The sequence below is a fragment of the Pongo abelii genome, chromosome 1, assembly GCF_028885655.2.
Source record: "Pongo abelii isolate AG06213 chromosome 1, NHGRI_mPonAbe1-v2.0_pri, whole genome shotgun sequence".
NCBI classification, from domain to species: Eukaryota; Metazoa; Chordata; class Mammalia; order Primates; family Hominidae; genus Pongo; species Pongo abelii.
This window is the reverse complement of record NC_071985.2, coordinates 221,585,245-222,158,684: the sequence shown is the minus strand read 5'-3', so window position 1 is coordinate 222,158,684 and position 573,440 is coordinate 221,585,245. Positions and strand designations below refer to the sequence as shown.

Sequence of the window (573,440 nt, the reverse complement as noted above, 5' to 3'; positions counted from 1 at the left end):
CTCCCCTGGTGACAGGCCTGGAAAAGGAAAATGATCGCAAGCAGCAGATACACACAATAAAGCTGGGGGAGGGCAGAGGGGCCAGGTGGGGGCTCAGGAGGCTGGGGCCTGGGGGCTGTCCCTGCACTGACTGGCTGTGGGACTTTGGCCTCAGGGTTGGTGTAACTGGGGTAGGGGTGCGGTTGCTGGATGCGGCGACCCCCACCTCAGCTCTCACACTCTGGCCAGTGTCTGATGCAAACCAGAACCCAGTGAAATCACCATGAGTCGATGGGGGTTATGGATGGTAACTGATGGGTTTTTCTCAGGCCAGATCACAGTTCCAGTCTTCGGGGGGGGGGTCCCCATGAGTCTCCAGATCTCGCTGAGGCTTGAGTTGTGGCCACGCCTTAGTTTCTGCACATTGCCAGGGTTTTGTGTCTGGTGAGCCCCAGGCCAGACTGGGCCTTCAGGCCTCCTGCCTCCTGTTTGGAGGGAGGGATGATTCCGGGTGTGGGGCAGACCCTCTCCTAGCCACATGGAGGGAATGACCGGGGAGATCCCAGAGGGATTTTCTGAATGAACGCCATATGCTGATGGGCAGCTCCTGCTAGGAACAGGGTCCCTGCTGGCACTTTCTGCAGGCACCCACAGCATGGATGATGGCGCAGATGGGCCGGCAGCATGGCTGTGTTCCGGGTTTCACTTTCAGAGTAGTACCTGCCCTTCTCAGCCTTGCTTGGTGTTCTTGGAACACCCCCAGACCAGCCCCAGAAGGTGAGTCTGACATCCGCCATGTCTGCTAGGACCCCTGTCCTTGGTCATTCAAGTCATCCAATAAAGATTCATGAAGCCAAGCCCTGCTTATGTCAGTGGACCAGACAGACACAATCCCTGCTCCCCAGGCTCGGGTCCTGGCGGGGAAAGTTAGCAATGGGCAAATAAATGATGCCACATTGTGGTACGTCCCTGATGAACAGGGTGTTGTGGCAGAGAGTGGTAACATCAGCTGGGGTGGTCAGGGAAAGCCTCTTGGCGGAGGTTCATCTGAGCCAACAACTGAAGATGAGCAGGGGCTGCGGTTTTAAAATGTGTGTGTGTTAATAGCTTCATTGAGGTATAATTGACACACAGTAATCTTGACCAATTTGAACTATACCATCTTGTAAGTGTTGGCATGCATATACATCCTTCTCCACAACCAAGATGACCACTATATCTGTCACCCCAGAAGTTTTCTCAGAGGGACAACACTTTGCAGAGCTGGGGGAACAAGGTTTCAGGCGGAGGGACCAGCGAGCACAAAGGCCCTGGGGCAGGGACAAGCTTGGTGGCATCAGGAGAGAAAGGAGGCCACTAGGGAGTGTGACGGGGTGGCCGGTGCCCCACCTGGGGCCTTCTCAGCCAAGGTGCTGAGCTCAGGTCTGAATCTAAGTGCTTCCACAACACCCTCTCGCCACACTGGGCCATCAGAATCCCAGGGCCTGCTCTCCACCAAGGCTCTTCTGAGAAACCAGCTCCTGTGACATCTGCCAGGGACTTAGCAAGGGGTTTCTCCAGGAATGATTTACATTTTAACTGGGACGTGCTGTTCCTTGACCCAAAGGAGTGACTAGTGATGGAGCTTCAAGACCTGCATGGAGCCTTGATCAGTGTCTTCCTCGGGGCTATATGTTCTCAGCCTTCATGGGATCAGGTGTGCTGGTTTCTTGAAAATTCTGAGTTGTAAGTCATTATTTGAAGACAGGGGTGCCTGTGGCCCCTTCCAATCCTCCAGCGCTGGTCCTGGGCTCGGAGGCTCTTCCTGCCTGATTGTCAGAGACTCGGCCCATGTGGAGGAGACAGGGAGGGTGGGTAACGGGAAACACAAGGCCAATCCCCTTAGAGCAAACTCCCTTACAACAGATGGCTCTGGGGAGCAGAGAGCAGGTCCCAGGCCACCAAGAAATGTGGGCTGTCCTTTGGCCATCAGGACGACGGGATCTGGGGATACAAGTTTTAGCAACTGCAACCACCAGATCAGAGGCTCTTTCTAGACTCACAAACCTGGGTTTGAATCTAGAACTTACTGGATGGCTTAGGCCAATTTCTTCTCTGAGCATCCGTTTTCCCATGGATTTTTTTTTTTTTTTTTTTTTTTTTTTGACAGAGTCTGGCTCTATCACCCAGCCTGGAGTACAGTGGTGCAATCGCGTCTCACTGCAGCCTTGACCTCTAGGGCTCAAGCAGTCCTCCTTTCTCAGCCTACCAAGTAGCTGGGATTACAGTGTGTGCCACCACACTCGGCTAATTTTTGCATTTTTAGTAGAGATGGGGTTTTGCTATCTTGCTCAGGCGGGTCTCAAACTCCTGGGCTCAAGCAATCTGCCCATCTTGGCCTCCCGAAGTGCTGAGATTACAGGTGTGAGCCACCGCGCGCAGCTTCCCTTGGACTTTTACTCTCAGACCTCCCTGCACGGACACACCCATGGGTGCGCTCTCCTCACCTGCACCTCCGATGAAGCTGCTGCCACCATCGGTTGGTTCCGTTTCCTTCTTGCACTCAGTGTCTCCGGTTCCATGATTAATATTGGACTAGGCTTGGTTTCCTGAGAGTCTAAATGACTCACCTCCAACTCACCTCCATTTACAACGGCCCTGCTGAGCAAGAAGGTCTGGAGAAGACGGGGACTCTTCGATGGGGACTCTCAGCCCATGGGGTCATCCCCACCAGGCTGTAGGCCTTGGCCGAGTCTCTTTTCCTCTCTGGTCTTAGCTTCCTTCTTCGTGTCTCTGGGGGATGGAAGGAAATATTGAAAATTGGAAAGCCCAGCTGCTAGGCCCAGGAGTTCATGAGGGTTCACAGCCATGAGGCCAAGGTTAGGTGAAAGGTGCCTGAGCTGGGAGGCTGGCTGCCACTAAGGGAAGGGCTTGGGGGATGGGGGCCCCCTCCTGAGGCTCCAACTGAGAGAGCATGGCCTTCCCATGGTGCTAGTCACATCAACCTGTTTAATCCTCACCAGCCCTTTGCAGTAGACGTTATCATTTTCACATTATAGATGAAGAAACGGAGGCTCAGAGAGGGTGAGCAACTTGCCCGATTTACACAGCTAGTAAATGGCAGAGATAGCATTTGACCAGGGCTATCTGGTTCTAGGGCCTCTGGCAGCCAGAGGAACAGAGCTGTAAATGCTCTGCAGGAGCCGCCAGGCCCAGAGGGATCCAGGCCTCCCCTCTTCCCCACTGGGGCCTTGCAACAAAAGGATTTTAAGCAGATCATTGACCCTAGCCCCCTCATTTTACAGATGAGGGCACTGAGGCCCCCCAAGAGAAAGTCATGCAGCTAAATGCCAACCTGGGCCAGATTGGGGCTCCTGACTTTCCATCTAGTCTTTCCACACCTATCAAGCTGGAGCCAAGACTGAGCCCAAATCTGGTGCCAGAGGTTGGGGGAAGTGTCCCCAAAGAGACTGTGTGACCAGCAGGCTGGCCCATGGAGGCGTAGGAAGTGGTCACCCACCCGACATCACCTGAGGGGCCAGGAAAGGCCCAAGACCCCCAAGGTTCCCTCCTGTGGGCCTGCCCTGCATGAGTCACCCCTTGGCTGGAACAGTGGATGTCATGATAGCATGTTTCTCAGAAAAGGGAACCCCCAGCCATGAGCATTTTAGCTGTGCTCTGGAATGGGAGGTCTGGGGCCATAGCATGGGCCTGGATTGGCAGTGGGAGGGGGCAAAGGGAAGCAGAGCCCTTTCCATGTCTTCCTTGCATTTCCAAGAGCTTTCTATGTCCATGTTTTATTCAAGGCCTATTACAACCTTCAGAGGGCAGCCTGGTCATGCTTCAACACACATCTGACAGAAGGGGAAACTGATGCTCCCAGTGTTCCCTAGCCCCTGGTATTCATGCCCTTGTGCAGTCCGCTCCCACACTGGGGATAGCTAGCCTGTAAAACCAACAGAATACTGTGGAAATGACAAAATGTGACTTCTGAAGCTAGTTCATAAAAAGCATTGTGACTTCTGTCTTGCTCACTTGGGGTCACTTGCTCTGGAGGAAGCCAGTGCCATGTTGTGGGGACACTCAAGCTGCCCCGTGGGACTGAAGCCTCCTGCCCACAGCCGTGGGAGTGGCTAATCCTGGAAGCAGATGCTGCAGCCCTACTCGAGCCTTCAGATGACTGCAGCCCTGGCCCACATCTTGACGGCAGTCCCTGAGCCAGCATCACCCTGTCAAGTCTCTCCCAAATTGCTGACCCACAGAAACAGTGCAATATAATGTTTATTGTTTTCAGCCACTAGGTTTTGAGGCACATAGCAATAGATAATAATACATTCAGAGAGGAGAAATGACTTCCCAAAGTCACATGGCCATGGCACATGGCCTGTGCTCCCAAAGAGCACAGGACTTATACGTCAGTGCTCTTTCTCCTGGGGAAAGCAAGGGTGAGAGAGGCCTGGGGAGGGAAGAGAAGGCAGCTGAGGCTTCAGAGTCAGACAGGGTTGGAGTAAAATCCTAGCCCTGCCACCCTCATGCTGTATGACCTCAGGCAAGTGACCTAACTACTCTGAGCCTCAGTTCATTTATAAAGGGGGACAGCAATAGTGACTTGAAATCTTGATGCAGGATTAAATGTCTGACCAAGGGCCTGGTACACAGCAGGAGCTCAATGAATGACACTGTTAGTGTTACTGTGGAGAATCTTTAAGAGCGTCCCCAAGGGCCTCACAGCCTTCCCTCCTGCCCGTGGGAAAGGGCACAACAACCCTAGTTCTGGAGAGCCAGTTCCCCTTTGCTTAGTTTCCAACCAGGCTTGGTCTAGGGGTGTCGTGCTTGTGGGTGTGCATTGCTGGGGTTCACCCAGGCAGCTGAGAACCCCTAATGTTGGTGTCTCAAAAGGGCAGGGAGATCTGGGGATGTGAGCTGGAGGGAGCCTGACATGGGTCCTGCTGATTAGGACTGGTGGAGGCCAAGGGTGACCCAGAGAAGCCTAATGGAGAGTCCTACTGCTACCAAGGCTCCCAAGAAAGTTCTCAGAAAAGGTGCACCTGCAGCCGGGCACGGTGGCTCTCGCCTGTAATCCCAGCACTTTGGGAGACCGAGGCAGGCGGATCACTTGAGGCCAGGAGCTCAAGACCAGTCTGGCCAACATGGTGAAACCCTGTCTCTACTAAAAATACAAAAATCAGCCGAGTGCAGTGATGCGCGCCTGTAATCCCAGCTACTCGGGAGGCTGAGCATGAGAATCGCTTGAACCTGGGGAGGCAGAGGTTGTAGTGAGCCGAGATTGCACCACTGCTCTCCAGCCTGGGCAACAGAGTGAGACTCCATCTCAAAAAGAAAAAAAAAGAAAGAAAGAAAAGGTGCACCTGGACCTATTGAAGAAGAAAGGCCCCAGCCTCCCCTCTCTGATTTCCAGCCTCCTACCTGCCAGCTGCTGCCTGGGCCAGAAAGAACCCTTTATCTGCTAAGGGTATTTTGGGGCCATTTGGGACTCGGGTTCCCAGCTGTTGGAGGAAGTCCCTGAATTTCCTGAACCAAGTTGGAACCTTGTGTCTTGCTCAGCATCACTTTGGGGACACAGATTCCCGATTCCCCTTGGATGACTTCCTACTGCATTCACCTTCCTCACCTTTCTTCCAAGAAGCCCGCTGAGCTGAGACCGTGTGAGCAAGTGCTCCTTGCTCCCCAGTCTCCTGTAACCCCTCGGGCTTGGCTTCGTTCCACAGCTTGCTCTGGAGGGCCCCACGACCCCACAACAAGGACTGCTGCTGTGCCTTGCACAGAGACTGGGGACTTCCCCTTCCACTCTTCAAAGCACTTTCATACCGCCTGAAACCTGCCGAGGGCACCCGGGGGCTCTGTCCACTGCCTGCTCTTAAGAGTCCCATGAATGGCTGTTTTCCTTGGTTGCTACCAGTCCAACTCCCCCTGGGATCCAGCTGGCTCCCTGGCCACAAAATGTGCCTTCCCTCCACTTAAGCCATGTGTCAGCTACTTTCCTGGGTGCCTTGGGGGAATTCTGGTTCTCAGGAGTACACAGTTTCCTGGGGCAGAGGGATACATGAACCAGTCATTATGGTTATGACACGATGAGATCAGATCTAGAATTGCGGCACAAAAAACGAGAGAAACCACTTTTTGACTGGGAAGAGGGCTGGGGGACAGGGGACACTGCCAGGAAAGCAACAAGGAGGAGGTGGCACTGGAATGGGTTAGGAAGATGATCAGGAATCTGTGTGCGTCCCAGATGGAGGCCAGCGTGGGCAAAGGCTGGCAGGGGTGAGAAGCCTGCACATTTGGCTGGAGTATAGGTCCAGGAGAAGTAAAAAGGCACAGGGGAGGAGTCAGCCCCCGTCAGGCTGTGAGCAGACTTGTGCACCCTTGGATTTGGGTGACCCTGACCCAGGGGAGCCACTGCTCTGTGCCTTGGTTCCTTTCCTGCACAATGGGCATAAAAGTAGGACCTTGTTCATGGGGTTTTCGTGAGGATACAAGAAACCAACGCCTGAAAACTCTTAGCACAAAATAAGCACTCAAAGGTAGCTGTTATTGTTATCATTAAATGAATAATATAATTTTCTACGTGGTGCGGGTCCTCTGCCAAAACACACACAATACTTCTGCAAGGGTTCTGTACAGGGGAGTGTCTTGGTGAGATGTGTGTGCTAGAAAGGTCTCTTTGGAAATCCATGGAGGCAAGGATTTGAGGGAGAGACAAGTTTCCACAGCATCTATAGATTTATCCTTTTTAATGGAGGTGCAATATTCCATTAAATGGATGTACCACAATTTCCTTAATCATTTCTTGTTGTGACTCACAGAGTATTTCAAAAATTTATAAATAATGCATAAGGAAACGTTACTGTATAGTTTTCTTTTTTCTTTTTCTAGTTTTCCAGTTAAATTATTTCCTTAGTTTTTCTTCACCGAGGTGAAATTACTGAGCCACTCACAAGTAGTACACATTTTTTTTTTTTTGGCTTTTGCTAAGAATTGCCATACTGCTTTCTGAAAAGAGTTGTAACATTTACCAGCAGAGTGTGAATGAGTATTCTGGTCTCACCACAATTTTGGGGTTGGATTTACCAAAATTGTTTTTATAAAGCAAAAAAAAAAAAAAAAATGATGATTGAATAGATCTAAAAGGTTATGAAAGGTTGCTTGAATTTGCATTTCTTCAATTACTAAAAAGGTTAAACTTATAAAACTTGTAATTGATTTTTATTTGTATTTCTCCTTGTGCAAGCTATTTTGATGCTGTTGTTCATTTATTTATTCAAAACACCAGCCCTTCTCTCTCTCTCTTTTTAAATTAAACAAAAAATAGAGATGGGGTCTTGCTACGTTGCCCGGGCTGGTCTCAAACTGGGCTCAAGTGATCCTCCAACTTCGGCCTCCCAAAGTGTTGGGATTACAGGCATGAGCCATGTCACCCAGCTGCCAGTTTTTCTATAGTAGAAAGCTCTGGACTGGGAAGAAGGTGTCTTGGGTTCCTCCTGTCCCTGTCTGGTTCTGTCATTATCACAGGCAGGTCACTTCCATAATTGCTTACCTCATTGTTTAACATAGTCCCAGCTCAAACAGCCTAAGACACTGGGCCTGGTACATCCAGAGGAGTGTCTGGAAGTGGGTCTCTTGGGAAGGGGCATGATGGAGCAGTTTTCCCAAGTGGAGTCCAGCAGCCCCAGGAGGGTTGAGCATGGAGTGGTCAGTTGTGGAGACCTTGCTGGGAAGTTCCTGGTGGGAGGTTAGCACTCCCACCCTACAGGGCCTTCACCTGATGGAGGCCTGGTACCTTGCAGGACAGATCAAGGTAGACACAGAAGCCAGAGTGTCCTTAGGCTATTCTGGGCTCAGGGAAAATAACTGGCCCACCCTTAATTAGAGCACCTAGGACTGCCTGCCTATTTCTGAGCCTTGGCTTTCACATCTGAAAACCAAACAAAATCAGTCGAAAGAACCCTTGACCTTTGGTCCACCCAGCAGATGCTCAACACAGACACATGGAATGTGGAATGACAGGAGCAAAGAGAAAACCCAGGGGATGGGGAAGCACTGGAAGGGAAAATCATTCACCAGGAAATGAGAACATAGTACGAGGAGGCTTGAATCATTTCTTTTAGGTAAGAGTGCCAGCTGCCTCCTCCAGGAAGAAAACTCTAAAGGGTCAGGGCTCAGGGAAATCAAATGATCTATAGCATCCATCAGTTCCTCCAACATTCAGTCCATCCATCTACCAATCCACCCACCCATTTACCCACTCACCTGCTGCTCATCCATCCATCCATCCACCTAGGCATCCATCCATCCATGCATCCATCTATGCATCCATCCATCCATCCACCCATCCATCCACCCATCCACCCACCCATTTACCCACTCACCTGCTGCTCACCCATCCATCCATCCACCTATGCATCCATCCATCCATCCATCCACCTATCCAACCACCCCCATCCACCTATGCATCCATCCATCCATCCATCCATCTATCCAACCACCCCCATCCACTTATGAATCCATCCATCCACCTATGCATCCATCCATCCATCCATCCATCCATCCAACCACCCCCATCCACTTATGCATCCATCCATCCATCATCCATCCACCCATCCACCTACTCATTTACCCACCCACGTGCTCATCCACCTTTCCATCCATCCATTCATCCATCCATCCATCCATCCATCTATCCATCCATCCATCCACCAATTTATCATCCACTCACTGATTCATTTTACAGCAAATGCTTATGAATGGGGATGGGTGGGTGATTGTTGCTTTTTCTGCAGTCTCCCTAGGCCAGTTGTCCCTTCCAAAGAATCTCAAGGGCATGGGAGAAGGTCCTGGCTGATCGTGTCAGGGACAGGAAACTACTCACATTTCACCGTTTCTTGGGGCAGGAGTGAAGGTGGGGGCATTGGAACCCCCTTGGGGCCTCCTAATATCCTGTGAGTCCCCACCTCCAGGGCCAGAAGCTGCCTGCCTCCGCTCCACCCAGCCCAGGTGCGGCGGGCAGCACACTCCCTAGAGCTAGGACCACTAGTTCCGTCAAATCCGGGGCGGGCCATTCAAACAGCTAAGGGAGGCGTCTCCTAGTGTGCCTTTTCCTGAGTCATCTCTGCACGTGTTTGCCCCCTTTTTTCTTCGCTGCTTGTAGCTAAGTGTTCCTGGAACCAATTTGATACGGGAGAACTAAGGCTGAAACCTCGGAGGAACAACCACTTTTGAAGTGACTTCGCGGCGTGCGTTGGGTGCGGACTAGGTGGCCGCGGCGGGAGTGTGCTGGAGCCTGAAGTCCACGCGCGCGGCTGAGAACCGCCGGGACCGCACGTGGGCGCCGCGCGCTTCCCCCGCTTCCCAGGTGGGCGCGGGCCGCCAGCCCACCTCCCGTCCGGCCCCGGGGATGCGCGTCCTCCTCGCAGCGCTGGGACTGCTGTTCCTGGGGGCGCTACGAGCCTTCCCACAGGTAAGCGGGTGACCGGCGCTTGGGGAGGTGCGGGCCGTCCAGAGCCCGGACAGTGTGGGGTGCGTGGGACGCAAGGGAGGACATTCCTCACCCCGTTCCCTGCCCAGCTGGGGTGACGGGGCGCGGGTGACAAGCAGGAACACCGGAATATGCTAGCACCCACAGGTGGGAGGCTGGCTGAAGGGCTAGTGGGGGGGCGCCTCCTTCGCAACCCGCAATGGCTGGGACTGATTCATTCATTCAGTGTGAATTGGACTGAGAGAACTGCCATACGCGGGAGGCGCTCTTTATCCCGCCTACCTGCGGGCCCGTCGGGGTCCTGGGCAGATCAGGTGAGGCTGTGGGAGTAGTGGGCAGGCCAGATGGGGCCTCCCTTGGCCATGGGATGTTGGTCGTCCGCGCTCTACCCTGTTGTGTGCGCGGTCCCCTGTTTGCCCCCTCCCTAAGCTGGCCACTGGCTGGAGGGTCAAGGAAAGGAGGGAGAGTTGGCTGTGGGTGAGAGTGGGGTGAGGGTGCAGGACCACCGGGATTAGCTTCCCCAATCCGCGTCTGGTAAAGCAACGCTGTGGATTGAATTCGCTGGAGCACGTGGTGGGCATTTGCCCCTGGAAGAAGGTCAGTGGTGGGGCTGAAGTCTATGGTGGGTTGCCTCAGAATTGAGTTTGGGGACTGCTTTAGGAAAACTGAGCACTTACCAGTGGCCAGCACCAAATTAATCACTGCGGGGAGAATGCAAAATAACCAGCCGTGTTTCACTGAGCCCAGGGGCTGCTGGAGAGAGAGGCCCTCAGCTGACCCAGGACCCTGGTGGACCCCTGCATAGAACCATAGTAGGTGTGAGTGGATGCCTGCTGAACGATACAGAGGGAAAGGAAGGAGCAGGCTATTGGTCCATTGGTGGGTCACAGTGGGGGAGAGGGAAGACCCAGTTCCCCTGTAATCCTACAGGAAGAGAGGACTCCATGCTATGGATCAATTCTAGTCATCTGAACCTTAGGCAGTGGGAGGAGAGTGGCAGAGTGGGCTTTAGGCAGGAGGGAGGATCTATGCAGCAAAGGGGACAGCCAGGTGCCCTCTTCCATCTCCGATGGGCAATGTGAGGTATTCTCCCTTTCCCCCCCCAAGAGGGCAGAGGGGACAAAGCCCTGGCTAGAGACATCCTGTCCCAGCTCTGCAAGCCCTCACCTGGGGGAAGGTAAGAGTTTGGGGTGCCAAGATCTTGGGAAGATGAAGGGAAGGAAGGGATGTGAGAGGTGCTTGGGGGGCTTTGCTGGTTTGGTTTGGCGGCTGAAGCTCATGTGCTTCCTTTCTGTAGAGTGAAGCCCCCTCCACTTTTTTTATGTTAGAGACAGGGTCTCACTCTGTTGTCCAGGCTGGAGTGCGATCATAACTCACTGCAGCCTGAACTCTCATACCAAACCTTTTTTTTTTTTTTGAGACTGAGTCTCACTCTTGTTGCACATGCTGGAGTGCAATGGCTCGATCTCGGCTCACTGCAACCTCCGCCTCCTGGATTCAAGAGGCTCACTTCAACCTCAGCCTCCCAGGTAGCTGGGATTACAGGCATGTGCCATCACACCCGGCTAATTTTTGTATTTTTAGTAAAGATGAGGTTTCACCATTTTGGTCAGGCTGGTCTCGAACTCCTGACCACAAGTGATCCTTCCATCTCAGCCTCCCAAAGTGCTGGGATTACAGGCGTGAGCCACCACACCCAGCCTCCCATACCCTTTTTAAAATAAAAATACTGTATATTTAATTGCACAAGGAATATATAAATATATTCTCAAAGCAAAACTATAAACGCTACAGATAAAGCCAAGTCTTTTGACATCGCCTCATCCTGATCCCTTCAAAGATGTAACCACCATAATTGATTTGGTGTGCTTCCTTTGCAGACCTTTATAAATGCATGTCCATATTTATATTGTTTTAATAGACATATATAGAGTTTTCCATATACTATACCCTACGGTACATGTGGTTCCTCATTTGGCTTTATAATGTCTATGAGGCATCTTGGTGAGTTTTCCATGCTGAAACTTACAGATCCTCTGCCTATCTTTTAAAATGCTATGTGATCTTTTGCCAAATGGGATGTTTCATAGTTTATTTATGTCCTGGATGGATGGGTGCTAAGGTCGCCACCATTGTTCTTTCTTTCTTTCTTTGTTAGCTATTACAGTGCACAGCCCTGTATGGATGCTTTTGGAAATAAATGTCTGTGATTCTTTCCTAGACAAGAGACTGAGAAGAGAATACTGAGGTTGCAGGGTGAAAATGCATTCAAATTAAAAGACACCACTGAACTGCCTTCCAGGGTGGCTGGACAATTTACCCTCCTGCTGGCAGTGCGAGAGAGTAGTAACTTTCCCACATCCTAACCGACATTTGATCTTATCAGCATTTTAATTTTTCTCAATGTGATTAGTGAAAAGGGTTATATCCTTGTTGCGTTAATTTGCATTTCTCACCTACCGGGGAAGCTGAGCATCTCTCTGGACTCAGACACTAGGTCATTTCTTGGCAGGAGTCAGGGAGTCTTTGGGGAAGGGGCTACCTGCCCAACACAGTACTCCTTTTTGCCCCTCGAGCCTTCTCCCACTTCTGTTTTTTCCAGTAAAGGTTCAGGAAACTTATTATTAAGCAAAAAAAAAATCCCAAATTAGGGCTTGAATTTCCTTGAGTTTAAATTTTTTTTTTTTTTTTTTTTGAGATGAAGTCTCCCTCAGCTGCCCAGGCTGGAGTGCAGTGGCACGATCTTGGCTCACCGCAACCATCCTCTCCCGGGTTCAAGCGATTCTACCGTCTCAGCCTCCCTAGTAGCTTGGATTACAGGCACTTGCCGTCATGCCTGGCTAATTTTTGTATTTTAGTAGAGATGGGGTTTCATCATGTTGGCCAGGCTGGTCTTGAACTCCTGACCTCAGGAGATCCATCCGCCTCGGCATCCCAAAGTGCTGGGATTACAGGCGTGAGCCACCGCGCCCGGCCTAAATTTTTTTTTATTTTTTGGGACAGTCTCACTTTGTCTCCCAGGCTGGAGTGCAGTGGCGCAATCTCAGCTCACTGCAACCTCTGCCTCCTGGGTTCAAGTGATTCTCCTGCCTCGGCCTCCTGAATAGCTGGGATTATAGGCGCCTGCCACCACACCCAGCTAATTTTTGTATTTTTAGTAGAGATGGGGTTTCGTCAGGTTGGTCAGGCTGGTCTCGAGCTCCTGGCCTCAAGTGATCCTCCTACCTCGGCATCCCAAAGTGCTGGGATTACAGGCGTGAGCCACCGTGCCCATCCTGAAGTTCTTTTTTCATCTCTATTTGATTTTTCCCAAGACTCCATCATTTTTCGCCTGGTATTCTGAGGCAGGAATGCTTTCTTGCTAGCTATCACCATCTGAGAGTTGGCCTCTGATGCTTCATATCACTGTCTTGTCCAATTGTGTTTTTTGTAATATGACCCTGGATTAACTGGTGCATATCCGCAGAGAAAAATTTATTGCCCCGTAGCTCCATCCTTTTCATCCAGGCACCATGGGGTGGGGTTGCGGGGCGGGGGAAGCCCCAGCCTTCCTGTGAACTCTGTAGACTTAGAAATCCCCCAACATCATGTTCCTTGCCAGTGCTAAGGCTAAACAAGCCTTCCTCCCACATCCACGTAACCCCAATTCCAGCCAGATGTAAGAATCTTTGCTCTGGGTTAGTGTGCAGGCTGGGACCAGGAAGGTTCTCATGAAAGAATCTTAGCTGGGGCTGGGTGCTGTGGCTCACACCTGTAATCCCAGCACTTTGGGAGGCCAAGATAGGCAGATTACTTGAGGTCAGGAGTTCAAGACCAGCCTGGTCAATGTGGTAAGACCCTGTCTCTACTAAAAGTACAAAAATTAGCTGGGCATGGTGGCAGGCGCCTGTAATCCCAGCTACTCAGGAGGCTGAGGCAGGAGAATTGCTTGAAACCAGAAGGCGGAGGTTGCAGTGAGCCAGCACTCCCGCCTGGGTGGCAGTGAGACTGTATTTCAAAAAAAAAAAAAAAAAAAAAGAGGAATTTTAGCTGGGGTGATAGAAAAGCTCTATGTGTGACTCCTCCACCTAGCAATTTAACTTTAAAAGGTTAGCTAGTTACCCCATACTTTAAAAGCAACTTAACTTTAAAAGCTTAGCTGGTCACCCCATACAGTGGAGTGCTAATCGTGGAATTTCAGGGAGTGGCAAGAGGGTAGGAGAGATTTTCTGGTTTTGTTTTGCAAAGGGGACATTTCCAGGGCTGCTCAAATCCTGCAGGGAGGCAAGGATGGGGGGACCTGGAGAGGAGGGGACCCTGAAGGAGCGGAAGGAGGTTCCGGCTTGTCTTAATCAAAGCCATCCCTTCCTGGGGCAGCACTAGTGCTCTAGGGTCAGGGAGTCATGTTACTCAGCTTGAGAGCAGTGAGTTCCGGAAGGAGGGGCGTTTACTGTAAGTTTCTGCTTCTGCTCCCACTCATATCTGACTTATACTCGTTTCTTGAGCAGATTGTGATTCATTTTAAGGTTTGCATACTCTCTCATCACCCTTCTTCACATCAGGACAATCATCAGAAGGAAAATGGGGCTGAAGGATGACTGTGTCTGGGCCGGGGGAGTCCTGGAGGCTCGAGGGTCCTTGGCAATGACGGTAGATCAGCCCAGCCTGGGCCAGCTTGTCCAGCCGGTGCATTGACCCTGGGTGTGGCCCATCTGGGATCACGGTCCTCATTTCACAGACAAGGATTCAATGCAGAGGCCCAGAGGTAGGGGAGAATCTTGCCTACAGTTCCAGGACTCGTCGGGGTAGAGCCCACCTAAGCCACAGACTAGACACGCAGAATGTCAAAAAAAGGCAGCTCTGGGCCATACCAGTTCTCCACTTCTCTCTCTCCCCTCCCAGGTCCGCCCAGGGGATACTGGGGTGGGGGTGGGGGACCTTCTTCCGGTATCTATGGTTGAAAACCACTGGGCATTCTCGTGGCCTCGCTGGTGGGGAGGGACTTTTTATACATGGCTCAGTCTAGTTACTCCCTGAATGGCTAAGTCCTTTGGTGACATGCAAGTATTCATGCATGCATGCATCCAGCAGATCTGAAATGAGCAGCTGTTCTGGGTCAGGCATGGCTCCAGGGACTTTCATTCAGCCTCTGCTTGTATGCCCCCCCGGGACAGGATGCTCGCTCCTTGCTGAGGCAGCTCACGCCATCCTGGGTTAGCTTTGGCATTTAGACGATCTTCATGATATGCTGAAATCTAGTTTCTTTTTCTTTTCTTTTTTTTTTTTTGAGATAGAGTCTCTCTCTGTCTCCCAGGCTGGAGTGCAGTGGTGCGATCTCGGCTCACTGCAACCTCCGCCTCCCGGGTTCAAGCAATTCTCCTGCCTCAGCCTCCCAAGTAGCTGGGACTACAGGCGCATGCCACCATGCCTGGCTAATTTTTTGTATTTTTAGTAGAGATGGGGTTTCACCATGCTGGCCAGGCTAGTCTCTAACTCCTGACCTCGTGATCCACCCGCCTCAGCCTTTCAAAGTGCTGGGATTATAGGCATGAGCCACTTCGCCCAGCCTTTTTAAATTTTATTTATTTATTTTATTTATTTATTTTTTTGAGATGGAGTTTCGCTCTTGTTGCCCAGGCTGGAGTGCAATGGCGCTGTCTCGGCTCACTGCAACCTCTGTTTCCCAGGTTCAAGTGATTCTCCTGCCTCAGCCTCCCAAGTAGCTGGGATTACAGGTGCGTGCCACCATGCCTGGCTAATTTTTGTATTTTTATCAGAGACGGGCTTTCACCATGTTGGCCAGGCTGGTCTCAAACTCCTCACCTCAGACGACCCTCCCGCCTCAGCCTCCCAAAGTGCTGGGAATACAGGCGTGAGCCACCATGCCTGGCCTAAAATCTAGTTTTGAAAATGAGTCACCTCCCTGTTCTTCAGAAGTGCCTCTGGCGATGTGAAGACTGTGACCTTGGGTCCCTGGAGTCTCTCAGCCAGTCACACACCTGTCCTCCAACATTTATTCCTCACGTAGCGTGAGCTCAAGGCTCCTCATCTGCCTGTTCTCTTCAACTCATTCATTCCACAAACACTTATTGAGCACCTTCTGCATGCCAGGGAGCACTCCGGGTGCTGTGAGTTCATCCATGCACCACATAGCCAGGTCTCTGCCCCATGGAACTGACATTCCACAGGGGTGACAGTCAACAGACTGCTGCAAGTTGCAATGAGAGGATTAGAATCCTGTAGTGTGAGAGAAACAGGCAGCTCCCTAAGATGGGGAAAACAGGACTTGCAGACGGTAACATACACACAGAATGAAAGAGGGAGGCAGCCAGTGGGAGATTAGCTGAAGAGCATCCAGGCCCAAGGGGTAAAAGCCCCAAGAGGCTAGAGGAACAGGAAGGAGGCCAGAGTGGCTGGAGGGAAGTGAGTGAAGAGGGGTGGTTAGGAGAAGGTGGCAGGAAAGGTGGTAGATCGTGCAGACCTTTGTGGACTGTGGTGAGGTTTTTGACAGGGGAGCGATACTGCATGATATATTTAGAGTTCCTTCTGTCTGCTGTGGGGGCTGGGGGGTGGGGGGGAGCAGGCAGAATGGGAGCAGGAAGCCAGGTCATTGCAGTGATCCAGGGGAGGGGTGAGCAGAGGTGGGAATGTGCTTTTTCTTCTTTTCTTTTTTTTGAGACGGAGTCTTGCTCTGTTGCCCAGGCTGGAGTACAGTGGTGTGATCTCGGCTCACTGCAAGCTTCGCCTCCCAGGTTCACGCCATTCTCCCGCCTTAGCCTTCCGAGTAGCTGGGACTACAGGCGCCCGTCGCCAGGCCCGGCTAATTTTGTTTTTGTATTTTTAGTAGAGACGGGGTTTCACTGTCTGAGCCAGGATGGTCTTGATCTCCTGACCTCGTGATCCGCCCGCCTGTGTAGAGACAGGGTCTCGCTATGTTGCCCAGTTTGGTCTCAAACTCCCAGGGCTCAGGTGATCCTCCTGTCTGCGCCTCCTGTTGCTGGGATTACAGGCATGCGCCACTGTGCCCAGCTGGAATGTGCTTTCAAGCTAGAATCAACAGGACCCGTGGATGGGTCCGATGGGAGCGCAGAGGGCAGGAGGGAAATCAGGGATCCTGTCCGTATTTGGGAGCTCAGTACCTGGCTGCATGGAGGTGTCATTTTGGGATGTGGGAAAAAACAAGCAAAGGATAGAACAGGTGTTTTGGAGAAAAGTTCTATTTTGCCCATGCTCAAGTACAAGTGGGGGTTGGGTGTTGAAGTGTGGATCTCTCTACAGAGTTCAAGCCGCTGATATGGATCTCTGGGTACCAGAGTCGACTGTAGAAGTCCTGGTGCCACCTGGGCCAAAGACCACTCCCCAGTAGACTCACCTTACTTCTATTAACCTAGCCCAAGACCCCCTTTTTTTGGCCCCCACATTATCCTGTTCATTCATTCCAACCCAAGCCTAGGCTCTTTTATTCAGCCTGGTTACAGTATATGCTAGTTTGCTTTTGCTGCTATAACAAATTAGCACACATTTGGTGGCTCAGAACAACATGAAGGTATTGTCTTATAGCCCTGGTGGTCAAAAGTCTACGACAAATCTGTAATCCCAGCACTTTGTGAGGCTCAGGTGGGCAGATACTTGGGGGCAGGAGTTTGAGACCAGCCTGGCCAACATGGCGAAACTCTGTCTCTGCTAAAAATACAAAAATTAGCTGGGCGTGGCGGTGTGTGCCTGTAGTCCCAGCTACTCGGGAGGTTGAGGCATGAGAATTGCTTGAACCTGGGAGGCAGAGGTTGCAGTGAGCTGAGATTGCAGCACTGCACTCCAGCCTGGGTGACAGAGCAAGATTCTGTCTCAAAAAAAGAAAAAAGTCTATGATAAGGCAGCAGAGCTGTTTTTCTTCTGGATATGCTGTAGCAAAATGTTTCCTTGCTTTTTTCGAGCTTCTAGAAGCTGCCTGTGTTCCTTGGTTCCTGGCCCTGCATCACTCTGAACTCTCCTTCCATCCTCACATTTCCTCTCTCTCTCTTTTTTTTTTTTTTGGAGATGGAGTCTCGCTCTGTCACCCAGGCTGGAGTGTAGTGGCACGATCTTTCGGTTCATTGCAACCTCTACCTCCTGGGTTCAAGTGATTCCCCTGCCTCAGCCTCCCAAGTAGCTGGGACTACAAGCACCTGCCACCACGCCTGGCTAATTTTTGTATTTTTAGTACAGACAGGTTTCACCATGTTGGCCAGGCTGGCCTCGAATTCCTGGCCTCAAGTGATCCACCTGCCTTGGCCTCCCAAAGTGCTGGTATTATAAGCACGTGCCACCATGCCAGCTAATTTTTGTATTTTTAGTAGAGATGGGGTTTCACCATGTTGGCCAGGATGGTTTCGAACTCTTGACCTCAAGTGATCCACGCATTTCGGCCTCCCAGAGTGCTGGGATTATAGGCATGAGCCACCTTTGAGAGACGGTAGAGCATTTGGTTAAAGGTATGAACTTTTTTGTCAGCCTGTCAAGGTTATCCCTTGCTTCTGACACTAGATGGTGACCTTGAGCAAGTTGTTACCTCTGTGGGCCTCGGTTTCCCCATCTATAAAATGGGCTAATAACAGTAGCTACCTTGTATTGTAGGGCTGGTGTAAGGATGACATGAGTTAATATGTGTCAAGTGCTGAGAGCAGCTCCTGGACACAGTGAGTGGTGTGTAAATAAAGGTGAGCCTTATTAGGTGCCTGTTGTATGCGGGGATTATGGATACAGCCATGGAGATGAACCAGTTCCAGTCCTTGCCCTCAATGGGTGGCAGTGCGGGAAGGGGAATACAGAAGAGAGGGTGGCCAGTACTGCGTGGGGGACTGTCTGGGGCCTGCGGGAGTCCAGAGGAGCCCATCTTTACTTCCACCTGGGTCAGTGGGGGAAGGAGGCTCCAGAGTTTGCAGTGATGAGGCTCTGCACCACAGATGGTGCCATTGTCCTCGCCAGCTTTGCCCAGGGCTCTGGAGGCAGCAGAAGGGGTCAGAGGTTAAACAGCACATCAGTGCCAGTGGTTGGGGCGAGCCTGAGGCCTGCTTTGGAAGCCCCACCCAGCAGGTTCCCCTTGGGTTCTTGGGTCCTCCAGGGGGCTAAGAACTCCTAGAGGCGTCGCCCACCGCTTCATTTCAGCCATCAACTTTCTTGACGGATTGCTGCCTGCCAGGTACGGTTCCTGTTCTCAGAGAGTGCATGCACAGATAGTGTGGCCTCCACACAGTTTCCTGAAATGGTTCCAACCTGCTGAGACCAGGAAACTCCTAAACCCCGCCTTCACCTTCCCAGCCTGGGCAGGCATCCTTCCCACTCTGGATTCGGGTGAGGGAGGCCAGGACGCAGCGGCCAGGCCAAGAGTTTTCTCTCTCTCCAAACGGTCTGGGGGGCATGTGCCCCGCCCCTTCCCCACACAGTCTGGGAAAGGGAGGTGGGCAAGGAAACACACCAGGCTGGGCGCCAAGGCTCACGCCTGTATTCCCAGCATTTTGGGAGGCCGAGGCAGGAGGATCTTATGAGCCCAAGAGTTTGAGAACAGCCTGGGCAACAAAAAATTAGCCGGGCATGGTGGTACACACCTGTGGTCCCAGCTACTCAGGAGGCTGAGGTGAGAGGATCACTTGAGCCCAGGAGGTCAAGGCTGTATGTAGTGAGCCGTGTTCATGATCGCAGTACTGCACTCCAGCCTGGGTGACCGCGAGGCCCTGTCTTAAAAACAAACAAACAAACAAACAAACAAACAAAAAGTAACTACACAAGCCCCTTCTGGGCAAGTGGCCTGAGGCTGGCGCAGGAACCTAAGGCACCTCCAAGAGGATCAGAAAGTCAAATACTCCAGGGGAGCTGGGCCCCGCTTCCTTTTTCTTCAGGTCCACTATATCCATCTCTCTCTCTCTCTCTTTCTTTTCTTCCTTCCTTCCTTCCTTCTTCCTTCTTCTTTCTTCTTTTCTTCTTCCTTCTTTCCTTCCCTTCCTCCCTCCTTCCTTCCCTTCTCTTTCTCTCTTTCTCCCTTTCCCTTCCTTTCCTTTCCCTTTCCCTTTCCCTTTCGCTTTCCCTTTCCCTTTCCCTTTTTCTTTTTCTTTTTCATTTTCTTGACAGAGTCTCACTCTGTCGCCCAGGCTGGAGTGCAGTGGTGAGATCGTGGCTCAAGGCAACCTCCGCCTCCCGGGTTCAAACGATTCTCCAGCCTCAGGCTCCCGAGTAGCTGGGATTACAGGTGCCCACCACCACGCCTGGCGAATTTTTATGTATTTTTACTAGAGATGGGGTTTCACCATGTTGGCGAAGCTGGTCTCAAATGCCTGACCTCAAATAATCTGCCTGCCTTGGCCTCCCAAAGTGCTGGGACTTCAGGTGGGAGCCACTGTGCCCGGCCCGCTACATTTTTCTTTGTAGCTGCCATCGTCCCATGGCAGCTGTTGCTGCCCGGGAATGTACTTCAGGGCTGGGTGGGTTTCACCCCGTCTGAGGTGTAGCTAAGGATGCAGCTCCAACACTTTCTTCAGCCCTGGAATCTTCAGGATCCCTGCAGTCTCAACAACTGGCTCATGGAGCCGGCACGGGATTGCTGTGAGGCAGGAGGGATTTCTTGGTGGGAAGTAAGGATCGAGCAGTTGCTAAATTCGGACTCAAGACGTGACCTTGCTAAAATGGACTCGCTCTTCTCCATTCTGTCCACCTCCCCACCACATTAATGATCCTGAAACCCTTCAATGCTTCCCTAGTGCCAAAGGCAACATGTCCCAAAGTCACTTTCTTTCTTTCTTTTTTTTTTTTTTTGAGACAGAATCTCACTCTGTCACCCAGGCTGGAGTGCACTGATGTGATCTTGGCTCAATGCAACCTCCGCCTCCCGGCTTCAAGCGATTGTCCTGCCTCAGCCTCCCGAGTAGCTGGGATTACAGGCGTGCACCACTACGCTCGGCTGATTTTTGTAGTTTTAGTAGAGAGGGGGTTTCGCCATATTGGCTAGGTTGGTTTCAAACTCCTGACCTCAACTGATCCGCCCGCCTTGGCCTCCCAAAGTGCTGGGATTACAGGCGTGAGCCACCGGGCCCAGCCTCAAACTCACTTTCTGGCAATGGCAGTTCTGAGAAAAAAAGGTTTGAGAAACATTGCAGATTTTTCTGACTGGCCCCCATATCCTTCCTTGGAGAATCAGAGAGTAAGTAACCACATCAAAGGCTCTGAGAGGCCCCGTGATCTAAAATGGAAACCTCTCAAATGGACTCCAGTGATTATTTGTGTTTGTTTGTTTGTTTATTTATTTATGAGACAGGGTCTCACTCTGTTGCCCAGGCTGGAGTGCAGTGTTGCAATCATAGCTCACTGTAACCCCGAATTCTTGGGCTCAAACAATCCTCTCACCTTAGTTCCTTGAGTAGCTGGGACTACAGGCATGTGCCACCATGCCCAGCTAATTAAAAAAAATTTTTGTTAGGCCAGGCACAGTGGCTCATGCCTGTAATCCCAGCACTCTGGGAGGCCGAGGAAGGTGGATCACTTAAGATTACGAGTTTGAGACATGGTACAATCCCATCTCTACTAAAAATACAAAACTTAGCCAGGTGTGGTGGCACGTGCCTGTAATCCCAGCTACTCAGGAGGCTGAGGCAGGAGAATCGCTTGAACCTGGGAGGCAGAGGTTACAGTGAGCCGAGATCGCACCACTACACTCCAGCCTGGGTGACAGAGCAAGACTCTGTAAAAAAAAAATTTTTTTTTTTTTTTATAGAGACAGGGTCTTGCTATGTTGCCCAGGCTGGTCTTGAACTCCTGGGCTCAAGCGATCCTCCCACCTTGGCCTCCCAAGGAGCTGGGATTACAGGTGTGAACCACTGCACCTGGCTGTGTTCTTCTGCCTATCATCTGTTACCATCCTGTAGCCCCAGCATTTGATGAAACGCTATTTGGGAAATGACAGTGAAGGGCTTCCGTACTCATCTCTTTTTCTGACTCCCTGACTCTCTCTTCTGCCTCCCTCTTGCATTTTTAAGTCCCCTTAAATTGCACTGGGCTCACCTGGATAATCCAGAAGAATCTCCCATCTGAAAGTCAGTGGGTTCACAACCTCAATGCCATCTACCACCCTGATTCCCCTTTGCCATGTAAGGTGACGTATATGAGCACATATGTGAATATATCACCCTAGGTCCTGGGGACCCAGTGAGGATGGTATGATTCTTGCTAACTGACAGAGCAGGAGCGTCACCATCTTGGACAAGCATCGCTGTTTTAAATTCTCCTTGATTAAAAACTGCCTAAATCCAGCCCCAAAACATCAGCCTAACGGCTAACATCAGCATGACCATAAACCACAAATGACACCTCCAACCAGAAACATTCCAACCCTAAGATAAACACCCCCATCTGACTGGAGACGTGCCAGCCCCGAGATAACCTCCCCTCCAACCAGAGACATTCCCAGCACACAGTAAAACTCTCCTCCACACAGAAATATTCCTAGCCTGCGATAAGCTCCCCGTCCCAGAACACTTAAATACCCTTAGTCCATTAAAAAAATGCTGCTGACCGAAATTGGCCAGAAGGCCTTCTCAGTTTTATTCTCTCTCTCTTTTTTTTTTTTGAGACGGGGTTTCACTCTTCTTGCCCAGGCTGGAGTGCAGTGGCGTGATCTTGGCTCACCACAACTTCCGCCTCCCGGGTTCAAGCAATTCTCCTGCCTCAGCCTCCTGAGTAGCTGGAATTACAGGCATGAGCCACCAGTGCACCTGCTTGCAGTGGGACACCTGTGAGAGGTGCTGCCTGTGGCCAGGGATGGACCCTGTGTGTCTGTGGGTGTGTTTAAAGAGCGGGAGGAGGATGACTTTAGTTTCAGGTAGTCTCCTGGTCTGGAGCTCACGTGAGCACTGAGTGTGGAGAGAGGGGTTCAGAGTCCCACAGTTAGGAGGTGACTGAGTTTGGCGTGTGGTGGTATAGTCTAGTGGTTGCTTAGGAGTGAGGGTGTGGCGGCAGACGCATAGTCCTCTAAAATGTCCATACATTCTACATTGTTAATTTGGGACAGGGTCTCACCCTGTCACCCAGGCTGGAGTGCAGTGGCCCAACGACGGCTCAAGAGATTCTCCCATCTCAGCCTCCCGAGTAGCTGGGACTACAGGTGCATTCCACCACAACCGGCTAATTTTTGTATCTTTTGTAGAGATGGGTTTTTCTCCTTTGCGGTGTTGCCCAGGCTGGTATCAAACTCCTGGGCTCAAGTGATCCTCCTGCCTCAGCCTCCCAAAGAGCTGGGATTATAAGTGTGAGCCACTTCGCCCGGCCAAATGTCCACACATTCTAATCCTTGGAACCCAAGACTATGGATCTTGAGACAGGAAGATTATCCTGGATTATCAGGGCGGGCCCAATCTAATCACAGGAGTCCTTAAAAGCAGAGAACCCTTTCTGGCTGTGTTAGAGAGAGATGATAGAGGCAAAGAGAGAGATGTGATGTGAGACGGACTCAGCCCACCACTGCCGGCTTTGCAGATGGAGTAAGGGGGCCATGAGCCAAAGGATGCCACAGTCCCTAGAAGCAGGGAACAGCCCTTAGTTGGCTGTCAGCAAAGAAACAAGACCTCAGTCTTATAACCACAAGGAACTGAATTCTACCAACAACCTTAGTGAGCAGGGAAACCAACAGTCCCCTAAAGCTTCTGGTAGAGACACAGCACGTGACCTGGATGGCGGTGATCAGAGAGGGCTTCCCAGAGGAAGTGGCACTCATGAGTGAGGTCCCAAGGATGAATGGGGATGCACTGGATTTAGGGACCAGTGCAGGCAGGGAAACAGCACGCACAGGCTGCTGCAGGGAGTGGGTGCCCATGGGGTGCCAGTGGCAAAAAGAGGCTGGTAGGAGAGGTACCAGGGGCCTCACAGGCAGGCAAGGAGGGCAGGGCCTCTTGGGCCACTGTTAAGACTTTGGGTTTTTTTTTTTTTTTTATATGAACTGTTTCATGAATTTCCATATCATCCTTATGCAGGGGCCATGCTAATTTCTGTATTGCTCCAATTTTAGTATATGTGCTATCGAAGCGAACACAAGACTTTGGGCTTTATTCATAGCTGGGTTGGAAGCCATCTGAGGGTCTTCAATAGGATGGAGGGGAAGACAGTAGATCGTGTTTTCAAAAGATCAGTCTGGTGTCTGCACTGTGAGCTGGGTGTGGTGGATGGGGTGGACGAGAAGAGACCCTCAGGTGGCCACTGTCAAGTCCAGATGGCGGGAAGGTGAGGAAGAGCTGGTAGATGTGGGGGTAAACTGCAGGTTAAACAGAACTAGTGATAGGTTGGGGGCCAGGGAGAAGCAAGCATTTCAAAAAGCAGTCAGTCTCAGCCAGCCATGGTGACTCACGCCTGTAATCCCAGCACTTTGGGAGGCTGAGGTGGGTGACTCATTTGAGGTCAGGAGTTGGAGACCAGCCTGGTCAACATGGTGAAACCCCACCTCTACTAAAAATACAAAAATTAGCCAGCTGTGATGCCAAGCGCCTGCAGTCCCAGCTACTTGGGAGGCTGAGGCAGGAGAATTGCTTGAACGAGGGAGGTGGAGGTTGCAGTGAGCCGAGATCACACCACTGCACTCCAGCCTGGGCGACAGAGTGAGTACTCTGTCTTAAAAAACAAAAACAAAAACAAAAACAAAAAAACCCCTCAGTCTCATGGTGAGTGGGGAGCAGGGATCTCAGAGCCATGGACTACAGCACCCCCCTACCCCAGGCAGCAGAAGCTGGAGGATCAGAGTACGTGCCAAATCCTGGCTCTAACACTGACCAGCTGTGTGACTTTGGGCAGATTTCTCATCCTTATGTCTCAGTCTCCCCATCTGTAAAATGGGTTAACAGTTGTTGGCTATTAGAATTACTTTTGCTATGGAAAGCAAACCGTTCCAGCATTTGTACTTCTTTCTGCTCAGCTTCTGCTAGGCCAGCGCATCTCAAACTCCCTGGGGCTCTTGTTAAAATGCAGATTCCAATTAGGGAGGTCTGGGGTTCTGCATTTGAGAAAGTTCCCAGGTGGTGCCCCCACTGCTGGCCCGGGGCCTCACCTTGAATAATAGAGCGCACAGCGGTGGAGATCCCCAGGAGACAGGGAGGGGAGGGGTGCTTACCTCGCTGGCCCTGCTCAGCTCTGGCCCCTTCGGGGATTTTGCATTTGATCTGACTCCCCGCCCACCCCACAACTTCTAGACTCGTCTCCCACAGGTATGGTCCGGCTGAGACCAGGTGGGGCTTTTTGAAAGTGAACTTTAACTGGTCTTGTAGGGAAAACCAAACCAACCTGAAAATAGACAGACCTGAAAATGGTAAGGTTTTAGGCCACCCTCTCTTTATCTTAATGCCAGTAAGGTGGGGCTGAGGGCCTCCAGTTGCACAGCTCATTACCTTGTGGACACCTCACTTTGCCTTGAACCTGCGGGGAACTCCACCCAAAAGCCCCCCCTCCAGTCCTTGGGCTTCCCCCTCCCACTCTTCGCTTTCTGATCCCTCCTTCCCTCCCAGGCAGGGGCCCGAGCACATCCCAACTCCCCTCTCCCTCTTCCCTAGGGCAGCAGGAGCTGATGAGCCAGGCAGGGTGAGCCTGGAAATTCACAGGGCCAGACTTCTCTGCGTGATGGCAGACACCCGGGCCCTTGCCTCCTTCTCCACCAGGAGCTGGGACAGGTGAAGGGCCTGTGAAAGGGGAAGGGGGTGCCCCTTCCTCGCTCAGCTCCACTTGGAAAATGGGGCCCCAAGTCCTCTGCTCCACCTTCCAAGGGGATTTGAGAGGCACAGGCTGGACATCCCACCAGGTTGAGATCCCACGGCCCCTCCGCACAGCAGGAAGACTGCCCTCCGGTGGCAAGCTATGGATTTACCAAGAATTATTGCTGAAAAGAAGCCACCACCTCCCAGCATTTGGTGTCCTTGAGATGCTATTTACATATGTGGCTTTGTACATCTGTGTTCTCACTCTCTTTATGTATACTTATCACTACTTTGCTTTTATCACTACTTTATTTTTTTAATTCTCTTTTTTTTTTTTTTTGAGGCAGGGTCTCACTCTGTTGCTCATGCTGGAGTGCACTGGCGCGATCTCGGCTCACTGCAACCTCCGCCTCCTGGGTTCAAGGGATTCTCCCGCCTCAGCCTCCTGAGTAGTTGGGATTACAGGCATGCACCACCACACCCTGCTAATTTTTGTATTTTTAGCAGAGACAGGGTTTTGCTACGTTGGCCAGGCTGGTCTCGAACTCCTGACCTCAGGTGATCTGCTGGCCTCAGCCTCCCAAAGTGCTGGGATTACAGGCATGAGCCACCGTGCCCAGCCAACATGATCCCAGTTTTGTTGGCAACATCCAAAGCATTGCAATCAGGAGCCAGTGGAACATATGCGTTCTTCTCTCCATCCGGCCGAATCAGGGTGCTGACCTTGGCCACATCCATGTCATAGAGCTTCTTCACAGCCTGTTTGATCTGGTACTTGTTGGCTTTAACATCCACAGTGAACACAAGTGTGTTGTTGTCTTCCGTCTTCTTCATGGCAGACACCGTGGTCAGTGGGAACTTGATAGCAGAGTGGTCAAGCTTGTTTCTCCTGGGAATACTCTTTCGAGGATATTTGGGCTTTTAATACCTATTTTTATTTATTTTTTTGAGATGGAGTTTCACCCTTGTTGCCCAGGCTGGAGTGCAATGGTGTGATCTCGGCTCACTGCAGCCTCCACCTCCCAGATTCAAGCGATTCTCATGCCTCAGCCTCCTGAATAGCTGGGATTACAGGCACCCACCACCACTCCCGGCTAATTTTTTTGTATTTTTAGTAGAGACGGGGTTTCGCCATGTTGGCCAGGCTGGTCTCGAACTCCTGGCCTCAGCTGACCCTCCTGTCTCGTCCTCCCAAAGTGCTGGGACTACAGGCGTGAGCCACCGTGCCCGGCCCTGGGATTTTTTTATTTTAAAGATGGGTAGCCTGTGGCCCAGAGATAGGGGAGAATTGGGGACACAGTGAAGCTCAAACCTCTCTGCACTTAGTTGCTGTGTGACCTTGGGCAGGTGGCTACACCTCTCTGGGCTGCAGTTTCCTCATCTGTAACATGGGGTAGTGATCTGGCCCCAAAGAGCTAGGGGTGTGTAAAGGAGGAGTTGTGTGAAAGCAGGCACCCAAGGCCAGACTCGGGGGAGTAATGTGCAATACTATGGGCTCCCCATTCTTTGCACCCCCACCCCTCCATTGACCCAGGTGTGGTGGCAGGAGGGAAACATAAGCAGCCAGAGCCCCCAAGGTGTGCTCCAGGCCCCAGCAGAGTGAGCAGGGCCTGGGGCCATGGTCCCCATAGACTCCATAGCTGTCAGTGAGATTAGCAGGCAGGCCGGGAGGGGAGACCAAGGACAAGGACCCAGAATGTTCCCACACTCAGCAGTCCTTACCAGTGAGCCCTCACACCTCCAGCCAGCCCAAGGCACAGGCTACTGAACTCACCCAGTGAGATACTGTGGGTTAGGAGCACTTCGGGTGTCCTGGCAGGTTCCTGCTCCCCTGGAGAGGCTCCCAGGAGCCCTCTGGGTGACTTAAGAGAGGACATTCTCCTCTCCTGCTGGAGGGAAGAGGGTGTCCTCAAGGCCCTGGGCTCTGGATTAAATGAGAAGGGAGACAACTCAAGCGCCATGTGACTATTAGGCAAATATCAGGTTCATGTATTATTTCAAATTAATATGGCGACATGTTTCAGACATGCAAAAAAAAAGAATGATGTAACCAACACCCTATTTATCCACCTTCCAGCCACGCTGCTGCTCTCTGCTGCTTCCTGAACATGCCGGAAGCTTCACTGTTCCCTCCAGTGGAGAGAAGAGTCAGGCAACCCCTTAGGCCAGCCAGGCCTCTCTCCTGGGGGAAAGTGGCTTCTGCTTCCCTTCCCTAAACCAAGAAAGCCCCACATTGCACCAGGGGCCACCTCCTTTCTGCCAGGCACCATCTTGGATGCTGAAGACATGGAAATGCTACAAGGCTCCCTCCCTGCCTCTTGCCTCACTTCCTGCTTCCCTTCTCTTCCCTCCCTTCCTGCTCCTGCTTCCCTTCTTTTCCCTTTCGCTCCACCCAGAAGTTTCACATCCTGGATCACCCCAGAAAGGTGCAATGGTGTTCCCCTGTCATTCCATCTGGAAAGACAAAACTCCTTTCCTGGAATCTCAACAAAGAATTTCCTCTCTTGAACCCTTTCTTATGATGGGGCTTCACTTTCAAAGAACCCTTGAAACACATGGGGGGCTTTTTAAAAACACATCTTCCTGAGGCCGGGCCAGGTGGCTCACGCCTGTAATCCCAGCATTGTGGGAGGCTGAGGCAGGAGGATTACTTGACCTCAGGAGTTTGAGATCAACTTGGGCAACATAGCAAGACACAGTCTGTACAAAAAAATAAAACATTAGCAGGGTGTGGGGGTGCATGCCTGTGGCCCCAGCTACTTGGGAGGCTGAGGCAAAAGAGAGGACTATATCAGCCTGGGAGGCTGAGGCTGCAGTGAGCCATGATTGTACCATTGCACTCTAGCCTGGGCAACAGAGTGAGACCTTGTCTCAAAAACAACAACTACAACAACAACAAAACCCCCAAAAAACCCACAAAACAAAAACCACACCTTCCTGAAAAGAGTGAGCCTCTCCAACCCCTACTTCACACCATGCACAAGAATGAAACTTGAATACGAACGATTAAACAATCTCATCTAGAAGTTAATGTAGGAGAATATCTAAGTGACACTGAGTGGGCAAATATTTCTTAAACTGGACAAAAAAAGGCATTAACCATAAAAGAAAAGATTAGTATATGTAATTTATTAAAGCTAAGAATGTCTGTTCATCAAAAGCCTCCAAAAAGAAAGTGAAAAGGCAAGCCAGAGGATGCAAGAAGATACTTGCAGTTCATATAATCAACAAAAGCCGTGTATCTAGAATATGTAAAGAACCCCACACATGAATAAGAAAAGCCAGACAACCCAATTTAAAAAAAATGGCCACAAGACCTGAATAGGCATCTTACAAAAAAGAATGCCTAAATGGTTAATAAATGTGGGAAAAGGTGCCCAACAACATTACTTATCAGAGAAATGCAAATAAAAACCACAATGAGGTATCACTACAGATCCAACAAGATGGCTAAAGTTTTAAAAACTGACACCACCGAGTGCTGACAAGGATGTGGAGCAATTGGAATCCTCAGACACTGTGAGGAAGTGCCTACTAGTACGACTACTTTAGAAACCTGGATGGAGAATCTATCAGAACTGAACATGTCTTATGCCCCAGCAGTTCCACTCCTAGGTATATAGCCAACAAAAGCGTGTACATTTGGACACTAAAACATGTGTACAGGAATGTTCCCAGCAGCACTATCATAATAACCAAAAAGTGGAATGTCTATCGAGAGCAGGCCCGGAGTGGTGGCTCATACCTTTAATCCCAGCACTTTGGGAGGCCAAGGCGGGTGGATCATTTGAGGTCAGGAGTTCAAGACCAGCCTGACCAACATGGTGAAACTCTGTCTCTGCTAAAATTACAAAAACTAGCTGGGCATGGTGGCAGACACCTGTAGTCTCAGTTACTTGGGAGGCTGAGGCACAAGAATCATTTAAGCCCAGTAGGTGGAGGTTGCAGTGAGTTGAGATTGCACCACTGCAATCCAACCTGGGCAACAGAGCAAGACTCTGTCTCAACAAATTAAAAAAAAGAGAGTAGACTGTACAAATAAATTGTGCATATTTGTGCAATGCTATACTGCAAAGCAATGGACAGAAATGAGCAACTGTTATTTGCAACAGTGTGAATGATTCTCACAATATAATGCTGAATTAAAGAGGCCGATTGCAGGGGAATGGACTGTGTAATTCTACTTTATGTAAAATCCAAAAGCAGTCAACACTAATAGAGCGATAGAAATCAGCGTTTTGGGAGGAGTGTGTGGGAGGGGGGGATGACGGAGGAGCTAGGGCTGGCAAGGTCCCGTTTGATGAGTTGGGTGCTGATTGCCTGGTGCGTTCATCTTGCAAAAATGCAGTTGGCTATAACTTGAGATCTGTGCACTTTTTTGTACGGGTGTGTTAGACTTCAACAAATGCATTTACCAGAAATTTGTATTGTTGGGCCCATCCCAGAGACAAGGTAGGAAGCAACTATGTTAATCCCAGGGTGAGGGGATGGTGACTAGCCCCAGGTGAAGGTGGTGATGATTATGGTATGAAAAGGGCCAGGAGAATTTGCTGATAGGTTGTTTGAGAGGAGAGAGTCAAGGGAGACGCTAAAGTTTCTGGCCTGAGCTGGAGTAGCAGGGGGAAGCCTAAGGGCGGTGTGGGTTTGTGGAATCAGGAGTTCGTGTCCTGATTTCTCTCCTATAATACAAAGCTCCATCTCAGGCCTCCTGGGACTGGTGGGGACAGAGGGAGTATGGATATCTGGGTTCCACCTGGCCTCACCAGCTTTTCTGACCTGCCAGGATCGACCCTTCGAGGACACCTGTCATGGAAACCCCAGCCACTACTATGACAAGGCTGTCAGGAGGTGCTGTTATCGCTGCCCCACGGGTGAGTGGGGGCATTGGGGGTGGGGAGAAGGGGGGAAATTTGTCTTCAATTGATGACCCTCTTGGGGGATTGATGAGTGGGGAAATTGGAGCCAACCGTCATCGTCAAAATTGGCTACAGTTTTCTGCAGGTCATTCCTAGCGTCGCAGAGTCCAGGAACTCTCTTGGAAGGCTAGGGCTGTAGAATTGAGACTGTGTTTCTTGCTGCCACAAGAACGTCCATCTCCATGAGTTTTTATTTTTAACTTAGAGCTGCCCTTTATTGGACACTTACTATCCATGAGTCCGAGACCTTTATATGCACTGCATCATCTCATTAAGTGCTTGCAATGATCCTTTATTACACTCAATTTGCAGATGAGGCTACTGGGGCTTGGCAGGGTTAAGTTCCAGCCACTTCCCTTGATGACCAGGGTCACACAGTTGGGAAATGGTGGAATGATCAGGGCTGGGGCCCAGGGCTCAGAGACCTCAAAGCCTGGGCTGTCAACATCTTCTGACCACCCTTCATTTCTGGGGCCTGGAAGTCCTTTGCAGTTCTTTCTTTTCTCTCTTATTTTTTTATTTTGAGATGGAGTTTTGCTCTCATTGCTCAGGCTGGAGTGCAATGGTGCAATCTCGGCTCACTGCAACCTCCGCCTCCCAGGTTCAAGCGATTCTCCTGACTCAGCTTCCCAAGTAGCTGGGATTACCGGCATGCACCACCACACCTGGCTAATTTTGTATTTTTAGTAGAGACAGGGTTTCACCATATTGGCCAGGCTGGTCTCAAACTCCTGACCTCAGGTGATCCACCCGCCTCAGCCTCCCAAAGTGCTGGGATTACAGGCATGAGCCAACGTGCCCGGACTAATTTTTTTTATATTAATTTAAAACAGAGTCAAAGTCTCGCTATATTGCACAGGCTGGTCTTGAACTCCTGGGCTCAATCAGTCCTCCTGCCTCAGCCTCCCAAAGCACTGGGATTACAGGCATGAGCCACCATGCCTGGCCTCTTTGCAGTTCTTGACTGCTCCAGCTCAGAACACCTGGGACAACCTGGACAATAGATTTCTCTGAGACCAGTCTCCCAGACCAGAGCTCCCTTTCTGGAATGCTCGCCTGCCCCCAGCACCGTGATTGACTTCTAGTCGATTACCAGGAAATCCTTCTGGAGCTGGGGTGACTGTTGTTCTTTCCGTTTTGCAGATGATGCTTAGGCCCGAGGAGATAAGCAGCTGGAATAGGGTCATGAGGCATTTCTGCCCCTGTGGTTATTATCAAAAGTCCTGAGGCACAACCAGTGGTCTTAGATGGGCAGGGCAGGACATAACGATGCCCTCGTGGTCTCTGACCTCCAGGAACAGAGATTGTCACAGGGACATCAGCCTTCAGCTGTGCCAGCAAGGGTGGGAGGGAGTCTGTGTGTGTCTGGTTCATTGTCGCTGCTTCTTGCTTCGAGGACAGCAGGCCATTGCAAGTGGGCGGGCATCATCTGGAGGGCTTCCGACAGTGGGGGCGGAGGGGCCCATCCACCCAGCTGTGCTGTCTGGAGGGTGGTGACAGATTATGGCCATCAGGGCTATTCCACTGGAGCTGGGCGGGAACCCAGGTCAGTCAGTTCCTAGACTTGTGGTCTCTTAACTCCCCCATGAGATGCAGACCAGGCTCATGCTCAGGCCACCAAAGGACAGAGGGAAACATTCTTGGAAAGAATTTGATGTTTTTGTATTTGATTTTCATTTGTATTTCCAACAATGATTCAAAGTAGTCATTGTATGGGCAAAAGTAATGGGTTGGATGCTATTGGACTTTCTTGCTTTTATTTTTGGTTTAGTGTTGATTTTGAATGATCTATCAGGTGGGTCCCCTGGTTTTTTCAGTCCTTCACTGGTCGGGCATCCACCCACCCATCCAAATACCTGCCCCCCTCACCGGCCCATCCATCCATGTACCTGCCCACCCACCCATCTTTTTAACCACTCACTAACCCACCCCTCCCATCTCCTTTCCATTTTTCTTCCCATCTAGCCCCTATCCATTCACCCATCTGTATTAGTTTGCTGGGGCTGCCATAACAAAATACTATATACTAAACCATAGACATTTATTTCTTACAGTTCTGGAGGCTTGAAGGTCCGAGATCAAGGTTTTTGCAGGGCTTGGTTTCTGGTGAGGGCTGTCTTCTTGGCTTGCAGATGGCAGTCTTCTCATGGTGGGAAGATCGGTCTCTCTCTCTCTTTCCCCCTTGTCATATAAGGCCACCAATCCCACTGGATTAGGGCCCCATTCTTATGACCTCATTTAACCTTAATTATCTCCCAAAAGTCCTGTCTCCAGATACAGTCACACTGGGGGTTAAGGTTTCAACACATTTAACATATGAACTTTGCTGGGGACACAATTCAGTCCATAGCACCATCCCCTTCCCATATCCCTCCAATTATCCTCCCATTCACCCCCGCATCCATACACTCACCCCTCTCCTGGCCATTTTCTCATCTACTTTTCTATCCATCCATCCATCTATCCATCCATCCATCCATCCATCCATTCATCATCCATCAAACAAATGTTTATTTCTCTCTCTCTCTTTTTTTTTTTTTTTTTTGAGATACAGTCTCTCTCTGTAGTCCAGGCTGGAGTGCAGTGGTGCGATCTTGGCTCACTGGAACCTCCGCCTCCTAGGTTCAAGCAATTCTCTTGCCTCAGCCTCCTGAGTAGCTGGGATTACAGGCATGTGCCACCACACCCAGCTAGTTTTTGTATTTTTAGTAGAGATGGGGTCTTACAGTGTTGGCCAGTCTGGTCTCCAACTCCTGACCTCCAGTTGTCTTCCCGCCTTGGCCTCATAAAGTGCTGGAATTACAGGCATGAGCCACTGTGCCGGGCCTAGTTTCTGGGCCTTTGGATATGCCTGTCCCCATGTGGGATGCCCTCCCCTCCGTCCCTACCTGCTGCAATTCTGGAACCCCTTCCTCCATGAGGCCTTCCCTTGCTTGCCTGATGCTTGGTGGTGGTTCCCACTCAGTTCTCCCAGGGCCCGCTTGCTGTGGTTTTTATCCTCTGGAATGGAGTGGCCCACAGTGCTCTATGACTTTTCATGGGACCCACAATACCAGCCACAAGGAGAAAGACACTTCCTTCTCATCCTCTTCTGGCCCCTTTGACTCCAGCCTGAAAGGGCCTTGATGGGGAGTGGGTGGAGAGAAAAATGACATCTCAGGTCCCAGGCTCCCTCCACTTAAAAGCTGTGACTTAGGAAGAGAGGGCTCCCTTCTCCCCACTTCCCCTCTCTAAGGCCCAGTGCTAGCTGGGGCTGAATACTCCATATTGGTGTGGTGGGTGGGGCATTTTACTGGTGTTTTATTGACCTTGTGCTTCTGCGTAGCCAGAGAAAAAAAAGAAAAACCCACAAAAACCCCTTCTTTGATCTCTCGGGGAAATTTCTTGACATTTTGCCCGCCCTCTGCAGCCAGCACTCAGCTGTGTGGCCGGGTTTGCACGTGGGCGGGTTGGTGGAGGAAGGAAGCTGAGGGACCTTTGAGATTGAAAAGTGTAGATGTCATCGAATCCCTCCTTGTACCCAGGCCTGTGATGCCCTCTGCAGCATTCCTGAGAGCAGGTCCCCAGCCCTTTGCTTAAATACTCTTGGTGACGGGGAGCTCATTCACTGACTCATAACAATGACCATGATTCATACCGATGGAGCACGCTATGTGCTGGCCACTGTGCTGGGCCCTTTACCCACCTTAGTTCCTTCAATCCTGATAAGAAATCCAGAGAGGAAACTTGGACATCGAGGGGTTCAGGGATTTGCACAAGGCCACATGTGGATCAGTGGCTCAGCCAGGCCATGAACATGACCACCTAGCGCAGTCTCCTGAGCTCTTCAGCTGTAGTTGATACCGACCCTCAAGGCCTCGAATTTGGGAGGCAGAAGAGTTTACGAGTGAAGAGCTAATGCGGGGGCTACAAAGCCCTTCCTGTTCTCCATCTTCCTGGACTACCCTCCCATTGTATGCAGACTCGCTCCCCACAGGAAGGGGTCTCTCCTGCAGATGTTTGAGGCCTGCCCAGGTTTAGGGGAAGGATGTGAGGCCAGTCCAAGTGTTAGGTAGGCAGCATGGCAGGTGTATCCCATCTTGTCCCAGGAGCTGAGGGTTCCTCCAAAGGCTGTGAACAGGAAGGAGGAGGAGGGGGTTTGTGGGTTCCCCCAGCTTCCGCTGCCCTTGGGTAAAGCTCAGCTCCGTGCATGGGCACGCCCACTTGGCATGACAGCTGCTGCCCCTGCTGCCTCCCCCTCCCCCGCCCAGTCCCTCTTCATCCTGGGCTTCAGCTGAGTGTGCTGGGCTCCCTTGTGCCCTCTGACACTGTTCCAGCAGAGCCCCCTCACAGCACCTCCTGGCCCCCTACTGTCCCTGTGTGCTTGACTCACACCTCTGCATTCCTCAGGGTCCACTTAAGTGTAGGTCCTCCCTGACCCCAGCCTGGGCCACAGAGCAAGATTCTATCTCGAAAAAAAGAAAAAAAAGAGAAATAAACATTTGATGGACGGATGGAGGGATGACCCTCCCTGACCCCAAGCCAGCTCAAAGGTCTCGGCTCTGGGCTGTTGGTGCCTCCCATGGTTCTACTTTCCTAACACTCCCTCCATGTGTCATGACTTGTCTATCGCCTTCCTGCAGGATCCCCAGCCCTGAGCCCAGGGCTTGGCACATAGTAGATTCTCAATTTTTGAAAGAATAGGTGAATGAATGAATATGGCTGACTTGCCCTGCATACTCTTCTGTGACAGCCAGCCGCTGCCTCACAGGGCCAAGCTTCCATTGTCCCCCTGGCACCTCCCTCTGCTGAAGTCAGACCAGCCTCTCTCTCCTGCCCATCCCACTCACAGGTATATCTTAGTCTTGTCTTTCTTTAAGCCTGAAAAATCCACCAGGGTTCTTTTGTGTAGGAGGAAGTATGTGGGTGTGGAAGGGAGGAAATGGAAGGCAGTAGAAGGAAATAGGACTGGCCCAATGCAGCAAGCATTTATTGAGCTCTGTTGGATATAGGGTTATTTGGGGGAGAGAAGGACAAGGTCCTGCCTCCTGGGAGCAACCCACTAGTATGGGAGGTGACATGCTTATATATATATATGATACTCCAGAGGGTATCTGTACTAAGATAGTTTCAAAGGAGGAAGAATGGGAGCTTACAGTGAGGAAAAGCCCCTATACCACTGGTCTGCATCCACCCATTCATCCATCCATCCATTCATCTACCCATCCATCTACCCATCCACCCATCTACCCACTCATCCACTCTTCCCTAACTCATCCATCTATCTACCTATCTACCCACCCATCTACCCTTCCCCATCCATCCATCCATCTACCCATCCACCCATCTACCCACTCATCTACTCTTCCCTAACCCCTTCATCTATCCACCCATCTACCCACTCATCTACTCTTCCCTAACCCCTTCATCTATCCACCCATCTACCCACCCACCCACCTTTCCCCATCCATCTACCCATCCATCTACCTACTCATCCACTCTTGCCTAGCCCATCCATCTATCCACCCATCCACCTTTGCCCATCCATCCATCCATCCATCCATCCATCCATCCATCCATTCACCCATCCATCTACCCATCCACCCATCTACTTACTCATCCACTGTTCCTCCACCCATCCATCCATCCACCCATCTACCCACCCATCTACCCTTCCCCCATCCATCCATCCATCCATCCACCCACCCACTCATCCATCCACCCACCCACTCATCCATCCACTCACCCACTCATCCACCTACTCATTTATCCATTCACCTACCCACTCACTCATCCATCCATCCACCCATCAACCTACTCATCCACCCATTTATCCATCTTCCCACCCATCCACCCACTCATCTATCCATCCACCCATCCACCCATCCACCCACCCACCCACTCATCCTTTTACCCATCCATCCACCTACTCATTCATTCATTGATTCACCCAATATGTTTTGTGTATTTACATTCTATCAGACCCTAGAGATTCAACCATGGGGGGGAAGCTATCATCTTGCCCTCACAAACTCAATAAGACAAATATTATACCAGTTTGAGACTTTTCTATCTGCTTGTAAGAAAAGGGGGTGCCATAGTTTGAAATCCCCCAGAAGTAGACTGTTATGGGCTGAATCGTGCCTGCCTCCCCATCAACCAATTCCTATGTTGAAGTCTTAAGCCCAGAATCTCAGAGTGTGACCTTATTTGGAGATGGGGTCTTTAAAAAGGCAGTTGAGTTAAAATAAGTTCACTAGGATAGGCCCAAATCCAATATGACTGGTGCCTTTATAAGAGGAAATTAGGACACACATATACACAGAGACAAGACTGTGGGAGGACATGGGGAACACAGTCCATCTATAAGTCAAAGAGAAAGAGCTCAGAAGAAACTAGCACTGCCCATACCTTGATTTTTGGACTTCTGGCTTCAAGAACTGACAATTAATTTCTGTTGTTTAAGTCACCCTGTCTGTGGTAGTTTGTTATGGCAGCGTGAGCAGACTGATGCACAGACTTTGAGGCAATGATTTCAGTACAGTTGGTGATGCCTGGAAACACCAATTTGGAAGTAGGGAAGTGGCAGGCGGAAGGGAAGGCAGCTCATAAAGTTGTGTTAGAAAGCTAGTTACTGCTGTGGGCAACTGGGGCTTAATCCCTCTGGGGGCCTCTGGGAGCCAGTGCAGAACAGCTGAGGGTGAGGCAGCTGGGGTATTTATATGCCAGTGTCCATCAACCATTGGTGGAGCTGCTTCTGGGGTGGTACATCTTGGTAGGTCTGGCCTGCCACACCCTGGCAGAGCAGGCTCTGGGTGTTCTGAGAGGGTGATTTTAAAGGGACCCAGAGAGAGGATCTGGGTGGGGTGAGATGATCAGGAAAGTTCCATGAGAAGATGGTATTTCAGCCTGATCTGGCTGGATGTGAAGGGTTCCCAGTGGGTGGAAGATGGAGAAGCCACTTAGCCTGCAGGAAGAACATTTGTGTTAGTTTGCTGGGGCTGCTGTAACAAAGTACCAGAGGCTGAGTGGCTTAAACCAGTGGTCCCCAACCTTTTTGGCACCAGGGACTGGTTTCGTGAAGATGATTTTTCCCACAAAGGGGGGTCAGGGATGGTTTTGAGATGAAACTGTTCCATCTGAGATCATCAGGCATTAGAGTCTCATGAGGAGCGCGCAACCTAGATCCCTTGCACGTGCAGTTCACAATAGGGTTTGCGTTCCTATGAGAATCTAATGCTGTCACTGATCTGATAGGAGGTGGGGCTCAGGAGGTAATGCTCGCTCACCGTCATTCCCCTCCTGCTGTGTGGCCCCGTTCCTAACAGGCCATGGACTGGTACTGGTCCCCGGCTGAGGACTGGGGACCCCTGGCTTGTGGCAGCATAACTCCAATCTTCACATGGCGTTCTCCCTGTGTGCACGTCTGTCTCTGTGTCCAAATTTCCCCTTTTCTTATTTATTTTATTTCATCTTTACTGTATTGTATTGTTTTAGAGACAGGGTTTTGCTCTGTCACCCAGGCTGGAGTGCAGTGGCACGATCATAGCCCACTGCAACCTCTAACTCCTGGGCTCAAGTGATCCTCCCACCTCAGCCTTTCTGAGTAGCTAGGAGTACAGTGTGCACATCACACCTGGCTCATTTTCTATTGTTGTAGATGGGGTCTTGCCACGTTGCCCAGGCTAGTCTCAAACTCTTGGCCTCAAGTGATCCTCCCATTTCGGCCTCCTAAAGTGTTGGGATTACAGGCATGAGTTACCATGCCTGACAATGTCCAATTTTCCCCTTTTATTTTATTTTTTTTTTCTTTTCTTTTCTTTTTTTTTTTTTTTTGAGACAGAGTCTCGCTCTGTCGCCCAGGCTGGAGTGCAGTGGCGTGATCTCTGCTCACTGCAAGCTCCGCCTCCCAGGTTCATGCCATTCTCCTGTCTCAGCCTCCCAAGTAGCTGGGACTACAGGTGCCTGCCACCACATCCGGCTAATTTTTTTGTATTTTTAGTAGAGACAGGGTTTCACCATGTTAGCGAGGATGGTCTCGATCTCCTGACCTCGTGATCCACCTGCCTCGGCCTGCCAAAGTGCTGGGATTATAGGTATGAGCCACCACGCCTGAACTTTTTTTTTTTTGAGATGGAGTTTCCCTCTGTTGCCCAGGCTGGAGTGCAGTGGTGTAATCTCAGCTCACTGCAACCTCCACCTCCCAGGTTCACGTGATTCTCCTGCCTCAGCCTCCTGAGTAGCTGGGATTACAGGCACATGCCACCATGCCTGGCTAATTTTTGTATTTTTAGTAGAGATGGGGTTTCACTATGTTGGCCAGGCTGGTCTTGAACTCCTGACCTCAGGTGATCCGCCTGCCTCGGCCTCCCAAAATGCTGGGATTGCAAGCGTGAGCCACCGCATTGGCCAAATTTCCCCTTTTCATGAGAACACCAGTCAGATTAGATTAGGCCCACCCTAGCGGCTTCATTTTAACTGGATTGCCTCTTCAAAGCCCCTATCTCCAAATAAAATCACATTCTGAGGTACTGGGGGTTAGGACTCCAGCATATATATTTTTTTGGGGAGACACAATTTAATCCATATCAACATTCAGGATGTATGAGGGGTGTTAGAGAAAAGATCAAGATGCCCAGACTGGCTGTAGTAGAGAGTGCATGAAGTGAGCAATGTACTAGAATGCCAGACTGGGAAGATGGAGACACAGTGTGAGGCCTGGGAGTGCAAGCTGGGGAATGCTGTATGAATTAGGTTGACAGAACATGTTTTAATGAAATATGTGTGAGGCCCTATGATAGGGGAGGCATTGGTGAGCAGACACAGAAAGACTTATCCTCAAGGAGCTGACTTTTTTTTTTTTTTTTTTGTCTTGAGACAGGGTCTTGCTTCATTGCCCAGGTTGGGGTGCGGTGGCGCTATCTCTGCTCACTGCAACCTCTGCCTCCCGGGTTCAAGTGATTCTCCTGCCTCAGCCTCCTGGGTAGCTGGGATTACAGGTGTGCACCACCACGCCTGGCTAATTTTTGTATTTTCAGTAGAGATGAGGTTTCACCATGTTGGTCAGGCTGGTCTCAAACTCCTGACCTCAAATGATCCGCCTGGGCCGGGTGCGGTGGCTCACGCCTATAATCCCAGCACTTTGGAAGGCCAAGGCGGGGTGGATCATGAGGTCAGGAGATCGAGAGCATCTTGGCTAACACAGTGAAACCCCGTCTCTACTAAAAATACAAACAATTAACCGGGCGTGGTGGTGATTGCCTGTAATCTCAGCTGAGGCAGGAGAATCGCTTGAACCTGGGAGGCGGAGGTTGCAGTGAGCTGAGATCCTGCCACTACACTCCAGCCTGGCCAACAGTGCAAGACTCTGCCTAAAAAAAAAAAAAAAAAGACCCACCCACCTCAATCTCCCGAATTGTTGGGATTATAGACGTGAGCCACTGCACTCGATGGAGCTGACATTCTTATGGGGAATTTAGACACTGTGACGATTGAGCTCACAAATAAATGTGTGATTACAACAATTAGATGTTGAAGGGCAAGGAAATGAGTCTTTGTTTTTACTGGGCATCGCGACCAAGGCTCTGAGACAGCAATGCTTTGATTATGATGTGAAGGCTGGGTGGGAGTTACTAGGGGAGAGGAGCATTCCTGGCACAGAACCAGCTTGTGCAAAGGCCCTGGGGTGGCAGAAGGGAGCATGGCCCCTTTGGGGAACAGGGAGATGCCAGTGTGGCTAGAGATCAGAGGGCAAGGGGGACATAGGTGAGCCGAACCTCACTAGCCATGGTAAGGACCCATCCTAGGAGCAATGAGAAGCCTTTGAAAGTTTTCAGCAAGGAGTGATGGGGTCAGATTTACCTCTCGGAAAGACTACTGGGGAACTACTGAAGTGTCTGAGTTAAAGAGCGACAGCCATGAAGGTAGGTTTTTTTTGTTTGTTTGTTTGTTTTGAGACAGAGTCTCACTCTATCGCCCAGGCTGAAGTGCAATGGCGCGATCTCGGCTCACTGCAACTTCCGCCTCCCGGGTTCAAGTGATTCTCCTGCCTCAGCCTCCCAAGTAGCTGGGATTACAGGCGCCTGCCACAACACCCGGCTAATTTTTGTATTTTTAATAGAGACGGTGTTTCACCACGTTGGCCAAGCTGGTCTTGAACTCCTGACCTCATGTGATCCACCCACCTCGGCCTCCCAAAGTGCTGGGATTACAGGCGTGAGCCACCACGCCTGGCCTGTTACTATATGTTATGTTATTTTGTTTAATGCTTTGATAACCATATCCCCAATGTAGTTGGATTCCTCTGCATTCATACATATTTTATTCATGAATTCATGATTCTGTGCAGTGTCCACAGGCTTCCTTAGAATGATTAGGGGCACAAGAAATATTGGGAACCCCCTGGTCTATTTTCATTGTAACTGGCAGAAGGGCTCAAATAAGACAAAAGAGAAATAATTGGCTCCCTAACAGAGAAGCCCACAGATGTTTGAATGATGCCCTCAGGACCCCATTTCTCTCCAACTCTGGCTTCTGCTGGCTTCTGAGTCACCTCCTTCTTAGGCAAGTCCTGCCCACACCATGCCCACGCTCAGGCCATGATGACCTGGGCAGCTCTGGGCTTAACCGGCCCTTTCAGCCAGGAATCCAGTAGATAAACGGAGGACATCTTTCTGGATTGCTTTTGTGAAACTCTCAGAGATGAGGCTTATTGGCTGGCATGCCTGGGTCATGTGCCCATACTAAACCAATCACAGTGGTGAGGAACATAGCATGCTCTGATTGGCCTGCTTGGGTCATGTGGCAATCCTGAGCCAATTATATTGATGGGAAGAAGTATTCTGATTGGCCTGCTTGGGTCATGTGCTCATCCTGGAAGCAAGGTAGGCAGCGATTGCTGGGTGACTTGTTTATCTCTGAATCAGGCTGGATTAGGGTCCTAGTGGCAAGGGTGTCAAATATTTCGGCTTCCCTGGGCCACATTGGAAGAAGAAGTGTTAGTGCGGAAGAAGTGAATTTAGTCTAACACTAAGGATAGTGTTTTAGCTCATAGCTGATGAGCTAAAAAAAAAAAAAAAAAAAAAAATCACACACACACAAATCTCATAATATTTTAAGAAAGTTTATGAGTTTGCGTTGGGCCTCATTCAAAACTGTCCTGGGCCGAATGCGGCTAGTCGTGAGTTGGACAAGCTTGGTCTAGACTTTCATGGTCTAAAGTTATGGCTCTCCTAATTCCTGCAGTGAGATAAGACCCCTGCAGAGAATGATGACAACCGGTGCTCATGTAGTGCTTGTTGGGTGCCAGGGACTGCTGTAGTACTTAATACATATTTATCTTCACAGTCCATTCAGTCCTTTCAAGAACACTAGGAGGTGAGTCTTATTACTAACTTAATAGTGCTAAATATATACACTTACTATGTACCCTCACGCACACACAAAAATAATGCTGACAAGGTCATTGTCACGCAATTGGCAAATGGCAGCCCTAGAATCCCAGGCCCAGCTCTTCTCTATAACTACGTTGCTTTTCCTTGCCTGCTAGGGGACCTTAGGCGAGGGTTGCCCCTCCTGGGTGTCAGCGCTTCCATCCATAACACAAGAATTGGACTGACAGTTTTCGGGGGTTGGAGGTGGAGCTGGGAGGGGCGTCAGGGATGAGAGGTGTGGGGCATTGGGTGGTAAGGCCTTTGCTAAGTCAGCCTGGCTTGGAGATTCTCTGTTTCTTTTCCCAGGGCTGTTCCCGACACAGCAGTGCCCACAGAGGCCTGCTGACTGCAGAAAGCAGTGTGAGCCTGACTACTACCTGGATGAGGCCGACCGCTGTACAGCCTGCGTGACTTGTTCTCGAGGTAAGGGCCTTGTTCTCTCTCCAGAGCCTCCTTCTAGGGAGCATGAGGGGTCCTCAGAGGAGAGGTGAAGAATCTGGAAGGTGGAGAGCATCATGATTTAATGTCTGTTCTCTGAATTGTCCTCCTGGTACCTCAGTTTACCTCTCTGCATTTGTGATTTGATATCAGCCATGACCTTTTGCATCCATACTTTCAGAGACTTAACATGTTTCCTGAAGGAGAGGACTCAGATTTTTTTGAGTTTAATCCTCACCACAGCCCTAGGGGAGGATTTCTTGCTTATCCTTACTTTACAATGAGGAATTTGAGGATAGGGAGGTTAAGGGCCTTTCCAAAGTTACAAAACTCTGGTAAGTGGCAGATCTGGAGTTTGAGTTGTGGCCTGACACCAAGAGCTGTGTTCTTTTCCTAAGACCACAGGACTTCCAGGAAAACTGTTTCAATATGACCTTTTATTGTTAGTTTATTATGGTTAGAGAATGCAGTCTGTGTGCTATCTAGTGTTTATTTTTGTGTGGATTTTTTTGGGGGGTAGGGTGGGGGAAATTTGTTGAGATCTTTTTGTGGTCTAATAAATAATAAATGATCACGTATTTTCAGTGTTCAGTGTATGGGTGTTTTAAAATGTGTATTCTGTTTGTTGCATATAAAATTCTCTATGTATCTATTTAGTTAAGCTTGTTAATTATGTTATTTAAATAATATGTACCCTTATTTACTTTTATCACCTTTATTTCTGAGAGATGTGTTAAAATCTTATCTCTCAGTATACTTGTTCATCTATTAGATTTTCGTTGTGTACTTTCTATTTTTGCTTCATATATTTCAAAGCTATGTCATTAGGTACATAAATGTTCATGAATATTATGTTTTTTTGGTGGGTTGGGCTTTTTATCCACATGACTATACCTCTCCATTCCTTGTAATGCCTTTTCCTTTAATTTCACATTTGTTTGACATTAATATTGCTATTCCTTCCTGGAAGAAGTAGCAAAGGTTAAAAAGAAAGAAAAGTAATAATAATATTGCCATTTCTTCTTTCTTTTTATTAGCATTTATCTGGTTTATCTTTGAATTTCTAAAAGTAATGACTGCATTTTATGAAATGAACATTATAAACATTTATTATTTAAAATTCAAGCAATACAAAGAGTGTAAGGAAGAAAACAAACATTGCCCTCCCCAGCCCTCCATCTGTAGATAACTACTATTATCATTAGATGGTTGACACGCCTCTCTACCTCTCTGTATAAAGACGGGTAGGTTAGTAACCAGACAGCCTGTACACACTTATAAAGAAGGAATTTTAAGAGAATGGCAACATGTTATTTATGGCATTAAAATAATAATATTTAATTTTAATCAAAAGTATCAGAAAAAGAAACTGAAGTGAAACAGAAGAATGCCAAACCTCAGTCAGATTAATGTATTTTCAGCAAAAGATACTGCAATTCCTTTAAAAAAAAAAACCCTCTAAAATTAAGAAAGGAGGTTATGAAAATCAGTAAGTGGTTAATAATCATTTCAGAATCTAGTATCACTTGCAGTAAAGGCACAATCTGCTAAGTTTGAGTTTTGGACAGTAGAGAATAGATTGACTCCCTGTAATGAAGAACAGAGTAATTATTTTTCCCACCTCCTCATCCTCTTCCTGACTTTTATTCCTTACACAATTTTTACTTTGTCATAATCTATAATGTTTATATTCTCATCTGCCACCATAAGTCCCTTGGCACGTTAGCCTTAAAATTTTTTATTATTCATGATGAGTTTATTTGGCACAGCTTCTCCATTCCTGAGTTTTTCACTTTGATTCATCATTTGAGTGATTGGATTACACTGTCAGGTGGATTTTTCAAGAAGGGCTCGTCTTTGCAATATTCTCTGTTATTTCATGTTTGAGGATGCTTGTCTGTTGCCTATATTTTTGTTTTGTTTTTTTTCTTTTTGAGACAGAGTCTGACTCTGTCGCCCAGGCTGGAGTGCAGTGGTGCGATCTCGGCTCACTACAACCTCTACCTCCTGGATTCGAGCGATTCTCCTGCCTCCTGAGTAGCTGAGATCACAGGGATGCACCACCACGCCCGGCTAATTTTTGTATTTTTAGAAGAGATGGGGTTTCATCATGTTGCCCAGGCTGGTCTCAAACTCCTGACCTCAAGTGATCCACCCGCCTCGGCCTCCTAAAGTGTTGGGATTACAGGCGTAAGTCACCATTCCGGGCCCAATTTCTTATCTTTAAATTTTAAGACGGGGTCTCACTTTGTTGTCCAGGCTGGCCTTAAACTCCAGGGCTTAAGTGTTCCTCCTGCCTCAGCCTCCCAAGTAGCTGGGGCTGCAGGTGCATGTCACTGCACCCAACTTACAATTTTTTTTGTGTATCTCTGAGGATATAAATTATAGTCATGTATTGCTTAACGACAGGAATACATTCTGACAAACGTGTCATTAGGCAATTTTGTCATTGTGCAAGCATCCTAGATTAGTGTACTTACACACACCTACATGATGTAGCCTACTGCACACCTAGGTTCTGTGGCAGATCCTTTTGCTCCTAAGCTACAAATCTGCACAGCATGTGACTGTCCTGAATACTGTAGGCAACTGTGACACAATGTAAGTATTTGTGTATCTAAACATAGAAAAGGTGCAATAAAAATATGATATAGGCTGGGCACAGTGACTCACACCTGTAATTGCAGCACTTTGGGAGGCCGAGGAGGGTGGATTACCTGAGGTCAGGAGTTCAAGACCAGCCTGGCTAACATGGCGAAACCCCATCTCTACTAAAAATACAAAAATTAGCTGGGCGTGGTGGCATGTGTCTGTAGTCCCAGCTACTTGAGAGGCTGAAGCAGGAGAATTGCTTGAACCTGGGAGGCGGAGGTTGCAGTGCGCCGAGATCGTGCCACTGCACTCCAGCCTGGGTGATAGAGTGAGACACCATCTTAAAAAAAAATACGATATGAAAGATAAAAAAATTGCACACTTGTATAGGGCACTTACCGTGAATGGAGCTTGCAGGACACGAAGTTGTTCTGGGTGAGTCAATGAGTAAGTGGTGGGTGAATGTGAAGGCCTAGGGCATTACTATACACTACTGGGGACTTTATCAACACTGTACACTTAGGCTATACTAAATTTATAAGACATTTTTCTTTCTTCAATAATAAATTAAACAACTTTTTCACTTTATAAACTTTAACTTTTTAAACTTTTGGCTCTTTTGTAATAACACTTAGCTTAAAGCACAAACACATTGTACAGCTGTACAAAAATATTTTCTTTATAGCCTTATTCAATACACTTTTTTCTATTTAAAAATTTTATTATTTTATTATTTTTAACATTTTTAAATTAAAAGCTGAGACACACACACCTACATTATCCGAGGCCTACACAGAGTCAGGATCATCAGAATCACTGTCTTCCTCCTCCGAATCTTGTCCCGTTGGCAGGGTGCAGTGACTCACACCTGTAATCCCAGCACTTTGGGAAGCCGAGGTGGGCAGATCACTTGAGGTCAAGAGTTCAAGACCAGCTTGGCCAACATGGTGAAACCCCATCTCTACTAAAAATATAAAAATTAGCCGGGCATGTTGGCATGCGCCTGTAATCCCAGCTACTCGGGTGGCTGAGGCGGGAGAATTGCTTGAACCCGGGAGGCAGAGGTTGCAGTGAGCTGAGATTGCGCCACTGCACTCCAGCCTGGGCGACAGAACGAGACTCTGTCTCAAAAAAAAAAAAAAAAATAGAAACGAATCCTGTCCCATTGGAAGGTCTTCAGGAGCGGTAACATGCATGGAGTACCATCTCCTATGATAACAATGCCTTCTTCTGGATACCTGCAGAAGGACCTGCCTGAGGCTGTATTACAGTTAACTCTTTTTTTAATAAGTAGGAGTACACTCTAAAATAATGATAAGGTCGGCTTGGTGGCTGATGCCTGCAGTGTCAGCACTTAGGGAGGCCAGGCTGGGAGGATCACTTGAGGCCAGGAGTTTGAGACCAGCCTCGGCAACACTGTGAGATCCCCATCTCTGCACAAAATAAAATACATTAGCCGGGTGTGGTGGCATGTGCCTGTAGTCCCAGCTACTCAGGAGGCTGAGGTGGGAGGATTGCTTGAGCCCAGGAAGTTGAGGTTGCAGTGAGCTGTGATCGTGCCATTGCACTCTAGCCTGGGCAACAGAGCAAGACCCTGTTTCAAAAAAAAAAAATGATAAAAAGTATAGTATAGTAAGTACATAAACCAGCAATATAGCTTTCTATTATCATTATCAAGTATTACATACGATCCATAATTGCATGTGCTACGCAGCACTTTTATACAACTGGCAGTGCAGTAGGTTTGTTTACACCAACATCCCCACAAACATGGGAGTAATGCATGTGCTACGACATTGCTGTGGCTATGACATCACCAGGCAACAGGAATTTTTCAGCTCCATTATAATCTCTTTTTTTGTTTTTTTTTGAGATGGAGTCTCGCTCTGTTGCCCAGGCTGGAGTGCAGTGGCGCTATCTCGGCTCACTGCAACCTGGGTTCAAGTGATTCTCCTGTCTCAGCCTCTCACGTAGCTGGGATTACAGGCATGCGCCACCACGCCTGGCTAATTTTTGTATTTTTTTAGTAGAGACGGGATTTCACCATGTTGGCCAGGCTGGTCTTGAACTCCTGACCTTAGTTTATCCACCCTCCTCGGCTTCCCAAAGTGCTGGGATTTACAGGTGTGAGCCACCGCGCCCGGCTTCCATTATGATCTTATGAGACCATCATCATGTACGCCATCCATCGTTGACTGAAATGTTGCTCTGTGGTGCGTGAAGGTATCGTTTCTAATGTTTTGTTCTGTTTTCCCTCTTTTCTGCCTCCTTGAGTGTTAGTTCTCTTTGCATTCAGAGCTCTTCTTCCTTGGTGCTGGTTTTCCTCTGATGTTTGGTGACTTCTAGTTCTGTGCACATCATATCTCATGATGCAGGTGGTCTGCGAATGGGGCTTCTGAAACCCACCTCTGAGGGCCATGGGGCTCAGGTGGGGCTGCAATAGTCTCTTTGCGGGGAGACGCGTGGCCTCTGGCTCTGTGGCATGAGTCGATGAGGAGCTATCCAGTGCCTTTCCCCCTTCGTCGGCAAGTCCCCCTTGGTTGCATTCTGGGCTGTGGTCTCCTTCACTCTGATCTCATCTGTCTTCTGCCTTCCGTATTTCGGGGAGTTGTCTTCATTTCTGATCTGCCAAGGTTGCCCCTTCTTGGTCTCCAGGCCTGTTACACGTTAATTATCAGTTTTACCAGTGCTATTTTTGTTTTGTTTTGTTTTGTTTTGTTTGAGACGGAGTCTCGCTTTTTTGCCCAGGCTGGAGTGAAGTGGGGTGATCTCAACTCACTGCAACCTCCACTTCTCGGGTTCAAGTGATTTTCCTGTCTCAGCCTCCCCAGTAGCTGGGATTACAGGCGCGCACCACCACACCTGGCTAATTTTTGTATTTTCAGTAGTGACAGGGTTTCACTATGTTGGCTGGGCTGGTCTCAAACTCCTGACCTCAGGTGATCTGCCCGCCTCGGCCTCCCAAAGTGCCGGGATTACAAGTGTGAGCCACCACTCCCGGCCTAGCTGTACTTTTTATGTCTGTTAACCAACCTGTGATTTCCTGCTTTTCTTGCCAGCAGTTGTTATTATCTGTCTCTTTTATTCTAGTCATTCTAGTGGATGTGAAGTGGTATCTCACTGTGATTTTGACTTGCATTTCCCTAATGGCTAACGGTGTGGGACATTTTTCATATGTTTATTGGCCAGCTGTGTATCTGCTTTAGAGAAATGTCTATTCTAATCCTTTGTCCATTAAAAAAATTAATAAACTATTTCTGGCTGGGCACAGTGGCTCACGCCTGTAATCCCAGCACTTTGGGAGGCCGAGGAGGGTGGATCAACTGAGGTCAGGAGTTTGAGACCATCCTGGCCAACATGGTGAAACCCCATCTCTACTAAAAATACAAAAAATTAGCTGGGCTTAGTGGTGTGTGCCTGTAATCCCAGCTACTCAGAAGGCTGAGGCAGGAGAACTGCTTGAACCCAGGAGGCAGAGGCTGCAGTGAGCTGAGATCGTGCCACTGCACTCCAGCCTGGCTGACAGAGTGAGACTCTGTCTTAAAAAAAAAAAAATTAATAAACTATTTCTTAGAGCAGTTTTAGGTTTACAGGAAAATTGAGAGAAAATACAGAGTTCCCATATACCCTCTACCCCCTTCCCAATCTCCCACAGTTTCCCCTATTTTTTTGTTTGAAACAGGGTATCACTCTGTTGCCCAGGCGGGAGTGCAGTGGTGCAATCACAGCTTACCACAGCTTCAACCTCCTGGGCTCAAGCGATCCTCCCGCCTCAGCCTCCCGAGTAGCTGGGACTACAGGCATGTGCTACCATGCCTGGCTAATTTTTGTATTTTTTTTTGTAGAGACGGGATTTCACCATGTTGCCCATGTTTTATAGAGATGGGATTTCACCATGTCGCCATATGAGGGCAAATGATCCTCCTGCCTCGGCCTCCCAAAGTGCTGGGATTAAAGGCGTGAGCCACTGCACCCAGCCTCCCCTGTCACGAACACCTTGCATTAGTGTGGCACAGTTGTTAGCATTGATGACCCGATAATGATGTGCTATTATTACTAACTGAAGTCCATAGTTTACAGCAGGGTTCACTCTTGGTGTTGCCTGTTCTAGGGCTTTAGACAAACGGATGATGACACGTGCCCACCATCACCGTGGCATCCGGAATATTTTCACTGCCCTAAATGTGTCCTGAGCTCGTCGGTTCATCTCTCCCTCCCCCGAACCTCTGGCAGCTACTGATCTTTTTACTGTCTCGATAGTTTCGTCTTTTCCAGAAATGTCATGTAGTTGGAATGACAGTGTGTGGCCTTTTCAGACTGGTGTCTTTCATTTAGCAATATGTATCTAAGTTTCCTCCATGTCTTTTTTTAATTTTTTTGCATTTTAAAAAATTGGTACATTAATTTATTTTATTTTTTAATCCAATTTTAGTAGTCACCAGGGGGTTGAGCTGGGAGGCGGAGGCTGCATTGCAGACTGCACCTGCCGTCTCCCCCTCATCTCAAGAGCTATCGGAGAGATGCCTTCCTTCTGTTCCCCTCTGTGACCCCTGTCTGTGTCCCTTAGACGACCTTGTGGAGAAGACGCCGTGTGCATGGAACTCCTCCCGTGTCTGCGAATGTCGACCTGGCATGTTCTGTGCCACGTCTGTCGTCAACTCCTGTGCCCGCTGCTTCTTCCATTCGGTCTGTCCAGCAGGGATGATTGTCAAGTTCCCAGGTCAGTGTCCCCACCCTTGACTCAGGACAGAGATCTATGCTGTTGCTGCTGCACCTTCCGCCCACCCCAGTGTACTATTGACTTCCAACCTCCCGCTTCCCGGAGCCTGTTGGACAGATCATGTCTCCTTTGGCGATGGGCCAGGGATGTACCCAGCACCCAGCCCTTCTGCTGCCCTCCCCCACCTTGTGTTCCAGGTGCAGAGAGACCCTGCTGTCCCCTGGCATAGACCTGGCTGGAGGAGGTCTTGCTTTGGTTTGAGGCTCAAGGCAGAAGTTATCTGATGCCCCATAAACAAGAAGGAAACCTCAAGTCTCTGTCCTGGGAGTTTCCTAGAAGATTGGCGTTGGCTTCCCCCTTTCAGGTTCAGGGCATTGGGAGTTAGAGGTGCTGAGAGATCTGGCCCCAGGCTCAAGACTTGAGAAACTTGGGCTTCTTTTCCAACTTATCATGTGACCTCAGACAAGTTTCTTACCTCTCTGACTTCTACTTCTCTGATACTACAAGGTGTCAGGGCTGCTTTTAACCAGAGAAGGGGTATGGGCCACAGAACCTGTCTGGGTGGCGTTGGGACCATCTTCCAGAAGGGAGGCATGAAGAGTGGGTGGGCTTTGGAGCACAGCACAGAGTGGCTGCCGCAGCTGCAGACTGTATGGAGTGGGGGAGATGGGCTCAGAGGCAGCCCTGTGTCCACTGAGGAGAAAAGTGCCACAAAGTGCCTGTGGTCCCTCCCCCAACCAGGTCCTTCTCTGGAGTCCCATGCCCTGTTGTGCAAACCTGGGGATTGGCAGTCACCCCCATCGCTACCACTGCCTGCCCCTTTTGTCCTTCCCCCCTTCCCTCATCCTTCACAGCCAGCCCATCCTTGAGTCCTGTAGACTTGGCCCCCAATTATCTTCCCCACCTTCTCACCCCAAATTCCTTCTCTTATACAGCCCCCATGGCAGACAGCCAGAATGACCCTTGCAAGACCAAATCTGAATCTGATCCTCTCTCTCTCTCTCACACTCTCACTCTCTCTCTCTCTCTCTCTCTCTCTCTCTCACACACACACACACACACACACACGGATATATACCTGAAATGCTTCAGTATCTTCCTGTTACTCTAAAGATAAGGACACAAGGCCAGGTGTGGTGGCTCATGCCTGTAATCCCAGCACTTTGGGAGGCCGAGGCAGGCAGATCACTTGAGGTCAGGAGTTCAAGACCAGCCTGGCCAACATGGTGAAACCTCATCTCTACTAAAAATACAAAAATTAGCCAGGACTGGCGGCAGGTGCCTGTAATTCCAGTTACTCAGGAGGCTGAGGCAGGAGAACCACTTGAACCTGGGAGGCGGTGGTTGCAGTGAGCTGAGATTGAGCCATTGCACTCCAGCCTGGGTGACAAGAGCAAGACTCCGTCTCAAAAAAAAAAAAAAAAAAGAAAAAAGAAAACTCCAGGGACTCACCAATGTGACCTTCAGGTCCCAATGCCCCCAGTTGAGCTGCCTTCTTCTCTTCATCTTTCAGAGCCTTTTTACATTTATTTTGTACATAATGTCCAGGGCTTTTAGCGGTTCTTCGCGGGAGGATGAGGGGAAAACGTGTCTATGCCATCTTCCCAGAATCAGTCTCAGGATGTGATCCCAACACAGCCCCCTCCTTTCTCCTTGCCTCAGCTCTCAGCACCAAGCCCTCTCTGGGCTCCACCTGCACTGCCCTTCTTCCAGGTTGGAGGACGTATGTGCTTCTGTGTCCCACCCGGCCTCTGCATGTGCTATTCTCTCTGTCGGAGACACACTTCCCTCCCCATTCACTTAGTCAAATCCTACTCAGCCCTGAGCTCTCCACCCCACTTCCTCAAGAGGTCTTCCCTGGCCTCTCACTAGGGAAGCTGGTAGCACTGTGTCCTTTGCAAATGTGGATACATACCTCTCTCTGTCTCTTGATCAATGTCTGTCTCCCTCCCTGGCTGGAAGCTTCCTGAGGGCAAAGACCATGCCCCTGGTGTCCATCAACATCTCCCCACGGCCCGATCAAATGCTAGGCATGGCACCTGCTCCCCATAGAGTTTCGCTGAATTAAGATATGGGGGCACCTGACAGGGAGATCCAAGCTGGGGGTGGATGGAGTTCAAATCTGGTCAAATTCCAGGTCAGGGGAGAGCGCTCTGCTAAGGAATGATGGAGGCCTCCACCCATAAGCAGGGGACAGTACTGGAGTGGACTGGGCAGCAGATACGTAGGATTTTGCAAGGATTTGCAACTGTGAGGCATGTTCCTACCCGTCTCTGGACCTCAGTCTCCCCATCTCTCAAATAAGGAGGTATAACTGAAGGCCTTGGGGGCCTCTCCAAAAAGGCCAAACTTCCCAAAAGTTTCCAGCTCAGAAACTTCTGCGTCTTTGTGAAAAACATCTTGAGTTCAGTTGTTCCAGCCAAGGCTTCCTGCTGGAGGGACTGTCTGGGCGGTGTTCCTGAGACTGCCACTCGGCGGCGCAAGAGGCCTCCCTTTGCTGCCCCTGGACCTGAGCTGCCCAATGCAGTGCCACTGGCCCGTCGCACGTGGCCACACACTGAAAGTGCAGCTAGGGGCCGGGTGCGGTGGTTCACACCTGTAATCCCAGCATTTTGGGAGGCTGAGGCAGGCGGATCACTTGAATCAGGAGTTCGAGACCAGCCTGGCCAATGTGGTGAAACCTCGTCTCTACTAAAAATACAAAAGTTGGCGAGGTTTGGTGGCGGGTGCTTGAAATCTCAACTACTCGGGAGGCTGAGGCATGAGAATTGCTTGAATTCGGGAGATGGAGGTTGCAGTGAGCTGAGATTGTGCCACTGCACTCCAACCTGGCGACAGAGTTAGACTCTGTTTCCAAAAAACCCAATAAAAAATAAAAAAATTGTAGCTAGGTCTGCATTGAGAAGTGCTGTGTGTACAATATGCACTGGATTTCGAAAACTTAGTATAAACAAGAATATAATTAATTATTTTTTGTATTGATTGCTTGCAAACATGGTAATATTTTAGATATACTCGGTTAAATAAATATACTATGAAAATTAATTGCACTTATTTCTTTTTACCTTTTAAAGTGTGGCTCCTAGAATATTTGAGCTGACCTGTGTGACTCACATATTTCTGTTGGACAGCACTGTTTTAGAAGTGTTCTAATCTCAGCTGCCAAACCCTGGTTAATCTCTGGGGTCCCCTGTGGACTAACCCATGGGGCAGCTCTCCGGGGTTGTTGTTTTTTTTCCAGCTGTAAAATAGAAAGCAGTTTCTGCCTCCAGTCAGCCAAGCCCCATGCTAAGAGCCTTCACTGGCTGTCTCTCCTGAAATTCTTAAGTCTCCATAAGACAGACAGTATTAGCCCCATTTTCCAGGTGTGGAAATCGAGGTCTGGAGATGGGAGGTAAATTGCCCGCAGAGACAGAGCAGGAAATGTCTAAGCTTAGGTGTCGTCACTCCACCACGCCACAGAACACGAGAGGTCAGCATTGCTTGCGCTCACGTGACTCCACGGAAACCTTCAGAGCGAAGTCCCACACATACAGGCCACCAGTTGTTTTTTTTTTTGTTTTTTTTTTTTTCGTGATGGAGCCTCGATCTGTCACCCAGACTAGAGTGCAATGGCGTGATCTCAGCTCACTGCAACCTCTGCCTCCCGGGTTCAAGTGATTCTCCTGCCTCAGCCTCCCGAGTAGCTGGGATTACAGGTACCTGCCACCATGCCCGGCTAATTTTTTGTAATTTTAGTAGAGATGGGGTTTCACTATGTTGTCCAGGCTGGTCTCGAACTCCTGACCTCATGATCCGCCCGCCTCGGCCTCCCAAAGTGTTGGGATTACAGGTGTGAGCCACCATGCCTGGCGACAATACGGGTCACCTTCTAAGTGATGGGACAGGAGTCCAGTTGGGGGTAAGGACATAGTATTTACCATATGTCATGCAGTGTGATGGGCACCTCACGCGCACTCTTCTGTTTATCCTGACAACAGCCTGGTGAAGAGTGTATGATTATAATCATTTGACTGGGCTGGGCATGGTGGCTCATGCCCGTAATCCTAGCACTTTGGGAGGCTGAGGAGGGTGGGTGGATCACCTGAGGTCAGGAGTTCGAGACCAGCCTGGTCAACATGGCGAAACCCCATCTCTACTAAAAATACAAAAATTAGCCGGGCGTGGTTGTGGGTGCCTGTAATCCCAGCTACTCGGGAGGCTGAGGCGGGAGAATTGCTTGAACCTGGGAGGCAGAGGTTGCAGTGAGCCGAGACTGCATCACTGTACTCCTCCAGCCTGGGCGACAGAGCAAGACTCTGTCTCAAATAAGTAAATAAGTAAGTAAGTAAATAAAATTGACTTTCCTGGCACAGTTAGGACATAGCAGGCAAACTCAGGGGCACTGGATGGACGATGTGTATGTTTTCTTCTCCACCCTGCTTCCGTCCAGCATTCTTCAGGACTCCTTGGATTGCAAGTAGCAAAATCCCCAATTTTTTAGCACATGTAGCTTAAAAGTCTGGGGATAGCTCTGAGAAGCTTCAGGCATGGCTGGATCCAGGGCTCCATCTTGCCCCATCTCTCACCTCTATTTCCCTCTCTGTTGGTTCGTCGGCAAGATACTTACTAGCAGCTCTGCCCAGCGCCAGTGGGAAGACAGCTTTCCTTTCTTACATTTTTAATATCCAAAACGAAAACCTTTAAATCCCAAACCAGAATCTTTAAATTCTACCTCACAGGCTTGGGTCACATGTCTGTCCCTGAACTGGCTCATCATGGCCAGAGGAATGGAATGGATTGATTGGTCCAGCCTGGTCTCATGGCCACTCGGGAAAGGGGGTTCAGTCGGTCCCAACCCCTAACCACAGATGCAGAGATCAGAGGGAGAGTAATTCCCCAGGGAAAGGTAGGCTGCTTTACTCCGAAGGGGAATGGGTGCCAGGCAGGTGCCACCTCCAGATGACTGCTGCGTTTTCCAAGGGCCCCATCTCCGACTCTGGCCTGTGGTAGTGAAGGGTGTATTCTGGGAGACTTTGGGTCCCCAACACTGATTCTGAAGGCACTGCTGTCCCCCCTGCAGGCACGGCGCAGAAGAACACAGTCTGTGAGCCGGCTTCCCCAGGGGTCAGCCCTGCCTGTGCCAGCCCAGAGAACTGCAAGGAACCCTCCAGGTGACTCCCTGGCTCTGCCTCCTCCTCTTCCCCCAAGCTGGCTTTCAGACGAGGCTGCCCCACCCCACAGGACACCCATGGTACAACTGGGCTGGGGGTGTAAGCGGGATTCAGCCCATGGTGTCAGGACTTCGGGGTGCCTCTCTGCCAAGCCCCTCAGATCATTTGAGGCCCTAGGGTGTGCCCAGCCCTGCCCTGAGCACATAGGAGACTCACAGGGCTTAGAAAACACAGGCCTTGCTCCCAGGAGCTTACAGTGGGCCTGCCAGAGGCGGTGGGCTGAGGGCCTGGGACCCCATCTCTGTGGAAACTGTTATTCGTGAGCACAGGCCTCCCTTGCCCCATTGGCAGAATTATCAGTCCCATCTCTGGCTTCTTCCCCAGTGGCACCATCCCCCAGGCCAAGCCCACCCCGCTGTCCCCAGCAACCTCCAGTGCCAGCACCATGCCTCTAAGAGGGGGCACCCGCCTCGCCCAGGAAGCTGCTTCTAAACTGACGAGGGCTCCCGACTCTCCCTCCTCTGTGGGAAGGCCTAGTTCAGATCCAGGTAATTTCCCCATGAAGCTGTGGGTCATCTCCCTGGAGTGTCCAATTGGTGGATGGCCCATGAATGGGGGTGTTTGGAGCAGGCGGGCACTGATCTGTTGTCTTTTCCTGGTGGGGAGAGAAGACAGTGGTAAGGTATGATCTAGGGCTGAAAGCATCGAGGGGCAGAGGTAGACACCAGAGAGCTCATTCATTTGCCAGCAATGCAGAGGGCCTGCCTTGTGCTGGGCACTAGTGCCCCATCTCTCTCTCTATTTCCCTCTATGTTGGTTTGTCAGAGGGAAATGAGTCCCACTCTGCTGTTGTGACACTTGGGACTCAGCTGGCCAGCCTCTGCACGTGTCCCTCTGATGCCCTCCTGGTCCCCATGGCGAAGGGTCGACCCTCAGTCATTTTTCTTTTTCTTTTTTTTTGAGATGGAGTTTCGCTCATGTTGCCCAGGCTGGAGTGCAATAGTGCAATCTCGGCTCACTGCAACCTCCACATGCTGGGTTCAAGCGATTCTCCTGCCTCAGCCTCCTGAGTGGCTGGGATTACAGGTGCACACCACCACGCCTGGCTAATTTTGTATTTTTAGTAGAGATGGGATTTCACCATGTTGGTCAGGCTGGTCTCAAACTCCCGACCTCAGGTGATCCGCCCACCTCAGCCTCCCAAAGTGCTGGGATTACAGGCGTGAGCCACCACGCCCAGCCTAGTCCCTTTTTATTACTGAATAGCCCTCCATGGCGTAGATATGCCGTGCTCTGTTTATCCAGTTTTTGGATATTTGGGTTGTTTCTGCCTTTGGCTATAATGAAGAATGAAAAATAAATCCTTGTGTGCATGTGCTTTCCTTTCTCTTGGGTCGGTTTTGTAAAAAAAAAAAAAATGGATTTGTGGGACTTCTAACAATTTTGGGTTGGAGCTCTTTTCCGACAGTTGTACCTTCTCCCGCTCCATGGCTTTGCTTATTCTCTCTATGATGTCTTTTCTTTGTTTGTGGTTTGTTTTTTTGAGGTGAGTCTTGCTCTGTCACCCAGGCTGGAGTGCAGTGTCGTGATCTCGGCTCACTGCAACCTCCGCCTCCTGGGTTCAAGCAATTCTCCTGCCTCAGCCTCCCGAGTAGCTGGGATTACAGGCGCCTGCCACCACACTTGGCTACTTTTTTTTTTTTTTTTTTTGTAGAGATGGGGTTTCAACATCTCTACTAAAGGCTGGTCACAAACTCCTGGTCTCAAGTAATCCACCCGCCTCAGCCTCCCAAAGTGCTGGGATTACAGATGTGAGCCACCGCGCCCGGCCGACACGGGTCTTTAAAAGAGGGAGATAGGAGGCACCCAGCCCCTCCCCGCCCAATACCATTCTGAACAGGAGTTACGCTAGTGTGCTGAGCTCTCAGGGAAGCTGTTCCCAAAGTTTTGAGCATGGGAGTGACAGAGCGGTGAGACAGGGTTGGGGGAAGCTGTGGCACGGTGGCCTCAGGAGGAAGAATGGGCAGGGGCTGGTTGCCGGGCAGTGAGTACCCTCCTCTCGTGTGGAATGCACGCAGCATTCCTGTCCTCTCTGAGCCTCAGGACTCCCTCTGAAAGGCTGGACTGAGCTGATGTGTGGAGTTTGGGAGCTGGCCATGGTGAGGGATGGGGGGCTTCAGGGTTTGGTGGGGAGTGAGGCCTTTGCCAAGGCGGCCTGGCCTGTAGCTTCTCTGCTTCTTTCACCAGGTCTGTCCCCAACACAGCCATGCCCACAGGGGTCTGGTGACTGCAGGAAGCAGTGTGAGCCCGACTACTACCTGGACGAGGCCGGCCGCTGCACGGCCTGCGTGAGCTGTTCTCGAGGTAAGGGCCTCGTCCCTCCCTGGGCCTCAGTTTACCCCTCTGCATTTTTGAACCGTGAACTTCCAGTAACTCCCCGTCATGTTTGTGGGTTTTTGATGGGGGTCGCCTCTTTTCAGAGGGCTTCCACTGGCATATTATTTCCTTCCAGGAAGCGTTTGTGAATCACCCACCTGTGCCAAACTCGGCTCATGAATGTTTGTAACTACTCTGTGATTCAAGGATTGTGATCATTTCCCTTTTACAGAGGAGGAAACGAAAGCTTTGGGAAATCAGGGAACTTCCAAGGGCTGCGAGCTGGAGTTTGAACCCAGACAAGTGCCACCAGGTTCCAGGTTCTCGTCCACTCCACTCGCTGCCCCTATGAGCCACTTCTTTTTTTTTTTTTTTTTTCCCAGACAGGGTCTCACTCCTTCACCCAGGCTGCAGTGCGGTGGTGCGATCATAGCTCCCTGCAGCTGCGACCTCCCAGGATCACGTGATCCTTTTGCCTCAGCCTTTCAAGTGGCTGGGACTATAGGCACACACCACCATGCCTGGCTAATTCAAAAATTTTTTTTTTCATAGAGATGGGGGTCTCACTATGTTGCCCAGGCTGTTCTCGAACTCCTGGACTCAAATGGTCCTCCCACCTTGGCGTCCCAAAGCGCTGGGATTATAGGCGTGAGCCACCACGCCTGGCCTGCGAGCTGCTTTGACGAGCACTTACTGAGCGCGCAGGCACAGCACGATGTGGGTATGGGGCTTCCCTGTGCCCAGCCCATCACAACCTCCCAGCGCCAGCAGCACCCCGAGGGTCATGTGGGCGGGGGGTGTTGCTCAGGCCACAGGCTGCTGTGACTGTTAGAGGCCCTGGCTATTCACGGAGGCCACTGGGAATGTGTGAGTCTGTCTCCTTGTCCAGAGCTGCTTTTGGGCAGCAAAGCAGAGCGAAGGGTCGGGGAGGCCAAAAAGAACCACAGACACCATTTGTTGTCATTGGAGGTCTCTGTCCTAGTTACTAAGGCTGCAAAGCAAATTTTCTTAAAACTTAGTCGTGAAAACAAACCATTCTTTGTACTCACAGATTCTGTGAGTCAGAATTCAGACAGGGCACTGCGGGGACAGCTTGTCTCTGCTCCACAATGTCTGGGGTCTTAGCTGGAAAGCCCAAAAGCTGCGGATCAGGATCCTCTGAAGTCTCATTCATTCACCTGCCTTGGGGTTGATGTCGGCTCCTGGCTGCAGGCTTGGTTCCTTTCCATGTCGGCCTCTTCGTGTCCCCCCTGGTGGCTGGGTTCTAAAGGCGAGGTCTTTTTCTCTTTTTTTCTTTTTTTGTATTTTTAGTAGAGACGGGGTTTCACCATGTTGGCCAGGCTGGTCCCAAACTCCTGGCCTCAAGTGATCCGCCCGCCTCAGCCTCCCAAAGTGTTGGAATTACAAGCATGAGCCATTGCCCCCGGCCATAAAAGTCTTGAGAGAGAGAGAGACAGACAGAAAGAGAGAGCGAGAGAGGGACAGAAAGAGAGAGAAAGAGACAGAGAGAGACAGAGGCAGCAGCCACCCCTCCTTTTATGACCAGGCCTCAGAAGTCACACAGAACTTCTACCACTTTCTGTTTGTTGAGGCAACCACAAATGTCACTTGAGACCGAGGGAAGGAAAACAGTTGTACTTCTTGAGGGGTAAGTGGCAAAGGCTCTGGAAGGGCCAGAAACATCACTGTAGCCATGTTTTGGGAAAATACAGTCTGCTACAACCACCTTGTGGACATATGGAGAAAGAGGAGTTGGCTCTGGGCCCAGTAATTCCTTCAGCTCTCCTAACTAAAGCCCTACGAGGCAGTGGAGTGGCGTATTAGTAGCTAAAGGCATGAGCTTTAGAACCCGAGTGCCGGCTTCAGATCCCGCCTCTCCCACTTGATAGCCTATAACCTCAAGCAGGTTTCCTAACCTCTCTGTGCCTCAGTTTCCTCTGCTGCAAAATGGGCATAGTAGTATCCATCTCAGAGAACTGTGTAAGAATTAAATACATGAGCCGGGTGTGGTGACTCACGCCTGTAATCCCAGCACTTTGGGAGGCCGAGGCGGGTGGATCACAAGGTCAGGAGATCGAGACCATCCTGGCTAACACGGTGAAACTCCGTCTCTACTAAAAATAGAAAAATTAGCCGGGCGCGGTGGTGGGCGCCTGTAGTCCCAGCTACTCGGGAGGCTGAGGCAGGAGAATGGCGTGAACCTGGGAGGCACAGCTTGTAGTGAGCCGAGATCACGCCACTGCACCCCAGCCTGGGCAACACAGCAAGACTCCGTCTCAAAAAAAAAAAAAAAAAAAGAATTAAATACATGATTGTAGGTTAATCTGGGTAGAGTGCTGAGACTACTGTCTCACACATACTCAGTTATCTTAAGAGCTATAATAATAATGATAATAGCTGCCATTGTCCTAAATGGTTTCATTCATTGCTGAGCTCACGCACACCCTCTGCACAAATTCCCCAAATCCTGCCCAGTTCCCTTGCTCTGGAGGCTGTAAGAAGAGACTGTCCAGCCTTTATCATTATCATGCTGGGTCTCTAAGTGTCCTGCTGATTGGGATCTACTCTTGAAGAGAAGTTGCATTTGCCTAATCTACTGATACAGTCATTCTGTATTTACCTCTAAGTGGAGCGTTGCAAAATATTCCCGAACACATACAAATGCATTATTACACTTATTAAAAATAATACCTTTAACATGTTATTTTTTTGCTTTTGGAGAAAATCTTTTTTTTTTTTTTTTTTTTTTTTAATAGATGGAGTCTCATTCTGTCACCCAGGCTGGAGTGCAGTGGCACTATCTTGGCTCACTGCAACCTCTGCCTCCCGGGTTCAAGTGATTCTCCTGCCTCAGCCTCTTGAGTAGCTGGGATTACAGGCGAGCGCCACCAGGCCTGGCTAATTTTTGTATTTTTAGTAGAGACGGGGTTTCACCATGTTGGTCAGGCTGGTCTCGAACTCCTGACCTTGTGATCTGCCTGCCTCGGCCTCCCAAAGTGCTGGGATTACAGTCGTGAGCCACCATGCCTGGCCAAAAAATCTTTTTATTATTAAAAATTTCAAACATATTCAGATGTAGAGTGAGTCAGAGATAGCTGTGTACTATCACACAGCTTTAAACGGTTATGGCGTCATGGCCAGTCTCGGCTCCTCTGACCCGTGCCCACTCACCCCGTCCCCTGGAGGACTTTCTTTTAACAGCTTTATGGAGAGGTAGTGGGCATATGGTAAAGTGCATAGATTAAAGGGTGCGATCTGATAAGTTTTAACAAATGCATGCAGCTGAGCAACCAGCCATCCCCCTCTAAAAGTTACCTCAGGTTGCTTGTCACCATTTCCCACCCCCTGCTTATAGTCACCATGCAATAGCTTGCATTTTCTAGAATTTCATTTAAATGCAACATACAGAATACCCTCCCTTTTTGCCTGCCTTCTTTCACCCTGCAGAATTATTTTGAGCATGCTGGGAGAGGTGCTCAACGGCATAGCCAGACGAGCATTTATTTTCTTGTTGGATGACCTTTGGACAACTGCTTCTCTGTCTTTCTGGGGGCTCTCTGGACCCCCTGCCCTTACCATCCTGATCTTTCTCCATGATCCTCATCTGTGTCCCTTAGATGACCTTGTGGAGAAGACGCCATGTGCATGGAACTCCTCCCGCGTCTGCGAATGTCGACCTGGCATGATCTGTGCCACATCAGCCACCAACTCCTGTGCCCGCTGTGTCCCCTACCCAATCTGTGCAGCAGAGATGGTCACCAAGCCCCAGGGTAAGCAGTTCCCACCCCAGGCCTCGACCACGGGGTGGAGTCTGTGCCCCACTGTTGTGCCTCTCCCCACCAACAGCCAGGGGTGGGGGCAAATGACCTACACCCTCGGCTGTTCATTAGGTCAGGTTTGGGTCCTGGTTATCCTTTGAGTAGTCAGACCCAGTGAATGGAATGATAAAATCCAGTTTTATCATTTTGGTAAGAGATTCTGTTGATTAAAAAAAAAATTCTTCCAGAAATTATTGGGCTGGTAAAATCTTTTTTTTTTTTTGAGATGGAGTTTCGCTCTTGTTGCCCAGGCTGGAGTGCAATGGCGCAATCTCGGCTTACCGCAACCTGCACCTCCTGGGTTCAAGCAATTCTCTTGCCTCAGCCTCCTGAGTAGCTGGGGTTACAAGCATTCACCACCACAGCCGGCTAATGTTGTATTTTTAGAAGAGATGAGGTTTCTCCATGTTGGTCAGGCTGGTCTCGAACTCCCGACCTCAGGTGATCCGCCCACCTTGGCCTCTCAAAGTGCTGGGATTATAGGCCTGAGCCACCATGCCCAGCCCTGGGCTGGTAAAATCTTGACCTGTTTGCAAGGCTGTTTTATTGACTTTGAGAGATGAATATCAAGTTTCTGAAGAGGTTTCTAACAGGATGGTTGGCTTTACCAGTGTGCAGGAAACTAAAACCCTGACAGTTTTTTGTTGTTGTTGTTTTTTGTTTTTTAAGGGCTTTGAGAATTTTAACAAATTTCCAGGTGGTTTAAAACAGATGGAAGAGTGGTGACAAAACCAAGGGGAATGGCCAGGCGTGGTGGCTCACGCCTGTGATCCCAGCACTTTGGGAGGCTGAGGCAGGTGGATCACTTGAGGTCAGGAGTTCAAGACCAGCCTGACCAACATGGCAAAACCCCGTCTCTACTAAAAATACACAAATTAGCTGGGTGTGGTGGTGGGCACCATAGTCCCAGCTACTCAGGAGGTTGAGGCAGGGGAATCGCTTGAACCCGGGAGGCATAGGTTGCAGTGACCCGAGATTGCACCACTGCCCTCCAGCCTGGGTGAGAGGGCGAAACTCTGCCTAAAAAAGAAAAAAAACCAAGTGGAGGAAAGGTCACCCAATGTGACTCTGTGAGGGCTGCCGGAGAAGTGAGGGGTGACTTGCTTCTAGGACCACCAGAGAGGCTCTGGGCTTGGAAGAGGCAGGCGGATGAAGAGCGGGAGGGAAGTGGAGAGGTGTGAGGTGTAGTGGCCTGTGACTACTAAATCTTCAAACACAACTTCAGAATGTATTACAGTGGCATGGCATGGCCACTGACAAGTTTGCACAGATGATGCCTGAGTTTTTAGTCCCCAGTATTGTCTTTTTTTTTGAGACGGAGTCTCGCTGTCTTGCCCAGGCTGGCGTGCAATGGTGCGATTTCAGCTCACTGCAACCTCCATCTCCCAGGTTCAGGCAATTCTCCTGTCTTAGCATCCCGAGTAGCTGGGATTACAGGCACCCGCCACCACACCCAGCTAATTTTTGTATTTTTAGTAGAGACAGGGTTTTGCCATGTTGGCCAGGCTGGTCTGGGACTCCTGACCTCAAGTGATATGCCCGCCTCCACATCCCAAAGTGCTGGGATTACAGGCATGAGCCATAGTGCCTGGCCAACAATCGTCTTTTTGAGTCAGAATGTTGAAGGAATATCCGGTGAAAGTTCGGGCCACTAGTGGGATGCTGTCACTCTGTTTGTAAAGCCCTCTTTACTTGGGTATTTGAAAGTGTACCTCGCAACAGGCTAGCCACGCCCCATCACCCTGAAATGGAGACTGCCAGCTCACACTCTCCGCCCATGGGCCCAGAGTTCCCTAGCTGACTTCCTACTCAGGGAAGAGACCCGTTGCAAACAGGACATACTAACACAGCAGAAGAAACCGTCCCTGCTCAGTGACTGGAATATTCAGTAGAGTCCTTAGGATTTTATTTTGTTTGTGTAAATGTATGGGGTACAAGTGTAATTTTGTTACATGCTTAGATTGGGTGGTGAACTCAGGACGTTTAGGGTACCTATCCCCAAATAGCATACACTGTACTTCTTAAATAATTTCTCGTGGTCCACCCACCTACACCTCCCACCCTGTCACCCCTCTAAATCTCTATTGCCTTTTATTCCACTCTCCACCTCCGTGTGGACACAGTATTTCACTTCCGCTTAGAAGTGAGAACATGCAGTATTTGTCTTTCTGTGTCTGAATGTCTGCACTTAAGAATATGGCCTTCAGTTCCATCCATGTTGCTGCAAAGGACTTGATTTCTTTCCTCATGATGGCTGAGTAGTATTCAATTGTGTATAGATGCCACATTTATCTATTGGTGAATGCAGCATAACCTCCCCCCCTTTTTCTTTTTGAGACAAAGTCTCGCTCTGTTGCCCAGGCTGGAGTGCAGTGGCATGGTCTCGGCTCATGGCAACCTCTGCCTCCTGGGTTTGAGCTATTCTTGTGCCTCAGCCTCCCAAGTAGCTGGGATTACAGGCGTGCACCACCATGCCCGGCTAATTTTTGTATTTTTAGTAGAGACAGAGTTTCACCACATTGGCCAGGCTGGTCTCGAACTCCTGACCCCAGGTGATCTGCCTGCCTCAGCCTCCCAAAGTGCTGGGATTACCGGCGTGAGCCACCACACCCGGCCAAGCATAACCCTTTTAAAATAAATATGAATGAACAGAGACTTATAAGGAAAACAAGCCCTATGAAGGAGAATAAAAAGATACGAAACCAGAAATTCTTACCACACATGAAGCTATGATAAATCCAGGAATAGAAGAGTACTTAGCAACATTAAATTCGTGTCTGCAGAAAAATTCACGAACTCGTTACATCCATAATGTAGGCACAGAATGCTATGAAAAAGGAACAATATGGGATCAGAGGACAAGAAAAGGCTTTTTAGAAAGTGTGCTTGTGATCAGCCCATCGTCTCTAAGTTCTCCATTCACCTTTCCATCCCTGCCCTGCGATCAACGACTGGGCTCCGCCTTTCTCCTCTATAGGGAGCATGCAGTTAAGTCTTGCCAGCAGAGGGCGCTAGAGGGCCATTGCAGGAGGAAGGAGGCTTCTGGTTGCTTTTTTTTTTTTTTTTTTTTTGTATTTGTGTTTGTTTGTTTTTTTGAGACAGAGTCTCACTCTGTCGCCCAGGCTGGAGTGCAGTGATGCGATCTTGGCTCACCGCAACCTCCACCTCCCGGGTTCAAGCAGTTTTCCTGCCTCAGCCTCCTGAGTAGCTGGGATTACAGGCGCGCACCACCATGCCTGGCTAATTTTTGTATTTTTAGTAGAGACAGGGTTTCACCATGATGGTCAGGCTGGTCTCGAACTCCTGACCTGGTGATCTGCCTGCCTCGGCCTCCCAAAAGTGCTGGGATTACCGGCATGAGCCACTGCGCCCGGCCATTTGTTTCTTCTTGCTCCTGCTGCCTGGCCTGGTGACCACCTTGATGTGGCTCTCCCAATGCAGACATTGGCATGTGCCAGGCCTCATGTCTGCAAAAGTGTCCTGACTCCCTGATTCCCTTTGTGCATCCCCCACCAGCCACAGGTCTTTGGCACTCCAAAGTGCTCCAGGCATCTTCCCCACAGTGGCAGCCCCAATTTCTCTGTGCACCTGACCAGAAGCATAGACATCAGGTCAAAAAGACCTACCAAGAGCAAAGCAGGATCAATGGAAATTACCCACGCTACATGTAATAGATGCACCACCATGATTTTATCTACCTGCCAGTTGATGGCATTTGGGTTGTTTCCAGTTTAGGGCTATTATGAATGAAAACAGCTGTGGATATTCTTTTTTTTTTCTAACATGTATGAATTTATCTTATACCTTTTATTATTATTATTATTTTTAGAGACAGGGTCTCACTCTGTGTTCCAGGCTGGAGTGCAGTGGCATGATCTTGGCTCACTGCAGCATTGAACTCCTGGGCTCAGGCGATCCTCCCACCTCAGCCTCCCACAGTGCTGAGATTACTGGCATGAGCCACCATGACTGGCCGATTCTTGTACAAGTCTTTGGGCGGATGTATATTTTCATTTTTCATGGGTAAATACCTAGGAGGAGTGGCTAGGTCATTGTGCTGGTCACGTAGTCAGAATGTTTTTGAGGACTAGTCAAAGCTGGATACCTCTGGTCTGATACAACCCCTTCATTTTACACCCAGAGAGAAGCACAGGGCCGAACCTAGAGCCGGAATGCAGGAATCCCAAGGGTCAGCCCAGAGTACTTTCCACTGGAAGACACCACCCACCCACCTCCTTCTTAGTTCTGAACCTAGAATTTACCCAGCTAAATTACGGTCACCTCAGCTAAATTACAATCAAGTTTGAAGGCAGCATAAAAACATTTTCAGACATAAAAGGTCCAGAAAGCTTTTCTTCCTATATCCTCTCCTAGGAAGTGATTTGAAGATGTAATTCAGCTAAGTGAGGGGGCAAAAAAGAAAAACAACAAGAAGCCATGGAATCTAGAGACCAGCACTCCATCCTAGCAGAGCAAGGAAGGGAAGTCCCAGAATGAAGTGGTATAGACCAGTTGAGCCAGATCAGAGCAGGAAAATGGAAGGAAGGCTCCGAGGAAGTGTTCCCAGGAATAGAAGAGAGAATTGTAGTAAATTTCATGATTAGTAGAGTTGAAAAGCCTGAGGATATGGTGAGGGCACACTATCCTTTTATCAACAAGAAAAAGAAAGGCAATTGAAAACTCCAGGGAAAAGAAAAAACTGACAAGATATATACAGTCCAAATATGAAGGTGAAATTTCACCTGATTTTAAGCGATTGCTGGATGTACAAAAAGAGAATCTGTTTGGCCTTGATGCTGAGACGATTCTTTAAGTGGCCTAAGAACTGGGTGTTTGGATTTAAAGAGAAGTATATCCATCTGGTAAATAATATATTTTTTTAGTTCTTAAATGGAGGCTGAGTAGGCAGGTTCTTTTCTTCTCTTCCAGTAGGCCATTACCAGAGAACACAGGCAGACTAACTAGGGGCTAGACAATGCCTTCTCCTCACCTTCAAATCCAAAGAGGAGGAAAAGGGGAGGATCACTAACTCAGGGAGGAAGAAGGAAAGTTACAAGTGAGGTATAGTATATTCAGAGAGGGGATGAGAGGCACCCAAGGGATACTAGGTCCCCCCCTTCTGCACATACAGGAGGGACAGCAGATCTGTCGCTGGATTTCAGCAGGTGTTTCAGCAGCAGCTGAGACCATGGGCCTGTCTAGTTACATCAGGCTGCCTTGGAGAGAGGGCAGGGGGCTTTCTCCTCATGATGCTAACTGGGAATAGCCACAGTTAATGGGTTTGAGCATCAGAGCTCCAGTCCGCTCAAAGTAAGTGTTCACTGAAACCCAATGACATTTCAAACACTGATTCAAATACTGATTAATGAATATGTAGGAACTATCATAACATGTCGCATCATCTTCCCCATAGTCTCCAGCCTCCAGGCTCCAGCTAATTCAGGTAAGAGTCCAGTGACCTTCCCCAAAGAGGGGGGTTCCTCAGAACCCTACAATCCAAGAAATAAATTAATCCTGGCTTTACTTTTTTGTCTATTTGAGGAAAAATCTGAAAGGTGTCATGAACACTTTGTAGAGGGGAGATGTGGGTATGTGTGTGGGGTTGCTTTGTACCACATCAAAAAGGGGTGCCTCCACCAGGGCTCTGGGGGAGGAGAGGTGTAGTGACTGAGCATAACCCGCTTCTAATGTGGGCCAAATTCTCCTGCCCCAGAAAAGCAGGAAGTTTTGAAGAAGGTGCCCACTCCCCAGGCAGGAGGCAGTGCCGTCCAGAGGAGAGTGCTCTGGGCTGGAACTTGCCATCTCTGTTTCCTGGCTCTAGCTCCAGCCCTGTGTCTCTCTCCATCTGTAAAACAAGGTGGCTGGGTCAGACCAGTGGTGGCCAGCTTTGAACTGCCCTTCAGAGACATTCCGTCTGGCCAGCATAGCAATCCAGCCACCCTTCCTAGGCACTCAAGAGGAATGAAATTATATGTTCACACAGAGGCACGCACAAGAATACTCATAGCTGCCTTGTTCGTCTTAGTTCAAACTGGAAACAACCCAAATGTCCATCAACTAGGGAATGGGTATGTAAACAGTGGTTCATCTGTACAACAGAACGCCATTTGGCAACAGAAAGGAATGAACCTGAATGACTATCAAAAACATTATGCAGAGTGAAAGAAGCCAGACCCCAAAGAGTACATACTGCGTGATTCTGTCGACATGAAATTCTGGAACAGATACACTCCTCTATAGTGACATAAAGCAGATCAGTGGTTGCCTGGATCTGGAGGTGGGGGCAGAGTGAGTGAGGAGAGGCACTAGGGAACCTTTTGAATGTTCTGTATTTTTATTGGAGTTAGTTACCTTTGTCAGAACTCATCAGGCTGTACACACTTAGGGACATTTTCTTTTTTTATTTTTACTTATTTAAAAATAGAGACAGGGTCTTGCTATGTTGCTCAGGCTGGTTTCGAACTCCTGAGCTCAAGTGATCCGCCCGCTTCAGCCTCCCAAAGTGCTGGGATTACAGGTGAGAGCCACCCTACCCTGCCAGGGGATACTTTCTTGTATATAAATTTTGCCTTAGGCTGGGCGTGGTGGCTCACGCCTATGATTCCAGCACTTTGGGAGGCTGAGGTGGGCGGATCACCTGAGGTCAGGAGTTTGATACCAGCCTGGTCAACATGGTGAAACCCTGTTTCTACTAAAAATACAAAAATTAGCTGGGCATGTTGGCAGGCGCCTGTAATCTCAGCTATTCAGGAGGCTGAGGCAGGAGAATCACTTGAATCCGGGAGGCAGAAGTTGCAGTGAGCCGAGATCGTGCCACTGCACTCCAGTCTGGGCAGCAGAGGAAGACTCAATCTCAAAAAATTAAAAATAAATAAATAAATAATTCCTTAATAAAGTTGATTTAAAAGAAAAAAACTTTAAAAATTGAGGCTGTATTTAAACATTAGGAGATTTCAGGTTTCCCTTAAAAACAAAAGGTCTAGCGTCACTGTGCCACCTTCCTGGGTGACCACAGCTGTTAGAGATAAGTAGCAACTTCTCCACTTTGTTTTATTTATTTTGAGTCTTGCTCTGTTGCCCAGGCTGGAGTGCAGTGGCATGATCTCAGCTCACTGCAGCCTCCACCTCCCCGGTTCAAACGATTCTCCTGCCTCAGCCTCCTGAGTAGCTAGGATTACAGGTGTGTGCCACCACACCTAGCTAATTTTTGTGTTTTTAGTAGAGATGGGGTTTCACCATGTTGGCCAGGCTGGTCTTGAACTCCTGACCTCAAGTGGTCCTCCTGCCTCAGCCTCCCAAAATGCTGTGATTACAGGTGTGAGCCACTGTGCCTGGCCAGCTTTTCCACTTTGATCTTTTGAAACACAAATCTGGCTGCCTTAGCTCCCACGGTGCTGCCTCGCTGGAAGCCACCAGTCCCTACTGGTTAACTCTTTCCTGGAGACACCAGTCTCCTTGGTGCTGGTTCTCAGATGTTACCTCCCCTCTGCAGATATGGCTGAGAAGGACACCACCTTTGAGGTGCCACCCCTGGGGACCCAGCCTGACTGCAACCCCACCCCAGAGAATGGCGAGGCGCCTGCCAGGTGACTCCCCCGCCCCTTCTCTCTGTTTGGCTGCTGTGGAAGGGAGCTGTCCCTGCCATGCCCAGGGGATGCCTGGGAGGCAGCTGGGCTGGGGGTGGAGGTGGGGCCTGGGCTGCTCTTTTGTTAAATATGTGCCCATCTCTGTGCTGACACCATTGGAAAGCCAGAAGGCCGTGAAACCCAGTCCCTGCCCTCAAAATGCCTGGCAGAGACTCGGGGCAGAGGATCTAGGGGCCCAGGCTCTGGCTGCACAGTCTCTAGAGAAAGGGAATTATTCCTGAAGACCCACTTCCCTCTTCCCATCTCCATCACTCCTGCCTTGGGCTTCTCCCCACAGCACCAGCCCCACTCAGAGCTCGCTGGTGGACTCCCAGGCCGGTAAGACGCTGCCCATCCCAACCAGCGCTCCCGTTGCTCTCTCCTCCACAGGGAAGCCCGTTCTGGATGCAGGTAATGGTCCCAGCCCACTCACCCCTACTCCCAGCAGGGGCTTCCTCCTGGGGAAGTGGGGATCAGGGGGAGCCAGGAGGGAGCTTCTCCTTTGTGGGTATGGCCTGAGAAGGGGGATCAAGGTTGATCCCAGGTTTCTGGCTTCTTGAGTTGGTGCTGTGGCTCTGGCACTTGCTAGTGACTGTTCTTTTTTTTTTTTTGAAACAGAGTCTCACTCTGTTGCTCAGGCTGGAGGGCAGTGGCACCCATCTTGGCTCACTGCAACCTCCATCTCCCAGGTTCAAGAGATTCTCCTGCCTCAGCCTCCTGAGTAGCTGGGTTTACAGGCGCTTGCCACCGCACCCAGCTAATTTTTTGTATTTTTAGTAGAGATAGGTTTTTGCCATGTTGTCCAGGTTGGTCTCAAACTCCTGACCTCAGCTGATCCACCCGCCTCAACCTCCCAAAGTGCTAGGATTACAGGTGTGAACCACTGCGCCTGGCTGCTAGTGACTATTCTTTAATTCTTGTAGGCAGGAATTCTTTTTCACAGCTTCATCCTCATGGCTCATAATTGCTACTCAGAAAATAGGTCTTTGTTGATTGATTTCATGACTTTGACTAGTCGTTTAGATCCTTTGAGACTCAGTTGTCTCATCTGTAGAATGGTAATGGCAGAGACCGTGCAGGGTTGTAAGCAGTGTAGGTTACAGACGTCTTACAGACGGCCTCTGTAAGAGTTAGCTCTTAGTCCGGGCGTGGTGGCTCACGCCTGTAATCCCAGCACTTTGGGAGGCCGAGGTGGGTAGATCATGAGGTCAGGAGTTTGAGACCAGCCTGGCCAACATGATGAAACCACATCTCTACTAAAAATACAAAAATTAGCCAGGCGTGGTGGCGCGCGCCTGTAATCCCAGCTACTCAGGAGGCTAAGGCAGGAGAATCGCTTGAACCCGGGAGGCGGAGGTTGCAAGGTTGCAGTGAGCCGAGATTGCGCCACTGTACTCCAGCCTGAGCAACAGAGTGAGAATCAGTCTTAAACAAAACAAAACAAAACAAAACAAAAGAAACAAAACCCCCAAGAGTTAGCTCTTAGGGCAAGATGCCAGGTTACTCATTTTAGGACTTGCAGTTCTAGTGGCTGACACGAGGTGGCAGTAGTGCTCCAGTTAGAGTTTCTGAAAGCGCGGTCCTGTCTGGCAGCATTGGCACCGGCTGGGAACTTGTTAGGAAAGCAAATTATGGGCCCCATCCCAGACCTAGAGAATCAGAAACTGCACTTTAACAAGATCTCCAGGGCACTCATATGCACATTAATGTTTGAGAAGCACTTAACTGGCATATACTACTTTTTAAACATCTAAACCTGGACTTCGATAAAGTGCAATCCCTAGCTCTGTGATCTCTGTAAGTGACAAAGGGAAAAAGGAAGCGAGTTTAGTACAAAGGTGTGAAGAAGTAGATCCAGATAGGGGTTAAGAGCGTGGGCCCTGGAGTCCACCCAGCCTGGCCTGGCCTGGGCTGGGGCTCTACCGCTTACTCTCAGGGTGACCTTGGGCAACTTAACGGATTTTCGTGCGCCTCAGCTCCCCTCATTTTTAAACTGAAGGTAGTGATGGTGCCTAGGGCATAGGGTTGGGGATCATTCATTCAGGGAATGCTTGTGGGGCGTGTTTATGTGCAGTGGGGACTCCATGCCTGCCCTCATCAAGCAGGTCTAGAGGGTTGGCCGGGAGGGGACTGGGTTCAACCCGTTCCTTCCCCTCACTGCTTGGCCCTCCCCACCCTGACTCCAGCCACACCTGCAGTGCTGCCAGATGCCGCTCACACCGGGCCCTCCTCCACAGTCCTCAAATTTTGGTCTATTGGACCTCAATTCCTTTGTTCTGGCTCCTAGACGCCTCAATTTCTCACCCTCTAGACACAGTTTGCCCTTCTCTCAGCCTTAAATAGTTGATCAGCTTCCTGGAGCCAGGCGAGGGAGGGCTGGATGAGATACAGCCTTGGCTTGGAAAGAACCTGTTGTTGTTAGCCATGGTGGAAGCTGTGTCCCAGGAGAAGGAGGAAGTAGTCTGGGGCTGGGGCTGTCCTGTGTGGTTGCAGCGAGGCAAAGAGTGCGGGGCATCTCTGTGTTCCAGGGCCAGTGCTCTTCTGGGTGATCCTGGTGCTGGCTGTGGTGGTCGGCTCCAGCGCCTTCCTCCTGTGCCACCGGAGGGCCTGCAGGAAGCGAATTCGGCAGAGTAAGTGGCTGTGTTCTTGGGGCCTTGGGGAGGACAGGTTGCTCTCTGCCAGCCTGGCCTGGGTCCTTTCCCTGCCTGCTCCTGCTCTCTGAGGCCGCCACCCCCAGCCTTCCTCCTGGTGTCGTTTCAGAGCTCCACCTGTGCTACCCGGTCCAGACCTCCCAGCCCAAGCTAGAGCTTGTGGGTGAGTGTCCAGCCGTCCAAAGGGGCTGCCCGAGCCAGAGGAACACAGGGCAGCTCTGGGCCCGGGGCGTGGGCTCCGGAGACTGAACTTCTACCCCAGCCTCGAGGCTCCCTGTCTGTTGCTCCTGTCGCATTCTGTTCATCTGTAGGGATGCAATGCGGGTGAAAACTCATGCGTGTGGAGAATGCAATGAGGTGAAGACTGTACTGGGTGTGACGACCGTGTGGCTTGCCCAGAGCAGCACCTGGATGGATGCTGGCATGAACGTTTAAAAGTCTATCTTGTCTTTCGCTTTTTCCTCCAGTACCCCCAGGGGGCATTCCTGCCAGCCTTCCCTTCCTCTCTACATTCTACCCTCCCTTTCTCCCTCTCCCTCCTTCCCTTTCTCTTTCCCCTCTCTCCCCCTCTTCTACCACCCAGCAAGTCAGCCCACGGGCAGGAGGGGAAAGGAGCACATGGTGCGGGAGGGACCCTGGTTCTGCCACTTACAAGCTGTGTGACCCCGGGTGAGTTACTGAATTGCTCTGTGTCTCAGTTTCCTCATCTAGAAAATGCAGATGGTAGAACCTACTTCAGAGGCTTCGCCTGTGGATTCGTTGAGGTCGGGCTGTTAAGCGCATTGTGGAGTACCTGCCTACAGTTGGTGGCTGCTGCCTGTTAGGCTGGCCTGTGCCTGGGGCTTTTTCCTCCCTGGAAGCTTCAGGCCTTCCTGAGTCCTGGGTGCTCCTGACCCCCTCCCTGGTCCCTGCACTCTGATCCCTGCCCAGCCTCCGGGCCAGCTCTTCCAGGCAGCCCTTGGGAGCTGGGACCCTCCTCACCTGTCCAGGCAGGGGCGTCTATACAGCGCGTGTCTTCCAGCTCTCACCTGGGGCAGGGGGCTCCCAGCCATCTTGTGCCAAGCACCTTCTCTCTCCTGGGCAGCCTCTTCAAGGCAGGCCAGGGTCTTCCTCAGCACTGCATGGCATGGATTGAGTGCCTGCTCTGTGCTGGGCTCTGATGGGGGAATCATCTGAGCCTTCCTTTCTGATTTGCAAGGTGGGCTCCCATACAGGCCTCCTGTACTCCCCTACTACTGACCTTTGTTCTGCAAGGAGGAGGCAGGGCTCAGCGAGGTGGATGGCTGGCCCAGGGCCACACAGCCTGGCAGTGGCACAGCCAGCCTCAGGCACTGGTCCTAGGGGTTTTGGTTTGTAAAGGGCTCAGTCATGTCCCCTCTTCCTTCCCCCCCACGAGCTCTGTCCACCACCGCAATGCCTACCCAAGAGCCGCGTGCTCAGCCTAAGGCTAGGCCCTGGCCCGTCCCCCGATCTCTCCAGGACCCTTGGAGAGGCCCTTGCATAGGCTGACTGTTGACTTGGGCACAAAAACACAGTCCACTGAGGCATGTTTTGAATTTGATGAGTTTCACAAGCAAGCGCTGTGGTCCCTGTGCAAGGGGGGTTTTTGTGTTTTGATAGTTTCAAGCCTGTTTCCATGACCTGTCAGGCTGAGTGTCTCATTGAAACCGGCGTTTGCTTTCTTGACATTTTTCTAGTATTAGAATTTCCATTGCCGTCAGTTTATTTTTTTTCTTCAAACCTCTGTGAGAGCAGTTTTGTTACAAGAAGAAAAAAGAAAGAAAACACCTTCCCCTAAGAAGCCAGATCTACAAAGAACTGAGCCCTAAGACTCAGTGGTGGATGTCTTATCTCAGGTCGTTTTTGACCCTCTAGCTTCTGGTGGGACCTCGGGGTCTGGGTTCCCAGGCTCAAGATGGACAGAAAGTGAAGTCAAGACAGGCAAGCTCACAGGGCACAGGGTAAGAATGGACCGAGCTGGCCGGATGCGCCTTTCCCTCCCGAGCCGTGGGTGGTGAAGGAGGGAAGGAGCACCGGTTCATTGGTTCATTCATTCATCTATTCACATGGGCTTCGTGGAGCACTTCCTCCGTGCAGGCTCTGTGCCGGGCCCAGAAGCTGTCCTAGCTCCCTCCAAGCTTTTAGACTAATTCCAACTGCCCACAGAGGCCAAAGGCAGGCAGGAGGGGAGTGTGCGCCCCTTGGCCTCCCACATCCCAGACCTGGGGCAGAGGGTGCTCTTGGTTCCTTTGAGCAGTGAGCGCATCAGGGATCTGTGGTCCGTGCAGGTGCGATGAGATGCCCACCAACCAGCCCTCGAGTGGATCGACCTTCCCGTGTGTGTCCTCGGTGACAGGCATTTGCAAAGCACACACGTGTTCTCATCCACTCCTCCAGTGGCCTGTGAGGTACCTACTGTTATCCCCGTTGCACAGATTAGCAGCCTGAGGCACCGGATGATGAAGTAATTTGTTTAAGGCCACGTGCTGGGTGAGCGGTAGGACAGGGATTTTATCGTGGTTGTTGAGATGTTTGTAAAAAGATTTTTCACCATTGGCACCACTGACATTTGGCAATGGATTGTTCTTTGCTGTGGAGCGCTATCCTATAGGACGTTCTGCAGCCCCTTTAGATGCCAGTAAGATTCCTTACTTGGGACAACCAAAAATGTGTCTAGACATTGCTACGTGGCCCCTGGGGAAAAACTCCTGGTTGAGAACCACTGGTCTAAAATTCTTTTTTTGTTTTTTGTTTTTTTTTTTTGAGATAGAGTCTCACTCTGTCACCCAGGCTGGAGTGCACTGGTGCCATCTGGGTTCACTGCAACCTCTGCCTCCCGGGTTCAAGTGATTCTCCTGCCTCAGCCTCCTGAGTAGCTGGGATTACAGGCTCCTGCCACCATGCCCAGCTAATTTTTGCATTTTTTGTAGAGACGGGGTTTTACCGTGTTGGCCAGGCTGGTCTCAAACTCCTGACCTCATGATCCGCCTGCCTCAGCCTCCGAAAGTGCTGGGTTTGCAGGCATGAGCCACCATGCCTGGCCTTAAAATTCTTTTAATCCTTCATTTTTATGAGCACTTGAGTCATATTCTATTATTCCAGGGAGATTTAGGTTGAAAGAAATTCTTTTTTGTTTTGAAACAGTTTCAAACTTATAGAAATGGTATAAGTATGAAGAATTTATTTTGATCTGAACCATTTGAGAGTAACTGACTGACTGGATGTCTCTCACCCCGAAAACTTTAGTGTGTGTTTCAGACAGACAAGGGTGTATTTTACACGATGTGGTAAGGATCATCAGAATCGGAATTCACACTGATACATGACCCACAACGAATTCTCAGGCCCTGTTCAAGTTTCTTTATTTGTCCCAATAATGTCATTTATAGCAGAGGACTCCAGCTCAGGGCCACGTGTTACATTTGCTCGTCTGGTTTCTCGTCTCCTTCTGTCCAGATCCGTTCCCCAGGCGTTTCCTTCACTTTCTGGGAAGAGTGGAGGCTGGTGATTTCGTGGATGCTCCTTGCTTTGGGTTTGTCTGGTGTTTTCTCCCGAGTGGATTCAGGTCATGCACCTTGGGCTGGAAGGTCCCGGGAATGATGCTGGCCTCTTCTCTCTCAAGGCGTCCTGCCAGGTTTCGATGTGTCCCTTTCCTGGCGCTGTGCACTTTGAGCGCTTGATGGAGGTGATGTCTGCCGGGCCTCCACTGTGAGGTCTCCATTTGCTCCTCAGTCATTACTAAGTCTTTAGGGGCATTACTTTGAGACTATGTCAATAGCCCATTCTTCAGCAGACCTTCATTTTCTCTATTTATTTGTTTATTTTTTTGAGGCAGGGTCTGGCTCTGTCACCCAGGCTGGAGTGCAGTGGTGTGATCTCTGGCTCACTGCAACCCCCGCCCCCTGGGTTCAAGCAATTCTCCTGCTTCAGCCCCCCGAGTAGCTGGGATTACAGGCCTGTGCCACAGTGCTTGGCTCATTTTTTGTATTTTTAGTAGAGACAGAGTTTCACCATGTTGGCCAGGCTGGTCTCGAACTCCTGGCCTCAAGTGATCCTCCCGCCTTGGCCTCCCAAAGTTCAGGGATGACAGGCGTGAGCTGCCACCACGCCCAGCCCAGAACTTTATTTTCTTCACTTACATATTTATATCTGTATGGATTCATGGGTTCCTATTCTGTTCAATGGGTTGTAATCTCTTACCATCATTTTTTATTTTGATGCTCAAATGGTCCTAGATGAGGTCAGGGAGAGCCCCTTTAAGCCGGCTCTTGTGTGCTTTGGCGTATCCTCATCCTGTGCTTTGAGCACGTCCCTATTCTGAGATGTTCCCAGCTTAACTTGTGTGCTCCTGCCTCGGCCCTGGAATCAGCTCTCTCTCCAAGGGGCCCAGGGTTTGCATCTAGGGGTACCTGTTGCCAAAGCCTAGCTGAACCTCTGTGCCAAACTCCCCCCTTGGGCCTGTTCTACTTCCCACAGCACTGGGGAATCACAGGCCAGAGAGGGGAGGGGACTAAAAGTGGAGAATAACAGGGATAGAAGGGACCGAGAGCTTTACATCACATGTCAGAATGCATGTGCTCTGTGAGCGTGGCCTTCAGAGCAGCCTGTGACACCATGCATTTGTGCAAGGAGGCCTGCTGCTGCCCAGCATGGTCCTGGACTTGTGTCCTGGGGGTACCAGACAGGCTTACGAGAAGACAGTGGTTATTCCAAAAGGCAAGGAAACCAACACATAAGACTAGCCGGTTGAATCAGCATTTTTAGGGGAAGAGCAGTTATGAAATCTGACCTCTGTACTTGGCAAGATTTGTTCTGGGTCTTTATCAAGATCCTCATGGGTTGTAACTCTAGTCAATGTCAGAGCCTTCCAGATTCCGCCTTTTTACCTCTGTGATTTTACACTTGTTTGGGAGAGTTGGTATCGAACTCTGACTTTCCGTTCAGTGTGACGGAGTGCAGAGCCATGTTACCATCCTGGGCTTTTCCTGGACCTGCTGTGTGCTCAGCAGCATCCTGGACACCCTCTTTTTAAAATAGTTTAATTTTTAAAAATTCTAAGTAGGCCATGTGTGGTGGCTCACACCTGTAATCCCAGCACTTTGGGAGGCCAAGGTGGGTGGATCACCTGAGGTCGAGAGTTCAAGACCAGCCTGGCCAACAAGACAAAACCCCATCTCTACTAAAAATAAAAAAATTAGCCAGGCATGGTGGCACACGCCTGTAATCCCAGCTACTTGGGAGGCTGAGGCAGGAGAATTTCTTGAACCTGGGAGGTGGAGGTTGCAGTGAGCTGAGATTGCACCACTGCACTCCGGGCTGAGCAACAGAGCGAGCCTCTGTCTCAAAACAAACAAACAAAAAAACATTCTAAGTGGCCTTCATTTTTAAGTTTTTTTTTTTTTTTTTTTTTTTTTGGAGACAGGGTGTCACTCTGGAGTGCCGTGGTACAATCATGGCTCACTGCAGCCTTGGCCTCCTGGGTTCAAGTGATCCCTCAGCCTCCCCAGTAGCTGGGACTACAGATACACACCACCACACCCAGCTAACTTTTCTATTTTTTGTAGAGACCGGGTCTCCCTTTGTTGTGCAGGCTGGTCTCGAACTCCTGAGCTCAAGTGATCTGCCCACCTCGGCCTCCCAAAGTGCTTGGATTATAGGCGAGAGCCATTGTGCCCAGCTAGTCCTCATTTTTTTTTGAGACAGAGTCTCGCTCTGTTGCCCAGGTTGGAGTGCAATGGCGCAATCTCAGCTCGCTGCAACCTCTGCTTCCCGGGTTCCAGCAATTCTCCTGCCTCAGCCTCCCGAGTAGCTGGGATTATAGGCGTGCGCCACCATGCCAAGCTAATTTTTGTATTTTTAGTAGAGATGGGGTTTCACCAGGTTGGCCAGGCTGGTCTGGAACTCCTGACATTGTGATCTGCCCACCTCAGCCTCCCAAAGTACTGGGATTACAGGCATGAGCCACAGCGCCTGGTCTCATTTTTAAAAATAGTTTTAGATGTACAGAAAATTGGAGAAGAGAGCACAGGAGTTCCCACATGCCCCACACCCAGTTTCCTCTGTGATTAGCATCTTAAGCCAGCATCGTTCATTTGTCAAAATATGTGAACGATTATTGACACAGGATTACAAACGAAAGCCCACACTGTGTTCAGGGTTCCCTTGCATTGCCTAAGGTTCCAGGATCCCATCCAGGAGCCCACGTCACATTCAGTCATCACGTCGCCTTAGGCTCCTCTGGCCTGTGACCGTTTCTCAGATCTTGTTTCTCAAGACCAGTTTCTTTGATGGCCTTGGCAGTTTTTGAGTATTGATCAGGTGTTTTTGTGGGATGCCTGTCTCCTGGGATCTGTCTGATGTCTTCCCCGTGATTAGACTGGAGTTATGCGTTGGGGGAGGAAGACCACAGAGGTGAAAGATCATGCTCATCACATCAAATCTTGGCTGGGCGCAGTGGCTCATGCCTGTAATCCCAGCACTTTGGGAGGCCAAGGCTGGCGGATGACCTGAGGTCAGGAGTTTGAGACCAGCCTGGCCAACATGGTGAAACCCTGTCTCTACTGAAAATACAAAAATTAGCCGGGTGTCATGGCACGCACCTGTAGTTCCAGCTACTTGGGAGGCTGAGGCAGGAGGATCACTTAAACCCCAGAGGCAGAGGTTGCATTGAGCTGAGAACGTGCCACTACACTCCAACCTGGGTGACAGAGCGAGACTTCATCTCAAAAAAAAAAAAAAAAAAAATCAACCTGATTTACCACTGGGCACCTTCCCTTTTGATATCTCTTTTAATCTTCACAACAAGCCCCAAAGTTGATGTGATTCATACGATTTTCTAGCTAGGAGGACAGAGGCTCAGAGAACGGAAGTAATATTGTGCTGAGTTTCACGCCAAGGAGGCCCCTGCTCCAGGGTGGCTAAGCGGCCTCATTGTTTTTGACATTTGGCTGGTTTTCAATTTGAGGGTTATTATAAACCCACTGCTGTGCTCGGCCTTTTTGTTTTCTTTCGGGTTATTTCCTGAGGGTGTGTTCCCTCAAGAGGGATGACGGGGTAAAGAGTGTGAGGTTTTTGTTGCCAGATGGCTCTTTAGAAAAATGGAACCAGCCTGCAGGGCATGGGCAGCTCTGCGACCCTGTTCACCCACTTCCCCTTCAAGGCCGAGTTGTGTCATTTTTATTTATTTTTTTGTTACTTTGTCACCCTTTTTTTTTTTTTTTTTTTATTCTGTTGGCCACCCCCAGTGATTTGGTACCAAAGAACAGTTGGCTGCTTGTGAAACTCAAAATCACTCTGGAGGTACCATGATTTAGTTTCACCGACGTCATTGAAAAGAATGTGCCTCAGCCGGGCGCGGTGGCTCGCGCCTGTAATCCCAGCACTTTGGGAGGCCGAGGCGGGTGGATCACGAGGTTAAGAGATAGAGACCAGCCTGGCCAACATGGTGAAATCCCGTCTCTACTAAAAATACAAAAATTAGCCGGGCATGGTGGCGCACGCCTGTAATCCCAGCTACTCAGGAGGCTGAGGCGGGAGAATCACTTGAACCCAGGAGGCAGAGGTTGCAGTGAGCCAAGATTGCGCCACTGCACTCCACTCCACCCTGGCGACAGCGTGAGACTCTATCTCCAAAAAAAAAAAAAAAAAAAATTACCCCTGGCTGGGTGTGGTGGCTCATGCCTGTAATCCCAGCACTTTGGGAGGCCGAGGCGGACAGATCACGTGAGGTCAGGAGTTCGAGACCAACCTGGCCAACATGGTGAAACCCTGTTTCTACTAAAAATACAAAAATTAGCTGGGCGTGGTGGCACATGTCGGTAATCCTAGCTACTTGCGAGAATTGCTTGAACCTGGGAGGCGGAGGTTGTGGTGAGCCGAGATCACGCCACTGCACTCCAGCTTGGGTGACAGAGTGAGACTCTGTTTCAAAAAAAGAAAAAAGTATCCCTAAGAGTGTTTCCCAAACTCAGCTAGTGTCCACACAGCATGTACAAATGGTCAGTCTTGTGTGTACTTTATCCTACTTGTTGACTGAGCACTGGTGAGCATATCTGCGAGGGCTCGGGGCTGGTGGCTCTCCAGAGCTGCTGAAGGCAGAGATGTGTGCAGGAGGCGGCGTGGCTGGCATACGGGCATCTTGGTGGCAGATATGTCTAGCCAGGGATGTGTGCCTGACAACACCATATTCCAGATCTCCGTAGGTAGCATTCACGGGAGTGGTTAAAGGCTGGGCATCCCTGGAGGATGGTCTGCTTTGAGAATTGACTTGCTCCAGGATGGGCTAGATGCCGGGATGCCCCCTCACCTTTCTCAGATGGCCAGTGAGCCAAGGTTAAATGTTAAATGTCAATATGTGCTTGGGCATGACCTGGCCCCTGTTTAAATGGGAGAACAATGAGAGTGGAGGGTAGAGGTTTGAGATGAGAAGATAGAGGTTTTGTGCCTTGAGAATCATTGTATCAGCACCTCCTGAGCCCACAAAAGGATGGGATTGAAGGAAATGAGATGGCCCGAGAACAGTTGTCCTCCTCAAAGGCTGCCACCTGGGTGCTTTCAGGCACAAGAAAGAGAAAATCGAAGTCCAGCTGGAGTCAGAAGGGCTCCACAGCAGACTGGCTTCGGGCGTGTGCCAGGCAGGGTCCAGGTAGCCTCTGCAGGATCCATCACCCTGTCTCCATGACCTGCCTTGAGGTCCTCCATGTGGGTCTTGCCTGGAGTTCCAGAGAGTTCGGGGCTGTCCACACCCTGGAGACAGCAAGGTGGGGGCAGCAGCCACAGACCAGCCTCTGACCCAGTGGAAGCCTCCTGGGCTCCGGTTGGGCCTGTGCTTCTCGTGAACCAATCCTTGCATGTGCGCGGGGGTGGGGGTTGGGAGAGCGGTTCAGTGTGTTCACTGGTTTAGTCATTAGGAATGAGAGTGGCAGCCAGGTGTGGTGGCTCACGCCTGTAATCCCAGCACTGTGCAAGGCCAAGGCGGGCAGATCTCTGGAGGTCAGGAGTTTGAGACCGGCCTGGCCAACATGGTGAAACCCCGTCTCTACTGAAAATACAAAAAAATTTAGCCGGGGTTGGCGGCACGAGCCTGTAATCCCAGCTACTCGGGAGGCTGAGGCATGAGAATCGCTTGAACCCAGGAGGCGGAGGTTGCATTGAGCCGAGATCGCGCCGTTGCACTCTAGCCTGGGCGACAGAGTGAGACTCCATCTCAAAAAAAAAAAAAAAAAAAAGGAATGAGAGTGGCCAGGGGATAGAGGTGGTCCCCTGTCCTCCATCTGCCACTGGAGAAGTGAGCCTCCTTGCCTTGAGCTGGGGTGGGTGCTGACTCTGAAACCCATCCAGGGCTCTCCAGACTGAGGACCTGACTCCTGGGCTGAGTTCAGCACCACCTGTGATCCAGGAGGACCATTTGCCAATAGGTGGTGCGGGCGGGGCCGGGGGCTGCCAGACTCCTTGGTGAAGTTGCTGTTCTTGCTTTTTGCAGATTCCAGACCCAGGAGGAGCTCAACAGTAAGTACCCCTCCCTTGCCCCCACCTCAGCTTCGTGTCCCTAAATCTGACTCCTTCCCTAACAGATCTGAAGTTTTGAGAGCTGCTGGGGGAAGGGAGAGGGAGGGGACGGAAGGGCCATACCGCTCCCACAGAGCCCAGGGTACAGGCTCGTGCTGCAAGTTCAGGCTGTCTGCCGCCCCACAGGGACCTCTGTGCACAGCAGCCTCGCCTGGGGCCTCAGCCAGGCCTTGGCTGAGGATGGAGAGCCCCACCCTCATAGCAGCCTCCAGCTCCTGGCTCAGCCTGCCGGGAATTTCCAGAAGGGCGTGCACACAGTGGATTTGGTTTGGGCCACTTTTGGGTACCAGGTCTGGTCAGGAGGAAGACTGTGTTCATTTCCCCCTTTTCTTTACTCTTCCATGAATCTCATCCTCCAAGCTGGATGACAGAGCAGGTGGCTATGGTCCATTCCTTTTTTTTTCTTTCCATCTATCAATTCTTCCATTACTTTCTTTTAATTCAAGCATTCATACATTAAGAAGGGTTTCTATCCTTTCATTTTTCAATATAATATACAGAACCATAATGCTAGTTGAGTTTCAAATTATGGGGGATCATATTCGAATATGCTTGGATGTGACAAGTGGCTGTTACAATACTGAGAAATTTCATGAAAGAGGTATTCAACAATTTGTAAGGTAATCAAATATGTTTTTGCTGTGTAGGCCAACGCATTAATAGTAACTTGTTTTAAAATGCAGTCTTTTGGCCGGATATGGTGGCTCACACTTAAAATCCCAGCATTTTGGGTGGCTGAGGCAGGCAGATCACCTGAGGTCAGGAGTTCGAGACCAGCCTTACCAACATAGTGAAGCCCCGTCTCTACTAAAACTACAAAAAGTATCCAGGTGTAGTGGCACACGCCTGTAGTCCCAGCTACTCAGGAGGCTGAGGCAGGAGAATCGCTTGAACCTGGGGGACAGAGGTTGCAGTGAGCCGAGATTGCGCCACTGCTCTCCCAGCCCAGGTAACAGAGTGAGACTCCATCTGAAAAGAAAAAAAAAAGCAGTCTTTGAGCCTTCATATTATTATGAAAGAGTATTCAAGATTATGTATTAAGGTTGGTGCCATTTGCCATTAAAAGTAATGGCAAACCTGGTTTAACCCTTCTGATAGGTAGTTGTGGATGTTGGGGTTGAGAACTGAATAGTCTTTGCCTGGAGTGACACCACACTCTAGAATTTCCACTTTGAAGAATACTCAGTTCTAACTTGTGATTCCTGGTAGAACAAACTTTATTTTTCTAGCCCAGCAGTGATCTAGAAGCTGAGGAATCTCAGTGCCTTTTAAAAGTTGTTATGTGGTTTTGTTTTAAAAAGCTCCTGTTTTGGGAAAGTAGAATTTATGGGTATAACATATGTTCATTATTTGTACATAAAACCATTTAAAAAGTTAAAAAAATAATAATAATAATGGCAAAAATGTGATTACTTTTGCACCAATCTAAAAGATATGCTCTCTGTGCCTTGAGAATCATTGCGTCAGCATGGGCATCCCTGCCTCCTCTGAATTACTCAAAGTCACTCCATCTTGAAAGCATCAGGACATTTCATGAGGCCACTTCTTTGCTCTTACCTGTAAAAGTCAAAAACTAAACTGACACATTCCTTATGATATAGCTGTTTTTTTTTTTTTTTTAGCATTCAGAAAATATTTATTAATAGTATACATGAATTTAGATTATATAGTATAGAGGTCACCGGGCTTGTCACTGCAACTAACAGTAGTCTGTTTTTAGAATACTTGAGTGTGATCATAAAAGACTACTTTCCAGGATGTTGGGGCTGGGGAGCTGGAGGGGCTGCTCCAGGAGGCGGGGAACCTGGAGCTGGTACTTACAGACTTTGGTGCTTATGAGTGTGGATTATGGACCAGATGCCAGGGTTCAAATCCTAGCTCAGATGCTTACTGATGGTATATAACCCTGGGCAAGTTACTCGACTCCTCTGTGCCTCGGGGAGGGGGCTGTTACCCACGTCATTTGGTGGTTGTGAGGATTAACATATGTCAAGGACTTTAGGACAGGGCCACAGACGTGGCGAGCACCCTGTGAGTTGCTGACTGTTTCCCCTACTATTTAGTACAAATTAAAAGCAACAGACTTCACGTAGAAAGCTGAGAAGCCCGGGGCAGCTCATGGCAGCTTTAAAGCAGAAAGGGAGACTCACTGGGGTCTGTAGAGATGAAAAAAAAGGGGCCTCCCAGTTCAGAGACTGGCGGGGAGGTTGGGGGTACCCTGCAGCAGCACCCATTCCCCTCCCACAGCAGCTGAGGAGTGGCGTGTCGGTGACAGAACCCATCGAGGAAGAGCTGGGGTTAATGAGCCAGCCGCTGACGGAGACCTACCACAACACGGGGGCAGCCTACCTGGAGAGCCTGCCGCTGCAGGATGCCAGCCCGGCCGGGGGCCCCTCGTCCCCCAGGGACCTTCCTGAGCCCCGGGTGTCCACGGAGCACACCAATAACAAGATTGGTGAGTCAGCCAGTTTTGGGAGGTCCTCTGCAGCCCAGGGGCAGACGGGAGACGAATACGGGGCCCTGGGCCCTGGGCCCTGGAAGGGACCTGGAGACCCTGGAGCTGAAAGGCCCAGGAAAGGAGAGGCATAGATTCTTCACCCCAATTTAAGTTTCTGTAAGTAGGGACAGCAAGGGTACTTACCTCGTAGGCCATTGTGCGAATTCATGAGCCAGTGTGCACGAGGTGCCTGCTGTTACTCACGTAAAAAATGAACGCCACCCCAGCCCCCAACACCGAGCACCCGAGGGGACAGGAGGAGGACGTTCCAGTGGTCACAGGACCGGCCACTTGTCTGGCGCATTCCGGGCACTGTGTAGGTGCCATCTCTTCATCTCTGATGGTCTCACCACCTTCTTTGGATGGTGTCTTTCTCCCCATTTTACAGTTGGGGAGACTGTGGCTCAGAGGGTGAAGTGATTTTCCCCATTGTATGGCTACTAAGTGGCACAGCTGGGACTCGCCCCTGTGTCTGCTGGGCCCTGAAGCCCTTGGTTTGTCCACGTTACCACCCACCCTCTGCAGAAGCAGGAGGCCAGATGGGGCCCAGATGTTCAGAGCTTCCCAACGGCAGCTGCTGCCAGCCTGGACAGACATTGGCTTTGGCCTCCTGCGGGCCTCCCTGCCTCGTCTCTTGCTTCTCGTCACCTTGGTACGGCATTTTCCCCAAAATATATATCTGACCGTATTGCACCCCTGCCGAAAAGCCTCCAGCGGCTTCCCATTCCCTATGGGATGAATTCCAGCATTCTCATTCCAGCACTCAAGGCTGACAGCAAGTTGTAGCTCTCCCACCAGACTCACCTACCTTCTGACCCCACAGTCTGTCCCTCCCCCTCATGGCAGTCTCCCGAATTTACAGACCCCTCTCTCACTTCTGAGCTTCTTAGTGGGAGCTACCCCCTCGCCTGAAACAGCCAACTCCACTGCCTTGAATCCAGTTAATTCTGGATATCCTGGGGACCCTGCTTATTTGCCCCTTCCTCCAGGAAGCCTTCTGTGCCCTCTCCACTGTGCTATGCTCCCTAAGAACCCAGGCCTCCCCTACCCGGTGTCCTAGCACCCAGCGGTGTGACTGCGTGTTTATAGCCTTTCTCCACCTCCACCTGGCTTTGTGCTCCCTGTGGGCAGGGCCTTGGTGGACCCCACCTCTGTCACTTCTGGAAGGGTGACTGGCACTGGGATAATACTGAAGAGTCATTTGTAATTGTCCTGTGCATTTCTGTGGCAGACAGTGGTGGCCAGAACTCTTCAGGGCAGTCATCTTCTCTTTTTATTTTTTCAGCCTCCTGAGAGCTGGGATTATGCACGAGTGTCACCATGCCTGGCTAATTTTTTGTATTTTTAGTAGAGACGGGGTTTCACTATGTTGGCCAGGCTGGTCTGGAACTCCTGGCCTCAAGGTGATCTGCCCGCCTTGGCCTCCCAAAGTACTGGGATTATAGGCATGAGCCACCTTGCCCAGCCTGGGCAGTCTTTTGTAACAAACTGAAACTTTTGAAATGGTAGCTTTTAGTAAGTTTTATTTGAAAAGTATGTATTTTGGGAAATATCATCAAAGGCTTCTTCAGAATTCCTAAGAAGTCCTCATTGGAACATCTGAGTCCACACTGAGTACAGTGCCTGCAGTCCCAGGGGTGGGGTTCACAGGGTGTTTGATGGGGAGGAGAAGGAAGTACCAGGCTCCCAGGCAGCTGGCTGAGGTGTGGGCTGCCCTCCCCCGGCATGGCCTGCAGGCCTTGCTGGTGAGTGGATCGGGGGCCACCTCCGCCATGGTGGGAAGGGAAGGCCTTGGAGGTTCTCTTGGGCACCCAAGACGCAGGCAACCCCCTTGTCCTCCTGATGCCAGCCCAGGGGAGCATTCCCCCTTCCCATCCAGTTCCCAAGAGGGGTCACACTGGGGTCTGTAGATCATCCCTCTCCCCTTGGGAACCAGGCAAGGGAAGAACCCCTTTCCCCCCAACTTCCTCACCTGCGCTCCCCACGTGGCCAGGATGGATTCCCTGGGCTCTGGAGCTCTGGGGAGGGGGCAGGAAATCCATGCAGCCCTTGGAAGCCACCCCCACAGCCTGTGGGGTGGGCAGCCTGTGATGGGGGCAGAGCCAGAGCAGGGCAGACCCCTCATGGCCGGCTCTGAAATTTCCAGACCCCTCTCTCACTTCTGAGCTCAGTGGGAGCTGCTTCCTCACCCGGAGCAGCCAATTCCACTGCCTTGAATCCAGTTAATTCCGGATTTCCTGGGGACTCCTGCCCATTTCCCTGAGGAATGTGAGGGGACCAGCCTGTCCCCAGCTGTGGCTCCTTCTCACTAATCCAGCACCCCTACCCCGACTTCCCTCTCACCTGCTCCCACCCACCTGTCATCTTCTCTGCCTGTCCCCCTCTGGGCCTTCCCTCCCCTCCTGGGGTCTCCTCTCTCCCCACCCCCGGCCGCCATCTTTTGCCCAGCAGGCCTTGATGGAGGTGTGGGGAGTGCTGAGGCCCTGCTCTGTTTTGGGGTCTGTGGGGGCGCCCAGCCCACAGCCTGTCCCGCGCTCTGGGCCTTCTCCTCTTGCTGCCGTTTGGCGCACTGCTCTCTTTCCTGGGGGTGTTCAAAACCGGAATAGAAGAACCGGCGTCATGCAATAGGGTTGAGGGTGTGGGGGACTCGAGAACCTTTTTGGGATTCCTGAATCCGAGGGGTATAACTGCATTCCCAGAAAGACAGGGGTCCCTGCACCCCCACCCCACCCCAGCTCTCAAGTTCCCTCTGGAGCTTCCCCATTCTGGCCTCCAGAGTCCAGCTCAGAACAGCTGGGAGCCAGCCTACCCTGAGCCAGACACCATCAGCTGGGTGGAGGCCAGGCTTCCCCACCCCCAGCTCCTCGGGCCACTGAACCTGAGCCTCCGTGTCCCCTCTATCAGAAGGCCACACCAGAAGCCCCCACATCACACTGTGGCGAGGACCGGCCATCCGTCCAAGCTCCCACCATGTGCTCGCAGCACAGCCGTGCACGCCGCAGGCAGGAGATCGGCTCTGAGCAGTAAGCTCTGAAATTCACGCCCTGAGCCAGGCTGTCTCAATCATGGGCTGCCGAGACCTATGGAGGGGGCCGGGGTTTCTGCAGGATGTGACAGGCTGGCTGAGTTTGCCCGGACCAAGGGGGCTCCCAGGACGCGGGACTTGCAGTACTAGAACCAGGAATGTTCCCGGGCAAGCTGGACAAGTTGGTCACCCCGGGTTTTGGCTGCAGGCACACAGATAAGAGCAGAAAGGGCCACCAGGCAGAGTGGGTGTTTTTTTTGGGATTTCTCCTAACCACCTGGCGACCTTGGGCAGGTCATTTAACCTCTCCAGGCTTCAGGTTCTTATCTGTAAATGGGAATCTTGATGGGGTCCGCCTTGCAGGAGGGCTGAGAACCCAGGAGCTGGGGTGTGGAAAGTGCTCAGCTCTGCTGTTTCTGCTCGTGCTCTGGTTACCCACGGCTTTGCCTGTTTTTGTCCACGGTTTACTTTCTCTCCTACCCTGTCCTCTTCTTCCCTACCCATCCCCAGAGAAGTGCTGAGAAAATCCTAAGTACAAGTGGGCTGGTTCTTAACTCCTCAAGGCCCAGCTCCTAGCTATTCTATTTCCTCTGAGCCCCCAGGACGCCTGTGAGGTGAGTCAGAGAGGCTGTACCATCAGCCTGAAGCCACCCGCAGGTGTACCAGCACTGGGCCTTGGTCCTTCTCTGCCTCTTTGCTCCCGTCCTGGCTGATGCTCTGGCCTCCCTCGCTCACCCATCCTTCTGCCTTGCAGAGAAAATCTACATCATGAAGGCTGACACCGTGATCGTGGGGACCGTGAAGGCTGAGCTGCCGGAGGGCCGGGGCCTGGCGGGGCCAGCAGAGCCCGAGTTGGAGGAGGAGCTGGAGGTGGACCATACCCCCCACTACCCCGAGCAGGAGACAGAACCGCCTCTGGGCAGCTGCAGCGATGTCATGCTCTCAGTGGAAGAGGAAGGGAAAGAAGACCCCTTGCCCACAGCCGCCTCTGGAAAGTGAGGCCTGGGCTGGGCTGGGGCTAGGAGGGCAGCAGGGTGGCCTCTGGGAGGCCAGGATGGCACTGTTGGCACCAAGGTTGGGGGCAGAGGCCCGTCTGGCCTGAACTGAGGTTCCAGCATCTAGTGGTGTACCGGCCGGTCATTGCAGGGGTCTGGTGGTCTCTGCTTGCATCCCCCACTTAGCTGTCCCCTGACCCAGAGCCTAGGGGATCCGGGGCTTATACAGAAGAGACAGTCCAAGGGGACTGGATCCCAGCAGTGATGTTGGTTGAGGCAGCAAACAGATGGCAGGATGGGCACTGCCGAGAACAGCATTGGTCCCAGAGCCCTGGGCATCAGACCCTCACCACCAGGCCCACAGCCCAGCGAGGGAGAAGTTGTGAGGCTGGCTCCCAGTGCCCCTGTAACCCTACTCTCCTCTCTCCCTGGATCTCAGAGGTGACACCCATTGGGCACTTCCGGCATGCCCCCAGTTACTGTAAATGTGGCCCTCAGTGGGCATGGAGCCAGTGCCTGTGGTTGTTTCTCCAGAGTCAAAAGAGAAGTCGAGGGATGGGGCGTCGTCAGCTGGCACCGTCTCTGCTGCAGCAGCCACACTGTACTCTGCGCTGGCATGGGGGCCCCTGCCTGGGCTGCGGGACCCTCCTGGTGCTGCCTACCTCCCCTGTCCTGTAGCCCCCTTGGTGGGCCCAGGGCCTAGGGCTGAGGATCAAGTCACTCATCTCAGAATGTCCCCCACCAGTCCCCACCACAGCAGGCGCCTCGGGTCTCAGATGTCTGCAGCCCTCAGCAGCTGCAGACCGCCCCTCACCAACCCAGAGAACCTGCTTTACTTTGCCCAGGGACTTCCTCCCCACGTGAACATGGGGAACTTCGGGCCCTGCCTGGGGTCCTTGACCGCTCTCTGTGGGCCCCACCCACTCTGTCCTGGGAAATGAAGAAGCATCTTCCTTAGATCTGCCCTGCTTGCAAATCCACTAGCACCGACCCCACCACCTGGTTCCGGCTCTGCACCCTTTGGGGTGCGGATGTCAAGAGGCACCACGGCCTCACCTAGGCATCTGCTTTACTCTGGACCATAGGAAACAAGACTGTTTGGAGATTTCATCAGGATTTTGGGTTTTTCACATTTCACGCTAAGGAGTAAAGGGGCTCTGACTTCCGGTCAGCTGGCCAGCTGACCCCCTAGGGCCTTCAGATGTGTATGCAAATTAGTGATGGATAAGGATGAGTCTTGGAGTTGCGGGCAGCCTGGAGACTCGTGGACTTACCGCCTGGAGGCAGGCCCGGGAAAGCTGCTGTTTACTCATCGGCCAGCCACGTGCTCTCTGGAGGAAGTGGTAGTTTCTGAAACCGCTCAGATGTTTTGGGGAAAGTTGGAGAAACCGTGACCTTGCGAGGTGGTTACACCAGAACCTGGACATTGGCCAGAAGAAGCTTAAGTGGGCAGACACTGTTTGCCCAGTGTTTGTGCAAGGATGGAGTGGGTGTCTCTGCATCACCCACAGCCGCAGCTGTAAGGCACACTGGAAGGCACACGCCTGCCAGGCAGGGCAGTCTGGCGCCCATGATGGGAGGGATTGGCATGTTTTAACAAAATAATGCACTTCCTCACCTAGTGGCCCTTCACACACCTTTTGAATCTCTAAAAATCCATAAAATCCTTAAAGAACTGTAAGACTGAGGACGTGATCATTGAAATTGAGAGTATGTTATTAATAGAGCCCCTGAGCAGAAGTGGCTTTGGGAGTCTCCCCGCAGGGCAGGGATTCCCGCTGGACCCCCAGGCACTAAGGTGGCCAGTCTCTGGTAGGTTGGCTACTTCTGGGGCTGAGAGCCCACTTCCTGCTGGGGCAGTCCTTCTCATTGCTGGAAGATTTTCCTTATCACTCGAGGCAAATTCTTTCTCCATGTAATTGCCACTCCCTGGTCCAAAGGCTGCCCTTTGAGGACACTCAGTTAAATAAAGCCACTGTCGGCCAGTTGCGGTGGCTCACGTCTGTAATCCCAGCACTCTGGGAGGCCGAGGTGAGTGGATCACCTGAGGTCAGGAGTTCAAGATTAGCCTGGCCAACATGGTAAAACCCCGTCTCTACTAAAAATATAAAAATTAGTCGGGTGTGGTGGTGGGCACCTGTAATCGCAGCTACTCAGGAGGCTGAGGCAGGAGAATCGCTTGAACCTGGGAGGTGGAGGTTGCAGCAGTGAGCCGAGATCGTGCCACTGCACTCCGGCCTGGGTGACAAGAGTGAGTCCATCTTGAAAAAAAAAAAAAAAGGCCACTATCGCCACAAGGCTCCCTTTAGGTATTTGTAGAAAGTAGGAAGGTTTCTGGGCCTCTCCATGGCCTTCCTCCCTCTAGGCTGGGCCGAGCAGCCCCATAGCTTTGGAGAAGGGATTCTCCAAGGAACAGTGTGAGTGCCCAAGCCCTGGGAGGCAGGGGGAGGACCGCAGGTATCTGGGAGTGTTGGGCTTCTGTGTCTGAGCTGGGAGGAGCCCAGCCTGCCTCCCTGGGCACAACTTAGTGGCACTTTAGGGCCAGCCTCCACCCCAGGCAGCCAGCCTGAGGTCCCCTCTGACTGTGTCTCCTGTGCGAGGTGGAGGAAACCCACAGCCACGGACAGACCCTGCCCACCCCATCCCCACGACTCCAGCCCACACCCAGACATCAGCCCAGCCATTGAACCAGCCACTGCCTGCCATGCACTCAGTCCAGGAGCCAGGGTGAATTTCCCCATCCTGCCCAGCGATGAGCGGACCCCTTCTATTCTCGCTGTGCTCACGTCCAGGTTGGCAGATGGACAGAGCCCCCTGCTACTCAAGGTAACAATTCTCAGGCTGTGACGACACCCCCACACACCTCTTCCTAAGCATTTGTGATCAGAGAGGGACAGCAAGTGGTAAGTATCAGATGGAAGCTGTTGCCTTCAAAGAAAAGCCATTGTTTCCCAAGGCACTTTTGTAGGTGGTAAAAACCATTCTACAGTTCGCAGAATCTCCACAGCTCGGGTCAGTCCCTAAAACGGAACGAGGGGACCTCCCTAGAGCGTCTCTCACTCCATCACGACCTCACCCTCCAACAGTGAGGTGTTAAAGACCCAAGACTGGCTCTTGGTCATCTTTGTCCCACGGTCACCAGGCACTGATTGGTTGGGCTAAGTAGAAATGAAAACCTGTGTGGGGATGAGAGGCGGCTCTCCAGCCACAGTTCCTCGGGTGCCTTCTCTCTTCCACCCACTTCCTCAATCCTCTGCAGTGGGGGACAAGTGTGGGGTGGGGGTGGGGGGGCTTGGGCCAGAATGTGTGGGGACATCAGATTCACAGCCACGGCCCAAGAGAAAAGCTTAGTCAAGGCGAGACTGTTCAGCTTCAAGGGGGGCTCCTTGGGCTGAAGGAGAAGCTGCTTGAGGACACCTCAGGCCCCTGCACCCTCCACCAGGCCCCTCTGCCAGGCCCCTCCTCCTGAGCCAGCACCCCATGCTGGCCAAACACCCTGGAACCCTTGCCCCTGGCTGACCCAGGGGAGCAGGTGTTCAATGTTGGGGCTATGGGTGTGAGCCAGGCACAGGGCAGAGAGGCTTGCCTGCCATTCTCTGCAGCTCTGACACAACAGCAGCTTGCGGATGGTGATGGCGCTGTGGGGTCACACACAGGCTCGAATCCCAGCTCTGCCATTTATCAGTTGCATGCGCTTGGCTATGTTCCATGATCTCTTTAAGACTTGGTTTTCTTGTCTGTGAAATGGGGGTGTCAGTCTCTACCTGACGGGGTTGTGGGGCTTCCCTGACATGCCACTTGGTGTGTGGCTTGTGCTGAGTGGCAGGTTCTGTCCATATTCCAGCCTGGTGGCCACTTGCCAAGAGCGAGCCCTTCCTATATCTGCAGAATTCAGCCCATCAAGGTTAATCAGAGCTTTCAGGCCAGCCTGGGAACCTAGCCGCCCTTGGGGCCAACTTGCTGTGGGAAGCCCCGCAGTGGGCAGGCCTCTTCTTGCTCTATGGGCTACCCCAAGAACCCTTCAAATCACAGTCATAGGACTGGCTCATTATTTGACGTCTGTAACTCTGGGCATGTTGGCGAAGTGCTGCGGGTCCCTCCGGAGGGACATCTCACTCGTTGTTCTAGCACATTCCAGATTGCACCACATTGCTGTTCAAGGGCTTTCCTCAATGAAAGAGTCTAGCTGCTGAGGACTAGTGGGGCACAGACTTGCTCTCGTGGGTCCTGTGTCTGGTGGACGGGACAGACCGTGGCGTCATCAAATCAGTACACAAGGTCATTCCAGAGTCAGATCACGCTGTGAACCACAAGAAGCCCGAGCCAGGTACTGTGGCAAAGTGGGAGGGGAGGGCCACCACTAGCTAGGTGGTCAGGGCCAGCCTCTTTGAGAAGGTGCCCTTTGAACTTGGCCTGAGTGATGTCACAAGCCAGCGAGGTCTGGAAGGCAGGGAGCTGAAGTGGGCACACTCCTGCCTCAAGTTTCAGGAAGAACACGGTGGTGGAAGAGGCACAGTGGCGAGGGAAAAAAGGAGGTGAGGGGGGAAGGCCTGGGGAGGAGGGCCTGGTGGGTCATTGTGATTAGGCACCTAGATTTTATCATAAAAGTACTGGTCTATGTTTATTTCTGTTTTCTTCCTAGTAGAACAATAAACATCCTGGTATTATTTCAGCAATGAGTGAGAAAGGCCAAACCAGGGGCGGCAAAGGTTGTTTTAACCTATTTTGGAGGGAAGTTGGGGAAACAGGCAGCAGTTGCTGGCAGCCAGGAAGCAGTTAGATGGGTTTTCTCAGAAAGAACTAAGACAGCATTCCTGGTGATGATTGTAGCTATGGGTAGGGTTAGGAGTCTGCCGGTCTAGCTTCCCCCTTTCTCTGGGTATCTTCCAGAGAGTAAAAACCAAACTGAAAAACCCTGGGAAGCCTGGAGGCCTTTGTTTGTGTTTTGGTGTGGTGATTGTGTTCCCGGTCATGAGGCAGAGGGATTATTTCAGCATCACAAGGACAGCAGTGGCCTGTGCTTACTTTTTACCCTCTAGCCCTCATGGAGGCAGTGGTCATTTCATGCTGGTGACATGGAGCTGTGGCTTCCGGCTCGACCAGCTCCCAGCTGCTTGGTCCCAAGCAAAGCCCTTATGTGCATTCAATGTGGGTTTTCTGGTCTGCAAAATGGACCTAATGGGGCCAGGTGCGGTGGCTCACGCCTGCAATCCCAGCACTTTGGGAGGCCAAGGCGAGTGGATCACTTGAGGTCAGGAGTTCAAGACCAGCCTGGGCAACATGGCAAAACCCCATCTCTACTAAAAATACAAAAAGTAGCCGGGCATGGTGGCACGTGCCTGTGATCCCAGCTATTTGGGAGGCTAAGGTGGGAGAATTGCTTGAACCTGGGAGGCGGAGGTTGCAGTGAGCCGAGATCGTGCCACTGCCCTCCAGCCTGGGTGACAGAACGAGACTCTGTCTTAAAAAAAAAAAAAAAAAAAAAAAAAGGAACTATAAGGCTGAGAGGGACTGTGGAAGTCCAGGTCTGGGCACGTATGCCACGTTCAGTAAATGACAGCCATCAAGAGCAGCATCTTAAGAGCTGAGAGTTCGCCTAGGCCTTCCCGTATTCTTTGTACATCTGGGCTTCCTAATAGAACCCTGGACGGTAGATAGGCTGGGTGGCAGCACTCCCTTTTACAAACTGAGGCTCGGAGGGGGGAAGCAACTGGCCCACTGCTACACAGCTGGGAAGTCCCAGAGCTGGAGTTCAACCCCCAACTCTGTGATTCTAAATCCCTCCCCACGCCCAGGTGGCCTGGCTGCCTCTGTGGTCAGGGCTTGTGTTCATATTGTGGTCATCCCCTGGCACGATGCCTTCTAGATAAGTTTCCTTCCATCTTCAACTCACCACAACTGAGAGACAGAATAGAGCCTGATTTTATTCCTCCCTTTATGGGAAGGCAGGGACAGTTGCAAGAGGCAGGGTAACCTGCCCAAGGTCAAACTCCAGGCTGGGTGTGGCTTTCTGACTGCTCTGACCAGACAGGAAGGACACAGAGCTAACCCAACCAGGGCCTCCTTCCTTGACACAGCTTTCCTCAAAGGTGTGTGTAATTTTTTTTTCTTTTTTTTTTTTTTTTTTGAGACAGGGTCTTCCTCTGTCACCCAGGCTGGAATGCAGTGGCACAAATACAGCTCACTGTAGCCTCAACTTCCTGGGCTCACGTGATCCTCCTGCTTCAGCCTCCCGAGTAGCTGGGATCACAGGCACATGCCACCATGCCTGGCTAATTTTTTTTTTTTTTTTTTTTTGTAGAGACGGGTCTCTCTATGTTGCCCAGGCTGGTCTTGAATTCCTGGGCTCAAGCAATCTTCCTACCTTGGCTTCCCAAAGTGCTGGATTACAGGCGTGTGATTCTGAGGTCCAGGAGACTCGGCGCTGGGTTGAGTCCAGGGAATCTCTGGGGGAGAACTGCCTGAGAGTGGAATTGCCCTTTCCATCCCCAGTAACACCTCATATCCTGCTCACTGCCCCACCTGAGGCTCCCTGAAGGAAGACAATCAAAGAACAAGCCTCCCATTTGACAGATGGGAAAACTGAGCCCCATAGAGGCGAAGTGGTTTTCCCAAGGTCCCAGCTTGGTGCTGTGTGATGGAGACAGCTCTAACTCTAGCTGTCAGCTGGGGCTGGGGTAGGGGAAAGTCACTGTCTAGTCCAAGGGAGCAGTAAAGATGACATGCTGATTTTCATTCTTCCTTTAAAAAAAAAAAAATCGATGTTAAAAGTAACTGTGGTGAGAGGGTTGGGTTCTTATTTACAAGGCAGCTTTGCAAGAATAAACAGAGTAGACGAAAATATCCCATCAGCTGGGCTTCTGCAGCTTTACAAGCTACTGATCTGTGCAGTCAGAGGGCCCCAGGTTCAGAAGGGCCCTGGGCTTGGTTTAATGCTCTGCTGTCGCCATCTTGAAAGTGATTAATAATTTTTGGCAAGGGGCCCTGTGTTTTCATTTTTCATGGAGTTCTACAAATTATGTAGCTGATCTTGTATGGGAGCAGGGAAATCATTAATTCAGAATTCACTCGATGCCAAAGCATTTTACCTCCATTGTCATGTGACCTCAGAGGGACGTTATAGATAAGCACACATGTCCCCATTTTTAAGAAGTGTTAAATGACCAGTAACTGACGTAACTGTTCAGTCATCTCTTGCTATATAACAAATCACCTCAAAACTTAATAGCTTAAAACAATGGTCATTAATTTTGCTCACAAACCTGCAATGTGGCCTGGACTTAGCAGGGGGAGGCACATCTTGGCTCACATAGTACCAGCGGGGGTGATGAGATGAGCTGAAGAATCCACCTCCAAGAGGGCTGGCAAATTGGTACTGGCTGTCAGTTTCTCTCTGTGGAGCTTCTTGGGCTTCCTCACAGCATGGCTGCTGGGTTCCTGGAGCCAACAACTCCAGGGGCAGGAAGTAGAAACTGCCAGCGTCATAAAATCTGACCCCGGAAACTGGCACTGCATCCCCTTTGCCGCATTCCAGGTAGTCACAGAGCCCAGACTCAAGGGGAGGGGACACAGATCCCACCCCTCGTTAGGAGGAGTGTCAAAGAATCTCGAGATCTTATGTGTCAGCATGAACACTTCACATACTGTCTCATTTTAGCCTCTTGGTAATTTTGCCATTATTGCCCTTGGAGTTGGTTCAAGGAAACTAAATAACCTGGTGGAATGCCAAGTTCATCTGGCTGGAATTTGAGTCCAAGCTGGTCTGTCTCCAGAGTGTGAGCTCTGGACTGAGCAGCTGACCTGTGCTTTCAGGGACCTGTGCAGTCAGAATGTGGCAGGAATGGAAAGCAAGCTCACATCTGTCTGATTAGAGAACATTTGAGCTTGGTACCCATACAAACTAGGCCCTATCTAGCTTTTAGATAGGGAAATCAAGGCTCTGAGAGGTCTTGCCAGGCCTCTCCTGAGGAAGAGGGCAGGGTCTGGGACCTTCCAGGGCAGGATGGGGCCCCCAACTTGGGTTGCACAGAACCATGTCAGGAAGTCACATAGAGTTGTGGGTAGATTATGCAAGTACAGGCTGTTGGGAGGGATGTTGTTTTTCACTGCAATTACACTTCACTCAGGAAATACAGCTTCTGCACGTACCGAGGGAGGGTTCCTCACCTTGTGCAGAAGACCTCCTGGTGAATACCGGGGCACTCGCTGGGTGACCCTGGGTCCTCTGGGCCAAGTTCATTCATCAAAAGTTCCCGGAGAAGCCCTTTGTGCCCATCTGGGTTGGGCTTTGACAATAGAGTTGAAGAAGCTTTATTCCTGCTATGCATGGAGTCACAGGTTAGTAAGAAAGATGGTAAGAGCTGTACTTGAGGCTTTCGTGTGCTCTCACTTAAACCTCACAGTGCACTAGGAAGTAGTTATTACATTACCCCTACGTTACAGATGAGGAAACCGACACGCAGAGTAGCTAAGCCAGTTCCCCAGGGTCACACAGCTGCTAAGTGGTGCAGCTAGGCTTTGAACCCAGGCCACCTGGCTGGAGTCTTCGTCCTCACCCACTTGGCCATGCTGCTCCATTGTGGCTCAGGCCAAGGTCAACACTATGCTGAGGCCCCAGCCCTGAGTCCCAGACCCTGTAGAACACTGTGCAGGCATCCATGGGGCTCAGTAAATGCACAGGTAATGGAATTCGCTCTTGGCTTTTATCCCACCTTTCCTTTCCAAAGCCCAGCTGTGGCCAGGCCTCTCCCTCACAGAACCTTCTGTGGCTCCCTAGTGCCTACAGGCCAATGTCTGCCAATCCAGCTTTGCTGCTACCTCCACAGCTCCGTATCTAAACCTCTCCTGAGACCTGACTGTTTCCGCTCAGTCACCAAATACAGAGGGCATATCCTCATCATGAAATCTCTGCTCAGTGCTCCAACCCCTGAATTTCCAACCTCATCTTTCTCCTCCTCCTCCAGAAACCCTTCCAGGACACCCAGGCCCAGGACCTCCAAGCTCCCACAGCACTGACTGTGAAGGGGGACTGGAGGCCAAGTTCCAGAAATCTTGCAGAAAATATCTCTGAAGAGATGCATTCATTCATTCATACAGCCACTCCTTTAGTCACTCAAGCAACAGATCTGTATGTAACACCTACTATGTGTTGGGCACTGTGCTTGGAGCTGGGGAGCACAGTGAAGTGGGGCAGTGGCGGGGATATACAGTACTACTCTCAGGGAGTCACAGCCCAACTGGGAGACCAACCTAGAGTCTGGTCATGGCCTAGAGCATGATATTTGCTTTGATGGAGAGCAGCTTGGGGTTCATGACCCCAGTGGATGGCACCTAGCCTAGATGAAGGGAGGTCTCTGCTTTCCCCTCTGTAGAATGGGTTTAATAAGAGCACCTACCCCAAAGAGATGTTGTAAGGATTAATTTCATCCATTAATTTGTTCAATAAATATTTGTCAAGCTCAAACTCTGTGTCAAGCTCAAAATCCCAGTGGATGGCACCCAGCCTAGATGGAGGGAGGTCTCTGCTTTCCCTTCTGTAGAATGGGTTTAATAAGAGCACCTACCCCAAAGAAATGTTGTAAGGATTAATTTCATCCATTAATTTGTTCAATAAATATTTGTCAAGCTCAAACTCTGTGCTGGGGTGCTGGGGACACACAGCCCTGCCCTCTGCAGAGTGACAAGAAAGAGTATTTGGGATAACATTGGCTGGTGGTAATTGCTATAAAGACAAAAAAGAAAGTGGTGTGTAGACCCTCAGTGTGGTAAGGTGTGTAGCCAGGGCTTGGGGATGTAGCACCTGCTGTACAAAGGTCTGGGAGAATGTAGCGATTCAGGGTGTGTAGGGGGAAGTGAGTAGTTATGATCATGAGTCTGTGGTAGACATCGCCCCATCCTTGCATTTGCATCTCTGGGTTTCTACAGAAGAAAGGGGCAAGGTGATGGAGAGAATTTCATGGGCGGAAATTGTTCTACAGGAGCTGGGGAGGGAGGCTGGCAGGGCTGAGCCGGCTACTTGGTGGGAGGTTGCAACAGCCTCAGGACGGGTGGAGAACTGCAGGGGAACTGGAGCCCAAGGGGGTTTCCTTCCAGGGTGAAGGGGAAAAGCAAGGCTGGGCACTTTGGGAACTTCTCAGGGAAACCCTCTCCTGTACCCTAGGGGACCTGGGCTCCATTCTGGAAAGGCAGAATACATGGCCTCCATCACATTTTGGGTCTGCACTCATTAAGCACTTACTAGATGCCAGGCACTGTAGAGTCTCCATCTCAGATCCTTACAGCACCCATGTAAAGCAGAGGCTATTTATCCCCATTCTACAGATGAGGAAATAGAGGCTCAGGGAGGTAAAGTGATTTGTCCAAGGTCATGGTTGCATACCAGTCAATGGCTTGAACAGAGACTTGAACCCAGGTCTAGGTGATGGCAAAGTTGATGCTATTTCTCCTTTTGATATACCCCAGCTGTCTAAAGCAACCCTTTTTTTTTGCTAGGCTTCTTGGTGTTTGAAACTTTACCACTCATTCCTAGGGGCTAAAGGTTCCTGGGTTCCTCCCTGGGGCACATGTCTAGGAGCAGGATCTCGATCTGGTGGCAGAGGGGCAGCAGCTGCTCTGTCTGGCGTACAGTAGGTGCTCAGTAAGTCTGCACGGCAGGCAGGACAGGCCTGGGTTGGAAGGAGGTCCAGTTTCTTGGGAGTGAGAGCCTCAAGACCAACTTCACCTGAAGGACAAACAAGAGGTGGCCGAATCACTGCCATCTACTTCAAGAAGCCCCCAGGACACTCCAGCCAAGGTGGCTTGGTCCCTTTTCTAAGTCGCCTGCCCACCCTGCCCAAGCTCCTGCAGGGAGTGTGCCCACTCTGACTCATCCACGTCCAGCCCTGCCCAGCTCTCGCTGGGGCAGCGGTAGGCACACATACTCGTAAAAGTCTGAATAAGTGAAGACTGGGAAATTGCACCAGGGAAAATTACTTATTTCTTCCTCTTTTGAATTGGGGAGGGGAAACGTTGCTGGGGAAATGAGGTCAGTGACGTGGTGAGCATTGCATGCTCCTTACTGATGAGCAGAGGACCGGTCTCACGTGCTGCCTTCCTAGGGAGGGCTGGGTAGTGCGTCAAGGAAATGGGCCCAGAGCTGTGTCTCGTCCAGTCTGGCAGGAAACTGCCCATCTCACTGTGTCAGTCCCTTCTGTGTCCTCGCCCTAAGCCTCTACCCTGACTGCCCTTGCTCTGAGCTGAAATAATCTCACTAATGAGAAAAAAATGTGCTGGTTTATGCCTCTGTGGGCTGGCTAGGCTGGTGGGTACCAGTGGGGAGAGGCCTGCTGACATGGCCTGGAGGAAACAGAGTGCACAGGGCAAGGATGATGTGCACGAGTGATGTGTGACTCCCGAGGCTCATAGCCTCATGCAGCCCCTCCCTCTGAGAGTACAGATGGGGAAACTGAGGCCTGAGAAGGCAAGAGATGTAACTGAGGTCACACAGAAAATCCGTGGCCCTCAGGACAAGCACCCAGTTTGCTGGTACTTCAAAGATAAAAATAAACAAACTTTATAAATGGAAAAGATGAATAAAAGAAGAAATGAAGTATAAGGAATATGATAAATATAATAAAGATTACACACAATCTTGGCGAGGCACAGTGGCTCATGCTTGTAATCCTAACACTTTGGGAGGCCCAGATGGGCAGATCATTTAAGGTCAGAAGTTCAAGACCAGCCTGGCCAACATGGTGAAACCCCATCTCTACTAAAAATACAAAAATTAGTCAGGCATGGTGGTGCACGCCTGTGGTCCCAGCTACTTGGGAGGCTGAGGCACGAGAATTACTTGAACCTAGGAAGCGGAGGTTGCAGTGAGCCAAGATCACGCCACTGCACTCCAGCCTGGGTGACACAGCCAGACCTTGTAACAACAACAACAACAAAAGTAAAAGAATCAGTATTCCTTAAAAAAAAAAAGAAAATTACACACAATCCCATCATCCATGACACTCCTTTATACATTTTGGTTTCTTCTCTCCTTTCTGAGTAGTTTTTAAAAATTATCTTCAATCATTTATTTATTTATCGAATTTTCTTTCTTTTTTTTTTTTTTTGGAGACGGAGTCTTGCTCTGTCATCCAGGGTGGAGTGCAGTGGCGCGATCTCGGCTCACTGCAAGCTCCGCCTCCCGGGTTCATGCCATTCTCCTGCCTCAGCCTCCCGAGTAGCTGGGACTACAGGCACCCGCCACCACCCCCGGCTAATTTTTTTTTTTGTATATTTAGTAGAGATGGGGTTTCACCGTGTTAGCCAGGATGGTCTCTATCTCCTGACCTCATGATCCACCCGCCTCGGCCTCCCAAAGTGCTGGGATTACAGGCGTGAGCCACCTGCGCCCAGCCCTATTTATTGAATTTTCTAGAGATAGGGTCTTGATCTATTGCCCTAGAGCTGGGATCTAGATCCAGAGAACCAGCAATCTGAGAAAGCTGTTACATCTCCATCCTAAGATTTCATTTGAAAGCGTTTCATGGCTGGAGGTGTCTTTGAGAATCTTTGGTTTAGCTCATTCCAGTGCTTTTTCTCCAATGCCAGACCACCTGCAGCCAGGGCAAGAGAACCCTGTGGGCTAGAGAGATCCTGGAGGGTGTTAAGGAGGCAGTGGGGTTGGAGCTGAGCCGTTAAAGATGGTTCAGCATCAGGAATGGGAAGGGGTCATGTTTCATTGTGGGGGATTGTTTGTATCTGAACTGCCTGGGGGTCTAGGTGGGAGACTTCTGGGGAGGGCTTTGGAGGGAGCATCTGGGGAAGGTGAGGTGAAGACAGGCTCAGAAAGCTGTTTGCCTTAGGAGAGGCCAGAGGGAGATAGGACAGGTGAGGCCTTTGCAGCCTGGCTGGGCTGCCTGCAGACCTAGGGCTGGCTGGCTCAGGGTGAGCATAGACTGCCGGTGATGGAGCAATGGAGGATGGAGCTACAGGCTCCTGATAATTCACCCCTTTCCAAGGGCCAGCCCTGGAGAAAGGCTTGTGTTCAGAGCGCATGAAGAACCCCAGGTTCTCCCTCTGTGAAGTGGAAACTCTTTGTGTTGAGTGACACAACTGCACTAGCAGCCCTTGCCTTGGGGCCTGGCAAATCCATCATGAAACAGACGTTTGAGATTATAATGAGATTTACTGTAGAGAGATGTGTCCTGTTTTCTGTGTCTGCACTCTGCTGGCTGTGTGGACTGGGGGGAGTTGCTTAAAGTGGTCTATAAAATAGAACGATCAGGCCCTGCCACGGGGCTCGCCTGGAGTTAGTGTGAATGTCAAATGGGGGCCCAGGGAGGGAGGTGACGGGTTAGGGAGGGACACTGACACCTTTCATCCCTGCCACAGCCGAACACCCAGAGAAAAGTGAAAACTATTAAAAGACACAAAGAAGCTCTGAACAGATGAAGCATATGCCATGTTCATGGATGGGATAAATTAATGTTGCACAGATGTCAGTTCTCCCAATTCACCTATCAACTCAGTGAAATCGCAATTAAATCACAGCTGGAGTTGTGCAAATGGATTTAAACATGTATGTGGAAGAGGCCGGGCACAGTGGCTCATGCCTGTAATCCCAGCACTTTGGGAGGCTGAGGCGGGTGGATCATGAGGTCAAGAGATCAAGACCATCCTGGCCAAAATGGTGAAACCCCATCTCTACTAAAAATACAAAAATTAGCTGGGTGTGGTGGCGCATGCCTGTAGTTCCAGCTAGTCAGGAGGCTGAGGCAGGAGAATCGCTTGAACCTAGCAGGTGGAGGTTGTGGTGAGCTGAGATCGCACCATTGCACTCCAGCCTGGGCAGCTAGAGAGAGACTCCATCTCAAAAAAACAAAAACAAAAACAAAAAAACGGTATGGGGGAGAATAAAAACCAAATATAATTTAGTCCATTTTGAAAACAGAGTGCAAACAAGGGAAATTCACTCTACCAAATACTAAATGATGTTCTCTAAAGCTATAATAATAAAAACCGTACGAAACTAGCCCAGGAACAAAAGGCCAGCAGAACAGAATAGATTGTTCAGCAATAGACCCAGGTACTTACGATAAAGAATGAAGGGATGGACTCTTGGGCTGATGGGGTTGGAAAGACTGGCTCATTCTATGGAGAGAAATAAAGGTGGCTCCCTAAACCTTACACCCCATATACAACCCTGATTATTAAAGACCTGGATGCGAGATGGAAAATTACAAAGCTGGTGAAAGAAAATATAGAAAAGTGGCCATGCATGGTAGCTCACGCCTGTAATTTCAGCATTTTGGGAAGCCAATGTGGGTAGATCACTTGAGCCTAGGAGTTCAAGACCAGCCTGGGCAACATGGCGAGACCCCATCTCTACAAAATATACAACAATTAGCTGGACATGGTGGTGTATACCTGTGGTCCCAGCTACTCGGGAGGCTAAGGTGGGAGGATGGCTTGAGCCTGGGAGGCAGAGGTGCAGTGAGCTGTGATCGTGCCACTACACTCCAGCCTGGGCGACAGAGTAAGATCCTGTCTCAAAAAACAAAAATAAAAAATAAAAAAGAATAGACTGTTCAGTGACAGAACCAGGTATTTATGATAAAGAATAAAGGGATGGACTGTTTGGCTGATGGTTTAGGAAAAACTGGCTCACTCTATGGAGAGAAATAAAGGTTGGTCTCCAGACTTTATACTCCATATACAGTCTCAGTGTATTAAAGACCTAGACATGAGATGGAAAATTATAAAGCTAATGAAAGAAAAATATAGAAAAGTATCTTCAAGACCTATGAGTAGCTCTACCTATAGGTCATGATGATACTTTTCTATATTTTCTTTCATTACCCATAAGTAGGGAATTAAAATGCGATTCAAATGGCAAACATTGATAGATTCCATTGCACTAAAATTAAGGATTTTTTTTTTGCCAACAATAAAGGACACCATCAGCAAGGATACCAAATAGACGACGGAGTGGAGGAAGTATTTGTGATATCTAAAAATGACAAGGGATTGATATCTAGAATATGCAAGGAATTATTGCAAAGCTACAAGAAAAAGACAGGAAATAATAGAAATATGGTCAAAGGATGTGAATAGGCAGTTCACAGAAGGGAAAACCCAAATGACTAACAAGTAATGAAGAGGTGCTCAAACCCACGGATATTCAGAGAAATGCAAATGAAATGACACTGGGCTCCACTTCACACCCATCAGATCGGCCCAAATCAGAACATTGGCTAATGATGAGTTTGGGGGCAAGAGAGTGGCAGAAACCCTATAGTCCTGACAGTGGAGGCATCACTAGGGTGGTCATCCTGGAGAAATTCTCTCTTTTCTTTTCTTTTTTAAAAACCAGCTTCTACATCAAGAACACAGTCCTGGAGAAATTTCTGGCAGTGTTAGTGAAATAGGTACACAAATACTCCCTGATCCAGCAGTCCTACGCCAGAGAAATTCAAACACCTGCAAACACCACCACGTGTTTTGTAAGGACACAGTGATTGTTGGAGAGATGCGGAGGAGGATGAGAACAGGGATTGAGGAAAAAAATCAAGCCAAAGAGGAACCTTGTACAGCAAGATCTGTGCAGTATGATTCACTCAACTCTCTGTACCTGAGGTCCAAAATATGAGAGTGAGAGAGAAGTTACGCAAAAAAAAAAAAAAAAGATTCCATTCAGACCCGCCCCCAAATTTTGAAATACCTAAGGTTTATTGACAAAAAAGAGGAAGGGGGTGGGAGGAGGAGGGACTAGATGAGGGGAATCACGTTCCTCCCCAGGCCAGAGTGGCCTTGTTTGTAAAGAGGAAAAGAGGGGAACTCAGGGGTAGTGGGGAAACTGAGGCCAGAGTGCATAGAATATATGGTGGAAAGGCAGCTGTTGCTTATGTTTGAGACTTTGTCTAGAGAAATGTGGTCCACAGATGGCTCCACCTGCTACTTGGAGAGACCAGTGAGATGGGGAGGCTTTGGTGGGGTGGGGGTTTTGGAAAGTGGGGGTTGGGGAAGGGGGACAGAGAGTGGGTTTGGAGGGGTTACAGGTTGGGAGTTAGAGGTGGAGAGACCAGGATCCTGGAAAGGGTAACACTCACTTGGCAGGGCCACGATGAGGCTGAAAGAATTGAAAAGAATTGAAAGGGAGAATTGAAAGCCCTTTGAAAATACAAAGGGCTGTAAAAGGAAACCCACTGACAAGATCAAACGCCCCCGCTGCAGATGTGGGGATTGGGACTCTCACGCGCTGCTGGCAGGAGTGTCCAGGGTGCAGCCCCCTGAGAGGAATTTGGCAGGGCCTGGTGAAAATGAAAACGTGCAAACCCACGGCCTGCCACTGCCCAGCAGTTCTACTTTCCAGGTTTAAGACCTTGAGAAACATTCAACCTTGGGCCTCGGGAGACAGATACAAGAACGCACATCTCAGTGTGTGCAGTGGAGTCAAAGTACAAACACCCCAAAGGCCCATTCCAGGGGAGTGGGGCAGCAAGGTGTGAGACAGGCACCGGGCAGGCGCAGCACTGAGTAGCAGCAGCAGCAGGTAGAAACAATAAGCGGATCTGAACTCATCAATATGGAAAGTTCTCAGAAACACAGCCGAGGGGAAGAAAGCAAGGGGCAGGACGGTGCACCTGGTGTTTCATCGTTTGTGTAGATGTAGACGCGTGTATCTAGAATAACACTCTACAATGGTGTGTGGAAGCAGAAAACAGACCGGAGAGAAACACCACAAACCCAGAGGAATTGCTCTTTTGGGGGCTGAATCAAGGGGACTACAACTTTGGCTGGGTGTCAAGGATTTCCATTTGAATTATAAAAGTATTTGAAGCAAAAAATAATCAACATATGTTTACTGAGAGCCTACTATTTTTTTTAAAATATCTAATTGAAGGCAGGGCGAGGTGGCTCACGCCTGTAATCCCAGCACTTTGGGAGGCCGAGGCGGGCGGATCACGAGGTCAGTAGTTCGAGACCAGCCTGACCAACATGGTGAAACCCCATCTCTACTAAAAATACAAAAATTAGCCAGGCGTGGTGGCACGTGCCTGTAATCCCAGCTACTTAGGAGGCTGAGGCAGGAGACTGGCTTGAACCTGGCAGACGGAGGTTGCAGTGAGCCAAGATCGTGCCATTGCGCTCCAGCCTGGGTGACAGAGCGAGACTCTGTCTCAAAAAAAAAAAAAAAAAAAAATTGTCCAGGCATGATGGCACATACCTGTAATCTCAGCTACTTGGGAGGCTGAGGCATGAGAATCACTTGAACCCAGGAGGCAGAGGTTGCAGTGAGCTGAGATCACACCACTGCACTCCAGCCTGGGCAACAGAGCAGGACTCATCTCAAAAAATATATATATATATATATATTCGATATCTGTGCAGCTTCTTAGGTGCTGGGAACCCAGCAGAGAGCAAAACAGACAAGGTCCCTGCCTTCATGGGAGAAACAGATGATAAACAGATCCAAAGAGAAATTATAACAACTGCTATTAAGAAAAGTAAAGCAGCTATTTTGGTGGGAGGGGAGGCGGGGGCGGGGTGCCAGGGATGCCTCTCTGAGGATGTGGCATTTGAGCAGAGACTGATAAGGGGAAGTGAGTCATGCAGGTATCTGGAGGAAAGGTGATCCAGGCAGAGGGAACTGCCAGTGCGAAGGCCTCAAGGTGGGAGAATGCTTTGTGTGTTCCAGCAAGGGCGGCCAGGCCAGAGGGTTCAGGGAGGAGTGAGGGCAACCCTGGCTGTTACCACTGGTCAGTTCTGGGTAGTGGAATATGGATTTTTTTTATATGATGCTTTAATTTTTTTAATTTCTAAAAAAAAAACAACTAAACAAAGATAATGTAGGGTTAAAAAGGTTACTGCTGGGAGGCTGGGTGCAGTGGGGCCTGTAATCCCAGCACTTTCGGAGGCCTAGGTGGCTGGATCGCTTGAGCTAAGGAGTTTGAGACCGGCCTGGGCAACACAGTGAAACCCTTCTCTACTATTAAAAATAATAAGATAAAGTGTAACTAGAAGACAACTTAAAAAAAATAAAGGCTGGGCATGGTGGCTCATGCCTATAATTCCAGCACTTTGGGAGGCTACTGAAGCGGGTGGATCACTTTTGAGCTCAGGAGTTTGAGACCAGCCTGGCCAACATGGTGAAACCCCGTCTCTGCTTAAAAAAAATGCAAAAAATTAGCCAGGCATGGTGGTGGGCACCTGTAATCCCAGCTACTTGGGAGGCTGAGGCAGGAGAATTGCTTGAAGCCGGGGGAGGTGGAGGTTGCAGTGAGCCAAGATCAAGCCATTTCACTCCAGCCTGGGTGACAGATCGAAACTCTGTCTCAAAAAAAAAAAAAAAAAAAAGCTAGGCATGGTGGCTAACACCTATAATCCTAGCACTTTGGAAGGCAGAAGTGGGAGGATCATTTGAGCCTAGGAATTCGAAAACAGCCTGGGTAACATGGCGAAAACCCATCTCTACAAAAAATACAACATTAGCCAGGCATGGTGGCATGCGCCTGTGGTCCCATCTACTCAGGAGGCTGAGGTGGGAAGATCACTTGAGACCAGGAGGTTGAGGCTGCAGCGAGCTGTGATTGCACCACTGCACTCCAACCTGGGTGGCAGAGTGAGACCCTGTCTCAAAAAAAAAAAAAAAAATGTTACTGCCACGTGTAAAATACAGCAGTGTGGTTTGTGGTAGGATGAAAAGGAGAATTTCCCATCAGGAAAAGGCCCTGCATAAAGGGCAAACTGTGCACCCCTCCACCTGGGCAATCATTCCCACAGGTCAGGCAAGACCTGCCTTGTGCCGATAAAGGCAGGGGTTTGGAGTCAAGCCTAGCCCTGCTGTGCCCCACCGCACACATCTGGTGCATCCACCCCACACATCTGCACCCCACACATCTGCACCCCACTCCACACAACTTCAGAACAAGAGGGGCACTTGGTCTAATCCAGAGATGGCAAAGGCCAGGTGTTTGTGCTGAGGACAGCCCCTTCCCACCCAGGGCACACCGGGCTGCTCCATCCTGCATCCTTTCCTGCAGAGCCCAGGCTCAGAGTCCTTCTCAACACAGAGCCCTAGGCAGCCATCACCAAGTGGAGCTGCATATAGGGTGAAACCAGCCTGCCTCCCCTGAAATCCAACTCCTCATGTTACAGATGAGGATGCTGAAGCCCAGAGAGGGGTAGGCACTAGCCCAAGGTCACACAGGAAGGGGCTAGAATGGGGATTCCTGAGTCTTAGCTAGTCCCGCTTGCTGGGTTTAGAAACCAAGGTTCTTCTCCAGAAGGTCTGGGACTGATTCTGGGGTTGAGTCCTGGGAAGAGGCTACTCAGAACAGGGAGGTTTTAGTGAAGCAAGGGGAGGAGGAGGCCTGGAGGCTCTCTTGGCTTCCTTCCCCAAATTGCCTGTGGTCCTCTTTGAGTACTGGGAGAGAGGGGGTGCTGCACCCCCAGGCCCTCCTCTTCTTTGGAAGGAGATGGGGACAGGAGCTGGTGTTTCTCGGTGCCCCCAGCCCACAGCATGGTATGGCCAGCTCAGCCCAAGATGTGGCCCCAGGGAAGGGAGGAGGACTGGTGGGAAGGCCAGATGAAGCAGGCAGTTGTAGGGCTGTGGCTAACACCAAATGCTGCTTCCTGTTCGTGATTTTAGGACATGAGTCATCAAGGGGCTGGCCCAGCACATTCAGGGCGCTGAGATAAGCAGGACTGAGGGACAAGAAAAGGTTACTTGCCCTGGCTGTGGGCCAGCCTTAAGCAGGGAAGGAGTAGGGTTCCTGCTGTCCAAGCAACCCTGTAAGATAGATTCCCACTGGGACCCTGAGGCCAGGTCAGAAGGAGTTGGCTTTGTGGCTGGCTCTGAAAGCTCACTCCAAAAAGAATATTGCATGGAGACCTCCCCATGGTGGAAAGAGCCCCTCCCAGCACAACCACAGCTCAGCCTTCCAAACCGCCCTCAGCCACACACAGCACCTGCTGCACCTCAACCCTCTGTACGGTTTCTCAGCAGGTGCCCCTCAGTCACCGAGGGGTCCATTAAAAAGCCAGATCATTAGGCCCTCAACAGACATGGGCGTGGGGCCCAGGACTCTGCATGTTTCACAAGCCTTCCAGATGATTCTTATGCTGGTTGAAGCTGGAAAGCCACTCCTCCAAAAGATCCACTAGAATGCCCGGTACACAGTAGGTGTTCAATAACTGTCAGTGGACAGATCGGCTGTCCTCGCACACGTGGCCTGCCCGCGGCCCTGCCTTCTTCCACCCTCGCTTGCAGGAGTGCAGTCATCCACCTACTGGGGTGGGAGATGGCAGGGGACCTCTGAGGGCTATAGACTGAGCTGGGAAGTGAGGAGAGGCTCCAGGGAGCGTCTGGCCAAGAGCTCAGATTCTGCACTTGCAGTCCCTGAGTTGGGGACCTGAGGGCCACAGTTCCATCTCTGCTTGAAGTCTGTGTTGTCAACAAGGAGCAAATGGGGACTTTTCTGCACTGTGGGGCTGGGAGTCTACCAGAGGCATGGCTTGGGAGTCTGGGTTGGGTATGTAGGGCCTGGGAGTGATTGGGCTGGACTGGGTTGCTGAGCCTTGACCTGGACATCCATGTACCCATTCATTCATTCATTCATTCTCTCAAGTCTTCATCCCTTCATCGCCTCCTGCACACCCTTCATCCTGTATTTGGTCCTTATTCACTTCAACTTTATCAAGCCCCTCCTGTTAGGTATCTCCTGGGCCAGAACATACAGGAGATGCACAAGAAGGGGCTCAATCAAGGGAAATAGAGGGGACCAAGAGCAAGTCCCCCTATCCTCGGGTATCACACGGTTCAGCATTGTGAGAGCTCCGTGCTGAGAAGAGCGCCTTGGCTATGGAGAGGCCACCAAACGAGGTTTGAACCCGCTGTACCCCGTATTAGCTGGATAAGCATACCATAAAGCTTGCCCCCCACCTGGTGCAAGGCAAAGTGTGTAAGTCATCTTTCCATAACCGCTAGTATCACAATTACTAAGAGAGGCGAGGGCCATGTAAGCAACTAATACCGGAGTAAGTGTTATGCTGATAGTCTGTAGACATACCATGTTATCCTGCCCAGCTTGCTGGGGTGTGGTCAAGGGTGGTTTCACAGAAGAGCACGAGTGGAGCTGTGACTGGAAGGACAAGTAGGTGATCACTAAACAAACAAAGAGGAAAAGACACCTCAGGCAGAGGAAACTGCATGGACAAAAGCATGGAGGTGGGAACTCAGGGTTGCCCCGAATGCCCAGGGAGTTAGCGTGTAGAGCTGGGGTTCGTGGTGGGGCTCTGCCTGGTGGGTCAGCTGGGCCAGGACATGAAGGCCTCCAGTGCCTTGTGGAGGAGGCTGAAATCAGTTCTAAAGGTCATGGGGAGCCATGGGCTAGGTTGCTTCTCAACCTTGGCGTTCTGGACGTTTTGGGCTGGATAATTCTCTGTGGATGAGGCTGTCCTGAGTGTTGTGGGTTGTTGGTAGAATCCTGGCCTCTACCTATGAGATGCCAGCAGCACCTCTCCCTGCCCCCTGCAGCTGTGACCACCCAAAATGTCTCCAGACATTGCCAAACGTGCTGGGGTGGGAGAGGGGGTAAAATGACCTCTGGGTTGAGAAATCCTGGGCTAGGAGAGTGGCACGAGTGGCTTATGCTTTGCAGGGCTGGGCCTGACCACTCCATGGAAAGGCAGATTCAGGGACAGAGCCTGAAGGCCAGAGCCTCATCGGGTGGCCCAGAGCATCATGGGTGGGAGATAGAGCCAGGGCTGGTCTGTGGGGCAGAAGGAAAGAGTCCAGGCCCTCCACACTGCCTCTGCTGTCACTGAGTTTTACCAGATTCCCCAGTGGCAGGTACAATATGGTGAGTGTCAAGATCAATCCCGCCCCCCCACTGAAGAAAAAGTCCCAGACCACGTGTGCAGGTCATGTGGAGAGACAAACTGGTTCAGCCAGAACTGGCCATCGCCACCCCCAGCCTAAATAAGATGTGGGGTTGGAGAAGCCAAGAGAGGATTTTGGGGAAGGAGTCGCCACTGGGCTGAGTGCCCCCTGCTGCCCTTTGGGGAGGAGAGGGCACTTCCTCTTACCTTGGGCCAAGCAGGAGGGGATACGAGGGAGCCATCTGGGAGCTTCATATCCCAGGAGTTTAAGGACCATAACACCGATGGAAGATTCTTGTCTATTTTGTCCACTGCTGAGTCCCCAGCACTCCGGGGCTGGCACACAGTAGGTGCTTAATAAAGGAGCCTGTGGCTGGATGGACCTGAGCCAGCATTGCTGGAGCGAGCCAGGGTGCACGGAGAGTTAGCTGGGCTGCTATAGGTGCGCAGCAAAGGGCAGGACAACCACGGACCCCAGCGAGGAGGCCAGCCTGACCATCTCCATCCCAAAGTGCTTCCTAGTAGGGGAGGCGGCCTCAGCAGGAGAAGCCAGGAGGACACCATCCTGTAGGAGCTGAAGGGGAGGTGGTGAATTGTGGCCAGCAGGAGGTGCAGGCATTTCTGGTGCTGGGGAGCTGTGGCCAGTGGAGTCAGTAAGAAGGTCTCCAAGAAACCTGCACTAGAGCCCCAGAGAGAATGAGCTGGAAACTGTCCCCAAAGTCCCCAATGCCAGATGGGTGACAACTTTGGCTGCCATGGAACACTGTGCCCTTTCCTTCCCAAACCCTCACCCCTGGGCCTGACCCTGGAGTTGAGAACTGCACTTGGCAGAGTTCAGAGAGGTCACCTGCTCTCAAGCCTGGGTGGGCCTGGAGAAGGGGAGAAGCCCCATGTTGCATAGAGATTAAGCTTGAATTCGCTCCCAGGATGGAACCTAAGCCTGGGAGGATCCCCACCTTCAGAAGGTGATGGTCCAATTCACTGGGATAGGGAAACTGGCAGGGGGAGCCGGTTGTTGAGGGGTGGGGGTGCAGAGAGTCTGTTGGACCCATTGGTCTTGAGGTGTGTGGGGGAAAACTAGAGAGAACTATTGTCCCCTGCTTCCACCAGGTGACATCTCCCTCCTGCCTTTGGCTCTATTTTAGGGATCAGGGAGTCCTTGGAGCTGCTCCCAGGCAATTCTCATAAGGGCCAGAAGAGCTCTGCATGCATGTCTAGCGGCTCTGCAGAGTTAAGGCTGTGGGTCATACCAGCCACACACTCAGCGTGGTCCATGTCACAGAAACATGTGGAAACCAGGTGATTTCCCAGCCTCCTGGTCCGGAGGGGGGGTTTTCCATCCCCAGGGAGTCACTTCCCAGTTTCTCACTCAGCACTCAGCACCTAGAAGCACCATCCTTGCAGGCTCCACTGTGGCGCTGGTGGCCTAGAGCAAGGGTCTCTGTACCTCTTCAGGCAGCCTGCAGTGAGGAAACGGGGAACAGAATAGCCTCCTGTCACCCAGCCCACCCCAACCCTTAGAAATGCCCTATGTGCTGGGGGCTAGGACCCCCGTAATCCAGGGCTGGAGGAATGTGCCCTGGCCCCGCAGGGCTGGCCCTGTATTAGGGGTGGCACTCAAAGTGGGGATTGGGGGACAGATCGCAGCTGGAATGGGTGCTCGGTCATGATGTAAATCCTGGGGAAGCCAGCTCTCCTGGGCATGGTCTCAGCAGCCCCTCAGGGCCCTGCAGCTTCCCTGGTGACATTCTCTCCCAGCCTCTGTTCATCTGCCCGCTGCCTGGGCAGGAGACTTGAGCAGGGAAGTGTGGAGTCTTCTCACTGTGAGAAGGCTGGATGCATGTTTAAGGATAAATGAACACATGAAGAGTAGTAACAACAGCCAAGATGTATAAATGCCTATTGTTATATATGTAGATACTTACTTAAGTATATATAAAGTACAGAATGCATTATGTATATTACATATCTTTAAATTTTTAGAATAGTCCTACGAGGTCAGTTCAGAGATCCAGACCCAGGTGATCTGGCTCTAGAGTCTAAACAGGCCGGGTGCAGTGGCTCACACCTATAATCCCAGCACCTTGGGAGGCCAGAGGCAGGAAGATCACTTGAGGGTGAGAAGAGCACTTGAGCTCAGGAGTTCGAGATCAGCCTGGGCAACATGGCGAAACCCCGTCTCTACAAAGAAATCAGCCCAGCGTGGTGGCCCGAGCCTGTAGTCCCAGTTACTCGGGAGGCTGAGGTGGGAGGATCGCTTGAGCCCAGGAGTTGGAGGCTGCAGTGAGCTATGGGTGAAAGAGTGAGACCTTGTCTCTAAAAAAATTAAAAAATAAGAATTAAATATATTTAAAATAGAGTCTAAATGAGTGAATGATCTAGAATTCTCTTGGTTCCCCTAAAGCAGGTGTCAGCTTTGGGGGACGTTCTTCCAAATTAGTGCCTCACCCTCATGGGACAGGGAAGCCTGTGGGAGCTGGGAGGGCAGGTGGAGGCCGGGCAGGTGCAGATGGTGATTCGAAGAGCAGGGGATGATAGGAGGAGGTTGAGGGGTCACCCGAATGCTGGGAGTGACGCTGGAGGTATCCGCCCAGCGATGCTGGGGTGGTCGGGTCGGAGGCCCAGCAGCGGCTGGGGAGGGGCGTGGAGGAGGCGAGTCCAAGGCCGGCTGGCCCCGCCCCGCCCCTCCCCGCCCCGCCCCGCCGCCTGGCCTCCGGCCCGCCGGGGCGCGGGCTTTCGCTTTCAGTCGCCGGCTCGCAGGCGCAGCGGAGCCTGGAGAGAAGGCGCTGGGCTGCGAGGGCGCGAGGGCAGGGGGCAGCCGGACCCCGCCCGCACCCATGGCGCCCTTCGCCGTCTGGGCCGCGCTGGCCGTCGGACTGGAGCTCTGGGCCGCGGGGCACGCCTTGCCCGCCCAGGTGGGTGACTTGCGCGGCCCACGGGGGACAGCCTCCCCGCATGCCCACCCGGCTGGTGCGCAGCCTTCGGGTGCCCGGGCCGCGCTCTCCCGGGACGCTGTCACGGGCTGGGAGGCTGGGAGTCCCAGTCGCCGTCCCCCATCCGCATCAGACACGCGCGCCTCTGGGGACCCGCCGGGGACCCCGGGCCCGGCACACGTGCGCTCGGGGCACAACTCTGGCCCCCGAAGCCCCTCTTACCCGCGTCGTGACAGGGGCGCAACCTGGTTCCTCCGCGAGCGCAGGCCGGGGCGTTTGGGGCTGAGCAGCTGGCACTGGGCAGACTCCCGCTAGACCCGGGACCCCTCTTCCCTCACTCCGGCGACTGCCGCGACAGCCCTTCCCTCCCACGCGGTGGAGAAGGGGCTGTGCCGGGGCGCTGCCCCACTGCCCACGCCGGGCACCCTCTTCAAAAGACTTCCTCTTCCTCTGGGCGACGGTTTTCCGATTTCTTAGAAATACCAGGGTCCTGTGTCTGAAGAGCAGGACCAGGTGTGTGTCAGGTCCACTGAGGGCACAGCTGGAGGGCGAGCTGCCTGTCTGCTTCCTCCCGATGCTTCCGGGGGCTACTGCAGAGTCTCTTTTCTGCGGCGTCTGGGGGCAGGGGAAGCGAGGGAGGTCTGGGCTGGTAATCGAGCAAGGCAAATGAAGTCTTCAGGGGCCGCAGGAAAATGGAGACAGCAGAAACCCTAGGGCTCCTATTCAATATGAACATCACTCCCACAATAGCAACGGGCGTACAAGGGACTGTGCACCCTTTGCCTTTTTTTGACTGTCTCCTGGTCTGGTAACATAGAATAACCCCATTTTTTTTTTACTGTCTGCACGGTTTGGTAAGATAAGATAACCCATTTTTCAGAGAAGGAAAACTGAGGCTCAGAGAACTTGTATTTCATGGAAGGGCCTGGGGGGAACTCCTCCTCCAAAGGGGGCCTCTCCTGCCTTTGGCCCCTGTGCCCTGAGGCTGTGGGGAAGGTGGGCGTTCATCCTTCCTCAGAGCCGCCCCTGATGGACACATGGCCCATCTGCCCCCATCTGACATCTTGACCGAGGAGGAAGGTGGGAGGTGGCACTGGCTTCTGTGGTGACATAAGGTGACTCGTTGATCTGAGGCCAGAGAGTCCAGTTCTTGTGGGTGGAAGATGGGGGCTGTCAGACTAGAACTGACTCACCCACAGTGGGTGTCAGGAGTGGGTCCTGGAGAACTGCCCCAGAGTAAGTCCTGGGTGGCCTTTGGGTCAGGACACTCTAGGGCCGAGTGTGAATGGGGACGACCGTGGTCCCCAGCTTGACTTTGGGGTCGTGCCATAGACTCTGGCCTCAGAGGGGGTCTTCCTGCCGCTGTGCTTGGGCCTGCCTGGGTGAACTCTGGGGTCATGTGAGCCCCTAGATGGGAGAGGGGTGGCAGGCACAGGGCTCAGCAGGACACCAGGCTGCAGTCCTGGAGTAGCCGGAGGAGGTTCCCTCCCACTTCCTTCCCTTCCTGACTAGCTCCTGCGGCAGCTCAGATTCCCTCCTCCCTCATCCCTGCTCCCCGCCACCCCACCCGGACTATTGCCACAGCCTTGTAGCTGGTCTCCAGGCCCTGCCCCCTCTCCCACTGATCCTTGGCAGAGAGACCCTTCTCAAGCATGAGGCACCTCTCTGTTTGCCTGGGGAGCCTCCTGTGGCTCCCAATGGTTGAGGCAGAAACTCCCCTGGAGATCCCAGGCCAGAGTAAGGTACCTGAGCTCTTCCTCGCGCCTCCCTGCACATGTGCAGAACTGATGACGGTCATCGTGTGTGTCATTGTGCAAAAAGCATTGTCCGTGCTGTCCCCTCTCCAAGGGACACTTCTTACCCCTATCCTTCAAGGCCTTCTGCAAATGCCATTCTCTCCAGGAAAGGCTTTCCCCATTCTCAGTTGGATTTGATCTTCTCTTCGAACTCCCAGGCCCTTTTGTTCCCTTTGAGGACAGATTGCATTTTGCTTTTTTAATCTAGTTGTGTTTTATCCCCCTCAGTGGATGGAAGGTGTCTTCAGGGCTGGAACTGTGGGTTCCTCCTCCTTCTCATCAGTAGCATCGCCTTAGCTCCTGATTTCTGAACACCCACTAAGCACCAGGCACTGGGCTAGGTACTTTGTCACAAAATTTCACTGAAACCTCCCTTACAGCAACTCCCAAGAGGTGGGTGGTGCCGTTTGTCTTTAGAGATGTGGAAACTGAGGCGTTTCCCAGGATCACAGAGCTGGGGGGTGGGGAGCTGGGGGTGGGATTTGAATGCAGGTCTGCCTGATTCCCAAGCTCCTTTCACTGCACCCTCCCGGTGCCGGTATCTGCACTCGTGCTCCCAGCCAGGCCCTCACACACAGTGGGTTCTCAGGATGGAAGTCAGCTGAGCTGCAGAAGAAGCCCCCAGGAGACCTGAGCTAGCCATGGGCACAGCCGACTCACTGCCAGCAGGGCTTTTGCCCCGTTTAAAAGTCTTATTTGCCAGCTGGTGTGGAAAACATCATTCATTCATTTAGCCATTTATTCATTTGACAAAGAAATGCCAGTAAAGCTGGCAGTAGGTGAGTGCTTGGTGCCCTCTGATGGGGATGAGCAGGGTCTGGGCTGTCTGGGGTGGAGGATGAGGGGTCTCTGCCTAATGGGCCTGGCCCACCTACCCCTGGAAGTCTTGGTGCTGAGGTGCTACTGTTTGCCTCCTCATCACCCAGGGCCTGGGGCCAGTTTGGGTTAGGGGGGAGGTTGGGGGCTCCCAGGCTGGACGTCCAAGAGGGCTTGGGTGATCTGGGGTACCTGCTGGCCCTGGGGGCTCTTCCCTCCTTCCACCACGTCTCTGTCTCTTTGCCCTCTGTCTGAAATCCCAGTGGGGAGCCTGTGTGTTGACTGAGGGTGTGGTCTGTTGGTCAGGCACCTCTTCAGAGGGCAATGGGTAGGTGGCCAGGCACCCTGAGGCAGAGCCATTCATTCATTCATTCCCCAAAGTTCATGGACACACCTAGTCCAAGCCCAGCCCAGTGCCTGGCTCTGGGGACCTCAAGATGACTCCAGCTCCAACCCTCTAGGAGCTACACTACCAATAGGTCACAGACCTCACAGACCTGGGCTCTGTCCCAACTGCCCTTATGAGCTTAGCTGAGCTAGTAAGCCTATGTTCTCATCTGTTGTTGTGGAAAGTATTCCCTGCCTGGCCTTTGTCACAGAGCCATAGGTGTGAAAGGCTGAGAACCTGCCGGGCATTCTTACATCAGAGGTGACCCTGCCATCCTGGCACCTGGCACAGGGGCTCCCCGTAGCACTGTCCCTCCCCAGGGCTGGGTGACGCTTTATGGTCCTTACTATGCAATGTTTCCTGGAGGAGTAGCAAGGACGGTTGTGCGTGGGAAGGGGAAGAGTTTTGCCGGAGCCATGGCATGTATATTACACCCGACTCTACACCAACTCACTTCTTACTTTTTTTTTGAGATGGAGTCTTGCTCTGTTGCTCAGACTGGAGTGCAGTGGCGACATCTCGGCTCACTGCAGCCTCCATCTGCCTCTTGGGTTCAAACGATTCTCCTGCCTCAGCCTCCAGAGTAGCTGGGACTACAGGCATGTACCACCATGCCCAGCTAATTTTTTTTTTTTTTTTTTGTATTTTTAGTAGAGTCAGGGTTTCACCATATTGCCCAGGATGGTCTTGGACCCCTGACCTCAAGTGATCCTCCCGCCTCAGCCTCCCAAAGTGCTGGGATTATAAGCATGTGCCGCTGTGCCTGGCCTGTTCTCACTTCTTCTTCTTCTTTTTTTTTAATTTAATTTTTTTTATTAAGATAGAGTCTTACTCTGTCACCCAGGCTGGAGTGCAGTGGCCCAATCTCTGCTCGCTGCGACCTCCACCTCCTGGGTTCAAGCAATTTTCCCACCTCAGCCTCCCAAGTAGCTGGGATTACAGGTGTGTGCCACCATGCCTGGCTAATTTTTTCTTTTTTTCTTTTTTTCTTTTTTTTTTTTTTTTTTAGTAGAGACTGGGTTTTGCCATGTTGGCCAGGCTGGTCTCGAACTCCTGAACTCAGGTGATCCACCTGCCTTGGCCTCCCGAAGTGCTGGGATTACAGGCGTGAGCCACCCCACCTGGCCCCATTCTCACTTTTAAGCCACGCTTTTCTGTCCTCAGATGTGCTGCACACACACCTGCTCCAGGGCCTTTGCACTTGCTTTCCCCCTCACCTCCAATACTCCTCCGGCTGACGTCTCTTGGTCTCCTTCCCTCGCTTCCTTCTGCTGAAGTAGACAATCCTGCCTGTAGATGCTCCCTGCCAGGCACTCTCACTCCCCGTCCTGCTTTGTATTCCTGTATAATGCTCTTGACCTATTCTATTTCTTTCACTTTTATTATGTCTTCCCACAAGATTATAAGTACCGTGAGGACAGGGACTCATTCACCACTGTAGACTCTAGCCTAGAATAGGGTTTTTCAATCTCAGTGCCCTTGACTTTAATTCTTTGTTGTGGGGCTGTCCCGTGAGCTGTAGGATGTTGAGTGGCATCCCTGGCCTCTACTTATTGGATGGCAGTAGCGCCACCCTCCCTTGTGACAAAAATGTCTCCAGATATTGCTAAGTGTCCTTTGGGGTTGAGGGATTGCCCCGATTGAGAACCACTGGCCTAGGACAGTGCCTGGCACATAGTAAGTGTTCAAAAAATATTTATCTGACCTTGACCTTGATAATGACCCTGCTTCACAGATGAGGAGACGGGGGTTTGAAAAGTCAGTGGTGGCAGGGTGGGGTTCTGTTTGCCTCCATCCTTAGGATATTTTTCTGGGCTCCTCTTCCCATTGAATGGTGTCTGCTGAGGTTAGGGGTCCTCTCCCCAAATTGCTCACCCCCTCGACATCCCTCGTGTAGTGAGGGATGGGACCACTCACTGACGGTGACTCAGGGCCCCAGAATGCATGTGATTTACCCAGAAGCGGGCAAGGAGGGAAGTTGGAGTTTGGGGTGCCATGGGGTGAACAGGAACAAAGGAGAGGCGCTGTGGCTCCCAGTTCTGGACGCTTGTCTGGGCACAGGGAAGCAGCACTGATGACTCTGGGGAAAGGCCCAGGCCTCTGAATCAGATAAACCTCAAGTCGCTGCTCTGCTGTTTTACTGGCTGTGTGACCTGGGCAAGTCTTTCTATCCCTTGGAGCCTCTGTGTTCTTATCTGTAAAATGGGAGTAATCCTAGCCCCACGGGCTGGCTGTCAGGATTAAAAGTGCTTTCTAATCCTGGCATTGGCAGCTATTTGAGCCATTGGTGGCTTTGTAGGTCTGACCCGACTCTCTGGGCCATAGGGTGGTGCTCGGGCCTAGGCGGGGACCCCTGTGGAGTCAGACTCTCTGCTCTGAGCCCCAGGGCCCGGAAGCTTGGGTGGCAGCCCTGCAGTTGCCCAGAGTTCCTGTCTAAGTGGCTTTGCTGCCCATCATCTCAGAGAGCAACTTCTTTCCTCCCTGCCTTTTCCTGTCTGTGCTTCTGCCCCAGTGCCCCCTGGCTGGGCTCTCATACCCACTGCTTGACAGCCTGGTCTTAGGACACCGTATTGTGGCAAAGGCTGTGGGGTCAGGATATCCCCTCCCCTCCCTTTGCCATCCCTTTTAGTGAGTAACAGGTGCTGTGTGTTTTGGGGTTGAGTGAGGGGTACATTTGGTGAAGCACAGAGAGCGTGCACAAGGCTTCAGCTTGCAAGACGGGCACGGGAAGATTCTAGGCCGTCTCCAAAACCTCTTCCATCTCCAACCTCTGTGCTGCTGAAGGTTCTGTTTACTTGTGACCCTGAGAAGGGGATGCCCTGTGGGGGCTCTTCTGAGATCATGTTGTCCATTTTCCTGCCTCCAAGTGACTTCTAAGACAGCATGGCTCTGAGGAAGGAGCACCGACTTGGGTGTTGGGAGATCACAGTTCCCATCTGAGCAACATCACTGGCTTGCTGTGCTACCTTGCTTGGGTTACTTAACCTCTCTGGGCCTAAGCATCCCTATCTATGAAACCTAACAACCCTGGTTCCAGTGCTTTCCTAGAATATTGGGAAGTGTCGGCTTTGAGTACACTTGACAAAGGCCACAGATTGGGGGTGGGGTATCTAAAAGTCCACAGGAAGGAGAGCCCAGGACTCCCCACTGTCAATATCTTGGTTCCCCAGCTTCTCTTCTTCTTGCTGACCTCAATCTCACTTGCTTTGGGTGGATTGATTTCCTGACTCAGGCTGCAGGGCCATCAAGAATTCACGGCTGCCTTTCAGCCTTCATGAAGGACATGGTGGAGCTCCTTAAGCAGAACTGGGGTTTGTGGGTGTAGCTCCTTAAGCAGAACTGGGGTTTGTGGACGTCCTGCCTCTCTGCCCCTTGGTACCTAGGTGGCACCTTTTCAAGTTCAGGAGCTAGATCCTTTCCCCTTCCCCACACTGTAGGAAAGTCCTCACTGTAGGCAGGCACTGCAGAGCCTGCTGTCTGGGAACCCACAGATTCAAGGAAGCCTTGAGTAGGAAGGGTGTTTTCCTCGAAGAAGCCCTTTGTCGCCGGTAATGGGTGCAGGCTGCTCTGACCCGGTTCTGAGTCCTGCCCCCTTCCCGGCTTAGGGCTTTAGGCCTTGATCACCTCTGCTGAGTAGCTGACCGCCGGGCTGGGGCTCTGACGCTCAGGACCCCCCTCTCTGGGACCCACGGCCTTTTTCCACTGTGGCATGTAGTGATGTCACAGGTGGCAGTGATGTCACTGTGGTTTGGGGTACTTGGCTGTGAGCCCCGGAGGAGGAAGTGTCTGTTCGCTGATGGGGGGTTGGAAGAGATCATTGACTTCTGCCCCAAGCGTGAGCCCCAAGTGTGCAGGGGGGAGTGCAGGGGGAGGGCTGTTGGTGGTGCATCCCAGGGCTCTGGCTCTGCCCTTGCATCTAGCCTGTCTTTCCCGTGGGCTGTGACAAGCCACCCTGCGTCTCTGAGACTCCATTTCTTCTTCTTCTTCTTCTTCTTCTTCTTCTTCTTCTTCTTTTTTTTTTAGATGGAGTCTGGTTCTGTTGCCCAGGCTGGAGTGCAGTGGTATGATCTCGGCTCACTGCAACCTCTGCCTCCCAGGTTCAAGCTATTCTCCAGCCTCAACCTTTCAAGAAACTGGGATTACAGGCATGCACCACCACACCCGGCTAGTTTTTGTATTTTTAGTAGAGATGGGGTTTCACCATGTTGGCCAGGCTGGTCTCGAACTCCTGACCTCAAGTGATCTGCCTGCCTTGGCCTCCCAAAGTGCTGGAATTACAGGCATGAGCCACCGTGCCCAGCCTCCATTTCTTCTTTGCAGAGTAGGAGGGGTTGGAATTGTCACCCTGGAGGTTCATGGTTGCTAGATTATTGATTCTGTTGCTGGATTCAGGAGACCTGTTAGCTGGCTAGTTCACAGCAGGTATTGGGTGTTTGGAGGGGGGCTGCAGAGCCCCTTCTCAGGCCCCAGGAGGGCCAGCTGCCCTCCCTACCCCCTCTTTTGGACACTAGTGGGCATGTCTGCTGGGAAAACAGTGTAACCTGACTTCGAGGGCCGCAGGCTGAATCTCTTTCAGACGTACTGGCTCCTTGAGAGGCCTAGCAGATCTCTACTCTGTGGGTCCCTTTCGGAGCTGGGGCTCAGGTTTGACCCAGCCACTCTGACCGGAGACAGCGCAGAAATCCCCAGGGGCATTTGTTTGTTTTCCTTTGCTGTCCAGACAGCGGCCCACAGTCTGCTTCAGTCTGAGCGTGGCCCTGCACTAGTGAGACTCATGTAGCCACAGGTTCAGAGAATCAGTGCGCCTGAGTGGGAGAGCAGAGCGGGAGGGGATTTGGAGGCAGGCAGGCTGTGGACAGGGAGGAGGGAGGACATCTTCTGAGCTGTCAGCGGGAGGCCTTCTTGAAGGTCTTTCAGGAGCAAGGCCAGAGGCCGTGGGAGAGGACGGGGCCTGGGGCTGGGAGTCAGGGGTCCGAGGCCTCATCTTGGCCCGGCCTCTGCTTCCGGGAGAACTTGGCCAATTCCCTTCTCCTTTCTGAACCTCGGTGGCCCCAGCTGTCACTTGAGATTAGCAAGGACCTCCCTGGTCCCAGCAGGAGTAAGTGGCTTTGGGCAGGGGGTGGAGTGCAGATTGCACTACCACATCACCCAGCTCAGAAGGCCCAGCTGTGGTCCAGCTGTGGACTTGATTGTGAACTCCTGGGGAAGGGCTCTGGCCCTTTGCCTTAGTTAGCGGGACCCCCACCAGTGCCCTGGGTGCCCCTGCTGGCCTCTCCTCTCGCTGGCCCCAGCCCCAGTTTCTGGCTGCAACTCACAGGGGCCCCAGGCTCCTGTGGCCCCATCACCAGCAGCTCCTGCTGTCATTTCCTGAGCCTCGCAAGCCCCTAATCCTGCTCCTTCCTGTCCTGCCCCCCAGCTCCCTCAAGCCCCACTCCTGCATCCCATTCTCCCTAGACATCACCCCTCCCACAAGCCCCACTCCTGCATCCCATTCTCCCTAGACATCACCCCTCCCACCCCTTGGCTTAATTTCCTTCCTGTCGTGGCTTGGTCCTTTGGTCATTGCCCTGGTCTTTTCTTGTCCCCTTCCTGATTCTGCCCTTCTCCAGGCCCACACAGGGAACCTCCTAACCGCTGAGCCCTGAAAGGTAGGCGGGTTTAGGATGAGTGGCTACAGGGAGGAGAATGGTGTGGGGAGGGAGGTATGGAGGAAAGAATATTAGGGGACAGGCCAGGCGCGGTGGCTCACGCCTGTAATCCCAGCACTTTGGGAGGCCAAGTGGGTGGATCACTTGAGGTCAGGAGTTCGAGACCACCCTGGCCAACATGCTGAAACCCTGTCTTTACTGAAAAAAAAAAAAAAAAAAAAAAAAAATTAGCCAGGCGTGGTGGTGTGCACCTGTAGTCCCAGCTACTTGGGAGGCTGAGGTATGAGAATCACTTGAACCCCAGAGGCAGAGGTTGCAGTGAGCTGAGATCACACCATTGCACTCCAGTCTGGGTGACAGAACGAGACCCTGTCTCAAAAAAACAAAACAAAACAAAACAAAAACTGAATATTAGAGGACAATGTTAGACTGTCCCAGCTGTCCTAGCTGGAGCCAAAGGTTTGTTGGGGACGGTGACAGCAGCACACGAGGCTGTAAGTTTAGGGCCAGTTTATGGAGGTAGTAATACCAATTACATTGAGAAAACTGTAGCAACTATAATTTGGAAGGAATTTTCTAAACACTTTACATGTGTTATTGAATCTTCCCATCAGCCCCAGGAGGTATGTGCATTTTTCAGTCCCATTCTACAGATGAAAAGACTGAGATCTATGAACTCCTTTATTTAAAACCAAACAAAACACCCTCAAGGCTGCCTGCTAAGAGGAGAGGAGTGTGGATTCAAGCCAGCATCCTTATTCCAGTGTCCATGCTCTCGGCCACCACACACATTCCTGTCAGGAGTTGAGGCAGTGGGGAGCCATTATAGTTTTTGAGCAAGAGAGTGACAGGGCAAAGATCACTGTGGCCTCAGTGTGAAGCACAGATGAGATGGAGAGACTGGAGGCAGGGAGGCCCATGAGGAGGCTGTCAACATGGTTCAGGTGACAGCTCTGGGTTGGTGAAGAAGCGGAGAACAGGGAGGAAGGGGCGAGAGGCTTGAGGGAGGAGGAGGAAGCCTTTGGAGTGGGCCATGGATATAGGGTGGGGACGTAGGAGGTGAGGAGCATGCTCTCTCCACCCTCTTTTTGCAACATGTGGCCTCTCTGGCCTTAGCTCTGCCTGGCCTGAGCCCTGAGCCCAATGGACCGATTCTGTTTTTTTTTTTTTTTTTTTGAGATGAAGTCTTGCTCTTATTGCCTAGGCTGGAGTGCAGTGGTGTGATCTCGGCTCACTGCAACCTCTGCCTTCTGAGTTCAAGCGATTCTCCCACCTCAGCCTCCCAAGTAGCTGGAACTACAGGCGTGCGCCACCACGCCTGGCTAATTTTTTTGTATTTTTTTAAGTAGAGATGGTGTTTCACCATGTTGGCCCGGCTGGTCTTGAACTCCTGACCTCAGGTGATCCACCTGCCTCGGCCTCCCAAAGTGCTGGGATTACAGGTGTGAGCCACCGTGCCCGGCCCCAGTGGACTGATTCTGGTCAGTGTCAGCCCCATTTGTCCCTGGAGCTTTTGCAGTTGGGCACAGGGCCAGCCCGGTCCTGGTCACCGCTGGCTGGTTACCCCGGCTGGGTTGGGCAGGAGTCTGGGCAGGGCTGGTTGCTCATCTCAGGTATGAAATTGGCTGCACCCCTACTGGTGCGGCGGAGCAGGATTCCAGGGCCTGCCTGGTGCTGCTGCCCCTGTGCCTCCAGACCCCTCGAGCTCCTCCCAGACCTTTGGCTTCCTTGACTGTGAGGTGGAAACAAAAGGGCTGCTCTCTGTCACTTCCCCTAGGGGAGGGCAGATGCTGGCAGGGCACAGAGAGCTGAGGGCTAAGAGCTGACATTTAGCCTGGCTACTCAGGAGACTGAGGCAGGAGAATCGCTTGAACCTGGGAGGCGGAGGTTGCAGTGAACCGAGATCACGCCATTGCACTCCAGCCTGGGTGACGGGGTGAGACTCTGTCTCAAAAAAAAAAAAAAAAAAAAAAAAGAGCTGACATTTAGCGGGTGCTTCTTGGGTGCAATGCGCAAAAGACTGATGCATTAAATGCACGGAGTGCCCTTCCTTGTCACAGCCACCTGGGGGCAGGGGAACATTATCCCCATTTTACAGAAGAGGCCTTTGAGGCACAGAGATTAAGTGACGTACTTAGGGTTTTGCAGCTCACTAGAGGCAGAGCCAAGACTCCATCCCAGGTGGCCAGGCTCCTGAGCGCTATGCCCACCTCACCCTCCAATGAGGTGGTGGTGGAGGAGACTGTGAGCTGCTGTCACCTGAACACTGGTGCACTCAGTCTGCTGCTCTGAGGACGCCGCCCCCTCTCTTTGTAAGTCCATTTCCTGCCCAGTTCTCATGCTAGCTCCAGCTCATTTCAACTAATTGAAAATTAAAACTTTGCTTGTGTTGAGCAATTCGGCATCTATGAGATGCCAGCTGTGGGCTGTGTGCTGGCTGTGTGTAGGGCGATGAGTAGCAGAAACACGGGTGACACTGAGCTCTTTCCACTGCCGGGCATGGTGCCAAGCACGCCACGTATACTGACTTCATGAATCATAAAGCCCTGTGAAGGGGGCACTGTTTCTGTCGCCATTTTATAGATGACAAAGTGGAGGTGGGGGAATGGCAGAACTGGGATCAAAGCCCACGTGTCTGTGTCTGGCTCAGCGCCCATACAAGGGTGTCAGGGTTGCGGGGAGGCACGAGGGAACCAATAATTAACCAAAAACTGGTCGGGTGTGGGCAGTATAGAGATGCACCCGGGTTGTCACAGGAGCCCCTAGGAGGGACCTCTGACCTCCCTGAAATGATGGCAGAGAGAACTCTTGAAAGAAGCTGAGAAGTCAGCCCTGCCAGGTGGGGGGTGGCGGGTCAGGACGTTTGGGCAGAGGCAGCAGCAGTACAGGCATGGAGAAGGGGGCGGAGGAGCCAGGTGCTGCTTTGTGTTGTGACGGCAACAGGTGAGTGATGAATACAGGTGAGACATGCTGGCAGGGGCTAAGGAGGTTGTGCAGGTGGTGGCAGCCGCTGGAAGCTTTTAAGGAGAGTCAGGCTTGATTGTAGGAAGGGGGCTTAGGTCCATCTGAAAGGGACAGAAGGCTGGGAACCAAGACAAAGGAGCCTGCAGCTGGCAGGAGACACTGAGGGCAGCCAGGAGGAGGGGTTGTGGGAGATGGAGCAGGCGACATCAGCAGGCCTCTTGGAGGGTGACAGTGGGAGAGGCTGGGGCGTCTCTCACTAGACTCAGGGTTCCTTGCAGGCAGGGACCATGCCCGGCGTCTTTGTACCCTGGCATTTAGCACAAAGCCTGGCTCCAAGAACCGGATACCAGCCCAGTCTTCCTGTCTGCCCCCAGCTCATTTCTAAAGCAACATCACAGGCAGCGAGTCAGGAGTGGGATGTGTCACCCCCGGGCTGCCTGCCTGTGATGTGGTCGGTCCTTCCTAATGCGGATGCCATTCCTCTCCGTGACGGCAGACGGGCCTCGGCTGTCACTGGCCCTGGCGTCGCTGTGACAACCTGGCCTGATGTAGCTGCACCCTGCAGTCCATGGGGCTCCTGTGAACCCCCAAGGTCGAGACCCAAATGCCTCTGCTGCCTCCCACCACGCCCTAGGGGCCCCGCGACCCGCCATGCAAATGATGTGGTTTCCACATTGCTTGAGGAGGGTTTCCGCTGTGTGGGGGTCCCGGGGTCCTTGGGCAGATACCTCTGCCCCTCCCCACAGCTATGGCACCTGCCGTAAGACTCTGGAGACCCTTTTGCCTGGGAGAGTCACTGACCTGCCCCTGCTCACAGTGTGTTCATAGAAGAGTCACTCCCCTCTGTGGGCTCCTTGTCTGTAAAATGAGGGAGCAGGACAAGATCACAGGGTACAAAACTGTCAGAGGGCACAGAGGCTGATGTCGCTGCCATCAGCTCCTGGGGTGCCGCTCAGTGGCTGCGTGACCTTGGACAATTTGCACGAAATCTCCCAAGCCTCAATTTCTGCATCTGTAAAATGGGGTCATCCTGACCTCATTGTGTTAGTGCTAGGATAAAATGAAGAGAAGGTATGTGAACGTGCCCAGTACTGTGCCTGCACACAGTAGGTACTTTTCCTGGATCTGAATAGTCTCTGTTCTTCCAGCTCTGTGTAAAGGCTTGGTCTCGACCCCTAAAGCCTGAAGCTTCTCCCTGTGGCCACCTCCCCACCGCATCATCTTCCGTTCTCAGCGGGTGGATCCCTGCCCACGGGGGACCCCCTGGGGAAGGCTGGGAGCATGACCTCTTCCCAAGGGTACTGGCATCTGAAAGGGATCTCTGGAACATTGGAAAGCCATGAAGGCCAGGCACAGTGGCTCACGCCTGTAATCCCAGCACTTTGGGAGGCTGAGGGAGGAGGATCGCTTAAGGCCAGGAGTTCAAGACCAGTCTGGACCACATAGCAAGACCCGGTCTCTTTCTATAAATGAAAACATAATAATAAAGCCATGAAGATCCCCAAAGAAGCCTGTGCTAATGGCGGCCGGAAGAGCAGAGGGCACCACTGCGGTGCTTTCAGCTTTTTCCTTCTCCCCCAGGCCTCCCTTGTTTCCTTCCTCTCTCGCTGTCTATTTATAAATAAGAGAAGGGATTGAGGGCCCCCACCTTGGGTACTTGCAGGGCCTTGGCCTGGGAACAGGACAAGCAGCAAGTCAGTTGGCCCAGGGTTGCTCAATTCCCCAAGAGCTGACGCAGACTCCAGCATCAGACCTGCCTGGCCACCTGGCCCCGCCCCTTACCAGCTAAGGGCTCCAGCAGAGTCCTAGTCTTGAGCGAATCTTATACCTGCATCCCTGTCCACCAGCTGTGCTTCCTGAGTCCTCCAGGGTGAGGGGGCATGGAGTCAGAAGAGGGGACAGCGTGCAGGGAGGGTGGAACCTGACTGACCGGGTCAGCCTTACTCTTCCGGCGGGGTCTTGTCTTCCTGGAGCTCGGCCCTCGGCAGCTCTCAGAAGCTCACCTTCTTGCAGGGTCTCACAGCGACATCGTCCTCTGGCCGGGCTGCTCACAGACCCCGGCCCCTGGGTTTTGTCCAGTCACCCAGACTCTGTTTTGGGGTCACATCACCCTTCCAGTGTTCCTCTGGGCAAAGTCCCTTTGAGTCAGCCCAAGGTCCCTGTCAAGAAGGACCACATCTGGCCTGTCGCACTCTTCTCCTTCCTCTGCCCCACCGAGGCCTCCGTCGCACCATCACAGCAGCGGGCCTGCCATGGTCTCCCGATGTAAGGCTTCCTGAGGAACGGGCCTGGTGCCAGCCTGGGGGTGAACTGCCAGCCCCAGGAGTCACAGGTCAGCTTCCCCACACTTGCCCTTGAGGCGGGATGGAGGCCCCCTCCTTTGCAAGGCCCACACGGGCCATCTAGCACCCCGCTAAAGCCGGGCAGTTCGCTGCCCTGGGGTCTGTTCTTGCCTTGCCAGTTCTTGGCTAAAACCAAGGCAGGAAGAGCCCAGTTCTCATGTTCTGTAACATGGGTCTATGACCAGGGCCTTTGCGGGCCCCTGGCAGCGCCCCCATGGAGCCCCTAGGAAGCTGGGAGAAGATGATGAACCCAAGTGAAGACCTCCCCGGGGGACTTTGCTCCTCACAAGAACCCCTGGAGGAGACAGGGCAAGCAGTACGACTCCTATTTTACAGGTGACAATGCCGAGGCTCAGAGAAAGTCCGTGACACCCCCAAATCTCCCGGACCCGCTACCCCGACCTCCTGGCGGTGCACAGAGCATGCCACGCATCTCTCCATATGCACACAGACCCTCTAACCTAAGTCAGCGCCCCTTCTACAAGGCCGGGTGTCCAGCACACCTGGGAAGGGGGACATTTCTGGCCCTCTCCTCTCAGAAGTTGCCTGCTCGGGCTGCCCTCCCTGGGGGAAAGGGGATGGGGGCAGAAGCTGAGCATGGAAGCCCCTCCCAATCCACCCTCTGCTCTCCCCAGAGGCCCAGGACCAGCCCAACTCTGCCCCACATCTTTGGGGCAGGGGCGGGCCTGGGGGTTGAGACCCAGTCTTCCTGGCCAGGGAGGAAACGCAGGACTGGAGGTGAGGAGGCCTCTTTGAGGCTCAGTTTCTTCATCTGTAACTTGGGAATAACAATAGGACTAGCCTCAGGGGGACCAGGGGAAGATTCAGAGAGGCTATGATGCCGGGACAGCTCTTCGCGATGACTGGCATGAAGCAGGCTTCTAGTAGATGCTGTACTGCTGCTTTCATCCTCACCCTCACCCGCCCGCTCTGGGCCCACTGCCCTGACCTCCTGGCCAAGTACTGAGTATGCCAAGGGCATCTTCCCATCGCCCCAGCCCTGCACCTCGTGTCACCCTTTTCCTTAGCTCTTATCACCACCTTGAATTCTCTATTGAATGTGCACGTGTCTCCCCAGCTAAGACCGTAGCTTCCTGGGGGCAGGGATTTGATTTGTTCAATGCTACTGTTTACCCAGCACCTACGACACTGGGTGCTCAGCACGTCTGTTGAATGAATGAATGAATGAATGAATGAATCACTGCTTTCACCTTTGCCCCTGACTTTCTCCAGGGACCATGGGCAAGTGACTTGATCTCCCTGAGCTGTGAAATGGGGCCATGCACACCTGCTTTTTAGGGTGGAACTGGGATTTTATACAGTGCTTGCCATCTGGCCTGGCACATAGTAGGTGCTTAACAAATATCCCCTTGTTTTCCTTCCTCCCCAGAGGGCCAAAGCCGAGACCTGGAGGAGCAACAGGGTGGGGGTCTAACCCCTGGGTGACAGAGACAGCTCCCATCTGGGATGGAGGCTGCATGGTGGGAGGAGCTGCTGAGGTTGGGCCGTTCAGCTTCGGGGCCCTTGGAGTCCTGGGTCTGTGTTGAGGGGGAAGGGAAGCTCTCTGGGCCCCAAGAGAAGGGAGGCAGGACTGGGGGTGGCAATGATTGCAGCTCTTCTGGGATAGCCTCGGGCACGCTGCTTTGTCTCCCTGAGCACCTGTGAATGTCAGTGAGAAGACCAGACAGTGGGTCTAACATGCACAGTTGCCCCTGGGAGGTAGCAGGTGCTCCGTACCAATGAGCTACTGCTAACTGCAGGTGCTACCTGTCTTAGAGGAGGGAGCCCAATCTGGAGGGGGGGAAATGGGAGCTGTGGACCCAGATGGGAGGCAGCTCAGAGCCTGTGGGTGGGCCCTGACGAGCTTCTTATCCATAGTCCTCTATCTGCTTGCCGCCATCCTGGCCCTGGCATGGCCCTGGGAGATCAGGGGAGGTGGCTTTGCCTTTTTCCATCTCTGTTATCTCATCTGTGAAAAGGGGACAATCAGACCTGCCTCACCAATCGGAATATAGATTTAGGTGCAGTTTTCTTTTTTCCTTCCTTTTATCTATTCTCTCTCTCTCTCTGTCTCTCTCTCTCTGTCTCTCTCTCTCTCTCTCTATATATATATAGCTATCTATTGATATTTTCTATCATCCATCTATTTATCTTGTATCTACTTTCTATTATCTCTATCATCTATCTATTTACCTAATCTATCATCTATCTAGCTATCTATTTTATCTATCTATCTATCTATCTATCTATCTATCTATCATCTATCTGTCTGTCTGTCTGTTTTATCTAACTATTTTATCGATCTATTTTATCTATCTAGCTATTTTATCTATCTATCTATCTATCTATCTATCTATCTATCTATCTATCTACCTACCTACCTACCTACCTATCTACCTACCTATCTATCCATCCTCTCCGATTCCCTCACCACTGGGTCTCAGATTCCCTGCCTGTTAAATAAATGGTCAGTTAACTCTTATCAGTGATTTTCAATTTTTCACTTGAGGCCCCCCTATTTTGGAAGATTGTAGTTTGCTGAACACGCTGACTGAATCAAGTACTATCCAACTTATTTCCTCATTTTAACATGTCAAAGATCCCTTGGGGGTGAGTGGGGTGTGAATTGGAGCCTCCCCAATCCAAAGCACAGGAACTGGAAGCTTCCGTAGTCCCGCATTTCCTAGAGAATGCTTGCCATGTTTTGGGGACCTCCTGGGGGGTCCCTTTGCTGACCAGAGGCTGGCTCCCAGGGCTGTGGTTTGGGCCCAGCCCCCTGCTCCTGGGGACCGCTGCTATGGAGGGAGTGACCTTTTGTTCTGCTTTGCCAAGGGGCTTTCTGTTCCTCATTGTTTAGCCATGACAACGCTGTGGGTTTTTTTTTTTTTTTTTTTTCTGTCCAAGAGGATAAACAGGCCTGAGATTGCTCAAGGGAGCTGACCCCCTCTGCCAGCTACCGGGGGCTGGAGCCTCACAGAGCCAGGGAGGAAGTCCTACCCCCTCTGCCGGCTACCAGGGGCTGGAGCCACACAGAGCCAGCGAGGAAGTCCAGGGACAGTCACTCACAGCAAAGCCTCAGACAAGACAGGAACCTGGAGGGGAGGAGGTGGGAGGCCACCACTCAGCCGGCCTGGGGGCCATGGGAGTCCAGCTGCCTGCCAGTAGTGGCCAGGAGCCCTTGTCCATGGCGGCTCTTGAGAGCCCAAATTTGGCCACGGCAGGGCTCTTTCCCATCAGGCCCTTTGAGCCCTGACGGGAAACCCTTCCCCAGCCAGGGTGGGATTTCTTGCTGCCGCCTGGAGCTGCCCTGGCCCTGTGGTTCTCAGGCCCTGGAGGAGTGAGGGGCTCCCCTGGTTACCCCAAGGGCACTCGTGGGGATGAAGCCCGCGGGATGCAGGATTCCCACGAGACCTGTGCTGGCCACTGTGGGGGATGGGGTGCTGCCAGGGAAGAGGTGCAGCCCCTCCCTGCCTCGGGGATGCGATCTGAGGGAAGAGGCAGCTGCCTCTGGGAGGCCGTTCGGTCAGAGCGGGGTAGGCACAGCCCCTGCCCTTGGGGAAGCGCCCAGCAGCAGCCTTCAGGGAAGGCAGTTTGGGGGTTTGCCGAGGGTCAGGCAGACCCTCTGCCACAGTTAGTATTCGATGGAATGGCTTGTGCAGAGGGAGCTGCAGAAGCTGCCATTTCTCTGGGTTAGGGGCTCCCACAGCCTTTGGATGCCGGGTCTCGGCCATGAGCCCCCTCCACCACCCCTCCCCTAGGTCACCTTGCTCAATCCAGGAGGCCGGATAATCAGAGTGTGTTCTGCAAAGGAGCGTGAGAATCACCGGGGAGATTTCCATTTTCTTTTTCTTTTTTTAACAGCAGGGCTTCCTGGGCCCACCCCTGAGATTCTGCACTTGTTTGGGGAGTGGGGGTTGGCTTCATGACAGGCACCCCTGGGTGCTTTGGACACAGGCAGTGAGCTCCCCCGACACTGTGGGAACCCCTTAGAAGGCTTCTTCTTTTGTCTAGGGTGCCTGGGAGTCTGCTCCAGCAGCAAACCGGGGAGGGGAGGAGTACTGGGACCGAGTGTGTGTGGCAGCACCATGCCCAGGCAAACTGAGGCTCCAGACGGGGGTTACTTCTTCAGACCCTGTTATGCAGCATGGTTCCCACTGCCCATGCCCAGAATTCACCAGAGCTGATGGGCCTGGGGTGGGCCTCCGGGGCAGGCCAGGGTGGAAAGTGCATCTGTGTTTTGAGCTTTGCGGCCCTGGCGCTGGAGTTAGATCCCTACAGGAAAGGACATTGTAACCCAGCCCATGGTTGAGATCAGCAGCTGCTGAGCATCTACGCCCTGCTAGGCTGTGGGGCAACAGCAAAGGGTAACCCCCCAGCCTGCAGCCTCAGGGGGGCTTCCCATCTAGCAAGGGGCCCAGGGAGGCCATGAGGAGATCCATGAGGGAGGAAGGTGGGGACTCTGGGCCTGAGTGACTCATTCAGGGTAGGGTGCGGGCAGGGAGACTTCAGGAGGGAGGCTACTGCCTGAGCAGGGCTCTTAAGGGATGCATGGAATTTGTTACAGGAAGCACCAGGCCATTCCAGGCATAGAAGTCAGCTGGGGTGCAAAGGCCTGGGGGTCAGAAGAGTGGCAGATTTCTCCATAGCAGGAAGCCCCAGCTCCTCTGGGTCGTTCCCGCTGAGGGGTTCCAGCTGTTGGCACCGAGGGGTGCAGCCAGGGCAGGCTGGTGCTCCCTGCCAGGCCGAGGTGGGAGACAGCTGGGTTTCCAGCCCTGCTTGTCACTCACTATAGGTGCAGCCAAAGGCTCAGCAGCCCCAGACTCTGGACAGTCCTGACTCCCAGGCAGTGCTGTGAGGAAGGGGAGGAGGGGGTACATTGAACCCACCTGCCACCTTGGCTGGTGGAAATTTGGCCAGGTCTGCACTGGCCCAGTGGTGCTGGGTGCCATGACTGGTGTCTGCTCTGACTGGCTTGCTGACAGCTGAAGTCCAGGATAAGTCCATGGCCACGTTGTGCTGGTTTGTTAAATATTTTTAGTATCTCCCCTGCTCCTATATGTTAGCTACTGGAGTCCAGAGAGGTTAAGGCACTTGCCTGAGGCCACACAGCCGCTAAGTGGTGGAGTGAAGATTTGAAACCAGTTCTTTCTGATTCCCTGTATCCTTATCTATGGAGAGGCCCCATCACTCGTTCACTAAAGGTTATGGATCTCGATCTTGTACTGGCCACATGACTGCAGCTGGCAGTACAGTGGGGAGTGCGCCAGCCCTGGCTCTGACCTCCTAGAACTGCCCTTTGGTCATTTCCAGGTGACGCATCTGTGGGGGCTCCTGAAGGACTTGGGGTGTGTGTGTACACCCTCTTTGCTTGTACAGATGTGTTCACACCCATGTTTGCCTACATGTGAATGTCTCCATTCTGAGCTTGCTCTCAGCCTGGTAGAGGTGGCTAATTAATGCTTGTCGCTGAAAGGCCGGACTGCCAACCCCAGTCTTTTAGGAGAGAGGGCAGGACTCAGGGGCTTGCTCCCAGGGGTCCTGGGAAGGCACAGTGGTGACAGTGCTGCAGCTCTGCACTCCTGGAGGGTCACTCAGAGACCCGAGGGAGGAGGGCTCTGCGTCTGCCCCTCTGTCCAGGGCTGTAGCTTCTCTGGGTGGCTTTGCTTTTCTCTTTTCTCCCCTCTTTTTTTTTTTTTTGAGATGGAGTTTCGCTCTGTCAACTAGGCTGGAAGTGCAGTGGCATGATCTCAGCTCACTGCAACCTCCTCCTCCCAGGTTCAAGGGATTCTCTTGCCTCAGCCTTCAGAGTAGTTGGGATTACAGGCACACGCCACCATGCCGGGATAATTTTGTATTTTTAGTAGAGACAGGGTTTTGCCTTGTTGGCCAGGCTGGTCTCGAACTCCTGACCTCAAGTGATCCACCTGCTTCGGCCTCCCAAAGTGCTGGGATTATGGGTGTGAGCCACCACACCTGGCCCTTTCCCTCTTTTCATTCATCACATTGTTCATCTCTTCCCGGAGGCATCCAGCACAGTCTTTGAGACTGTGAGCTGTGAAGTCAGACAGGACCCAGGTCCAAACCCTTCTCTGTCACTTACCGGGTCTGGGACCTTGGGCAGGTGACCTGCCCTCTCAGGCCTCGGTTTCCTGTTCTATAAAATGGCTGCAGTAGGGAAACCGTCTCCATCTTCATTGGGTGGTTGGGAAGTCTTGCTGAGACCATACACCTGTCTCAAGTAGGGTCTTCTAGAAGCAGAGCCTGAGGCAGGGATCTTTGTGAAAGTGATTTACTAGGGAGGGCTCCCAGGAGAAGCAGGCAGGGCACGGCAGGGGAGGGGGCCTAGCAGGGACGTGTTCACCAGCTTCAGCCGGACACCACGGGGGTGGCTCTGGACCATGAATTGTACCAGGGTGGGTCCCACCTTGAGGCTGTGGAGGATTCGTTATCAGCCAACACCCACAGCAGCTGGGGGAGAGGTGCCCTGCTGGCAGCAGGGGTCTGAGTGGGGTGCAACAGCACCCACCAACTTGAGCAGTGGAAACACTTAGAACAGTGCCTGGTATCTAGGCGGTGCTTCAAAAATGGCAATGATTGTCATGGTCATAACCAACATTCAGCTGATGAGTGCCGGCTCTACGGTGAGTCCCATGTGAGAGACTGAGGGTCTAGAGATGACAAGGCTGCCACCTCTGCTGTCTGCATCACATGAGAGTGTGTGTACACAGGTGTGTGCATACATACCCACGGGGGTGGAAGGACAAGCAAGTAACCATTCAGAACAATCAGATGACTGTTAGAGGGGTCATAACCCATATTTAGAGACAGCCCAGAGTAGTAGTAGGAGGAGCTTGAATTAGCCTCTGGGAGTCAGGGAGGGCTTCCCAGAGGAGGCAGCACTCATCTTGAAAGACAAAGGGACGTTTCAGGTGCAGAAGGGAAGGAGAGGTATCCTTGGCGGAGGGCAGCTTTGTGCTGAGAACCCCCATTCTCTGTGACCAAGGCCACTGTCTCCTGGATATCTGTCCCGTGTAGTGTTAGGGGTCACCCAGCACTGGAGAAGACCAGCAGACTCAGTGTTTCTGCCTGCAGACATGAGTAGGGTACACTGAGGTGGGGAGGCAGGGGAGGTAAAAGAAGGCACGAGCTCTCCTTCCCGTACCCTGCTCCAGGGGGAGGAACCTCCCCATCCATCATCCGTGCAGCCTGGCAGGGAGAGGGCCAAACATTTGCAGGGCGGGGACCTGGGCATCAGGCATGGCAGAACCCAGGGGCGGCCCTGTTGATGGCAGTCTTCTCTTCTTCCTTTCAGGTGGCATTTACACCCTACGCCCCAGAGCCCGGGAGCACATGCCGGTTCAGAGAATACTATGACCAGACAGCTCAGATGTGCTGCAGCAAGTGCCCGCCGGGTGAGGGCAGCCGCGGGGGGCTCGGGGCCCATGCCCTGGAGGAGCGTGTGTGTACAGGGGCTGGGGCGTGAGGGCGTGGCCCTTGATTCTTACTGAACTCCTAGTTCTATGCACTGGCCCATGCTCCCTGTTGCTTCTGGGCCTGTGAACATGCTGTTCCCTCCTCCTGGCACACTTCCCAACTCCTTTTCCCTGATTAACTCCGACTTGCCCTTTAGACCTCAGCTGAAGATGTCCCCTCTTCCAGGAAGCCTGCCTGCCCCATACTGCCCAGCCGGAGGAGGAGGCGGAGGAGAGCCTAAATTAGCTCCTGGGAGAGTCAGGGAGGGCTACCTGGAGGAGGCAGCACTCAGCTTGAAAGACAAGTGCTGCCTCCTTTGAGCTCTCACTGGCCCCTGATGTTCCCATGGCAGCTCTTTCCTCGCTGTGTGATTACAGCCCGGTTCCACTTCCTGTTGCCTCCACTGTGTGCTCCTCCAGGGCAGAGATTGTGGCTTGTTTTCTGCTGAATCCTCAGCACGTGGCGCAATGCCATGTAGGCGCTTGGTGCAGATTTGACTGATTCTGTGAATGCTTACCCATTTCACAGATGGTAGACCTGAGGCCCAGCCACAGTTGGTGGAGCCAGGTAGCCTGACTCCCGGTGCCCTCCATCTATTCCTTTATGTCTGTATTCATTCATGTCATGTTTATAAGGTATCTGCTGTGTGTTCTAAGTGCTGGGAATACACAGAGAGCAGGGCAGACAAAACCCTTGCCCTCGTGGAGTCTGCATTTTAATGGTGGACGCAGACAGATAAATTAGGAGATGTGTGGTCCTGTCTGTCTGTAAGTGCTGTAGAAAGACAAGGTCAGGTAAGGCCGGGGAGACAGAGCGGGACATCCTGTTTTACACAGCGTGGTCTGGGAAGGTCTCTCTGAGGAGGTGACATTTGGGCAGAGCCCTGCAGGAGGTGAGGGAGCAGGTCATGCACGTATACAGGGAACAGTGTGCCAGGAGGAAGGAACAGCATGTGCGAAGGCCTTGAAGTCAGAGCCTGTTTGGTGAGCTGGAGCAACAGCAGGGCCAGCATGTGTGGCCCAGGATGAGCAAAGGCGAGTACGGTAGGGGAAGAGGAGGAAGGAGTGAGCAGGGATCATGGTAAGGAGTTTAGATTTTATTCTGTCTGGGAGCCAATGGAGGGCTTTGAGCCGTTACCTTGAGATGTAGGTGGGCATATGAGTACCTGTCACCGTCCCTAGTCATTTTAAGACACCCTAGGGAAAGTGACTCTCTTCTTTCTTTTATTAACTGGAAGGGTCTCTTTAAGAAGTTACTAGAGAGGCCGAGGTGGGCGGATCACCCGAGGCCAGGAGTTTGAGACCAGCCTGGCCAACATGGTGAAACCCCGTCTCTACTAAAAATACAAAAAATAGCTGGGCATAATGGCAGGTGCCTGTAATCCCAGCTACTTGGGAGGCTGAGGCAGGAGAATTGCTTGAACCTGAGAGGCAGAGGTTGCAGTGAGCCGAGACTGTGCCACTGCACTCTAGCCTGGGCCACAGAGCGAGATTCTGTCTCAAAAAAAAAAAAAAAAAAAAAAAAAGCAGTTACTGAGTCAACTTTTTTTTAAGGTTTCCGTTGGTGTTTTCTGTCCCTGGCATGCCTGCTTTCCAGGCCCATGCCCTTGTCCTTGATAGGATACCAGGGACTACATTCTTACTACCTGTTCCCCCTGTCATTCATGCCCCTAGCTGGAGAATGTTAGCCATCTGTCAAGAAGGAAGAAACTGGCAAGCTAGTTCTTACTAAAGTGTGATTGACTGATAATAGGTCTCCAGTGGTGGAGGTTCAAGCATCTGGAGAGAGCAGAGAGGAATCTATCTTTGAGCAGAAGGGGTTCAGAAATGACGTGATAGCTGGTACAATACTAGATGGGAGATGATTCTGAGGAATTGGAACTCCACAGAATAGCCTTCCCAGCTGGGCTTTAGAACTCTGGACTTTGTGGGGACAGTGGGTGAGCCCAGGGTCCTGGCAGAAGGCCCGCCCAGCTGAGACCTCTGGCCCTTGTTTCCTTAGGCCAACATGCAAAAGTCTTCTGTACCAAGACCTCGGACACCGTGTGTGACTCCTGTGAGGACAGCACATACACCGAGCTCTGGAACTGGGTTCCCGAGTGCTTGAGCTGTGGCTCCCGCTGTAGCTCTGGTGAGTAGGTTCAGAGAAAAGGGGGGCCCTCACACGCCTGCCTCCAACATCCCCCGGCAACTCCAGCCTCTTTGGCTTCCAGCTGTCTGGAGTTACCCCAGGCTGGTTGTTGGAAGTGGCACAGGTGCAGCTGTTTACCCCTACCACTGGCATTTTCCTCCTCTGTCTCCCCAAAGCCTCTTCACAGCCCCACGGGGCAGGCGGTGGGAGAACTGTGCCCACGTAAGGGTTGAGGAGGTGGTGCGTGGGAGAGTGGTGCGCATGCTCGTGCTGCGAGGAGCAGGACTGCGGGGAAGAGCGGGACTGCGGGGAGGAGTGGGACTTCCGGGAGGAGCGAAACTGCGGGGAGGAACGGGGCTTCGGGGAGGAGAGGAACTGCGGGGGACGAGCGGGACTGCGGGGAGTAGCAGGACTGCCGGTCCTGCTCCTGGACTCTGGCCAGTGTTGTGTGTGCCCCATGCTGAGGCGGTCCGCCAGCCTCCTGGAGATCAGAGCTGTCTGAGAGTGCTGGGCTGGCTGGGAGGGCAGCGTGGGTGCGGCGGAGGCAGGCGTGACCGTGTGCCGCCCTCTCGCTGCTCTAGACCAGGTAGAAACTCAAGCCTGCACTCGGGAACAGAACCGCATCTGCACCTGCAGGCCCGGCTGGTACTGCGCGCTGAGCAAGCAGGAGGGGTGCCGGCTGTGCGCGCCGCTGCGCAAGTGTCGCCCCGGCTTCGGCGTGGCCAGACCAGGTATGGGGTGGGGCTCAGGTCCTTGGGGACGCCCTTGGGCCTCTCCTTTGTAGATATCCTTGCAGTGTCACGGGCATCAACCCATTAATTAGTCCAGCAGGGAACACTGTTAGTGGTGGCCAGGTGCTTGCTACCCATCCGTCTGCCCACCTGTCCACCGTTTATTCTTCCTGCCAGCACTCCTGACTAGGCACCTCTTATGTGCTGGAACCAGGGGACCCAGAGATGGATCAGACCAAGCCCTAAGCTAGGAAAGTTGTGTGATGCTGCAAGAAGATGAACTCACATAATTCTACAGCCCAATCGCGTGCATCTGTGTGTGTGCATGTGTGTACAGGCATCTGTGTGTGTGTGTATGTGTGTGGAAGGGATGGAGGTGCAGACAGAGGTCCTTGGGCCCCTCAGACCTCTGCTAGGGCTCTAGTGCCAAGGCCCAGCTGTCCCGCAGAGTGTCTGAGTGGTTGACAAGTTCGGATTGTTCCCTGAAGGAAATGAAACATCAGACGTGGTGTGCAAGCCCTGCGCCCCGGGGACATTCTCCAACACGACTTCATCCACGGATATTTGCAGGCCCCACCAGATGTGAGTAGCTGAGTCCTTTGGTTCTGGAAGAGCAGGGAGGGGCTGTCCCTGGGTGACTGTGGGTCCAGGACACAGAGCAGCTCACCAGCCACTATTGTCCAGACTGCTTTATCTGAGGGTGGCTCCCAGGATAAATGGCATGGTGGGCAGGACCTTGCCCTGGAAGGCAGGACTGGGTGGGTGCATGGGGAGGTGGGGGAGGGCTAGGAGGGGATGGTCCTCAGGGCACACATCGTCACTCTCCTATCCTGCCTGCTGGGGCTCATGAATGAGCCCAGCCACACCAGCCACTCTGTCCCCTGCTGCCTCCTGACTAAGCCTCCTCCTCCTCCAGCTGTAACGTGGTGGCCATCCCTGGGAATGCAAGCATGGATGCAGTCTGCACGTCCACGTCCCCCACCCGGAGTATGGCCCCAGGGGCAGTACACTTACCCCAGCCAGTGTCCACACGATCCCAACACATGCAGCCAACTCCAGGACCCAGCACTGCTCCAAGCACCTCCTTCCTGCTCCCGATGGGCCCCAGCCCCCCAGCTGAAGGGAGCACTGGCGACTTTGCTCTTCCAGTTGGTAAGTCGTAAGAAGGCTCATTCATTCACTCCTTCCTTCTGCCTGTCTTTCTGTCTCTCTTTCTTTCTTCCTCTCCCATAGTTTTACTGAGAGCCCACGGGGGGCTGGACCCTGTGTCCTGTTCTGGGATACAGGTGGCAGTGAGACTGCTTTCCCCCCACACCTGGTGCTATCATTCAAAATCCCTAAGTGGGTGGGCCCGATGCAGTGGCTCAAGCCTGTAATCCCAGTGCTTTGGGAGGCCAAGGAGGCTGAAGGATTGCTTGAGGCTAAGAGTTTGAGATCAGCCTGGGTAACACAGCGAGACTCCATCTCTATAAAAAAATTAAAAATTATTTGGGTGGGATGGTGCCTATTGTCCCAGCTACTCAGGAGGCTGAGGTGGGAGGATCACATGAGCCCAGGAATTTGAGGCTGCATTGAGCTATGATCATGCCACTGCACTCCAGCCTGGGCGACGAGTGAGGTCCTATCTCAAAAACAAAAAAAACCAAAACCCCTGGATAGGGGAGAGATGGGGTCAGCAATTCGCCTGAATATGCAGATGGTCTCCTTGCTGCTGTTTCTGATGAGCCCATTAGGCTAAGAAGACAGTGGGCTGGGCCAGGTCACCTCTGGGGGCTTCCATTCTGGGGCTAGAACTGCATCAGACCAGAGGTCTCAAACTGGTGGCCCTTAGGCTGAATGAGGCACACAGACGTGATTGCTTTGTAATTGGATTTGAGAATCTCCGGCCTAGACTTGCCCCTCACTTTCAATGACGCGAAGCACCTTGGGTCCCTGGCTTGCCTGGCTGGCCCCTGGTACATTTAAGTTTGTTTTCTGTAGCTGTCTGAGCTTCTCTTTTCTTTCTAGGACTGATTGTGGGTGTGACAGCCTTGGGTCTACTAATAATAGGAGTGGTGAACTGTGTCATCATGACCCAGGTGAAAAGTAAGAGTCCATCCTTCCTTCCTTCATCCACTTGTTCAGGAAGCTTTTGTGGGGTGCCTCGTGTGAGTCCAGCACTGGGCACAGCCTTAGGGGTCAGACAGAGCTGGATATGGGGGTCCTTCTTCTGTAGGAGCTTAAGGCCTGGGGTGAAGGCACCTCTGCTAACTTAATTACTAAAAGGCAAGAGGTGATCAGGGTTTTCCAAAAGGTAAGAGTTCAGGATTCCTATCCAGGAAGCCTGGGGGATTCGGGCTTCCTGCAGCAGGTGGTCTCTGAGCTGGGTAAGATCTCGATGGGTGGAGTCTGTGCAGGGAAGGACGCGCATCCTCAGTGGAGGCACGGATGGCACAGATGGGGGACTGGAGAATGGTTGGGATGGTGGCAGTTAGAGTTGGGTGGGGGCTTCTGTGGACCTTGTCTGGTAGGCGATTGCTCCCTGCAGGGCTGGGCCTCTCTGCTGCTTCTATTGGTCCCCATACTGCCCTCCTACTTAGGACAGATGTGCCTGAGGAAGTCAATCTCTTACTTGTCCCCTCTCCTCTTTATAGAGAAGCCCTCGTGCCTGCAGAGAGAAGCCAAGGTGGTGAGTGTCTCCACTGCCCTTTCCCCCTCTTCCCCCGGTCCCCTTCTCGGCGGGCCGGGCTGTCACAGAGGAAGCAGTGACTTCTGTCGTTGGTCTGTCCAGTGTCAGGAGGTGTGCAGAGCCCTGGGAGGTGGAGGAAAGGCCAGGGAGTCAGGCAGCCCTCCATGGACTAAGAGAGGCTGTGAGTGTGAAATACTCCGGCAGACAGCAGACGCCTTCGTGGCGTTCGTGGCAGGCACGTGGTTGTGGACCCACAGCGCAACCTTGGGTAGATGTGAAATTGCTCTATGGCTACTTCCTTACCACGAGATGGGGGTTGTGTCTGCTCGATCCAGCCTGCAGGGTGGTGCCATTCGGTCAGCTGACAATGATGTTTCTCCCTGCCTCCATTGTGTTTACAGAGCACTTTCTCAGAGAGCAGTGGTTTTCAAACTGAATTCTGGGGTAGCTCAGTGTCCCACAGAGGGCCCTTGGGTGTGGGGGAAGTGGTCATCTCTCAGGTTTGAGGTAGAGGCTGTGGGGCTGGGCCCTGGGTCCTCCCAAAGCAACTCACCTTTGATCTGTTTTATAAAGTAGGGCCTGTGAAGGCCTTTTGTTAGAGACAGACTGACAGTGTCATATCACAGTATTTCATTCATTCTCCATCAGGAAGGCATTTGGCTGGAAGTAATCCCAAACCTACAGGTGACTTTAGAAAAAATGGCTTTATTTTTCTTGCATTGTAAGAAGTCAAGGGGTTGGTGTCTGCTGGAATGGCCTCCACTGTCCCCTTGCATGGTGCCAGCAGGACCCCAGGCTCTGTCATCTTTAGTGTGTTGACTTTTGTTCTCTTGTTCGTGGCCTCACGTCATAAGATGGTGATCATCACTTCATATGTCACCTCTAAGTCTGAAGTGGGAAGAAGGGGCAGGTGGCCAGGCCAGCCATGGTGCCTTTATCAGTAAATCAGATGCCTTCCCAGAAGCCCCGGGTAGACTTCTTTCATCTCACTGACCAGACTGTGTCACATGACCAACCCTAGCTGCAAGGGAAGCTGGGGAAGGGGGTGCTTTGCTGTTCCAGCCTCTATGGAGGAGGAGGACAAGCGAGGGGGGTTGGAAGTGGGTATGGGGTAAGCCAGAACATGGGTCTGTCACAGCCTTGCACCTGGTAGGCAGGGCAGGTTTTTTACCCAATTTGACAGATGAGAAAACAGAGTCTGATGAGTTTTCAAGACCTCAGGGTCAGGTAGAGAAAGAGTTTCTCAACCTCATGGATATTTGAGACGACAACTTACTTAAGGCAGGCCAAGGTGGGAAGATTGCTTGAGTCTAGGAGTTCAAAACCAGCCTGGGAAACACAGTGAGACCCTATCCCTAAACAAAATTAAATAAAATAAATATTTTTAAAAAGGATCTTGGCTGGGCACAGTGGCTCACACCTGTAATCCCAGCACTTTGGAAGGCCGAGGTAGATGGATCACTTGAGGTCAGGAGTTCAAGACTAGTCTGGCCATCATGGTAAAACCCCATCTCTACTAAAAACACAAAAATTAGCCAGGCATGGTGGCACGTGCCTGTAGTCTCAGCTACTCGGGAGGCTGAGGCAGGAGAGTCGCTTGAACCCAGGTGGTGGAGGTTGCAATGAGCTGAGATCACGCCACTGCTCTCCAGCCTGGGCAATAGAGCAAGACTCCATCTCAAAAGAAAAAATACAATACAATACAATAAATAAATAAAATGTCTTACTTAGTTGTGGGGGCTGTCCCGTGCTATTCGGCAGCGTCTTTGGTCTTTGTTTACTTACATGCCAGCCGCATTCCCACTCCAGTGGCAACAATCCAAAACTCTCCAGACATCGCCAGGTGTCCCCTGGAGGGCGAAATCACCCCCAGCGGAGAACCACTGCTCGAGGGAACAGCTCAGCCCTGGGCAGCCCAATGCCTGAAGCTTACACCAGGTGTTTGGAATCAGATAGATTGATTTCATCCCCTGATTTTGGTGACAGGAAAAGAGATGCAGGGAGGAAAACTGAGTTGCTCAAGGTCGCACTGCAATGTGTCTCTGGACTCCCATCTCAGTGCTCTTTGCCCTGCCCTACAGTATTTTAGTGGGGAGGAAACGTTCTCATTCCCCGGTGAGTGAGTTTCACTGCTCCCTTTCTCCAGCTTCAATTCAGTGACACTGACTGTTGCCGCCTGGTGGCGTGCGTAGAGCAGGGGTCTCCCCCAAGCTCTTCCGCAGCAGTCCAGCTGTCGCCTTCCCTTTCCCCACCAAGTGTTTCCCAATCCTCTGTGCACTGAAGATGTCCTGGGTGTGGCCCAGCAGCCTCTGCTTCCCTTTTCCTTTTTTTTTTTTCCTTTCTTTCTTTTTTTTTTTTTGAGACAGCTATGTCGCCCAGCCTGCAGTGCAGTGGCGCCCTCTTGGCTCACTGCAGCCTCCGCCTCCCGGGTTCGAGTGGTCATCCCGTCTCAGCCTCCCAAGTAGATGGGACTATGGGCATGCGCCGCCATGCCTGGCTAATTTTTATGTTTTTAGTAGAGACGGGGTTTTGCCATGTTGGCCAGGGTGGTCTCAAACCCCTGACCTCAAGTGATCTGCCCACCTTGGTCTCCCAAAGTGCTGGGATGATAGGCGTGAACCACCACGCCCAGCCCCTTTCCTTTCACTGTTGCTCTCAGTGTTCTCTGAATGTGAGTGACTCAAGTATTTGTTGAGTGCCCCAGTGGTGTGTCTAGTGCGGAAAAACCCCCAAACCCTGATTTGTGGTGTTTGCTAATTTCTGTGGTATAAACACTCCCACTGTAGCCAGTTTCCAACTCCCAAGACCCTCCTGAATAAGGAGTTGGGAGGAAATCTGCACAGGCCTGAGCTTGTCCCAGTACAGCCCTGGCTGAGCCCTGCCAGGCTCTTTGTGACTGAGTCCCCACGCGTCCCTGTGGGGCAGGGAGCATCATCACCCCCATTTTACAAAGGAGGAAACTGAGACTCAGGGAGGTTCCATTTCTCCTGTAGGATTAGATCATTAGGTGAGTGGCACAGCCCAGGTTTGAATCAGGTTTATGCCCATGTCCCACGCTACTCCTCAACCAGCAGCTACTCCTGCTAAGAGGCCAGTGGAGAGTCCTTGAGCTGGGCTTCTGGGCTTGGAGTGTGGACTCAGCACCCACCTGCTCCTCCTGCCACAGAAAGAACGTCCAGGGCATGGGAGACAGTGGCGTCCCTTTGTTTAGAAAACACCAACATGTGGCCGGGTGCCGTGGCTCACGCCTGTAATCCCAGCACTTTGGGAGGCCGAGGCAGGTGGATCACGAGGTCAGGAGATCGAGACCATCCTGGCTAACACGGTGAAACCCCATCTCTACTAAAAATACAAAAAATTAGCCGGGCGTGGTGGCGGGCGCCTGTAGTTCCAGCTACTCCGGAGGCTGAGGCAGGAGAATAGCGTGAACCCGGGAGGTGGAGCTTGCAGTGAACCGAGATCGCACCACTGTACTCCAGCCTGGGCGATAGAGCGAGACTCTGTCTCAAAAAAAAAAAGAAAACACCAATATGTGAACTTACCCACAATCACCCCCACGGACACACTCATGTACGGACCTATGTCTGATAACAGGTGTGAACATTTATCGGCTGTTGAACGGATGCCAGACACTGTGCCCAGTGTTCTTTATTCTCACAGCCATGCTGCCACACGCAGGCAGTATGATTCTTGCCCCCCATTATATGGCCCAAGAATCATGGTCTCAGAGAAGTTAGTAACTTTCCCAGCGTAGCACAGCTAATGATCGCGGCCTGGGACACAAACCTAGGAGTGTCTCTCCTCGCCACCCCAGCACACACACTCACTACATCACTCACAGATATGCACACATGCCCCCTAACATAGACACATGTGTGCATGCTTCACACCCTCATGCCTGTAGACACAGGTGTGTGAGCCTTGTGAACATACAAACAGACGGACCCAGCAGGAACCTGGAGGACCTGGCCCATGGCTCTGCAGGGTCTCTGCTTCTGCCCAGCGGGGCTGGGCCAGGAGGGGCTGGGAGCTGAGAGTGCTGGCTGGCTGGCTGGCTGGAATCCTGTTTTGTTTGTTTGTTTGTTTGTTTGTTTGAGAAAGAGTCTTGCTCTGTCGCCCAGGCTGGAGTGCAGTGGCGCAATCTTGGCTCACTGCAAGCTCCGCCTCCTGGGTTCACACCATTCTCCTGCTTCAGCCTCCCGAGTAGCTGGGACTACAGGCACCCACCACCTCGCCCAGCTAATGTTTTGTATTTTTAGTAGAGACGGGGTTTCACCGTGTTAGTCAGGATGGTCTCAATCTCCTGACCTCGTGATTCGGTGACCGCCTCGGCCTCCCAAAGTGCTGGGATTACAGGCGTGAGCCACCGCACCCGGCCCTGGGATCCTGTGTTTTGAATGAGGCTCCTCAGTACTCGGCTCTACTGGGGTCCCAGCCCAAGGAACAGGACTCAGCCTGCTTCTGCGCCACCTGGGGCTGCTTGAACTTTGCGACTTGTGGCTTGGGAGGAGGGAGGTGGCCGTGACCTTTGGGGGTTTTTGTTCTGCCTGGCTGTAGCCACCAGCAGAGGGGGTGGGGCACAGGCCAGAAAAACCCCTTTTGTGGGGTTGTGAGGAGTGAAAATTGGCTGCTTCTCCTCCCCTTCCAGGCTCAGAGCAGGGCTGGGGGGTGGTTGTGGGCAGCGACCAGGGTCAGACCACCTGGGCGGAGGTTCAGCATGAACTTGCAATGCCCTCCATCTCTCCAAAACTGGGGGACCCAGCCCAGGGAGGGTGCGGGGGTTCCTGGGGAAGCTGGTCTGGGCTTCTGCTCCTGCCTTGGACCAGCTGTGTGATGCTGAGCACAGGACGCACTTTCTCTGGGCCTCCGTGGCCTCTTAGGGACAGCTTGCACGGGATCCCTCCAGTCCTCAGTGAGAGGCTGTGGCCTTGGGGAATTGAGGGTGCAGGTGGCGCTCAGGTGTCCAAGAAGCCATGGAAGCCGGGGGCTGCAGTGATTGGACAGAGAGGACCCTGGTACTCGCATCTGTTCTCAGACCACATCTGGAATTGTAGCTCCCTCTGGAGGGAGGCAGGAGGTCTCAGCCTTTCCTGGGGGGTGGTGGCACCTGCGCTGCTCGCTCCACCCCTGCTCTCACCTCCCGCTGCAGTGCTGGCAAGCCCCATCAGCCCTTCACTCATCTCTACCCTCCTTCTTTCTGCCTGGGACCCTTGTTTTAATCCTGGGCAGGCCAGGGGCCAGGGCAGCTGTTGGGAATGTGGCCCGTGCCATCTCCTTTTTTGCCGGGATCAGCAAACAATTGCTTAGAACTCCAAGGCAAGGGTGTGAGCGACTGGCCAGCCGGTGGGAACAGACAACAGGCTGGGAAAGGAATTTCCAGCTTCTCTCCAGTGTGGGTGTCTGGAAATGGGGACCTTGCCTTGAGCCTCCAGAGTTGAAACCCCAGACACCCAGGAAAGGCACTTTGGGATTTAGCCCAGCCATAGTATGTCCTAACCATGACCTTGGGCAAGTAACTCAACCTCTCTGTGCCTCAGTTTCCACAAAGCAAGGATAACACTGGGCTGTTGGAAGAATCAACATAGATAGTGTCTGGAGGGATGTAGGTACAGTGCATGGCATTGGCTGGCACTCAAATGTCAGCTAATAATATTATTATTATTCTATGGGAAGAAGACATCAGGGGAAGTTGCAGAGCAGCCTGTGGGCGGACTCTGGAACAAGAGGCTGAGGCAGTGCAGCAGAGGGTCTCAGATGTGAGCACTCTCTGCCCCAGAATGATTGACTGAGCACAAAGGTCTGCACGCTTTCTCTGTAAAGGGCCAGATGGTAGGAATTTCAGGCTTTGTGGACTGTATGGTCTCAGTGACAGCTACTCAAACCCACCTCTGTAGCAAGAAAGCAGCTACATGCATAGACAGCACACACCCAACTGAGAGTGGTGTGTTCTGATCTAATTGTGCTACTGGACACCCAAACTTGAACTTCATACCATTCCGTGTGTCGCAAATTATTCTTTTTTTTTTTGAGATGGAGTTTCACTCTTATTGCCCAGCCTGGAGTGCAGTGGCTTGATCTCGCCTCACCACAACCTCTGCCTCCCAGGTTCAAGCGATTCTCCTGCCTCAGCCTCCTGAGTAGCTGGGATTACAGACATGAGCCACCATGCCAGCTAATTTTGTATTTTTAGTAGAGACGGGATTTCGCCATGTTGGTCAGGCTGGTCCCCGACTCCCGACCTCAGGTGATCCGTCTGCCTCAGCCTCCCAAAGTGCTAAGATTACAGGCATGAGCCACCACACCTGGCCACAAATTATTCTTAAACATTTTTTTCAACCATTTAAAACATGAAAACCAGTGAGGTGTGGTGGTGCACGCCTGTTATCCCAGCACTTTGGGAGGCCAGAGTAGGAAGATGGCTTGAGCCCAGGAGTACAAGACCAGCCTGGGCAACATAGCACAACCCTGTCTCTACAAACAATCGACAACAAAAAAATTAGCCAGGAGCAGTGACACATGCCTGTGGTCTCAGCTACTCAGGAGGTTGAGGCAGGAGGATCACTTGAGCCTGGAAAATTGAGGGCTATAGTCAGCTATGATTGTGCCACTGCGCTCCTGCCTGAGCAACAGGGTGAGACCCTGTCTCAAAAAAAAAAAAAAAAAAAAAAGTGAAAACCATTCTTAGTGGCAGGCTGTACTGGGCCCCTGGGCAATCATTTGCCTACTTCTGATTTAACAAACTCTTGTGTGGAGTTTACTATGGAATAGGCATTGTTTTAAGCACTTTACAAATATTCAGCCATCTAATCTTCACAACAACTCTATGAGGTAGGTTATTATTCTCCCTTTATAGATTAAAAAAAAAAAAGAGGCACAGAGAGGTTAAGTAACTTGTCCAAGGTCACACAGCAAGTGAGTGGTAGAGTCATTATTTGCACTTGTGTGGTCTGGGTTTAGAGTCCACACTCTTGGTTGCTAGGCTGGGCCATGTCTCCCTGTGCAGATGGGGTGAAGGAAAGCTGCTTTCCTTCTACTCTCTTATGCAAAATAAGGATGAAAATCCTGCCCCACCTCTAAGACTATTTGGTGAACAGGGCCAGGTAGTCTCTGCCCTCATAGGACACTCACTCTAGCAGAGCAGCTGGGTGCTAATAACAGAAACACAGAAACCACGGAGAATCACACCTCCCAAAAAGTGCCGTGTGTGGAAAGAACGTGCAAGGGTGGGCAGAAACGTCACGTAAACTGAGAAGTGCTGACGGCAAGAGGTGTGGATGGCAGTGGGAAGGAGGAGGGGAAGAAGGAGCTGGCTGGTGGGCTGACTGCTCTCCCCTACCACCCCCTGCCCATCCAGCCTCACTTGCCTGCTGATAAGGCCCGGGGTACACAGGGCCCCGAGCAGCAGCACCTGCTGATCACAGCGCCGAGCTCCAGCAGCAGCTCCCTGGAGAGCTCGGCCAGCGCGTTGGACAGAAGGGCACCCACTCGGAACCAGCCACAGGCACCAGGCGTGGAGAAGGCCAGTGGGGCCGGGGAGGCCCGGGCCAGCACCGGGAGCTCAGGTAAGAGGTGGGAGCACGCCTGGCTTCATCCCAAGCCTCCTTGGTCTTTCTCATCTGGTTTCTGTCTTAGCCATCTCCTCCTGAGCCTCCCCGCGGGGTGGGACGAGGCCTGAGCCACAGGGAACTTCCTTTGGTTCCCTGAACCTAAGTTCCCTCCCGCCTTTGCCCATGCTGGGCCTATCACCTCAAAATCCTTCCTTCTGTGGGACAACCCCAGCTTGTCCAAGTGCCCGGTATCTGGCGGAGGAGTTTTCCTGAAACCTGCTCCCTGCTACCACCCCCAGCTGGCCTGGCTGCTCCTCCAGGCTCACCATGCTCTGGCCTCCCTTTGACAGGACTGTCAGACTGCATGTACAGACACTGTCTTCTCCTGTCTCCCACGCCAGGCTGTGGGACACCTGGTGAGCCTGGATCATCTCATTCATCCCTGTATCTGCAGGCCCAACATGGCCCAGCTACTAATAATTAATCGTAACAATCGCTTCTACTTATGGAAGGCTGCGGTACAGCTGGCACTATACTATACGTGTGAAATTGACCTGCATGTCAACTCTAAGAGATAGTTATTGTTGTTATCCCATTTTACAGTTGAGGAAACTGAGCCCCAGAGAGGTTAAACAGCTTCTTCAAGGGCACATGGCTAGTAAACAGAAGAGCCAGACTCACCCCTACGCTGTCGGGCTCCAGAGCCCTGGGGTTGGAAGATGAATGAAGAAATGGTGGCTCCAGGGCTCCACTCACTGCAGTTTGTTGCTGGGTCTCTTTGGGTCTGAGGCACTGGGAGTGTGGGGATCGTGTCCCATTTATGCAGGCTGCATTGTGCCCTGGACCTGGTCTATGACGGATGTCACTCCTGGTTGGCATCTCTAGGGCCCACACTGGAGGGGCCCCTGTACAGGGTCTGCTGGCCTGTGCCTCTCTCCCTCTTACCTGGCAGTGCCAGCCAGTGAGAATTCAGGGAATGACCATGAACTTGGGTCAGTCTCAGATCCTTGCCCGGCCACTCTGGTGCCATAAGAATTTGGGCGGGATGCTTAACCCTGCCAAGCCTTGGTTTTTTCACCTAGAGGTGTGCTATGGCACCTCCTTGCCAGGTCTGGTGAGAGATGGGTGACATTGTGCCCAGCTGTGCACCAGACCAGGGCCAGGCTCCCTCTGGGCCGCCTCCATGTGGGGACTGATGGCTGCAGCCCCCACCACACAGCCCTCCTCCAGCTCACTCACCCCCAGCTGCTCCCCAGCTCACCGCGCCCCTGCCTCTTGCCTGCACTCATGCCACCCCTGCCTGCCACACCTGTTCCTACCTGTCCCCATCTGCCCACAGGAGCTGACGTGGCCATTTCTGTTTGCCCCATCATAGCCCCCAGCCTCCTCGGTGGGAGGTCTCATCAGTGCCCCTCACTCCAGCCTGAGAACTCCCTGTGGGAGGGCCTGGGCCAGTGCCTGGAAGAGATCAGGGGCCCTACACATTGTGGAATGAATGAATGAATGAGTGCGCTCCAATTATAAACTCTTAGTCTTTGCCCAGTTCTTGGATTCGTCTGATTTTTTTTTTTTTTAATGGGGTCTCGCTCGTCGCCCAGGCTGGAGTGCAGTGGTGCAGTCTTGGCTTACTTCTCTGCTCACTGCAGCCTCCGCCTCCCGGGTTCAAGTGATCCTCCCACCTCAGCTTCCCGAGTAGGTGGGATTACAGGCATGTGCCATCATGCCTGGCTAATTTTTGTACTTTTAGTAGAGATGGGGTTTCACTATGTTGGCCAGACTGGTCTCGATATCCTGACCTCAGGTGATCCATCTGCCTTGGCCTCCCAAAGGGCTGGGATTACAGGCGTGAGCCAACACGCACGGCCCATCTTTCTGATTTTGTAGCTACACCTGGTGTGGCTCCCTCCTTGGGCCAGGGTGGAGCCCTGACCATGTCTGCCCTCCCCTCTCCCCTCTGCCTCTTCTGCTCTGTGCTCCTTCCCCCGAGTCCCCCAGCCCGTGTCCCTGGCCTCTGTCCTCTCCTTCTCTCCCTCCCACCCCTAACACCTCCCTCCACTGTGGGAACCTGTAAACCCCAGGGTTGTGCCCCTTCGTGGTCCCCCATCCACCCCCGCAATGTCTCATGCTCGATATGCAAAGGCCATGGTGACTTTGGGTGACATTTGGGTGCCGTGGAGGCTCAGGGTGGAAATTTCCTTCCGGCCTTGTGATTTCAACCCTCCTCCCCCACCACCTGCTTGGGGCTGTTTTGAGCACAGCAGGTTGCCAGCTCCATCCACCTCCCAGCTACCCGAGTAGTTGGAGTTAGGGGGAACCAGGCTGGGGTGAGGGCACTCAGCAGGCCCCTGCAGCAACAGCAGCAGCAACTCTCATTTTCTGAGGGGGCTACTTTACTGTATGCCAGTCCCCTCACATTCATCTCAGCAAACCCACCATCCAGTGCCTCCCCAACCAGTTAGAAAACTCGGTTGCCCATAGGGGCTGGGCAGGAAGGTGAGGCAAACCTTGGGCTGTCCTTGGACGGATCTTCTGCATCTGGCTCCCAAGGGAAGCCATAAATCCAGATCTTTAAATGTAAACGCCTGAATTTTAAATGTTGGTAATCAATTCACTTAAAAACATCACCACCACCACCACCACCAACAACAAAAAACCCCGTAGACTTGTCCCTGTTACAGGCACTAGGAACACAGCAGGGAATGATCAAAAAGTCCCTGGTCTGGCCAGGCAAGGTGGCTCATGCCTGTAATCTCAGCACTTCAGGAGGCCAAGGCAGGAGGATCACTTGAGTCCAGGAGTTCGAGACTAGCCTGGGCAACATAGCAAGACCCCCATCTCTATTAAAAAAATAAAAAAAAGTCCCTACCCTCCTGGGTTCAGAGTCTGGTTGGGGACCCCAGGAGCTGGGGGCCCTGGAGATCAGGAGATCACAGAAATGGGGAGGGACCCAAAGAGTGGTGGATAGGATGGGAAGTAAATGTCTCTAGAGAGGGAGGCCAGGGGGCGGGGGGCACTTCATGGAGGATGTGGCCTTCGAGCTAAGGCCTGAGCACTAGAGAAGAGCTCTCTAGGCTGAGGGAGCAGCCTGTGCAAAGGCCCAGGGGACCTGAAAGGCTCAAGGGGTTGTAGCAGGGGGTGGGGAATGTGGCTAGAAGGAACCCCATCAGGGTCTTGGAGCAGCAGGAGAGGGGGTGGGAGAAGGCAGGCTCCAGATCAGACAGGGCCTGGTAGGCTGTGGCGAGGACTGTGGGTTTTTGAGCCCCCAAGGAAGTGATCTGCCAGGTTCAAGGGCCAGCTCTGGCTGCTGATGGAAAACAGATTTCAGAGGGGTGGGGTTGAAGCCAGGACAGGTGGAGGCTGTTCACACCCATCCAGATGGGAGTCGGAGGAGGCTTCCATAGCCCACTGCACCATGAAGCAGCAGGGTAGGGTGACCCTTGCAGAAGTCATCTTTTGTTTTTGTTTGTTTTTGAGATGGAGTTTTGCTCTTTCGCCCAGGCTGGAGTGAAGTGGCGTGATTTCGCCTCACTGCAATCTCCGCACCCTGGGTTCAAGCGATTCTCCTGCCTCAGCCTCCTGAGTAGCTGGGATTATAGGCACCTGCCACCATACCCGGCTAATTTTTTTTTGTATTTTGAGTAGAGACAGAGTTTCATCATGTTGGCCAGGCTGGTCTCGAACTCCTGACCTCAGGCGATCCACCTGCCTTGGCCTCCCAAAGTGCTGGGATTACAGGCGTGAGCCACCGTGCCTGGCCCAGAAGTCATGTTTTGAAGGGAGACAAGGCAGGAATGACGGATGGGCGTGTGATATGAGAGAAAGATGGGTCCGAGGCTCTGGGCCCAAGCAGCTGAATGGATGGCAGCAATGAGAACTGTGATGAGGAGGAGAGGGTTGGATGGGAGATGGGAGTAGAATCAAGAGTTAAGTTTGAGGCTGAGCACAGTGGCTCACACCTGTAATCTCAGCACTTTGCGAGGCTGAGGTAGGCAGATTCCTTGAGGTCAGGTGTTCGAGACCAACCCAGGCAACCTGGCGAAACCCCGTCTCTACAAAAAATTAGCAGGGTGCAGTGGCCTGTAGTCCCAACTATTCAGGAGGCTGAGGTGGGAGGATCACTTGAGGCCAGGAGGCAGAGGTCGCAGTGAGTCGAGGGAGTGACACCGCACTCTTTTGAGACCCTGTCTCGAAAAAAAAGAAAAAAAAAAGAAGAGACAGGGTCTCACTATGTTGCCCAGTCTGGTCTTGAACTCCTGGGCTCAAGCGATCCTACAAACTTGGCCTCCCAAGTAGACATCTGTTTTATATAATTGGCTCCTCCCATCTCTGGGGTGATTGGGGCTGGGTAGGTAGTGATGCTATTCTTATTCAGCAGAGGGGAAAATGAGGCATATGCAGGTTAAGTGACTTGCTCAGGGTCACACAGCAGAGCTGGGCTAGAATCTCGGTGTTCGCTCCTGGCCCAGTGCTTTTTCCCATGTGTCTGAATCTGCATCTTGGGCAGGGGTCCCAGGGCCCCACTCCTGGACCCCTGGACTGACCCCCACCCCATCTTGTGCTTAGCAGATTCTTCCCCTGGTGGCCATGGGACCCAGGTCAATGTCACCTGCATCGTGAACGTCTGTAGCAGCTCTGACCACAGCTCACAGTGCTCCTCCCAAGCCAGCTCCACGATGGGGGACACGGATTCCAGCCCCTCGGAGTCCCCGAAGGACGAGCAGGTCCCCTTCTCCAAGGAGGAATGTACCTTTCGGTCACAGCTGGAGACGCCAGAGACCCTGCTGGGGAGCACCGAAGAGAAGCCCCTGCCCCTTGGAGTGCCCGATGCTGGGATGAAGCCCAGTTAACCAGGCTGGTGTGAGCTGTGTCGTAGCCAAGGTGGGCTGAGCCCTGGCAGGATGACCCTGTGAAGGGGCCCTGGTCCTTTCAGGCCCCCACCACTAGGACTCTGAGGCTCTTTCTGGGCCAAGTTCCTTTACTGCCCTCCACAGCCGCAGCCTCCCTCTGACCTGCAGGCCGAGAGCCGAGGCAGCGAGTTGTGGAAAGCCTCTGCTGCCACTGTGTGTCCCTCTCAGAAGGCTGGCTGGGCATGGACGTTCGGGCCATGCTGGGGCAAGTCCCTGACTCTCTGTGACCTGCCCCGCCCAGCTGGACCTGTGAGCCTGGTTTTTTGTTTGTTTGTTTGTTTCTCCCCCTGGGCTCTGACCCAGCTCTGGCTTCCAGAAAACCCCAGCATCCTTTTCTGCAGAGGGGCTTTCTGGAGAGGAGGGATGCTGCCTGAGTCACCCATGAAGAGAGGACAGTGCTTCAGCCTGAGGCTGAGACTGCGGGACGGTCCCAGGGCTCTGTGCAGGGAGGAGGTGGCAGCCCTGTAGGGAACGAGGTCCTTCAGGTTAGCTCAGGAGGCTTGGAAAGCATCACCTCAGGCCGGGTGCAGTGGCTCACGCCTATGATCCCAGCACTTTGGGAGGCTGAGGCGGGTGGATCACCTGAGGTTAGGAGTTCGAGACCAGCCTGGCCAACATGGTAAAACCCCATCTCTACTAAAAATACAGAAATTAGCCAGGCATGGCGGCGGGCACCTATTGTCCCAGCTACTCAGAAGCCTGAGGCTGGAAAATTGTTTGAACCCGGGAGGCGGAGGTTGCAGGGAGCCGAGATCACGCCACTGCACTCCAGCCTGGGCGACAGAGCGAGAGTCTGTCTCAAAAGAAAAAAAAAAAGCACGGTCTCCAAATGCTAACTTGTCCTTTTGTACCATGGTGTGAAAGTCAGATGCCCAGAGGGCCCAGGCAGGCCACCATATTCAGTGCTGTGGCCTGGGCAAGATAACACACTTCTAACTGGAAATCTGCCAATTTTTTAAAAGAGTAAGTACCACTCAGGCCAACAAGCCAACGACAAAGCCAAACTCTGCCAGCCACATCCAACCCCCCACCTGCCATTTGCACCCTCCACCTTCACTCCGGTGTGCCTGCAGCCCCGCCCCTCCTTCCTTGCTGTCTGGTGTGATGTCCTAGGCCACACCGTCTCCTTTCAGGGAATTTCAGGAACTAGAGATGACTGAGTCCTCGTAGCCATCTCTCTCCTCCTACCTCAGCCTAGACCCTCCTCCCCCCTCCAGAGGGGTGGGTTCCTCTTCCCCACTCCCCGCCTTCAATTCCCGGGCCCGAAACGGGTTGCCCCGCCACTTTGGTACATGGCCAGTGTGATCCCAAGTGCCAGTCTTGTGTCTGCGTCTATGCTGCGTGTCGTGGGTGTGTGTAGCCAAGGTCGGTAAGTTGAATGGCCTGCCTTGAAGCCGCTGAAGCTGGGATTCCTCCCCGTTAGAGTCAGCCTTCCCCCTCCCCTCCCCCAAACATGCCCAGGGCCCTGCAGAGGGGAAACCAGTGTAGCCTTGCCCGGATTCTGGGAGGAAGCAGGTTGAGGGGCTCCTGGAAAGGCTCAGTCTCAGGAGCATGGGGATAAAGGAGAAGGCATGAAATTATCTAGCAGAGCAGGGGCAGGTGATAAATTGTTGATAAATTCCACTGGACTTGAGCTTGGCAGCTGAACTATTGGACGGTGGGGGAGCCCAGCCATTACCATGGAGACAAGAAGGGTTTTCCACCCTGGAATCAAGATGTCAGACTGGCTGGCTGCAGTGACATGCACCTGTACTCAGGAGGCTGAGGGGAGGATCACTGGAGCCCAGTAGTTTGAGGCTGCAGCGAGCTATGATCGCGCCACTACACTCCAGCCTGAGCAACAGAGTGAGACCCTGTCTCTTAAAGAAAAAAAAGTCAGACTGCTGGGGCTGGCCAGGTTTCTGCCCACATTGGACCCACACGAGGACGTGATGGAGCGCACCTGCCCCCTGGTGGACAGTCCTGGGAGAACCTCAGGCTTCCTTGGCATCACAGGGCAGAGCCGGGAAGCGATGAATTTGGAGACTCTGTGGAGCCTTGGTTCCCTTGCGTGTGTTGATCCCGAGACAATGAAAGTTTGCACTGTATGCTGGACAGCATTCCTGCTTATCAATAAACCTGTTTGTTTTACACGTCGACCCCTGGCTCTGCCTGGGGTCTGGGCTTGGGTTTGTCCATGCTCCTGCTTGTCTGCCACCCCTGTGTAAGGGGAGATGGCGTCACGGTCCCTGGGGTCTGGCTGGCCCCTGTTGTGACTGGACCACAGAGGGACCCCTGTTACAGCCGCCCCCTCAAGCCTGTGAACAATGAGAGAACTTCTTGCTCAGGACCACACAGCTGGCTGGGTTCCAAGTGTGCCCTGGTCTCATGCCCTCATCCCCCAGGTCTCCTGGGCCTGCTCTCAGGACCGGGATGGGGTCTCTGCAGATCCCTAGCAGCCTAGGCAGCCAGGCTCTGCCCTCCTGGGGACCCCACTTGGGGAGAGTGGGTGCCCCTGGGATGCTCAGACCAGTACAGGGCTTCGGGGGCCCAGAGGACATCCCTGGGCCCAGGTAGGAGGTTAGAACAGGGTTCTGGAGATGACCTCTGACCTCCTCCTGAGGGATGAGCAGCAGTTTTCCAGAACAAAGGATTGCAGGGAACTGTTAGGCAAAAGGAGTTCTGAGTTTAAAGGCCTTAGCCTGGCCAGCATGGTGAAACCCCATCTCTACTAAAAATACAAAAAAATTAGCCGGGCATGACGGTATGCACCTATAATCCCAGCTAGTCAGGAGGCCGAGGCACGAGAATCGCTTGAATTGAGGAGACAGAGGTTGCAGTGAGCTGAGATCGGGCCACTGCACTCCAGCCTGGGTGACAGAGTGAGAGTCCGTCTCTAGATAAAATAATAAATAAATAAGTAATAAATAAATAAAATTAATTAATTAAAAGAAAGCCTTGGAGGGAAAAGAGACCTTGGCCTGTGTATTGGTTCCACTGACCACCTGGGTCACCATCGTCACTCCAGCTCCTGTGACTCCCTCAGTGGGACCATTTTCATTCTTGGTGATTGTAGGATCTGTGATTGACGGAACACCCCGCCTCCTGGCTTCTCGCCCTCCTCTCCTCCCTGGTCCTGTCCTCCAGCCTGTCTCAGTCACTCAACCCTTGACCAAGGCTCCCCACACTTATTCCATAAAGAGCCAGGGAGCAAAGTTATTTTACTTTTTTGAGACAAGGTCTCACTCTGTTGCCCAAGCTGAAACGTGATCGTGGCTCACTGCAGCCCTGACCTCCAGTCGCAGCCTCTTGAGTAGCTGGGACTACAGGCATGGACCACTATTTCCAGCTAAATTTTAAATTTTTTTATTTTTATTTTTTGGGTTTCCCTGTGTTGCCCAGGCTGGTCTCGAACTCCTGGGCTCAAGTGTTCCACCGGCCTTGGCCTCCTAAAGTGCTGGGATTACAGGTGTGAGCCATTGCGCCTGACCAGAATAAATATTTTACACTTGGCAGGCCTTACAGTTTCTGCAACAACCACTCAACTGTGCTGTTGTAGTGTGAAAACAGCTGTGCACAGGACATAAAAGAATGGGCAGGAGGCAGATGTGGCCTTCGGGATGTACCCACACCAGTGCCTTAGACCCTGGCATTACTGATAACTGCACGTTAATCTCAATTTCAAGCATCCCACTTTCCCCCACCCCTACTTCCTCCTATCTGTCTCCGTCAGGGGCACCTGCAGCTGTTGGTTACGTTTTCTCCCTTGTGCACACCCACGACACTTTCTCCCGGTTTGTTGTTCTCTCTCTGGTTGAACCCAGCTGTCTGTTTGTGCCACACCTGCGCGTCTGCACCTGGATGGGGCAGGATGATGGCATTCCACCATGCTGGCTGGTCGCATTTTCATTTCATGATCATTGGACTTGGCTGGGCACAGTGGCTTATGCCTGTAATCCCAGCACTTTGGGAGGCTGAGATGGGCAGATTGCTTGAGCTCAGGAGTTCAAGACCAGCCTGGGGCAACATGGTGAAACCTCATCTCCACAAAAAAATTCAGAAACTAGCTGGGTGCGGTGGCATGTACCTGGAATCCCAGCTACCCATGAGGTTAAAGTGGGAGGATTGCTTGAGCCCAGGAGGTGGAGGTTGCTGTGAGTTGAGATCTTGCCACTGCACACCGGCCTGGGGGACGGAAAAAAAGAATAAATTCTATGGGGGTCCTTGGTGATGCCCAGCAGTGACAACAGGTCCCCTCCCCGATATATTAGTTCATGTTGCTGCTATAACAAACCACACAAACTCAGTGGCTTAAAACAATACAATTTCATTCTCCTATAGCTCTGGGAGTCAGAAGTGTAAAAGCAAGGTGTTGCCAGGCCTGCTAGGCTCAGATGGGGAATTTGTTTTTGGAGGCTTTAGGGGAGAATCTGGTTCCTTGCCTTCAGCTTCCAGCGGCACGTGTATTCCTTGACTTATGGCCCCTTCGTCCATCTTCAGAGATAGCAGCGGAATCTCTTCAGAAGTCAGATCTCCCTTTGCCTCCCAATTGTAGGGACACCTGTAATTACAACGGACCACCCAGAAAATCCAGGACACTCTCCTCGTCTTAGCATCTTGGCCAGGTTTCAGGAATGCAGACATCAATGTCTTTGCAGGGGCAAAGACAACCATTGGTTATGCAGCCTACCAGCTCCTATTCACTCAGTCTCCCACTCTTTCTATTTATCTTTTAATTTTATTTATTTATTTTTTGAGATGGATTCTCGCTCTGTCACCCAGGCTGGAGTGCAGTGGTGCGATCTCGGCTCACTGCTAGCTCCACCTCCCGGGTTCAAGCGATTCTCCTGCCTCAGCCTCCCGAGTAGCTGGGATTATAGGCGCCGCTACCACGCCCAGCTAATTTTTGTATTTTTAGTAGAGACGGGGTTTCGCCATGTTGGCCAGGCTGGTCTTAAACTCCTGACAGGTGATGCACCCACCTCGGCCTCCCAAAGTGCTGGGATTACAGCCGTGAGCCACTGCGCCCCGCCTGTTTTATCTTTTAAATAAAAGGATTAATTGAGGTTTTTGTTTGAGACTGAGTACTACTCTGTGACCCAGGCTGGAGGGCAGTAGCGCAATCACAGCTCAATGCAGCCTGAAACTCCTGGGCTCAAGTGATGCTCCCGCCTTGGCTTCCCAAAGTGCTGGGATTATAGGGATAAGCCACCACGCCTTACCCCACTCTTCTAGATGGACTATTTCATGTGTTCTCCTTTATCCCCAAGCCTCTGTCCTCACCCCACCCTTACCTTCAGTTGGTTACCTTGCTGTCTATTTCACTGAGAAAATAAAACAAACACAAGAGAACGCTGCACGCTTGCCCCACCACATCTCCCCTCTCACCCTGCGTCTGTGCCCACAACCCTGGCCTTTGCCGTGACTGGGTCTGAGGACAGGTCCTCCTCTGCACGGGATCTTAGCATCTCTCCTGGCTCAAGGACATTGCTTCAGCGAGTCTCCTGTCTCTTTCCTTCAGCATCAGTTTCTCTGGCTCCTGGATCTTTCCTGTTTGCGTATAGACACACTGAGGCTCCTCCCATTTGTGAAACAACCTCGCCCCCATTAGGACGACTACTATCAAAAACCCAGAAATTAGTAAGTGTTGGTGAAAATGTGGAGAGATGGAAAACCTTGTGTGTCACTGAGGAGAGTGCACGGTGGTCCAACTGCTGTGGGATACAGTGTGACAGCGACTCAAAACATGGAACATAGAATTATCATCTGATCCAGCAACTCCACTTCTGGGTGTGTACCCTAAAGAATTGAAAACAGAGTCTCAAACAGATATTTGTACAGCAGTGCTCCCTGTTCATAATAGCCAAAAGGTGGAAACAACCTAGGTGTCCAAAAGGTGGAATGGATAAACAAAATGTGATCTACAGGCTGAGTGCAGTGGCTCACACCTGTAATCCCAGCACTTTGCGGGGCCGAGGCGGGTGGATCACCTGAGGTCAGCAGTTCGAGACCAGCCCGGCCAACATGGTGAAACCCCGTCTCTACTAAAAATACAAAAATGAGCCTGGTGTGGTGACACACGCCTGTAGTCCCAGCTACTCAGGAAGCTGAGACAGGAGAATCGCTTGAACCCAGGAGGCGGAGGTTGCAGTGAGCCGAGGTCTTGCCACTGCACTCCAGCCTGGGTGACAGAGCGAGACTTCATCTCAAAAAAAAAAAAAAAAAAAAAAAAAAAGTGGTGTACAACGGAATATTCAACCTTAAAAAGGAAGGAAATTCTGACACGTGCTGCAACATGGATGTTCCTTGAGGAAAAGGATCCCTTGTCCCTTATACTAAGTGAAATAAGCCAGTCACAAAAGGACAAATTCTGTATGTTTCCCGTACATGAGGTACCTGGAGTAGTAGGGTTCATAGAGATGGAAAGTAGGATGTTGGTCGCCAGAAGCTGGGAGAAGAGGGAATGGGGAGTCAGTGTTTAATGGGTGCAGAGTTTCAGTTTTTTGAAATGAAGAGCTCTAGGCCAGGCATGATGGCTCACGCCTGTAATCCCAGAACTTTGGGAAGCCGAGGTGGGTGGATTGCTTGAGTTCAGGAGTTCGAGACCATCCTGGGCAACATAGTGAGACTCCGTTTCTATGAAAATGAGCTGGGCATGGTGGCATGCGCCTTTGGTCCCAACTACTCAGGAGGCTGAGGCGGGAAGATTGCGTGAGCCCAGGAAGTCGAGGCTGCAGTGAGCCATGACCTGTGCCACTGCACTCCAGCCTGGGTGACAGAGTGAGACCCTAAAAAAAAAAAAAAAAAAAAAAGAGAGTTCTGCAGATGGATGGTACTGATGGTTGCACAACAATATGAAATTACTTAATGCCACTGAACTATACACTTAATAATGGTTAAGATGAGAACTTTTAAACAAAAACCAAAAAGAGCAACAACTACAAAAAGATGATAAAATTTTGTGGGAGGCCAAGGCGGGTGATCACCTGGGGTCAGGAGTTCGAGACCAGCCTGGCCAACATGGCGAAACCCCATCTCTACTAAAAATACAAAAATTAGCCGGGTGTGGTGGCAGGCACCTGTAATCCCAGCTACTCGGTAGGCTGAGGCAGGAGAATTGTTTGAACCTGGGAGGCAGAGGTTGCAGTGAGCCGAGATTGCACCATTGCACTCTAGCCTGGGAGAGAAGAGTGAAACTCCATCTCAAAAAAAAAAAAAAAAAAAATTTGTTATGTGTATTTCACCACAATTAACAACAGAAACCTTGCTCACAATTCTTCTTCCAGGCGCTGTCAGATTTCTCAGCTACTCTTACAGCAAAAACACCTGGAGAACAGCATATTCAGGTCACCAATTTGTCTTCTCTCATTTTCTCACGTGCCCGCCACTTGTGCCCCTACTCTACTCAACCTGTCTTTTGACCAGGTCTCTATGAAACTCCATACGGCTAAATTCAATGATCAGCTTCAGTCCCTATCTCACTTCTCCTACAGGCAGGCGGTATTTGACCCGAGTGATCAATCTCCGCTCCTCGGAAGTCTTTCCTTGCCTGGCTGTCAGGAGCCCACACCCCTTGACTCTCCTGCCATCTCAGGGACCCCTTCTGTCTTCCTGCCTGGTTCCTCATCATCTCATCAACGTCTGACTGATGAGGGGGCCCAGGGCTCAGTCCTTGCACCTCTTCTCCCTCTCCAACTCCCTCGTTGCGGATTCCATCCAGCTTTAAATACCTTAAATATAGCCTGATACCTCCTGATGCTTGAAGGAACAAGTATGTATTGTGCTCTAGTTGCGGGGATTCAGTGGCTGCTAAAATGAAGCTTACATAGTGGGTAGGAAGAAAGAAACATAATATCAGACAGGGATGAAGAAAATGAAGCTGGACACAGGGGACCAAGGGATGGAAGTACCCTTTTGGATCAGGGAGGGGACCGGGAGAGGTAACCTGGGAGCAGAGGCCTGAGGGAGCCAGGGATCAGCCAAGCCTGCCCTTGACCTGGGACAGTAGCAGGAAATGAGGCTGAGGAGTGGCCAGTTCCAAAGGATGGCCACTGTCCTGCTAAGGCAGACAACGGGACAAAGGACTTGCTGAAGAGGTTTCACCGGTGGGGGGATATGGCCAGATTTGTCTTTTGGAATGATGTCACCAGGTGCTGGGGAGAGAGGAGGTTGGAAAGTGCAGTTGTGGGGATTGCTTACCAGGAGGTGGGGGGCTCCTTCTGAAGCTCCCTTGCCTTGGCTACATTGGGGGGATAGCTGGAGAGAGATGGATTAGAAGCGGAGAGACCGGCAATGTGCTAGTTAGTCTCCATCCACCCCTCTGGTTCCCCTCTCTGCCCTGCTTTGTGCCCTGGGAGGCTGCCTCCTGCACACACATTCCTGGACCCCTTTCCCTGAGGCTCCCAGCAGGGTTTGGCCATGGGACAGCACTAACAGTGATACAGAATGGCCAGGCTCCCGGCTAAACCCCACCCTTAAGCCTGGAACTGCTGCCCTAAGTGAAGACAGCTGACCCTTTTTTCTGCCCAAATGTTGCCTTTTTGGCCTGCCATGCCCCTATCCTGTGCCCATAAAAAGACTTCAGCTGGCAGAGTGACACAAACGGCTGACTGGCAGAGATAACAAGCACCTGAGCAGAGAAGCAACTGAGCGTCAGAGACTACGGATAGACGTGATTAACTTCAGGTGGCGTGGCTTCAGGGAAGGATCACCTTCTTCCTGCATCATCCCCTTTTCAGCTCCCCTTCCACTGAGAGCCCCTTTCACTGCTCAATAAAGTCTTCTGCATTCATCATCTTTCAATCCATCCGTGTGACCTGATTCTTCCTGGACGCCAGACAAGAATCTGCGTGCTGAGAAGGCAGGGACTTGGATGCTGCTGTGGGGCCTGCACAGAGCCTGCTCCTATCAGAAAGGAGTGACTGGCCAGTTCCGGCATTCATTCCCTCCGGTCCTCGCACTCACTTGCTTACATGCTTCCTCTCACGAGGAGTGGCCAGCGGCGGGCTGAGTGAAATGAGCCACTCCAGTTCCTGCCTGTGAAGGGGGCTAAGGGAACGATCCCATCTCATCAGGAGACTGGAGGATGGGAGGAAAGTGAGGCCAGGTGTGTATTCCCTCCTCCCCTTCCCCTTCTGGTAGATTCTCCCTGCCACCACCATTGTGGCCCCATAGCTTCCCGCTAGTGCCTCTCCTTGTGAGTTCTTCTAATGTTTGCCTCTCCTTGGCAAAAGTGTCTTCCTTCAAGTTGCCTGTGCCCTGTGTTTCCTGCACAGAGGCCATTGCAGCCCCAGTAGCTCTGGTGTTCACTCATGGCGCCATTGCTGGGGATGTTCTCGTCTACTGAACATCCACTCTGCAGAGGCTGGGGCTGCACTGAGCTTGAGTCCGCATCTATATATACAATGGGGATAGTAACAGCACCAACCTGGTTGGGATGTTAATGTATGAAACATGAGCTGAGCCGGTGTGTGGATCATAGAAACTGGAATAAACCCCCTTCGAGAGCAGGGAATTGACTCGGTGCTGGGGGAGGGGGGCAGCTTTGGCTCCTTCCTCTCATAGGCATTGGACATCGGCTGGTGCTGAGCCTGAGGGACCAGATCCAGCGCTGCTGTTTCCCAGAGCTCACCGCCTATCTGGAGACAGAGGAGGCACCAGATGATTCTGTTTGGGGGGGTCCATTTGGAGCAACCAAGGGCAGCCACCTGCCTGATATGGTAACCAGTCAGCATGGGCCAGGCTGGCATCTCCTCTTGCCCATTTCTTTACTTTAATCAGGACAGAACATGTGGTTTGGCTGAGCTAGGACCAGCCTGGGTAGAGAAGGAATGTCTTTTTGAGTTCTCTTTATTTGTTCTCATTCATTCGTTATCATTATAGATGAACAAGCACAGAACCCAAAATTGTGGGTCCAGCCCAGCGTGGTGGCTCAAGCCTGTGATCCCAGCACGGTGGGAGGATTGCTTGAGCCCGGGAAGTCGAGGCTGCAGTGAACCGTGATCGAGTCACTGTACTCCAGCCTGGGTGGCAGAGTGAGACCCTGTCTTAAAAAAAAAAAAAAAGTCGTAGGTCCTTGAAGCCTACCTGCCCAGGTGTGAATCCTGGATGCGACACTTCCTGTTGCTGTGACCTCAGTCAAGTGAATGAATGTCTCTGATGTCTCTGGGCCTCACGTGCCTTATCTGTAAAATGGGATTAAAATAGTACCTCCCTCAGATTGTGGGATTACATGAGTTACTGCCTGAAATGCTTAGAACTGTGCCTGGCACATTGTCAGGGCTCCATACATGTTAATTGCTTTTTTTTTTATGTATAGGTGCTGAGAATGCTGTAGATAACAGCCCAGGCAAGGTCCCTGTCCACCTGGAGCTGACACGCTAGCAGGGACTATGTAAAGACAGACATGTAGGCTATGCCTGTAGTGGTAAGCGCTAAGAAAAATAAAGCAAAGTAAGGGGACAGATAGGGTTGCTGCCAGTTTGCAAGTTGGGTTGAGGAAGGCTTCTCTGAGGTGCTGCAGTTTAAGCAGACACCTTGGTGAGGGGAGGGCAGGGCAGCCATGGGACTATGGGGGGTGGGATGGGATATGGGGTTGGGAGAGAGTGGCGTGAAGCCATGGAAAGGACTTTGGCTTTTTTTTTTATTATTATTTTTTTTAGACAGTCTTGCTCTGTTGCCTAGGTTGGAGTGCAGTGGTGTGATCTTGGCTCACTGCAACCCGGGTTCAAGTGATTCTCCTGCCGCAGGCTCCCAAGCAGCTGGGATTACAGGTGTCTGCCATCATACCCGGCTAATTTTTGTATTTTTAGTAGAGACAGGGTTTTGCCATGTTGGCCAGGCTAGTCTTGAACTCCTGACTTCAGGTGATCCGCCTGCCTCAGCCTCCCAAAGTGCTGGGATTACAGGTGGGAGCCACCATGTCGGGCCGTTAGGTTTTATCTTCAGTGTGATGGGAGGGGCCCGACTGGGGAGTGTGGGAAGTTCCATAGCATTGTCTGAGCTAATGCTGAGAAAGCAGCCTGGGTATGGTGGCTCACACCTGTAATCCCAGCACTTTGGGAGGCCCAAGGTGGAAGGATGGCTTGAGGCCAGGAGCTTAATACCACCCTGGGCAACACAGGGAGACCTCGTCTCTACCAAAAAATTAGCTAGATTGCTTGAGCTGTGATGGTGCCACTGGACTCCAGCCTGGGTGACAGAGCGAGACCCTGTCCCCAAAAAACCCCAAAATACCACAGTTGGGAAAGCGAGGTTGCATCATTTCAGCTTGGTAACTGCCCTGCGAGATAGGCAAGGTACTCATTATCCCTGCTTTGCAGAGGAGGACGCAGGGCTGGCAGGGCTGGGTTTGACACTTATCTTAGGATTGTGTTGGACAGGCTGTTTACTGTGGGAAGTTCCTGATAAGCAGCTCCTTAGAATTTCACAAGAAAGTCAAGGAAGCCTGGATTTAAAGGGGTAGACGTCTTTCTGGGGAAACTAGCAGCACCCTGAAAGCTGGGAGGTTGGGCTGAGCAGCTGCTCTGGGTAAATCTAAAGGCTGGGAATCCTAAGAGTGACTGTGCCTTGGTTCCACCACTATTTTGCCATGTGAACTTTGAGCAGCCTCTGTCCCTCTCTGGAGCTCAGAATCGCCATCTGTAAGACGAGGGGGCTGGCCTCTGAGCTGTGGTCTATTCTTTGCCTTTTCTCTCTCTTTCTCTGCCTTTTTTTTTTTTTTTTTTTTTTTTTGAGGCAGAGTCTTGCTCTGTCACCCAGGCTGGAGTGCAGTGGTGCAATCTCAGCTCACTGCAACCTCTACTTCCCGGGTTCAAGTGGTTCTCCTGCTTCAGCCTCCGGAGTAGCTGGGACTACAGGCGCCAGTCACCATGCCTGGCTAATTTTTTGTATTTTTAGTAGAGACAGGGTTTCAACATGTTGGCCAGGATGGTCTCCATCTCCTGACCTCGTGATCCATCCACCTCAGTCTCCCAAAGTGCTGAGATTACAGGCATGAGCCACCGCGCCTGGCCACCTTTTCTCTTTTTTTCCACACGGGGTGATGGTACCATCTCTTCCTGGGCTGCTTGCACTTTCACAAGAGATTCTGGACCTGTGCTTCCAAATAGAGTAGCTACCAGGAACAGGTGCTTCTGAGTACTTGAAACATGGCTAGTTCAGGTTGAGATGTGTAACATACATCTCAATAAGAAATACCAAATATAGAAGACTTACTATGAAAAACTATATACAATATGTTCTTAGTAATTTTACACTGATTTACATGTTGAAATGGTCTTATTTTGGATATACTAGGTTAAATACAATATTAACTTCATTTTACCTGTTTCTTTTCACTCTGTGATTTGGCTACTAGAAAATTTTAAATTTATGCATATGGCTTGCATTCTATTTCTGTTGGACAGCACTGCCTTACAAAGTTAAAAGCCTTCAAGATCTAATTAAATTAATTCATAATTAAAATTGCAACTTCCTCACCTCTGGGATCTCCGTACCCCCCACGGGGCTCTTGTACTTATCACCTTCTCAAATACTATATAATTTACATATCTGTTATATTTATTTCTTACTGTCTACACCTCCTGCTAGAATATAAACTCTAGGATGGAAGAGCTTTATTTTGCTCAGTCATAGGATTAGAACAGTCCCAGGCAGCCAGGCTCGGTGGCCGGTGGCTCACTCCTATAATTCCAGCACTTTGGGAGGCTGAGACGGGTGGATTGTTGGAGCCCAGGGGTTCGAGACCAGCCTACAGAACATAGTGAGAGCCCCCCACCCATCTCTACAAAAAATCAAAAAATTAGCCAGGGCCGGGCACGGTGGCTCACGCCTATAATACCAGCATTTTGGGAGTCTGAGGTGGGTGGATCACTTGAAGCCAGGAGTTCACAACCAGCCTGGCCAACATGGCAAAACCCCGTCTCTACTAAAAATACAAAAATTAGCCAGGCATGGTGGTGCGTGCCTGTAGTCCCAGCTACTCGGGAGGCTGAGGCAGGAGAATCACTTGAACCTGGAGGCAGAGGTTGCAGTGAGCCGAGATTGCGCCACTGCGCTCCAGCCTGGGTGACAGAGTGAGTCTCAAAAAAAAAAAAAAATTAGTTGAGTGTGCACACCTGCGGTCTTAGCTACTTGGGAGGCTGAGATGGGAGGATCACTTGAGCTCAGAAGATTGAGGCTGCAGTGAGCCATGATTGTGCCACTGCACTCCAGTCTGGGCAACAGAGTGAGACCTGGTCCAGCCCTCTCACTGCAAAAGAACAGTGCCAGGCACATAGTAGGTGCTCAGTTGACAGTGAATGACTGGATGAATATAGGCAAAGAAGCATTCAGTTTTGTTTTGTTTTTTTGGGTGGACAGTAAGTAGGATATTTATTGGTGGGCATAATTTATTGGGGGCAGCACAGTGAAAGCCCTCATGAGTACAAGGCTTGCCACTTCTCCAGGGGCCATGACTGGGGATGGATTTGACCCCACAGCCATCTAGGCTGAGCTGTTTCTCAGCCACCACATCTTCAAATTCATCTGCATTGAACTTGGTAAAGCCCCACTTCTTTGAGATGTGGATCTTCTGGTGGCCAGGGAACTTGAACGTGGCCCTATGTAGGGCCCCAATCACATGCTCCTTGTTCTGCAGCTTGGTGTGGATGAACATGATGACTTGGCCAATGTGAACCCTGGCCACAGTGCCCTGGGGCTTTCCAAAGGCACCTTGCATGCCTGTCTGAAGCCTACACTGGGGACAATGCCAAGGTCAAAGACATTGGAAAGGGCTGTCTCCATAGTCCCTTAGAGCAAAAATCAGGCTGTCTACACAACAAAGGAAGCTGTTTGCAGCCATTACACATGGGGCCCTCAGCAGTTTCCAGATTGGCCAAATCTTCAATTTTTCTAGAGATGTCCTAAATACAGATTTTCATGTGTAATCTCCAGATTTTTCTATGTTTTCAGTAATTCAAATGAGCTTAAAGCATTGTGTGTGCCAACAGAAACATTTCTGCAGGAGTTTTGGCTACCTGTCTGCATCCCCTGTGGTCCAGATGATTCTAGAAACTGATATAGGAGGACAGGTGGGGAGGAACCTGATGTGGGGAGAGTGTGGAGCTGGGCTCTGCAAATCTGCCTGTCCCAGAAAACTTACCCCTTCTGGGCCAACATGCATCTAAGTGGGTGGTAATTAAGGAATGACCCCCATCTCCTGCAGCCCTTCCTCTGGTATGTCTACAACTAAAAAAAAGCAAGGTGCTTTTTTTTTTAAAAAAAAAAAAAAAAAAGGGTCTGTATTAGTCCATTTTCATACTGCTATGAAGAAATACCCAAGACTGGGTAATTTATAAGGAAAAAGAGGTTTAATGGACTCACAGTTCCACATGGCTGGGGAGGCCTCACATTCTTGGCAAAAGGCAAAGGAGGAGCAAAGGCATATCTTACATGGTAGCAGACTAGAGAGTGTATGCAGGGGAACTGCACTTTATAAAACCACCAGATCTCATGAGATTTATTCACTACCATGAGAACGGTATGGGAGAAAACCCACCTCCACGATTTAATTACCTCCCACCAGGTCCCTTCCACAACATGTGGGGATTATGGAAGCTATAATTCAAGATGAGATTTGGGTGGGGACAGAGCCAAACGATATGATTTTGTCCTTCGCCCCTCCAAAATCTCATGTCCTCACATTTCAAAACCAATCATGCCTTTTCAACAGTCCTCCAAAGTCTTAACTCCTTTTGGCATTAACTCAAAAGTCTACAGTCCGAAGTTTCACCTGAGACAAGGCAAGTCACTTCCGCCTATGAGTTTGTAAAATCAAAAGCAAGTTAGTTACTTCCTAGATACAACGGGGCATTGGGTAAATACATTTGTTCCAAATGCGAGAAATTGGCCAAAACAAACAGGCTATAGGCCCCATGCAAGTCTGAAATCCAGTGGGACAGTCAAATCTTAAAGCTCCAAAATGATCTCCTTTGATTCCATGTCTCACATCCAGGTCAAGAGGTGGGTTCCCATGATCTTCGGCAGCTCCCCCTCCTGTGGCTTTGTAGGGTACAGTCCCCTCCTGGCTGTTTTCATTGGCTGGCGTTGAGTGTCTGCAGCTTTTCCAGGTGCACAGTGCAAGCTGTCCTACCATTCTAGGGTCTGGAGGATGGTGGCCCTCTTCTCACAGCTCCACTAGCCAGTGCCCCGGTGGGGACTCTGTGTGGGGGCTCCCATCCCACATTTCCTTTCTGTACTGCCCTAGCAGAAATTCTCTGTGAGGGGTCCACCTTGCAGCACACCTCTACCTAGTGTTTCCATATATCCTCGGAAATCTAGGCAGAGAGGTTCCCAAACCTCAATTCCTGACTTCTGTGCACCTGCAGACCTAACACCATGTGTAAGCTGCCAAGGCTTAGGGCTTGCACCCTCTGAAGCAATGGCCCGAGGTGTATGTTGGCCCCTTTTAGTCATGGCTGGAACACAGGGACCAAGTCCCAAGACTGCACAAAGCAGCAAGGCCCTGGGCCTGGCCCACAAAACCATTTTTTCCTCCTAGGCCTCCAGGTCTGTGATGGGAGGGACTGCCATGAAGACCTCTGACATGCCCTCTAGACATTTTCCCCATTGTCATGGTGATTAATGCTTGGCTTCTTATTACTTCTGCAAATTTCTGCCACTGGGTTGAATTTCTCCCCATAAAATGTTTTTATACTATCACATTGTCAGTCTGCAAATTTTCCAAACTTTTATGCTTTTTTTTTTTTTTGAAATGGAGTCTCGCTCTGTCGCCCAGGCTGGAGTGTAGTGGCGCGATCTTGGCTCACTGCAAGCTCCGCCTCCTGGGTTCACGCCATTCTCCTGCCTCAGCCTCCCAAGTAGCTGGGACTACAGGCACCCACCACCACGCCTGGCTAATTTTTTTTTGTATTTTTAGTGGAGACGAGGTTTCACCATGTTAGCCAGGATGGTCTTGATCTCCTGACCTTTGTGATCCACCCGCCTCAGCCTCCCAAAGTGCTGGGATTACAGGCATGAGCCACCACACCCGGCCAACTGAATGCTTTTAAGAGCACTCAAGTCATCTGTTGAATGCTTTGCTACTTAGACATTTCTTCCCTCAGATACCCTAAATCATCTCTCTCATGTTCAAAGTTCCACAGATTTCTAGGCCAGGGGTGAAATGCTGTGAGTCTCTTTGCTAAAGCATAGCAAGAGTCACCTTTGCTTCAATTTCCAATAAATTCTTTATCTCCATCTGAGACCACCTCAGCCTGGACTTCATTGTCCATATCACTATAAGCATTTTGGTCAAAACCATTCAACAAGTCTCTAGGAAGCTCTGAACTTTCCCACATCTTCCTGTCTTCTTCTGAGTCCTCCAAACTGTTCCAAGCTCTGCCTGTTACCCAGTTCCAAAGTCTCTTTCACATTTTCTGGTATCTTGATAGCAGTACCCCACTCTACTGGTGCCAATTTACTGTATTAATCCATTTTCATACTGCTATAAAGAAATACCCAAGACTGGGTAACTTATAAAGATAAAGAGGTTTAGGCTGGGCACAGTGGCTCATGTCTGTAATCCCAGCACTTTGGGAGGATGAGGCGGGTGGATCACAAGGTCAGGAGATCAAGACCCTCCTGGCCAACATGGTGAAACCCCATCTCTACTAAAAATACAAAAATTAGCTGGGCGTGGTGCATGCCTGTAGTTCCAGCTACTTGGGAGGCTGAAGCAGGAGAATTGCTTGAACCAGGGAATTGGAGGTTTCAGTGAGCCGAGATTGTGCCACTGCACTCCAGCCTGGCAACAGAGTGAGACTCCATCTCAAAAAAAAAAAAAAAAAGAAAAGAAAAAGAGGTTTAATGGACTCACAGTTCCACATGGCTGGGGAGGCCTCACAATCATGGCAGAAGGCAAAAGAAGAGCAAAGGTACATCTTACATGGCGGCAGGCAAGAGAGCGTGTGTAGGGAAACTCCCCTTTATAAAACCATCAGATCTCATGAGATTTATTCACTATCAGCAAAACAGCATGGGAAAAACCCCCCCAATGATTCAATTACCTCCCGTCAGGTCCCTCCCACAATACGTGGGGATTATGGGAGCTACAATTCAAGATGAGATTTGGGTGGGGACACAGCCAAACCATATCAGGGTCTTATTATATTGCCCAAGCTGGTCTTGAATTCCTGGGCTCAAGAGATCCTCCCGCCTTGGCCTCCCAAAGTGCTAGGATTACAGGCATGAGCCACTGCATGCAGCCTAAACTGCTTTTCTCATATTCATACAACACTTCTGACTCTAAATTTTGGGTTTTCCACACCCCAAGTAATTCTCTAATTCTCTGAACACCACTTGTGTGTCCTGAGATTCAATTCAATTCTGACACTACCTACCTGGAATTAGCAGAAGATCCCACAAGTAAAGGGCTCAGCCCCATAAGACTGTCCCACTTCAGATGCCAATCACTAGTCCAGGCCTTCTGTACTTCTGACTGATCAGCTATAAATTGGGGGTTCCTATGACCCCTCCCTTAGGTTTGATTATTTTCAATAGTGGCACACAGAACTTAGGGAAACACTTTACTTTCTTTCTTTTTCTTTTTTCTTTTTTAGACGGAGTCTTGCTCTGTTGCAGGCTGGAGTGCAATGGCGTGATCTCAGCTCACTGCAACCTCTGCCTCCTGGGTTCAAGCAATTCTCCTGCCTCAGCGTCCTGAGTAGCTAGGATTACAGGTACCTGCCACCATGCCTGGCTAATTTTTGTATTTTTAGTACAGATGGGGTTTCACCATGTTGGTCAGGCTGGTCTCGAATCCTGACTTCGAGATCTGCTTGCCTTGGCCTCCCAGAGAGCTGGGATTACAGGCGTGAGCCACCGCCCCCGGCCACTTTACTTTCATTTACAGTTTATTATAAAGGATGCAACTAGTGGAAAAATGCATAGGCCAAGGTATTAGAGATTAGAGATGGGGTGGGGCTTGGAAACACTCTGAACCTTTAGGGTGTTTTTATTTTATTTTTTTTGAGATGGAGTCCCTCTGTTGCCCAGGCGGGAGTGCAGTGGCCTGATCCCAGCTCGCTGCAAGCTCCGCGTCCCAGGTTCACACCATTCTCCTGTCTCAGCCTCCCAAGTAGCTGGGACTACAGGCGCCCGCCACCATGCTTGGCTAATTTTTTTGTATTTTCAGTAGAGACAGGGTTTCACCATGTTGGCCAGGATGGTCTTGATCTCCTGACCTTGTGATCCACCTGCCTTGGCCTCCCAAAGTGCTGGGATTACAGGCATGAGCCACTGCGCCCGGCCACCTTTAGGGTTTTTATGTGGGCATGATTGACTGAATCATTGGCCATTGGTGATTGAACTCAATCTCCAATCCTCCCCGCAGGTCGGAGGCGGTCGAAGGGTGTGTGTGTTTTTGTGTGAGATAGGCCCACCCTCTCTAACACAGTTGCTCCTTCTGGCAACCAGCCCCATTCTGAAGCTATCTAGGAGCTTTCAGCCACCAGTCATCTCAGGAACCTACGAAAAGACACTCTTATCTCTCTGGAGATACTGGGGTCCCAGGAACTCTTGGGTTGGGAACTTGGGGATGTTGACCAAAGAGTATAAAGTTTGGGCCAGGTACGGTGGCTCACGCCTGTCATCCCAGCACTTTGGGAGGCCAAGGCGGGAGGATCACGAGGTCAGGAGATCGAGACCATCTTGGCTAACATGGTGAAACCCTGTCTCTACTAAATATAAAAAAAATTTAGCCGGGCGCAGTAGCGGGTGCCTGTAGTCCCAGCTACTTGGGAGGCTGAGGCAGGAGAATGGCGTGAACCCGGGAGGTGGAGCTTGCAATGAGCCAAGATAGCGCCACTGCAGTCCGGCCCGGGCGACAGAGCAAGACTCCGTCTAGAAAAAAAAAAAAAAAAAAGTTTTCATCCAAAAAAATATGTTAGCTGATGGATTTGTTCATTAGTGTGAATTAATCATTCCACATTGTAAATAGATATCAAAACAGTGCACTGTAGCCCATAAATATATACAATTATTTGTCAATTAAATTTTTTTAAAAAGCTGTGAGCAGTGTCTCCTGCCTGTAATCCCAGCACTTCGGGAGACCAAGGTAGGAGGAATGCTTGAGCTCAGGGGTTCAAGACCAGCCTGGACAACATGGCAAAACCCTGTCTCTACTAATAATACAAAAATTAGCCGGGTGTGGTGGTGCACATCAGGAATCCCAGCTACTCGGGAGGCTGAGGCATGAGAATCACTTGAACCTGGGAGGCAGAGGCTGCAGTGAGCTGAGATCGTGCCACTGCACTCCAGCATGGGCAACAGAGTAAGATTGTCTGAGACAAACAAACAAAAAAACCCCCAAAAATCAGCTGGGTGTGGTAGTGCACCTGTAGCTTGTAGTCCCTCTGACAGTTTTGTCTTTTCTGGAATTTCATAGAAATGAAATCATTATGGTATGTGGTCTTTGTGGTCTTTTTCCACATAGCTAATACTTTTGAGCTTCCTCCAGATCGTGCCTGCGTCAGCACTACTCACCTTTTTGTTGGTGAGTAGTGCTCCATTGTATGAGTATATTGCAATTTGTTTATCCACTCTCCTGTTGATGGACATTTTGATTGTTTTTTTTTGTTTCTGGCTTTTATGAATAAAGCTGGTATGAGCGTTCATGTATAAGTCTTGGTGTGGGCATATGTTTTAATTTCTTTTGGCTAATATCTAGCAGTGGGATTGCTGTATGGTAAATGTATATTTAAACATTTATAGGAAACTGAGGGCACGAAGACTTTCAGTAATACTGGTTGAATGAATGGTGCCCAGGAACTTGCATTTTTTGAGACAGGGTCTCTGTTGCCCAGGTTGGAGTGCACAGGCATGATCATTGCTCACTGTAACCTTGAACTCATGGGCTCAAGCAATCCTCCTGCCTTCTGCTCCCAGTAGTTGGGAGTACAGGCATGTGCCACCATGCCCAGCTAATTTTTTCATCTTTAATTTTTTGTAGAGATTGGGTCTCCTTATGTTGCACAGGCTGGTCTTGAATTCCTGGCCTCAAGCAATCCCCTCCACCGCCTTGGCCTCCCAAAGTGCTAGGATTACAGGTGTGAGCCACGGTGCCGGGCCATGTGCAGTTATTTTTTTTGGATTTTTTTTTTTTGAGATGGAGTCTTTCTCTGTTGTCCAGACTGGAGTGCAGTGGCAAGAGCTCAGCTCACTGCAACCTCTGCCTCCTGGGTTTAAGCAATTCTCCTGCCTTAGCCTCCTGAGTAGCTGGGATTACAGGCACCTGCGACCATGCCCGGCTAATTTTTGTATTTTTAGTAGAGATGGGGTTTTGCCAAGTTCGTCAGGCTGGTCTTGATCTCCTGACCTCAGGTGATCCACCCACATCTGCCTCCCAAAATGCTGAGATTACAGGCATGAGCCACAACGCCTGGCCTGGGCCATGTGCATTTCTAACAAGCTTCCCAGGTACAGCCAGGTGTCTGTGCTAGGTGATCTGGACTTCGAGGTCCTTCACCTCTGAAGGACTGCCTTCCTTCCTCCTTCTGTCTGTGGAGTTCCAGGTTTTACTCCCAAACCTCAGCCCCAGAGGAGACCCAGCATCCAGATTCTGAGAGGTTGATCCCACCATACAGGAACCCTGGTCTTGCTCAGGAGTGAGTCAGCCCAACATGCACCCTCATTAGCTTAGCATCATGAGGGTTGGTAATTATTATGGTAAATACATGATTGTAACCTTGCTGTTCTGCTTCCTGCATCTTCTAATTTATATGAGCTTGAGGTCTCCCTCTTGCCCTTCTTGTGATAATGCAAGGAGGAAGTGTTCAGTTGTTCATTCATACACACTTATTGCGTCTTTTCTGTGCTAGGCAATGTCTAGGTGTTGAAGAAACACTGAAAGGGATAAAATGTCTGTTTTCAAGGTACTGGGGAAAGAACAATATATGTATAAACAAATAAGATAATCTCAGGGAGTATTAGGTTCCATGAAGAAAATACAACAGGGTAATGGATAATGGAACTTTATTTTTATTTTTGAGAGGGAGTCTCACTCTGTCTGGAGTGCAGAGGGGTGATCTCGGCTCACTGCAACCTCCGCCTCCCAGGTTCAAGTGATTCTCCTGCCTCAGCTTCCCCAGTAGCTGGGACTACAGGTGTGCACTACCACGCCTGGCTAATTTTTATAGTTTTAGTAGAGATGGGGTTTCACTATGTTGGCCAGGCTGGTCTCAAACTCCTGACTTCAGTGATCCGCCCGCCTCAGCCTCCTGAAGTGCTGGGATTACAGGCATGAGCCACCGTGCACAGCTCATAATGGAACCGTAGATAGGCACAAGTCCTCTCTGAGTGGAACATTTGAAGCCAGAGGGAGTCAGCTATATGAATATCCAGAGCTATTCTGTAGCTCTGGATTGACCACAAGAGGCTATTGAGCACTGGAATTGTGGCTAGTTTGTACTGAGATGTGCAGTAAATGTAAAATATACCCGAATTTCAAAAACTTACTATAAAAACGTTAACGTATTAGTAATTTTTTCTTTTGGCTACATGTTGAGATGATCATATTTTGAACATATTGGATTAAATATATTAAAATGAAGTTCATTTTCTTCTTTTTCGTTTTAAAAAAATGTACCAACTAGTAAAAGTGAATTGCCTATGTGGCTGGCATTGTATTTCTATTGGTCTGGGGAGAAGGGTCCTAGGCAGAGAGAACGGTAAATGTACAGTTCCTGGGGCAGAAACTGAAGGATGCTGAGGCAGAGTCGGCCGGGGAAAAAGTGGCTGAAATGGGAAGGGACCAGATCCAGTGGGACCTTGGTGGCAGCTCTGTAAGGAGGTGGGTTTTAACTGAAGTGCGTTGGGGACGCCCTTTTAAGCAGGGAAGGGCGGGGTCTGAATTAACAGGTCCCCGTGGCTGCGAAGTGGGGAAAGGACTGTGGGTGAGTGGGCCAGACGGACGGCCAACTGCACCTTTCGCTTGGATGGAAGGCAGGGTGGTTGTAGGTGGGAAGAATCCTGGGTTCCCATGCTGTCTGAACCAGAGTCATTTGTGGCCCTGCCCTCCCCTGGGACTCAGTTTCCCCACCTATAAAATAGGCCCCAGTGTCCGCGAACCCTGGAGGGGCCCGCAGCACTGCAGGAGCGGCCGCCGGCGCCAGGGGGCGCTTCCTCGATAACTCGGCGCTCGGCTGGCCAGGCACCGGCGCGTCGGCCGCTCGATTGGTCGGGTCGGGGCCGGCCTGAGCGCCGCGGGCCTGCGCCATTGAGGAGCGGCGGGGAGGAAGCGCCGCGCAGCGCCGGGCTGGGGCGGGCGGCCCGGGACACCGACAGGTAGGGGCCGAGCGGCTCCGCGCCGGGCGGGGCCAGGGCCGGGAACTGCAGGGCCGGCGCGGACCCGCGGGCCGCCGCTAGGGCTCCGCCTAGACCTGGGGGTCCGGGCCCACCCTGGGGAGAGCGATGCTGGGAGCCTGGGGGCCCCGTCGTCCGGCCTTGGTCTGAGCCCCTCGGGGTAACCCTGGGCGTCTGCTCCCCCGAGGGCCCCAAGCCCGCCACCTCCGGGGACCCCTGCGTCCGAGTCCCCGCGAGCACCCCAAGCACAGGCTCGGGGCTGGCTGAACCTCTGGGAACCCCGACGTCTGTGTCCTGGGGAGCCCGAGTCCCCGCTGGACCCCGGCACACTCTCCGGGGTCCCAGCAGCCTGGCGCCCTGGAATTGGGGGGTGTCAGTCCGCGCCTGTCCGCCTGAACCTTGGTTTCAATGCAGGACCCCAGTGTGCGAGCCCCCCACATTACGCCCAAGAGTAGGGTGTCAGTTCTCTAGAATGCCTTAGCCACCTCCCTTAATCAGCCATCCGAGGTCACACTCTCGGGTGGAGACATCAGGCCTAAAACCTCTTTTTACCTTTTGCCCCCCAGGGTCACGCCCTGGCCCAGCCACTCCTCCTAGGTGTGGGATCCCAGACATCAGGCCTAAAACCTCTCTTTACCTTTTGCCCCCCAGGGTCACGCCCTGGCCCAGCCACTCCTCCTAGGTGTGGGATCCCGGTGCCGTTCCCTCCAGGTTTTACCTGGGTGGTGTGGTCTCTGTCCCCTGAAGGGGGCTGAGGGTTCCGAGAGCTGGGGGCGGGAGGGTTGTGGGAGCGTCGCCTTCCGGGCAGTGCCGTTCCTGTGGGGCCACCGGTCGGACAGCCGTCCCCGCCCCGGTTTTGGAGCTCCCTGGCGCGGGCAGCGTTCAGCCCTGGCCGCCTCGGGGAGGGACGCCCAGGTCCGGTTGCCAGTCCTTCCTATTCCCGGTCTGGCCGCTCCTCAGGGGAGGGGCCTGGCTGAAGGTCATGCCCGGCTGTCTGCCCGCCCGTGGGCTCAGCACTGATCCCTACTGTCACCCGCCCCACTGGGTAGGGGAGCCCAGGTGGGGGTTAGTGCCAGGCAGCTGCCTAGAAGTCCTGATGGACCGGAGTGTAAACACTTTGGGACTCTGGCCAGTCTGGCGGCCCTTGCTGACACTGAATTCCTTAAGGGAATCCGTGAAGTGGCCTCAAGCACGGTCTAGATGCTTAGCAGAGCAAATAATGGGTGCTTTCTGGCTTGGGCCTCAATTTTACTGACCAGGGTGCCTTACAATGCTAATCACTCTTGCTTTTAAAATCTATGCTTTGCATTCTTTTCCGTTTAGGGCAAGTAGGGTAGGGCCTGAACTTGTTTACAAACTGACAGTTGTTTCCCTTGATTTGGAGATAATTGGTAGTTGGCACTCAGAGAGAGTTGGCATTTAGGGCCGAAATTAGTGGCAATAACTACAAAAATAAAGAGTACTCTGACCTTGGCTTCTTGCTCAAGTTTGTTTGGAGTCCCCATAGTAAGATTAGTCAGTTTCACATTTGGTTTTCACAAATTGACTCCTTTAAAGTTACAATAGTGGCCGGGCACGGTGGCTCACGCCTGTAATCCCAGCACTTTTGGAGGCCAAAGTGGGCAGATCGCTTAAGGTCAGGAGTTCAGACCAGCCTGGCCAACATGATGAAACCCTGTCTCTACCAAAAATACAAAAATTAGCCGGGGATGGTGGCAGGTGTCTGTAATCCCAGCTACTCAGGAGGCTGAGGTAGGAGAATCGCTTGAACCCAGGAGATGGCGGTTGCAGTGAGCCAAGATCCTGTCACTGCACTTCAGCCTGGGCGAGGGAGCAACACTGTCTCCAGAAAAAAAACGTTACAATAGAGAAATGTTTCTTTTACTCAGACTGTTGAGCATTTATTTTTTAAAAAATTGTTCTTATAACATCTTCTTTAAACAAATGTAGCTAATAATTAGTTTTATGTAACTCTACCCTTAAAAAATATCTTTATATTCCACTTGCAGAAAAAAAAAATCTTTGGAAAGAAATTGGGCAACTATTTTACCAAATGCTGTTTTTTTCTTTTTACTGTCACTGTTGACCAAGTTAAGCTTCTCTGGAAGTATAAGATATTGTTGACGAACAAAAGCCAGTTTTTCCAGGAGATTGAATTCATTCTTCTGGAGGCCTTGTGCTTCAGCTTCAGGTAGTTGTTGGATGGCAGCCTCTCAGTTGGGATAGGTGTATCTTCTGGCACTAAGATGAATCACTAGAGGTGGGGCAGCATGCTTGGAGAGGATCCTGAAAGTAGGCTGGCTCCAGTGGGATGCGTGCCATGGCAAGTCTGTAGTGCCTGGCAGGGTGGCTGATGACTGGCAGGGTGGCTGATGACTGACATGGTGGATCAGAGCAAGATTTGAGGCTCACAGTTTCCACTGGGATCTTCTAGTTGAGCAATCTGAGAACCCAGTTAAACTTTTGTGTCTCAGTTTCCCTCATGTTGACTTTTTGTAATACTAAAATTAATCTTTTTTTTTTTTTTTTTTTTTGGTAATACTGGTAAACACCAGTTATTATAACAGGCAGTAGTACCTACAAAATCTAAATACCGTGGCTGGAGCCAGAGGATTTCTGGAGTTTGGGGTTTGTAATAATCGACTAAGATTGTTCATTGTATCAGTGTCATCTGGTGCCCAGGTACCAGTAATGCAGTTCCAGGACATTTAAGAACAGTGATAAAGCACTGTCGTCTCTCTCCCTTGTATATTATTTTATAAGTGATCCTCATTAACAAATTTGAGACATTTAATTTGGGCGGCCTAAATGAGGATCATTAAAGAATGTGAATTCTCCCCCCCACCCCCAACTTTATTCAGGTTTCTTTTTCTTTTTTTTTTTTGAGATGGAGTCTCACTCTGTCACCCAGGCTGGAGTGCGGTGGTGTGATCTTGGCCTGCAACCTCGGCCTCCCGGGTTCAAGGGATTCTCCTGCCTCAGCCTCCCGAGTAGCTGGGATTACATGTGCCTGCCACCATGCCTGGCTTAAGTTTTGTATTTTTGGTAGAGACAGGGTTTCACCATGTTGGCCAGGCTGGTTTTGGACTCCCAACCTCAGGTGATCCACCTGCCTCCGCCACCCAAAGTGCTGGGATTCCAGGCGTGAGCCACCACCCCCGGCCTCTTTCATGAATTTCATTCAGACAATCTCTTAGGACATTTTCTGTCTTAATCTAGGATAAGGTTTCTTAATGTTGGCTCTGTTGACATTTGGGTTGGATAATTCTTTGCTGTGGGAGCTGTCTTGTGTGTTGTAGGTTTAGCAGCTTCCGTGGTCTTTATTCACAAGATGCCAGTAGCAGCCCCTAAGTCATGATAACAAATGCCTTCAGAGATTACTAAATTATGCCCATAGGAGAACCTCTGATCATGGCAGTCTAATCCCAAGGTAGATCAACATAAGCAAGCAATGGACAGTTACACTGAAAAGATAGACAGCTTTGAATTGTAGGTAATTTTTGGTAAATTTAAGAGTGACTATTCCCTGAAGCAGCATCAGAATGTAGGTGTTTTGGTTTGGCTCTCCAGTTACTGATGGGGACATCTTACAGAGCTTCTTGCCTCGTCTTTTAAAACATCTGCGGCCGGGCGCAGTGGCTCATGCCTGTAATCCCAGCACTTTGGGTGGTTGAGGCAGGTGGATCACCTGAGGTCAGGAGTTTGGGACAGGCTGGTCAACATGGTGAAACCCCATCTCTACTAAAAATACAAAAAATCAGCTGGGTATGGTGGTGGGCAGCTGTCATCCCAGCTACTCGGGAGGCTGAGGCAGGAGAATCACTTGAACCCGGGAGGCAGAGATTGCAGTGAGCCGAGATTGTGCCACTGCACTTCAGCCTGGGTGACAAGAACAAAACTGTCTCAAAACAAAAACAAAAACAAAAACAAACAAAACCCAGCAAAACATCTGTGCTTTGCATTCATCTACCTTCAGGCAGGTAGAGGAGGAAATTGGCTTAGAAAATCATCCCGTTTTTATGTTGATTTTCATTCTTTTCCTTTCATAGATTTTTCTGTGACCATGAAAGAGAGAAATGAAGAATGATCCATGATTTCTAAACACCTTTTCCTGAGGATATAGTCATGTTGGAAGGCCTTGTAGCCTGGGTTCTCAATACCTATTTGGGGAAATATGTCAATAACCTGAACACTGACCAGCTCTCAGTTGCACTTCTCAAAGGTAAGTATTTCTCTGGGTGAGATACAGCTTTATAGGTGGCATTTCTATTTTTGTATTTTTTTTGTTGTCCTGAGAATCATAAAACCTAATGTCCAGATGGCTTTGTACTAAATGTATGTAAAAAGGTCCCATATCACCCTGATGATTATTCCAGAGTAACTTAAGTTTATAGCTATATTGTTGTAGATTTTAAGGTACTATTAAATATTAAAAAACAAAAACAAAATAAGCTACACTACTGGTGACTGTGCTTAGTCCCAGTTAATTTTTAGCTTTATGAAGCTTTATGGAGGCAGCCACAATGTACTGACAGTGGCATTGACTTTGGCTTCAAATACTGTTTTGTCATTTATTAGCTATGTGAACAATAGCTCATATTGAAATTCCAAGCCTCAGTTTCTTTAGACAGAGGTAATATACCTCCAGAGGGTTGCTATAAGGATCAACTGGAATAACATTTAAAGCCTCTAGCCTGCTGGCATATAGTAGGCACTTAATAAAAGTTTTAAAATTGATTACTGTGAGGTGTTCAACAGAATTTCTGAGGTTTTGACTTGCTTAATAGTAGAGTACCTGAAGCTTGAGACATTTTACCCTTTACAGGCCTAGACTTGGTAAACGCAGTCCCTGATTTGGCATGGGAATTCGAAAACTGCATTTTCTCCCTTTCCTTGTTTTAATTTAAATTCTCTTTGCTCAACTCAAAATGGAGCTTTTTAACATATGTAGGGAAGAGAAGAAAGTCAGTTTGCCAAGTGTGTAAAATCATAGGAAATGGGAAGGAGACTTCAAATACAGTGAAACCTCACCTTCGTGGATGTGAGTTTTGGTAAGTGGACCAGAACAGGTTAGAGAGAACAGTGACACAGCTGTTTGCATAGTCTGAGAATAGAGTACCAGTGGTTCACATGTTCCATTAAATGTGTTGCTTTCCGGCCAGGCGCGGTGGCTCATGCCTGTAATCCCAGTACTTTGGGAAGCTAAGGCAGACGGATCACGAGGTCAGGAGTTTGAGACCAGCTTGGCCAACATGGTGAAACCTGTCTCTACTAAAAATACAAAAATTAGCTGGGCGTGGTGGCGGGTGCCTGTAATCCCACTACTCGGGAGGCTGAGGCAGGAGAATCGCTTGAAACCAGAAGGCGGAGGTTGCAGTGAGCTGAGGTCACACCACTGCACTCCAGCCTGGGCAACAAGAGGGAAACTCCATCGCAAAAAAAAAAAAAAAAGTGGTGCTTTTCATGTTTTTCTGACCAAATGATTGTGGCAGCGATAGGCCATTGGCAGAGCTGTCATGGTCACGCCTCCCCACTCTCTTCCTTTCGTTTCCTATTCTCCTGGTTTTCCTCTTGTCCTGAAACGGGAGCTAAGTGGAAAGTGAGAGTGAGCAGTCTGTCAGGGAAGAGGATGCGTTCAGAGTGCAATAGTAGTGTCAAGTTCACCTCTCTGGTCTCTTATTGAAGTTCTCAGACCCACTGTGAAGCTAACTACGTTGTATGAGGTATAGATAACAGGGCCTAGAAAGAGAGCTGCAGACCACGACCCTGCTAATCAAAGAGCTGGTTCTGTCGGGAATGATGTGGCAAGAGCATTTGCCAAAGAAATGAGTAAATAGAAATGGATATCTGATGTGTTACAGAGTTGTACTAACATTTCTCAGCAGTTTTAGAATATATCTTGTAACAACTGTGTTTATCTGGTACTTAAACTGCTTTTCTGTCCTTATTTCCTTTCTAAAAACATTATTCTTCATGGCTTTTAATGAACCTGTGGAACTTGAAGAATGCTTCTCCGCAGGGTAGAAAAATGCTTTTTCTTTCGTAACTGGTGTTAGTATGGTACCCAATGCTTATGGATCCAAAGCACATCACAGAGCGTGGCCAGAACAATCTTGGGGGCATGGAATTGTACCGAGGGAATGGCTTTGTAAAGAAGTTGGTGCTGCTTGTTCATCCCTGACACAGTTAAGCAGTGTTTGGGGATAGAGAGGGTACTAGATAGGAATGAGGATGTTCCTTCTTTTTTTTTGAGACAGGGTTTCTTTCTGTCGCCCAGGCTGGAGTGCAGTGGCGTGATTTCACCTCAGTGCCACCTTGACCTTCTGGGCTCAAGCAGTCCTCCTGCCTCAGCCTCCCAAGTAGCTGGGACCACAGGCATGCACCACCACGCCCAGCTAATTTTTGTATTTTTTTGGTAGAGATGGGGTTTCGCCATGTTGCTCAGGCAGCTCTTGAACTCCTGAGTTCAAGTGATCCTCCCACCTGGGCCTCCCAAAGTGTTGGGATTACAGGCATGATCCACTGCACCCGGCTGAGAATGTAATTTCAATCCATCTACTGATATTTACTGTTCTAGATGCTTTGGGAGATGCAAAGAGGACTGAAATAGTGGTCAAGGGTATTGATTTTTTTAGCTAAACTATGTGTTTGAATCCCAGTTCTTCCATTTACCAGTAACCTGGGTAGGTTACTCAATTTCTTCATGCTTCACTCTCCCTATTTGTAGATTGGAGATAATATTAACTATCTCGTAAGGTTCTGAGGACTAAGAAATTAATGTGGGTCAGAGAGCTTAGAGCTGTTCTTGGCATATTGTAGGCTCTCAGTCAACGTTAGTTATCATCATCCTCATGATCATCAGTGTATGATTGGATTGGCTGATGGATTGGACTTCAAAGAGATTGTGTGTGTGTATGTATATATATATATCTGTGTGTATGTATATATATATGTGTGTGTATGTATATATAGATTGTATCCACATATGAAAAGTAACAAAATGCAAAGTAACATGAGTGTTTAAATGGAGATAGCATTTAAAGACAAATAAAAAAAATACAAAGTAACATGGGAGGATCACCTGAAGCCAGGAGTTCAAGACTAGCCTGGGCAATATGGTGAGATCCCTTTTCTACAGAAAAAAAAAAAAAAAAAAAAAGCTGGGTGTGGTGGCGCATGCCTGTGGCCCCAGCTACTTGGGAGGCTGAGGTGGGAGGATCACTTGAGCTGGAGAGGTCGAGGTTGCATTGAGTTGTGTTCCCTCCACTGCACTCTGGCCTGGGCAACAGAGCAAGACGCTTTCCCCCCAAAAATTTTCACTTGTTCAGTCATTCAAAAACATTTATTGAGGTCGGGTGTGGTGGCTCACGCCTGTAATCCTAGCATTTCGGGAGGCCAAGGCCAGAGGATCACCTGAGGCCAGAAGTTCAAGACTAGCCTGGGCAACATGGTGAGATCCCTTCTCTAAAAGAAAAAAAAAAAAATTAGCTGGGTATTGTGGTGCATGCCTGTGGTTCCAGCTACTTGGGAGGCTCAGGTGGGAGGATTGCTTGAGCCCAGGAGGTCGAGGCTGCATTGAGCTATGTTCTTGCCACTGCACTGTAGCCTGGGCAATAGAGCAAGACCCTGTTTCAAAAAAAAAAAAGTTCATTGTTCAGTCATTCAAAAACATTTATTGAGGCTGGGCATGGTGGCTTACGCCTGTAATTCCAGCACTTTGGGAGGCCAAGGCGGGCAGATCACTTGAAGCCAGGAGTTTGAGACCAGCCTGGGCAACATGGTGAAACCCCGTCTGTACTACAAATATAAAAGTTAGTGGGGGTGGTGGCATGTGCGTGTAGTCCCAGCTACTTGGGAGGCTGAGGCATGAGAATTGCTTGCAGTATGCTGTGGAGGCTGCAGTGAGCTGCGATGTCGCCACTGTACTCCAACCTGGGCGACAGTGGGACCCTGTCTCAAAAAAAAAAAAAGAAAAAAATATATATATCTCCCCCCTAAAAATATATATATATAAAATAATCCCCAAAAAATCCCCCCCAAAAAATATATATATTTGTAATCCCCCAAAATACATACATATATATATATATACATACAGGCATGGTGGCACATGCCTGTAGTCCTGGCTACTGAGGAGGCTGAGGCAGGAAGATCCCTTGGTCCCAAGAGTTTGAGGCTGCAGTGAGCTATGATTGTGCCACTGCACTGCAGCCTTGGCAACAGAGTGAGACCCTATCTCTAAAAAATAGTAATAATAATAAAATTACAAAAAAATTTTAAAGCAAATTGCTTGTTCTCTAAGCCTTTTTTTTTTCCTCCACCTCAAAAATTGAGAAACTAATATTATTTATTTGTATTGTTGTGAGGATTAAATGAGATAATGTGTATGAAGTGCTTGGACACAGTAAGACCACACTAAATGGTAGCTGCTATTCTTTTTTTTTTTTTTTTTTTGAGAGGAAGTCTCACTCTGTCACCCGGGCTAGAGTGCAGTAGTAGGATCATAGCTCACTGCAGCCTCGAACTTTTGGGCTCAAGTGATCCTCCTGCCTCAGCCTCCAGGGTAGCTGGGACTACAGGTGCATGCCACCATACCTGGGTAATTTTTTATTTTTTGTGGAGACAGGGTTTCACTATGTTGCCTAGGCTGGTCTGAAACTCTGGGCTCAAGTGATCCTCCTGCTTGGCCTCCTAAAGTGCTAGGATTATGGGCATGAGCCACCACACCTGTCTTCTTATTCCACCTCTATAGTCCCTGATCTCAGAGGACTGTTAACCTGTTTGGGAGACAAATTATACAGTAATACAAGGCAGTGTAGATTAAATGGTTATTCTGGAAATACAGGCATCATGCGATGGGGTGTGAAGGAAGAGAGCTGTCCATTCTGCTTGTAGGACTCTGGGAAGGTTATGGAGGTAGCTTTTGAGTGGATCTTTTTTTCTTTTTTCTTTTTTTGGAGACAGGGTCTTGCTCTATCGCCCCAGGAGTGCAGTGGCACCATCACGGTTCACTGCACCCTCAACCTCTCTGGGCTCAAGTAATCTTTCCATCTCAGCCTCCTGAGTAGCTGGGACTACAGGCATGTACCACCATAGGTCTGGCTATTTGTTTTATTTTTTGTAGAGATGGGGTTTTACCATGTTGCCAAGGCTGGTCTTGAACTCTTGGGCTCAAGCAGTCCTCCTGCCTTGGCCTCCCAAAGTGCTGGGATTATAGGTGTGAGCCACTGCGCCCAGCCTTGAGTGAATTTTAGCAGGATTTCCATAGGTGGCACTGGGCAGGTCCCCACATTCCAGGTGGAATGCACCCTGTGAGCAGAGGCTGAAAACTTGCAGAGTGTTTTTGAAATGGTTTGGGGCCAGAAGGTAGAGGCTGCCAGTGCCATGTCAAGGAATCTGAACTTCAGCCTGGGGGCATATCGTATATTTGTAACCCAAAACTTCCATTTCCCCTCCTTTTTGTTTTTATAAGCTCCGAACCTTGGGTTGACTCTTTAAATAACCTGGAGCAGAGGGAAGAGAGTTCAGTAGCCATTAGAAATTACTAAGAAATGACCTACCTCTAAATTACTCCCAGTTTAGTGAGTAGATTTCTTGCTAGCCTGAGATGAGGAGTTTTTGGATGAGACATCCGTGAGTAAGTCTGTAATGTCTGCCTGGAGTGAGTGACCCGCACTATCATTTTTAAAGCACTCAGTATTTTGGGGTCTGCCTGGAGTGAGTGACCCACATTATCATTTATAAAGCACTCAGTACTTTGGGTGTTTTTCTGCTTGGCTCTTTGGAGGGACCTTTCCCTGCAGGGCCAGTCGTGGGTGCATATTTGAGTGGGTGGGGACTAGGAAACCTTCAGTCTTAAACTACAGCCGTGCTGTTTTGCCAGATTCCTTTGCTTTTGGCTTGGTGTAGGCTGTTGTTTCTTCTCATTTTTTCCTTTACATTCTCTCTCTCCTTTCTAGATCTTCTCCTTTGCCCTCTTATGCTTCAGCTTTAATTTTTCGTGGTATGAGTTGCCTGCAGTTCCCTTTACTTTCCCAAGGTTGTACAGCTGCCAGGGAAGCCCAGAGCTCACCTGCCTTTGTGACAGATTTGGGTATTGAAAAATAAGGTGGTTTGGGCTGGGTGCGGTGGCTCACACCTGTAATTCTAGCACTTTGGGAGGCCAAGGTGGGTGGATCACTTGAGGTCAGGAGTTCAAGACCAGCCTGATCAATATGGTGAAACCCTGTCTCTACTAAAAATACAAAAATTAGCCGGGCGTGGTGGCGGGTGCCTATAGTCCCAGCTACTCAGGAGGCTGAGACAGGAGAATCGCTTGAACCCAGGAGGCGGAGTTTGCAGTGAGCCGAGATCATGCCATTGCATTCCAGCCTGGGCGACAGAAGCGAGATTCCATCTCAAAAAAAAAAAAAAAAAAAAATAAGGTGGTTCGAAGTGTAAATCATGCTCTTCAAAAGAAGAAACTATTTAATTGCCCCCTTTAAGTCTGTTTCAACCAAGGAAAACGTTTCATGATTTTTTTCCCCTTATGTTCATTTTCTCCCCAAATGTGGAAATGGGGTTGTTTCACTGGGGTTATAAACTTTTTCTTTCTGTTAGTCTTAGGGTATGGTGGTGGGGCGGGGTGGGGGGGTGGGGCATGGCCCACGTGGACAAATTTCCTGCAAAAATCAAAAAATAAATTGATTGTATTTGTTCAGATCTGCTAAGTTGCTAGATTTGAATTCTTTTTCTCCTTTTTCTTTTTAGAGACAGGGTCTAGCTCTGTCAGCAAGGCTGGAGTGCAGTTGTGTGATTATAGCTCACTGCAGCCTTGACCTCCTGGGTTCAAGCGATCCTCCTGCCTCAGCCTCCCCAGTAGCTGGGACTACAGGTGCGTGCTATCATGCCTGGCTAATTTTTAAAAATTTATTGTAGAGCTGGGGTCTTGCTCTATTGCCCAGGCTGGTCTTGAACTCCTGGGCTCAAGCGATTTCCCAGCCTCAGCCTCCCAAAGTGCTGGGATTACAGGTGTGAGCTGCCGCACCTGGCCTGAATTCTTCTGTAGAAGCCAGTAACCCACAAGTCCTGAACAGTCATTTAAAGGGAAACATAATCATGTTTTCTGCATTATTTTGTACTTTGAGTAAAAGGCTCTCTTGCATTTCTTACTAATTAATGGTTGTTGTCTGTACTCTGTGTTCCTGAAAATGTATATCTCAGACAGATTTAGGTTGCTCAAAAATTGCCTTGTGTTGCACAAACAATTTTGTAAAAACAATGGCAGTGATTTAAGGATGGGGACTCTGCCTTCTCTTTTTACATTTCCAGTGGCCATCACAGTGCCTCCCACAGAGCAGGGCTCTATATATGTGAGGGTGAATGGCTTGCATAGCCAGGAGAGTGATGGATCTAGCTGCCCTCTTGTCTATTCACTTTCGGGTTTAAGTCGTAAAAGCTGGGTCTGAAAAGAATTTTCAGTGGCGGTCCTGTTCGTTCCTTTGCTTTCTGATTGGTTATTACACTTGTAAGTAGAGGTGCTAAGGAGTTCCCCAGAAGAGAAGAGTATAATTCCTTTTGAAGACCAGTTTCATTTAATTAGATCATAGACTTTTTAATTTTTATTTTATTTTATTATTATTATACTTTTAAGTTTTAGGGTACATGTGCACAATGTGCAGGTTAGTTACGTATGTATACATGTGCCATGCTGGTGTGCTGCACCCATTAACTCGTCATTTAGCATTAGATATATCTCCTAAAGCTATCCCTCCCCACTCCCCCCACCCCACAACAGTCCCCAGAGTATGATGTTCCCCTTCCTGTGTCCATGTGTTCTCACTGTTCAATTCCCACCTATGAGTGAGAATATGCGGTGTTTGGTTTTTTGTCCTTGCGATAGTTTACTGAGAATGATGATTTCCAGTTTCATCCATGTCCCTACAAAGGACGTGAACTCATCATTTTTTATGGCTGCATAGTATTCCATGGTGTATATGTGCCACATTTTCTTAATCCAGTCTATCATTGTTGGACATTTGGGTTGGTTCCAAGTCTTTGCTATTGTGAATAGTGCCGCAATAAACATACGTATGCATGTGTCTTTATAGCAGCATGATTTATAGTCCTTTGGGTATATACCCAGTAATGGGATTGCTGGGTCAAATGGTATTTCTAGTTCTAGATCCCTGAGGAATCGCCACACTGACTTCCACAAGGGTTGAACTAGTTTACAGTCCCACCAACAGTGTAAAAGTGTTCCTATTTCTCCATATCCTCTCCAGCACCTGTTGTTTCCTGACTTTTTAATGATTGCCATTCTAACTGGTGTGAGATGGTATCTCATTGTAGTTTTGATTTGCATTTCTCTGATGGCCAGTGATGGTGAGCATTTTTTCATGTGTTTTTTGGCTGCATAAATGTCTTCTTTTGAGAAGTGTCTGTTCATGTCCTTCGCCCACTTTTTGATGGGGTTGTTTGTTTTTTTCTTGTAAATTTGTTTGTGTTCATTAGCCCTTTGTCAGATGAGTAGGTTGCGAAAATTTTCCCCCATTTTGTAGGTTGCCTGTTCACTCTGATGGTAGTTTCTTTTGCTGTGCAGAAGCTCTTTAGCTTAATGAGATCCCATTTGTCAATTTTGGCTTTTGTTGCCATTGCTTTTGGTGTTTTAGACATGAAGTCCTTGCCCATGCCTATGTCCTGAATGGTAATGCCTAGGTTTTCTTCTAGGGTTTTTATGGTTTTAGGTCTAATGTTTAAGTCTTTAATCCATCTTGAATTAAGATCATAGACTTTTGAATACTGTTTGCACTATACTCATTTTGGGGAGGGGTTGAAGGTGGAAGGAACTTGTTAGAAACTGCAAATTTCTGTGCTTCAATCCCAGAATTAGTTGGTCTGTGGGTGGGGCCCAGGAGCCTGCATTTCATCCTAGGTGAGTCAGATTTTGATGTTCCTCTGGTAAATATTAGCCTAAGCAAGGGGTCAGCAAAGAGACCAGCTGGCCAGATCTGGCCTGCAGACTAAGAATGGTTTTTGCATTTTTAAAGGTTGATTAAAAAAAATAAAAGGAGAATACGCAACAGACATCATATAAATCCTAAAATATTTACTATCTGGCCTGTTATGGAAAATGTAACTCTTGGTCTGAACTCTTCATCAGCACCTAAGCTTCAGCTCTCATGTACATGTTAGAGCGGACGGCCTGGAAATTTGTTTAGATGAAGCATATGGGCTGGTGGTAGCACTACACATGATAAGCCTGTTCTAGATGTAAAACTTTCCCTTTAACCTACACATGATATAGCCTGTTCTAGATGTAAAACTTTCCTTTAACCTTCACGTGACATAGCCTATTCTATATGTAAAACTTTCCCTTTAACCTTCAATGCTTTACACACAGTAGGTGGCCTACTGTATTTGTTAAATGGATATTTCATGATGCTGTTTTTATTTTTAGGTGCTGTTGAATTAGAAAACTTGCCATTAAAGAAAGATGCCTTGAAAGAATTGGAATTACCATTTGAAGTCAAAGCTGGTATGTGGAACTAAAGGAGGGGGAAGAAATTTGAGTCTTAAATTGTTTGAGAGGTGAAAACTGAGAGCCCTGGAGTTTTTATCGATTTGGCCAGTTAGAGGAAGGATATAGCAAATGTTAGAGTTTAGGCCAGTCTTAAAGTGTGGTCTTTGGGCCACTCGTATCAGGATGACCTTGTGATGGTGGTGGGGAGGTCAGGTGATCCCCAGACCAACTGAATCAGAATCTCTGAGGGAATGTCATTGAACCTACAGTGTTTAATAAGCACTCCAGGTGATTCTTATGCTTACTCAAGTGTGAGAACCTCTGTTCTACATTCAAGGTTTCCTTTTCTTTCCCCTTTCCTTTTTTCTTTTTCTTTTTTTTTTTCTTTGAGATGGAGTCTTGCTCTGTCACCGAGGCCAGAGTGCCGTGGTGCGATCTCGGCTCATTGCAACCTTTGCCTCTCGGGTTCAAGCAATTCTTCTGCCTCAGCCTCCAGAGTAGCTGGCACTACAGGTGTGCACCACCATGCCTGGCTAATTTTTTTGTATTTTTAGTAGAGACGAGGTTTCACCTTGTTGGCCAGGCTGGTCTTGAACTCCTGACCTCAGGTGACTCAGCCACCACACCTGGCCTCCTTTTATTTATTTATTTATGACAGAGTCTTGCTTTGTCACCCAGGCTGGAGTGCAGGGATGCTATCATAGCTCATTACAGCTTTGAACCCTCAGGCTAAAGAGATCCTTCTGCCTCAGCTTCCCCAACTATTAGTTGAAATAGTTGAATACAGCTGCGTGCCACCAAGCTTGGCTAAATTTCTGAATTTATTACTGGATTACACAGTTGATCATTTGATGTTGTCATTAAAAATACCATTGTTGGACTGGGCTTGGTGGCTTTCACCTGGAATCCCAGCACTTTGGGAGGCTGAGGCAGGAGGATCACTTGAGGCCAGGAGTTCAAGACCAGCCTGGGCAACATAGCTTGACTCTTATAAATTGAATATAAAGAAAGCTTGTATTCTAAGAGGCTTGGCTAGAAATGGAAGCACTTGGGAAATAAATATCACAATTCTACCGAGCCGTTTGGCTTTTTCATCAGCCCAGGTTCTTATGAAGAATCAGAATTCTTTATTGAGAGAAGGCCAGTGCCATGTTACCTATGTTTCAGTTTGTGGTGGGTGTGTTCAAGACTGGATATATCATAGGTCTGATGACTCCAACTAGTGCTTATCAACCAGACAATGAATAATGAACAAGAAATGAGTTTAGTGTCCATGGGCTTGTGCGGGACCTGGGGAAGAAAGACAACCTGAGCAAGTGTAAGATGTACTCCAGTTGGAAAAGGAGATAGTTTCTAGAGGAGGGATGTTACTGTTGATGTGGTAAAGTCTTCGCGAACTTTTTCCAGCTTATATAAGTCATTATACCTTGTTCTTACAGATGTCAGCCTCCTAACACTTGTTTCACATGTGCAAGAGCCTGCTGCCTGTTGTTTTAAATAAAAAAACAAGTGGTAACAGCAATCCATGCTCCTTAAACAAAATTGTAAAAATACTGAAAATGGAAAGAATTAAAAATGTGTACAGACAGTGAACAAGACTTTCCTTCTCCTTCCAGGCTTCATTGGGAAAGTAACCCTTCAGATTCCCTTTTATCGCCCCCATGTGGATCCTTGGGTGATCTCCATCTCCAGCCTTCACTTAATTGGAGCCCCGGAAAAAATACAGGATTTCAATGATGAAAAGGAGAAGCTGTTGGAAAGGGAACATAAGAAAGCACTACTTCAAGCCCTGGAGGAGAAATGGAAGGCAAGGCAGAGATCTTTTGGGCCATAAGAGCAGTTGTGGTGACACGTGTAAGATGAGCAAGAACACTAGATTGAGCTAACTCTGACTCTTGCCTTTGTAGAATGACCGCCAGCAGAAAGGGGAGTCCTATTGGTATTCAGTTACCGCCTCCGTAGTTACGAGGATCGTGGAGAATATTGAAGTAAGTCCTGCTGACTTTTATAAAAGTATCAACGTGAAAGGGATTTCTCAGGTTTAAATGTGTTTCTCCTCTTAGTTTCTCATTTCTCGTGGGCTCAGCTGATCTAGGGTGTAGATGGGGCTGGCTGCTCAGGTCTGCCCTTTTGTAGGCTGTGCCAAGAGGAAAACCTGACAAGCAAGTCCTAGGCTCTGTGGCAGACATAGAGTTTTCTTGCTTCAGCTGGCATGAGGAGGAGTTTTCACATCTCTTCCATTTCACTTCCTGCACTTTCTTTTTGAATGTTGGAATCCCATTTGCTAAAGGATTTATCGCCTAAGAATCCAGGTTACTTGAGCCTTGATGACTGTATGGTTTCAGGGCAAATCACTTCACTTCTCTGGTCTCAGTTTCTTCATCTGGAAAATGAGAGAGGTTGGATGCCTGGTCTCTAGTTGATTACGTAGTGAGTTGTGAAATTGCAAACAGCTCACTAAGGTACCTAACCTCTTGCTGGTGTATCTGGTGGCAATTTGACGAGTTACAGGACTGGGGCTGTTGGCTTTGCCCATGTTTTCTACTTCAATTAAATTTTGTTTCATCCTCAAAAACTTGATCAGGGTCCCACTAATTTTCATGAATGTTATAAGAGTTTGTCCATACTTACTAGCTCTAGAGTTTTCTTGCAGTGCCAGTGTGACACCGGCCAAATGTGTTCAATGTATGTCATGTTCCCAAAAATTGCAGTCAGAGGTTTTTGGTTTTGTAACTTTCGTAACTTTGACAAACAAATATATAAAATATTGGTCATTATTTTTATTTTATCTTAGTTTAAATAATTTTATTGAGATATAGTTCTTATACCAGAAAGTTCAGTCTTTTAAAGTGTACAATTTAATGTTTTTTAGTATATTTACAAGGTTGTGCATTGGTCACCACTAAATAATTCCAGAATATTTTTATCATCCCAACTGGTAGTCACTGCCAAAGCTGGGCTTGATGGCATGTACCTGTAATCCCAGCTACTTGGGAGGCTGGGGCAAGAGGGTGACTTGAGCCCAGGAGTTGGGCTGCAAGGCTGTAGTGAGCTATAATAGTGCCCCTGCCCCCCAGTCTGGGCAACAGATCAAGACCCTATATCTTAAAAAAATAATAATAATTTAAAAAAGTAGTCATTGCCAATTCCCCTCTGCCTTCAGACCCTGTCAGTCACTAATCTACTTTCTTTCTAGATTTGCCTATTCTAGACATTTCATCTAAATGGAATCATGTAATATTCCATTACATGAACATTCCAATAGCCTGGCCATTTTCACTTGACATAGTGTTTTCAAGGGTCATTTGTATAGTAGCATGTGTTAGCACTTTATTCCTTTTTATGACTGAATCATATATTCCGTTGTATGGATTGTCAAAGATTAAACAAAGCTGGACCTCAGAGCAATAAAAACAGATTTTACTCTGTAACTACTGACAGTAGAGGAAAGAGCTGAGCTCCAGGCTGACTTGTGCAGAGGTAGCTGGGCCTTTTAAAGGGAGCTTGAGGGTGCAGGGTGGTGGAGTGAGTGGGTACTTAAGTGAAAAATTACAAGGCGTTGGTCACTGTGAATGTCATTAGGCTAACTGTGTCTGCTGGCAGTGATCAAAGTTAGGATTCTATCTTCCCTCAGACTGGGAGATTGAGCCTTATGCTTCCTGATGATTACATTTCAAAGGAATGGCTTTCCAGTCCTTAAGAAAGACACTCCTGAGCTGTAGGAGATACAGGTCAAGTATCCCAAATCTGAAAATCTGAAATCCTCCAAAGTCTGAAACTTTTTGAGTGCCCACATGATGCTCAAAGGAAATGCTCATTGGAGCATTTTGGAGTTTGGATTTTTGGATTTGGGATACTCAGCCAGTTAAGTATAATGCAAATATTTCAAAATCCCCCCAAAAAATGAAATCTGGAACACTTCTTGTCCCAAGCCTTTCAGATAAGGGATATGCGACCTGTACATATACATCTCTCAAAGAAATGTCACAATTGAATTGCTCTGCAAACCTATAAACCCTTTTCAGTAAATGTGCTATAAGAAAGGGAGGTCAGGGGCCTATGTCAGGTGTTGGCTGGAATAAAGTGTACGTTCTTTTGATAGTCCTGAGCTTTACCAGGCAAGAACTCAATAGGGGACTGTGTTGTCCCCAGGGACATGGCCTCGGGCTGCCAGAAGCCATATTAAAGTTTGGTCAAGTCTCTTTGGAATGGCATGTTCTTGCTGAGAGTCCTTGCGTTTCTCAGGACATATGACATTTTGTTTATTCATTCATGAGTTGCTGGACTTTGGGTTGGTTCTCCTTTTTGCTATTATGAATAATATTGCTGTAAACATTTGTGTATAGGGTTTTGGGTGAACATGTTTTCAGTTGTCTCAAATAGATATCTCAGAGTAGAATTGCCGAATTATGGGGTAACTCTGTTTACTTTTTGAGGAACTACCAAACTGTTTTCCAAAGAGGCTGCGCTATTTTACGATATCACCATCAATGTATGGGCATTTTGTTTCTCCATATCCTCATCAACATTTATTATTGATTATGGGGCTGGGCACGCCTGTAATCCCAGCACTTTGGGAGGCCAAGGCAGGCGGATCGCTTGAGGTCAGGAGATCGAGACCAGCCTGGTGAAACCCTGTCTCTGCTAAAAATACAAAATTAGCTAGACATGGTGGCATGTGCCTATCGTCCCAGCTACTTGGTGGGGAGGCTGAGGCAGGAGAGTTGCTTGAACCCGGGAGGCGGAGGTTGCAGTGAGCCAAGATCACACCATTGCACTCCAGCCTGGGCGACAAAATGAGACTCCATCTCAAAAAAAAAAAAAAAGCCTGCAGAAATGGTGAGATAGCATTCTCTCTAATACCATTCAGGACAGAGAGAAAAAAATTAAAAAAAAGCAAAAAAAAAAAAGCAAAAAAACAAAAAGCAAACATTTATTATTGATTGTGTACTAGTGGGTGTGAAATGATGATCTTGCTATGATTTTGATTTGCATTTTCTTAATGGCGAAGGATACTGAATGTTTTTCCATGTATTTACTGGCCGCTTGTGTATCTTTTTTTGGGAGAAATGTCTATTTGAGTCCTTTGCCACAATTTTTTTTTTTTTTTTTTTTTTTTTAGACGGAGTCTCCCTCTGTTGCTCAGGCTGGAATGTGGTGGCGTGATCTTGGCTCACTGCAACCTCCGCCTCCCAGATTCAAGCGATTCTCCTGGCTCAGCCTCACGAGTAGCTGGGATTACAGGCCTGCGCTATCATGCCTGGCTAATTTTTGTATTTTTGTTTTTGTTTTTGTTTTTGTTTTTTTTGAGACAGTGTCGCTCTGTTGCCCAGGCTGGAGTGCAGTGGCGTGATCCCGGCTCACGGCAAGCTCCGCCTCCCAGGTTCATGCCATTCTCCTGCCTCAGCCTCCAGAGTAGCTGGGACTACAGGTGCCTGCCACCACGCCCAGCTAATTTTTTGTGTGTTTAGTAGAGACGGGGTTTCACCATGTTGGCCAGTCTGGTCTCAAACTCCTGACCTCAGGTGATCCGACTGCCTCGGCCTCCCAAAGTGCTGGGATTACAGGCATGATCCACTGTGCCTGGCCATCCTTTGCCTATTTTACAAATCAGTTTATCTTTTTATTGTTGAGTTATAAGAGCTCTCTATATATTCTGAATACCAGATTCTTATCAGATTTGCAAATACTTTCTCCCATTCTGTGGATTCTCTTTTTACTTTCTGTTATTATTATTATTATTGTTATTATTAAGACATAATCTCACTCTGTTGCCTAGGCTGGAGTGCAGTGGCGCCATCATACCTTACTGCAGCCTCCATCTCGTGGGCTCAAACAATCCTGCCTCAGCCTCCTGAGTAGCTGAGACGGCAGGCTCGTGCCACCATACCTGGCTATTGAAAAAAAATTTTTAGTAGAAGTGAGGTCTTGCTATGTTGCCTAGGCTGGTCTCTAACTCTTGGGTTCAAGTAATATTCCTGCCTCAGCTTCCCAGAGTGCTGGGATTATAGGCATGAATCACTGTGCTCAACCTGTTATTATTTTTTAATTCATTGAAGCAGAGTGCCTTTCCTGTAGCCCACTTACAGGGAGGGGCTAGGGGAAACACATACATACATACATACATACATACATACATATATACATACGTACATACATGGTTTATGTGCCTTGCTGGTTTCCTTGGTCCAGGTGTGGGGACATAGAGGCAAGATGAAGATATCAGCAGAGCAAGAGGAACAATTGTCTGTATACAATGGCTTTACTTTCTTTAATTGCTTTTTTTAAGGTGTCTTCTGAAATGATTTAATGAAAGTATTGGAGCTCTTTTGGTAAAACGAATCACAAAGTAACATTCAAGAGAGTTATTATAACATAATATAACATAACATAATATAACATATTATAACATAACATAACAAGAGAGTTATTATAACTCCCTTAGGAACTTATAGGATACTGGATATGTGTGTGATGTGTTTGTATAAAGTGCCTGCTGTGGTTTCCTTTAGTGGCTCAAGGGCTCAAGGGCAGTTTGACCCCTAACTATAGTATTTCACCTACAGCAGTTATCTAAATGCTTTTTCTTTTTTCTTTTCTTTGGAACACTATTCTACAGGTGCATCAGCTGCTTTTTCTTTTTTCTCTTTGCAGTTAAAAATTCAAGATGTCCATTTACGCTTTGAAGATGGTGTCACCAATCCCTCCCATCCTTTTGCGTTTGGCATCTGTATTAAGAATGTGTCCATGCAAAATGCTGTGAATGAGCCTGTGAGTATGAAATGTGATGACAAAGCAGGAAGAAAGCCATGCTCTAGGAATTTGGGGCTCTGCCTTTTGCCATTTTGTGTTATGTAAATGAATCACATTCTTTTCCATTGCCTTCTGTGATAGGCATGGGTGTCTCTTGTGTATTTGCAACAAATCAAATTTGCTGAAATAGGGAAACAGGTAATTTTCTCTGACCTTTGGTTGTATCACTTTCATTTTATAGGCGAAGAAACTGAGGGGCAGAAAGGATTTTATTTTTTATTTTCTTCTCATGTTATGTACACTCCCTGGGTAAACTCACTCTGTTTCATAGTTGTAGCTACCACCTGGGAATATTTGATGATGGCTTCCACATCTTGAACTCCATTCTCCACCCTTTGACCTTCATATTCATGGTTTTCTTAAACTACTACTTGTCTCGGAACACTCTGTTTCTTCACACTCTACACAAAAAAACAACATTTTTGACACCAGATGTGTGAGGGTTTTCCCCCACACACCAAGCAGTTCTCCACATATCAACTCGGTGTCCTATAGTTCAAGTCAATTCTGACACTAATGGGTTACTGCAGACCCCGCTGGGTAAGGGCTTAGTCCCATAGGACTGCCTCCCACTTCAGATGCCAGTCACAAGGCCCAGGTTGTGACCCGTGCTTCTGACTAGAAGTTGGAGTTCCCACAATTCCTCTCCTCAGGTTTGGTAATTTGCTAGGATGGCTCACAGAACTCAGGGAAACACTTTACTTACATTTGCTGGCTTATAATAAAGGGTGTTGTGAGGATACAGATGAATATCTAGATAAAGAGGGCCACACCCCCCTCCAGTGTTCAGCAACCTGGAAGCTCAGCAGATCTCATGGTTAAAAGTTTTCATGCAGCTTAATCTCCAGCCCCATCACCCAGAGGTCAGTGAGTGGCACTGAAAGGCCCAACCCTCTAATTACTTGATCTTGCTGTCATGAGCCCCATCTTGAGGCTGTCTAGGGACCCCATCAAAAGTCACTTAATTAGCATATACTGGGGTGTGATCATGAGGCTCTTTATGAACAACAATGACACTCCTGTCAGGAACTTCCAATGGTTTTAGGAATTCTGTGCAAGGAACCAGGGACAAAGACCAAATATATTTCATGTATACCACAGCTTGTCATACACAGAATGATCCTGTGTATTCCATCTGCCCATTTTGTCCCCTAAACGAAGTATTTTTCTGTATTCCCTAACGTGTTATTGAATGTAAAAACAATATTGAATGTCAAAACAATAACAGTTTTGAGCCCTTTTATATGACAGGCACTGTTCTTAGCACTTTCCATGATTTAACTCATTTAATTCTCCTTGATTTTCACCACTGCTGTTATCCTAATAACCCTACTGAGGACACTACGGCACAAGAGGCAGAGTGAAAAGTGGAGCCAGGTCTTGAACCCAGGTGGACCAGCTCTAAGTTAGGGCTTGGCAAACTGGCCGGTGGCCAAGTCTGGCTCCCCACCTGTTTTTGTAAATAAAGGTTTATTAGATCCCAGCCATGCTCATTAGTGTTGTCCACGGTGGAGTACTGTAGTTGCAGCAGAGACTGCATGGCCTGCAGAGCCTAAGCTGTTGACTCTCTGGCCCTTTCTGGAAGAGTGTGCCATCCCTGCTCCTCACCCTGTGCTCCTGCCTGCCACACTGATCTCTAGAAGCTGTGCGCTCCTTCTTTCACTTCTTATGCTTCAGTTTCCATATCTAGTTATTCACAGTGTCGTGCTACTTTTTCTGACAAAGCATCTCAAACATAGCTCTTCCTGTCCATCCTCATATGACCGTCACCTTGCAGGATGCTGTCAGGTTTTACCTCGACTAATGAAATTCCCTGTTCTGTGCTCTCCAGGGTCTTTCCATTTGTCCTGTACCAATGCTTTCCAGTGTTTTCCATGTCAGGACCCACACAGTAAAAAGATAGTATTTGTACAGTACACCGGGGCAAATGGCTATGGCTGCTTGGGGCTGGAATTGGCCAGCTCAGAGTAACCACGTTTCTAAGATGTAACTTGGTCCCATACACTGGCTCGTACTTGAGACACTCATAACTTTTTTTTTTCCTGGCACACTGAAGGGAAAGCCCTACTTTACACTGTCACCAGACTTCTTTTTCTGAAACATACCTGATTGTGGTATCTGCCTGCATCAAAACGTTCAGCAGCTCCGCATCACTTAAGGCCTGAAGTCCAAACACCTTAGCATGGCATAAACTTCTTTTCGTAATGGATTTGATAACCAGGGCAGCCCTAACACATTGCCAAAAACCAGATGGCTTAAAGCAACATAAATTTATTCTCTAGACGAGAAGTCTGAAGTCAAGGGGTTGTGGCTGATCAGTCCCTTCTGGAGGCTCTGAGGGAGAAACCGTCCCATGCGTCTCTCCTTGTCTAGTGGCTGCTGGCGGTCATTGAGATGGCTCAGCTTGCAGGTGCTTCACGCAGCCTCTGCCTCTGTCTTCATGTGGCCTTCTCCTTGTGTCCTTTTTCTTCTTGTAAGGACAATACTCGTTAGATTAGAGTCTCCACTAAACCAGTATGACCTCTTAATTTGATTACATCTGCAAAGACCTAATTTTCGAATAAGGTTACATACACGCTTCTGCGTGGTTATGACTTTTTTTTTGGGAAGGGAAGACACTATTCAACCTAGTGTATCTAGTAACATTCCAAGCTACTTTTCTCAACTCTTAGCTAACTCCTCATCCCAAATATGTATTCATCCACATGTACCAATACTGCCCCCATTGCACACATCCAGTGTTCCAGTTATACAGACAGACTCACTGTTCCCTGAAGATATCAGGCCTTTTGTACGGTCGCCCTTCCATATCCTCAGGTTCCATATCCATGGATTCCACCAACAGAGGATTGAAAATACTCCCCCGCTGGCTGGGTGCGGTGGCTCACGCCTGTAATCCCAGCACTTTGGGAGGCCGAGGCGGTCAGATCGCCTGAGTTCAGGAGTTCAAGACCAGTCTGGGAAGCATGATGAAATCCCATCTCTATTAAAAATAAAAAAATTAGCCGGGCATGGTGGCGTACACCTGTAGTCCCAGCTACTTGGGAGGCTGAGGCAGGAGAATCTCTTGCACCTGGGAGGTGAAGGTTGCAGTGAGTTGAGATCATGTCACTGCACTCCAGCCTGGGTGACAGAGCGAGATTCTGTCTCCAAAAAAAAAAAAAAAAAAGCAAGAGAAGAAAATATTCCACCTCCCCCTAAAAAAAAAAAAAAAAAAAAAAGAAAAAGAAAACAAAAAATAATATAAAAAAAAATTCAGGACTGGGTGTGGTGGCTCACGCCTGTAATCCCAGCACTTTGGGAGGCCGAGGCAGGTGGATCACCTGAGGTCAGGAGTTCGAGACCAGCCTGACCAACATGGAAAAGCCCTGTCTCTACTAAAAATACAAAATTAGCCGGGCGTGGTGGTGCATGCCTGTAATCCCAGCTATTTGGGAGGCCGAGGCAGGAGAATCACTTGAACCTGGGAGGTGGGGGTTGCAGTGAGCTGAGATCGTGCTGTTGTACTCCAGCCTGGGCAATAAGAGCGAAACTTCATCTCAAAAAAAAAGAAAAAAATTCAGTATAACAATGATTTACATAGCATTTATGTTGTATTAGGTATTATAAGTAATCTAGAGATGATTTAAAGTGTACAGGGAGGATATATGGGTAGGTTATATGCAAATACTATGCCATTTTAAGAGACTTGAGCATTTGCAGATTTTTGTATCTTTGGGGTTCCTGGAACCAACTCCCTGCCGATACTGATGGAGGACTGTATGGTTGACCCAGCCCTTTCCTCCTACCCAACCATTTGCCTGAAACTTGTACATCTTTCGACACTCATCTGCACAGTGACATTTTCTTGTTTGCTCATAGCATCGTATAGATTCTTCTTCTGCTTCCCTCTGTGTCATTAAAATGATGTATTTGCCTGTTTGTGTCCCCAGTTAGCTAGATTTTGAACTCTGTAAGAGTAGAAGCATGTTTTAATTGAGTTATATGTCCACAGCACCTTGCAAAGTACCTGACACATGATTCTTTACAAATGGTTTGTTGAATGAATGACATTCACGAATAAAGACAGTCATCCTATTTTCTTCTTTGTCTTTTTTACCTCAGGTACAGAAACTAATGCGGAAAAAGCAATTAGATGTAGCAGAATTTAGCATCTATTGGGATGTCGATTGCACTTTACTGGGGGATTTGCCTCAGATGGAGTTACAGGTACGATTTTGGCAGGGAGATTTGTTGCAAGACAGCGTGGAAGGGAAGCGGCGTAGGGTCACTGCCATGGAGGCTTTTGTCTCTTGCATCTCTGATTCCCATTCCCACCCACTGTTCCTCTAAAGCCATTCACTCTCAAGTGTGTTTGCTTGAGGTACCTGCTATGTATGTGACTTTGAACAATATATAGTGCTTTGTTTTATGTATGTTTTAAATTTATACTAGACTATAGGTTTCTTTGGTTTATTTTATTCAGTTAAAGCTGTGTTTTTAAGATGTTGCTGTTTGTACTTCCAATTCGTTGCTCCGACTACTGCTTAGTATTCCACTGTTTGCATGTGCATGTAACATAGTTACGCATCTAGATTTTTTCCATCATTTATTTATTTATTTTTGTAGAGATGGGGTCTCACTCTGTTGTCCATGCTGGTCTCAAACTCTTGTGCTCAAGCAGTCCTCCTGCTTTGGCCTCCCGAAGTGCTGGGATTATAGGCATGAACCCCCACATCCGGCCTAGGCATCCAGATTTTAAATGAACAGAGCACCAGGACTGAATCTCAAAGAGGAGCTTTCTTACCACATTTACGTTTAAACTTCACCTTTGCTGGCATTCCCTTAAGTGATATTTAAAAAGTCATAAATCATCAGATATATTATTGTTTGTGAAGGATTAAAAAACATCTCAGTTTAATCTTTTTTTTTTTTTTGAGATGGAGTCTCGCCCTGTCACCCAGGCTGGAGTGCAGTGGCGCAATCTTGGCTCACTGCGATCTTTGCCTCCCAGATGCAAGCAATTCTCCTGCCTCAGCCTCCCAAATAGCTGGGTTTACTGGTGCCCATCAACATGCCCAGCTAATGTTTGTGTTTTTAGTAGAGATGGGGTTTTGCCATGTTGGCCAGGCCAGGCTGGTCTCGAACTCCTGACCTCAAGTGATCCACCCGCCTTGGCCTCCCAAAGTGCTGGGATTACAGGTGTGAGCCACCACACCTGGCCAGTTTAATCCTTCTGTAAATAATTTATAGATGGTTTAAGTGAAATGGGGGAAAATAACTCATTTTTTCCCTCCACCCAGGGTTATCTTTCACTTGGATACTATTGTACATGATGGTTTTCTTCTTCTTCTTTTTTTTTTTTTGAGATGGCATCTTGCTCTCTTGCCCAGGCTGGAGTTCAGTGGCACGTTCTTGGCTCACTGCAACCTCCATCTCCCGGGTTCAAGTGATTCTCCTGCCTCAGCCTCCCGAGTAGCTGGGATTACAGGTGCATGCCACCATGCCCGGCTAATTTTTGTATTTTTAGTAGAGACGAGGTTTCGCCATGTTGGCCAGGCTGGTCTCGAACTCCTGACCTCAGGTGAAACACCTGCCTCGCCTTCATAAAGTGCTGGGATTACAGGCATGAGTCACCGTGCCCGGCAGGTTTTTGTTTCAATTCGATTACATGAACCTGTATCCATACAGTAAAACAATATGCAGCTATAAATAATAAAGGTAAAGATCTTTATGATGAGTATGTAATAGTCTCTAACATATAGTATGAAGTTAAACTAAGGTAAAAACAGCATATATAGCATTTATTTAAGAAAACAGAAAATTACAGATTTATCTGCATATGTACAGAATGGCTTGGGTGGGAGACATAAGAAGCTGGTGTCGTTGGTTGCCTCTGAGGAGGTAAGTGGGTAGCTGGGGGATGAGACTAGGAAAGAAATATTTGACCTTTCTTTTTCCTTTAAAATTTTAAACCATGTGAGTGTATTACCTACTAAGAAATATAAAGGCTGGGCGCGGTGGCTCACGCCTATAATCCCAGCACTTGGGAGGCCGAGGTGGGCGGATCACTAGGTCAGGAGATCGAGACCATCCTGGCCAACATGGTGAAACCCCATCTGTACTAAAAATACAAAAATTAGCTGGGCATGGAGTTGCGTGCCTATAATCCCAGCTACTCAAGAGGCAGAAGTAGAAAAATTGCTTAAACTGGGGAGTCGGAGGTTGCAGTGAGCCGAGATTGCGTCACTGCACTCCAGCCTGGCAACAGAGCAAGACTCGTCTCAAAAAAAAAAAAAAAAAAAAAAAGAAAGAAAAAAGAAATATAAATAATAACAAATTAAAAATACTAGAGAGTTTTATAACCCAGTTTTATAGTGTTTTTGGATTTTGATATAATACACTATTGATTAGATAACATGCCAACATGTAACTTGATCCTAAAAACATTTGCTGTTGGCCAGGCACAGTGATTCATGCCTGTAATCTCAGCACTTTGTGAGGTGGGAGGAGCACTTGAGCCTTGGGGTTCAAGACCAGACAGGGCAATATAGTGAGATCCTGTCCCTATATAAAAAGAATAAAAATGAATAAAAACAAACAGACAAAAACATTTGCCGCTGTGACACAGCCTATGGCTGAGCTCCACTGTTTGTCATAAAACCCCAACATTGTAAAAGAGTGACTACCAGAAGGAAAGCCATTCTGAGCAGAGCAGGTGTTCTTGTGACACACAGGAGGCCATGGCCAGGAGCATGGAGAGTCGCAGCCATCACTACGTCCTGGAGCCTGTGTTTGCATCTGCTCTTTTGAAGAGAAACTGCTCCAAGAAGCCCCTGCGGTCTCGGCACAGTCCCCGTATTGATTGTGATATTCAGCTGGAGACCATTCCCTTGAAACTCTCTCAGGTATGCCCTTTCTTCTCAGTGGCGTCTACTCACTGTCAAACTGGTGACTGCGGTGAAAGTCTTGATATTAACGTATCCTCAGCAGGAAAGAAAGTTCATGTGAGACCATTTCCCTCCAGACTAAAGTTGTGTTAGGTGTAAAGTTCACTGTCTGTTACATAGTTAAATTGGGTTGATCTCAGATTAGTTTTTTTTGTTTGTTTGTTTGTTTTAATTAGTTGGTGGTATGGATTGGAAAGGAGGCTAGTTTTGTTTTGGTATTTTTAAGAGCTGAACAAAAAATACAAGAGATACGGTAATGTATAGGCTTAACTGTCAGGGTTCAGAGAAACATGCCACTTGATGCTGATATTTTGGTCTTTCAGTTTGCACTGGGTTTCAATTCAGTGGATCAACTAATGTGAATTGTTCTTGTTAGACATAGGTCTTAACTGAGTAAAACAAACAAACCTATTCTAACCTAGTATCTCTTAACCTCTAATAAAAAGCTGCAGTACCGGCAAATCATGGAATTCCTCAAGGAGCTGGAACGAAAGGAGAGGCGGGTGAAGTTCCGAAGGTGGAAACCCAAGGTGGCGATATCTAAGAAGTAAGGGCTTCTCAGTGTGGTCATGAAACACATTTTAGAGCCTGTTCTTGCTATGTACATAGATCAGAAATATGCCTCACTGTCCTTTACCCATGTTTGGAGATAAAAGTACAATTGATTTTTCTGGTGCTTGGAATGCCATTCCCATTGTTTATCATCATTGATATTCTTTCTGTATATTTATTTGGTGTCATTGGCTTACTCTAAGACTGAGTGTAGTAAAATTCAGAGGATCCTCTCAGTCTCATTTAGCAAGTAGACTGATGTTGCTCTGGTGGGATCTGGTGTGTATTATAAATACTTTAAATATTCTTTGAACCTACTTCCCTGTGTTTTTTCTCCCAGGTTGTTTGGTCAACATTTATGTAGTACTCTTTGCAGCCTCCATAGCAAAACTAAATCATGTTTTCATGTTGCAGTGATAAACTTGACCAGTCTGATATAATAAAACTTTTTAAAGATCCTATGTATTTCCATATCTTTAGTTAGAAGTATTCAGTTAAAAATCTTTAGTAGTCAAATCCTTGGTCATTATCTTAAGACAGTATTTACCTTACAGTCAGCCTTCGATATTCTGTCAGTAGAGGGGATGGATATTATAATTCAAACCAATTGAGAACTGTGTTATTGATATATAAATTGGGGATCTATTATTTGATGTTCTTTGGCAGATTTGCCTTCTCCGTCTAGTGGGTTTAATATTAAGATGAGCTTAATATATAAACTGGTGGCTGACAAGAGAAAAGATGTCTCAGGAGAGGAGTGGGGTCATGTGGATTGTCCTGGATTGGTAGCCTTTTCGTTGCTTTTGTTGTAAGAAGTGATTACATTGTTATGGACTATTTCAGCTGCCGGGAATGGTGGTATTTTGCTTTGAATGCTAACTTGTATGAGATCAGAGAGCAGAGGAAACGTTGCACCTGGGACTTTATGTTGCACCGCGCTCGTGATGCTGTATCTTACACTGACAAATATTTCAACAAGTTAAAAGGAGGCCTGCTGTCCACAGATGACAAGGTAAGTGGACTGTGGTCTTGTGTTTCTTGTCTTATTCAGAAGATAAGAATGTTCTCTCAAAGACTAAAGAAAATGGGATCTGTGAAGTAATAAAGTCCAGTGCCAAAGGGGCTAAATTTTATAGGATAGAGTTGGTCTTAGCAGAGTGAGAAGTAAGCCAGGAGCATCCTCCACCCTCTGCTGCCCTAAGAGAGCCCGGCTGTGGGGTAGGAGGAAGAAAAGACACCGTGGTCCTGCTATGCCTTTGTGCCCACACCCCTGTCCCCCAGCTCGAGAGACTGTTTCATACAGTCACCCGCCTCTCTTCAAAGCCCAATCCCAGTCCTAATTCTCTTACTTCAAAGTCTGTAATCTCTGTGAACTTTGGCCTACGTTTTCTTAATCCCAGTGGACTTGATTGACCTTGGATATTTAGGTGGTAGAGGCTAGGCAGAAAAGGGTGAAGTATGTGGTGAAGGCAAGCTCATGTTTTAGTTAATAGTAGGGCTAAAGGCCCTTGGAATGCCCCCTCCTGGAGCCCTGGCACAGGACCCCACCCCTTCTCTAGCTGTCTGACTGCTCTCTTTTGGGGGAAGGTATTGGGGATTGCTTTCCTTCTTGTTTTGTTTCAGTTTTGTGAGCATCAATTTTTGCAGTAGCAGCTTAGACTGTGTCTGAGATTTTGGCTCAGGTACTGCCCCTTAACTAAGCACTTGTTTAGTAGACTCTTCCAAGCACAAAGGAATACTTTTTCCTTGAGCACCTGCTGTGTGGTCACTGAGGGCAATGCTGAATCCCTAGTGGTTAGTGCCTCTCCTGCCGGCACCCTGAGGCTGTGGCCCACTCACTTTGCTAATGCTTTTATCATCAATGTCTGATACAGGAACCTTATGAGAAGGATAAAATAAACCAGACATTTTGGATGATTTTCTTTTCTTTTCTTCTTTTTTTTTGTGTGACAAGGTCTGGCTCTATTGCCTAGGCTGGAATACAGTGGCGTGATCATGGTCACTGCAACCTCCGTCCCCCCGGGCTCAAGCCGTTCTCCCAACTCAGCCTTCCAAATAGCTGGGACTACAGGCCCGCATCACAACTGTCTAATTTTTTAATTTTTGTGGAGATGGGTTTCATCCTTCTGCCCAGGCTGGTCTTGAACTCCTGAGCTCAAGTGATCCACCTGCCTCAGCCTTCACCACCCCCAGCCTACTCTTTTTTTTTTTTTTTTTTTGAGACAAGATCTCCTGTCATCCATGCTGGAGTGCAGTGGTGCAATCTTGGCTAACTGCAACCTCGGTTCAAGGGATCCTCCCACCTCAGCCTCCTGAGTAGCTGCACGTCACCATGCCCGGCTAATTTTTGTATCATTTATAGAGACAGGGTTTTGCTATGTTACCCAGGCTGTTCTGGAACTCCTGGGCTCAAGTAATTTGCCCGCTTTGGCCTCCCAAAGTGCTAGGATTACAGACCTGAGCCACTGCGCCCAGCCCTTGGATGATTTTCTTAAAGGCACGCACAAAGACATGGAGGGAGAGGAAATCTCATTTACAACTGAGATGAGCAAGTAAAGACGTAAAATCTTTTTTCTTAATGTTACGGTGTAAGAAGCAGTTCAGGACAGCTAATTCCGCTTTTAAAAAATGTAGCTGGGTATCATGGTTCTTTCCTAACTAGTGTGAAACAAGTGAAAATGACCACGTTCTTGCTAATTGCCTACATGAAGTGTAAAAGAGCTGGGGCCTGCACACTTCCTGTGGAAACTTGGTCCTGGGTTTCAGGAAGAGCGATAACTAGGCTGCTTACTGCTCATCTGAGCTAATGCATGTGGAAGCCCTTTGTAAATGGGGTCAGTGCTGTGCAAAGCGTGGGTGCTGCAACAGTCCATACGCTTTAGTGACTCTTTTTTTTTTTTTTTTTTGAGATGGAGTCTTGCTCTGTTGCCCAGGCTGGAGTGCAGTGGCGCCATCTCGGCTCACTGCAGGCTCCGCCTCCTGGGTTCACGTCATTCTCCTGCCTCAGCCTCCTGAGTAGCTGCGACTACAGGCGCCTGCCACCACGCCTGGCTAATTTTTTGTATTTTTAGTAGAGACGGGGTTTCACCGTGTTAGCCAGGATGGTCTCAATCTCCTGACCTCGTGATCCGCCCATCTCAGCCTCCCAAAGTGCTGGGATTACAGGCGTGAGCCACCGCACCCGGCCACACTTTAGTGACTCTTAAAATTGAGTACTGCTGTTCTTCGCTCCCTCTCCATTCACCATTCATCTCAGGTATCATGAAACTTGTTAGTGATTTTTTTTCCTCCCTTCTTTCATAGAGCTCATTTTCTGGAGAATTGTTAGTGATGTTTTTAAGACCAAATAACATCTACTGGATTATATGGAAAAGCTACTTAAGCCAGAAACAGCAATCATGGAACTATTTATCTTGTTTCTTGGCCTTCAGTGGAAATGCAGGGGACCAGAGAGGTTCCTGTGCTGTACTTTTAGTGGCTTGTGAGGGTGTCCAGTATCTCTGGATCTACGACGTTTGTTTTTGTTTATTTGCTTTTGTTTTCACCCAAACAGGAGGAAATGTGTCGGATTGAAGAGGAACAGAGCTTTGAGGAATTGAAGATTTTGCGTGAACTGGTTCATGATCGATTTCACAAACAAGAAGAACTAGCAGAGGTAAGAAATTCTCTACAAGAGGATCTGTTCAGACCCAGCACACCCTGAGTGCTACAGTTTTGTTGTGCTTATGCTCCTGTGGGGAAACAGCAGCATATCACAGCTTGCTTTTATCTTTGAGTACTCATCTCTGCTCCTTTGTGATTGACACAGAGTCTGCGGGAGCCTCAGTTTGATTCTCCAGGAGCCTGTCCGGGAGCCCCAGAACCTGGTGGAGGCAGCGGGATGCTGCAGTATCTCCAGTCCTGGTTTCCTGGATGGGGTGGCTGGTACGGGCAGCAGACCCCAGAAGGAAATGTGGTTGAGGGACTGTCAGCAGAGCAACAGGAGCAGTGGATTCCTGAAGAGATCCTGGGTACGGTGGGAGCTGGCCTTCACTTGGTTCAAACAAATTCGTCTGTTATTTGTGCAACAGCTTGTGGTATTTTTCAAATTTAACAAAAGTAGATATTTGAAAAACAGTTTATGTTCATAGAGGCTGAGAGAAGAAATATGTTGGGAGATACTCCATTTGTAACTCCGTGACTAAATGTGCATATTAATGCAGTTTCAGAAAGAGCTGAGAGGCGGAGGGTGTAAAAGAACTAAATTTGAACAAGTTCAACAATTTTAAACTCTGAAGTTTGAATGCCAGTCTAGAGCCTCTCTTAAACCTGCAGTGGCCAATATCTAGCCATAGGCACAAATGGCTACTAAAATTTAATTCAAATTGAATACAAGTAAAAATTTAATTTCTTAATTGCACTAGCACATTAGCCACGTGTGCTCCTAGTGCTCAGTAGCCACATGTGGTTAGTGGCCACTGTACTGGACATCGCAGATGTGGACCATTTCACCATGCTGGGCAGCACTGCTTTATACCATCCCTTATCATGAATCTTATCCTCCCTGGTTTGATAATAAGTTGATAAGATCGCTTAAAAAACAGTTAGGGTTGTTTTACATTAAGAAATATTATAACATAGTCACCCATGACTTTGGAGTTCTTCCTTAACAAAGGGAAAAATAGTTAAATAACATCATCGTAACTGTGATCAGTCTGCTTGCTGGTGCTTTTTTATTCTTCCACGTTTTTTCTTACAGTCTTTTCTCCCTTACCATTTAGGCACCGAGGAGTTTTTTGACCCCACTGCAGATGCCTCGTGTATGAACACGTATACAAAGCGAGATCATGTCTTTGCCAAACTGAATTTGCAGTTGCAGCGAGGTACAGTGACTCTGTTACACAAGGAGCAAGGAACTCCTCAAATGAATGAAAGTGCTTTCATGCAGCTCGAGTTTTCAGGTACACTGCCCCCAAGAAACTACCTGCCACTGTTGTCTCTCTGTGGGCCAACGTCCAGGCGATTCTCATTATTTGCTGTGGTGATAGTCTAGAAAGTCAGTGCGAAAACTGTATTAGCTAATGTGGAACCATTGCTCTTAGGGGAAATACTGGGTTAGGTTCATGTGAACCTCTGGTCATAACATTCATCAACTGATCAGTACCTAACCTTAATTTTTAAAATGTGTGTCTGTATTTAAAGACATTTAATATAGATACACAGACAGTCCTTGACTTAGGATAGTTTGACTTTGGATTTTTCAACTTTACAAGTGGCACAAAAGTTCTACACATTCAGTAGAAGTCATACTTCGGATTTTGAATTTTGATCTTTTCCTGGGCTAGAGATAGGTAGTATGATATTCTCTGAAGATGCTGGGCAGCAACAGTGAGCCACAGCCCCAGTCAGCCATGCGATCATGAGGTAAGCAGCTAATAGTCTACAGTGGACTGTGTGCCAGATGATTTTGCCTACCTTTAGGCTAATGTAAGTATTCTGAGCACTTTTAAGGTGGGCTAGGCCAAGCTGTGATGTCCAGTATGTTAGGTATATGAAATGCATTTTTGACTTACTATATTTTCTTCCTTTTTTTTTTTTTTGAGACAGAGTCTTGCTCTGTCGCCTAGGCTGGAGTGCAGTGGCATGATCTTGGCTCACTGCAACCTCTGCCTCTTGGGTTCAAGCGATTTTCCTGCCTCAGCCTCCTGAGTAGCTGTGACTACAGGCGCGCGCCACCATGCCCAGCTAATTTTTGTATTTTTAGTGGAGACAAGGTATTGCCACGTTGGCCAGGCTGGTTTTGAACTCCTGACCTCAAGCAATCCGTCCTCCTCTGGTTGCCAAAGTGCCGGGATTACAGGCCTGAGCCATTGCGCCCAGCTGACCTTATGATATTTTCAACTTATGGTGGGTTTATCATAACTCCATCCTAAGTCGAGGAGCATTGTGTTACTGATTTATTAACATTGAACTCATGGCCTATAGCGCTATGCCTCATGCCTGAATGAAGTTTCTCTAATACTCATTTTTTTTTGTAATGCACATCACAGTCTTCTTGCACTTAGGACCACTAGGCAGCGTTTTAGCACTAGGGGCTTGTTTTAAACAGTGAAACCACAAACAAAAAGCACAGAAACATGAAAAACATGGCGCCAAATAGAAGACCATGGGAGGGATGCTTGTTCACAGTGTGAGAGCGGAAACGAGGAGGCAGAGCATTGCCTTGTTTGAACTCAGGTGGGAATGTGCATATCAGGCGGCTTGAATTTTTTTCTGCTCTGTGAGTGTCTGAATGACAAGAGTGCCTTGAGGATTAATTTTGGAATTACAAATTTTAGTGAGTAAACAAATGTGCAAATATGGAATCTGTGAATAATGAGGATTGACTTGACAGTATTTGCATTCTTTTTGTGACTTTGAATTAAAGGTGTATAAATAAGTATTCAGATGTTGGTTTGGACATCTCACAAATATTTTTATTTCAGTCCATAAAACAGCAACTTATTTGAGATTCCTGAGTAGCTGAAGAAGGACAAATGATTTTTTTTTTAAAAAGCCAGTTTGTTTGACTTCATAATGTAGAAAATTGAGCTGTCATAAACTTAGTATTAACTAGCAGATTACTTGAACTGAATTGAAAAGGCACTATTTAAAATTCCTTCTGCTAGGAAACTTCTAATGGTGTTTGTATGTTTAGGTAGCTGGATAGATACAGGCACACTTCATTTTATTGCACTTTGCCTTACTGCACTTCATAGACACTGCATTTTTTACAAATTGAGGGTTTAAAAATGAGAAAGTCTATAGGTGCCATTTTTCCTACAGCATGTGCTCACTTTGTGTCTCTGTGTTACATTTTGGTAATTTGCCCAATATTTCAAACTTTTCTATTATTATTTTGTCTGTTATGGTGATCTGTAATCACCGATTTGTAATGTTATTATTGTATTTGTTTTGGAGTGCCATGAATCATGCCCACAGAAGATGGTAACTTAGTCAATATTGTGTATGTTCCAACTGTTCCACCAACTGGCCATTTCCTTGTCTCTTTTCCTCTCCTGGGGCCTCCCTATTACCTGAGACACAATGTTGAAATTGGGCTAATTAATAACCCTACAGTGGCTTCTAAATGTTCAGGTGAAAGGAAGAGTCACATGTCTCTCACTTTAAATCAAAAGCTAAACGTGATTAAGCTTAGTGAGGAAGACATGTCGAAAGCTGAGATAGGCCAAAAGCTAGGCCACTTGTGCCAAACGGTTAGCCAAATTGTGAATGCAAAGGAAAAGTTCTGGAAGGAAATTATTAATGAAAGTGCTACTTCAGCGAACACATGAATGATCAGAAAGCAAAACAGCCTTACTGTTGCAATGGAGAAAGTTTGAATGATCTGGATAGAAGATCAAAGCAGCCACAGCCTTTCCTTAAGCCAAAGTCTAATGCACAGCAAGGCCTTAACTCATTTCTGTTCCGGGAAGGCTGAAAGAGGTGAGAAAACTGCAGAAGAAAAGTTTGAAGCTAGCAGAGGTTGGTTCATGAGTTTGAAGGAAAGAAGCCATCTCCATAACATAAAAGTGCAAGGTGAAGCAGCCAGTGCTGATGGGGAAGCTGCAGCAAGTTATCCAGAAGATCCAGCTAAGATCCTTGCTATGCTAAATGATAGATTTTCATTGTAGATGAAAAAGCCTTCTATTGGAAGAAGATGCCATCTAGGACTTTTCATAGCTAGAGAGGAGAAGTCAATGCCTCACTTCAAAGCTTCAAAGGACAGGCTGACTCTTGTTAGGGGCCGGTGCAGCTGGTGACTTTAAGTTGCCAGTTTACCTTTCTGAAAATCCCAGGGCCCTTAAGAATTATGCTCAATTTCCTCTGCTTGTGTTCTATCAATGGAGCAACAAAGCTTGGATGATGACAGCACATCTGTTTACAGCATGGTTTACTGAAGATTTTAAGGCCACTATTGAGACCTACTGCTCAGAAAAATTCCTTTCAAAATATTACTGCTCGTGGATAACGTATCCAGTCACTCAAGAGCTCTGCTGGGAGAAGTATAAAGAAATTAGTGTTGTTTTCATGCCTGCTAACACAACATCCATTCTGCAGCCCATGGATCCAGGAGTAATTTCAACTTCCAAGTTTGTTTGTTTCTTTAATTTAATTACTTAATTTATTCAGAGATGAGCTCTCACTTTTTTGGCTAGGGTGGTCTCAAACTCCTGGCCTCAAACGATCCTCCTGCTTCAGCCCCCAAAGTGCTGGGATTACAGGTGTGAGTCACCACTCCCAGCCTCAACTTTTATTATTTAAGAAATACATTTCATAGGCTGTAGCTGCCATAAATAGTGATTCCTCTGATGGACCTGGGTAAAGTATATAGAAAAGCTTTGGGAAAAGATTCACCATCCTAGAGGCCATGAAGAACATTTGTAATTCATGGAAGGAGGTCAAAATATCAGAATTAACAGGAGTTTGGAAGAAATCCACCCTCTTGGATGACTTCGAGGGGTTCAAAACTTAAGTGGAGGAAGTAACTGCAAATGTGGGGTAAATAGCAAGAGAACTAGAATTAGAAGTGGAACCTGAAGATGTGACTGAATTACTGGAATCTCATGATCAAACTTGAATGGATGAAGAGTTATTTCTTACAGATGAGCAAAGAAGGTGGTTTCTTGAGATGGAATCTACTCCTCGTGAAGATATTGTGAACACTGTTGAAATGACAACCCAAGGCTGGGCGTGGTGGCTCACGCCTGTAATCCCAGCACTTTGGGAGGCCAAGGCAGGAGGATCATTTCAGGCCAGGGGTTCACAACCAGCCTGGGCAACACAGCAAGACCCTATCTCTACTAAAAATTAAAAAAAAAATTAGTTGGTCATGGTGACATGCACCTGTAGTCCTAGCTACGTGGGAGACTGAGGTAGGTGGATCCCTTGAGCCCAGGACTTTGAAGTTACAGTGAGCTATGATTGCACCACTGCACTCCAGCCTGGGTGACAAAGCGAGACCTTGTCTCAAAAAAGAAAACAAAATAAAAAAAGGAAATGACAATAAAGTTTTTAGGATACTAAATAAACTTAGTTGCTAATGGCAGGGTTTGAGAGGATTGACTGTGGTTTTGAAATGAATTCTACTGTGGTTAACTACATGCTTTATCAAACAGCATCACCTGCTACAGAGAAATCTTCTGTGAAAGGAAGAGTCAGTTGATGTAGCAAACTTCATTGTTGTCTTATTTTAAGAAATCACCACAGTCACCCCAACACTTCAGCAACCACACCCTGATCAGTCAGCAGGCATCATCATGTAGGCACGACCTTCCACCAGCAAAAAGATTACAACTCGCTGAAGATTCACAGGATTGTTAGCACTTTCTAGCAATAAAATATTTTAAAATTAAGGTATCTATATTGTAGTTTCAGGCATAATGCTATTGCACACTCAGTAGACTACTGTATAGTGTCAACATCGCTTTTCTATGCACTGGGAAAGCAAAACATTTATCGTGATCCTCACTTTATTGCAGTGGTCTGGAACCAAACTCGCAATATCTCCAATATGTGCCTGTAGGGAGATAGGGTTTTTTTGTTTGTTTGTTTAATTTCAAGGAAAAAATAGTTCATCATCTCTAATAATCCTCTGTAAAATAGAATATCTAATACTTTTAAAAACACATTGGGCTCTCATAAGCATTATATCAACTATTTTATTTATCTTTTATAGATGTAAAACTTCTAGCAGAGTCTCTTCCTCGAAGAAATTCCTCCTTGCTTTCAGTCCGGTTGGGTGGACTGTTTCTTCGAGACCTGGCTACAGAAGGAACTATGTTTCCTCTTCTAGTCTTCCCTAATCCGGTATGTACAACAGTTGGATAGTTAATGTATCTAAGGTGTTGGTAAATTGTAGTCTGTTTTAGGCAAATGATACCTGATTCATTCTGACATTTGATCATCTTGAGATTGATGGGCTGGGATTAGAGAAGTTTCTTGAATTTGTTAAAGAGAAAATTGTTGGTGAAATTTATGGCTATGCCTTCTTGCACTCCTGTATTGTAGCCACCATAGTATATTTTGCTCCGATTTGGAAGAAAATGCTATAAGACCACTATTTTCTGCATTTCAAGGTCAATATTTGGGTTTCCTCTGTATCTGACAGTCATTTTCATGCCTTCTGACCCTTAGTCACTGACATGAAATCTCGTCTTGCCAGGGACCCAAACAAACATCTCAAATTTTCTATATATACGTAATTTTTAAAAGATACATTATTAACGATAAGATCTTTGATCTTAAGTTGGCAACAAACTGTCCAAATGGTTGAATAGTTAACCCCTTGTTCTGTCCATAGTTTTGTTTTGGTTGGGGGAAGGTTGTGGAGAGGGTGGGAAGGCAGACTTAAAGTTTGAAAAGTTAGACATGTTTAATTTTCATTTAGCAACTGTTCATTAAATGTGCTGAGTGCAAAGTAGCATATTGTCAGTACAAAGGAAAAGATGTGGTCTTACTAGATTGGAAAAAGGACAGAAAACGAAACAATTCTGCAAGTACTCAATCTGAGGTAAAGTGAGTTTTGATTTGATTGTGCTAAGGGAGTGTGTTGCTAAAGGGTAAGATGGGTTTGTTTAGTGAATTGTCCCCTCTCACCCTGACATTTACACATTTTTGTGTTTGTTTAATAGCAAAAAGAAGTTGGCAGAGTCTCACAATCTTTTGGTCTACAAACTGCATCTGCAGACAGAAGTGATCATTACCCAGGTAATTTGTCCTATGTTGTTTTTTTAAAATTTTTAAATTTTTAAAATTAATTTTTCTTTGAGACAGGGCCTTACTGTGTCGCCCAGGCTGGAGTGCAGTGGTGTGATCTTGGCTCACTGTAACCTCTGCCTCCCGGGTTCGAGTGATTCTCATGCCCTAGCCAGGATTACTGGTGTGTGCCACCATGTCCGGACAATTTTAGTATATTTAGTAGAGATGGGGTTTTGCCATGTTGTCCAGGCTGGTCTTGAACTCCTGAGCTCAAGCCACCCACCCTCCTTCGCCTCCCAAAGTGCTGGGATTACAAGTGTGAGCCACCATGCCTTACCTTTTTTTTTTTTTTTTAATAATTTAAAAATTCTTTTTGGGGGGCTTTCCAGCAAAAACCAGATCAGTAGTCTTTGATCAGTAGTAAAAGAGGGAATGTTTTTTGTTTTGTGCACAGTGGTTTGCTGTGTGCACCGGGGTTTGACTTGGAGACAGCCTGGTCCTCTCTCAGTGGAGCTGCGAACTTGGGGCTAACTGGGCAACCTTGCAGGGCCTTCAGGTCCTCGGTTTCCATGATATGGGAGCTAATACAACAGGCCAGTCTACATAATTCCTGTGGAAAATTAAACAGTCAATCCTGATTAGGCTTTCTCTTTTAAAGATAGGCATAAATGTGAACTAATTGAAAAATAATTTAGAAAATGTCTGTTTTTCCAGAATTCCTCACAGGTCTGTTAATAAGGTTATTATTTTTGCGTTGTTCCATGTTCTTATTCGTATTCTTTCCTTTAGCTGCAGACCCAGATGACCCAGTTTTTGAGATGCTGTATGAGAGAAATCCGGCGCACAGCCACTTTGAGAGGCGGCTCAATGTCAGCACAAGGCCCTTGAACATCATATACAATCCGCAGGCCATTAAAAAAGTAGCAGACTTTTTCTACAAGGGAAAGGTTCATACCTCAGGTTAACTTTTTTGTTTGTTTGATCTTATGTTCCTTTTGAAAAACATCTTTATTGTTGTTTCTGGTGTTCTGGACAAGGGTTATTCAGATGCTCTGATAGTGACAAAAAAGGCCTGCAGAGTAAGTCAATAGGGTTGCCCTGTCCTGTTACTAAATCAGGGTAGATGTTTGTGGACAGTCTTCCAAGAGAAATCTGTATCCTTAAATATTTTCTCTTTGTTTGCCTCCATTTAGCATGTATTTTTTCATACTTTTCATTTCTGTTTTTTTTCCCATTTTTATTTCATATTGTCATTCTGAATAATGGCACCAAAGAATAGCAGTTGTACTTTTTGAAAGCCACTACCTTTGAATCGGTACCTATCTTAAAATATTACCAAGAGTAATTGAAAGGCAATAAAATAGTATGGGGTGGGGGAGTTCATCATCTTTTTTAGGTTTCTCAATTACAAAACATTCTTATAAAAATAGATGAAAGTACTACAGGCGTAAAGTAGTTTCGTGATATTGATTTAACCACGGCTGTATTTTCAGCCAGAATTGTAACTGGAAATCTGCATCTTGGAACTGAAAAGCAATGATCTCCATGCTTTTCATTTCACTAGGACAGTGGTTTCCTTGGCTACCCAGGATATTTTAGACCAGTGAACTGAGGAGGAATGTTCAAGGATTTCCTTCTAGATGACAGGATCAGTAGTCTCTTTGACCTCCTTTGTGCAGCATTAAATACTGCAAAGTTGTAAATGTCATCACTGATTTATTTATGCCTCCCTTTGTTCCCCAAGAAGATTTGAAACAGTAGGTGCAGAAAAAGTACTTTCATGGACAGGGAGATTTATAAAACAATAGTATTTTCCTAAATGTCCCTTCGCCCTTTATTACAATGAAGCTGTTTTAGTTTTTGGACTAGTTTTTTAGTCTCTTCATATAAACAGTAGCTATAAATGCTGTGACTTCATTGCTCTGTCACTGATAGAATATAGAAGGTGGCCAGGCACAATGGCTCATACCTGTAATCCTAGAACTTTGAGAGTCGAGGCTGGGGGATTGCTTGAGCCCAGGAGTTTGAGACTAGCCTGGGCAACATAGTGAGACCTCATCTCTACTAAAAATAAAAATAAAATAAAATTAATCAGGCATGGTGGTGTGTGCCTGTAGCCCCAGCTACTCAGGAGGCTGAGGCAGAAGGATTGCTTGAGGCTGGGAGTTCGAGGCTGCAGTGAGCTATGATTACACCACTGCACTCCAGCCTGGGCAACACAGCAAGACCCTGTCTTAAAAAGAAAGAATATAGAAAGGCTGGGTGTGGTGATTCACACCTGTAATCTCAGCACTTTGGGAGGCTGAGGCAGGCGGATCGCTAGAGGTCAGGAGTTCAAGACCAGCCTAGCCAACATGGTGAAACCCTATCGCTACTAAAAATACAAAAATTAGCTGGGTGTGGTGGTGGGCACCTGTAATCCCAGCTACTCGGGAGGCTGAGGCAGGAGAATCGCTTGAACCTGGGAGGCGGAGGCTGCAGTGAGCTAAGATCATGCCACTGCACTCCAGCCTAGGAGACAGAGAGGGCCTTTGTCTTAAAAAAGAAGAAGGAAAAAAAAAAAAAGAATATAGAAGGCATTTCCTTTGAAATTCCAGTTTCTCTTTCAGTGCTTTTTAAGAATTTTGAAATATAGTAGTTGGGAATCTTTCAGAAAATGGCTTAAGAAATTCTAGTAACTTAGGTACACTTCTCTTACTTGCCTCCTCTCCCCCATGGCTGTCCACTTACCCTTTTTTGTCTCATTCCTGTTACCCTGTATTATGCCAGGTCATACTGGAGTAAGAAACTGTTGTTACTGATTTTTTTTTTTTTTTTCTTGAGATAGGGTCTTGCTCTGTCACCCCAGGCTAGAGTGCAGTGGCGCGATCACAGCTCACTGCACCCTCAGTCTCCTGGGCTCAGGCGATCCTCCTATCTTGGCCTCCCAAAGTGCTGGGATTACGAGTGTGAGCCACCATGCCCAGCCTGATTTTTTTTTTTTTTAAGCTTTGATGGAAATTCTTGGTGAGAATTGATGTAGCACTTTTGTTCACCCAGCCGTGTGAAAATTCTGACTCTGCTGTGTATTTCCAACCTTGCAGGTTTTGGTTATCAGTCTGAACTTGAGCTGAGAGTGGCTGAAGCTGCCCGAAGACAATATAACAAGCTGAAGATGCAGACCAAGGCAGAAATCCGGCAAACTCTTGATCGTTTGCTAGTGGGTGATTTCATTGTAAGTGGGCATCCATAAACACTCTTTGGGATTGGGGAAGATTCTTTCCATCAAGTCACTACCTACTGTAGATAGGCTTACTTATATCAATTATGCTGACTGAGTAAATTGAAAATATTAAATCCTTATCAGCTAGCATAGAATAAAATCTTGTGTCTTTTATAGTCAGGGTTTAGCTAACAAAATGAATGACTGTGACTAGATTCTGTGTCTCCTTGGACCAGGATGAGGTTACTTTCAAGACTCATCTTTGTGCTGGGTGCTGTGGCTCACACCTGTAATCCCAGCACTTTGGGAGGCTGAGGTCGGCAGATCACCTGAGGTCAGGAGTTCGAGACCAGCCTGGCCAACATGGTGAAACCCCATCTCTACTAAAAATACAAGCATTAGCTGGGCATGGTGGTGGGTCCCTGTAATCCCAGCTACTCGTAGGGAGGCAGAGGCAGGAGAATCACTTGAACCTGGGAGGCGGGGGTTGCAGTGAGTCGAGATTGCACCGCTGCACTCCAGCCTGGGCAACAGAGTGACACTCCGTCTCAAAAAGAAAAAAAAAAAAAAAGACTCATGATTGTTCCATTTTCCAGACCTGATACTTTGTGCATGTTTCACGTGAGAGTTTCTTTTTTTTACTTACTGTTACCAGAAGAGACAACTGGAATGATGCCCCAGCTTCTATTCTAGGGTGTGATGATAGGCACTTTGTGATGCCAAATGACCAGCTATCATGAGGATGCCATAGATAGGGAGGGCCAAGAGACATCTTCACAGTCCAGTAGGTAGGCTGGGCAAGGTGGCCTATGCCTGTAATCCCGGCACTTGGGAAGGCGGAGGTGGGAGGATCATTTGAGCTCAGGAGTTCAAGACCAGCCTGGGCAACATAGTGAGACCTCGTTTCTACAAAAAATAAAAAAAATTAGCTGGGCCTGGTAGCACATACCTGTAGTCCCAGCTATTCAGGAGGCTGAGGCAGGAGGATTGCTTGAGGCCAGGAATTGGAGGGTGCAGTGAGCTATGATCTGCACTCTAGCCTGGGCAACAGAGTGAGACCTTGTCTCAGGAAATCAAAATAGTCCAGTAAAGCACAGTTTCTCAGGTGACATGGAGGTGCACTGCTACAATACAGCAGCAGGTGGCACAGTGAGAAAAAGTGTGGCTTCTTTTGGACAGTGTAGAGTAAGTTATAGGTGTCAGAGAAGCAGAAATGATCCAAGTAAAATGCGGTGTGTAGTATGGGATGGAGAATTAGTCCTGTTTTTTGTTTTGGGGGTGTGTGTGTGTGTGTGTGTGTCTGTGTGTGTGTATGTTTCTACATAAAGTATGACAATTAGTATGCTTGTAAACAAAAGAGGTTTCTTTTTGGTAATGTAAATTAGCTTTTGCCACATACATAAAGTTGAGGCTAATTTTGGTTGGAGGGAAGAACAATGAACAAATCATGAATTGGTGTGTTATTTATATTTCAAATGTCAAAGCTTATGTTTCTCACTAAAATATTTTGGCATGGAAGTTCATGGTTACCAATGCCCCTGAATAAGTAAAAATGTTTAGAATTCTATGTTTATTTGAATTCTATAATATCTATAATCCTTTAAAGTATTAAACCCTGTAAATTAGAAACGAAATCTTTCTTAAGTACAGACTCTCCCCCATTTAGTTATTTGCTATTTTTTTCTCCCCTGTTCAGATATTTGCCTGTGGTAATTTCTCAGATCCTCAAGCCTTTACATCTACTTCTGTCTTAGACTTTTTGCTGAAATACAGTAGATCACTGAGTCACTCCATAATCCTAGCTGCAGCTTCCAGAAATGCTTGAGCACCATGGATAAAGCTGTTGGGTTTTGGCAGTTATGGTTAATGACTGTTTTATTTGTACAGGAGGAGAGTAAACGATGGACCGTGCGACTGGATATTTCTGCCCCTCAGGTGATATTTCCTGATGATTTCAAATTCAAGAATCCTGTGTTAGTTGTTGTGGATCTAGGAAGAATGCTTTTGACGAACACCCAAGGTATAGTGTGAGTGGGAAGTAATGAAAACCTGTCTTGGTAGATGGATTCTCTATCTATGATTATCTAAGTAAAGCTTAATAAAATGTTTATATAACATTTTTAAACTTCAGGGTTCACCTGTAACTTTTTAAATAATGAAATAATGAAAACATATCTTGGTAGATCAACCTATCTATGATTATCTAAGTAAAGCTTAATAAAATGTTTACATAACATTTTAAGACCCGAGGGCTCACTTGTTACTTTTAAAATAATAGCTTTATTGAGATAATTCTAAGTTTTAAATGTATAGTTCAGTTGTTTTTGGTATGTGGATAGAATTGTGCAGTTCTCACTGCTATTTAATATCGGGAGGACTTTCGCATCTTCCCCGACTGAAACTCTGTGTGTACCCATTAAACACCAATTCACCTTCCCGCTCCCCATCCCCTGGCAACCACTAATCTTTCTGTCTCTGGATTTGTCTGTTCTGAACATTTCATATGATGGAATAATGCCACGTGTGGCCTTTTATGTCTGGCTGTTTCATTCAGCATGACGTTTTCAAGATTCTTCTGTGTTGTAAGATATACCGATACTTACTTCCTTCGTATGGCCGAATAATTGTCCATTGTGTGGCTGTTCCGCGTTTGGTTTATCCTTTCATTTGTTCATGGCCATTTGAGTTGCTTCCACTCTTTCGCTGTTAGGCATATTGCTGCTGTGAGCATTCATGTACAGGTTTTTGTATAAACATATATTTTCTTTTTCTTTTAAATTTTTTTTTTCTTTTTTATACACCCCCATTTCTGCAATGTAGACATATATTTTTAATTCTTTATATACCTAGAAGTGGAGTTGCTGAGTCATGTGGTAACTCCATGTTTTAATATTTTGAGGAAGTACCAAATTGTTTTTGTTTGTTTTTTTGAGACGGAGTCTCACTCTGTCACCCAGGCTGGAGTGTAGTGGTGCCATCTCAGGTCACTGCAACCTCTGCCTCCCAGGTTCAAGCAATTCTCCTGCCTCAGCCTCCTGAGTAGCTGGAATTACAGGCGCCCACCACTATGCCTCGCTAATTTTTGTATCTTTAGTAGGGATGGGGTTTCTCCACATTGGCCAGTCTGGTCTCAACTCCTGACCTCAGGTGATCCACCCGCCTTGGCCTCCCAAAGTGCTGGGATTATAGGTGTGAGCCACTGCACCTGGCCAATTTTTTGTATTTTTGGTAGAGACAGGGTTTCGCCATGTTGGCCAGGCTGGTTTTGAACTCCTGACCTCAAGTGATCTACCCATCTTGGCGACCCAAAGTGCTGGGATTACAGATGTGGGCCACCGCACCCGGCCAATTTTTGTATTTTTAGTAGAGATGGGGTTTCATCATGTTGGCCAGGCAGGTCTCGAACTCTAACCTCAAGCAATCTGCCTGTCTTAGTCTCCCAGAGTGCTGGGATTGCAGGTGTGAGCCACTATGCCCAGCCCCAGTGGTGTATTTTTATAGTTGTCTTGGCACTGCTCAGCTGGAGACAGAGGGGCTGAGTGTGGACTCTGGGGCCATACAATTGCATATTGATCAGTTACCGCTCACCAAGCACTACCTCGGCCCTAGGAAGACTGTGTTGACCAAGAAAGATGAGACCTCTCTTCTCAGAACATTCCAGTGGATGTTGGGCCGTGGTGGCTCATACCTGTAATCCCCAGCACTTTGGGAGGCTGAGGCGGGTGGATTACATGAGGTCAGGAGTTCGAGACCAGCCTGGCCAACATGATGAAACCCTGTCTCTACTAAAAATACAAAAAATTGGCCAGGTGCGGTGGCTCACGCCTGTAATCCCAGCACTTAGAGAGGCTAAGGTGGGTGGATCACTTGAGGTCAGGAGTTTGAGACCAGTCTGGCCAACATGGTGAAACCCTGTGTCTACTAAAAGTACAGAAATTAGCCAGGAATGGTGGCGGGCACATGTAATCCCAGCTGCCTGGGAGGCTGAGGCAGGAGAATCTCTTGAACCTGGGAGGTGGAGGTTGTAGTGAGCCAAGATCACGCCACTGCACTCCAGCCTGGGTGACAGAGTGAGACTCTGTCTCAAAAATAAATAAATAAATAAATAAAAATTAAAAAAATACAAAAAATTAGCCGGGCATGGTGGTGCACACCTGTAATCCCAGCTACTTGGGAGGCCGAGACAGTAGAATCGCTTAAACCTGGGAAGCAGAGGTTGCAGTGAACTGAGATCAAGCCTTTGCACTCCAGCCTGGGTGACAGAGTGAGACTTCACCTGAAATAAAAGACCATTCCAGTGGGGGAAACAAATGAACACCCAGAAAAAGGAAAAGAAATAAAAGACTCTAGAGAGGGACGTAAGAAAGGGTTGGTGAAAGCAGCTCACGCCCATGGCAAGGCAGGGGAGAAGTGGGGAGGCAGCATTGGGTCAGCAGGTGGCGCTCATGTCAGGGGGCCTCCAGCTTTTTTCATGTCCATACTTTTTTATATTTGTTTTTGATTTCCAAATGAATAGGTAAATTCACACTTAGAAAATGGTGAACAAAGATATTATGCTTAGAGTTTTCCTCAGTTTTCTTAAACAAACTGGGGTTGGTTGATTCTCTACCTTTCATAATTATTACATTAAGGGAAAGAGGAGGGAAATAGCAGACATATATTTGAATCTTCTCTTTTTTATCTGCAGATAACTCCAGGAGGAAAAGTAGGGATGGGTCAGCATCTGAAGAGACCCAGTTTAGTGATGATGAATATAAGACCCCCCTGGCCACACCTCCTAACACCCCACCTCCCGAGTCAAGCAGCAGCAATGGAGAGAAAACACCTCCCTTTTCTGGAGTTGAATTCAGTGAAGAACAGCTTCAGGCACATTTAATGAGCACAAAAATGTATGAGAGGTACTCGCTGTCATTTATGGACCTCCAGATCATGGTTGGACGAGTGAAAGACAATTGGAAGCATGTCCAGGATATTGACGTGGGACCAACACATGTGGTAGAGAAGTTCAACGTTCACCTACAGTTGGAGCGTCGATTGATTTATACTTCAGATCCCAAATATCCAGGAGCTGTGCTCTCAGGCAACTTACCAGACTTAAAAATCCACATTAATGAAGATAAAATATCTGCACTAAAGAATTGCTTTGCTCTCCTCACCACCCCAGAAATGAAAACTTCTGACACTCAGATTAAAGAAAAGATTTTTCCCCAGGAGGAGCAGCGGGGAAGTTTGCAAGACTCCGTAATGAATTTAACCCAGAGCATTGTGATGTTGGAGCAGCATACCCGCGAGGTTCTGGTGGAGTCGCAGCTCCTCCTGGCGGAATTTAAAGTGAACTGTATGCAGCTTGGTGTTGAGAGCAATGGCCGGTACATTTCTGTGCTCAAGGTGTTTGGTACCAATGCTCACTTTGTGAAGAGGCCTTATGATGCTGAAGTCTCCTTAACTGTTCATGGTTTGCTCCTGGTGGATACCATGCAGACATATGGTGCTGATTTTGACCTTTTGATGGCTTCACATAAGAACTTGAGCTTTGATATTCCAACGGGAAGCCTTCGGGATAGCAGGGCCCAGTCTCCTGTCTCTGGACCGAATGTGGCCCACTTAACTGATGGAGCTACACTGAACGACCGATCAGCTACTGGTGTTTCACTGGACAAAATTCTTACCAAAGAGCAAGAGTCCCTTATTAAGTTGGAATATCAGTTTGTGAGTTCAGAGTGCCCATCAATGAATTTAGACAGTACTCTTCAGGTGATTTCCCTACAGGTGAATAATTTAGATATTATCCTCAATCCAGAGACGATTGTGGAGCTAATTGGTTTTCTTCAAAAATCCTTTCCCAAGGAAAAAGATGATTTAAGTCCTCAACCTTTAATGACTGATTTTGAAAGAAGCTTCAGAGAACAAGGAACTTACCAGTCTACATATGAACAAAACACTGAGGTTGCAGTGGAAATCCATAGGCTTAACTTACTGCTTCTTCGGACAGTGGGCATGGCAAATGGAGAGAAATATGGCAGAAAAATTGCAACTGCAAGTATAGGTGGCACCAAAGTCAATGTCTCAATGGGTAGCACGTTTGACATGAATGGTTCTCTCGGCTGTTTACAGCTTATGGATTTGACACAAGATAATGTTAAAAACCAGTATGTTGTCAGCATTGGGAATTCTGTAGGCTATGAAAATATCATCAGTGATATTGGCTACTTTGAATCTGTGTTTGTCAGAATGGAAGATGCAGCCCTCACTGAAGCTTTGAGTTTCACGTTTGTTGAGAGATCTAAACAGGAGTGTTTTCTCAACCTGAAGATGGCTTCTTTACATTATAACCACTCTGCTAAGTTTTTGAAGGAGTTGACGTTATCCATGGATGAACTGGAAGAAAATTTTCGAAGTATGCTGAAAAGCGCAGCCACCAAAGTCACCACAGTACTAGCTACCAAGACTGCTGAGTATAGCGAGATGGTATCGCTCTTTGAAACTCCAAGGAAGACTCGGGAACCCTTTATCTTAGAGGAAAATGAAATATATGGGTTTGACCTAGCTTCGTCTCATTTGGACACTGTAAAGCTAATCTTGAACATAAACATTGAATCACCAGTTGTTTCTATCCCTCGGAAGCCGGGGAGTCCTGAGTTGTTGGTGGGACACTTGGGACAGATATTCATCCAGAATTTTGTGGCGGGAGATGATGAATCCAGAAGTGACCGTCTGCAGGTGGAAATCAAGGACATTAAACTGTATTCTTTGAATTGCACCCAGCTGGCAGGTAGAGAAGCTGTTGGGTCTGAAGGAAGCCGGACGTTTTGCCCACCTTCCGGGTCTGGCAGTGCCAACAGTCAGGAGGAAGCTCATTTCACACGACATGATTTCTTTGAATCTTTGCATAGAGGTCAAGGTGAGGAGCATCAGTCTTTTGTTCCATTTTGTTTAATGATTGAAAACCCAGCTCACGGAGTCCTTTGCTTAAAACAGCAACAACAAAATCCTTTTCTTTTAGAATAATCCTCAGTTAATATTTAAGAAATCAAAGCGTTTTAATAGAATGCCTTGTAGTAGGTTGGCATGTTTTCACCCTTTTCCATTTAATGTCATATTTGACAAAACAGGAATTTACTTACTTTTATTTTTATTTTTTTGGTTTTTTGAGATGGAGTTTTGCTCTTGTTGCCCAGGCTGCAGTGCAATGGTGCAGTCTCAGCTCACTGCAACCTCTACCTCCCGGGTTCAAGTGATTCTCCTGGCTCAGCCTCCCAAGTAGCTGGGATTACAGGCGCCCGCCACCACGCCCGTCTAATTTTTGTATTTTTAGTAGAGACAGGGTTTCACCATGTTGGCCAGGCTGGTCTCGAACTTGTGACCTCAGGTGATCTGCCTGTCTCGGCCTCCCAAAGTGTTGAGATTACAGGTGTGACCAGCCGCGCCCGGGCAGGAATTTATTTTTTTAAAGTGTTCCAGTTTGAAATTGGATGAGTGCTCATTTACAGAGATGCTTCAGTGGATGGATGTTGTTAAAGTATTGTTTAATTTGGTCAAATATATCTGATTTTCTGTTTCCAAGCTGTAGATCCTTCCTAGTTAAATATTTTAGCCCAAGATACCTCAAGGGGTTGATGTAAATAGTTTGTGGATATTATCTTCTTTAATATTCTGCCATCTTCTTCTATAATGGGTTGGTCCAGGGTTCTGAGAATGAAAGCTTATGTTTGTATTCTGGATCTGATCAGCTAAAACCAAACAGTCCAATCTGTTGGTCTTGGCACACAGAGATCAGGTAAGCCCTAGAGCACACCTTTATTTATTGGTGACGAAATTAATGCCTTTGAGAACTTACCCTTCTGTGGTCATCAGATGTTAATTCACTGATTTGTTTTTATACTTATCAAAAGATTGCTTTCTCTGCTTGGATAAAAGTTGTTTACTTAGAACTTGTATTGTCCTAGATTCTGATTTAGGCCTAATAAGAGGGATACATCTGTATCGGAAAGCTAGGTAAAGATGAATAATTTGGTTTGGAAAATGCCAGCTTGGGTGGCTCAGAGAAGCATAATGTAGTCTCTGGACTGGAATAATGTTCGCACATCGTGTTTTGAAGCTACCAAGTGGAGCATGTGATGAAAATATTGTTTCTTTTTTTGTGTAAATGTATCTTGTACCTCAGCTTGCTATGAGTTTTGGCCTCAGGATAGCTGTCAAGGTTTGCTCTCAATCATAGACCCCAGGTGCCAGGCTAACCTGCCCTCCTGGTCTAAGTGTACCTCATGGGCTGTATTTTGTATATTCTACATTTAATCAGCAGTAATGAAGTAAATATTAAGGTTTACGGTCTATCATTTCATCTCTTCTATGCCAGCTTTTCACATCCTGAACAACACCACCATTCAGTTTAAACTGGAGAAGATCCCTATAGAGAGAGAATCTGAATTGACTTTTTCTCTTAGCCCAGATGACCTGGGAACTTCTAGCATCATGAAGATTGAAGGAAAATTTGTCAATCCAGTTCAGGTAAATTCATGTCAGGGCAGTTGAAGTCATATGTTTATATTAATACTCTATAAATATGATATATATTTATGTATATTACATGTTGGAAGGAAAATATATTTTCAAAGATATATCACCCATGCATAATACCATTGTTGAAACCTTGTTCCAATAATCGTGGAATCCTTTTGTCATGGGGAATCCGTCTTGTCAGCCTTTTTCATATGGAGGAGGGGTGGGTTATCTAGAGGAAGATGGTAGATTCTTAATTCCATTGACATTCAGAAATGGGGAAATGATTACTTACAAAGCCAGAGTCTCCTTTCCCAGGAGGATATCATTCTTGTCACACTTAGAGACATACTTAACCCAGCCTATGAAACATCGTGATCATCTGAGCTGTGGACAGATCCTTTCAACAGAGAATTAGTCCTGCCCTCTCTGAAATGAAAGGGGCCAGGATAGGGATTTCTTTTTTTATGGGCGTGTGTGTATGTATACACCTTTTCTTTTTTTTCCTTCAAAAGTGTCATTTTCCCTGATTTCACAGGGACGAGAGCAAAGAGCAGTACATTATAAAACAGCAATGACAGGCAGGCTCTTAGGATGGTCTGTGGTCTGTGTCTGGCACAACAGTAGTTGGTCTGTGTCTGGCAGCTGCTCTGGAGTAACCCAGGAGTGTTGTTTATGGAGTGGGCCTGCCTTTTGACGTTCGTGGTTCCTCCCAGGGGTCTCTGGGACCCCTGAGAGAACTACTCCAAAGCTTTCCCTTCTCACACTAAGCCTTTGCCCCATCAGTGGTAGCTACCAGGACAAATTTTTCACCTTAAATCTAGCATGTGATGTAAATTCTATTGGATTATGTTGACCTACTTTTTTTTTTTTTTTTTTTGAGACGGAGTCTCAGGCTCGAGTACCAGTGGCATGATCTTGGCTCATTGCAACCTCTGCCTCCCAGATTCAAGCAGTTTTCCTGCTTCAGCCTCCTGGGTAGCTGTGATTACAGGCATTCGTCACCACGCTGGCTAATTTTTGTATTTTTAGTAGAGCCGGGGTTTCACCATGTTGGCCAGGCTGGTCTTGAACTCCTTGCTTCAAGTGATCCTCCTGCCTCGGCCCCCCAAAGTGCCGGGATTACAGGTGTGTGCCACCACGCCTGGCCTGTGTTGACTTATTCTTATGGTTACCATTGACCTAACCGTTGTTTTGATGAAAATCTTAAAAACGTTATTTTAGATAATTCTTTCTTTAGAAATAATTGTTTAAGATAATTATTTGAATTCTTTAATAATTGATTCGTAATTAATTTAATAATTTAACTTTTTAAAAAGTTGATTATGAAAGAATGTAAACCTATACAAAAGTGGAATAGTCTAATGAGCTTTATGTGCCCATCACTCTGATTCCACTTATGAAGATTTTGCCACGTTTGTTTTATCTGTCTTTTTTTTTTGGTGAAATATTTTAAGGTAAATCCCAGATGTCATGCCATTATCACCCCTATGTATTTAGAGTGTATTTCCAAAAACTAGGTGCTTCTTCTTACATAACCACAGTGGTATTTCATGCCTTACAAAATAAATGAACATTCTTTGATACTATCTAAATTTTAATCAATTTTCAGATTTTAGAAATATTTTGGATCATCTCAAAAATGTCTTTGTTTTGGGTTTGTTGGAATCAGGATACAGACAATTGGAAGCATTGCATTTGGGTGATACATTGTGTAGGTCTCTGTTCATCTAGCTTCCCTCTCTTTTTTGTCCCCCCATGTCATATTTTGTTGTGGAACTAAGTCAGTTGTCCTGTGGAATGTCCCACTTTCTGGATTTGGCTGTTTGTGTGCCTCTTAACTTGTTCTCCTGCATATTTCCTGTAAAATCTATAGAACAGGTTTAGTTCTATAGGTTTGACTGGATTCGGGTTTCTTTTTCGGCAGGGGAGTTGGGGGGTAGACTTCAGGTAGGTGGTGCCGTATACTTCATGTTAATTTATATCAGGAGGCACATAATCATGTCTTTTTTCTCTCTTATTGATGTTAAAGTGGATAATTGTATTTAGGTGGCAAGAGCCTTGATTTCTCCATTGCAAAATTCCCTGTCAGTCATTCACATCATGGTTTATTCCACTAATGAACTTGGAGAGCACACATTATTTAATTAGGGGTTACAAAATGGTCACTTTTTCTAATTCCATCATTATTTCTGTATCTATTGGTTGGAATTCTGTTAAAAATTGCCCTTCATTAAATAAAAAACTTGCCTGAAAAAAATTTTTTTTTTGTTTTTGAGACAGGGTCTTGCTCTGTGGCCCAGGCTGGAGTGCAGTGGCATGATCTCAGCTCACTGTGTCCTGCACCCCCTGGGCTCAAGCGGTCCTCCCACCTCTGCCTCCCAGGTAGCTGGGACTACAGGCCCGTGCTAATTTTGTATTTTTTGTAGAGACACAGTTTCACCATGTAGTCCAAGCTGGTCTTGAACTCCTGGGCTCACACAAGCCGCCTGCCTCGGCCTCTCAAAGGGCTGGGATTACAGACGTGAGCCACTGTGCCTGGCTGAAAATATTTTTAATAAGAAATTGTAATTAAAAATGAAGCAAAGGAGAAAGGAAACATAACTAATCATGGATCATCATCATTTTTATCTAAAAAGTACTACCAGTACTAAACATTGGCTGTTACACTAACTGGTGATGATCAGCCAGTTTTAGAACCGTGAACCTTGTTTCTCATTCCTGTGGTATATCCATGCCAGACTTTTGTCAACACTCTTCAGTTTCTGCATTCATTTTTGTGGGGTCAGAAAAAGTGACTTTGTTGATTCAGGCATAATCCACAGTACTTATTGAACTGTTATTGTATGTAGATTACTGTGTAGGGTGCTGAGGGAGGGCCTTGTGAATAGAAGTGGGGCAGAAAGAGGTAAGGACAGAAAAGAAATGAAAAGAGACAGTCTTTGCTATCAGCTAACTTACAGCCTCATGTAGGAATCATGTAGCAACTGTAGACATTTATGGGCATTACATCTACATGCATTTAATAATAGTAGTAGAGTAACTGAATTTTTCTCTTTTCAATACAGGTGGTGTTAGCAAAGCATGTATATGAGCAGGTTTTACAAACCCTGGACAATCTCGTGTACAGTGAAGATCTGAATAAGTATCCAGCCAGTGCTACCTCCTCCCCTTGCCCTGATTCTCCTCTGCCTCCCCTCAGTACATGTGGAGAATCTTCTGTTGAAAGGAAGGAGAATGGATTGTTCAGCCACTCCAGCCTTTCTAACACCTCTCAGAAGTCATTGTCAGTGAAGGAAGTCAAATCCTTTACTCAGATTCAAGCCACATTTTGTATATCAGAGCTTCAGGTTCAGCTAAGTGGAGATCTGACTTTGGGGGCCCAAGGTCTTGTGAGCTTAAAGTTTCAGGACTTTGAGGTGGAATTCAGTAAAGACCATCCCCAGACTTTATCTATTCAGATTGCCCTGCGTTCTCTGCTGATGGAGGACTTATTGGAGAAGAATCCAGATTCTAAATATAAGAACCTGATGGTGTCTCGAGGAGCCCCTAAGCCATCTAGTTTAGCACAAAAAGAATACCTTTCTCAGTCTTGCCCCTCAGTGTCCAATGTGGAATATCCCGATATGCCTCGGTCTCTCCCTTCCCACATGGAAGAAGCTCCTAATGTCTTCCAGTTATATCAACGGCCCACCTCTGCATCCCGGAAAAAGCAAAAGGAAGTCCAAGACAAGGACTATCCCTTGACCCCACCTCCTTCTCCGACAGCGGATGAGCCCAAGATACTTGTTGGAAAGAGTAAATTTGATGATTCCTTAGTCCACATCAACATATTCTTGGTAGATAGGAAACATCCAGAATTTTCTTCCAGTTACAATCGAGTTAACCGGAGCATTGATGTTGATTTTAATTGCTTGGATGTGCTGATCACACTGCAAACCTGGGTTGTGATATTAGACTTTTTTGGAATCGGCTCCACTGCAGACAACCACGCAATGAGGCTGCCTCCTGAGGGCATTCTACACAACGTGAAGTCGGAACCACATGCCTCCATGGAGTCTGGACTTCAGGATCCAGTGAACACCAAACTGGATCTCAAGGTATCCTCAGTTCCCTTTGGCTCCCTTAAGCTGTAAAAATGGATTTGGGCTTGTTGATTTAAATACAAGCATTTTACATTTACTTTGGAAAATATCTCTTGTTGGCAGGGGAGCTATCTAGTCTTCTAGGTGTTTGCTACAAAAGGTAGACGTGAATATTTTGGGAAAGGTTTTACTGTAAATCCCATCTGGAGGCAGGGAAAGTAAGTGGTTTGAGAATCTTGCCTTTCCTTTGAGTTCTATAATTCAGTGGAGTTACTTTGCTTCTCTGAACTGTAGTTTCCTCATCTTCCATCATCTAAGATGACTAAATGAGGTGATGTGTGGAAGGCACCTAGCAAAGTGTGTAATCTGTAATAGCAACTTTAAAGTGTGACTTTTGTTTCTGTCTCCCCATTCTCTCAGAACATTATTAGCTTTCATTGAGGGCAACAGCGTAACTGTTAAGAATGGTCTCAAAAGTTGGACTGCCTGAGTTTGAGTCCTGGTACTTTCACTGTACCCGTATAGCTGTGTGGCCTGGGGCAAACCGCTTAGCCTCTTGTGCCCTTAATGTTTTCATGAGTAAACTGAGGATGTTCAGTGGTGCCCCCATCATAGGGTTGTTGTAAGGCCCTCCACACAGTGTGTGGCACACAATAAGGATTTAATGAATGATAGCCATTATTATTTTTATATTACATGGATTACCATACTTATAACTTGTCCTTGATACTCATACTGTAAGTATTAAGAAAAAAACCCATAAAAAAGACAGCATTTGAGTTTAAGGCTATTCTGCTGTGTGTGATAGACCAGCAGGATGTGAAAGCAGTTAACCTGAATAACCCATTGGAGGGCACATAGGCCTGCTGTCACCAGCACTCGTCCAGAGCCCTGGAACCCCGGCTGTGGCTGGTAACATTTGTGTGCCTCAAGGATGTTCTTTATCCACAGTCTTTGCATGTGTGGACTTGCACTTACTGCTGGAGAGAAGTCAGGGAGGAGAATCACATTTTATCCTGTTGCCATTTTCTTATTTCTCTAGCTGATAGTAGGCCTCATTCCTCTAGAAATGGAAGACATCTCAGGGGAGAGATGGGAAAGGACCAGCTTACCTTTCTTGTTCAGTGTCTGGTGAATGAATGACTTTGCAGTACTCCAAGGCCTCTGGTACCTTTGGTTTAGCAAGGTGGATGGAACCTGGAGAGGCGTTAGCCATTCCTTTGGGCTTCATGTGTCTGTACCTGGAACTTTATTCTTGCAGTGCCAGTGATGATCTGCGTCAGGAACTCTTTGGTGTTGAATATGCAGTGCTCCCAGAGGGCTTTGCCTTGATTGATGTGGCTGGTTCTACAAGAGAACAGGACTGGATAAGTGTTCCTCAACAATGCATTTTTTAAAATAAGAATTTTTGAAAAACATTTTTATTGTGAAAAAATTCAGATACATCACAGAGAAACAGTATAATGAACCCCCATTTGCCCAGTCCTATAATTCATCACATTTACTTTATGCCTTTTTTTCTTTGCTGAAGTATTTTATTTTATGTATGTATGTATTTATTTATTTTGAGATGGAGTCTCACTCTGTTGCCCAGGCTGGAGTGCAGAGGCATGATCTTGGCTCACTGCAACCTCTGCCTCCTGGGTTCAAGCGATTCTCCTGCCTCAGTCTCCTGAGTAGCTGGGATTACAGGTGCGTGCCACCATGCCCATCTAATTTTGTAGTTTTAGTAGAGATGGAGTTTAATCATGCTGGTCAGGCTGGTCTCAAACTCCTGACCTCAAGTGGTCTGCCTGCCTCAGTCTCCCAAAGTGCTGGGATTACAGGAGTGAGCCACTGCGCTGGCCTGCTGAAGTATTTTAAAGCAAATTCCAGATATATCATTTCACTCTACATACTTCAGTATTTATTTCTAAAAAAACAATGGACATACCACAATGCATTGTCACGTCCAACTAACAAGAATTCCTTGGTATTTTCTAACACCAGTCCATACTCAGATTGTCTGATTGTCTCAAAAATGCCCTTTTATTGGTGGATTGTGGAGGAATGAATGGTTTAAGAAACTTCTTGTCTTTCTATTCTGTTGGCCTCTATAATTCAGTAGAATACTGTGCTTTTGTAAGCCAAAGTTTTCTCATTTACTAAATAAGGAGAACTAAATAAAACGATGCATGAATTTCTTTCTTCCTTTCCTTTCCTTTCCTTCCTTTCTTTCCTTTCTTTCCTATCTTTCCTTTCTTTCTTTCTTTTCGAAGGAGTCTTGCTCTTTTGCCCAGGCTGGAGTGCAATGGCATGATCTTGGCTCACTGCAGCCTCTGCCTTCTGGGTTCGAGCTATTCTCGTGCCTCAGTCCCCTGAGTAGCTGGAACTACAGGCGTGTGCCACCACACCCTGCTAATCTTTGTGTTTTTAGTGGAGATGGGGTTTCCCCATGTTGCCCAGGCTGGTCTCGAACTCCTGGCCTCAAGTGATCGGCCTGCCTTGGCTTCCCAAAGTGCTGGGATTACAGGCATGAGCCATTGTGCCCAGCCTGATGCATGAATATTTTTGAATTAGGATCCAGGTAAGGTTCCATGTTACATTTGCAGTCATGTCTTTTAAATCTCTCTTAATTATAGCGTATCTGCCCCCCTCCAACCCCACCGCCTATTGACTTGTTACAGAAACTGGGTTAGTGCCTTGTACAGTGTCCCACATTATAGGTTTGTCTGTTTTCTTGTTTGACTGTTTGACTTCTTTTATCCTGTATTTTAACAAGTGGATGTTAGCTCTAGAGACCCCATCAGATTCAGTTCAACTTGGTAAGAACACACCAGAGGGGCTGCTGAGTGCTTCCTGTTGCATTGAGGCAGGAGGCATACAGCGTCTGATCATCATCCGTTAGTGACACTAAGATTCATGGGAAGAGCTGTTTCATGGAAGTGGTGGTGGTGGTTGGATTCCTCCAAACAAAGCATTTTTAGACCCAGTGTACATGTTCTTTTGGCAAAATTAAATGACTAGAGGTTTTCATTATTTTTATTTTATTTTTTTGAGACAGAGTCTTGCCCTATCGCCCAGGCTGTAGTGCAGTGGTGCGATCTTGGCCCACTGCAACCTCTGCCTCCTGGGTTCAAGCGATTCTTGTGCTTCTGCCTTCCAACTAGCTGGAATTACAGACACCTGCCACCATGCCCAGCTAGTTTTTCTATTTTTAGTAGAGACGGGGTTTCATCATGTTGGCCAGGCTGGTCTTGAACTCCTGACCTCAAGTGATCCTCCTGCCTCTGCCTCCCAAAGTGCTGGGATTACAGGTGTGAGCCACTGCATCCAGCTGACTAGAGGTTTTTAATTCCCCCATGATGATCTCACCTTGAGATTCCTTCTGTGTCTGTGTCTGTGTCAGAAATCATACTGCAAGGGAACTGGAGTTCCCCCCACAAAGTCATTGCTCCAACTATAATAACCCATTGCTTTTTCTCTGTCTTCTTCTATAAATGATTTTCCTTCTTCCTTTCCTTCTATTACATTCCTTTTTTCTTTTCCTGATTAGTCATGCACCAGACATTTCCTGAGTACCTACTTTGTGGCAGGCACTGAAGACAAAGGGGTGAAGGCATGGTCCCTGCTGTTAGGGAGTGGTGGGTGTGAATTGAAGATTAAATCTGCTCTCAGTCTTTTCCTCACTCCTTCCTTCTCTTCCATCCATGTTTTTGTCCCCTGTGATGTTACTCAAAGCAAAAAAGGTTGTTGGGAACTGACTCAACAAATCCTAGACATATAAGATCTTTTTAATAGTTACAATTACAATATTGCATTATGAAATTTATTTGTTACAAAGAATGCTACTCCCAAGACAGGGGATTTTTTCTTCATTTATAGTTGTCCCTGGGAAAGAAAATCTTTGATTATGGCTTCTAGGTGAAGTCTCAGTTGGTTAATGGTGGGCTTCTATTAAATATTTGTTCAAAGGCAGTAAATGGGATTCTAAATCATATTTATCATTTTGTTTTGAACAATTTATCAGAATGAGATTTAATGGATCTGTTTGAGTTACTGTAGAATTGTATAATATTAATGATGAATGCCAAAATGAGAAAAATTGTTTTTATAATGTAAAGCATCTCATGAACAGAAAATAGACAAGGCAAGCATAGAGAAGGCACCACAGAAACTGAAATTTAGACTGTCCAGTCTCCGCCCTGTCCTCAGGTCGTGGTTTCTCTGGCTTAAGAAAGCTGAAGTGAAATTGGCATCGTTAAAAGCATTACCTTCAAATTTCCCAAGCCTTTCTGCATTTTCCTTGATTGCTCAGCCGTTTTCCTGAAAGATACCTTTTCTCCCCAGTAATATTGGCCTTGCTTTATCTTCTCTGTTCCTAGGTTCATTCACTTTCTCTAGTGCTGAATAAGACCACCAGTGAGCTTGCCAAAGCAAATGTGTCCAAATTAGTAGCACACCTGGAAATGATTGGTAAGTGGTTGGGGGGAAGCAAGCTTGCAAACTTGCAAAATCTGGTCAGCATTTGAACATTGTGATCACAAATTGATTGTCCTCACGTGCTGAGTAAGGTGTGGCAGTGGCTTGATTGTGGTTATTAGTCTGGCCAGGATTCATGTTGGTGGTTCCCAAATGCTGGCTTATGGATCAGAATCATCTGGATAGCTTGTTAAAAGTGCAGGTGTTGGCACAGCCTCTTCCCTCCTCCTGTCTCTCATCTCCTTCCCAAGAATCTGATTTAGTTGAGATGGAGCCCTGGTGTCTATCTGTGTTTTCAACAGACTCTATCTAGGGTGCCCATATAACTTTTTTTTTTGTTCAAATTGGGATATTTTTGAGAGTTAAAAGGGACATCATTAATATAATTACACCTAGAAAACGGGCATACAACAGGGCTGTCTCTGGGAAACCAGAGGGTATGACTGCATCTAGAGTCATAAATTGGGGGAGCTACCACTAGAGGCCATGGTGTTATGCAGGAGGACGTTGTAGCAAAGCTGGCATTCTTTATTCTGTGTTTTAGAGACAGGGTCTCGCTTGGTTGCCCAGACTGGAGTGCAGTGGTGCAATCTTGGCTCACTGCAGCCTCCGCCTCCTGGATTCAAGCGATTCTTGTGCCTCAGCCTTCCAGATAGCTGGAATTACAGGTGCACGCCACCATGCCCAGCTAATTTTTGTATTTTTGGTAGAGACGGTGTTTTACTGTGTTGGCCAGGCTGGTCTCGAACTCCTGGCCTCAAGTGATCCTCCTGCTTCTGCCTCCCAAAGTGCTGGGATTACAGGTGTGAGCCACAGCACCTGGCCAGCATTCTCTCTAATGGGACTTTGTAAGTTAAAATTCTTAGTTGAATACAAGTGATCAACTACATCAGGTTCTAAATAGTAGGATTTTAAAAAAATAATATGTTAACTTATTTTTTTAAACTATAGAGACAGGGTTTCGCCACGTTGGCCAGACTGGTTTCAAGCTCCTGGACTCAAACCATCCATCCACTTTGGCCTCCCAAAGTGCTGGGATTACAGGCATGAGCCACCGTACCCAGCCTTTTGTAGAGATTTATGAAGTGTGAAGTAAAACATTTTTCCTTCCCTAATTATCGAAGATTACAAAGCTCATGTTGATGCTGTAGTAAAAACAAGAATGTCTTTTGGGGAAGGAATGAACTGAGGCTGAGGTTTCATGCCTTGTGCAATTATTTTAGAAAAGCTTCTTAGAGGAGATTGGCTTTTTTTTTTTTTTTAAATTCTCACAGCGTATTCCTGTTAATGGCCTTTAAGATTGGTAAAAGCTTGGGTATTTTTGTTAGAAGACATTAGGTATCTAAAATAAGTATGTGGCTGGGCACGGTGGCTCACGCCTGTAATCCCAGCACTTTGGGAGGCTGAGGTCAGGAGTTTGAGACAAGCCTGGGCAAGATAGTGAGACCTCATCTCTACAAAAATAGTAAAAATTAACCAGTTGTGGTGGCCAGTGCCTGTAGTTCCAGCTAGTCAGGAGGCTGAGGTGGTTGGATTGCTTGAGCCTGGAAGGTCAAGGCTGCATTGAGCCATGATTGTGCTACTGCACTGTAGCCTGGGCGACAGAGTTGAGACCCTGTCTCAAAAAAAAAAAAAAAATTGTTTTCAATTCATTGGGAGCTGAACTAGCATGCCAAATATACCTTAGTAATTGTTTTATAATGATAATTATGATAATAAATTTTGTTTTACAGAGACAACAGTTCAGAATATTCCTTTTTAGTATCCATACAGTGTTAATAATGACTCATTATAGATTCACATTCTAGTTGTACATGTTTCAGTCATGTCTTCTTTCTGCTTTCCACCTTCCAGAAACTTCACTCGTATATCAGAGTAGTTTCAAATCTGTCTCCAGTGCCTATCTACCTCATTAATTTTGGTCTTTCATTAAATCATACTAAAACACTCTTAATGTTGCTTGAATACCTAACATGTTTCTGACACGTCCTCCTTTATTCTTTTATCCAGAGTATAATTAATAGACCTAACGATGTTTAATTCTAGTTAGTGGTCTCATCTCAGAAAGCATCAAGTTTCTGTCTGTATTTATAAAGGTTGTATCCTTTAAATGTGTAATGTTGCTGGGCGCGGTGGCTCACGCCTGTAATCCTACCACTTTGGGAGGCCAGGGCGGGCGGATCACGAGGTCAGGAGATCGAGACCATCCTGGCTAACACGGTGAAACCCTGCCTCTACTAAAAATACAGAAAATTAGTCAGGCATGGTGGCGGGCGCCTGTAGTCCCGGCTACTCCGGAGGCTGAGGCAGGAGAATGGCGTGAACCCGGGAGGCAGAGCTTGCAGTGACCCCAGATCGCGCCACTGTACTCCAGCCTGGGCGACAGAGCTAGACTCCGTCTCAAAAAAAAAAAAAAAAAAAAAAAAAAAAAAAATGTGATGTTGCCATATTATTTCAGTCCCCTTTGGACTTCTGCATTGAGACTTTTTTTCTTTTTCTTTTTTTGCATTGAGACTTTGTTTTAAATATTGCATAAAATATTTTTCGGGGTATATTGGAATATGAAAATTTGCTTTTGAGGTTTGATTACAAAGTGAAAAGTCTGAGGCATGTGTATACCAGCTTTTGTTCCAGACATATTTAAGTTGTGTGACGAAAAAGGATACATAGTAATGTGTTCTAACTTTATCATCCCTAGAGGGAGACCTGGCCTTACAGGGCAGCATTGGGAGTCTGTCTCTAAGTGACCTCACATCCCATGGAGAGTTCTACAGAGAACGGTTCACTACCAGTGGTGAAGAAGCACTCATCTTCCAGACTTTTAAGTAAAAACGTCAATCTTTTTCTGACTTGATATTTTATCATAATACTTGCTGTTTCAGATTCTTGTTGGCTAGACAATGAAGAAAACTTTAAAAAATTTTTACCTTCTTAGAGGTGAAATTGAGAAGTTATGGTTATGAGGAGTTCTTCCTGACTTTAAATTTCATTAAAATGGATCTGTGTTGAAGTGGGCTACTTAAAGCTTCATAAACAGATGGGGTATGAGGTGCGGTGGGTCATGCCTGTAATCTAAGCTCTTTGGGAGGCCAAGGCAGATGGATTGCTTGAAGCCAGGAGTTCGAGACCACCCTGGGCAACATAGTGAGACACTGTCTCTATAGAAGAAAAAAGCCATCTGTGTGTGGTGGTATGCAACTGTAGTTCTAGCTGCTTGAGAGGCTGAGGTGGGAGGATCCCTTAATCCCAGGAGTTGGAGGTTGCAGTGAGCCATGACTATGCTACTGCACTCCAGCCTGGGTGACAGAGGGGGGCCTTGTCTCAACACACACATGCACACACACACACACCCACCCACCCCAGTTAGGGTATGATTGAATACTTCTGATTATTAAAAGCCTTGGGCTCTCTTGCTGGTTTTCCACGAACTTGGTGTATGTCCTGAGACAAGTCATGTAGTCTTCATGCATCAGTTTTTCTGTATATTAAGGGGACTGAATCATTAGAACATTTCTGGGCTTCCATGTAGCTCTAAAAGTTCTGGAATGATTTCAGCCTCAGAAGGTTGTTGAGGATATGAGTTCATTATGCATTTTTGTTTATAAACATGATCTATATTGAATTGTTTCTATGTTAGATTTTAGAAAGGGATCTTTAGGCATGGCTGGTTATTAAATAATTATTTTCTCAGGGCCGGGCGTGGTGGCTCACGCCTATAATCCCAGCACTCTGGGAGGCTGAGGCAGGCAGATCACCTGAGGTCAGGAGTTTGAGACCAGCCTGGCCAACATGATGAAACCCCATCTCTACCAAAAATATAAAAATTAGCGGGGTGTGGTGGCGGGTACCTGTAATCCCAGCTAGTCGGGAGGCTGAGGCAGGAGAATAGCTTGAACCTGGGGGACGGAGGTTGCAGTAAGCCGGGATCGTGCCACTGCACTCCAGCCTGGGTGACAAGAGCGAAACTCCATCTCAAAAAAAAAAAAAGCTTTTCTCAGAAAACAGGGAGTTTAAAATGGTGGTTTTCAACCTTTTTTTTTTCTTTTTTTTAATCTAAGAGGTATTAGAAAATATAGATGTCCAGGTCTGTCTCTACATATTCTGATTTAATTGGTCTAGGGCCATGCTCAGTCTCTCTCTTTTTTTTTTTGAGACGAGGTCTTGCTCTGTCACCCAGACTAGAGTGCAGTAGTGTGATCTCAGCTCATTGCAACCTCTACCTCCCAGGCTCAAGCAATTCTTCCACCTCAGCCTTCTGTGTAGCTGGGACCGCAGGCATGCACCATCACACCTGGCTAATTTTTTGTATTTTTGGGAGATAGGGTTTCACCATGTTGCCCAGGCTGGTCTCAAACTCGTGAACTCAGGCAGTCTACCGGCCTCGGCCTCCCAAAGTGTTGGGATTACAGGTGTGACCTACCGTGCCTGGCTAGTCTTTTTTTTTTTTTTTTTTTTTTTTAATGCTGATGTTCAACCAAGGTTGAGAAAAACTGTTTCAAGAAGATATCTGAGGGCTTTTTCATTTTTAGGGGGGTTATATTATACCCTGCTGAGAATGGATTTGTTTGTGTTATATACCTTGGTGTCATGACTCTAAAATAAATCAGATAATTAATGTAAAATTCTTAATTTTCCACCTAGCCCAAAATAAGTACTCAGCAATGTTGGTTGACTGTGTCCTATTTAATAATATTTTTATGGCACCATGCTCCATTAAATTCAGAACAATTTGTAGAAGTCTTCTAATTTATCTTTGACTATAGATTCCAGAACTCTTTTACATTTGACTGAAGTAAAAAGATGTCTTTCTGCCTCTAGAAGACAGTTTTTCCTAGAAACATTGATTCTGATGCCTAATTTTCTTTACCCGTTAATTCATGGCCTTATTTTTATTGTTTTTCACACTTGTATCCTCACAATCTTTGCCAGGAACATGGTGAGCAGGAATACTTACCTTTCAGGGCAGGGAAAAGATGCGGGGAGAAAGGTCAGAGCCTCAGGTGGCCTCTGAGTGACCTCAGTGCTAGAGCTGTCCACCTGTTTCTACTCCTGGCTATCACACCTTTATCCCATCACAGAAGCTTACAAAGGGAGTAATTATTAGAGTTTGCTTTGTAAAGCCTAGTTTTGGATTTCCATTTAATAATTAAAGCTGGTTTTAGGGAAGCCCTAAACCAACCTGAGTTTTCTTGAAATACTAACCTGTGTCTTGCTGTTATCTGAGTCACGCTTTTATCCTAATTTTTAGATATGGACGGCCTGACCCTTTGCTCCGGAGAGAACACGACATTCGCGTGAGCCTCCGGATGGCCTCTGTGCAGTATGTGCATACTCAGCGTTTCCAGGCAGAGGTGGTGGCCTTCATTCAGCATTTCACTCAGCTGCAAGATGTCTTAGGGCGCCAGCGAGCTGCTATTGAGGGGCAGACGGTAGGTAGCCTGGGCCCTCCAAGCTGCTTTTCCAGTTTGACTGATCAGTAGAACTTTTAGGCCTCTAGAGATAAATCTGGAAGAGTAAAGGTAATTTATCCTTGCTAATATGTTCTCCGTGTAGATTAGCTACAGAAATCTTTGTGTAATTGAAGAGCTTTATTCCTTATTTATTGTATCTCACTTAAATTACCTTCAAACTTTAGCTTTCACTTTCTGTAAAAAAAGATAAGAGAGATTTACAAAGAACACTTAAGACTTCTGGTCCCTTTTAGGACTTCAGTGGGGATGTTTCTCTTGGAAAGTGGTAGGTTTTTTCTAAATCCAGTAGATCAGAAGTTCTAAACTGAGTTTGTGGCACCTGTGGGGTCCTGGTAGTTTATTCATGGCACATCCTAGGCCAAAGGAAACACCTAATGGTATTTCCATTTACAAAGTAAGTAAGTCTAAACAACAAGTACATATGTCCTAACAACTTAGTAGGTGCTTGAAAAAATAATAACACATAAATGGAAAGAATAATATTTTATTTAATTCTTAAGTAACCACAATGACTGGTAGGAGGTATGTGCCTGTTAGGTATTGCATAACTTCTCAAACTTGGAATCAGGTTGGCCATTACAACCCTCACTTCCTGTCCACATTTATCTTCTTATGGTACTTGCTTTTTATCACAGCAACCACTGAAGACCCAGCTTCGCAAAGATAAGACCTTACTGAAAGGAGTATAGAATGATCTATTATTGAATGCCAGCTACCACAAGCTACTAGTTAGTGCAGTGTCTGGCAGATGTTGTTTTTCCTTCAAAAATTTAAAATGTCCTGGCAGCCAGGCGTGGTGGCTCACGACTGTAAATCCAAGCACTTTGGGAGGCCGTGGCGGGCAGATCACGAGGTCCAGAGATTGAGACCATCCCGGCCAACATGGCGAAACCCCGTCTTTACTAAAATATAAAAATTAGCTGGGCATTGTGGCACGGCCTGTAGTCCCAGCTATTCGGGAGGCTGAGGCAGGAGAATCGCTTGAACCTGGGAGGCGGAGGTTGGAGTGAGCCGAGATGGCACCACTGCACTCCAGTCTGGCGACAGAGCGAGACTTCGTCTCAAAAAAAAAAAAAAAAAAAAGTCCTGACGGCTGCAAGCCTTCACCACCCTGTGGTGTCTCAGTGCAGTTTGGGAACCACAGAAAATAACAATGTACTTTTGTAAAAACGTGTTATTTTTCCTTTTTTAAAAAAACTTTATGGCCAGGCGTGGTGGCTCACACCTGTAATCCCAGCACTTTGGGGGTCGAGGCGGGCAAACTACTTGAGCTCAGGAGTTCGAGACCAGCCTGGGCAACATGGTGGAACTTTGTCTCTACAAAAAATACAGAAATTAGCCAGGTGTGGTGAGGCATGTGCCTGTAGTCCCAGGTACTTGGGAGGCTGAGGTGGGAGGATGGCTTGAGCCCAGGAGGTGGAGGTTGCAGTGAGCTGAGATCATGCCACCTGCACTTCAGCCTTGGTGACAGAGCCAGACCATGACTCAAAAAAAAAAAAAAAAAAAACAAAAAAACCCCAAAACTTTATTAGGTAAAAGATTATAATTTAATAAATAGATACTTTATAGTGGCAGCATTTTTAAAAATTGCATTTTAATTTAAATAAAAAATGTTTGACTTGGTAGATACTGATTGGGTACGGTAGCAAAGTGAAAAAGGGCATTTGGAGAAAAGTCTCCTCAATTATTTTTTCTCCAACTGTCTAGTTTCTCTCCCTGGAAGCAATGAGTGCTGTCGGTTTCCTGTGTATCTTCCAGAGAATGTATTTTTAAAAAATACACAAGTAGCATAATCAAATGATAGAAAATCTGGAAAAAAGAATCATACTAGTATCTCTGCACTATAGCATGTTTTAATTTGTTTCTGTTGTTTTTTTTCTATACATTTTTCTATGAATTTGCTCATGGAATATATAACCTTTTTTTCTTTCTTTAAAAACTCAAAAAAAAATTTAGCGTTTCACACCTATAAAAGATTATCTGTAGCATGTATGTATGTTACAGAGTATAATAATAAGATGAACATCTGTGAACCCACCTCTAACTGAAAATTAAAACATCAGGAAGACAGCTGCCTGCATATGCTGTGTTCCTTCCCTATTCCGTTCCCTTGTCAACTCCTAGGGTAGCCACTCTGGTGATTTTTGGGTCTATAGGATCCTTTAAAATTAAAAAGAAAAAATTCCTAAACGGTATCTTTTACTTTGCTTGTGATCTTTATAAAAATAGTATTAAACCGTATTTAATGTTCCTTGACTTGCTTTTTCCCCCACTTAGTGTGTTGATAAGATTCATTCATATTGTTACATATGATAGCATTTATTTTCACCATTGCATTTCATTCTGTGTATAAATGATTTATCCATTTTCCTTTGGAACACTTGGGCTGTTTACAGTGTTTAGCTCTTGTGTACTATGAGTCCTGATGCACATACTTGAGACTTTCTCTCATCTCTGAGATACCTGGCAGTGGAATTACTGAGCCATAGGGTGTGCGCACATTTCTCTTCACTAGATAAAGCCAGATCGTTTTCCAAAACAGCTGTCTCAATGATAGTCTCCCATCAGCAGTGTATAATAATTTCTTTTAATTCATATCTTTGCCAACACTCTTACTGTCAGACTTTTTATTTGATATAAAATGATATTACATTTATGGTCTGCATATGCTTTTATAAAATAATTTAGATTGAGAAATAGCATACAGTGTGTCAAGTATGTAAAACACAGTAATTTTATACATGCACTTTTAGAATCCAGCTATTTTTCCTAGCCTTTTTTAGAATCTTTTTCCATCTTGCTTTGCATATTTCATAGATATCCTATGTAGCAACTATATAATCTATTAGTTTAACCAGTTTCCTATTTTTAACATTTAAATTGCTTTCAGCTTTTCATTCTTATGACTAATGCTTCCATGAGTATCTTTACAGAAGTGAAGTTTTTTTTCCACTTTTTGAATTATGTTTATAGTGTTGATTCCTACAAATGGTACTGTTTTATCAAAGTTATGAACATTTTTGTGACTTTCAATACAACTCTGCTAAATGTTTTCTGTTAGAATTGTTGTGTGCATTTAAAACAGTTATTTTTACAAGTGTGGTTGAAACAGTGGTAAGCCTTATGGTGGTGAATCATTTGGGTTAGGAGATGAGATACTTGTATATTACTTAGTAATTGGGTTTAACTTCCTGGGTTAAGCAGAGTTGAACAATAAGTCGCAAGTTTCGCGTTATCAAATTATATAAGACAAGTAGGAGGTTAAAGGAATGTCTTTCTATTTTGAACATTGTTCAATATGTAGGCTTTGAAGAGAAGCTGATCTTCTCAAGAATCTTTAGTTCTAGCTGTTTGAATTAGGTTTATATAGAGCTAAGATCTACTTTTATTTGTCGATAAGAGGCTATTTTGTTTGAAATTTAAATTTCTTTTACCTTGTATTGGTGACACGTGTTTTTGACATGTAGCTGGGTTTTTATTCCTACATTTTCTGAGGTCTATAAATAATGATTCAGTGGGACTTTGAATTTCTTTGTATTCTTAGTGTTTTGAAATTTTAAGAATATCAGTTGTACCAGATGCGTTTGGCCAAATATAAATTATTTCCTGTATGTTTTACCCCAGAAGTATGATGCGGTTTTCCTATACCTTCCACTTCACATGTAACCTCTTATATTTGTTACACTTCTTCATTCACCTAGCAACTGGTATTGTAAAGTAATACTGCACATTAGAAATCTTGGGACAAATATCTTGAGTGTGGGTTTTGCTTCCATTAGCTATGTGACCATCAGGGAGTTATTTTTCTTACTTTTCTTCCCTTGACTCAGTTATAGTAGGGATATGGAGATAGCAGAATTAAGTAGCCTGTACTTTTGGCAATAATTATTTATATTAATGATGCTTTGGAGTTTTCAAAGTGCTTTCCTACACATTATCTCATTTGATCCTTATAACAACCCTGTTTGTTCATTTCTTCAGTAATTTAGGAATGAGTGTGTCATGCAGCTTGCCAGGTGCTAGGAACAGAGTGGAAAACAAGAAAGACAAGGTCATTGCCTTCATGGAGTTTATATTTCAGTGGGAGGATATAATCAAGGAAAAAAAGATAATTAGTTACGATAATACCTAATGAGGCGGTGGTCGGCAGATGTGTTACTTTCATTTTATAAGTGAGGAAACATTGTTAACTCTTAGCCCTGGTTGTCTGGCTCATGATTCAGTGTTTTTTCCATTAACATATAACTGAACGCATGTTAAAGATGTAAGTGCATATGTAACTAACCTGCAAATTGTGCACATGTACCCTAAAACTTAAAGTATAATCATAATAAAAAAAAAGAAAAAAAAAGATGTAAGTGCTAGTCAGGATGCCTGTATATATATAAATACATAGCTGTGTGTACAGGAAAAAAAGACTGAAAAGATATGGTGTTGATGTGGTAATAATAATAGTTGTTACATGTTCACCTCAGTTTTTGGGTGTATTGTCTCATTTAATCCCTACACCTCTTTGAGGTAGGGCTTATGGCTTATTATTATTCCCATTTTATAGATAAGGAAACGGAGGCACAGAGACTTTAACGACTTAACCGAGATAACCAAGCTACTAAGTGGCCAGGGGTTTATTAGTTTTATCTTTTAAAATAACCAACTTATTCAGGCCTGTATTATGGCCGAGGCATACTCTCAGCCAATAGACCACCTGTTCTTATAAAGAGTATATGTTCTGGGCTGGGCACACTCACACCTGTAATCCCAGCACTTTGGGAGGCCAAGACGGATGGATCACATGAGGCCAGGAGTTTGAGACCAGTCTGGCTAACATGGTGAAACCCCATCTCTCCTAAAAATACAAAAAATAGCTAGGTGTTGTGGCACGTGCCTGTAATCCCAGCTACTCGGGAGGCTGAGGCATGAGAATCTCACTTGAGCCCGGGAGGTGGAGTTTGTAGTGAGCTGAAATTGTGCCACTGTACTCCAGCCTGGGCAACACAGCAAGACTCTGTCTCAAAAAAAAAAAAAAAAAAAGTATGTTCTGTGGTTTTTGGGTGCAGTCATATTCTATAAATGTTTAATTGATTTTTCTCTAGTTGTCAGTTTCCTATATCATTGACTTATGCTTTTTATTTTCTTCCTTCTACTTCAGATTTAATTTACTTTTCTTTTTCCAGCTTCTTAAAGTGGAAGCTTTCAATTACTGATTTTTAAGTCTTTATTGCTTTCTAAAGTAATGGTGTAAATTTCTTTCTAAGCATTGTTTTAAGTGTATCCCACAAATTTTAATGTATTATGTCTTCCTTATCATTTTAGTGGAAATATTTTTCTATTTCCCTTGTGATTTCTTCTGACCTAGGGGTTATTTAGAAGTGTGTAGTTTACTTTCCAAATATTTGGGGATTTTCCATTATCTTCTTGTTACTGATTTCCAGTTTAACTCCATGGTGGTCATAGAATATGCTCTGTATGATTTTAATTGTTTTATAAACTCACGAAACTTTTGGGAACCTGAGATTATTTGGTGGTAAAATTAGGGAATTAATTATCCTCTGAGTCAGTTTTCCTTCCTCTTTCAGGTGAGAGATCAAGCCCAGCGCTGTTCACGGGTTCTCCTGGATATTGAGGCTGGTGCTCCCGTTCTCCTGATCCCAGAAAGTTCCAGATCAAATAATCTGATTGTAGCAAATTTGGGGAAGTTGAAAGTCAAAAATAAGTTTCTGTTTGCTGGTTTTCCTGGCACCTTTTCCTTACAAGATAAGGTGAGCAATCAGTATCCATTTCCTTTTCTGTTCAGCTAGCATTTGATCACTAATTGAAAAATTTGTATGCTGCTGTAAGATGACCCATAATTGCTATTACTTTTGTAGGGTATGTGGCTTGAGGAATTTTTTTTGACATTTTATTAATATTTCAATTAACCTTATGAATATAAGGTAGTATAAATTATAACTCTTAGTAAAGGTAGTAACTTGTTTTAGCAAACAAACCAATGGAATCAACCTTCCATCTTTTTATAATGCTTTCTTTATATAAAAGCATTCCTTCTATAATATAAACGTTTTAGACTCTGTGGCTTTTTTCAGAGGATGTGATTGGCCCATGGTTTACTTGAAGCCATTTAAAAATGTCTTAATAATAACATATTACACAGTATATTGCTTTACAGTTTTAAATTACTGTGGCACCTTTTTTTTCAACTTTTGTTTTAGATACAGGGGGTACATGTGCAGGTTTCTTAGATGGGTATAATGCACCCAGATAGCATAGTACCCAATAGGTAGTTTTCCGACCCATTGCCCCCAACCCCCCGACTCCGCTCTAGTAGTTGATGTTAAACAAGTAAGTGTGTTTCCCTGAGTTTTGTGAGCTCTCTTAGCAAATTATAGAACCTTAGGAGGGTATCTATTGTTCTCATATTTATGTCCATCCATGAATACTCAATGTTTAGCTCCCACTTACAAGTGAGAACGTGTGGCATTTGCTTTTCTTTTTTTTTTTTTTGAGACAGAGTCTCACTCTGTTGCCAAGGCTGGAGTGCAGTGGCACCGTGTCGGCTCACTGCGACCTTCTTCTCCTGGGTTTAAGCAATTCTCCTGCCTCAGCTTCCCGATTAGCTGAGATTACAGGTACCCACCACCACACCCAGCGAGTTTTTATGTTTTTAGTAGAGACGAGGTTTCACCATGTTGGCCAGGTTGGTCTCGAACTCCTGACCTCAGGTTATCCACCCGCTTCAGCCTCCCAAAGTGCTGGAATTACAGGCATGAGCCACTGTGCCCGGCCACATTTGCTTTTCTGTTCCTGCATTAATTCGCTTAGGATTATGGCTTCCAGCTCCATCCATGTTGCTACAAAGGACATTATTTCATTCTTTTTTATGGCTGTGACTTATCCATTTCTCTTAACAGTGTTTGGAGGTAATTAGGATGAGGACTGTTGTTATTTGTGTTTTACATTGGGGAAACTAGGATTCTTTGAGAATAAACAATAAAAATGGAAACACCCAGTAATTCACAGACCCTTAAAGCTGAGAGGACCTTTTAGATGGTCTGATTAGTCCCCCTTCATCCATTTTTGCATTTGAGGAGACCGAGTGACATTTCTGGAACCAGAGATGAGGCCTTGTCATTCCTGGTGTGTGTTTTCATCATTCCTTGCTGGTTTCCACAGCAGCTCTTCAGTCTATTTGCTTATTCCTTGCAAACTCGTTGTAGTGTGTCAGAAAAGCACTTACTGAAATTCCCAGCTACTTATGCCTATTTTTAGTATAATAGCTAATAACATAGGGAGAGAGATGGCCTTTGAGATGTATGTAAGATTTGATTGTAAGATTTAAAAACTGCTGAAAATAGCAATACATAGCTGCCATTTGCTGAATGCTTATTATACATCAGCCAGTGCTGTGCTCCTTACATATAAAAGGAAACAGCTCCCAGTGCTTCTGACACCAAATGTGTTGGGTTTTCCCCCATACTAACCACTTTCCAACTGTGCAGATACCAACTTGTCTATAATTTAATTATGACATTAACCACTTGGAGTTAGCATAAGACCCCACAGGTCCCTAAAGACTGCTCCCCACTCAGACACCAATCACAAGTCCAGGTCTCCTGTATGTCTGACAGACTAGCTATAAGCTTGGGGTTCCCGCAGGGCCTCCTGAGGTTCAGTAATTTGCTATAGTGGCTCATAGAACTCAGGGGAACACATTTACTCGTTTAGTATAAAGGCTGTAATAAAGGATACAGCCAGATGAAGAGGTATGTAGGGCGAGATCCCGTAGTGTCCCGAACACAGGAGCTTCTGTGCCATGGAATTGGGGTGCTCCATCTCCTGGACTGTGGATGTATTCACCAACCTGATATCTCTCTGGACCCCATTGTTTAGGCTTTTAATGGAGTCCCCATTACATGGGCATAATTAATTAAATCATTGGCCATTTGTGATTAGACTCAATCTCTAGCCCCGCTGCTCTCCCTGGAGGCCTGGGTACTGAAACTGAAAGTTCCAACCCTCTAATCACATGGTTGCCTGTACTTCCAGCAACCCCCATTCTAAAGCTATTTAGGGGCTTTTAGCCACCAGTTATCTCGTTAACATACACAAGGACATTTTATCACTCTGGAGATTCCAAGGGTTTTGGAAACCCTTGTGTCAGGGACTAAGACCAAATACAGTTATGGGCTACAGGCAGATACTTGGGAGAATGATGCATCCTTAGGTGATTTCCTTGCTCTGTGATCATCATAGAGTGTCCTTACACAAACTGAAATGGCTTAGCCTACTGCACACCCTGTAGGCAGTTGTAACACCGTGGTAAGTATTTGTGTATCTGAACATATCTAAATATAGAAAAGATACAATAAAAATACTGCATTATAATCTTATGGGACCATCATAGTATATGTGCTCTGTGGTTGACTGAAATGGCATTATGCGGTGCATAACTGTATTTGTTTGTGGTAAATCTTTACTTTGAGGCCATACTAAAATTTTCTGGAGGAAATCAGTTCTAGCCAGAACGTGTGACCAAGTTCACCAGGACCATTTTTGTTTCTCTATCCTTCCTAAAAAGGTAATGGACTGAATTTCCTTATCAGATATATCTATATATGGATTTACCAGCAGACCCTGAAGTTAGCCTTGGAAGAAGAATTGCCAAAATACTTAAGAAATTTTTGCAAAAGGGTTCCTATTTTTTAAGCCAAATAATAGCACAGAGTTTGTAGCGTTTTAATGAAAAAAATTTCCCTGTATTTGTTTTTGAGGATTTGATTTTAAGTGGCAGTGCATACAAGGATTGCTTTTTCTTCAAGGTATAATGTGCTTTTTTTGCAACCTGACTATTCTGAAAAACCTTATGGGATTCAGCAGTCAATCCACATTCACATACTTTAAAAAGAAAATTAAAACCTTTAAAATATCTCATTACTTGAGAAAGTCTGCTTATTAACTGTTTTTTCTTAGTGTTTGAATTACTTCCCTACTATGTAAAGAAGTTGTTCTTAAGGCCCATTAAAAAGAATTTCTTTTTTTTTTTTTTTTTTTTTTTTTTTTAGCCCTCAGTAGTACTTTCTTGGTGATCTTATTTTATATCCTTAAATCTTAGAAAAACTATCTTACTAGGTACCAGTGATTGTTCTGTAGAATTCCATAAGGACTGTTTGGAGTGTGTCGCTTGTTCAAGTGTTTGTAACCAGATAAACATATCTGTGAAGTTTACCTCCCCATGCATACAGTTAAATATAATTGATTACAGTCTATATGAGATGAATAATTACCTTCTTCACCATCCATCATTTTGTATTTGCATTTGCCCTTGAATACATTTGCATGTGTGAGGTTTGTCTAATATGCATTCCAGTGGTTAAAGAACAGGAAATAATCCTGAAATCAAAGCTTGGAGAGGGGTTATTTGCCGTTGAGTTCCAGGACTCCTGTGTGTTTGGAATTGTTTTACATAAATCCATGTCTTAATGAGTACAAGATTGAGTTTTTTTTGCATATGCTTTTATTTCATTTTTCTCAACCATAGCTTATGCTTAAACCACAATTTCTGAGTCAAAGTCTTTGAAAAGCTTTGGGTTAATCTTCTCAAGCCACTGATTTATTTAAACCAACTACAGAGAGGATGTAGAGATGAATCAAATGAAAGGGCAACAAATACTTTACAGAGTTTAAATAAACTAAGCGAGAGGGAAAGGTTTTAATGTTGAAATACTTAAATAATGACATTTACCTAGTAATCTGCCTTGCAAAAAAAAATATTGCAGAAAGCAAGAACTAGTTTCTTTTACTTGTAATTACTACTTGAGAGAACTGTGAAAGGGAGCAGTGTTTTTGTATTCTTTTCCAAAGCTGAGAGGAGTCAAAATAGAGGCAGCCCTAGAGGGAGAGCCATCCTTCCTCTCCTCCCAGATGCAGTTGAGAATGGCAAGATGGGAACCATGATGCTACGGGAGCCATGCAGACATGTAGCTCCGAGGCCTCCATGAAGAAGCCCTGGGAAGCTTAAAAGTCAATTATTGAATTGTTCTGGTGAAATAGATTTTCCTCTGTTAGCAATTAACCGAATGAAGGTACTAAGTGTGTAAGAAAAGAGTAGTATTTCCAATAGAATTACTGAATCTATTTTATTCTCTGTTAGCCCTTCTTAATTTGTATGTCCTTGAGCCGAAACATCATAGGAATGGCTGGCCTCTTTTGTTTTCCATTTTGTTTTCATTTCCATAGTTACTTAGATGGGAAATGTAAACCCATGAGGGGAGATGTCTAGAAAGTACAAACACATTGGAGCCATGTTGCCATTAGATGTCTTTTCTTAAAACAATATGCCCCTCCTCAAAAGCAAAGCAACAAACTATCATATAGCTGAGAGACTTGCTTTTGCTGCATTTGACCTTGATTAAACCACTTGAAGCAATTGGCATCTTCACATTTGCTCTTGAGCCAAAAAATGGTATCTTTCTGCAGAAGTTTTCAGCAAGTATTGAACTATATGTAATATCTCCGCTGATAATTTTTTGTGGCAGTAAATGTCATGATCCTGGTAGCCTCTTGTTTATGGGATCTGGGAGGCTGAGGGAAGTACAAATATTACAGAGTCTTTGAAGACCCTAGGGACTGGGATAGGACTTTGGAGATATTAAAGATAGAGTCCCACCACCAGTGCTCCCCCACTTCCCATTTCCTGCATTCTAGTTTTATTTTGTTTCTTCCCAGGAATCTGTGCCTTCAGCTTCCCCAACGGGTACTCCCAAACACAGTCTGAGGAAAACGACAAGCATGGAGGAGCCCAGGGGAACGCATTCCCAGGGGCAGTTCACGATGCCTCTTGCTGGAATGGGCCTAGGAAGCCTGAAGAGTGAGTTTGTGCCCAGTACCTCCACCAAGCAGCGAGGGCCGCAACCCACACTGTCTGTTGGCCAAGTGTCCAGTAGTCCAGGTAAAAGAGGAGAAAAGCCGCATAATACTGAAGCTGGGGAAATTCACAGGACTGTTGAGGAACCTGATGGGGGCGGGCATTGTGTTCAGGCAAATGTTAATGAAGAGATAGCATTTCTTTAACGATGATGAGATTTTGATTTTGCTTTAGAAGGTTTAAGAGTTTTAGGTGTAGATTTATCATTGGATGACTTCTACAGTAGGGTTAAATTAGCAAGATACAGTGTAATTAAAGAGATTTTTAGATAGCCTATTAGGACTTTTTTATTATAGGTGAAAATAGTTGCCACCAGATAGTGATAGTATAAGTAGAAAGAGTCTTGCATTCTTACAAGCCACTACCCGGACACTGTCCTTGCAAGCCACTAACTAAAAAATATGAAAGAACACATTAAAAAATATTAGCGTAAATTAGGCAACAACAGAAATGCTGTAGCACAGAGTTTAAAAGACATGAACCATCTGGTTATTGGTGTTCTTCTCTCCAATATAAGAATTAGTCATTCCAAATGAGAGCATTATTTTGGAGGCTTTTCTGGTTTTATGTATTTTTTTTTCCCCTTGAGACAGGGTCTCTCACTGTCTCCCAGGCTAGAGTGCAGTGTTGTGATCATGGCTCACTGCAGCATTGACCTCCTGAGCTCACTCGATCCTCCCACCTCAGCCTCTTGAGTAGCTGGGACTACAGGCATGCGTCATCACACCCAGCTAATATTTTTTTTGTGTGTGTGTATTTTTTGTAGAGATGGGGTTCCATCATGTTGCCCAGGCTGGGTCTTAAACTCCCAAGCTCAAGTGATCCTCCTGCCTCGGCCTCCCAAACTGCTGGCTGGGGTTACAGGCATGAGCCCCCGGGCCGGACCTCTTTTCTATTGTTAAATGTGTTCTGGATGAGTGATGTGCCCGATAAGTGGGAGCTGCTCTGAGCTGCTAGAGAGGGAGGCAGAATATGATGAGCTGCAAAGAGCAGTCCAGTGTGATGAGACTTTGCAAGATGCAGGACACTAGCTGAGAGAGGCTGCTGAGTGTCTTGTTACATAGATCCGAGGAATTGTTAGCTCTCTCTGGTACCTTATAGTCCTAGAGGTGACAGGAAGGTGGTTTTAATTATGTTGATCTTTTAACAAGATAATTTTCATCACCGTAGTAGTAGTTGTGAAACACTATGTGCCAAACATTGTGGTGCATTATTTACATTAATTATTTTGTTCACATTTCACTCCTGTAGGGTTTTAATTTTTTTTATTTTTATTTATTTTTTTATTTTTTTGAGACGGAGTCTCGCTCTGTCACCCAGGCTGGAGTGCAGTGGTGCGATCTCGGTTCACTACAAGCTCCGCCTCCTGGGTTCACGCCATTCTGCTGCCTCAGCCTCCTGAGTAGCTGGGACTACAGGCGCCTGCCACCGCACCCGGCTAGTTTTTTGTATTTTTTAGTAGAGATGGGGTTTCACCGTGTTAGCCAGGATGATCTCGATCTCCTGACCTCGTGATCCCCCCCCTGATTTCACAGATGAAGAGGCAAAGGCTTGCAGAGATTGGGTAACCTGACTTGCCCAAGGTTATGAGGTAGTAATGGAAGAGTTGGACTATGAATTTTGGCAGTCTGACTCCAGAACCGAATTGTAACTGAACATGATACTGTTTGCCAGTCTGTCTGCATGCACATATAGAACACAGAGGGGGCTGCATCTGAGGGCCACTCAGCATATGGTGCCTGCCGCCACTGATGTTATGACGTCCATGATGATTAGGAACAAAGCCAGTCTTACATATGTATTGGTGGATGCCTTTAAGAAGTGATTTGGGATGTTTTATAGAAAGAATGTCTCTTTTTTAACAGTATATCTCCTACTGATGTGCTATTTGTTTCTGAAATTTCACTATTAATGATACATTGTCTTGGATTAAGACAGTGGTTTTCACACTGTTTCCATGTAAACCTAGGATTCCATAGCAGTACCCTAGAGCAGCAGTCCTCAACCTTTTTGGCACCAGGGACCAGTTGCATGGAAGACAGTTTTTCCACAGACAGGGTTGGGGATGGTTTCAGGATGAAACTGTTCCACCTCAGATCATCAGGCATTAGATTCTCTTAAGGAGCACACAATCTAGATCCTTCTCTTAGGCAGTTCCCAATAGGGTTTGCACCCCTATGAAAATCTAATCCCACCGCTGATCTGACAGGAGGCAGAGCTCAGGTGGTAATGCTCGCTCACCTCCTGCTGTGAGTACCCGTCCGTGGCTTGGGGGTTTGGGACCCCTGCCCTAGAGAATCTCCAAAGCCTGCTTCATTCACTTTCCTTCCCCTGTTCTAGCAGATCAGCTCTACTTTTATCTATTCCATGTATTTATCAATGTAATTAACTAATAAAAAACTTATTTTTCAGTGCCCACTTAATGCCAGGTGTTATGATATTTTATTCCCTAGTATATTAACATGCTGTTAGACATGGCTCCTCCTACAGTGCTACTTACAGACTAATGAAAAAGACATTGAGCATTTAAATATTGATAGATTATAATAAATGTTATCATGGAAAAGACAGAAGAAGAGAGAAGACTGAATTTAGATGAGATGGGAGGGCCATGCCACCTGTAAGGCTGTTGAGGCAGCAAAGAGCTTGGCGTTTTGGGGGTAACAAAGGACAGTAAGCCTGAGGCCTAGTGAGCAGGAGAGAGAATGGCTTGAAATGAGCTTGGGAAAGAAGGCAGTGGGCTTGTGCAGGGCCTTGTAGGGATTTGGGGGAGTTTTACAGAAATAATTTTTTTTCTTTTTTGTTTTGAGATGGAGTCTTGTTCTGCCCAGGCTGGAGTGCAGTGGCGTGATCTTGGCTCACTGCAACCTCTGCCTCCTGAGTTCAAGCCATTCTCCTGCCTCAGCCTCCTGAGTAGCTGGGATTCGGGTGCCCAACACCACCCCTGGCTAATTTTTATATTTTTAGTAGAGACTGGTTTCACCCTATTGGCCAGGCTGGTCTTGAACTCCTGACCTCAGGTGATCCGCCTGCCTCAGCCTCCCAAAGTGCTGGGATTACAGGTGTGAGCCACCGCTCCCGGCTTACAGAGAGAATTTTGGATTAACCGTAGCCAGTAAGTGTATAAAATAAGTGAATGTTATGGACTGTTTATTTTTTTAAGGATTACTCAGGTATTTTGTGGGGAGAGTGGTTTTTTGAGGGCTAGAATGGAATTATGTAGGTCTAATGGAGGAGAATTCTTTTTGGTCTAGGCAAGAATGAAGGTGGTTTGGATCTGGTCAGTGGAAATGGAAGTGGTTACATGTGGCAGTATTTGTTTGAAAAAAGAATTTTAGTGCCGGGAAAAGTTTGTAAACCTTTTGGTAACATTGTGTGTGGGGAGGGATTGCGTATGGAGTCAGATTTAGTTATCAACCCCCCAGCCTCAGTTGTTGTCACAGCATGGGCATGAGACACTGTAGAACTGTGACGCGGTCTGTGCTTGGAGTGGAGGCGGGTGGGCAGGGTGTGTCGAGCACATGGAGCTTTGCATAAGGAGGTCTGGCTGCCATAGTGGAGACTCCTGGACAGTCAGTTTTCTGAGTAGTGGACAGCGCGGGGAAGCGGGCAGCTGTAAACATTTTCAAAGACAGAATGAGCTTTGCATTTTTTATTTGTTTAATGCAACCCTTTTTTGGGTCCCCTTTTCTTCATTACCTCTCTTTCCTTGGGTCCTTGTAGAAGACCATGTCTGCCTGCTGGATTGCATTGTCGTGGATCTCCAGGACATGGACATCTTTGCTGCAGAGAGACATCCAAGAGAATACTCCAAGGCACCAGAGGACAGTAGTGGAGATCTGATCTTCCCTTCCTATTTTGTGCGACAGACAGGAGGAAGCCTCTTAACCGAGCCTTGTAGGCTGAAATTGCAGGTGGAAAGGAATTTGGACAAGTGAGTGTTTTTTTTTTTTTTTTTTTTTTTTTTTGAGATGGAGTCTCGCTCTGTCTGCCCGGCAGGCTGGAGTGCAGTGGCGCAATCTCGGCTCACTGCAACCTCCACCTCCGAGGTTCAAGTGATTCTCCTCAGCCTCGGCCTCCCAATTAGCTGGGATTACAGGCACATGCCACCATGCCCAGCTAATTTTTGTATTTTTAGTAGAGATGGGGTTTTACCATGTTGTGGTCTTGAACTCCTGACCTCAGGTGTTCTGCCTGCCTCAGCCTCCCAAAGTGCTGGGATTACAGGCATGAGCCAGCATGCCCAGCCAGTGTTATATATCTGAATAACTGTCTATGATAAGTAGAATCTTAACGTGGAAATCAGTGCTATTAAGATAAGTTTGGAAGAACTAGTTATTCACTTATTTCTTCGTCTATTTAACAAATGTTTATTGAGTCCCTACTATGTGCTGAATATGAGGGCTACTATGATGAAAGAGAAAACTAATTCCTTTGAAGGAACTTATGTTTTGTTGAGGGAATACAGGTAGTTAAGCAGATGATTCTAATTTAATGTTTGATTTGATCTTTTTTTTTTTTGAGATGGATTCTCGCTCTGTCACCAGGCTGGAGTGTAGTGGTGAGCTCTCGGCTCACTGCAACCTCCACTTCCCGGGTTCGAGCGATTCTCCTTCCTCAGCCTCCCAAGTAGCTGAGATTACAGGCGCACGCCATCACACCCAGCTAATTTTTGTATTTTTAGTAGAGAGGGGTTTTCACCATGTTGGCCAGGATGGTCTTGATCTCTTGACCTTGTGATCCACCTGCCTTGGCATGCCCACCTTGGCATATGGATATGGTGGCTCACGCCTGTAATCCCAGCACTTTGGGAGGTCGAGGCGGCAGATCATAAGTTCAGGAGTTCAAGACCAGCCTAGCCAACATGGTGAAACCCCGTCTCTACTAAAAAAAAAATACAAAAATTAGCCAGGCATGGTGGCGTGCGCCTGTAATCCCAGCTACTGGGGAGGCTGAGGCAGGAGAATTGCTTGAACCAGGGAGGTGGAGGTTGCAGTGAGCCGAGATTGAGCCGCTGCACTCCAGCCTGGGCGACAGAGCAAGACTGTCTCAAAAAAAAAAAAAAAAAAAAGAAAGAAAAACAGGTTTATTATTTGTATAGAGCATGATTTGAATCTCTTTTTGGCCACTCCCTTCACAGTTCTTGGTTTGGGCAAGTCATTTAATGTCACTTTTTTAGTTTCTTTCTGGATTAATGTTACAACTTAGCTGTTCTCACTGGGATGTTTGTGTTTCAGTCTTATGTGTTAGTCAAGTGCTCCCTGGCTGGTGTTCAGTTATGGTTGGCATGGGCTATATTTGGTTTTACTGGCTAAGCAGTCTTAAGAGAAGCTTCATTATTTAGAAATTGAACACTTTGTTTTCTTTTCAAGCAATGCTTTCCAAAAAAAAAAAGGTTTCCTATTCATCTTATCTAAACTTTCCCCACTCCCATCAGTGTTTCTGTGCAGATAATTGTATTCTGTTAGGCCTGATAGAAGGTGATGCTGAATGCAAGGTGTCCTGTCAGTCTCACACTGCACACACAGCAACCCGAGATGGCACTTGGTCAGCCGTCTCTGTTTTTCTTTGTTATTGCGTCATTGTCTTTTAAAACTCTGTTGTATGTCAGCTTTTCTCTGCAGACAGAATAATTTTTTTTATATACCTCTGCCATTTCAAATACTAGCCCTCTCTATACTTAGAGCATAGTGTCTGTAGGATTCACGATGCCCAGTTCATCCATGGGAGGTTAGAGAAAGCTTTTAAGTATTGAGATGTGGTATAGATGTGTGCCCCTCCCCCTCTTCAACTTTACTTCTGTCCATCCCAGCTGAGATGACGAACCTATTCAGAGTTTATCCTAATGTCCCATCTGGGCTCCGTATGAAACACTGGTGTTTGCCTTTAGTCACCACTAAATCCGAAGAGTTAAATAAAGATCTTGGCATCTTTTCTTTATTGCTTTCCCAACTGTGATATTTAAACTCTTTGTGAGTCTCATGAGGTTTGCCTTATTAATAGATTAGTTAGCTCATACTAGGTTTAAGGATTTCCCTCCCTCCATTTCTTGCTCCTTCCTTCCTTCCTTCCTTCCTTCCCTCCTTCCCTCCTTCCTTCCCTCTCTCCCTCTCTCCCTCCCACAGGGTCTCACTCTGTCACATAGGCTGGAATACAGTGGCACGATCACAGCTTACTGCACCCTTGACTTCCTGGGCTCAAGTGAACCCCCTACCTCAGCCTCCTGAGTAGCTGGGACCACAGGTGCACACCACCATGCCCAATTAATTTTTGCATTTTTTGTGGAGATGGGGTTTCATTATGTTGTCCAGGCTGGTCTCAAACTCCTGGGCTCAAGTGATCCTCCCACCTCAGCCTCCCAAAGTGCTGGGATTATAGGTGTGAGCCACCACACCTGGCCTGGTTTGAGGATTTTCTAAATGTAAATTTTGGGAGAAAAGGGGCTTTTTATAGTTGAAGCGTGACAGTCGTATTAACTTGCTTCATTTGGAGCTACATGAAATTTTTGTCACTGGAAGTAGGAATTACCTACTTGAAAATGTAGGTGAGTACCTTTTAGCCCCGTTATTTGGGTGTGAGCTATGTCATTGTTACGTTGGTGACATCTTTGTGTAAGTGATCTTTTTTCTTTTTCATAGAGAAATAAGTCATACTGTGCCAGACATATCTATCCATGGCAATCTCTCCTCAGTCCACTGCTCTCTGGATCTGTATAAATACAAGCTGATCCGCGGCTTATTAGAGAACAACCTGGGAGAACCAATAGAGGAATTTATGCGGCCTTATGATTTACAAGATCCAAGAATTCATGTGAGTGAGACCTTATGTTCTTCTGTAACTCTCATAGTCTCAGCTGACGGTCACCCTGTGTAGCTATTCCTCAAACTCACCTGGAGAAAGAAGGTGGAGCAATGAGCAAATTAGATTTCTTGGCGTGTGAACCTATTTTTAGGATGGCATCATCAGCTGTGGATTGACGGGCATTTTCCTTTTGTAGACTGTCCTGAGTGGAGAAGTGTACACCTGCATGTGCTTCCTCATTGATATGGTGAATGTAAGTCTGGAGCTTAAAGATCCAAAAAGAAAAGAAGGTGCTGGATCCCTAGCCAGGTATGCCTTTCATTATATTATTATACTGTTAGTAACAGTATCCAAATAATATACATGTTTTTGCATTGACACAGAGCAGAGGTTGCAGAGTGGTGGCCCACAGATGGAATGTTGTCTGCAGAGTGTCTTTTGGTTGATCTACACAGTGCTTTTGAAAAGTTTAGATTCATGCTCTATCAGTCAACATAGGTTAGGTTATGCTGTAATAACAGACAACCCCAAAGTATCAGTGACTTAAAACAGTGAAGATCTTTTTCTCCCTCATACTCTGTGACCATCGTGGGTCTCAGGCTGCTCTGCTCATTATAGTCACTTAGGGTGACAGAGCGGCTAGTGTTTTGATGTGCCCGAGAGAAAAATGAGCTCTGAATGGTCTTGAATGGCAACTAAATGCTCTGGCAGACTTCGTGGAGCTAAAACGTGGTCCCACACAGGGTGATGGAGTCAGAAAGTCCTGTCTTGCTGTGTGTCTGAGTAATTACGGGGTGGGAGATGCAGAACCACTTGATGTGCAGCATTGATGCCTCGCTGGCCAACATTTTCAAAGTTAGGGGCTAGGCGCAGTGGCTCAGGCCTGTAATCCTAGCACTTTGGGAAGCCGAGGCAGGAGGACTGCGTGAGGCCAGGAATTCCAGACTGGCCTGGGCAACATAGTGAGAGACCCTGTCTCTACAAAAAATTAAAAAACTAGCTGCGCATGGTGGTGCATGCCTGTAGTCCCAGCTACTCAAGGCGTTAAGGTGAGAGGATCACTTGAACGAGGAGATTGAGACTGCAGTGAGCCATGATCACACCACTGCACTCCAGCCTAGGCGACAGCTGAAACCTGGTCCCCCCCGCCCCAAAAAGTTGCGGGATTTTATATAAAAGGTTTGTATTTAGCTTCTTTTGAAAAACCGGAAGCTTTGGCAATACTAGGTCCATGTTCTCACTTGGAAGCATCTGAAAGCGGAGTAGCAGTTGCTCCCTTGAAATGGGGCATATGGTTACCTAGTACTTCGCTTATTTCTGTCACTTCCTTAGTCAGTGTAGATGTATGGATTCGTGATTACTGGTGTGGAATTTTAAAGAGTACGTTTCACACTTAATAACCTTTTCATTTTGATCTCTTATCAGCCCTGTAAGCTGGGCGTACATCACTCTTTTCCAGATAGAGTTTCTGACTAGCTTAAGGTCGTATGACTGGGAAAGTGGTTTGGCATTTGAAAACAAGACTTCAAGGCCAGTAATTCCCTGCTGAAGCACTCTGTCTTCTAGTTAGTCTTTCTGTTGAAAGTCCGCCATGGTCTGTACCTAACTCAGCTGATGCGAGCATTGCATACTGAAACTGTGGTCCCACGTTGGTGCTCTTGTGAGCCAGCAATTTTATTCCTTCCTTTTTTTTTTTTTAAGACAGAATCTCTCTCTGTTGCCCAGGCGGGACTGCAGTGGTGCCATCTCGGCTCACTGCAACTTCCACATCCCTGGCTCAACTGATCCTCCCACCTCAGCCCCCCAAGTAGCTGGGACTACAGGCATGAGCCACCTCACCCAGCAATTTTCTGTGATGATTGGCTATGCCCTTAGTTTTTCTCAATATGGAATAATTCTGTATGTATTGTCATAATGGTACTGAGTAATTATGAATTCCTTATTGCAACTTTCTCTGTTATGAAAAAACGATGGTTTCAAATGCATTTCCTGTTGGTAGATTAGTTGAATTATTCTCCGTGTGAAGAGTATTATTTGTTCCCAGTACACTATAACAGTTTCACATAAACAGTTGGACAGACCCTGGAGAGTGAAACATCCAGGCAAGCTAGAAGCTGACAGATGAAGGCCCAGAGGGACCCTTGACATCCTTTGGGGATATACAGCCTTCTTAGACTTCTGATGGGTCATGGGAATGATAACGGATTCAGAATATGTTAAACATGTGGTATTGTTACTTCTCATGCCGTTCCTACGAACAAGATCATCTCTTTGGAACTGGAAAAGTAAGATCCAAGGCACAGTGACACTAACTCCATTTTGAGGAGTCTATTAACAGAATCAACAAGAAAACTCAGAATGAAAGTTATTCTCCTTATGGGACTTAGATATATTTTTGATTTTGTTCTTGTTATCTCGAACTTATATACTTTTGTAGAATGGAAGAGTTGTGTTTCACATCTTGCCTGCTTTCTTTTCTCTTTTATAGATTTGACTTCAAGAAATGCAAACTGCTCTATGAAAGTTTTTCCAACCAAACCAAGTCCGTTAACTTGGTTGCCCATTCCATGGTGGCTTTTGACACGCGTTTTGCTGGGCAGAAGACCAGCCCTGGCATGGCCAACGTGTTCAGCTGCATCTTCCAGCCTGCCAGGAACAGCAGCACCGCCCAAGGGGCCATTCAGATTGAACTACATTTCAGGTAGCAGGTCCAGACCCTTCTCTGCCTTTCTTTATGGAGACATTCCCTTTTGGGTCAAGTCTTTGTTGGCTTTAGAACATCAAAAAACCAAGGAATGACTAGACAGATAAATAGATAATGGCTTAATCAGTGCAGTGTGCTGTATATTAATGTATTATTCCTATAATCTTGCAGTTTCATTTATTGGCCAAAAGATGTCTCTGTTGCCTTTAAAAATAAAGTAGTTAAGAATTGAGTCTCAAAATCAATCTCCTTGTAAGCTATAGACTGTTTTAATTTGTAAAGTGGCTTGGAGAAGGAAGAAATTATGCTGGTTTAAGGAAAAAAATAAAGAGACTTTTGGTCTTTACAAATAATGGAAGGAAGGTGGGTATGACTTGAATTACCCATTTATTCAAGTCTTACTGACTCATTATCCATGTATACATAGTTTTTACCTTTTTGAATTAGGTTATATTTTTCTTTCTGGTATTATGGGAGGCAGTGTTGTATGTAGAAAGAACATATAGTTTGGAATCAGACAGATCTGGGCTGAAAACCTTGCTCTCCCATTATCTAGCTGTGTGTCCTCAGACAAGTTGTTTAGCCCTTTTGAGCCTCAACTTCCTCTTATATAAAATAGAAAATTACCTATACCCACCTCATGGGGTAGAGGTAATAAAGTAATTCTGGCATATTGCTTGGCACAGTTGGCAGCTGTCATTGTTATTGCTGATATAATGTGTTGTTTTATGATATACCATTTGCTGATGTTATGGCTGAACATAGACCTTAAAACTGAAAAATTAGGCCTGATCTAAAGAAGTCTTTCAATGAAAACCCAAAAAGGAGACCCTCCTTTCTGTTAGTGCTTCATGTCATCAGACATGTTGTAAGTATAAACCACTAAGTAAAAAGATTGTGAAAAACTTTGTGGTTAAGCAAAAAACAGAACAAAAAGTCATCAGGATTATTCTTACATGTTTCTGTATGCCTGACATTTCAATGTGCTGTTCAGAATTCCCCAGGGTTTAGGTTTTGTTTTGTTTTTCGAGAGAGGTCATGATTTCTCCATATGCCTTTAGGAAGTCTAGCAGAGTAGACATTTACACTTTTTTATGAACTTTAAAATTTCAGGAGTAGGAATCCTAATTGCCTCTTATTGGGCCCTGCCATGAGCCAGGCACTTTAGCTATGCTCAGTGTAATCCTGACAAGTCTGCATAGGGGGTGACTTCTTCCTCATTTTGCAGTTTCCAAGTTAGAAACTTGGAGAAGGGTTAGTTCACTCTTCTAAGGTCACACAGCTCGTAGGTCAAGAAATCAGAGCTCAAACCTGGGTGTGTGATGTTAAAGCCCATGACGTTTCTAACAGTCTTTGGACCTATCAGGTGTCTCGTCATTGGGCTGATTGCAGTCATGTGATAAAATGGTCCCATTTTGCCTTTCATTTGGTTGAAGATGTTTCCTTTGAACAAGAGGCTGGCATCTGTTTGGTCCATCTGGAGAAACATTTCTTTTTTTTTTTTTTGAGACGTAGTCTCATTCTGTCGCCTAGGCTGGAGTGCAGTGGCACGATCTCAGTTCACTGCAACCTCCGCCTCCTGGGTTCAAGTGATTCTCCTGTCTCAGCCTCCTGAGTAGCTGGGACTACAGGCTCCTGCCACCATACCTGGCTAATTTTTGTATTTTTAGTAGAAACGGGGTTTTACCATATTGGCCAGGCTGGTCTCAAACTCCTGACCTTGTGATCTGCCCGCCTCAGCCTCCCAGAGTGCTGGGATTACAGGCGTGAGCCACCGTGCCCGGCCGGGAAACATTTCTTTTTGAGTTTACTTTATTATTATTGATCTGGCTTCCTAGACTGTCAGGTAGTTGTCTCCTTCTTATCATATTTTTAATATATAGGGAGCCTGGAAATATTTGTGTATTATAGGTGTATAATTGGAGTCAAATAATAAAGGCTTACCTTGGCTCTTGCTAACAGAAATACTATTGTTAGCGAGAGGAGTGAAGTGTTCTTTTGATGGGAATTTTTGAACGCCTTTCGTGTCTGAAGAAGAATTACTCTTCTGTTGGGATCTTGTGTGTCAAATATAAATCACTTCACAGTGTTTAAAGGCTTGAAATATTTTCCAGAAAAGGGATCCAACACACTGTGACTTTCCAGTTAAATACAGAACTCTGACAATCTATGTTCAGAATGGGGTGGAAAAATTTTACTGAGGGCAACATTTTTTCTCCATTACAAAAGAGTAGAGTGTTTCTGTGAAAAATGCTGTGTCTGTAAGAAGGAGCCGTGCATCATGATGCCCTTTTACTAGAGGCAGTGAGCCAGGTTTAGGGGAAATGAGGAGCAGAGAAACCAGCCTTAGAAATATTTCCAAGTTAGGTTTTCCCACATAGGAATACCTTTTAGGTCAGGGAACCAGGTACATGTAGTAGCTACAACCCCAGAGTCTCTTTTGGGCTTACGGAACCAAGTTCAACCCAGAAAACCCCATTTAAGTGCTCCAGCCCCTGTTTCTCTTGTCCTACTCATCTGAGGCCTATCCATTAGTAGGCCGGGCCTGCTGATGTACTAATAGGGCCTGGATGAAGCCCCTGACTGCATCATGGTTTGAGGTCAGGCCTGAGAGTCCTCGCTGGGTTTTCACATCAAATGTAGACTTTGGAGTAATGGCAACTTGTCCCCCCACCCCCACCCCAACTCTACCTCTAGGTTACTTAGGGGACATTTATCCCTGGTAAATGTCATCTTACTTGTTCTCCTTGGGCCAAAAGATGTGGGCTGTCAGGTCAATTTCAGCTAGAGAAGCAGTCTAGTACTAGTGTGTGTAAATTTGGTATTATTTATAAAGAAGTGATCCTAGATGTCAAAGAAGGAGTGCCTCACTGATCTTCTTGAAATAGCCCATAGGGAAAGAAAGTGACATTTATCAAATGCCTGCTATGTGCTTGGTGCTTTATTTCTTATCATATTAATATTCTTCATTTTATAAGTGGGGAAACAGGCTGAGAGAAGGTAGGCGACTTTCATAAGATAAGACAGCTCGTAAATGGCAGTATTTAAGTTTGCGTCTCTGACTTCAAAGCCTGTGCTCTTTACCGTACCAGAATTTCTTGACCTTAGCACTATTGACGTTTTGGGTCAGATAATTCCTTATATGGGGCTGTCCTGTACATTGTGGGATAGTTAACAGCATCCCTGGCCTCTACCTATACTAGATAGCAATAGCAACCCCCTCTAGTTGCAATTGCAATTGAAATGTGAATAAAAAATGTCTCCAAGGGCCAGGTGCAGTGGTCCACACCTGTAATCCCAGCACTTTGGTAAGCTGAGGCAGGAGGATCACTTGATCCCAGGAGTTTGAAGTTACAGTGAGCTATGATCGTGCCACTGCATTCCAGTCTGGGCAACAGAGTGTGACCCTGTCTCTAAAAAAAAAAAAAAAAAAAAAAAAAAGAAAATAATGTCTTCAGGGGAGCAAAACCATCTGATTGAGAACCACTGAGCTATATTATCTATGCTGCTTTCTTATAAAATGTTCCTTGTTGTTTAAAAATATAATGAACTTATTACACTGAATGTGTTATTAAACCAGTAATACACTGAATGTGTTATTAAACCAGTAATACACTGAATATGTTATTCAACCAGTGTTCAAAGTTTACTGATACTCAAAGCAGGCAGTTTGGAAAATACTGGAATACCACCTGCCAAAACCGAGCAGTACATTTGCAGGTTATTGAAATAACCAAGTTTCTTTTTTCCAATTTATTTTCTCCTGTCTTCTTTTTATAGATCTACCAAGGATTCCTCCTGCTTTACAGTAGTTCTCAACAATCTCCGTGTGTTTCTCATATTTGACTGGCTACTGTTAGTCCATGATTTTCTCCACACTCCCAGTGATATTAAGAAACGAAATCATGTTACTCCTTCTCGCCATCGTAACTCTAGCAGCGAATCTGCTATAGTTCCCAAAACTGTGAAGAGTGGAGTAGTTACCAAGCGGTCTTCCCTTCCTGTGTCCAATGAAAGGCACCTGGAGGTCAAGGTCAATGTAACAGGTGATTATATGTCGGTGTGATTCATTGGTGTTTACTTTGGATGTTAGGCTCAATATCTGCCTTACAGGATGATTGCTCTTTTGCCTCCCATTTTTTACATGAGCACTTACACATTTGCCTCTTTTACAGACCTGCAAGCATCAGAGGTCTTGGCCTCCATTTTCAGGTGGGAGCTGCCTGGCCCACGGAAGGCTGCAGGGTCGCTTGTCCCTGTCCCCTGCCTGCCTAGTGCTTGTGCCTGGCCCAAGCACCCGCCTGGGCAGCGGTCTTTTTTTTCCAGTGTACAGTCTGTCTGCAATTTGCCGTTTGATCTTTAGGGCCCTAACAGATGTGCTTTATGGAGTTTAGGCAAGTTTCGTATGTGAAAACCTCAGTTTTGAAGATAAGTAAGTGAGGAGATTTTTATTTTCATTACAAAAAGAATATTTTTCTTTGTATAGATGGATTTACTATGGCTTTTGTTGACTAGCAAACTCATCTAGTGCATCTATATGTATTTGTGTATTTATTATTATGTTTCTGATACCTGTACCTGCTTCTCAATGATTTTGATGAAGCTGGCTGGCACAATGCGTTTTACATGAGTTCAGTTACAAGCTTGATCTATATATGGTTTTTGATAAAAACATAGTTTAAAGCAGAGTGAATTTACTGTTAAATATATATAAATAAGTTGAAAACTTACTGATTTCAAAAATCTCGATATAAATTGGTCTGTGTTCTTTGTAAACAGTCTTGTAAATAGCTACTTAGATGCATAGTGCCTGACCAGCATTAGTACCTGAGTCTTCTTCCTGGAATTTTCAATCAGGTCATCACTTAGAGAAAGGATGATTTTGTGAACTTCTGAATATCTCCTAGGCCTCCCAGGAGGACTGGGGTGCAGTTTCTCTATCTAGTTTAGAAATATTCTAAAGAGAGGAATCACATCCCAGTCTTTCCTGCTGCTGCAGAGCTCTGTTGGTTCAGCTGCATGTGGCCAGATGCAGAGTGTTGGTTCAGGATGACAGTGTTAGTAAATGTCAGCAGACATTTTGGAGAAAAATCTTACTGGTTCATGTTGTTGCCTGGTGGAAATGCGGTGCCTCGTTTGCAACAGCCTGGTGTTTTCCAGCTTTCCAGCTCTGGCTTGATTGACGATATTGTCCTTTCCAGGTACGGAGTTTGTGGTCGTTGAAGATGTGTCCTGCTTTGACACCAATGCCATTATTCTGAAAGGCACCACAGTGCTCACCTATAAGCCCCGGTTTGTTGATCGCCCCTTTTCAGGAAGTTTGTTTGGCATCGAGGTAAGAAGTCTATGTGTTGATCACGGCACTGCGTGTTGGCTCACGAGAAAAGCGTCTGGAAGAGAATTTTACCTCTTAAACTTTCATTAGGGAAAGTAATTCATGAAATTGGAAAACCCTTGCCCTCTTCTCCTCTTTGTTTTCTCCCCAAATCTACCTGGCTATTCTAATACATGAATTCAGTCTCCCAGTGTTAGGCTATAAATATGCAGAGGGCATTTGCCTCTTTCTCTTACACCCTTTCTTCCTCAAGAAGTTCAAGGAGACCTTTCCAGTCCCCACTGCCCTGTCAGGCACCTTGTTGTGCCCTCTTGTTCTGCAGACCTCGTCCATGAAGGTGAGGCCGTGGGTCTCATTTCCCCTGCATCCCTCTCCTCACCTGGAGTGCAGCCCTGTGAAGAGCTAGGGCTTTGGGAAGGGAAACCTATTTATACAAAGTGCTAAGGATCTTATATGTTATCCTTTCAGGAATACCCGATCCATAAAAGGGCAGCTCTGCAGAGTCCTGCCTGGCTGAAAGGAGCGCATGGATAATAGTGGTGCTTTAGGCTCTCATGTCATCTCGTGAAGAAGATAATTTGTGCTGGAGTGGCCTTTGTAGCTCGAAAATGTCATTATGCAATATTAGGCTAAAAGTGCTTTGTGTCTTGTTAAGCCATGGGGTGTGGAGACAGAAGGGGAACCGTGGCAGGTTCTTGTTTCTGTCAGATGTTTGTACTTGTCTCATCTCAGCTCACATTCCCCATGCCATACTGTTAGGATATTTGGTCAGGGTTCCTTTTGCTTTACGATTGACCTTTTCATGCCCTTTTCTTTCCAGTGGTATTGCTCAAAGTTTGAAGGAATAAAACTTATTTTCACTGTTAGGAGTATATGGTTTATGGTTTTGAGACAAACATAGTGGAATAAGGCCTGTAGGGACTCTACTTCTTGACCGCTTGTTTCTGTCTTATAAAGAAACCTCCATTTGAGAGGAAGGATTTGCATGCTGGTGTGATGTGATCATGAAATTGCAATTCATCTGCCTTCCAAGCCGCCGCAATACTAGCTTTGAATGGAGAATGTTGCTGATTGATTAATGAACTGTCAGGTGCAATTGGGTTTTGTGTAGCAGAAACCCCTGAAGGAAAAAGGAAAATGAAACTTTTCTACTCTGAAGTCTTAGGACAACTACATGGCAAAATATTTGAGATCACTGGAAACTCCTTTTGGTCCTGCCTTTGAGGCAGCACAATTGGATCTGAATTTTAAGACCAGCTTGATAAATCATCGGGGGAGAATTTATAAAGTATGAATTTTGAATATGGCAAAGGACCTTGGTGTCATATGTTTTTCACAGCACTAGGATAGGTCCCAAAAAGGTGGTGGAGGGGGTGAAGAGGGTAAGAAGGACCCAAATGATTGCTCTTTTCTTTCCTCTGTGCTCTTCCTGAGCATGCAAAATTATTTGGTCCTAGAACTGAAGTCCTTTCTCCCTCTCTCCCTTCTTTCTCTCTCCCAGTGAATGTATTTATTTTTTAACCTTTTATTATAGAACATTTCAAACATATACAAAGTAAACAGAATAATATAATGAACTCCATATATACCTATCACCCAGCTTTAATAATATATTTATTTTTAATTATGAAGCTATGGGGAGGGAAAATAATCATATATGATTTCTGATAGGTTATTTTGGTGTGTTTCTTTCCTTAAAGTTGGGGAGTAACATTATTTTGGGTTGTATTTTCACATAGTCTGTGTTGTAACTGTCTTCTTAAAATCCATATGGTCTTTTTTGTCATTTTTAAATGGCCGCAAATACTCCATTGAGTAGATGTGATATAACCTTGGCTGCTCTTAATTTTTTTTAACTATTAAATAATGGTTTAGTGAATTTTTTTTTTTTTTTTTTTTTTGCTAGTTCCTAGAGAGAAGTAGGATTACTGGATCGAAGGGTGTGAGATTTGTAAGGCTTTCGGGATGTATTGCTAAACTGCCTTTTCCTCTGGGTGAACCACTGCCTGTGCTCTTAGCAGCGGTGGGGGGCCTCACTCTTCACAGCATTTATTTCAGCAGTTGTTATGGGTCTTATGATAACACATGGCTGACTGCTTCTGAGATAGCCTCTTTGTGCTGGTAGTTGGACCCTTCCTAAATCAGACAGTAATTCTCGCCATATCGCATTTCATTCTCTAGGTGTTTTCATGCCGACTAGGGAATGAGCATGATACAGCTCTTTCAATTGTGGATCCCGTACAAATTCAAGTGGAGTTGGTGGGGAATTCTTCTTATCAAAATAGTTCAGGATTGATGGATGCATTCAATAGTGAAGATTTCCCACCTGTCCTGGAGGTAATGATGCAAAATCTGTGCAATACGTTGATATGCTCTCAAACACTGCCCTATGCAGGCACTCTTATTTACTCTGAGCCCAACAACCTCTTCTTTTGTTTTGTTTTGTTTTGTTTTTTGAGATGGAGTCTTGCTCTGTTGCGCAGGCTGGAGTGCAGTGGTGCGATCTCGGCTCACTGCAAGCTCCGCCTCCTGGGTTCATGCCATTCTCCTGCCTCAGCCTCCCGAGTAGCTGGGACTACAGGCGCCCACCACCACACCCAGCTAACTTTTTGTATTTTTAGTAGAGACAGGGATGGTCTCGATCTGACCTCGTGATCTGCCCGCCTTGGCCTCCCAAAGTGCTGGGATTACAGGCATGAGCCACCACGCCCGGCCATCAACAACCTCTTAGTTACTTCAGCAAATACAAAACAAATATGGCATTGTTTCTGTCCTAGAAGATCCTACAGTCTTGGGGAGGATAAAAGTCCTGAGTTGTCTCATATAATCTTGAAGTTCTATAGATGCTTATAGAAAGCAGAACTCAGCATAGGTAGGAATATGAATCTTGAGTAAGACAAAAAATAGGAATTACATCTGTAAGAGATATGGATGCAAAACCAATGCAGCTTTAAAAAATTGCTACCTTTTTTTACATTTTGTTAGATTCAGTTACAAGCCCTGGATATCAGACTCTCCTATAATGATGTTCAGCTGTTTCTTGCCATTGCAAAATCCATCCCAGAGCAAGCTAATGCTGCAGTGCCAGACTCAGTGGCCCTGGAGTCAGACTCCATTGGCACTTACCTTCCAGGTGCATCTCGCGTTGGAGAGGAAATCAGAGAAGGGACAAGACACACCTTAGATCCTGTCTTGGGTAGGTGTTTAACTATAAAACCCACTCAGTCTTGCTAATAACGCTTCTTCTTTTTGACTCTTAAAATTTTCTTTTGCACAATTAAATTGTAGAGTTTAATTGTATGTCGTAGGTTAAGTATGACTGTAAGTCCTAAGTATGACTCTCTCATTTTTTAAAATTTAAAAACAAACAAAACATCCCTAACCAACTACTCCACTATTTTTCCTCTTTCAGTTTTTTCCAGAGTTACCTGGATAATGCCAAAGTTGAGTTTTAAGCTTTGAGAGTTCTCCTCTGAAGTTATATGAGTAACACTAAGTTTTATTTTTAAGCTTTTATTATTAATTTATTGGTTTATTTTGAGACAGGGTCTTGCTCTGTCACCCAGGTTGGAGAGCAGTGGTGTGATCATAGCTTATTGCAGTCTCAAACTCCTGGGCCCAAGCTATCTTCCCTCCTCACCCTCCTGAGTAGCTGGGAGGGACTATAGGTGTGTGCCATCATGCCTCACTAATTTTTAACATTTTTTTGTAGAGACGGGGTCTTGCTATTTTGCCCAGGCTGGTCTTGAGTTCCTGGTCTCAAGTAGTCCCCCTGCCTTAGCCTCCCAAAGTATTGGGATTACTGGTGTGAGCCACTGTGCCCACTTCTAATTTTAAGCTGTTTAAAACACAGTCAGGGGGAAATGTAGGGGTCAGATGCGAAATAGACCTTCCCCCCCACCCCAATTCCTGGCCAAGACACCACTTTAAAAACACAGTCAATATGAGGAAAAGACTCAAAGATTTCAGGGTACACTTGATAGAATTCTCCAATTAGGAGTCCAGTTTTGCTTAGAGAAATGAAATATTTTAGTCACGGGTTTTAAAATTTCTTTTCTTTTTTTCTAAAATTAGTTTGTAGATTAATTTACATAAAATTATTTATGAAAATTTTATGCTATTTGTTTCCTAGAGTTACAGCTGGCTAGGCTGCAGGAGCTGGGATTCAGCATGGATGATTGTCGCAAAGCTCTTTTGGTGTGTCAAGGTAATTTGAACAGGGTTCTGTTACCCATTGTTTATCTTGATGATATGCTTCCTTCACATTTCCTCTCTTACTTCCACAAGGCGACTTAGAGAGCTGAGTGTGTTTGGAGGACCCTTTATGTGTCTTCTCTGGACTGCATATCATCTTAGGTCAGTAATAATAACGTCACCCAGGCTGGAGTGTAGTGGTGCCACCTCAGCTCACTGCAACCTCCACCTCCCTAGTTCAAGCCATTCTCCTGCCTCAGCCTCCTGAGTACCTGGGGTTTTAGGCATGCGTCACCACACCTAGGTAATTTTTGTATTTTTAGTAGAGACGGGGTTTCACCATGTTGGCCAGACTGGTCTCGAACTCCTGACTTCAAGTGATCTGCCCGCTTTGGCCTCCCAAAATGCTGGGATGACAGGCAGCAGTCTTTAGTAGTGGATAAGAATTTGGGTTCTGAGGCCGGATGCGGTGGCTCATGCCTATAATCCCAACACTCTGGGAGCAGAGGCAGATGGATCGCCTGAGGTCAGGAGTTCAAGACCAGCCTGACCAACATGGCGAAACCCCGTCTCTACTAAAAATACAAAATTAGCTGGCATGGTGGCTTTTGCCTGTAATCCAGCTACTCAGGAGGCTGAGGCAGGAGAATCGCTTGAACCTGGGAGGCGGAGGTTACAGTGAGCCAAGATCATGCCCCTGCACTATAGCCTAGGCAACAGAGTGAGACTCTGTCTCAAAAAGAAAAAGGGACTCTGGAGCTGGCTGACTGGGTTCAGATCCTTACTCTCTGCCACTACCTATTAATGACTTTGGGAAGTGGCTTTAACCTCTGTGAACCAGTGCTTCCTTATCTGTAGAAAGAAGATAAGAGGCTGCCTCCCTCAGAGATTTCATGTAAGTAAATGACTATATGCAAAGCACTAAGAAAGTGCTAGCACACAGTAAGTGCTCTATAAATGTTAACCACTGTTACTAGTGGTTATGCTAATGGTGGTGATATTGATAATTATGACCATTTATTGAAGTCCTGTATGCCTGTCTTTGTGTTTTCTTTTTGCATCCTCTTCACAGCCCTTGGAGGCAGACATTATTATTCCCACTTGAAATGAGGAAACCAGCTCAGATTGGTTAGGTAAAACTTCTTAAGTAAACTTGTTTGAGGTCACATCTTAGTCCCCTACGATGGACTTAAAGCCAGGTCTACCTGCCTCCTAAGTCTGTGTTCTTTCTACTCCATCTCACTTCCTTTCCATCTCCATGTTTCCGTTTCTCTTCAAAAAGAGAAGTACAGCACAGGCTGCATTTCCTTTCATCTTTTTTTTCCCCTTTTTTTAAGAGACAAGGTCTCACTCTGTTGCCCAGGCTGGAATGCAATCATAGCTGTGGTGCAGTCATAGCTCACTGCAGCCTCCAACTCCTGGGCTCAAGCAATCCTCCTGCCTCAGCCTCCTTTCCAGTCTTTACACTTGTGTGCACTTTCTCTCTTTCTACTTCTCTTTTTTTTTTCTTTGAGACAGAGCCTCCCTGTCTTGCCCAGGCTGGAGCGCAGTGGCGTGATCTTGGCTCACTGCAACCTCCGCCTCCCAGGTTCAAGTGATACTCCTGCCTCAGCCTTCTGAGTAGCTGGGATTACAGGTGCCCGCCACCATGCCCAGCTAATTTTTGTATTTTTAGTAGAGACAGGATTTCCCTTTTTTGTACAGGCTGGTATTGAACTCCTGACCTCGTGATCCACCTGCCTCGGCCTCCCAAAGTGCTGAGATTACAGGCATGAGCCACTGTACCTGGCCTCTTTCTCCTTCTCTACCTACTGTGGACAGTATATCCAACACACACACGTACACATTACATTTTTAATGTACTGATAGATTCTGTTGCCAATACAATTTTATAGTCTTTTAAAAATATTTTATTGAATTATGATTGTAATTCTGTTATGATATACTTAATATATCAGCAGCATCTTCCCACATCATTGAAATTATTTATCAACACTGATCTTTTTACATTGACTCTAAGGATATATTATAATTTACTTAGTCATTCTTTACTTGTTATTCAATATTATACACACTTCTATATAGTAAACATTTTTTGGTGTGAACTTTTGTCTATGTCTTTTAAGTATATCCTTGGTAGAGTGATTTATATTTTAAATACCAGACCAAAGGGTATAGATATATTTTTCAGGCTCTTTACTTGATTTCTTTCTTTTTTTTTTAATTTTTCTTTTTTAAAAACTTTTTTGGGGCTCTTGAATCGACAAATCTTTTTCTAAAAAAATTGTATCTGGGTTATTCCAGCCAATTTATGTGTGAAAAGGCTTGTTTCATGACATACTGGTTTACATTAACTTACCTTTTGGATTCTGAAAAAAATGAAGGTAGACCTAGTTCTCATGTGTTCTTGGTTTTGTTTTACCCAGTCATTAGTTTTTGGTTTAATTAATTTTATACCCCTTAATGTTTACTTTTCCTATGCTTTTTACTCTTTCTTTAACAATTCGAGCACCTTTTTTTTTTTTTTTTTTAAAGTTCTGAGAACCTTTTGGATTTTTTTTTTTTTTTTAAATTTTAGATACTGGGTTTTGCTCTGTTGCCCAGGCTGGAGTGTAGTGGTGGCGCAATGATCAGGGCTCACTCTAGCCTCAAACTCCTCAAATGATCCTCCCACCTAAGCCTCCTGAGTAGCTGGGACTACAGGATGCACCACCATACCTGGCTAATTTTTAAATTTTTTGTAGAGACGGGGTCTTGCTATGTTGCCCAGGCTCATCTCAAATTCCTGACCTAAAGTGATCCCTTGCCTAAACCTCCCAAAGCATTGGGCTTATAAGCATTAGCCACTGTGCTCGGCCTCTGTTTGGTAATTTTTTTTTTTTTTTTGAGGCAGAGTTTTGCCCTTGTTGCCCAAGCTGGAGTGCAATGGTGCAGTCTTGGCTCCCTGCAACCTCCGCCTCCCGGGTGCAAGCGATTCTCCTGTCTCAGCCTCCCAAGTATCTGGGATTACAGGCACATGCCACCACGCCCAGCTAATTTTTGTTATTTTTAGTAGAGACGGGGTTTCACCATGTTGGTCAGGATGGTCTTAATCTCCTGACTTCATGATCTGTCCGCCTTGGCCTCCCAAAGTGCTGGGATTACAGGTGTGAGCCACTGCACCTGATCGGTAATTTTTATTTCTTTAGTAGATAAAACTTAATTCCATCAGTAATTAATATGATAATAGCAACTAATGTTTATCTGTAATGTAGATAATAGCAAATAATGTTTATTACACGCCAGGCTTCACTCTGAGAACTTTCCATGTACTCATTCGTCCCTCTTCCTGTCAGTCCTTTTAAGTGGGTGCTGTGGGGCACAAAGAGATCAAATAACTTGCCCAAGAGCCAGCAGCTGGTAAGGGCAGAACAGGACCTGAAGCCAGGCCATCTTGCTCTGGAGCCCATGCCCTCAGTCACTTACACTGTCCCTGGTACTGGCCTCTGGTGACTTACAAGTATGGGGTGGCATTGCTTCTCTTTTCTTTTTTTGGGAGGAGGGGGACTTTAGCAACCGGATTGTATTCAAGAGGCGATTAGTAACGGTTATATATTACACCCATGCAGTTCTCGCATTGCTCTCTGTTCTCAAGGCATTTGCGATTGATTGAGAAGACACATTATACACAAAGTAAGATATTTGAGAACAATTACAAAACAGCACATCAATATATTTGCAAAACTACATAGTGAAGATGAAGTACTTAGGTACCAAGTGGCGCCGTGTCTGGATCCTCTCCTGTCCTCTTCTCTCCTCTCCTTCAACAGATGGCATGGTAGAGAGGGATGGCTTCCTGGAGGCATTTTGGGCCAGATCATGAAAGGTGTGGTAAATTTGAGTGGAAGGTGTGCAACAAAATGTTTGCTTAAAAGCAGGATTATTATTATGCTGGGATTCCCTTCCACCCCCCACCCCCACCACCCCCACCCTCCTTTTTTATTAAGTCCAAGAATACTTCTGGGATCAAGGCTCTCTTGGCTTCCCAGTAGGTCTCTAGAGAATTTTATTTCTCTATTTCCTCTGTGAGTGGCTAGGGTAGCTGTGGAAGCTGGTAGAACTGATCACTTCTTAATTTCTTTGAAGGCCAATTGAAAAAGGCAGCAAGTTGGTTGTTTAAGAATGCGGAACCTCTGAAGTCTCTTTCCTTGGCCTCCACCAGCCGAGATAGCCCAGGGGCTGTGGCAGCGCCATTGATCTCTGGCGTGGAGATCAAAGCTGAGAGTGTGTGCATCTGTTTCATCGATGACTGCATGGATTGTGATGTTCCTCTCGCTGAACTCACCTTTTCCCGTGAGTGTCGTCCTGGTTTTCAGATTCATCTTGAATATTTTCAGCCATTGCTGAATTATATGGGGCCTTTTTCTTTTTTTGTCATTCATACTCTATTTAGTCATTTGGGTGAAATTTAGATAATAGTTTTACATATGTTTTTCATTATGTATATTTTAAAGAAACTTTTATTTGCCATATGTGGCCTTCAGCCTATAGCTTGGGAATAGGAATGGTCTTTGAGAAAATTTCCATTGTATTAACATCTCTAGCTAAATAATTCCTGATCTCTCCATTTTTCTTATCTTTTTATGTATCTAAAGATTGTAGTGAATACTGCTAGGCATTTAACAGATAAGCTCAGACAATAATGGTTCTGTTGTATTATCTCTTGAAAATCAAAATCAAGAATCTTACTAGAAAGTGCACTTCTGAGTCTCCACCACAGGGCCGTGTAAGGGGTAAAACGCTATTTATGTGTGAGCTGTCCTTCGCTAGAGTGGGGACCAAAGTAGGAGTACTCTATCCTTTTTTTTTTTTTACCTCAAAGGGGAGGTCTTGTTTTGTTGCCCAAGGTTGGTCTCAAACTCATGGGCTCAAGCAGTTCTCCTGCTTCCCGAGTGGCTAGGATTAAAGTGGCCCACCATCACTTCTGGTGGGAGTACTTAATCCTTAAGTGCATCACTGCAAGCAACGTGAAGTTGAGGTCTTTTTTTTTTTTTTTGAGACGGAGTTTCACTCTTGTTGCCCAGGCTGGAGTGCAGTGGTGCAATCTCGGCTCACCACAATCTCTGCCTCCCGGGTTCAAGCGATTCTTCTGCTTCAGTCCCCCGAGTAGCCGGGATTACAGGCATGTGCCACCAGGCCCGGCTAATTTTGTATTTTTAGTAGAGACAGGGTTTCTCCATGTTGGTCAGGCCGGTCTCGAACTCCCGACCTCAGGGATCTGCCTGCCTCAGCCTCCCAAAGTGCTGGGATTATAAGCATGAGCCACTGCGCCCGGCGAGGTTGAGGTTTTGAGGAGAGTAAATGAAAATCTCACTACTCTGTTTAGTTTTAACTTTCCATTGTTTCGATCTTGCCAGCCTCTTCTTCCTTCAAGTAAAGTTTGCTTCTGGGGCTTGAATCTGGCCTGTTGCACATTACAGAGCTTGCCCTTTCCCTGAGCTTCTAGGGCACCACCAGGGCTACTTGGTTAAAAGTGACAACTGGAATTTTGACTGTTTCCATGAATATCTTTTCTGCAGAGACTAATTAGTTGATTTCTTATTTTTCTATGGCAATCTTAACATTTTGAGCTAATATTTATCAGAACATGACTTCTCTAATCAGTCTGCCCTCTTGTCATTATTCAGGTAGAATGTCTTTTTTTTATTTTTTATTTTTATTTTTTGAGACGGAGTCTCACTTTGTTGCCAGGCTGGAGTGCAGTGGCGCTATCTTGGCTCACTGCAACCTCCGCCTCCCGGGTTCAAGCAATTCTCCTGCCTCAGCCTCCCAAATAACTGGGATTACAGGTGCCCGCTACCACGCCCGGCCAATTTTTGTATTTGTAGTAGAAATGGGGTTTCACCATGTTGGCCAGGATGTTCTCAATCTCCTGACCTCATGATCTGCCCACCTTGGCCTCTCAAAGTGCTGGGATTTACAGGCATGAGCCACCGTACCTGGCCAGAAATATCTTTTATGTTCCCACAGGCTTCAGGTACACCTGGGTGCCAGGGCTGGCACTGTGGGAAGGTAAATGAGGTACTTGCCTCAGGCACAGAATTTAAGAGGGTGCCAAAAAACTCAGTCATTGAGATAAATAATATCTCAGTGCCATATTTTTAAAAATTGATGCACAAAAATACATGATGAACAAAATATCAGAATGTTGTGTGCTCTCCTTTGCGAGTATTAGCTCTAACGTTTCTTTAATGTCATTTATCGGCAAAAGGCAGTTTTGGCCTTACTGCCGCTGCAGTAAGGTTTGCTTTCATTGCAGGTCTGAATTTTCTTCAGCGTGTAAGAACTAGCCCTGAAGGCTATGCCCACTTCACCCTTTCTGGAGATTATTATAACCGTGCTCTTTCAGGTCAGTATAAAGCATATGTTATCATGGGATTTAAAAAATAAATTTAAATGTTTGCCTGGACCTATTGCTACGTAAATTTTACATGAAGGAAAGGGCAGGGGTGGGGTGGGACAGGGAAAGATGAAAAGCAAGTAGACTGCATAAACACAGAAAATAAGGATTTTCTGTTGTGCTAAAAACATATCTGATATGTTGCAACTAAAAAGATGTTTTCAGCTGGACGTGGTGGCTCACACCTGTAATCCCAGCACTTTGGGAGGCTGAGGAGGGCAGATCACCTGAGGTCAGGAGTTCGAGACCAGCCTGGCCAATATGGCAAAACCCTGTCTCTACTAAAAATACGAAAACTAGCTGGGCATGGTGGTGGGCGCCTGTAGTCCCAGCTACTTGGGAGGCTGAGGCAGGAGAATCAGTTGAACCTGGCAGGCGGAGGTTGCAGTGAGCTGAGATCACACCAGTGCGCTCCAGCCTGCATGACAGAGCAAGGCTCCGTCTCAAAAAAAATTAAAAAAGTGATGTTTTTATAGTTAATTTTTTTTGATCCTGCAGTTTGGCTCATTCTAGAATATGCCATTGCTCAATAGTAAATGATCATTTATTTGGCTCTGAGAGTAGCTAAATTTCAAGGGAGATGTATGCCCACAAGCTTTTTTTTTTTTTGGGGGACCGAGTCTCACTCTTGTCATCCAGGCTGGAGTGCAGTGGCATGATCTCGGCTCACTGCAACTTCTGCCTCCAAGTTCAAGTGATTCCCCTGCCTCAACCTCCCGAGTAGCTGGGATTACAGGCGCTTTCCACCATGCCCAGCTAATGTTTTGTATTTTTAGTAGAGATGGGGTTTCACCACGTTGGCCAGGCTGGTCTCGAACTCCTGACCTCACTTGATCCACCTGCCTCAGCCTCCCAAAGTGCTGGGATTACAGGCGTGAGCCACTGCGCCCAGCCAAGCATTTTAAACCTCTAGTCCCTTCATTCCCCACTGGGTTCGTTTGTTTTATTAGAATCTACTGAGTCGGTGACACTATATATTCTGCCCTACCTACTCCCTAAAAACAACAAAAACAAACAACCACTGCTGATCAGAGCAGGCTATTTTTTGGGAGACGTAAACCTCAATAATATCGCAAGCATTTTCAGGTTTCTTTCTTCCCATTTGAAAGACCAAGGTAAGAGCCTATAACATACAGGTTGAAATTCAGAAGCCATAATATATTAGGGCCAAGTGGTTTGAGCAGTGAACTTTGCCTTAGGAGAGCTGAAAGAAGGTCTCATCGGAACTGGTAGTAGGCATGGACAGAATAAGCAGAGTAGTGCTGGGCAGTCCAAGGTGTAAACCTCCGACGACCTGCTCCCTTTAATTTCAGTAAGAAATTAAGCCTCGATTTGTTGTGCTGCTGCTGAGTGTTCTAGAGTATTTATCACATTTAATTTTATGTTAGTTAACATTTTCCCTCTGTACCAGACTCACTTAAAGCTAACACCCTTATTTCTTCATTGTTCAAAATGTTTCACTTTAGAATGTAATCCCAGCACTTTGGGAGGCCGAGGTGGGCAGATCATGAGGTCAGGAGATTGAGACCATCCTGGCTAACACGATGAAACCCCGTCTCTACTAAAAAAAAAAAATACAAAAAATTAGCCGGGCGTGGTGGTGGGCACCTGTAGTCCCAGCTACTCAGGAGGCTGAGGCAGGAGAATGGCGTGAACCCAGGAGGTGGAGATTGCAGTGAGCCAAGATTGTGCCACTGCACTCCAGCCTAGGCGACAGAGCGAGACTCCGTCTTAAAAAAAAAAAAAATAGAGTAATGGCCCAAGTCTTTCTAGTTGAGAGAAACTCTTGCGTGTGGGAGCTATTTTTCTGAGAATCATTTGTTTTCTTAGGCCAAATATTGCTTACTTTTAAAGTTGTATGAACACATTCAGGTCACTAAATGTCAAATGGTATAAGGAGACTAATGTACCTACTGTGTGTTACATACTGATTTGGATTTGTTCAATGGCTGATTGTGTGAGTCTATTTAAAGATCTGTTAAAAATTAATTGGCTTTGAAAAGTTGAGTCTTTTAAGTCACAGTGATGTACCATTTTTCACACCCAACAGATCAGCAAAAATTAAGTGGGACACTACTAATTATTGGAAGATATAAGCCATAGTCCCTGCTATTAGAACTATACAGTACTACCGCTACTGGGTAAAACAATTTGGCATGACCTGCTAAATTTGAGCGTAAGCATACTCAACAACCCAGCAATGTGTTGCTCCTAGGTCTGTACCGTAGAGACTGTCTTGCCTGTGTGAACTGCAGATGTATATAAGGCTGCTTATAGTAGTATTCCAATAGCAATAAAACTGGAATCAAGTGAATGTCTTTCAGAAGTAGAATGGATAAATAAATTATATATTCATTATAATGCATGTTAATATTCAGTAGTGAAAACAATGTACCACGGTGACCTGCATCAATGTGATGTAGCAGTATGCTCAACAGTATGCTCAAAGACATATTGGTGAGCAAGAATAGAAACTTGAAAAAGAATGCGCATGGGGATTCCATTTATGTAAAGATCACAAACAGGACAGTCTAATATGTTTTTAAGAAAGGTATATATGCTTGGTAAAATTATAAAGACGAGCAAGGAAATGATTAACTAAAAATTCAAGTGAATGGTCACCTGGAGTTGGGTGGGAGAGGGTTGGTGGGAAGGAGGGGAATGAGATGGTAGGGAATGGCCCTTGGGGACTTCAAAGAAACTTGTAATTTTCTATTTCTTAAGTTGAATAGTGAGTACACAAGTGTTTGTGGTATTATTTTATATGTTGTTTATATAGTCTTTGTGCATATCTTAAGAAAAAGTTAATGAGCCTTCATATGTACCTATTTATTCAACCAATGTATTTGTCCTGTAACCAGGAGAATCAAATTTAATAGCTATTTAAGACACTTTATTATTTTTCCAATCTTAGTCTGAGACTTCTTTTTCCATCTTGAGTGTCTCAACACATCCTGCCTGTTCTTTAGTGGAAGAGGGCACATACACTGCCTGCCCTCCTTCCTGCCACCTCTGGAAGACCATTGTGGGGGTACATATATGCCTTTCCACTTGTGTCTTCTAGACAACGCAGACATCTGTAGGGTGACCTGTAGCTAAAGGTGGTTGGTGCTTTTGTTGTGAAATTGAATTGGAAGTAGAAAGCTATTAAGCTCCAGTTTGTCCTTCTGAACATTTGCAAGCAGTGTTCCCCTATAAACTCTTGATATCTGCTGAACAGATGTCTTATTTCCTGTGTTCTTTTAGGCTGGGAGCCATTTATTGAGCCTTGGCCATGCTCTGTATCCTGGCAACAGCAGGCAGCTAGTCGTCTCCATCCTCCTCGACTGAAGCTAGAAGCCAAGGCCAAACCTCGTTTGGATATCAATATCACTTCTGTGCTAATTGGTGAGTAGAAAGTTGTCTTTCATAGACTGATACCTTTCTGTATCTAAGTTCTGAGTCTGGAAGACTATTAATCCTAGTTTAGCAAATACCTGGGCCTGTACCAGGCATCACTTCTTCATCCTGACTGCTTTCCTGATCAACCCTAATGGCCTCTTCATTCTCAACCTGTTTCTCCAGCGTTGGCATCCCATAATGATGCTATCAGTGGTTAAGCAAGAACTTAGATTACTTGGGAAACATAAATGGCCGCGATGGACTTTCTCCTCATAATGCGTGGTCACTAGAGTTTATTAAATGTCCTGGAAGTGAGTTTAGATTAACTTTGCTCAAGCTATTCATGGACTAATTCTTAAAAGATGTGATTTTGACCATATCTTTATAGTAGAATAAGTTGCCTTTGTTGTTTCCCATTATCGTTTTGACCTAACTCTGAAAATGACTTGCTTAAGGGTTGCCAGGTTAGTGGTGTGTTATCTAAAAGTGTCTTTGGCAACACTGAAATGTACATCTCTGGATTCAATGTCATGAATAAAAACTGCTGTATTGTTACAGTTCTGCCATCTAAAAGGGAAGCAATATAATCATACAATCAAGTAGTGTGTACCTTCACTGTGAAAACTCACATTCATTGTTTGATTTATTGATCTACTTGATCTGATTTTGGAATTACTATACTTTATCTTTGAGCGATAACACATACTATTGCAAATTGTGAACTTTCTTTGGTGTGTATGTTGGATTGAGGCTGTTAGAATATCCACTTCCTTACGCATGTCAGAGTAGGATGGAAAGAATGTATTGTGAAATGAGACCATAAGTTTGTTGACCCCCCAAATTTAAAACCACTGTTTTATATGATCAGATTTCATCCACTAATTTGCCTAGTTGTTAATATCACCTAGATAATAGTAAGTTGACCCTGTGATCTCTCTAAACTGTATTGTTTTGACTCCTACATTGTTTCTCACAACATCTCTTACTCTAGAAGGTTAGAGAAAGTTTGTGGTAGTCTTTTGAAAAGCTGCAGTAAACAAGAGCTTGCCTAAAAGGTTCTTATTGGTGTTTCTGATGAGCACAGTATATGTCTCTTAAGAATATCTTCTGGCCGTGCACATTGGCTCATGGCTGTTATCCCAGTTCTTCGAGAAGCCATGATGAGAAGCTCATTTGAGGCCAAAAGTTCCAGACCAGCCTAGGCAAAATTGTGAGACCTTGTCTCTACAAAAATAAACAATTAGCTGGGCATAGTGGCGTGCGCCTGTAGTCCCAGCTACTCAGGAGGCTGAGGTGGAAGGATTACTTGAGTGCAGGAGTTCAAAGTTACAGTGAGCTATGATTGTGCCAGTGTACTCCAGCCTTGGAGACAGAGCAAGACCCTGTCTGTAAGAAACCAACCAACCAAACAAAAAATCTTCCAAAAGGCATTCTCGTCAGTGGTAAAATTTGTTTTGTTTTTTCACCTTCAATTCCTTATTCCAAATACTATACTGAAATCCAGAAACGTAGCTGTGACCTCCTGTGTTTAAATAAATATTACTTCTGTAGCCAAGTGTTGTAATTGAAAACCAGAAACCAATAATTCTTCTTCCAAAAGTATAACGTCTTAATTAGTATAAAAGATCTTCATCTAGGTGTGGTGCACTGTAATTATTTTTGTTAACCTGCTATCCTCATTGTAATTCTCTCACAGAAGTAAAACTACTTGTGGAGAATTGTCCGCTGAATTTCAGCCTCTGGAGTGCAGTGGCATGATCTCAGCTCACTGCAACCTCCACCTCCCAGGTTCAAGCGATTGTCCTGCCTCAGCCTACTGAGTAGCTGGGACTACAGGTGCACGCCACCACGTCTACATAAGTTTTGTATTTTTAGTAGAGGTGGGGTTTTGCAATGTGGGCCAGGCTGGCCTCAAACTCTTGGACTCAAGTGATCCGCCTGCCTCAGCCTCCCAAAGTGCTGAGATTACAGGTGTGAGCCACCGCGCCCGGCCTCCATATAAATTTTAGATTCAGCTTTTAAAATTCCACAAAATGCCCTATGGGTATTTTGATGGGGATTTTATTGAATCTATAGATTGGTTTGAAGAGAATCCACATCTTTAATGTCTTTCACATTATGATAGGGTTTTGTGGCGATAGTTGTCTGTTCATGGTAATCTCTTTGAATGGAGCGTGAGGCTCTCCAGGGCACAGACTTTCTCGGAATCTAGCACAGGCCAGGCATGTAATGAGACACTCAATAAAAGCTTGTTTTGCTGAATTGAAATTATTTGACTTGAACCCTCCATCTTTTTTAGTTCTCTTAATATCTCTGGGGGATTCTTTCTAGACCAGTATGTAAGTACCAAGGAATCATGGATGGCAGATTACTGTAAAGATGACAAAGAAATAGAGTCAGCTAAATCAGAAGACTGGATGGGCTCTTCGGTGGATCCTCCATGTTTTGGACAAAGTAAGAGTTTTCACTACATGTATTTAACTAAATCACTTTTGACCTACAAAGCAATGCTTCACTGAGAAATTCAAATGGAACCATCATTCTGCGTGGAAAAACCTACAGGAAATTCTGACTATCTTCTATAGTTCTGTTTTAGTCTTTGCAGGAGACAGTTTTCTGGCATGAACTACTGAACTTATAAATGTGGGCTGTAATTCCACCTTTGCGGGGGAGAAAAGATCTGCAACACGTAATTCCTAAATCCTGGTAATAATGCATATGAACTGGTGCACCTGAGAATGCATCAGGATCAGCTGTGGTTTGTGTTTTACTCTGCAAAACATTGGTTTTCTAATTGATTGGATTTTTTTGACCAGATTTTTTAAAGCATCTAAAATGGTCTTCTAAATCTAGAGATAGAGGGTTTGGACATATTCTTGAAAAAAGGGCTAGCAGGAGCCCATGTGGAAAAAGTTGTTAAAAAGGGAGCCCTGTGCTGTTTATAAAGTATAAAAGAATTGAATGCCCTGCCTCTTGAAGAAAGAGGAGTCAGCTTGCCTCTCTATTGATGATGCTTTCTTTCCTTATTTAATGCCTCGCCAGCTCTGTTTTCCTCAGAGCTGGGGAGATGGTGATGGACAACTGCATGGTCTTAGTTGTTCCACAAGCCATTGTCATCCAAATTCAACTCAGCTCCAACTCTTACAATGTGGTTTCTTTGGGGAGTCTTGGCTGGACTTCACATAGCTCATGAATACTTAAATATTCCATCTGGTCTGCAAACGTGTCATGGGAAGATGGGTGTTCTTAGACTATGAAGTAATTGTACTGGTTCATCTCTCCTCAGGGTGTATAAGTGGACTTTCTGTCTGCCTTGTACTTCTAGAAAGAGACACAAAGAAATGTCAGCTGTGCTTGTTCTCTGTTTTCCCAGGCTGTTGCTTCTGAGTCTCAAGGTCATTACTTAGGAGCCAGGGCTTTTCAGATATTGTCAGCTTTGATTTTGGCTCCTCCTCCAACCTTCCCAATTTGTGTGTCAAGAAAATGTAACATAGTCTACCCAGAAGACTCTAAATAATCTTTGTAATATGTCCAAGAGAGTGTGTTTCTAAAACATTATTCATGCACGGGCATCTTTAATTCAGAGTGAAACTCTAGCAAGGCCTAGTCTGCAAGATTCTGATGAAAGATTTTCTTGTCCCTCTCTTTCTTCTTTCCTTCTTCCCTCCCTGCCTCCCTTTCTTCCTTCCTTTATAAAATATTTGTGCCTCTCTCTTTCTCTATAGTTAAAAGGCTTCCTCATCTATATTAAATGCCGGTGCTGAGTTAAAGCTTGATTTTTATTTATTTAAAGATTTTTATGATTACTTAGGCTTATAAAAGTGTAGTCTATCTTTTTAATAAGACATAACTTGAATATGCATAGATTTCCAAACCTCTTTTCTTATTGGAAATTCCTGGATGGTAGTATAATACATTCCAGGATTGTATTCTTTTAGCAGGCCTACTAAAATGATCATTGGGAATTTATTTTGAAAGTGAGTAGGGTTTAACCTTGTTGAACTAATCATAAACTTTCAGGTCTTATTCAAGAATAGTAAGTCATATTCCCCCAAAAGTTATACTTTTTATTCAGACCGGCCTTAAAACGAGCCCTTGGGAATAGCCCTTAACATGAAATTTAGCCTAAGGGACCTGCTGCTTTCTCACTGTTTCTTTATCAGGGGAAAGAAAATACCAGCCTCCTTTTGACAAAATTGTTGGCTTTGTTCAGTCAGGGCTGAGATTTTGCAGGTAAACCTGGGTGATGTGGCACTTCATTGAATTTATTAGTTTTGTATTCCAAGGACATTTTATGAAAATATCAAATATTCTGAAAACTTCCATGCTTGATTTAGAATTTAAATAAACACTATGAGACAACTCCTCAGTAGAGATTGTTTAAATTTGGAACACATACTGACTCTTCCCCTGAATTTTTGAGATCCCCTGAGACTGGCATTTTACTTCTGTGTTTTACCAGTTGGAATGGAGCAACCTTCACTAAAATCTGTGCTGATGGATTTTTGTAACTTTTTAGTGCCATTTAAGAACATAACACCTTTAAATTAAAAATCTTCAAAAGGCTTGTCATTCTGTTCAAGAGAAGGTTCAATACATATTCTTCTAATTCAGGAAAAAAAAAAAAAAGCATGCTACTTTGATCCAGCCTCCACAATAAAAACTAGCATAAAAATGTGTTCACTTTGTCAAGTACATTTGTAGCACTTAGTAATCACTGATGGGAATGACCCTGTACTTGCATGATGCTTGCTATTTTTGTAATGTTCTCTATTTGTGCTTATTGTTTGGAAGCGAGTCTTCTGATTTCACTGTATTTATTCTTAGCCTCTAACTTTGTCTCTCCTGTCTACCAGGCCTCCCCCTTGTCTACCTTAGAACTAGGAGTACAGCCAGTCTGACTAACCTAGAGCACCAGATCTATGCTAGAGGTACAGTATAGCCAAGCAAGGGCTTGCTTTATTTTCCTGTTTTAAGAACTGCCTTGTACATCAATTTTTCTTTTTAATGAGTGGGAGTTGAATTGGGGGTATTCCATGTCATGAGTACTTTAGTAATAGGAAAGAACATTTCCAGCTGATGAACAGAGTGGTGCATATTATCAGCTGATTCTTATATTGTTTCCCTTCCATCTCCCTTAACTTTGGTGGAAATGGAATAAACTCCACAGTGTATGATGCAGAAATATGTTAATACAATGTCAATTAGAGGTGATTTCTCATATTGCAGAGCAAGTGGATTGAGGAACACCATGCTTCATCAAGCAGTGGTGCCGCAAGTCTTAAGTTTATAAAATACCCACTGAAAATTCTCATGGGAATGCACGGGGCTCTGGAACAGGCACTATAATAATAGGGATAGCACACACACACAAAAAAATTCTCAGTAAATAATTGCTTAGACACAAACCTTAATTTCTTTGGATGTCAATTTTTGTGTTTAGGAGATAAAAAAGAAAATTTTCTTTATTTCTATCTCTGATCTTTGAAAGTTTCTTGAGAAATTCACTGGTAAGTGAATATGGTAGAAAACACCATAATCATTGAGGAATTGGAGTCCCAAGATGTTCATTTTTTGTTTTAGGGAGTGCGATTTAATCTGAATGATTTATTTGTGTACATGGCAAATTCCAGATTATTCGTCATGATTTTTTTAAATAGAAAGAGGCCACAGGAACTCTCTCTACCAGGAATATAGAACAGGGATGTTAATACTCAGGGTACATTGCCCTGGGTTTTTTTTTCTGGACAATTTTACCAGGGTGGATGTTTGAGGGAGGGCTCACAAAGAAAGCCCAGAGCTGAATCTTAATTTATTCATGTATTCCTGCTTCTAAGCTTTCTATATGTTACTTAATCTTTCAGGCTTAGCCAAGCATTATTCCTATTTAGCTGATAAGGACAGTGAAGTTCAGAGACACTAGGTGATTTGCCTTTATTCACTTGACCTGCTAGTAGCAAACCTAGTATTTTAATCTGCTTCTTATGATTTACAAACCAGGTCCTTTCTGATGGACTGAGCTGCTTACATAGCATGACAACCTACACTGTTTATAATGGCAAAATTACTGTGTGAAATAAGTCCAAAGGGGTAGAAATTTCCTTAGCTGGAGCTCTTTGAAGCTGAACTTGGATACGGGTAGCTTTAGACTCTCTCTCAGCCCATGAAGAAATTGGGTTTGGTCACTAGAGGCAGATTTTCTGAGGCCATTAGGGAATAATGTTCTCTTTGATGGACTGGGAACTTTTGTCTCTGGTGCTGTGCCAAAGGCAAGTACATAGTTTATTTGGACCCTGGTGCAGAGATGTCAGATTTGTTGCCTGATGTTGGGCTTGGATTTGCGTGCATGCTGTGTATTTTTATCCTCAGAGAAATGGGTTACTGAAGCCTGTGCCGTTATGTCTCATCAATGCAAGAAGCTTGGAGACCTAAGCATTGTGCCTACCCATGCTATTTAACTCCAAAGCAGTATACTTGTGAATATATTTGTATGGATTCGCAGCACTTTATTCTGTATAACAAACTGATCAAAGCCATCTGCCACCTGTTCTTTTTAAATCTAATTTGCAAATGGAAACTTACAGTCTGGCTCACAGTGGGATATGAAAGCACATCTGGCTTCTTTTTCTCCTGGGCCCTTTATCTGCTGTAATAAAAGCAGCTCTCTCATTGCACTCATAGAAGAGGGAGGTGCCTTTCAAAGTGCCACAATAAATACCGTTTACCCTGCAGACAGCTCTTAAATTTTTTACTCCCCCTCTGCTCTTGTCAGCAGCCTTACAGCTACTCCTTAATTTTCTACTTGATGAGCACTAATTTTTTTTTTTTTTTAAAGCAAACTTTGGGAGCTAAGTAAGGCCATTGGGGTGAGAAATGGGCATATTCCTAGTGGAGATTATCTTTAGACGTATTTGGGGTATCTCTAAATGACTGACCACAAAATTGTGGGAATACCCTGGAGACTGCTCATTTGTTTAGCAGATTACTATATCTTAGACTCCCCTGAACCATCGTCATTATCAAAATAGAACTTGCCTTGACCCAAAATTGCTTGGTTTGCATTGTTTACAGTACTAACCTCTCAAAACTTTAAAAGAGGTAAGAGAAAAAAGGAAGTGATTGCTTTTTAAAAGGCAGTGACAATTACCAACTGTTATGATACAGTCCCAGCCTCAGTCTGGAGGTTGCAGAAGGCAGGACATGTTGCGGTTTGTCTTCTCGATTTTGTTGACAGAAGATGTCCTGTAGGATGAATTCAGTTTTGCCTTAGTGTTCTCTGCAGTTAGCATTTGCAGCTTCCTCTAGATGTCATTTTCTCCCAGCTGCAGAGCATGTGGGTCATGATCTTTCTCACGCTGTCTTCCTACTTTAATGCTAGACACATAAGAAGATTGAGCCACACCTCCCTTTTTTTTGTTGGTTGTGTACGTGTGTTGTGAACATGCCAACCAGGAGGCTTTCTCACACTGGTTGCTGCTGCTGCCTCCCTATTTGTGTGGCCAGTGGAGGAGACAGGCCTTTGGTTAGAGGAGCTGCTGCCCTTCCTTTCGGTACTCTGTGTTCCATGTGGAACCACACAGCACGGGCAGTGGTACCTGCAGAGGGATCTGTCTGCCAAAGCAGCTGGGGCACCAGAAAGCCTGCTTTGGGTTTCTTACAACCTTTATAGTCAGGTCACCGCTCTTTAGAATTTGGTTACTTACAGTTTTGTGTTGATTGTTGTTTCTCTCCACATTCCCTGATTAGAAGCTTTTTGTGCAATGAAGCCATATTTTATGTTCCTTTTATGGCTTCCATGGTACCCACCTCATAATAGATGGTGGTGGTATCTATGTTTAAAAAATGGGCTAACAATTTTGTTTGAAAAGCTTTGAGATGGTATACTTCTGACTTTCCAGGGAGACAAAAACAACTATTAGTATAAAAGAATAGGAAAGAATGTTTTTATTGTATTTTGTTACAAAATGCATACTGAGACTGTAGGGTAACTTATATAAAGGGAGGCTTCCTTAAGGTAAAGGCTTTTTGGACAAAGTTTAAATAAGTACATATGATATATCTTGCTACATTTTAGGTTACCCACTTAGAATATAGTTCTTGGGAGCACTGGGGAGGTCCATTTTTATTTCTTTCGTGATTCCCACCAAGTTAGGTCCTGATGCCTTCTTCTGAGAGATAAGGCCTGTAAGAGTTGTGGAAGAATTGGGGGCTCGGAATAGTCAGGCAGGGACCAAATTCTCCCATAGCAGCCAGCAAATACGTGGAGCTTCCATTTGTCCTGTTCCTTCTTTCTTGCTTCCACCTTCAGCCCCTTTGCACAAGAGACAAATTTGGGCACTGTCTCTAGGTAGGGGGAGGGTCTCTGCCATGCAGATAGAGGCGTCTGCTCACAGCCTTCTTCTGTTTGTCGTAGCAGAGGTGAAAACCCCCAAGCGCCGGCAGCCATTTGTCCCCTTTGCTCTGAGGAACCACACGGGGTGCACTTTGTGGTTTGCCACCCTGACCACCACACCCACCAGGTAAGCAGTCAGTTTATATCACCCCGAGTCATCTCTGCCACCAAAGCCTTCTTGTGCCAGCCGAGTAGAGCAAGGTGGGCCCCCTCTTGAGGCTCTTGGGATGATATTTGAATGAATAACTTGCTGTCTTGCTGAGATTTATGATGGAGGTTCTGGTTTTGTAGAGAATCTATAGTCAGAGAAGCAGGTCCTGAGTCTAATTATGATCTTGTTTTTGGTATACCTTATGTTTTAAAGCCAAGCAAATTAAGGATGTGAGTAGGAAGTTTGAAAAAGCCATTCTATCTTTTCTCCTCGATCTCTACCTTCTTCCCCGTTTTAAACAAGCTATGTATGGTTATCACACCAAATGTTTTGCCATTTTATTCCAAGACTGCTTTGAAAACATCCCCATTTTCCCTCTATCCCTAAAGAATTCTTTCATACCTAAAACGCACTTCACCCCAGATGGAATTGGGTGGAGTTTGAAGAACAAAGGAGACTTTACCTAAGCCAGGCGAGAACCTTTTCTAAGAACTTTCTGCCTGTTTAGATCTTGTCTCAGCCTTCCAAGTACATGGTGATCGTTCCAGCTTAGGTTGTGAAGTGCATGGCACGAGTAACAGAATCCATTGATTTGAAATCACATTTCTCTGACCTCCCCCAGGTACGAGACTGCTCTAGAAGAGAAGCTTTTTTGTTTTAACAGTGTAGGTCTGTTAAATTCTAACTAGTCACTTAAATGCCACTTGAAAAAGTCATGCCATAATTCACATGTACCAGATTCTACTGCTTGAGGTAAGTGGCTACAGAGTGACAGCTTTCAGCTGTTTCTAAAATTTCAAATAAGTTGTGATTCAGCACGAAGATAGCTATAGTTAGCGACCCTCAAGGTCATTCTTTGTAGCTAGGTCATGCAGCCTTTTATTGCTGGGAATTGAGTTGTGAGAAAGTTCTGCTCTTCTGCACGGGGCTCCTGTGAGAGGGAGCTAGGAAGAAACAGGGACAGGCTGATGTCATCTGATTTGGTTCCAGAGCCGCACTGTCTCACAGCGGGAGTCCAGGGGTAGTTCCAGAAGGGAATGGAACATTTCTCGATGATACTCACAATGTTAGTGAATGGCGAGAAGTCCTTACAGGTGAAGAGATTCCCTTTGAATTTGAAGCAAGAGGAAAGTTAAGACACAGGTAAAGTATGGTTTATTCTTTTCTTTAAAAAAAAAAAAAAGGTGGATGTAAGTGAGGGTCCCTAGTGTTTTGCCTTTTCACTTTCCTTATAAATGATTTTATTTTATTTTTATTATTTTATTTTATTTTATTTTATCTTATCTTATTTTATCTTATTTTATTTTATTTTATTTTTGAGACAGGGTCTTCTTGCTCTGTTGCCCAGGCTGGAGTGCAGTGGCACGATCTCAGCTCACTGCAGCCTCTGCCTCCTGGGTTCAAGCAACCCTCCTGCTTCAGCCTCCTGAGTAGCTGGGATTACAGGGATGCTCCACTACACCCGGCTAATTTTTTTATTTTTAGTAGAGATGGGGTTTCATCATGTTGGCCGGCTGGTCTCGAAATCCTGACCTCAAGTGATCCGCCTCGGCTTCCCAAAGTGCTGGGATTACAGGTGTGAGCCACCACACCTGGCCCCTTATTAATGATTTTAATGTCTTCTTTTTAAAAGATATTTCATAAATCAGTGTTTCCTTTTATTATTTTGTTTTATTTTATTTTTGTAGAGATGAGGTCTCACTGTGTTGCCCAGGCTGGTCTCAAACTCCTGGGCTCAAGCAGTTCTCTCACCTCGGCCTCCCAAAGTGCTGGGATTACAGGCATGAGCCACTGCACCCAGCCTCCTTTTAAAAAATAAAGACTTTGCTGCCATCTTGGAAATACATGTCTTTTCATTAACTATCCATTTATTGGACATATGAGGTGATAACCTGTGTGTTTCACAGAATTTGGTGGAAACATAGACATATAACCCTCAAGTTTATTGCATCTTGGCCTGATTTTCATGATGGATTGGTGATATGGTATTCTTAAAAGATTCTCAAAGCATGTTGATTTCAATTTTAATTTACATATATGCCATGTAGTACTTTTAGCAAGCAGATAGTTTCAGGACTCAAAGCTAATAATAAGACAAATTCTGATTCTAAAAAGAACTGATCTGGGGAGACTGCTAGCTGATGCATTCCTGAAGTACCCATACTAAAAACTGGAATGAATGTGAGAAAATGTTCTATCTGACTACTGAGAGATCATAAAATATCCAGTAAAGTGTTGTATTATTTACAAGTATTTTTCTATGCACAGGCTAGCCAGTGGATATGAATAGGTTAAGACAGCATTTGAATAGGTTAAGATTTAGTATTTGAGCCTCATATTTGTTTTCAAGCTGAGCTGAAATTGAAGAGATTGGCTTTAGCTTTCTGTAATCATGTGCTTTTTGTGGTGCTTTCAGTTACTGAGTGTAAACTTGCTCCCAAGTCAAGCAGGTTTCCTTTTGCATAGCTTTGATACCCGGACACATTATTCCCAAGAAGCAAGAGTTCTGAACGTGTGGGTCTCCAGGGATTTTATAGAGGGAAAAAAAAATCACTATGCTGGGCACACATGTACTTGGAAGCCACTTTAGCTTCCAGGTATGAGCAGTGAGCATTTTCCTGTTGGTCCTCACAGTTCTTGGAGAAGCTAACTACAGAACTGTTGGGAACATTTCTGGATAAGCCCATCCTCTGTCATATCAGAAAGGGTTTGACCTCTTTGTCATTTCCGTTTTTGTTTCCGTATTTCATAATCCATTTCAAGTCCCACTATTCTGCTTGAATTCTTCAAAATAAATGCCTTTTCTGGCTTTTTCCCCTTTTGGCACACTGCACCCCACTCCATGCCTCCCTCTCCACTTCCTGTCAGCCTCAAATCCAGTTCCCCATTTCACTTCTGGCTTGAATTAGGCAAAATCTAAAATAGAATTAAATGTGCAATTTCCTCCTGTTCCTCCTGTTCTGCCCACTGCCTTCTGCTCCAGTTTCAGTCGAGCACAGGAGCCCTGAAATGAGCGCTGTGCCTCTCCTGCCCTGTCTATAGTCACGTAGGGCTGGAGCCAAACAACCGCATGTGGTTCTGAGCGAAGTAGGATTTCAACAAAGGAACCAAGAATAATTTTTTATGCATTTCCAAGAGTATGGTTATATGATTAAATCGCTACTGCATTTTTACCACCCCAGTGACATCATTATATAGGTTGGGGTGAGGGTTGGTGGGGGAAAGACCTTGGCTCGTGTTCAGGATTTGCGTGGTTTGTACAATGGAGGATAAATGCCACTCTTACTCAGTCAAGCTTTACAGATCTTGCAGTTTGTGTTGTAAGTGTAAAACCCAGTTAAACTGTGCTCCTGATTTCCCTTGCATTAGGTAATCTCCAAAAGGTTTAGCCAACTGGGTTTTTACATCGTTATATACTAAATCAGATTTGTGTCTTTGCTTGCACTTTTCATCCCTTCTGGAGATTGTGCTTAATATCTTTTTCTTTGTTCTGCCTGACAGACACACCCATGACCTCCGGATTCATCAACTGCAAGTGAGAGTAAATGGCTGGGAGCAAGTGAGCCCAGTGTCTGTGGACAAAGTCGGGACCTTTTTTCGATATGCAGCACCAGATAAAAATTCATCTTCCTCTACGGTGTGTGACTGTCAGGAAGTCAGATGGTTAAGCCTGTAATAAGCTTACTCTAATGAAACTTTCTTGTTCTTTCTTTCCCCTAATTCTAGGACTTACTGGGTCAGTCATAGGCATTGGTAATCAATATGTAGATAAGCCAGCCAATGGTTAGTTTCAGTAGAAAAACAAGATTTAAAATCAGCAGTAACACGTTTCCTCACCTCTGTAGGTCCATTTCATGCTAGCTGGCCTGACTGGTAGTTTACTAGTCTGCTGAACCTGAGTCTTGTCTTTATTTCACATATTGTTATGCTGTCCATATACACTGTCTTTTTAATATTTCTTATAATGCAGCACCTTGATCCTTTTACTCTGTGTCTCCAAATCTTTCTCTGTGGCACAAAGAGAGATGTCCACTGTCGTTTATTTTCTGATCACACATGCTCTCACATACCCTTCCCCCAATTTCATTCCTGCCTGTAGTCCTAGTGGTTGGAGGGACAGCCCAGGAAATGATGCAGGTAGCATCCCTGACTTGTACATGCAGGTGGAGGCTGACATCCTGGCTGACATAGCTGCCATGGGTGCTCTTGCCCCATCCTCCTTCATACTTCATGGGATACTTGCACTTATTTTTGGGTAGCCAGTAGTGAGGTGGAAATGCAGACTTGCAGAGATATTGCAACTTTCTTCATGAAAAATATTCTTAGAGAACACTGTTGCACAAGTGTTCATTTTTACTGTTGCTCTTGTGCCTCAAGTTTCTTAGAAAACAAAAGCAAAAACAAAACCTTTTCAGGATTACTTTTCAGCCTAAGTTTATGTCTGGTAATGAAAGGACCAGTTCCCTCATAGGCACCTTTCTTACTGCATTGATGTGTTGGGGAGAAATTTGGCATACGTTGAATGGTTATAAAATGAATATTGTTTTTTCCATATCTTTAAGAGATGTTTTATCTTCATAGTAGACTATACTTTACTTGAAAGTATTTACAAGCACCACCCTTTGAAGAAAATTATGTTGTCATTGAATTTAATGATGCTAATTATCTTAAGTCTGTGCTGACTCTAACTTTTGAAATCTTTTTCAGATTGGCAGCCCAAGCAGCAGAACGAATATTATACATCCCCAGGTTTATGTAAGTATGATTTTCCTGTTGTCATTGTGTTTATTGCGTATATACACTGCACCTGAATCATGTGGATATACATTTCTTAATGATCAGAGAAGCTTTATGACATATATGAGATTGGAATTTATCTCTGCCCTTTTCTATTAATGATTACCTTCCTTTTCCAAAAACTTGCAAGAAAATGTTTTCACCTAGCTGGGTGTGTGAGACTAAGTATTACAGGGAAGGAGAAGAAAAGGCAAATGTTTGGTCCAAGGTCTCCTTTTCATTCTAAGTTAAAATAGAAATTAACCCTGGTATGACCATATGTGTTTCATAGTTTTGGGTCCAAAGGTCATGAAAGTAAATAAGAACGAAAAAGTAGCAATTTATTTCCTCTTTGGCTTTTGAAACATCATCACGAAATGACATTAACAAACTTATTCCAGGCTTTTATTTATAATTTCTCCTCCCTGATGATTGTAGGTTTTGAAACAAAATTTCAGGTAGGCCTGAACAATATCAAGGTTTGAAACAACATCAGGATTTCTTTTTTTTTGAGATGGAGTCTCGCTGTGTTGCCCAGGCTGGAGTGCAGTGGTGCCATCTGAGCTCACTGCAACGTCCGCCTCCCGGATTCAAGCAAGTCTCTTGCCTCAGCCTCCCGAGTAGCTGGGACTACAGGCGCCTGCCACCACCCCCAGCTAATTTGTTGTATTTTTAGTAGAGATGGGGTTTCACTGTGTTAGCCAGGATGGTCTTGATCTCCTGACCTCCTGATTTGCCTGCCTCGGCCTCCCAGAGTGCTGGATTACAGGCGTGAGCTACTGCACCCAGCCTAGGATTTTAAATAATTGTTACTGGCTTTGACTATTGGGGCCTTTTTAGGGTTGGATCACTGGAAGCTTGAGCTTCGATGATGATTTATGCCTAGGATTGTGTCCTTCTAAAAACACTCTAGAAAATTGTAGTTTGCCTTTTTGTTTGGACTTCCTAGAAGTCTTGGTTCAAAACATGGAGCTCTTCATTTTATTGTTTATTGGATTGACTTTCACTTGCTGTTTGTCTTAATGAGAAAGTTGGCAGAATGAAAAGCTTGAATGTCATGCCATTTGTTTCTCCAGTAAAAAGCATTGTTAATATGTTCTGGATACTCACTCTAAGAGTAGTACTTTCAGAAACTTTTTCTTTGGTGTACCTAACATGGGATTTTTCTACTTTTAAGAAAATTTCCTGTCACATGGTATTAGCACAAAATGTGTGTTGAATGTGTGAATGAACATATGGAAAAATAACGTAATGGCTGTAACCCAAGACAAAAATAAATAATTTCCCTTCATTATGTTGAGTTTCTGAACCTTGGTATCCTTTTTATGAACAAGTGATTATTTTTAAAGTTCTTTAAAATACAGACATTGGTTTTTATATAGGCATGTCAACAAATAATATATGGACCTAAATAATATATTTTATGACATTTAGAAAAAAAGAAGTTATTATTTGTTCCTGTGAAAGGCACACCAATGCAGACAATTCTTTCTTTTACACTTTCTGGATTTTACAAAGACAAATGTTAATCTCAGAAGACTTCCTTCTGTTTTTCTGTATTTGGGCAGTACCCAAACCATTGTTTGGATATTAATCTAGGAGGAAAATAACACAGAAGGTAAATCATTTAATGTTTCGCAAAGTCCTACCTCATTATTTCTTATTTTAATTGTGTTGGATGCTCTTTATTTAATTCCCTGCCAATAGAGTAGAAAACAAGCCTTTTTCAGTTTCGTTATAAGGAACTCAGGGGCTTTATGAATCAGGGATAATTTCCAGCAGATACTTCCTTACCAAATTACAGGAAGTTTGGAAAATTGGATAGGTTATTATCACAGTCTCAGGTGAATGTTTTTAATAATGTTTCTAGAGGCTTAGGACTGATTTTTCTTAGTGACACACTTTGTGATATCACATCTGAGTGGATTATCTGTTTTTGCAGAACTTTTTAGAATTTATTTTTTTAATAGTATATATTTATAGGATGTTTACTCCCTTTAAAGCTGAATGGCTTTAGGGTTTTATGACTGATTTCACTGAAGAGCTATAGTAGTAATAAGATGCTTTTAAGGTAGACATCCTGATCGATATTATTGTATTTTATATGTTTTTTCAGAAACATAACTATTTTGTCTTTATCTCTCTTTCACAGTTCTCTTCACTCCCACCAGTGCGGGTGGTCTTTGCAGTGACTATGGAAGGCAGTGCGCGGAAAGTCATCACTGTCCGGTCAGCCCTCATTGTGAGGAACAGACTTGAGACACCAATGGAACTAAGACTGGATAGCCCATCAGCTCCAGACAGTATGTTTTGATTGTCTAGAATATAGTAAATGCTGATAAATATTTCTTGACTGTTGTCAAGTCTCTTTTTCCCCAGTGGTATCTTCCCCAGCAGTCAGTATATATGGTCTGTCTTCTTTTGTCCTGAGATGGTCAGTCTTTGGGGTGGAGGACCATTGCCTGAAAGTATTAACCCTTATTTCTGTGGCAGAGCCAGTGGTGCTTCCTGCTATCATGCCAGGGGATTCGTTTGCTGTGCCTTTACACCTCACTTCTTGGCGGCTACAGGCCCGGCCCAAAGGATTGGGTGTATTTTTCTGTAAGGCTCCCATTCATTGGACCAATGTAGTGAAGACTGCAGAAATTAGTAGCAGTAAACGAGAGTGCCACTCTATGGACACAGAAAAAAGCCGATTTTTCAGGTATGTAGCACCACTGCAGTGGCATGTCACTTTTGCCTTTTTTTTTCTTTTGGAATGACTATTACCATTCTTTCTCTAAAGACCCTTAGAGATTCAGTTATCTTTATTTAAACTCTAAAGTTCTTATTCCTTGAGTTTTAGTTAGAGTTCATGAGAACTCAAGTGCTAACTCTTGGTGGGGTCTGGGGAGGCTTTATTACATGGGAGAGACAGCCAACACAGACGCTATTTACACGTACAAGATTAGAAGTTTGTGTTGTACAACAGCATAAAGAGAGGACATATAGAGACAGGAAGGAAAACAAACAGAAAATAACGAGTTCTCATTCCAAAATTGGAAAGCAAAATCCTGGGATTTTGGAGTTTTTCGAGTGACAGATTTCAAAATAATTTGAAGGTTTATGTACCTAATACTGACTTTCTTGAGAACTTTGACAAAATTGCCTAACCATTTAAACTCCTGTTTTCCCATTATACAGGAGTATGTTACTAGATTCAATGTTGGAAAAAATACTGGATTGCTATGTTACACCCTAACAAATTTAGACTTTCAACTTATTTAATGAGGATTAGCTTTAGTTTCTTTTATAGTGAAGACAGGCATTCATTTAGTCTAAACTTAGAGAAGAGATACAAGAATAGTGTAAAGAATTTCAGTATACTCTTTACCCAGATCTGCAAATTGTTAACAGACTAAAGGAAGAAATACATCAAATACATAGCTGGAGTTGGTGATTTTAACACTTCCATTTCCGTAATTTATAGAACAAAGAAATCAATAAATATGTAAAAGATTTGAACAATGTTATCAATGAGCTTGTTCTAATAGACATTTATGTACAGATTATACATTCTTTTCAAGTATAAGTGGAACACTCATCAAGAGAGATCATCTGCTGGGCCATAAAACAAAGATCAATAAACATTAAAGAACTAAAACCATACAGAATGTATTTCCTGATCACAATAGAAGTAAACTAGAAATAAACAACAATAAGATACCTAATCCCAAATATTTAGACATTAAACAATATATTTGTAAATAATCCATGGGTCAAAAAAGAGAAATCACAAAGGAACTTAGAAAATATTTTGAATCAAATGATAATAAAAGGAAGACATGTTAAAATATGGGGCATGCAGCAAAACCAGTTCCGAGGGTGGAAGTTATAGTTTGTAAATCCTCATATTAGAAAATGGGGAAGATCCTTTGGTTAAGTCTCAATTAATTTAAAAAAAGAAAAGAAAATGAAGAATATATAAAATCGCTGATTTAATCTACCTTCAGAAGTTAGTTAAAGAAGAGCAAATTCAAAACAAATAGGAAAAGGAAACAATAAAAATATGGCTGGAAATCAGTGAACTAGAAAATAGAAAATCAACAATGTCAAAATTGACATAAATTTCACAAACTTCTAGCAAGACTTGCTCAAAGAGAAAAGACAGAAAATACAAATTACCAATATAAGGAATGAAAAAAATGAGGCACTATTACAGATCCTATAGACATAAAAAGGATGAAAAGGAGGTAAGAACAATTTTATGCCAATACATTCCACATGTAAATGACACCTTTCTTGAAAAACACAAGTTATCAAAACTGATACAAAGAAGAAATAGAAAATCCAAATAGCCCAGTATCTAAATTAAAAGAACTTTAACTGTTAGAAAAGCCTTTGTCCACAAAGAACACTATAGGCCCATATAACATTACTGGTGAATTCTACCAGACGTTTAAGGAGAAATAATAACAGTTTTACACAAGATCTCTCAGAAAATAGAAGAGGAAAGAACAATTCCGAACTCATTTTATGAGGCCAACATATCCCTAATACCAAAACCTGACATAGCTACTATGTAAAAACTGTGAGCGAGTATTCCCCATGAAGAGGTGCAAATATCATTATTAAAAATTTTTTTTTGTTTTTTTTGAGGTGGAGTTTTGCTCTTGTCACCCAGGCTGGAGTGCAAGGGTGCAGTGTTGGTTCACTGCAACCTCCGCCTCCTGGATTCAAGCGATTCTTCTGCCTCAGCATCCTGAGTAGCTGGGATTACAGGCGCCTGCCACCACGCCCAGCTAATTGTTGTATTTTTAGTAGAGATGAGGTTTCACCAGTTGGCCAGGCTGGTCTCAAACTCCTGACCTCAGGCGATCCACCCACCTTGGCCTCCCGAAGTGCTGGGATTACAGGCGTGAGCCACCGCGCCCAGTCAAGTTTTTCTTTTTTTAATTTAGACAGAGTCTTGCTGTGTCGCCCAGGCTGCAGTGCAGTGGTGTGATCTTGGCTCACTGCAGCCTCCGCCTCCCAGGTTCAAGTGATTCTCCTGCCTCAGCCTCCCGAGTAGCTGGGATTACAGGCACCCACCACCAGAACCGGCTGATTTTTGTATTTTTAGTAGAGATGGGGTTTCACCATGTTGGCCAGGCTGGTCTTGAACTCCTGACCTCAAGCAATCTGCCCACTTTGGCCTCCCAAAGTGCTGGGATTACAAGTGTGAGCCACTGTGCCCAGCCCTTTGTCAAAATATTATGAAATGCAATCCAGCAAGTGGTTTATCCCAGAAATTTAAGATTAGCTTAATATTTGAAAATCGGTAAATGTAACTCATCATATTAAGAGACTAAAAGAGAGTCAAGTGCAGTGGCTCATGCCTGTAATCCCAGCACTTTGGGAGGCCAAGGTGGGCAGCTCACTTGAGATCAGGAGTTCGAGACCAGCGTGGCCAATATGGTGAAACTCTGTCTCTAGTAAAAACAACAAATTAGCCAGATGTGGTGGTGCACTCCTGTAATCCCAGCTACTCAGGAGGCTGAGGCAGGAGAATGGCTTGAACCCAGGAGGCAGAGGTTGCAGTGAGCCAAGATAGCACTATTGCACTCCAGCCTGGGCAACAAGAGTGAAAGTCAGTCTCAAAAAAAAAAAAAAAAAAAAATTAAGGACCCAGCAAGGCCACTCTGGGGTATTTACCTAAAAGAAATGAAGATACATGTCCAAAAAAAATACTTGTACAAGAATGTTCATTTAACCCTAAACTGGAAAAAACCAATCGGCTATCAAGCGGATAATGAATAAATTAACAGCGATTTATTCATACCATGGCATACTACTAGGAAGTGAAAAATTATCAAAGAAGATGTATAGAACAACATGGCTGAATCTTGTTGAGATTTTAAGTTTTAGAAGCCAGACATAGGCCGGGTGCGGTGGCTCATGCCTGTAATCCCAGCACTTTGGGAGGCCAAGGCAGGCGGATCACGAGGTCAGGAGATCAAGACCATCCTGGCTAACACGGTGAAACCCCGTCTCTACTAAAAATACAAAAAATTAGCTGGACGTGGTGGCGGTCGCCTGTAGTCCCAGCTACTTGGAAGGCTGAGGCTAGAGAATGGTGTGAACCTGGGAGGCGGAGCTTGCAGTGAGCCGAGACCGCGCCACTGCACTCCAGCCTGGGGGACAGAGCGAGACTCCATCTCAAAAAAAAAAAAAAAAAAAAAGAAGCCAGACATGAAGAGTAGTACATACTGCATGATTCCACTTATATGTATGCAGTTCCAGAACAGACACAACTAATCCATAGTGATAAATGTTAGAAAGGGGTTGCCTGAATGATGGAGGAGAATATTGATTGGAATTCCGGACATGAGGGAACTTTCTGGGGTGAGGGAAATGTCCTATAATTTATTTTGGATGGTGTTTATAGAGGTGTGTATAATTGTCAGAGCTCATCAAACTGAACATTTAAAATCTATACATATTATTGTGCATTTATATCTTAGTAAATGTATTTGGATTGAAAACTGCAAATAATTTTACTCATTGAACCATCTTAATGTTATTCTTTCTCCTACTTAGCTAAGGAGAAAAAATTTAAGTTCTTCATTAAGTGTGATGATTTTTACACCATTTTATCTTCATAGGTTTTGTGTGGCTATAAAGAAAGAGAATTATCCAGATTATATGCCCTCAAACATATTTTCTGACAGCGCAAAACAGATTTTCAGACAGCCTGGGCATACCATATATCTCCTGCCAACTGTGGTAATCTGCAACTTGCTACCCTGTGAACTTGATTTTTATGTTAAAGGAATGCCAATTAATGGGACGCTGAAACCTGGCAAGGAGGCAGCTCTCCACACAGCTGATACATCCCAGAACATTGAGCTGGGTAAGAATGTAGTCAGATGATCATTTGTCATGATCCTATGAAAATATCAATGAGTATTTTGTGATTATTTATTTGGTAAGCATCTTGGAGAAATTGGGACACATATAATATCTCAATAAGCCAGCTCAAAGGAATCAGTGCAGTTAAAAAAAATAACCTTTAGCTAGAGGCGGCGGCAGTACATGCCTGTAGTCCCGACTTCTCAGGAGGCTGAGGCGGGAAGGTTACTTGAGTCTAGAAGTTTGAGGCTTCAGTGATCTATGTTCACGCTACTGCCTACCAGCCTGAGCAACAAAGTAAGACCCTGTCTCTTAAAAAAAAAGAACTTATAGAAAAGGATAAAAAAAACTTATCAAACCAAAAGGTTTACAGAGGAGGCACTCAACAGAGCCTTTTTTCTTACATTGCTCACATGATGTATGATTGTAGGAAGTCATTTCATCTTTTTAAACTATGCTTTTCCCAAGCAAAATCTTATGCCTCTTCTCTTTTTATTGAAAGTATAAATGTTTGCTAAGCGCTCACTCTATTCCAGGCATACCTGGCTTTTTCACACATGTAATCTCGTGTAATCCTTATAGAAATAGTTATTTGCCCCATTTTACTGGTGAAGAAATGGGGGTTTGGAATGCATCAAGTAATTTTCAGTTGTAAGGGTTGTTAAAAGGAAAAGTTCAGCCAAATTAAATTTAAATGAGTTTAACTGAGCAATGAACAATTTGCAAATTGGGCAGCCCCCAGAATCACAGCAGATTCAGAGAGACTCCAGGGATGCCTCGTGGTCAGAACAAATTTATAGGCCAAAAAGGAAGTGACGTACAGAAATCAGAGGTGAAGTACAGAATCAGCTGGATTGGTTACGGGTTGGTGTTTGCCTTATTTGAACACAGTTGGAATACTCAGCAGTGTATGAGTGGGTTGAAGTGTGGCCCCTGGGATTGGCCAAGACTCAGCTGTTGTTACAGGTACATAATCCTAAATCGGGTCTTCAATCTTGTCTACCTATTAAGTTAGCTGGCAGTTCATCCACAAAGATTCATATAGAAGTACGGAGTCCTCAGGCCATATTTAGTTTGCTTTAACAGGGTGAATGAAGTCAAAGTAGAGAATCATTATCATATTTGCAACACTTGAAACAAAGAGGAATGGTGATCATAGTTAACAATATTGTATGGTGTATTTCATAAGAGCTAGAAGAGAGGATTTTTAGTGTTCTAACTAGAAAGAAACAATGAATGTTTGAGATGATGAAAATGCTAAATACCCTGATTTGATCATTTCACAATGTGTATATGTATTGAGACATCTCACTGTACCCCCAAAATATGTACAGTTATTATTATGTGTTGATTAAAAATTTAATTTTTTTTTTGAGGTGGAGTCTCACTCTGTCACCCAGGGTTAGGATATCAAAATATCTAATTTATATCTAATCATATGGGTTAGGCTATCTAACCCATATGATTATGCAATTTAGGCTCTCTAGTGTGACTTCCAGGCCATCTGGTTTGCTTATATTGATCCCTACCCTAGCTAGAGGGAAAGAGCCATTCTAATGAAGATTTTTGCAGTTAGATACTTAGTTACTGGTTTTCCCAAAAGGAATCCAGTTTACTTTTGCTGTGAGCTATTTTGACAAACTATAGTGAGAACTCTGAAAGTTAACAGTTTGTATCTTCTTTAGGGGTATCACTGGAGAATTTCCCCCTCTGTAAAGAATTGCTCATTCCACCTGGAACCCAAAACTATATGGTGAGGATGCGACTCTATGACGTCAACCGTCGGCAGCTGAACCTCACCATCCGGATTGTGTGTCGAGCAGAAGGATCCTTAAAGATCTTCATTTCTGCTCCATATTGGCTAATTAACAAAACAGGTACATACAGGGGCTGCTCAAGTAGGTCTTTGGCATTAGTCATGGGAATTCAGATTTATTTGCTTAACTAACTAAATGGAGCCAATGCAAATAGATTACTTCAACAGTCTGAACTGCTGAAATGTTCCTGCTTCCATCATAAATGCTTAATCATGCTCAAAACTGTCCTTTTAGGCAAGAAACTGAGCCCACTAAATAGATTCAATTTTCACTCTTTTCCCGCTTGATGATTTTATTCGTTCACCATTTGCATCTCTTTCAGATAGACTGGGTGGTATTGATGTAAACTTTCCTCTCCTTCCTAAAGGGTTGCCACTGATCTTCAGACAGGACAATGCCAAGACAGATGCTGCAGGCCAGTTTGAGGAGCATGAGCTGGCTCGGAGCCTGAGTCCTCTCTTATTCTGCTATGCTGACAAAGAGCAGCCAAACCTGTGAGTACAGTTATTTATGGGAAGGGGAAATAAGCTCCCAGGGAAGGGAAGAAATTAGTAAAGGCTATAATATATCCGTGTAAGTAGAAATATACTGTAGATAACAATCCTGACTTGGCAGGGGAATAGAACCATGACCTAATGGGATTTTTGGGGATCTAATTTCTATGTTATTTGATACTGAAAATAAACCATTTGGTTGGTTTATAATGAAAGCTAGTTTTATTTTACATGCATTGAAGTAGTTTTCCTATTCATAACTCTGCCAACGAAGAGAAAGCCACGTGTTCTCCTTCCTCCTCTGCTGTTTTTCTTCCCCTGTAAACTTTTAGCACAGGCACAGGAGCTGGCATCAGAATGGACATAGACTGGTTCTTTGGTAAAGCCATCAGCCTCATTAATCCAATCCAGGATTTGTATCACATTTGGAAATTCATCCCTTTTACTCTTGAAGTAAAATGTGCCATTTTATGGTCTCAAAGCACTCATTGCATGTTTAAAAGCAGGGACAAAAAACAACTGTGAGGATTAGATGACATGTGCTTTTAATGTATGGTAGGAGCATTAATTCACTTTTGTTCTTGGTTTTGACATTTTGCTTTTTACAGGAGTCTTTTAATAGAGCTCTAATCAAAGATAAATGGGTGTATCCAATAGTGCTAAAATGCCATACCGTGTTATCGGTAGAATTGTGCTGACAGCTTAACAGAAAGTCTTCTGGAGTACCACACTTCAGTGGGTACTGATGTGTTTACAAGGGAAGATTGGAGTGTAGATTAGTGTTTGAGGCGTGGAAAGAGGATTGATGAGAGTTCTGGATATTGTAGGGGATGCAGCCAGCCTCTTGGCATGTGCAGCGAGCCCAGTCTCATTCTTTTCCTGAAATGATTTGGACAGTGTTAGATTTAGGATTTGACGTGTGTCACACAGTGTGTTTTATCTGTGAATTGCACAGTTCCCAGAGCATTTCACATAGACCATCTCACTGGATTCTTCCCACCATCCCAATGGTTTAGGCAGGGCAGGAAATATTGTTATATTTTAAGATGAGGAAACAGGCTCAGAGAGATTGCTACCTGCCCAAGTTTATATCGCTTGTTAGTGGTAGAGCTGGAACACACATTCAGGAATTATGTTGCCCAAATCCATGACAGGACACTGGCCAACTAAACAGTGCTTTGCTGTTGTAATAGTATCAGTCCGGCTGGGTGTGGTGGCTCACGCCTGTAATCCCAGCACTTTGGGAGACCGAGGCACATCCCAAGGTCAGGGGTTTGGGACCAGCCTGGCCAACATGGTGAAACCCCGTCTCTACTAAAAATACAAAAATTAGCCAGGTATGGTGGCACATGCCTATAGTCCCGGCTACTCGGGAGGCTGAGGCAAGACAATCACTTGAACCTGGGAGGCAGAGGTTGCAGTGAGCCTAGACTGCACCATTGCATTCCAGCCTGGGTGACAGAGCAAGATTCCGTCTCAAAAAAAAAAAAAAAAAGTATCAGCCCTTAGAAGTAACGCATCATACCTGCATCTTCTGTACATATGCTTCTTGTGCTTTTTAAAATGAGCCCTTGAAACAGCAGAGTCAGCAAAGGATTAGTTTGACTTGAATCCTTGATTTTTAGGGGAATATTAGAAATTGCACCATTTTCCTCATGTGTTATATTCATAGAATCCTAATGTTTTCTCCTATAGCATTTAGTTGTAGATGTCCATAAATTTCACACAGTGTTGTACTGTGGCTGCCTCTAAGATACAGCTTTAACCACTAATGAATTTTCTCACTGTGCTAGGGAATCACATGAGAGTGAGGAAGAGAGTCAGTGGTAGAGATGGAATTTGGGTGATAACTGTATTAGTGTTTCCCAGTTAGAACAGGCAGATAAGACTTTCTTGTGGATGAATATCTACATCTTTGCTTTTCTGCCCCACAGCTGCACGATGAGAATCGGAAGGGGGATTCATCCAGAAGGCATGCCGGGCTGGTGTCAGGGCTTCTCCCTGGATGGTGGTAGTGGTGTCCGAGCTTTGAAAGTCATCCAGCAAGGAAACCGCCCAGGGCTGATCTATAACATTGGTGGGTTACATTTGGGGCAGCGGGACAATCAGAACCATTGGCTGATGACCTCAGGCTTGGAGGAATGAGCTGGCCATGCATTTTGGCCTGACTACAAGTACTGATTTTCTTATTTGGCATTGGGTCAGGTATCTGTTCTCTGAATGCTACACTGATATCAACACAGACCTATTCTCCTGGGGATCTGAGGAGCCACCTAAACACTGCCCTTTTGAGGTCTGTGGCTCTGTTTAATTTCAGACTCACCTGTGTCAGGAAAGTATCAGTTTGGCTTGAATCCTTGTTTTTCAGGGGAATAATAGGAACACTTAGCATGCCTTTCATCCTCCAAGTATTCCCACGCATTCATTAAAATTTGCAAGCCCTAAGAGGGTAAGAAACATTGTTCTCCTTGAAACTGAAGGAGAGAGGTTAAGTGACCTGCCTAGATGCAAAGGGGAAATCTGGGTCAGAAGTAGGATTAGGATTGGGGGATACAAATAAAATGCACTTGGTGGTTGTAGTAATTAAAGCAATCTCCAAACTCACTTTGCTTATGGAGATGGGAAGGGTGGAAAGGGGAGGGGAGGATACTGTACCCATATGTCTCATAGCCACTTGAGAACACTCAAAAGATTCTCTAAAGGGTTAAGATAATTTGATTGAAATATGAATCAAGGTGAAAATTGTAGCAGCACATCCTTTCAGTATATAATTTCCCAGCATCTCAAAGCAATGTTTAGTTTTGAACATTGGAACACCATCTACGACTGCGTGGTCCTGTAGAACTTTCTGTGATGATGGAAATGTTCTGTTTTGCACTATCTAGTAGTAGCCACTAGCCACTAGCCACATGTGGCTGCTGAGCCCTGGAGAGCACATTAGTGAGAAGTAAGGCAAGTATGGCTGAGGAATTGAATTTTTCTTTTTATTTAATTTTAATGAATTTAGGTTTAAATAGCCACATATGGCTACTGGCACCGTATTGGACAGTATGCACATAGTAGTCATAGTTCCTTCCTAGACCAAGGAAAAACTGATGTGATATCATTTACATATTTATCCTGAGTCCCATGGAGAATCAAAGATATGTTTAGATGTCTGAGGATTTATTAATAAAAGAATCTTTCAAGTATAGTTTCCTTTTTGGATTTTTAATCATAGGTTTGTATTCATTCTCCCTTGACATGTGAACTGTTTTCTTAAAGTTGACATTAAGATTTTTAAAAGAAATAAACTTTATTTGATCTTGCAGCACAAGATAGTTATCTTAACTTTTTCTCACTTTTGTTTGCTCCACCCCTTGAATAGGCAAAGGCTGCTTCATGCTGAGTTTGGCTTTCTGCTGGAGTATTTTGCCCTTGATGTATTTTGCAAAGCAAGATATCACAGGTTGACTGGAAGCTGTAGTTGGGACAAATTGGGGTGGGAGGAGCTTGTTCCTTTTAAAGCAGCTAGCACTAAGAACCACAGAAGTCTTGCAGAGGCCAGTTGAGCAAACTGATCAGACATATGCAGTGATTACCCATATAAGTTGTTATGCTAGGAGCATTCACTAAAGCTCGTGGCATATGTTTTGAGGGCTAAGACTGTGATTTAAGTTTTGTTGATCCACCTAGGGAAGGCATAGAGGGAGTGGGCTAAGATAGGACTTTATAATTCTTGAGGGTCATGAACTTTTGCCATATATTCCCACAAGGGAATTTGTGGAATCTCCTACTTGAATATTTTGAAGAATAGGATAGATAACCAACTCCCTTTCGGGAAAGTTTAGAGCATAGTCCAAACTGAAAAGCCGGGGACAGGCTTGCCAGGTAGCCTCACACAGATCTCCAAAAAGAACGATTTTGTGCCTGTTGATCTTATCAGCTTATTGATTTATCAGGGGTTTCCCAGGGCAATATAAGATGTGAAGGGGGAAAGAAGCCCACCTTTTTCCAAAGATTGAATGTCTGTATTGTCCAGAGTACCCTAGACTCTTTTTATAATATTAAATTAGATACATCTTTTATAGTTAGACTTCCTATTAGATATCACCTAACTATGATAATGTTGATTTCTGACAATGAAAGCTTCTCTGTATGTCACAGAAAGAAGTGATAGGGTATAGCTCCATATCCCAGTATTACATAGCATTTCTTAGATACAGAGTTTTAGAGAGATTTTTGTGTGTGACTTTTCTCAGTCTTTCAGGTATTTTCAAGGCTTGTGTTAAAGGAACATCAGCATTTTCAAGCCAGTTTAAGTGAATTACGGCATTAACAGATTGGAATATTTATAATTGGGATTGTGTTGAGAAATCTGTGACACCCGGTTGTCAAATGCTAAGGTGGAGTTTTCTATTTTAATGGTTCTCTTGATACTTGATGACTGCTGAATGGAGTGGAGTCCTTGTATATGTCTCATCACAATACAAGCAAGCCTGATGAGGGTGCTGCTCCGGAGGCTGACTGCCTGGACTTGAATCCCAGCTGTGGCACATACTAGCTGCGTGACATAGAGTCAGTTACTTAGCTTTCCATGCCTTCGTCTCCTCATCTGTAAAATGGAAATAATTAAAATATCTAACTTAGAAGGTTGTTACGAGGATTCAATGTAAAGCCTTTGGGGGAGGGCCTAGCATGTATTAAGAGATCAGTAATTATTATTATTGTTGTTGTTGTTATTTTTATTATTTCTATGATAAATATTTTTATCAATGGGTGACCAGAGCTCAGCCCAGTATCTTGAATGTCATTGCTATATTTATTGTCTGAATGAATGAGTGAATAAATTCATCCCACTGAATTTTTTATTTTTAAAAATTGTTATCAGAGTTTTTAAGATAATTCAGTGCTTTTCTATATTTGGAACCAGCTGTCTTGAGATTTCCTTTGGACTGTTTTCTTATTTTTTCCTAATATATAGTAGGTGCTGAAAACATTAATTTTATAAATGAATAAATTATTTTATTTATTTGTTTTTTGAGACGGAGTCTCGCACTGTCACCCAGACTAGAGGGTAATGGTGCGATCTTGGCTCATTGCAACCTCCGCCTCCCAAGTTCAAGCAATTCTCTTTCTTGCCCCAGCCTCCCAAGTAGCTGGGACTACAGGTGCCGCCACCACGCCCAGCTGATTTTTGTATTTTTAGTAGAGATGGGGTTTCACCATGTTGGCCAGGCTGGTCTCGAACTCCTGACCTCAAATGACCCACCCATCTCGGCCTCCCAAAGTGCTGGGATTACAGGCGTAAGCCACCACACCTGGCCATGAATAATTTCTATAATACTTAGCCTTATGTTTGAGCTGGATTCTTGGGCACTGGGCTAAAATAAAATACTAGAGAAGAGTCAGTGAAGTTTAGAACATTACAGAATCCAACTAAGTAATCTGAAATTTCCACTGTATCTGTAAAAGTGGCAGGTTCTCTAGAAGGAAATTTTGTGTCTCAGGTGTAAGCAAAAAAGTATCATGTGAAACTGTTGTGAGTATTCAGCTTCATAAATGGAAACCTAAGGTATATGTGACTGGACACCTATATATTTTAGTTGCTGTTAAATGGTACACACCGTGTGAAGAAACTAGGAATTAAGGGGATGTTGATATTGCCTCTGAACCTTTTTAAGGCCTAAATGGGAATAAGGAGTAATAATACTTTGAGTACAATTGCTGTTTTCATTACATTCCTAGAAGGTTCAGGTGATACAGTTATTTTCTCAGAGAAACTAAGTAACTGTGAAGGTTATTTATTTTTGTCAGACCAAGAGTTTTCTCTCTTCATGGTTAATTCATAAAAGTGGTTCTTGTTATTTGTAGGTATTGATGTCAAGAAAGGCCGAGGTCGATACATTGACACCTGCATGGTCATCTTTGCCCCCCGTTACCTGTTAGATAATAAATCATCTCACAAGCTTGCATTTGCACAGAGGGAATTTGCCAGGGGACAGGTGAGCAGTTTGCTTTTGAAGGATGAGAGTGCCTATTTAATAGCACGAGTTTTAATGTCATCTTCTGTGAAGACTGTATGTTCTGTGATGCGAGTAACTGCTCTGTGCCTTTGGTACCCAGATAGCTCCTGTTAGAGGGTAAGGCTCAGAGTAGGTACTCAGTAACACTTATTGTCATGAATCGACTTGTTGACTAAAGCCTGTGATCCTATGTGTTTTAGGGAACAGCCAATCCCGAAGGTTACATTTCCACCCTTCCTGGTTCCAGTGTGGTGTTCCACTGGCCTCGGAATGACTATGATCAGCTATTGTGTGTCAGACTGATGGATGTTCCCAATTGTATTTGGTCTGGAGGCTTTGAAGTCAACAAGAATAATTCCTTCCATATCAACATGAGGTAAGTTTGAGACTCTAAATATAGACACAAATGTAGTTTGAGATGTAGTACTGTAATAACAGTTTGAGATGTGGTACTGTAATAACAAGCCTTTTGTAAAATGGGCACAAATATTTCTGGCTCAGACAGAGATCTTAGAACTTGCAAAGTCCAGGGAAGTGTGAGAGGATAATTTGATGGAATAAACTAAAGGAGGTGTTGCCCGTTTTGACCATGGTGTAATTGCTGTTGTCTAATCCAAAGAGTAGCACTGAGCTCATATTTTGATTACCTGCAACTTTGAAAGGTCTGTCTGCATTTAGATGGTAACGCTCATTATAAATATTTTTGTATATTCTGACATATTTATACAAACCCTTCTTTCATTTGATGCTGTTCTAGTAAATCATCTGGCTTTCTACACCTAATGTGGTAACACTCAGTTCTTGTTAAGAAAAATTAACCAGGCCGGGCGCAATGGCTCATGCCTGTAATCCCAGCACTTTGGGAGGCCGACACAGGTGGATCACGAGGTCAAGAGATCGAGACCATCCTGGCCAACATGATGAAACCCCATCTCTGCTAAAAATACAAAAATTAGCTGGGGGTGGTGGTGTGTGGCTGTAGTCTCAGCTACTCAGGAGGCTGAGACAGGAGAATCACCTGAATCCAGGAGGCGGAGGTTGCAGTGAGCTGAGATTACGCCACTGCATTCCAGTCTGGCGACAGTGAGACTCCATCTCAAAAAAAAAAAAAAAAAATCAGCCTTAACTAGCCCAGGATGATTTAAACTTTCTTCTTGCTTTCATCAAATACTTTAAAAAAATTATTTAAAAATATTTTAAATTGTGGTAAAACAGATATAAAATTTACTGTCTTAACCATTTTTAAGTATACAGTTAACTGGTGTAAGTACATTTATATTATTTTGGAAATAATCCCCCAAACTCTTTTCATCTTGCGAAACTGAAACTCTGTACCCATTAAACTTAACTCCTCATTCCCATTCCCCTCAGCCCCTGGCCACCATGTTCTACTTTGTGTCTATAAATTTGACTACTCTAGGTACCTCATGTAAGTTTAATCAAACGGTATTTGTCTTTTTGTGACTGGCTTATTTCACTTAGCATAATATTGTCAATGTCCGTATTAATATTTGTGTTTATTCACCTATTAATGGACACTTGGGTTGCTTCCACCTTTGGCTATCATGAACTACTGCGAACATAGGTGTATCCATATCGGTTCAAGACCCTGCTTTCAGTTATTTTGGGTATAGATCCAGATGTGGAATTGTTGGATCACATGATCATTCTGGTTTTAATTTTTTGAGGAACCACCATAGGTTTCCACAGTCATTGCACCATTTTACTTCCCTGACACCAGTGCACAGGGTTCCACTTTCTCCACAACCTCACCAACACTTGTTTTCTTTGTTTTTGACACAAGCCTTAAGTGATAGTCCTGCCTCTGTATAATGGGTATGAGGTGGTATCGCACTGTGGTTTAGATTCTTATTTCCTTAATGATTAGTGATGTTGAGCATCTTTTCATGTGCTTTTTGGCCATTTGTATATCTTCATTGGAAAAAATATCTATTCAATTCCTTTGCCAATTTTTGAATTAGGTTGTTTTTGAATTGTAGGAATTCCTATTCTAAGCGTTTTATAGTTTTAGCTCTGACTTCTAGGTCTTTGATTCGTTTTGGGTTAATGTTTGTGTATGGCATAAGGTGAAGGTCCAGCTTCACTTTTTGGTATGTGGATATTTGGTTTTCTCAGCACCATTTATTGAAAAGACTCTCCTTTCCCATTAAATGATCTTGGTACTGTTGTTGAAAATCATTTGACCCTACAGGTGGAAGTTTATTTCTGGGCTGTCTAATCTGTTCCATTGGTCTATATGTCTTTATGCCAGTACCACCCTGTTTTGATTATAGTTGCTTTGTATTAAATTTTGGAATAAGGAAATGTGAGACCTCCAACTTTGTTGTTGTTTTTCAAGGTTGTTTTCTCTATTCAGAGTTCCTTAGATCCATATGAATTTCAAGATGGATTTTGCAAAAAATGCTGTTGGGATGTTGATAGGGATTGCATTAAGTCCATAGGGTTTTGTAGTATTGACATCTTAAAAATTATGTTTTCCAGTCCCTGAACATGGGAAGTCTTTTCAGTTGTGTCTTTAATTTCTCTCATCAGGCCGGGCATGGTGGCTCACGCCTGTAATCCCAGCCCTTTGGGAGGCCTAGGTGGGTGGATCACGAGGTCAGGAGTCAGACCAGCCTGACCAACATGGTGAAACCCCATCTCTACTGAAAATACAAAAATTAGCCAGGCATGGTGGTGTGCACCTATAATCCCAGCTGTTCAGGAGGCTGAGGAAGGAGAATCACTTGAACCCGGAGGCGGAGGTTGCAGTGACCCGAGATCGTGCCATTGCACTCCAGCCTGGGTAACAGAGTGAGACTCTGTCTCAAAAAAAAAAAAAAAAAAAAATTTCTTTCATCAAATGCTTTTGAAGTTGAAGAATCTGAAATCAGTGCTATTTCAACATGTTTAGAAGCAAAATTTAATCTTTTATACTTTATGGTCAGCTCTCTATTGAGAACACTATTACAAAGGAACAGAAATATGATAATTTAACAATAGATGTTCCAAAATATTTCTTAAAATAGTGGTTTTGTTTTTGTTTTTGTTTTTGTTGGAAATAGAGTCTTGTTCTGTTGCCCAGGCTTGAGTGCGGTGGTCCAATCATAGTTCACTGTGACTTTGAACACCTAGGCTGAAGTGACCCTCCTGCCTACTGAGTAGCTAGGACTACAGGCATGCACCACCATGCCTGGCTAATTTAAAAAAAAAAATAGAAAAAAGTAGAGATAAGGTCTCACTGTGTTGCCCAGGCTGGTCTGGAACTTCTGGTCTCAAGTGATCCTCCTGCCCTGGCCTCCCAAAGTGCTAAGATTATAGGCGTGAGCCACCATACCTGGCCCCAAAATAGTATTTATATTTGACTTTTAAATGTATTATCTGATTCAGTAGTGAGCTCTTCTTAATTATACTTTGCCCTGGCCTTTTTTAGTGTGAATTGGATCTGGATATAGTGGTTTTTAGGCTATGTTTTTAGGAGCTGTTGGGTTTTAAGAAGGTGACTCTAGTGCCCAAGGGAGCCTACTGGGTAGGGCTCTAGCAGTCTCATCCCTACCTCAACCAGCGCTTTTGTCTGTTAGCATAATGTGTTCCCCGTAAGATTTTATTTGGGTGAAGGAGTTGGGAGGGAAAAGGGATTCTATAGCTAAAACCACCATTGTTTTGTATATTCCCTGGATAGAGGCAGCCCCTATCCGTTGTGTGAGAATTGGAAGCCAGTTTGGAGGAGGAGGATGATTTGTGTAATTTTTGTTAATCCTTTTAAAATGGTTTTAACGGGCAGTCCTAAACTACTGCGAACAGACCTATGCCATCTATTTCATTTACTTTCCTCACCTTTTCATTTGGAAACAATTTAAACTATAGGAAAGTTACAAAAGTAGTAAATGAATATCCCTATATCTTTTACCTAGATTTACCAGTTTTCAGCATGTTGCTACATGTTGCTTCTCTCTTCACATACATCAACACACATTTTCCTTTCTGAACTATTTGAAAGTAAATTAAAGTCATCATGATACTTAAGCCATAAAAACTTCACTTATCACCTAAAAATAGGGACATTTTTCTAATTAAATGTAATACTATTATCACATACTGATGAAATTTAACCTTGATATGTTTTCTAATAAATAGTTTTCATTGACTGAACGAATGACTAAAATGTCCTTCAAAGCAACTCCCTTCCCATTGATCTAGGATTTTTTACTTGCCACGTGTATTCTCGTCTTCTTTAATCTAGAGTAGTCCCGCTTTGCCCATTTTGTGTTTAGTGACATTGACATTTTTGAAGATTCCAAACTAGTTTCTTGTAGAATGTCCTATTTTCTGCATTTGGGCAGTGATTTCCTGTCTGTAGATTTGGGTCAAATATTTTCGATAACTGTACTACCTGTGTGATGCTGTGTGTCTCCCACCGTGTCACATCAGGATGCCTGTGGTGTCTGTTGGTCTCATTATTGGTGGTGATAAGTTGTTCATCACCTGGTTAAGGTGGTGTCCAGCAGGCCTCTTTTTTGTGAAGTTTCCTTTGTTCTTTGTAAATAAGAATAATCCCATTGAGGGAATAATTTAAGACTAAGTGAATATTCTGTTTCCCAAAAAGCTTTCATTCAATGGTTTAATGGTTCTTGAATCACTTATTACATTGGTGGTTGCAATGAAATTTTTTTTTTTTTTTGGAGACGGAGTCTCACTCAGTCGCCCAGGCTGGAGTGCAGTGGCGCGATCTCGGCTCCCTGCAAGCTCCGCATCCTGGGTTCACACCATTCTCCTGCCTCAGCCTCCTGAGTAGCTGGTACTACAGGTGCCTGCCACTACGCCTGGCTAATATTTTTGTGTTTTTAGTAGAGACGCGGTTTCACCGTGTTAACCAGGATGGTCTCGATCTCCTGACCTCGTGATCCACCCGTCTTGGCCTCCTGAAGTGCTGGGATTGCAGGTGTGAGCCACCACACCCGGCTGCAATGCAGATTTTTAAAAAATTAATTATTTTATTTTTATTTTTAATTGAGATGAGGTCTCACCACGTTGCCCAGGCTGGTCTCGAACTCCTGGGCTAAAGTGATCCTCCCACCTTGGCCTCCCAAAGTGCTGGGATTACAGGTGTGAGCCACCATGCCTAGCTAGAAATGCTGATTTTTAATTCTCTAATTTCCTGTACATTTATTCGCTGATATTTTTCTGTTAAGGTAAACTTTCCATTCCCTTTAGCGATTTTTCTGTATATAAATGTATATACACACACACACACACACACACACACACACACACACACACACACACACATACACATACATTATATCCATCCATCCTCTTCTTTATAGCAGAATATCAGTGTATAAATGTTGAGGAAATGGGAGAATTAGAAAATCACCATTTTCCAATTTCTACTTTTTTTCAGATGATGAAAGAACACACAGTGGGCTGTAAGATCAGTAGTATTGACTGAGGCCCAAACAGTGTTGTGATTGTCAGAAATATGAGAAGTAAGTGGATGGCATCTTGTCTCCTACATTTTATGTAGCCTCTTTTGTTTCCTTGTCCTGCAGGGATACCTTGGGAAAATGCTTCTTCCTACGAGTGGAAATTACTCTCCGAGGAGCTACATATAGGATCTCATTTAGTGACACAGATCAGTTACCTCCTCCTTTCCGAATTGACAACTTTTCTAAGGTATCAAGTGGAGTTGAGAGCCAGTTTGACTGTTTCATGTGTGGGAGGGTGGAGTGTGTACTGCCCTTGACACAATGGTACAATACATTTTCAACTTGGGTTTAAAGGAAGCTATATGGATAGGTTCTTTATATCTGGACAAGCCTAGAAATCCTTACCATTAAGAGGTGTTTTCTGCTGGTTATTTTGATTGCTGGGCAGCCTTCTCCAGGCAGAAGTAATCTTTTAGTCCCCAGATTTATTTATTTTGACTAGAGTGGTTGGTTGACACTGTGTCTTCTGTAGACATCCCGTCCAAACAGAGAAAGACGTCGGCTTGTCAGTGACAATGGGAATGGGCAATTCTGCTGTTGCTTAGTTACAGTGAGCATTTTAATACATTTTTCAAGAAAGTCAATATGGAAATCATTAGATTCTATTTTAATTATGCTTTCAAATAATAGTAGGTCTTTAGATTCTATTTTAATTATGCTTTCAAATAATAGTAGGTCTTATATGTGATGATTTGTAGCCAAATTCCAAAATTCTTATTTTTTTCTGTATTCACAATATATCACAGGGGCTTCGGGCTAGAAAGATGCCACTGGAAGGACAGAATTGCTCCCCTTAGATATTTGACTTGGCAAAGCATTTAAAGCCTTTAATTCAATAGGATATATATATATGTGTGTGTGTGTGTGTGTGTGTGTGTGTGTGTGTGTGTAGCACATGTCCTTTAATTGGTGAGTTTTTTTGGAATGTGTAAGATGATTAGAAACATTGGAAAGGTGAGATGATGAATTTCACTGGGGCTTATTCCCTGTGTAAGATTCATTTAGGAGGGATTTGGAACTTAAACCTAGAAAGCACTGACTCACTTTTCAGTAACCCCCCTCTGAATGGAAGTCCTCTTTGTCCTCTCTGCCATCACTCTAGGTCCCGGTTGTCTTTACTCAGCATGGCGTAGCTGAACCCAGGCTCCGGACTGAAGTGAAGCCCATGACTTCATTGGATTATGCCTGGGACGAACCCACCTTGCCACCTTTTATCACTCTGACTGTTAAAGGGGCAGGGTCCTCCGAGATCAACTGCAACATGAATGATTTCCAGGATAATCGGCAGCTTTATTATGAAAATTTCATTTACATTGCTGCTACATATACATTCTCTGGGTAATTCTTGATTAAATTACTGTTCTTATAAAGCAGAAGGTTCTAATTATTAACAGGTTTTAAATGTTAAGCAGTTTCTTAGGAGACCAAAGTACAAAGGAAGATTCTTTCATTCTTTACCAAATCCTGGGCTCAGTGTCTATCTTAAGAGGTCATGTAATTTAAACTCTTGACTTTTGGCTAGATTAAAATTTATTGAAAGAGTCAAGACCCTTCTTGTGTTAAAGATCTCTCCCCAGAATTCATTCTAGTATTTAAATTTTCTTTTTGCTATTTATTAGTCTGTTTTGCCTGTTTCCTCTTTTGAAACTGACTAATCTTCATCATAATTATTCAAGTCATCATTCTCACTCTCCTCCCACCATCCCATTGAGAATACTGATTAAGCAGACACCTAAGGGTCTGTGTTAATATTCACCTAAAGCCAAATATAGTAGCTTAATTTCACAGAAATTCCATTGCCTTAGAATTATAATCTTCACTGTTGTTTGACTAGTTGTATTTAGAAAAGTCAGATGAAGAATATTGAGCTTATTTTAATTCTGTTAGATTGCCACGCAGAGATTCAAAACACTGGGCTTTCAGAAAGTAGTCATTCTACCAACATATAAATATAGCTTATTGTTTCTGTGCTGAAATAACAGGGCCAATTTTAAAGTGTATCTGAAGAAATGGAAAATAGCTTAATCTTTAACATTACAAATATAAATCACCTGATGAATAGGGCGTTTAAAGTCACATTCCTTTCCAAAATGTTTGGAACATTTTTGCATATGAATAAGATTTTTATACATGCCTGGGGCCCAGAAAATAATCTCTGGGTTTTTGCATTATCTCTCTCATCTGTTTAGAGTCCAGATTTCACTAGTAATAATTGAATCTGCAGAGAAGGACCATTCTTCTTTGTCTGTTGACGTTCCCTTTGGTAACGATGGTGCTAGATGTTTATCTTGTTGTAATTGAGTCAATATGTTTGTTTGTTGTTAATTTGTTTTTAAAGATTATGGCACTTAACAGTGGGACATGCTTAAAGTTTAATGCCTGAAAAACCGAATCTAAATCTGGTTGTTAGTCATGTTTTTCTCCTTATGTTCTATAAATTCCAGTAGTTACTAAGCTCTTTAACTGAAGAATCCTAGTGGAGGATTATGGGCTTGATGGGTTGAACCGATATGGAAGACATACAAAGAGAAGCTCCTGGAATCTTGGTGTGCAGAATCTAACAGCAGAATTAGAATAATCTTGCTGTGCTAAGAGGTTGAACCATTTTTTGGAGTATATTAGATACTAATTCTTTGCATTCTTGGAAGGAATAAATGATGAAGAAGAATTTTTTTTTAAAATTTTGTTTTTGAGGTGAAACATAACATAAAAGTATTTTAAAGTGAACAGTTCAGTGGCATTTGGTACATTCATAATGTTGTGGCACCACCACCTCTTCCTAGTTCAGAGCATTTTTATCACCCCAAAAAGAAACCAAAACCTATTGAGCAGTCACTCCCCATTCCTCCCTGTCTCTAGCCACAGGAAACCACCTATCTGCTTTTGGTCTTTATGGGTCGACCTATTCTGGACATTCAGAGAAATGGAATCATAGGGTGACCTTTTTTGTCTGGATTCTTTCACTTAGCATAATGTTTCTGAGGTTTATACACATTGTAGCATGTGGCAATACTTCATTCTTTTTTTTTTTGTTTTTTTTTGAGACTGAGTTTTGCTCTTGTTTCTCAGGCTGGAGTGCAGTGGTGTGATCTTGGCTCACTGCAACCTCCACCTCCCGGGTTCAAGCGATTCTCCTGCCTCAGCCTCCTGAGTAGTTGGGATTACAGGTGCACGCCACCACGCCTGGCTAATTTTTTTGTATTTTTAGTAGAGATGGGATTTCACCACGTTGGTCAGGCTGTTCTCGAACTCCTGACCTCAGGCGATCCACCCACCTTGGCCTCCCAAAGTGCTGGGATTACAGGCTTGAGCCACCGCTCCTGGCCCATTCTTTTTATGAAAAGTACCCAGTATTTTTTGTGGCTGAATACTATGCTATATACTACATTTTTGTTTATCCAGTTATTTGTTGTTGGACATTTTGTTGTTTCTGCGTTTTGGCTATTGTAAACAGTGTTGCTATGAACATGCCTATACATATATTTGTTTGAGTACTTGTTTTCAATTCTTTTGCTTTATACAGAAGAGTGGAGTTGCTGGGTTCTATTATAATTCTAAGTTTAACTTTTTGAGGAACCGCCATACTGTTTTCCACAGTGGCTAAACGATTGTACATTGCTACCAACAATGTACAGAGGTTCCAGTTTCTCCACATCCTCGCCAACGTGTGTTGGTTTTTGGTTTTGTTTTTATTTTTATTTTTGAGACAAGGTCTCTGTCACCCAGGCTGGTGTGCAGTGGCACAATCTTGGCCTGCTGCATCCTCAACCTCCTGGGATCAAATGGTCCTCCTGCTTCAGCCTCTCTCGTAGCTGGGACTACAGGTGTGCAGCACCACGCCCAGCTAATTAAAAAAAATTTTTTTTTTTGGTAGAGACAGGGTCTCACTATTTTGTCCAGGCTGGTCTCAAACTCCTGGGCCCAAGCTATGTACCTGCCACAGCCTCCCAAAGTGCTAGAATTACACATGTGAGTCACTGTGCCAGGCCTGGTTTTGTTTTGTTTTGTTTTGTTTTAAATGATATCCATCCTACTGGGTATGAAATGGTATCTCATTGTGGCTTTTGATTTGCATCCTTAATAACTAATGATGTTACACGTCTTTTCATGTGCTTATTAGTCATTTGTGTATATTCTTTGGAGAAAGTGTATTCAAATACTGTCCATATTTCAAATGGAATTATTTGCCTTTTTATTGTTGAATTGTCAGAGTTCTTCATATCTGTCAGTCTCTTATCAGATGTATGATTTGCAATTTTTTTCTCCCATTATTTTTGTGAGTTCTCTTTTTACTTTTAGATTGTGTCCTTTCAAGCACAGAAGTTTCTCATTTTGATCACATATAATTTATCTGCTTTGGGAGAAACAAAGATTGCTTGTGCTTTTGGTGTCATGAAGACTAGTTTTTAACGCTGAATTAATCCATTTCCTTTTTTTTTTTTTTTTTTTGCTAATAGGGGTTAGTAGAAAGAGGAGAATAATCTAAATAAAACTTCCAAACATCCCTAAGTGTAGCCAGGCTGCAACATTCCATAAAGCTTAGGATTCTTTAGCTTCAGAGAAACGTAACACGATTGAATTGGAGGAAGTTGATTAGAACCCTTTGTTTTCTTTTCATCCTAAAGGGACCTCTGATTTCTTGCCAAGACTTGGGGATGCAATGATGCTGATCATCTGCCTGGCAGAGTAAAGCTAATTTTTGGTCCCTTGAATTGTCTGGCTTGGTTTTGGTTTTTTTTTTTTTTTTTTTTTTTGCTTTTTTTGGGGGTTGGGGCAGAATCGCATTCTATCACCCAGGCTGGAGTGTAGTGGCGCAGTCTCAGCTCACTGCAACCTCTGCCTCTCGGGTTCAAGCAATTCTCATACCTATGCCTCGTGAGTAACTGGGATTACAGGGACCTGCCTCCATGCCTGGCTAATTTTTGTATTTTTAATAGAGACGGGATTTTGCCATGTTGGTCAGGCTGGTCTCGCACTCCTGGCTTCAAGAGATCCACCTGCCTTGGCCTCCCAAAGTGCTAGGATTACAGGCAGGAGCCGCTGTGCCTGGCCAAATTTTTTGCCTTTTTTTTTGGTGGGGGGGGCCTCTAAAGATATATGGTTATACTTTTACATCTGAATTTTAAGTCACTAAAATTATTAAGAGAAGAAAAATGTCAGAGTATGTCTTCTGAGAGATGAATCTTGAAACTGTGTGGGGAAAAAATGCAACCCTGATCTTTCTGCTCTTGCATCAGACTTTTTCTTCTATCCTTTAAAAAATTTTCTCTTTAATAAAAGTTTTGGGCATTTGCCTATTAATACTTGAATACATGTGTGAGTATGTGTGTATACCTGTATATATATTTATATGTAATATATATATATTTTAAATTCTAGCTTGCAGGAGGGAACAGGCAGGCCTGTGGCTTCCAACAAGGCCATTACCTGTGCGGAGCTTGTTTTGGATGTCTCGCCCAAGACACAAAGAGTCATTTTAAAAAAGAAGGTAAGAGAGCTTACAATCAGAGTTTAGAATACAAGGTTTTTATCACTGGATGGGACTCAGGATCACCCAGTACAGAGTCCTTATTTCATGATGAGGCCATAGGGACTTGTGTGGAACCCAGGCCTCTTGGCATTTCCAGGTCAGTGTTAGGGCGGATGAGTACCAGATCAGGAGTAAGAAGACTTCTGGAGTGGGATATGATCACCAGGTGTGATCAGCAGAACGTGACTAATAAATATATGTGGAATTACTAAGGGCTGGGTGACTGTTAAGCAGACAAGAACAAATTTCTAAGATTAACTAGCAATAATTGTAACATTTTATATGACATTTTATAACCTATAGAACATTTTCAGTTATTATTTCACTTGATAAGGATGACAGCTAGTAAATAGATAATAAAAGAGTTACATTGACATTTAAAATTAGGTAAAAGTGTATAAATTGGCATTAAGAAATGGACCTCTCCTTTTTAGTTGGAAACCAAATGTAGAAAGTTTGACATTTTAGGTTTTTGTTTGGTTTGTTTTTGTTTTTTTACTTTTTATTTGGAAACAATCTCAGATTTCCAGAAAATTGGCAAGAATTTTACCAAAGTGGGGCTGTGATGTTGATTTGTCCCCTTACTGGTGACGTTAACTTATTGCAATTGATTAAGAAGGTGTGTGGTAGCCTTTTCCACTGAGAAGTGAGGCTACTCTTTTTCTTTTTATAATCAGTCAAGATTTTGTGGCGTGGTACTTTGAGACTACATAAACCTCCTATTTGTCATATTTTCTATTTATGTATGCATATGTATATGTGTCATTCAGTATGGGCTGCTGTTTTATTCAGTGTGTTATCTGTTACTGTGTCAGTATGTGTGTGCGTATGTATGTATGTATGTATGTATGTATGTATGTATGTATTTATTTATTTTTGAGATGGAATCTTGCTCTGTTGCCTAGGCTGGAGTGCAATGGCACGATCTCAGCTCACTACAACCTCTGCCTCCTGGGGTTCAAGCGATTCTCCTGCCTCAGCCTCCCAAGTAGCTGGGACTACAGGAGCCCACCACCACACCCAACTAATTTTTGTATTTTTAGTAGAGATGGGGTTTCGCCATGTTGGCCAGGCTGGTCTTGAACTCCTGACCTCAGGTAATCTGCCTGCCTTGGCCTCCGAAAGTGCTAGGATTACAGGCCTGAGCCACCATGCCTGGCCAGTATTTATTTTGATGCTCAGTTTTTCTTATCTTTGGCCAGTGGGAGCTCCTTTAACCTTCCATGTCCTTTCAACATGTGCCCTCACTTCCTTACTTTCTGACACAGCAAGTTATCCTGGGTTCATCTTAATATTTTTCCCTGCACCATTCCTGGAATTTGCCATTTCTCCAGGGAGCCCTCATCCCTTCTATCAGAGAATGGAATTTAGAAACCTGAGATTCATGAATTAGGTGCACTTGTTGCTATTGTGGTGTTGTGGTTCCCAGGCTCTCTCAGAAGACAGACCTAGGGTTTTTTAATAGATATATGCACAAATATACATATGTGTGTTTTATGTACATATTTATATACTGTACATATTTATTTCTGTGTCTATATATCAAAAACTAGCAGTTCACACCAATATTTCCAATTCAAGTCCAGTATGACAAAGTTCATTCTAATTTTCTCCCTTTCCATATTTGTACTTCTCTTGTCCAGCACTGAGAATATATTTATTGATTTGATCAGTTCCCCTGAATGTAACAATGTAACTCATCCTCCGTCATCACAGTTGTCCCATGTCCTGTATGAACACCCTGGTTTCTTCCCTTGGGCTCTGATCTCCATGTACTGGGCAGCCCTGCCCTCTTCCCACCCTGCCCTTCGCAGGAATGCCCTCATCACCTCCCTCTATGATGCTCCCATTAAACCCCTCCCCAACCTCCCAACTTGGCTTCAGCCCCCTGCTCTGGGCTGCCCCATCACTTAGGTGGATGCCTTTCTTGTTCCACATGCGCTTTAACAATTCCACACTGGGCCACCACAACCCCCATCCCCAACACACACACAAGCCCCATGGAGTTCTGCCTTCCACAGTCCCATCTAAAGATTTTAGGACTAAATTATTAGGGAAGGGAGGAAGGGAACTAGAAGGAGAATGGTACATCTCAGATTTTCAAGTGGAAATTTTGGTAATTTCCAAATTATGATGAGCCTGGACAAATGGGCAGGCAGTAGAGGAATCCCAGTATGGAAACTTGATCTCACCTGGGTATGTCCTGTGTTGATTCCCAATCTGCAGCATCTACAGGATAACTGAGATGCTTTTCCTGTTGTTTCTGGTGCTGTGGAGAGATGTTTTCTCTTACTGTGAACAGAGAAGCAAGCATGTGGGAATTGGAGATGGGAAGCACAGCTGAGCTTCCTCTCTTTTTGCAGACAGAGGAGGCAGGCAGTAGCACACAGCAGAGACAGCATGATGTGTTTTTAGGTTTGAGTTCTGGCTTTGCCACTTAAAGATATATAGTATCTGGTATTTCCCATTTCTCTCAGTTTCATTTTTCAACTGACCTCCCAGGTTTGCTGGAAGGATTAGCTAAGATAATGTACATAAAGTGCTCTGTAAAGAGATGTGATGATAATAACACAACAAACATTTATTGAGGCTCTACCCTCTGCCAGGCATGTACTAATAAGCATGTTACATTTATTACACTTATCACAAAAACTATGAGGCAATTTTTCTCGTTGACAGATGAGGAAATGGAGGCTCTAAGAGATTAAGTAACTTGTCCAAGGTCATTCAGCTTGTAAATTGTGTAGCTGGATCTCAGATCCTGGCATTTTGACTCCAATGTTCATGCTACTTTGTTAGTTTTTACCTTGTAGAATGTAATGAAAAGCTATCTGTCTGGCCGGGGGTAGCATGTAAATGAGTTTGTGGTACCCTGATATGTCTGATGCTCTGGAGGAGTTCCTGCCTAGTGGGAGTGTATGTGATCCTGGCAGATCTAGCTGGAGTATAGGTGTGACTGAAAAGCAATGATACAGATTGTGCTAGAGAGGCAACATAGCAGAGCAGTTAAGCGTGCTGACTCTGGAATCAGGCTGCAGAGATTCAGATGTTGGACCTACCATCTAACTAGTTATTTCACTGTGGGGAAGTTACTTCATCTCACCGAGCCTTAACTTCCTCATCTATGAGGAGGGACGTATGTCACTGGATTGTTTGTAGCAGTAAATGAGTTTTTTTCTTTTTTTCTTTTTCTTTTTTTTTTGAGACGGAGTTTTGCTCTTGTTGCCCAGGCTAGAGTGCAATGGCGCAATCTTGGCTCACTGCAACCTCTGCCTCCTGGGTTCAAGCGATTCTTCTGCCTCAGTTTCCCGAGTAGCTGGGATTACAGGCATGCGCCACCACGCCCAGCTAATTTTTGTATTTTTAGTAGAGACGGGGTTTCACCATGTTGGCCAGGCTGGTCTTGAACTCCTGACCTCAGGTGATACACCCGCCTCAGCCTCCCAAAGTGCTTGGATTACAGGCGTGAGCCACTACGTCCGGCCTAAATGAGTTGTTTTATGTAAGTCTTATGGACCAATGTCTAGCACATAGTAAGTTCTCAATAAGTATAATGACTTCTAGTATATAATGGATTATATAGACTTTCATGATTAACCTGGAAGCCCAACTGCTGTTTCCAAAATATTTCTAAAGAGAAAATGTGTTTAGAATTACTAGCAATCTGGCTGGGCACGGTAGCTCACGCCTGTAATCCCAGCACTTTGGGAGGCCGAGGCGGGCAGATCACCTGAGGTAGGAGTTTGAGAACAGCCTGGCCAACATGGCAAAACCCTGTCTCTACTAAAAATACAAAAATTAGCCAGGTGTGTTGGTGCATGCCTGTAATCCCAGCTACTCGGGAGGCTGAGGCAGGAGAATTCGCCTGAACCCAGGAGGAGAGATTGTAGTGAGCTGAGATCGCACTATTTCACTCCAACCTGGAGAACAGGAGCGAAACTGTCTCAAAAAAAAAAAAAAAAAAAAAAAGAATTACTAGCAATCAATTAGCATAACATTTGAATGCAACCAAATTAACACTTGTGATACAATCAATTCATGAAAATTGGACACCATCAGTATAGTACGCTTTCCTTATAAACATTTGGGACAGGGAGGAAGACCTCTGGTAAATTCTGATTGAAAGTCAGATATTGAGCATATCGTATAGTCTTTATGTAATTGCACTCTTCTTTAAGGTAAGGGCACCGGACGGTCATCATCTGGAATGGCAGTGATCATGGCAGTATAGCTAGTGTAGGAGGCTGCCCCGCCATTTGTTTCTAATTTCTAAAAAAGGAAAAAAATTCGGTTATGAAAATAATACACTTGTTAAAATGCACATTATTTGTAATGTTTGGTTGTTTGGTTCAAGAGGTTAGCATATTTTACCCTAAGAACAACAAAAGATAGATAACCATGAAAGTTTGAATTAAGCATTTATATAATGTGGAAAATGTCTAAATAAACTTCCTATGTGAGAACTTATTTAGCCCTAGAGGAAGCTCTTGAAGTGAGGAGCTAGCTGTGGCTGCACGTAATGGCTCTTTCTCTTTTTGCTTGTACCTACTTAACAGGAACCAGGAAAGCGTTCTCAGCTGTGGAGGATGACAGGAACAGGAATGCTGGCCCATGAGGGCTCCTCAGTTCCTCACAATCCCAATAAGCCCTCAGCCGCCCGCTCCACCGAGGGGTCTGCCATCTTGGATATTGCTGGTCTCGCTGCAGTGACTGACAACAGGTAATTTTCTAGGCAACTTTTGATTCAAGCTCATTGCTTTCAAACTCAGACTCAGAGGAAATCTACACCAAAAACCAAGAGTTCTATAAATAAAGTAAAAATGTACATTTTTTTCAATGACAAAAACCTGTCATATTCCCAAATATGAGTATTGGGCTTTCCCTTTAATTTTTTTAAGCTATGATGAAATACCCATGCAGATGTTAAGAAACTTCAAACAATAAAATGGGTATAATGTGAAAAGTGAGTATTTCTTCCACCCAAATTCCAGTCCATCCTTATTCTGAGGAAGTAGTTTCTTTTTTACATCTTTCTAATAACTTTGTTAAATCCTTCAAAAGCAGAAATTAATTATTAAGAGAATAATCAGATGTGTTTTTATGAATAAATCCTTGGATTCAAATTAGCTCTTTAAGTTTGAATAAGTTACTTTGCCTGTGCCTTAGTTTTTCCATAAAAATCAGTGTGTTTTCAGTTAATACCTTATTTCCAGAAAAACTTTAGTTGACTTACAAGTTCAAACAGAAAAGAATTTAGAAATACAACAGAAAAAAGACTGTTGGAAAGATTTTACATATATTTAGCAGCTATTCCTTCCATACTGCATGGTAAGTTGCCGTTTTGAGAATGTGAGAAGCCATATTACTGTGTGTTATGAAATCTTTGATGTCTTACTTTGTGTCCCCTCTTCATGTTTTTCCATTTTGCTTTATTCCTCTTTTCTTATCAAGAGATACCTAACTGCCCTAGGATTCAAGCTAACCACCCATTCAATTTTAAGGGTGGAGGGCATTAGAAGGAAGAAGAGCAAAGCCATCATCCTCATGTTCCCTTCAGGCGTGAAACAGTTGACTCGGAGGGTTCATGATTCATTGTACATTCCATTTTCCAGATATGAGCCGCTGATGCTGAGAAAGCCTGACCGCAGGCGAAGCACAACTCAGACGTGGAGTTTCCGAGAAGGAAAACTGACCTGTGGGTTACATGGGTTGGTCGTCCAGGTCAGTCATTTTTGATCCCCAATTGCAGCAAGCAGTGGTTGAGCCTTCTTTGAAACAAAGTCTCTACTGAGTTATACATGATGAATTGTTCAATGGGAAAACTAGTTACAGAGCAATACTTATTCTATTCCATTTTAGTTAAAAGGAAGTCAGAGTTTTGTTGTGCATTTGTGTATTTTTTTTTTTTTTTTTGAGGCAGAGTCTTGCTCTGTCGCTCAGGCTGGAGTGCAGTGGCGCAGTCTCGGCTCACTGCAAGCTCCGCCTCCTGGGTTCATGCCATTCTCCTTCCTCAGCCTCCCGAGTACCTAGGACTACAGGTGCCCACCACCACGCCCGGCTAATTTTTTGTATTTTTTAGTAGAGACGGGGTTTCACCCTGTTAGCCAGTATGGTCTCGATCTCCTGACCTCGTGATCCACCCGCCTTGGCCTCCCAAAGTGCTGGGATTACAGGCGTGAGCCACCGCTCCCAGCCCCGCATTTGTGTATGTTTACATGGGAAAAGTTCTTGGAGATGGTATGCAATACATGTGTTAAGAGTGATTGCCCTGGATGATAAGATATGTTTTTCATGGCTTACCTGGACTTTTTCTTTGATGTCATATATTACCTATGTAATTTTAAAAAGAAAAAAATTACCTATGTCATTTTAAAAGTCCAGCACTAAGTTAGATGAATTAGATTTAGACCTGGGAAGTTAATGGCATAGCTGCGAGTCCTCTGTAAAGGGTTCTGTGACATGGTGAGCATTTGTCAGGCATCTACATGCTCTTGATTCTGTTCATTTTGGCCTAAATAAGCATTGAATTGCTGTAGCAAATGTCAGAATGAAGATTGCTGGACAGTTTCCTCTGTCGTCTCCTCAGCCAGTCTACCTCATGATAAACTCCCAGCTACTTTCTAAGCAAATATGTGTTTGGCAAATTACCAAGGGTTTGGATTTTCTGCCCTTTCTGGCTTCAGGCTGGGAATGAGAACAGGGGTCTGAGAAGTAGGAAGGTGTCTAGGAGGTTTGGACATACAGTAGACTAGCACCTGCAATTGTGTGTGCAGTTCTGTCCAGCCTGGGATTTTACACAAAAGGGAAACAGGAGACTATCAGACCCTTGGTAGAGAACTCTGAGCATAGTTAGATTGTACTCCAGGGCAGTTTGCAAAAACTGTAAGGAGCCTCTGACTGCTTTTGGTGAGATTTATTTTCTTTATCTCTATCGCCCTGAGCTTTTTTCATCAAAGACAAGCTGCTTACTTATATGTAGCACACATCTGGAATGGATTTGTGATTTTCAATTAGCAATACAATTCAAACTTCTAGAGGCAAAGAGGGCTTGTTATAATTGGTGGGTTTCATGTCTGACCCTGACTTCACTTCTAGTTTGTTTCTAAAGCCCATGTAATTCCAATGCTCTTGGAGCATTTTCTTCCTTAAAATCTCTTTTTGGTGTTTGTTGTTTTGTGAATCTATTTCATCATTTCCCTGCTTGTTAGTGATGGTATAATAACAGTATTCAGCAGAGCAGAATGTGTTTTGGTTAGGGAAGTAAGCTTGTTTCAATCTTATTATGCTGAATAAAGTCATTGAAGACATTAAAACATTTTCTGACACTGCTCTTATTAGCTTGTATATGCTCTTTCTTTCTATAAAAAGCTTTCTTTGTGTTGAAACCTGTACTATAAACCCTGCTGAAAGTTTGCTTTTCGTGAGTCAATATTTAAAAGTTAACAAAGGGGATTTAGACACTCTTTGCCATTGTCTTCTCTAGTCTTGTGTTTGCTTTCCCACAGCCATCATCCTGTAGACTCGATTTACTTGGGGCATGTAGCAAGAAGGTGTTTTCCTCCAAAGGCCTTGTTAAAGCAAACTAAATATGGCCTGAGAAGGACTCCGTACTTCTATAATTGAATCCCTGTGGACGAACTGTAACCTAGCGTAATCAGCAGGCAAGATTGAAATCCTTACTTAGGAGTATGTGCCTATAACAATAGCTGAGCCTTGGCCAGTCACAGCAGCCATACTTCCACCACTCATAGATAGCTAAGTGTTCAGACTGTGTTCAAATAAGGCAAATGCCAACCTGTAACCAATCCAGCTGTTTACTTCCAATTTCTGTACATCACTTCCCTTTCTTTGTCTATAAATTTGTTCTGACCACGAGGCATCCCTGGAGTCTCTCTGAATCTGCTGTGATTCTGGAGGCTGCCTGATTTGCGAATTGTTCATTGCTAAATTAAACTGCTTTAAATTTAATTCGGCTGAAGTCAGTCATTCTTTCTCTTTCTTTCTTTCTCTTTCTTTTTCTCTCCTCTCTCTTTCTTTCTCTCTTTCTTTCTTTCTTTCTTTCTTTCTTTTTCTTTCTTTCTTTCTTTCTTCCCTTTCTTCTCTCTCTTTCTTTCTTTTTCTTTCTTTCTTTCTTTTTCCTTTTCCTTTTCCTCTTTTCTTTTCTTTTCTTTTGACAAAGTCTCGCTCTTGTTGCCCGGGCTGGAGTACAGTGGCACAATCTCGGCTCACTGCAACCTCCGCCTCCCGGGTTCAAGCGATTCTCCTGCCTCAGCCTCCTGAGTAGCTGGGATTACAGGTGCCTGCAACCATGCCTGGCTAATTTTTGTATTTTTAGTAGAGATAGAGTTTCACCATGTTGACCAGGCTGGTCTCAAACTCCTGACCTCAGGTGATTCGCCCGCCTTGGCCTCCCGAAGTGCTGGGATTACAGGCTGAGCCACCTCGCCTGGCTTGAAGTTTTTCTTTTAACAGCCTGAATAACTGAGTATCGGGTGACATTCTCAACTCTGTATTCCATTCTAGAAGAAACACCATCTTTTGAGTATTTGGGTTGGTTGTCCAGCAATAGGCCTGTTTGGGGAGGTTTTCAACTCAAGAATTTTCCTCTTACTGGAAAGCTGAATGATTATAATAATTATTTTCTATTTTCAGCATATTTCAGATTTTTAAGCAAACCCTAGTAAGAATACTCAAAGAAACAGCTAGTTTTGGCTACTTTTTGGAAGTTTATTTTAATGACAAGAAGTTAGTACTAGTAAAAGGCAGAATTAAACTGATCTATGCATGAAATTATCTCTTATTCATAATTACCAAAATTTATGAGCATAACTTTTCATCTTACTCAAGTAATTCTACTGTTTTTCATCATCTGCAAAGCTGAACAAATAGTAAAGGCTTTGTTGCACATTGATCATGACCCTCCAGAGGAGAATGTAAATTTAGGAACTTGTTTGAAATGATGTGTTAAATTGTCAAAGTCAGTGCCTCTGTCTTTTCTCACATGTCTCTACTCCAATGTCTTTTAGGCCAAAGGAGGACTTTCTGGTTTGTTTGATGGAGCTGAAGTTGTTCTTGGTCCTGACACTTCCATGGAGCTTTTGGGGCCGGTTCCACCTGAACAACAATTTGTTAATCAAAAAATGAGACCTGGTTCTGGAATGTTATCCATCAGAGTCATCCCAGATGGACCAACTAGAGCACTCCAGGTGATAATTTGTCCTAAGAGCTGACGTGAAACTCTGTACTTCCCCCACCCCTAATGATTACTCATTTAACAAATACTTATTGAACATGTTTATGCCAGATATGAAGATATGGTATCTTCATCTGTAAAATGGGGATAGGATCTGCCTCACAAAGTTGTTACAAGAACTAAAGTACAACAAAAAGATAAGCATAAAGTATAAGCAAAGTATGTGAATGAAATATGTGGTAATCTAAAAAAGTATAAGATTTAAAAAATATAATGTTAACAGTGCATATGGATAGTGTTGTTAATTATTATTAATAACACAATATCTTAATAACATTAACAACAAGAAGATATGAGATCCTTAATCGGATAATTAAAATATTGTGTTAATGAGAGTAGGAGTGGAGGGTGTATGGAAAGGATTTGTATTCCCAGATTTAGAGGATGGGGAGCTTCCTAAGAGAAGTAGTACTTCAGCTGAGACCTAGAGGTTAACTGAAAGGAATTAGCCAAATAGAAAGGTACAGGTGGAGGGGCTGTGCCCTCAGTAATAAGCATGTTCATCAACAGGTATTTACTGAGCAGCTACTTGAGCCAGCACAGGTCTAGGTACGGAACATTTACCAGCGAACGAACAAAACTCCCTGCCTTCTTGGAGCTTACATTCTAGTGGGGATGGACGATCATTGACCAATAAACATAGGAAGTAAATGACATACAATGTGGAAGTTGACTAGTGGAGGCCCACAGGTAGCAGAGTGATCCTCAGCCCAAGTGGCACACAGAATGTGGTAAGAAAGAAGGCTGGAGATAGAAGCAGGGGCCAGATCATAAAAAGTCTGAGATACATGCTAAAGAATTTGTGATTTTTCTAAGGCAACAGGGAGTCAGGGAATAGCATGATTAGAAAATTGTTTTAGATCACTTCCTCTGGCTGCAATGTAGAGAATCAGAGTGGGGCAAGACTGGAGATAGTGAAAGACCAGGTACGAGGCTCTTTCAGTAATGTAAATGAAAGGTTATGGTGGCCTGAACTGGAAGAAGTGGCAGGGGTGGACATGAGGAGGCTGGAGAGAAATAGATAGAAATGAGAGCTTACTTAGGAGTAGAGTCAGGCAGATTTTGTGACTGAATGTGGGAATGAGGGAGAGGAAGGAGTCAGTAATGGCCTCCAAGGTTCTGATTTGGGCAACTCACAGGATGATAATCCAGATCACTAAGGGATGAACATGGAGCAGACTTGCAGAGGAAGGGAGGAGTTAGGTTTTGGACTTGTTGAGTTAAGGTAACTGTGTGATATCTATGTGAAGATGTCCATAAGTCATTGTAACTATGGCTCTGAAACCCAGGGGAGAGATCTGTGATGGGGATAAGGGTTTATTAGGTCATAGCATAATCAGAACAAAGGAAAAAAAAGATGTTGAAATGTAGCAATGAGCTCTCTGAGATAGTACATCACAATTCACAATACCACTTTTTATTTATTAATTTATTTATTTAGCTATGTCACTGTCTTTCATCTAGGCTGGAGGGCAGTGGCAAAATCATAGCTCACTACAGCCCCGAACTCCTGGGCTCAGGTGATCCTCCCACCTCAGCCTCCTGAATAGCTGGAACTTAAGTGCATGCCACCATGCTTAGCTAATTACTTTTCATTTTTTGTGGAGATAGGGTCTCGCTATGTTGCCCAGGCTGGTCTTGAACTTCTGGGATCAAGCGATCTTCCCACCTTAGCCTCGCAAGTAGCTTGGACTACAGGTGTGCGCCACTGTGCCGGCTCACAATACCACTTTAAAAAGCAATCTTAAGGCAAGAATGAATGCATTGATCTTGAGGTTTGCGTATTTTGACCTGAGCTATAATTTGAGATCATCTGCAGATATCTAACCCCACTACGTGAGGCTCTCAAGGTGTATAGCTTGAGTTTGCCATGCAGACTTAAAACCAAGTTTGCTTCTTTATTACACAAATCTTACCTTAGCAGTGCTTTGGAAACCATTTGCTTCCGTAGGATTGTTGATTATATAATGACTTTTGACCTACACAGTTGTCCTGGGTTAGAATGGGTTTCAATAAGGAAGAGTGAATCATCTTCATGTGGTGTTTTATTTGACTTCAGATAACAGATTTCTGCCACCGGAAAAGCAGCCATTCTTATGAAGTGGATGAACTTCCTGTCACCGAACAAGAGCTGCAGAAATTAAAGAATCCAGATACAGAGCAGGAATTGGAAGTAAGGTCTAAATATTGTAAATTTATTTCTTTGATCATCAGTTTTTTAGAATTTTACTTGGTGGTAGTTTAGACCTTCTGTTTTCTTTCTATCCTGTATGATTCTAAATATGAGTTATGCTTCACAGTGTTTACTGTTTATCAGTGAATGTGTGAATGTATTATATAAATGACAACAAAGTTTATGTGGAATCAGCATGTAGCAAGCATTGCTAAACTATTATTACAATAAAGGAAGCTAAACTGTTTGAATTTCAGTAAGATTTAAGACAAACAATTTTTTGTTTTTTGCTTCAGCCATCTCTGACATCTTCCTTCTGTTTTCTCTGTTTGGGATTGGAGAGTGACAAGTTTGAAAAGGAAGATGAGATGAATGAACATGAAAAAGTATATTTATTTGACATTTATTCAGTGATTTTTGAAAAAATCAAATGCCTATGTGTAAAACACTGTGTTGGATGTTATGGAAGTGTAGTGGATAACAAATTATGAGCTTTCATCCCAAATAAGGTGAAAGATTCCCAAATAATTAGATTTCTATAATGAAATGCAGAATGTCATCGGTCCTTTGATCATCACATACTCTGGAGTTCTCGTTGGGGTGAAGGGTATATCTAGAAAGCAAGGCTTCCAGTGAGATGATGGCATTTGAGCCCTCCAGGTAAATAATAGGACTCCCCTAAGTAGTTTTCACCTGCTGAGAGGTCGGGAGTAGAGGCATGTAAAATGCTTTATTTTCTTATACTCTCCTGGATACTATGAGCTGTGTTTAAAACAATTAGGGTGCCATATTTTGGTTTCCTTTCAGGTGCTTGTGAGGTTAGAAGGTGGAATTGGGTTGTCCTTAATTAATAAAGTCCCAGAAGAACTGGTCTTTGCAAGTCTTACTGGAATCAATGTGCACTATACACAGCTGGCAACCAGTCACATGCTTGAACTCAGCATACAGGATGTACAGGTAAGGGGGAAGTTCCAAAGCTGTTAGTCACCTTGTTTTCGTGCTGATCACTCAACCAGATCTAATGTTTGATGTTCTAAGAACTTTAATGTTTTGGAGGAAATATCTTGTGGCCTTCAAAAAATCATCCTATGAAATAGTTGTTTCTACCTACATTTGTCTCATTAATTTTTCTACATACAGCAGAATTCCGCATATATTAGAGGTAGCTCAGTCAGGGTGGCATGGAGGAAGGTGACCCATGCTTCACCATCTTGCCAATAGAAAAACCAACAGGAAGTCATCTAACCATCATTCAGAGGAATTGAGGTCTGTCATAGGGAGAACAAACTAAAGAACTGGACTTTGCTTTCAGTCAAGATGGAGTAACAGGGACTAAATTTACACTCCCACCTGAAACAACCCCAGAATCCAGATAAATAAGAAGACAATGGTATTGAGACACTGGACATCAAACAATGAAGGACAGTGCTTTGAGAGGTGGGAAACAAAAGAGCTGAGCCGTGTAATTGCCCTTTCTTACCAATTTGAGAAAGTTTCCAGGGAGGGGAGACCAAGCAAGTACCTAGCACAGTGGAGAAATTGAAAAAACAGAACTGAGAGTCTAGAGAGACCAAGGTATCTATAGTTATAGGATGGTACACTTGGGCATAGAGAGCTGCACAGAAAAACTCTGAAGATCTATAGACAGTCCCTCTTGAGTATTTAGCCAAGTATTAGTCCGTGATGTATGTGAGGAAACTACCCATCTGAAAGGATCAGAGGGAACAGTGCCTGCTGCCCACACAGGGCTGGGAATAGTGCTTGTGCCCACCAGCTGGACGGGAAAAACTAAGAATTTATGAGACATTGGGGAGAGTCTCAGGAAAGCCTTGCCTTCGTGATTAATTAGCCCTAAACTGAGCACTGCTGTAGACCTGCCTAAGACATCATAAAAGGAAGATCCGAAAGAATCAACCTCTTCCCAAGTAAATTAGCCATATCCTTGAATAATCTCAAGAAGATTTATTGGAATACAACAATGTAGCACCCAACAAGGTAAAATTCACAATATCTGACATCCTATCAAAAATTACCAGGTGTGCAAAGGAGTAGGAAAACTTTCTGTATAATGAGGAGACTAATTGGTCAAAACTGATCCACAACTGGCACAGATGTTAGAAGTTTTGGAGGACGTTAAAACTGTTAATATAACTATTCTCTGTGTTCAAAAGGTTAAGTGGCAATATGGAAGACATAAAAAAAAACTAAAGCTTGTAGAGATTATAATGTAATGAAAACTACACTGGATGGAATATAGCACACAACATGTGAAGGAAACTATACCAAGGCACATCATAATCAAATTACTCAAAAGCAGTGTTAAAGCAAAGGAACAAGAAAAAAAAGACATGCTATGTGCCAAGGAATAAAGATAAGAATGACAACAGATTGCTTTTTGGGAACAATGGGAGTGGGAAGACAATGAGCAACATCTTTAAAGTACTGAAAGGTATCAGCAGACCTATGCTACAAAAAATGTAAAAGAACATCATCAGGCAGAAGGAAAAAAATAGTATCAGTTTGAAGTCTGTTCTACACAAAGTAATGAATACCAGAAATGATAACTACCTGGGTAAATATATAAGATTATTTTCTTATTTAAAGTAAGAGTGAGATTCTTATCAACAATAGCATAAAGGCTGAAGGGGAGAAATGGAAGTCTATTAGTGTAATCTTATACATGATGTGGTATGATGTCACTTGAATGTAGACGTATAAAGATAAACAGCATGAACTCTTAAAGCAACCACCAAAATAACAAAGAGTAATAACTAATAATTCAACAAAGGAGATAAAATGAAATTAGGCCAGGCGAGGTGGCTCACGCCTGTAATCCCAGCACTTTGGGAAGCTAAGGCAGGTGGATCGCTTGAGGTCAGGAGTTCGGGAGCAGCCTGGCCAACACGGTGAAAACCCATCTCTGCTAAAAATACAAAATTAGCCAGGGGTGGTGGTGCACACCTGTAATCCCAGTTACTCAGGAGGCTGAGGCAGGAGAATTGCTTGAACCTAGGAGGTGGAGGTTGCATTGAGCCAAGATTGTGCCACTGCACTCCAGCATGGGTGACAGATGGAGACTCCGTCTCAGGGGAAAAAAAAAGAAATCACAAAAAAATTAATCCAAGAGAAGGCAGAAAACAGAAAGCAGGGAAAGGAATAGATAGGACAAATAAAAAATAAATAGCAAGATGGTAGACTCAAACCTAATGGTATCAATTAACTAAATTTAAATTTTGTAAACACCATAATCAAAAGGCAGAGATTATCAAATTGTATAAAAAAGCAAGAACCAATTATATGTTGCCTACAAGAAACACACATTAAGGATAAAGACACAAATAGGTTAAAAGGAAAGAAGATGAAAAAAGATACAACATGTTGACACTTGTCATAGGAAGTGAGAATGACTAGATTAACATCAGATGGAATAGATTTCCAGGTAAAGAATATTACCGGTGTAGTTGGGGTTCTCTTAGAGGGACAGAACTAAAAGGATATATATATAAGTATTAACTTAGATGATCACAAGTTCCCACAATAGGTTGTCTTCAAGCTGAGGAGCAAGGAGAACCAGTCCAAGTCCCAAAACTGAAGAACTTGGAGTCCGATGTTCAAGGGCAGAAAGCATCCAGCATGGGAGAAAGATGTAGGCTGGGAGGGTAGGCCTGTCTCACGTGTTTCTGCCTGCTTTATATTTGCTGGCAGCTGATTAGATTGCACCCACCAGATTAAGGATGGATCTGCCTTTCCCAGCCCACTGACTCAAATGTTAATCTTTTTTGGCAACACCCTCACAGACACACCCAGGATCAATACTTTGTATTCTTCAATCCAATCAAGTTGACACTCAGTATTAACCATCACAAGTCCACCCTTTGTCAACTGCCGAGATTTTAAGGTCATAATTACACCTAACATAATACAACTATCCTTTGTACAGCTGGAAACACACCAGTCCCCAACCCAAATACTATTACATAAAGTTAACGATGCTTGAATGCTGATATGAAGTCAATAAATCTATGTCACATGATGAAGGAGAAAGGAAATAAAACGAAGATATTTTCTTAGTACAAGTGTATACATGCACAAACATGTTTTTAACGAAAGAGGAAATACTCATGACAATTGCAGTCCTTGTTTCTGCAGTTGGTCATGTGGTCATAGCTAGTATTGATGACTACCTTCTTCTCCTACCCATTCTGTATTCCCTTTACCTTCAGCAAGCACCTCAGCAGGTCATGGTTTTGTGGGTTTTTTTCCTGGTGGAGTGACCCAAACCTTCCTTCCTGAGGGGTCTGGACCATTTGTAGTCCTGCCTGGATCGGGCTGTTGTAGTTTCCCATTGCCTTAATCACAGGGCGTGGTAATCCTAAGAGAATCCCTAATGGATCTCCTGTACTCCATGCGTAATCTTCCTTACCTCCATTGTGGAGTAGTAGACTGATTTCATCTTGATAGTCTGGGTCAGTCACCCCAGCCAACACTGTAACTCCCTTCTTAGCCTCTTGACTTAAAGTTAGGAGGAGCCCAAAGTGTCCAGGTGGCAATCCGAACTTCCAGTTTAATGGAATTGTTGTTTTTTCTCCTGGTGGCAGTGTTCCTCCCTCCAGAACTAAGACCTCTAGGCCAGGAGAAAGTAATGTTGCAGGAACAGGAAGCAAAAATTTTGCTAGTGGATCATTAGGGGTGGTGGTGAATGGTGCCACTTCCACTTCCACCCATTGATTCCTGGACCTGTGAATCCTGGCCATGGGAGAAACAGTACCATATATTGGATGCTGATTCAGCGCATACATAGCCTCTGGAGAACTTTGCCCCAGCTATTGTCATCTAGTTGGCATCGTAATTGTGATTTCAAAAGGCCATTTCACCATTCTATTAATCCAGCTGCTTCAGGATGATGAGGAACATGGTAAGACCAGTGAATTCCATGAGCATGAGCCCACTGCCGCACTTCTTTAGCCATAAGGTGAGTGCCTTGGTGAGAGGCAGTGCTGTGTGGAATACCATGCCGGTGGATAAGGCATTCCGTGAGTCCACAGATGTAGTCTTGGCAGAAGCATTGCATGCGGGATAGGCAAACCCGTATCTGGAGTAAGCGTCTATTCCAGTGAGGACAAACTCTGCCCTTTCCATGATGGAAGAGGTACAATATAATCAACCTGCCACCAGGTAGCTGGCTGATCACCCAGAAGAATGGTGCCGTATCGAGGGCTCAGTGTTGGTCTCTGCTGCTGGCAAATTGGGCATTCAGCACTGGCCGTAGACAGGTCATCCTTGGTGAGTGGAAGTCCATGTTGCTGAGCCTATGCACAACCTCCATCCCTGCCACCATGGCCACTTTGTTCATAGTCCCAGTGGGCGATGGCGGGAGTGGCTGGGGAAAGAGGCCGAGTGGTGTACACGGAACAGATCATCCTATCTACTTGGTTGTTAAAATCCTACTCTGCTGAGGTCACCCATTGGTGAACACTCACATGGGATGCAAATATCTTCAGTTTTTGACCACTCAGGTCCATCCACGTACCTCTTCCCAAATTTCTTTGTCACCGGTTTTCTAATCATGCTTCTTCCAAGTCCCTGACCATCCATCCAGCCAAACCATTGGCTACCTCCGTTGAATCAGTGTATAATCACACATCTGGCCATTTCTTCTTCCATGCAAAGTGCATGACCAGGTGCACTGCTCGAAGTTCTGCTCACTGGCAAGATTTCCCTTCACTGCTGTCCTTCGGGGATGTCCTAGAAAGGGGCTGTAGTGCTGCAGCAGTCTGCTTTTGGGTGGTGCCTGCATATTGTGCAGAACCATTTGTGAACCAGGCCCTAGTCTTCCCTTCTCTGTCAGCTGATCATAGGGAACTCCGCATGAAGCCATCGGTGCAGGCTGGGGGAGAGCAGGCAGGGTGGCAGGAGTGGGGACCATAGGCATTTGAGCCACTTCCTCATGTAACTTACTTGTGCCTTCAGGACCTGCTCGAGTCCGATCACATACATACCACTTCCATCTGATGATGGAATGCTGCTGTGTATGACCCACTTTATGGCTAGACGGGTGGGTCAGAAAGCACCCAGTTCAGTTTGCAGGTGTGTACCACCACATCCAGCTAATTTTTATATTTTTTGGTAGAGATGGGGTTTCACCACGTTGGCCAGGCTGGTCTCTGACTCCTGACCTCAAGTGATTTGCCCACTTCAGCATTTGTTTTTATTTTTAATTTGTAAATAAAATCTTTCATTTGGGTAGCTGTAAATCTATGTGATCAAACAAAACATTTTATTTTATTGCTTTTTTAAGGCTTGTTAAATGAAGCAGTGGGGATAAACACTTTTACTCCCAAAAGATGTTTTGTGGTTTTTTTAAATATATTTTTTTGAGACAAGAATCTTGCTCTGTCACCCAGGCTGGAGTGCAGTGGTGCTCCCTCGGGTCACTGCAACCTCCTCCTCCTGGGCTCAAGTGATCCTCCCACGTCAGCCTCCCAAGTAGCTGAGAATACAGGTGTGTGCTGCCAAACTCGGCTGATTTTTGTATTTTTTGTGGAGACAGGGATCTCGCCGTGTTGGCCAGGCTGGTCTTCAACTCTTGGACTCGAGCCATCTGCCCGCCTAGGCCTCCCAGGGCCCTGGTATTATAGGTGTGAGCCACTGCATCCAACCCAAAAATGTTATTTTTCTTTTGCCATAAATGACTGTATTAAGATCCTTGGCTGGGCCCGGTGGCTCACACCTGTAGTCTCAGCACTTTGGGAGGCCAAGGTGGGCAGATGGCCTGAGGTCAGGAGTTGGGCCAACATGGTGAAACTCCATCTCTATTAAAAATGCAAAGATTATCCAGGCAGTGGCAGGTGCCTGTGGTCTCAGCTACTTGGGAGGCTGAGACTGGAGAATCGCTTGGGCCTGGGAGGTGGAGGTTGCTGTGAGCCGAGACCACTCCATTACACTCTAGCCTGGGCAACAAGAGCGAGACTCTGTCTCAAAAAAAAAAAAAAAAGTCCTTGATGAAATTTTAAGAAACTCTTGATTAAAATAATATTATTGTATAAATGTTAAAAAAAAAAAAACCACACACACACACAATTCAGGATGGGCAGTTCAGGTCGCATGGTGACTTGATGACCTATAGTCAAACCTTCATTTTCCACCAAAGCCCAGTAACAGGCCAAGAGCTGTCTCTCAAAAGGAGAGTAGTTATCTGCAGAAGATGGCAGGGCCTTCCTCCAAAATCCTAGAGGCCTCTCTTGTGATTCACCTATGGGGGCCTGCCAGAGGCTCCAAACAGCATCCCTATCTGCCACTGACACCTCAAGCACCATTGGATCTGCTGGGTCATATGGCCCAGATGGCAGAGCAGCTTGCACAGCAGCCTGGACCTGTTGCAGAGTCTTCTCCCGTTCTGGACCCCACTCAAAACTGGCAGCCCTTCCGGTCACTTAATAAATGGGCTGGAGTTACACACCCCAATGAGGAATGTGTTGCCTCCAAAATCCAAATAGGCCCACTAGGCATTGAGCCTCTTTCTTGGTTGTAGGAGGGACCAAACACAGCAACTCCTTTAACTTAGAAAGAATGTCTTGGCAGGCCACACACCACTAGATCCCTAGAAATTTTGCTGAGGTAGAAGGTCCCTGAATTTTAGTTGGATTTATTTCCCATCCTCTGGCGTGCAAATGTCTCACCAATAAGTCCAGTGTGTTTGCTACTTCTTGCTCACTGGATCCAGTCTGCATAATGTCATCAGTGTAATGGACCAGTGTGATATTTTGCGGAAGCAAAAAGCGATCAAGGTCTCTCCAAATAAGATTAGGACACAAAGCTGGAGAGTTGATATACCCCTGCGGTTAGGACAGTAAAGGTATATTGCTAGCTTTGCCAGCTGAAGGCAAATTGCTTCTGGTAGGTCTTGTGGACAGGAATGGAGAAAAAGGCATTTGCCAAGTCAGTGGCTGCATACCAGGTACCAGGAGATGTGTTAATTTGCTCAAGCAATGAAACCCCACATCTGGTACAGAAGCTGCAATTGGAGTCACCATTTGGTTAAGCTTACAATAATCCACTGTCATTCTCCAAGATCCATCTGTCTTCTGCACGGGCCAAATGGAAGAGTTGAACAAGGATGTGGTGGGAATCACCACCCCTCCATCTTTCAAGTGGCACTAATCTCCACAATCCCTCCAGGGATGTGATACTGTTTTTGGTTTACTATTTTTCTAGGTAGAGGCAGCTCTAAGGGCTTCCATTTGGCCTTTCCCACTGCACTAGCCCTCACCCTACCAGTCAGGGAGCCAATGTGGGGGTTCTGCCAGCTGTTAAGTATATCTGTGCCAATTACGCATTCTGGCACTGAGGACATGACCACAGGATGAGTCTGGGGACCCACTGGACCCACTGTAAGTCAGACCTGAGCTAAATCTCCATTAATTACTTGACCTCCATAAGCCCCTACTTTAACTGGAGGACAACAATGACGTTTTGGGTCCCCCGAAATCAACGTCAGCTCAGAGCCAGTGTCCTGTATCCCCGAAATGTCTGATCCTTTCCCTTTCCCCAATGCACAATTACCCTGGTAAAAGGCTGAAGGTCTCCTTGGGGAAGGATGGGAGAAAGATTCACTGCATAAATTGTCAGCAATGTAGTGGGGTCCTTCCTCAAGGGAATCCGGCCTCCCCTTCATTCAAGGGGTTCTGGGTGTGTAAACTGGCTCAAGTCTAGAAATTGACTGAGGGGCCATGATTCTCTGTTTTTATAATTCAAACTAGTTTTTTGTCCATTCAACCTAGAAGTTTTCTGCTTGTATAAATTAAGTAGAAATGCAGCAGGCTTCCTATCAATTTCACTTCTAGGAACACCATAATTAATTAGCCAGTGCCAGAGCTCTACATGAGTCAGACTATTCTGATTGCCACTTTGCCTCTGCTGTGCATTATGGTAGCTATGCCCACCTTGTCTTTGACGATTGAGTGCTGCCACTTGGCAACCTGTCACCTCGGGATCCAGTTATCCCCATTGTATTTAAATTTTGTAGCTAATGATTGCTGTTCCCACCATTAGATCTGACATACAGAGAAAAGCAATTACAGGGCTCTTCAAAGATGCAGGTGCTGCCCTTACAAATGTATTCCGCAAGGCATTGGTCAAGGGTATATCTTCTGGACCCTCCCAGCTGGGGTGAGTAGGTCTGAAGTGGCTAATCCACCCCACCATCCCAATCTCCCTAAGCCTTTGGATCCCTTCCTGTACATTAAACCAAAGGAGATCACACATTTCCAGCTCTCTCACAGTGGGCCATCTTCTAATCCGTATTTCAGCTAACCAAGTAAATAAACTATTAGAACCTTTTTTACCTCTCCAAGCTGCAACATTAAAAGCAGAGTGCCTACTTAGTGGGCCCAGATCAATAAAGCCTGATCCAACCTTATGTTCCTTCCACTATTATCCCATACCCTTAATATCCATTCTCATATCTGTTCTCCAGATTTCTGTCTATATAAATTAGAGAACTCAAACAGTTCTTTTCGAGTGTAGCACACCTCCTCATGAGTCACACTCTTGACCTCACATCTAGGGGCCTGCTGGGACTTTAGGTCTAGAAGCAAACAGGGGCGTTGGGGGTGACTCCTGAGGAGAATCAACATTATTTTGCCTGGCAACTGTCTCAAGGGAGGTCATCACTGTTGCCTCAGGCAGCATAGGATTCATCTCCTCAGACAAAGGTGGAAAGCTGATGACAGCATGGGTCGAGGAGGGGATGTTGCCACTACTGGGGTTGGGGAAGCTCTTCCTTCTGGCAAAAAAAGGCTCATCAGAGTTTACAAACTCAGTTTCCCTGAGCTTCATCAGGGTCCTCCCACACATCCCCATTCCAAGTCTCAGGGTCCCATTCTTTTGAAATCAGTGCCCTCACTTTATCAGTAGACACCTGGTGAGGCTGTGCATGCATCTTTCCTTGCAGGTCAGCCACTTCCATGATAAGAGCTTGTGTCTGTTTTTCCACAATTTCAGCTCTTTCTCTGCAGGAGATAAGACTCTCACTTAGGGCAATCTTAGCAGATTTGAGGCTCAGTATCTGCTTCTGAAGCTGGGAGACAGAATCTCTGAGTTCATCATTTTCTTTCATCACTTTGTCCACTGAACTTAGGAGCAACCAACCAGCTTCATTATGTTACTTGGTTTTCTACATATGGTCAAAGGTATTATGTATAGAGTCACTAAAATCCTTGCCTCTCACAAGCGGTGAATCAGGAGTGTCAAATGCATTTATTTTGCATAATTCTCCAAACAGTTCACGCCAAGGACTATCAGTATTCTCCATACTATTAGAAGTAGAGTCCTTAGCATTTTTGGGTCTAATAATATTAAGCAGCCAACTCCAGAAACCCCAAAGCCAATGAAAGAACTCCATCCTTAATATTCTGTTCCTCTAGAACCACTCCTGGTACCAAAATCTGTATTAGTCAGGGTTCTCTTAGAGGGATAGAAGTAATAGGAGATATATATATATATATATATATATATATATATAAAGAATATATGTATATAGTTTATATATATAAAGAATATATATATAGTTTATATATATATAAAGAATATATATAGTTTATATATATATAAAGAATATATATAGTTTATATATATATAAAGAATATATATATAGTTTATATATATATGAATATATATAGTTTATATATATATAAATATATATATAAAGAACTATATATAGTTCTTTGAATATATATATTTATATATAAAGAACTATATATAAATATATATAGTTTATATATATATTTATATATATTTAATACTAAATATATACTAAATAAATACTAAATATAAATATATATATATATAGTTCTTTAAGGTCAATAAAATTAATAAGCCTCTAACCAGTCTGAGCAGGAGAAAAAGAGAAGACACAGATTATTAATATCAGGAAAGAAAGAGATGCCAGACAAGCCAAATACTGACAAGTCTGGGGATGGGACTGCTGGGGGAGCTGCAGATTCCTTCTGGCTCCTGGAGTGTCTGCTAGGACTGCTTTGTTTTCAGTGTGACTGTAGGGCCGTTGGTTTTCAGGGCTACTGTGGAGCTGGGGTGGGGGTAAAGAGAATAGGACAAATTAAAATGCCACAGAGCTCCCTGTTCTCACTGAGTTTCAGCTTATTTTCTTGAATAAATGCTCCTTAGATTGTCGCAAGTTTTTTACTAACTTTCGGAGTTCTGAAAAAGTTGACCTTTACAGTTTTTGGCAGAGTACTGTTACTGTGCTATCAAAACAACTTCTATCTGTTTGTAACATCATACTTGGAACGCTTTTCCTTTATAACCTTTATCAAAGTTTAAATATGTTCAGGAAACTAGTTCCTGGTAGACATTTCCAGAAGAAGAATCCAAAGCCCCAGACTGTGGTTCTTTTTCCCAAATGGACAAACTACATCCATACTGGGAGTGTGTGCAAAGTGTCTCCCATGACTGGGACTCCTTATCTCCCTTAACATGTCGTGCAGTTCCATCCAGATTGTCAAGACCAGAACCTCTTTTCAGAAGAAATTTTTCTTTTATTATATATCACGAATAACAGAGAATTCAGGCTAATTGTATCCTGTTTATTTGTGCACAGATAGAAAGTTAATATCTTGCAGCTATTTTTCTTTGTCCTCCTTTTTTCGACCTTACAGAGACAATTCAAGGAACCATTTGCTGTTCATTAGTTTCTTTAACTTTATTCTTTACTTTAAAAAGTTGTTTGTTTGTTTATTTATTTATTTTGAGACGGAGTCTCACTCTGTCGCCCAGGCTGGAGTGCAGTGGTGCAATCTCTGCTTACTGCAACCTCCGCCTCCCAGATTCAAGTGATCCTCCAGCTTCAGCCTCCCAAATAGATGGGATTACAGGTGCCCGCCACCACGCCCAGCAATTTTTGTAGTTTTTAGTAGAGACGGGGTTTCGCCATGTTGGCCAGGCTGGTCTTGAACTCCTGACCTCAGGTGATCTGCACACCTTGACGACCTCGCAGAGTGCTGGGATTACAGGCGTGAGCCACCACATCTGGCCAAAAAGTTGTTTTTTCCTATAATACCTCTTTATGTGGTGTATGCTGCAAATCATAGAAAATAAGCAGGTTTGTATTTTACTGTGGTTACAGTGCTGCAAGAAGGAATTTTTAAAAATAGAAAATAGAGATCCTCTCCTTAGGGAGCATCGGATCTAACTGGGAGAATAAAACTAGCTAGAGTTAGTAATTCTCAGTTATGACGCCTTGTGTCAGATGTGTTTAGTGAAAGAACAAAGTAGAAGACAATATGGTCGAGCCCTTTATTGCCATTTCATATTTGGATGAGATAGGTAATGATTCATTCATTCAGTCCATTCTTACTGAGCATCAAGTGTGTGCCTGACACTGTACTAGGTTCTGGAGATATGGCTGTGACTTCAAAAATGCAGGCTTTGCTCTTGAGCCAACAGCCTAGAGAGAAAGTCAGCCAATAAATATGCAGGCAAGCAAGCAAATGAATAATGACATTCTGTGATAACTGCTGTAAAGAATAGCTACTTTAGATAAAGTGCTACTTTAGAAAAAGTGGCTCAGGGAGATCTTCCTGAGGAAACGAGAGCTGAACTGAAACTTGGAGGAATAGAATGAGCAAACCATAGAGATGGTCACTAGAAACCATTTCAGGCAATTCAGAGACCCCCACATTTTAGAAACAATAAGGAGGCTCAGGTGAGGATGGTAGGGAACCTGAAAGAGTGGTGTGTGATGAAGTTGGAGAATTTGGTGCCGGTTCATGCAGGCCTTAGAGGCTGTGGTGAGAAGTCTGGTTTTATCCTAAGGGAAAGGGACACCATTCAAGAGTGTAAAGGAAGGGGATGTATGACTCGATTTATATTTTATTGAAAGATCACTTTGGCTGCTGTATAGAGAATACATCGTATCGTAGGAGGAAGGAATGGAAGTAGGAAAAAACACTCCAAGTCTCTTGCCCTTACCCCTGTCCTGAGAACGAACCGAAGGAAAGCATTTCCGGTTGTACAAAAATGTCTGTTTGGAAATCCCTGCAATACAATGGAGAGGTCAGAGGAGTCGGTGCCAGAAATCTCTGCATTTGTATCCCACCTCTTCCACTTACAAGCTGTGCAAATGAGGGCAAGTAATTTAACTTTTTTTCTTTCTTTTTTTTTTTTTTTTTTTTTGAGACGGAGTCGCATTCTGTTGCCAACATAATTTAACTTCTTTAAGCTTCTGTCTACTTGTTTGTAAAATGAGGAGGAATAATACCTAGCCTTTAGGGGTTTAGGAAGTGATATGATAGGGGGTGTGTGGAAAGTACCTGCAGATGGTCTCTTAGGGGTACCCAAAAAGATGTTCTCTCCTCTTTCCTCTTCCTGGTGGTGAACTTCGATGTGAGACAGAACAGGAAGATGGCTGCTTCCTGCAAGGAGCCTCTAGACATCCATGCATGTCTGAGTGTGGCAAGTGTCCTCAGTGATGGCACTGATCAGGGCTGCGTAAATAGAGTCAACCCTAATGCCACTGACTTAATTGTTTCATTCCTGAGAAGGGAGTTGACTTTGGTAGAGGAAACTGTTACAATTTGGTAGCCATTTGAGCTCCTGGTTCTCTAATTTAAATTGTCTTGAAGGAATTTGGAGCGAGAGAGAAGCATGGATAGCATAGTGTTTAGGTGTGCTGGCCTTGGGGTCAGACAGACCTGGATTCGAGTTCTAGTTCTGCCACTGACCCTAAGCAAGGGCCTCTCTTCTCAGCTTCTTCATCTTTGATATAACGACAGAGCTCGTGAAGTTGTCATAAGGACTGCAGCAAACCCTTAGTTTAACCACCAGCATTACAGGTATGATGTGACTTGGGATCATGCATATGAAGTGGCTAGCATGGAGCTTCGCACATAGTATCACCTGTTTTATTTTTTTAATTAAATTTTTTTTTTCATTCAGCAGGTCTTGGACTTAAAAAATTACTTTTTTCAAATAGTTGATTTTTTTTTTTTTTTTTTGAGACAGAGTCTCTCTCTGTCGCCCAGGCTGGAGTACAGTGGCGCTATCTCGGCTCACTGCAACCTCTGCCTCCTGGGTTCAAGCGATTCTCCTGCCTCAGCCTCCTGAGTAGCTGGGATTACAGGGGCCCACTACCATGCCCAGCTAATTTTTGTATTTGTAGTAGAGACAGGGTTTCACCATGTTGGCCAGGCTGGCCTCAAACTCCTGACCCTGTGATCCACCCGCCGCAACCTCCCAAAGTGCTGGGATTACAGGTGTGAGCCACCACACCTGGCCAATAGTTGATTTTTTAACCAATGAATGAAAATTGTATATAGTCGGCTGGGCACGGTGGCTCACGCCTGTAATCCCAGCACTTTGGGAGGCCAAGGTGGGCAGATCACCTGAGATCAGGAGTTCAAGACCAACCTGACCAACATGGAGAAACCCTGTCTCTACTAAAAATATAAAATTAGCTGGGCATAGTGGTGCGTACCTGTAATCCCAGCTACTCAGGAGGCTGAGGCAGGAGAATCGCTTGAATCCAGGAGGCAGAGGTTGCAGTGAGCCAAGATTCCGCCACTGCACTTCAGCCTGGGCAACAAGAATGAAACTCTGTCTCAAAAAAAAAAAAAAAAAAAAAAAAAAGTTTATATTCATCGTGTACAACATGATGTTTGGAAATATATTTTTATGTTGTGGAATGGCTAAATTGAGCTAATATATGTATTGCCTCACATACTTATTTTTTTGAGGTGAGAAAACAAAATCTATTCTCTTAGAAAAGCACTCCCCTAATGAAATTTAGCGTCTGTTATTATGACTGCCCTTTTGTGAGCTGCTACTGAGATCGGGAGAAATGACAAGGGTACTTTCTGAGCAACCTGCGCGTTATGAGGCCCCACTCAAGCGTAAAAATGAAAACTGAGCCACTGGTCTGTTTTTGTTTTTGCTTTGCTACCTTTCCGTGGCCGTAGGTGGACAATCAGCTCATTGGTACCACGCAGCCTTTCATGCTCTATGTGACTCCCCTGAGCAATGAGAATGAGGTCATCGAGACCGGCCCAGCTGTGCAAGTCAACGCAGTGAAGTTCCCCAGTAAGAGTGCACTGACCAACATCTACAAGGTGGGCTGGTGGAGGAGGCTGGTGGGTTGATGCCATGCTGGAACGTTGATTTGTTCTCTCACAGCCAAGTCTCAGAGCAGCAGTGCCGGGTGCTGATGGGAATAGCTCTGCAGGGTTAAGCCACATGTGACATAATAGATTGTTTGGAGGAATTGACAGGAACTCCTCCTTCTGGCCCTTTGTATTCTCAGTTGTGTTTTCAGTGATCTTGCAGGTGACAGTTTGATAGTACTGAATCCATATGGGCCAGAGTCCATATTCATCAGAGTGAAGTCACTGTAGGAAAGTATAGCATCTTCTAGATAGGTCAGGACCAGGCATGATCCAGATCTATTATTAAAAATAGAATAACCCCAGCTGGGCTCACTGGCTCTCACCTGTAATCTCAGCACTTTGGGAGGCTAAGGCGGGTGGATCTCTTGAGCCCAGGAGTTTGCGACCAGCTTGGGAAACATGGTGAAACCCCATTTCTATAAAAAATACAAAAATTAGCTGGACCTGGTGGCAAGCACCTGTAGTCCCAGCTACTTACTTAGCAGGCTAAGGTGGGAGGTCCTGAGCCTGGGAGTTTGAGGCTACAGCGAGCCGCGATCACGCCACTGTACTCCAGCCTGTGTGATAGAGTGAGATGTGCACCTGCGCACATACACACACACACACACACACAGACACACACACACACACACACACACACACACAGAGAGAGAATAACCCTAAAATATTGGGAAAGGGCTATGATGGGTCTGACCTTGAGACAGACGTGCTGCTACCTAAGTTACCACACTGTTTACCAAAAGCAGATAGTTACAAATGATAAACTTTCTTTCTTGGAGGGGTCTCCACGCACAAGCTAGCTGTTCCAGCAGCAAACTCTGGAAAAGTGGGAGCCGACCAGGGGTTGCTTCCCATATTTCTGGTCCTTTATCACCAGTGCTGATGGGACCAAGCCTGCCTTTAGCCCTCAGATCCACAAGCCCAGCCATGCTGCTCCTTAAATTAGCTGCCATCCATCTGAGCACACACCATAAAGTTCATCCACCACAGTGCATCTGAGGCTGGAATCCTGACTAATGAGGCCCAGATTGCCTGGGAACCAAACAATAGAATGGCAAACCATCTATTAAACATCTTTTGGAGTTTTTAGTTAATCATAACAATATAAAGAGAGAGAACCCAGAAATAACTTGGCATTGTAGTTATAAAGCCACATGGTTAATGAAAGCATACTATGTCATTGAGGCCTTCTTAATAGCACAGATGAATGTTCCTTCTGGTGTTCACACTTTAAACCAGAATTTCTTTATCTCTAGCATCTGATGATCACAGCTCAGAGATTCACAGTGCAAATTGAGGAGAAGCTGCTCCTCAAGCTGCTAAGTTTCTTTGGCTACGATCAAGCAGAATCAGGTAATGTTGAATGTTCTATGTCTGTGTTTGGGAATTGGTCCAAAGATGGTATTTTTGAGTCTGTTTGTAAAAATAAGTAGCCCCTTGGTGTCTGATAGGCTCCCTTTCCACATCTCAGCCTGAGCTAGGAAGCTAAGGCTTGTGTTTCAGTTGTGCTTTTTCAAAGTATTACTTGTCTGAGTTATCTCTGTGAACTAAAGGAGCCATTCAGAGGGTCTTCTGGAATCCTGGAGTATCCGGTGGTACACCTTTGGGAAGCAGTATACTATTCCTCTTTGCTTTGCATTTTTTTGATTCATCTGCTCTAGGATGACAGAAATGATGTTAGTCATTTAGCAAACCACTTTGTTTCCTAACCTTTGTTTATTAAACACACTCCAGGCCAAGAATCAGAAATCCCTTTGGCAGTTCCTTTGGTTTAGTTGAGAAAATAAAATTGGCTAGCCTCAATTCATTAACTTTTGACATCCAAACCCTTGTGCCTTTCTGTAATTACAAAGGTTTCTACTTATTTACTCTCTTCTTTGTAGAAGGGAGTAAGATAAGCTATTGAAAAGCCCAGGTTTCCAGCAGCGCTACAGAAATAATTGAGCTGTTGCTTCTTTTCAATTCCTCATCACAGCCTTTCCTTCCGCTCTTAGATGGGCTTTTCATGGCTGTGTATACAGCTTAGAAAAAAGTCAATAATACTCAGTCTTTTGAAGCCTAAACTAAATATTGAGCCTGAAGAAATGATAAGAAAGAGGCTTTTATGTTTATATGCCCATATTGGTTTGAGAAAAAAATCACTGGGAATGTGTGTACACATGTACATACATAGACACAATGCAAGAAAAATATTTTTGTTCTTTTTATCCCAGATTTAGAATTTAAGCTTTAAGAGTATTTGGGATCAAGAGCAAGATCCTGTCTGTTTAATGCTGTGTTTTCCACTTTGGGTTGGAACGCCAGTGTTTATTTGTATTCAGACAGCCACTTGGGAGCCTGCCTGCCAGGTATCCATTCTGTTTTGGTACCTTCCTGGGAAGTTTTACTTTAAATTTGATTCGACATGCTTTTCTTGTAAATTTTCTTATAAGTTGCTGTAATAAATTTCTCCTCAAGCATGGATTTAGACTTTTGTAAAATCCTTGCCTGCCTTTCATTGAAGTGGGAGCTGACTAAGGGGTTGCTTCCCATATTTTTGGTATGTTGTCACCAGTGCTGATGGGATGGGACAGAGGCAGCATGCAGCCCTCAGATCCACAAGCCCAGTCCTGCTGCTCCTTAAAGTACCTGCCATCCTGTCTGTAGCTGTTTCCGCTTCTCAGCATAAATGGGCAGGTCTCTGTTGCAGTATCATTTTTCTGTAAGTAGCACTGATAATAGCTTACAACATAAATGTGTTTGATAAGTAGGTATGTGCAAGCTCTCTGGTTTTATTTCCAAGGCACGTGAAGCCAAGGCAAAATATGCTGCCCAGTTGGATGTGCATACAGCATCAAGTGCAAAGAGCACATTGCTGTGTTGTAGCCCATGCTACTACTTTTATTTCATGAGATGGCAAGTAAAAAAATCTGCCTTGATTGTCCTATTTAAATGAATGTCCACCATTTGGGAGACAGGGTGCTGCTTGTAGTGATATTACGTCTTTACAGCCCGCAGCCTGATTCTTTTTCAGGCATTTATGTTTCACTCAGATTCATGAATTGGTGATACTCATTTTGATTCAGTTACACTGCACTCCAAGACCTTATTTGGATATGATCCTAGGAAAATAAATTTAGATAATCTGGGTCATTGATAATAACATTGCTAACAAATACACCTGTGTCCTTTGGCTTTTCCATCTGGATGATTTTTTCCAAAGATGACATCTGTTGGATGGTATAGAGGCACAAGTTAACGTGCTAATCTTTTTTGATAAACAACATAAAACAGATCTACTCTCACAAAGAATGGCATCAGAATACTATACATGTCACCGTAACCTCACAAACTAAATTGAGAGTGATAGATGGTTTCCTTTTTTTGATGATTTTTTTTCAATGTGAATACAAGTGTTTGGATCATGAGACTAAGAAATTCTTTTTTGTTTTTTTAATTCTTCCTTTGTACCAGAGGTGGAAAAATATGATGAAAACCTCCATGAAAAGACAGCTGAGCAAGGTGGAACACCAATTCGATACTACTTTGAAAATCTAAAAATCAGCATTCCTCAGATCAAGCTAAGTGTGTTCACCTCCAACAAGCTCCCATTGGATCTTAAGGTGAGCTGCTATTTGGGTAAATTTTTTTAGATGATCTTTCCTTGGAAAAGAATGAGTGTGTTTACTATTTGTTGTTTGTTGTTGTTTTGTGTGTGTGTGTGTGCTTTTTTTTTTTGTCCCTCATCATCATTCATAGCAGACATTTTATTTTTACAGATTTCCTTTTTCAGAAGGTTTATTGACTTACGTGTATTTGTCTTTTTTTTAAAAAAAAAAAAACTTAAATATGACATTGCCAAAGATCTAGGAGTAGCTCAAGAGATTCACAGATAATTCTGTAAAACCCATTTGCTCTCTGTTTAGCTCCTGGCTTACCTCAGTGAGATAAAAGCCTTTTTCCTAAAGTTGTGTCCAGGATCAAGAGAAAAAACAAAGTCAAGACAGCCCGAGGCCTGCTCACCTTCCTACTTCTTTCTTCCTAAGTATCCACCTCTTTTTGAATGATTGTCACTAGGATTGTCTACTAGGAGTGTTTAACGTAGACTCAGCCCACTTACCCACTGGGATGTGTCCTCCTCTACCACCACATCAGGATGAAACCCTTAGACCATCTTGATGACTACTTACTGGACACAGCCTGAACACCATCTTCATTTTCAGCAATAAAGTTTATCTTCGTTAAGGAAGAAAGCTGGGATTCAAATCCAAGCCTGTCTGACTCTAAAGTCTATTTTTTTTTTCACTATACTATGCTTCCCCATAGAACATAAGGAACCAGAGAATTTTAGACCTGTGAGTCCTCAGTGATGTACTTGCTTGGTAGACAGGGAAATTGAAGTTCAAAGTGTTTTGTTAGTCAAGCCTGTGTGGCTAGGAAGTGATAGGAGCAGGAATGGATCCAGGGGTGTTAGAAAGTCTTTCCTTAGTTTGAGTCAAAGTCAGTCCCCTGCAGCTTGGACCCATTCGTTCTGGTTTTTCATTCTGTTGCACTTAAAGATGATACTCAAGACCTCCATCTTCCTACTAACCACCAGTCGAGGACTCTTCTCACTGCCCCATGCTGCCTCCTCTAAAATGCTACAAGATAGTCATCTTTTTGCGCAGGAACAGCTAGAGATATGAGCAGATAAGAAGTAAGTCTAGGGTCCTAACTTAGATGCCCGCAGGAGCTGTGCTGGCGATGCAGTGAGTGGAGCTGCACACCGGGGTGGTGTCGTGTCTGCCCGACCAGGAGTGCCTGCTCCATCTGAAGGGGCCGCCACAACCCGCTCCAGCCGCTTGCTGTCATGGGGGAATGTGAACCTGGTGTTTCCAGATCTTCAGATTTTTAAAGAGAAGCCGGAAATCTGGATTTTTATGTGGAATCTCCTGGTTTTTAAACATTGGCAACCAATTCAAGTTTTTTGTTTTTTTTAAACCTTGTGGGCCTAACAAAACACATGTGTGGGCCTCATGTGGCCGTGTCTGCCAACTCACAGCTTCTAAAATCGACACACAGGTAATGAGACAGTAGTCTGGTCAACATCAGATCACATTTGGGTAAGGGTAGGGCAAGGGTGACAGCATTGGGGTGGCAAACTGGGGCCGAGCTGCAGGGAGTGCTGGTGGGGACCTGGAGCAGGAATGGCTCTTGCAGCCATCTCCGGAAGAGTGCAGCGTGCCCTTCACTCACTGCCCTGTCTGCTTCATTCGCTTTAATTTCATGTTTCCCAGGAGATTAAAGATACTTATAGTTAGCATGGGAGTGAGGGGAAAACCATGGGAAAACCACTATCTTGCTAATATCCACAAGTATCCACTTGACTTGTGTGACCTTTGGAATGGGTTTGTTTGATAAAGTATATATTCACCCAGAGCACTTGGCACTTGCCCAGCAAACCAATGTGAAGCATTTCCTGAGGGTTGAAGACTTCTTGTTTTTAAAATCATCTTACTAAGAAACACAGACACCTCACTATTCCCTTCAAATTGCTCCCAGCAGAAAACTCCCCAGACTGAGAAAAGCAGTCTGATTTTCTGCAGTTGAAGTAGCTACAGCCCCCGCCCCCCCCCCCAGTTACCTGATGGTTGTGTGTGCGCTCGGCATACAATCAACGAAATCATTTCAGTTGAATGTTTCATCTGGCACTGAACTGAAGGAACATTTTCAGGGCATTTTTCAAATCATTGTGAAACAATTACATGGAGCAGCCATGTGATGAGGTGTGTGGGGGGCACGCCGAGTATAGTAAGTTAATGTTTCCAGCAGGGTGCGGGGAATTGGGACTAAAGAGTTAAATTCTCAGCTTGTGGGAGTCACATTTTACTGTGTCTTGAGTCTCCTAGTGGAGTCTGGGACTCATAAAATAATGTCATTTATTCAAAGAGTTTTCTAACAGAGTAATATGCCTTTATTAGTAGCTCTTAGAAAGGGTACTATGCTCTTTTAGATGAATATATAATGGCTAAAAGTATGTGCTTAGAAAATGGAGTCCTGTCCCTGAACAGGAGTCACGAGAGCCTGACTAAAAGGTAAACCACGTCTTTGGTATTGAAGGAATAATTATCTTGATTCTCCTGACTCCAGGCCAGAAGTGACTGTCAGAAATCTCAGAGGGAAGTCTCTTCAGGTTTACACTGAGGGTACATTGTTGCCAGATATAGTGTCTGTTCAAAAGGACTGAAAGCAGTTTCACATCTGCTATCTCAATTGGATTCCTTACTCTGCGATGGAAGAATGGGGAGATAATAGTCCCATTTCACAAATGCAGAGACCAAAGCACAGCATTCCTGCCTGACTCCCCATCCTCTCCATTCTCCCAAGTTTGCGTGTTAGAAAGTGGCAGAGTGATATTGAAAATGCCAGGTAGTTTATACGTGTTTTTGGCTTTTTTTAAAGATCAAAAGAGGCCAGGAGCCTTTAAAAGGTTTCATGAGGTGGCCTACAGCAGTCCTTTTTCCATTTAGAGCATTGGGGTATTACAAAAGAAGGGCTTTAATTGAGCAATCTAGTTTGGAAGAAAACCCACATTTTAATGGTCAGAGTGAGAGGGTGGGGGTTAGGGGGAGTTTCGAACAAAGACACTATTTAAAAAGCCTAAAACTGTCTTCTCAAAGGCTTGAAATAATTTGTTGGGAAACTTCAGACCCTTTACTTTTTTCCTTCCCTCCCTAAATAAAAACCAGATTTGTTAAAAGGAAAAAAGATCCAGTATTGTTAATTGTATTTCAGAAAGTGCCAGAGAGGGAAATATCCCTGTAGTTTTAAACATTGTCCCAAGAGGGAAATAGGCAAATACCCTGCTTCACATAAACAGTCTCTATGTACCATAAATAAACCTTTAAAAAATGAATTCCAGACAGTTTTGTTTAGTGCAGGATAAACTAAGAAAGGAAAGGACATGGCCGAGGGAACAGCTTGGGATCTGAGACCTTATGGTATATAGACAGGTATTTCTTCTTTCAACTCGATGAAGTTTCTGGAAGACTTCAGCAGTTTTCGTGTGGGGAGGTAGAAATAGACAGTTTCCTATTTTTATTAGGAGCTTATGAACACAGGATTGCCTTCTCCAAAATCCATTTTATAACAGGAAACTGTCTGCTGCTTGAGTAAATAAGCATCAACTTTGTATACTACTTACTGTATTTGATTAGTCGTTTAGTTACTACAAGAATAAGCCCTGTTTGGCTCGTTCCCTCATCTCATCGACTTTGACTGACCAGATTAACCTGAAGGTGGCAGAATAATTCATACCACTGGGCTATATCTCAGCTTTTTCAAATGTGGAGTCCCAAAAGCAGTAAATGACTAGGTAAGGATAACTTTTACTTAAGGGCCAGAATATTTCCTCGATTCAGACCAAGCACCTTAGTCATTCAGAAAGATAGTAGTGTCTATGATGAAGGTTTTGACATTTCAGTAGAGGTTTCAAAGTCTTTGCTACTTTGTGTGGTTCTTCTTTAATATTTGGTTGCAAGGACGAAGTTGGGGTATAAAAGCTTTTTACCTTAAGCCTTTGTTTTGATCTCATTTTCTCTTCTCTGAGAATAAAGTAACGCTCAAAGTAGTATTGGCAAAACAGAGTGCTGAACTGATTGTCAGTACCCTGTTTTCCCAGCGTGTTTATTTTATGGCTCTAAGCAAAGCAGTTGAGCTTACTGAACGTTCACTCAGTTTCTCCGCCAGTGAAATGAGGAAAATAAGGCCTGCTCACGTACTTTATCATCACTCACCATGAGGTGGGGTGAGGCATGGGTGAATGAATAGCAGAACATTTTTCAGGAGAAATAATATCCTCTATTCTGGCTTTCAAGCTTTCTACCTAATAGGTAGTTGCTATTGTGAAAATGCACATATTCAAGTCTAAAATCAGGTAGCTAGCCATATGACTTTAGGCCATCCACTTAACATTTCTTGTTTTATTTTTACCAAAGAGAGAGAGAGAGGGAGAGTTAGGCTGAATTAACTTGATGTTGGACTTTTTTGGGGGGTGGGGAAGACAGAGTCTCACTCTGTCACTCAGGCTGAAGTGCAGTGGCACGATCACAGCTTACTGCAGCCTCAACCTCCTGGGCTCAGGTGATCCTCTCACCTCAGCATCCCAGGTAGCTGGGACTATAGGTGCGTGCTACCATGCCTGGCTAATTTTTGTATTTTTTTGTAGAGACAGAGTTTTACCATGTTGCCCAGGCTGGTCTCAAACTCCTGGGCTCAAGTTATCTGCCCACCTCAGCCTCCCAAAGTGCTGGGATTACAGGCATGAGCCGCTGGGCCCAGCTCAACTTGAAGTTGCTATTAATCTCTAAAATATTCTGAAATTACTTAGCAAGAGGTTATCAGTGACTTCCCAAGGCACCAAATCCAGTGACCTTGCTCTCTAGCCTTATCTTTGTAGCATCCTCTGCCATTTTGACACTGCTGACTTCCCTGTTCCTGACATCTGTCCTTTCTGGTTCTCCTCTTGCTCTGTTGCTTCTCTGCCTATTTCTGTTTTCTTTTATTCTACTTCTTCTTTTCCTGATCTGTATGTTAAAGGTCCAGATTTTTCTCTGTGAACTGTCTGGTTATGTCACTTGTCTATTTTTCTGTCAGGTCTTTTATCTCTTCTAATTTTAGAAGCTCTTTCTAAAAGTTATGTCTTTGATGAAAGTTGCAAGTATTTTTTCTTCAGCTTTTTGTCTTTTTACTTTGCTTTTGGCGTGTGTGTGTGTGTTTGTGTTTAATTATACAAGAGCTGTTTATTTTTATGTTGTCAAATTTATTAGTCTTTTGCTGTTTCAAATCTAATTTTTTTTTGAAAACTACATGTTCAGAGAAATTCTCTAGTAACAAACTGTAGAAATGATCCCTGAAAGTATAGTCTTGAATCTGAATTTTGAGTCACAAAAAAGTTTTCCCTTCTCCCTGGTTTTAAAAAATTTCACCCTTTCTTCCATTATATGATTTAATTTCAATTAAATTTATTCTTGTTCCAAAATAATTCAAGGCAGTCTCAGAAGACACATGCAAAAAGACTATAGGTAAGAAAACAGAATAGAAATGTCATTAAGTTGCATATGAAATTTTAATATATAATAAAGAGACTTTAATTCAGTGGGGAGTATATAGACTTTTCAATAGTGCTATTATACTAAATCACAATAGAAAAAATATAAAATTAGATTTATTCTTGACACTTTATGTAAGGATAAATTCCAAGTGAATCAGAGATTTACTGGTAATATTAGCATGAAAAAGTATTTTTATATTCAGTAAGGAAGAGTATTTGGCATGCCTTGTAAACACCTTGAAATATCAATCATTTTAAATAAAGATATAATCAGAAAATAGACCCATATCCAGAGATCGTTAACCAGCTTATAGCACACCCAGGCTAGTTGAGAACTTCAAGAAAAGACAGATGGTGGGGGCGGGGATGGGGAGTGTCCATGTGAAGCCATTGGAAAGCTACCAAAACAGCCAGGACTGGAGAGTTCAAGATTTATGAGAGGAGAGAAACTCAGTAAGGTGAGCCCAACATTTATTTTGCTTTTATTCTTGAGACTTTTTCTGATTTGTAAGCAGTGTGGGGAGAAAGGTGAAGAAGCCAAGCAGAAAGCAGCTGCCAACAGGCAGAGAATGCAAGTAAAGCTTTTGGCAGTCTCATGGGGCTAGCAAAGCAAAACTTAGACTTCATTGCTACTAAGAGAGCTGGTAATTGAAGGGCTAATATCTTACAGAGAAGGGACAGGCAGAAAACAAACACCAATAATCTGAGGTACTTTCTTTCTTGAGATATTTGATGTTTTCTAAGTGACACAGTCTGAGAGAACTCAAGCAAAAAGTGGCAGCTAAGAGGCTCAAGAACTTAAACAGTCTTTTCAGCAGTTTTGTGGTACTAGGGAGATTAAAAGTGGAGGAATGGCATTGGTTTTCATTGAGACTGCTAAAGGACTACACCAGGCCTCATAAGGACTGAAACACACCAGAACTTAGATAAAGACTGAAACACAGCCTTGAGAAAACCCAAACCCTGGTTGATTTAGGCATTATGCTTCTTACTCTAACTGCCTGCCAGAAGCTAAAAACTCATCCAAAGTCTCTGTAAGTTTTCATACAAAATGTTGCATTCAGTCACAAATTACCAGGCCAAAATGAGATGAGACCAAGAGAAAAAACAAACACTAGAAACAGAACCATAGATAAATTGGATGTTGGTATTTTTAGACAGAGAATTTAAAATACTATGAATGTATCTAAGAAGTTTACCAGAAAACTATAATTTTTTAAAAAAAATTATTAAATAATGGAAAATTATAGACCAGCACTTTTTTATGAATATAGAAGAAAGAAATCTGAACAAAATATTAGTAAATCAAAAACAGAAATATGTAAGAAGGCTAATATAACCAAATTGGGTTTTTTCCTGGAATGCACGTTCAGTTTCACATTTGCAGATAAATTTGGTATTTTACCACATCAACACGATAAAATAGAATATGATTATTTAAAAATGCATAAAAGCCGTTTGACAAAGTTTAACATCCATCTACAGTAAAAATTCAACAAGCTAAAAATAGAAGATAACTACTTTAATCTGTTTAGGTCTATTTATTAAAAAGCTACAACAAACATCATACTAATTGGTGAGATAGTAAAAGCTTTTTCTTGAGATGAAGGAAAGATACCCATTATCACCACTTCTTTCACCGTTACACGGGAGTTCAGCCAGTAAAATGAGTCAAGGATGATCTTTTTGAAAAAGAAGTAAAAGGTATAGGAGTTGGAAAGGAAAATAAAAACTTCGTTATTTGTAGAAAACATGATCGTTTACTAGAAAATCTAAAAGTATTTTCAGATAAGTTATTAGAATAAGTAAATTTAGTAAGGTCACTAGAGACGGTATAGAAAACAGTTGTATTTCTACATGTCAGCAATAATAACAGAGAAAATAAAAATTTGGAGGCTATTAAGAAAACAGGTCTGGGTGTGGTGGCTCACACCTGTAATCTCAGCACTTTGGGAGGCCTAGGTAGGAGGATCACTTGAGCCCAGGAGTTCAGGGCCAGCCTGGGCATCATAGGGAGACCCTGTCTCTACAAAAATGGAAGGAAGGAAGGAAGGAAGGAGGGAGGGATAGAGAGAAGGGGGGAGGAGGAGAGAGAGATGAGAGGGAAGAGGAGGGAGGGAGGGAGAGAAAGAAAACATTAAATACTGTATCATTATCTATTTTGTGTAACAGATGACTCCAAAATGTAGTGGTTTGAAACAACCACCATCTTATTTGTTTACAATTCTGTGGGTTAATAATTTGGACTAGACCTAGCTGGGTGTTTCTTCTGCTGGTCTCACCAGTGGTTGTTCATATGGCTGCAGTCACCTGGCAGTTAAACGAGACTAAATGGTATGAGATGACCTCAGTCCCATGTCCAGCGGATTGGTGCTGGCTGTCAGAAGAACCCCTTTCCACATGGTCTCCCATCTTCAAGGAAGCTACTCCCAGCTTCTTCACATGGTGGAAGCATCAAAACAGGCAGTGCAGAAGCTCCAAGCTCTCTTGAGGCCTAGGCTCAAAGGTCACACATTATTATATCTCTCGCATCCTGTTGGCTGAAGCAAATCACAAGGCTAGTGAAGATTCAGATGGAGGGAACATAGACTTCACCACTTGACAGAAGATGCAAATAATATGTGGTCATTTTAAATCTACCACAGGTATCTAAGAATAAACCCAACAAAAGACATATAAGACCTCTACACAGAAAACAATTAAACATTATTGTGAAAAATTAAAGACCCACATAGATGAAGGGACATACCATGTCAATAAGTTGGAAGATTCAGTAAAGTTGTCGTTGCTTCTCAAATTGATCTGTAGATTCAGTACAGTCCTGATGAAAATTCCAGCAGTTTTTTTGGAAGCAAATTGACAAGCTGATTCTAAAATTTCTCTGCAGTTGAAAAGCGCAAAGAGCAGCTAAGGTAACCCTGGAGAAAAAGTACAAAGTTGGGGAGAGCTTACCCTATTCGATTTCAGAAATTATTACAAGACTACAGTAATTAAGACAGTGTGGCATTAATAGAAAGCAGAGCAAAGTGAAACAGAAGAGAGAATCCAGAAATGGATGTATAATACCATCACGTGACTTTTGACAGCATTTATGCCATACTGCAGTAGTGGAACGGATGACCTTTTCAATAAATATTATTTAGTCCAATATTTATCAGAAAAAAATGAATCTTGGCCACTCCCTCCTACCATACATAAAAATAAATTCTAGGTGGAGCATAGATTTTAAGTGTGAAGAGTAAAACAATAAAACTTGTATAAGTAAACATGGGAATATCTTTATGACCTTGGTGTAGACAATAATTTCTTAACCAGGACACAGAAAGCTCTTACCATATCAGAAAATATTGATAAGGCAGATTTCCTTAAAATTAAGACTGTCTGATCATTAAAAGACACCATTTAAAGAGTAATAAGACAAGTCACAGAATGAAAGAAGATATTTGCAACACATCTGTTCAACAGAGGACTTGGTATACAGGATATATAAGAACTCTTACAAAGCAGTAAGAAATAAAAAACAGGAACTCACTACAAAAATGAGCAAAAGACTTCAATAAGCACTTCACAAAAAGATACCCAAATGGCTTATGCATTTAAAAGTTGCTTAATCTCACTTCTCAACTGAAAAGAGACTACGCTGAGGTACCATTACACACCCATCAGTTTATCTGTCAAAACTATACTGAGATACCATTACACGCTGTTCAGATTTTCTGGGTGTTTTTTTGTTTGTTTGTTTGGGTTTTTTTTGTTTGTTTGTTTTGGGTCATTGTTTAAGTGACAGGGTCAGCCACGGTAATCCCAGCAATTTGGGAGGCTGAGATGGGTGGATCACTTGAGGCCAGGAGTTGAGCAACAAAGCGAGACCCTGTCTCTCCAAAAAAAAAAAAAAAAAAAAAATTAGCTGGGCGTGGTGGTATGTACCTGTAGGGGGAGGCTGAGGCAGGAGGATCACTTGAGCCCAGGAGGTCCAGGCTGCAGTGAGCCAGGATCCCGCCACTGTACTCCAGCCTGGGCAACAGAGACTTTGTTTTCTGTTTTGGAGAAAGAAAGAGTGAGGCAGGGTCTTACCCTGTCACCCAGGCTAAGCACAGTGGCATGATCTCAGCTTAGTGTGGCCTTGACCTTCAAAGTCCAAGTGATCCTCCTCCTCCAGCCTCCTGAATGGCTGAGACTACAGGTGCACGCCACCATGCCCAGTTAATTTGTAAGCTTTTTGTAGAGACAAGGTCTTACTTCTTCACCCAGGCTGGTCTTGAACTTCTGGCCTCAAGCGATCCTCCCACCTCAGCTTCCCAAAGTGCTGGGATTACAGGCATGAGCCACCGCTCTTGGCCAGAATATCTTTTTTTCTTTTTTAAACGATCTATACCAAGTGTTGATGAGGATGTAGAATAACAAGGGATCTTGTAGACTGCTGAATGGTGCAAAAACTGCTTTGACCACTTTGGAAAACTGTTTGGCAGAATATATTAAGATTGTGCATGTACATTCTTTATGACCCAGTTCCACTCCCAGGTATATGTCCAAGAAAAATGCATAAATGTGCCCCAAAAGACATATCTAGGCAGGGAACAGTGGCTCACAGCTGTAATCGCAGCACTTTGGGATGCCAAGGCAGGCGGATTGCTTGAGCCCAGGTGTTCGAGACCAGCCTGGGCAATATGGTGAAAACCCTTCTCTACAAAAAATACAAAAATTAGCTGGGCATGGTAGTTTGCACATGTAGCCTCACCTGCTAAGGAGGCTGAGGTGGGAAGATCGCATGAGCCCAGGAGGTCAAGGCCGCAGTGAGCTGTGATTGTGCCACTGCATTCCAGCCAGGACAACAGAGTGAGATCCTGTTATCTAGTCTGCCATAGACATGTCTAGTGTTGTTTATAGCAGCATTATTCATAATAGCAAAAAGCCTGAAACAACCCAACTTTTGAACTTTTCATCAATAATGGTGGTTAAATACATTGTTTTATTCGTGCAATGGAGTATTATATGGCAATGGACGTTAACAAACTACAGCTATATGCAACAGTCTAGGAAACTCCCATATGTAATGTTGTCTATGAGAAGCCACCTACAACAAAGTGCATACTGATGATTCCATTTATATGCAGTTTAAAGCAAAAGAACTTACCTGTGGTGATAGATGTCATCATTGTGGTTGTCTTTGGGGAAGAAGGAGGGAGGAGGGAGTGGGAGCGTGCTCATGGTGAGTGGGCTGCTTCCAAGATGGGGATAACAGTCTGCTTTCTGATCTGATGGTGGTTACATTATTGTGTTCACTTTGGGAAAAATCATTTGGGTTTTGAACTATACATTTGATTAGTATACTTTTCTGTGTGTGTGGTATATATCAGCCAAAAAGTAAAACATGACAAACAGATACAAAACAGACTAAAAGGAATTATGACACAAACTGATAGTGTTTATTTCTGTGTGATATATGTGACTTGGGTGATATATGTCGACTATATATGTATTTTTCCCTAGTATTTTACTTTTATAGTTATAGGGAAAATCCTTGTTTATAAACATCAAAACCTGACCCTTATCCGAAAGTTAACATGACTTGTAGCTTTAATGGAATCTAGAATTATAGTATCACAGAAAGCCATCATATGACTTAAGTATCTTAAGTATGTCATTTCCTTTCTTCCCTAATTAGGCCCTAAAAAGCACCTTGGGATTTCCTTTGATACGGTTTGAAGACGCTGTGATTAATCTAGATCCATTCACTCGGGTACATCCCTATGAGACCAAGGAGTTCATCATCAATGATATCCTCAAACATTTCCAGGAGGTGAGGCTTGGAGAAGTACTCATTGGCTGGAGCATAAGCAGAATGTTTGTTTTAGTTGTTTGGGAATTTTGGTTACTAAGACATTACTATTGAGAACCCAATTAAACATTTCAACTCTGTTGTGTTACGGGTCAGGTCGCTTCCCAAGAAGCCCGTATATGTCATGAAAATCCTGAGATAGTATATTTGACCTGGGAGCTGTTAGTTTCATCCCTCAGAGCTAGTCTGAGGGGTTCCTGCTAGATTAGTCATGACTCTTAATGGTTTAGTTGATGCTTTAATAATAACAAAATAATGTTTTTATTTACCAGGCATGGGCCTTCTTTCAGCAACTATACCCATGTTCTTAGAGTCTATGGGATCCTGCACTTGGGTTGAACTTGAAATTTTTTAAATCACCTTGGACATTTTCCATTTTGTATTTATTATCCAGACTGCAAAGATCAAAAAGTAAAGGCAAGGCATATTCTTCAATGAATAGATAGGTCAAGATCATATCAAATTTAGTAGCTTTCAAAGTTAAGTATATTTTATTCTCACTTCCTTTTCTCCATTCCCCGTTTCCTTTTTTGACTGTCCTGATTGGTGATATTTCCACCTAACTAAGGAAAGTGATACAGCAGATATCACTGGAACTTGGGATCAGGCAATTGGAAGTATAGAAAGAGTGGAGGGGGCCAATCATGGTGGCTCACACCTGTAATCCGAGTACTTGGTGGGAGGCCAAGGCAGGAGGATCACTTGAGCTCAGGAGTTCAAGATCAGCCTAGGCAACGTATTGAGACCCCATCTCTACAAAATATAGAAAAAAAAGGTTAGCTGGTTGTAGAGGTCTTGCCTGTAGTCCCAGCTACTTGGGAGGCTGAGATAGGAGGACTGCTTGAGCCCAGGAGGTCGAGGCTGCAGTGAGCCACGGTGATGCCACCTCACCTCAGCCTGTGTGACTGAGACCCTGCTTCAAAGAAAGAAAGAAACAGTGGAGGTTTGCTTGATAAGTCTCTCCATGCCTTCTTCAGGCCCCCCACCCACACCACAGCTTATGAGAGGAGCTGCAAATCTACCTCTCTTCCTCACTTTCCTTTTATAATTCTCCCTGCTGGTGATTACTTCTCTATTTGTAGGCATGATGAAAAGGAGAGTATGATGTATATAGTAGCAAATACTCATAAGAATGCTTCCTGTTTCATAGCTATTTTTATTCTTCTAACTGGCTTGGAAGAGTATGTGTATTGGGATACGTGTATTGGGAGAAGCTTAGGTGGTGCTCCTGAAAGGACAGGAGATTATTTTGCAGTTGATGAAGATTAAAAGCTAATTACTTGTAGTAATGAGAATGGAGGACAAAATAGATTTCTAACCTTTTTGCTTGGGACACTGGTATCTGCAAATATAAGTAGACGCTGATTGGACTTTTCTCTTCTTGTTTCATTTGGCAGGAACTCCTCAGCCAGGCAGCTCGAATCCTGGGATCAGTGGATTTTCTTGGCAATCCTATGGGGCTTTTGAATGATGTTTCTGAAGGGGTTACTGGACTGATAAAATATGGAAATGTCGGGGGCCTCATCAGAAATGTTACACACGGAGTATCAAACTCTGCTGCCAAGGTAAGGAAATAGAGGTGAAACTCCATTATAATTGACCTCATACGTCCTCTACAGTACTACAATTTCTTTTATAGTTAATAGGCTGTGAGAAGTTATATTCATGGCTTTTGCTTCATTGCCCACATGCCTTGCCTTTTCCTCACCGCCAATCACCTGCCACCAGGTGCACTGAGTCCACCTCTGAAATACCTCTTCCTCCTTCCTCTCCATTGCCACTGCCTTAGTCCAGGCATTGCATATCTCTTACCTGGGTCACTGCAATAGCCCCCAACACCCTGGACCTTTCACGATGACCCCTACACCTTTCACTGTGCCACCAGAATGAACTCACTGGATCGTGCCATTCTCCTGCCTAAGATCTACCAGTTATTACCCACAGTTTACAGGGAAAGTTCAAGCTGAAGTACAGCCTTCTATAATGACACAACCTTTTAAGCCGCCTGAAACCAGCAGCAGACGGACAGTGATGTCATTCTCCAGTATCTTGCAGCTAGTTGACTGGTTTGTTCACTGACATCTTAATTCGTGGACATTTTCTTAGTTCACTCTGTATTTTCTGGCAGGAGTTGATTATATGCGAAGCTGGAAAAGGTGAAGCGAGTTGAAGGTAGTTGCTATTTGACATACAGCCCTCTAAAGAGCTCTGCTTTTTTGCTCTTCCTTTCATCTCAACACACTTTTCTTGTAGAGACTGGCTTTTTCATGAATGAACTCATTTGGAGGAAACACCTGTGCTCTCTGCTTATTTACTGTGGAGAGAGCATTTTTGTAGTGAGATCATAGGTGTACTTGCGCCACAGGCTGATATGACATAAAAGTAGCTTTACCAAAGAGATCTTTGTGGCACCATGTAGAAATGTATCTTGAAGAGGAGGTAAGAGAGTAGAGTTGAATAGCATTTCTCTGTGGTATGGTGTTCTCGTTAATAATGTGTGAAAGCTGAGAATTTATTCTTTTTTCCCCAAACTATTTTCTAGGGATGATAGATTGGTCAGATCAGTTCTGTAGGATTATCGAACCAGACCAAAGTGTACTGTTTGGCTTGTGGTTCAAAATAAGCAACAGTCTTTTCTTTTTCTTTTTTCTTTTTTTTCTTTTTCGAGACAGAGTCTTGGTCTGTCGCCCAGACTGGAGTGCAATGGTGCAATCTCTGCTCACTGCAACCTCTGCCTCCCGAGTTCAAGCAATTCTCCTGCCTCAGCCTCCCAAGTAGCTGGGATTACAGGCGCCTGCCACCACACCCAGTTGATTTTTTGTATTTTTTAGTAGAGACGGAGTTTTGCCATTTGGCCAGGCTGGTCTCAAACTCCTTACCTCAAGTGATCCACCGACCTCGGCCTTCCAAAGTGCTGGGATTACAGGTGTGAGCCACTGCACCCAGACAGCAACAGTCTTTTAGAAAGACTTTCCCACTCATGGTTTAAAAGCAGTGAGACTCAGGTTCAAAGTCTGAACTAGCGTGTACTTCTCTGCCTTGAATCCTTTCTCACACTCCCATGTTCCCTTACCCCTCACGCATCATAAACCCTCATAGTGGTAACACAGATCCCTCACTCTTCTTGCTTTAGCTCTTGGACTTGATATAAATGAATGAACTTAAATATTTAGTTGTAAATGCCCAGTTAACATATTTTATTAAATTTTATTAACTTTATTGAATTCTAATTGACATAAGAAAGTCTTCTTGGTTTTATAATTTCTTTCTTTGTTTTTGTACCCTGGGCTTTACCATAATTTTAAAAGTGAAGATGCTTATGGTGTAACAATAGGACTTCCTCACTGTGGACTAGAAATGCACCTACTTTACAGGTTTATTGTGAGAACAAAATAAGGTAGGACGTTACAAAAATTTTGAATTTTCTTCACAGAGTGAAGAAGATAAATAGGTCATTACTTTGACTGTAGTATTTGCATCAAGACTTGAGTCACCAGGAAGCCACTAGTGCTCTGGAAATGAAAACCAATCTATTATGAACTACAGAGAAGGAGGGTCGGGGACACTGAGAGTAGGAGAGTCAAACCCCATCTGGGCCAGTTTGACTCTTAGGAACCTCCATAGTTCACTGGGTTAAGAATGAAGAAGCTGTTCACGTGCCTGTGACATCTCAACAGGAGAGACCTCCTAGGAGTTTCTCCAGGGTCTCCTGGCAACATCCTAGTGAAAGGATTGGCCCTTTATTGTCCTTGGTTTGTGGAAGTCTCGTTTGTTTCCTGGTTTTTCTGTTTTCCCTGAAAAACTGTTTTTGAAGCTTGAGGGTCAGCATGAGATTATAACTTAGGCAGAAAGAAAGGGCAGTGTCCTCCCTACCCCCATCCTCATCTTGGATCTATATGAAGGCCTGGGGGCAGTGACAATACATTTGATTGGGTATCATGCTTTGTATGTTGCCAGATTTATATAAGGGTATTGCTTTCCAGGGAACGAGTCCTCTTGTATGGGAACTTGCCTTCCTGTGGGGTTGGGTTCCTTCATATAGTTGTCTTGCCTTTAATAAGCTACTAGTATTGGAGCCACAGGCTGCACCTGAGGGGATTGCTATGTAATTTACAGGCATAGATTGTGTATTAGTCCATTCTTGCTTTGCTCTAAAAAAATACCTGAGACTGGGTAATTTATAAGAAAAGAGGTTTAATTGACTCACGGTTGTGCAGGCTGTACAGGAGGCATGACGCCAGCATCTGCTTCTGGCGAAGTCTTAGGAAGCTTCCAATCATGGTGGAAGATGAAGCAGGTGTCTCACATGGCAGGAGTGGGAGCAAGGGAGAGAGGGGGAGGTGCTACATACTTTTCAACAGCCAGATCTCACGAGAACTTGCTCAATATCATGAACACCAAGGGGATGGTACTAATCCATTCATAAGAAATCCACCCTTGTAATCCACATACCTCCCACCAGGTCCCAGCTCCAACATTGGGGATTATCATTCAACATGAGATTTGAGGGACAAACACCATACTATATCACATTGCTTAACATCAGGGATACATTTTGAGAATCATTTTACTAGGTGATTTCATTGTTGTGCGAACATCATAGAGTATACTTACACAAACCTAGATGGAATACAGCCTATTCCACACCTCGGCTATCTGGATAGCCTATTGCTCCTAGGCTGCAAAACTGTACGGCATGTTAAAGACATCTAAACCTAGAAAAGGTAGAGTAAAAGTATGGTATTATAATCTTATGGGTGGATTGTCATATATGCAGCCCATAGTTGACCAAAATGTTGTTTGGCACATGACTGTATTTTGATACCAGCAATCTTAGGTGTGTTTATAGAGATGTAAAAACTAGTTATATCTCTAAGATGAGAAAGCAAATAAACACAAAATTACCACTTCTTATAGGAAATGGTAGATCTAAATGGGTCTATCAGTTGAATACCCATTCAGGTCATCTGTGATTCTGCACGTATGTGGTTGGACTAAAGATATGCATTTTCTTGTAGTTTTGTGGGTTGAAATCAACCTTTAAAGTTGTTTTAGGGGAATATTTTGTTTGTTTCTCTTTCTGGTGTTTGTACTTTCTCAAACACCAGAGGAGTTTGAGGAAGTACAAATGACCACAAGAATCAACTGTTGGCCTGTGTCAATTATTGCTTTAAAGGGTGCCTGAGTTCCAGTGATTAAAAAAGGGTCAGAGGGGACAGAACCGCACCTCACTGAGCCTCTGCCAGTGCACTGCACTTTACTGCAAAGACCAGAGGGCTTTAGCCTGGTTGAATGGGCTTTGAGTGTAGTGGAGAAGTTCATAAACCTCTTAAATTAATTGTAAATATTGTATAAATGTGCATTTTTCTGGGATGAGGGTCCAATGTTTCTTTTGTATCATCAGGGAAAGATTCTTGCCTCCGAAGATTGTAAGCCATTATTATAGACATAGGCTTGTACATTGAGGGGAGCTTGGGGCTGCTAGTGAGGATGCCAGCACTTTAATTGTATTTCTACCTTTAAATAATCTTTTCCTCTGTTAAGAGATTTGTTTTTAACATTTATGAAAAGATGATGGTAACTCCCCCTGTCACACTGGCCTGAGGAGCAAAAGAGATGAAGTATATGAAACCCAGTGAGGAGTTAAAAGGAATTCATTCTGTCACATAAGAAGATAATAGACCTGTAGATTTTAGTCATCTGTGGATAGATGCACAAATTTTAAATTTCAGGTCTATAGTGTATCCACTTGTGGAATTTCTCATTTCTTTTTTCTCCCCCCAGAGCGTTCCTGCAAAAGGAACGTCTCATTTCATCTCTGTTGTTTAATTTATTTAATATTGGCTTCAAGGAAATATAAATAGGACATAACCTATGCCCTTTTATCTCAGTTATTTCTCTTTGCCTTTCTTTCTCATCTCCCAACCCTAGAAATCAGCATATGGATTCAAATCTGAGATTTAAGTCTTAGCCACCAAATTGTGAGCATCTAACCCTTGACTCCTCTGCCTGGGTCTTGGCAAGATGACTCTAGCCCTTAGCGGAACTTCAAAGATCTGATTCCATTCCTGAGGTCATGGCAAGGCAATCGCTTCTGGAAGGACTTCTCTGAATGTGATTTATTTAAGAAAATGACAGCATTTCATATTCCAAACCCATATCAGAGGAGAAAGTTTCTTTCTGCAGCGTGAGTTGCAAAAAGTATACTTTCTTCTAGTTGTGTGTCATGTGAATATCTGCAAGACCCTCTAACGTCTTTTAAAGGCAGAGAACTGGGAAGGCCCCCTGTTGATGAAATTTCCTCTCTTATAGACTCTAGCTTCATTTGTACCTTCCTTCTTGTGTGATATTTTCACATACATAGCTATCCTCAACAAAATAAATAAAGTACTTCTTAAATTAATAAAATCTCAGATATTAACAAGACAGCAAATGATCCCACTGTCTTTTCTGCCCCTGTAGAAACTGTGTTTGCTCTGCACAGCTGTTATCTGGTCTTCCTAAGGGAAGAAAGCCAACAGCATACTTAATTTCTTCCAGCAAAGGAGAGAAGCACTTTCAGTCATCACTAATGAAATCTCTGCTCATTCTGTCCTACTTGCCATCCCCCTTTTTTTGAGACAGTTTTACTCTATCACCCAGGCTAGAGTGCAGTGGTGCAATCTTGGCTCACTGAACTCTCTGCCCTCCTGGGTTCAAGCGATCCTCCCACCTCAGCCTCCAGAGTAGCTGAGATTACAAGCATGTGCCACCATGCTCGACGAATTTGTATTTTTAGTAGAGATGGGGTTTCACCATGTTGGCCAGGCTGGTCTTGAACACCTGACCTCAAGTGATCTGCCCTCCTTGGCCTCCCAAAGTGCTGAGATTACACACTTGAGCCACTGCGCCCAGCCTCATCCCCCTCATTATGTCTTTATCAAGTCAGTATAGGATGCTTTTGATTCTGGGTACCTTTTTGATCCCATGTTTGTTTTGATTCTGTGTTTATGAATACAGATATTTTCATAATTTGTCATGTTCTTTACAAATTATTTTCATAGTGGTTATTTGCTGTTCATATAAATTAGAATTCATAGTTCATTGTTTGCTACATGTTAATTTTACTAATAACTTTTATAGTTGTATGGTAGTTTTCTATTTTTCTCTTCTGCTTTGTGGTATTTATTTCTACCAGGCCCAAATTTCCCAGCTCAAATTCTGCAGATCAAATTTTTGTCAAGGAGATGTGAGTTTTCTGCCAGTTTTTAGTTAATGCATTTTATTCTATGTTGTTTTAGCCATTGTTTCATTGTCTTAAATCAGTTTTGTTTTTTATGAATTTGACAAAGATCTAATTTTTTAGGTGATTTCTTGGCGCAAACAGCATTAGTGGGAAAAGGTGAAATACTGCACTTCATTGTGGAATACATACTAATATATAAACATTTGTTGAGCACCTCCTGTTGGTTAGGCTTGGTGGGAGACCCTTTATATACATTGTCTTCTGTATGTTACGCTCTATTCTGCCAATCAGGAAACTGGGAGTTAGAGAAGTTAATTCTTCAAGATCACACAGCTAGAGGTGACAGGGGTGGATCTGAATCCAAGTCCGGCTAATTTTGAAGTTTTTTTTTTTTTTTTTTTCTTACAGGATGTTTTTCCTTTGTGTTTGTAAGGCATTCTTCTAGGCACTGCAGAGAATATGAAACATTAATTACTGCTGACTTCCCACCAGAAGCCTCTTATTTGACGTCACTGTGTAGCTGGTCAGTGACCACTATCATAGCATTCTTGGCACAAAGCAGGCCCTCAGGAAGTGCTGGTGCCCACCGTCATTCTTGTGTTAGGTTGTTTGTGGCTGTCACCATCTTCTTTATAGGCAATAAGAACCTTGGCAATTGCAACCATGGTTTTACTCATGTGATATCATTTGATCATCAGAATTACCTGGTCAGTAGTTAGATGGGCATTTTTAGCCCCATTATGTAAATGAAGAAACTGAGGCCCAGATTGGTCAGGTGACTTTCCCGAGATCAGCCAGGTCACTACAGAGCTGAGACCTGGCTCTTCTATACTGGCATCTCAGTTCTCATTTTTAATTGGACTTTTGAGATATCACTTAACTACAAGATTTATTCTAGACATGCCTCTATATGTTAAACAAATAAACCAAAAAAATAAAAAGCAAACCAAACAAAAAGCCCTACCTAGTCCCACAGAGAACTTCGATAACTTTTAGGAAAACTGTCTGAAGATAAATACAAGCAAGTTGAGACCGAGAAAACGAGAAATTCAGACAGTTCAGATAGTTCAGTAGAAAATCTAGCTAGGACTTTAAATGCCATTTTGTTCCATTTCTTTGGTTTCTGTTTGGGACAGCAGTGTGGAGGAGCTGCTTCTCTTCGAAGCAAACCTTTCACCAGCCCTTTGTCCCAGGACACCAGATTTGGTGCCTAGCCATGATCCAGTGGAAACTGACTTTCCCGTCCCTGCACAGAGACTCTCAGCCAGCCCCTGCCATCAGCCAGCCTTCTATCATATATACTATGACCTTGTTGAGGAGAGAGGGGCCCATCTGCCTTTTGTTTAAGAAACAGCATTTTTTGTTGTTGTTTACTTTGCAGTCACTGTATTTATAAGGCTCAAACAAAACTAAGAGCAATGTTTATTCAAGGTGAAAGTTTTATCTTTGCTCAAAAGAATGCACTGAGTGAGTCCCTGCATGGATCCCGAAGGCGAAAAGGCAATTTATGACTTGTATCTGTTTTTGTCATTATGTATGACTGCTCCATTTTATAGTTGAGCTGATTATCCCCATAATAGCTTTTCCATGTACCTATAAGCAAGTAATAGGTGAATGCTTTCTCATAAGCATTGGGGTTTTAGTGTATTTAAGTTGGCACAAAACTTCAGGGTAAATGAAATTCACTTCAGACAGTGAGCTTTCCCTTAGAGAATGTAGGGCTTTCTATTTTCAAAAAGACTTTGATCCTAAATAAGTCACCCGAGGGATTTCTTTTCCAGCCAAGAGGAGGTACCTTCAAGTTGTTGTATGTATGTAGGGAAATGACTCAAATTTTTGGCATCAGAATTTTTGTTTTATTTTCCTCTGATAATCTTGAGTACTAAAATCATTCCCTTAGTCTGAGCTCTTTTTGGTTAGAAGCAAATTTTAGATGCTGAATGACTCACCCTAACTTGGGCAACTGTCAACCATCTTGGGGGATCAGATAAAAGTATATTTGTAGGGGCCGGGGTAGAGTGGTGTCATGAGAACTGCAAGTGAGCAAAATTCACAGGCGGTCCCCATGTACCTCACTGAGCAGCCTCACGCATGAAGGAGCCAGGTGAGCAGAGTTTGCTCATGAAGGAGCCAGGTGAGCAGGGTTTAGCTTTCCCCCTTTTCCACCCTAATCAGGTAGCTCAGTAGCCAGAAGTGACAGAGCAGGGAATGAGTGATGCCACTGTTGATGTCCTGTTTTTGAAACAGAAAGAAAAAGTTCAAAACTTCTTCATTTCCTAATGGTAGTTCAGTTAAGAACAAGCTTCTTCAGATTTCTTTTTTTTTTAAGGCCTGAACATGTCATATTTGAGAGGAATTCACTTGATCTTCCAAAACTGGAGCCTGTGTGGTAGAAAAGTATGTTCAGTTGCTAAGTTGAAAAGACAGAAAATATTTGTGTCCCCCAAAAGTAGTGGTTTTCTACCCTAGTGTAAACATGGTTTATAAAGGAATCATATGTTCAAGCTTTCTTAGGTTGGCTGGTGACCCTTGGCATTGTGGTCATGCATCCTTTTTCTGTGATTCGGTATTCTTCATATCAGTCTTTGGCCTTTCTTGAAAAATTGTGACAAACTTTAACTGAGATAAAATTTTCAAGACACTCACTCTGTTTGGAAGGTTCTTTTTAATTTTTTTTTTTTAAAGTTCTTTCTCCCTTATAATTGTTCTTTCTAAAAGTCTGTCTCCATCTTGAAGAAAAGCTAAATCAAAGTTTATTCTTAGGAGAAAGAGGGAATGTCTTGGTCAATATCACGCTTAAAAATCAGAAAGCAGGCCGGGCATGGTGGCTGACACCTGTAATCCCAGCACTTTGGGAAGCCGAAGCAGATGGGTCACCTGAGGTCAGGAATTCGAGACCAGCATGACCCAACATGGTGAAACCACACCTCTACTATAAATACAAAAATTAGCTAAGCGTGGTGGCGCATGCCTGTAATCCCAGCTATTTGGGAGGCTGAAACAGGAGAATCGCTTGAACCCAGGAGGCGGAGGTTGCAGTGAACTGAGATTGTGCCACTGCACTCCAGCCTGGGTGACAGAACAATGTTGTTTCTGTCTTTAAAAAAAAAAAAATCAGTGATGTGAAGAGTGTAGCCATCATTTATTAACACCTACATGTCGAATATGGGCCTAGGATCTTTCCCTATGCTCTCTCATGTAACTTTCACATATACCCAATAGGAAGGAAGGAAGGAAGGAAGGGAGGAAGAGAGGGAGGGAGGGAGGGAAGGAGGATTAAGCCCATTTTACAGATGAGAAAAATTAGACTCAGACTCTTCAGGAACCTTGACTGATATTTAATAATGACTCACTATTGGAGCTAGAAGTTTTCGAAAAAAATTAATCTGGGAGGCAGCCTCTATTTTTCCTCCACACAATGCAACTTCTCAGGTATAATCTTTTACCAAACTCAAAACATTGTAGAAGCAAAACCATGAGCCGTTGGAAACAACATTACTTAAAAGTAAAGCTCAAGCAGTCTTCCATTCATTCCCAACTTTAACACCTCTGTGTTGGGCCTTGGAATTTTCCAACTGTAATTTCTGAGCTTTCCGAATTAATCTTTACTATCTGGAAATCTCTAATCTAGTGTAAAAGGGTTGAAATGAGAGAAGAGGATTGGGAGATTTTTCTTCATTCAAATAGAAAATGTATGACTCAAAAGCATCTGAGTAAGCTGACCCAGCTGATGTTCCTGTTCCAAGATTTATTCAAATTTAAATCATGTGGGATGTGCAGTCCCCAGGCCTTTCCTCCTGCCTGGCCTGGGAAGCAGAGCAGAGCTTTGGACCACTTTGGTGTGAGCTGATAGTGAGCTTCAGATCACTTTCCTGATGACTGTCTTCCTCTAAATGCTGTGTGTTAAGTTGTAATTTCTTTAAGCCATTTCCTGAACTTCACTCCTTTAAGCATTTCTAAACAACTAGGATATAATTTTAAAATAATAGTATTTAATTTTCAGGGCAGAGTACCCAGAATTAGGGAGAGTTGTGCATTCCCACTAACAATTACAGGCAGAAAATAAACTCATTGTCCCCAGTAGTCCTTTTCTTTCCTTACCCTTTTCCCCTTAGTCTGTCCTATAGCTTTTCAAATTTTGTAGATTTTTTTTTCTCTCAGTTCTGCTAACAGATTGTCTTTCAGATGCTTAGTGACACCATTGCTTGAATTAAGAAGCCAGAGGGAGAATGTTGGGGATAGTGTGTTATTCCTGAGAGTTTTAAATGTAGTTCTGCAGCCGGGCGCAGTGGTTCTCACCGGCAATCCCAGCACCTTGGGAGGCTGAGGCAGGTGGATCGCCTGAGGTCAGGAGTTCGAGACCAGCCTGGCCAACATGGTGAAACCTCGTCTCTCCTAAAAATAAAAAAATTAGCTGGGTGTGGTGGCAGGCGCCTGTAATCCTAGCTACTCGGGAGGCTGAGGCAGGAGAATTACTTGAACCTGGGAGGTGGAGGTTGCAGTGAGCCAAGATCACGCCATTGCACTCCAGCCTAGGCGACAAGAGTGAGACTTCATCTCAAGAAATAAATAAATAAATAAATAAATAAATAAATAAATAAATAAATTTAGTTCTGTTGAACTGAACTATGGTTTGCTTCTTGGAGGAATGGAACAATATGATTTAGAGTTTCATCATTCCTTATTGGAAGAATAATAATACCACTTTATTTTTGTCTCGATTTTTAGTTGTTGGTAAAACATTTAGATATCTTTGATCCTTTCTATAAGCCTAAAACTAGGTAAATGGTATTATTATTATTATTATTATTATCATTCCTGTTACCATTTTATGGATGAAGAAACAGAGACCCAGTGGAAGTAAATAATTTTGCTCAAGATGGCCAAACAAAAAGTGGTAGAGCTTTTGCACTTCTTCCTAGCTCCCCTGACTTCTGGAACATTGCTGGACAGCACAGTTAGCCCTCCATATCTGTGGGTTCTGTATTCATGAATTTAACCAGCCACAGATCAAAACCGAAACAAAAAAGGATAGTTATGTCTGTACTGAACATGTACATGTTTTCTTCCTTGTCATTATTCCCTAAAGCATACAGGATAACAGCTATTTACGTAGCATTTACATGGTAAAGTAATGCGTTATAAGTAATCTAGTGATGATTTATATACAGGAAGATGTGTGTAGGTTGTATACAAATACCACACTATTTTATATCAGGGACTTCAGCATCTGTGGATGGATGGTGTCTTCTGTATGTCCAGGAACCAATCCCCCATGGATACTGAGGGACAGCTGTACTTCTTAACCTGATACTGCAGGTTAAGATTCACAACATTGTCTCCATATTATAGTTGGGTTTTCCAATGCCAGTGTTGTCTGTGAGCCTTGTTAGCCTCTCCTTCCCTGCAGAATGAGTTTCAGAGAACAGAGGTGGAGAAACATGTATCTTTCCCTCTTAGAGGCTTATTGCACTGTTCATTAACCATGCTGCTATTTGTATGAGGCATTTCAGAGTCATATATCTGAGAGTTCACAAAGAAACAATGTATGACAAGAATAATTCTTGTAGCAGAGTTTTTGTGAAGTGGAGGATAGTAGGGAGAAAAATTTAAGCTTATGTCAGGACATTACATTAAGTAATTTCTACAGTGTTGGGGATGAGGGAGAATCCCCCCTAAGAGAAAAAGGAAGATGCTTCTAGAAGCGGGTGAGAGTCTGGCTTTCCTTGGCTTTCCTCATAGCCACATGATGGCGTGTCCTGCCTGACTTGGAAGGGAGGCCTCAGCATGTCCTGAAGTAGTGATGTGGAGGCGCAGTTGGTCCCTGGATACAGGCACAGGCATATCACACTCACCTGCAGCAGGCAAGGGGGAATTACAGCTTCGCTTTTCCTTTTCTATTACACACCAGTGGGGAAGCCCTCCAGTGCCACTCCTAAGAACAAGGACATTTTCTAGTTAGGCACATAAGGATGATCAAGATAAGCTCAAAAACTAGGAGCCACATTGGGGAAGTCAGGTTTAAAGTGTGCAGAGAACATGACAGAGAGTGGACTGTGACGCTTGTGCTGTCCTCCCCTTGCGCTTGTACTCAGTCTTGCCTCTGATTGGGGTGCCCTTCTCCATTTCTGGCCAGAGGCTCCAAGTCTGTAAGGCCCAGCCAACTTGCCATGTTAAGAACGTGATCTCTCCGCACTGTGAGTTCCCATGGCCCCGTGTGCTTCCATTACAGCAGGCACCACATTTTACCTTGAATTGTAACCATTTGTGCACACGTCTCTGATATCCGTCAACATTTCTCACATCACCAATTAGGTGCTGGGCGCTGTGAAAGAATGTTAGAAAGGAAGACTTAGAAAATGTTTTCTTCTTTTTGTGAGGATGTGGAACAGGTAAGGCAGAGAAGGAGTAAGTAATGACAATCCAGAGGAAATAAGTATTGCAGTGGGGTTTGTGCACACTGCACAGTTCCATGAGAGAAGTGCTGTGGGGCAAGGGGTGAGAACACTTGATTGTGTTCCTCAAGGGTGAGATTGGCTGGAGACAAAAGATGGAATGCAACGGTCTGTATTTATTTGCATCCCAGAGTAGACCCTGTGGAGGGGGGCCAGGATTTTCTCTGACAACATTTTTTTTTTTTTTGGCCAGTTTCCCCTCTAGCCATAAATAGTTATTGGAAGGAAAATTAAAGTGATCCAGGTTGTATCCATGTGGGCTGTCTTTTATCTGGCGTAGCATTTTTCACATGCTATACATTCAATGAATGTGTTATTGTCTAGCTATTTTCTGGTGTTTTTTTTTATGGAAACAAATAAACCTTTTTTTTTTTTGAGACGGAGTTTCACTCTTGTCGCCCAGGCTGGAGTGCAGTGGTGTGATTTCAGCCCACTGCAACCTCTGCCTCCTAGGTTCAAGCGATTCTCCTGCCTCAGCCTCCCAAGTAGCTGGGATTACAGGCACCCGCCACCATGCCTGGCTAATTTTTACAATTTTAGTAGAGACAAGGTTTCGCCATGTTGACCAGGCTTGTCTCAAACTCTTGACCTCAGCTGATCCACCCACCTCGGCCTCCCAAAGTGCTGGCATTACAGGCGTGAGCCACTGCACCTAGCCCATACAAACTTTTTAAAAGTTTATTTACAAGTTTCCCCCCAAACATATCTGTAAGCTGGTGAATAGCCAAAATCGTACTATAGCAATATAGACAGGAAAAGGACATTGACTTTTAGGATCCTATTTCTTCTCCTCCCTTCCCCATGCCTCAGGTCTAGCACAGCACTGGGGCACAGCAAGCGCTTAGCAGATACTGACCTGGCTCTGATGAGGCCAGGTGTGCACTATTGATTGGACCCAGGCTTGGCTTAAGGTAGCAGGAAACTGGTTTAGAGGAAGGAGCGGAAAACCTAGTCCCTTTTAATCTAATGAATTAAACGAATATTTATGGGAAATATTTGCTTTATTCAAGGAAAATGTTTGAAGTAAACATTTCCTGCAAGCTATTGAATTTATATAATAAAACATTGGTTTGGAAACCTTGTTTTCACTGAAATGAAAATTAAGCAGAACATGCCTCCCAAAACAGCCCCTTGTCTCAGTTTTGTTGCCATTGTAATGTTCAAAGCAGGATATTGTGGCCATTGAGGTAATTTTCTCTTTATTGGTAACTTGGAGATGAGCAAGGATCATGCCAAAGTTAGTTATAAAAGAGGAGGCACTAATGGCTCCTTGTAGTTTTATAGCAATTCAACCTTTGTAGCATCCTCCTGTTACTATTTGATCTTCACAGACTTATGCATTAAAGAGTCAAGTTTATCCCCATTTGACGGATGAAGAAATTGAGTCACAGTGAAGGTAATTAACTTCTGGAGGGTCAAACAGGGAGTTTGTGGAAGAGGACCAGGCTCTTTACAGCCCCAGGCTCTTTTCCAAAGACCACACTGCTGCTCTAGAAAGCACTCTTTCCTCCTTCAGGAATTAAAGCACTTTCATGTCTGTGAGATAATTTAACCTTGCAACATCCCAGTGGGGCCAGTAGGTTAGGTATGATTATCATTTCCCTTCCAGTGATGGGAAATTAAGTTACGCAGGTTAAATGGTTTTGCCAAGACCGTGCAGTCAGTGTTGGAACCAGGGGATGGTGCCCAGGCTTCACAAACTCTGAGCCCACTCTTTTCCTACCACACTAAGCCTTCTCAGAGGAGAGCCAGAGGAGCTTCTGATGCCATGAAGACAGCTGTGAAACATCTTGCTTCCAAGAGCGCCTTGCTTTCCTAGCACCCACGCCAGATTGTGTGAATTCTTGGTTCTACAATCTTAGCGGGTCATGCAAATCTCCAGTCCTACGATCACTAAGAAACAAAGCAAAAGGGGGCAAAGCCAGATAGATTTTACCAGCCTGTTTGGATTTTGTGTCCAGTAGAATTAGCAAGTGAAAGTTGTAGGATTGCTACAAAAGAGTTGCTTAGAAATCAATTAACATGACAAACTGAGGTACCTCAACAAATAAATTATATGGAGAGATAAAAGTTCTTAGGACTAAACACAGGAAGAATTTGCCAGTTGTTTCTCTGTAAAAGATAAAAACATAACAGTGAACTGTGTCTAACTTATGTTAAAAAATTGAATTTGGTGAGAAGCCTAGTTTTAATAATATTTCATATGATAATTTAAACTCTCTAACTTTTGCCTTTCTATTTAATGCCATCTTGTATCCTTCCTAAGAGATGTGTCAACACTAAAACTTTTCTTAGTTATTCCAGCTGAATATGGCAAAGCTACAATAGCTTTTCCCAGATGCAGACTCTTAACACAATCGCTGATATTCAGTAGAAACTCTTTGGATAGCAGATTTGGGAAATAACCTTAAGGCCAGCCTTTAGCCCTCTCAAATTATAGGTAGAGAAACTGAGACCCTGTAAGGTTCTCACAGCCAATTAGTCACAGGGCTAGCCCTCAAACCCAGGCTTTCTGGCTACAGATCTAGTATGATTGTTGAGACTGTGCCGGCAGCTTGTGGGCACCTGCTTGGTAGGAGTGAGGGGGAGAAAAGTAGTAGGGTGTAAGCCTTGCCTACTGTATATTTTCTCAGCGTTCTTTATTTTTTATCCATTTGTGTGTCTGTCTCCCATACTATACTGAGTTCCATGAGCACAAGGGACTAAGTCATACTCGTCTTGGTATCTTTAACCCTAAGCACTTAGCCTGCGATCTAGGAAGCCCTCAAGGGTTTGTTGCACTGAACCAGTCTGTTCTGTGTCAAGGTCAACTTACCAGAAGGGGTTGCAGGGAGTACAGCTCCTTAAAGCACCTTCTATTACTAGTCCTTCAGCAGAATCTTACCCAGTGAGTAAACCCATGCAAAACTTTTGCATCTCCCCTGAAAACAGAACAAGACCTGCCCCCGTGAAAATAAATAGGGAATCCCTTTATAATTAGATTTAGTGGGCAGTGGTGAGATGTAGTAGAGATGAAACTTTAATAGACACATCGTCTTTGGGTGATGCCAAAATTAATCTAACTTTGTTGGTTAAAATGAATTTTAAAATTTTTCTAAATGTTCATATGTTTTTCTCTGTATGTTGTTATTAGAATTGTCATCGGGTTCTTTCTAAAGGCTGTGTGAAAGAAAAGAGCAAGCCGGGTGCAGTGGCTCATGCCTGTAATCCCAACACTTTGGGAGGCTGAGGCAGGCGGGTCATCTGAGGTTGGGAGTTTGAGATTAGCCTGACCAACTTGGAGAAACCCCGTCTCTACTAAGAATGCAAAATTAGACAGGCATGGTGGCCCATGCCTGTAATTCCAGCTACTTGGAAGGCTGAGGCAGGAGCCTTCCCACTGAACCCGGGGAGGCGGAGGTTGCAGTGAGCCTAGATTGTGCCATTGCACTCCAGCCTGGGCAACAAGAGCAAAACTCCGTCTCAAAAAAAGAAAAAAAGAAAAGAGCGAAAACATCTGTAGTACTGGTTCTTGCCCTAGGACAGAAGTGGCTGTTTGCCGTACCTCTCAGTGGACACTGAAAAAGTGGATGTGTCTAGTTGCCTGCTGTCCAGCAACCCTGGAAGAACTTGTGATGGCTTTGTCTTCATTATGAGAACACTTTGATCTGAACCCCTTTCCTTTTCTGAATCCTTTCTCTCTCTTTTTTTTTTTTAAGACAGTCTCACTGGCTGAAGTGCAATGGCACCATCTTGTCTCACTGCAACCTCTGCTTCTTGGGTTCAGGCAATCCTCCCAACCCAGCCTCCTGAGTAGCTGGGACTACAGGTGCACACCACCACACCCAGCTAAATTTTTTCTAGTAGAGATGGGGTTTTGCTGTGTTGCTCAGGCTGGTCTCAAACTCCTGGGCTGAAGTGATCCTCCTGCCTCAGCCTCCCAAAGTGCTGGGATTACAGGCATGAGCCACTGTGCCTGGCATCTGAGTCCTCCTTCTAAAAGGAACTCACTGCACAGCATCTGGCTGCTGCCAACAAAATGACTGCCCCACCAGCCCCACAGGTGATGAGAGTTTGCAATGGCCCTCACAGCTTAGTACCTTAGTACCTTTTCTCTCCTGGTAACTTAGAATGGAAGCCCCACGGCGGCCCATGCATGTCTGCCAGGGTATACAGGCATGTGGCAGAATGAGCCAGGGTCCACCCTCTTGTTCTGGAGGTGCTGAGAGCCGGCCTGGCTCGGGGCTGTAACTGTCAGGCTGACTCCTGGCCACACTGTCCTCCCTGGAGTAGGTGCTCGAAACCTTTGCTTTTTGCCTTTTTTCTTTAATCTGCAACACTTGGGGGAAAAAAAAAAAATAACAAAACAGTAGACCAAATGGTGACTGAGTCCCAACCCTTCTTCAGGCCAGATGAAATCATGGTCCCTGCTGGCGCCATTCCTCCATCTCACAGCCCTCACTTGGGTTCAGACCCTCAGTCACACAGGGAGCCCCGCCACAGCTGAAGTGTTTTGTCGGAGCAAGATTGCAAAGAGTTAACACTTTTGCTTTTTCGGAAAGTTATCTGTGAAGAGTATTAGTTGTTTAATAAAGCGTGCCTGCCCTCCCGATGAACCCGCCAGTGACTCTGCAGCTGGGGTCATTCCAAGTTCACGCAGTGGACTTTTGACTGCCTTCTGTGTCTGTGAAAACAGTCGGCAGCTCCTGCGGGGATCATTCATTCAGGCCTGTAACACAAAACTATTGCCAATGGGCACCTGCTGGGGCAGCTTCCCGGGAGGGCTGGGAGGAAGATACCAAACTCATCAGGCATCTGTGGAGATAAGAGCGGCAGGGGATCCACTGGGATCCCGCTAATCAGGCCTGCACTTAGACCCCACTGCCTGGCCAACAGGCTGGTGTCAGAATGTATTAGGTAGCCCTGGTCAGGATAGGATGTGAGCTAATTAAAGGCCTTTTACAAAGAGGAGGAGGTGGGGGTGGGGAGAGAGAGAGAGAGAGAGAGAGAGAGAGAGAGAGTGTGTGTGTGTGTGTGTGTGTGTGTGTGTGTGTGTGTGTGTAGGAGGAGGAGGAAGAAAGAAGTTTGAAGTGCATTCCCCAAATTTCCAGCACATTCTTTATTCCTCTGTTTTATCCCTCAAAACAGAAGAAAACAAATGAGAGGCTGAGCATTTGGTTATTTCTAACCTGAAATTGTCATTCATTGTGCCTGATGCTGTATTGGTTTTAACTGCTATTTTTGTGGATTTACATATACTATGAAAAACATCTTTTGCTGCAGACTCCCTGGGAACATCCTGTTGTTGAAATACTATTGGTCAGCTGCTTGAATTTTGCCCTTTTCTCTGACTTTGACAAATCAAGGCAAAAATAGGTACCTATTTGTGGTGTGTTCTAGGTTTCTCCCTTTTGCTTGGAAAATCCACTTGCCAGCTGTGGAGGGTACTGCTGGGAGGATGAAATGAGTCAGTGCACAGCGTGTGCTCTTAAAGTTTGGTGGTTGAGGTGGCGATGGTAGCAGCTTGGCTCTATGGTTTAAAATGCCACAGCATGCACTATCTTGAAAATACTCAGTAGTCCTAGCATACAACTGGATTTTAGTTACACCTACTTAAGGAAAAAAGCTCATTTGAAAGTGTTTGATTTTCCTGTACTTTCGTTTGTTTATTTAGCCTGTGTATTCCCCCCACCCCCAGTAAGCAACAAACTAACTTATTTATAGGCCTAAGGTATGTTTAAATCTGTGGTATTTTCTTAATCAGCCTGATAATGATACATTTTTGAAAGCAGTTTTATTCACACATAAACCTAAGCCTTTATTATATTATTCTGATACATTCCACATAAGCTTGTCTATGTGCAAAGAAACATTTAGATTAATCTTGTACTACATGGTAACAATCCTAGGAAATTCCAGTCAAAAGCCAACAACCTGTTTCCTTCATTCTGGACTGTTGGTGGGTTTGTCTTTGTCTGTGGTCTGATAAGGAGTAACAACAATGTTAATTTTGTATTTCCTTGGCATTTGTCTCACATAATCTTTTGTCAAAGTTGACCAGGAGGCTTGTCAGGCTTGCCATGCAGTTTATGAAATAAATAGTTACAGTGGAGTAGTTAACTTAGCCCTGTGGAATATGTTAGTGTATCCTTACCATAAGTGTTTAAAATGTTAATTACATTTATCTTTATTTCTCAGCATTGCTATACAGAAAACATGGGATAGACACTGATACTGATTGCCCAGTTGAAATAAGTTTTGAATTTAAACTAGTAGTTGAATGGATAGCTTTAAAAATGGTACTAATATTTTGGGAGACTGAAGTGAGCAGATTGCTTGAACTCAGGAGTTCGAGACCAGCCTGGGCAACATGACAAAAAAAAAATGTCTACAAAAAATACAAAAATTAGCTGGGCGTGGTGGCACCTGCCTGTAGTCACACCTACATGGGAGGCTGAGGTGGGAGGATCACCCGAACCTAGGAAGTTGAGGCTGCAGTGAGCTGTGTTTGCACCATCGCATTCCAGCCTGGGTGACAGAGCAGGACCCTGTCTCAACAACAACAACAAAAAGACACTCATATTTATTGACTGCTTCACTATGTGCCAGGTACTGTTCTGAGTCTTCATACAAATTGATTTGTTTAATCCTCATAACGACCCTGTGGAATGCTAGTTTGTAAATGAGGATACTGAGGTTCAGAGAAATTAAGTAATTTGCCCAAGGTTACAAGGAGAGCCAGGCTAAGAACCGAGATTCTCTGATTTAGAGCCCGTCCTCTTAGTACCAGTGCAAAAGCAGCACTCTATCTAGTAGGCTTCATTCTCGAACCTCTCTGCAATATCATATTTGCAGGGATTAACCATGTAAGGCTGTATTATCAAGGGGATACAGAGAATTTGAGTCACAGTTTAAAGTCATTTCCTGTGCTACCCTCTGTTGTATAATGAGCTCTTTTGTAGATGCTATACCATCCAGGCCAAAGTGTGTGGCTGAAACCAGGAAATTGTTCTAACCCTGTCTGAGACACTTAGTGAAGGAGTTTTGACTTTGCTGTAACTCCACACATCGAGCTGACTATAGATTTATGTGCAAAAAGCATAACCTCATGTTAACAGGTCTATTTATTGTGTCTCTAGAGCAAGTTCACAACTATATATGGACAACTAGAAATGCCAGGCTCTGTGCTAGGCACAGGGGATACAGACATAAACAAAACAAAGCCCTCTCCCCTTGGGGTCACCATCCAGCAGGGGAGGAGGACTTGCAGTCACACACATGTGGGAAAGTGTTCCAGGTTTGAGTTTGGCGTCTGTGCGGGTTCCCGTGGGGGGTCTCAGGAAGGGGTGGACCCTTCTACCCAGGACAAGGAAGGTCTGCACAGGGGAAGGCATGCCGGTACCCAGTCCTGAAGTCCAAGGAGATGCTTGCCATGAGGACAAGAGACAGGTGGGGACAGGAAGAGGCACACAGGGAGCAGTCCCAGCAGGAGGAAGCTTGGGGTGTGCAGCAGCAGGACTGGGGAGAGGTCAGTGGAGCTTAGCAGGTGGGCCTCTGGAATGAGGAGCTGGCCTAGTGGGGAAAGACTGGCTCATTGTACATCCCTTTGTTTTCCCTTGTTTCGCCCCCACCCACCACGTGAATTTAAAGGGGAAGAGACTTAACTGAATGTTTCACTTTTTGAGCCTGGTATTTGTTGTTTGTCATGATTTGACCATAATGTGCATATATACAATGTTAACTATTATTTTTTTGCAAGTTTTTTTTGTTTGTTTGTTTTTATTTTTGAAACAGAGGTTTGCTCTTGTTGCCCAGGCTGGAGTGCAATGGCGTGATCTCGGCTCACCGCAACCTCCGCCTCTCAGGTTCAAGCAATTGTCCTGCCTCTGCCTCCTGAGTAGCTGGGATTACAGGCATGCACCACCACGCCTGGCTAATTTTGTATTTTTGGTAGAGACAGGGTTTCTCCATGTTGGTCAGGCTGGTCTCGAACTCCTGACCTCAGGTGATCCGCCCACCTCAGCCTCCCAAAGTGCTGGGATTACAAGCGTGAGCCACCGCTCCTGGCCTTTGCAAGTATTTTTATGTGGGTAAAACAGTTATACCTTTCACTGAGTGGGCCCAAACAAAAACAACAGCCTGTCACACCCTGTGTGTGTGTGTGTGGCGGGGGAAGGGGGGTACCCAAAAACCCTGACTCACTTTTTATATAATTAGAGCTAAAACCAAACCGAGTCATGGCTTGTTTGCAGTAGGTAGATTGCAGAGTTACCAAATTGTTCTTTCTGGCCAGAGTGACTCAGTCTAGTACAAAGTCATGAACTGCCTCCGGCATTTCTCATTAACCTAATATCTCCATCTAGAGTAGAAATTTACCCTCCCTAAAGCCCAGAGGAAACAAACTAAGGGTCCTTGTGAAGGAAAAGGCCTTTAGACCCCAAAACAACTGACTAGAAAGGCAGGACGAAAGGAGGGAGGGGGGCATTCTTTGTGCTTTCCTGTACAATTTGGAGCTCAACAGATGAAGTGTTTGCCATTGATCCCCAAACCACATTTTGGGAAACTAACTTATCTGATCCCATTTGACTGGCCATTCAACTGTTCCACCATTTTCTTTACACAAAGCTAAACTAGATTGAGCTAAATTTGAGAGGGAAGAGCACATTACATATGGGAATGTGGTTCATGGTTTTCTAACCCAACCCTCCCCTGCCCCATCCATTCCAATGAGTAGATTTTTCTCTGGAAATCCATCCTTCCTTTTTCCATTCAAGGCAACTAACAGTATCCAATTTTTGTTTCGTAATTTTAGTTTTCCATGTATAGACTAAAAGTGGATGTTTATCTTGAGGCAGGAATGGCTGTTTTTCTGCAATTGTTTAGACTAAGGCTAGGTAGATTTCCTGTGGACTTCTTGGAACCTTTGAGCCCTAATGTTTTCCCTGCACTCAAAAATTACGGTGCTGGATGGCATCTTTCCAGCTGTTGGGATGGGAGACAGGCAGGGCCCTTTGACTCCTAAAACAGAACTTAGGTTGAGCTGGTTGGCAAATGTGGCAAAGAAAGGGTTCCCTGAGCAAAACCTGGGAAAATATCAGTCTGGATGGACTCTCCCAGCCCTGGCTTTCTTAGCACACCTTGAGGTGTGTTCCATAGCTGTCTCCCCACCCCCATCCCCTAAAACTTGAGCATTTGAAGCTCATCACTTATGTCCTGAACTCAGTAAACTGAGTCTCCGTTATAGGACTTAGAGAAATTTTCTTATACTGTGGACTGAATGTGTCCCCCCAGAATTCATATATTGAAATTCTAACCCCCAAGGTGATGGTGTCAGGAGGTGGGGTCATTAGGGGTGATTAGGTCATGGAATTAGTGCCCTTATCAAAGAGACCCCAGAGAGCTAGCCCACCCTTCTACCATGTGAGGTTACAGTGAAAAGATGGCCGTCTAGGAAGCAGGCCCTCATCAGACATTGAATCAGACACTGAATCTGCTGTCACCTTGATCTTGGACTTCCCATCCTCCAGAACTGTGAGAAACAAATTGCTGCTGTTCATAAGCCACCCAGTTAATGGTATTTTGTTGTAGCAGCATGAACACACTGAGACAGCACATAACACAGAATGCTGTTTCTTTACAATTTTCTTGAGTTTTTACCATGTGGTTTACTTATCTTTTTCACTGATCCTTCCCTGTTCAGTGGGGAAACACAGATCAGCACCCAGCCCTTGCCGACCACATGAAACCTAAGATCTCACGTCCTCCTCGCTGGCGAAAGAAGAATTAGATAATGAGAGGTGTTCTGGTTTCGGGAGAAAGTTAACCAGTGTTGGGATGCTTGCACATTAGAGCTAGCTGCTCTGAGTCAGAACTGAAATTTTGAGATGTAAAGAAGAACTAATATTTGATCCTCTCCTGTGTGCCAGGCATAGTGCTAGCCACTTCATAGCTTTTTGGCTATTCTTCTCCATCTCCTTTCTGCCAGTTGCTCAAATACTTTGGAGTCATCCTTGGCTCCTTTCTGTCATGCTGCATGTCCAGTCCCTCAGCAGATCCCGAATCTGAACATATCCCTTCCGCGCCTACCTTCTAGTCCTCGTTCATCTTTGGCCTGGTTTTTATTGTAGTACACTTCTCCTTCCACCCTTACTTCCTACTACTGACATTGAACCTCAATACAACAACTAGAGTGATCCTGTCAACACATAACTCAGATTTGGTCACCCAACCCCTCCAGAGGCTTCACGTTTCACTCCACGTAGAAAATTCCAGCTTGTGCAGCCTCATGAAGCCCACGAGGTCAGCCTCCCGCAGGCCTTTTCTGACCTGGTGCCTCACTGTCTCACCACCCTCCACCCCTCACCAGCTCCTGCCACACTGTTCTCCTCGCTGCTGCTCAACCCTCTGCCTTCAAACGTCCACTCCAGGGTCTCTGCACTCAGTGTTCTCTTCCTGGAATGTTCTATGGCCACATGGTTTTCATCTACATTTTCTTTATCCAAATGTCACTTTCTCAGGGAGGCCCTTCCTGACATCCCCTCCCCCATCTAAAATTGCAGCCCACTCCAGCTATACCTCTTCTCCTCCTCCCCTCTTGTTTTTCTACCTTTGTTACTGCTTTTATTTTACTTCTTTATACTATCTATTTTCTGTACAGCTATGAGTACAACTGAAATGTAACATGAATTTTCATACAACATACGAATTTTGGAGGGACACACTCAGTCCATAGTATATGTAAATCTCATGAGGGCTGAAAGTTTTGTCTGTTTTGTTCACTGCTACATCCCCAGCCCTTAGAACAGTGCCTGGCAAATAGTGCTAAGTAAGTTTTTATTGATAGGAGGGAAGAAAGGGAAGAAGGAAGGAACAGACAGACCCTTGGGGTTAGGCATTATCTCAATTTATAGATGAAGACACTGAGGCTCTGAGAAGTTTCCCAAGATCACGCAGCCAATAAGTGAAACCACTTTGGGGTTACACATTTGAACCCTAATGTGTGACCCCAAAGCTTTTCTGATTTCTACTTTACTGTGCTGTTTTCCTATGGATGCCTCACCCTTATATATGTCTGCAGTGAATATTGGCTCTATGAATTTGTATGCACATTTGTAGTGATATGAACACATTCAAATGTTTTAAAGGGAATACTGCATCAGAATCTCTTAGCTCCCTAGATGCTGCCTGTTGGATACTCCACTAAGCTTTCTACAGCACAGCCCAAGAACAAGTGATGCCTGGGCTCCTCCGAGAGAGAGAGGTGCTGAGAAATCTGTAAGCAACCGTCACTAAATATGTTTGCCATATTTCCAGTTACATCCAGGCTTTTCGGTATTGAGGGACATCATTTTGTGTTTTGATTCCTGGCCTATTTACTATCAGTATATGCTATGGGGGTTTTCAGTGAATGAAAAATAAGAGGTGGTGACAGCAATAAGTGTAGAACACTCTTAAAAGATGTGGCTGTAGAGGGAAGAGCAGGGCTGGAGCAGCAGCTTGAATGGGAGGGAAAGCTAAAGGCAGGCGTTTTTAAGGTTGTGTAGATTAAGAGGAAGAGGCTGCAAAGATTGAAGAGATGAGAAAAGAGATGATTGACAGAGCAGTAGTAATACGCAGGACAGGGTCTTACAAGAGCACAGAAGAAGGGTTTGAATTCTTAGAAGAGTCAGTCTATTTATGCAATTTAAAGTGAAGGGAGGAGGCCAGGCGCGGTGGCTCACACCTGTAATCCCAGCACTTTGGGGGACTGAGGTGGGTGGATCACTTGAGGCCAGGAGTTGGAGCCCAGCCTGGCCAACGTGGCAAAACCTCATCTCTACTAAAAATACAAAAATTAGCTGGACGTGGTGGTGGACGCCTGTAATCCCAGCTACTTGGGAGGCTGAGGCATGAGAATCACTTGAGTCTGGGAGGTGGAGGTTGCAGTGAGCTGAGGTTGTGCCACTACACTCCAGCCTGGGTGACAGAGCGAGACTCTGCCTCAAAAAAAAAAAAATAAAATAATAAAATTAAAAAATAAAATGAAGGGAGGAAAAGATTTTTTTTTTCTTTCGAGATGGAGTTTCACTCTTGTCACCCAGGGTGGAGTGCAATGGTGCGATCTCAGCTCACTGCAACCTCCGCCTCCTGGGTTCAAGCAACTCTCCTGCCTCAGCCTCCCGAGTAGCTGGGACTACAGGTGTGCGCCACCACGCCCGGCTAATTTTTGTGATTTTAGTAGAGACGGGGTTTCACCATGTTGACCAGGCTGATCTCAAACTCCTGACCTGAGGTGATCTGCCCATCTCAGCCTCCCAGGGTGCTGGGATTACAGGCGTGAGCAACTGTGCCCAACCAAGATTTGTTTTTCATAGTGAAATAAATGGAATCTGTCATTTGTATGAAATGGGGACGGAGTTGAAAAGGAATACAAAGCAAATCTCTATTGCACTCAAACCGTGTTTCAGGCACTGTCCAGGGCAGGGCGCAGGGTACAAAGATGACCAGGGTGGCCTCCTGTCATGAGAGCATGGACGCCAGCTTTTCAGCATTGCATGCAGCACCCCAACCAGCCTTGTGAAGAAAAGAGATATGAACAAATGGTCACACAACAGTCGGATACCCACACTCAGAAAGCCACACGCAGAGGCAGCACAGTCAGTAGAAGCAGTGGTTTGTGTGCATGGACAGGCATTCCTGAGGGCCAGGTCGAAGTTGAGAAGTCACAGATTTGAAGGGTTCCTGCTGATGGCAGGAACGATAAAAGTAGTAGCTGATGTTGGCATGACTCCGTGATGAACTGTTCCCCCACCTTCCTGCTGGATATTTCCATCTGGAGTTGCAAAGTTCTTCCTTCTTCAATCCAAACCAATACCTTTCATCTGTTGTTTTCTGGTTAAGCGATAGCAGTCATTTGCAAGATATCATTGGTCATCTAAAGTCTATGTGGAAGGAATTAACTGAAATTCATTACTTGATCAGAGAGTATTTTTTGGTCCCATCTTTATTTTGCTTCTTTTTCTTTTTTTCTTGCTTCCCAGGCAATGCATAGTCCTTATACCACTTAATCTCTATTTGCCTTCTCCTATCTTTTTTGCTGTTATTGTCATGTATTTTAGTTCTACTTATATTATGCTTAACCCTCACAAAACATGATTTTTTTTAGCTTAAATAATTGATATTCATTTAGATCTCTACACATATTTATCCTGTATATTGGTACTTTCTGAGTTTAATTTTAGTAAGCTGTGTCCTTAAACTTTTTAGAGTCAGATGTCTAAAACAACACTATCCGATAGAAATTCTCTTGTCAGATTAAAAAAGTAGAAACAAGTGAACTTATTTTTAATGTTTTGATTTAACTCATTATGTTTCAAATATTATTTCAATATGTAATCAATATGTAAAAATTGATTTATATTTTTTCCCAGTCTTTGAATTTATTATATATTTTATACATTGTATAGCATATCTTAATCTGTAGTACTAATCACCTTCTAAGTGCTCTGTAGTGTGTCAACTTATTGGACAGTGTGGCTATAAACTAAGAGATGAAACTAAAGTTATGAGAAACAAACTTATATTGTGTGTTTCAAAAGAAGAGTTTCACGTCTCTGTGGCTAACTTGTTTGAATATACAAGTTATTATAATTCTCCGTTACTATTTAGTCAGCTTCTCAAAACTTTTGCTAAGTGTTTCCAAGATTTCCCTTACTTTTTTTTTTTTTCCTTTTCTCTGTAGACAGGGTCTCGCTTTGTCACCCAGGCTGGAGTGCAGTGGCATCATCACAGCTCACTGCAGCCTCTACCTCTCCTGGACTTAAGCCATCCTCCCACCTCAGCCTCCTGAGTAACTGAGACTACAGGTGCATGCCACCACACCCAGCTAATTTTTATAGAGATGGAGTCTTGCCATATTGTCCAGATTGGTCTTGAACTCTTGGGTTGAAGTCATCCTCTCACCTCGGCCTCCCAAAGTGCTGGGATTACAGGCATGAGCCACCATGCCCAGCCTAAGGTTTATTTCTTAAATTGAATTCTTCCTTTGGTAGCATGCTTAGAAAACAAATTCCATTACATTTTTTAAATTGCAGAAGAGTTGATCATTAGAGTATTGTGTAGTATATGTTCAGTTTAAAGAACGATGAAATGAAAACAAGGACCTAGCACTTAGCTTAGACAGTAGAATATACCAGTACTTTTTGAAGCCTTCCTGATCACATCTTCTTCCTTCACTTTATACCCTGAGGTGTTCACTGTCCTGAATATTGTTTTAATCAAATCTTTCTCTTCTATTTACAATTTTACCAAACATATATTTTTAATTCTGCCTGTTTTTAACTCACATATAAGTCATATTGAATATATTCTTTTGTGACCTTTTGTCACTGTGATATTTTTGAGATTCATGCATGTTGATATATGTAGCTGTAGTTCATTCATTGTCACTGCTGTATAGTATTCCATTGTAGGAATGTGCCACAGTTTATTTATTTTACTATTAGACATTTGGACTGTTCCAGTGTTTTTGCTGGCATGAACTGATGTTGTTACAAACATTCCTGTTCATGTTTCCTGGAACACATATAAAAGTCTCTCCATTATGGGAGTTACTTGATTAGAGAGTATTTTTTGGTCCCATCTTTATTTTGCTTCTTTTTCTTTTTTTCTTGCCTCCCAGGCAATGCATAGTCCTTATACCACTTGACCTCCATTTGCCTTTTCCTGCCTTTTTTGCTGTTGTTGTTGTCATGTATTTTAGTTCTACTTACATTATGCTTAACCCTCACAAAACATGATTTTTTTTTGGCTTAAATAATTGATATCCATTTAGATCTCTACACATATTTATCCTGTCCGCGTCTTTTATTCTTTTCTTTGCCTATCCATGCCTCCATCTGGGCCCTTTTCCTTCTGCTAAAGAACTTCCTTTTGTGGCTCTTATGGCAATGAATTATCTCAGATTTGTTTTCCTTTTTTTTTTTTTCTTGAGACAGTCTCGCTCTGTTGGCCAGGCTGGAGTACAATGGCACAATCTCGGCTCACTGCAACCTCCACCTCCTGGATTCAAACAATTCTCCCACCTCAGCCCCCTGAGTAGCTGGGATTACAGGCATCCGCCATCATGCCCAGCTAACTTGTATATTTTTTTAGAGACGGGGTTTCACCATGTTGGCCAGGCTGGTCTTGAACTCCTGACCTCAGGTGATCCGCCCGCCCGTCCCAAAGTGCTGGGATTACAGGTGTGAGCCACTGTGTCCAGCTTCAGAAAACATCTTTCTTTCACCTATATTTTTGAAAGACATTTTTACTGTGTTTATTCTTTCAGTCTTTTGTGATATCATCCCATTGTTGTTCCATCCATTTCTCTTGAAACAGCTTTCAGTATTATTGTTCATCCTTCAAAGGTAATGTGTCCTTTTTTTTTCTTTGACAACTTTAAGATTTACTCTTTGTTTTTAGTTTCTATTAATAATATGCCTCGATGTGATTCTCAGGCTTGGGATTTGTAGAACTTCTTGAATTTGTAGTGAAGTCTTTGGACAATTTTGGGAAACTCTTGGCCAGCGTCACTTTAAAATATTGTTTCTGCCCCCTTTTTCTTTCTTTCTTTCTTTTCCGTCTGTGACTCCAGTTATGCAGAATTTGGACCTTTTTTACTATGTCACTTACACCTCTCATTCTCTTTTCTGTATTTTCACCCCCTTGGTTTTTCTTCATGTTTCATCTGGATATTTTTTACTGCCTCATTTTCTAGTTTGCTAATCCTGTCAACTCTGCTGTTTCACCATTTACTAAAATCTTAATGTTAGTTTTCTGGTAAAACTCTCTATCTTATTTTTCTTCTGAAGATAGTAATCATACTATACCAGTGATTAATCTTGTCTTTTTTTTCTTAGTCTTCAGTCATTTAGTCCTGTTTTCTTACATATCTGGAAATTTTAATTGAATGCCTGACATTGTATAAGAAAGATTTTAGAGGTTCTGGCCAATATTATTTTTCTCCAGAGAGGAGTTAAACTTCTTCTTTCCTTCTCCCTCAGATACCCAGTTTTTAAATTTTCCCCCATGCATACCTCCCCTGCATTTTTAACCTTTTATTTGCGGCAAGGGGTAAATATTAGCAGGAGTTTCCCAGAGGGACTTGTGTTTTCGAAAGGATCAAAGCCTGATGCTTAAAGGGAAGAGTCTAGACAAAGGATTCTGTTTCTTGGGATGGACAATAGAAAGATGAGGTCTGAGACAGTGTGTGTGAGGTGGAAAGTAATCAGCTTCAACCCCTGGAATCACAACAGAGGACTTAAAGGAAACTGAGTCCTGAAGAATCCGTTCTGCTTAAGCAGGAAAGTCGGTGGATCTTTTTTATAAACAAGGGTTAATTAGTTCTCTTCTAAGTAAAAAGTATATTGAACCAGATCTCTCATTTTCATATCCTTCTAGTCGTTGAAGGTTTTCTCTTAAAATCAACAAAAGGCATCGGGATAGGCGTGTAGCCACCTTTGGAAGGGGCAGATGTTGAGTTAAGTGGATTCTGTTCTCTTCCATAGTCCAGGACTTTTCAGACCTGAAATCAGTTAACCTGGAGATGACTAATTCAGGCTCAAGACACCAGATCTGCTGGAAGTAGACGGGTGTGAATTTTTAATGTCCTTTCCCAGGTCACCCTTTGTGGATTGAGAGATAGCAAAGGTTGGAATGCCGACTGAAAGGCCATTGAGGAATCCAAGGGACATCCTAGGCAAATCCTAGGCAAAGACCAGAGGTTTCTGAGGAACTGTTGGGAAGTAGCTAAGCTGCAAGTTTATTTCTATTTTAGCCCATCTGAAAAAAAATGGGAACATTTGAGTTCATTTTTAAAAGAACCTTCTTTGGACCTTTCATTTGAGCCTGGGATCAAGCCAGTTTTCTAAAGAAATGAGACAGGACTTAATTTAAGTACCTTAGATTTGAACTACCTCCCATTCCCATTCTACCTCCTCCGCAAAAGACAGGTTCAACTTCTTTGTTCTCCCAGATGCTAAAGACCAGTTCCCAATTGGTGGTCTTACCCAGATACATGAAACTTGTGTATAAATAACTTCCCTGGGCATTGCTAGAAGTGAAGTATCAGCTTTGCATATGTAGCTTTCCCAAAATGCAGGTCTATCCTACCCACCACCATGAAAAGTTAGTTGTTAGAAACAATAGCTTAGTTTCCACTGTGAATGGTGTATGGTGTATTACTCTTAGATGGGTCAGGGGTATTTTGAATAGCAGAAGACTGGCAAAGATCAGCTGGACATGGTGGCTCACACCTGTAATCCCAGCACTTTGGGAGGCCAAGGCGGGCGGATCACGAGGTCAGGACTTTGAGACCAGCCTGGCCAGCGTGATGTGAAACCCCATCTGTACTAAAAATACAAAAATTAGCCAGGCATGGTGTCGCGTGCCTGTAATCCCAGTCACTCAGGAGGCTGAGGCAGGAGAATTGCTTGACCCCAGGAGGCGGAGGTTGCAGTGAGCCAAGATCATGCCACTGCACTCCAGCCTGGGTGACAGATCAAGACTCCCTCTCAAAAAAGAAAAAAAAAATGAACAATGGCAAAGCTCAAGAGGAATGAAGATTGAACCAGATGAACTTTCAAAATCTTCCTTTTTTACCCTAGGAGCATGGTTGGTTTTGCCTGCTTTCTCTCCATAAGTCCTCTTTCTCTCCGTAGTCCTCTTTCTCTCCATATCCCCCTATATTTGTATCTCCATATATGTCCATTACTGGTACATGAAACAGGCCTTTCCAGAGCAGTAGCTTCTTTTGGAGTTAGTTTGCTTGACCAGACCAGCTCTAACTAAGCAAATGTTTTAGCTTTGGTGCTCTACCTCCTTCAGGAAATCATTCTCCTGTAAGAAGCTGGGGTGGAAGAGGAGACCTCTCCTCCATAGGCAGCACCTCTTGAAATCACTGGTCCCAATCTCCACCCCAGTCTGGCCTCCATCTTTCTTCCTAGTATAAATGGTACATACTAGTAATGTAAGCTGGTGTGGTGTGACGTGATCCACATAACGGACATGTACCAAGCCTCCTATTTCTTTGGGGCCTATTTCAGATTGTCAGAGTAGTAGCTTCGGGAAAAGAAGTAGATTCTAGGCCACGTGGCCTCCGGAAAGGTCTGGGTGATGGAAGTGGGCCGGTGTCTGAGTTAGGGATATGGATCAAGAAAGAACACTGGAGCCTGACTCCTCTTTCTTGTCCAGATATTTGCATGTAATTTTTCAGAAATTTTTTAATATATTTTTGTGAGCTGCCTTCCTTTGTCAGTTCTGCTGCTTGGGAGAAAAAAGAGATATGCCTGATGTTTCTGTGTAACTTTCACTGGCATTTAGGAGGGAATTTTTCTATGAAGACAATAGCAAAAGTCATGGTTGGGTTACCTCTCTAGGTTATAGATACTTAGCAGACTTTTGCTGGAAATGCTCATAATCTTTCCAGCTTTATCTGTAAAATGAGCATAATAATACTACCTCACAGGATTGTTGTGAGGATTAAGCTAGTTAAATATTTCATTGATGAGAGGCCCCAAAGACAGTGGCTGGCACATTGTTGGCTGATGCTTATGATTCCAGAAGTTCCACTGTGGTCTTCAGTACTTGGAAGTTTGCCCTTACCTACTCTGCTACACACTCATCTAAAACTTAATTTATTTAAAGAAATAGTTGGGAATGGATTTCTTTCTAAAAACCTCAAAAAACTTATTCCAAACCCTTGAAACCTATTTTACTTTTGCCACAAGAAGCTCAGCTTATACTGGTGCCCAGCATCTATGATTATTTTCTCTGACATCACCAACCTCCTTTTTTCTAAGCCTTTGGCATTAAAGTGAATATATTTATTATTTGAAATAAATACAAAGTACTTTGTAAGAATGGAGGTCTTGTGACTAGGAAGGAGATCATCTTGAGCTTCTTTTCTGTTGAGGAATGTTCGGTTTCATTTCTAAAGTTGTGTATTTTGCGATTTTAATTGACATATTGATGCTTTCCTTTGTTCCAGAATGGGCATGAGGTGATTTCCATAGTTTAGGATGAGACATGCAGGATTCAGTGGGGGAGAAAGAGGAGGGTGCCGGAGAGCACTCATTGGAAGAAAGGACAGGATTTCCAGTAATAACCCTTTGATTTGTGTTTTTTTCCAAGTGCTTTTGTAACCAAGGTCTCCGTGGGTAACTCCATGGGTGGTGTTCTCCCTGTTTTGTAGATGAAGACACTGATCCTAAGGAGAGTGTGTCTTTTGCTTATGTTCACCCAGCTGATACTAATGACAGAGTTGGCATCAGGACTCTGCTTTTGAAAGCCTGTGTGCTTTCTTGGAGTTGAAATAAGTTATCTGCCAAATCAGGCTTTATGGTGTGACCACCATAGAGGGAATTTTTTTCCTGCGTTATAATCTGTCTCCTGGTTCAGTACTGAGGCACAAGCTATTTATGCATTTTGAAAAACCTTGTTAGGATGGCAAAACTGGAGCTCTCATGGGGTGGGAAGGCATATTCCCCATGGCCAGTACTAACTGTATGGAAACCTATCTTCAGGCTTCCCTCTGCACGCTTCATGGGGTTTTCAGTAACGGACAAGTAGGGGCCTGGCATTTTCAACATGAGCATGCACCCCTTCTGCCAAAAAGTCCTACACTGGGTCCTAGCTGATGAAGAGCTGAAAGGCAGGACACAATTCCGTCCACAGCTGGGCTTCAGGATTCATCCGTCCTTCATAGTTCTTTATAATCAATGTGGAAAAACTATAGGGAAAATAGGATTTGACTAAGCCCTGACTTCTCTATGTTGAAGATCAGTTGTCTTGATTCTACCTGTGTACATCCTGCTTATTTCTGCGATTTTTACTTTATAGCATACTCCACCAATCCTTTTTAAGGAAAAAGCAAAATCCTATTATGGGAATGCTTCAAACCACTCTGAGCTTCCAGATTAATCTGAAACAGCATCTGAGTTCACAACTGGGTCAGAGTTGCAGAATAGCAAGAGAAACTTGCCAGTTCAGCAGGCGTGTGTCTTGGGTTAGTTAAGACAGCAGGACAGTCCTGAGGCCTGACTTCCTTGCATGTGTTTCAACCTTGTGTGCTGAGATAATTCTGGGTGGCTTTAGATAACTTTGTTTCTTAACTGAAAAAGGAGTGTCTGTTGCCTGATAAGTGTTTATCCGTGAAATAGCAACATGGTGTGCATCTTAGGGTAGGAGGGCTTTTAGATCTCCAGAGACCAGGAAAAAAAAAAAGCAAGGTCATTGGCTTAGGCATATTACTGGAATTAGGATGTCAGTCCCAACTTTAAAATGCCTCTATTGTTTTTATTCATGGTCTCCTTTCTGGATTCCTCCCCTTCTTTTCTCTTTGCCTTAAGGGCTATACATAATCCATAACCAAGTAGAACTGAAAGCAGACAAACGCACTCCTCTTCTAGTGGATAGAAATCTGCAATCCAGAAATGCTTCCTTCTTGCCAAACCTCAACTTGTTCCGTGCCTTTTTTTTTTTTTTTTTTTTTTAATGCCTCTTCCCAGCCTCCCCACCCCTTCGTGATTTGGCTGAGTGAGGACTAGCTGTTTGGTTTGCCTTTTATCAACAATAGATATTCACTGCTTTTCAGGTCACATTTTCCTTTAACTCTTCTCTGTTTATGAGTATCACAAAAGGGTTCTTCAACATCAAGGCAAAACTCACACTCAGAATACTTTTTAACTGTGGATATTTTGACAGTATCAAACAGAAGTCAGTGGTGAAGACTTTCGTTTTGAAGTGACTTAGGTCTTACATGACTCAAAGGTGGTTTTCCTAGTAGTATACCAGCAGAGTTGAAAATGACTCTGAAGTTGAAAGTCCCATACTACTTCTAAGAAACTTGTAAAAAGTGTTGGCCAAATGCTACACCAAACATTTTGCAGTAATTATCCTCTTAACTCTTCAAAACTGTCCTTTGCAGGCCAGGCTCAGTGGCTTATGCCTGTAATCCTAGCACCTTGTGGGGCCGAGGCAGGCAGATCACCTGAAGCCAGGAGTTCAAGACCAACCTGGCCAACACGGTGAGACCCTGTCTCTACTAAAAATACAAAAATTAGCCAGGCGTGGTGGCACACAACTGTAATCCCTGCTACAGGAGGCTGAGGCATGAGAACCACGTGAACCCAGGAGGTGGAGGTTACAGTGAGCTGTGATCGCAGTACTGCACTCCAGCCTGGGTAACAGAGCGAGACTCAGCCAGCAAAAAAAAAAAAAAAAAAGAGCAATCCCTTACAGTAGAAAGTATGTGATTTTAGCAGGTGGATAAACTGAGGTTCAGAGAAATTAAGCCTCTTCCACCAGCATGCATGTTTGGTAACTGTCAGGGTAAGATTTGATTCCTTTGCTCCTGCTTGTTTGACTACATCATGGCAGCTCCCAAAAAGTTCATGGCAGCCTTACTTAGAGGCACAATAGATAGTTGGGTTTTCCAAATTTATGGGTTCAAACATAGCTTATTGCAGACAATGCTGATTAGAATTAGAGCTGTGCTGGTAGCTGAGGTTTGCAGCTGTACAACCTTGTATAGTCTCTGACTTGTGGTGGTTTAACTTAAGATTTTTTGACTTGACGATGACGCAAAAGCTATATTCATTCAGTAGAAACTGTACTACTAGATTTTGAGTTTTGATCTTCCTGGGCTGGTGACATGTGATCCGATTCTGTCACAGTGCTGGGCAGCAGCAGCCGCAGCTCCTAGTTAGCCACGTGATCAGGAAGAGGGAACAAATACTCTACAGTGGGCCCTGCTGCCAGATGACTTCGCCCAGCTGTCAGCTAATATAAGTGTTCTGGGCATGTTTAGATATGTTAGGTGTATGAAATTCATTTTTACTTACAGCCTTTTCAACTTAAAAATGGGCTTACCCGGACGTAATCCCATCATAAGTCAAGGAGCATTTGTACTTGGAAGAATATAAAACTTCTCCATCACACTACAGAGTCCTGCCACTTCTCTCTCTTTTCCTGTTGTATTTGGTTACCATCTTCCCTGGTGACAAGGAAGATACTGCCACCAGCAATTACTCAGTGAGGCAAAGATATTAAAGAGGAAATTTCCATTAGGTAAATAACTGTGAAAGAAGAACCCAAGAGAAGGGAGAGAAATTCAAGCCCCAGCTCCTGTTACACTGGCCAAATGCCTTTGGCACTCCATGCTTGCTGAAGATCATAAAAGGGTCAGGTAAACTGATCGGACAGAACAGAGGAACACAGTGTGAATTTTTTCCCTTGCCCCATTCCAGTGTCTACTTGAATTTCGGTTTTATAAAATCAGCCCTTCGGAGCCAGGCCCAAAACCCAGGCTAATTTGCAGTGTCTCCATTTGTGTAGACAATGACATTATTTTGGGAAGGGGGGTGTTGACAGAGTGTGTGTTAGCTATTCAGTAGAACTGGCATCTTGAAGTACTTCTGAGATTTTTACCCCCTTGCTGAAAATATTGCTTTATAGAAGTTAATGACTTTGGACTGTGGCCAGAATTCACAAGTATGGCATGTGTTGAAGTGAAAGGAAGGGGAAAATCATTGTCTTTGTGAGTATAACAGCAGATTTTCTGAAGGACATTTTGTTCCTTGGAACCTTTCATTTTAGCTAGAACAACATGCACTTGAAGCCTTAAGTATTTTGTGGACTTGAGATTGCTGCAAAATGAGGTAGGCAGACTTAAGTCTCCGTAAATGCTCCTTCTGGTGTTAAGGTATTATAACCAAAGAGTTACAAATTGTCTGCAGATTACCTTCCAGTTGCTAGTTGCTTTCCCAGTTGAGAAGCGTAGCACACCCTGGTGCTGTTATGCCCTGCTGCAGATAGCTTCCGCTTTGCTAGGGGGGATATGCCATGCCAGATGCTTTACCTGCACACTATCCCTGAATCCTCAAGACAGTCCTGCAGAATCCGATTATTCCCATTTTGCATATGAAGAAGTCAAAGTTTAGATAACATAATACTGTTTTTATTGAATGTCTCATATGTATCAGGCTCTGTGCTATGTGCCTTACATGTATTACCTAATCCTTACAGCATTTTTGTAGGGAATATTTGTATCCCCATTTTGAAAAGGAGGAAAACAGAGACCCGCAAAGGTTACTTGTCTGTGATCTCATAGCTGTTGGGTGTCACAGTCAAAATTCAAACTCAGGTGTGATTATCTTTCTATTATGCCACATCCATACTTCCCTACTGAGGTCTTGAAGGCAAGCGACAGAAACCACTTCTGATTTCTGATTCTCTGTCTCTAGCCTGCCATACAAGTAGGGCTTCTGCACATGTTGGATTTCTTGGTTGACTGGATGTGTAGTGGATTTGTACTTGCTCACATCGGGACTCATTTCTCCTTCGTCTGAATAATCTGGACCTCTACCTCCAGGCTTTACTTGTCACAAGACAGTGGGAAGATGGGGTCATGAAGGATGGCCTGGGCCAGTCACTCCCTACATGATGGTGTAGCTCTTTTGGGTATCTCTGCCCTGTTTTGATGACCATCTTCAAAGTCAAGGACCTGGGTAAAATAGTGCTTTCAAGCTTCAGAGAAGAGCAAGGCCAGAGGGCACCCATGATGAGCACCACTGGAATTCCCTCCCTCCACAGCCCACGTGTTTTCTGCTGTCTTTGAGGGAGAAATAACGGCTGGGCAGGACTTACCTTCCCACTGAGGTGGGGAATGGGGTAGAATTAAGGATGCCTAACTAAATGCCTCCATAGTAAAAGGAGGCCACATGCTTTATGGTAGTCTGGATTCAATACTCAGAGTGCAGTGAACTGGCCCAGGGCCCTGCCTTTACCACTGTATCCATCATCTGGCTGGCTTTGGTTTAGTTTCTGTAAAACGTCTTTCCCAGTAAAATCTGATTAACTACTTATCAATACAGGTTTGGTTGGATCATAGATTTCAACATCTACTCAAGTTTTCTGGGTTCTCAAAGCTGTATTTCTAGGGGTGAAGACTTTTGTAATGGTTGACTGTTAACAAGTGGCAAAGGACAAGTCCAGTTGGCTTGCACAAGCAATTTTTTATGGACAGAGAAACAGGAATTCAGACAGAAGTCCTACAGTAAGTTGAGATAGGTGTAGGTACCTTTCCATGGCAAAGGTCTTCATCTTACGGAAGAATCCAGCATTAGAGGGAAGAGTGATCTCTTAGGTCATCTCATCCCATCCTCCTTGGGTCAATACATTGGCTTTGTACAGAGAATACCCAGGACCCAGTTGGTGCTGGGGAGCTGAGGCTGCCACAGCAGACTTAGTTGGAAATTAAGCTTTTGGCATAGGCTCACTCATCAACTTTGGATATTAATTGATGGGAGTAGAAGAAGAGGGAGTGATATTGGGTATTCTGCCTAGATTATCCTCCCATATTCTCTTGGGGGGGGGGGCGTGTATTATGGGATTTTTAACTTCCTCCTAGTTAGCGGCCAGCAATAGGTAAAAAGCACTTTACCCAATCTGTCTTCCAAGAAAGAGAATGTAAGCTCTTACAAAGAATGTAAGAGCTTGAGAGAAACAGGAAAGACCTGAATAAGACCCTGAATTGGCTGCGGTGCTCCTGGGTCTCTTCAGGTGGAGATGTGTCCCCTGGAGACAAACAGGACATGGGCACACGTCACATAACTGTGGTTCTCACAGCGTCTGGGGCACCAGAGAGACACGTTTTTGTCCAGAACCTGAAGAACACTGGCAGCCTACATAATTCTAAACATAGCGGGGACTCTTACTGATTCTTTCCAAAACAAAGGCCACATCTCCTTTCTGTGTAGTTTGTGTCCTGGGTTCCTGCTGACTGTTTCGTGTATACGATTGTTACCTTCTCAAAGAGACTGTCAGTTCTTGAGGGCAGGGTTCAAGGCTGCTGTTTGTTTGTGTCTTCAGCAGTACCTAAATCTGTCCTGGGCTCAGAGGAAGTACTTAGTAAAGACATTCTACCTTGGGTTGTAGGTCACACAGTGCCAGAGCTGGAAAGGATTTTGGAAATCGTAGAGTCCAACACTCTAATTTTGTAAGTGGTACCACTCCAAAAACTTGCTTGGGAGGCTGGTGTTTATCTGCTGGAAAGAGAGGATTTTATTATGTTAAACTGTAGTGCAAATGACCATAATTCTAAACCTTCGACAGGCTTCCCTCAAACACTGCAAGCATGTTCCTCCTTGGACTAGTAGCAGAGTAATAAGAACAGTAAGAACGCTAACCAGATACCAGGCCCCCGAGCCATTGTCATGAATGCTTCCAGCCACATGACAAAGTAGGTACTCTCGCTATTCTCCAGATGCAGAGGAGGCTCAGAGGTAGGTGGCCTTGCTCAGGGTCATGTAGTTACCAGAATGGTCGAGGGAGGACTGAAGTTTGGTCAGATGCCCCAGCTTGTGGCCCTTCTCCTATACTGTGGTAACTCTCAGATGGGGTCTGTGACTGAAGCCACTCCTTAGTGATTCACGGTGCTAGCTTGGCAGCATTGTGTGGTGTTTCCAGTTGTCCTAAAGAAAGTTATTAATTCTCATTAACTTTAATTCTCTCATTAGACAGGCAGTGATATGGAAGGCAAGGCAGAAAGCAAACAAATAATGATAGGGGTTACATCTCCAGAAAGGTCAGGAATCACTGCCCTAGGTTGTAAAATATTTGGACTGAGTAAAAGGCATGAGTCTTCCCATAGCTTCTTCCAGGAACTGTTGCTTTACATGGAATTACTGCTGTGTTCACTAGTCCCTCTTCTGTGCCCAGAACTTACGTGTCACTTGTGTCAAGAATCCTCATAACTGAGGTTTCCAGGGCAGATCTGATCTGTGTAACATGCACCCTAACCCCCTTGCCAAAGGAGAATGAAATAGGCCCCTAGATGGCCACCCAGTTCCTGGGCCTTGCAGGCAGGCAGCTTGCCTTGAGGCTTTCCCCTGAGCCTTGTATCTAAGGAACATTCCTGTGAGTTTTCTAAGAGGTTAGTCCTGGGTCATTGGCACTTAAACCACTTGTTTTGGTAGATCCTTCCTGAGGAGGTTAATTATATATTTGATATCCTTCTCTTTTTATGACTGAATGATGAGGATAAGTACTCTGTGGTTTATTAACTGTCACTTTAAACCTTTTCAGATTGTCTTGTGACAAAACAGAGTTTTATGTCCTTTTTATCCCAGCTTTGATGGATGAGACAGCTTTTCTGGTTAAAGTATGCCAGGATAAATAAAATCTCTGAATTGTGGAAAGGGTGGGTTTGCATTTGAAATCATGAGTTCAAGTCTGCCACCTCCTATGAAAGGTGACCTAACCTGTTAATCTTTCCATCGATTTCGTTTTTGGCTTTTGACAAATGGAGCTTGGCACCTCATAGGTACTCAGTAATTATTGAATAAATGAAAGACAGCATTACTGGAGGGAGTTTGATGTCTCCAAATATTTGATACCAAACCCTAAAGCAACAATCTGACACATTTCCTGTTTTGAATTCCACTAATTCTTAGAGCAAAGAGCCTATGTTCTTACCATGATACAGTCCTGAAGCTCACTTTTCCTCCCTCAAGACTATTTTGTTATACCTCTGATTTTTTTCAGTAAATTTGGAGTAGTATTCTGGAAAGTGAATGTCATTAAAGATTTTTAGTAGTTGCTTTGCAAAGCCTAGTGTCCTCCATTGTATGCATCCCCCAATTTGTATGTGTCCAGTCCTTTTGAGAACCACTCACCTGGGGCAGACAGTATAGGTAACTGCATTTAAAATATTTAAATTTATTTATATTTAAATTATTGGCCAGGCACAGTGGCTCAGGCCTGTAATCCCAGAACTTTGGGAGGCCTAGATGGGCAGATCACTTGAGGTCAGGAGTTTGAGACTAGCCTGACCAACATGGTGAAACCCCATCTCTACTAAAAATACAAAAATTAGCCAGGTGTGACGGTACACACCTGTAATCTCAGCTACTCGGGAGCCTGAGGCAGGAGAATCACTTGAGCCTGGGAGGCGGAGGTTGTGTTGAGATAAGATCACACCACTACAGACCAGCATGGGCTTATCTAAATGTATTTAATTTAAATTTATTTAAAGTAATTCAAATAGTAAAAATAGTGCTAAGACTTTAAAACTCTTCTCCTGTTTTTAACTCCTTCTAGTTTGCTGGAACATTATCAGATGGCTTAGGGAAGACGATGGACAATCGGCATCAGTCAGAGCGGGAGTACATCAGGTACCACGCAGCCACAAGTGGTGAACACCTTGTAGCCGGCATCCATGGCCTGGCTCATGGTAAGTCATGGGTGACATCAGGCTCTGCTGCTGCTGGTCCTCAGAGGCGCCTTTGTATCAATCTGATTGCAGCTATGAAAAAAGAAAGCTGGGCTGGGCGTGGTGGCTCATGCTTGTAATCCCAGCATTTTGGGAGGCCTAGGAGAGCGGATCATGAGGTCAGGAGTTTGAGACTAGCCTGGCCAACACAGTGAAACCCCGCCTCTACTAAGAATACAAAAATTAGGCCAGGCACAGTGGCTCACTCCTGTAATCCCAGCACTTTGGGAGGTCGAGGCGGGTGGATCATTTGAGGTCAGGAGTTTGAGACCAGCCTGGCCAACATGGTGGAACCCCGTCTCTACCAAAAATACAAAAATTAGACAAAAATACGAAAATTGAACCCTGGAGGCAGAGGTTGCAATGAGCTGAGATTGTGCCACTGCACTCCAGCCTGGCAACAGAGCAAGACTCCATTTCCCAAAAAAAAAAAAAAGCTGACAACAGAGGAAATCCTGCGTTGGTGTACCTGATAGCCTTGCAAGCTCTCTTACTTTATCCTCCTTGCAGTTGAAATACGACAGCCGGTGAGAACTCCTCATTCGTTTTCTGAATGTTGTGCACATTGCAATTCCTTTTCGTTCTCTGGCTTCTGTTCCCAAAGTATCATAAGGTGTAATCAACCAGACCTGTTCTTAGAATTGTAGCTGCTACTTCTCTTAGAATTGTAACCTCTGCCTTCTCCTTACTGATCATTCCTTCCAAAGAAATTGAAATGGGGAATTTGTGGCCAGGTTTGTAGCCCAGGTGTTTTTTAGTTTTGCATAATATGCATTCACTAAAATTATAAATTTATCTGCCTAAGAGATGTTGGTGATGGCATGAATGCATTTGGTCTCTGAGTTTGAATTCTTTTAATGCTTTAATTCTGAGTCATTTGCCTTTTGTTGCATTTTTCTTAACGATTTCTTAGTACAACATCCAAGGCCCTTGGAACTATAAATCCAGCCAATTTTCCAACCACCATCCCTCAGCCATGCTGCACTTTGGCCACGCAGAGCTATGTACTGCTTCCCAGGTGTGCTTCCAAGTCCTTGCTCACACATGGTCCTTCTGCTCTCCCTCATCTGCCTCACTTCCTTGTCTATCAAAATCCTACTCAGCCTATAAGTCCCAACTCAATACATTTTCCCAGCTCGATTGTCTCTGTTAGAGTTAATGACAGAGCACAGTCTGGGTTGTGTATGTCACCAGCTGTGTACATCTGATAGATTGAGAATGTGAGGAAGGGAGAAAGACCACTTTGCATTCACTTTTATCCTTGTGTACCTCACATGACACCTGGCACATAGCTCATGCATAGTAAGGCTCAGTAAATTAAACTCTTTGTACCAGATCCTTAGGAACCATCCAAAGCTATCAGAGTCATATCAAGACTGATCAGTATTAATTATCTGCATTTGGAAGAAGAGGAAGAAATATAGACAGTAAAAAATTTTATTTGTATTTGTGCTTAGGACACATTTAGAATAGAGTTTTTGTTTATCAGCTTTCCTAATGGTGAGATTTGGATCAAAATGCCTTTGCTTTTCCTAAGGCTGCCCAACCGTAAAGGGAGCTGTCCCTAAGGAGACGTCAGGCCAGAAGTGAAATTTGGCTGAAAGTAATTTGTTTATGGATTTTAAAAGATGAGTGTTGGGCAATCATTTGGGGTTAAGGTTTAATCATTCTTTCTAGTAACGGTAATGACAGTACATTGGACTCTTGGAAGACTTTTAAAATGAATATAAAATGCTTTGTTATGTATGGTGGCCTTTATCTGGCCAGCATCCTTGTGACATGGAGAGAGCATGGCTCTCCTCACTTTCTGGATGAACACACAAATGTGCTGAGAAAATGCATGATTGGTTCAAAGTTGCAAAATCACCTCCCATCAAGAATCATTCCTGGCCGGGCGCAGTGGCTCACGCATATAATCCCAGCACTTTGGGAGGCCGAGGCGGGCGGATCACAAGGTCAGGAGATCGAGACCATCCTGGCTAACATGGTGAAACCCTATCTCTACTAAAAATACAAAAAATTAGCCGGGCGTGGTGGTGGGCGCCTGTAGTCCCAGCTACTCGGGAGGCTGAGGCAGGAGAATGGCATAAACCCAGGAGGCAGAGCCTGCAGTGAGCCGAGATCTGGCCACTGCACTCCAGCCTGGGTGACAGAGCGAGACTCTGTCTCAAAAAAAAAAAAAAAAAGAATCATTCCTACAATATGTACAGCCTCTCTCCAGGAGCCAGTGGCTTCATCCAAAGAGGATCCACTGAGCTCTGGGTTATATGAAGGCAGTATCCTAGAGTGAGAGTCTTCCCTTAGGATGAAAAGACCTTTAGAAGATGATAAGAACCAGAATCCACTCAATCGCCTTGGTGTAAGAACTGGGAATTGTGCTCAGTTCTCTCTGCAGGCCCTGCTGGACCCAGGTTCAGTCATGTTCTGTCTCTCAGGTCCCAGTCTGAATTCCTGTTCTGTGTGTGCTCTGCCAAGAACTTTGTTCAAAAGTTTGGGAAAGGGCTGGGTGCAGTGGCTCAGGACAGTAAGCCCGGTACTTTGGAAGACCTAGAGGGAGAATCGCTTGAGCCCAGGAGTTTAAGGCTGCAGCAAGCGGTAATCATGCCACTGCACTCCAGCCTGGGTGATAGACGGACACCCTGTTTCTAAAATAAAAAAAAAAAAGTTTGGGAAAGAGATATTGCCTCACTGGAGCAAATTTACCCAGAATCCAAAAGAAATGTTGTGAATTGTTAGTACATTCTCACCCAAGGAGTTTCCTTTACCAATTTGTCTCACTAGAGCTGAAGAGTCTAGAGAGCTTCCTCACACCCCACTGTCAGAGGGTAAACATCCTGTGAGTGTCCCTGGCACAGGTCCTGGAGATGCTCCCCGGATGGGCTGCCTCTTCCCTTTAGTGACTGTGACCTCTTCAGCCTCTGCCAGCTTCTGGCCTCTTCTAAGGTGTTTTCAGCCATTGCTGTCAACTTGCAAAATGTTTGGAATGTCTTTTTGACCTGGATTGGTCTTTTGAACTGACTCCATTGAGGGTCCCAGCCAGCTTTCACAGCTTTTTGGGGTGCTCTTCAAGAAGGTTTTATATAATTGCCGATACTGAATTTCATCAAAGCATGCAGTAGCTTTTACCTTATTTCAGGCATCCAGTGGGGTTGGCCAGTCATCCCCATAGTGTTCTTTGAAAACTGCAAATGTATACCATCAGCTCTCCATATCCACAGATTCAGCCAACCATGGATGGAAAATATTTGGGGAAAAAAAAGATTTCGCAAAGTGCCAGAAAGCAAAATTTGAATTTGCCACATGTTTCAAATACTGTATTGACTCCACACAACTGAAGTGATATGTGGGCATTGTATTAGCTACTATAAATAATCTAGAGGTGATGTAACATATACAGGACGGTGTGTGTAGGTTATATGCAAACACCTACAGCACATTATGTAAGGGACTTGAGCATCCTAGGATTTTGGTATCTGCAGGGGATCCTGGATCAATCCCACATGGATACTAAGGAACAACTACATTTAGTTATCTCTCTCTGCCTTAGATATCTTTCTTTCTCTTTTTTTTTTTTTTTGAGACAGAGTCTCGCTTGGTCGCCAGGCTGGAGTGCAATGGTGCGATCTCGGCTCACTGCAACCTCCGCCTCCTGGGTTCAAGCAATTCTCCTGCCTTAGCCTCCCGAGTAGCTGGGACTACAGGCACGCATCACCACGCCCAACTAATTTTTGTATTTTTAGTAAAGATGGGGTTTCAACATGTTAGCCAGGATGGTCTCGATCTCTTGACCTCGTGATCTGCCCACTGCAGCCTCCCAAATTGCTGGGATTATGGGCGTGAGCCACCGCGCCCAGCCTCTGCCTTATATTTCATAGGATGCCATCATCTTCAAACTTTCCCCAAAGGCCCAATTTTCTAGTCTCCTATTAATTTAATCCTCTATCTGTATCCTCTCCTGATCGTCCGTAGGCTGCCCAAGCTCTGGGATTGAAAAATTGGCCACTGTTAACCTCTCAGCTTTTCTTTGATTTTTTTTTTTTTTTTTGAACTGGAACACACTTTACTTCTGACTAACATGTAACATATATCCTCTGACTCTGGACTTAATGAGCAAATCTGCAGGATCCTCTTCTGTGAGTTGGCCTGTCTGTGGCCTCTCTGGCACAGAGATTAATAGAAGGGCCTTAAGTTATCATTCCATAATCAAGGGGTTTGGCTTTAAATGCTTTTGCTTTTGTCCTTGTCAGGTTACAACAGCCCTTGTCTTTTTCTCTAGGTATCATTGGTGGACTGACCAGTGTTATAACTTCGACAGTGGAAGGTGTGAAAACAGAAGGGGGTGTCAGCGGTTTCATATCTGGCCTTGGAAAAGGGCTTGTTGGCACTGTAACCAAGCCAGTGGCAGGCGCCCTGGATTTTGCATCAGAAACAGCCCAGGCGGTGAGAGACACAGCCACTCTCAGCGGCCCCAGGTCAGTGGTGTGGGGAGAGTGGCTTTTGCAGTTTCCAGCCTAGGTCTGCTGCTTCTCCTAATCCATACTGATGTGTTTAATTGTGCACTTTCTTAGTTATAGGGTTTTTAATTCGAATACTTGTAACTGAAATTTCTGATCTGCCTAATATAAAAAGATGAAAATGAGGTATAGAAACCTGGCATGAATTTTTTCAGATAAATGTATATATAGCATATTTTATATATGCTATATATTTTATATATGCATGTATATATAGCATATTATATATATAGGTATGTATGAGTATATTATGTTATTTTTCTCCACTAGAGAGGTCAGAATTAGGATTAAATTGTTAGAAGCTTCTTCTGTTCACCAAGCCAACTGGATCCCGACATGCCCATGAAGAAAACTGTCAGACTGTAGTCTGGTTCTTACTCCTACACCCCGTGGTATAGTTCTAGAATCCCCGCAGTTGTTGTTCACCACGTGGGTCTGTTCCTTCTTAATTTTCCTTCCGCTTGAAAGTGCCAGCCCCAGCCTCATAAAGAAAAGTGCCACCCCCCATCCCCCCAGCAGGTCGGCAGTTCTGCTGTGGGATTGCTGTCTGGCCTTGATACCAGCTGAGACTGGAAATCAGGGACAGCCCATATGGTTCCAAACCCCACAGAACCCAACCGCTTTAATGTAGCTGTTTGCTTGAATGGCCTATTTTAGCCTCCCTTTTCCAGAGTGACTAATTGGGGATTCTTATCAACAAAGGGTATAATGAATGTTAAGGGCCCAGCCAAGCTAGACTCGACTTAAGCCCAGAAGGATTTTGCTGCTGCCTGGATAATAGATTTTCCCTGAGTGAATTAGTACGCCCTTTTAGAATGCCTAGGGCCTGGCCCACGTCCACACCCTATCACTCCCTCAAATAGGATGTGAAGTGAAGTTGTCCCCAATTGAAGTGAATCCATTTGTCTGTCACCAGGAAAACTTACTGAAGACACATTACTGCAGTAGGGGAGACGCTCCGATTGTGGACTGGGGCCATGCAGTGTGCTGTGCCAGAATGCCTTCCATCTGGAAGCAGCTGAGTAAACTCTGTATGGTTTACTTTAGTTAAGTTACATTCTATTCTCAGATACAAAACTAAAACAATCCTTGAGTATATTTTGAAGCATTTATGAAGTTGTGGGGAGGGGCAGGCAGTGAGGAGGCTTCGAAAGTATTTCCAGTTAGTTTTTCCATCTCTGCTCAAAGCCCAAGAAGTCCACCTCCAGTATTTGTTAAGATAATAAGACTTAATGAAGTGTAAAGCTGAAGATGCCTAAGAGTTCCCAAAGAAGCATGTGTATTCTTAAAATGTCAAAATAGCCAAGGGATTGATTGATAAAAAGGGTTCAAGGTATATGTGATAAATTTTTTAAAGGTGATTTTGTGCTGTGAGGTTTTAATAATGTTGACGAGAAAGAAATGGCTTGAATTTTATACATTGTCAGCTTGAAAGTCTTGATGAGGTTTTTCATTCTTTTTAGGAGCACATGTAGCCACAGTTACTGCAGAAAGAATGTCTTTGAGAGGGACATTCTTGTCGTTTTTATTAGTTGTTCAACATTGCCATAGAAGTTTGATTTTTCTGTCAGCCAGTACATAGCTCCCATTTATTCATTCCCTGTCAGTAAATAGTGATTGAAAATTTCCTGTGAACTCAGGGTTGGGAATAGCAGAAACCAAAACTGTCCCTGGTCTCAAAGAGCTTATAATCAAGCAGGGCAGCAAACATAAAAAATTATATAAACACTTATTTGCTGAAATTGTGACAAATGACATAGAGGAGACTTAGAGGGTACCGTGAGACTATGATCAGAGAAGGTGATGGGGAGAAGGAGGGTGGCTAACCTAGTGATCAGGGGAGTTGAGACAGGCTTTTCTAGGGAAGTAATATTTGAGGTGAAGCCTGGAGTATGAAGTAGGAGTTGGCCAGGTGAAGAGAAGAGAGAATCACTTTCCAGGTAAAAGGGAACTACTGTGTGTGCAACAGCAAAAGGAAGGAACTTATCTATGTGCCAGGCATTGTCTTTGTGCCTCCACGTGTGGAATCCCATTTAATCTTCATACTTGATATACAAATGAGGACAAGACAGTCCAGAGAAGTCATGGAGCTTGTCCACAGCCACACAGCTGGTCGGAGATGGTAGACCTAGACTTAGACCCAGCCTATGTCTTGACCCTGTGCCCAGCACCACTGCATTGCACCCTGCTGCCTGGGTCTGCGAGGAGGGGGCTCATTGGATTTCTCTTGTACGTGTTTCAGAGTCAGTTAGTGTCAAGATATGGCATTCCACATAGTTTCTTCCCTGCTGACTCAAGATTTACTTTACTATTACCTGCACGCTGACATGATTCAGGTCTTGACCAGCACTGCATTTTTCTCTGTCTGGTTCCTCTGGCCTGCCACCTTAGCCTTATCTGGACCTCAGCAGCAGAGACCATGCCCTCATGAAGGCACTGGGGAGCCATTCACAATCAGCACTGGCCACTCCTCATCTCAGCCCAGTGAAGTTTTACATTTCCATGTAGATGAGGCACTCGGGATATAGAAAAGTTGTGCAGCTTGACTCAAAGCAGACAGTAATTGGGCAGCCTAATTGAAGTTTAACTGCAAGTTCCAACTTTGTAGGCTGCAGAAAAAAAGAAAAAAAAAAAAACAAACAAAGTTTAACTGCAAGTTTCATGAGACAGCGATCTGCCTAACCATTCACTCCTCCTAGAAACAAAAGCTACCGTGATAATTGAGGCACAGCCAGTCTTCATATATCCTCAAAGGAGGGGGATTAGCTTCCACATCCCTTCTCTATTCTTGGAGGTGCCAGTAGTGGGAGAGTCATGGCAGAAGTTACCAGAGGCAAGTGGGGTATATGTTTGGATCAGTGGATCCGTGTCCTTTATTGTGCAGAAAAAGCTAAAATTACAGATTCTTCTGAAGGGCTACATAGCAGCCATTTCACCAATGTCCCTCAGTCCATTTGTCCAGGTCCAGAAGTATTCATGAGGAGCTATGCATTAGAAGAGAGCCCTTGGGCTGGGCACGGTGGCCCACACCTGTAATCCAGCATTTTGGGAGGCCAAGGTGGGAGGATTGCTTGAGCCCAGGAGTTTGAGACCAGCCTGGGCAACATAATGCCCCCATCTTTAAAAAAAAAAAAAAAAAAAATACCTGGGTATGGTGGTGGGTGGTGTGCACCTCTGGTCCTTGCTACTTGGGAGGCTGAGATGAGAAGACTGCTGAAGCCTGGAAGGTTGAGGCTGCAGTGAGCTATGATTGTGCCCCTGCAATCCAGCCTGGGCAACAGTGAGACCCTGTCAAACAAAGAAAGAGAACACTTGATCTGGAAAACAACAGGCCAGAGTCCCAGCCACCTTACTTATTAGCTTTGGGCCCTGGGTCAAGTCAAGACATCTATGTAAGACTCAGTTTTAGTTTTTTCATCTATAAAGTGGGGATAAATTTATCTCTCTGTTTATTCTGCTTCTCAGGGGTTTGAAGCCCAACCAGAGTTATTTTAATGTGGAAGCTATAAAGAACTATAAAAATGCTGGGTGATATTATTTTAAAGTCCTATTAAAGGAGCGCAGAGATCCTTGCAGGTGGAGAAATGTTTCGGTGCTGGTTTGTTCTGATGACACTGTATCTCTTAGGAACATACTGGCTCTGACACTATCACCGAGGGATAAATCACCCTGGCTTCTTGGAAGTGAGTTATAACCATCTCCAACCATCCCAGTTGATTGAACAGGATCCAGGGGTGTTACTCAGGGTTTTTCCCCACTGTTTAGACAACAGGGACTAACAAATGATTTGAAGGGATTAGAAGTGAGATTCTGACCGAGGGTTGACCTGAGCCCAGGGACCAAGCCAGGAATAGAACCCAAGAGTCCAAGAGTTCTGCCTCTGAGCCTGCAATTGGAATGAGACTTTCTGCTTCCTTTGTAATATTTCATCCAAGTAAAGGCTTAGATCTTAGCATCTATGTTTTAAAAGACCCAAATTTTAAGCAGATGATAGGAAAGTAAGCCATAAAACTGTGAAAGAGTACTCCTTCCAGTAATCCATCTGAAAAGTGGCCTTACAGGAAACATTGGCTCCTTTTTTGTGTTTATTTGAACATGATTTTATTTATAGGGAACCCCCCTCCTTATGTTCTTTTAGATTAAAATACTTCCAAGTTCCTCTCCTTGTTGGAGTGCGCTGGCATTCCAAGCGACAGCCACCTAACTCCTCTGAAATTTCCAGGCAACCCAATAGTTCTCAGGAAGGCAGGTGGGGGTTGGGAGAGAAGAGGGTGGAGGACTGCAGAGCCTTTGGCCTCAACATGAGTGTTGTGGACCAATATCCCCCACTGCATTTGTTCACTGTACAAGTATGTGTGGTTTGGAACTGAAATAAGAAACCTTTTCCAAGGCAACGTTCTGCTGGCTCAGGTTGCATCTTCTGGCCTGTGTGTATTGGGCCACATTTGTCTGTTCCCAAGTAAAGTTTATGAAAATGGCACAGATGCAGCCACACTTGAGGTGCCACTGAAGCTATGTGAAGAGCCTGCTACCCTTCAAACAGACCAGGCCCAAGCAAGGTGCCAAGCCATGTGAGAGTGCCCAGTCCACTGTGTAAATGTGACGGCCTCTGATGGTAGTGTTTGCAAAGATACTTGGTAGAAAGTTGCAGAGACCCGGGAGCAGCCATTTCACAAAAGAAGGCAAAAATACCTTTGAGAAGAAAGGAATGTCTGCCTCTGCACTATGTATTTGCTTGTTTGTTTCTCCAAATACCATCTGTTGCAGACTGGGGTGCATGACATTTTAGGGAAGTAGCAGATGAAGATTTATGAAGCTGGGCCCTGAGGTTTCCTCTAAAATATTTCTTCACCTTTTAAGTCAAGACCCAAAAGTGGGGAGAGAAGTAGGAGTTGGCAGAACTTGAAATATTTAAACTAATTTAGCAAAGCTCAGGAGTGTTGGAGCTTATCTCATTATTTAAGTTAGATAAGGAGGAAGGGGAATTTGGAGGATAATGATAGATCAGTGTTTAAGAATATAGCCATCAGGACTGATAATGTTCTGGAATCCCAGGACCCTTGGATTGTGCACGTAGATGTAAATTCCATTTGCTTTGAGAACTTTTGAAAAAGAAACTTTTTGGTTGATTTCACAGAAAAGATTTATGGTGGGCATATTTGACTTTTTCAGTAAAAACAGCCCCAAAACACCACCCAAAATCTGTCAAGACACTTCTCGTGAATGACCTCTTAGATGTGAAATGGAAATGGGTTTTCTTAAGGAAAGGCCCGTTTTGTTAACAGTGTTTGCACCTTACTTATGACTCTCCAGGATAAAAGGACTAAGACTCTTTTGGGTCACCAGAGCCTGAATGCAGTCAGGTTGGACAGGTCAGCAAAAAGTCTGCAAAGAGGCCGGGTGCAGTGGCTCACGCCTGTAATCCCAGCATTTTGGGAGGCCAAGGTGGGCGGATCATGAGGTCAAGAGATCGAGACCATTCTGGCCAACATGTTGAAACCCTGTCTCTACTAAAAGTACAAAAATTAGCTGGGCGTGGTGGTGCGTGCCTGTACTCCCAGCTACTTGGGAGGCTGAGGCAGGAGAATTGCTTGAACCCGGGAGGTGGAGGTTGCAGTGAGCCGAGATTGCGCCACCGCACTCCAGCCTGGCGACAGAGCGAGACTCCATCTCAAAAAAAAAAAAAAAAAAAAAAATCTGCAAAGAGAACTTAGGAAATGCTTCCATTAACTTTTTCATCCTAGTTGGGTAATACTGCTTTTAATTACTCTGCTCTGAGAGCAGCCATTTCTTATACTTGGTATTACACATAGCACATCAAGCAGAATTGGCTTGAATTGAGCCTTTAGGGAACTTCCAAAGGTAAAAATTGAGTAAAGATTCAAATATTTATTAGGATATACCAGTGTTCATTTTTTTCCCACTAATATTCCATTCAAGGCAGGAGAGTAGGCTGATATCCCATGTATCTAGAGTGGATCAAGTCCAATATTTCTTTCAGAGTTCCTGTTCCTTAAAACTGTAAGTGGGTTTTATATTTTATTCCATGTTTGGCTTAATAAGAAAATATTTCTAATTGCTACCCAGTAAAATTAACATTTCAGAAAGATCTGATATGTTATCCTGTGGCTCCTGCCTCATACTTATCTAGGAAGTTCCAGCACGCTCCTTCCAGATGAGTCCTGTATGCTGTAGTAGCATCCACATAGAGGCATGTATATGGTAGAGGTGAAAAGCTGGAACTTGCACCTGTTTGACCCTAAGGCTCTGGTTCTAATCTTTGGGCATATCTGTCTTTTGGCTTGGTGTAACATCTGCTGCTTGGGACAGCCATTGTGTTAGTTAACATGTCAGTTTCATCATGAAAAAGCCATTACATTTCAGTGAAACTGAAAAATTATTGCTATATCCAGCTGAAGGAAAGGGACTGTCAAATCTCTCCTCTGTTGTCCAAACATGGCACAGTAGATATAGTGACAGTCCCTTTATCTTCTACTCACCCTTGCGTATATATTTGTGAGGTGACAGCCATCTATTCTCACTTCCTGATCTTGCCAAACCAGGTCTTTCCAGAGAATGCTTGAAGGTAGATGGGTCCTTTTCTCATTCCTCCCTCTACGTGAGCAACCCCAGAAGAACACTAAGATCTGTGTTGATGACATTGGATGTCTCACTTGGCTCTGAAATTAAGCTGATGAAATTATAGGATCGGATATTTTATTTTTATTTTTTTCAAGACAGAGTCTTGCTCTGTCGCCCAGGCTGGAATGCAGTGGCACAACCTCGGCTCACTGCATCCTCCACCTCCCAGGTTCAAGCAGTTCTCCTGCCTCAGCCTCCAGAGTAGCTGGGATGGCAGGCGCACGCCACCTTGCCCAGCTAATTTTTATATTTTTAGTAGAGATGGGGTTTCACCATGTTGGCCAGGACGGTCTCGAACTCCTGACCTCATGATCTGCCAACCTTGGCCTTTCAAAGTGTTGGGACTACAGGCGTGAGCCACCACACCCAGTCAGAATCAGATATTTTAAAGAAGCATCTTAACAGTCCTTCATGCCTTATAAGTTAAAATTCCTCTCACAGGAACATAAGCAGAGAAATCTTATTTTCTGAGACAGGCTTCTTCCCTCTCGCTGAACTCTAAATACTGTATTCCCCTTTCACTCAAAGGCCCCAGACGATGCCATTCTCATTATAACATAACTTATGGAAAGCTCAGATCTATTGTTGGAAAAAATGCAAAGTGTGTGTGTTCATGCACACACGTGTTTGAGAAAAGCCTTTCCATTTCTGAAATCCCAAGAGTCATTTTTATGCAAGATTATCTGTTAGGAAAAAACCCACTTTTTTGGTCATGGTACATTATAATCATTTCTAGAAAGGAGAGCGTCTAATTTTTGCCATTTTTGGCATGCTGAGATGACTGACTTCATAGAAACCACACTATCCTACTTCCAAAAGAAAAAAAAAAAACCTACTGAATTTACATCTGAATCAACATCTCTTCAAAGTCCAGTCCTTGCATCTCAACCAGCAGGTCCTTGTGCAAAGAAAATGAATGGGAAGTGTGATTTGGGGTTATTCCATTTACTTTCTGATTTGGGGTTATTCCATTTAAAAATGAAATAATGTTACCATTATACATCTGTAGTCCCTTCTGTGTTCAGTGAATTTGTTTTTAAAACTCTAACGTGACACCTAATATTACATACATAAGATAGACATTGGAGATTTTTGGTTTGAACTTCAAGAAAAAATAAAACAGTGTCTATTTCTTTTTGAGAAAAAATTTGTATTTTGTGCATTAGAGAAGGTTGAAGAGCCGTTTGTTATTTGTGGAACTCCTCTGTAAAGGCATTGGATTTACTTATTTTTAGGTTTTCATGACTATCCCATGTCTCTCATGTTTTTCCGTTACAGAATCATCCACCTTTGCCCAAGATAAAATTGAAATCTTTAACAAGATGACCCAGGTTTGAGTTCAACTCCCCTGCTCCCAGAGAGCTTTAGACTGTAAGATAATTCTGAGATACACAGAGGACATTTGGACTAGCAGGGACTTAAAGACTCACTGTTGTATTACAGATTATGGCTCGGAAGCACTGAGGGAAGGAAAGATAGGTTTGGGTGTTATAATTCATCCGTGGTTTTCTTGCCCTGATATATTTATCTGGTACTCTTTTGCCAGTCTCCTTCTCAAAGACATTTTCTTGCTAAATTTCTCACTAACTTGTCAAATGGAGGGAAAATAAGATTGAATTAGGAAAACATTCTTATCACAATATACTCTAAAAGAGGCTGGGCGCAGTGGCTCATGCCTGTAATCCCAACACTTTGGGAGGCTGGGGCGGGTAGATCATTTGAGCTCACAAGCTTGAGACCAGCCTGGGCAACATAGTGAAACCCTGTCTCTATAAAAATATACAAAAATTAGCCGGGTATGGTGGCACGCGCCTGTGGTCCCAGCTACTCCAGAGGTTGAGGCAAGAAAATCGCTTGAGCCCAGGAGGTTGAGGCTGCAGTGAGCTGAGATTGCACCACTGCACTCCAGCCTGGGTGATGGGACTGAAACCCTGTCTCAAAAAAAAAAAAAACTTTTGTTATATTGGGCTTATATAATTCAAATTAATAATGTTACTTATCTATATCCTTAGTGGATTTACTTTAATACATTGAGGAAACCACTTTCTGATTAGCAGAGAGAATTTGTACATATGGGTTCTTTAAGAACAGAGGGTCTCAAAATACGGTCTTAGGGACCCCCTACGGAACCCCAGATCCATAACCTAAAACCTATTAGTATATATTCATATACTTATATATGAATTTATAGATATAACAATTTTTATAATAGTATTCTGTAATGAGTGTACAGTGGAGTTTTCCAGAAGCTACACAATGTGTGATATTGTAACAGATTGACTGTAGAAGCAGATAGGAGAATACAGCTGTTTTCCAGTTAGCAAGACTTAAGAGATTTACGAAAATGTGCAGGTGCCACTCTCCTCACCTTCTGTGACTGCATACACGCCACCAGCCAACAAACGTACCTGGTTAATTTTTTTGACAAGCTGCTCTATTTGAAAATACGGTGATCGATAATCCATCATCTTGCTGATAAGTAGCACATATCGTCAATGATGGGCTAATTCGGACTAAACCGTAGGAGCCACTGTAATGCAATGCTTCCCTTTGGCTTCCTGCCAACAGTTGTCAGCCCTCCTGGTTTGCTCCTGACTTTTACTGGGTTTCTGGAAGTAACAATTGGAAAGATTTTATCACATATCAGAAAGACCTCTTAGAATAATTTACCTAATTTAGTCCTTCACCTTAACCTACCATCCCAATAAATTTTAATTTTGGCAGGGTAGTAAGTGCAGAACAGATGACTTCAAAGTGCAGGATCTTGTCCAAAGGCTGCTTGGTTGTGTTTGCACTGCCCTGACTCTTGCAGGTACTCGAGAAGGTGTATCTGTTTCAGAATTCACTTGCCAAAACCTCAACTTTCTCCCCTAGCAAAGTTGCTAGAGTAGGATAAACCCACAATATTTGGATAAACTCCTTTGAACTCCTTGTAGAAAGCAGTTGTTATGAGGCAGTTGTTCTGTGTTAACACCAGAGAACAACTCCTAGCAGATTTCCCCAAACATACTTCAAACATCGATAATGGCAGGGGTGACCCAAACTCTATCATAAAATCCCAGGGACTGCAGGAGACTTCAAAGAGGAGACAGAGCAAAACCTCACTTCTCGTTATGAGGAGTATGGGTCACAGGAATCCTGGCTAGAATCCATGGTAACCTCGCGGAGTAATGCCAGGATGGACAGAGGCCAGGGCTCATCGGTTCCCTAGACTTTACTAATTGACCCCAGCAGCACAGTTAGAGTGGTAATAACTGGCACCTGCCCGCCTCCTGAGGCGTTAGAGGCCAAATTACCATATGTGAAGTGCTTTTCTATCCTTTAGTGAGGAGGTGCAAACCTTGAAGTGTGTTTCTATTTTTGTTTGAACTATCGAGGGCCCAGTTAATTCAGTTGAGCCAATTCTGACCTTGTGATATTCAGATCCATCACTTAGTACGTACAGGCAAATTGACAGTAGAAATTTATTAATTCAGTCTTGAACTCCTACTGTATTTCAGGCATTTAATAAGTATTAAATACTGGGAATATTTAAATAATTGAGGACAAACTGCTCTGAAGAATCACCAAGCTATTTGGTTTGTGTGTTAATATTCTTAAGCCACTCTTACATGTTCATTAAAGCAAGTTTCCCTATAGTTTTCTTGAAGAACTCATTTTTTAGTGATTTGACTTACTGTTTATTCTTGAAAACAACAAAATTGCATTTGTGCGTATGGTATGTGTTGAGGGGGGTAATTACAGGCATTTTTTCCCTCATTACCGGGTCCGTTACAGCTCCTTGAAAACAAATTGTTGTAGTTTTACTAATTGTTTATAAAATTAGCTAACGATCCTTTGATTTTTTAGTTTTTTTATGCCTTAGCTGTATTTAATGAATATTTAGTATCTTCTGTGCAGTTAATAAGAACAATGGTTGCCAGGCATGGTGGCTCAAGCCTGTAATCCCAGGACTTTGGGAGGCTGAAGTGGGCAGATCACCTGAGGCCAGAGTTCAAGACTAGCCTGGCCAACATGATGAAACCCTGTCTCCACTAAAAATACAGAAATCAGCTGGGCATAGTGGCACACGCCTGTAGTCCCAGCTACTCAGGAGGCTGAGACATGAGAATCGCTTGAACCTAGGAGGCAGAGGTTGCAGTGAGCCGAAATCATGCCGCTGCACTCCAGCCTGGGTGACAGAGTAAGACTCTGTCTCAAAAAAAGAAGAACAGTGTTTAAAAACCTATTGTTTTTACCTGAATTATTTTGCTATGACAAATTTATCTTTCAAATTAGATTTTATCAAAGTAGATATGTATTCACTTTTTTTACGTTGAAGTCTTTCTGAATGTCTAAAACCAAAACACAGTAATCTCCTGCCCTGCCTTTCCCTGATTTCCTGCTCCCTCAGAGGCAACCACTTTCAACACTTTGGGCCGTTTCTTCAATGTGGAGGTATTTACCTTTATATTTCATAAATAAATAAACGAACTGCTATTTCTTGACATCATTTGACTTCATGTTGTTATACATACATGTTTCCTTTCCCCATTTTTCAGTACAGTTATATGATCCTTTTTGAATAACTTAGTATTCCATTTTTACGTTATTATGACTGTGTAAATAGTATTCCCAGTGAAGCCCCCCACCCAGGTCACTTTGATGATGTTTCCTTTTTAAATGTTGTGCTTTGTTTTTTTCTCCTTGGAGTTACTAACTGCTCTTTCAGTATTGTCTGCTTCATTTTCTATTTGCACATTCGTAATTTATTCTCAAATGCTTATTTAGTTTCCACATTTTTTTAACCCTGGGCCTAGTAACTCGTTTTTCTTTAAAAAAGAAAAAAAAAAAAATTCTATCTTCCTATTGCTAATTTATCCACAAACACTCTTCTGTATGTGTACAAATGCACTGAGTAATTTATTGGTGGTTTCTAATTAAATTCTCCCTCTCGATGTCCCCTGCTCCCATCTGACTGGTTGTTGTCTAGCTATGTTTGTCTCTAAGCTATTTTTCTATGGTAGTACTATAGCAGTACTATTCTGAGTTTCTTTCTTCCACTTATTTGTTTTGGTCTTTTTCTTTCATGAATAGAGACAGTCCCCAGAGAATCTGGTGATTCTTGACTATCTGTTCTACTCCTCTTTAAAGATGAGGCACTAAAAAGCCAATTGGGAGCTCTTGGTTTGAGGCTGAGGGGGCCTTACTGTGGAATGATCAAGTGGGGACCTGCTGACTCTGGGCTTCTGTTGAGAGGAGCAAAACTGAATGGGGATGAGAGAGGGGACCTGAAGCTCTAACTGCTTCCCATGCAGCCTTTTAACCAATCTTCCTGTTTTCACCTCACTCCAGGCCTACCTGTTTCTCCTTTATGCTCCAGGCCTTCAGAGCTACTTGCTGTCTCCATCTTTCTGAAATGCAGTGGAGGCCACCATCCTAATTAGCTTTCTGCTTTGTGGCTTCCACTCCCTCAGGCTTACATTTCAGCGCCACGTGTCCATCTGCTTTTCAGCTTCTAAAATATTGTTGACACCTTCTCTTTATCCTTTTGGATTCGTGCCATTTGTATCCCTTTGCTTTCCCTTTAGAGGGATCTCTGGACTAGATCTCTCATGTTTAATCAGAAGTCCTATAATTTAGACTTTTCACTAATTTGTGTTTCCTTTCTTGGTGCTCTTTCCCCTTTACCCCCAACTAGTGGCTCTGAATTAGTGTGGTTTTATGAAACCCATATCCATTCAGCCATGGTTCTATGTATTATCTCATTTAGTCATCACAGCAGCTTTTGCACAGCATCTGCTCAGGCAGTCTGCGGCTCTTCTTTCCCCAAAAGATTGAGAATACATCTGGTGAGAAGCCGTTGCCAGTCCCAGCCCCTGCTTTGAGTCTGGTATTGGTCTTTAATCTCTCATTCTGTGTGTTGTAAAGAAACAGGTTGTGGAAGGCTCTTGTCAGATCCCAGGAACATGAAAGAAATAGCACACCCTACGGTAGTGACATGGCCCTGTCACCACCCCTCATTGAACCATAAAAGCTATTCAGAGGGGCCAGCAGCTGGGGAGCGACTGTACTTAGATCCTGGGTGCTGATGGGTGTTTTGTAGTTTCCAAGGGAAGTTGCTGAAAGTTTTCTTATCTTGACACTCCAAGGGCAAGAGGTCTTTCTTCAAAGAGAAGCGCTTGTTTCAGAAAAAGATGTGGAAAGGACGTAAAATCACAGGTTCTTCCCCAGTTCTGAAAAAGAAATAGGAAGGGGCAACGTGGCAGTCAGTGTGAAAAGAAACCACGCATTTGCAGGAAGCAAGAAGGGGTTCCGCAGCACTGTTTGCTTCCTGCATCTGCAGTGCGAGGGTAAACAGGCCTGCTGGGGAGTCGGATGGCCCTGGGTTTGAGTCCTTGGGCCGCTGCTTGGCTGTGGCCTGGAACAAGTTTTTCCCCTCTTAATCTCTCTGAGATGAGATTTCTTTGAGTCATATGCCTACCTCAGTGGGTGGTTACATGGATTAAATTATGTCATGTATATAAAGCACTCAGCCTGGCATGTGGCATGCAGGTAGGGCTCAAGACATCGTGTCAGTGTGAATATTCTCCCCTAAATGTTGGAATGTTGTGTGAAGGTGAAACAGGGATTGTGTCCATAGCTCTTACTTAAATTCAACCCTGTCCCCGAATTCTTGCTGACCACCTGCTAGAGTGTGAGGACTAGGAGTTCATGTGCTTGGCTGGGCTTTTGTCCTTCCCATTCTCTTTCTTCACACAAAATGAACAGTTGAACTCAGGCCACCAAGCCTGGTTGAGTTGCTGGGTGGAGGGACTCTCCTGGGCTCTGAGCCTTTGTGTGTGGGAACCGCACTGGAAAAGGTGTGCAGAGGCCATGAACTTGCTCTGAACCCACTTGTGAAGAGCAGGTGACCCCAAACTATTGTTAGTGTCTGCTGTAAATGATATGCCTCTGGGTTCGAGCAGAGTTCAGCCAAAAGCCCCACATGACATGGAAATCTGTCCTGGAGCCAGGTTTGTCGGGTAAAAGTTATGTAGCAAATGTCTCCAAACATTGGCATCTGTTGTCTGCCGAGACTAGGACAACCGAGAATGATGGAGTGCTTAAGGAAATTAGGATGGGGCATGTGACCCTGTAACAGCTGATAAACTGTTTCAGGCCACCGTGGCTCATCCAGCTCTTTTGATAAACAGCTTTAAAAGCATTACGTGGTTTGGAAAGCATTCTTCAAAAATGGTTATATTTTCCAAACGCATGACAGTCCACTGTTCAGTATTATTTAAGGGTTTTAAATTGTAGAATCAGATTCCTTTTCAGTGGGGCTCTTGGAACTGTCGAGGGCTGATCTGTCTGACTCCAGCCAGGACAATCTCACAACAATATTATTATGTAGGTCGGGGTCCCCTAGGTCTGTTAAAAAAAAAAAAAAGTTCAGGGCTAAGCGTTTAAGAGGAAAAACTATTTCTTTCATTTCTAGCTAAGTATGATGGGCCCTTTCAAACACTGCTTTCATCATGCACCTTTTATTTCACGATTTCTGCATAATGAAAATACAAGATCGATAACTGGATTATCGTAATGCCTTGAGCCTTTGAAAATGAACATTCTCTAGATTATAATTTGTAATTCATTTCAAACTTCATTTCAAATTTCATTTCAAACTTCATCCTCCCATTTGTCCTAATTCCTGAAATTTAACTGTTGCCTTTTGAGCCTCCTAGGAAATTCTGGGTATCCTTTAGGCAAGGGAGGTAGCTCTTGGGGGAATAGCATTCAGGCCACAGGCAATTCATTTGCGACTTGGGCTCTTCTTAGAACATATGATAAGTGCAACGCACTGTAGTGACAGATTTTTTTTAAACCCTATTAAAGCCCAATATACTAATGCAGATTTTTTTTTTTTTAAGTTTTAGAGAGATTCATGGGATTTTATTCTTTTTCCCAAAAGGCAGTGGTGGAGCTGACAGAGTAGCATGGAGCCTCATCCTGATGTATTGTGTGGAAGTGGCAGCAGTTCACATTCATTCAGTGTGTCAGCATAGGATCAGTTCCTTCTTGACTCAACTCTCTGTGATCAAAATAAGCTATTGGATGTTCCCTTTGGGTACTGGAAGCAGCTTGGCCCCTTGGCAAGAGAACAGGATTGCAAATCACAAGAGCAGAACCCTGACTCCAGCTCTGACGCTACTGTGCTTCGTGACCTTGTGCAGACAGCTTTATATCCCCACCTCAGGTCGTTCTCCCCCATACAAAGGGGGAGAGGGTCATCCTTGCCCTGGTCATGTCTGCACGGCTGAGGTGAATAACTAGTTGTGTAACTTCCTGGAGGAGTGGCACAGAGGAAGCTCCCTTCCTAGGGCTGGCTGTGCCATCAGGGAGGAAGCTGGATATTAGAATAAAGAAAAAGCCCATGCAAGAATATATGGCAGCCCGATAATGTATTCTAAAAATAAAAAAGCACTAGGTTAATCTGCAGCTGTAGTGTACCTAAAGTATTCTTTAGCAGGTTGTGGCCCTAGCCTAATCCCCAGCTGGACTTAGCACCATTTAAGTTAGTTACATCTCATCCCCACAAGGGATTGAGTCTGTAGCCAATTTGGCCTTGTCACCACTTCAGCCCTCCCTCTGATTTCACCTCTAGGAAAACTACAAAGTGGCCCCAGACATACATAGCAGGCTTGATCACATGGGTGGAGTGTGTCAGGACAGCATACATCAAATCAAATGTCCAGGGAACCTGTTGTAAATCAACCACTTCCCGCATGCTCAGTCATCGTAGAGGTACTTGAATGTTCAGTTTCTTTTAGTTGATGTCCAAGAAATCAATGTTTAAAAAACAAAACAAAACCAAAACAAATCTTGACAGAGGCATTTTGTACAAGAATGGTGTGTGGGTGTGAAAAAGTAAATTCCAAAGCATATTTCCTTTTAGTTCCCAAACCCATATTAGATGAGTACTTCTTAGCCTTGGCCACAGTGCTAGAGTAAATAGCAGTGTCACGTAGCTCGTGGAACAGGCAAACCACAGAATGTACAGGAGAGAAGCATGCATACCCGTGAGTCTGCTATGGCAGCTCTTCTTGTCCTGGTTTCTACATCTCATTTGTAAGCAACTTGTGTTCCTGCATTTTCAGAGTTTGGCCAGTTTATTTACGTAGAATTGCATGTTCCTGGAATATTGTCATAAAAGTGATCCTGAGATAGAAAAAGTCCACAGGAAGCAGGGGCATTGAGTTTATAAGTTCTCAGTCTGTCTTGGCCCATAATAAAGTCTGATTCTCAGGGGTAGGTCCAGCTTTCCAAATTTTAATATATCAGAGACTCTTGATGCATCTGGGCTCATGATGGGCCAGAGTAGGCCTTCAGGAGTCCTCGTGTTACACACTCGACGCCTAATGGAGACTGGATTCATTTACGTGTATTAATGTAACCTGTGTGATCATGTGAGTGCAAGTGCTTTGTAGATTCTGTCCTGGGAGATGTGGGATATTATGACTAAAGACTTACTTGAACCCTGAACATGTATATGAATAACTGGAGACAGATTGACTGGATTACACATTTTTCTTGAAAATTTCCTAAATTAGCCTACCTCTTTCTTGCCTTTTATTTCCCAGCTTAAATGGTTCTCTATAATACTATATTTTAAACAAACCAGAACAAATAGTATACAAAAGCATAGACAAGAGGGATATAACAAGAGATGGTTTTCTGTCATCCATGGCACCTCCTCTCTACCCCGCCCCCACCACCAAAAGGGGCTTTAAATTAAGATTTGGAATGGCAAATTCACTTACCAGCTTCAAATACAGTAGACAAGGAAACCTTGTGAGGAAAATCCAAGAGTATATTTACAGTTTCTATTCAGAAATACATGGCTTACTTTGAATGAGGAAGCATGACTTTTCACCTTCAGATGGAACTAGGGTCTGATTTGAAACAGACCATTGGCTTCACTAAACCCCATCAAAGAAGTCTGCTTCTACCCGGGATTGGAAAGTGCCAGTGGGCATGTAGTTGCTAGTGTGGGATTTCTGTTTTTATTGTTAACAAGCTTGGGCCCAACTCTTAGTATTGTATCAAGATGGGTGAAAACAAAACTGACCAGAAAAACACATATCAAGTCAGCAGTGGCTCACCCCTCAGAGGCCATTTTTCCCACCTACTCCTTTTATACCTTTGGTTTGTTTTTGGTTTTGGATTTTTTCTCTATGTTCCTCCTACTCTTTCTTTCTCTATTTTGCTTGGGCCTTCGTTAGAAGAGTTCTAGTAATCATTTCAGACTTCCAAAATTCAACCCAGTGGCCTCATTTTACAGGTGGAACCACTAATACACAACAGCTCGATGTGACAAACCATAGACTCACAGTTAATCACTTGGAGAGCCTGGATTCACCTCCGTGATGACCTGCCTTTCCAGCCCTCCAGTGGTGTCCTCTGTAGTGAGCTGTAAATGTGCCACTCTAGAACATTCCAGGAAAGCCCTCCTCTTGGGCTAAACTCTAAAACTGAAATGAAGTCCTGCCCATGTGAGCTGCTTGTTTAACACTTTGGATGCTAATCAGAGTACTAATGAGAACACATGGATAGATTCGGCAGGTCTAATGCCTGGGACCTTCTCCTATTTGATTCCATAAGACTAAAACCCCTATGAGCACTTCCATCCCATGCACACACACATGCATTCACATACCGCACTCATGTGTCCCTCCCCTATAGCCAAAGACCAAAAAATAAGTTTATTTTTTTTTCTACATTAAAAATAAGACCGGCTAGTAACCGGGGTTGGCATTCCCATCTCCTGTGGAACCTGGGAGGACTAGCAGACAGCTATAGAAATCTGTCTCCTTTTAGTGTGGTTGTATTAAGGGCAAGCTTGCCTCCCATGGCACCCCAGAAAATCCAGGAGTTCAAGTGGGGGTGCACTGTAGGAGGACTCAGCAGCTGTTTTATGGAAGGTTTGTCAGGGATCAGACTAAAGATTTTGCTTTTGTGAGAACAAAGTGAAATGTGACATTCAGGAGCAGCTCGGGGCCTATATATAGGGGCCCAGGGCCTGCTGGGATGGGGTTTTACACTTGGGCTGTCCTTTTGCCCTTCCCCTGAACTCTTTTCACTTCAGTCATGAGCAAACAGTCAGTGCCTGAACTAACAACCCTGCAGTCCTCCGAAGCACGGCTGGCTTACAGTACCGAACAAAGGGAGGGAGTGCCGCGTGGGCCGGCCCAGGCCGAGGAATGCGGCTTCAGGGTTCTGCTCCATAAATTTAACCAGCACGACGAAAAGGAGATAATATGAGCCTTCGTGATGATCTGAAAGGGGGAGGTTCTGTGTCCCATTGATTGCGGTCTGGCCCAATGCCAGGCCCAAGCCTGACCGACAGTTGAACCATATCGTTAAGGCGTGTAATACAGCTCAAGTCTTGTACTGCCGCCAGTGAGTGCATATCCACAGGGCAAAAGTTTATAAAGAGTCGAGGCTGTCCTGTTTAACCCTCTCACACTGCATGTAATAGACCCAGCTGCCATTCAGAACTTGCCCATCTGAGGTCATAAAGGAAAGCCTGCACGTTTCTTTTCTTCAAACAGCTTTTCAGGACTGGGGAGAGGAAGAAGCGCTGTCTAGAGAGGGTCAAGGCACGGTGATGTTTCTCTCTGGAGAAGCAAAGCAGTCTGCCTCCCTCCCCCCGGCCAGAAACGGGACACCCTAGTGCTTTCTTCAGAGTAGCTCTCTGTTTGCGGTATAATGTTGCTGGAGGAAACAGGGCTGACTCCACAGGAAACCTGCCTGTCTCCAAGGAGGCCGCATCGGTGGCAGAGGTGGGTCAGATGCCGGCCGTGGAGCGCTCTTGTCAAGCTTGGGATGATGCCGTTTTCCTTCCCCACCACCTCGAAAGCTGTTAATAGCCTTGCTTTCTGGCCTTCCACAGCTAAGCCCAGGTGCTAAAACAGAGCAGGTGGAAGGCCGCCCCACGGAGTGGCCTGTGAGCCCAGAGTTCTCACTGTCCGAGGCCGGTGGCCCCATGGGAACTCTGTCCATTCAATAGGGAAGGCATGTGGAAATAGGCACATTGTCACAGCAAGGCCTGGAGTGGCCTGGGTTCTTACAGTGGGCACTGCATTGAGGAAATGGGCAGACAAACAAGGATTTAGCATAAGTATAGTCAGAAAGAAAGGGCCGCCTGTGTTCAAAGGACAAAAGGAAGAAAGTGGGTGAAGGGGTAGTTCAGTCCTGTCCATCAGCCAGTCACGTTCTTTGGCCAAACTCGGGACCTGCCTGTGCTTTGTCCATGGTGTCCAGGAAGAAATCTGTGTCTGTCACTTCCAGATTGCTGCTTTTCTGCAATGGACGACGCCTCTTAGGCAGACACCTACTCGGGATGACAGTGCTGCAGAAATTGATCCAAAACGTTGACTAGCTTGCGTGGTATCGCTGTCATTAGTATTCAGTCCTCACAACCACCCTATGAGGTGGATGCTATACTTTCCCCATTGTACAGATGGGAAAGTTGAGGCACACAGGGGATAGGTAACTTGTCTAAGATCTCAAAGGTAGTAAGGAAGGGAACCAGAATGTGGACCCTGGCCAACTGAACACAGAGTACATGCTCCTAATGTCTGTGCTGCTTCTGGGCCATCTCTTGGTCCCTCACATCAAAAGACCTCATGATTTCAATCCAAAGCATCTGACCAAGTGTTAGGTCTACTTCCTTTCGATTCTTGGATATGAAGGGTAGGAGCTGAATATCTGCCTATAGCCCAGAAGATTTGTGCAAAGACCCTGGTTCACTTGGAGGGGAGGTACTATAAAATTTGGACCCCACAATGTGAATGAAGGGTATGTATTGAATTCCCTCAGCCCACCAGCTTAACACAGAGACAGTATGAGGGATATACTGTAGCTGGGAAGCTTGGAAGGGCTCATGTTCAAGGGCTTCTTTGGGCCAAACAGCGGTGGGCCTGAACATGAGGAGACCCTGGCCTTTTAGTGCCAGTGCCTAGAGAAGCAGGTCACTAAGCTTTGTGCCCAGGAGCTGTGCTGTCCCCGGTCCATCACTGTGTACCCCATTCCACTCCCTAAATAATGAACTACTGCAGCCTTCCAAGTTCACAGTGTGCCAGTTTGTCACAGAATAGCAGTGACACTTCTCTGCTGCAACCCATCTTTGCTCTGCCAGGCAGCCAAGACCATATTCACCAGGCGGCAACCTGGGAACTCCAGCTGGTACACAGTACAAGAAGCCTCCGCAGTAGACTGTCCCAGGAGCATGTGCTCAGTATGTCACAGCCATCTCCTTTTGGAGGCCAGGGAGAGCTTCTGTTTGGGTGCCGCGGATCCTGGACGAAAGCTTTCTAGAGGTAGGAGAAGAGACTAAATGGCTGGCCAACCCAGAGATTGTTGGATTGTGTTATGCTTCCATGGTCAAAGTGCTTTAAAAACCTAGAAATTGGCTCTGGTAGTGAGTCCCAGGATAGAGCTAACTTATGATCTGGACTCCATTACATGATTGCTAATCCTGAAGTTCAGCAAACGTTGGTACTGGCTGACTTTTAATGGAGTACCTGTTTGAGGGTTCTCCTCATCATGTATTTAAGGTTAAATTGTATAAAGGAATTCTGCTGCTCTTTTGAAATTTTCTGGTTCTGTTTAACCGTACCTAAAAATGCCATGAGGTAGCCAGATGATTGACTAACTGGGATTTATGGAAATTCTTATCTGCAAAAATCTCAAGACAAAGAGGCTCTAACTAGAAGGTTCCCAGTGCTTTATGTAACATGCAGAAGGAAATCTGGCCTCAGCTTCTTGGATCTGAGCAATCCTTTGGAAAGGGAGCAATGAAGAGCAGTAACTGGAGACTCATTTCCTGCCTTCTGTGTGACTCACTCTCCTTTGTCAACTTCCAGTTTGCCCCAGGCCTGCTTGCTTCTCTCCACCCCAAGGAACTTGGTCTTTGGAAGACACAGGCGCCTGCCCTCTCTGTCTGCCTTTTGCCCCCAGGTCCAGAGGGAGAAACAAACCCTCAGTTGGAGGAAAGTCTAGAGCACAGGCTTTGTGTTGCTCAGAAGCGCATGATAGGAAGTGGTGCTGTTGCCTCTGCATTGGCCAACTCCTGGCTGCACCTGCTTTTCCCAGAGGCACGGGGAGGCCCAGGCAGGGGCCCAGGGCCTGCTGCTGATCAGTTTGTCCTGCTTGCACGTCCGCATCCCAGTACCCAACGGGGCCAAGTAGAAAAGGCACATAGTGGAGTGTGAGCCATAGGTGTCACCAGATGGGTGTTTCCCCTCCATGCCCAACCCCTTCCCCGACCTGAAAGGGTCTAGCCTCTTTCCTCACTGGCTTCCAACAAGTTCTAACACATTTTATATATATCGATTTCCAGGCTTGTAGAGGCAAGCCCCACAGTCCAGGAGTTCAAATGGATTCAGTGTTGTTGGTTCTTGTTTCCTAGAAGGACAAGTGCTCTGAAGGTTTGGTGTCAACTCTGACCCAAGGGGTGTGTCTGATTTTTATGAAGGCACAGAAATGCACCTGAGGTGACCCCAAGTCCTTCTCTTTTATTTTTTGATTTCCCACCACCTGGATCATTAATACTGCTTTCATGGGGGATGGGGAAAGGAGAACATTTCAAAGCAAAGTTGATTTGGTCTCTGAACCAGCTTGTCTTCTAGGCTGTAGTTCACCCTGATGAGAATCGGAAAGGACAGTCTGTAAACCCCTTCACTCTAGTGGCTCTGCAGCTGGGGAGCCTCAAAACCAGTTCCAGATGTTCTCTCTCCCTGTATTGGCCAGAAGGGAATTTCGGGCAAGCAAGGAGGCAGAGAGCTTTTGCTTTTGCCCGTTCATTGAATACCCCTATCTGCAAACTGTGTCTTGCTTCATGGCACTTTAGGGAGAGTGCTGAGCGCCTGGGTCCATTTGGGACCAGCCAGCACTTCCTGCTCCTCGGTTAGAGCATGCTGCTCCAAGCTGGCTGGTTACTGCAAGCAAGAGAAGCCCGCCTTCCTGCTGTTCAGGGTCAGAAAGCAAGACCATGCTGGAGAAGTAAGTCAGGCAGGCTAGGAAGGAGACCTGCAGATGACCCTTGGGTTAACAAAGCAACTTTCACGGCCCTGTTCACCACCAGCTAGGATAGTACAGGGCTTTGCCTCCCAGTCTTGGGAGAAGAAGCATAGATAGTAATGGTCAACTGATGGCCCTTTACTCTTGAGAAACTCCACCCAGCCTCCCCTTATCCAGAAGAAAGCCATTCCTGACTAAGCCTGGCCACTCTGACGCCTTCTTTCCTAGTCTGCACCCAGCCTGTGCTGTATGTGGTAAATGATGGTAGAAATTTGCACTCTTCATGCTTTGATTTTAAATGCATATTAGACATTTTGGCATTTGTGCCTGAATGCTCTCTGTATCGTCTTTTTAAAAAAAATAGTTTGATTATGTAAGTTAAAGAATGTACAAATGTAAACTTCTGAAAATACATACAATATATGATCTCTTAGAGTGTATAGACACTGCTCCAGAGGCCTTGCATGAATTATCTCTTTAATCCTTACAAAACGAATGTGATGGGTACTATTATTCCCACTTCAAAGAAGAAAATAAAAAGGACTTACTGTCCCTGGGCATTGACAAGCACTAAGAGATTAATAATGGTAACCCCACCAGACATCTCTATGGGGACATATGTGTATATACACTAGTGTGTATGTGTGTGTGTGTGTGTGTGTGTGTGTGTGTATATATATATGATTTGACATGAATGGGAGTACATATGTTGATGTCTAATCTTTTTCACTCCACAATGGCGCTAGAACGTCTTTCCATTCCAAAAATCATTTTAACATTTACATAATATTATAATACAAATATTCCGTAAGGTACTTAACTAGTCCGCCATTGATGGATGTTTTGAATTTGTTGCTATTATAAGCATCCTCTACATATATCCCATCTTACTTGAATAATTCTCTCCTTAGGCTAAAGTCCTAAAAATATGATAGCTGGATTTAAGGGTGTATATATTTTCTGCTTTGAAACACATTGCAAATTGCCTTCTAGGGAGTTGAAACAATCTGTACTCCCACCCACAGTGTGTGAGAGGACTGACTCCTCCAGCCGTGTACCAGCTCTGGCTATTCATTCATTCAGAATTCAGTCAAGAATTTTATGAAGTAGCTGCAGTGTGCCAGATACTGTACTCAGAACCAGGCATTGTTACTCTTTTAAGTCTTTGCCAATCTGAAAGAGTGAGTATCTTTGTTACTACTTGCATTTCTTTGAGAATTAGAAGCGTTGAAACATCTTTTCGTATTTCAGTTGGCCATTTGGATTTTTCTTTTGTGAATTACATTGCGTATTCTTTGCTTCAGTCCTTTTAAACCCATTAAGGTCAGAGTTTGTCTTTTTAGTGTGTGTGTTTTTTTTAATTCTTATCCAGTGTTGGTCTAACCCTTCCAACAGTTGTCATTTAGCCAGTTTGTCATCCATGTAAGTACATGTCTTTCTTCCAGATATTGACAAAGTTTATATCAGTCTCTTGGTGAATTCCGTTCCTGTAAATTAGAATCTGCATCATGACTTTATAAAAGACCATCACTGTGCCTACAGTTCTTTAGGAATCGCTTTGGCATTAAGAATGAGGCTTCAGCCAGGCATGGTGGCTCACGCCTGTAATCCCAGCACTTTGGGAGGCCAAGGTGGGCAGATCACGAGGTCAGGAGTTCGAGACCAGCCTGACCAACATGGTGAAACCCCGTCTCTACTAAAAATACAAAAATTACCTGGGTGTGGTGGCGCACACCTGTAATCCCAGCTACTCAGGAGACTGAGGCAGGAGAATCACTTGAACCCGGGATGCGGAGGTTGCAGTGAGCCGAGATGGTGCCACTGCACTCCAGCTGGGCAACAGAGCGGGACTCCGTCTCAAAAAAAAAAAAAAAAAAAAAAAGAATGAGGCTTCAGCCAGATGTTTTTGGATTATATGTGGCGTGGCCTATTAAATGGTTTTTATTTTTGTTTCTTCCTATTTCTTAGTATTTCTTTCCACCAGTTCCTGTTGTAAAATGTGACCAATTAGTACTGATGCCGTACATCCTTGTATTAGTAAAAATCCTGCTGTGCCTTCAGGCAGGGCCCTGCTTGGGCCAGGCCTTCCCAGGAAGCCCGTCCTAGCCTCTGTAGCATATAGTGCTGGACCACCCCAGCGCTCCCACTTACCTCCTTCACTCTTTCATTGTTGATACATGGGCTAGGTTTCCTACAGAGTCACTTCAAGGATGTAGATCTTATCCTCCCAATTGGATTGTGAGTTTGTTGTTATTGCCTCAAGGATGTTCAGAATATCTCACATAGTGATGGACTCAGAGTACGTATTAAAGAGATTTTCATCAAAATCACACCATTCAGTAAGTTGACCAAGTACATCAAGAGAGTCAGAAAGACCCAAGATCTAGTTTGGCTTTGCCAGGCATAGCTTCCTCATCCATAAAATGAAATACTAGTAAGATACTTCCTTATATGAATCTTGGGAGGCTTGGAGTGTCCAGTACACATTCAGCACTCAGTCAGTGCAGCTGTAGAGACATAGCATGGACCTTGGTGGCCCAGCAGTCTCAATCCTGGTTTCTTCTGACCTAAGTTTGCTGGGAAAGTACAGATAAAAGAGCGGTTGAGGAGGTGTTGATAACACAGAGTGTTTTTACGGAGTGTCCTCAGAGGGTTACATGCTCCTTTTTGAATCTGAATCTTTTTTTTTTTTCTAATATGGAGCCTCATAATCATTCAAGGACTCAGCGTGATGCCACAAGTTTAAAACTTGCCAGTTCGTCTCTTATGTTCTGCCAATTTTTTAAAAATGGGAATATGAGTGCATGTGCACGTGTACACACACGTGTGTGTGTGTGTGTCTTTGTGTATGTAAAATGCTTGGGATAAAAAAAGATGGATCAAATTTTGTCTGGCATGGCATAGCAACTCTCACCTCTAGTATCCTCTAAACATTTAACCAAATGGACTTTAACTGGTTTACTGCAATTCTATTTTTATTTTCGTAGTCATTTAAATGTATGGGGAGCCAACTCTTTCAAATGAGACATTTTGTCATTAAAACATGTTATTTAGTTTAACCACATGGGCCCAGCTTCAGCAACATTGAGGACTGTGAAGAGAGTTCTGAGCGGCTGTTCTCTCCTGACCTGACCGTAGCAGTGACCCACCAGCTTGCAATGCATGCAAACTGAAACAGGCAGGGTAGCCAGCCCAGGGTTGTCTGCATGGTGGTCTTGGCATCTGTACCTTAGGTTGCCAGCTCCTGGCCCTCCTTGCCTGCATTTGGTGGCCCTTGGCCCTGCCGTGTCATATGGCACAAAGAGCCCTTCTGGCCCGCATCACCCTGTGTACTGAGTAGGCAGGAATCAGCAAATCCATTGAGTGCATGTTTAATGTGACACAGATGTGGGACATACTGCAGATCTTTCTGCTTTACAAATTTTCAGCTTTTTGCATTTCATCAGTGTTGCTTATTATTTACAGAATGTAACTTGAGACATCAGAACAGATTGTAATTTTTAAAAAGGTTGTTGGCGGGGTGGGCCCGCAGGGGATCTGGGAGAAAAAATCCAGTAGTGTGGAATGTTGTTTGCTGTCCAGACCAAACAAACCAGTTTGCCAAGGGTTGATGGACTATGACAATCAGTCCGATTCATGTTAACACTGGCGGCACTTAATTAAAAGGCAGCTTGACCTCCTTATCACCAAATAAAGAATAATCTTTTGTTACCAGGTTGACCGTCGCAGCACCAGGCAGAAATGTACCCCTTGTAGAGGCACTGAAGGGCACTACCAAGCTGCCAGCTCGCGTCCTGCCTCCTTCCTGTCCACAGAGAAAGGACACCATTGAACCCAGTCCCCACTCAGACACGTGGATATTCTTGCCTCATGCCTGCTGTGGCTTTATACCCAGGTGCTATGGCAAGAGGCGGAACAAAGAAATCTCTTCTTTTGCCCCAAAATTCAAGATACTCTTGAGGGCATTGGAATGATGAGCCAGGCCAGTTTGACACAAGTTCAAGGAGAAGGTGCCATCTCTTGCTTCTAGAGGGGCACATCTGGCTAGAGGTGGCCCTGGCTTCTGAGAAAGCTCAGCCATAGGTTACATTTAAGGGCAAACAATGAAAAGCACCAGCTGGTCGGGAGGAAGATGAGGAGGAGTGGGTGATTGGTTGCTTCTTTCCTGTGTCTAGTTCTAAAGAACTTAAAACTTGGGTCCAAAATAATGAGAGCCGTGTTGTAAAAATCCTTTGAAGAGAGTTCTCCTGGGGAATGTGAGCTAGTGCAGTGACCTGATCCCTTGGTCAGACGGTTCTGAGCTGTTTAAGTGCTGAGTGTCAACTGTCTACAGGGAGCCAGGCCCCTGAGGAGTGGCCAGGGTTCCAAGCCCCACTGTTCTTTTCCTTCCTGGAAAAGTGCAGACAGTGCACTTCCCCGGAGGCCACTAGGCAGCTCTCCAGTTGCCCTCTGGGTGAACGTGACCCAGGTCAGTAACTTTCTAGTGTCCCCCACACGTTGGAATGATCAGCATTCCTATACTCCAGGGGTTCTTGAGTTCTTGAGTTGTTACCATCACCCTGCCTTTCCCTGGCTCAGATTCGCAGGAGGAGGTCCACTGCGGACTGCCGCTTCTTCACCCTCTGGGCTTCGGAAGTGGCAGCTCTGGCTTCCCTGCACCCAGTTCTCAGTCTTGTGGCTCTGGTCTGCTCCTTTATCACATATGTCTTGAGCACCCTCTCAGCACGCAGCACTGTTCTGAGTGCTGAGGTGCGACCATGCATAGAAGAGACAAGAATCCCTGGTTCCGCGTGGCTTCTCTCAACACCTACATTTCCAGGCCATGGCATGGGTTCAGAGGAATCACCCTCCCTGGAAGAGATGAGTGACTGGAAGGAGAGCATGTCACTGGCTCCCCTGAGACCCTCCCAAGAGCCTCAATTTCTCCCTCTACCACCTGAAGTCAAACTGCAGGGCCTGAAACAGATTCTCTTTAAAAACACATGAGTGTGGTGATTGCATAAGTTTTCATTCTCCTGAGTTCTTAATTTCCGTGTCCCTAGCACTTTTTGAAGCATCTGCTCCTGTTCCCCTTTCATTTCCTCCTCACCCTCCTCCGTAGTCTCTGTTTGATAGTAGAAGGAGATTTAAAACCTCCAGGCTGAGTGAACAGGCGGTCTTGAAAAAGCAAACAAATTGGGTCGGGCACGATGGCTCATGCCTGTAATCCCCAGCACTTTGGGAGGCCGAGGTGGGTGGATCACAAGGTCAGGAGTTCGAGACCAGCCTGGCCAATATGGTGAAACCCTGTCTCTACTAAAAATACAAAAAAATTAGCTGGGCATGGTGCCGTATACCTGTAATCCCAGCTACTCGGGAGGCTGAGGCAGGAGAATTGCTTGAATCCAGGAGGCGGAGGTTGCAGTGAGCCAAGATCATACCACTACACTGCAGCCTGGGCGACAGAACGAGATTCCATCTCAAAAAAAAAAAAGAGCAAACAAATCACAAAGCAGGTCCCCTCTGGGGGCTGGAGCATCCTCATATCTGCTTGGCTTTGGTCATTGAAAGAGGCCCTGGGGGAGGGGGCTTCAGGGCTTCCCAGGGGAGAGGTGACAGTTAGGACACACACCTTCCCCACTTCAGTCAAGGCAGCTTCATTGTCAGCGGTTGTACGTACTAAGATTGTGTTACAAACTTCATTTGCAGAAAGTGTTTTACCCCTGAAATTTTTTTTTGAAAGCGCCTGCTGTGAGTTTTATTAATGGCACTTTTCTAAAACTTCATTAATTTCAATTCTGAGAATTTGATATCTGGTATAATTCATTGAGCTGCTAGTTTGATTCGCTGTAGCTCTTTTTAAAAAGCTCTGTCAGGCAATAGGATATGGATGGGAGTGGGTCAGGTGAGTAAACGTTTTAAGCACTCATTTCTTCAGAAAACACCTCTGTACCCAACATGTGATGTGCTCCTAATGAGTCATTCAGACAGGTTCAGGAAAACTTGTCCCCCAGGGAGCTCCATCAAGATAAAATTTTAAATACTGCAGTTTTGCACTTTGGTATTTTAAATGGACTTGACACCCAATAATTCTGAATAAAGGTAGGAAAGAGGGAGATGATTAACTTTTACAAGTATCTACTATGTGCCAGGCACTGTGCTACACATTCTTCATATTTTATCTCAACATTATCAACCAAGTAGGTATTAAGTTCTCACCTATTGATGAGGAATCTGAGGCTAAGAACAATCTAGTAACTTCTTCAGTGTCACCCAGCTAATAAGTGACTGGGATTTCAGCCTGTGTTTGTCTTTTTTCAGTCTATGTTTGTTCCTTTATACTAATTCGTTCTTAAATTTCATCTCTTCTCTTAAAAGAGGTCAACTTTGGGAGAAGGTAGACAATATAAACACTAAAAGAAAGAGATTATGTAATCATTTGCCAGAAATAAATCTGAAAATATTGGGCTGGACACGGTGGCCCACACCTGCAATCCCAGCACTTTCAGAGGCTAAGGCAGGAAAATCATTTGAACCAAAAAAAAGAAGTAGTGAAAATGTGTGGTTTATTAATGTAATCAGCTTGTTATTATTAGCATGTGTACTTAATAGCCACAAAATAAAGCTTACCAGAGATGGTGTATTTCGGTTCTTGTGAAATATCTTGGGATTGGCATTAGAGGTGACAGGTTAGCAAGGAATTTGATAATGGCTTGAGAGATTCCAAAAAGCACTACACTCTCTGACTCAGAATGTTCTACTTAGAACACAAAGAAAGCTTACATTTGTAAAGCGCCTTGTTCTTCTATGATGTTGAAAGTTGCAAACCACTTTATAGGTTGTCTACTGTTTTGTAAAAGCAAAGCAAACCCAGAATGCATGCAAAAATTATGGCCTTTTAAGAAATCCAAGCCTTTTAGGCTCCATTCTTACTATAACATGATCTACTTTCTTGGAATTCTTTATAAAGTAACTCTGCCCCTCCCCACTCAGCCATTAACAGGTAGTCTCGCCCCTGAGGCAGTTGACTAAGAAAAAAAATCTGGAGTATTTTTGTCTTAGAGTTTAAATCCCAATAGGCGTATCTGTTGGCATTAGTCCTACCAGCTGTCACAGTTGTAGTGTCATGGAGTCCCCAAAACATGTGTTAAATTATGGGAAGCCTTGACCCCTATAAACAAGTCAGGTGTGAATCCCACTGATGGGAGAAAACCCAGCCCAGGAAATGTCGTCCCTGCTGCTGGATGTCAAATTGCTAAAAACTTAACAATATTAATATAATTTCTAATGATTCCTTGAATCAACATCTTTCTCACATTTTCAATGGCAATAGTACAACATGGGATTTTATGTGTGTTATACATGTATGACTTGAGAACTCTAGGGAGAGGTAAGTAGAATGTTAACGAGAAAGCAAAGGGGAAAGGAAAATACTTCAGTTTGAAGCAGTGAGCCTCCGCAGTAGGAAAACTAAGTACAAGAGGTTGGATGTTGCACCCTAGCCCATCTTAGATCACAGACACCTCAACTAGGGTTCCTCGTGTGCACCCATGACACTCTAAATAATACACTAATAAAAAGAATAGGTAGCATTTTATCGAGTGCCTATTATGTACTAGGCTCTATTCTAAGCACTGTACATATATTGACTTATCTGCTCCTCACAACAACCCATCATTACCCCCATTTTATAGATGAGAAAACCATCGCTCCAAGAAGTCACATAATTTGCCTGTGGTTACAGTTCGTAAGTGGTGGAGCTGAGATTCAAACCCACTGGGCAGGCTGGCTCCAGAGCCGATCCTCTTAGCCATTATATTATGCTGCCTACTCTAGTGCTCCCTGTCTCTCCTAGTGCTTCCCTGCTGTGTTCTTGTTGCCGTTTCTGTTCATCTCCTCCACTGGATTGCCGTAAGCTCCCTGGATACTTAATTCATCCCAGTCTTCTTCAGGACCTAGTGCTGGCCTCTGCATATGATAATTTGGGAAAGATTGGTTGAATAGGGGACTGGAGGAGGCAGGCACAAACCATTCGCAGGGCTCTAAGTAGGCTCATTTTTCTGGCTACCCTAGTTTGGATCCTCAGTCAGTAATTCCATTTAAGAACCAATCTCTACTAGCATAGGGTTTCTTTCTGCCCAACCTATTTTCCATGTGTCCCAAATCCAAATTATCCCAACCTACGGATTGAATACTATCTTTGAGTGGGTTCTAGAAGATGTATTTCTCTTTCTCTTGAAACTATGGGGAAGAATTTCTCATGTAAACAGAGGCAAACTTTAGAAATTTTCATCCTCTAGTAGAGTCTTCTCTGATTACGGTTTGCACTGAAAGGAGTAAAATCTGTTTATGGAGAAGAAATGCTTTTCCACTTCGTCTTTAGAAGTAGATGCATGTGGCCAAGAGGAGGGAGCTACAAGTCAGAGGTAGTTGCAGCCTGTGGCATGATGGGAGCTACAGGTTGGAGATAGATGCAGCCCATGGCATGGTGGGAGCTACAGATCCGAGATAGATGCAGCCCATGGCATGGTGGGAGCTACAGGTCTGAGATAGATGCAGCCCACGGCCTGGTGGGAGCTACAGGTCCAAGACAGATGCAGCCCACTGCATGGTGGGAGCTAGGGGTCCGAGATAGATGCAGCCCACGGCATAGTGGGAGCTACAGGTTGGAGATAGATGCAGCCCACGGCATGGTGGGAGCTACAGATCCGAGATAGATGCAGCCCATGGCATGGTGGGAGCTACAGGTCTGAGATAGATGCAGCCCACGGCCTGGTGGGAGCTATAGGTCTGAGATAGATGCAGCCCACGGCCTGGTGGGAGCTAGGGGTCCGAGATAGATGCAGCCCACGGCATAGTGGGAGCTACAGGGTGGAGATAGATGCAGCCCACGGCATGGTGGGAGCTACAGATCCGAGATAGATGCAGCCCATGGCATGGTGGGAGCTACAGGTCTGAGATAGATGCAGCCCACGGCCTGGTGGGAGCTACAGGTCCAAGACAGATGCAGCCCACTGCATGGTGGGAGCTAGGGGTCCAAGATAGATGCAGCCCACGGCACGGTGGGAGCTACAGGTTGGAGATAGATGCAGCCCATGGCATGGTGGGAGCTACAGGTCCAAGAGAGATGCAGCCCATGGCATGGTGGGAGCTACAGGTCCAAGAGAGATGCAGCCCATGGCATGGTAGGAGCTACAGGTTCAAGATAGATGCAGCCCATGGCATGGTGGGCTTCTTGGGCTTGCAGACATTGTACTGCTGTGGATACCAGAGGGTTTTTCACCAATTCATCCACTCCACTGCAGACAGTACTATTTAGACAGACTGCATGGTTTCTCTTAGAGAAATGACAAATGTTTGATTAGGCCATTTGGTCAAGAACCCTGGTGTCTTGTAGCTGTCACCAGTGACCAGTATTGGAAGAGGTAGTCTGGATTGACCTTCGTTCTCAGTCTAATTGTGCACACTCGAGCACAGTATATATCAGTAAGATACTTGATTAAAACAAAAGCCCTGGACACATACATAAAGTGAATGCAAGCACAACCCATCACGCAGCCCTTAAGGCAGATGGCAGCCATCAGTTGAATAAACATTCTATGATGCTAACGTCACATGTGTGACATACACTTTCTACTCACTTACTGATTGTTTTTGAACATCACTTTGTTGATAGACATTGGCCATGACAGACTTCTCAACCAAATTAAGCCGTATAGGGGTATGTGTATGTGTGCACAGCACCTGTCTTAACTAACAGAACTATGACATAGTTACTCATCGTATAAGCTACGAATAATTAATGCCTGGCTAACTGTTGACTTTCAGGCTGAAAGGCAAGATCAACCAAGTGGAATTGGCTAGATCTCCCTGTGTCGCCTTGTTTGGATTTACTGTTGATTTTTTTAAAAAAAGACATGAGTTGTTACTACTCTGATCATTGGTTTTGGGCCTCCGGTGTATGTCAGATAGCAATGGCCAGATGCAGGCACACTCTGTATTGATTGCCCTCACTGGAAGGATATCTGCAGTGTATCAGCCACTGTATCCACAGCCCCTTCCCTGGGGGAAGAGTCCTCTATGCTGTACAGCAGACTCCCTGACATTTTCATGGAGTTCAAAGCTCAAGTTGGTTTGGTGCTGACATTCTGGATTAGCTGGTTGACTGGAAGGACTGCTTCTTTCTATACACTGTGAAATTTATAAACCGCAGCAGCTGAGGGCTTAACATGGCCGACAAGCTCCAGCTGGCAGCAATTAAATATACGGCAGACCTTTGGCCAAACAAAGGTTTGTGGAGGCAGAGTTGCTGCATGTGCGCTGAACAGACTCTTAGGTTGAGTGTTGGTTCATAAGAGATGCTGTCGACTAAGGAGAGGTGAGTGGGTGGATTTTGGCCACCTCTTGTTCGGTGATCCCTTGTCCCCAGAATTATTGTAACAAGACCCTGCCCAAGTAGCAGCAGAGGTGGTCAGAGGAAAGGAACAAAGCCACCATGGGGGCCGCAGGCCTAACAGTGGTGGGCCCGAGTCGTTTAGACGTTGATCTGCTGCTGTAGTGCCAGTGGCAGGATCTGCAGCTACTCCACTTTTTAAAATTTATTAATTTATGTATTTATTGGATACCACTATGCTGTAGGCTATAGGCTGAAAGGAGAAGATGGGAATGAAAAAACAATAAGAAGACATTTAATATCCATTCAAGCAGCAAAGATTCAAGAGTCTAGACCAGTGCTATCCAAAATACAATTTAAATTTAAAATTCAGTCCTTTAGTTACACTGGCCACATTTCACATGCTCAGTAGCCACATGTGGTCAGTGGCTATGTATTGGACAGTGCTGTCCTAGACAATACCAAGTGTTGGATATAGATTGCTAGGGCCTCTTAAATGCCTCATTGGCAGGAGTGTAAAAATGGTTCAGCCACTTAGAACACAGTTTGGATTATCTTGTTAAGTGAACGTTTATATCTTGTGAGCCAGCAAATTCCCCCTAGATAGATTCTCAAAGTTCACCAGGAAACACGTACAGGAATGTTCATAATAGCATCATTTGTAATAGCAGAACCTGGAAGAAACCCATGTGCCATCAACAGGAAGATGGATATGTCATGGGATAGTCATACAATGGAATATGAATAAAGCAGAGACATGGTGAATTAATCATAGCTACACACAAAAGAATGCCTGAATCTTAGCAATGTGACAGCGACATCCTTTTACAAAAGCCCAAAACTAAACCCAAAACATAACAAGAAGGTACTGGAGCATCCTTTGAAATGTGGTAAGACTACATAAAAAAAGAAAAGCACAGGAATGAGAAACACAAGATTCAGAACAGCGGCTGCCTTAGGTAAAGGAGGAACAGGGATTTGGGGTGGCAGAAGACCAACTTGTGGTCCACGATAGAGTGATGGAGTTTTTTTTTTGCTTTTTGCTTTCACAGATGTTTATTTCAAATAAATAAAGAGAGCCCAATGATGAGAGTGGGCCTTGAACTGAGGATAATAAGCCCAGTCCTAAAGACCACTTATAAAAAAAAAAAAGGACTGGCCAGGTGCGGTGGCTCAACGCCTGTAATGCCAGCACTTTGGGAGGCCGAGGCGGGTGGATCACCAGGTCAGGAGACCATCCTGGCTAACACGGTGAAACCCCGTCTCTACTAAAAATATAAAAAATTAGCCAGGCGTGGTGGCAGGCGCCTCTAATCCCAGCTACTCGGGAGGCCAAGGCAGGAGAATGGCATGAACCCGGGAGGCAGAGCTTGCAGTGAGCCAAGATTGCACAATTGCACTCCAGCCTGGGTGACAGAGCAAGACTCCATCTCAAAAAAAAAAAAAAAAAAAAAAAAAGACTAGAGTCCTTTCCCTCCAGGTGCTCATAGGCTCACTGGAACATACAGGAAAGTCACTTAAAAATGGACACACTGTCACTGAGCATGAACAAATGTAGGATTACTGTTACATGGTCATACTCGTTTTAAAGGCCTACTTGAATGTACGGTGTCGCATCAACAGATGAAGAAAACAGCGTCATCACACAGTGGCCTGGGCTGAAGAACTTCACTTTAAACTTTTTGCTGGCTTACAAGGTTTGAAAACACTAGCTTACTGTTAGCTTTTTACATTATTTTAGTAATTCTTTAAGATTGGAACTAAATTTGTTCATATGCAGTGACTTCAAATACTCTCCCCCTACCCACAGCCTACCAACTTGGACCTGAGAAGGTAAATTTTTAGTTGAGTTTTAGAGAAGAAAGAAGAGTTTTTCAGGCACTGACATTGATGAGGTGATAGGGGAGTGGGGGGAAAATTCCTTTAATCCAGCTTTCTGCTTCTAGGAAGAGTATGCCTTCTGGAAGTCCTTGTATTCATAAGACTGTAACAGAAGATGTTTCCTTTTAGGGTAAAATTGAACTCATCTGTCTTTTCTTCCATGTTGATGTGAAAAATTAGCCTTGAATGCCACAGTGAGCTCCGCTAGTCAGCATGTTGAGCACTGAATCCAACTTTGCCCTTGATATTGTTTGATCAAAAGGCAAGAACCCTGGAAATGGGAAGATAGTTTGTGGCCTGTTGTGAAGACAGTCAAGAAAAGAAACATAACAGTAGTCAGTGTGTATCCTCAGGGGAGCCACTCTGCTTTTGTATTCTCTGATGTTTTGGTGGGTTTGCAGTTTGCAGGTTAAAAAATAATGTATTGGGAGTGGGGGTGAGGTTGGATCACTGAAACCTGGGTAAGGCTCTGAGGGAGTCCACTGAGTCAGGAACTTACTGTTCACACTAGAAAGCTGTTTGATCGTGTGAGAAGATCAACAAGGGGAGCCCTTTACTCCCATTCTCAACTATTCTGGAGCTGTCATGAGATTAAATTTTTAAGAGCTCGGGTCCAGAAACAAGCCGCCTTTCCTCGGCTTCTCTGGCTTCCTTGGATCCACCAGAGGCATTTAGGACTTTAGCAAGTTTTCTCCTGCCTGGTAGCATGTTTTCCCTCAGCTTTGAGTACTGATGAAAATCCTGCTTCATGTAAGGGAAAGTCCTGTCATCAGTGTCCGCTTCAGGATGTTGCCATCAGGTCCCTTTCTGTGTTTTGATCAGTGGGGCAGGCAGAGACAGCCGTGACGTTTCTGTTAGGAAGATGGGGTTCTAGCTGCTTCCTATTTTGCCTCAATGTTGATTTTGCTTTCAGGGCTCAAAATCCCTAGTCTTCAAACTCTCCACCAAAGCTTGCATACTGGCCTTCCTGTTTAGCTCAATTAATGGCCCTTATACCGTCTGCCAGCCACCAGGCACTCACTCGTTTATTCAGCTTATCCTGACTGCTGCTCTACCATAAACCAGACACTGTTCTCCATCCCAGGAATGCAGTGAAGGAAACAAATTCCCCTTCTCCTGGAGCTTCCAGTCCACATGGGAGCCAAGCAGTAAATAACATGTTTATCCACCTGGGATGGAAAGCAAATGTGTTTTGAGCAGATGACTGACTTGATGTAACTTACCTTTTTTTTTTTGAGACAGAGTCTTGCTCTGTCGCCCAGGCTGGGGTGCAGTGGCATGATCTCGGCTCACTGCAAGCTCCGCCTCCTGGGTTCATGTCATTCTCCTGCCTCAGCCTCCTGAGTAGCTGGGACTACAGGCGCCCGCCACCACCCCCCCCAGCTAATTTTTTGTATTTTTAGTAGAGACGGGGTTTCACCGTGTTAGCCAGGATGATCTTGATCTCCTGACCTTGTGATCCATCCGCCTCGGCCTCCCAAAGTGCTGGGATTACAGGCGTGAGCCACTGCGCCCAGCCGATGTAACTTATCTTTTGAAAGGGCCATTCTCATTACCATGAGGAGAGTGGACAAGGATGGAAGGAAAGAGAACAAATTATGAGGCTACTGTAATAATCTGTTACAAATCCAGGGATCCTTTGTTAGTTATGATGGAGATGGAGAAATAGTCAGATTTGGGATATATACTGAATTTGGGCCTGCAGGCCTCCCAGTTGATTGGGGAAGATGTGTTGAGACGAGTCTGAATCAAACCTTACATTGAAAGTGGTGAGGAAGCAGACCCTGCCATATTCCTCTTGGAGAGCCTTTGGGCTTCTACCATGTAGCCTGACAGAGAGGTCAGCAGGACTGCCTTGGGGAAAGGATACTTTAATAGCCTGTGTAGGCAGTTGTTGGAATGACAGCAGGTGTTTTGCTAGGCAAGGAGATAAGAACAGAGCTCTGCTACCTGGAGAGGCACGCCAAGCTCCTTCCCCCAACCCCCCTGCCTACAGAGGTTACCGGCATCCTCTCGGCAGCAGTCGTCCAGCTTCTCTGCTGATGGGTTAGCAGTGGCCCCTATACTGCCTTCCCCACTTTCAATCGATAGTTGGGCTCTGAGTAGCCAACTGTAAGCCTGCGTCTTGAAGGAAGAATTGAGACTGACAGGGTATGTGAGTGTGTGATATAAACACAATGGGTTTTTTACTCTTTCCCTTAGTGCAGATCGTTGAAACTTCTATAAAGTCTCTTTGTATTACCCTTAGAGAGTACAGTTAATAGTACTGAAGACGTCTTTGTAACTGAACTTTTGTAAAATTATTGCTGGATTTTTGTCTTTCCAGCACACATTAAACCTCACCAAGGTATGGGGCTGTCCTTCGGATGTCACAGCCTGATGAACTGAGTGCTGACCTGGATTCGGGAGCACTTTTCAGTTTTCCTAGCTGTGCATGGCCCATTGCATGGCCTGTCACAAGTTTCTGGGGTTGTTTCTGTCCATATTTCCAACGTGACTTGCCCACCACGGCACTTTCTTCCCTTGTAAGTAAATCTCTATGCTGCTTACTGTTAGTTCCTGTTTCTGAAGTGCTGATTCAATGTGTAAGCCTTCTCCTCTCTTTTAGATCTGTCTAGAGAGGGGTGTTTTGCTTCAGTGAGCTCCAGGAACAAATAATAAGTACAGCAAGTACAAGGCCGAGGACAGACCCAGTGCGCTCTTATCAGTCATCTGAAATATGCACAGCCTTTGCAAGACAAATGTGCACTCCTGTTTCTAGGAAAACACCAGAAAGTACTTACCAATTACCCTGTATATGCTGTGCGGAAAAAGACAACATCAGCCTGTCCTGAAAGCCATAACAAAGCAGATTCCTCCGGGCAGCCGACAGCTGAGTGGCCCGAGTTAGAGCCTCTGCAGAATCCCAGCCTGTGGCCTGGGCCAGGTCCAGGTCCAGGTCCAGGGGGCATTCTTCCCCTCGCATGATTACCACGTCCCTCACCCTTTGCCCACGCAACTGACCTCATCTTAGAAGAAGTCTCAAGGGTTGGTGTGTTCTTACTAAATGCCCAGGATTTTCTTCCAGACCCATCACAAATCCAAAGATGGCTCTCCTGAAGAGATGCCTAGAAAAAGAGGGTGCGGCCCGGGGGGATCTATTATAGTAATAACCGCAGGAACGAGAGCCGCCGCTGGTGGGCAGCTCACCATCCGCCAGGACCAGGCTTGGCGGGCACTGTTTTATTTGATCTTCACAGCAGTCCTGTAAAGTAGGTGTCATCGTCCTGTTTCAGAGAGAAAACGGAAACTGAGGTTAAGGAAGGTGACCAGCTTATCATGATCACATGGCCAGAAAATGGTAGAGGCAGGATTCAAACTCAAATTTCATGGTGCATTCACAGGCAATACTGTAGTTTAACTCTGTTCACTAAATGTAGAGTATGTCTCGTGTTACAGAGTGCTTTTGTCTTAGTGAGAAAGGAAAATCATTTTAACCTGCACACTTAACCTCTTGGCTTTTTGTCCATTTACCCATCTAGGACTCAAGCACAGAGGGTTCGGAAGCCGCGTTGCTGCACGGGGCCCCAGGGGCTGCTTCCCCGATATTCTGAGAGCCAGGCGGAAGGACAGGAGCAGCTCTTCAAACTCACAGACAACATACAGGACGAATTGTAAGTTAGAGCATGGGAAACCAGCCCTGTGGGTCTACTGAGTTGCCTCTTCTCCTTTTGATCCTGAGAAGTCTCCATCTGATCTGAGTTATTTTCATGACTCTTGGACCTTAGATCTGGTCAAAGAATTCCTTGCCCCAAATGTTTTTTAGATTTACATATAACTGATGGTAAACAGCCTTTTACTCAAAGGAGTGGTTCTCAACTGTGTGCCATAGCCTGGCCTAAGTGTTTTGTTTCTAGAAAATGGCAGTCTCTTTCTAGTCAGTTCAAAGAGAGAAGATCATGAATAAAATGTTCTCAATTTTAAGGTTTTTCTCCTGTAAAAATTTCCTAAACTTTGATATCCCATTTTTGCTGCAGAATGCTAGCAAAACAAAACGGAAAAACAAATAGCAAACAACTAATAGTTGGACATTTTGGAAATGTATTTTTCTTAAGATTGCTTTGTTACTCTTTAAATATGGAGCCTTATATACCTTGTCATATCTTCAGTTAGTGATATTATTCTTAGTTGACATGGTAGAATTAAGTATTTCACTATTTTAGGATATTTTGCAGAGATCCTTGTAGCATGAAAGTGCTCTATAACCTGAATAGGTGTTAGTACCACCAGCCCAGAGAAAGCAGTTAGTTGTGTCTGGGAGTAGCAAAATACTAGTTTAATTTCTTCTGATGCTTATTTGTCATCTCCTTTAAGGTAAAGCGAGCTTGGGAGGATTCTGAGTGCTGTGAGTGTTTTTTGGTGGGTGGAGGAATGTCTGAAATAGAGGTCAACTGTCAGGATAGTCTTCAGAGTCATTGTTAGGGACAGTGTTAAGTAGATCTCCTCTCATATTTTCATGGCAGTATTTGAATGGGGATATCAAAAGCCGAATCCAGAAGGTATTTGTTGCTTGCCGGATAGAATGGCATCTTCCTACATGTGCCTTGTGTGACCCCTGTGGTGTTATTAGAAGGTCTCTTGAAAATGGAGTTGTATTTTCTTGTTTCGTCTACTTGGGTTGCCATTATAAAATATTATAGGCTGGGCAGCTTAAGCAACAGAAATTTGTCTTCTCGCAGTTCTAAAGGCTGAGAGGTCCAGGATCAAGGCATCTTCTGATACTGCTGCTGGTGGGGGTTCTCTTCCTGGCTTGCAGATAGCCCTCTTCTCACTGTGTCCCCACATTGCAGAGAGAGAGGGGGAGCTCTCTGGTGTCTCTTATAAGGGTACTAATCCTATCAGCTCAGGGCCCCAACCTTATGACTTAATTTAACTGTAATTACTTTCTTACTCCAAATGGTCACATTGGGGTTAGGGCTTCCACATATGAATTGGCGGGGAGGGGGTAACTCTGTCCACAGCAGGTGTTGCTAATAGGTTCTGCCTTTTCAGTCCAGTGCCCAGAGTGTCCATCAGTTCACTCCAGGGAGAACTTTATATTCCTGCCTTCCTTGGGGCAGGGATTTGGTACCATGACTGCTCTTGATACTGCTCTGTAGGTGGAACTTTTAGCCTTTGGATAGGGGGTCTAGAGAGTCATTTCTCAGGTCTGGCAGGACGTGGTGCAGAGTCTACTACAATGGCAGCCCTGTGAGGCTGGGATTTTTGCCTGTTCCATTCAGGAAAGAATCTTCAGCACATAGAACAATGCCTGGCATCTAATAGGTACCCAGTACATATAGCCAGATAGCTGCAGTTCAGCATTTGTGTTCACATGCATCCATTTTCCAATCATTTGGGGGTTTTTTAGTCACAGGCTAAATGAGATATAAATTATTGCATGTTGTCTTTTCATTTTCCTCCCCAACTCACCTCTATTCAAGTCGAACTATCTCTGGTCACTGTGAAATTTGTTTGCAATGGGAGAAATTGCGTGGTACAGCCAGCATAGGACTGCTCCCAGTGAGATACACACATTGAAAAACAGAGCCAGAGAGAGCTAAAAACTGGAATCAAAATGAAATCAGTACAGTAGTTTTCATGAAACTCATGAAATTCATATGAACTAGGAAGAGATATTGGCATGAATGAATTTTGACTTTAAAGATGAAAACCATGTGTCTCCACCCAAGTTGTGGGTTAAATCTTGCCAGTGAATGCTGAAGGAGGCACGTGACCACGGCCTTCCCATGTACAAGTCTTCCTTGTACACTTCAGGGAGTGTGGCGCATGTTCCTCTGAAGTGTCCTCGGTTGTCAGCCTGGGTCTTCGCGGTGGAGTGAACATTACACTCATCACTTTGCAAGAAAGGAGTTTTCAGGAAAAGCCCACGAGCGCCAAATTATACCTCTGACTTTTATCCTATATTTGTAATTAAAAACATGTTTAAAGACCTAATTATTTGCATATTTCACTTCAGAGTTAACCCCTTTAAAGGATCTTTAATACCTTGCTCTACTGTTCTGACTAAATGTTTCCACATTTCTTTCCAGTTAGGCTCACTGTTTCACTTCTGGAAAATGTTGTGTAATTATTTCCCGATGGAGTGAAAACCCCACAAAGTCCCCAGTGCCTTGGTGACTTCAACTTTGTTCTCCCAGATCGAGTTGCATTTAATTTTGTCATTCTATTTAATTAATTAATATTAAAAAGATAGTTACTGACGTATGATTTCTGGTCTGGCCAGCTGAAAAGTCTTCACTTTCAAATTGCTTATATATTCCTCTGATGAGTTGCACAATTGTCATTGCTTCCCATCTTTCTCAATTTTGGTTTTGAAACAGGATCTGGATTAAGATGATGTTAAAGGAAAATTTGTCCTATATGGTGAAATTAATTTTTCTTTCTAACTCATGTCTCATTTGTAGCCAGAAACTCATTTTATTTTTTTTAAGGTACCTATTTTATTTCTAATACTGCATCACATATAACGGTGCACACCAGGCTGGTGAGCAGTAGGGTGGCTCCTGCCTTTTAAAAAACGCTTATGAGCAACCCACGTGACCTACAAAGCTGCTCTAATGTACTGCTTTTTGGAATTAAGACAATTTAAATTGTACTTTTTAAATGTAGTTTTAGAAAGTAACATTTATGGGATTTTTTAAATACAGAAAAGTAAAAAAATAAAAGTAGCCTATGCATCCACCAGCCAGATAAGTCGTTCCTCTTTTCAATTTTTTGTAGAGGTGAGGTCTCGCCATGTTGCCCAGGCTGGTCTGAACTCCTGGCCTCAAGTCATCCTCCCACCTCAGTCTCCCAAAGAGGTATAAGGCCAAAGTGGGAGGATCGCTTGAGGCCGGGAGTTCAAGACCAGCCTGAGCAACATGGCAAAACCCCATCCATACAAAAGTTAGCCAGGCATGGTGGCACATACCTGTAGCCCCAGCTACTTGGGAAGCTGAGGTGGGAGGATGGCTTGAGCCTGGGAGGTCAAGGCTGCAGTGAGCTGAGATCACGCCACTGCACTCCAGCCTGGGTGACAGAGTGAGACCCTGTCTCAAAAAGATACTCATATGCATGGTTAGCAAATCTAAGAGTATAGAAGAAAATAAAATCAAGAGTAAAAGTCTCTTTTCTTATCTACTTTGTAAACATGCTGTTTATGATTTTTGTATCTTGTCTCCTTGAGAAATTTCACAGAGAGAGAGAAATCAGGAAAATTTTTGAGCACACCATATAATATTGATTCTAATAGCATATCATGATAAATACAAACCTTATAGTAACATATACAGTCTCAAAATAAAAACAATTCCTCCTTCTGAGGAATGGAATAGAATTTATTAGATTCCATTTCCTAAACCAGGAAATAATGTACTAGTAACTATTGACACTTACAGAATTGGCCATTTGTTGATATGCCTCTGAATTAAAACTTGCATTTGGCAGATGGCTCAGCTACTCTGATAAAGTTAAAGGTTTGCTAAATCTTTAAAAGCTAAATCAGGAGTTCTAAGAGAAGTTTTCAACTTTCCTACTGGTAACATGTGTCCAGCATCCAAAGTTGCCTGTGCACTGGCAAATTTCTTGCCTTACCATAATGCCAGTGTCATTTTCTGAGACAGACTAACGCATACATTTATTGAATCCTACTATGTGCCAGGGTGAGTAAGAAATTTCCTCTGTCCTCAGTGCGTTCACAGTTTAGCAGGGGAAGCAGACACTGTATTACCAACAACCTATAACATATATTGCTGTTAAAATAGAAGTATGAGCAACGTCTTATGGAACCACAGATGGGAAGTGATTAATTTATACTGGAAAGCCAGGGAAGGCTTTACAGAGAAGGCGCTGGACAAGTCGCCTGACCTTGCAGGAGGCAGAGGAATGTGCCAAGGAGAGAAGGCGCATGGGCAGAGCACAGTGCTGGGCAGAGACACGGGCCAGAAGAGCTCACGGCAGGTCTGGAGAATTTGGGATCAGCCTTTTGTAGCAGCAGCACATGTGGAGAGAAGGAGCAGAGGCTGGAAGTGTGTGTTCCCAGGCCGGTTGCTGAAGGCTGAACTTAGTGGTCATGCCGAGGAGCTTGCCTCTTCTGTAGGTGGGAGTGAGATTGTGAGGCAGAGGATCCCACTCAAAATTCCTCATGAAAAATAAAACCTTGACAGCAGCAGGTAGAGAGACTGAAGGCAGGAAGCCAGTTAGGAGGCCCATGGGGTAGTCCAGGTAGAAGGTGGAGAGGCCTGAACACAGTGGCCGTAACGATGACTAGAAGAGGACAGATTGGAGAGGCATTTAGGAGGCAGCATCAGTGGATCCCCCAACTGCTAAATTGGAATCTGAGTGAGGAGGAGGGTTGAGAGTGGCTCTGGGCTCCTTGCCTGTCTGGTTGATGAGGCTGGGGGTGCTGAAGAGCAAGGGTTGGAGAAGAAGCATCTCCCCAGTGGACATGTTGAGGTGCCCTGAAGAGGGCCTGGCACTCAGAGTGACACTGGGCCCAGACATGGAGTCAGGGCCATAGGTAGACCGGGGGTGGGTAACGCCTAGGGGTAGAGGAGCCTGTTCCAGGAGCACTGAGTCAGGCGTCTCAGAATGCTTCTGATTTTGAAATGACTCCAGAGGGAGTAGAATCAGGTATATAAACGAGTTAATATCGAAAAAAAAAAAGAGCGGGAGGAAAATTAAGTCGAGTGGCTGAAACAGTTACTTGGCAGATTTCTCCCTGAGAGAAGTTGGTCATGAGTCTGTTTTCCATGTGGCCTTCTAGAGAGACATCTCTCTCCAATCTGCTGATGAGAGGATGTGTGGGGGAAGGAGGGGTCATCCCCACAGGTTTGGGGTAACTGGGCACCTGTTCTCAACAGAAGAGCCACCATTAACTGCGGATCTCTTCTGTGAGGGGCACGTAGATTAGCTCACACCATCACAGTGGCCCCGCGGAGTAGACCCATGGGGTTCTACACATCAGGATGGGGAAGCTCTGGGCAAAGTGAGAGGCGGAGACGACTGGCATCAGGGTGGCTGGCTCCCCTGGCGAGGCTGCAGTGTGGCTTGGGAGGACGTTGTGACCTGCCCCAGAGGAGGCCTGAGGCTGCTGTTGATGGTACCATGGCTGCTGTTGTTGAGAATGCCCCGTAGTTCATGGTTTATGGATGTCATTAGTGACAGTGGGTTCTACTAAGGCGGCACTGGCTCCTGGCAGATTCACCCACTCTTAGCACCTGTCATCTTGGAAAAGGGTGTAAGCTGGTGCCGCAGCCTTCCCTTCTCTCAGAAGAAACTTTCTGACACTGAGCCCCAAGACCAGAGTATCCTCTTTCTCTCCTTAAAGGGGAGTTAAAACTTTTTTCTTTCTTCTTTTCTTTTCTTTTGTAATAGAGATGGGGTCTCACTATGTGGCCCAGGATGGTCTCAAACTCCTGGGCTCCAGCGATCCTCCCGCCTCAGCTTCCCAAAGTGCTGGGATTATAGGTGGGAGCCACCATGCTCTGCCCCAAGAGTTGAAACTTTTAACCGAGGTTTAAGAATAGTATAAAAATCCTATTTTTTAAATAGAATCAATTATAGTATCTACAGCAACCTAAAATGTGTCAACTGAATACTGAGGTGACTTCTCTAGGTCTCAGATTGGAAGGATAAAGCTTATCTGATGCTGTGTGTTTCTCTAGGTCTCAGATTGGAAGGATAAAGCTTATCTGATGCTGTGTGTTTCTGGCTGCATTTTTTTGCTCCCCTTTCCTCTCAGTTAATAGCAGATCAGAGAACAGAAGGAGTTTGCTCAGGGCCACCTGAGACCACGGTGGCCTTCTTCCCTTGAGGTTTTTCCAACAGTCACTCATTCGTGGACCAAAAGCAGGCCTTGCGGGAAGCTTGATTCTAAGGGCAGTGAAGACAGGAGAGCCTGGGGTCGAGACTACAAAGCAGTGTGAGCACTCAAGGTACCTCAAGTGAGGCAAAGGAAAGCCTGGGAGAACTAGGCCAGGGACGGGGAATTGCCTGTGGCTTTAGGGAAAGGGAACGGAAGAAGGTGCAGCTGGGCAGAGGGGAGGGCGGGGAGCGTGCCGCGTTTGCCAGGCTTCTCTTACCACCCTGAGTTTTGCTGCTTCTCTCACAGAGTGACAAGTTTGGTATCAGGCTCCATTAGATAAGGGGTCTGGTCTGGAGCTGTTTAATTATTCTTTGATGTGTTTGGCAGATTTTGTAAAAAAAAGAAAAAAAGAAAAAAGAAAAAAAATTAAAATTAATAGTAATAACGATGATGATGCAACCCAAAGCCCTGGCCGTTGTGGGATGCAGGAAAGCCGCAGGAGGATGATGGGGACAGAGCTGTGGCTGCCTGGTCCCTGGGGTCACTGCCCAGTTCCAGCTGTGGCCTCACTTTCTCCCTTCTCCTTCCTTCAGCCAGACCTTTTGCTCTGATCTGCTTTTGATTTGAAAAGACTTTAGAACATTTCATGCACAATTTCCAAAAATACATTATTATCAGTAGCAGCTTCGGGGCATGCACAGGGTCCTGGACTTACAGGACAGAGATCCGTGTGGAGTGAAGCACTGCCTTCCCCCACTTACCCTTCTGTATGGCCATGAATTCCTTGATCTCCGTGCTCACTTTGTGAAGAAACTGGCAGGGGTTACCCTCCACCAGAGAGATGAAGGAGCCTGAGCTACCAAGAAAGCAACGGACTCGGCCAGAGTCAGCCAGCGGGCCGGGCTTTCCTGCCGGCTCGGCCTGTGTTTCCTTCACTGTGCTCTCTACTTTTCCGGAGGGCGTCCCAGCTCAGAGTCACCCCTCCTCCAGAAGTGGTTCTGGCCTGATGGAGGACTTGAACCATCTGGGGCATCTTGGAAAAGAGTCTGTTTTAAAGCCTATAGAAGTGTTCCGGGATGGAAAGCACACTAGTCATGTCAGCCACTCTGGCCTGGGTGTGAGAGCATCTGCCCAGATGGGAAGCCCTTGGCTGACATGTAAATGTCAGCTATGTCGAGTGCCCAGTGTGGTGGCACTGGGGGCTGGGGGCTGGGCAATGAGGCGGAAGTGCCTGTGCTGTGCTCACCTAGAGGAAAGAGCCTCAAATCTCAGTCGGATTTTTCATGCACATTCCTGCTGTCATCCCAATCATGGTGGCCAACTTTGGAATCTCCTTGGAGAGCCCGTGACGGCCTCAGTGGCTGTGCAGCAGGCCAACAAATGCTCAGGAGTGTAGGCTGCTCCTGGGTCTCAGCTCAGGTCCCCACCGGTTCTGGCTGGCGCTGTGTCACCTCTTCTCTGTGTCAGGATCATTTTTATCCCTCTCTGTCTGTCTTTCTGTCTTTCCCCGTGCCCTCCTTTCTTCCCTGGACCAGCTATTTCAGATTCCATTCAACTCTGTTCAGTGATGCTGCCGCTCTCAATGCTGTTAGAGCACAAGATGTGAGAACGTCTGTGCTGAGTGGCCTGAACACTGAGGGCTGCGGGTCTTTCTAATTTCGGCATTGAGACTTTACAAGTTCACATTCTTGGCATTGCCAACCAGTTAGAATAGAACAATAAACCCCAGTTTCTGTCACGGGCGTCTGTAATTAAAATGGCAACTGGAACAAGGCAGTCACTTACTGAGCGCTGATGGGGTGGCCAACTCTGTGGGGTGCTCAGGAAGACACGGGGCTATGAGATATGGACTCCACTTAGAGGGCTCACCTCAGAGTCAGAGAGCAAAGAGACTTATCCAGGACACGTGGAAAGAATGAGTTTGTGCCTGGCCATGCTTTGGGGGCCATCGCAATTAAATGCTCAATGTGGGGGATGCTTCACAGAGAAGTTAGAACCTGTGATCCTTGCGGGGAGGGGGATGGGATTTAGAGAAGTTGAGAGAGCAAGTGTGCGTCCTGCATGGACCCCAAGTGAGCGAGGGCCCGGCAGCCTGCTCCCCTCGACAGGCAGGCCACCTCCTGCTCCCAGGCTTCTGCCTCCTTCAGAGGACCTGGGAACAGCGCCGTTCTGGACCCAGGTTTCAGAACACTTCCAGGTGGAGCCTGGCCCTGAGCAATTCAGTTTGCCAGCGGGAGCTCGACTGCCACTCTGTCGTCAGCCTTTAGTATTCCTGCCGCTGTCCATCCTCGTCTGCTGTCCCCATTGTGAAGGTCTGTCACAAGATGCGGGGGAGGCAGCCAGGCCCGGGAGAATTGTCACACTGTTCCCAAGGTTCACTGCTTTTCATTCAGTGGCCAGAGAGGTTTGATGTGCATAAATTTCCACTTTGAATGTGTGAGCTCCATGATAGAGGAATTCAGTTTTTTTGGAGTGGCCCTAAAGCTCCTGAAGTAACAACCAGAAATTTCCAAAAGGAAGATGACAGCTTTACCTAAGAAAGCGTTTTCTGACTCTTTGAGTTTTCTGAACATGGAGTGGATGGGGGAGTGCCCTGTCCCTGGGGGTGCTGAGCTTAGAGAGGGAGGAAGCGGATGGTGGGGTGCAGGTGTTTTAATGCCAGGCTGTCTCTTCATAGCGTGCTGTTTGGTGAACCTGTTTAATTCTGCTTTTTCCCCCTCAGCTTTCAGTGCCCCCAGCCGTGTCTTCTCACCCCTTCATGTTTCCCTCTCCTCTGCCAGGCAGTGAACTTTCTCAGCTGCTCCTTCAGTTTCACATTGAAAGGTGTCGTGTTTTCTGTTTTGTCCAATAGAGTATTGTTACAGTTTTCTGTAAGCTTTAAGCTATCCAAAAATGCTCACAGAAAAACAACAACAAACACCCACAAGATAGAATTTCAGGATTTAGAAGGATTTCCCAGCAAGGGGGCCGGGATTTGCACTCAGGCCCTGGGGCCACAGAGCCCGCAGTGGGCCTCCCCCTGATGCTGGGCGAAGCCCCAGGTGTCACTCCTGTGTTCCCGTCTCGCTTTGCAGCTTCATCGCTGTGGAGAACATTGACAGCTACTGCGTGCTCATCTCCTCCAAAGCTGTTTACTTCCTGAAAAGTGGAGACTACGTGGATCGAGAAGCCATTTTCCTAGAAGTCAAATATGATGACCTCTACCACTGCCTTGTCTCCAAAGACCATGGGAAGGTGTATGTGCAGGTGACCAAGAAAGCAGTGAGCACGAGCAGTGGAGTGTCCATCCCCGGCCCCTCCCACCAGAAGCCCATGGTGAGTGCCCGCCTGTTCTCAGGCTCCTGAGGGGCGGGGCCAGGGCCTTGATGCCTCCGCCCTGCTTCCCCCTCCTCAGCAGGAGCTCATTTAGGAGGTTCAGGCTGGGCCCTTCCCAGGAGTACTGCCTCTCAGTCCTGAACATGGGAGGGGCCCAGGGTATGTTCACGGGGCGATGCCGCCCTCCCAGCTGGCCCATGGATGACCCTGGGAACGTTAACTGTCTCACAACGTTTGTGCCTCAGTTACCCATAGATGTAGTGAGGGTAACAATACTTACTCTCGTTGGTGATAAGGAACAGCTAATACAACACACAGGGTTTTTCTGCTCCCAAAATGGGATTCTTCAGTGCACCGAATCAAAGAAAGCACTGGAGCTCACGCTGGTTTCTCCTTAACAGTGGAAACCGTAACTTTTGTTCTAGTAGCATCTAGCATGCTCAATAAGTATTAGTAAATAAAAGTTATACTTTACCTCCAAAGGGGACAAGGTGTTGTTATGACAAGGCTTTTAAATAATAAAGCTCCTGCGAATAGCTAATGTTCCTGGAGGGCTGGTTGTCTTGTGGGTTGTCTGATCACTGTGTTGCTGTCATCCCCTCCTCACTATTGGTCATAGCAGGTGATTCATTCAAGGCTACACAGCTGACCTTGAGGAGCCGGGGTTCAAATCCAAGTGGCTTGGCACCAGAGCTGGCTGCAGAGCCCCTCGCGGATCTGTCTCTAGCCAGTCGGCCCTGGTGGCTTGCCATGACACCCAGGTGTTAGTCCTGCTCATTCTCACCCAGTATACCCAGATTTTGAAGTTTGCATTCAAGAATGATACGTTAATCTGCTCTCTCTACGGTTCGGAAATAGCGCCAGCCTTATTGGGCCTCTCTCCTCCAGAGTCCTTTGGCCTCCCCCTGCTCAGGAATGCCCTTGGGCCTGTTTGGGCTTGTGTAAGGCTCCCCTGGGGTCATCGGTTTAAGTTAGAGCTGGCTGATGAAGAGGGCGAGCACCTCAAAGTGTGAGTATTTCTCCACATCCCTTCACTGTAGCAGGTGGGCAGCCTCGCCCACTATACTTCTGCCCCTTTCAAAGCAGGTGGGCAGAGGTGTTCGTGGTAAGAAAGACCTAGAGGCTTTTGTTCGCTGATTCTTCTTCCTTCATCAGCCGTCACCAGACCTTAGATGTGAATCCCACATTCTTGCTCTTGGTCTTACCTCTGCAGATCAGTTATGGCCGGGGGGGAGGTCCCAAATGTCAGGTTAGTATGGGTTGGCTGTACAGTCCTGGGAAATGTTTAAAAAGACAGACCGGCCGGGCACGGTGGCTCATGCCTGTAATCCCAGCACTTTGGGAGGCCGAGGCGGGCGGATCACGAGGTCAGGAGTTGGAGACCATCCTGGCTAACACGGTGAAACCCCATCTCTACTAAAAGAAAAAAAAAAAAAAAATGTTAGCCCGGCACACGCCTGTAGTCCCAGCTACTCGGGAGGCTGAGGCAGGAGAATCGCTTGAACCCGGGAGACGGAGGTTGCAGTGAACCAAGATCGCGCCTGGGCGACAGAGACTCCGTCTCAAAAAAAAAAAAAATAATAATTGCAGGGACCCACCCCAGACTTGTGAGTGTGAGTGAAGTAGGAGCAGCCCCGGCCATCACTGTTTCTTTAACGTGTACATCCCATCCTGAGACGCAGCTGGGCTGGGAGCCGCTGCCTCGGTGGATCTGATTCCTGGGTGTCCCCATCCTGGGGACAGGTGACCCATCCTGTTCTCCTCCTTAGGTCCACGTGAAATCTGAGGTCCTCGCTGTCAAGCTGTCACAAGAAATAAACTACGCAAAGAGCCTCTACTATGAACAGCAGCTTATGTTAAGACTCAGTGAAAACCGAGAGCAGCTGGAGCTGGACTCCTGAAGCCCCGCTGCCGAGACGGGTGCCCCCGACACAGCGCAGACCCACCGGGAGGAAAGAGGCCGAGCTCTCGGCTGACATTAGAGGCAGAACCGGAGTTGGGTTTGGGGAAGTTGTCAAGGAATGAGGGAAAGTAAATCCTCATGAGGAAAAGTATAAATGGAAATCGTATTAATTTGTGAGGCAGGGAGTTATTTTAGATTATGGGAAATAATTTTTAAAGGTATTGGTTAAATAACGTTTAAAAACATGTACTGAGATGAATCTAATTTTTAGATTGCCCTGTATTTTGTTAACATGTATATATGTACAACAGTGTGTTTGTAAATATATAGGAATGTTTCTGAACAGGGCCTGTGCTATGTGTAAAGGTTTGTTAACTGTAAAGTAATATAAAATTATATTGGATCTTCTATTGCACTAATTCTAGATGTCTAATTCAGGATACTGTCTATAGAAAGGCATTCTTAAAAGTTAAAGAATGTTACGTCTTAGTTTTGGAGACTAAAGTATTCCCAGTAAAGTGGGTTGAGGCGAGGGCTGTGGTCCTGAAAGGGACGCCTTTGACATTGTGGCCGTCCAGTTGGGCCGTGAGCTGTGGCACCCAGGACTGGCGCTGGCCCTTCGGAAGGATCTAGGAGAGGGGTTTGGGAGCCCACTTTTAATTTCTCACCCCCATTTTACAAAGAGTGCTTAGATTCTCACAAATTATGTTGTAAGTTATGCATTTGGCTTTTTCCTAACTAGTCTTACCAAACTTAGGGGGAAACCTGTGCTCCATTACCACACGTGTGCAAGTCAGCATTGTAAGTTTTCTCAGGTTATTATTAGAGAGGTTGGAAACATTGGTAAACTCTGTTGATTGAGAAGGAAAAAAAAAAATCCCATTGAACTGTTGCAACAAATCAGAAATCCACATAAGAGTGCGCTCCTGCCTGGGCAGCAACAACCAAGAACAAAGCCCCGCGACTGTTTTCTTTTTAATAAAGCCACAGGTGGGCATCGCAGCTCCACAGCCCGAGGGCACACAGGATGGAAACTCCAGGATGAGAAGGGAGCAGGGAGAGTTCCAGAAAGGGGGATGAAATAGGAGTATTAAAAAGCTGCGTTGGTAAGTTTTTCATGGAACCAAGATTTGACGAAGGCATCTCTTATCCTTGGTTTTAAATTCCTGCTGGGAGCAAGGCCTGGTATGAGCGCCCTGGGTCTTGTTTTTGGTGTTTTGCTTTTCTGTAAGGATTAAGCAGATAGGGAGAAGGGAAAAAAGGCCTCATTTTAGAATGAATGAGTCACCTTGTGATTTTTAAATTTTTATTTTAATAAAGCTAATCAATTTCTACAACCTTGTCACATGTAGCTGAGTCTGGGATGACTCAGTGGATCAGTGGATGCGTGGAAGGTTTTGGTGTTTATAACTCATGACCCAAATCCTTCCAAGACACAAATGAAGCTAATCTTCCCCTCCCTTTCCTTTCCCACTTCCCCTCTGTGTCTCTCTCTGTGTGTGTGTGTGTGTGTGTGTGTGTGTGTGTGTGTATGCACGCATGCAGAGAGGAAGGAAGGGAGCTTTAGCACAAGTAGCTACATAGTGTTCAAGGATCAGCTTTCTTGAACTCCGAGCCTTGGTTGCCTTTGCTGAACTCCAAGTTAGTGGATTGCAGAATGGAAACTTGGCTTTTGCAGCACTGGGTGAGTTTTAGTTTGTGTGTGTCTTGCTGGGGGGTGGTGATGATTGTCTCAGCACTCACGCACTGCACAAGATGGCAGCGGGATACAGCCAAGTGGCAGCTCCTCCGCAGCTTCCTCCTCAGCCTCCCTCCTTGCACCCCCACAAGTTTGGCTTGTGGTTTTTGTCATCAGTAACCCACTGCCTGAGATCGTGATCTCTTAAAAGATGAGACTCTCGGAAGGACTGATTGTATGCGTCAGTGAGCCTTCTATCACCTTCTGGAACAAAGTCACTTGAAATCTCTTGATGAGATTAAGGAGTTTAGTGTTACTAAGAAAATCTGCTTTGGGCCGCAGCAGTGCTGGGTGTTCTCAGACCTGACTGAGGAAGTTAGCTGCGGGCTGCCCTGTGGGCTGGTGCTTCAGGAGGAATCCAGAGAAGTGTTGAGATGCCCCCCTTGGGCTCCTTTCTAATTTTAATCAGCTCTTTAAATAGCTGCCCATCTCCTGTGATTGCACAACCAAGCACTTTGACATTTGCACCTTAGGAGAGGCAGATGTTAAAATGGAATCCAAAGACCATCTAGGGCGGGGCTGGGTGGGAGATGGGAGGGCCAACTGCGAGCTGCTCCACTTCTCAGCTCTCCCCTGCCCTACAGCCCTGGGCCAGACAAGGCCAGAAGGTTTCAGGGGCATTTGACATCCCCTCCTGGTTCTCACCAGGAAAACATCCAAAGCTTTGGAGGAAACAGGCCCTGCCCCTGGTTCCTTAAATGCTCCGTCTCTTTGTAAACTGATATTCAGCCAGCAATGCCTAAGACTTTGTTAAGATCATTTCTACTGCTTTTCTTTCTGCCTCAGACACACAGTTCGTCTCTGAGGAAAGTAAAATAAATGGAATAAGAGTAAATTGGGTAAGGAGATATCCAAAGCTACTCAGTCCCTTGACCCAGCACAGTTGGCCGACCCATGTCACTCCCTGGCTGTCGCTGCTTCTCTGTGCTCACTGAAGGGTGAGCCAGGTCAGTGCTTCCCCAGCCCCTGGGCCTGGTCACTACACAGTGGAAAACAGACAAGCGGCCCCTTCCCCAAATCCCAGGGTGTCTTGCTGCTTGGTGGGTACTCATCGCAACGTTCTGAAGGCTCCAGGGCCACTTTGTTTGTAAGTATGATCTGTGCCTCAAAATACCATAGTAGCTGCTTGATAAAATTCTAAAAATAAAATATCTGGTTCTCTATTATGTAAACACTATTACAGTCACCAGTGTGTGAAGACTCTTGAGTCTGGTTCTCATATCAGAGTCATCATTTTTCTTCCTGTGGAATAAAATGCCTTGTGGACTTCCCAAACTTGTTCTTTTGTTTTCTTCTGGTCTCTTGGTGATCCACAGCTTCTAGAGCTATCACCAGTGACAAATACCAAACATAGTATGATGCTCACAATAAAATGTGGCCTCTCCCCGCAAGCCTGGGGAAGCACCCCCACACCTTAACCAGTCTCAGCCTCCCAAGAGTAAGTGGCAGTCTCCATGCTACACTGGCTGCTGCTCAGTCCACTCTGAGGTTCCTGGTCCAAGCCCCAGCAGGACAGACGTCACACTTAGGGTTTAGGCAGCTGAAGAAGAAACAGCAAAGGAGGCCGGGCATGGTGGCTCACGCCTATAATCCCAGCACTTTGGGAGGCTGAGGCAGGCGGATCACAAGGTCAGGAGATTGAGACCATCCTGGCTAACATGATGAAACCTTGTCTCTAACCCCCACTATATCGCCCCTCTCTATTCCATCCACTCCACCTCAAAATTAGTAACCTTGTGTGTTGCCCAAATTTTCACCACATTATGTAATTATGTATATAATTAAAAATACAAAAAATTAGCTGGGCATGGTGGTGGGCGCCCATAGTCCCAGCTACTTGGGAGGCTGAGGCAGGAGAATCGCTTGAACCCGGGAGGCGGAGGTTGCAGTGAGCTGAGATCACGCCACTGCACTCCAGCCTGGCACAACAGCCTGGCAACTCTGTCTCAACAACAACAACAAAAAAACAGCAAAGGAGACTCGGATCATCCAGAGATGGAGTGACACCAGGAGGGGATGGATCCTAGAAGCTGAGGCCAGAAAGGTTTCAAAGACTATTGAGTGCTGCTGCTGAGTCGGGTGGGATGCGGACCAACAATTATCAATGGACCTAGCAATGCTGAAGTCACTGGAGACCTTTCTAAGAGCGGTTTCAACGGGGCATTGGAGGTGAAAGCCAGGTTGGAGTAGATTCAAGAGGAAAATGGAAGGAGAGAAATATCAACAGCTCTCTAGAGGAATCTGGCCATAAATGGAGAGAACGGACCAGAAATTCAAGAGGGCAGGGAAGGAATGAGGGAGAAGAGGGCCTGGCAGACCAGGAAGATGGGTGGAGGTGGGGGAGCTTGAGATTCGGTTGATTGCTCCTGATTTCTCACATCAGGCAAGAATGAATACAGGGCAGGAAGTGATGCAGATTTGGAGAGAGAGAAGGTGCACGTAGTCATGTAGGATAGCGGGAAAGGGAATAGGCCACAGAAGTGTGGTATGTTTGCCAGGCGACATTAAGGACCCATTTGACGTTGATGACCATGAATTTACGGTGGAATCGGGCAGCCTGGTTGTACTTTTGGCCGGCCACATTTAGCTGCACAGCTTCAGTGTTGTAGGATAGGCAAAGAGCTGGCTTTAATCAAGAAATGTTCCCCTCACCTATTCAAGTACCTCATCCACCGTTGCCCAGCTGAACTGGCCAAGAGCCAGTCAGAACAAAATGTCAACAGAAATCCAAAAGCCTAGAGAAGGGAAGGGCTACGCTTTCCAAACCAAAGCACAGCTTCTGAAGACTATGCCCCTTCCAAGTGGGAGAGACAGTGGGAGGTGTGGTTAACAACCCCCACATGCACACACAATTAGACTCTTCAGGGGTTCACAGATGCAGTGGGACAGTCAGTGTTTGACAGTGAACCAGCCAGGCACTCCAGGGCCTGGGGATGTCATTGACACACAAAGGGTATGTGTATAACGATCTTCCATTTCCTCAGCCGAGTTCAACAAGCCGTCTGCAGGTATTGGTTGGCTGCAAACACAGCTTTCACCCCAGCTCTTTAGACCAAGAATGCGATTTCTAGCACCATAAGAGATACTTGATGTTTGCTGTTCACTGGACAGTGCATCCCAAGACCCTAAGAACAGAAGTGCTTCCTGAACACACACGCAAGCATGTTCATTATTATTTAGAAGTTTGGATTAACCTGGAAGAGCACTTCTTCAGGCAATTGGAAGTGAGATTGCACTCACATCTGCAAGGGTCTTGAAGATCATCCAAGTTGTGGCTCTCTGGCTGGGGGCATGATAAAAGCAATCATAAAGACCAAAGAAAGGGACTGTAATCCTAGCGCTTTAGGAAGCCAAGCCAGGAGGATCAAGACCAGCCTGGGCAACAGAGGGAGACCCTGTCTCTACAAAAAAAAAAAAAAAAAGTCCGGGCATGGTGATGGATGCCTGCAGTCCCAGCTTCTTGAGAGGCTGAGGCAAGAGGTTGACTTAAGCCCAGGAGGTTAAGGCTGCAGTGAGTTATGATTGCACTACTGTACTCTAGCCTGGGCGACAGAGCAAGACCATGTCAAAAAAAAAAAAACTCATTGCTGAATAATCCTACTGACACTTTTTAAAAGTAGTCTTCCCTCTTTGCTCCCCCCACTATATTGCCCCTCTCTATTCCATCCACTCCACCTCAAAATTAATAACCTTGTGTGTTGCCCAAATTTTCACCACTTTATATAATTATGTATAGTTCCATAAGCAGATGTACATATTCATAGATTCCTAACATTTGTGTTTACAAAAATGGAATCTATTAAACACTGTCTTGTGACTTACTTTTCTCACTGTTCCCTCAGGCTGGTATCACTCTATTCTCTGAAGTGCTGCATGTTCATTAATGGTGTAAATGTTCTATAATTTACTGACCTATTCCTGCTTCAGTGGGCATTCACTTTGCTTTCCAGATGCTTCCACCCTGCCCCGAAGATCAACACTGCAATAGATGCCCTCCTATGTATGCATTTACACGCCAGTTCTATTTCTGTGCAGTTGCTTCCTGGGAGCTGATTAGTTAGGAGGTATGTTCCAGACCACTTTCCCCCAGTGCTGGTGGGAATGTGAAGGGCAGCACCCATCTCTGCGCCTCTTACCTGTCTGATGGGTACGAAGTGATAGTTCATTGTTACTTTATCTTGTGTGTCCCCAGCAGTGAATTTGACCATCGTTTTGTTTGTTGGCATTTGGATTTATTGTTAGGAACGGCATTTGCTGAATTACAGCAAATGCCTTTCAGCATCTATGATTATGAACGGTTTATTATTATACTGTTTCTTCTTTAATTTTTGTTTAAGTAACATGTTGATAGATTTCCTGATATGGAACCACTCTTAATCCCTGGAATAATGGATTCCACTTGGATAAAATGTGTTAGTTTGTTATTCTTTTAATACATTCCTGGCTCTTTTTGCTAATATTTTGAATCTTGGCACTTTTTAAGTGAAAGGGGCCTATAATTTTCTTTTTTTCAGAGTAACCTTTTTTTTCTTTTGAGACAGGATCTCACTCTGTTGCTCAGGCTGGAGGGCAGTGGCTCAGTCTTGGCTCACCGCAACCTTGAACTCCGGGCTCAAGCGATCCTCCCACCTCAGCCTCCCATGGAGCTGGGGCTATAGGCATGTGCCACCTTGCCCGGCTAATTTTTTTTATTTTGAGTAGAGATGGGGTCTTACTGTGTTGCCCAGGCTGGTCTCAAACTCCTGGACTCAACTGATTCACCTGCCTCAGCTTCCCAAAGAGCTGGGATTATAGGCATGAGCCACTGTGCCCAGTCTCTTCATCAGACTTTAGAACGAAAATTATACTGTCGTCGTAGAATGGACTGGGGAACTTAACACCATTTGGCTTACAATACTTAAATTACATTAGAATTTTCTGTTCTGATTTTCAAAGCTTGGATAAAAGCAGGCTGTAAACCCTTAGGTTATAAAACTTTTTTTTGAGACGGAGTCTTACTCTGTCACCCAGGCTGGAGTGCAGTGGGGCGATGTTGGCTCACTGCAAGCTCAGCCTCCCGCGTTCAGGCCATTCTCCTGCCTCAGCCTCCTGAGTAGCTGGGACTACAGGCGCCTGCAACCACGCCCAGCCAATTTTTTGTATTTTTAGTAGAGACGGAGTTTTACCACGTTAGCCAGGATGGTCTCGATCTCCTGACCTCATGATCCGCCCACCTCGGCCTCCCAAAGTGCTGGGATTACAGGCGTGAGCCACTGCACCTGACTTTTGTTTATAAGACAAGGTCTTGCTTTGTCACCCAGGCTGGAGTGCAGTGGTATGATCATAGCTCACTGTAGTCTTGAACTCCTGGCCTCAAGCCATCCTCCTACCTCAGCCTCCCAAGTATCTGGGACCACCGGCGCATGCCACCATGCCCAGCTAATTTATTTTCTTTTTTGTAGAGGCAGGTCTCGCTTTTTGCCAAGGCTGGTCTCGAATTCCTAGCTTCAAGTAATTCTCCTGCCTCAGCCTCCCAAAGAGCTGGGATTATAGACATGAGCCTGGCCTAGAACTCTTTTTTTTTTTTTTGAGACAGAGTCTAGCTCTGTCACCCAGGCTGGAGTGCAGTAGCACAATCTCAGCACACTGCAACCTCTGCCTCGTGGGTGCAAGCAATTCTCCTGCCTCAGCCTCCCGAGTAGCTGGGACTACAGGCGCCTGACACTACGCCCAGCTAATTTTTTGTGTGTGTATTTTAGTAGAGACAGGGTTTCACCGTGTTGCCCAGGCTGGTCTCAAACTTCTGAACTCAGGCAATGTGCTCGTCTCGGCCTCTCAAAGTGCTAGGATTACAGGCATGAGCCACTGTGCCTGGACTAGAACTCTTTTCAATGGTGCCATTTAATCATCATCCCACACTCTACTGTGTTTATTGGAGTATTCAAGTTTTCCATTTCTTCATAGGTCAGTTTTGGTAACATTTGATTTTTTTAAATCATTCAGTTCTCTTAACTTTTTGAATTTGTTGCTGGTACAGTTGCATGTATTCTCTTAAAATTATTTTAAGGCCTCATATCTGGTTATTTCTCCTTTCTCCTTCCTTATCTTGCATGTTTTTACTTTTTTTTCATAACTAACTTTTTGAGGATGTTAGTGTTCTTTTCAAAGAACCAGTTCGAAATGTACTTTTCTTTGCTACTTTTTGTTATTTTATTGATCACATCTTTAATCTTTTGGTCCCTATACCTGGCCTGTTTTGATTTATTTTACTGTTCTTTTCTTGCTTTCTAAGGTAAGTATTTTGTTTTGTAGTGTTGTATTTTTTTCATCTTTCTTCTTGAATAACAATGACATTTTTAGGTTATAAATTTTCCTCTGGTACTCAGTTTGCCTCATTAATTTTGGCATTAAGCGTTCTCCTTTTATTGCTTTCTATGTAGTCTTTAATTTTGCTTTTAATTTATTCTTTGATCTAAGGATTACCTACTTGTTAATTTCCAAATATCTTATCTATCTATCTATCTATCTATCTATCTATCTATCTATCTATGTGAGACAAAGTCTGGCTCTGTCGCCCAGGCTGGAGTGCAGTGGTGCAATCTTGGCTCACTGCAACCTCCGCCTCCCAGGTTTAAGTGATTCTCCTGCCTCAGCCTCCCGAGTAGCTGGGACTTGGTATGCCACACACCCGGCTAATTTTTTGTATTTTTAATAGAGATGGGGTTTCCCCATGTTGGCCAGGCTGGTCTCGAACTCCTGACCTCAAGTAATCCTCCCGCCTCAGCCTCCCAAAGTCCTGGGATTACAGGCATGAGCCACTGTGCCCAGCCAAATTATCTCCTTTAAATTAATGTTTTGAATTTTATTGGATTATGATCAGTAAATAAATCTAACCTGAAGATTTCTACACTCTAAAAACATCTGGTCTGCGCGCAGGGGCTCATGCCTGTAATCCCAGCACTTTGGGAGGCCAAGGTGGGCAGATCACTTCAGCTCAGCAGTTTGAGATCGGTCTGGGCAACACAGCGAAACCCCATCTCTGCAAAATATACAAAAATGAGCCTGGCATGGTGGTGTGCACCTTAGTCCCAGCTACTTGGGTAAGAGGATCCCTTGAGCCGGGGAGGTTGAGGCTGCAGTGAGCCATAACCACTGCACTCCAGCCTGGATAACAAAAAGTGAGACTCTGACCAAAAAAAAAAAAAAAAAATCGTTGTAATTTTCTTATTGTCCAAGTACTTGATCAGTTTATGTAAATGTTCCAGGGCCAGGCTCAGTGGCTCATGCCTGTAATCCCAGCACTTTGGGAGGCCGAGGCGGACAGATCATGAGGTCAGGAGTTCAAGACAAGCATGGCCGATATGGTGAAACCTTGTCTCTACTAAAAATATGAAAAAATTAGTCGGGCATGGTGGCATGCGCCTGTGGTCCCAGCTACTTGGGAGGCTGAGGCAGAAGAATCGCGTGAACCCAGGAGGCGGAGGTTGCAGTGAGCCGAGATCGTGCCACTGCACTCCAGCCTGGGCAACAGAGCGAGACTCCATCTAAAATAAATAAATAAATGTTCATGAACATATGAAACAAAAGTATATTCTCTCTTTGAGGCATGCAAATAGAGATAGACAGACAGACACACAGAACTTTGCAGACTGTCTGAATTAAGTCCTGCAGGATATTATTTTGTATGTGGGAGAGACTGCCTTGAATCTTCAAGTGGCCTGCGGGGCAGAGTCTCTAACTCCAGCTATATCCTTTGGAAGTGCAGTAAGTGCTTAAAGTAAACAAAGTTAGAAGAAAGGAAAAGGAAGAACACAGCAGCCTTAATTAAGCTTCCTCCAAATACTCCAGTTGGAACTTCAGAAGGATTTGACGCTGGAACAATTGCACTACAGAGCTGCCTGCCCCACGCCCAGGAGCAGGGCCAACCCATTTGTCGCTGAGAGGAGCCAGACCATGTTCTCCCACAGTCTTACCCAAGGAGCACAGCCAGCGTCAGCAGCTCCCAGGGGCTCATAAAACTTCACACCTCATGCTTATTCTGGTCTGACTCAAAAGCACAGAAAGGCCATGGGTACGTTTTGACTTGGAGGAAATGTGTGAATCTAGACCAACTTGGCTCTTGGAAACCCCGGGCAAGTGAGCCCCCAAGGGAGGGGGTGTGTGGGAGATGGGAGGGGGCGGTGCTGGGAGGGGGCGGGTGCTGAAACAGCTCCCAGGGCCACTTTAGAGGGAAAGTTCCTGCCTTTTGGGCGTATTTTCCTGAGATGCTTAAGGGGTACACAGAGACTTCTGGAAAGCTTGGCCAAGCCTGCAGAAAGGCAACTCTCAATCTGTTCCATGGTTTGTCCACAGAGATCAAGCATCCCTAGGTGTTCCGAGACAACACACGTGACTCTGATGCTACAGAACCTAACCCTCTGCCCCTCCAGCAACAGGCAGGCACTTCCAGCCCCTGCTTTTGAGCACGTACTGGGTGCCAGGCTCGGTACTGGGTGCACGGATGTACAGTGAATAGGGTGGCATTCTTGCTGCCCTCACTGAGCTAGCTATACTAGTGGTGGATGTCAGGGTGTGGCAGGGAAGACTCAACTGAGAAAGAGGCGGATGGTCTGAGTCCAGCAAGAGTGAGGAGAGTTCATGAGGCACCGGGAAGAGGGCAGTGTCCGTTTGGATCCCCGAGGCAGGGACCTGCTTAGCACAGCTGAGTCCCAGGATCCCTGGACTGGCTGGAGCACAATGAGAGGAGGTGGGGGGCGCAGCCGGGCCAGGTCATGTTGGACTCTGTAAGCCACGCTAGGAGAGGCTATAAGCAGAGGGTTCCACAGTGAGGTTGGCATCGCAAAAGATATACCTGTCTGGCTGCAGATGGAGACAGGGTAGCATGAGTTAGTAGTGGAGAGCAGCTACAATAGCCCAGGCAAGAAATAAGGAGGCTTGGATGAGGATGGGGGCAGAGAGATGGAAGGGAGCCAATAGAATCTGGATATGTTTTTGAGGGAGAACAGAAAAACCAGTGAGATTGATTTCATGCAGAGATTAGGGGCCAAGCACGGTGGCTTACGCCTGCAATCCCAACACTTTGGAAGATGGAGGCGGAAGGATCACCAGAGCCCAGGAGTTTGAAACTTCAAAACAGCCTGGGCAACATAGCAAGACCCCATCTCTAAAAAAAAAAAAAAAAAAATTGGCTGGCCATGGTGGCACACGCCTGTAGTCCCAGCTACTAAGGAGACCAAGACAGGAGAATTACTTGAGTCCTAAAGTCAAGGGTGCAGTGAGCCGAGATTGCACCACTGCACTCCACCTTGGGAGACAGAGCAAGACTTGTCTCAAAAAAAAAAAAAAAAAAAGAGAGAGAGAGATTAGGGAAAAAGAAATATCAAGGGTAGCTTCTGGGTTTCTAGCTTAAGCAACCAGTGATGTGTTTAAAACCATGGGGGCAGATTTGATGATAATGAGAGTAGAATTTGAGATGAGAAGGGGGCCTGGACAAGCCCTAAGGAGCTCCAGCATGTAATGGATGTGTGTAGGAGCACGAGCAAAGAAGATGGCGAAGGAGCAACTGGAGAGGTGGCTGGCAAAATAGAAGACAGTGCTTCGGCCGGGCGCGGTGGCTCACGCCTGTAATCCTAGCACTTTGGGAGGCCGAGGTGGGCAGATCACGAGGTCAGGAGATCGAGACCATCCTGGCTAACATGGTGAAACCCCGTCTCTACTAAAAATACAAAAAAAATTAGCGAGGCGCGGTGGCGGGCGCCTGTAGTCCCCGCTACTCGGGAGGCTGAGGCAGGAGAATGACGTGAACCCGGAAGGTGGAGCTTGCAGTGAGCCGAGATCTCGCCACTGTACTCCAGCCTGGGTGACAGAGTGAGACTCCGTCTCAAAAACAAACAAACAAACAAAGACAGTGCTTCGAGAAGGAAGATACAGTCAAGTGGATTGCATGGCGCTAAAATGCCGAGTAAGACATATGTTGTATTCAACAATGTAGAGGACATTGCCTGTAAGTTGCGTTGGAATTTCAGACAGAGCGAAGTTAGGCGGGATGAAGCGCCGATGGCAGGTTAAGGAGAGATCCTGAGTATGACAGAATGGCCATGGAACTTTGGCCCACGACAGTGACTTACAAGGGCGGTCGGTAGGAGTAGGAGCCTGCATGCTGGAGAAAGAGTGCAGATCCAGCCTGCAAACAATTAAAAAACAATAATAAAACTAGGACTAAAAGCCGGCTGCTTTTTATTATCACTGTGCTCTTGGCAATTCTAAACAAAATCTGGAGATTTGGGGTGGAGATAAAATTCTCCTCCCCTCAAAAATCTTTGGTGAGTTTAAATTCCAGTGAGTTTTAGTAGATATGTAGGCAAGCTTTAAATTAGCACATTGTAGTACTTTTCCTTTAGTAAACCTTGTACACCACGTGGACGTTAATTCTGAGATCTGCCGGTTATGCAGTGGGCGCCCAGCAAGCGTGGACTCTGCTAACGCACCTTCATTTCAAGAGAATGTTCTAATGGTTTGGAATTGTTCAGGCTTGCTCGGGGCACAGTGGAGTCTCTAACCCCCCTGTTGCGACATATTCCTGCATGTAAACAGATTTTAAGACAAAGCAATGGGACTTGAGTTGCTTCAATGCTGTCATTCTGTGTGACCACTTGCGGTTTTATTTTTTTTATTTTATTTTATTTTTTTGAGACGGAGTTTCACTCTTGTCACCCAGGCTGGAGTGCCATGACGCGATCTCGGCTCACTGCAACCTCCACCTCCCAGGTTCAAGCAATTCTCCTGCCTTAGCCTCCCATGTAATTGAAATTGCAGGCATGCACCACCACACCCAGCTAATTTTTGTATTTTTAGTAGAGACGGGGTTTCATCATGTTGGCCAGGCTGGTCTCGAACTCCTGACCTCAAGTGATTTGCCCATCTCAGCCTCTCAGAGTGCTGGGATTACAGGTGTGAGCCACCGCACCCGGCCTCACTTGCAGTTTATTTGTGTTTTAAAACTTAAAGAGTGAGGCCGGGCGTAGTGGCTCATGCCTGTAATCCCAACAATTTGGGAGGTCGGTCAAGGCAGGTGGATCGCCTGAGGTCAGGAGTTTGAGACCAGCCTGGCCAACATGGTGAAACCCCGTGTCTACTAAAAAAACAAAAAAATTAGCTGGGCATGGTGGTGCGCACCTGCAATCCCAGCTACTCAGTAGGCTGAGGCAGGAGAATCACTTGAACTTGGGAGGTGGAGGTTGCAGTGAGCTGAGATCGTGCCACTGCACTCCAGCCTGGGCGACAGAGAGAGACTTTGTCTCAAAAACAAAACCTTACAGAGTGAAATAGAATCCAGACTAGGAAGGGGAATCTTCTTGTCTGGTAAGTGCAAATTTTAGTTCATTCATGGAATGTAAAGAAAAGTGTTACATTAGCAGTATGATTTTATAATTGCCACAATTTTAGTTGTACCTTTTGCTGATGATTTTCTTAAAATCCACTTACTAGTTACTGGAGAATTATTTAAATAGACATTTGTTATATACAGCTATCACCAAAAGACCAAAATACAAATCATTAAGTAAATATAAAAAATATATAGCAATGGCCGGATGCAGTGGCTCACGCCTGTAATCCCAGCACTTCGGGAGGCCGAGGCGGGCGGATCACCTGAGGTCAGGAGTTGAAGACCAGCCTGGCCAACATGGAGAAGCCCCATCTCTACTAAAGATACAAAAATCAGCCCGGTGTGGTGGCAGGCACCTGTAATCCCAGCTACTCGGGAGGCTGAGGCAGGAGAATTGCTTGAACCCAGGAGGCAGAGGCTGCAGTGAGCTGAGATCGTACCACTGTACTCCAGCCTGGGCAACAGAATGAAACTGTCTCAAAAAAGCAAACAAACCAACAAAAAACATGTAATAAGAGTAAGTAGTTGTGCCCTTTTGTACTGTCATACTTTTGTACTGTGATTGTGTATTTTTAAAGTTCAATAAAAAATTTTCACCATCTGCATTTATTTTCTTCTTATTGTTTCATTCATTAGCATTAATGAAGATATTAGGTTGCTGCAAAGGTAATTGCTGGGTTTTTTTTTTTTTTTTTTTTTTTTTTTGAGACAGAATTTCACTCTTGTTGCCCAGGCTGGAGTGCAATGGCGCGATCTTGGCTCACTGCAACCTCTGCCTCCCAGGTTCAAGTGATTCTCCTGCCTCAGTCTCCCGAGTAGCTGGGATTACAGGCATGCGCCACCACGCCCGGCTAATTTTGTATTTTTAGTAGGGACAGGGTTTCTCCATGTTGGTCAGGCTGGTCTCGAACTCCCGACCTCAGGTGATCTGCCCGCCTTGGCCTCCCAAAGTGCTGGGATTACAGGCGTGAGCCACTGTGCCTGGCAGGTAATTGCTGTTTTTGTCGTTGAAAGTAGTTTTGTCATATTGAGAAAGGAAGTGTTAAAAACAAAAAACAAAACAAAACAAAAACTCAGAAGAATTCTATGGGCTTCCAGCCTACTAAGCACACCACTGGTCCAAGGTAAGCGTCCTGGGGGATGTCCAATGTCTGTCATCCCTGGACATGGAAGACGAGTTGGGTCTGACAATTGGCACCAGCAGACTAAGCCAAGGCCCCTTATGGAGTTGATGGGAGAAGTTCCCAAAAGGACTGAAACATCTTCAGTGCAGTCTGAATTGGGGAAGGGAAGGGCAGGTGGGTGAGGGGAGATCTACAATGAAAGAGTCCTGAACTGGAGTTTTATGGGAGCTTGGAATGAACTGTTTTCCAATCCTGTGCTCCACCATGTGCCACGCCAAACTAATCCTGTCCCTAGAGGCAGCTACTTTGAACTCTTTTCCAATGTCTTCTTGTATTTAACTCTATTTTTCCAAATATCATGTTTTCACCTATTTTTGCATTTTTTTTCCAATTGTAGGTGTGGTCTACTGATTTTCTACTGTGGAGGATTAGGCTTTGGTTCTCTCCGTCTCCCCCACAGCCTCCCCAAAATATTCCACACTGGGGAGAAAAGGAGAAACATCGTTACAGATCCTAGATGTTTACAGGATAGCAGGGGAATATTATGAATAACTTTTTGCCTTTAAACCTAACAACGCAGATAAAATGGACACATTTCTTGAAAGGCACAAATTACAAAAATTCATAGGAGAAACAGGAAATTTGAATAGCCCTATATCTATTAACAAAATTAAATTTTTAATTAAAAACCTTCCCCTACACAAAAAATCCAGGCCCAGATGGCTTCACTTGAGTGAATTCCCCTCAAGGAAAACACTCAAGGAAAAATTAGTATCAACCCTACACAAATCCACACTAGAGAAGAAAGCACTTTCCAATTCATTTTATGATAAACAAACTATAGTATAACATAAGGTTGGAACACTACACAGCAATGAAAACCCACAAACTACTGACACACAAAGCCGCCTAGAGGAGCTCAGAATCATGCAGAGTGAAAGGAGGGTAATGGCCAAGCTAAGCTTTAAAAAAAGAGTTAGTGGTGTGAAGAGGCGTGAATGAGAGTGAGCAGAGAGAGATTTTCTCTGAGAACAGGAAGCCAGTGACCTAAATGAGTAAAGGTGCCTCTGACCTTGCTGCTCCCTGAGATGGAGAACTGGGAGATAGCCCGGTACGGTGGCTCACGCCTGTAATCCCAGCACTTTGGGAGGCCGAGGTGGGCGGATCACGAGGTCAGGAGACCAAGACCATCCTGGCTAACACGGTGAAACCCTGTCTCTACTAAAAATACAAAAAATTAGCCGGACGTGGTGGTGTGCGCCTGTAGTCCCAGCTACTCAGGAGGCTGAGCAAGAGAATCACTTGAACCTGGGAGGCAGAGGTTGCAGTGAGCCGACATGGCTCCATTGCACTCCAGCCTGGGCAACAGAGCGAGACTCCATCTCAAAAAAAAAAAAAAAAAAAAAAGAGAGAGAGAACTGGGAGTCCATCTTAGGTGATGGGTTTCACTTTGGACACATTGAACATGGGGCCCTGCAGAGCATCCAGTTAGCAGCTTTAGAAAGGTAGAGATGGGGGAGTCATTCTTTTGGAGACAGTAGTTTGTTTGTTTGTTTATTTTTTGGAGACAGAGTCTCACTCTGCTGCCCAGGCTGGAGTGCAGTGCTGTGATCTCAGCTCACTGCAACCTCTGCCTCCCAGGTTCAAGCGATTCTCCTGCCTCAGCCTCCGGAGTAGCTGCGACTACAGAAACGTGCCACCACGCCTGGCTAATTTTAGTGTTTTTAGTAGAGATGGGCTTTCACCATGTTGGCCAGGCTGGCCTTGAACTCCTGACCTCAAGTGATCCACCCACCTCGGCCTCCCAAAATGCTGGGATTCCAGGTGTGAGCCACCGCGCCTGGCCTGGAGACAGTAGTTTAAATAAGTCCTGGCGTGAATGCCTTACCCAGAGGGGGCATAAAGTGAGGAGTCTAAGGCCAGCACCCTGGGAAATGTCAGCGTAAGAACTGCCGGGGGAGGAGGAACCAGGAAGGGTCAGTGACGGGGATGACAAAGGGGGTGTTGTGGGGAAAAGGGCAGAGGAAGAGGGACTAGCGACCACCTCTGCTCTGAGGTCAGGCGGAGCAAGACTGAAAAGAGGCCGGGGATTGGGAAATGAGGCCATTGGTGGCCTTGTCCCTGGCGGCTCTGGGATGTGGGCCAGAAGCCAGTCCCTGGTGTTGAAATAGGATCCAAAGGTGAAGAAGGGAGTGTAGATGTTCTTTAAAATTTGACTGTGGATGGGAGGGTGGTTTTGGTTTTTGCCATGTTGGTGTTTTAAAAGCAGCAGGGAGTTGAGCTGCTTGCGGACTGGAAGGAAGGAGCCAGCAGACAGGGAGGAGAGGAGGGGAAGTGGGTAGTGAAGGGGAGAGAGAATAGCCAGGGGTGGTGGGCAGAAGGAGAGGAAATGGAACCCTAGAGGCCTGGGCAGGAGGCCTCTTGCTGTTGAGCTGCGGCCGGCTGTATTTTGAGACCTTAACCTTAACCTTCTCAGCTGTGTTGGATGCAGCCTCCAGAGGCCCAGGAGAGGTGGGGATCAGACGGGGTTCGACAGGGAGCCAGAACCATGAGGTCTGTCGTGGAATAAAGGATGTATTCTAGGAGTCAGGCCTCACCCAGCTGCGGCGGGGGTGGAGGGCAAGGGGACTGTGAGGGGGCCGGGGTGGGCGTCTTTGGGAGGTGTCTTCCGTGAGTTTGCAGCAAAGGGTCTGGGGTGGGCCTGGGGTGGGCCTGGGGTCAGTGTTGGTCAGCAAGGCCAGCCTCACCTTTGCCTCTCAAATCACGGGTGCCTTCCCTCTTGACAACTCTGCCCTGAGACCTACAGGAAGTGGATTCTGAGAAATATGGCTTCCACCGTTACAAGTGGACCAGCGCTGTCCCATAGAAATAATGCAAGTCACCTGCGCTCCTGGAATCCCAGCACTTTGGGAGGCCGAGGCAGGCAAATCCCTTGAGGCCAGGAGTTTGAGACCAGCCTGGCCAACACGGCGAAACCCCATCTCTATCTTTACTAAAAATACAAAAATCAGCTGGGCATGGCGATGCATGCCTGTAATCCCAGGACGTTGCAGTGAGTGAGATGGTGCCACTGCACTCCAGCCAGGGCAACAGAGCAAGACTCTGTATCCAAAAAGAAAAACAAAGAAACAATGCAAGTCACACATGTAATTTAAAATTGTCTAGGCTGGGAGCAGTGGCTGACACTTATAATCCCAGTACTTTGGAAGTCTGAGGCGGGAGGATTGCTTGAGCTCAGGAGTTCAAGACCAGCTGGGGAAACATAGTGAGACCTTGTCTCTACTTTAGAAAAAAAAAAAAGATGAGCTGGGCGTCGTGGCACATGTCTGTAGTCCCAGCTACTAGGGAGGCTGAGGCCTCTTGAGCCCACGAGGTAGAGGCTGCAGTGAGCTGAGATCGAACCACTGCATTCCAGCGTCGGTAACAGAGCAAGACCCTGTCACTAAAAAATAAAAATAAATAGGCTGGGCGCGGTGGCTCACGCCTGTAATCCCAACACTTTGGGAGGCTGAGGCTGGTAGATCACGAGGTCAGGAGTTCGAGACCAGCCTGACCAACATGGTGAAACCCCGTCTCTACTAAAAACAGAAAAATTTGTCAGGTGTGGTGGCACACACCTGTAATCCCAGCTACTCGAGAGGCTGAGGCAGAAGAACTGCTTGAACCTGGGAGGCGGAGGTTGCAGTGAGCTGAGATCACGCCATTGCACTCTAGCCTGGGCGACAGAGTGAAACTCCATCTCAAAAAATAATAATTAATAAATAAATAAATATAAAAAGAAATAAAAATAAAATTTTCTAGGTGACACTTTTTAAGAAGGAAAAAGAAATGGAAAGTTAATTTTAATAATTAAAGACAATATGTCCAAGACATTATCATGTAATGTATAATCAATAGAAAACATTGTTAATGAGATGCTTTATGTTGTGATTTTGCACTAAATCTTTGAAATGTGGTGCCTGTCTCACGCTTACAGAACAGCTCAACTCCGAATAGGCGCGTTTCCATCGCCGCCATAGCTGGTGACCGTCAGATTGGACAGCACGGTAGAGGTGGGTCAGGAAAGGCAAGGAGAGCACTTTCGGAAGCATCTGGATCCTGGGCCCTCGGGGAGGGCGGGGCCTGGGTCCTGATGTGAGGAACCTGTTCCTGGAGCCTGTCTGTGGCCGAGAGGGCCTCCTTCCTGGCTGACACATCACCTGCTCCGTCCAGGCCACGAGAAGCAGCTGTGGCCCAAGCCCATGACCCTGCCTTTCTTCCCCAGGTGCACGTCACCCTCTGTGGCAGCCTGGGATGCGCACGAGCTCCTCAGGAGGGCGGGTGAGTGGACTTTGCAGCGTGGGCTGGAGGTGATCTCAAAGGGCACAAGGGTTGGAACTGAACCAGCCACGCCAGGGGACGGGGGTTTGGTCGGAGCCCCATGGGAAGGGAAGGCCCCTCTGCTCCAGGCCATCCAGGATCTCCAACCATGGCCCAAACAGCCACCGTGATGATGCCCACCTACGGGCTTTGGCACTTCGGGAGCGTCTTGCTGGGTGAAGGGCAGGTCGCTATCAGATGCATCTGTTTAATTTTAGAGCTCCGTGGAACACACATCTGGATGACAGGAGGGAGCCAGGAGCTGTGAGAAGAGGGGGAGCTGCCACCGCAAGAATGCAAGGCCCACGGGCTCTACGATGTGGGGGAGCAGCGGGCATCTGAGGAAGGGGCGTCAGGGGCACATGGCCAGCCCTCTTCACCCCACAGTCTGCCCCAGGCCAGCCCCACTAGGAGTGACCCATTTTCTCCTAGCAGGATTCCTTGCATGGGGTGGCCTGGACCCAAAACTCCCGCTCTGAGGATTCCCTGTCAACCACAGAGAAGGCTAACTCAAGTTTCTTTATTTGGCCATGAAATTTTGGGGCATCTCACGGTGCTTCTTGGGTCCACTGGAGAGCCCTGGGAGCTCAGAAGAGGCAAGAGGGGCCTACTTCTCCCTTGTTTGGGCTTTGCTAAATACCAATATTATATTAGGCAACGCCGCAAACAAAACCAAGGCCTGGCCAGCTGCCCAGGGTGTTTAAAGGCCAACGGATGAAGGCAGGACGTGTGCCCGTGGACTTGCACACTCAAGCAGGCCGAGGGGAGAGCAGCCCGGCGGAGACCTTGGTGGTCCGGGGCTGAGCAAAGGCTTCCCCCACCGACCAGTCCGTCCCAGTGCGCTCAGCACAGGAGTTAGCGGCCGCACATTCAGCCGTTGTCTTATTTTAGAAAATGACATCCGGTGGGTGCGGTGGCTCACGCCTGTAATCCCAGCATTTTGGGAGGCCGAGGTCAGGAGTGATCCACTTTGGGTGGACCACAAGGTCAGGAGTTCAAGACCAGCCTGGCCAACACGGTGAAACTCCGTCTCTACTCAAAATACAAAAATTAGCCAGGCGTGATGGCTCACACCTATAATCCCAGCTATTTGGGAGGCTGAGGCAGGAGAATGGCTTGAACCTGGGAGGCGGAGGTTGCAGTGAGCCAAGATTTCGCCACTGCACTGCAGCCTGGGCGACAGAGCGAGACTCCGTCTCAAAAAAAAAAGAAGATGACATCCATGATGTTAATAAAAGCGGACGTATTAGGGGAAGGGAGACATCCTGTCAACTTTTCATCAGCTCACATTTGACCCTCAGCTTTTTTCTGTTAATCTAGTTATCATATCAATAGCGTTCTCACAAATGACCCAAGACAGTGTCGGTGGCTCTTAGTGTTTGAATGTAAAAATTTATAATATTTTTAAAATGTCAACAGACTGAAAACAGGAATGGTGCATCGTTGGTTGTAAACCGTCTCCTGAGCGTGGTAATTCCATCTTCATCCTAAGCAGAAAAAACATACTTACCCGTGTGCCCAGGGGCTCTCACCCCAGCACACCTCTTGCCCACTTAGCCTAGCTGATGATCAAATTACTGAGTGGGGGTTAAATGCCCTTCAGACTTATAGGTAGAATTCCTGAAACACGTCTATCTAGAAGAGGAGAGGCAGTAGTATTGGGAGGGGAACAGGAAGTAGACGGTGTGGAGTGTTGTTTGTTACATGCTATCTCTTACCGTCTGTGTTTGTTTTTACTTATGCTTGCCTTATCTCTGTCCTCCCGCCCACTCTGTCATTCAACTACCCAGTTCCCCACCCTGGTTTCTTGTGTATTTCTTTCCAGGAAGACACACAGACAAACTCACACACACACACATTTATATATATATAAAATAGGCCAGATCCCATCCTTCCTGGGTCCACCCTTCCTGGACAGCCCCCCAACCCAGCACACAAACACACTGTTATTTTTCTCACCTCAATCCACCCTTGATCTTGTACCCCAATCCAGCCACCGCTCAATTCTTTGCTTTCTTTAAAATACAATTGGTCAAATTATATGTGTTGGCAATTACATATATATCTGTATATTTACTCTCCCCCAACTTTTTTCTTTTCTTTTTTTTTTTTTTTTTTGATGGAGTCTTACTCTGTCACCCAGGCTGTAGTGCAGTGGCCCAATCTTGGCTCACTGCAACCTCCACCTCCCGGGTTCAAGCGATTCTCCTAGCTCAGCCCCCCAAGTAGCTGGGATTACAGGTGTGTGCCACCACGCCTGGCTAATTTTATTTTTTGTATTTTTAGTAGAGACAGAGTTTCACTATGTTGGCCAGGCTGGTCCCGAACTCCTGGCCTCAAGTGATCCGCCTGCCTTGGCCTCCTAAAGTGCTGGGATTACATGCGTGAGCCACCACACCTAGCCTCTCTTTTTATTTTTTACAAAGATTCTAGCTTAGTGCTTCCGTGCATTTTTCACTTTGTCTTGGAGATCATTCCTTATCAGCACATGACCTTTCTTTTATTTTTTATTTTTAAAGGCTTGTCAAGTGAAGCGGTGGGAGTGGAGAAGGAGCAAAGAAATCTGTAACTGGTTGGGATCGGTGAGTTGTGAGCAGCTGCATAAAGAACATTTCTGTTTTCTTGGATTACAACATGATTTCCATTGTATAGAAATACGGTATTTATTCCGCCATTCCCCCACCCATAGTCACTTAGGTTGTTTCCAGCCTTCCCAATCTTCTTGCTATTATTACAAGGCTGCCACGAATCACCTTGTGCATACTTGATTTTTTTGATAAGTTAAAAAGTCCTAGAGGAGAAATTGCCTAATCCTTTGTGCACCTGTAATTTTGATAAATATTGCTAAGTTGCCTTCCATAGGGTTTGTACCAATTTACACAGACACTGGAAATGAATGAGAGTGCGTTTACCCACACCCTTACCAATGCAATCTGTTAGCAAATTTTCTGAACTTTGCCAATTTGGGGAAAATGGGTATCTCAGTGTAGTTTGAATGTATACTTCTCTTTTGGGAAATTATGTTTAAGAGCCATTTCCTTTTCTGTAAACTATGTTTTAAAAATCTTTTCTGGTTTGTTTGTTTTTTGCGATGGAGTCTCACTCTGTTCCCCAGGCTGGAGTGTAATGTGGTGCAATCTCAGCTCACCGCAGCCTCCGTCTCCTGGGTTCAAGTGATTCTCCTCCTCAGCCTCCCAAGTAGCTGGGAACTATAGGGACGCGCCACCAATCTCAGCTCACCGCAGCCTCCGTCTCCTGGGTTCAAGTGATTCTCCTCCTCAGCCTCCCAAGTAGCTGGGAACTATAGGGACGTGCCACCACACCCGGCTAATTTTTGTATTTTTAGTGGAGATGGGGTTTCACCATGTTGGCCAGGCTGGTCTTGAACTCCTGACCTCAAGTGATCTGCCTGCCTTGGCCTCCCAAAGTGCTGGGATTACAGGCATGAGCCACCGCGCTCAGCCTCTTATCTGTTTTTTTATCCTTATCTGTGTTTTCAATCCTTATCTGCTTATTTTAAAGGCTGAAACAAATCCCTAAATGTTAAAAAAAAAAAAATAGAAAAATTATAAAGCAGCACTCTTGTTCTAGCCTCTTATCATGGGGTAGCTTCCCATGATTAACTTGAATTATCTTGGGACAAAGACCTGGAGAAGAACAGGGGCACAGGAGTCTCAGAGACTGGGGAGAATCCTGCCCAAGCTGCCCCATTCTCTGGAGGCCTGGCCACAGAGCAGGGCCCAGAGGCTCAGGCTGTCACCACTTTGGGGAAGAGTCCCCTTCTCCAGCTCTGTCCCCCTGACACATGAACACAGCTCCCCTTCAGGCTGACTCTCCTGCCTAGGCCCAGCGTCCCGTCCTCTCTTGCCTACTGAAAGACACTGTATCTAAATCTGTCCACTCACTGTCCCCAGTCACCAGATCCCACTACTCCTGGATCCCTCCTGGACCCACCCCTCCTGGACAGCCCCACCAGCACACAAACACACTGTTACTTCTCGCCTCTTAATCCACCCTTGATCCTGTACCCCAATCCAGCCACTGCTCAATTCTTTGCTCTCTTTATTTTTATTATTTTTACTTATTTATTTTTTTGAGACTGAGTCTTGCTCTGTCTCCCAGGCTGGGGCGCAGTGGCTCGATCTCAGCTCGCTGCAGCCTCTGCCCCCCAGGTTCAAGCGATTCTCCTGCCTCAGCCTCCCCAGTAGCTGAGATTACAGGCACACACCACCATGCCCAGCTAACTTTTGTATTTTTAGTAGAGACAGGGTTTTGCCATGTTGGTCAGGCCGGTTTAAACTCCTGACCTCAGGTGACCCACCCACCTCGGCCTCCCAAAGTGCTGGGATTATAGTGAGCCACTGTGCCCGGCCTTAAATAAATTTTTATAAACACCTACTTATTTTTACCATTTCTGGTGTTTTTTTATTCCTTCCCAAAGATCTAAGATTCCATTTGGGTCACCTTTTTTTTTTTTTTTTTGAGACAGAGTCTCGCTCTGTTGCCCAGGCTGGAGTGCAGTGGCATGATCTCGGCTCACTGCAAGCTCCACCTCCAAGGTTCACACCATTCTCCTGCCTCAGCCTCCCGAGTAGCTGAGACTACAGGCACCCGCCACCATGCCTGGCTAATTTTTTGTATTTTTAGTAAAGATGGGGTTTCAGTGTGTTAGCCAGGATGGTCTCCATCTCCTGACCTTGTGATCTGCCTGCCTCAGCCTCCCAAAGTGCTGGGATTACAGGCGTGAGCCACTGCGCCTGGCCCATTTGGGTCACCTAAAGAATGTTCTTTAGTGTTTGTTTTGTGTGTGTGTGTGTGTGTGTGTGTGTGTGTGTGTGTGTGTGTGTGTTTGACAGAGTTTTGCTCTGTTGCCCAGGCTGGAGTGCAGTAGTGCAATCACTACTCACTGCAGCCTCGACCTCCAGAGCTAAAGCGATCCTTCCACCTCAGCCTCCTGAATAGCTGGGACTACAGGCATGCGTCACCACACCTGGCTAATTTTTTAGATTCTTTGTTAAGACAAGGTTTCACTTTATTGCCCAGCCTGGTTTTGAACTCCTGGGCTCAAGTGATCCTCCCACCTCAGCCTCCCAAAATGCTGGGATTACAGGCATGAGGCACGGCACCTGGCCTATCTCAATTTTTGTTTTCCTGAAAATGTCTTTATTTTACCTTGAGTTTTGAAGGATATTTTCACAGGATGAAGAATTCTACATTCCTTCAGCACTTTAAATATATTATTCTATTATCTTTGGTTTCTACAGTTTCTGATCAGAAGTCAGACATAATTCTTATTTTTGTTCTCTTGGATGTGATGTGTCCATATTTCTCCAGCTGATTCTTAAGAATGCTTTCTTTGTCCTTAGTTTTTAGCAGTTTGACTATGATGGTCTAGGTGTAGTATTTCTGTATTTATCCTGTTTAGGATGTGCTGAGCTTTTTGAATCCATGGGTTGCTATAGTTCACCCGTTTTAGAAAGTGGCCATTACCTCTTCCAATATTTTCTTTGTCTCATTTTCTCTCCCTTTCATTCTGCAACTCCAAATAAAAGCATATTAGCTCATTTAATATTGTCCCACGTTTTTGAATGCTTTGTTGTGTCTTATTTGATTATTCTTTCTTTCTCTGTGTGCCTCAGTTTTGATAATTTCTGTTGACTTGTCTTGAGTTCATAGATTCTTTATTCTGCCATGTCTAATATGCTATTAAGCACTTCCAAAAAATTCTTTATTTCAGATTCTGTATTTTTCAGTTCTAGAATTTCCATTTAAAAATTTTCATTTCAGCCAAGCACGGTGGCTTACACCTGTTATCCTAGCACTTTGGGAGGATTGCTTGAGACCAGGAGCTCAATACCAGCCTGGGAAACATAGGGAGACCTCTCTACAAATAAATATATATGTAATTTTCAAAATTATTTTTAAAGGTTTTCAATTCTATGTTGAATTTCCCCATCTGCTCACATGTTTTGTCTCCCTTTCCACTAAATCCTTTAATATATTTATATATTTTAATGCCTTTGTCTGCTAATTCCAACATCTGGATTATATTGACTTTGCTGCTATCGACTACTTTTTTTTCTTCTTCTGTCAATGGTTCACATTCACTGCTTCTTTACCTGTCTAGTAATTTTTTATTATATGCTAAACATTTTGAGTGCCTCATTGTAGAAACTCTGGGTTATGATACTATCCTCTGAAGAGTGTTAAACATTTTTTTCTGGCAGTTAACTAATTGGTGGATTGTCTTGATTTTGTTAAAGATTGATTTTAGACTTCATTAGGGTGGGTCTATTTCAGTTTTACTCACAGTTTTAGGATGAAGCCCTTACTCCTAAGGTATGATCTTTACTTCTGAATGGTAGCCTTCCTGGATTTCTCTGTTGTTCCCTCCTTTTTAGTAACCTGCCCACAAATTCTAGCTGTTTTTGCTGCCCTGAACCCTGAGCTTCCTTTTCTCCACCCAGAGAGACTGTGACTCTCTGCTTGTAATCCTCTTCCTGGTACCACAGTTTGAAAATTACCCCAAGGCAGAAAGTCAAGGTGGATGTGTAGTTCAGCCTTGTGTGTTTCCCTTTTTAAAGGATTGTAGCATGGCATTGCCTGCGGTCTAATGCCCAATAATTGTTTCATATATTTTGACCGTTTTTGCAGTTATTTATGACAGGCAGATTTGTCCAGTACCAGCTACTCTTCCATGGATGGAACCAGAAATTTCTCCTCTTCTCTGAGCCCTTTCCAATTAAGCTTTCATCCCCACAACTCACCCTTTCCAGACAGTCAATGACATTCATATTTCAAACTCTAATCTTCATGATAAGGCCTTATCTAATCTGAATAAAAGCTGTATTTGTCATGGTTGAGCACTCTCTCTCCTTCTTTTTTTTTTTTTTTTTTTTGAGATGGAGTCTCATTCTGTCACCCAGGCTGGAGTGCAGTGGCACAATCTTGGCTCACTGCAACCTCTGCCTCCCGGGTTCAGGCGATTCTCCTGCCTCAGCCTCCCGAGTAGCTGGGACCACAGGCGCGTGCCACCACGCCCGGCTAATTTTTTGTACTTTTAGTAGAGTTGGGTTTTCACCGTGTTAGCCAGGATGGTCTCGATCTCCTGGCCTCGTGATCTGCCCGCCTTGGCCTCCCAAAATACTGGGATTACAGGCATGAGCCACCACGCCCAGCCACTCTCTCCTTCTTGAAACTTTTTTTTTTTTTTTTTTACTTTGCTTCCAGAAAACCCAATTCCTTCATTTTCCTCCTACTTCACTCGTTATTCTTTGGTCTCATCTTCCTGGCCTCCAAATGTTGGAGATCCGCAGCATTCACTGTAAGACCTCTTCCTTTCTTCAGCCAAACTCTCCTTGGTTATCTCACTGAGTCCTATGGCTTGAAATATCATCTGTATACGGGCAGTTCTCAAAGTCTTATCTGCAGCCTGAATTTCTGCCCTGAAATTCAAACTCAGAGCTCCATCTGCCTCTCAATGTCTCCATTTAGAAGTCTAAAAAGCATCCCATACTTAACATGTCCAAAACTGACCAAGCCTGCCTCTCCTTTGGTCTTACCCATCTTAATAAATAACTCCATTCTCCCAGTTGCTCAAGCCAACCATTTTGGAATCATCCTGGAAACTTCTCTTTTATTTGAACCCCATATCCAATCCATCAGAAAATCCTGTTGGCCCGACCTTGGAAAGCTACCCCACCATCATCTCCCTCCTGGATTATTACTGTAGCATTCTCAATGCTTCCTTGCTTCCTCCCTTGCCTCCTGTGCCAGCTGAGACCACTGCAGAATGTAGATGAGCTGTATCCTCTGACAGATACAGAGATTGCAGAGAGGTTAGCAGACGGGCTGATTACAAGCTGTGGGTGGGATCAGGGATACCAACAAGAGACGGTGACGTGACGTATCCTCTTACCATCCCTAAGATGGGTGAGAGTTAAAGCTGCCGGCCCCCTGATGGGAGCCACAGCCTTTGGTAGAAAAAGTCAGCTACTTCCAAACTACAGCCTAGTGGAGACAGAGAGCCAGGGAAATCAATACCCTCCCCTCTCCTCTTGCCCTCTGATCTCCTGCTCTGTCTCCCACTGGCTGAGCCTAACTGGAAGCTGGAGGCTTGGGGAGCCCACTGATATAGTCCACAGAGGGCAGCCTCCCAGGGCAGAGAGCAGGGTGAACAAAGGGAGAGTAAATTTAGAAGGCAAATGGTGAATACCCCAAAGCCCTCTGCTTGCCCACAGCTGCACACACCATCCATGGCCCAGTCTTCATGTAGCTGCCAGAGTGATCTATGCACTACTGGGGACCAGAGGTGAGGGGCGGGTCACAGGATGGATGGAGCCTGGATCTATGGGACACTAAAGGGAGGAGGGCTGCCTGCCTACCAGGAATGCTGATCTTTCCTTAAGAGAGCGAGATAAAAACCTCTGTTGTGTTTGAGTTACTAAATGTTTGGGAGTCTATTACAGTTTAGCCGCTTATCTTAGACACATGTAAAGCAAGGGTAATAGTTATATCATCCCTATAGGGCTATCAGTGGAATTAAATAAGCTATAATTGCTTAGAACAATGCTTAGCATAAGTTCTTAAGCAATGGTAACAATTATTATTATTATTACTATTATTATTGGGACAGTCTCACTCTGTTTCCCAGTCTGGAGTGCAGTGGTACAGTCTCACTCATTGCAACCTCTGCTTCCTGTGCTCAAGTGATCTACCTACCTCAGCCTCCCGAATAGCTGGGACTACAGGCACATGTCACCATGCCTGACTAATTTTTTGTAGAGACAGGGTTTTGCCATGTTGCCCAGGCTGGTCTTGAACTCCTGGCAGATCCTCAAGTGATCTGCCTGCCTTGGCCTCACAAAGTGCTGGAATTACAGGCGTGAGTCACTGCACCCGGTCCAATTATTATTTTTATTTAATACGTAAAATTAATATGAAAGCATACTATTAATTATGTTTTTGCGAATGCCTTGTTATAGACTTTGAGGGGTTCTTCCAGAGAATTGAAGAATTGTGGAGTGTGTGTGTGTGTGTGTGTGTGTGTGTGTGTATGCATATATATATATATATAGAGAGAGAGAGAGAGAGAGAGAGAGAGAGAATTCCAGCCACCTCACCCCACACCACAAGAGGCTGCTGATCCACTTGCCCTCCAGGCAGAGTGCCCAGGAGAAAAGAGAGCTGGTCCCTGACTTGCTTTAGGATGGGGCAGACGTTCCTCTGTGCCATGTTCCAGGCCAAAACCTTATGAAGGCCTAGCACCTTCACTCGTGTGCTTTTGGGAGCCCCAAGTCACGGAATAGTCTGGCTACCCTGCAGGACAGACCACATGGAGAGGCCATGTAAGACCCAGGGAGAGAGGCCCCGAGACTCCACAGGGATGGAGAGACAGGCACAGCCATCCTCGTGAACTGGGTGTCCCAGCCTTCTGGGTGTCCCCACAAAGATGCCACGTGCCTGAGCCATGTTGAACCCTTCAGCCCAGAAGAGCCCCAGCAAACGGGCCCTCCAGCCACCGCCCCAGCAGATGATGGAGCGGATGATTCACCTAGCTGAGCCCTGTCCACCCTCAGGTTCAAACAAGATCATCAAATGGCGGGGTGTTTTTTTGTTTGGTTGGTTGGTTTGGTTTGGTTTTTTGAGAGAGGGTCTTGCTCTGTGGCCCAGGCTAGAGTGCAAGTGGCTCAGTGCAGCCTTGAACTCCTGGACTCAAGTGATCTTCCTGCCTCAGCCTCCTAAGTGGCTGGGACTACAGGTGTGCCCCATTGCATCCAGCTAATTTTTATATTTTTTGATAGAGGTGGGAATCTCACTATGTTGGCCAGGCTGGTCTCGAACTCCTGACCTCAAGCAATCCTCCCACTTTGGTCTCTCAAAGTGCTAGTTTTACAGGCATGAGTCACCATGCCTGGAGATAATTGTTTTAAGCCATAAAGTTTTGGGGTGGTTTGTGATGTTGCCGCAACAGCAAGCCAAGCCTGCTGGTGTGAGCAGGAGGTGGGTGGGTACTTGCTGCTTTGAATTTCCCTTCCAGTTGGGGGAGCTGGAAATTCAAAGTCACAAGTACCCACCCCACCCGCTGCTCACATACGCAGGCTTGGGAAGGAAGGGAACACCAAGGGCCGGCTGCCTTGGGTGTGTTGCAACCAGATGCCCGCAGGCCCTGGATGGAATTCTCCAGGCATCCGTGGTGGGGGGACCGGCTCCTGCCCCCTTGGCCGAGAGGGCTGAGCTCACTCAGCGTCTCCATTCCTCTTCTTGATTGGCACTTTAATGAGGGCAGAAGGGGCTGACCCCCTGCCAGGGGGCCGGTTCATGCCCCGTTTATCTCACAGCCCGAGTCAGACTAAAACAACACCGCAGGCTGAGCGGCCAGGAGCCAGCAGGGCCGGGAGCCCCCGCCCTCGGTGATGGATTGAGTGACCGCGGCGAGTTGGCAGCTGAAGTGTGTGGTGGCCGCACCGTCCTGTCAGCCTGCAACAAAGGAGGCCGGCCTGGCCGGGCCCTCACGCCAAACGGCTCCCCTCCCAGGGACAGCTCCAAGGGCCGCCTTTCCCTCCTTCACCCTCCCCCAACTCCAACGCCAAGTTCCCAGAGGCAGGCTGAGGCCAGAGCCTAGTGTGCGGGGGGCACTGCCCTGGGGTCCCGGGTGCGGTGCATGGGGGGTGGGAAATCCTGGGCTTGCAGGCGGAGCTGGTGCTGAGAACGTCCTCTTGGGCTCCTGGCTTCAGGGCCCAGCACTGGACCCCTCCTGACGGTGCAGAGGACGGGCTTCTTGGTCCAGCAACCCCTGGAGGATCCCAGCTGGGCCTTCAACTTGCTGTGCAACCTTGAGTGAGTGAGTTTGTCAACCTCTCTGAACCTCTCCTCATCTGTCAGAGGCGAATCCTGCTTATATCTCCATCCCTGGGTTCTTTTGAGGATGAAATGAGACTTGCTGGCAGAGCCTCCCTTCCAGAAAGCAGGCTCCTACACGTGAGGCCTCAGTTTACCTGGGCGGCACTGACCATCTCCCCAGTACCCATGCCTGGGTTGAATGACTCTGAGAGGAGCCGCTGGTGGTAAAGAACCCCCCATTCCCACTGTCAGGAATTGTCACCAGCTGCCACCATAAGTACCACAGCTCTGCAGCTTTTTACACATGGAGAAACTGAGGCTCAGAGAGGTAAATGTGCCCAGCGTCCTGCAGAGAGTGAGACAGGTCAGGGACTCCAACCCAGAGCTGCCTGGCTCCGAAGTCTATGCGGCTGCTCCCAAGGCCCTGAGCTGTGGGCTGGAATTTCCCCGTAAGGACAGGGTCGTAAGTGACAGCCCCCAGTGCTCGCAGAGGCAAAGCGCCAGAGCCTGGTTTGCAGCGTGCGCCTCGCCAGCCATGAAATGCTGAAGGGGGGAAGCCTTTCCCATGCCTTCCTGGGGCCACAGAGTGCAGTTGAGCTCAGCAGCTTGGAGGAGGTGCAGGGGGCCGGCCTCAGCCCCTGGGTCTCCAGGTGTGGGGACCTACATCAGGAACAGGACAGTCTTTGCAGTGCCAGCTGCTCTGTCCCCAGAGCTGGGGAGGGGAGAGGACAGAGCTGGACAAATAGCTCATCGGATCCAGAGACCCCTGGAAGGGGAGGAAGGGGCCTTCCCGGGCCTTGTCTGGACAGCTCAGTCCTCCCAGGAGGGGAAGAAACCAGCCTCCGCTTGCAGATTTCACCTCCCTGTGAACTCCCGAAGGGCGGGAGGCCAAGCCGCAGCTGAGGTCAGAGAAAGTAGCAGGGTGACCGTGGGGCTCCACGTGGCCCTCCCTTACTCTCTGCCATGGGCCCTCCAAAAACAGGCTTCTGCCCCCTCAGCTCCCCCAACAGCCTTTCCCCACCACCAGACAAAAGATGAGCTGAGCTGAGCTGCCCGGGTGGTGGATCAGGGCTCTGAGGGTGGGCTAAACCAGGAGAGGCTTCCCCCAAACTCTGATTCACCAGACGAGGAGAAACCCAGCCTTTTGGCCCCAAGAATCCCTGTGCCCCACCCTGGATCCAGCCCTGAGTGGGCCCTTAAAACTGTTTCTTCCCACCCCAAGTGCTTTTCATCTATTATTCCCTTTGTGTCAAAAAGTCTTGTCCCCATTTGCCCGGTTAATTCTAAGTCAGCCATCAGAGCTCATGACACAGGTCGCTTCCTCAGGGAAGTCTTCCATGACCGACACCCCTCCTGGCAGACCCCTGGTCAGAATAAGTCCCTCCCTGTACCGTAGTCCACATGGCTCTGCCAGCCCTTCCTTTGCAGCTTTGCGCATGTTAAATGTCATGTTTCATGGATTTGTGTTGATGATAAGCTCCCGATGGTAGGGACCATCTCTGCTCACCTGTCTGTCCCCAAGCCCAGAAGACAGCCTGGCACACGACAGGTGCCTGATGAGCACTTGTGGCCTGGATGGCACTGGCCAGTGTGCATCTCCCAGGAACTCTGTTGTGAACTCTGCTTGGGCAGGGACATGTCTGTTTTGTTCACCATTGTGTCCCCAAAATTCAAAGTCTTGCACCTAGAACAACACTCTTGTTGGATATTTGATAATGAGTGAGTTTGCTGCAAAAGGAAAAAAAGCAAGAACGATAACAACTACCACCATAAAATAAGAAAACCGACTCAGAATAGAACTTGAGGCAAGAGACCCTCTGAATGAGGAGATTCTAAGTCGTTTCATTCCAGAAGAATTATTCTGTGTGCTTCAATGAGCCAAATCCCCAGGGAACAAATGACATCAGGGAAAGCTGCCTGAGCCCAGGACAAAATCAACTAAATTGCTCCAACTGGTAAACCTCCTGGCTCTCATTTCAGCCCACTGAGTCTTAGAGAGTTGGTGGGGTGGGTGGCGGCGGGGGGGAGGTGGTGTAGAACAGCAGGAGTGTGACTCTAATGTAACCCAGGACATGAAATGTTTCCAATATTCTAAATTTTGTGGACAAAGTAAAATGTCAGGAAACAGGAAGCAAAAGAGTGGCTACAATATATAAAGAATTCATTAAAATAAACAAGAAAAACATTGAGTTTAATGTAGATGAACAGAGGACGTGAAAGAATCACTTACATATGAAGAAACTAGAGTTGGACAGTCAATATTCATTGAATGCTTATCTGTCTTAGACACCAAAGTAAGTTTTACATCTCACTTAATTATCACAGGGAGTATAGCAAGAAAATCCAACCAAACGGCCAAGCACAGTGGCTCCCACCTATAATCCCAGCACTTTGCGAGGCCAAGGTGGGAGAACTACTTGAGCCCAAGAGTTCAAGAGCAGCCTGAGCAGCATAGCGAGATCTCATCTCTACAAATAAAATAATTAGCTAGGGATAGTGGCACTCACCAGTGGTCCCAGCTACTGGGGAGGCTGAGGTAGGAGGATCATTTGAGTCCAGGAGATCGAGGCTGCAGTGAGCCATCCAGGATAATGCCACCACACTTCAGCCTGGGCAACAGAGACCCTGTCAAAAAAAAAAAAAAGAAAGAAAGAAAAAAAGAAAAAGAAAGAAAGAAGAAAGAAAGAAGAAAGAAAGAAAAAGAAAGAAAGAAAGAAAATCCAACCAACAAATGTACATGTTTCTAATTTTTTTCTATATTATTTACAAAGTTCGATAATCCTTTCGTTTGTCCCAAGAAAATTCCTGCATTCCTGTCTTAATTAAATCTCTCCAACCAACCAGTTTTCTGCAGAATATAATTCATTCATTCAGGTAGGAAATGATGAAAACTGTTTACGTAGTCACAACCCTGATAACTACGTCTGGGATGAAATTAATTTATTTCTGAGGCATCTGAGTTCCGCAGATGACGTAATTACTATTGGACATTCAAACTACTTCTAAGACTCATTTAGGGTAATTCTGAGACACACTGGCAATATGGAAATAGGTCGTAAGTTCTTGGGGCAAAGACCATGTTTTGATTTTGCTATTCTGAAAGTACCGCATGTATCTAAAGCTCCTATAAATAAACAAATAAAGATCAAATGATTGGCTGAATTGGACAGAAAGAAAAACTTACCAGCTGGAAATGGCATTATTCCCAGTTTATATCTGACCCGGTTGGGGCTCAGAGGTTAATTAATATGGCAAGCTCATGTGCTCTGAGTTCACGTGATTGTCCTCACTCATCATCAAAGAGGGGGAAACTAAGGCAGTATTAAGAGACTATTTTATATTTACAAAATGAATTTTAAAAAGGGTTTTCTTTTTGAGACAAGGTCTCGCTCTGGCACCCAGATTGGAGTCCAGTGGTGTGATCATGGTTTAGTGCAATCTGCCCATCTCAGTGGGACCACGGGTGGAACTGCCCGCATGTGCCACTGCGCCCGGCTAATTTTAATTTTTTTTGGTAGAAAAAGGGCTTCCCTATCTCCCTATGTTGACCAGACTCGTCTTAAACTCCTGGGCTCAAGTGATCCTCCTGCCTCAGCCTCCCAAAGTGCAGGTATTACAGGCATGAACCACTGCACCAGGAAAAGAAAAGTGTTCTTAAGGTCACACCCAGGATTGTGAAGCATGCAGAGAAATTCAGGTACTTACTCTGCTGTTGAAGGTATTGCAAATTGCTATCGTACTTAGAAATTAACTAACACCCAGAGAAAGAAAGTCATAAAACGATGTTTCCATCCCAGTAATTCTCTATTGGAATTCATCCCAAGGAAAAGGTTTATGAGATGCAAAAGGCCAGAACCATTCAAACAATGCACGGCTGCATTATTGTCAGCGGAAAAAACTGGAAACAACCTAAACATCCACTATCAAAAAAAACTTTCCAAAAATACGGTAAAACCCCATGAAGGAATAGTAGAAAACTATTAAAATGATATTTAAAAGGAGAAATTTAAAGATTATGCGGAAATACAAAAAACATCTATGAAAGCGTTAAGCAAAAATCATAAATTATAAAAACGATTGAAAAAATTGGGTACTTGCTGAGTGCCCAATTTTTTTTTTAAATATTTTCCTTTCTTGTCACGATATCATCTTTGTAATAATACTGATTAAATATTTTAAAACAATGAGCCCATGGATGGACTATCTGCTCTGGGAAGCCCCTGGCCGGGGAACTGTGGGAAAGACAGGAAGCGGAAAGGTCATGGTCCCTGGGGGAAATCCCACCGCGGGTGGGCACAGCTTCAGGAAGAACCTGTTTCTCTGGGGAGCAGGATGGTGATGACCACAGTGATCCATTTTTAAAGGAGTCAGCTCTCTTTGAAGGATCACGTCAGTTTAACTTGTGATCCCTTCCTTCCTCCCTTCCTTCATTCATTCAACACATCTGAATGGAGCGCTTCCTCTGTGACAGACACAGGTTTAACGAGGTAGTTGGGGAAAACCGCTTCAATGCAGCGAAATCTCAGCCTAGATCTGAATGCATGTCGGCATTATTTTAATTTAAAAAAATAATTATGTATCGGCCGGACACCCTGGCTCACGCCTGTAATCCCAGCACTTTGGGAGGCCGAGGAGGGCGGATCACCCAAGGTCAGGAGTTTGAGACCAGCCTGGCCAACATGGAGACACCCCGTCTCTACTAAAGATACAAAAATTAGCCCGGCGTGGTGGCAGGCGCCTGTAATCCCAGCTACTCGGGAGGCTGAGGCAGGAGAATTGCTTGCACCCGGAAGGTGGAGGTTGTAATCAGCTGAGATTGTGCCACTGCACTCCAGCCTGGGGGACAAGAGCGAGACTTCGTCTCAAAAAACAAAATAAAAATAAAAATAATTACGTATCATTTTTATTTATTTATTTTGAGATGGGATCTCACTCAGTTGCCCAGGCAGTGGCGCAATCTTAGCTCACTGCAGCCTCCGCCTCCGGTGCTCAAGTGATCCTCCTGCCTCAGCCTCAGCCTCCCGAGTAGCTGGGACTACGGGCGACTGCCACCACGCTGGGCTAATTTTTATATTTATTTATTTATTTATTTGAGATGGAGTCTTGCTGTGTCACCAGGCTGGAATGCAGTGGCACAATCTTGGCTCACTGCAACCTCCAACCCCCTGGTTCAAGCGATTCTCCTGCCTCAGCCTCCTGAATAGCTGAGGTTACAGGCATGTGCCACCATGCCCAGCTAATTTTTGTATTTTTAGTAGAGATGGGGTTTCACCATGTTGGTCAGGATGGTCTCGATCTCCTGACCTCATGATCCACCTGCCTCGGCCTCCCAAAGTGCTGGGATTACAGGAACGAGCCACTGCGCCAGGCAAGTTTTTGTACTTTTTCTAGGGACGGGATTTCACCATGTTGCCCACGCTGGTCTTGAACCCTTGGACTCAAGCCTCCCAAAGTGTTGGGATTACAGGTGTGAGCCACCGCGCCTGGCTGTATCATTTTTACAATTAGAAAACACAGAGCTATGGCCCAGAACTTTGGGACACCAAGGCGGGTGGATTGCCTGAGGTCAGGAGTTTGAGACCAGCCTGGCCAACATGGCTAAACCCTGACTCTACTAAAAAAAATATAAAAATTAGCCAGGCGTGGTGGCATGCCCCTGTAATCCCAGCTACTCCCGAGGCTGAGGCAGGAGAATCGCTTGAACCCGGGAGGCAGTGGTTGCAGTGAGCCGAGATCACGCCATTGCACTCCAGCCTGGGCCACGGAGAGAGACTAGGTCTCAAAAAAAAGAAAGAAAGAAAACATAGAGCTAATTCATGTTAGTAAACAATGGTGATGGTTTATGGAGTCCCAGGAAGATTCCCTAAAGTCAGACACCTCTTCATAGGAGAGCCAGAGCCTCATCCTTTCCACCCTGGGCCCAAGTTCCCCGTCTCCCTGGCCATAGCCTATGATGATGGGGTAATGACCACAGTGTTCATCCCATTAGGTCCCCATCCAGGAGCTGGCAGGCTCCTGACCCCGGGAGGACAGGGTAGGAGGGTGTGACTAGTCTGGGCAGCGGAGCCCCACTCTTACGAACACAACTCAAGGGACTGTGTTCTTGACATGACTGGCCCCAAACTGGGTACATTTGTTTCATGGGAAAGATGGCTCTGGGTCCAGCAGAGGAGCAGGCAGCCTGTGGGTCCCCAGTCCCAGAATATAGACCTCGGGGGTCTATATCGCACCAAGGATGGTCCGATCCTCCCTTCCTACAGAGACCTCAGGCCTGTCAGCACCAAATGCCTCCCCAGGGAGAGAAGAAAGTTACAGATGGCAGGGACAAAGCATTCAGGTTTTCATTTCCTCCACGGGGTGTTGGCCACATTGGAACGTCTGTGACTGCGAGAACGGGGGCCAAATGCTCCCGCCTGCTTGCCAAGCTGCGAGCACAGTTCCTCCTCCTCCACCCTCTCTCCGGGGGATGCTCGCTTCCCAAGCAGCTGCATTTTTTTTTTCTCCTCCTTCTCAGTCCTGGAGAAGGTTGATACTGAGTTCCCATTTTACAGAAACCCAAACTGAGACTGCAGGGCCTGAAGCCAGGATGGGAAATGACAGAACCAGAAGGACTGGCTCCCAAGGACGAGCCTCCCAGAGGGCTCGTCTGTCCTGGGTCCTCCCTGTGGTGGACAGGATCAGAGGGTGCCCTCGTTAGGGAGATGGGGTCGCCTCAATTCGACAACAGGAGGACAATCTACCAAGAAGCCCAAGGGCGAATCTCAGCTCATGACCTTGGTGTGGCCCCTGCAGCTTCCTGGCCCGTAACACTGCCCCGCGGCCCTGTGCTTCTGCTCTGCCCAGCTCTCGACCTCAGCTCACACCACTCTCCTTACACAGGTGTCCCTCCTGTCATTCGGACCTCAGCTCAAAGGCCACCTCCTCTGAGAGGCCTGTGCTGACAGCCCCCACCAAAGCTGCCCTCCAAGGATTCCATCCACCTGGCATCTGCCCTGTGGGTGGTCTGTGCCCACATCTGTCTGCCCACCTCCTGCCCCATCTCTGTCACTCTCCCCTCTGTGGACGCAGGCACCAGCCCAGTGCTCAGCCTGCCACAGCCACCCAGTGCCGTGGAGTGAAGGGACATCCGGCCACTCGCAGGGCCCCAGGGCATCCTCCTGTGCCTGCCTGGGTCACCCTTCACCCCGGCCGAGCTCCACGTGGATTTGGGCCCCACATCTTCTTGGGGAACCATCTGAGAATCTGAGCTGGGCAGGCAGCAGCGGAGGAGATTGGCAGAGGAGGGCGGCTGGAAGCCGGGGCCTGTTACCAGACTGCCAGGTCTCGTCCTGCTCTCCTACTGACCCTTCTTCCTGGGGGAATCAGACACTTCCACTGTCTCCCCCAAACACAAGCCACCCACTCTGTGGCTACCTAGAGGTTTCTGTCCATGATGTCTGGTCCAGGTGAGCTCCAGTGAGTGAGGGACAAACCTTTGGGGCAGGAGCCTGGGGCCATGGCCATTGCCCGGGAGCCCCTGAACCCACTTTTCCAGAGGGAGGGGCTCTTCCCTTCTTCCCTGAAGGTGGAGCTGGCCCCTAAGGGGTGGCTCAGGTTGGAAACAAGCAAAGAGAAGAAGGGTTGGGTGAGAGGGTCACGCCTGGGAGAAGCCCCGGAGCGCCAGGGCCAACTTCAGGTGGAATGACCCTGGCCCCCCCAACAAGGGTCCCCTGTCCCCGTCAAGGGCAGATGCTGGAGTTCGCCTGGGTTGTGTGACCGGCCCAGGTGAGGGCATTGGAGAGGGAGGGAGGGAGGGAGGAAGCTTGGCCACCCTGCCCAAGTGTGGACCTCAGGCTGGGCCAAGCCCTGAGCTTCCAGGTGAAGTCACGACAGCTCCTCGCTGGGCCCTTGGCTGGGGAGTCTGTCCCGAGCCCTCCATCCTCAGCCTCACCTGGGCTGGCAGTGGGGGAAGAGGCAGGTGACAACCCCCCCGAGAGGTGACAGCCCCGGGGCGGGAGCTGCCGCCACCTGAGAGTGGGTGAGGAGCAGGTTAGCTGGGTGAAAAGTTCACAGTGAGGGGAGCTGTCTGTTCCCTCGCTTAATTTATCCACTATTTGGCTAACCTTGCTCTGAACCCAGGCCCTGAGACCCCTCTCCCTTCTCCCCCGCCTCCCCACTGGGCTTCCGAGCCCCGCCACCAGACCTCCCGCCCAAGCCCTGAGGCAGGGACATGCTGGCCTTGAAGAGGCCTGGGGCCCGGGCGCCGGGAGAGGATGGCTACATGGCTGTGGACAGTTATTTATGACCGGAGTCTTCCCATCTTCAGTAACCAAAATAAAGTCCGGTTGCCGGCGAGGTGCAGGCCCCCGAACGCCAGACATCCGCCAGCCTCGGAAGGCGCCCCGCCCGCCCGCCTTCGCCAAACACACAACTGCTCGGGAGACAGTGACCTTTCCTGCGGGGGCCATCTGTCATCCTGGCTTTGGGCGGGAGCCAGACACATGGACCAGCCGGCCTCGGAAGGGAGGCCGGCCTCATTCCCTGGCCCTGGGGTGGCCTCCAGGCCTTCGGTCTGCCTCTGATGGCTCAGGGTCTGATCTCTGAAGACCCTTCCTCGCCTCGGTCTCCCTTTCCCTTTGACAGATGTGGCAAGGCAGTGGAGAGAGGGAGTTCAGAGGGATTCGGGTTGGGGGTGGAGAGCAGAGGACAGTCGTGGCCATAGTGACGGTGCCACTGACCACGCGGGGTCCCAGGTTGTGCAAAGGGCCTGGCACATGTGACTTCCATCATCCATGAAGCAGCTCGGTCTTCCAGCCTGGGAGACGCGGCTGGGGGTCGGGGGGAGTCACCTCCTTACTTCTCCAAGCTGGTGGTGACCGAACAACCCAGGTCACTCTGACCCCAAAGCCAGTGCTCTCAGCCCCTGGACTCTCTTTCCCATTCTCACTTTTCATTCTTTCATTGAAATCCCTTTTTGGCAACTATAAAAGTCATTTGTGTTGGCAGCAGGGAGTGGAAACACAAAGATAGACAAAGAGTGAATCATCCCAGCCGCAGCCCCGCCCCCCGTATCTCAGGTGACCCTTTCTCCACGATCTCCGCACTCACAAATGCACACAAGCGTGTGGACACCTGGGCGTGTGTGTCAGCAGGGAATCGCTTGTTTTGACAATAATAGGATCCCCACCACACATTCCTCCGCAGCTGTTTACTAACCGCGCCGCGCGGGGCAGCGCCGGCTCCAACATATCTGAGTCATTCTTGTTCATAGCTGCACGAGATTCCTAATCTGGGATGAATCGCGGTTAATATCACTTGCTTACTTTTTTTTTGTTTTTTTGAGACAGGGTCTTGCCTTGTCATCCAGGCTAGAGTGCAGTGGTGCGATCATAGTTCACTGCAGCCTTGACTTCCCAGGCTCAAACGATCTTCCCACCTCAGCCTCCTGAGTAGCAGGGACTACAGATGCTCATCCCTACGCCCTGCTAATTTTTAATTTTTTTTTTTTTTTGTAGAGACGAGGTCCCACTATGTTGCCCAGGCTGGTCTCGAACTCCTTTTAGAACCAGCCGCGGCCCCTCAGCTGCCATTTTTCTCCCCGTGGCTGGGGAGTGGTGAAGCAGGGCTAACTCCACTCCTGCAAGGAAGGGCAGAGCCAGAGCCAGAGGGGATTGACCCTGGGGTTCCCCGTCCCTGACCCAGGGCCTCCTGTGATGGACTGCTGGACAGAACTGGTCAGCTGCCGACACCACACTGCCAGGTGCCCAACAGGATGCCCACCGACTGCCAGTCAGGAGGGGCCAGCAGTCAGGAGGGGTCTTAAGCAATCCTCCCACGTTGGCCTCCCAAAGTGTTGGGATTACAGGCATGAGCCACTGCTTCTGGCCACTTGCTTGCTTTTGTAATGGGGTAGGCCCCACATACAGAGCAGAGTTCTGAAGTGTACAGCTCAGTCAGTGTCACATGTGTGTGGCCACCCCTCAGATCACGACACCCAGTATTTCCTGCCCCTGGAGGTTTTCCCCCCAACCATAGCAGCCCTAAAGGTGACCACTCAGGTTACCTCGACCTCACAGATGAGTTGCACTTGTCTTTGAACCTCATCATACAGAATACAGTCTTTTGTATCTGGCTCCCTTTGCTCAATGTTTTGTTTGTGTCACCCATGTTACTGCATGTGGCTGGGAGGTGTTCATTTTCATTGCTGTGTAGTGTTCCATTGTATGAGTACCTACCGTAAGTCATCCATACTCCTAACTGATGCAAATTTGCATCGTTTTCTTGTTTCTTTTTCAACACAATTAATGCTGCCATGAGCATTGGTCCCCATTCCCCTTTGTGTGCTAGCACTTTTATACATAAAGGAGAGATTCCTGGCTGGATTTCCTGGCTCACGCCTGCAATCCCAGCACTTTGAGAGGCCGAGGCAGGTGGATCACTTGAGGTCAGGAGTTTGAGATCAGCCTGACCAATATGGTGAAACCCCGTCTCTACTAAAAATACAAAAAATTAGCTGGGTGTGGTGGCGGGTGCCTGTAATCCCAACTATTCGGGAAGCTGAGGCAGGAGAATTGCTTGAACCCGGGAGGCAGATGTTGCAGTGAGCTGAGATCAAGCCATTGTACTCCAGCCTGGGTGACAGAGCAAGACTCTGTCTCAAAAGAAAAAAAAAAAAAAAAAAAAAGGAGAGACTCCATCTTTCCATGTGTTGATGAGAATGAAATTTTTTCTTTAATACTTGTCCAGAAATATCATGTTTCTTCCACTCTGCAAAATCATCCAGCAAAATTTATGGAGCCTCATTGGCTGGACCAGGTCAGAAAGAGCCTTTTAGGCCTTGCTGAGGAGTCATATAAGATTTATCCTGTGGGCAATGGGGAGCCATTGAAGGTTCTACACAGAAGATGGCATGGTCAGATCTGTGTTCTGGAAAGGACTCCCTGGCTGTGTGGTGGGGGACTCAGAGTCCATGGAGTGGGACACTGCGGACACTTAAGAGACTGTCCAAAGTGAGACAGAGGGGAGGGGGGAGCCAGCGAAGAGGGAGGGGAAGAACTGTCAGGACCTCCTGAGAGATCACCCAAGGGCACAGCTCGGGGAGGAAGAGCTGGCAAAAGGATGGTGGTGTCCAGGGATCTTGTTCCTACCTCCCCTGGGGCCCCAGGTCCCAGCAGGGCAGCCTCATCTCAGGATCCCAGCCCTGGAAACACAGGTGGCAGGGGCCAGATCCCACTCCACTCTTCCACGCCAGGTCTGGGTGCTGGCTGCTCCCTGAATCCTGACTTCTTCATCAGGCAGGGGCCACAGCCCCACCTCCCAGGAGTGACATAGGAGGAACCACACAATGCAAACTCAGGAGCGCCCTGGAAGCGTCAGAGCATGATGGAAGCATGTGGCATTATCACGGCGACGTTCGGCTCTTTGAGGACTGGGGCCTGGAGCTCCTCTACCTGGCCAGAACTCCACGACACACACTGGCCCCAAGCCCTCTGCCGTGTCCCTGTAGCAGGAGGATGATCTGCTGCTCTCCCCGTCCTACCCTGGCCCTGGGCCAGCACCCCACCCTCAGCCTCCCTGTAGCAGGGGGATGACCTGCTGCTCCCCGCGTCCTACCCTAGCCCCGGGCCAGCATCCCACCCCCAGCCTCCCATTGCCCACCAGGACTGGCCTTTCTTCCCTGTCCTGTCAGCCCCTCCAAGCCCAGGCACAGGGACTCGTTCTTTTTCCTAAGGGGCTTTCTTGGCCTGGGGGGCTGGCACAAGGCACAAAGCACTAACGAGGTGGGCACCCGCCCCATGGCGCCTGCACAGAGGGGCCACCCTTCTTCTTCAGCGACCAGGCCCCCCCCCCGGGCCTGTTCACTCCGCTCAGATCTGCCCACTCCTTACAGTGACCCCTCCCGCCCTGGCCACCTAGTTTCTTGTCTGGATGATGGACAGGCTCCCTGCTTCCACCTGTGTCCTCCACAGTCCGGCTGTCTGCAACCGGAATGACCTTTCTCAAATGCAGGCCTCATCATGGCTCCTCCCTGCTCTGGCACCTTCTCCCTTGGGAAAAGATCCGCGATCCCTACGAGGCCTATTATGTGCTCTTCAATGCGGCATCTCCCGAGCCCGGAGCCCTGGCGCTCATGCCCTCACTGCAGCTGCTCACTACCTTCCATTGCCTGGAACACCCTCCCCACCCCAGCCTTGCCTGCGTGCTGGCTCACATATCACTTCCCACAAGGCCTCCCCACCCCAACTAATATGCATCATAGCCCCCTCCACAATCTGCTGAAAGCTCAGTGCGACGAGCCCCTGCCCAAGTTCACGGCCGCACCCCCATTGCCTGACCTACAGTTGGCCTTTAAGAACTATTTGTTGGAAGCAGAGTGACACTGAATGAGCAGGGACAAACCAGGCACCCATTCCAACATTTCCCGAATTCCTCCACCCCAGGGCCACTGGCTCCAGCTCCCAGAGGGCACTGCTGGCCCCAAATGGCCTCTTGCTGTGGCAGGACAGGGGCTCCTGCTACCCAGTGAGGACAAAAGGCTTTTAGAACCAGCCCCGGCCCCCCCAGCGGCCATTTTTCTCCCCCTGGCTGGGAAGCGGTGGAGCAGGGCTAATTCCACTCCTGCAAGGAAGGGCAGAGACAGAGGCAGAGCCAGATGGGGTTGATTCCAGGGGTTCCCTGTCCCTGCCCCAGGGCAGCCAATGATGGACTGCCAGACAGGACTGGTCAGCTGCCAACAGCACACTGCCAGCTGCCCACCAGGACGCCCACCGACTGCCAGTCAGGAGGGGCCAGCAGTCAGGAGGCAGCCGCCAACTACCTGTCACCGTGCTGGCCAACCGTCAATCAGGACAGGACAGAGACCCAGGAGCTCAGGGCTGCCTGTCAGGGCAGAGGCCAGCTGTCACTCAGAAAGGCCCAGGGGCAAGTCAAGGAGTCTACCAATGGCCATTCTGGTGACAGCTATTGCTTTTGGTGCCCAGCATCCTTTCACTCTTCCCCTGGCAAGGGCACCCCATTGGGCTTCCAGGGAACCTCCCCTCTCCAGCTTGCAGTCCGTGTGTCTCCACGGGCGGATCCCCTCCTTGGCTGCGGGGACAGAAGACCACAAGACTCAGGGCTGGCCAATCACAGCATTGCAGTCTTCTGGCCGCTGTGATTGGCTTATACATGGACATGTGACTCAACTCAGGCCAACCAGAACCAATTAGGACTAACTCTGGGTCACTAGAGAGAGACTCTCTTCCTGCTGCCCTTGTACCTGGGAGGGTGGCTGTCAGGTGGAGCTGAGGCAGCCAGTTTGTCATCATGAGACTAAGCTGTCTGAGGATGAAGCCAGCCCAGAGGATGTGGAAATGAAAGACAGAGAAAGAGAAACTTGGTCCTGGCTGCATCCTGCTTCCACTCTGCATCCGGCCATAACTGAAGCCCATGATCACTGGGCTTTCCAGTTACACGAATCAATAAATTCCTCCTTTTTGCCCGAGCAAGAATTGCTGTGAATGGGACCAGAAACCACTCGGGGAGTTTTCTAGCGTTTCATGGGGGCCCATCGGCTGGTCAGGGCACCAGCCCTTGTCTGAGGCTTGGGATGTTTCCGGAGGAACTTCTGACTGGAAAGCATGAGACAAACAGGCCCCGTACCTGCCTCCCCGCCCCTGGCTGCTGAGGCGTAGGCATCCTCATGACTCGATGGATCAGATGCTCCCCCAGCCTTTGACTCAGCAACGAGGGAAGCAGACAAGCAGAGAGGGTGGGGGTGGCGGCAGCAGGGAGCACTCAGGGCCAGCAAGGTCTCCTAGGGTTCAGCAGCGATGGCTGCAGCCAGGGCACCTGTGCCCACCAGACCAGCCTAGGGCAGGACTTGCAGGCTGGGGTCTGGCTGCATCTCTTGATGTCTGCTTAGGTTTTGAGCTCCCTACATCCATTCGAGACACTCTGCAGGTAACGTCAGTGTCTGTTGCCAGGGACTAGGGCACCCCAGGGAGGGAGTCCCTGGCTTGAGGCTGGTGAGCCCCTGGCTGGCTTACCACTGCTCACACACTGGGCAGGCACTCCATGAATGCCACTTCTTCACTCTACTTATTTTTTTTTTTTTGAGACACAGTTGCTTTCTGTTGCTCAGACTGGAGTGCAATGGCATGATCTCGGCCCACTGCAGCCTTGACCTGATGGGCTCAGGTGATCCTCCCACCTCAGCCTCCTGGGTAGCTGGGACCACAGGCACATGCCAGCACGCCTGGCTAATATCTTTAATTATTTCTGTACAGACAGGGTCTCCCTGTGTTGCCCAGGTCTCAAACTCCTGGGCTCAAGTGATCCTCCCGCCTTGGCCTCCCAAAATGCTGGGATTACAGGAGTGAGCCACTGCACCTGGCCTCATTCTTGTTAAGTGTCCCTCAAAGCACCTGGCAGAGTGCTGGGCACATTTTAGGGGCTCCAGGAATTGGCCAGAGGAGCAGTCTGCCCATGGGTGCTGCTTTGTGCCAAGCCTTGGGGCCTGGAGAGGGGGCGAATGTGGGCAAGTGTGTATTCTGAGGAAGGGTTGGAGCATGGAAGACGTGGATGCTCTGCTTCCTTCTGGGCCCACAGTGAAGAGGGCAGGGCTGCCCCCAGTGAGCTCTGGAAGGAGATCCATGCCTCAGAAGGACAGGGGACCCAGAAGCCGACCTGAGGCTGGCCTTGGCCCACCTGCAACAGGCAACAGGCAGTTAGGCAAAGGTGTGCTGGAACCTGGCGTCGACACTGACATGGATTGGGCGGGACACTGACATGGAGGCCAGGTCCTGGACTGTATAAGGATATTGATGAATAATGGCAAGTACCGTCTCTGCACTCTTTACACAGTAGGCTTCTTATTCAAGAAATCACAAAACTCAGGGATTAAGAGCCAGGATTTCGCAACTAGTTTTTGGGGTTCAAATCTCAGCTCTACCAGTTACTAGCTGTGAATAAGCCCTGGGAAGATGACCTCATCTCTCTCTACCTCAGTTTCCTGTAAAATATTGGGAAATTTTCATTATTAAATGTATATAACTTAGGGTCTATCCCATATGAAGCACACAATGAGTTATTACTTTTATTATAATAGAATGTAAAATAAGATGTAATACAAATTTATTAATTTGTTACTTGGTATTAATACCAAGCACACATGCATTAATTTATGGCATGTATTACTCCCTTGATTTTTACAAGCAACTTTATGTAGGACAGGGTTATTAGTCCCATCCTATAGATGAGGAAACTGAGGCTCACAGAGGTTAAGTTAAGGTGAAGGTGAAGCTCCAGGTCCCACAGAGCCAGGATTCGGAATCTCAGCCAGTCATGGCTGGCTCCAAACTCCAGTCTCTTCCCTTTTCTGCAAGCTCCATGGCTCCCAGATAGGCTGGCCAAGTCGGTTTGCAGCCAGTGTGGACGGCAAAGGAGACTGGCCTGGCATGGCTGAGAAGGGTGGTCTAGGGCCAGAACCCCACCCACCCACCCCCTCCAAGAAGCTCATTGCCCGAGGAATCCACCGTGGCATCTGGGGGATGTTTAGCCTTCTCTTGTGCCCACAGCCAGGCCCCAGGCTGGGGCTCTGCCCACAGTCCCCTTGTGACCTTCCCAAGCAGGATCCAGTTACATCACAGCAGCAGCTCTAAGGAACAAACACAGCTTGTGTCTGCCTCCAACGGCTTATTTCTCTTGTCTTGTGAATACTGAGAAATGAAAGGAATGATAAGGATTTGTGGGCTGGAGGGGGGAAGGCAGCCTGGAAAATTCTGCAGTGCTGGCGGAACTCACCAAGAGGGTGGAGTGAAGTTTTCAAACCAGCTCCAAAGAGGGAGAGGTTCAAGTGGTTACACGGAAGGCCCAAGAGGTTTCCTGGCTCCCCCTTGGCAGGTTAAGGGCCCAGCCCTGGGGCAGATGGTTCACCTCCCGGTTCTGTTGCGGGGCTCTCTGTGGTCAGGCCACGGAAGCTCTGTGGGCTTCAGTCTCTTCAGCTACTCAGTGCCAATAATGCCAGCTCCCACTGCTCCAGGTTAAGAAGAAGAAATGACAAAATGAGTGTAGACCAGGGGTTCCCGACAGGGGATGATTTAACTCCTTCGGGCAGGGGTCCCTAAGGTCCATGGCCTATTAGGAAATGGGCCGCACAGCAGGAGGTGAGTGGAAGGTAAATGAGCGAAGCTTCCTCTGTATCTACAGCTGCTCCCCATCGCTCGCATTACCGCTTGAGCTCCGCCTCCTGTCAGATCAGCCGCAGCATTAGATTCTCACTGGAGCTTGAACCCTCTTGTGAACTGTGCATGAGAGGGATCTAGGTTGCATGCTCCTTATGAGAATCTAATGCCTGATGATCTGTGTCTCCCATCAGCCCCGGGTGGGACCATCTAGTTACAGGAAAACAAGCTCAGGGCTCCCTCTGATTCTACATTATGGTGAGTTGTATAATTATGACATTGTACAATTACAATGTAATAATAATAGAAGTAGAGTGCACATAAACGTAATGTGATTGAATCATCCCAAAACCATCCCCGCCACCACAGGCCCATGGAAAAATTCTTCCACAAAGCTAGTCCCTGGTGCAAATAAGGTTAGGGACCACTGTCTTAGAGGACATTTGGTAATGTCCAGAGACTCTTTGGGTTGTCAAAACTTGGGGCAGAGGAAGGTGCTTGTGGCAACCAGTGAGTGGAGACGGGGGAAGCTGCCAGACCCCTACGGAGCATGGGACAGCCCCCGCCACAATGAAGAATCCCATCTGGGAAGCCAGCAGTGCTGCTGTGGAGGAAATGCTGATATTGACATCAAACACTGAATAATCTGTGTTGGTTTCCTTGTTCAAGGGCCCATGTGCAAGTAAAAGGGAAGGTGTGTGGGAAAACAGGGTGTTTGGGGTAAACAGCAAAGCACCCATGTTGGCTGCCTCCGAAGAAGGATTTGGGCTGGGTATGGTGGCTCATGCCTCTAATCCCAGCACTTTGGGAGGCCTAGGCAGGTGGATCACCTGAGGTCAGGAGTTCAAGACCAGCCTGACCAACATGGTGAAACCCCGTCTCTGCTAAAAATACGAAATTAGCCGGGCATGGAGGCGCATACCTGTAATTCCAGCTACTCGGGAGGCTGAGGCAGGAGAATCACTTGAACCTGGAAGGCGGAGGTTACAGTGACCTGAGATCACGCCATTGCACTCCAGCCTGAGCAACAAGAGAAAACTCTGTCTCAAAAAAAAAAAAAAAAAAAAAAAGCAAGAGGAAGAAGAAGAAGAAGAAGAATTTGTCCCTCTTTGTTCAGACAGCAAACATTCACTGAGTGTTTAGTCCATGCCTGGCACTCTTCCCGGTGCTGAGAAAAGTGGCCACCCCTACTCTCCTGGGGTGTCTGATCCAGAGGGGGAGAGAGATTCAGACAGAGCAAGAAAGTAATAAGTAAAAATAGCCCCAAATATTCATTGATAGTGACGAATAAATGGATGAACAACTTGTGGGAGAACCATAGAGCCGTACTGTGAAGATGATTTGGCAGTAACAAGGAACGAAGTCCTGATCCACGCTCCACCGTGGATGAACCTCAAAAACGTGATGCTTGTGAAGGAAGCTGGTCATGAACGGCCACATGCTGTAGGATTCCATGTATATGAAGTGTCCGGAACAGGCACGTCCACAGAGGGAGAAGTAGATTGGAGGTTTCCAAGGGCTGAGTTGGGGGAAGATGGAGAGAGGCTGCTAATGAGCACACGGTTTCTTTTTGGGGTGATGAAACTGTCCTAAAATGATTATGGTGATGTTCACATAACTCTGTGAATATGCTGAGTGCCACTGAATTGCACACTTGAATAGGCAAATTGTGTGGTGTGAGTTATATCTCAATAAAGCTGAGAAATATAAAAAATAGACAGGAGGCAGTGGCTCATGCCTGTAATCCTGGGGCACTTTGTAATCCTGAGGCCAAGGAGGGAAGATTGCTTGGGTCCAGCAGTTCAAGACCAGCCTGGGCAATATTGTGAGACCCCCATCTCGAAAATAAAAATAAAAAAATATAAAAAATAACAGTGGCAAGTGGTGAGATGATTGATGAATAAAATAAGCAAAAAGCTGAGATGGAGCAACTCAGAGCCACCATAGTTGGCTGGGACACCTCCGGGAGGTGACATCTGAGGCGGGGCTTGCGAGCTGGGATGGGAGAAGATAGAGACAGAGCTCCAGGTGGAGGGACTGCATGGTGTATGCAGGGAGCCCCAAGTGCTCTCAGTGAGAGCTCAGCATCTTCTTAGAAGGGAGAGAGAGAGACTGAGCTGTGGAACGTGAGCTGCCAAGATACTAGAATGGTGTCTGGGTGAACATGTAGATGGAACCCATTGACATCTGTGATGTGGCCACTATGCTAGAAACCCTCAGAAATATTTCCTCACTGTTGCTCAACACCTGGAGAGATAGCCCAGCTTCCCTGCATAGGGCAGATTTATTTATTCATTGAGATGGAGTCTTGCTCCGTCGCTCAGGCTGGAGTGCAGTGGCACTATCTTGACTCACTGCAACCTCTGCCTCCCTGGTTCAAGTGATTCTCCTGCCTCAGCCTCCTGAGTAGCTGGGACTACAGGCATGCACCACCATGCTCGGCTAATTTTTTTGTGTTTTTAGTAGAGGCGAGGTTTCTCCATGTTGGCCAGGCTGGTCTTGAACTCCTGACCTCAGGTGATCACCCGCCTTAGCCTCCCAAAGTGCTGGGATTACAGGTGTGAGCCACCACACCCGGCCAGGGCAGATTTATTTGCAAAGGGCTTTTTCATTATTCCTCTCATAAGAATCCTCCAAATCCCCAGGGGAAGGATGGGTAGGGGATGGGGTACTAAGGGGCTCCTAGTAGTTCAACCCAGAGAAGTCAGTGACTCCCTGAGGTCACACAGCCAGCCACTGTCTGGCCAGCCTCCTGGGTCAGCCCAGGCCTCGCTGAACTGGCCTTCCTAGCCAGCAAGTCTGTGATGAAGCCTCTTTGAGAGCCCTCCCTCCGAGGCCTGCTGCCTCCCATGGGGACCCGCGTGAAAGAGCGGCTCCCAGCAGGGCAGGGCAGTGAAGATCCTGCCACTCCCAGGAGTGCCTTCTGCAGAACTTCGTTTATTCTCTTCCCGAGCCATAGAGATTTGGGTGCCAAGGGGCTGCCCAGAGCCAGCGATGGTGGGAGGTGCAGAGAAATGTCCTGTAAATATCCTGCCCACCTGCCACATGCTGAAGGACTGTAGCCCATTCCCATGTAGACTTCCTGTCCCGCAGGGCCCCTTTGCTCTGCCCTCCCCAGGGGCATCCCCTGCTCCTCACTCACCACCATGTTGGGGTTTTCTTTTTTGTTTTTTTCGTTTGAGACAGAGTCTCGCTGTGTTGCCCAGGCTGGAGTGCAGTGGTGCAATCTTGGCTCACTGCATCCTTTACCTCCTGGGTTCAAGAGATTCTCTGGCTCACGCCTGTAATCCCAGCACTTTGGGAGGCCGAGGCGGGCGGATCATGAGGTCAGGAGATCGAGACCATGGTGAAACCCCGTCTCTACTAAAAACACACACACACAAAAATTAGCCGGGCAGCATGGCGGGTGTCTGTAGTTCCAGCTACTCAGGAGGCTGAGGCAGGAGAATGGTGTGAACCTGGGAGGCAGAGCTTGCAGTGAGCTGAGATCGCGCCACTGCACTCAAGCCTGGGTGACAGAGTGAGACTCCGTCTCAAAAAAAAAAAAAAAAAAAAAAAAAAAAATGATTCTCGTGCCTCAGTCTCCTGAGTAGCTGGGATTACAGGCGCGTATGACCGCACCCGCACCCAGCTAGTTTTTGTATTTTTAGTAGAGACGGGGTTTCACCATGTTGGCCAGGCTGGTGGGTTTTTTTTTTTCTTTTTTTGTGAGACAGAGTCTCACTCTGTCACCCAGGCTGGAGTGCAGTGGTGCAATCTCGGCTCACTGCAATCTCCATCTCCCGGGTTCAAGTGATTCTCCTGCCTTAGCCTCCTGAGCAGCTGGGACTACAGGTGCGTGCCACCACACCCAGCTAATTTTTTGTATTTTTAGTAGAGATGGGGTTTCACCTTTTTAGCCAAGATGGTCTTGATCTCCTGACCTTGTGATCTGCCCGTCTCAGCCTCCCAAAGTGCTGGGATTACAGGTGTGAGCCACCGCGCCTGGCCAACCAGGCTGGTCTTGAACTCCTGGCCTCAAGTGATCCACCCGCCTCAGCCTCCCAAAATGCTGGGATTAGAGGCAAGAGCCACTGCGCCCAGCCCATGTTGGTGTGTTCTGAGCCACAGCTTTATCCCACCCCAATCACAAGTGAACCAGCCAGGCTTTGCAGGATGCTGCTCTCACAGGCCAAACCAAGGCGGTGACCCCATGTGTCCTGGGGGACAGCTGGGTCCTGGCTGGGAGCCGTGGGAGCCACCAGCATCACACCATGCCCTCAGAAGTTCACAGGGCCTTCTTAGATCCCATGAGCACTGGATGTTTACCACAGCCCCAGGAGGCAGGTGGGGAACTGCATCACCTCTGCTCTGCAGGTGAAAAAAGTTCACATCACACTAAAAGTTGGCAGAGCCAGGATTTGAACCCAGGCCAGTGGAACTCCAGAGTGTGAATTTCCTCCCTCCAAATATCAGGGCCTCCCACCTCTTGGGGAGTCCCCTGGCCTCATGGTGGATCTGGGAGAACTGGGGCACCCTGGAAGGGGCATCTGAGCACCAGGGTTGCTGTGAGTTGAGTGCCTCAGGGGGTTGTGGGGGTTGGACCCTGTACAACTCAGAGGCAGTGGCCCCCTGGCCCAGGCTGAGCCAACTGTGGTTCACAGTGGACAGCCTTCGTTTATGGAGAGCTGTGTGGTAACAAATATCGGTAAATCACATCACAGTGTGACAGCCCCACTCTCAGGGAGCTCAGCATTCCAGGGATGTCCCCAAGTCTTCCTTTTGGGTTGAGGGATGATATGGCTTGGCTCTGTGTCCCCACCCAAATCTCATGTTGAGTTTTAATCCCCAGGTTTGGGGGTGGGACCTGGTGAGAGGTGTTTGAATCATGGGGATAGATTTCCCCTTTGCTGTTCTCATGATAATGAGTGAGTTTTCATGAGATCTGGTTGTTTAAAAGTGTGTAGCCCTGGCCAGGCTTGGTGGCTCACACCTGTAATCCCAGCACTTTGGGAGCCTGAGGTAGGCAGATCACAAGATCAGGAGTTCGAGACCAGCCTGGCCAACATAGTGAAACCACCTCTCTATGAAAAATACAAAAATTAGCCAGGAGTGGTGACACGCCTGTAGACCCAGCTACTCGGGAGGCTGAGGCAGGAGGATTGCTTGAACCTGGGAGGCAGAAGTTGCAGGGAGCTGAGATTGCACCATTGCACTCCAGCCTGGGTGACAGAGTGAGACTCTGTCTCAAAAAAAAAAAAAAAAGTGTACCCCTTCCTTCTTTGACCTCTCTCCGCTGCCATGTGAATATGTGCTTACTTCCCCTTCACCCTTCCACCATGATTGTATATTTCCTGAGGCCTCCCCCACCATGCCTCTTGTACAGCCTGTGGAACTGTGAGTCAATTAAATATCTTTTCTTTATAAATTATCTAGTCTCAGGTAGTTCTTTATAGCAGTGTGAGAATGGCACTAAAATTGATACCAGACAAGTGGGCCATTGTTATAAAGATACCTGAAAATGCGGAAGTGACTTTGGAACTGAGTAACAAGCAGAGGTTGGAATAGTTTGGAGGGCCCAGAAGAAGACAGGAAGATGAGCGAAAGTTTGGAACTTCCTAGAGATTTGTTGAATGGTTGTGACCAAAATGCTGATGGTGATATGGACAGTAAAGTCTAAGCTGAGATGGTCTCAGATGGAGAAGAGGAACTTACTGGGAATTGGAAAGGTCACTCTTGCTGTGCTTTAGCAAAGAGACTGGCAGCATTGTGTCTCTGCTCTAGGGATCTGTGGAACTTTGAGCTTGAGAGAGATGATTTAGGGTATCTGGCAGAAGAAGTTTCCAAGCAGCAAAGCATTCAAAATGTGACCTAGCTGCTTCTAACTGCATATGCTCATATGTGTTCACAAAGAGATGGTCTGAAATTGAAACTTGTACTTAAAGGGGAAGCAGAACATAAAAATTAGGAAAATTTTCAGCCTGACCATGTGGTAGAAAAGAAAAACCCATTTTTTGGTGTGTATGTGGGGGAGATTCAAGGCTATAGAAATTTGCTTAAGTAAAGAGAAGCTGAATGTTAATAGCCAAGATAATGGGGAAAATGCTTCCAGGGCACATCAGAGACCTTTGCACAGCCCCTCCCATCATAGGCCTGAGCACCAGGGTTGCTGTGAGTTGAGTGCCTCAGGGGGTTGTGGGGGTTGGACCCTGTACAACTCAGAGGCAGTGGCCCCCTGGCCCAGGCTGAGCCAACTGTGGTTCACAGTGGACAGCCTTCGTTTATGGAGAGCTGTGTGGTAACAAATATCGGTAAATATCGGTAAATATCGGAGGCCTAGGAGAGAAAAATGGTTTTGTGGGCCAGGCCCAGAGCCCTGGTGCCTTGGGACATGATGCCCTGCATCCAGCTGCTCCAGCTCCAGCTGTGGCTAAAAGGGGCCAATGTACAGCTTGGGCCATTGCTTCAGTGGGTGCAAACCCAAAGCCTTGGCAGCTTTCACGTGGTGCTGGGCTCGTGGGTGTGCAGAGGGCAAGAGTTGAGGCTTGGGAGCCTCCACTTAGATTTCAGAGGATGTGTGGAACACCTGGATGTCCAGAGAGAAGTCTGCTGGAGGGGTGGAACCTTCACAGAGAACTTCTACTATAGTAGTGTGGAGGGGAAATGTGGGGTTGTAGCCCCCACACAGAGTCCGCACTAGTGCACTGCCTAGTGGAGCTGTGAGAGGAGGGCCACTGTCCTCCTGACCCCAAAAATTGTAGATCCACCAACAGCTTTCACTGTGTGCCTGGAAAGCCATAGGCAGTGAACACCAGCCTGTGAAAGCAGCTGTTGGGCCTGTACTCTGCAGAGCCACAGGGGTGGTGCTGCCAAAGGCCTTGGGAGCCTACTTCTTGTGTCATCATGGCCTGGATATGATACATGGAGTCAAAGGAGATTATTTTGGAACTTTAAGATTTAATGACTGCCCAGCTGGGTTTTGGACTTGAATGGGGTCTGTAGCCCCTTTATTTTGGCCAATTTCTCCTCTTTGGAATGGGAGCATTTACCCAATGCCTATACCTCCATTGTATCATGAAAGTAACTAACTTGTTTTTGATTTACAGGCTCAAAGGCAGAAGGGACTTGCCTTGTCTCAGATGAGACTTTGGATTTGGACTTTTGAACTAATGCTGGAATGAGTTAAGACTTTGGGGGACTGTTGGAAAGGCATAATTGGTTTTGAAATGTGAGAAAGACATAAGATTTGGGAGGGGCCAGGGATGGAATTTTATGTTTTGGCTCTGTGTCCCCACCCAAATCTCACGTTAAATTGTAATCTCCAACGTTGGGGGAGGGACCTGGTGGGAGGTGATTGAATCATGAGGGTGGATTTCTCCCTCCCTATTCTTGTTATAGTGGGTAAGTTCTCATGAGCTCTGGTTGTTTAAAAGTGTGTGGCACTCTCCCCTTCTGTCTCTCTCCTGCTGGCCATGTGAAGATGTGATTGCTTCCCCTTTGCCTTCTGCCATGATTCCTGAGGTTAGTGTTCCTGAGGCCTCCCCAGCCATGCTTCCTGTACAGCCTGTGGAACCATGAGCCAATTAAACCTCTTTACTTTATAAATTACCCAGTCTTGGGTAGTTCTTTATAGCAGTGTGAGAATGAACTAATACAAGGGATATTGGTCACCTCCTGGCTTTTCCTCAAGTGAGGGGTGCCCATATATAGAAGCCCTCTTCGTAGGCATAGACCTCTGGGTTCTTATCATAGACCTGCTTCTCCTGGAAGGCCTCTCCTGAATATCAGAGAAGATCCCTCAGGGTCAGAAGTCCCAGATGTGCTGTGGTGGGTGGGGGTTGCTTCTCACCGTAGATGACCCCCTTGTCCACAACCCACAACCATCTTCTTCCCTCTGTGCTGATTAGGACTGGGGGAGTGGGGTTCCTGTATTTGTGACCTGGCCCCTTTTTTGATCCCCACTGAACTGGGACATCCCCAGGGGCAAGGGCTGTCTGCCTCATCAGGCAGGACTCTCCGTGTGTTCAGCTCAGGAGCTTTCTGTCACCCTGGTCCCTCCCGGACATCAGTTTGGCTCAAGAAGAAGAAAGTCCATTTGTCAAAGCATTCTGTCCCCCGGGAGCAGGGCAGTGGCCACAGACTCAATTCCTGACCATTTACCAGGCCAGATAGTCCAGGCCCCTAGAAGGGTGCCAGCATGGGGCTTGGGTCTGCTGCCTCCCTGGGCTGGATCCCTACCTCCAATTTGGTTTTCCTTGGGGATGGGGAGGAACCCTAAGCATGGCAACGAGGTTATTTCCCAGGACCCAAGTCCTCTTCCCAGGGTGGCCTGCCCCATCCTGCCCCATGGGGGTTTGGCACTTGTCACTCTTCTTTGCATGGCCAGGCTAAGGACAGAATTAGTTCTCCACGCTCACTCTCAAGGCTTTCTGAGTGCCAAACCATCTGGGAGAGGGACCAGAATGGGGCCTCTTGGGATTCTGCCCAGTGCTTTTTCTTTTGGTTCCTCTGGGAAAAGATCCAGAAAAAGACTGAAAGCTCCTGGCTGAGAGGGAGGGAGTGGGGTGGGACCAGGCCCTGCCCTGCTGTCAGAAGCCCCTGGGGCTCTGGGAAGCCAGGGTCCCACTCTGCTAACACAGCGATTGGTTCTTAATGCAACTGGGGAGGGCTGGCGGGGCTTGCAACTCCCAGAGTCCAATCAGACTTCAGGGATCGTTGCTGCACTCCTGGCCTGCAGTCCGAATGCAATTTCATGGAAACCTCAGGAGTCAAATCCTCTCCAAAAGGCTGGGCTGGGGCCACACCATGAGGACACAAGTCTGTCTGCAGCTCAAGGTTAGTCAGAAAAATCGGGACTAAGACAAGACCCCCACTTCATCCTCCTCGTTTATCCCTGCCCACTGAGACATGCTCATCCCCAATCTGTTTCCTGGGAGAGCCAGTGATAGACATCTGCCCTGTGGGCTCACTCATGTCTAGACACACTAAGGGTGGGGTGATAGATGGGTGTGGACATTCCAGGAGGACCTCTTTGGCAACACCCCACACTTTGGTAACATGTCCTCAAGGACCAAAAAGGAGATGGGGTCCTGGCTTGGGGCCTCGTCATTTGCTGTTGCCTGGTACTGTAGTCAGCAAAGGGACTTGGAGGTCAGGCAGAGCTGGTTCTACATCCCTTGAGCCCAGAAGTTCCAGGCTGCAGCGAGCTATGATTGTGTCACTGCACTCCAGCCTGGACAACAGAGAAACACCCTGTCCCTCTTAAAAAAAAAAAAAAAAAACTGGCTCCAGTGCTCACAAGCCCACTAACCTGGGCAAGGGTTTCCCCTGCTGAGTGTCTTCTCACTTATGAAATGGGCTTCATAATACCACTTTTCAAAAGGTTAGTGTGGGGCGGGTGCAGTGGCTCCCACCTGTACTCTCAGCTTTCCTTTGGGAAGCCAAGGCAGAAGGGTTGCTTGAGCCAGAAATTCCAGACTAGCCTGGGCAACATAGTGAGACCCTATCTTTACAAAAGGTGAATAAGTGAGCCAGGTGTGGTGGCGCATGCCTGTAGTCTCAGCTACTCGGGAGGCTGAGGTGGGAGGATTGCTTGAGCCTGGGAGGTGGAGGCTGCAGTGGCCATGATCGGGCTACTGCACTCCAGCCTGGGCAACAGAGTGAGATCCTAAATAAGTTTAGCGTGAGGTGAACACTGACAGTTGCCTCTTTAGGGCTCTGCTTAGCACCTTCTGTGCCCTCCCAAAAGTCACTGTGTCCTTGGGCTTGCCGTTGGAAGCCATACATCTGCTTCCCTCTGTCCTCAACCTATATTTTAATTTTTGCTCATGATGTCTTCTTCCCTGGCGTGGCAGCCTGTTTCAGAACTAGCGACTGCTCCTCCACGCGGGATTGTATTTCCTGCTATGTTAATAGCAGGCTCCACCACATGACCTGTTCTGGCCAATGAAATGTGAGCAGAAGTGATGGTATTGTTTCCAGGCAGAAACTTCAAGAGCCAGTGCACAGTTCACCAGGTATGTCTACCCTGTGCCACAAGACGTCCTCCCAGAGGCCCCCTGGTCAGCCTAAGTTTCAGAGCGAAGATGACACGGAGCACACCTGTAGCCATTCTTGAAGGACAAGTAGCAATAATAAGGCAGAAACTTTCATTGTTGGAAGCCACTGAGATTTGGGCGTCACATTCTGGCTGCTCCACATCAAGGCTGTTGGAAGTCTCCAGAGCGGTCTCGAAGTTGTGTTGTTTTGGTCTTCAGCTGCTGCCAAGTGGCATGGATAATGAAGAGTTAAAATGTTATGCCTGGGGACTGGCCTCCATTCTAGGTACTCAATCAAGAGTGGCTACAGGCTGGGCATGGTAGCTCACACCAGTAATCCCAGCACTTTGGGAGGCTGAGGGAGGAGGATTGCTTGAGCCTAGGGGTTCAACACCAGCCTGGATAACATAGCAAGACCTCTGTCTCTACGAAAAATAAAAAGAAAACAGTTGGGCGTGGTGGCATGCACCTGTAGTCCCAGCTACTCTGGAGGCTGAGGTGGAGGATTGTTTGAGCCCGGGAGGTCGAGGCTGCAGTGAGCCGTGATTGTGCCATTCCACTCCACACTCCAGCCTGGGTGACAGAGCAAGTTCCCATGTTGAAAAAAAAAAAAAAAAAAAAGAGAAGAAAAGAAAAAAAAAGCATGGCTATAATCATGACTTGGCATTTCTGCACATAGACCAGACTGATGATCACCTGAGTTATGTCTAATATTCTCTAAGCTGGGAGGTTTCGGCCTGAGGTTTGCATGTAGGTTAAGACTTTATGTGACTCTTGGGGAAGCTTCCTGGGTTGGGTCAGATGGCTGTGACCTCCTTCACCTCCTGGGGACCTTGCCTGCTCCCCTCCTGCCACCCTGGCACTCATCTGCAAGAGCTGTATGGAATGGAGTTTACTTGATATGAAATGACATAGCCCACTCTCTTCCCCACTGCCCAAGGTGAGGTTTATTAAGCTTGTGGCAGCAGGGAGCGTGCACCCCGGAGGAAGCAGGGGGCATCTCTACTAGGTCATTTTGGCCGTGACTTTGCCCCATTGATGGAACCTGGGCCAATCTCTTCTGCCACTCCAGACCTCCCCCTGTCCCTGTGATCAAATGGGACTGTAGCACCCCTCGGCACTGGCCTTATGGTAAGGAGTTGTCACTGTGTTTCCGGTGACTTGTGATCCTTTCCTAACCAGATTATTGGCTTCTTGTACTGGTGGTCTTCTCAGCAACGTTGCCCTCTCTGCACCACACACACACCCTAGGTAGACAGTTGGTGCTCCATAAACACTGGTTTTGCTCTCCTGAGTTGGTGGCCTGGAGGCTGGTGGTGCCATGGCAGGACAGAGGGCATCTCTAGCTGTGGCCAGCTGTCTGCAGACTGGTTCATAAAGGTCACACCAAGGAGACAAAGCGGCCTCAACCCATGGCTGCTGGGAGGGGCCTGGTGGAGCCAGCAAGGAACCCGGCATCTCTCTCTGCCCCTAGGTCTGGGCTCCACTTTCTCTCCCGATTTCGGCCCCCTTCTCTCCACCCTTGGCAGTTGGGGACCTTGAACAGACCAGTTCTCTCTCAAAGGATGGAGTTTTGTGGTTGGGACTTGCTCCCTCCCAACTGCCCACCGAAGATTTGAACAAAGGAACTCACAAAAGCCATCTCTCTTTATTTTTCATTCCTGCCGTTCAACCAGTTTGCGCAAGCTGAGGATGAGTGGGTTTTGGAATGGGAGGCAGAGCATCTGGGGACAGACCCTCCTGGAAATGGTGTATGCACACTGCTGAGGCTGGTTAGACTTGAGAAGCAATTGACAATAAACTCTACAGAACTGGAAATGTACAAAAGTGTCAAGGTGGCTTCTGGCTGGTTTCCTGCCTCCCTGTGGGGGTCAGTTACACCCATCAGTCCTGTGCAAAGGTCCCGGGACTGGCCCAGGGGCAGCCGGATTCTTCGCTGGGGACAGGAGCTGTCCTGCTCACCCAGCAGAAGCATGCCAATGGACAGGTGCTCAGGTGTGTGCCCAGGTGCTGTGGCCCCCAAACTCCTCAAGCATGTCTTCATCCTGTTTCTATGTCCGCCCTTTGAAAGTGTTCATGCAGGTGTAGGTTCCTGAGAATTTGTGGATCTCCTCGAGTGCAGCCTGTGGGAGTATGCTGGAGCGGGAGGAAGAAAAGAAGATAGCGATGGTCAGCGATGGTCAGCGGGGCAGGATCCAGGGGCTGGGTCGCTGGTGGCCATATGAGACGGCGCAGCAGAGGGCTAGTTCCTGAAAGTGCTCCCCACCCCTCCAAGCCACACACCAGTTTCTCCCCAAACCCCCACAATCCCCAGGGGAAGAGCTTTCAAGTAAGTGGATAAGCAGCTGTTAAAAAGGCAGGGGGAGGCTGGGCGCGGTGGCTCACGCCTATAATCCAAGCACTTTGGGAGGCCGAGGTGGGCGGATTGCTTGAGCCCAGGAATTCAAGACCAGCCTGGGCAACATGGTGAAACCCTGTCTCTACAGAAATATACAAAAATTAGCTGGGCATAGTGGCATGTGCCTATAGTCCTAGCTACTGGGGAGCCTGAAGTGGAAGGATGGCTTGAACCCAAGAGGCGGAGGTTGAAGTGAGCTGAGATTGTACTGCTGCATTCCAGCCTGGGTGGCAGAGCCAGACCCTGTCTCAAAAATTCTTTTCAGGCTGGGTTTGGTGGCTCACGCCTGTAATCCCAACACTTTGGGAGGCCAGCGTGGGTGGATTACCTCAGGAGTTTGAGAACAGCCTAGCCAACATGGCAAAACCCCATCTCTACTAAAAATACAAAAATCAGCCGGGCGTGGTGGCGGGCACCTGTAATCCCAGCTACTCGGGAGACTGAGGCAGGAGAACTGCTTGACCCGGGAGGCAGAGATTGCAGTGGGACGAGAGCGCGCCATTGCACTCCAGCCTGGGCGACAAGAGTAAAACTCTGTCACACACACACACACACACACACACACACACACACACACACACTCTTTTTAAAATACATGTTTTAAAAAGGCAGAGAGTGAGTGGTCAGAGCAAACTTTTTTTTTAATTTAAAATTTTTATCTTTTTCCTAGATCCTGAAACAGAGCTCATTTTTTTTATTTTTAATTTTTGTGGGTACATGGTAGGTATATATATTTATGGGGTACATGAAATACTTTGATACAGGCATGCAAATGTATAATAATCACATAAGCATAAATGGGGTATCCATTACTTCAAGCATTTATCTGTTGTGTTACAAACAATCCAACTATACTCTTTGAGTTATTTTTATTTATTTTTATGTTTATTGTTTTGTTTTTTTGAGACAGAGTCTCACTCTGTCGCCCAGGCTGGAGTGCAGTGGCGCGATCTGGGCTCACTGCAACCTCTGCCTCCTGGGCTCAAGCGATTTTCCTGCCTCAGCCTCCTGAATAGCTGGGATTATAGGCATGCGCCACCACGCCCGCCTAACTTCTGTATTTTTAGTAGAGACGGGGTTTTGCCATGTTGGCCAGGCTGGTCTTGAACTCCTGACCTCAGGTGATCCGCCTGCCTCGGCCTCCCAAAGTGCTGGGATTATAGGCGTGAGCCACTGCGCCTGGCCCTTTTAGTTATTTTTAAATGTACAATTAAATTATTATTAACTATAGTCACCCTGTTGTGCTATCAAAGACTTGTTCTTATTCGGTCTATTATTTGTACCCATTAAAAACAAATGATGGTTAGATGCCACTAAGTAGGTGACAATGGCTTAACCTGTGTGTGTTCCTTGTCAAGTGGAGTGCTGACCTTCTCTCCTTTCATACAACACACTTTCAAAACCAAGCTCTTAGCATCTTGGTGCCCACAGGCAGCTCAGAGATCCATCGATCCCAACTGCCCCTGATTCCACAAAGATGACGGTGTGGATCTGAGGAATCAGGTTCCATCTGGGTGTCACATCCTCCGGGGAAGAGTCCTGGGCTCACCCTAAGACTTCTCCTCATGCAACCCAGAGCCCCGGCGCTTCCCCAGCAAGCCCTGGTGTAGTCCTCGCCCGTTTACTTGTCAAGCCTGTGGGGTCCTTCATGGTGGGTATTTAATCTCTGATCCCCAGGCCCTCGCATGGGCCAGGCACAGAGAGGGCCCTCAGGCTGTTTGGTGACTCAAACTGAAGGGTCCTGGCCTACTCTAAGTACGAGATGAAAAAGGTTCACTTCCAGCTGGAGCAATCTGGAAGGCTTCCTGGGGGTGGTGGCATTACAGTTGAGCCTTGCTTTCTCCTGGGGAAGGTGAGGAGGGATGCAGTTCAGAGAATGGGGAGGGGGGTGGCTCCTCCTTCCTGTTGAAAAGTAATTGTGGGGAAGGTTGGAAAATGAAGGCTGGGGGCTTACTGTGGAGAGCGCTGAGGTGTTCTAGACCAACTTTTCTCTAGAAAGCTCTGGAAGGCTTCTAAGAAGCTCCTCGGAGGTGGAGGGTGGCAGCCTGGCCTCAGTAAGGACCTGAGCCCCTGATCAATTAGGGGGTCCTAGAGACGGCCAAGGAGCATCTCAGACCTGAGGTCAGGATGGACTGAGGGAGGCCGAGGTGTGGCCTGGATGCCCCTGGGTGCCCCCTTCCCTGCGCCTCTGAAAGGGCTTCGAGTTTGGGGAAGAGAGGGCTGATCGGGCTTGCCCCTCGGTTTCGAGGTTTCTGTGCCCTGCATGTGTTGGGGCAGCCCCTCAGCTGGGGCTCACCATGTCCCAGCAGCCAGGGCAGAAGTTGGCTTTCCTGGGAGTGCATGTCGCATGGGAGCAGGGGCCAGCCTGGCACTTGGGGGCTTACCTTCCTGAAAAGGACTTCCAGGTCAGAGGGGCTCAGTTAGGCGGGGGCCAGAGCCCCAGGGGAGCCAAGAGCCCATGGTCACTTGTGGCTCCGGGGACAAGGATCTCCTGCTGTACTAAGAGGCCCAAGAAAACTGAGTGTGGGACTGGGATGGGAAGGGTTTGCTGCACAAAGCCTGGAAAGTTCTAGGGGAATAGGATGCCAGGCAAATTCTGGAGGAGGAGTCTCTCCTTTATAAAGCCTGCCTCCCCAAAGTGGTCTGCCCTGCTACATCCCACCTGACTGGTACTAAGACACTTCTGTGAATTCTGAGCCCTTGACATCAAGATCCCCATGTTCCCTCTAACAGTAAACTTCCTGAGGACAGGGGCTATGACCAATAGGCTCTAGAACAGTGGTTCTCAAAGTGAGGTCCAGGAACCTTTGGGGTACCTGAGATCTCTTCAGGGGTCTGTGAGGTCAAATTGTTTTTTTTTTTTGAGACGGAGTTTCGTTCTTGTTGCCTAGGCTGGAGTGCGGTGGTGTGATCTCGGCTCACCGCAACCTCCGCCTCCTGGGTTCAGGTGATTTTCCTGCCTCAGCCTCCCAAGTAGCTGGGATTACAGGCGCACACCACCACACCTGGCTAATTTTTTTTTGTATTTTTAGTACAGACAGGGTTTCTCCATGTTGGTCAGGCTTGTCTCGAACTCCCAACCTCAGGTGATCCACCCACCTCGGCCTCCCAAAGTGCTGGGATTACAGGCATGAGCCACCGTGCCCGGCCAAATTGTTTCTGTAATAATACTAAGATGTTATTTGTCTTTTCACTTTCATTCTCTCAGTGAATGGTAGCATTTTCCAGAGGCTACGTGACACGAGATATCACAACAAACTGAAATCAGATGCACGTATAAGAATCCAATTGTCTTCAGTTAAGCCAAACAAAGAGATTTGCAAAAATGTAAAACAATGCCACTCCTGACTACATTTATTTTGTTTTAGAATACATAACTAGTTGTCATAAAAATATATTTATATTAATGTAATGGGTTTGTTATAGCTATTTATAAATGAATAAAGATTATAAACAAATGTATACATCTTATAACATTTTTCTGGCCTTTTAATTTCTTTCTTCTTTTTTTTTTTTTTGAGACAGAGTCTTGCTCAGTTGCCCAGGCTGGAGTGCAGTGGCGCGATCTCAGCTCACTGCAAGCTCCACCGCGTGGGTTCACACCATTCTCCTGCCTCAGCCTCCCGAGTAGCTGGGACTACAGGTGCCCACCACCATGCCCAGCTAATTTCTTTTTGTATTTTTAGTAGAGACAGGGTTTTGCCATTTTAGCCAGGATGGTCTCAATCTCCTGACCTTGTGATCCACCTGCCTCGGCCTCCCAAAGTGCTTACAGGCATGAGCCACCACGCCTGGCCCTGGCTTTTAATTTCTAATATAGTAAATAGCGATAGCTACAACTCACATTAACAAAAGCTCTTTGGGTTCCTCCATACTTTTTAGAATTCTAAGGGGCCCTGTGACTAACAAGTCTGAGAACTACTGCCCCACAGTAAGTACAGTACATCAACGGCAAATGTGCCAGCACTCCTCATGCTCATGTCCGCAGCAGACATGACTAATCGATCACATGCGTACTTTCCCCTGACCCAGAGTGTTCTCTCCCAGCCCCATACCTTTTCAAGATAACGAGGGCATGCATCGTCCATGGGAGGAGGAGGAGGGCCTGGTTGAGCTGCACAGCTTCCACTGTCCTCCGGGCCACCGTCTCCGGCTTCAGTGGGGGAAAGAGGTTGGGAAACCTGAACACAGGAAGAGACACAGTGGGTTTCTCCTGGAGAGGCATGTGCTTATCTGGAAGTCTTTATGAGGCTGACATGTCTGGGTCACCCTTTGGCTTTTCCTGTCTGAGAGATTCGAGGCCTGCTTGGAATACTCCCTCTACCCCACACTCATCCAGGTGCCACATTCCCTCACTCCTCCAGGCACACAGGGGTCTCTTCTTGAGTCAAGGACTTCTAGCCCACCCACCGGGGACCCATTCTCCCAAGCCCTCCAAGGGCTCCCAGTGCCCTAGGGCTTGGCCTTTCCATGGCCCTGTGCAATCTGGGCCCTGGCTGTCCTTCTGAGTCCTTTTCCCTACACTCTGCTCCGTCAGGACAGGCCCATTTCTGTTCTTGTCACATCACATGCTCGGGTCAGGGCTTTTTGCCAGCTCTCTCAATGGCCTGGCTCTCTCCTCCCAGCTCCTCCTTTGGGAGACATCTCAGGCCAGTCCACCCAAAGCGACCTCTGATCCCGTCCCCTGCTAATTTCCTTGACCACGTTCACCCCACCTAGGAAGGCCTTGCTTTTTGGGTTGTTTCCTTGTCAGTGGCCTGTCTCCCCCATTAGGCTATGAGTTCCATGAGGGTGGAGGCCTGGTCGGTCCTGCTGCCCTGCATGTAGCACAGCATCTGATACATAGTATGTGCTCAATAAATACTTGAAGGACTGAACACACTGACGACTTGCTGCTTCCCAAATGTGTCCTGCTCATTCTGTCTGGGGCAGGGGCTCAGCTAGCGATGGCTTCAGCTCAGCTTGCTGGTTCACTAACTCATTCATTGATTCATTGATTCAAAGATTTGCACAGTGCTTTCCATGGGATCTCAAAATGAATGAATGAGTGATTGCATAAGCAAACATCAGGGGCTTCTCATGACTATTTAAAAGCATCTGACCCTAGACCCAAACAATGATGATGTTCCCTAAGTGCCAGACTCATGTACAAATTATTCTCCCGATTTACAGATAAGGAAACTGAGGCTGTGTTGAGTCAGTAGGGCGCTAAGGATTCAAACCTAGCCGATGCTCTATCACCTTTGCTCACTGCTCTTCCTGCCCCTCCTGGATCTATAGATGCAGGGCTCATGTTGCTGGCTCTGACCCCAATCCCACAAAGAGCTTGTGACCCGCTCTGGTACCAGGAAGATTAAGGGTGATGAATCACCCAGGTTTGATGTCATTCCTGAGCAACAGGCAGCCCTCGGACTCCCAGTGGGGGCTTGGCCTCAGAGGCACATGGATCTTACCCCCTGCCCTGTAATTCCTTTGTCATCACGATGGTGATTCTTTTTTTATTTTTTATTTTTGAGTCCAGGGTCTCACTTTGTTGCCCAGGCTGGAGTGCAGTGACGTGATCACAGCTCACTGCAGCCTCGACCTCCCTGGGCTCAAGTAATCCTCCTGCCTCAGCCACCCGAGTAGCTGGGACTACAGGTGCACATACCATGCCCAGATAATTTTTTTATTTTTTCTAGAGATGGGGTTTTGCCATGTTGCCCAGGCTGGCAACTACTGGGCTGAAGTGATTCCCCTGCCTCAGTCTCCCAAAGCACTGGGATTACTGGTGTGAATGCAGCTACCACGCCTGGCCATGATGGTGATTCTGAGGCCCACAGCCCTGTGGTCAAGAGGGGCCAGCCTCTGCCGTTCTACAGAGATGAGTGTGTTGAGGCAGCTCACTGATACTGGAGTCCTACAGGTGTCGTGGAGAGTCTGGATTCTCTGGCTTCCACCTGTGGCCTGTCCTGTCTCTTGGGAAAGGGAAGGCAGGATGGACAGACCAAAGTCCATGGGCTTAAGGGGAATCCTTCTTGGTAAGACCCCTGCCGGGGAAGCCGACAGAGGAGGCCTCAAGCACGTCTGTGTACAGGATTTTCTCCTTCCTCTCCACGGTGGGTGGGATGGGGACACGGGGAACTGGCACAGCTATTAACTCCCATGGAAGCAGTGCAAATTTGTGGAAGAAGCATGCTCAGCTAGCCAGTTTCAAGCTGTGTGGACTTGGGCAGGTAACTGCTTCTCTGAGCCTCAGTTCCGTCATCTGTAAAATGGGAATAAAAGCTCTCTTGCAGGGTTGCTGTGAGGGCCAAATGCAGCAGCAGTTGTAAAGTGTCTAGTGGCTCCAGGTCGTTCTATGGCTGGAACATCGAAGAGGCTCAATTGGCTGGGCATGGTGGCTCATGCCTGTAACCCCAGCACTTTGGGAGGCCGAGGCAGGTGGATCACTTGAGGCCAGGAGTTCAAGACCAGCCTGGGCAACATGGTGAAACGCTGTCTCTACCAAAAATACAAAAATTAGCCGGGCATGGAGGCAGGTGCCTGTAATCCCAGCTACTCGGGAGGCTGAGACAGGAGAATTGCTTGAACCTGGGAGGCGGAGGGTGCAGTGAGCCAAGATCACACAACTGCACTCCAGCCTGGGTGACAGAGCAAGACTTTGTCTCAAAAGAAAAAAAAAAAAAAAAAAAAGAGGCTCAATAAATAGCAGTTTATAAACAATAACATCCACTGACATGGCCAGTCTTGCTGGGAAACTCACCCACTTTGTCCTAAACGTGTCTTCACATTTAACCCATTTAACCCTGGGAGGCTGCTAAGCATGGTTGTAGGAGGAAACCCATGCTTTTATCCATTTTTTATTCTTTTAGGAAATGGGAGTTGGTTAGGTACCCATCTTCCTTGTACTACTCTTCTGGCCGAGCCCTTGGGGCTCCCCTGCACAACCATAGGTAACTAATATTCACCTAGTGCTCGCTACTTGCCAGGCGTGGCCAGATGACTCACACACAGGAGCTCATCTAACCCGTGAAAAGGGGATACTATTATTATTATTATTATTATTAATTTTTGAGATGGAGTCTTGCTCTGTTGCCCAGGCTGGAGTGCAGTGGTGCAATCTCGGCTGACTGCAACCTCCACCTCCCAGGTTCAAGCGATCCTCCTGCCTCAGCCTCCTGAGTAGCTGGGATTACAGGCACCCACCACCATGCCTGGCTAATTTTTGTATTTTTAGTAGAGACAGGGTTTCACCATGTTGGCCAGGCGGGTCTTGAACGCCTGACCTCAGGTGACCTGCCTGCCTTGGCCTCCCAAAGTGCTGGGATTACAAGCGTGAGCCACCGTGCCTGGCTAGGGATACTATTATTATGATTCTCTTTTTAGAGGTGAGGAAACTGAAGCAGAGAAAAATCAAGTAACTTGGCCAAGGTCACACAGAGCTGGGATTTGACCCCAAGCAGTTTGGGTTCACACTCTGAAAAAATGTAGCAGGAAAACCTTGAATTTCCTTCTTAAAGTGGTAGAAAAGAAACTATGCTAGAAGGTGAAATAGACACACAAACTCGATGTCTGCAATGTCCTGCTTGCTCCCGTGCTCAGGACACCCAATTAGAACTGTAGACTGCCGGCCGGGTGCAGTGGCTCACGCTTGTAATCCCAGCACTTTGGGAGGCCGAGGCAGACGGATCACGAGGTCAGGAGATTGAGACCATCCTGGCTAACACGGTGAAACCCTGTCGCTACTAAAAATACAAAAAATTAGCTGGGCATGGTGGTGGGCACCTGTAATCCCAGCTCCTCGGGAGGTTGAGGCAGGAGAATGGCTTGAACCCAGGAGGCGGAGCTTGCAGTGAGCTGAGATCGCGCCACTGCACTCCAGTCTGGGCGACAGAGCAAGATTCTGTCTTAAAAAAACACAAAACAAAACTGCAGACTGCCACTGATGCACTTCTGTCCAGTACGCATTTATTGAGCACCTTCTGTATACTCCGATGAAAAGAAACCAAACCAAAACCCACGGGGGGAAAAGCCAACAGGAGACATTAGTAGCCATTAGTCTAGACGCCTCAAAATTCAGAAGTGATGAGAATTTGCATGCAAGCCAGGTGGTCTGCTAGGAAAATTAATAACATGCATTTATGAAGATGTTTATTGTTAGTAAAAATAATAAAATAATAAGCAGCCCCTTATTGAGCATCTAGTATCTGGGCTTTGCACTAGATGTGTTACATGTATTATTTCTAACTTCCTGGGCTCAAGCCATCCTCCTGCCTCAGCCTCCCAAAGTGCTGGGATTACAGTCATAAGTCACCAAGCCCGGTATTTTTGATTCTAGACAATCAGCACCGCACTGTCCCTATATAGTAACTAAGGCGTAATGAGTGACTCCCGCGTGGCATGTGCTACACTAAATTGTCTCATTGAATTCTCATGACCCTTCCATGTCATCCTCATTTTTGGAAGCAGCTGAAATATATAATTCAGAAGGTGAAGCACTGTACGCTGGATTGCAAAAAACCAGGGAGAATAGTATTTGAGTAATTCCCGGTTTTCATTCATCGATGACGTCATGCCCCTACATGACTGCACATCATTAAAGCGCCATTTATTGGGCACTTAATATGTACCACATATGGTGTTCTCTGCCAGATTCCACTTTGTCCTCACTGCAGAACCTATGATGGAGACATTCACGCACCCCATCTTACAGATCAGCCAGAGCAGTAATTAACGGGACCCAATGTCACAGAGTACATCACAGCTATGAGGGAGTCACCACCCCAGGTGGCATGAGCTCTAGACCAGTGGTCCCCGTTCCCCTTGACTTAACTGGTTTGGAGGAGGAGTGGTGGGACCTCCCTATTGCTTATTTTAAATTGAGCTATGGCCAGGCGCGGTAGCTCACACCTGTCATCCCTGCACTTTGGGAGGCTGAGGTGGGTGGATCACCTGAGGTCGGGAGTTTGAGATCAGCCTGGCCGACATAGTGAAACCCCATCTCTATTAAAAATACAAAAATTAGCTGGGTGTGAGCGCACGCCTGTAATCCCAGCTACTTGGGAGGCTGAGGCAGGAGAATCACTTGAACCCAGGAGGTGGAAGTTGCAGTGAGCCGAGATCGCGCCACTGCACTCCAGCCTGGGCAACAGAGCGAAACTCCATCTTAATAAATAAATAAATAAATAAACAAATGAATTGAGCTATAATTTGCATATAACAAAAGGTATAAATCTTAAGCAGACAGTTTGATTAACTTTCATGTATTTAATGACTGCTAAGATCAAGAAGAGAGAACATTTCTGAAGGTCTTGCTAGTTCCCTCGGCCTCCCTCCCAGGTTACACCCCCAGCCCTCCAGGGGAAGTCATGGGTCTGATTTCCACCACCCTAACCCAGTTTTGCCTGTTTTGGAACTTCATACGGGTGGAACCAGGCAGAATGCACCCTATGTCTCAAGCTCCCTTTGCCCCGCACGATGCTGTGGAGGTGCATCTCCCTCATTTGACCTTTGGGCACATCCCGCTGCATGCCTGTAGCTCTGGTAGTTTCATACAAGCTCCCTGAACCAAGCAGCAGGACCCTCCCCGTTGTGGCATCACTGCCTTGCAGACCGAGAACCAGGTAAGACAGCGTCAAACAGAGGGTAGAGGCTCCTTGGTGACTTTTTGTTTTGGGACAGGGTCTCACTCTGTCTCCCAGGCCGGAGTGCAGTCGCACAATCACAGCTCACTTGCAGCCTCAACTTCCTGGGCTCAGGCAATTGATCCTCCCACCTCAGCCTCCCAAATAGCTGGGAATACAGGTGTGCATCACCATGCCCAGCTAATTTTTTATTTATTTTTATTTTTTGTAGACACAGGGTTTCTCCATGCTGCCCAGGCTGGTCTCAAACTGGATCGCTGGGCTCAAGCAATCCACCTGCTTTGGCTTCCCAAAATGCTAGGATTATAGGTATGAGCCACCGTGACTAGCTCTATTTTTATATCAGAGCTTTTTCTGCAGTTGGCTGACTGAATGGCTTGGGGAGGCGGGTGAGAAGGCTGGTCCCGAGGTGGGTCCCCGGCTCACTGACCTGACTCTCATGCCCTGGAACATCTCGGTGCTGGTGTGGAAGGGCAGCACTGTGGTGGCACTGACTCCTGGACAGTCCAGCAGCCCCAGGGTCAGGCTCTCCATGAAGGCGAAGGCTGATGCTTTGGATGTGCAGTAGTCGATGGCACCGGGGATGGCAGACAGTGCCAGCACGGAGTTGAGGCACACGATGTGGCCGTTCTGCAGCTCCAGCATACGCGGCAGGAAGGCCTTGGTGGTCTGAGGGCGGATGGGGTGTCAGGGTGGAGCAGCCGCAGCTCTGACAACCCCTCCACCTTTCTTTCGGGGAGAACAGCCCACCCTGGACACACATGATGCTCTAGTGCCCCAGCCTTCCTGTGAGGGAGAGGGCCGAGGGCTCCCTGCCCCAGGACACTGAGCGTATTTCACAAAGTCTGATGTGTCCTGGAGCTGGTCATTTGTCTTGTCTGGCCACCTTGTTCGTGGACATCCCTGCTGGCCTGAGCCCAAGCCCTGGCAAAGCATCCCCTCCCCTCCATCCTGCCTGGGCTCCCTGCATGCCTGGGGCTGGCTCTGGACCCGGATACCCCTTACCCAGAACTGGCCCAGGGTGTTGATGTGCTGGGACTTGAGAAGGGCATCATCGTCACTGTCCATTAGACTCTTCCCGTGGACCACGGCGGCATTGTTCACCAGGATGGTGATGTCACCCACCTGCAGGCGAGAGGGAGCCACGGGGCCATGAGGGCAGTCAACCCAGGGCCAACGATATCTGTTTTTTGTTTGTTTTTGAGATGGAGTCTCACTCTGTTGTCCAGGCTGGAGTGCAGTGGCACCATCTCGGCTCACTGCCACCTCCGCCTCCCAGGTTCAAGCGATTCTCATGCCTCTGCCTCCCAAGTAGCCGGGATTACAGGCACCTGCCACCATGCCCGGCTAATTTTTATATTTTTAGCAGAGATGGGGTTTCACCATGTTGGTCAGGCTAGTCTTGTTCTGACCTTAAGTGACCCACCTGCCTCGGTCTCCCAAAATGCTGGGATTATAGGTGTGAGCCACTGCACCCGGCCCAATATACTTTTTAAAAGGGATATGGCTTACTCCTAAGTGAATGAGTAATTTCTGAGTCCATTTATGATCAATCAATTGATGTGTTATTTACAAGTTTTTCTTAGATATTCCTTCCTGCAGGCCACTTTCTGCCAGACTAGTTCCAGTTATCCTGCATACATAGAGGCCCAGCAGCCACCTGGCCCTACCACCAGCAGCCACAGGGCCTGGGGAAGAGAACTGCCTCTCTGAGCGCCAGTCTTGATTTGTGAGATGGGGCTAATGCCACACCAGGACTGTTCTGAGGAGGAGAAATAATTTATGGCACACACTGTACCTGGCACACAGCATATTTATAATAAATGAGGTTACTGTGACATAAAAACAGTTAACATTACCATGTGCCAGTCAGTCAGGGTGGGCTTCCCTCTCTTGGAGGTCACTGATATATTTAGTCCAAACAGATGACTGGAGTCAGAAGGATTTTCCCAGAGGCCAATGGGACATTTGCCCCGCCACAGTCCTGGAGAGAAACGCACATGGTCTACATTTCCAAGGGAACAACAGATGATTACGCCTGTTACGTAATCAACCCTGATCCCTGCCTATGTAACTAGGGCCAGCTTCATGGGAGAGTCCCCAAAGGTGCCCCGGACAAAGCCATTCTGCCATAAGCAGCGCTCTCTTCCAGGCCACATGAGAATGTTCTCTTCGCCTGGAATTAGCCTGTGGTCAGCTGTGCTAGGAACAGACCCTCCCAGGCTACGGACCTTCTCCCGGACAGCCTTGGCCGTCTGGTACACCTCCTCCCGGTTGCCCACATCGCAGATGAAGTAATGGCATTCAGTGCCCATCTGCCGGATCTCCTCCGTCGTCTCTTTCAGGCATTTCTCAGTCCGGCCCCAGAGAACAATCTGGAAGAAGAGAATAACAACGCAGAACAAATGGTCATTAAGCAAGCCACAGTGATGCAGCAATTGCCACCAGAAATTCCGTATTTAAAGTGATTTGTCTTGAAATGACTGGCCTCCCTGGTTCCACCCAAAGATAAAGAATACAACATAGATTAATAATATAACTTTTGTTTTTTTTGAGGCAGGATCTTGTTCTGTTGCCCAGGCTAGAACGCAGCAGTGCGATCATAGCTTACTGCAGCCTCAAACTCCTGGGCTCAAGAGATCCTCCCTCCTCAGCCTCCAGAGTGGCTGGGACCACAGGTGCATGCTACCATACCTAGCTAATTTTTTTAAAAAAAATTTTGTAGAGTAGGGGTATTCTTATGTTGCCCAGGCTGGTCTTGAACTCCTGGGTTCAAGCAATCCTCCCACCTCGGCCTCTCAAGTGCTGGGATTACAGGTATGAGCCACTGCCCCCAGCCAACAATATAAGTTTTTAAAGGGATATGATCTACTCTTAAGTGAACCAGTAGTTTCTGAGCCCACTTATGATCAATCAATTGATGTGTATTTACAAGTTTTTCTTGTATATTACTTTTAGCAGGCTGCCTCCTGCCAGCGCAGTTCCTTTCCTGCAAATGTAGAGGCAACAGCAGAGCTCTTTATGCACAATCCTCCAGAATGCTCTCCATTAGGAATCAGCTGGCTTCACAAATTAGGTCTAGAGCCAGGATTATTAAGACCAGCTGGTAGCATAGATGGGCCCATTCCAGCCTCAAGGTTCACAGGAGCTAAGCTGAGCCTCACTCCCCTAAGGATATTCTGGAAGGGCAGTGACGAGGCTGCCACTGAAAAGGAAGCATGGCCTCACCCGGCAAGTAATAAACATGGACTCATTACACCAGAAGGTGACCTTGGCAGGACCACTGAGGGTTTGGGCAAATTTATGAATGGCCAGCCCATAAAAGGCTCAGAAGAGAAGCCTGGCTAATTCTTAACCTTGACCTAACGGAGGACGACGCACCTCCCCACGATGTGTCACTGGGGTCAGTGAGGCCTCTGTTGGTAAAAGGGCCTGGAGTCGGATGACAGGGGGATCAAGAGCCCTAACTAAGAACCAGCTTCACCAGCACAGAGGGGGAAAGGCAGGGGGCTGAACACCGCCCAGAGGTCAGAAGCAGAGACAGGAAGAGCCGAAAGGGTTCTTGGGAATTCGTCTGGTGGGCTTCTATTTTTGTTTCTTTTCTCTTTTATTTAAGACTGTCAATGAAATTCCCCCTTAAAAAATATCCAACGTGGAAACCCCAGTGCGTGAAACTTAGAAAAGGAATAAATGATACGCCTGACTCCATAATATTTTCTTACTCTAAAGGTTGCTAATGAGAACAAAATGGCTGCTTTGGGAAGGTAAACGTTTTAAACTGGGGTTTACAGATGGCGGCTCCAATGACATCAGACCCAGATCCAGCTGATTTCTCTATTTTGCTTTGTTACACGGTATAGAGAAAAGTCACATTGATAAGGAGTTGCTAATGGTAACCGTTTATCCGCTGCTCACCTTGAAATCTCAGAACTGTCACTTAAGCAGAGAGGGCACAAAACAGGCCTCGCTGGCGGCTCTCAGAAATTCCGGTATTCTCCAATGGAATCGATTTTTTAAATTAGAGTTTTAAAAGCTTTCAAAATATTTTACAAAAAAATAAGTGTTCTCTAAAGCCCAGTTTGAAAACCCCACTTAGTCTAGCCACTTTATTTTAATTAAGGTCTTGAAATATAGGAAGGGCTTAACAAGTGGGTCCCGTCAGTTCCTCTCCATGACCATAGAAGTCCTTCAAAGGCAGATGGACTGCAATTAAACAGGCTCCAAGGGACACTTTCTTGTCTATTGAACTAAAAACAGAATGTGTTCCTCCAGGAGAAGCTGGGAGGTTCAGTTCATGGAAAAGAAAAAAGACAAACATTTGTTCCAGGCAGGCAATTTGGTGTAGGCCTCCTCCAATCCACTGGACCACCCCCCTTGCCTTGCAGCCATTGTCATCCAGGTTTCCTTTATTCCTCCCTTATCATCCTGTCTATACAGCCACCCATCCATCTATCTGTCCATCCGTCCACTCTCCCGTTCACCAGTCCATCCATCTATCCACCCCACTCCATCCATCCATCCCTCCCTCATCTACCCAACTCCACCCATCCATCCATCCATCCATCCATCCATCCATCCATCCATCCATCCATCTACCCACCATCTACCGACCCCACCCCACTCCATCCATCCATCCCTCCCTCATCTACCCTACTCCATCCATCCATGCATCCATCCATCCACTCACCCACCCCAGTCCATCCATCCATCCACTCACCTACTTCTCCACCCATCCATCCAGCTATCCATCCCTTACCTACCCCACTGTACCCACTGTACCCACTCACCTACCCAACTCCATCCACTCATCCACTCACCTACCCCATTCCATTAATCTATCCACTCACCTACCCCACTCCATCCATCCATCCATGCATTCATCCACACACCTACCCTACTCCATCCATCCATCCACTCACCCACCCCACTCCATCCATCCATCCACTCACCGGCTTCTCCACCCATCCATCCATCTATCCATCCCTCACCTACCCCACTGTACCCACTCACCTACCCAACTCCATCCACCCATCCACTCACTTACCCCATTCCATTAATCTATCCACTCACCTACCTCACTCCATCCATCCATCCAGCCAGCCATTCACCCAACCATCCATCCATCCATCCACCCACTCATCCATCCCTCACTTACCCCACCCCATCCATCCATCCATCCATCCATCCATCCATCCATCCATCCACCCATCCATCCCTCACCCACCCCACTCCATCCATCCATCCATCCACTCACCTACTTATCCATCCATCCATCCATCCATCCAACCATCCATCCATCCATCCCTCCCTCACCTACCCCACTCCATCCATCCATCCATTCATCTGTCCATCCATCCATCCACCCATCCATCCACTCACCTACCCTACTCCATCCATTCATGCATCCATCCATACGCTCACCCACTCCACTCCATCTATCTATCCATCCATCCATCCATCCATCCACCCATCCCTCATCTACCCTACTCCATCTATCCAACCATCCGCTCACCTACCCCACTTCATCCATCCATGCATTCATGCATCCATCCATCCATTTACTCACCTAGCCAACTCCATTCATCTATCCATTCATCCTCCCACCCACCCACCCACCAGCCCCACTGCACCCATCCATCCATCTGGTTTCTGAGTATGTCAGCCCAAGGGGGAGGTAATCATTGGTTTCCATTCTTCTGTTCTGGTCCCTGTCTAACCCCATCCTACCTCTGGCTCCTATGTGTAACAGGACCATGGGGCTTGCACAGTCCCCTGGGGTCTGGCTGAGGCAGGGAGAGGTGCCTCTGGGGGCCCTAAGAATTGCTGGGCAAGTTGACAGACAGGAAAGCTTAACGCTGGGGGCTTGTAGGAAGGTATAGGGTTCAGATGTCCGTGGGGACAAGTGGTCACCCCAGCACTGTCAACCTAGCTGGAAGACCACCCTGGAGAGGAAGTGGAGCAGGGCTGAGGGAGAAGGAATGAAGGCTGTCTCCCACTGTCTCCCGTGGGCCAGGAAGCCCCCCAAGGCAGGGCCCTAACACTTGGCTGCTTCCTTTCAAGGGTCTGTTGACGGTGCCCCAGGTGGGCTGGGGAACCGGCCTCACCTCTCCCTGGCACCATGATAGGTTTGCCTTTCTGCCTCCTCACCCCCCACCCCCCAGGCCCCAATTCTATCCCGTTCACATCCCAGTGCCCAGCATAGCACATTCTGTTTGTTGAATGAATGAATGAATGAATGAGAGTTCAGGTACACAAGTGGACGGGGAAGGGAGGTGTTTTAACTTCTCTAAGAGGAGAGACCACCCATCCCCTTGGCTAAGCCATTTAGGGCCCCAGAAACTTCCACTCAAGTTCACCTGGGCCAAGAGTCAGGGAGAGGTGGGTGCCCCAGAGCATCAGCACCATCTTGGCTGGGCCTTGGGTGAGGAGCAGCTTTCACAGGGCAAGGCTTCGGTCTCAGACGGAGGTGAGGCTCTGGCTGCTGTGCGCATGCCCTGCTGAGCGTCCCTGTGCCAGGCTCTGTGTGTTTTTGTAAGCGGGTTTCTGTAGTATGTCTCTGTGAGTATGTGTGTGTCTGTGTGGGTCTCTATGAGTGTATCTGTGAGTGTGTCAGTGTGTCTGTCTCTCTGTGTGTCTGTGGGAGTCTCTCTGTATGAGTGTATGTGTCTGTGGGTGTGTGTCTGTGTGTGTCTCTGTGAGTGTGTGTGTGTGTCTGTGGTTGTCTCTCTGTGTGAATGTATGTGTCTGGGTGTCTCTGTGTGTGAGAGAGAGTGTGTGTGTGTCTCAGTGTGTCTCTGTGTGTCTGTGGGTGTCTGAGTGTATGTTTCTGTGTGTGTGTCTGTGTGTTTGTGTATCTCTGTGTGTTTCTGTGAGTGTGTCTGTGCATCTCTGGGTGTCTCTCTGTGTGAGTGTATGTGTCTGCGTCTCTGTGTGCAAGAGCGTGTGTGTGTCTGTGTATGTCTTTCTGTGTGTGTGTCTCTGTGAGTGTGTGTGTCTGTGTATGTCTTTCTGTGTGTGTGTCTCTGAGTGTGTCTGTGTCTGTGGGTGGCTCTCTGCGTAAGTGTATGTGTTTGTGTGTGTGTCTGTGTGCGAGTGTGTGTGTGTCTGTGTGTGTCTCTGTCTGGTGTGTGTCTCTCTGTATGAGTGTGTGTGTGTCTGTGTGCGAGTGTGTGTATCTGTGTGTGTCTCTGTGTGTGTATCTCTCTGTGTGAGTGTGTGTCTCTGTGTGTGTGTGTCTCTCCATGTGAGTGTATGTGTCTGTGTGTCTGTGTGTCTCTATGTGTCTCTGTGTGTCTGTGTCTCTGTGTGAGTGTGTGTCTGTGTGTGACTGTGTGTGAGTGTGTAGCCACGTGTGCTGTTGTGTTTCCTCAGGTCCTTGGTGTATGCTGGGAGTCGCAGGGAAGCATGGCTGGGCACCTTCCATCTTAGGAACTGGTAGCGTCTCTGAAGTGCTGGGCTGGGGCCTGAGCGAGCTGAGTGGAGGGAATGGGCCCCTTTCCCTGGTAGGTGCTGCCCCGTGGAGCTGCTCCAGCCACTGTCCCTTCCTGACTCCTCTTCCCCCTCCAGCCTCCACCCTGAACCTTCTGGGGAATCTGCGTCACTGACCAGGTAACTGGCAGATACCGCTCTGCAGGCCCGCCCAGGTGGCTCCTGCCAGAGTTCCCTGGAGGTGACCTGCACAGCTGACAGGACAAGGGTCCCACCCAGGGCCATCATGAGCGTGAGGACTGGGCGGGCGGGGGCGGGCGTCTGAGGGTATGTGGGTTGAGGGCCTGCAGAGGGGACTGATTTCTGAGCTCTTGGAACCAGTGTGGCTGCCTCTTAGTGAACTCGGGACAGGCAGCAGCTGGGAAGGCCAGAGGCCTGGAATTTACTCTTAAGCAGGGTTTATAGAATAAGGGCTGGGGTGGCTCAACACCTCCAAGGCCTCTCCTCCTCTTCCCTCCCCTCTGGGGTAAATGGTGAGTTTCTGTCCCCTTCTCTCTCCTAGTGACTGATAGGGGGAGGCAGGAAGGGGAGAAAGACCTCTGGTCCGGGGCCCCGGGCTGTCCTGCCCTTGCCCAGAGCTGCTCTCATGGCGGCTGTAGCCAGACAGATTCCTCAGCAGCCCTCTGCGCTGAAGGCTGTCATTATCCGTGGTCACAGTGGAGAAAACCGTGGCTCAAAGGAGTTAAGTAACTTACCCCATGCCACCCACTGTGAAACAGGATTTGAACCCAGAGCCTTGGCCCTTTGCAGAGGCATCCCTAAGCCCCCAGTCACGGTGGGGTCGTCTGAGCTTTGAGGGTTCCACTGTCCTCACATGCATCCCCACAGCCCGTGTTCATCCCCACCCAGCCAGCCTTCTCCTGCTTCGTCTCCTCCAATGTCCACAACAGCCCCATCCACCCAGCACCACACGAACAGCCGGCTATGGGCTGGGGTGGTGATCCAACAGAGAATGAAGCAGATGTGATCCTGCTTCAAGGAACCCACATTCCAGTGGGGGAAGACAGAGAAGGAACCAGAAAACAGTCAGTCACAAATGACAGTAAGTGGGATAAAGAATAAACAAGAAAACCTCATTTGCATCGGGGAATTGACAAGGTAGCCATATCATAATTTTAAAGATAAGGAAACTGCAGTTCAGAGAGGCTAAGCAACTTGTCTGAGGTCACATAGCAACTGAATAATGGAGCTGGGATTTGAACCAAGGTCATGTCCAGCTCCACAGGCTGTGGGGATTGCACCACCACTCACTGTCCTGTAAGAGAAAGCACATCTCCTTTCTTCAAGGGGTCCTGTGGGGGTTAAGCTGGCAGAAGCTGGCACTCACTAACTAACTTCTCAGTACCCACTCCCTGTTGGTATTTCTCATGGGGAGGAAAAGCTGAGAAAATCATAGCACTGCCTCTGATACACCCTCTTCTGCAGTCTTTAAAATGATAAGTGTCACGACATGGAAAAATGCTCAGGAGTCTAATGTTCAGACAAAACGGGTGCAGCACTATTTGAATAAGATAATCTCAACTCTAAACTTTTTTTTTTTTTTGAGACAGAGTCTCACTCTGTTGCCCAGGCCAGAGTGCAGTGGCGCAATCATGACTCACTGCAGCCTCCATTTCCTGGGCTCAGGTGATCCTCCCACCTCAGCCTCCCAAGTAGCTGGGACCAGAGATGCAAGCCAGTACTCCTGGCTAATTTTTATATTTTTTGTATAGATGGGGTTTTGCCATGTTTCCCAGGCTGGTCTCAAGCTCCTGGGGCTCAAGTGATTCGCCCACGTCGGCCTCCCAAAGTTCTGGGATTACAGGCGTAAGTCACCAAGTCAATGGAAGTCAACAGGCTACACAGAGATGGGTGTCTCAGGCAGGATCACAGCTGACTGTCATTTGCTTCTTTATATTTGTATAAGCAAAAAATATCTCTAAAGAACAAGTATTGTTATTTATGATCTTAAAAATAGAAGGTGGGGCTGGGTGTGGTGGCTCAGGAGGCTGAGGTGGGAGGATCGCTTGAGCCCAGGGGACAGAGGCTTCAGTGAGCCAAGATCTCACCACTGCACTCCAGCCTGGATGACAGAGAGAGACCCGGTCTCAAAAAACCAAAAACCAAAAACCAAAACAAAACAAAACAAAAAACAACAGAAGGTAGAGTAAAAGCTTCCCCATGGATCACTCTCCAAATAGATTCTTTACACACAGGTAATGTCACTCAGTCCTGTGGGTCCAACCCCTTGTCCCCCAGCCCCCGAGTGGTGCCCTTCGGGGGCCCTCATCCATTGGCAAGTGACTGTCTATTCACATCTCTCTTCCTGTTGTTGAGTGAGTAAGGGAGGGAGCCTGCCAGGGGATCCACAGCTCTCAGTTTCCACTTGCTCATTACACAGTGCTCTTGGCCCTGCATGTGCTGTCACAGCCATTTGGGGTCTATATCATGTCTCTTAGAGGACAGGGACTAACTCTCTCAAATTCAGGTGTCTCCTGTGTCCCTACCTGGTGCCTGACCCGGGCTGTTTTTCTCTGTTTCAAATGCCAGGGCTACTTATGGACTCCTATTCAACCTGCAAAACCCTACTTGAATGCTCCCTCAGTTCTGAAGCCTCCCTGGCTGCTCCTTCCAGCCTCCCCACAACAACAACAGTGCCACCACTATATAATGGCTAAATCTGTTGAGCAGTTGCCATGGGCCATCCACTGTGCTGAGTACATGGATATGTTTTTTTCTTTAATCCTCACAACCCCTTGAGGTGGGTATGTTTACCTTCTCCATTTAATAGATAAGCCTCTCCATTTAATAGATAAGCATGGGTCAGGCACAAGAGTAAAAGCTCAGCTAACATCATCACAAGACACCAACCCCAGGAGGATACCGAGTGCCCCTTCTCTACCCAGCCTTGCCTTCCTAGCCCAGATGGGCTTGCACTAATGCTGGACTTGGCTTTCATTACTGGAGTTCAGCTGCAGCGCACCCTCCCACCAGTGACATGAGCCGGGTGGTCTCTGGGTGGGTCCCAGGAGGAGCATCTGTTTATAATTGGCAGCCCCGGAAAGATCTGAGACCCTGGGCAGGTCTTTGGCAGGCCAGCTCATGTCCCATGGGCCCCATGTTTTGGAGCTGGATTGGTGCTGACTTGGCTTCTCAGAGGGAAAGAAAATACCTGCCAGAGACTCCAAACCACAGCAGGCTGGGCGGTGGGGTGGGAAGTCACAGCGTGGAGGGTGCACAGCTCTCTGCTCCTGGCCCCTCCAGTAGGAGGCTGTTAATAAAAATCCATCCCTGTGGTCAGATGAGAATGAGCAGGCAAGCAACATCTAGCTTGTAAGACAGTAGGGTTAGAACGGGGTGCTAGATAGCAGAGGGCGAGTATGAGCGTGGCATAGGTTACGACTGGAATTTCCCCCTTTCACAACCCTGTCTATTTCCAAAAGGAGAGACCCTACCTCGAATAGAGCAGCTTAGAACATGGGCTCTGGAGCCAGACTGCCTGGGTTCAATTCTTTAACAGTTATGAATTACATGAACTTAACCTCTATGAATTAAGGTTTAAAACATCCACTCTTTTTCTTTTCTTTTCTTTTCTTTTTTTTTTTTTGAGATGGAGCCTCGCTCTGTGGCCTAGGCTGGAGTGCAGTGGTGTGATCTTGGCTCACTGCCTCCTCTGCTTCCCGGGTTTGAGCGATTCTCCTGCCTCAGCCTCCCAAGTAGCTGGGATTACAGGTGTGTGCCACCACACGCAGCTAATTTTTGTATTTTTAGTTGAGATGAGGTTTCACCATAATTCACCAACATGGTGAATTGCAGGTGTGAGCCACCGTGCCCAGCCTAAAACATCCACTTTGAAGAGTAGTTGGGAGGATTAAGAAAGGGCACAATAAATGCCAGCTGTGGGCTGGATATGGTGGCTCACGCCTATATTCCCAGCACTTTGGGAGGCCAAGGTGGGGGAATTGCTTGAGGCCAGGAGTTCAAGTTCAGCCTGGGCAACATAGGAGGACTCTGTCTCTGTTTTTTAAAAAGCTAGCTGTCATTATTAGTATTGTTGTTATTATTATTATTATTAGCACAGCAACAGAAATAGATCCCCCTTTGCAGTAGAAGATCCACATACCCTGTTGGGGAAACGGTTGCCCGGAAGACCCCATCTGGTCTCCACCTCCATCTGACTGCCCAGGGCATGCCTACCCTAGGCACAGCCTTGACTGGGGCAAAACCATGAATCTTGCTATCTCTTGATTCCATCCTTCCACCTTACTTAGAAGGCCCTCCTTTGTCTACATCCCCAAGCCTGAGAAGGTAGAGACCAGCTGTCAAAACTGTCCACCTGCAGAGCAAGCTGCGGGGGGATTTCTTAGGGAGGAGAGTTTATTAAGCAGAGCCCCAAGGAACTCTGGGGGTTCTGGTGAGGAGCCTCTGGAGGTGCTGAGGGTGGGGTGGGGAGCAGGCAGACATCATTCCTGGCTTCTCCTCACTCCTGCCCCAGTCACACAGAGTGGTGACACTTTAGGTTTCCAGAATAGTCATTTCTTTTTCTTTGAGATGATGTTTCACTCTTGTTGCCTAGACTGGAGTGCAGTGGCGCAATCTTGCCTCACTGAAACCTTCACCTCCCGGGTTCAAGCAATTCTCCTGCCTCAGCCTCCCGAGTAGCTGGGATTAGGTGTGCGCCACCATGCCCGGCTAATTTTGTAATTTTAGTAGAGACGGGGTTTCTCCATGTGGCCAAGCTGGTCTCGAACTCCTGACCTCAGGTGATGCACCTTCCTCGGCCTCCCAAAGTGCTGGGATTACAGGCCTGAGCCACCGCGCCCGACCTAGAATAGTCATTTCTACAAAAACTCTGTCACTAAAAAAAAAAAAAAGTTGGAATGTGACTCTGAATCCGCAGTCTGTTCCTCCCCAGCACAGCCCTGGAAGGAAGCCTGCTTTCTCCAAATGGACCTCAGGGGGGTCCCTCTAGCTGTCACCCATTGAGAGTGCTGGCCTGTCACCCGGGCATACCCAACAAGCCTACCAGCCCTTCTGCTTCCAGTGCAGATCCACACTGATCACACTGATCAAAACTGATCCACAATGATCAGGTACTGACTTCCAGCATCTCCTTCCCAGACTTTCTAATCCCTTCCACCTTTTTTTCTGGGAGGCCTGTTTTCCAGACTCTACACAATCCAGTCTGCATGCTGTCAGGTAAAAGGATAGGGACAGAGAGATCGCGCGATTCTGTGGTTTTTGCCCCACTCAAGGCTGTTTCTAGGGGAGGAGACAGACATAGAGCTTCCGAAGTGGTCTTCCAGGCAACCATTACCCCAACAGGGTTCTGGATCTTCCATCAGCAAGGGGGATCTATTTCTGTTGCTGTGCTAATACAAATAGTAACAGCTAGCATTTATTGGTGTAGCCCTAGGTTCGTTACAGGTGCCCCACGGCTGACCCCAGGAGGTCAGAGGTGACAGAAGCCACTGAGCCTGTCAGGGACTTCGGCTAGGTCCTTATGTGTCCTTCCTGTTCCTGCACTGCTGAGCTGCTGAAGCCTAGGCGGGTCTCTCCCACGTAGCCCTGCGAAACAGGCTTTCCCTGGCTCCAGGCCCCTGTTTTGGCCTGCCGAGAATGTTTTGGCTACCTCTGGCTCAGCTGTTGGGGAGGATTGTGATGAAGCTCCTCAAATTAGATCAGCCAGCGGTGTCGCCCTCCCACAAGTCCCTGACCGCAACCTGGAGCAGGGCAGAGACTTCCTCCAGGCGGACGTCCAGCCTGGAACTGGCCCGCTTGGGAGGCACAGGAATGACAGTAGCTCTGACATGCACACGGGGCTCACTAGCTGGCCACGCTGCCTCAGCATGGGTGCCGTGGGGCATCTAGTTCTCTGTCAGCTCAGAAGGGCTCATACCCAAGAAAACTGATACACAAAGGGGCTATGTAATTCCAAGCGGTAAGCGGTAGAGCCGGAACCTCAATTTATGCAATCTGTGCCGTTGGCCACTGACTTTATCTGCGGGAGCAAAGTGACCCCACGAAACAACACATTCATTCAGTGCACAGGTACAGTGAGCAGACGCCATGTCCAAGGACTGGATGGAAAGGTGTCCATCTCCCAGGGAACGAGGGAAAGGTGCGGTCATCGCTCAGTCTTGATGACCAAGTGGTTAATGAAAGGCATGGCAGAGAGGTTCCTTGCCCCTCTGCGAGGACACTGGGGCTCTGACGGGGCTCAGGTGGGAGGACAGGTGAGGACAGAAGCTGTTCTGAGCATGGTCAGCACAGCGCCCAGGGCTGGTGTTTGCTGTGAGGGGGTATGGGGTTTGCCTGGAGCACCCTTGGTCTCCAAGTGGGCGGGGTGGGACCGTGGCAAGCACTCATCGCCACCACAGTGAACAATCTGTGGCCCTTTACTGCAGGCTTGGTCCTGCTCTGGGCTCTTAGACTGAATCCTCTCAGCTGCCTGGGGTGGAACAGTCGGCTGATTAGTGTCCGCTGAGAAGCTGAGTCCAAGTCCTAACCCTTGGTACCTGTGAATGTGACCTTATGCTGAAAAAGGGTCTTTGTAATTGAGTAGCTGTAATTGAGTTGGGGATCTCAAAGTGAGATCACCCTGGGTTAGGGTGGGCTCTGACTCTAAGGACTAGTGTCCTCATGAGAGACAGAAGAGAGACGTACACAGAGGAGAGGAAGACCACGTGAAGATGGAAGCAGAGACGGCAGTGAGGCGGCCACAAGCCACGCGATGCCAGGAGCTGCCAAGAGACACCAGGAGCTGAAAGAGACAAGGAAGGATCCTTCCCTAGAGTCCGGGAGGGAGTGGGGCTCTGCTGACACCTGGAGTTTGGACTTCTGGTACCCAGAAACGTGAGAGCAGCGCTGGTGTTTTGGGCCACGCAGCTGGTGGTCATTTGTTGTGCCATTGACAGGAAACTAACACAAATGGGCTCCATTATCCTCATTCAATAGAGGAGGCCAAGCGAGGCCCAGCCCCAGACTCCCAAGGCTGGGAGGTGACAGAGGCTGCGTCCCCTCCACACCACTCCCTGTTTTCAGACGCCCAGCTCTTTTTAACCTTCGAAGCCTCTTCACTGTCCCACATTAAGTGTTTTCTCTCACTGTATGCCCACTCCACCACGCACCCTGTCAGTCTGACCTCTGAAGTCCAGAGGCTTCTCACCACTTCTCGCCACCTCCACTGCGCCTTGGGGCCCTGCCTCAGCGCCCTTCACCTGGAGCACAAGTGGACCCTCACCTGGTCCCAAAAAGTCACCTGGCTCCTACCTTTGCCCCAGGGCCCCTGCCTCACTCTGTTCTCAACACAACAGCCAGAGATCCTTCTAGAATGTGTCAGACTACATCACCCTGCTTATGACTACTGATGGCTGCCCATCTCACAGACTGGAATCTAGTGTTTACTGGGATCGCAGGCCCTTCCTAGTCTGCCCCATCCCTCATCTCAGCTACTCCCTCCTAGGTCTCGGCCCTGCAGAAGCACTGGCCCCTTTACCTCAGGGCCTTTGTACTGGCTGTTCTCTGTTCTCTTTTCCCAAGTATCCCTCTCCTTGTAGGGCACCCTCTTTTCTTTTTAAAAAATTATTATCATTATTATCACATGTAGAGACGGGGGTCTCACATTGTTGCCCAGGCTGGTCTTGAACTCCTGGCTTCAAGTGATCCTCCTGCCTCAGTCTCCCAAAGTGCTGGGATTACAGGAGTGAGGTACCACACCTGGCCACCTTCTCATAGGCTCTGCTCAAGTGTCTCTTTACCCAAGAGGTCTTCATGTAAAATGCCCCAACCCCACAAACACCAGCTCTGATTTGATTTCTACCCTTCTTTGATTTCCTCCTTCCCAGTTGCTGAGACAGGCATGTCTCCCCCTGTGATGAATACCTAGTGTTCCTGAGGACACTCCTTCAAATGCTAAAACCACGCCCTGCCAAGAGCTAGTACGTGACATCTGGGCAGTCTCCACCTCATCCCTGGGTGTGATTCTTGCGAAACTTTTTGGTTCTGGGACCACTCAGAAAACTCTCCAGGGAAACGGTCACAAAAGCTGACTTGGGGCGGGCAGAACACTGCTCACTCCCAGCCAGAAACCCATGGGCTGATGTTTCTTTTCACAAACATCCACAGCCTACAAGACTGGCCAGGGTATCCACCTCCATCTGACTGCCCAGGGCTGCACTTGGCAAAACACGGAGGCAGAGAAACTCAGGCTAGGGTTCATGGCTGACGCCTCACAACCTTTGCCCTTTTCCCCCACTGGACCTCTTGCTGGAAAGTGCTGCGTGACCTTGGGGTGGGGGTGCCAAGGAGGGGAGAGGGGAGCCAGCATCTACAGACCACCCTTCCCTCACAGCGCACATCTCCAGATTACTGTCCACCGGAGTGGGATTCAAATTTGGACAGTCTAAGTAACTCATGCAGGCTGCACTACTAGAAGTTTCAAAGCAAGGCTCGGACTCCAAAGGGAAGCTCTTTTAACAGCCCTGTCCTGCCTCATTCATTCATTCATTCATTCATTTAAGGAGTATTTGTGGAATTGTGTACACCAGGCACTTTGGAGGCCCTGGGATCCAGCGGGGAATACATTTATCTCACTTGTGGAGTTTGCTTGTGTGCAAGTCCGGGGACGATGAGCATGAACACTTGTTCACGTGAACGAATGACTGTATAGTAAGTAGTTTTCTAGCCACTAGAAAGTGCTAGAAGTGCATGGGAGGAACACATAGCTTTGTAGGGGGTTGGAGGGAGTGATTATGGGGTGGGAGTGGTATTCAGATGGTGGGGGAAAGGTGCAGGGAAGTCCTCTTGGTTAAAGTAACATTTTGGAAGAGACCTGAGGGAAGTGAAGGAGGGAGTGATACAGACGCGTGGAGGAAGAGCATCCCTGGTGGAGGGAACAGCTGATGCAAAGGCCCTGGGGTGGGAATGAGCTTCCCCAGCAGGGAGACCAGTGTGGAAGAGCAAGCGGGAGACACCAGCCACAGCAGGACTTTGAATTCTATTCTGAGATGGGGTAGATTGGGAGGTTGTAAGCAGAAAAAAGACAGCCTCTGACATGAAGTTGGAAGGGGCTGGGCTGGGGTGCTTAGGTGATGGGAGAAGAAGGATTCTGGACGGTTGCAGAGCTGGGTGCTGGAGAAAGTGAGCTTCCCAGAGGACCCCAGAGCGTTTGGCCTGAGCAAATGGAAGAATGAGGTTGCCGTTCCCTGAGCCCCAGCGCCTCCCTCTCCAGGAGGGTTGGCTCTGGCAAGCCCCAGGTGTGCAGGAAGAGAATCCCAGGTCCCTTCAGCTTCCAGAACAATTGGTTTACGCAGACGGAGGGGAGGGGAGGCGGTGAGCGAGAAAGCAGTTCCAGGTGGCAAGGGCAGCTCCGGGGGAAGAGGCTGCCCCAGCGCCTGGGACCCACCTAGCGCAGCGGGGGTGAGCCCAGTTTCCAATAACAAAGTGCCCGGGCCGTCCCAACCCCGGCCCTGACAGCTAACGAGCTGCAGCCGGCTCGGTGAGCGGCCGGGAGGCCAGCCTGGCTCACATGATGATGTGAGGGGGTGGCAGGAGGAGCCGCCAAGCCTCAGCGGGTCGGGCAGGAGGCTCCAGGAAATCTTTCTGAAAGTGGGCCCAGGGGCGGGCGCGGGGAGGGGCCGCGGGGGTCCCGGGAGGGGCTGGGCGGGGCTGAAGCGCTGGGTGGGGATCGGGCTGGGATCCCAAGCGGCGGATGGGAAAGGGGTGGAAAGGGGATGGGAAGGGGCGGGAGATAGATGGGGAGGGGGCGGGGCGAGGCTGGGTCCTGGGTGCAGACTGGAAGGCGACTGGGTGGAGCGGGTGAGGAGGGGGCCAGGTGGTGTCCGGGAGCAGATAGGGAGGGCTTTGCGGGGAAAGCGGGGAAACAGGTTGGGGTCCCGGGCCGGGCTGCGAAGGAAGGCCGAGGTGGGGTCAGGGTACAGATGGGGGGCGATGGGACAGGCTGGGGGCTGTGGAGAGGAGCTGGGTTGGGATCCCGGGTGCAGATGGGGAGGGGACAGGGTAGGTGGCTGCAGAAGGGGGCTGGGTTGAGGTCTCAGGTGCAGACGAGGAGGGGCTGGGCGGAGGGGGTGAGGAGGGAAGCCGGGCTGGGGGCCGGGGCGCTGCTGGGGTCCCCCTCCCGCCCCGGGACCGCCCGCTCTTGCCCAGACTCGTCGGTAAACAGATGCCGTGATGTCACGGGCGCCGCTGACCTGTGGCTGAACCCGGAGCTGTAAATGAGATGCAAGGTGCCAGCAGCCTCCGGCCGCAGGGCCTACGAGCCACACGCGCTCCTCCGCCGGCCCGAGGTTACCCCAGCTGCACACACGGACAGGATGCTGCAAACGCCACCAGACATTGCAACACGCAGCCAGTCTGCTGGCCGCCGCGTGAACCGTCCCGGCAGCCCTCGCCGCCCCGCTGGCGGGCACCCACCTCCCTGGAGCGGCCTCGCTCCCCTCGAGCACCCCTGGGGGGTGGCAGCTCCCACCCCTCCAGGGGCAGCTTCTCCTCTAGGGTCTCTGTCTCCGCTTCCCCAAGAAGCCTCTAAACCCGAGGGCTGGGCCTCCGGGGTCAGCTTCGGGTTTTCGTGGGAAGAGACTGGGGAGGTGCCTGCCTTTGCTCTGGGCTTTCTGGGAAGCTCATTGCTTCTCCCTTGCAAAGCCTGGATGGGGGGTTGGAGGGATGGCTTCCAGGTATAAAGAGGTATAAAAGTGTCCCGTTGGCCGACCACCGCCCCTCCCTTCCGAAGCAGGGGGCCTGTTTATCCCGCGGAGCTCCCAGAGCAGCCCTGGACCGCACTAACTTGGCAGCCAGCGCTCAGAGCTGAGAGCCTGCACTGCCCTTTGGAATGAAAAGCAGCCTGGTTGGGGCCTCAAGGAATCTGCTCTGGAGTTGATTTGCTGTGTGACTTTTGGATGAGTCACTTGGCATCTCTGAGCTTCACCATCTCCATCTGGGGAAGTGGGGAAAACTGAAACTGGCCTCCCTGTGCTGGTGTGGGGAAGGTCAAAAGTGCAAGAAAATGCTCACCAAACCGCAGGGTCGGTCAGAAGCCTCAGGTGCAGGGGGCCTGTCACGGCGAGAACTTGGAGACCCTCAGAGAAACCAAGGCTGCCCTCTTCACCCACTGCCCCCCCAAACTGAGCCTCTGGGTTTATTGCGAGAAGTTGGGGTGACGAAGTCTTTAGGGATGAATAGTCCACCTTGGCTCAAGGAGACCCCCATTGACTCCCCTACTTGGATCCCATTAATGATCACCCTGCCTTGTGGGGGGTGGGGAACCTAGAAATGACCCCAGATCTCCCCCCGCCCTAGACGGAGTCTCGCTCTGTCAGCCAGGCTGGAGTGCAGTGGCACGATCTCGGCTCACTGCAACCTCCGCCTCCTGGGTTCAAGTGATTCTCCTGCCTCAGCCTCCCGAGTACCTGGGATTACAGGCGCCCACCACCGTGCCTGGCTAATTTTTCTATTTTTAGTAGAGACAGGGTTTCACCATCTTGGCCAGGCTGGTCTCGAACTCCTGACCTCAACTGGCCCACCCACCTCAGCCTCCCAAAGTGTTGGGATTACAGGCGTGAGCCACCGCGCCTGGCGTGAAATGACCCCAGATCTTTAGCGAGTACCCCTGGAGTGCAACAAGGCACAGCTGAACTCCAGCCCTGATTCCAGCTTCTCCTTCACTGAATTTAATCTTTACATCCTTCTCCCTCACATCGCTCTGCTTTCTTGTCTTTGCAGCACTTAGTCACTATCTGAAGTGATCGTGGCCATTTGTTTGCTTGGTTTTTGTCTATTTCCCCCATTCTCAAACACACACGCTCTCTAGAATGTAGGCTTTCCAAGGAATTTCCAGGCCTGGCTTGGTAATTGGGTGCCCAATGACTGTGTGAATGAATGAGTGAAATAGTTTTGCCTCTTCTGTGAAACATTAGTAACTTCCCTCTGAGGGGAACTTGGGAGGGATGAAGTTGACAACCTGTGTGGTATGGCTATCGTTAGGACCAGCCACATCATTCGCAGGGTCCCTGGTTCAAAAATTGTAAAGAATTTCAAGATGGTGACAGTGGAGCCTCAAACCAAGTGTAGGGTGCTTCTGAGTGCAGGGCCCAGTAAGAATCCCTGGGTCGCACCCAGGAAGCCAGCCCCAGCCATCACACAGAGGGTGCCCAACAGGAACACCCAGTGGGACCTCGTGCCAAGTCACGAGCCTTCCACGCTTCCCCAGGCAGCAGGAAACACAAACACAGCTCTGGCAGAGCCACTCCAGGGAGAACATATCACACATCCCCGGCAGACAGGTGACACCTGGCAAACTAAAAGTTGCCCGCACATCCAGTGTCTACATGTGCAGGGCAGTAGACATGGCAGCGTATTAGCTGTAGGGGAAAGAGGAATAATAACAACAGGTAACCTGGGCAACATGGCGAAAGCCTGTCTCCACTAAAAATACAAAAGTTAGCCGGGCGTGGTGGTGCACGCCTGTAGTCCCAGCCACTCGGGAGGATCACGTGAGCCTGGGAGGTTGAGGCTGCAGTGAGCTGAGATCGCACCAATGCACTCCAGCCTGAGTGACGGAGTGAGACTCTGTCTCGGCAAGTAAAATATAACAAAAAAAATAACGACAGTCCTCATCATAATTAGCATTTATTTAGGAGCTTCTCTGAGTTCAACAGTGAGGTTTACGGCCCCTTACCCTCCGTTCTAGAATCCAAAAAGCTCTAAAATCCTACACTTAATTTTGACACATGTGTTTAGAGCAAGCCCTAATTGGAACCATCATGAGGCTAGTTCTGGTCTCTTTATCCCACTGTGGGGACTATCACTGTGATTATGGGTGGCTGCCCTAGACCTTGCTGCGGGCGTCACTAGGTATATGGCTTATGTGCTGGATTGCATTTCTAAAGTCCGAAACATCAGACCTGTGAGACACAGCTAGCCTTAAGGGTTTCAGATAAGGGTCTGTAGACTTGCGCTTGGCTTCTTTTTAGAGATAAGGCACTGAGAACCTGGAAGTATAAGTAATCAGTCAAGAGCAAAGCCAGGAACTAGCTGAGCAGAGACCCCCAAACCAGTTGGCAGTATCTCTCAGAGCTGCTAGCGGAAGAAAGAATTCAGCTCTTGTTTTGGAAAAGGAAATAAACATTTTACTGGAGTATCTCAGCATCTCCCTCATACTCCAACATGAAATTCAGAGGTCACTGAGCTGGTAGGCTCAATCACACACCAGGCTGATGTGTCCCAGGGAGACCTTCAGCTAATTAAACGTAATTTATGGACCAGCCTCTAAGGACAAGCCTTAAATTACTTGCAAGCTGTGCCAAGGTAGCTATTCTACAGGCTATTAATTAGGAATCGGTTTAATCTCTGCTAGGACGAAGGTCAACTGCCTTGGAGTTGACCCTTCCGGCTGACTGGTCTCATGCTATCAGGCTGTGGCTCTGGGCCCAGAGGGCCAGGGGATTTAGGGGAAGTAGGACATTCAATGGGAAATGGCCAGGCCAGCACACCCTGCAAAGACCAGGATGCTGGGCCCATGGGGCCAGGTGAGGTGGGAATTTTCCCAAGCACCAGTCTCACAGAAAGTGATTTTCAGCAGTCCTCAGAGAGCATCACATCCCCCCAACATCAGAGAATTCTGTGGAAAATCAGGCTTCCGTCACCTTCCATTAATGTGGGCTGGTCATGCATCCTGTAGAAAGGGCTGGTCGTGCATCCTGTAGAAAGCCTTCAGTGGCTCCCTAGTGCTCTCCCAATCATGTTCAGACTTCACCCCACAACCACCAGGCTCTATGAGGTATGGCCCTGTCCGTCTCTCTCCACTCCCTGCTTACACTTTTGTTCTGGCCAGGCCAGGGTCTTTTTCCCAAAGGAAACAAACTCTCTCATCTCCTGTTTTCTAGCTCCGCTCTTTCCCTCTGCCTGGGATATTTTCCTTCTGCTGCTTCCATCTCATCCTTAATGCCTCAGCTTAGACCCCAGTCCTAGGCACAGCCAGGTTTCCTTTCCTAGAAGCCAGACTGCCTGGATTCGAATCCCATGGCTACCTGGGCTGTGTGACCTTGGGCAAGTATTTAACCTCTCTGAGCCCTAGTATTTCCATCTTTAAACTGGGAACAGTGACTGTGTCATAGGGTTGCTCTGAGGAGTAAATCAGATTGTTATGTAAATTGTTTAGCACATGGGTAGCACTTTATTAACAACAAAGACTGGTTGGAAGCCCCTGTCTGTGCTTGTAGCTGCCTCCAGCCATGGTCCGCCCTACTAAGGCATGTACGCTCAGAGAGGTCCAGTAACTTGCTCAAGGTCACACAGCAAGTGAATAGAAGAGCCAGCATATGAACTTTGGTGTGGCTGACTCCTGAACTCAAAATCGGAATCTCTATGCTTTACTGGCTCCTTGAGAAAGAAAGAACCACACATCTGTGTGTGTGTGGGCACGGGCGTGCACACACACACACACACACACACACACCCCCCAAACATTTCCATTGACTTAAAGGCTCAGGAAACATCCCCAAAGCCAAGGCACGGATCTGCTGGCTGAGGAGGTGTGAGCCCTCGGAGGGCACCATGTGCCCAGTCCACACTGACCTCGTGTCTTGCCATCCCTTAAGGACCCCGTCTCCTCTGCTGTGTGCTCATAGGGAAGTGGCCTGGAGAGGCCAGGTCAGACTCTTAATTCTTTGGCAACTGAAATGTAAGGACACGGGCCGTGCAACCAAGGGTGGACAGATGCCATGTGGGTGTGTCTGGCAGGACTGCCTGCCTGCATGAAGGTCATGCCGCCCTTTACAGTCACACTGGCCCCAGCTCCCCATGGGGACCTGCTACCAGGCCTGTGAGAGGGGCCACTGCTTGCTGGGCTGGGAGAGCTCTAAAAGGAAGACCCCCCCCACCAACCATCTTGGAAGGACCCAATATCATCTCTGTTCTGCTCCCCTGCCCGCAGCTGGAGGGGAGGGAGAGCTGGCCTCTCCCACCTGTGAAGTATCACTAGCAACCATGACCTAGCAAAGGGCTTCCTTTCCTTTCATATCACAGTCTATCTCTCTGTCTATCGTCTAGAAAAGCTTCCAAAGTCCGTCTGTTGACAACTTGCTGGACTCCGGTGGCTGAGCATTTTGCCTGTTTGAACTACAATCTCCTTGAAGGCAGAGATTTTAGCTCAACCCTGAAAAGTCCATTCTATCTTTTTTTTCTTGGGGAGATTGGTGGAGGGGGGTGGGTGGTGGTAAGGCATCAGTAAATGACCTGATAAGGCCTGCAGGATTAGATCTGGAGGGCTGCCTGATACAGGCAGGCCTGGCTCTCCTGGCTGTTTCCACATGGCATGACTGAAAGATGAGAGATGAGTGTTGTCCTTCCATAAGAAGGTGTACTGGACCCCTTGCTCCTGCTCATGGTACCCCCATCTGCCCTGCAGAAGCCCACCTCCCGACTCCCAAACCCTATGGCTTGGCTGGGGCTGGTATACCCCTGGCTCAGAGTCTGGTCATGACCCACAGCTGGCCAAATAGAGCACCATTTCCTTGGTTCAGGCTCACCCAGTCACTGCCAGAGAGACCCAATTCCTGGACCGTTCCAGGACTTCTGGGTGAAGAACACCTGTCTGTCTACTCAAATGGGAACTGGAAGGGTTACGTTACGAGCAGCAGGGGGCAGGTGTGAGCAGCCCCGTGGCAGAGAGGTCTGCCTCAAAGTGAGGGGAGAGGGAGAGAAGCTCTCCTGAGTCCTGACAGCACTGAGCCCCTGGAGACATGCCCGAAGTCAGCCCTACCCAGGGACTTCTGGTCCCATGAGTCAATAAACCAATCTGAGGAACACCTCCAGAGCCCCCACCGGGAAAGCTGGAGGTGATGTTGTTTGACCCATATAGACTGTCTGGCTACGGACTCCACTAGGGGCCATCAATGCCATCTCTTCCATGAAACTATCAACCAAAAGGCAAGACTCATTGGTTACAAGCAGACACCCTGGGTTCCAATCCTGCTGGGTCATTTACTAGCTGTGTGATTCTAAGTTACTGACCCTCAGAGTCCTGTTGGTAAGAAGATGGTAACAGTACCCATGCTGGAAGGTTACTTCGAGGAGTAAATGACCTTGTGACATGTCAGGGCTTAGATCAGTCCCTGGCACATAGTAGGTGTTCAGTAATCACTGGCTCTAACTAGCTACAATGGGTCGGTCATGCCTTCATTTAGGCAACAACCATTTATTAAGTATCTACTGTGGGCCAGATACTGTGCCAGTTGCCAGATGCTTGGTGAGTGAGAGGGCATGCCCCCTGCCCCTGTGGATATCAATAAGCAGCCACAAAGCGTGGTGAGTTGCTATGGTAACCCCTGACTTTGGCCTCACCACAGCCCAGTCCTGACCAACTGAGCTACTTGGATGCAGAGATCAAAATGACTAATGCCTTGTACAGGGGAAGTTGGATGGTTGTGGGGGTTGGGCAGCCAGGACCAGAGAGGAGGCCGTACCCCTGACCAGCCTTAGCCCCTGGGTTGCAGAAAGGCCTATGTTGGACTAGCCCCTGCCTAGGAAGATAGGGGCTGTGCCACGGGTCAGGTCAACAGGGGTGAGGCCTTGGGTGGAAGGGAGATGGCCAGATTCCCTGTAGGGAGTGGTTCCCTCCCACAGACTTCTAGAAAGGGTCAAGGGCTCCAATTCCCTGGAGGGCTTCTGTGGCAGGGGCAGAACTCTCTCCTTCCCGGGGGAGTCCCAGAACCAAGGTTGAGTCAGGCCAGTGGGTTTTTTGCCTTTTACCCCTGTTGCCCTGCTGAGCATCTGGTCTAATATGCAGAAGGAGAAGGGCTGGAGCAGGGGGTATCCACCGCCCCCCACCCTCACGGCCATTGCCCCAACTGGAAGGAGTGGTTGTCTCTTGGAAACGCTCTTGCAATTACCCAGGTGATAGGAACTATTTCACTACATTTCCACATCTTCATTTTTCAGATGAGGGAACCAAAGCCCAGAGAGGGTTGCTCGCCCGAGGTCACACAGCAGGTCACTGGGAGGCCCCTCATAATCTACAGCATTAGGAACTGGTTTCCGGCAGCCCTGGCCGGCACTACAAATTGCATGAGTGCTCTAGCCAGAGCCGGCCTCTACCGCCCAAAAGATTTTGGCCGCTGTGACACTGCCTATGGGCCAGGTCTGGGCTTTGGGACTGGGGTTGTCAAGGCACACTCTCCCAGGGATGGGTGCTTTGGAGGCAGGGAGGGCCAGGGAGAAGCCTCCTGTGTCCTTTCTGGCAGATGGATTTGGGCTGAGTCCCCTTGGAGAGGCTGTCTCAGCCCCGGTTGGGCATTCCGAGCTTCTAGCTTGTGAGCACCCCAGAGGTAGAGGAGGTGCCGAGGCTGAGGGCAGAGGGGTTCCACATGTCTGAGTTGGGAGTGTGGGTCCCTCTCCTGAGGGGCAAAAGCCCAAGCGAACTAGAGGGCATTTGGTCGAGAAGCCACAGCACCTTGGACTAAAGAGCCAAAGGTGGAGGTGTCATTAAAGAGGGAACATCCAGCAAATCCAAGAAGGGTCCATCGAGGAGAGGGAGCGGGCTGAGTCATTTCCTTGAAGCATCATTTTCAAGCCTTATTTGTTTCCTTTCTTTAAAACAATGACTTTCTTTCAAAATGCACACCAAAATCTTAACAAGGAATTGTAAGCCACAAAACAGAAGTGACAACACTGATCTAGTCCACAGGAAGGAGGGGTCCCTCAGAACCCTCCCTGCTCCATCTCCACATCTCTTGGGGCCTCTAGGGTGCTCTGGAACCCAGTTTGAAAACCTGAACCTTGAACCTCAGCTGGTGCTGAGGTCTGCATGGGGACCACGGGGCTTGGAGGCTGGTGGAAATGGTTGGGGGAGGTGGGACGCAGACAGGAGACCGTGTTCCCCAGGAGGCTGTTTCAGTGTGGACAAGATCATCACATGCTTCACTCATCAAAATCCCCGAAAGGCTGCTGAAAAGAGGATTTAAGGTCATATTCCTTGAAGTAGGGATGGCCAATGAGGTAAGAAAGGCTGGGGCCCAGTGGCCTTCACCAGGCTGACCATTGGTGGCCTTAAGCACCAAGCCACACATCTGTACTCTCCACCCTGAGCTTGCCCTGGCTTCAGTGTCACAGGATACCAGGGCATTCCCTGCCTCTCACACGAGCTCTCGCCCTGGGCCTGCATCTGAGCCTGTAGGACTTGGATGGGTTTTGATTGTATCTAGTCCAAGCCTTCTTAACCTAGAGTCTAGGATAGGCGACAGGGGTACATGACTCCCTTAAAAGTACAAAACTTTCAGTTGCACCTTCTTCCTGGGATAGAGTTCGTATTTTCTTCAGACCCTTGAAGGGCTCTACAACCAGCAAAAAAATGGAGAGTTAACTGCAACCCCCTCGGTTGCCACCTCCTTCGAGAAGTCTTCTAAGATTTTCCTTAATTTACAGTGATCAAAGCTCTCAGGCCACGCAGAGCTCAGTGACCTCGGGCTTAACTGGAGGGAGCTGTCACTCACTCTCTCCTCTGCAGCTGGGTCTCTGCATGTTAAGATGTCACACTGGTTGTCAAATGAAAGAAATTCAACTGTGCTATTCCCCTGCTTGTCAGTTTACTCTTTAAAAGAAACCCTGATAACTGAGGACTATTTTATTCCTTTGGCAAGTCTCCCATTCATTGTATGCAAATACTGCTACTCAGTGCTCTAAACGATGTTTGTGGTTTGTGTAAAAGCGGATTTCACTACATCCCTGCCCGCATCCTGTTGACTCACTCACTGCTTATCACCGCTCTCTCCAGAACCCTCTGTGTACTAAGCCCCATTACTTAACAGCTTGTCTCTTGACCTCTCCATGACCCTGAATGAGGCAGGCCAGGCCAGGCTGAGATTATTTGTTGCAGTGGGAAAAGATGGAGTGTTGAAGCTGGGAAGCCTGGGTTCAGAATCTGCCCTCAGCGACGTGTCCCAGGATGGCCACTTCACCTGGATCTCAGAAATGCGTGCTGCTGGCCGGGTGTGGTGGCTCACGCCTGTAATCCCCGCACTTTGGGAGGCTGAGGCGGGTGGATCACAAGGTCAAGAGATCGAGACCATCCTGGCCAACATGGTGAAACCCCATCTCTACTAAAAATATAAAAATTAGCTGGGGTGGCGCATGCCTGTAATCCCAGCTACTTGGGAGGCTGAGGCAGAAGAATTGCTTGAACCCGGAAGGCTGAGGCAGGAGAATCACTTGAACCCGGGAGGAGGTGGAGGTTGCAGTGAACCAAGATCGTGCCACTGCACTCCAGCCTGGGCGACTGGCGAAACTCCATTTCAAAAAAAAAAGAAGGTCAAGGAAGACAATGAATGTGCAAAAGCACTGTGCAGTCATGTAGAGTACCAAGTCACGTGTGTTACCATCGTCACACACATTGCCACAGCCACGTACAGTGCCACAGCCATGTATATTACCATGGTCATGTACAGTATCAGTCTTGTATATTACCATGGTCATGTACAGTATCATTCTTGCATATTACTATGGTCTTTTAGAGTATCCATCTTGTGTATTACCAAGGTCATGTACAGTATCTATCTTGTATATTACCATGGTTATGTACAGTACCAAAGTCAAGTATAGTATCAGTCATGTATATTAGCAGCTATGTATGTTACCACAATCATATATAACCACAATCACATACAGTACTGCAGTCACATACAGTATCAGTCAATGTATATTACCACAGTTATGTATATTAGCACAATCATGTATAGTACTAGAGTCATGTATATTATCAGTTATATATAGTTCCACAGCCATGTACAGTACTACATCATGTATAGTACTACAGTCATATATAGTAACACAGTCATGGAGAATACCAGTCAGGTACAATACCATGTCCTGTATAGTACCATAGTCATTAATAGTACCCTGTATATTAATAGTGCCATGTATATTCCCATGTATATTAATAGTACCATGTATAGTAATAGTGCCATGTATATTCCTACATTCATGCTTTTACTACAATCATGTACAAAGCGTCTTCAAAAAGTTCAAGGAAAATGCGTATTACGAAAAACCTAGGTGTATATTTGAGATTTTTTTGCTCCAAAATAACTAACTTGTTATAACATGACTAAATGGGATCTAGTTTGAGACACTAAGAAGGATAAGACATCAGTTTGAAAAGAACTCCTATCAGAACAACATAAATTCTGCTAAAACTGAAGCAAGAACAAACATCAAATTTACAGTGAAGCTAGCTTAGATGGAAGAATGGTGAAATCACTGATACTTTATGAAAAGTTTATGGGGACAACGCCCCAAAGAAATCAGCAGTTGGCTGGGTGCGGTGCCTCACACCTGTAATCCCAGCACTTTGGGAGGCTGAAGCAGGCGGATCACAAGGTCAAGACACCGAGATCATCCTGGCCAACATGGTGAAATCCCGTCTCTACTAAAAATACAAAAATTAGCCAGGTGTGGTGATGTGCGCCTGTAGTCCCAGCTACTTGGGAGGCTGAGGCAGGAGAATTGCTTGAACCCAGGAGGCAGAGGTTGCAGTGAGCTGAAATCATGTCACTGCACTCCAGCCTGGCGACAGAGTAAGACTCTGTCTCAAAAAAAAAAAAAGAAAGAAATCAGCAGTAGTTAATAAATGGATAACTTGTTAAGAAGGGATGAGATGATGTTGAAGATAAAGCCTGAAGTGCCAGACCATCCACACCAAATTAGAAAGAAAAAATTCATCTTGTTTGTGCTCTAACTGAAGAGGACTGACAATTAACAGCAAAAAAAAAAAAAAAAAAAAAAAAAAATAGCCAATACCATAGACATCTCCATTGGTTCAGCGTACACAATTCTGACTGAAAAATTAAAGTTGAATAAACTTTCCACTTGATCAGCACCAAAACTACTGCATCCAGATCAGGTGCAGATGAGAGGAAAGCTTTCAATGAAAATTTTATTTTATTTATTTATTTATTTTTTTGAGACCGAGTTTCACTCTTGTTGTCCAGGCTGGAGTGCAATGATGTGATCTTGGCTCACGGCAACCTCTGCCTCCCGGGTTCAAGCAATTCTCCTGCCTCAGCCTCCCGAGTAGCTGAGATTACAGACATGTGCCACCATGCCCAGCTAATTTTTTTTTTTTTGTATTTTTAGTAGAGACAGGGTTTCTCCATGTTGGTCAGGCTGGTCTTGAACTCCCGACCTCAGGTGATCCGCCCGCCTCAGCCTCCCAAAGTGCTAGGATTACAGGCATGAGCAACCATGCCCGGCTGCTTTCAATGAAAATTTTAAACAAGTGGGATCAAGATCTTGAAGCATTTCTTCAAAGAACTGTTAAGAGAGGATGAAGCGTTAACCACTACAATCCTGAAGACAAAGCACAATCAAAGCAATGGCTACCAAGAGGTGGACATGGCCCAGTCAAAGCAAAAGCAGACCGGCCAGGAGCAAAGGTCATGGCAATAGTTTTTTTGGGATGTTCAAGGCATTTTGCTTGTTAACTTTCTGGAGGGACAAGAACAATAATATCTGCTTATAATGAGAGTGTTTTGAGAAAGTTAGCCAAAACTTTAGCAGAAAAACACCCAGGAAAGCCTCACCAGATGGTCCTGCTCCACTAAGACAAGGTTCCCATTCATTCCTCTCATCAAACAAGGACAATTTTGTGAGGGTTTTGATGGGAAATCATTAGGCATCCACTTTACAGTGCTGATTTGGCTCTTTCTGACTTCCTTTTGTTTCCTAATCTTAAAAAATCTTTAAAGGGTGATACTGTTAGGCTTTTTGTCCCCACCCAAATCTCATCTTGAATTATAATCCCCATAATCTCCATCTGCCAAGGGAGAGACGAGGTGGCTGTAATTGGATCATGGGAGTAGTTTCCTCTATGCTGTTCTCATGATAGTGAGTGAGTTCTCACGTGATCTGATGGTTTTATAAGTGTTCGGTAGTTCCTCCTAAGTTCATTCTCCTTCCTGCCGCCTTGTGAAGAAGGTGCCTTGCTTCCCCTTCTCCTTCCGCCATGATGGTAAGTTTCCTGAGGCCTCCTCAGCCATGCGTAACTGTGAGTCAATTAAACTTCTTTCCTTTATAAATTACTCAGTCTCTAATATTTCTCTATAGCATTGTGAGAAAGGACTAAGACAAAGAGCATCCATTTTTCTTCAGCTAAGGATGTAAAAAAAAGACTGTACTGACATGGCTGAACTCTCAGGACCCTCAGTTATTTAGGGATGGACTAGATGGCTGGTATCATCGCTCACAAAAGTGTCTTGTAGCTTGATGAAGCTTATGTTGAGAAATAAAATATACATATTTGTGTATGTTTGTGTGTGTGTGTGTGTGTGTGTGTGTGTGTGTGTGTGGAGAGAGGGAGAGAGACGCAGTCCTGCTCTGTTGCCCAGGCTGAAGTGCGGTGGTGCGATCTCCACTCACTGCAACCTCCACCTCCCAGGTTCAAGTGAGTCTCCTGCCTCAGTTTCCCGAGTAGCTGGGATCACAGGCATGCACCACCGTGCCGGATAATTTTTGTATTTTTAGTAGAGATGGGGTCTCATCCTGTTGGACAGGCTGGTCTCGAACTCCTGACGTCAAGTGATCTGCCCACCTCGGCCTCCCACAGTGCTGGGATTACAGGAGTGAGGCACTGTGCCTGGCCTATATTTTTTATTTTCATCCTTTAATTCCATTTTCCACAACCTTTTTGAAGCCCCCTTGTATATTACCAGTCACGTATATTACCAATCACATATGGTACCACAGACATGTAGAGTACCACGGTCATGAATATTACTAGGAACCCAAAGAAGCCAACAGCATCCAGTTCGGAAGCCACAGGAATCTAAGCCTGAGTGAAGGATGTGAGTCTGTGCCCACCCTGCACCCTCGCACCTCCTCCCTGCTCCCCAGCACCCTGGAAAGCCTGGACAAAGGAATGACATCACTGCTGGAGGATCCTGCTTAAGTCATGCTGAGAAGGGCTGCCTCCTTTTAATTTTCAAGTGTTGGTTGATCAATGCTGGTGTTCTCTTTTCCTCCTGCCCCCTGCCCCTGCCTGTGTCATTGCCCTCACTGACATCATGACCATGACTCACAGAATCAAAGGGTAGAAGGGACCCGGGAGGTTGTCCAGAACCTAACCTCCCCCAATGCAGAAATCTCGACACCATGTTTGCTTAAAGAGCGACCTGTTCCAAAGGGCAGGAAGGTGTTCATATTGCAGGGTCCAGGTCTGCATTTTTGAGCTCTCCCCATGGGTCCAGCGTGGGCCTCCAGAACCATCTAGAACAGGTCCCATGGCTCTGTGGTACTGGAATGCAGCTGATACCCTCTCCTGCCTCTTAAGCAGTCAACTATACTCCCATGGATTTGCCACCCAACCCAAGTCATGGCTTCTAGCCCTCGTCACCCAGCCTGCTCCCTGGATACCTTCCTCCCGTTGGCCAAGGGCCCTGTCAAAGTGCTGGCCCACATGGACACAATGCCCCAGAAGTCGTTTGACAAAGTAGGACTGAAAAGCATCTCCTTCATTCTGAGCACCAGCACAGTTATCTGATTTTATTTAGAGGGATTAAGCACTACTGCCATTAGAAGCCTGCTTGTTGGTATCAACTCATCCTTCCACAGTGTCAGGAGATTTTTCAATCTGGGGATGGTGGTCACTCCAGGAACACTAAGTGCCACAAGGAGAGAACCTTGTTTATGAGGTTCCCTGCTGCATCTCCAAGGCCTAGTTTGCGAATCAATGAACGGAGCCAACATAGTCACGATTCCTCGGAGCTGTGTCACCCTGAAGCTGGTTGTCACTCCTCACCTAAGTTACCAGCAAGAAAGATCAGGATCTGGCTGGGAGCAGGGCTGCCCAGCAGAGCCCCGAAGACTGGGTGTCAGCTGCCACCCACCCCCTCCAACAGTGGCACCCCAGCCTGCCTAGATTCTCCATTACCCTCAGCCCAGACACTTCCATCTTGACGGTAAAGATATCAGAGGAGGCCCTCAGCATCCTCCAAAACTCCAGTGCAATGCTGACAGCATCCCCTGAGCTCTGGGAAGGTCTCAAAGAAGGTGGCGAAGCAAGTCTGGGTGATATTCTTGGAGGAGGCATGGAAAACCCGGCAGCCTCCTAGCAGGTCCCCCACTCCTGGCCTGACACCTCCACCGCCTGCCTGTCACAGCAGCCAGGGGATCCTGCTAAGGCTTGGGTGAGGGCATGACGCTGGAGTCCTGGGGCCAGCTAGGTCTACCTGTCCTACATGGGAACCTGTCCCCCTTAGTTCTTCCTCCCCACTCACTCACTGCTCCAGCCACACTGGCCACCTCTCGGTCCTCGACACTCCACTCTCTCCTCAGAGCCCCTGCTCTGTCCTCTCCCCGGAACGCTACTGCTCCCTTCCCACCATGCCCTTGCCTCCTTCCAGTCTTTCCTCGTGTCTCCTTCTCAGTGTGGCCTTCCTTATACCCTACCTAGAATCTCAGGCCCTCGCATTCCCATCCTTCTTGCCTCATTGGTTTTCTCCTCATTGCTTATGATGACAATTCAATGTGCTGTTTTATTTATTTATTTATTTATTTATTTATTTATTTATTTATTTTTCGAGACAGAGTCTCCCACTGTTGCTCAGGCTGGAGTGCAGTGGTACGATCTCTGCTCACTGCAACCTTCACTTCCCAGGTTCAAGTAATTCTCATGCCTCAGCCTCCCAAGTAGCTGGGATTACAGGTGCGCTCCACCACGCCCAGCAATTTTTTTTTTTTTTTTGTATTATTAGTAGAGACGGAGGTTTCACCATGTTGGGTCAGGCTGGTCTTGAACTCCTGACCTCAAGTGTTCCGCCTGTCTTAGCCTCCTAAAGTGCTGGGATTATAGGCATGAGAATGTACTGTTCTATTGATCTTGCTTTTTATCTGTGTCTCTTACTAAAATGCCAGCTCTCACTACATGGGTGGGGATTTTCATCTGCTTTGCTCCCTGCATGCCTTCAGTGCCCAGAACAGCGCCTGGCATATAGTAGGTGCTCAATAAATGTGCTGAATGTATGAATAAGTGAATAAATGAATGAGTTCCCACCAACCATTCATTCATTTGCTAACCCGGCACTTTCTTGTTGAGAATCTAGGCATGTGCTCATTTTCAGATTCTAAGATCTCACTCATTTCAGGGGTGTCACAGCAGATAAGCACACATTTGGGCATGCTAGTGTCTAAATAGACTCACTTTTCTCATTTCCAATGGGCTTCAATGGTTTCCTAAATCCTCAAGATTCATCTGAATATGTTCAAAATGTTTCAAGTATCTTATGGACTTATATTTTTGGATTGTGTCTCCTGAAGACAACGGTGGGCACAGCCTTATAAAATTCTGGGTGTGTTCATGCTTTTGTCCAAGGATAAGGGAGAACCTGTAGTGTGTGGGACCCATCCTGCACTGATGCTCAAAACTGTGGTAGGATATCGCTGGTAGTGGCAGGTTAAGACAAGGGCTTTTGTTACGGCGATTGTGACAACCAGATACACTTCCTGGGTAGAAAGGACACCTCATAAATACAGCCGAGATCACTTTCTCAAAGTAGACGGCCTCGGCAAATACCAAGATGGAAATGAACCAGAGAAAGTAACTGCAATGATACAGAGATCAGAAGGGCTTGGAAGGGATCTGTGCAGCCATAAACAAGTGCGCTTCATCTGAAAAGATGGAAGCTCAGAAGAGCTTGAAGTCGAAATGAGAATTAGCAGAAGGGCTAGGTGCACTGAAAATGAACTTGACTCAGATTCAGTATTACTAGATGGAGGAAGCATTCTTGAAAGCCCAAATAGACAAGCTGGTGAATTTAGGAGAAAAAAACAGAAAACTTTGTTTGACATGCTAGTTAGGGAACTTGGGTCCCTTATTCCCTTAGAAGCGACAGTTTGGAAATATTAATGTCTTCTGCAAGAGCTGAAATAAATCCACGGCAGACAGCTACCTGTTGAGGGAGTTTTAAATGGGTGTGGGGCTCTGCGGAGCCGGGGCACAGTACATCTTCCAACTCTGAGTTGCTTCTTTTTCATTTGGTGGCATCTGATGACTAGCAAAGGCTGAGATCATCAGTGATGGGGACAAATGCTTTCTTCACCCGGAAGTCTCCTGCTTGCAACTCAGGGAAGCCTGGCAATCCGTTGCTTTCTTGGGTTGACTGATCTGTAAGATGAGAATTTTCGAGCGTGCCAGGATCTTAGGGATCATTGTAACCCCTCTCATTTTATAGGTGTGCTTCTCAGCTGCAACCTGGAGAAGGTAGTAACTTTTCCAGGGTCAAGAACCCAGTCTTGGCCAGGTGTGGAAGCTCACACCTGTAATCCCAGCACTTTGGAAGGTCAAGAAGGGAGGATTGCTTGAGCCCAAGAGTTCAAGACTAACCTAAGCAACATAGCGAGACTCCCGTCTCTATTTTTAAATAAATAAATAAATAAATAAATAAAAGCTCAGTCTCTGGCCTCCTGCACAGGTGAGCAAGACTGCAGGGGGTCGTGGTCCCAGAGGTAGACACCTTTGTTCCCCCAAGGGAAGGGCCTGGGGGAGTAAGAAGGAGATGTTTGTTTATTCATGAGACAGCCTCATGTGTAAGGTCAGTTGTGACCGATGCTCCCAGCGGAAACACTTCTAGATGTCACAGGTAGAACAGGTAGCCTACCTGCCTGCTTTCAGGCTGCAGAGTGAGGATGGGAGAGATGGGCCACTGCTCTCTCCCCTGTAAATTGGTTAGTGCAGCTGTTCTGGCCTGATGACTCTAGGGACCCACAGATGACCTGTCTGGACCCTTCTCTTCTCTTTCTCTTTTTTCCTATTCTCACCAGTACTGACCTGACTCAGAGTCTGAGGTGGAAACTCCCTGCTTACCTCCCTATCCCACAATACAGCATTTTCTTGCTTCCCCTTCCATTTCCCTCCCACAATTCTAGCCAGGTGGAGCTTTTGATCTGGTGGTTTCTTGTACCTAGATTGCCCTTGTCACACCCCTGCTGGTTGAAACAGTTGACCTTCTTCAAGACTCAGTCAAATGCTCCTTCCTTCATGAAACCTTTCATGAGCACTTGCTATAAATTAACTGCTCCTCTGCGCTTCCACCATGCAGCATCCCCCAAACTTCAAGCCCATCCAGAACTTCAGAATGTCACCTCATTTGGAAAGAGAGTTTTTGGAGCTATAACTAGTTAAGGATCTTGAGATGCAATCACATTGGATTTAGTATGTGCCCTGAATCCAATAACTAGTGTCCTTATAAGAAGATAATGGGAGTGGGCACGGTGGCTCACACCTGTAATCTCAGCACTTTGGGAGGCCGAGGCAGGTGGATCACCTGAGGTTGGGAGTTCGAGACCAGCCTGACCAACATGGAGAAACCCCACCTCTACTAAAAATACAAAACGAGTTGGGCATGGTGGCACGCACGCCTGTAATCCCAGCTACTTGGGAGGCTGAGACAGGAGAATCGCTTGAATCTGGGAGGCGGAGGTTGCAGTGAGCCAAGATTATGCCATTGCACTCCAGCCTGGGCAATAAGAGTGAAACTCTGTTTCAAAAAAAAAAAAAGGAGATGGCAGGACCTAGACACACACAGCAAGGAAAGCCATGGGATGACGAAAGGAGAGATTGGAGCCATGCTTCCATAAGCCAAGGAGCGTCAGGAGCCACCAGGAGCTGGAAGAGATGACGAAGGATCTTCCCCTAGAGTCTTTTGAGTGGAGAGGAACCCAGAACCCTGCTGATGCCTTGATTTCAGACTTCTGGCCTCCAGAACCACAAGAGAATACATTTTGTTGTGGTAAGCCATCAAGTTTGTGCTAATTTGTCATGGTAACCACAGGAAGCACATACACATGGTGATTTGTGCCTTCACTGTAAGCACCTGGCCACACTCTAGGTCTTTATTCATCTTTGCTACATTTTCCTACAGGCCCAGAGCTGTGCCAAACACCGAACAGATACCCCAGGTAGGTTTGCTAAGCTAGGTCTCTCAGAGACGGTGTCAAGGGACTTATGAGCTTGGGCTGCTCCCAGGGCTAGGGACGGGAAGGACACAGGACTTGCTGAATGGAAGTGCTAGAGAATGGGGTTCATAAATCTACTTACAGTGCTACTTCCTGGCTGGGTGCTTTAGGAACAGGGCTATCTACCCACATGCTGTAAATTCACTGACAGCAAGACAGAACTCCAAGCCAGTTCTCATACTACCTTCCTGAAATACCTCCCCTCAGACTACCTCTCTGAAATGGGAATTGAGTTTTTTTGTTTGTTTGTTTGTTTTTGAGACAGAGTTTTGCTCTGTTGCCCAGGCTGGAGTACAATGGTGTGATCTCGGCTCACTGCAACCTCCACCTCCCGGGTTCAAGCACTTCTCCTGCCTCCGCCTCCCGAGTAGCTGGGATTACAGGCGCTTACCACCATGCCTGGATAATTTTTTGTATTTTTAGTCGAGATGGGGATTCACCATGTTGGCCAGGCTGGTCTCGAGCTCCTGACCTCAAGTGATCCACCTGCCTCAGCCTCCCAAAGTGCTGGGATTACAGGCATGAGCCACTGCTCCCAGCCAAGGTCCTGGAGTTCTTGACGTGATATTAGGCCCATGTATGTTGCCCCACCTCCCAAGGTTTGCAATCATGGCCCAAGACTTTCGTCCAGACACTTGCTTGATACCAAACCAAAGGCTGGAATGGTCCCTACAAATGCTTCTAAATGAACGGTCCACTTCTCCTCCCAGGGGCTCCTGCTAACACCATGTCAAACTCAAAGACTGGAGCCTGGGCTGACCACTAGCCAGAAGTTAGTTCCCTTGGAGGGAAGGGGAATAAGCTTAAGGTTTGCGAATGCTTTTGTGGAAGGAATTCTAGGAGGGCAAAGAAAATTAAAAAGCAAGAGCTTTACGCCTGGAGACCCTAACCATGACTGGCCCTGCCTCAGTTGCCACAGTGCACTGTGGGTAAGGAGAGATGTGTCCTGAGCTTTCAAATTCGTACAGCCTTAGTGTGCCTTTAAAAAAAAAAAACCTTTGCTTATTTGGGCCACCTTTGCACCCTAAGGCTCACCACCATCCACAAATATTGCCAAATCGTATTTAACTCAAGGTCATTATGGGAAACTGGGTTGTCAACTCTCCCTCCTTCCCAAATAAACAGGTAACTCCTGGACATGTCAGCTCTCTGCAGAGACTCTGGTACTCCTTTTTTTTTTTTCGTTTTTGGGGTCTTCCCCCGTCAGACCCAATCCCACCAGAATCTAGGCTGGGAAGCTCTCAGATGCAGCCTCCACTTCCATCAAGAGGAGAAGGGACATCATCTGTGGTTCCACACAGCTCCCCCCGTCTAGTATCACTGCAGGCTGCGGGTGGCACTGGCCCTCTCTGGTCCAGTACTCTTGGGCCACCCCCAAGCCCACTGTTCACACCTGTCCCCAACCCATAAATTCCCCACTCCCTGAACACTTGACCCTTTGTTCCCAACCCCACTAGGCCACAAAACACTCCTGGCTCTGGGGGTTTGTCCCGAAGTCCTCTCATTGGTGTTAGGCAAGAAGCCACAATTCCAAACTCCCCACCATGACAGCAAACAGAAGCCTCATTATAAAGTAGCTCCAGAAGCCTCATTATAAAGTAGCTCCAGTAATTGGTCAGATAATGGCGAGTTACAGGGAGCACCGCTGGTCATCCTGACGAGTCAGATGACTGAACCGAGCATGAATGGCACTCGAAGTTTCACAGGCCCCCATGGATCCTGTTTTTGTTTTTGGTGACCCTGACACCAATTTAAGACATATTTCTAATTGGCCCTGGCTGGATTCCCTGCAAGAGGACGTCCAGTCCAAGTTAGGTGGGGTTTGGTTCCCGGTGCGTGAACTTGCAGGCTCCACTCTGTACTATCACACCCACCCCCCAATGCCACACACTTCTTTCAATTTAGGATTGTTTATAGTCAGTCGAGTTTTTCCAGATTGACTAAGAGTTCCTCATCTGCCTACTGTAGTCAGCTACAAGAACAGTAAAAGAGACCCAGGACTTGGGCCAGCTGGAAGACTCAGAAAAAAGTTTCTGTGGGATGCAGACAGCTAAAGAATGACAATCACATGCAATTGTCCCAAACCCCACATCCCCCGCAAAGGACACCCTCATCTGCCCTTTTGAGACCCCTTCACAAAGAGCTTCAGGAGCCCTTTTATGGGGGCATCGCCTCAAGGAAATGAAACTGCTGAGAACAACTCTGACTTCCCCTTATTGGTTGTGTCCAAGGGTTAAAAACACTTCCCAACTCCCCCTCCAAATGCAAGGTCAAGCGGCTGTCCAAACCACCCAAGGAGAAGAGGGAGTCCTGAACAGCCAGACCCCTGCTAGCTTGGCCACCACAGGCTCCGGCCAGCCCGGCTAGGGAAGAGTTAATAGGATCGGCTTTGGCTGATAGTTCAGGCTCCAAAGTTCAGTCCCAGTCAGAGCCACCCCGGAGGAATTGTAAATCTCAGGGCAGTATTTAACAAAACAAAAGCAACCTGGGATTACATGCAGGTTTGGTTTTCTACAGTACATATTTACTTAATCCCCAAGGTATGCGGCTCCATGTCAGATCAGCTGGCTTTGCGGCCCTTTCACCCCCCTAGTTCACAACAGTTTAAGTTTCAAACTAATTCCCTGTTTTCGCTCTTCCTCTTCACAGGGCTGGCTGGAGACAGCCTGGCCTGCCTCCCTCTCCTGATGGCTCTGGTCACCGCGTGAGTCAGCCTGGCCTGGGCTGGGAGTTGGGTGACAGCCCGCTCACTCTCCCCACTCTCTGGCACCAGGTCTCCAAAACCTGGAGCAAGCGGTGCCAGGACCACCAAAAAGTTAAAGGCCGTGTCTGGTGGGCAGGACCCTCCTTGCAGCACCGCCTTCCAGCTAAATGGGGAGAGATCCCTGGGGGGTGTACTGGGGGGAGGGGACAGGGTTGAAGGTGAGAACAAGGGCTCTTTATCAGTAGCTGCTTACCCTGGCCTGCTCTTTCCTGCTTTCCAAACACCTGGGCCTGTCAGTGTCGTCCGGCCAGACTACTACATCCAAGACCGCTCTTCCCTTTTCCAATCCAAACCATGTACCCCCTTCTCGTGTCTTCAGAGCTGCAGCCGCCCAGGTTGGGGCTGGGTAGCGGGTTGCCAAGGAAAATACGAGGCGCCAGCTAGCAGGCGGCTCCCAGCTCTACCCAGGAGTGCGCACACCCTGCACTCACCAGGGTGACGGCAAGAAAAAGGGGGGAAGGCGGGGGAGGGGGGCACAACACCTTCTTTTGGGAGGCAGGAATGTGGGAAATGGGTGGGTCTCCTAAGTTTCAGGGTGGGGATGAATAACCAGTCAGCAAGCCACTGATCCCAAAGGAGCGGATCAACTCTCAACCTGCCAAAAAAGACAGTCCGGTGCCCGGGAAATTTACAAGGTGAAACCGACTAGCTCAGCACTCGTAGGTGGTGCGGAGAAGTGGGGTGGCCGGCGACTCTCAGCTCCCGGGCGCGGGATCCCGCAGCGGCAGCAGGTGGGCTCACCCCCGCCCCTGCGGCCCCCCCACTCCCTGGAGTCGCAGTGCCTGGTACCTTTCTGGCGCCGCGCTCCGCGAACTCGCGGGCGAGCTGACGCCCGATGCCTCTCCCGCCGCCGGTGATGAGGACGTTCTCCCGCGACAGGTCCCGCAGCTTGGCGGGCAGCACCAGTCCGACGGCTGCTTTCACCACCAGATAGATCATCTGTAGAGGGAACACCACCAGCGCGCCCAGCCGTTTCCACACCATCCTCCGCGCCGCGGAGCCGGGCAGGGGGCGAAACTCCCCGGGCCGAGCAATACAGGAATTAAAAAACACCCCGAACAATAAATAGTAAACCGAATAAGGAGGAGAGAGGCGTCCCACCTGGCCACTCTTGAAATCACCTCTTCCCAAATGCAAAGCACCGGGTGAGAAAAAGAAAAAAAAAAAAAAAAAAAGAGATAAATTCTCCTCTGGGGGAGAAAAAACGTCTCCTAAGGTTGGGACGGTAAAAGAGGTGGAGGGGGAAGCCGGAGGTGGAAAGTTCTAACAAGAAGTTTCTTGCCCCAGCAGCCGTTTCGGCTGGGGAATTCTCAGGTAATGTTTACAGACTGACAGAGGAGTTTAGGGAGGGGAAGAAAAAAAAAAAAAGGCACCAACCACACGCGCGCACCCTGCCTCGGTCCTGCGGTTTCAAAGTGCAAGATTAAAAAAAAAAAAAAAAAAAAAAAAAAAAGCTGATTCCAAATTGTAGCGCCCCCACCCCCACCCCGTCTCCAGAAAAAAAAAAAAAAAAAAAAGTGGGGGGGAAAGTGCTTGGAGCTCCCAATTTCAGCCCGCGAAAGTCTCCCGACTCATTGCTATTCTTGGGCTCAGGAAATTGCTTAAACGCGATCTGATTGCCAGCAACGTGCAGGAGAAGTGGGGGGTCCGGGTGTCAGTTTCTTTACGTGCAGCGCTCGCCCTCGCGCGCGCTCGCTCGCTCCGGCTCCCTCCCTCCCTCTCTGTTCCAGCAGAGGCTGGGAGTTGCCGCTCGATCCAGCTTCCCTTCTCTCCCTTTTTAGCATTTATTGCCTTCTTTTTGTCCTTTCCAACTTGGAGAGGGTCCGGGTGTGGAGCGCGCGTGGATCGGACGCCTTGGTCTGCGCGGCCCTATTCATTCGCTCCCCGGGCAGCCGCGTCGCGGAGAGGGCGGCCCCTTTTTCCCCCATTTTTTTAATACCCCATTAAGTCTGATTGACAGTTAAAGTTGTTGGGAGGCTTCACTACCGTTCCTCTGAGTGGCTGCTGCGGCCTCCCCTCCCCCTGCGCCGTCGCGGGGAGCGCGCATAAGGCGCGTACTCGGGCTCGCCGGGACTCGCGCTCTCCCGGGACTGGCTCCCCTCTCTGCAAGCCGGGACTTGCCGCCGGTGTCCCTGAGGGCTCGCAGCTGTAACTCGAACACGCTGGAACCGACTCCAGCAAGCCGGCTGCCTTCTCGAGACATTCCTCCTTGCCCGGGCCGCCCGCGGGCCAGGTGATCACCCCTGCGTGTGGAGCAGGCCCGGGGGAGCTTGCGTATGCCTTGATCCAGCCAGGTCACCCAGGGTTTTATTTCAGGTCATTTGGTCATCCCCGGCCTCCAGGTAGGATCAGGAAGCCACTCCTCACCTTTGCCAGGACCTCTTCTGTGTTCACTTAGAGTGGACTTTTAAAAGCTTGACCCAAGTCCCTCACGATGCTTAGGGGGAAGCCGCTGGGGAGCAGGACTTTGCTTTGAGGCGAGGTAGTAGTCAGAGTAAAGGAACCTCTGCTCCGAGTGCCAATAAAATCCCCATAAGATTAGCTGGGAGCATATTTATTGCTCATCTGAGCTAGAATTACCTTGACTGACAGCAATTTCCTTAATAACAAAAGCCTGTAAACAAAACGTCCTATTCCTGCGCCCCTGTGCTGTGCAGCCAGCGTCTCCTGTCCTTGGGTCTCCCTGGACTGCCCTGGCGGGGCACCCACCTTCTAACCTCCTGCCCTTCCCGACCGGAATGTCTCCCCTGCTGGAGGGTGGGACCGAGCTATTTAGAGTTGTCTGTTGCAGGAAGTCTGGGAGGTGAGTCAGCCCCAGTTCAAAGTGCTGATGGGACTTGCCTCCCGCCCCCCTGCACGTTCCCGGGGCCGGAGGAGCGAGAACGAAGCAGGGAGCTGCCCTGTAATCTGGGGCAGCCGTTTCCAGCCCGCGACTTGTTTAGACGGCGATTCCTGAGCCTCACCCCCAGAGATTCTGATTCAGCAGGGCTGGGTGCGCTGGGATCGGTACTTTTAATGCTCCGCCTGGGTGAGAAAGTCACTTCGAAAAACGCTGATCTGCGGGGAGGGGAGGCTGGGATTACCTCGTCACCTGCAAAGACCTAGTTCTGGGGAGAGGTTCTGCAGGTGAGGATCTTCCTTCTGGGTGAAAAGCCACTGGAAGAGCAAAAGGCAGGAGAGGCTTAGGACGAGCAACTGTCCTGCACTGAGGGCCTATATTCTGTCTGACACAGTCCTTCCCCGACCTTGCAGTCGGGGGACTGTTATCCCATCGTCCAGGTTACCCAGCCAGGAAGTGCAGGAGGGGGGATCCCAATCCAGACCTCTTCCCACTCTGACCAGACGGGAGGAGAGAAGTGGAGGATGGGTTCAGCTAAGGGTTGTAGAGCAGAGACCCCCCCAACGCCTCCAAGAGTCTGACCGAAGGGCGGACCAATGTCTCCATCAGACCACAGGGCAGGACTCCATTGTGGTGACGGCCTCCTCCCATCTTCGAGGTCTGTAAAAATGGGAAAGAGATTCCAGCCTGGGAGTGACAGGCCTTTCCCACCCAGCAGCGGCTGGTGTCCGCCAGGCCTGCGAAGAAGCCTGGAAAGGTCTGAAGACAGAACCAGGCTGCAAAAGCGGGCTTTGCTCATCTGTTGTCCTCGGAGCCCCCTAGTGGCCCAGATAGGATACTGCGCCTCCGAGCTGCCCGGCCTCCAACCCCGCGGCGTTCTTGCTAACTAGCTATGCTTTTCTTCCAGGCATTTCTCTCACGTAAGGTTAACACCCCAAGTCTAAAAGGGCTTGTGAAGATCATAGTCCTCCTCCCCCACCCCAAACACACTTTTATGGCTGGGGAAACTAAAGCCAAAAGATATGAAGCCACTCATAGACAGAGATGCATTTTCACCCCAACTAGCCCACCCTGGTCAGGTGCCAGACCGGCTGGGTAACCGTTAGGTCCCCCTTACATCTCTCTGGTTGTGTGCCTGGGATGGAGGGCAGACAGTGGGTGGGAAGGAGGTCGGGAACCCAAATTGACCTTTAGGGCCTCAGGGCCTTTACACAGTTTCTGATTTAATTTCCTTAACAGCCCAGAGAGGCACATGCCCATTTATTTATTGCAGGAGGAAACAGGCTCAGTAAATCTAAGCAACTTGTGCAAGGCCACGCAACCTGCTTCTCAAAAGGTTTGGGATGAAATCAGAGGAAAAAAGAACATGTCAGACATTCCCCAAAGGAACTGACAGTTCCAGAAGCTGGCCTGAGGTGGATGGTGGCCTTTTTTTCTGCTTGGTCCATCTTCCAGGATGTGGTTTTTGTGGGACTGGCAGCTCTGCAAGCCACAGGTTTCTCCCAGCATCAACTGCTCGAGAGAAACTGTCACCTCCTCTGTTGCCCTCCCCCAAGGTCCCTGGGAAATGGGGCCAAGGAGACCTTGTGTGGGGGTGATGTGTGTGTGTACAGTTCAGCAGGCTGGCCCTGAGGGTCACTGTGGCCTGCCTTCAGTGAGAACAGCAGGGACACGTCCTCTCTGCCTTTCCCTCCCTCCCCCAGCCTTTATCCTTTGCTCTTGGTACCCCCTCCTGGAATTTAACTCAGGGCAGAGTTTGAAATTTCACATCCCAGGTCTGTCCCTGAAAATGTGAAAGGAGGCTTTCTGGGCTTGAAGGGAAGAGGTGAGCTGCAGTCGGGAGAACTAACTTTTTCAATGGCTCAGCTGCCCCCTGTGCAGCGAGGATCCACACTCACCCTGCGGTTCCTGGACCAGAAGCCTGTTAGAAATGCAGAATCCAGGCTGGGTGCAGTGGCTCATGCCTATAATTCCAGCACTTTGGGAGGCCGAGGTAGGCGGATCACCTGAGGCCAGGAGTTTGAGACCAGCCTGGGCAACATGGGGAAACCCCGTTTCTATAAAAAATACAAAAATTAGCCTGGTACAGTGGGGTGCACCTGTAATCTCAGCTATTTGGGAGGCTGAGGCAGGAGAATTGTTTGAACCCGGGAGGTGGAGGTTGCAGTGAGCTGTGATCGTGCCACTGTACTCCAGCCTGGGCCACAGAGCAAGACTCTGTCTCAAAAAAAACAAAAAGAAATGCAGAATCCCAGGCCCCACCCTGGCCCTCCCGAATCCGGCTCTGCTTTTTACTGAACGAGATCTCCAGGTGCTCCTTTGCTCACTGAGGTTTGAAAAGCGCTGAGGCTGGGTCCTGCAGGCAGGAGGAGGACTTTGGGTTTCATCTGCAGTGCGATGGGGGCCTTTGGGAGGGGGCTGTGGAGCAAAGGCAGATGTGATGGAATCTCTGTTTTTGGAGTCTGCTCAGGCTGCTGGGTCCAGGATAGCTCTGGGAACTGAGTGGATGTCGGGAGAACAGTGAGGAGGCCATTGGTACTCAGGCCAGGGATGGTCACGGGCCACCAGCTCATGATGGGTGAACAGTGACACCTGGAGCTCTGCTGCCATGAGTACCCAGCTCAGGGACTTTGGGGTGGCGATGGGGGGCCCCTTCCTTCCTCTCCCCTCTCCTCCCAAGAGACTGCAGTCACAGGAGCCAAATCCCAGCAGGTCTGTGCTCACTGCTGAGCTATTCTGCCTCCTTCCTTATTCTTCCTCCAGCTCTGGAGCAGGATTTTAATAGCAACGACTTGGTGTGATTGACACACACAAATGCATGTGCACACAGACACACGTGGACTCATACACGTACATGGCTTTGCGGGACAACTAGCTACTTTCCCCTGAGCAGAACAAGCTGGCAGTGTTCAGCCAGGGAGATTTGGAAAACCTCCTGGTCCAGTGGAAAAAAGTGTTCCACGAAGTTTAACATCAGCCGCCTGGAGGGTCTCTTCATGGAGACAGGCTCCTGGGAAAACATGAGTCGTATGCGATGGCCGACTGGGCAGTTTGCCTGGCCAGAGGCAACAGAGAGGAGAAAACAGGCATCAGGTGAGTGGAAAATCCCTGCAGGGAGAGGACCCATGGGGACCATGGTCCGGGAAAGCAAATCTGCAAAGGCCAGAGACGATTTAAAACCCTCATAAAACACGTCCCCTTCCAAATACAGAACATTTGCCAAGAGGGCCCCTTTCCTCCTCGGTGAGGCCTGGTGGGTAAAACTGGACACATAAAAGCAGGTTAGACGGCTCCCCTCAGTCCAAGAAATGCCTCCCCCATGCGCCGCCACAGGTGAGTATTTTCCATGGAATTGCGTCTGTCTCTTCTGGGCACGGGCTTAGGTTTTTCATTATTGTTTGGAATCCCAGGCCGCGGCAGCAGGGAAGTAAGTTCTTTTGGCTCCATAGGCGTGGGTGCTGGGGCAGCCATGTTTATTCTGGCTGCCAGGGTTGGGTGGAAATGCAGGCGGGAGCCAAGGCTGAAACATGGCAGGAACACGGAGGAGTAGGAGGCATGTGCTTAGCAAGGGAACAGGCCCCAGGGTGTCACCGTGTCACCTGAGAAAGTTTGGGCCGAGGCCAGAGGGCACCCACGGGTCATCACCTGTGTCCTGCCTCTGGGCCGGTCATGTAATTCTAAACCAGGGCGTGGAGTATGGGTTTGAGGTTAGCATGGCTGGGGTCAGATCCAAGCTCTGCCACTTATTATCTGTGTAAATCTGGGCAGATGATTTGCCTCTCTGAGCCTCAGTTTCCTCACCCCTAAAGTGGGAATGTTGTCGCTACTGAAATGACATCTCTGCAGGGCCTGGGGTGGTGCCTGGAAGGGAGATGCTAGTGGTCATTTGTGTCCTTCTCCCGGCTTCATGTCCTCAAGGAACACACTCTCTGGGGTGGGGCTGGGGCTGAGGGGGGAGCCTGGGAGGCAGGGACAGACAGTCATGGGGCTGGGTGGGAGACAGAGCTGGGGCCGTGGGAATACTAAATCCTTACCCTAAACCAAGAGTCAGCGGACCTTTTCCATAAAGGGGCCACATGGATCTCTGTTGAAACATGTGGGCCACATGGATCTCTCAAAACAATTCACCTCTGCTGTTCTAGCATCAAAGCAGTGACCAACTGGAAATGAATGAGTGTGGGCGTGTTCCAATAAAACCTTATTTATGAACACAGACATTTGAATTTCATGCAACTTTCATATGTCATGAAATATCATTCTTGTTTTGATTATTTTCCAACCATTTAAAACTGAAAACCACTCAGACTTGCAAACTGTACAAAAAAAGGCAGTGGTCCAGATTTGGTCTGTGGACTGTTTTCACTTTGTCAACATCTCCCCTCTACCACTAGCAAGCTAGCAAACCAGTCTATCAAGTCCTAAGAAATAAATGAAGCAGTCTTAGGAAGGCAAAATCTACTTTCCAGGCTGGGCACGGTGGCTCATGCCTGTCATCCCAGCACTTTGAGAGGCCAAGGCAGGAGAATCACTTGAGTCCAGTAGCTCAAGACCAGCAACTTAGTGAGTTCAAGGACAACATAGTAAAACCCCATCTCTACAAAAAATAGAAAAGTTAGCCAGGTGCAGTGGTGCATGGCTATAGTCCCAATTACTCAGGAGGCTGAGGCAGGGGGATTGCTTGAATCCAGGAGGTGGAGGCTGCAGTGAGCTGTGATTGTACCACTGCACTCTAGCTTGGATGACAGAGTGAGACCTTGTCTCAAAAAAAAAAAAAAGAAAAAAAAGAATCTACTTTTCTATCTATACTCTTTCTGGAAATATATTCACAAAGACCCAGGTTTTTTTTTTTTTTTTTTTTTTTAATAAAGTGTTACTGTCACCCAGGCTGGAATGCAGTGGTGCAGTCATGGCTCACTGCAGCCTCCACTTCTGGGGCTCAATCGATCCTCCTGCCTCAGCCTCCTGAGTAGCTGAGACTACAGGCATGCACTGCCACAGCTGGCTAATTTTTGTATTTTTTTTTTTTTTTTTGTAGTTATGGGGCCTCACCATGTTGCCCATGCTGCCTCAAACTCCTAGGCTCAAGCAATCCGCCCATCTTGGCCTCCCAAAGTGCTGGAACTACAGGCATGAGCCACCATGCCTGGCCTAACCCAGGTTTTAATATCCACTGTAAGAAGAAGTTGTTAAAGAGGTCACGCAGGAGACTGATTTCATTGAGAGGTTAAAACAAAACAAAACAAAACAAAAGCCTGCGTGACTCTAGTGACGGATTTGTCATCACAAGGAGCTACCATTTATTGAGTGCTTCCCATACCCTGGTACTTCTTTCGCTCCTTAAAGGTAATATCTCATCTGCTCCTAACTGAACTGATGAGGACAGAGACCTCCAAAGATTCAATAACTTGCCCAAGGCCACTGCTTCTAACTGCCTCTGACAATGGGCCTCTCTCGGGATTTATGATGTCTCTGCCATTTTTTAGAAGGGCTCTCTAAGATGGCAAGCATAGCCCAGTCCCTGCCTTCAGGTGGGGAGGCAGACAGGAGGCTCCCTGGCTTTGCATGAATATCCTGGGTCCTCAGCCACCTGTGTCCAGGTTACGGTTAGGGTTAGAGTTAGAGTTAGGGCTAGGGTTAGCTTGCCTGTCATCTGGCTTGTTTCTCTCTGTGGGCAGAGTGCATAAAGGTGCTTCCTGCCAGCCATGGCTCCCTTCAATGACTATCATTGAAAAGTTCTGTTTGGCCAATTATTTCAATATCTTTTTTCTTTTTTTTTTGAGTTGGAATCTCGCTCTGTCACCCAGGCTGGAGTGCAGTAGCATGATCTCAGTTTACTGCAAACTCTGCCTCCCGGGTTCAAGCGATTCTCCTGCCTCAGCCTCCTGAGTAGCTGAACTACAGGAGCCCGCCACCATGCCCGGCTAATTTTTGTATTTTCAGTAGAGTCGGGGTTTTGCCATGTTGGCCAGGTTGGTCTCAAATTCCCAACTTCAGGTGATCCACCCACCTCCGCCTCCCAAAGTGCTGGGATTACAGGCGTGAGCCACTGCACCCGGCCTATTTCAATATCTTAATGCATGTTGCCCTAATCAGTTTATAAAAACAAGTAGAAAACAGACAAATTGGAAGTGCATATATTTGTAATATGAAGATTATGTCTCAAACTCAAGAAACTTAATTATTTTACCTTTTACTGAATGCTTACTAGATGCCGGGTGCAGTGCGTCATGTGGAGTATCTTACTTGGCTGCAACAGCCTGCTGCTGAGGGGACACCATTGCTGTTCCCATTTCACAGATGACGAAACTGAGGCCCAGAGAGGACGGGGTAACATGTCAAAATCATGCAGTTTTAAGTGGTGTTACTGCAACACAGGTGGAACAGGCAGATCCTCTGGATGTTATGAACCTGCAGCCTCAGTCAGGTGCTACTTGGGTTTCTGATGGGCAGAAGGAAAACAAGGACAACAAAATGCAAAAAACGTGCACACTGGGCCGGGCATGGTGGCTCATACCTGCAATCCCAGCACTTTGAGAGGCTGAGGTGGGTAGATCACTTGAGGTCAGAAGTTTAAGACCAGCCTGGCCAACATGGTGAAACCCCCTCTCTACTAAAAGTTAGAAAAATTAGCCGGGCATGGTGGCAGATACCTGTAATCCCAACACTTTGGGAGGCTGAGGCAGGAGGATTGCTTGAACCCAGGAGGTGGAGGTTGTAGTGAGCCAATATAGGACCACTGGACTCCAGCCTGGGTGACAGAGTGAGACTTTGTCTCAAAAAACAAACAAACAAGCAAACCAAAAAACTGTGCACACTGGCCAGGTATGGTGGTGGCTCACACCTGTAATCCCAGCACTTTGGGAGGCCACGGCGAGCAGATTGCTTGAGTCCAGGAGTTTGAGACCAGCCTGGGCAACATGGTGAAACCCTGTCTCCACTAAAAATGCAAAAATTAGCCGGGCGTGGTGATGTGTGCCTGTAGTCCCAACTACTCAGGATGTTGAGGTGGGAGAATCACCTGAGCTGGGGAAGTTGGGGCTGCAGTGAGTCGTGATCTCACCATTGCATTCCATCCTGGGCAACCAGAGTGTGATCCTGTCTAAAACGAAACAAAACAAAACAACAAAAAGTATATTGACAGTATACTACATTGTTAAAAATTTAGTCTAGGAAGCAAGATATAATTGGGAATTGTATTATTATTATTTTTCAGCTGCCTGGGAATAGAAGTCAATTTTTCTGTATTGATAGCAGTCGAATTCTTACAGGGTTAGGATACAAAATTGAATCACCAGTATGATCCCGTTTTTGGAACAAAAAGGCCCATAGTGTATGTCCATATTTATTTAGTTACTGTTTGGTTGGGATTTACTGTGTGTCAGGTTGTACACTAAATGCTTTATATTCATTTAATCTCATTTAATCAAAAGAACTCCCTGGAGGTAGGATCTATAGTCTCCTTTTACATCGCTGTAAATGGAGGTAAAGCAACTTGGCCAAGTTCATGGAGCCAGTGAGTGGCAGATAAGGGATTAGAATTCAGCTCGGTTTTACATCAAAGCCCATCCTCTCTGCCTCTGTCTCTGCTCCCTGCTCTGAAGCTCTCTGTCTCTCTGCGAGCACACACATGCCTGCGCACAGAAAAAAGACAGGAAGGAAACACAGAATGTTGACAGTGGCTGTCTGTGGATGATGGCAGTACACGTGATTTTATCTTCTTTTAATGCCTTTTTACATATTCTCTATGTTTTATAATGAGTTTCTATTAAAAAAAATCCACCGTATGATCTTTCTGTAAAAGCATGCTTGTTTTACAGTCCAGGGGTGAGGCCAGAGAGCCCCTGACCATGGGCCTCTGAAACACTCTCCTAAAAAATAAGACAGAGAGGGGAGCCAGGACCTTGGCTTCTTGGAACTGCCTAATCCGTCCTATAATACCTTGCTTTGTAGGAAAGTTCTGTGCATAAATCCCATAAAATCCCATAATGTGGTGCTGACACTGAGCCTCCCCAGAACAAAATCCGCTAATGATCACTGCTTGCCAGGAGCCTGCAGAAAGCGATCAGACATGTTGCAACCCCCAATGCCTGCCTCCTGCCTAAGCCCTTTCTAATAAGGACTCTTTTCATGAGTTCATAAAAACACTTTGTTCAGATCATGTTGGGTCTTTATTTCATTTTTTTCCCCTTTTTTTTGAGACAGTCTCACTCTGTCGCCCAGGCTGGAGTGCAGTGGCGCGATCTCAGCTCACTGCAAGCCCTGCCTCCTGGATTCATGCCATTCTCCTGCCTCAGCCTCCCGAGTAGCTGGGACCACAGGCGACTGCCACCACGCCCGGCTAATTTTTTAAAATATATTTTTAGTAGAGACGGGGTTTCACTGTGTTAGCCAGGATGGTCTTGATCTCCTGACCTCGTGATCCATCCGCCTTGGCCTCCCAAAGTGCTGGGATTACAGGCGTGAGCCACTGCACCCGGCCTATTTCATCTTAGTCAAACACTTTACATCTATGGGGCCAGAAGGGGTTGAGGGCTGCCCTTCAGTTTTGGGACCCAGAGAGAAAAAACAACAGGTTTGTAAAACCAGGAATGAATACCTCCCTCCTCACCCTGTTGCTTACCCTGTTGCCTCACCCCGGGACGGGACATTTCTAAGGTTGCTTTAGGGGATGAGAGTGGCTTCACCTGCAAAAAGGTCAGGAGTTCGAGACCAGCCTGGCCAATGTGGTGAAACCCTGTCTCTACTAAAAATACAAAAATTAGCCAGGCATGGTGGCGGGTGCCTGTAGTCCCACCTACTCGGGAGGCTGAGACAGGAGAATTGCTTGAACCTCGGAGGCGGACGTTGCAGTGAGCCGAGATCATGCCACTGCACTCTAGCCTGGGCAACAGAGCAAGACTCTGTCTCAAAAAAAAAAAAAAGAAAAAGAAAAAGAAAAGAAAAACCTCTAACCTCCAAGTCTTCAACAAGATTGATTTGTGTAATAACTCTGTCTCCTGCATGGTATGGCCAGTCTCAGGTCAATTAAACTCTTTGTTTACTGCAATGCCATGGTCTCAATGGATTGGTTTTGTCTGTGCAGCAGGCAGGAAGAACCCATTGGGTGGTTACCAAACAACCCAATGTACATGGCAGGTACAAACTCACTTTTCCAGATCAAGAAACTGAAGATAGAGAGGAGAAATAACCTGTCCAAATCTTGTGTCTGATTGGCAACCTCTTGAGGAGTAGGAGCCAGATCAGCTTTGTGGACACGTGACCTGGGCTGTTCCACAGGCCCCCACACTGAGGAGGACCCCATGCTTGTTTCAGTGGTCTGCTGTGGAAATCCTTTTTTTTTTTTTTTTTTTTGAGACAGAGTCTCACTTTGTTGCCTAGGCTGGAGTGCAGTGGCGCGATCTCAGCTCACTGCAACCTCTGCCTCCCGGGTTCAAGTGATTCTCCTGCCTCAGCCTCCCTAGTAGCTGGGATTACAGGTGTGCACCACCATGCCCAGCTAATTTTTGTATTTTTAGTACAGAAGGGGTTTCACCATGTTGGTCAGGCTGGTCTTGAACTCCTGACCTCGTGATCCACCCACCTCTGCCTCCCAAAGTGCTGGGATTACAGGCGTGAGCCACCGCGCCTGGCCTGTGGAAATCCTTAATTTGTGAATGAGGTGCCTGCATTTCATTTTGCACCTGCAAATGATGTAGCTGGTCCTGCATCTGGCCCCTTTCCCAGACCGTGACCTATTAGGGCTGTGCACCCAATGAAGATGGCTGTCAGAATGCCAGAAACACTTTATGGCATGCATTTATTTACTTGTAGCTCTCCCCCCACTTCCACCCCTTCCAGCCTGGGGACTGTTTGGGGACAGCACAGAGGAGATGTGCAGGAAATGTTTGTTGAATGAATTTTCTCATGAATGAATGGACTGTTGATTCAACCAAGACAAAGGAAGGCCAGGTGCCCGTTGGTGGAGGTTTTCCCTCAGGCTGGCCTGCGGGCAAAGCAGACACTTGCCTTGTTCTGCCCCTCTCCTGCTCCCAAATTTGCTGTTTCAAATTAGCTTCTGGTTGGTGGCTTTGGCAGGTTGGGGAGGAGGGTGAGGGGAAGGCACTGGGAGGAAACAAAGGCTTCTGTTAAGAATAGGGGCAGGTGTGGAGCAGGGAAGCTCTGCTGCTTTGCATAAAACCAGGAGCTGCCCCTCTACTCTCCTAAGCCTCAAGCACTCCTCAAAGACCACCTGGCTTCAGGAATCCTGGGGCAGCTTCCGTGCTGGACTCCCCATTGACTCATCTGAACTGCCCCTTTGTCTCCTTTCAGAAGGGTGCAGAGGTCCCCCAGAGAGCTTCCTTGTGATAGGGGCTGGACAGTCAGCCTGACCCTCCTCATTTCTATTTACCCTTCAACAGAAGGTGGTGGCAGTCAAATGCCACCTCCTTCCAGAGTCCTCCCAGGTTTCCCCAAGGCTGAGTGTTTTCATTACACTTGGCATGTTCACCACCCTGAGCTTCTAATGAATTCAAAATAATGTTTTTGGGCAACCTTCACAAGAATTGACTCCCAAGATGGTGAGGACACAGATAATCAATGTGGCTACATTCAATTCTGGCAAAAAGATCCGATAAGCAGGGACGACTGTGATCCCCCCAACCCCTGCATATCTGCAAGACTCGCTCCCCCACCTTCTACAGGTCTCAGCTCAGTGTCACCGAGGACTTCAGTAACACTGTAATGATGGCAGTGGCAGGCCATCTGGAGTGGCTACTGCCATCATGCCAGCTACAGCAGGGAGGCGAGGCTGGGGCTGCATGTTCCATGGAGCTGGTGGGAGCTGAGGACAAGCAGGAGTCCCACCGCTCTGTGTTGGGGCAGGAGCTCCCCAGGTGCTGCTGCGGCCATCCAAGCCAAAGCTGTGGACCAAGGCATCCCTGTGCTCTTGGGGCCCAAGAGCAGGCAGGAGCCCTGCCCCCTGGGGACAGCTGCAGCCACCCAAACCTTGGCTGCAGACTCAGGCCTCATGCTCCTCAGAGCAGGCAGGAGCCCCATACCCCTGGGTGCAGCTGCAGCTGCCCAAACTGTGGCTGCAGACCCAGGCATCCTGGCACTTTTGGGGTCCAAGAAGGTCCCCCACCCTCACAGGCTCAGAAGTGCCTGCTCCCGCTGCCTGGCTTCTCCCTGCTGTTGGTGCCAGCTCTGATCTCGGAGCAAAGTCGGGGCTGAGTCTGGGTGCTGTTGCAGCCCAGCTGGATGTTCACACACTCAGGGCAGTGCTGACATGCTATCCCCTTGCTGCCTTGGCCCCCTCTGGACTTTGGGAACCAACAAGCTTAGGAGGAAAGCCGAGGGGGGCTGAGGGCAGCAGGCACCCCTTGGCACCTACAGCCTAGGTGCGAAAAACAGCAGCAGGAGGCAGACAGTTTCCTTAGCAGAAGGGGGTGGTGAGTCCCCAGTGAGACCTTACCTTCAGGCTAGGAGAGTCTGAAAGCTGGGGGCTGGGCTGCCAGTTCTGCAGAGTGGGAACTTGTGGTGCCTTTTCCGGGCCCACCCATGGCCACCCATGGCCACCCATGGACCAATCAGCATGCAATTCTTCCCCTCTGAGGCCCATAAAAGCCCCAAGATCAGCCAGAGCTGAGCAGATGTCAGGATGACCAGCTGCAGAGTAGCTACCCACTCCAGGGCCTCCTCTCTGTTGAGAGCTACAGAGACGGTGGGATGACCTGCCTGCAGAGATGAGCCACCCACTATACGGTCTCCTCTCTGCTGAGAGCTGCACAGATGACTGGATGACCAGCTGCAGAGAGGAGCTACCCTCTCCGCTAGGAGCTGAACACTTGTGGGGACAC

At 46.8% G+C, this 573,440-nt stretch overlaps 4 protein-coding genes, 3 long non-coding RNA genes, 2 other non-coding genes and 3 pseudogenes across 25 annotated transcripts; 6 read left to right on the top strand and 6 right to left on the bottom strand.

Annotated features, from left to right (window-relative positions):
* The first annotated feature begins 8,969 nt into the window (after positions 1–8,969).
* On the top strand, positions 8,970–88,590 carry TNFRSF8 (TNF receptor superfamily member 8). 6 transcript variants are annotated; one of them, XM_054541618.2, is made up of 15 exons: positions 8,971–9,433; positions 29,909–29,996; positions 41,759–41,875; positions 49,050–49,202; positions 54,265–54,355; positions 54,740–54,903; positions 56,603–56,719; positions 60,349–60,501; positions 68,042–68,135; positions 68,473–68,585; positions 70,703–70,804; positions 70,935–70,988; positions 80,307–80,332; positions 82,643–82,847; positions 86,669–88,590. In XM_054541618.2, the coding sequence occupies exons 1-15, from the start codon at positions 9,371–9,373 to the stop codon at positions 86,911–86,913; spliced, it is 1,785 nt and encodes a 594-aa protein (XP_054397593.1). In that variant the 5' UTR covers positions 8,971–9,370; the 3' UTR covers positions 86,914–88,590. The 6 variants fall into 6 exon arrangements, with proteins under 6 accessions (XP_054397605.1, XP_054397593.1, XP_054397598.1 ...); XM_024255609.3 differs by having other exon boundaries at positions 8,973–9,433; positions 82,640–82,847; XM_054541630.1 differs by lacking the exon at positions 70,935–70,988 and having other exon boundaries at positions 8,970–9,433.
* Positions 23,377–23,480, bottom strand: LOC112131007 (U6 spliceosomal RNA). The gene has a single exon (XR_002913166.2). It is a non-coding gene; the product is annotated as a U6 spliceosomal RNA (small nuclear RNA).
* Positions 88,591–94,659: 6,069 nt separating the features above from the next.
* TNFRSF1B (TNF receptor superfamily member 1B) lies at positions 94,660–153,234 on the top strand. Of its 3 annotated transcripts, none has more exons than XM_063715008.1 (10): positions 94,660–95,246; positions 132,961–133,060; positions 135,123–135,251; positions 135,833–135,982; positions 136,471–136,564; positions 136,899–137,134; positions 137,990–138,067; positions 138,616–138,650; positions 146,005–146,212; positions 150,761–153,234. In XM_063715008.1, the coding sequence occupies exons 1-10, from the start codon at positions 95,235–95,237 to the stop codon at positions 151,042–151,044; spliced, it is 1,326 nt and encodes a 441-aa protein (XP_063571078.1). In that variant the 5' UTR covers positions 94,660–95,234; the 3' UTR covers positions 151,045–153,234. The 3 variants fall into 3 exon arrangements, with proteins under 3 accessions (XP_063571078.1, XP_024091332.2, XP_063571076.1); XM_024235564.2 differs by lacking the exon at positions 94,660–95,246 and adding an exon at positions 111,464–111,676 and having other exon boundaries at positions 150,764–153,234; XM_063715006.1 differs by lacking the exon at positions 94,660–95,246 and adding an exon at positions 111,464–111,676.
* Positions 111,686–127,725, top strand: LOC134759905 (uncharacterized). 2 transcript variants are annotated; one of them, XR_010136815.1, is made up of 3 exons: positions 111,686–118,529; positions 118,718–122,654; positions 124,455–127,725. It is a non-coding gene; the product is annotated as an uncharacterized LOC134759905 (long non-coding RNA). The 2 variants fall into 2 exon arrangements; XR_010136816.1 differs by having other exon boundaries at positions 111,686–118,540.
* An 11,622-nt stretch (positions 153,235–164,856) lies between the features above and the next one.
* LOC112131325 (small nucleolar RNA SNORA70) lies at positions 164,857–164,971 on the bottom strand (annotated as a pseudogene).
* Positions 164,972–173,297: 8,326 nt separating this feature from the next.
* On the top strand, positions 173,298–455,922 carry VPS13D (vacuolar protein sorting 13 homolog D). 7 transcript variants are annotated; one of them, XM_024252889.2, is made up of 70 exons: positions 173,298–173,406; positions 177,474–177,646; positions 186,863–186,940; positions 188,542–188,732; positions 188,833–188,913; positions 193,580–193,696; positions 197,843–197,947; positions 200,455–200,625; positions 201,114–201,214; positions 202,063–202,231; positions 204,773–204,874; positions 205,028–205,229; positions 205,980–206,159; positions 210,917–211,047; positions 211,872–211,947; positions 212,728–212,898; positions 215,022–215,152; positions 217,028–217,160; positions 219,828–222,041; positions 223,497–223,648; positions 226,708–227,739; positions 232,089–232,179; positions 234,884–235,010; positions 237,434–237,614; positions 243,233–243,415; positions 248,379–248,601; positions 252,301–252,511; positions 255,216–255,387; positions 255,575–255,687; positions 257,867–258,079; positions 261,863–262,128; positions 263,284–263,417; positions 265,599–265,754; positions 266,403–266,613; positions 267,550–267,624; positions 271,737–271,943; positions 273,910–273,999; positions 277,297–277,437; positions 279,763–279,885; positions 282,288–282,362; positions 285,845–285,950; positions 286,965–287,117; positions 289,476–289,611; positions 290,682–290,729; positions 292,903–293,053; positions 293,244–293,454; positions 297,374–297,621; positions 299,306–299,497; positions 299,805–299,931; positions 301,866–302,008; positions 305,785–305,915; positions 306,137–306,312; positions 311,489–311,612; positions 312,528–312,763; positions 316,805–316,913; positions 321,512–321,675; positions 322,568–322,676; positions 325,982–326,161; positions 328,268–328,381; positions 329,189–329,338; positions 343,354–343,503; positions 344,814–344,910; positions 347,011–347,159; positions 358,293–358,427; positions 359,864–360,031; positions 399,243–399,375; positions 403,691–403,886; positions 441,387–441,518; positions 450,766–451,006; positions 452,776–455,922. In XM_024252889.2, the coding sequence occupies exons 2-70, from the start codon at positions 177,550–177,552 to the stop codon at positions 452,905–452,907; spliced, it is 13,167 nt and encodes a 4,388-aa protein (XP_024108657.2). In that variant the 5' UTR covers positions 173,298–173,406; positions 177,474–177,549; the 3' UTR covers positions 452,908–455,922. The 7 variants fall into 7 exon arrangements, with proteins under 7 accessions (XP_024108657.2, XP_024108671.2, XP_024108665.2 ...); XM_024252897.3 differs by having other exon boundaries at positions 173,323–173,406; positions 285,848–285,950; XM_024252903.2 differs by lacking the exon at positions 282,288–282,362 and having other exon boundaries at positions 173,315–173,406.
* Positions 303,225–311,977, bottom strand: LOC129052073 (uncharacterized). Its single transcript, XR_008516812.2, has 2 exons — positions 311,771–311,977; positions 303,225–304,525 (listed from the first exon to the last, which is right to left on the bottom strand). It is a non-coding gene; the product is annotated as an uncharacterized LOC129052073 (long non-coding RNA).
* LOC112130867 (small nucleolar RNA U3) lies at positions 352,364–352,442 on the bottom strand (annotated as a pseudogene).
* Positions 451,159–451,310, top strand: LOC112131642 (small nucleolar RNA ACA59). Its single transcript, XR_002913641.1, has one exon. It is a non-coding gene; the product is annotated as a small nucleolar RNA ACA59 (small nucleolar RNA).
* A 13,321-nt stretch (positions 455,923–469,243) lies between the features above and the next one.
* Positions 469,244–472,750, top strand: LOC134760922 (uncharacterized). Its single transcript, XR_010139048.1, has 3 exons — positions 469,244–469,316; positions 471,113–471,456; positions 471,714–472,750. It is a non-coding gene; the product is annotated as an uncharacterized LOC134760922 (long non-coding RNA).
* Positions 472,751–510,124: 37,374 nt separating this feature from the next.
* DHRS3 (dehydrogenase/reductase 3) lies at positions 510,125–562,780 on the bottom strand. 3 transcript variants are annotated; one of them, XM_002811482.6, is made up of 6 exons: positions 559,557–562,780; positions 522,751–522,894; positions 521,525–521,644; positions 520,950–521,188; positions 514,949–515,074; positions 510,125–510,631 (listed from the first exon to the last, which is right to left on the bottom strand). In XM_002811482.6, the coding sequence occupies exons 1-6, from the start codon at positions 559,749–559,751 to the stop codon at positions 510,547–510,549; spliced, it is 909 nt and encodes a 302-aa protein (XP_002811528.1). In that variant the 5' UTR covers positions 559,752–562,780; the 3' UTR covers positions 510,125–510,546. The 3 variants fall into 3 exon arrangements, with proteins under 3 accessions (XP_002811528.1, XP_024087075.1, XP_024087077.1); XM_024231307.3 differs by lacking the exon at positions 559,557–562,780 and adding an exon at positions 558,961–559,139; XM_024231309.3 differs by lacking the exon at positions 559,557–562,780 and adding an exon at positions 538,198–538,389.
* On the bottom strand, positions 512,185–512,285 carry LOC112131469 (U6atac minor spliceosomal RNA; annotated as a pseudogene).
* Positions 562,781–573,440: the final 10,660 nt, after the last annotated feature.

Coding starts and splice junctions, on each gene's coding strand:
- DHRS3 (XM_002811482.6), bottom strand. CDS start 559,751: ATGGTGTGGAAACGGCTGGGCGCGCTGGTGGTGTTCCCTCTACAGATG. Junction 521,645..522,750: donor CCAAGGCTGTCCGGGAGAAG/GTCCGTAGCCTG, acceptor TCTCGCCTGCAG/GTGGGTGACATCACCATCCT. Junction 510,632..514,948: donor GCCCTCGTTATCTTGAAAAG/GTATGGGGCTGG, acceptor CTCCCGCTCCAG/CATACTCCCACAGGCTGCAC.
- TNFRSF8 (XM_024255609.3), top strand. CDS start 9,371: ATGCGCGTCCTCCTCGCAGCGCTGGGACTGCTGTTCCTGGGGGCGCTA. Junction 49,203..54,264: donor GATGATTGTCAAGTTCCCAG/GTCAGTGTCCCC, acceptor TCCCCCCTGCAG/GCACGGCGCAGAAGAACACA. Junction 56,720..60,348: donor CTGCGTGAGCTGTTCTCGAG/GTAAGGGCCTCG, acceptor TGTGTCCCTTAG/ATGACCTTGTGGAGAAGACG.
- TNFRSF1B (XM_063715006.1), top strand. CDS start 111,599: ATGGCGCCCTTCGCCGTCTGGGCCGCGCTGGCCGTCGGACTGGAGCTC. Junction 111,677..132,960: donor GGCACGCCTTGCCCGCCCAG/GTGGGTGACTTG, acceptor TCTTCCTTTCAG/GTGGCATTTACACCCTACGC. Junction 136,565..136,898: donor ATTTGCAGGCCCCACCAGAT/GTGAGTAGCTGA, acceptor CTCCTCCTCCAG/CTGTAACGTGGTGGCCATCC.
- VPS13D (XM_024252889.2), top strand. CDS start 177,550: ATGTTGGAAGGCCTTGTAGCCTGGGTTCTCAATACCTATTTGGGGAAA. Junction 205,230..205,979: donor GATTCCTGAAGAGATCCTGG/GTACGGTGGGAG, acceptor CTTACCATTTAG/GCACCGAGGAGTTTTTTGAC. Junction 299,932..301,865: donor GACAAAGAGCAGCCAAACCT/GTGAGTACAGTT, acceptor TCTGCCCCACAG/CTGCACGATGAGAATCGGAA.